Source organism: Pan paniscus, chromosome 3 (assembly GCF_029289425.2).
Source record: "Pan paniscus chromosome 3, NHGRI_mPanPan1-v2.0_pri, whole genome shotgun sequence".
Classification (NCBI taxonomy): Eukaryota; Metazoa; Chordata; class Mammalia; order Primates; family Hominidae; genus Pan; species Pan paniscus.
Window position 1 is genome coordinate 182,822,620 of NC_073252.2, and position 576,716 is coordinate 183,399,335.

General features: G+C 41.0%; 10 protein-coding genes and 3 long non-coding RNA genes across 71 annotated transcripts in view; 7 read left to right on the forward strand and 6 right to left on the reverse strand.

Annotated features, from left to right (window-relative positions):
- The first annotated feature begins 60,281 nt into the window (after nt 1-60,281).
- Nucleotides 60,282-64,333, forward strand: SLC25A4 (solute carrier family 25 member 4). The gene is made up of 4 exons (XM_034959500.3): nt 60,282-60,545; nt 61,823-62,309; nt 62,819-62,959; nt 63,876-64,333. The coding sequence occupies exons 1-4, from the start codon at nt 60,435-60,437 to the stop codon at nt 64,031-64,033; spliced, it is 897 nt and encodes a 298-aa protein (XP_034815391.1). The 5' UTR covers nt 60,282-60,434; the 3' UTR covers nt 64,034-64,333.
- Nucleotides 64,334-76,737: 12,404 nt separating this feature from the next.
- CFAP97 (cilia and flagella associated protein 97) lies at nt 76,738-122,827 on the reverse strand. 2 transcript variants are annotated; one of them, XM_034959499.3, is made up of 5 exons: nt 120,922-122,827; nt 107,189-108,246; nt 92,821-93,086; nt 81,114-81,264; nt 76,738-80,013 (listed from the first exon to the last, which is right to left on the reverse strand). In XM_034959499.3, exons 1-5 carry the CDS (start codon nt 121,236-121,238, stop codon nt 79,883-79,885), a joined length of 1,923 nt encoding a protein of 640 aa, XP_034815390.3. In that variant the 5' UTR covers nt 121,239-122,827; the 3' UTR covers nt 76,738-79,882. The 2 variants fall into 2 exon arrangements, with proteins under 2 accessions (XP_034815390.3, XP_008975377.3); XM_008977129.4 differs by having other exon boundaries at nt 120,809-121,069.
- SNX25 (sorting nexin 25) lies at nt 96,570-278,927 on the forward strand. Of its 6 annotated transcripts, XM_055112058.2 has the most exons (20): nt 96,574-96,700; nt 109,138-109,240; nt 162,220-162,304; nt 173,766-173,982; nt 179,332-179,504; nt 181,881-182,067; nt 202,620-202,690; nt 225,251-225,432; nt 234,917-235,048; nt 237,695-237,967; nt 246,749-246,913; nt 253,507-253,638; nt 256,118-256,258; nt 261,475-261,588; nt 266,373-266,537; nt 268,427-268,544; nt 272,619-272,685; nt 276,883-277,064; nt 277,572-277,672; nt 278,346-278,927. In XM_055112058.2, exons 1-20 carry the CDS (start codon nt 96,636-96,638, stop codon nt 278,424-278,426), a joined length of 2,754 nt encoding a protein of 917 aa, XP_054968033.2. In that variant the 5' UTR covers nt 96,574-96,635; the 3' UTR covers nt 278,427-278,927. The 6 variants fall into 6 exon arrangements, with proteins under 6 accessions (XP_054968034.2, XP_054968033.2, XP_054968035.2 ...); XM_055112059.2 differs by lacking the exon at nt 266,373-266,537 and having other exon boundaries at nt 96,570-96,700; XM_034959501.3 differs by lacking the exons at nt 96,574-96,700; nt 109,138-109,240 and adding an exon at nt 126,610-127,304.
- Nucleotides 278,629-305,239, reverse strand: LRP2BP (LRP2 binding protein). 5 transcript variants are annotated; one of them, XM_055112065.2, is made up of 9 exons: nt 303,588-305,239; nt 292,973-293,099; nt 291,804-291,913; nt 290,505-290,618; nt 289,249-289,391; nt 289,065-289,170; nt 287,786-288,009; nt 285,571-285,745; nt 278,629-282,197 (listed from the first exon to the last, which is right to left on the reverse strand). In XM_055112065.2, exons 2-9 carry the CDS (start codon nt 293,076-293,078, stop codon nt 282,132-282,134), a joined length of 1,044 nt encoding a protein of 347 aa, XP_054968040.1. In that variant the 5' UTR covers nt 293,079-293,099; nt 303,588-305,239; the 3' UTR covers nt 278,629-282,131. The 5 variants fall into 5 exon arrangements, with proteins under 5 accessions (XP_054968040.1, XP_008975380.1, XP_054968042.1 ...); XM_008977132.4 differs by lacking the exon at nt 303,588-305,239 and adding an exon at nt 293,536-294,888; XM_055112067.3 differs by having other exon boundaries at nt 279,078-282,197; nt 289,249-289,388.
- On the forward strand, nt 289,387-294,522 carry LOC112439551 (uncharacterized). The gene is made up of 2 exons (XR_003027808.4): nt 289,387-292,554; nt 292,731-294,522. It is a non-coding gene; the product is annotated as an uncharacterized LOC112439551 (long non-coding RNA).
- A 1,221-nt stretch (nt 305,240-306,460) lies between the features above and the next one.
- On the forward strand, nt 306,461-313,160 carry ANKRD37 (ankyrin repeat domain 37). 4 transcript variants are annotated; one of them, XM_055112069.2, is made up of 6 exons: nt 306,532-308,874; nt 309,280-309,398; nt 309,598-309,750; nt 311,380-311,471; nt 312,012-312,215; nt 312,457-313,160. In XM_055112069.2, coding segments are annotated over exons 2-6 (477 nt in total). In that variant the 5' UTR covers nt 306,532-308,874; nt 309,280-309,371; the 3' UTR covers nt 312,458-313,160. The 4 variants fall into 4 exon arrangements, with proteins under 4 accessions (XP_034815416.1, XP_063460103.1, XP_054968044.1 ...); XM_034959525.3 differs by lacking the exon at nt 312,457-313,160 and having other exon boundaries at nt 306,461-308,874; nt 312,012-312,219; XM_003823479.7 differs by having other exon boundaries at nt 306,532-309,398.
- On the reverse strand, nt 312,749-338,639 carry UFSP2 (UFM1 specific peptidase 2). Of its 3 annotated transcripts, none has more exons than XM_003823473.5 (12): nt 338,523-338,639; nt 335,139-335,217; nt 331,242-331,425; nt 331,096-331,162; nt 328,332-328,489; nt 327,777-327,969; nt 326,348-326,494; nt 320,723-320,887; nt 320,388-320,512; nt 318,216-318,292; nt 315,937-316,061; nt 312,749-312,915 (listed from the first exon to the last, which is right to left on the reverse strand). In XM_003823473.5, the coding sequence occupies exons 1-12, from the start codon at nt 338,523-338,525 to the stop codon at nt 312,829-312,831; spliced, it is 1,410 nt and encodes a 469-aa protein (XP_003823521.1). In that variant the 5' UTR covers nt 338,526-338,639; the 3' UTR covers nt 312,749-312,828. The 3 variants fall into 3 exon arrangements, with proteins under 3 accessions (XP_003823521.1, XP_034815413.2, XP_063460098.1); XM_034959522.3 differs by having other exon boundaries at nt 338,271-338,552; XM_063604028.1 differs by lacking the exons at nt 312,749-312,915; nt 315,937-316,061 and having other exon boundaries at nt 318,260-318,395; nt 338,271-338,546.
- Nucleotides 338,616-362,167, forward strand: CFAP96 (cilia and flagella associated protein 96). 6 transcript variants are annotated; one of them, XM_008977138.3, is made up of 9 exons: nt 338,635-338,737; nt 338,838-339,078; nt 341,964-342,151; nt 344,632-344,851; nt 348,720-348,857; nt 348,959-349,034; nt 353,193-353,372; nt 357,286-357,452; nt 361,928-362,167. In XM_008977138.3, exons 3-9 carry the CDS (start codon nt 342,052-342,054, stop codon nt 361,974-361,976), a joined length of 930 nt encoding a protein of 309 aa, XP_008975386.2. In that variant the 5' UTR covers nt 338,635-338,737; nt 338,838-339,078; nt 341,964-342,051; the 3' UTR covers nt 361,977-362,167. The 6 variants fall into 6 exon arrangements, with proteins under 6 accessions (XP_063460101.1, XP_008975386.2, XP_063460102.1 ...); XM_063604032.1 differs by lacking the exon at nt 338,635-338,737 and having other exon boundaries at nt 338,757-339,053; XM_008977141.5 differs by lacking the exon at nt 338,635-338,737 and having other exon boundaries at nt 338,759-339,897.
- On the reverse strand, nt 357,504-388,743 carry CCDC110 (coiled-coil domain containing 110). Of its 13 annotated transcripts, XM_034959512.3 has the most exons (8): nt 384,282-388,743; nt 383,290-383,394; nt 375,337-375,392; nt 374,986-375,051; nt 373,394-373,504; nt 370,471-372,583; nt 369,499-369,678; nt 357,504-357,871 (listed from the first exon to the last, which is right to left on the reverse strand). In XM_034959512.3, exons 1-7 carry the CDS (start codon nt 384,289-384,291, stop codon nt 369,533-369,535), a joined length of 2,607 nt encoding a protein of 868 aa, XP_034815403.2. In that variant the 5' UTR covers nt 384,292-388,743; the 3' UTR covers nt 357,504-357,871; nt 369,499-369,532. The 13 variants fall into 13 exon arrangements, with proteins under 13 accessions (XP_034815403.2, XP_003823522.3, XP_034815408.2 ...); XM_003823474.5 differs by lacking the exon at nt 369,499-369,678 and having other exon boundaries at nt 384,282-388,741; XM_008977137.5 differs by lacking the exon at nt 357,504-357,871 and having other exon boundaries at nt 364,033-370,164.
- LOC129397651 (uncharacterized) lies at nt 384,000-401,246 on the forward strand. Its single transcript, XR_008625279.2, has 3 exons — nt 384,000-384,371; nt 395,910-396,013; nt 397,438-401,246. It is a non-coding gene; the product is annotated as an uncharacterized LOC129397651 (long non-coding RNA).
- A 12,778-nt stretch (nt 401,247-414,024) lies between these two features.
- On the reverse strand, nt 414,025-447,980 carry PDLIM3 (PDZ and LIM domain 3). 2 transcript variants are annotated; one of them, XM_003823481.5, is made up of 8 exons: nt 447,781-447,980; nt 437,476-437,627; nt 435,812-435,896; nt 426,748-426,815; nt 420,770-421,033; nt 418,994-419,124; nt 416,973-417,084; nt 414,025-414,983 (listed from the first exon to the last, which is right to left on the reverse strand). In XM_003823481.5, exons 1-8 carry the CDS (start codon nt 447,871-447,873, stop codon nt 414,794-414,796), a joined length of 1,095 nt encoding a protein of 364 aa, XP_003823529.2. In that variant the 5' UTR covers nt 447,874-447,980; the 3' UTR covers nt 414,025-414,793. The 2 variants fall into 2 exon arrangements, with proteins under 2 accessions (XP_003823529.2, XP_003823528.2); XM_003823480.5 differs by lacking the exons at nt 420,770-421,033; nt 426,748-426,815 and adding an exon at nt 427,182-427,369.
- A 34,251-nt stretch (nt 447,981-482,231) lies between these two features.
- Nucleotides 482,232-548,143, forward strand: LOC103786948 (uncharacterized). 2 transcript variants are annotated; one of them, XR_004671304.3, is made up of 4 exons: nt 482,232-483,252; nt 496,554-496,620; nt 504,257-504,332; nt 547,723-548,143. It is a non-coding gene; the product is annotated as an uncharacterized LOC103786948 (long non-coding RNA). The 2 variants fall into 2 exon arrangements; XR_008625280.2 differs by lacking the exon at nt 547,723-548,143 and adding an exon at nt 516,547-516,678.
- Nucleotides 500,575-576,716, reverse strand: part of SORBS2 (sorbin and SH3 domain containing 2) — a 373,741-nt gene continuing 297,599 nt past the window's right edge. For 5 of the 25 annotated variants that reach the window (XM_055112071.2, XM_055112070.2, XM_055112073.2 and 2 more), the window contains 21 exons: nt 572,533-572,705; nt 567,769-567,835; nt 566,891-566,935; nt 564,571-564,760; nt 561,777-561,891; nt 554,014-554,172; nt 553,217-553,300; nt 550,501-550,557; nt 545,710-545,759; nt 541,988-542,175; nt 538,061-539,647; nt 535,208-535,296; nt 533,730-533,776; nt 530,189-530,303; nt 529,975-530,103; nt 526,930-527,130; nt 521,713-522,477; nt 515,041-515,148; nt 508,986-509,035; nt 504,782-504,888; nt 500,575-502,734 (listed from right to left, as the gene is read on the reverse strand). In XM_055112071.2, coding sequence (XP_054968046.2) covers nt 502,673-502,734; nt 504,782-504,888; nt 508,986-509,035; nt 515,041-515,148; nt 521,713-522,477; nt 526,930-527,130; nt 529,975-530,103; nt 530,189-530,303; nt 533,730-533,776; nt 535,208-535,296; nt 538,061-539,647; nt 541,988-542,175; nt 545,710-545,759; nt 550,501-550,557; nt 553,217-553,300; nt 554,014-554,172; nt 561,777-561,891; nt 564,571-564,760; nt 566,891-566,935; nt 567,769-567,835; nt 572,533-572,705 — 4,388 coding nt within the window. In that variant the 3' untranslated portion in view covers nt 500,575-502,672. Of the gene's footprint in view, nt 502,735-504,781; nt 504,889-508,985; nt 509,036-515,040; nt 515,149-521,712; nt 522,478-526,929; nt 527,131-529,974; nt 530,104-530,188; nt 530,304-533,729; nt 533,777-535,207; nt 535,297-538,060; nt 539,648-541,987; nt 542,176-545,709; nt 545,760-550,500; nt 550,558-553,216; nt 553,301-554,013; nt 554,173-561,776; nt 561,892-564,570; nt 564,761-566,890; nt 566,936-567,768; nt 567,836-571,723; nt 572,483-572,532; nt 572,706-576,716 lie in introns of those variants that run through there. The other 20 variants (XM_063604034.1, XM_034959511.3, XM_055112088.2 and 17 more) reach the window with 16 other exon arrangements.

Consider the following 576,716-nt stretch of genomic DNA (forward strand, 5'->3'; position numbering starts at 1 on the left):
TATGTGTTTTAGAAATAATATTATGTCTACTGATATAAATCCGGGTTTGTTTCATTGCATTTTAGCATTGGTTCTTCAACCAAATCCCTAAACAGAACCATCTATTTTCCTCAGAAATCTGTGTTTAATTGGATACTTAAATTATTTTAGTATGCAATTAAATCATGTGTAATATTCAAAAAGTATTTCAGGATGATATTCTTATCCTCTTTTTAAAAAGTACAATGTTTAGAGCTTGTTTTTAAAGACTTTAATTTCTTACATCGACATCTTTTCCAGTAGATTACTTTATCTTTAAAATACAGAGCAGGATATATAGTGCAGGAAAAACAGTATTTTTCTTCACTTCTGTTCTCGTTATTACTGTCAAAATCTTTAATACTATATTCCCTCAGGAAATATCTGGGTATTATTATAAAATAAGTTCTCAAGCTCTGGTAAAAATATCCTTAGCCTATACTTCAAAATGGAGAAATAATCCAGCCTTTAACTGATTTTCCAGGAATTTACTTTTCTAACATTAGACGTTAAAAGCACATTAAAAACAAACAAACAACAACAACAAAAACCTCTGATCAAACACAGGGTGATGATAAAAAACATTAATCCTGATCATAGATGCCAGATCTCTTGGTATATGACATACTCATTACCCATCCTGAGTAATACATCTTGTCTTTTCTCCATCTTGTACTCCAAAGTCAGATCCATGGGCTTGAAAGGCTCCAGAAGGGCCAGGTGGGGCTGGGCCTGAGATATGAGAATTGCTAGTGTGATCCTGGTATTATGAACCACAAGTGGCCCACCGTCATCCCAAATCCCCAGAGGACCTCCCAACTGAGAGGTCTCTCTTTTGAGCCATATCAGCTTGAGATCTCCCTTTCTCTTTTGCTCTCTTTCTCTTTCTTTCCCTACAACTGCCTTTCCTATATTGCACACTTATATTGTATCTCTCTCTTTCTCTCTCACTCTATATATAATATCTCTGTATCTACAGTATCTATCTCTCTATACATGGATGTGTTTTTTTTATCAGACTATCCTCAAAGAAAAGGATATTTGTCATCATAGAACAGTCATTTATTTATATTAACCAAAATAAACATAAGTGAAGGGCTTTGAATAATAATTTCAATGACTTTTTAAAAAAGAATTTCTTATCATGAGTAATAAAGTGAGAAGTCCTGGGTTTGAGTCCTTAGTTCTGCTACTTACTCGATGTGAGGCTTTAGAAAGTCTCGTAAGCTCTCACAGATTGTTTCTTCATTTTTAAAATGTGCAGGATAATCACAATTAGGTTACCAATCAACAAGATTATTTCTAGATTCAAGCTTGTTAATGAACACATAGACTACTCTATAAATTCTAAATTCTTAATGTCACACATTCATAGTATCAACAATACAATTGGGTAAAGTTTGCATTCACTTCGACGCTGCGACTGAAAAAGGTAAATGGTTCGTTTCCTCACACTCCCTTTGCATTCCTTGTTCCTCCAGACACAGTGAAACTCGGTTTCTGCAGAATTTGATTTCATTTGAGTTACTGGGGAACAAAGCAATTAGACAATGAATAATAGCTCAAGACAGGCTAAAGCTGAAGATTTCTGCAAAAGAATGAAGAGGAAACGTTTTGATCCTGAGCAGATGTTCTCCCTAGATTGCTTAACCTGAGGTTGATTGACTTTTGGAAACGAGATTTGTTCCCAGGTGGGTAAGCCTTGGGGCCATAGGTTTTTCAGGATTTTGAAGGTCACATGGAATGCGAGGGGGTTAGGGAAATTTCCCAAGCATTTATGGGACCTGGGGGAATCTCACGTTGAAGAAGGTGGTTACCACACGCAAGCAAGCCCTTTTCCTGATGCAGGCGGTGGACAGCTCCCGTCTGAGCCTGCAAGTCTGCAGGGAGCTGCAGATGGCGGAGGGGCGCCCCGAGGCCTCCGGGAGAGCAGCTTGGGGAGCGGCAGCAGGGCACGCCGGGAAAGGCGCGAGGCACTCTGGGAAGGCAACCTAGGAAGGGTGGGGCCCTGGGGCCTTTTGAGGAGCTAAGTGGCCAAGGAGAGGTGCGTTTAGTTATCTCAGAAGTCCGTTGCCCTCGTGGTGTCCATTCTGTAACTGTTCTCACAAGACAAGACAGCCTGAGTTGTTTACAGCCAGCAACTCTTCCTGTCTGAGAGCGGTGTGTCCCGTTGGGTTTCCCTAGTGCCTCACCCTGGTCCGGATGGCCGAAGGGGACCGTTTCCTGTGGCCTCTTCGCACTGTTCTAGGTGTTAACGATCCCCCCCGCCCCGCCCCTACTGACTTCCTCATCCTAGCCTTTTACTTCTTTTCTGCCTGGCCTCTGATTTTACAATATACTATGGGGAGAAATGTCTCTGAAGTTTTACTTCAGCCTGAAATGTATAAGACAAGCCCTCAAGAGTTTCCAAAATCATAAATACATGTAAGTTTCTCCATCTTAAGCAATTCATCTTACGGTTGCATTAATTTGGGACAGGGCCCCAGCTCTGTGTGAGTGGATTGTTGATGACATCCTAGTAAATAGAATTCTATCTGACCTGACTGACATATGCAAACAAACTGGAACATAGCTTCTATGTGATTTTGTACACAACAAAAGATTTACTTTTTTTTTTTTTTTTTTTTGAGATGGAGTTTCGCTCTTGTTATCCAGGCTGGAGTGCAATGGTGTGATCTCTGCTCAACGAAACCTCGGCCTCCCGGGTTCAAGCAATTCTCCTGCCTCAGCCTCCTGAGTAGCTGGGATTGCAGGCATGCACCACCACGGCCGGCTAATTTTGTATTTTTAGTAGAGACGGGGTTTCACCATGTTGGTCAGGCTGGTCTCGAACTCCCGACCTCAGGTGATCCGCCCGCCTCGGCCTCCCAAAGTTCTGGGATTACAGGCACGGGCCACCATGCTCGGCCTACACTTTTTTTCTTTTTGGTATGGCTGCGACTGAGATTTTACAATGCCCTGGATAGCTTATTGGTCTGATTTCATATAAGAGCTTTTCCTAAATGATAAGTGGAAGAATGTCCAAACTCCCAGGTGAAATTGTCATTACTGTATGTTTCACATGTAACCTAGTCTAGTTACTTCAAATGTTACAGCAGTTGGGCCCATCTATGCAGGTTGACTATTGCAGTCCAGTTAGACAGCTTCCAAATTCCGCTGTTTTCTAAAGACCTGATTTAAAATATGCTGTTCATGTATTTCAATACGTATTTGTAAAATTTTATTGCTCTCCCTTTCCTCTTAGTGCTTTGTGAGTCTCTTGTTGGAAGGACTGTCTTTAAATTAAAGCAATTAGAGTTACTTTAAAAGATTTACCCAAGTCAGGAGATCGAGACCATCCTGGCTAACATGGTGAAACCCCGTCTCTACTAAAAAATTAGCTGGGCGCGGTGGCGGGCGCCTGTAGTCCCAGCTACTCGGGAGGCTGAGGCAGGAGAAGGGTGTGAACCCGGGAGGCGGAGCTTGCAGTGAGCCGAGATCGCGCCACTGCACTCCAGCCCGGGCGACAGAGCGAGACTCCGTCTCAAAAAAAAAAAAAAAAAAAAAAAAAAAGATTTACCCAAATATAAGAGCTGAAGAGAATAACTCAAATTGATCAGAAGAAAATACTCAATTACTGACAAATGTCAATTACATCAATAGGTAAGTTATGGATTATATCTAATATTCAGTTTTAGAGCGAATAAAGTATAATACACTTCTGTAATTATCACCTTTTAAAAATTCACCACTCATGTCAATTTAAGACAAACATTCTTTAAATGAAATTAAAACTCTTACTTTGGGATCACCATTTCACAGATACAGACATCTGGGTATAGATTACTTCAATGTTAAGTTTTACTGCAAATTATAAAATTTTCTTTTTTTAACCTATGTATTATGTTTCTTCTTTGCAATATGATTTATTTCTATACTTATTATTGATTTCTTTCTAATACACAATGGAAACGATATAATTTTTATTTTTAAAAGTTTCAAATAGGCCAGGCGCAGTGGCTTACGCCTGTAATCCTAGCACTTTGAGAGGCCAAGGCAGGCAGATCATGAGGTCAGGAGCTCGAGACCAGCCTGGCCAACATAGTGAAACCCCGTCTCTACTAAAAATACAAAAATTAGCTGGGCATGGTGGCGTGTGCCTGTAGTCCCAGCTACTTGGGAGGCTGAGGCGGGAGAATCGCTTGAACCCAGGAGATGAAAGTTGCACTGAGCTGAGATCACACCACTGCACCCCAGCCTGGGCAACAGAGTGAGACTCCATCAAAAAAAAGAAAAAAAAAGTTTCAAATAACACAAAAATGTGTAATATAAAACATAATCACCTTCCACAATAATTTCTCCTCCTTCTCCCTTTCTCCCACCAGAAATAACTACCTTTGACTGCTTGATGCTTTGCCCTCCATATTCTTTTCTACACATATACTAACCTATATTATTATTTTTAGAATAAAATTATATCTTAAAAATTACTCTGCCATTTTTTTTTAGTAAATCATTCTTAGATATCTGTGCCAATATTTGTATACTTAAATCCTTTTAAAAGCCTACATGATATTCTATTGTATGGATGTACCATAATGTATTTGACCCACTCCCTACTAATGTATATATAGGTTGTGCCTACTCTTTCCTTACATGAGCTTCTTGAAGTGTGTGTGTGTGTGTGTGTGTGTGTGTTTCCTTTACATTGGACCTCCTACCCTCTGGCAAAAGAAAAAAAATTGGTGTTTTCTAGACCCAGGGCCACTTTCTTGCTTATTCTTTTTCATTTCGTCTGTTTTCTGTTTTCCAACTTCTAAGTCTTGTTCTTTCCTTCGGAATCTCCTCTTTTCATTCTCCTATTTTTTTCCCATTAAGCACAAAGGTCCCCTTCACACAATATCTCTGCCCTCTGGTACCAATATGCTCTCCCAATACTCTCCAACCCCAGCGGTGAAGAGAAAGAAGGACCGAGTATTCAGTTTTTGATAAGAAACAAGAGGCCACTGCTGGCAGGGAGCCTTGTCAAGATCTCCCTCATTCCGAGCACTCCATTCCCACGTGAACAACAATGAACGGAGATTTCACCCGCCCACCCCACATTGTTCAAGTTGTCCTTTGCCCTTTTCATCAAAACTTGGCACCCAGGAGACAGCAGAACATGTTCTGAATTCAACCCTGGGGAGCCACCAATCAATATCACTTGACTCTTCTTACCCATTAGTTGTTCTCTTTCTATGCCTGATGTCGAGTGATGCCTAAGCTATTCTTTGTCATGGCCCCTTCTTAGTTGGCCCAGCTAACCCCTATAGGGTGGGATGGCTATCTACATCCCCTAGGCAGAGCACCATGGACAGAGGAGAAAAGCGTGGACAAAGTACTCAGGTGTAGGCTCAAGGGATGTGGACAATTTAGCATATTTTACCTCTTTATGATCTCTTTATGCATTATCTCTTTATGATCTGAGTTGCCAAATACCAAGAATATTAACTACCTACTTAACTCACAAAATACTGTAAGAATATGGTAATTTGTAAAGCACTTTGAAAATAGGATTCCAAAGGAACAAAGTATATTATTTATATGTCTTTTCTCCCTTTCTAGTATACATATTTTATCTGACTTCCTTTTTTTATATTTACAACTCATTTGTGAAGCACAGACAATATATTCATAATTATTTCTAATGAGAAACTTTTTTCGGGGAGTTTTTTCAGGGAATATGTTCAGAGAGGAAGAAAGACATGGCTATTGTCATTTTTTTCACCCTAGTTTTTAAAAATATTGCTTAAATTTCTTTTATATCTGAAACATTTATTGGAATGTTTTTATGATTATTGAGGCCTTAATTATAAGCAGCAACAATCAAATAAGCATAAAAACTTTATAAGAAGTCTAAATTCCTGTCTGATAGTAAGAAAATTAGATACTTAGATATCAGTGTATTAAAGATTTGATGCTAAGTGCCAATTACCTTTAATAATCAAATAGTGGATTGTGGAAGGATCAGAGCAGATACGAACGTGACACAAACTTCTCAGGATAAAGGTGTTTTAATGTTTTTCAGGCTTAAAAATAAGAAACATTTTGGAAGCTTAAATGAGACAAAATTTCAGAAAACTGTGGATTTCACCTCCTGTTATAGTTTATGATAAAAGAAAAGGCTGCAAAATTCTCTTTTAACTGTCATTTCTTAAAAGACTTGAAAGTCTTTTAACTATCTTTTAAATATTATTTTGCAATTAAAAAAAAAGAGCATTGACCTTTGTATAAGGGTTCCTTTTTCCCTTGGTTGAAAACAGCCCATTTCTAAGCACATATAACTATCACTTTCTTTCTAATTTACTCCTTCCTTCCACAATGCAGTTGAATACCATATTAATGCATTCGAAAACTAAATTATTGTTTTGGTGCTTGATTTTTAAAGGAGGAGGAAAACACAGATTTGTCTTTTTATTAATAAGTGCATAACTTCTAACAGGTTATGCACAGTCTTTTAATTCATCTCAGTCTGACTAGTCAAGATCATCTGGATTTTCAAATGCAACAATTAACTGTAAAAAGGAAAATCCAAAGAGTCAGAATTCAGTGTAATTATACAATAGTGGACACTATATTGCTGATTAAAGCAGTTATAACTTAATGATCTCTGAGCATTTGATGTTTGCTGTGCAAGCGACATCCACTCAGGGCATCAAGTAGAAGGAAGGGCCTTAGTGGAATGCGTGACTACTGATGTGAGACTGCCGAAGTCCCAAACTTGCAGCTTCAGTAAACTAAAGGAACTTCACATCTGCCAAGTTGGAAAATAACAATGCATTAAAGGTTTCAAAAGAGAGTTGGCATTAATTGTGTTAATCACTAGGATAAGATTCCAAATAATTACATGACTTTAATGAGGAGATCTGACATAAGTGGTAGCAAGATAAGTATTGATTACATGTGAACTGTTAGATCAAGCCTTAGCATAAAGTTTCAGGAAGTCACTCTCCAATATTCTTTAACAAAAGAAGGATCCCGTGAAATTCCAGCAGAGCGTGTGATAAGCTGAATGTCCTGCTAACTGGTTGGATTATCTGAAGCAGTTCTGCTTCTGAATGTGTTTAAATTGGTTCAGTTTGGCTTGGCTACTCTGACCCTCATAAAGTTATCAAGCCTATCTAGGGGATGAGGAACTGGAGGCATGAACAGCCCCTGCCAAAATAAGTTCCAGACCTAATCTTTGTCCCCCATCCCCTCTCTTCAGCCCTCTACTCCCTCTACAACCTGCCAAAATCAACATTCGGTATATCTAAAATCAAATGTCTATGATTTGATTTGTACATGTCCTGAACAGATACAGAATATTAATGAAGAACACCAGCTTTGGAATTAGACCTAGCTTGGAATCACAGCTTAGCCACCTCTTTGTGTGATATTCATCGAGGTATTTAATTTCTCTGAACTCACTGTCCTTATCTGAGTATCTGAATACGAAGACAAAAATATCTGCTTCACACAGTTTCCATGAGGATTAATTATTTTAGCACAGTGCCTGAAATGTAGCAGCCAAAGCAATGTAGTAGCCAATATTGTACTATTTGGTTGCTTTAATGGTTTAAAAATTTTTTGTTAATTTTATTATTATTATTATTTTGAGACGGAGTCTCATTCTTGTCGCCCAGGCTGGAGTGCAATGGTGCAATCTTGGCTCACTGCAACCTTCGCCTCCCAGGCTCAAGCTGTTCTCCTACCTCAGCCTCCCGAGTAGCTGGGACTACAGGCATGCGCCACCATGCCCAGCTAACTTTTGTATTTTTAGTAGAGATAGGGTTTCACCATGTTGCCCAAGCTGGTCTTGAACTCCTGACCTCAGGTGATCCACCCACCTCAGCCTCTCAAAGTGCTGGGATTACATGCGTCAGCTACCACACCCAGCCAGCTTTAATGGTTTTTGTGTCTACTATGTAAAGAAAAAATAGAGTAGGAAGTAGAATTAATACCTATTTCTTGTAAAGCATCTGCCTTTCCCACCAAAGAAGGACTTGGTGGATGATCTGTGAGAAACTGTGTAATATTATTACTATTAACACCACTTAATTTTAGGAGAGAGACTTTGTAAGTGGGCACTCCTCTAAAATTCATCAGTTTCCTGTTGGGTAACGTTTGTAGAATTTTTGGATGGCAATGAAATAGCTATAAATGTATTCGCAGTTCACAGCACCATTTTAAAATGTAGTTTTCTTCAGTTTCATCAAAATTAAATCTGCTTTTCAAAAGATACCACTAAGAGATTAAAAAAAGCAAGCTACAAACATACATATCTGGAAAAGGATATATCCAAAAAATATAAAGAACTCCTACAAATCAATGAGAAGAGAGACAACCTAGTTGAAAATAGACAAAGAATCTCATCAGATTCACAAAAGAAGATGTATGGTTGCCAGTAAACTCATAAAAAGTCACCAGGGAATGCAAATTAAAACCACAATGAGTAATTACTCTATACACCCATGAAAATGGCTAAAGTTAGAAAGCCTGAGGTGCTAGAGAGGCTGTGAAGCAATTGGATTCTCATACTTTACTGGCAGGAACATAAAATGTTAGAACCATGATAGAAACAGTTTGGCAGTTTCTTATAAATTAAACACATGATTACCATCCAACCCAACAATTCCACTCCAAGCGAGTTACCCAAAATAAATGAAAACATGTCTACACAAACACATATATGGGAATGTTTATAGCAGTTTTGTCCAAAGTAGCCTAAAACTGTAAACAGCCCAAATGTTGAACAGATGAATATATAGACACATTGCAGCACATACATAGGAGATTAAATATTACCTAGCACTAACACACGGCTGGCACACTATGCATGAATCCCAAAAACATGCTGCCTGAAAGAAGCCAGACGGCAAATCATTCATATTGTATGATTCCATTTATACATGAAATTCTAAAAAGGGGAAATCTGCCAGGGGGCAGAGAGGAACTGAACACAAGGGAACAAGAGGGAACTTTCTGGGGTGCTGGAAATGTTCTTTTTCTTGATTGTGGTGGTGGTTACACAGATGTATACATTTTTTCAAAACTCATTAAACTGTACATTTTTTCTTTTCTTTTCTTTTCTTTTTTCTTTCTTTCTTTTTTCTTTTTTTTTTTTTTTTGAGATAGAATCTCACTCTGTTGCCCAGGCTGGAGTGCAGGGGAGCAATCTTGGCTCACTGCAACCTTCACCTCTGGGTTCAAGCGATTCTCCCACCTCAGCCTCCCAGGTAGATGGGACTACAGCCACATGCCACCATGCCCAGCTACTTTTTGTATTTTTAGTAGAGAAGTGGTTTCACCATGTTGGCCAGGCTGGTCTCAAACTCCTGATATCAGGTAATCTGCCCACCTCATCCTCCCAAAGTCTGGGATTACAGGCATGAGCGACGGCGCCCAGCCTGAACTGTAAACTTAAAATGGCTATATATAGATTGTATGTATATATGTGTAGTAAAGAATTTAAATTTACACCCAAAGAGGTCTGGCCTTTGCCCTCAGCTTCTGGGTGGTAACATCTAAGCCCTTGGATGTCATAGGAGATAGGAGCGTCTTTGTTTACCTGGGGGCCTTGGATTATGCTAGTAGTCTAACAATGTCATGTAAGGTGGGATCTAGCCATGCCAGATAGTATTTAGGGTGGGGCTGATCCCATCAGAAAGACCAACAATGGGATGTAGGGTAGGGGTTTGAGTCACACAGTATCAGCTTGCCAGAGTCGGAGATCAGCCACACAGGCCATCAATCACACCTGCATAATGGAGGCCCGTGAAAACATCCCTACTTGGCAATATTCCACGCATATTGTTACAGACACACACTGAGAAAATCATGTCTAAGACTCCATGGGGAGAGAACAACACAAGCTCTATGTTGGGTGTTTTTCTTGGATTCTGCTCTTTGTGCTTCTTCCCTTGGCTGATTTTAATCTGTAACCTTTCCCTGTAATAAACCATAACTGTGAGTATCACAGTTCTCAGTGAGCTCTGTGAGTCCCTGTAGTGAATAACTGAACTCAAGGGCAGTTTTGGGACCGATCCCCCAAACCTGCGATTAGTGTCAGGAGAGCAGTGGGTCTTATAGAGGGCTGGGTTCCCTCTAACTTTGCGGTTACCTAAACCCCCAAGGAGATGTTTCCAAACTTTAGCAGTATGATATCTCAATAAAGATTATTTTTAAAGTATGGTCATTTGTTTCTCATAGTACACAATAATATGTGTGTGCATGTGTGTGTGAGTATGCATATATACCCCCGATGGACCACTGTGCTTTTAATATTAGGAAAGAAAGAATCTCTCAAATAGGCAATTTTGAAGCCATCTTAATATTCTATACTCCAAAGTTTAAAGGTATAAATTGTTCTTTATAAACTTAGAAAAGCCTGGGCCCGGTGGCTCACACCTGTAATCCCAACACTTTGGGAGGCCAAGGCAGGTGGATCACTCCTGAGGTCAGGAGTTCGAGACCAGCCTGGTCAACATGGTAAAACCCTGTCTCTACTAAAAATAAAACAAAATTAGCTGGGCATGGTGGCAGGCACCTATAATCCCAGCTACCCAGGAGGCTGAGGCAGGAGAATCACTTGAATCTGGGAGGTGGAGGTTGCAGTGAGCCAAGATCGTGCCATTGCACTCCAGCCTGGGCAACAAGAGCGAAACTCCCATCAAAAGAAAAAAAAAAACTTTGAAAAAATTATGAAGGAATGGGCATCAACTAATTAGCAGATGTTATCTAGGCAAAGTGGGATGAGATAAGCAAAACAGGGGCTGCTATTTATCATTCTCTGTAGATATTTAAGTGGTACGATTAGGGGTCATTTTGGTCTTTTTTGTGTTTTTCAGGATTTCTCTAATTAATGAAAATATATACTGGAAAAATGTAGACGTTTTAAATTTTATTCCTCGAATTTCTCCTTTCGGATAAGAAAACTGTATAAACACAGAAGAGAAGGCAGTACTCTGAAGTTTTCAGCAAATTTAATTGCAAGAGTCCAGTCATCTTATTGTAGCTCCCTCTGCAGCCAATTGTGTGATTCCTTCCCTCCTTTTTGTTGTCTTTCCCTTTCTACAAACATCTATTGAGCACTTGCTAGGTTTCAGGCTCTCAGCTGTGTTGCTTTGGGAACAGAGTTGTTTAGCAGTAGCCCTGTTCTCTACCTAATAGATGCCGGCACCCTGCCCCCAGTGTGACAGCCAAAAATGTCTCCAAACATTGCCAAATGTGCCCTGTGGGCTAAATCTCCCCCAGGTGAGAACCACTGTTTTAAGAAAACAAATTTCTAGATCATCAGCTCATATACATATTCTTTCCTAAAATTAACCTGCGCCCATTATGTTAAAATTAACAAGATTTCATTAGGCTGGATCTCCTTTTCCTGTCTCTTCTTTCACAAGCAACCTTCTCCTACTTTACAAAAGGCCCCCCCTCTTCCCATCCAGAATCTTACTGCAGTGCACTGCCTGGGAGTGTAAGAATCCTGGGCCCCAAACAATGAAAACTTCTAACCCCCTAAGCTGACTCATTCAGGAATGCATTTCCAATTAATTTCACTTTTTGTTATAACTATTTATCAAAAGTAATACGTTTATGGTGTTGGATAACTGTATGTTAGTAAAATTTTGATGTTCAACACCTTTGGTCACGAGAAATAAAAAATAAAATATCTATATACATACTCTTGTTGCAGAGAAGTACAATAGGGTGATCACAGCTTTTTAATTATAAAATATTTTGTATTAGTATAAAATTCTGTAGAGGAGATAAAATGGAAAATGAGATTCAAGGAAAAAAGGAGTAATATAAAGCATCCAACTATGAAAGATGAGCTTGTTTCAGAATTTTTAAAAACAGACGATGGTGGTTATCGACCCCTATAATGTTTTGTATTCTATTAGATGTATGTAAAGATTGATATAACAATTTTATTTTAAAGTTTCTACAGTATGCCAAAAGTTACATCTCCTCGGTTATTTAAACTTTTGTTGAAATATATGTAAACTTAAAAGTTTGTGGGTGATGCACATGTCTTCAAAATGATTTTAGGGGTACATGAGCAAAAGGTTTAAAGGTTGCTCACAATAGCTGTAAACTATTAATTCATTTGGCAATCAGTGAAAAAAAAAAAAAAAAAAAGCAATGCTCAATCTAAACCAAGGACACTCTGCCACCTGGTGGCTTAGAGATTTTCATAGTCACCCAGCAGGAATCAAAAGCTCTCTTACTCCAACCATGTATGATAATGATAATGAACTGATTAATAATATGTAGAATCAGAGATTATTTGATGATAAGAGATATTCATACAGAGAAGGAAATAAAATGATGAATTTTTAATATTATAATTTCAAATTCAGGAAATTACCGTTGGTAGTTTTTTTACTGGCTGGGTTAATACCTAAAATCTCTCACCTAATTTCAGCCTAGGCTGCTCTTGAACTCCTGGGCTCAAACGACCCTCCCCTGTCGGCCTCCCAAAGTGCTGGTATTACAAGCATGAACCACCATGCCCAGCCTCAGAAATTTTTTAAATGACAGCTCATACAGTTTTCTTTTATAAAGATAAGTAAAACAAACAAAGAAAAATATTGATCATTTTGTTGTGAAGAGACAGAAAAAAATTTATTTCACTTAACGGCGCTGTAGAAAACTGAAATCACCAAAGATTCCATTATTTATACAGTACTTCACTGAAAAATAACATATATGTAAATTCTTATTACCTGCTTTCAAGAATTTACATGTATGTTATTTTTGAAATTCCTATTGACTAATGATGTGTTATTTTAATTTGTTAATCTTTCTGTCAAACATACACACACACACACACAAAAGAAAAGAAAAAGAAAAAGAAAAATGGAGCTTGTCATGGTATATCCAGGTGCTATAGTTCTAACTTCCTGAAAATTATTCAACAGTTCCCTCAAATTACACACAAAAAAATAGATTTTTAAATGGTCCGATTTCTAGCATAAGTGAGTCAACTTATATGAGAATTTTTCTGCTGTATTGTATAGACAAGTTGGCACAGGCAGAAGAAAAACATCTCCTCAAGATGCAGCTTCACAATCTTCAGTTATTGATAACATACAAACCGAACTACAGATGATTTCAGAACTCTCCATCACTTTAACAGAAGTGCCACCTAAAGTATATTTATATCATATCTCTATCAAAAATATTTCTAATTTAATAGACACTTAAATAATGATTGGTTTTGTAATTCCCTTGAGGAGGAAGTAACCAGTATAGAAACAAACAGAAAATAGAACATTCACCTTCATCAAACACCTACTGGAAAGTGGTCAAGAATTAGAGAAAATTGTAATGAAACAAATTTGCCAATTTGACTTCAATTGTGGTTAAGGTAGAGATGGGGCTGATTCTTCTTTCATTACAAAACCTATTTTAAAATGTAACATTAAATAATATTACTTAATGTCTCTGGGTGAAGACAGCATGTTATAAAGTCAGGAATCCAGCCTCAGCTTTTTCCTCTTTTTTAATTTAAAACTTCACATATTTAAATTCTTTGCTTTACCTTGATTAATTTTCCCATTGTTTGGACTTCTAAATGAAAACAAGAACTCTTCTAGAATTCGGAGGGTTTTTTGTTTATTTGCATTATGGGTGATACTTAAAAGAAAAAACTCAATATTTATTTAAATATCTTAATAAAGTGTGTGTGTGTGTGTGTGTGTGTGTGTGTGTGTGTGTGTGTGATAACTTTAGTCCAAAGCTGGGCTAATGTTGATATTAGCTGCTTTATGTTAATATCGGCATTAATGGCATTAAGAAAGTAAGTCCAACCAGGGAAGGTGTCATGTCTTTTTTTCTTTCTCCCTCCTTCTAAGTCCACTGCCATACTTTGAATTTAGTTGGTACTCAGTAAATAAATTAATTGAATAAAATGAATAAATAAGATTATGCCCAAACCAGCTGAGGAAATCATTAGATCTCAATTTGGTTCCCCTTGGTTAATATTAACATTATCCAACGTAACTTTACATACAGCTTCCTCTGAGTTGTTTTGGGTTTTTAGCTATTTTGATTAGTATTTGGTTTAGTCAGTTAAAAACGATAGTTTACAATTTAGCAAAAATAAAACTACTTTTTAGTGGTAGTAAAATATGGGTCCAATTGAGAGCTTACATGCTAGCAGCCTATGGATGGCACCTGGCCTGCGGATGTGTTGAATATTAGCATTTTAAATAAGGAAATTTCATATAAAATCTGTATTTTTAGCTCTCTGTGAAAATCAGCAGATATGTGAATATCTGTAATCCCCAATAGCAGCAATTGGTAGGGCTGATGCCATTACTCTCTTCAGAAGAGGCAGAGTTGCCACAATCCCCACTACTCTTTATTATTTCCCCATAATTAAGGCCAAATGTTGGATGCAACTTACTAGTCACTTGGTAGTTAAGAAATATTTCCTAGTTACTATGTTTTTATCAAAAGAGATTAAATGAGACACATGGTTCTAGAAAAATGGAGGAAAGACTGTTTCTTTCAGGAAGCTAAGAATATTGCTGTGTGTTTAATCTTTGAACTACAGCCTGCTTCAATCATTTACATTACTTGCCTGGCTCATGCAGAAATTTGAAGTTGTGACCCTCTGGGATAGCTAACAAGAGGAGCTTGGTCATTTAATAGCACATAATTCCAGTTAAGCATGAATATGTGTGTGTAAACATGAGTATAACCAGGCCTTTAAGGCATAGTTCAGCTCTAAATGGGGGCTAACATTACAAAAACATACTTGCAAAAATATTTAAGCAAATTTTGAAGAGTAGTAAAGATGCCTATCCCTGCCAGATTGTACAACACAAAGTGTCACACTGCACAGGACTAGACATTGCAGAAAGTCCAGAAATAGACTCTAGTATATATAGAATTTAGTATATGATTAAGTTAGCATAGTCAAATGAAAAAAGTAAAATACAAAAAAGTACATATCACCATGTATCCATAGCGCATGTTGCCATATAGAGGAGATAATATTTTAAAGTTATTAGTGGATTCTTCTATTTTCCTTTTCTGAGCACAAGCCTAGAGCACTTAAAGCATAGTCCTGCCCAGGGGAAAGAGCAGGGTCTGTTTCAGGCGGCAGATGCTGCTGTTTCTTACTCCACAGCCATCAACCTCCCACTTCCTCCAAGGCAGCAGATCCTGCTTCCCACAGCAGAGGCTGTGGAAACGCCTGGCACTCTCCTTCCCAGGGTTCCTTCCAACTCCAGGCATATGGCAAGGTTAGGGATGACATGAAATAGAGGAGTCTGCTGGGACAGCTTCTGGAAAGGTTTTCACTCTGATAAGAAGAGGAGAGACCTGAGGAGTTGTCTGTCCACCCCGAAGGCGCCCCTTTCCCCTGCCTGCTGAGGAGGCTGCCTGCTGAAGGGATGCCTGGAGCAGCTGCCGCTTCCCCCAGGCCTGGGGGCTGAGCCGCACCATGAGAAGCCGGCATGCTGAGGATGGTGGAGCACAGGGCAGCTGGAGGCTGGGTGCTTGGTGGCCTTTTGGAGTTGCCAAACCAACCCTGGAGCCTGGAGCCCCAGCACTGTTGTCATTTGAGATGATCAGTGTCTTCATTGTTTAAGACACTTTTAGTTGGATATTGTCACTTGCAGCCAAGAATCTTTAAACTTACACATTGTGGAAGGAATGCCTAAAGAAGGACTGAAGCAATTTTCAATCACCGATATCTGAAAATAGAGCTTTACTGAGAAAAAGGAAAAGATTCAGACTCCTTTATCTGCCCCTTGAGTGTACGAGCACCTAAGCCTCGGGACTCATACATGTTGGATTCTCTCACACAGTAAAGAAAATAACACTCTAGTCAGTGACAGGCCATGCTTTGTTTTGTTTTTAAATACGTGGCATCCAGGAGGGATGGTGAAGAAAGTAAATGCAAGCAACAGTAAGGGCAGAGAGAGAAGCTGCACCCTCCCAAAGCGCTCTGCCTGGGGCTCTGGGGAGGACCGCCTCGTGGGGCTCTGGGGAGGACTTCCTCCTGGGGCTCTGGGGAGGACTTCCTCCTGGGGCTCTGGGGAGGACCGCCTCCTGGGGCTCCGGGGAGGACCGCCTCCTGGGGCTCCGGGGAGGACCGCCTCGTGGGGCTCTGGGGAGGACCTCCTCCTGGGGCTCTGGGGAGGACTTCCTCCTGGGGCTCTGGGGAGGACTTCCTCCTGGGGCTCTGGGGAGGACCGCCTCCTGGGGCTCCGGGGAGGACCGCCTCCTGGGGCTCCGGGGAGGACCGCCTCGTGGGGCTCTGGGGAGGACCTCCTCCTGGGGCTCTGGGGAGGACTTCCTCCTGGGGCTCTGGGGAGGACTTCCTCCTGGGGCTCTGGGGAGGACCGCCTCCTGGGGCTCTGGGGAGGACTTCCTCCTGGGGCTCTGGGGAGGACTTCCTCCTGGGGCTCCGGGGAGGACCGCCTCCTGGGGCTCCGGGGAGGACCGCCTCGTGGGGCTCTGGGGAGGACCTCCTCCTGGGGCTCTGGGGAGGACTTCCTCCTGGGGCTCTGGGGAGGACTTCCTCCTGGGGCTCTGGGGAGGACCGCCTCGTGGGGCTCCGGGGAGGACCGCCTCCTGGGGCTCCGGGGAGGACCGCCTCGTGGGGCTCCGGGGAGGACCGCCTCCTGGGGCTCTGGGGAGGACCGTCTCGTGGGGCTCTGGGGAGGACTTCCTCCTGGGGCTCTGGGGAGGACTTCCTCCTGGGGCTCTGGGGAGGACTTCCTCCTGGGGCTCTGGGGAGGACCGCCTCGTGGGGCTCCGGGGAGGACCGCCTCCTGGGGCTCCGGGGAGGACCGCCTCGTGGGGCTCCGGGGAGGACCGCCTCCTGGGGCTCTGGGGAGGACCGTCTCGTGGGGCTCTGGGGAGGACCGCCTCGTGGGTGTCCCGTTCCAACCCAGCACAGCCACGGTGAGACACGCTTTAGTTGTGCATTGTGATGAAGAGGAAGAAGCACCCACGCCTAGCTTTCCTGAGCTGCTCTTGGGTCCCTGTGCTGACTGGCCCTGGCTGGGAAGCTGACCAGAGGCAGCTGCTGTGGCCAGGGCAAACTGGCTTTGTGGAGGGCTGCAGAAAGACCACCTGAGTAGGGTTGAATGAAGGCTTCCCCAGACCCAGAAGGGTGGCAGGGCTGTCAGGAGTCTGGCTGAGGTCAGGGCAGCCAGGAAGACCCACCAGGAGCATTGTCCCCACCCAAGACCCCGACCTCCACACTCAGCTTCAGCACCAGGGCTCTGCAGGGTGTCCTTGATGGCTAGAGAGCATTGCCCAGAGGCCGGGGGAGCCAGGGAATAGCAGACAGACACCCAGTAGATGCGAGAATGTTGGCTTCCAGGCCATACAGCTGCACCGCGTCCCTGCCTCTCCTCATTGAGAGGAGCAGGGTGAAGGACAAGCTCTCTGGGAGATTGACCCTTTCCTTCAAGACAGGCCGAACCCCCCCTCCCCACTAAAGCACAGCTGAAACTACCAGGCAGACTGAGATTTAACCAAGATCAGACACTGAGTTGTTATTATTATTTATTTATTTATTTATTTTTTTTTTGAGACGGAGTCTTGCTCTGTCTCCCAGGCTGGAGTGCAGTGGCTCGATCTCAGTTCACTGCAAGCTCCGACTCCCGGGTTCACGCCATTCTCCTGCCTCAGCCTCCTGAGTAGCTGGGACTGCAGGCGCCCGCCCCCGTGCCCGGCTAATTTTTTGTATTTTTATAGAGACGGGGTTTCACTGTGTTAGCCAGACCTCGTGATCCGCCCGCCTCGGCCTCCCAAAGTGCTGGGATTACAGGTGTGAGCCACGAGTTATTATTATTTTTTAATTTTTTGCCGCTAGTCTGTGGGTGGGGGTGGCAGAGAGGTAAGGTGAGGATGGAGTTAGAAACAAGGCTAGATTAGTCACAGACAGAAAAAGCATACATTTTATTACCACATTTAAGTTGTGAACAAAAGGTATACCTTTGTTCTACGTACTGTCCACTTTTTGCAATTGGCATAGCTTATCATGAGTGCATATTACTTTATCAATTAAAAAAAGCAGTAAAAGCATATGAAAGTAAATGTCACGAAAAGTACAAATAAATAGTGGGCAGATGACTAATAATTAAACTCTAAGAGAAATATTTTTAAAAATCCATGGGGGGCCAACCAAGAGATGTTGTAACTTGAAAACCACATCCAGCAGGTAAAATTAAATGAGGGGCAAAGAGAAGCACCATGATCCCATGCGGTCACTGAGGCGCAGGGAGGAACGCCTGGCTGCCAAGCAGTGCTCTGGACCATCGCCGTGGGTGACAGTGAACCTCCCTGTAACAGCTGGTTGAGGAGACAGGCAGTGGAGCCCCGTGGGCACACAGAAGGGCTCTGGCACCAGCCCGCTTTGGTTTGAATCTGCGCTGCCACTTACTAGCTCATGACTTTGTTAAGTTACTTAACCTTTCTTTCACTCAATTTCGTCATATGTCAATTGAGAATAATAAGGCTAATTCATTCGTCATAGGGTTACCATAAGGATTAAATGTAAAGCCCTCAAAATTGCTCTTGGCCCACAAGAAGAATTTGGCTAGTACTGTTACTTCTGGAATTGACTGAGAAAAGAAAAGATGCTGAGTTTCCCACCTTCTATGCTTACAGAACCGCCATCTCTTGTCTGGGGGCCAGCCATCTCCCCACAAAGGGGCCAGTCAGCAGAACGAGCATCAACACCTCCCCTCTCACCCAGTCTTATTGGGGTGGGGGTAGGGAGGGGCCAAGAAGATGGCATGGGAAGCTGTGGCAGTCCAGCAGCAGGGCATCCAGACATCCCATTTCCTGGCTCCGCGGCAGCCTGGCCATGAGGCTCACTCGCAAGAGTAGGGAGAGGTCGGGGGGCATGGTTAGGGGAAGGAGGTGGCACCTGCCACTCCCGGCTCTGAGCAGCAGATGGTCTTGCCTCCAGACCCCTCATCTGGGAGCTCTGGAAAGCAGAGAAAGCTGGGGGCGCATAATCACCTTGTGCTGTAACGCATATGCTACATTACCGGAAAACTCAAGTAAAATCTGCAAATGCGATATTAATACACCAGGCCGAACATACACTCGGTCTTTGAGAGTTTACAGTTTAGAAACAATTATAACAGGGCATGGAGTGGGTGCTGTGAGAGAGTCAGGGAGGAGAGGAGGCATCTAGGTCAGATGGAAGAATGCAAGAAGGCTCTCTGAGGAGGCGACACTTAAACTGAACTTAAAGGATGAGTGTGAGTGAATGAGAAAAAAGGGAGGAGCGTTTCAAGAACAGCACGTGAAGGGAACTGGAGGTAAGAAACAGCACAGTGCATCTTAGAGCTTGTATGTGGTTTGGAGAGGCTGAGATGGAAGGTGGATGTGCGGGGGTGAAGGGAGACGAGGCTGGAGAGGAAGGCCATACCCAGAGAACGCAAGACCTGGCATGCACGCCAAAGGGTTCTAATCAGATTTGCAGTTTCGAAGGGTCATACAGGCTGGGCACTGTGGCTCATGCCTGTAATCCCAGCACTTTGGGAGGCCGAGGCAGGTGGATCACCTGAGGTCAGGAGTTCAAGACCAGCCTGGCCAACATGGTGAAACCCCGTCTCTACTAAAAATACAAAAATATCCAGCCTGGGCAACAGAGCAAGACTCTGTCTCAAAAAAAAAAAATGCAAAAATAATTAGCTGGACCTGGTGGTGCACACCTGTAATCCCAGCTACTTGGGAGGCTGAGGCAGGAGAATCGCTTGAAGCCAGGAGATGGAGGATGCAGTGAGCCGAGATCACGCCACTGCACTCCAGCCTGGGTGACAGAGTGAGACTTTGTCTCAAAAAAATAAATAAATAGAAGGGTCTTACATCCAGCAGTATTTGGGGGTCCAGCAATATGTAGGGGTGGGCAGACTGGAGGCAGAAAGGGCAGCTAAGAAGCTACTGCTATAGTCCAGGCAAGACAAAACAGTGTCTGCTCAAGGTAGAAACAAGGGAGAAGACAGGAGAGATGATAAAGCAATAGATTCTATACTACTTGGTGGCTTGTTAAGTGTGAGTTGAGGGAGAATGGGAGTCTAGGTTACTTTGTTTTCTGATTTGTACAGACACTAAGATACAGAAGGTAGAGGAAGTGGCACAGGTTTTGAATGTGGTGAATTTGAGATGAAGTTTATAGTAGATATATGTGGCTGAAACTCAAAAGAAATGTCTGAGGCTGGGCATGGTGGCTCACATCTGTAAATCTAGTGCTTTGGGAGGCCCAGGTGGGAGAATTGCTGGAGGCCAGGAGTTGGAGACCAGCCTGGGAAACATAGGGAGATCTCAACTCTACAAAAAACAAAAACATAAAAAATTAGCCAGGCATGCTGTGTGCACCTGTAGTTCCAGCTACTTGGGAGGCTGAGGTGGGAGGATTGCGTGATCACAGGAGTTTGAGACTGCAGTGAGCTGTGTGATTGATTGTGCCACTGCACTGTAGCCTGGGTAACAGTGAGACCCTGTCTCAAAAAAAAAAAAAAAAAAAAAAGGTAGGGGCGGGGAGAGAGAGAGGGAGGTCTGAGCCAGATATGTGGGCATGAGAGTCATCCTCACAGAGGTGATGTTGGAGCCATGATGTGCCCAACAGCACGTCTAAGAACATATATATGAGAAGAGTAACTGGGCCATACAAGCATTTAAGATGTGAGAAACTAGACCCCATCAAGGAATCCGTGAAGGAGAAGCCAGAGAGAGAAGAAAACCAGGAGATTGTATCATAGAAGCCAAGAAGAAAAAAATGTGTGGTTTTAGGAAGGAGTGAGTGGACAGTAGAGTTTAATGTTGCAGAGAAGTCAAATAAACTAAGGACTGGAGGGTGGACATTATCACTGGACACCTTGGAGAGAGCAAGTTCAAGGGCAAAGAAGCCCAAGCCACTGGACTGAGCGGCAGTGAGAGAGTGGGAGGAGCAGCCTACTCTTCAGAAAGAGCTTGCTAGGGGCTGGTGTGGTGGTTCACGCCTGTAATCCCAGCACTTTGGGAGGCAGAGGCAGGTGGATCACTTGAGGTCAGGAGTTAGAGACCAGCCTGGCCAACATGGTCGAAACCCTGTCTCTACTAAAAATACAAAAATTAGCCAGGTGTGGTTGCGCACACTTGTAATATCAGCTACTAGGGAGGCTGAGGCAGGAGAATCATTTGAACCCACGAGACAGAGGTCTCAGCGAGGTGAGATCATGCCACTGCACTCCAGAAAAAGCTTGCCAGAAAGGTGGCATGTAGAAAGGAACCAGAAAAGGATGGACCCGTGAGGGTGAGCTGAGATGTAGAACTGAGAAAATGTTTATATGATGAAGTAAAAAGCCATGTTTGAGGAAAACAGATTTTAAGTGGAGAAGAGCAATGAACTGAGAATCAAGAAACTTGAGTTCTGGTCCAGGTTCTGCCAATAACTAACCATGAGATTTAGGAAAAAGTCACTTCGCCTCTCTGTGCCTCAGTTTCCTCCTCTGTCAAATGAGAGAGCTGACCTAGATCCAATTTTATTTAGCCAGAATGTTTTCTAATTCTGAGTCTCCTCAAAAGGAGGGAACTGAGTTATTTATTCTGAGAGGTAAAAGTATTAGCATTTTGTTGAAAACATCTTAAAGCTAAAAAGCTGTCACTTGAATTGGGCCATTCTTTTGCCTGCAGAACTCTGGCACATAAGTAAACACACATGATATAACTGCCAAAGTAAATTATATTGAAATAACTTATAGTCTAAAATTGACAGATTGAAAGTAAATAGTGGCAAAGTTTCCTTACTCCTTTGGGGGAGTCCATCAGAAATATTTGACAGTTAATTTGTCTCTGGGGAACACTTCTTAGCAGGCCCTCAGTCATTCACCTCTGCCCTCTTGCTCATCCACTGTCACTTGGCTGGTTGACTTTTCACTGAGTGTGCTTGAGCGGGTTTCCACTCTACATGTTGTGAGCAAGATTCATGTCAGCTTTTAGCTCTGGAAAGACAGCAGTTGAGAAAACAGGGACCTGCTGTAGTATGAAATCTACCTGGTGACCACCACACTGAGAAACATGGAACCTCTGACCATCTACGTTACCAAAAGTTATACACAGAAAATAATTTCTGCCCAATGGAGAAGAACATTTGGGTAATTTTGAAACTACAGCATCTGTTGAGGGATTGTGGAAAGCACTAGTCCTGTCTAACAGTGTCACTTTGCTTTGTATCCAATCAACAGCAATAGTTACAGGACAGTATTTAACAAATGTTACAATGTGCATTCCCTTAAACTAATTTACATAAATTAAACATACTCCTCATTTGTGTGGATATTCTGCAACAAATTGAGATGCTTTTATAAATTGAGATACTTTTTGTTTGTTTTTGAGATGAGGTCTCACTCTGTTACCCAGGCTGGAGTCCAGTGGTGTGATCGTGGCTCACTGCAGCTTTGAACACCTGACTTCAAGTGATCTTCCCGTCCTTTTTGTCCAAAGGATATTATTTCTTTTCTTGCAACCCTACAGAACAAAGTGTCGTAATGATGTGATAATTTTTGCCTACATTTCAAAGAATTGCAATTATTCGTTTGTACATATATTCACTGTTTCATATCAGTAACATAAGCTTATAAAGTCATACAGTAATATAAAATGTGAAGCAATCTATCATTTAATCAAAATTTCTAAAATTATTTTCACTGCATTTTAGAGTACTCTATGGGCAATGCACAATAAAACATTTGGGAGTCTATTCTCCTTCAAATCTTAACATACAAAATGTGTTTATGTTAGAAAAATTGCCAAAATGTGCTGCAACCTCACATTTAGATAGGAAAGGATTCCTATCTTCCAGTCATAAACAAAACCGAAAACATCAAGCAAAAGATCCTCCCCAAGCAGGTTTTAGCCATTATTTCACATAAACCAAGGTAAATACACTATATATCACGGGGCCTAGTCTCAGTTGAGGCTTGCAATTTCCTTTCCTCGTTCTATCTATTGGAAGAAAGAAAGATAATCCATCCATGTTGGACTATCCTGTCAAGCTAGCCTAAATCACTGCGGGCTGGAAATCTCCAGAGTTTTCTCCTCATGATTCAAAACCAGTACAGATACTAAGACAAGACTGAAAATCACGCTGACACGTAAATTAGAAAAGAAGAATAAAATTCTAAGAAAAGCAGCTGAGTGAGTTTTTGTCTCCCTTTTCACACTGAGCCTGCATACAATGAGGGGGCTGTCATATCCTACTTGACCACTTAGGGCACTGCCTGGAGCCCTGGCCTGGGAGTCAGAAGCAGGAATCTCAAGGTCTAGCGCATAACTGACTAGCCATTTGCCCCTGGGTCCCTCTCTGGACTTCGGTTTCTCATATGCAATAAAATGAAGGGGTTTTATTCCATAACTGCTATGACCCTTAGCTCTCAATGGCACTGATTATCTCATTTTCTTTTTCACCAACTCAAGAAATAAGTGTCTTAAATTTGTCTCTAAATGACAACAGGGCCAATGGTGGACTCGTAATCCATGTTTGTTGAGCTAACTAATTAGTTTGGGCCCTGAAAACAAGAGGGTCTTCTTTGGTAGCTATTTGACAAACTGTCACTTATGGGATCTTTCTCTTTCAGGAGGAGAAAATGTGTAATTGTAAACAGCTGAACTAAAATATCTCTGTGACATTTTGCTGGTGACTCCAGCCCTGTGAGATCTGAGTGGCTCAGGAATCAAATCCTCCCACAAACCTGAGGAAGCCTTTTATTCTTAATGCCAGCAGGATGCCCCATGCCCAGAATGTCAAATCTGAACACCGACGGAATGCATTTTATAAACAAATTGAAAAAGCACAATCTTTAACACAATTGTTGTTCTCTAGGCAGATTAGTTGTGCTTCAAATACAAAATGAAATATGAGAGAGCAAAATTATTTTTAAACAGCTAATACTGGTAGAAAATAAAAGGCTGAAAAGTGCTATAATGTGTGAAAGGATTAAAATTTACTTTTATTACTTATTTATATATGAGTTGGGCTCAATTTTACCATTCGTCAATCTTTATCCTTTGGCAAGTTTCTTTTCTGTCTCTGGGTTTCTCATCTAGTGTCAATGAAAAGAGTCACTCTGGGCCGGGCGCGGTGGCTCACGTCTGTAATCCCAGCACTTTGGGAGGACGAGGTGGGCGGATCACCTGAGGTCAGGAGTTCAAGACCTGCCTGACCAACGTGGTGAAACCCCGTCTCTACTAAAGATACAAAATTTAGCTGGGCATGGTGGCAGGTGCCTGTAATCCCAGCTACTCAGGAGGCTGAGGCAGGAGAATAGCTTGAACCTGGGAGGCAGAGGTTGCAGAGAGCAGAGATCGCGCCACTGCACTGCAGCCTGGGAGACAAGAGCGAGACTTTGGCTCAAAAAAAAAAAAAAAAAAGAGTCACTCTGTAAACTATTTAAAGAGGTTTATTCTGAGCGAAATATGAGTGACCAAGGCCCAGGTGGTTGATTGACAGCTGGATTTTATACATGTTAGTGGGACAGAAATTACAGGCAGACATCAATCAATACATGTAAGATGTACATTGGTTTAGTCCAAATAGACAGCACAGCTCGAAGCAGGAGCTTCCAGGTCATAGGTGGATTCAAAGATTTTCTGATTGGCAATTGGTTAAAAAAAGTTAAATTATGATCTGAAGACCTGGAATCAATAGGAAGGAAGGTCTGGGTTAAGATAAGCTGTTATGGAGACAAAAGTTCTTATGCAGATGAAGCCTTCAGGTGGCAGGCTTCAGAGAGAGTAGATGGTAAATGTTTCTCATCAGACTTAAAAAGGTGCCAGACTCAGTTCATCTCTCCTGGATCAGGAAAAGACCTGAAAAGGGATGGGGATTCTTTACAGAATGCAGATTTTCCCTGTAAGAGACAGCTTTGCAGGGCCATTTAAAAATATGCCAATGAAATATATTTCAGAGTTAAATACTTCAATGTGTTTGTGGGCTGCTATCTGTCCTGTGATGCTACACTAGAGTCAGGTTAGAATTTGGTATCTTTTTGCTACAGAGACTATTTTGTCAGTCTTAAGATCTCTGTTTTAATGTTAATGCTGTCAGTTGTGCCCGGAATTCCAAAAGGAGGAGGGAACAATAAGGCAAGCATATCTAACCCCCCTTCCCATCATGACCGGAACTAGTTTTTCAGGTTGACTTTGGAATGCCCTTGGCTGAGAAGGGGACCCATTTAGTCAGCTGGGGAGCTTAGAATTTTATTTTTGGTTTACATCATCTAGAAAAAGTAAAGTATGAAGTTGGGGAAATAGGTCAAAATAAGTTCTAGAGTCACTTTTAGCTCCTATGATTCTATTAAAACTTATTTTCTAGTTATAGAGGTAACAGTTCATATCATAAAAAAGTATTTTAAGATAGACGACTCTCAAAGACATTATGCGAAGAGAAATAAGCCAGTCATAAATACTGCATGATTCCTTTCCTCTGAAGTATCTAAAGTAGTCAAAATTATAGAAACAGAAAGTAGAAAGGAAGTTCCCAGGAAGGGGTGGGAGGAATTAGTGTTTAGTGGATGTAGAGTGTTGACAAAATACCAAACCCTGTAAAACATTTACAGAGGTTAATTCTGAGCCAGCACAAGTGGCCATGGCCCAGGGAACAGTTTCAAGAGGTTCTGAGAAGGCATGCCCAAGATGGTCAGATTACAGCTTAGTTTTATACATTTTAGGGTGACGGAAGTTACAGGCAAAGATACAAATTAATGCATGTAAGGTGTACATTGGTTCAACCTGGAAAGTCAGGACATTTCAAAGTGGAAGGTGGGGTGGGTGGAGGTGCTTACAGGTCATAGGCAGATTCCAAGATTTTCTGATTGGTAATTAGTTGAAAGAATTAAGCTTTGTCTAAAGACTTGAAGTCGTAGAAAGAAATGCTTGAGTTAAGATAAGGGGGATTGTAGAAGCCAAGGTTCTTATTACGTAGATGAAGCCTCCAGGTAGCAGCCTTCAGAGAGAATAGATGGCAAATGTGTCTTTTCAGACCTTAAAAGGTGTCAAGGCCAGGCCCCGTGGCTCATGCCTGTCATCCCAGCACCTGGTGAGGCTGAGGCAGGCAGATCACGTGAGGTCAGGAGTTCGAGACTAGCCTGGCCAACATGGTGAAACCCCATCCCTATTAAAAATGCAAACATTAGCTGGGTGTGGTGGCACATGCCTGTAGTGCCAGCTACTTGGGAGGCTGAGGCAGGAGAATTGCTTGAACTCAGGAGGTGGAGGTTGCAGTGAGCCAAGATCATGCCACTGCACTCCAGCCTGGGTGACAGGGCAAGACTTTGTCTCCAAAAAAAAACCACACACAAAAAAAACAGGTGTCAGACTCTTAGTTAATCTCTCCTAGATCCAGGAAAGGCCTGGCTACATTGACAGAAATCCTCTACAGATGCAAATTTCCCCCACAAAAGACTTTGCAGGACCATTTCAAAATATGTCAAAGAAATATATTTTGGGGTAAAATAATTTTATTTTCCTCAGGGTCTGCTGTCTGTCATATGATGCTATACCAGAGTCAGGTTGGAATTTTGTATCTTACTGCCACAAAGAGTCTGTTTTTCAGGCTTAACATGTCTATTGTAATGTTAATGCTGGTCAGTTGTGCCAAAACTCCAAAGGGAAGGTGTAGGTGTGTCCTACCTCCCTTCCCATGATGGCTGGGAATTCAGTTTTTCAGGTTTTTCTGGAGTCCCATTTGCTCAGAGAGGGTCCATTCAATCACTTGAGGAAACTTAGAATTTTATTTTTGTTTTACAAAAGTTTCAGTTTTTCCAGATGAAAAAGTTCTGCAGATCTGTTGCACAACAGTGTGAATGCACCTAACACTGCTGAGCTGTACACTTAAAAAATGGTTAAGTGGTAAAATTTATTTATTCTTTTATTTGTTTTTAGATGGAGTCTCGGGCTGGAGTGCAGTGGCACAGTCTCGGCTCACTGAAACCTCCGCCTCCCAGGTTCAAGCAATTCTCGTGTCTCAGCCTCCTGAGTAGCTGGGATCATAGGCACACACCACCATGCTAATTTTTTGTGTTTTTAGTAGAGACAGGTTTCTGCCATGTTGCCAGGATGGTCTTGAACTCCTGAGTTCAGGCAATCCGCCCACCTCGGCATCCCAAAGTGCTAGGATTACAGGTGTGAGTCACCGCGCACAGGAAGGTGGTAAAATTTAATGTCAGAATTTTTTTTACCACAATAAAAAAAAAACTTGTTTTAGTATGAGAATAAAGAAGAAATTTTAAACCACTCAAAAGTGAATACCTCAGAGAGAAAATTTCTATTAACCAATGGGAGCTTATCACTATTGATTTTTCAACAGTTAATGAGTGCCTACCCTGTGGCACTGTTTCCTGGCAGCAAATAATGAACATGACAGGCGTAGATCCAGCTTTCATTCGTAAGGAAATCAGCAGTTACTTTAAAAGGCAATAGGTTCGGCAGGTGCAGTGGCTCATGCCTGTAATCGCAGCACTTTGGGAGGCCAAGGTGAGTGGATCACAAGGTCAGGAGTTCGAGACCAGCCTGACCAACATGGTGAAACCCAGTCTCTACTAAAAATACAAAAATTAGCCAGGCATGGTGGCACGTGCCTGTAATCCCAGCTACTCAGGCGGCTGAGACAGGAGAATTGCTTGAACCCGGGAGGCGGAGGTTGCAGTGCGCTGAGATCATGCCACTGCACTCCAGCCTGGGTGACAGAACAAGACCCTGTCTCCCAAAAAAAAAAAAAAAAAAATAGGCAATAGGTTCTACTGTAAGGGGACATGCAGAGAGGAATAAAAGCATGGAGAAGGGGTGAGGAGATCCTGGTGGAGATGAGGAAAGCATTCCTGAGGAAATGAGGGCTAATCTGAGATTTGAAGGATGAGGAGAAGATGTCTTTTTTTTTTTTTTTTTAGGCTAGTCAAGTGAAGCAGTGGGCGTGGAGAAGGAACAAAGAAATCCATAACTGGTTGTGACTGCACTCGGACCACCTGAGAAGAAGATACGAAGACAAAAAGAAGGCACGGACTTTCTGTTCGGAACATGTGCAAAAGTCTAGGCAATATAAAGCACGCTGCTTAAGATGGGGGAATAGGACACCCACATACGCTGAGGCGGTGCCAGGTCCAGGATAGCAGAGGGCTCTGGAACCCATGTCAGTGAGCCTGAACATCTTCCTGAGGGTAGGCTCCTTGACATGGGTTCCAGAGCCCTCTGCTACCCTGGAACCCATGTCAATGAGTCTGAACATCAGTAGGAGAGTCACTGGAGAGCCTGAGTGTAGAGTGGACAAGGTTAGATTCGATTTAAGAAGACCTCTCTGGCTTCAGTGTGGAGGATGGATTGAAGGGGCTCACTGCTGGTTGAGGCTGTGACAGTGGGCTCGGTGAGACAAGCACGGGCATAGCCTGTTGTTAATAATGTTGTATTTATAGTTTTTGGCTTAAGACTTTTTACTTAATATTTCATATTTAGGGTTTTCCCATTTCATTAAAAATTCACTGTAATCATTTTTAATACCTGCTTGGCATTTCATTGTATGGATAATCCATGATTTATTTAACTACTCTTCTATTTTTAAAGGTTGTCTCTGTTTCTTAGTCTAGAATGAGTAGAATTAATATTTTGGTGCAAGGATTCTTGTCCACATTTTATAAATATTTTCATAAATATTAAGATTATACTAATCTCTTGCATCAGATGGCAGAAGAGGTGGCAGAAACGTTACCAAAGGAGTGTGTGTGTGTGTGTGTGTGTGTGTGTGTATAAGCAGTATTGCTTTGTCCTACCTAAATTGCAGATCTGCCAAAGAAGGCATAATCTAATATATTCATCCCCTATGTTGCATGGGGCAGGGAAGGCTGTGGGTTTGCACTACATAGCACATTGTTCTATCCAGGCAAAAGGTCAAGCGCTGTAGAAGGCCAAAGCTAAAAATACAGTGTGGCACTGGGGAAAATGAAGGAGCTGTCCAGGGGAAATGAGTCATACTGAATCAGTACCTCTCCTCCTATACACTGCAGTAACCTCCTCAGCTAGGGAAAGCAGACTGGTTCTTACATGAAAGTAATTTCAGGTCAGGCCTGGTGGCTCATGCCTGTAATCCCAGCACTTTGGGAGGCTAAGGTGGGCAGATCACCTGAGGCCAGGAGTTCGAGGCCAGCCTGGCCAGAATGGCAAAACCCCCATCTCTACTAAAAATATAAAAATTAGCCAGGTCTGGTGGCACACATCTGTAATCCTACCTACTCGGGAGGCTGAGGCAGGAGAATTGCTTGAATCTGGAAATTGGAGGTTTCAATGAGCCAACATTGCCACTGCACTGCAGCCTGAGTGACAAAGCCAGGCTGTCTCAAAATTTAAAAAAAAAAGGAATTTTAACAATAATACCAGTAATTTTGGTAACAACACGGAGTAATTTCATTCCTATAGCACTTTTGTTCCTAGAGGTCGACTTCTCATGGACCATCCGTGGACCAGGATACCCCTTGTCCGTTAGCATAGGGTCTCCGGGAAGACAGCACCACACACGGAAGGAATCGAAGGAGCTGAGCCTCCCTGAACGTTTCTCACTGGGTCTGGTAAGACTCAGTGGATTAGAAGAATGGCATTCCCAGTCTAGAGGGGCAGGCAGTAACCTGTGTGTGGGCATTGAGAGAATATGGTACATGATCCCTGTCATTGCTGTGACCCTGGAAGTTTCTCAGGAAATCCAAATAACTAATGCCAGTTGGACTGTTTATAAGGTTTCCTCTCTTCAGGAAATCATCAAAATATTCTTTCAGCTGCCAGGCCAACTTCTTCAGGACTGAAAGAAAATCTTTCTTTTCAACCACAGAGAGAGAGCAAACAGCCATTGCTAGTTGACAAAGTTTGGGGAGTGGGAGGTGGTTTTATTTTGTTTTTGTAAACAGGGTCTCCCTATGTCACCCACGCTCGTCTCAAACACCTGGGCATTTGTGAGAGACCTCCCTTCCATGGTCTTCCCCAGCCCTGTTTGTCAGGATTTTTAACACAAGTGACTCCAATTCTGAGTCTGTCAACTTTCACAGATAAAAATTATTAAGACTGATAAGCCCAAGTGTTGACAAGTGTGAGTGGGCTAAATTGTATTCCCTCAACATTCATATGTTGAAGTTCTAGCCCCCAGCACCTCAGAATGTAACTGTATTTGAACATAGAGTCTTTGAAGAGATAATTAAGGCCAGGCATGGTGACTCATGCCTGTAATCCCAGCACTTTGGGAGACTGACGTAGGAGGATTGCTTGAGGCCAGGAGGTCAAGACCAGCCTGGGCAACATAGTGAGACCTTGTCTCTATAAATAAATACATTTGGATAGAGTTAATTAATGTGAAATAAAATATGGTTATTAGGGAGGGGTTCTAATCTAATCTGACTCGTGTTTTTTAAGAAGAAGAAATTAAGACACAATGCACACAGAAGGAAGACCATGTAAAGACGCAAAAAGATGGACACCTGAAAGCCAAGGAGAGAGGCCGCAGAAGAAAACCAACTCCAGTGACACCTTGATCTTTGACTTGCAGCCTCCAGAATTGTAGCAAATACATTTCTGCTGTTTAAGCCACCCAGCTAGTGATACTTCGTTTTGACAGCCCTAGCAAACTAATATAGCTAGAGATTTTATTAGTCCATTCTCATACTGCTATAAAGAAATACCTGAGACTGGGTAATTGACAAAGAAAAGAGGTTTAATTGGCTCACAGTTCCACAGGATGTACAGGAAGCGTGGCAGCTTCTGCTCGGCTTCTGGGAAGGCCTCAGGAAACTTACAATCATGGCAGAAGGCAGAGAGGCAGCAAGAGCATCTTACATGGCCGGATCAGGAGGAAGAGCGAGAGGAGGAAGAGGCCACACACTTTTAAACAACCAAATCTCGTGAGAACTCACTATCGCGACAGCAGTTCCAAGGGGGATGGTGCTAAACTGCCCCCATGATCCGATCACCTCCCACCAGGTCCTACCTCCAACATTGGGGATTACAATTTGACATGAGGTTTGGGCAGGGACACAGATCCAAACCATGTCAGAGACATACAATACGGGAATTTTTACACATTGCTGGTAAATAAATGGGCACATTCATTTTGGAGAGACACAAGCCCCAGTAGCCAAAAAACCCATTGGAGTTATCTATTCTAGAGAAAGTCATGCAAATGTGCCCCAAAAGACATACGGAAAGCTGTTCAGTGTAGCATTTTATCTCACTGAGAAAAAAATGAAACTAACCTCCCCTCAGTGGAAAATGGCTAAACTGTGGTTCATTCACACAATGGAATTCCACAAGACAGTTGAAATGACTAAACGTACCTGCATCTATCAACACGGATAAATCTCAAAACCAACGCTCAGTGAAAAAAGAAAATTGCAAAAATATTTGTACAACGTGATATCGTTTATATGTAGTTTTAAAACACAATTGTCTATATTGTTTATGCACATATACATATGTGTAAAAGTACAAATACACACATGAGCATAAGACGCATGTAAGATAATGGTTAAGAGCACAGACTGTGGAGCTCCCTCACCAGTTATATAACATTTGATAACTTTAATCCCGTGCCTCAGTTTCCTCATGTGTAAAATGGTTTTGATAATGAAAGTGCCTACCTTATTGGATCATGGGGAAGATTACATTAGAAAATGCGTACAAAATGCTTAACTCAATACCTGGCTCATAGTAAATGTTCAATAAATATTATATTATACTATTGTTTAACAAACATCCGCTCCAAAACTCATGGTGAAATTTGTCATTGTGATGGTATTGAGAAATGGGAACTTTAAGAGGTAGTTAGGTTACTAAAGCTGTTATTGTGGGAATGGGTTCATTATCATGGGAATGGGTTTGCCTGCTCTTACAGTCTCTCTCTGTCTCTCTCTCTCTTTCTCTCACCCTTTCACCCTTCAGCCATGTTATGATGCTGCAAGAAGCCCATTGCCAGATGCTGGTGCCTTGACACTGGACTTCTCAGCCTCCAGAACTGTGAGCCAATAAATGTCTATTTGTTGTAAGAAATCTTACTAGATAAGGGCCGGGCGTGGTGGCTCACGCCTGTAATCCCAGCACTTTGGGAGGCCAAGGCGGGCGGATCACGAGGTCAGGAGATCGAGACCATCCTGGCTAACATGGTGAAACCTCATCTCTACTAAAAATACAAAAAAAATAGCCAGTCTTGGTGGCAGGCGCCTGTAGTCCCAGCTACTCGGGAGGCTGAGGCAGGAGAATGGGGTGAACCCAGGAGGCAGAGCTTGCAGTAAGCCGAGATCGCAACACTGCACTCCAGCCTGGGCAACAGAGCAAGACTCCATCTCAAAAAAAAAAACAAAAAACAAAACAAAACAAAAAACTTACTAGACAAATATTAGCTTATTAGTAAATAAATAATATGGTCAACTCTACAGGCAATCAAATATGAAAAAAGTAAAATAAAATTGAGTTACTACTTTTGGCAAAGCTTAATTTTGAAATAAGGATACTTTGATAGGCAATATACTATGATAGGCAGCTTCTAAACGGCTGCAGTGATCCCATCTCTTGGTATTCATGCCCTTCCTTGTGTAATCCCCTTCCCTGGAATATGGGCCGGACGTGGTAACTTGCTCTGACAAATAGAATATGACAAATTGATGGAATATTACTTCCAAAATGAGGTTCTAAAAAGACTGGTGCTTCCTCCTCGGGCACTCTCTCTCATTCTGTTAATCTGAGGGAAGCCAGCTGCTATGCTGTGAGCTGCGCCGTGGAGAGGCCCACATGGCGAAGACCTGATAACATCTGGATGATAGCCAGTGAGTGGGCTTGGAAGTAGATCCTCCCCCATGTGAACTGGGAGGTGACTGCAGCCCTGGCAAGCAGCTGAACTTGCAGTCTCATGAGAGCTCCGGGCCAGAGACTCCCAGCCCAAATTCCTGACCTCCAGAAACCATGAGAAAATAAACGTTTATTGTTTTAGGCTGGCAAACTTCTGGGTAATTTTTTACGCAGCAATAGATAACCAATACACCCAACGTAGGCCAGGGCAAAAGCTAATGCTGATGTGCATATATACTGTTAGTAATAAGGTAAATTGGTGTAAGTTTCTGGAGAGCAGTTTTAAAAATATTCCTAAAGATAGTCACAATTATGTTTTGCCTGAAGGAAATAAATGAATAAATATTTAAGTATATCCATTAAAGTCTTAAACATAGTAAATATATAGTGAATAACTGGTAATAATTTACCAGTTTGGGGGAATTGTTAAATTATAATATATCCATTTGATAAAATCTTAGGTGGATATTAAAATTCATGTCAAAACTCTAATTAATGATCTGTTGAAATGTTCATGACATAATAATAACATTAACAAAATAATAATAACTGAGGATGATCACAAATTTTGTTTTATTTATATTTAAAAATTTGTTAAACTAGATAGAGATATACCAACATAATAATAGTGTTGATCTGAATGATGACATTATTAGGTGATTTACATTTTCTTGATTATATTTTTCTATAGGTTCCAATTTGTCTATAATAAATACGTGTTTTTTTATCTGAAAAATCCTCAAATGTAAAACAATGAAATGTGGGCCAAGTATAATTCTTAAAATACATTTACTTTTTGCCTCTTTTTTCTGGATCATGTTTTTCAAGTTCTCTCAAATTCCTAAATTCTTCTCTGAACTTGTCTTTCAGTCACTTCTTTACATCAAGTAGCTCTTCTTGTTCCTCCGTTCTTGTTTTTTTTTTTTTTTTTTGACATGGTCTGTAGATATAACTGAAGAGGGAAAAGACCAAATATTTACTTACTTTAAAATTATATAAAATCTCAAAAAGGTAATTTTTTGGCAAGAAGTAGGTTTGACCCTTTGCATAAAGTATTATTTTACTTTGGGAAATAAAGATTTAAATCACTTTACATATAAATCTAAAATATACCTATGCATATCATATTTTTTTAACCTGAAGTCCATGAACATCTAGGGGTTCAGGTTCACTTAATTTGAGGTATCCTCAAATTATGGTCTAGCTTTTTATTTCTTCTTTGTAATCCATCAGCCTTTGGTAAGGTCTTTTTGAATCCTCAGCTTTGTCTCAGCTGTGCCTTGGAGTCTCCCAGGAGGGCCCTTAGGCCACAGCTGGGGAAGCCTCCCATGGTGGGTGTGGAGGTAGCCGCAAGGGTTGATGAGAAGCCAAAGCTGAAGTGACTCTCGGGGGAACAGAGGGAGAACTTCTCAGCCTGGCTTCTCTGCCTCACCTGGGAGATTCTCTTTTTAGCATTCACCTTGAAAATTCTGACTTTGTTTTATTAAGAAAGGTGATTTTTTAATGATGTACACATACTTTATGTCAAAGAATAAACATGTGTAGCTTGCCTCATCTGTTTAGTTTTTACCTGAAACCTCTGCATTTTTTGATGATTCATTGTGATCTTCTACTCCCAATTTTTGAAGAGTTGCATCTCTATTGAGAACACCTATTCCGTTCTCACCATACCATTAATGGAAATGATACATGTGGTTTCATATGTGTTTTATGACACTGACAAGTTCCTTGTCTAGCGATGGCAAATGTGAGCTATGTGGGCTGCCGATTTCTCCTCCTGGGTGCCTATCAGACAACACTATTCAACACAGCATTCTTCTTGTTGAGCCCAGATTCAGCCTCAGAAGTTTTCCCAAGTTCTACCAAACACTTGGCAATGGTATGCAGTATGAAATATATTTATTTATATATATGTATACAGATATATATACACACACATAATAGATTTGTCTGTTTTATTATGTTAAAAATGAACAATTCTTTAGAACTCCTTTGTCAGACCATGTGTCCTGAGTTTGGATTTGAAAACGTATTCTCATTGTATGCACACCACATATACTCCTGCATGCGTAATTATGGTGAAATACATCAACTGCTCATGCTTTGCTCGTAGTAGGAAATTACAGGGACAGGTCCTGGCCCTCTGGACTGTGTGATTTCACAGGCTGATTCTCTGAGTCAGGCCCAGACAGAATATGTTTGGGCCTGACTTTGTCACCCTTGTAATTTTTGTTTTTTTTTGTTTTTGTTTTGTTTTTTGAAATGGAGTCTCACTGTGTCACCAAGGCTGGAGTGCAGTGGCAGGATCTCAGCTCACTGCAACCTCCGCTTCCCGGGTTTAAGCAATTCTCATGCCTCAGCCTCCCGAGTAGCTGGAATTATAGACACGTGCCACCACGCCTGGCTAATTTTTGTATTTTTGGTAGAGACAGGGTTTCACCATGTTGACCGAGCTGGTCTCACACTCCTGGCCTCAGGTGACCTGCCTGCCTCAGCCTCCCAAAGTGCTGGGATTACAGGCGTGAGCCACCACGCCCGGCCTGTTATCCTTGTAATTAATAACTAATGTTCTTAGCTACTTTCCCCTTCCACTGAATCTCCCTCTTTCTTAATCAAGGCTTGGAGAGGTCTTTTTTAAAATTCTAGCCTCAATATCGTTCTTTCATCTACTGAGCTATTCCATGGTACGAGATCCAGGAACCTGTTTTCAATAAAAAGAACAATGGATTGGCTAAAATGTGAAATATGTTTCACTACAGATATATCTGTACTGTATACAGACTCCCATTGGCTTTTTCTTTTGCTGATAAAACATGTTCGTTTTGATTGTTAGAATTTTATTATTTATCAGTGTGAAGGCAGAGGGGAAATAACCAATAAGTCACGCCTATAGCCGTGTCTGAGATAAAAGCCGTCTGTGAAAGACATTTAGCCCTATGAGTTCCAACAGAAGCTGCTGGACATTCAGAATCAGCCTGCAATTCCTTTTTTTGAAAAAGACATGCAGTGATTTACTCGTTAGGTCAAAAGCAGAAAGGTGTCTCCCTTGTTTGGGCTTCTCCGTTGAGGTTTATATGGATCTGCGAGGCTGCCATCGGTGTCCCCGCCTTCTGTTAAAAGGGTCAAACCCAGCAAGAATTCCGAGGGAACGGGTTCCTGTCCCCAAACTGCTGCATAGAACTCTTCAAACTTTATTGTGCTCTTGGCTTGGAGTTTCAGCCTATAAGAAATTAAGAATATAGGGAAAAGGAAAAGGGATTTGCAAATAGAACAGATTTGCAAATAGAACAGAGTTGTATTCCAGGAAACACAGTAACCAGATCCCTTCCCAAAACGTTTACCCTTTTTAGCTCAGATATTAAGTTTGTTGTTGTTGTTGTTGTTGTTGTTTTGTTTTTGCTTTTTTTTTTGTTTGTTTTTTGAGACAGGGTCCCACTCTGTCACCCAGGCTGGAGTACAGTGGCATGATCTCGGCTCACTGCAACCTTCACCTCCTGGGTTCAAGTGATTCTCCTACTTCAGCCTCTGGAGTAGCTGGAACTACGGCCCGCACCAACACACCTGGCTAATTTTTGTATTTTTTTTGTTTGTTTGTTTTTTGTTGTTTTTTTTTGGTGGAGACAGGGTTTCACCATGTTGGCCAGGCTGGTCTCAAACTCCTGACCTCAAGTGATCCACCAGCCTCAGCCTCCGAAAGTGTTGGGATTATAGGCATGAGCCACTGCACCCAGCCAGATATTAAGTTTTAAAGTTTAAAAATGTGGTTTCGAATTTTACAGTTTTCTTCAAGTTGATGTGGAAGAAAATAAGGAATAAGTTAAAAAATAATAATGAAGACAGTGACTTTGAAACTAGGACTATCAGTCTAAAAGTAACTTCTTCATAAACATACTCTGTGTTGTGGAAATTGATCATACAAGCTGAGTCATTCTTATCCACCCAACCAAAATAGAGTGGAGGGCTGGGGGGAAAGAGCACTCAGGACATGTGACATTGCTCTTGAAATAAAATTCTCTGCAAGTCTAGTGGCTGAAACTGCCTATTGTAGCCTGAGACCAGTTTTATCTGTCGCCTCAGCAGCTACAACTCTAGGACTAATTTTGGCCACCACAGTCACCCACCAAATGGAGCTGGCCAGCCCCCAGAGCTTTGCTAAAACCAAAGAACTTTCTCCAGGACCACACAGAACATGCCCTTTTTTTTTTTTTTTCCATAAAATCCCCAACCTCCTTTACATTCTTTAGACATACCAAAAACCACTTAGTCTGCCTGTATGCCCTGAGTTGCAATTCTTTCTTCCCAAATAAAGCGTGAAATTTAGAGTTATCTCTAATTTTTTATTCTCACTTCCACAGTGTGTATGTGGGTGTATGTAGGGGTGGGGAAAAGGGAAAAAGGAAGGGAGAGAGAGAGACAGAAACAGATCATAATCTTGCTTGCCTGTATGGCAGGGCTGGATTTTGTGTTGTTTCATGGTAGAAATCAGATTGTAGCAATGAAAAGAAAGAATGACAGCAGGAAAGCGTTCCTAATTCCTCAGATACCTGTCCTGCCAGCTGAACCCTTCTTCAGAGACCTCCCAGCTTCACAGCCCTGACTCAGCGGGGCGTAAATGGCTTGTAGCAGCCACGGGGCCCCATGGAGATGATTGGCCTGAGCAGGAGTTGGGGATGCTGCTTGGGACTGATCTATCTTCTCAGGAATTTAGACAACACCGTGAAAAGCACATCTCTGCAAGAATTAAAGAGTCCGAAAATGAGATATGATGATTTAAAAAAAAAGGAAAGGCCAGCACTGTCCACTTTGATGTGATTGTGTGTTGTTTCCCTCATATAAACGATATTACCAGCCAGGTGCGGTGGCTCACACCGTAATGCCAGCACTTTGGGAGGCCGAGGCCAGTGGATCACCTGAGGTCAAGATTTCAAGACCAGCCTGACCAACATGGTGAAACTCCATCTCTACTAAAAATACAAAAAAAAAAAAAAAAAAAAAAAATTAGCCCGGTGTGGTGGTGCATACCTATAATCCCAGCTACTCGGGAGACCGAGACGGGAGAATCACTTGAACCCAGGAAGCGGAGGTTGCAGGGAGCCGAGATTGCGCCACTGTACTCCAGACTGGGCAACAGAGCAAGACTCTGTCTCAAAACAAAAATAAAAATAAAAAACACAATATTGCCTTCACCCCTTTTCCATCTTCCCTTCATCCTCTCCTCCTGCCTCCAGTTTAATTACTTGGTAAGTTTGCTAAACATTTATTGAGAACAGAACACTCCCCAAACACTGGGGATTCACAGTTGATTAAGATATGGTCTGTGTGAGCAAGGCGTTTGGCCTAGCTGGGACAGCTAAGTACAGGATGATCAGTGCTTTGACGCAGGGTGTTGATACAGTTTGAATATGGTCCCCTCCAAATCTCATGTTGAATTGTAATCCCCAGTGTTGGAGGTGGGGCCTGGTGGGAGATGATTGGGTCATGGGGGCGGATTTCTCTTGAATGGTTTAGCATCATCCCCTCGGTGCTGTGCTCGAGATGAGTGAGTTCTCATGAGATCTGGCCATTTAAAAGTGTGAGGCATCTCCCCGCACACTCGCTGTCTCTTGGTCTCGTTCTCACCATGTGATGCGCCTGCTCCCCCTTTGCCTTCTGCCATGATTGGAAGTTTCCTGAGGCCTCCCTGGAAGCCTATATATATAATCTATATGTATAATATAGATTATAGATGTATCATCATATCTGTCCTAATATCTTTCTATTCTCACTTAGCCTTTTTACAGTAACATTTTCTCATGTTATTACAAGCTTTTTTGGAAACAATATTTTCACTGGCTGTGTAATATTTGCTCATCTGAAAGTTTTACTTATTGTTTACTTAGCCACTGCCCTCATGTTGGCTATTAGGTTCTTTCCAATTTCTCTCAATGATGATCAACTCTCTCAGGAAGAATTTTACGCAATAAAATTTTCCCTGTATTTTGAACTATTTTCTCAAGATAACCTAGGCTGGGTGCAGTGGCTCACGCCTGTAATCCCAGAACTTTAGGAGGCCGAGGTGGGTGGATCATGAGGTCAAGTGGTTGAGACCGTCCTGGTCAACATGGTGAAACCCCATCTCTACTAAAAATACAAAACTTAGCCAGGTGTGACAGCGCGCGCCTGTAGTCCCAGCTACTCCAGAGGCTGAGGCAGGAGAATTGCTTGAACCCAGGAAATGGAGGCTGCAGTGAGCCGAGATCGTGCCACTGTACTCCAGCCTGGGCAACAGAGCAAGACTCCATCTCAAAACAAAACAAACAAACAAACAAAAAAACAATAACCTTACATTAGTGGAATAACTGGGACAAACAGAATGAATGAGGGTCTTGATAAAATTATCTTCCAAGTCGTCTGCAAATTGTTACTCTCTCCAAAAAAAATTGCATAAGAGTGCCAAGATATGAGTTTCTTATGGATGGAATGATTTGAGGCAAGTTACTTAACTTTCCTGAGCTTCAGCTTCCTCATCTGTAAAATGAAGATGCTGACCTCATCCAACTATGACCCTTTAAAGATGTAGCCTGTGGAATGTGGCACATGTTCTGGTAGACAGTCAGTGCTCAACCGAAATGTAAGTGTCCTTCTCCCCTTCCCTTTCCTTCATCCACTGTTAAGTAAAAATGAAGCTCTGTTCAGCTTCAGGTTTCCTAGTAGCCACTCATCTAGATAATGATCAAAACATCTTAACCACAAGGCGTCTCAAGTGGTTACTGTACAAATATAGACAGAATCTCTTCTCTATAATTGGTTTACAGAACCCTACTAGATACTGTGTAATTGCATTGAAAATACATGATTTGCTGCATTTGTTTACTGTGCTTCTGAACAGGGGTAATGTTTTATCTATTTTTTCCATTTTGTCCTTGTGCAAGTTATTTACCATCTCTGTTCTCAGTTTCCTCATGACAAAAATAAGGTTACTACCAGTCCTACCTTCTTTTTATAGCTGAACATGAAAGTACTTCACTAACTACTGAGGTTTTGCTCAGAGACTAAATACACGCACACTGAGCAGGTTATAGATATACCACTGGCCGCATGTCAGATACATATGAAAGAAAAAAGGAAAGACCGAATGAATCTTTACCCAGAGCCTGCATTTTACAGACATTAATTACACACAAGATCCTGAGAGGTACTTCATAGTTGCTCAGATTTTACATAGACTAGGAAACTGAAATTCAGCAAAGGGAAGTAGCTTCCTCAAGGTCTTAAGCGACTTAAGCTACCAAGCGGTAGAGGCATAATTGGCTAATGCTGAACAGTACCCTGAGGGACAGAAAGGATATTTATGTTTTATCCACTTCGTCATTAGTAACACCATTATGGGATGGAACAATGAAATAGAAAGGATATTTATGTTTTATCAACTTCGTCATTAGTAACACAAGTGTGGGACTGAACAATGAAATATTTTATGAACTTTCACTTTGCTGCTTAGAGAGAAAAATACAAGGTAAATGCGTCGGAGATGTACACTATTAGTTCCACTCGAAGGATCACTTGAAAGGACCCTGCGTTGATCAGCACCATATATCATCAGCAACTGGGGCAAACTATGATGCGTGTGTGGAGAGGGGATAGGGACAGTGGGAGAGATCTCATCATCCTAAAGCCTTATTTGGTTTCAGGTTACAAAATATATAAACAAATTCCATTGGGAAGATAGCTTCATCGCTACAGTAAGCATGAGGTGTCATCTCTGCAGGCAGTAGGTGCCTGTAACCTTGTGTAGCTGCCATGGGCCTCCTGCTAAGCGAGAGTCATGTCAGCTCTTGGGAAGGAGACACACAGAAGGAGAAGGCCTCTTATATCACCCGGGGTATTGCTCCTGTCACAAAAGGATTCTTAGGACCACAGTGATAGTCCACAAAGGTGCAGGCAAAAAAACTGGCTGAGACTGTAAACTCAAATAACTAATATTTCTATTATGTTTAACGAGATAAAAGTGTAGTTTTATAGGCCAAATTCAGTCAAGTATCATCATTTCCATATAGTTTAACATGTGTGTGTTTGTGTGTGTGTGTGTGTGTGTAATTAAGACATACATCCAAAAGTTGTTTCTGGGAACTGATTCCAAAAGTGAGGCTTGGCAGGCTTTGGGTAAGCTATCACCTCTAAATTATCTTCATCACTTTTAAAATGGAACTATGACATACTGTGATGTATATTTAAAACTGTGCAAAAGAAAAATAATTCCAACAGAATCTCCTGTCTTCCAAGTCCTGCAGTCCTTTAAATTCTGCACCTAAAAATATGCCATGTATAACATGTAGAATAGCATTTGTGTATATTTTGATGGCTAAATGGATAATCCTTTATAGGACTATCTATATTACCCCAGGTATGGGAGGGGACATTAAATAAGGGACCAGGAGCCCTGTGCCTACTAGCTGTATGACCTTCTCTGGACTTCAGTTCACATCTGTGTAAAACAAAGATAACTTGCCTCATGGAGTAACTTGTGAGTATGACATGACACGTAATAAAGTAAGTGAGAGACCCTTACAATTATAAAGTGTTAAAAATGTGGATTACCACATTTTAACAAAGGGCAAGACTGCAGTTCACTGAAGAATCATATCTGTGGTTTGAAAGGAGCTGAAATAGTTGGCTTCCACTTCCTGCAAGGGAAGGAGAGCCATCCACAGACAGGCTTCTGTGTGGTGACAACGCAACACAAAGGACAACATGCCCGTGTGTGAAATCGGTTAATGTGGTCAGTGCAGACAGACCCATCTCAGCACTGCGGCCCTGGAAGATTATTTCACGGGTTTAAATCATTCCAGTAGGCTTCATACAGGGATCAAATTGATTGGGTAATTATAAATGCCCATTTCATTATTCTGGTTGTGTAGAGAGATAATTTTGTTGTTATTGTTTTGGAGACAGGGTTTTGCTCTGTCGCCCAAGCTGGAGTGCCGTGGCATGAACACAGTTCATTGCAGTATCAAATTCCTGGCCTCCAGCAGTCCTCCCTCCTTGGCCTCCCAAAGGGCTGGAATTACAAGCGTCAGCCACTGCACCCAGCCTACAGAGGGAGTTTAAGCCCAGCTAGTTTGTATGGGTTTTGTCTCTTTGTATCTTCAGCACATTAAAGCAAAGTCACTTTGGTAAACAGCAAACACTCAGATGATCTGCTTGTGTACACTGCAGTGACTAAGATGTAGTTGCTGCCCTCCAAGGTCTAACACCTGGGTCTGAGTGGTGGTGTCCAAAAGACCATCAAGGTGGCTAAAGAGTAGAAAGGAGAGCTTTATTGGGATATCAGTTTGCAAAATGGGAAGAGATGGTCTCCAGCATGGGCAGAAGGCGCTCTCTCTTTGAAGAGGGAAAGGGCAGGCTGGGTTTTATGCCTTACAGGGTCTGTATCACACAATAGAATCAGAGATATTCAGCAAACTTGGGGTAAAAGCTATACATGTTTATAAGGGGTGCTGAGCACATACACAGTGCACATATGTTGGGAGCAGTCCCCCCAAAATCTGGCCATAAACTGGCCCCAAAACTGGCCATAAACAAAATCTCTGCAGCACTGTGGCATGTTCATGATGGCCGTAAAGCCCAGGCTGGAAGGTTGTGGGTTTAGGGGAATGAGGGCAAGGAACACCTGGCCCGCCCAGGGCAGAAAACCGCTTAAAGGCATTCTTAAGCCACAAACAATAGCATGAGTGATCTCTGCCTTAAGGACATGCTCCTGCTACAGTTAATTAGCCCAACCTATTCCTTTAATTCGGCCCATCCCTTCTTTTCCCATAAGGGATACTTTTAGTTAATTTAATATCTATAGAAACAATGCTAATGACTGGCTTGCTGTGAATAAATACGTGGGTAAATCTCTGTTCGGGGCTGTCAGCTCTGAAGGCTGTGAGACCCCTGATTTCCCACTTCACACCTCTATATTTCTGTGTGTGTGTCTTTAATTCCTCTAGCGCTGCTGGGTTAGGGTCTCCCCGAGCTGGTCTCGGCAACATACATACGTATAACATATGTCGCATGTTCACTTTGTGGTGGTGTTTTACCATTAAAATGAGGTGGGGCCAGGCACGGTGGCTCATGCCTGTAATCCCAACACTTTGCGAGGCCGAGGTGGGCAGATGACCTGAGGTCAGGAGTTCGAGACCAGCCTGACCACCATGGCGAAGCCTCGTCTCTACTAAAAATACAAAAATTAGCTGGGCGTGGTGGCGGGTCCCTGTAATCCCAGCTACTCTGGAGGCTAAGGCAAGAGAATCGCTTGAACTCTGGAGGCGGAGGTTGCAGTGAGCCGAGATCGTGCCGCTGCACTCCAGCCTGGGCGACAGAGAAAGACTCCCTCTCAAAAAAAAAATAAATAATAAAAAAATAAAAAGTAGAATGTGAGCAGAAGGACGGAGGAAATAGGACACATTCTGTAGAAAATAGGGAGACACCCTACAGGCCTTCAAGCAGGAAAGTAACACCTCAAAGGAATGCAGACCGAGATGAAGGTCTATTTCCTCCCACCAGCACTGGTGCCAAGTCCAATGCCTGATTTTTTTTTTTTTTTTTTTTTTTTTACAGAGTCTCACTCTGTCGCCCGGCTGGAGTGCAGGGGCACGATCTCGGCTCACTGCAACCTTTACCTCCAGGATTCAAGCTATTCTCCTGCCTCAGCCTCCCAAGTAGCTGGGTCTACAGGCCCCCGCCGCCACACCCGGCTAATTTTTTTTGTATTTTCAGTAGAGACAGGGTTTCACCATGTTGACCAGGCTGGTCTCGAACTCCTGACCTCGCAATTTGCAGTCTCCCAAAGTGCTGGAATTACAGGGGTGAACCACCGCGCCCAGCCGATTTTTTTTTTTCTAATTTTAGATTCCGGGATACATGTGCAGGTTTGTTACCTGGGTATATTGCATGATGCTGAGGTTTGGGCTTTTATTGAACCCATTAACCAAATAGTGAACATGGTACCCGATAGGTCGTTTTTCAGCTGTTGGCCCCCTCCCCCCGCTTGCCCCTTTTGGAGCCCTAGTGCTCATTGTTCCCATCTGTGTGTCCACAGGTTCCCAATCTTTAGCTCAGGCTTACAAGTGAGAACATGCAGGATCTGGTTTTCTGTTCCTGGTGCTAATTGGCTTAGGACATGGCCTCTAGCTGCATCCATGTTGCGGCTAAGGTCAAGATTTTGTTCCTTTTTATGGCTGAGTACCTGGTGATTTTTAAAAAGAAAAGTTTGCTGAACTGAACCAATTCACACTGAGGCCTGCACGGTGGGGCTTCTGGAAGCAGCACTCTTGCGGAGGCTGCGACCAGGACCCAGCTGGAGGCGCCTGGGTGTAGCGCCTAGGCAGGGAGAAGCCCCGGAGGACGAGGCCTCTGACCGGCCGCAGCACTCAGTTCCCGGCACCGCGGTGAGGACCGCGCCCGCGCCACGCGCGCCGAAAGGACTCCGCGAGCTCCTGCAGGTAACGGGCTCGGTGCAGTCCGGAGCCCAGACCAGGCAGTTGCTGAGTTATGTCCGGGCGAGATCGGTGTCCTTCAGGGTGGGAGGCTCAGAAACCCAGCGCGCGAGCCTCTGGGCAGTGGTAAGGGCGGGTTGGGAGTTGGGTTCGGCGAGTCCAAAGGAGGCTCCCGGGCTGCAGAGGCCCCGGCAGGCTGTCTCCGCCCCACGAGCCCCTTCTCCTGCGGTCTCCTGGACTGCGGCGACGAAGCGTCGGGGCTGGGGCTCCAGTCGCCTGGGGATGCGCTGCGCGCCCAGGGCGGCTTCGGGGCCCTGAGGCGGGACTGAGGGTGCGGGAGGGCGGAAGGGGGCGCGGACGCTCCGGAACTCACGGTCCAGGCTGACCCAGGGCTTGGAAGACCCTCGGGAAAGTACGGGCGTTCTGTGTCCGGCATGTGTGCTGCGGGTGGGACTGGGGGTTAGGTTGAGAAGGGGGCACTAAGATTTACTTTATTTTATTTTATTACTTATTTATTTATTGAGACAGAGTCTCTCTCTTGTCGCCCAGGCTGGAGTGCAGTGGCGTGATCTCCGCTCACTGCAAGCTCCGCCTCCCGGGTTCCCGCCATTCTCCTGCCTCAGCCTCCCGAGTAGCTGGGACTACAGGCGCCCGCCACCACGCCCGGCTAATTTTTTTGTATTTTTTGTAAAGATGGGGTCTCGCCATGCTGGCCAGGCTAGTCTCGAACTCCTGGGCTCAAGAGATCCTCCCGCCTCGGCCACCCAAAGTGCCAGGATTCCAGGCGTGAGCCCCGCGCCCTCCCCTTGCGGAGATTCGGCCTGGAAAGCTCCGCGGCTCTGGCCAGCGCCGGTTTCCTTCCCGCCTCCCCGCACTCCCACCCCCGCTCCTAGTTCAGAGCGCTGGTGGCGTTACCCACAGCCGCGGAATCCCCTTTACTGTTCCCGGAGGAGCTGCGAGGTGGAACTGGCCGCGCGGTGGGGGCTTTCCCCGGCCCCGGGACGAGCACTCAGCGTCCCCGCCCCGCGACGCTCCCTCGGAATCCCGGGGAAGAGCGCAGCAGAGGCGGGGAGGAGGCGCGAGCGGAGGGGACCGACTTCCACCGCACCTGGGTGTCGCCAGCCCCGCCTGGCCCTCGGCGCCGGGACCCCGACGCACCCCGCGCATAGCGACTGGTGGCCTGGTGGGGGACTGCGCCTGCGAGGCCTTCTTCGCGCAGAGATATCGGGGTTCTCTGAACCCCAGAAATGGGTCTGGCAGGGGAAGGAAGCTGCAAGAAAGGAGTTAATCTGCAGGATGCTCAATTCTTTCTATGACAAATCGCTTCACTCCCCGCTCGGCAGGTCAGCGCTAGGGGTGACCGAGTTACGCCGCGGGCGCTGCCTGAGCAACGCTTTCTACCGCGGTCCTAGTGTCTCCGCTCCCTGGAAACAAATACTGAGCGCTGACTGCATACCTCTTTATGCGGCTCGCGGAGAACAGTTAAACAGGTCCCTGCACGAGCCCGTTCTAGTTAGTATGTCCCTATGACGCCTTTGCCTGCTACTCAGGTCGAATGTCCCGTTTGTATCTTAGTGGACTTGGCGGATGGTAGGCGCATGTTTAGCCTTAGTGGGCACTACCAAATGGCTTTCCAAAGTACCATTTTATTTTTCTGCCAGCAATGTGGGAGAATTCCAGTTGTTCCGCGTTCTTACCAGCACTTGGCGTTCTGTCTCTTTTAATTTTAGCATTCTGGAGTGTGTAGTGGTATCTCACTGTTCTTGTTTAGGTTGATTCATGTGATATTGCTGTTAATGGGCCACTTTGGGGCTTATTGGCAATTCCTTCTCTCTCTCTCTCTCTCTTTCTCTCTTTTTTTCTTTCTTTCTTTCTTATTTATTTATTTATTTTTTTTGAGACGGTGTCTTGCTCTGTCGCCCAAGCTGGAGTGCAGCGGCGCGATCTCGGCTCACTGCAAGCTCCGCCTCCCCAGTTCACGCCATTCTCCTGCCTTAGCCTCCCGAGTAGCTGGGACTACAGGCGCCCACCACCACGCCCGGCTATTTTTTTTTTTTTTTTTTTTTGTATTTTTAGTAGAGACGGGGTTTCACCGTGTTAGCCAGGATGGTCTCGATCTCCCGACCTCGTGATCCACCCGCCTCGGCCTCCCAAAGTGCTGGGATTACAGGCGTGAGCCACCGCGCCCCACCCCTTTTCTTTCTTTTTTGACAGAGTCTCGCTGTGTCGCCGAGGATGGAGTGCAGTGGCGCGATCTCGGCTCACTGCAATCTCCGCCTCCTGGGTTCAAGTGATTCTCCTGCCTCCGCCTCCCGAGTAGCTGCGACTACAGGCGTCCACCACCACACCCAACTGATTTTTGTATTTTTAGTAGGAACAAGAGTTTCATCATGCTGGCCAGGTTGGTCGCGAACACCTGACCTCAGGTGATCCGCCTGCCTGGGCCTCCCAAAGTGCTGGGATTACAGGCGTGAGCCACTGCGCCTGTCCTTTGTTGGCTATTTATTTATTTCTTTTATTTATTTTTGAGATGCAGTTTCGCTCTTTTTGCCCAGGCTGGAGTGCAATGACTCGATCTTGGCTCACTGCAACCTCCACCTCCCGGGCTCAAGCCATTCTTCTGCCTCAGCCTCCCGAGTAGCTGAGACTACAGGCCCACGCCACCATGCCCAGCTAATTTTGTATTTGTATTTTTAGTAGAGATGGAGTTTCACCATGTTGGCCAGGCTGGTCTCAAACTCCTGTCCTCAGGTGATCCACCCACCTCGGCCTCCCAAGGTGCTGGGATTACAGGCATTAGCCACCGCGCCGGCCGGCAATTTCGTATGTTTCAACCTAATAATCTGCATTTGCCTGGTGAGTAATGATGGTGAACACCTTTCTAAATGCTTATTAACTATGGGTGTGATCTCTTTTGTGAAGCCTATGTTTCTGTTCAAGCCCGATCTATTTTTAGATTAGGTTACTTGTGTTTTTCTTTTCTGATCATCTGTAGTGTAAACCAAAGAGTATCTGAGACAAGTCTCAATTTAGAAAGTTTATTTTGTCATGGTTAAGGCCACACCCAAGACACAGCCACAGGAGGTCCTGGCGACATGTACAAAGGTAGTCGAGGTACAGCTCGCTTTTATACATTTTAGGGAGACATAATACATCAACCAATACGTGTAAGGTTTATATCAGTTCTATCTGGAAGAGCAGGACAACTGGAAGGAGAGCGGCTTCCAGGTCATAGGTAGATTTAAACATATTCTGATTGGTGACTGCTCATGGTGGCGGCTCATGCGTGTAATGCCAGCACATTGGGAGGCTGAGGCGGGTGGATCACTCGAGGCCAAGAGTGCCAGACCAGCCTAGCCAACATGGCGAAACCCTGCCTCTACTAAAAATACAAAAATTAGCTGGGTGTGGTGGCACACGCCTGTGGTCCCAGCTACTCGGGAGGCTGAAGCATGAGAATTGCTTAAACTGAGAGCCAGGGGCTGCAATGAGCAGAGATAGTGCCACTGCACTCCAGCCTGGGCTGCAGTGCAGCCCCTGTCTCAAATAATAATAACAATAAATAAATAAACCTATTTTGATTGGCAATTGGTTGAAAGAGTTATTATCTATAGAAAGGAATGGTTATGATAAGGGGTTGTGGAGACCTAGGTTTTATCATGCAGATAAAGCCTCCAGGTAGCAGGCTTTAGAGGAAACAGACTAAATGTTTCTTATCAGACTTTAGGTTGATGTTAATGGTGGAGGAGTCGAAGCCCCACTTCTTGTCATGGCCTGAACCACTCTTTCAGGTTAAAAGTGCCCTGGCCAAAGAGGAAGGCCCCCGAGGTTGGAGGAGGAGGGGTAGTTAAATTTTATTTTTGGTTTACAGTAGTTTGCCTTTTCACTCTGAATGGTATATTATGAACTGAATTGTGTCCCCCTAAAATCCATCTATTGAAGCCCAAATCCCCAGTATCTCAGAAAGTGACTATCTTTGGAGGCAATTAAGTTAAAATGGGTTGTTGGAGTGGGCCCTAATCCAATATGATTGGGGCCCTTATAAGAAGAGATTAGAACCCAGACACGCATGGAAGGCAGACCATGAAAATAGAGGGAAGGCAGCCATCTGCAAGTTAAGCAGAGAGGCCTCAGGGGAAACCAAATCTGCCAACATTTTGATCTTGGACTTCTAGCTTCCAGAACTGTGAGAAAATAAATATGGTGTTTAAGTCTCCCACTCTGTAGTATTCTGTTATAATGGTCCCAGCCAACTGATGCGGAGTGTACTTGATAAATAAAAATTCAATGAAGTCGAATTCATCAATTTTTTCATGGTTAATTTTATAATTGTTTAAAAAAATTGTGTAAAATCCATTCTCAATTTAAAAAAAGGTTAAGAAAAGAGAATAAAATCAATAGTTTTTAAAGGTATGGCCACACAAAGAAACAATGTATAGCTAAAAACTAATATCACATTTAATGAGGAAACATTAAAAATATTACAACTAAAGTGAGGACAAATACAGGCTATCAGTATCTCCACTACTATTTAAAATTATTCTGAGGATATTGGCTGATGCAATTACACAAAAGAAAAAACCAAGGAACACAAATTATAAAGAAGTAAAAATGGTCATTAATTACAGGTGATTTGATTTCTGAACTGGAAAACTCCAAGGAATCAATTGAAAAACTGTTGCAACAATAATGTCAGACTTCTTTAAGATGACTCAATTCAAGTATTAAAAAAAAAGTCTTTCTGTGTACAAACGACTCCTTTGGAGAAATAAATAGAAGAAGGTATACTATTTAAAATAGCACCATAAAAGAAAACATCTCTGAATAAAAGCAACAAGGATATCTGTTTTCTTTGGAAAGAAATATTGAATATTATAAAAATACAAATGCTCCTTAAATTAGTCTTGTAATTTAATGCAATCCCAATTAGAAATAATTTTTACATCAGACAAAGTAGTACTAATATAACCACCATTTGACACCCATTAGGATGGCTACTATCAAAAAATAGAAAATAACGGGTTGGTAAAGATGGGGAGAAATTGGAATCCTTATGTGCTGTTGGTGAATGTGTAATGGTACAGCCACTATGGAACACAGTATGGGGGTTTCTCCAAAATTGAACATAGAATTATGTGATCCAGTAATTCCACTTCTGGGTATATAACCAAAAGAATTGAAAGCAAGATCTCCGCCGGGCGCGGTGGCTCACGCCTGTAATCCCAGCACTTTGGGAGGCCGAGGCAGGCAGATCACAATATCAGGAGATCGAGACCATCCTGGCTAACACGGTGAAACCCCATCTCTACTAAAAATATTTTAAAAATTAGCCGGGAGTGGTGGCGGGCGCCTGTAGTTCCAGCTACTCGGGAGGCTGAGGCAGGAGAATGGCGTGAACCCGGGAGGCGGAGCTTGCAGTGAGCCGAGATCGCGCCACTGCACTCCAGCCTGGGCGACAGCGAGACTCCGTCTCCAAAAAAAAAAAAAAAGGAAAAGACAAGAAAGCAAGTAATCCCAGCACTTTGGGAGGCTGAGATGGGTGGATCACGAGGTCAGGAGATCGAGACCATCCTGGCTAACACGGTGAAACTCCGTCTCTACTGAAAATACAAAAAATTAGCTGGGCGTGGTGGCGGGCACCTGTAATCCCAGCTACTTGGGAGGCTGAGGCAGGAGAATGGGTGAACCCGGGAGGCGGAGCTTGCAGTGAGCAGAGATAGCGCCACTGCAGTCCGGCTTGGGCGAAAGAGCGAGACTCTGTCTCAAAAAAAAAAAAAAAAAAAAAAAAAAAAAAAAAATCTCAAAGAGATGTTTTTCACCCACGTGCATAGGCAGGATTATTCACAACAGCCAAAAGGTAGAAGCAACACTGTCCGTGGATGGATGTATGAATAAACAGAATGCGATACATACATATGATACTACATTCAACCTTAAAAGGGAAGGAAATTCCAACATATGCTGCAACATATAGAATGAACCTTAAGGACATTAGGCTAAGTGAAATATGCCAGGCCCCAAAATGACATACTGCATAATTCCTCTTATATGAGATACCTAGAGAAGTCAAATTCATGGAGACAGAAAATGGAATGGTGGTTGTCAGGGGTGGAGGGATAGGGGAATAAGGAATTATTTAATGGGTACAGAGTTTCAATTTTGCAAGATAAAAAGAGTTCTGAGGATTGTACAACAATCTGAATGTACTTAACACTGCTGTAATGTACACTTAAAAATTGTTAAAATGGGGCCAGGTGCGGTGGCTCATGCCTATAATCCCAGCACTTTGGAAGGCTGAGGTGGGCAGATCACTTGAGGTCAGGAATTCGACATCAGCCTGGCCAACATAGTAAAGCCCTGTCTCTACTGAAAATACAAAAATTAGACAGGCATGATGGCACACACCTACAATCCCAGCTACTTGGGAGGCTGAGGCTGGAGAATTGCTTGAACCTGGGAGGCGGAGGTTGCAGTGAGCCGAGATCATGCCACTGCACTCCAGCCTGGGCAACAGAGTGAGACTCCTTCTCAAAAAAAAAAAAGTTAAAATGGTCCATTTCAGCCAGACATGGTTGCTCATCCCTGTAATCCCAGCACTTTGAGAGGCCAAGGCGGGAAGATTGTTGAGCCCAAGATTCAAAACCAGTCTAGGCAACAGAGCAAGACCCCGTCTCTACAAAAAATATAAATAAATAAAAATTAGCCAGGTATAGTGGAGCATGCCTGTGGTCCCAGCTACCGGAGAGGCTGAGGTTGGAGTATTGCTTGAGCCCAGTAGGTTGAGGCTGCAGTGAGCTGTGATCACACCACTGTACTCCAGCCTGGGCAGGAGTACAACAGCAAGGCCCTGTCTCAAAAAAAATTGAAAAAAAAAAAAAAAAAAGGTCAGTTTAATATTATGTGTATTTTACCACAATTTTTAAAAGAAACACCCCCCTCCCCAAAAACAGTTCATTCCTTTTTTTGTGTGTGTGTAGAGACAGGGGGCCTCACTGTGTTGCCCAGGCTGCTCTCCAACCCCTGGCCCCAAGCAATCCTCCTGTCTTGGCCTCTTAAAGGGCTGGGATTACAGGCATGAGCCACCCCACCCGGCCTATCTTTTTACTTTTGACCTATGTGTGTCTTCATAGTTCAAGTGCCTTTCTTGCAGCAGCATATACTTGGGTCTTGCTTCATTTTCCCCATTTGAAAATCTCTGCTTTGACTTAATTATTTCCCCTATTGTTTTAAGACTGCACTGTATGTCTTCTTAAGAGTAGAAAGGGTTTGGGTTTTTTTCCCTTAATTTTGTGTACTATTGACAGATCTTTGATAAAAATTAGAAACTTAGAATACTATTCTGAGAATAGCTATGTGTGACCTCCCTCTAGTGGCCACATTGAATAATGTTATGAAATGCAAGCATTTCTTCCAGAGCTGAGCTTCTCCACGGCAAGCTATGCACATTGAACTATTAATTTGACTTCATTGTTGTCTGCAACTGTGTATAAACTGGTATCACAGTCCTGAGAGACACTCAGTGCCTAAATAAGCCAAGAGGGGGAAACTTGGCCTCCTTGGAACCTGGAAAAATAGTAGCCACCTAAAATAATTAATAACAATTACGGTGTCATTAGCCCTTTAACATGTAATTCAGAAACACGTGTAGTAGTTGGCATGTGATAGTTATGGTAAATAAGCAATGGAAACGATTAATTTCAAGGACATGTAGAAGGAGGACAAATAAAAAGTATAAAATAAAATGGCAGAAATAAAATTTTAAAATATGGGCAGTCATTCCTTTGCAACTTCTTTTGAATCTATAATTATTTCAAAATAAAAATTAAAGAATATCAGTGGTAATAATAAATGAAAAATGGATCCAAACTCTATAGTAAAATAATGAGAATTTTTCTGAGCACGTGACACATTCCTGTAATCCCAGCACTTTGAGAGGCTGAGGCGGGCAGATCACCTGAGGTCAGGGGTTCAAGACCAGCCTGGCCAACATGGTGAAACCCCGTCTCTACTAAAACTACAAAAATTAGCCAGGTGTGGTCGCGGGTGCCTGTAATGCCAGCTACTCAGGAGGCTGAGGCTGAGGCAGGAGAACTGCTTGAATCTAAGAGGCAGAGGTTGAAGTGAGCCGAGATCACAGCACTGTACTCCAGCCTGGGCGACAGAGCGAGACTCCGTCTAAAAAAAAGGAAAAAGAAAACGTAGAGGTTTACAGGGGATATACTTATACAGAATGGTTGAAAGTAAAGGGTTAGAAAAATATAAACTAGGCAAATACAAACCGAAGGAAAACAAATAGCTCTATTAATTTGTGTGGGGGGGGGAAGACTTTAAGGCAAAAGGTATTACTACAGATAAAGAGGGCCACAACTTAATGATAAAAAGTTAAATTCACCAAAAAGATATAACAATTCAAATATTGTATGCTTTTATTTTTAATTAATTAATTAATTAATTAATTTGAGATGGAATCTCACTCTGTAGCCCAGGTGGGAGTGCAGTGGCGCTATGTTGGCTCACTGCAACCTCCACCTCCCAGATGCAAGCAATTCTTCTGCCTCAGCCTCCCTGGTAGTTGGGACTACAGGCATGTACCACCACACCCAGCTGATTTTTGTATTTTTAGTAGAGACGAGGTTTTACCATGTTGGCCAGGCTGGTCTCGAACCCCTGACCTCAAGTGATCTGCCCGCCTTGGCCTCCCAAAGTGCTGGGATTACAGGAATGAGCCAATGTGCCTGGCCTATTTATTTATTTATTTTGAGACAGGGTCTCACTTTGTCACCCAGGCTGGAGTGCAGTGACGCGATCTTGGCTTACTGCAACCTCCGCCTCCTGGGTTCAAGCGATTCTCCTGCCTCTGCCTCCCGAGTAGCTGGGATTTAAAGGTGCCTGCCACCATGCCTGGCTAATTTTTGTATTTTTGGTAGAGATGGAGTTTCACCATGTTGGCCAGGCTGGTCTCAAACTGCTGACCTCAAGGGATCCACCTGCCTCGGCCTCCTAAAGTGCTGGGATTACAGGCTCACCGCGCCTGGCCCTTGTATGCCTTTAAAAACAAAAGGCTTGAAATATATAAAGGAAAATTCAACAGACCTCAAGGAAGAAATTGATAAATCCACCATTAAAATGACTATTGTTTTATATGGCAGGCAGACACATAACAGAAGATCACATTTCTGCTAGTATAACTGCTCTTCATTTATATGATGAAATTCCATATACCTACATTTCACAGTGCTGCACAAAAATGATGGCGGGTTCCAGGTGCTCCCTCATTGGAGAAATCGGAGAACCATTGACCTAGATATTAAAGTGCATTATTTTCCTATTCATTCCACAAGCGGTTACTGAAAGACTATTGTGTTGTGTTGAAGGCGTAAAGTTTACACATTAAAGGAGTCAGTTGCTGTACTTAGTTTAGCTATTTAATATAAATTCATAGTTCATAAGCTTTTTTTGTTGAGAGATGGGGTCTCCGTCTGTCACGCAGGAGTACAGTGGCCTGAACACGGCTCACGGCAGCCTCCATCTCCTGGGCTCAAGCGATTCTCCCGCCTCAGCCCCCACAAGTAGCCCAAGTAGCTGGGACTACAGGCGCACCACCATACCCGGATAATTTTTGTATTTTTGTTTTTAGAGATGGGGTTTTCCACGCTGCCCAAGCTGGTCTCCAACTACTGAGCTCAGGCAATCCGCCCCCCTCAGCCTTCCAAAGTGCTGAGATTACAGGTGTGAGCCACCGCGCCCGGCTTCATAAGCCAATTTCACAAAGATTTATAGAGAAAACCACCCTGAAGTGCACCCCCCAAATGCACGCGCGCGCGCGCGCACACACACAGTTAAATCTCAGTCTCTTTCTTAAAGAAATGTGCTTGCTAGAACAAGGAACAGTAACGAGTTTCCAAAATTCTGATGTCTTCAGTTATATTGTTTTTCAAAAATAAGAAAGAATACAGTAAGTACAAATACTGGTCCACAAACTCAGCTGGGCAAGGCAACTTAATTTCTATTCAGACTCCATTCTGTCAAGCGGTGGAAATAATCCGGGTCCCCGTTTCTCTCCACTGCTGTCCCATGGATGACTAAGAAGGCGAGGAGAGGGGCGCGTGGTCCGATCTTCATCTGGCCGTGCTGGCACCCGCGGCCTGGCCCGCATTCGCTTCCGGTCTTCAGTCTGTGCTCCATCAAGGGTGTTCTTTCAAGGTCACTCTTTCCTTTCTTCCAACCCTGAGGCTCTTCAGGCCTGGCTTGCTGTCAGCGGACTGTGGTGGCCTTGAAAAGGAAACGTTATTCTGCTGCTCCTGCGCCACATTGGAGACATTAAGAGCAGGAAAAGCTGAACGGGGCTCTCTAGGGACCTTCACTCCAGCAGGCTGCCTTCATTTTGTGGACTATGGACACAAGCAAATCCCTCAGGTACCAGGGATTTGTTCTCCGTCTCCCTCATTGCACTTGGATCAGCCCTGCAAGGCTGCCTCTGCCCTGTGTGGTGAAACACCGCCCGGCCGTTCCTTCCCCTGCATCTGTGCCTCCCTGGGCTGCGCAGAATACAGGCCCCTCCTTCCCAGGGATCCACACGAGCCTCACATTCTTTGCTTTCTCTCTAACTTTCTTCCTTTCTCTCCAGGTTTGGGAAAACTTCATATAATCTTTGGAAGAGTAGCTGAGCAGGAAGTTTTTTGTTTTTTGTTTTTATGGAGATGGAGTTTTGCTCTTGTTGCCCAGGCTGGAGTGCAGCGGCGTGATCTCCGCTCACCACAACCTCCGCCTCCCGGGTTCAAGTAATTCTCCTGCCTCAGCCTCCCGAGTAGCTGGGATTACAGGCATGCGCCACCACCCCCGGCTAATTTTGTATTTTTAGTAGAGACGGGGTTGCTCCATGTTGGTCAGGCTGGTCTCGAACTCCTGACCTCAGGTGATCCGCCCGCCTCGGCCTCCCAAAATGCTGGGATTACGGGCATGAGCCACCGTGCCCGGCTGTGTGCAGAAAGCTTTTTGTTTTCCCTCAAGTATTCTACGAAGTCCACTGGGCTTGAGTTTTTTCTCTTCCTTTGGAAATTCTAATGCCGAGAATAGACTCTTATTTCCTCTGCTTCCTGAACGTTTTCTTTTTCCTGTGGCAGTGACACAGAATGTCTAGCTGACTATGAGGAAAGGGTCATGAGGTAAAAGAACGCATATGGAAGAAAACCCTTATTCATTAAAATAGCAAAATATTGTTCTTCAGTAGTACAGATGATAAAAAATAGTCTCTGATAACATTTGTTGCCTACTGATTTTAATAATAGAAATAAAGCATGTTTTTAAAAATGATTGATAGGATATGTGAAACACAAAACACTAGTTCAAAATGTGTTTAGAAAATGGACCCAGTCAGCTCCAGGTGAGTAATGGTTCTATTCACAGAGGTTGCCTGTGGGCAAAACTGGAAGATGCCAGCCTGGAAGGTGTGTGGTTATGGTCGGAAGGCATTATTATACAAGCATAAACATTAGCTTCGTTGTGTTGTATGATACTCAATGTGCTTGTTGGACTCTTCAACAAAGTAAAGAGAGGTGCTAAGATTGGAAGTGGGAAAAGAAAGGTTCTGAATCTGTCTTTGGGAAGTGCACGGGGTCTGCCTGTGTTTATTAGGGGTGTGCTACAGGGGTCCCCCAGGCCTCCCTGCCTCCAGCAACCAAGAGGCCAACCTGAATCAGTTTCCCCTGGAAGCAGAGCGCCTTCTAGGAGAAGTCCCTCTGTCTTTTCTATGATTCAAGGGCTCCTCTGCCCCCTCAAATCACCTCCTTTAAATAATAAGGCGCCAAATCCTTCTAACAAAACTTTTTGTTTCACGAACATTCATAAAACGTAAAAAGTACAAGTTCTGGTGGAGGCAACACACTGAAAGTCACTCTGCTGGAAGTACAACCAGAACCCCCTCTTGGGTCCTTGTCCTTGCCAGGCTGCGTTGGAATTGCCTGTAGGCACCACAGCTATGTCTGTTCCTGGCATGTAAGCTTCTCCACATAGCCTGCGCAACATAGCAAAACCAGGAGACCACAGCAAAACCTGCAAATTAAAAAATATATGTATCCGGGCATGATGGTATGTGCCTGTAGCCTCAGCTACTCAGGAGGCTGAAGCAGGAGGATCCCTTGTGCCTAGGAGTGCATGGTTTCAGTGACCTGTGATTGTGCCACCGTGCTCCAGCCAGGGTGACAAAGCAAGATGCTGTCTCTAAAATAAATAAATAAATACATAAATAAATACATATATAAATATCTTGATCTTCTTTGCTTAATGCTGAAATTTACCATGTGAACAAATACTAGTAGTGTGTTCTAATTCCTAATACTTTAAATGTACACCTGCACTCCGGCATTATGTTATCACCACCGTTAGCACATCCTTTATTGTTTTTCTTTATTTCTTGTGACTCTTACTCTTTAGCAACTTCCATTCTCTATTCCCAGTTTGGTAAGAGACTAAGTCTATAAGAGCTTCCACTAAAATTCCAAAAGCCTAACTTTCAACCCTGCTCTCATTTCTACGTGGCCCTGTTCCCACCAGCATCTAAGATCCCATCCACGATTGAAAGCAGAGTTTCTTCTCATCTCCTAGATGCCTTGTCCATTCTCCTGCTGGAATAAAGCCACTAAGTACTGGGTTGCGCGGGTGGACACATGTTCTGCTGAGTGCCATTCTCTCCCCTGCCTGTGTAAGTGATACCAGGATCTTGTGACCACAGGCAGCTCATGCTCCCGAGGGCATGTAAGGCCTCTCTTTTCTGAGAAAGTCCATGGAAGCAGAGGACAGTGTATGAGTTTCCATGGAAAACCTCTTGTCAAGGATTCCAGCTATGACTCCTTCTATAGAACAGGATAACTGGAGAGCAGCCAAGGAGAAATATATCTCCCATTTAGAAAATATCAAAAACTCTGATTGGTAAAATTAAGTGTAACAAAGATGATAATACTTCCTGAATTCATATATTAATTAATATTTAATTTAAATGTCTATTTAAAATCTTCTGGTGATGTTTAAACAATTGAACAACTTGATAGTAAAAATAAATCCAGACATATAAGCAGATAAAACTTTATTTTTTAAGTGATTGTAGAATCATATATCAGCCTATTTTTTAAAAATGAAGATCAAATAAATATGTCATAGTGTGGATATTTCATAAATTAAAGCTATTATGAGAACTTAATATATGACAAACTAGACTTAGTAATATAAGACAAATAATGGAGAGAAGAAAATATCTACTTAAGAATTAGTATTGGGATACCCAAGCATGATATGGAGAAAAGTGAAATTAGACCCATACCTCCATACAATATAAAACGTAGTGTTAGACATTTTAAAAATAGCTACTCAAAGTAGAAGAAAAAAACTGATATATGTACTAGAGTAAATAAACTGCTATATCTATAAAAGAGGTACATTTACATCAGAACATGAAATAGATCATCATCATACCATAGATCTGTTCATAACACTAATAGAATGATATAATAAATACCAAAAGGAAAACAACAAAATGAAAAACATTCAACACATATTTATTGTCCCAAATATATAAAGAATTGTTGTTAATATAAATACTCTGCTTTCACTCCAGCAGTAGTCAAGGAAGATTAAAAGTTTATACAAAAGGGAAACCTTGTCAAACTGTCAAATTAAATTGAATCATATGGAATATATACAGCTTCATAGTAATTAAGTAAATACAAACTAAAACTCATAAATAACTCACAAATAACCAACTCTCTATTTTTTTAAAGCCAGTGTTGGAGGACAGTGTGAGAGAAAGCCCATCTATATAACTGGTGGGTTGGTATTTCTGAAGAGCAATTTGTCAATATCTAGCAAAAGCTATAAAACTTTAAAAATCTTAAATCTATCCATTCCATTTGGGAAATATATGAGAAGAAAAAACTTAGAGGAGAAAATGAAGTTTGTGTAAGTTTCAATATAGCAGTATTAGTTTTCTTTTCTTTCTTTCTTTTCTTTTCTTTTCTTTTTTTTTTTGAGTCAGAGTCTTTCTCTGTCGCCCAGGCTGAAGTGCAGTGGAGTGATCTCAGATCACCATGACCTCTGCCTCTTGGGGGTCTCGTGCCTCAGCCTCCTGAGCTGCTGGGATTCCAGGCACGAGCCATCACGCCAGGCTAATTTTTGTATTTTTAGTAGAGATGAGGTTTTGCCATGTTGGCCAGGCTGGTCTGGAACTCCTGACCTAGGTAATCTGCCAGCCTCAGCCTCCCAAAATGCTGGGATTACAGGTATGAGCCACCACACCCGGCCTATTTTTCATCATAAAAATAAGACACAATTCTAATGCACAACTAAAAGGAAAATGGAGGTATAAAAGCAAGTGCTCTATATTACAGGATGGGATACAGTACGCTATTATAATTAAAAAGGTTTACTGTGTGGATTATGCTGATCCATGGAAATCAGTAAGTGAAGTTTTGATAAAGTGGAGCAAGTGACGAATACTGAACTGTAAGGTCTTTGGAGATGGGCCATGTCTACTTATATTCAATCCACAGGGCTACACTTAGTTCTTGGTACACAGTACATGCTCAGCTCTGCAAGAGTCTGTTGAATGAACACATAAATGGTTTATCTGTTTGTCTCTTCCGAGTTCTTGACTTCTGTCTGCTCTGACCTCTGGCAACTTTCCACTAGTTTCTAGCTTTCATTCTGCTTACCTGGATTTCGGAACTCTAGCCTGCCCCACTCTTAGATAAACGCATGCCCTCTGTGGCCCTGGAACCTTAGTGACTTCTGCTATACCAAAGTCTCCAGGCCCAGGGTGACACGCAGCTGCAGCTCCATGAACCTCTAACATGATGTCAGCAAATATTAAAAAAAAAAAAGCTTATAAAAACAATGAATAAACTTTGTTAAAGGTACAAATGAAAATTAGCAAACATGGGAAGATAATTGAGTAAAGAGTTTGAAGTTAAAAACTAATTGCAGTCATTCTAGGGGAAGGAACAGTTGTATTTGAAAACCTGTATGGTTACATGAACTGCCTAAAAAACAAGCTAAGGAAAATTAAAGCTCAAATTTATATATTTTAAGAAATTAATTGCAATTAATTTCCTGGGATTAAATAGCATTTCCTCAACCCCAGCTGTCATTAAAAAGAGGCAAATACAGCCAAGGACTGGATCTTCTCTGGAAGGCTGACAGCACTGACCCTCAAGAAGGCACCGGCTGACAGAACATTCTGCCCTAATATATGCTGAAATTCCGCTGAGAGCAGAGTGGTACATTAAACCCTTTAGGGGCTTACAAAAGAAGTGTCCTATGTTTTAGAGTCACAGAGTTTTGCAAAAACAAGTATGAATTCACCTAGTGGTCCCCTGCACCAGGTCTTTCCTGTGGGCACTGAGTGCCAGACACATCAATATGTAATAGCAGAATGAATGAATGAACGAACGATTGAATGAAAAGAAATGAGAGGCAGCAGGTTGTCAGATTCTATGAGGCAATCACAGCATCAGGTGACCTTAGTATCTATTTGAGAGGACTGCCATTTATTCTCGGGAGCGCACGGCTCTAAAGAGGCCCATATCCAGGCAGTGAGCTCTGGTTGGGGGCGCCTTTAGATGCAAGCAGGAGGAAACAGCTCGAAATCCCTGGGCCTGAGCGCGGCCCGTGCAGGCCGGAGGGTCAAGAACTCTCCACCGGCGGCAGCGGCCGGGTGTCTGCCCCGGCTTCGCCCCGGCCTAAGGCTGCCTGTGCTATAAATACGCGGCCCACATGCCGCGGTGACACGGTGTTCCCTGGGCTCGGCGGGACAGATAACATGAATGTGCCCTTTAAACGTCCCAAGTTGCAGGGACAGCCCCCGGCCCAGCCTCGCTCCCGGAAGCGCCTTCGCCCCCGATGCCCTCTGCAGCTGGGAGGAGGGGGCGCCCCGCACCTGCCCAGCCAATGCGCGGCGCGAGCGCCGGCCGCGACCCGCCTCCTCTCGCGAGAGCCCGGCGGGGATATAAGGGGGAGCTGCGGGCCAGGCGGCGGCCCCTTAGCGTCGCGCGGGGTCGGGGACTGCGCGGCGGTGCCAGGCCGGGCGTGGGCGAGAGCACGAGAGGGCTGCCTGCGGGCTGAGAGCGTCGAGCTGTCACCATGGGTGATCACGCTTGGAGCTTCCTAAAGGACTTCCTGGCCGGGGGCGTCGCCGCTGCCGTCTCCAAGACCGCGGTCGCCCCCATCGAGAGGGTCAAACTGCTGCTGCAGGTGAGGACCGCGCGGTGCAAGAGGCGGGCGCGGGCGCGGGCGCGGCGGGCCGGGCGGGGCGCGCGATGCGGCGCGAGCTGCAGGGCGCGGGGCGCCAAGGAAAATCTGCGCCAGGCCACAGGCCCGGGCGCCCGCCCGCCCGCCTGCGGGGGAAGAAGGTGCCCTCTGCGTAGAGACAGGTCCAGCGTCAGTCGCAGATTCCTGGTGTCGGGTGGCGCCCGGCGTTCGGGTGTCTATATATGGAAACCCACCCGGAGCCGGTTTACGTGTGCCAGATCCTGCGCCCGTGACAGCACGGGCGTGCACTCAGGCCCGGAGGCACCTAGTGATTGCCAGTATTTTTGGCACCGTCTTATGCGCACGCACCTTTACAATAAAAACATCAAAATAATCATCACCCAAGAATTCCCTTATCGTATCTCATGCACAATGCTGTATGTAGGCTGACGCCTTCATCTTTATGTAACCTCTGTGAGACAGTTATTCTTCTCCATTTTACAGATGAAGCTGAGGTTTTGAAATATTAAGAAACAATTTTCGGAATAAACTTAGATCATCCTGTCTCCAAATCTTTTCCTCCCCTACCTGGTCGCTGTATGGTTTATCATCCTCTCGTGTTTTCCTCCACCTGCCCAAAAGGTCAGGGCCCCTCAATGAGGAAGAGCCCAATTTGGGAGTCAAAATTACTAACAACAAAACCCCCACAAATTGCTCACAACGGCAGCAAACCCTCAATAATTGATTACTTGGATTATCTGCTTGAAAACTTTGGAGGCCTAATGTTTAGTGGATTTATTCTCCTTCCTCTATTAGAGCATCTAGTAGAGATCCTCATCTCCAGGGTGATCAGATTGACACTGAGAAATTGTCATTTTTTGGCCATCATGTCTATTAAATCCAAAGCCCTTTGAAGCAGGGAGTGTTACTCATTTCTGTCCCCCAGTAAGCCCCTCATACAGTTCTCAAACCTAGGGAAAGTGAAATAAATAAATGGCTATAGCTTTATATAATTCAATCACCTTTTCAGTTTATTTGGGGCAACACCTTTTCCCTCAAATACCCTAATAATTGAAGCAACATTGGATTATTTTGGCTTGTTATCCAGTAACTAACATGGATAACAGTATCGATTTACACGTCCTCAGTATCCGTTTGATTTCCTCATCCTTTTTTTCTTCAAAAAAAAAAAATCTAGGAAGTGCAAACCTTTTTTCTCCTGTCCTCTTCCCTTCTCTCTGCCCTGCCTGTCCTCTGTCACCCACCCTCCCCTCCACCAGGTCCAGCATGCCAGCAAACAGATCAGTGCTGAGAAGCAGTACAAAGGGATCATTGATTGTGTGGTGAGAATCCCTAAGGAGCAGGGCTTCCTCTCCTTCTGGAGGGGTAACCTGGCCAACGTGATCCGTTACTTCCCCACCCAAGCTCTCAACTTCGCCTTCAAGGACAAGTACAAGCAGCTCTTCTTAGGGGGTGTGGATCGGCATAAGCAGTTCTGGCGCTACTTTGCTGGTAACCTGGCGTCCGGTGGGGCCGCTGGGGCCACCTCCCTTTGCTTTGTCTACCCGCTGGACTTTGCTAGGACCAGGTTGGCTGCTGACGTGGGCAAGGGCGCCGCCCAGCGTGAGTTCCATGGTCTGGGCGACTGTATCATCAAGATCTTCAAGTCTGATGGCCTGAGGGGGCTCTACCAGGGTTTCAACGTCTCTGTCCAAGGCATCATTATCTATAGAGCTGCCTACTTCGGAGTCTATGATACTGCCAAGGGTGAGAGAGGGGCATCAGGGGAGAAGGAGGGTGGTGTGGAAAGAGGATCCTATGGGATCTATAACTCACAAAGGACCTGATATATATTGATCTTGTTTTTTCTAGTCTCTGGGATAATTGAGGCTTCTGAATGAGGAGGTGGGGTGCATAAATTAATAGCTAAAGCATTCCTTGTGTCCTCTACTGAAATAAACTCTGGCCTTTAGTTATTCAGAGAGGAGGAGGGGGGAGCCTGTCTCCCTCTAGACACAGCCATAGCAGTTACTGAGTTTAACTTGAAGCCACTTCCAATGCCCTGCATACAAGCTGAGCACTGGCCGTCCGGGGTCCGGAGAGGGCAGCAGCCACCTTTGCTGTCTGCCTGGTCATATGTGAAGCACCTGCACAGGGGCAGGTTCCCCACAAGGTCAGAGCATGGAGCTGGAGGTGCAGTGGCCTCTCTCCCTCCACCTGCTTTCTGCTGAGAACAGTCACTTCATAGCCGTTCGGCTTCTGGGCTCTGTCCACAGGGATGCTGCCTGACCCCAAGAATGTGCACATTTTTGTGAGCTGGATGATTGCCCAGAGTGTGACGGCAGTCGCAGGGCTGGTGTCCTACCCCTTTGACACTGTTCGTCGTAGAATGATGATGCAGTCCGGCCGGAAGGGGGGTAAGCTTGTGCTCTACTCATCTAAACTTGTTTGTTTTTGCCCGAGGAGAACATTTGACAGGGCTCCTTTCAGTCTTCCTTACTGGAAATTAATTTTCAAAATTATTTGATAAGGACTTAGGGAAGAAAGATGGTATTAATTCCCCCTAACATTCTCAACTATCCTATTAGGGAAAAGTATTTTCCATTTTATTAGAGAGATGATAAGAACATGAATAGTAAGACATTTAGATGTGAATTTAACTAGGTATCCAGCATTACAGAGACCCTCGGCCCTCTTCCCTTAGAGCCTGGGTGCAAAAGCTAGGGAAAAGAAGTAGTTAGCTACTTCTTACAAAGAACTCTTGCTTCCCTCCTAGTTACAGGTGTTAGTGGGATGCCGTGTTTAGCTGGGTAGAGATGGCCTGAAGCAATCTGTTGTGCCAGAGAAAGTTTTGGCTTCTATAGGTTGAACCATATGAAATTGCCACTTTAAAAGTCAAAAACAGTCCAATGTTAGCAGTTTCGTATGTTTCAACGAATAGTTACAGCCTTTTATTTAGACTGCATAACCTCGTGCAGGATCATCTGAGGCTGGGCCTCAGTTCGGTCCACCATAAAAAAAGGTAACCGCGTAGCATAATACTCCTGCTCCACTGCGCCCTTCTTGTTTCGCAGTTGGGCAGTCCATGAATTACTTGGTTAATTGCCCCAGTTCTTCACTGACCTTGAACTAATGGAGTAGGAATGACAGGAGACCCAGCCTGCCAGTGAAGCAAGGAAGGAGATGTCCAGTGGGATGTTGCATGGAGCTGGGACTCCATGCCCAGATGACCCTGATTTTATAAAACTGGTGACAGTGTGTACAGATATGTTTCAGGGGAAAAGTCTCCTTCCTCCAGCGTTACGGAGCCCTCACCAGCATTTGTTTCCACAGCCGATATTATGTACACGGGGACAGTTGACTGCTGGAGGAAGATTGCAAAAGACGAAGGAGCCAAGGCCTTCTTCAAAGGTGCCTGGTCCAATGTGCTGAGAGGCATGGGCGGTGCTTTTGTATTGGTGTTGTATGATGAGATCAAAAAATATGTCTAATGTAATTAAAACACAAGTTCACAGATTTACAGTGAACTTGATCTACAGGTTCACAGATCCATTGTGTGGTTTAATAGACTATTCCTAGGGGAAGTAAAAAGATCTGGGATAAAACCAGACTGAAAGGAATACCTCAGAAGAGATGCTTCATTGAGTGTTCATTAAACCACACATGTATTTTGTATTTATTTTACATTTAAATTCCCACAGCAAATAGAAAATAATTTATCATACTTGTACAATTAACTGAAGAATTGATAATAACTGAATGTGAAACATCAATAAAGACCACTTAATGCACGCTTTCTATTTTATTGAACTCTTATTAACTGTAAAATGCATTTTTAAAAGATCAAAAATGCATATTTTCTAGCATGATTCATGTATCAGTCAGTGGCCAAGCTTCTAAATGCCAGATATTATATTGAGTATGTATTATATTAGAACGTACAATGCTTAAAGTTCCGGTTTTCAAACTTAGGCAGGTCATATTCTATCTTATCCAGTGTTACTGTAGGCTAGAAAGTGATAATGGCTTTCATAGTCCTGCCTTGTCTTAGGCACTTTCCTGCAGTCTTTAGAAATTCTAAGATTCTGCTAAAAGTTTTAAATCACAATCTGGAGAATTTTCCATGATTAGGAAGTGCTCTGTTTTCATCCCTTTAGATAACTGTGACACCTAGAATTTTATGATAAGTAGAGAGTATTCATTGAAAATCAAGGCCAGGTGCAGTGGCTCACACCTGTCACCCCAGCACTTTGGGAGGCAGAGGTGGGCGTATCACTTCAGGCCAGGAGTTTGAGACCAGCCTGGCCAACCGAGCGAAACCCCATCTCTAATAAAAATACAAAAAATTAGCTGGGTGTGGTGGCGCACACCTGTAATCCCAACTACTCAGGAGGCTGAGGCATCAGAATCACTTGAACCCGAGAGGCAGAGGTTGCAGTGAGCTGAGATGGCATGCCACCACATCCATCCTAAGCGACAGGGCAAGACCCTGTCTCAAAAAAAAAAAAAAAAAAAATAGAAAATCAGTTGTCTTAGTTGAAGCCACTATAACAAGGTACTGTAGACTGATGGCTTATAAGCAACAGAAACTTATTTCTCAGTTCTGTAGGCTGGAGGTCCAAGATCAAGGTGACCCTGTGGTCAGGTTCTGATGAGGACCCTCTTCTGGGTTGTAAACTACAGATTTCCTGTATCCTTACATGGCAGAAAGAGAGCGACAGAGCTCTCTGTAGTCCCTTTTATAAGCTCACTAATCCCATTCATGAGGGCCCTACCCTCATGACCCAGTTACCTCCCAAATGCCCCTCCTCCAAACACCACCACTTTGGGGGTTAGGATTTCAACAGATGAATTTTGAAGGGACACAAACACTCAGTCCATAGCATCACTTATCAAGCTAGTATTTAATACCTCTTAGGCCCCGTGGAAGGGAAAATAGATAGGAACCTGCCCTGAAAGATGCTTCAGTTGGGGAGAAAAGGTGAAATTCCATTGTTAGACAATTTAAGACAATATATCTTGCTTGAGAAGGAATAGAAGGGAAATGAAATGGGGGGAGGGAGTGGTAGGAGATGGAGACTTTGAAAGAAAATAACCAGATTTAGAAACATGGGTATAGAAAGCATCCTCCAGTACTTCTGTAACAATTTATCAAGACCTACAGGAAGTCAGTTTTGGATTTGCTCCTCTGAGATTTGTGAGCCAGAGGAAAATACTTAGAATATCAGGTTGGAAAGTTCACACTTTTGGACCGGGAAAAGACCAAGCAGTTGCTATAGTCTCCTGGACTGTGACTAATCTGGAGGAAGCAAGTCCCTGTATCCTTGGCAAAGCTTGAAAGGCAGGTAAATGTCTTCTCTGTGTTTTCTGACAGGTGGTTGGGTGGTGGGGGTTGGTCTCTGTACCTCCTGTTCTTTACCTTGCTTACCAAGCCCTTCCACCGACTCACTCCTGCCTCCCCAGCTAAAAATTGGCTGTGTTGCTTTTACCACAGTTACCAAGGTCTGAGTTTTATAAAATCCAGGATCCCATCTGACCTCACGTGGTAGATATCTAGGCCAATAAAGTCTAAAGGGCTAAAAAGAAGGTACCTCTCCATCCTGTCTCCTCGAGGCCAGGCAGCACATGTGCAGTTAAGAGGCCTCCTGGATCCATTGTCCTCCTGTTGCTTTTCGTTCTAAGTGATCCAAACTCTATTGCTGATAGGGACTAAAAGCAGGGCAGGCTAGTAGCAGGCAGGTGCTTTGATGGAGCGTATCTCAACGCAGGGCCCAAGTTTAGGAGGAGGAAGACCTGACACAATGAATGAACAGTGCATCCTCCCAACCCAACCAAGAAGTGTAATTGTGTTCCGTCTTTAACCCTGGCATGGAATGGGGACGGAAGAGGCAGGGACATTTATTACATAGTGCACATTATCTACATTCTGCATGTGACCCAGATGTCAGCCCTTCCGCTTCCTGCGAAGGTTACCTCTAATGCACGTTGCCCCAGGCCCTGCTGAGCTAGTTCCTCACCGCAGCTACTTAACTCACCATGAATTCCTAGAACGCTCAGCCTCTGACAGAGTGCTGGGATCTGGCGGGAGAACAGGCAGTACTTCCCTCACTAACCTACCCGCACGCCATACCATCATTGTGCAAAGCTGCCTCATGCTGGAAGGTCTGGTTTACGTAAAAGTGACAGCTTGGAATTGAGCGTCTGACTCTCCGGTACCTGCCCCAGGCATTTCTCATCAGCCCCATTTCCCACACAGCTGTCTCCTAGGCGCAGCCCTCCTTCACCACCTCCACCCCCACCCCAATCATCTTTAGGTATTTTCTCCCCTAAAGCCTCACCTGTTGGCATTTTACATCTTTTTAAGACCTTATTTTGTATTGTAAATGTATGAGAAAAATTATGGAGGATGATGCAAGATGAGTGAGTCCATAATGGTAATAATTGGACACTAAAAACAATGAAAACTTGTCTCAAGTATTTGTGTTGAAATCTCAATTAACTGGGCGACTGCTCCCGTTCCATTTTATTCTGTAAAATATGTGGCATCCTTTGTGTTGAGGCGGCATTTACTAAACACCAAGGTGCAAGGCTGCAAGAGAATCAAGCGCCGCAAGGAGAGCTTATCTTCCACACCTGGTACGGTGCCCAGGACAGAGAAGGTGTTTAGCAAGTTTCCGTTGAATATAAGAATGAGCGAGAAGGGAAAGTGCATCTAAAAAGCACAGGGAACCTACAAAATATTTGGGAAAGGGTTTCATCAGTACGGGTGAAATCTTGAACATGCAAAACACCGTGGGGGTGGCTGGACAGGCTTGTTGGAGTCGTATAATGCAATGAATAAAAACTTACGGCTGCCTTAAATGCAAATTTCAAGCCCTTAAATAAAATTTAACAAAGTCTACCGTGTCATAAATTCTTTGCTTTTCTGCTCCTCCTGAATATCAGAGATTTTATCAATCCACAATAAAGTACAGTTGATCTCATTCACAGATTACATATCTGTAAACGGGCTTCACTGCCAAACTTTATTTGTAACCACTTTAAGGTCCTTGGACACACAGAATGATGACAAACTCAAGTTGCCTGACACACATCCCTAGCTGCAGTGGAACAAGGTGACACTTACCCCGCCTTTTCATTTCGGCCTCATCCTGTAAACAAGCATCCTGTTCACATGTTTACTTTGTGCTACAGAAATTCTGCTGTTTAAAAAGGCCCCCAAGCTTTGTGCAGTGGCCAATGCAGTTTATCCAAGGCACAATCATTGCCAATTAACATGGCCCCCAAGCAGAGTGCCGTTCCTCAGCACAGGAGGGCTAAGACATGCCTTGTGGAAAATACATGTGTCAGATCAGCTGTCTTCAGGCCTGGGCCATGAGCTCAGTGTTAATGATCAGCAATATATATTAAATAAGGTGTCTTTAAGTATAAACACATAAAACAAGGTTATGTATGATTTTTGTGACCAGCGGCTCATGGGAACCTAACCTTGTATTTCCCCTTGGCAAAATGTTTCAGTGTTTGCCTCAACTTTGTAGTATATAACTTCTGTGAATAATGGGAATCAGCTGTCTTACCATTTTTGAAGTCATAAACATTATAAAAAGACCAGCCTGGGCAACATAAGGAGAGCTTGTCTCTACAAAAAATAAAAAATTAGGTGGGTGTGGTGATACACGCCTGTAGTCTTAGCTACTCAGGAGGCTGAGGAGGGAGGCTGCAGTGAGCTATGATCATACCACTGATTTCCAGCCTGGGTTACAGGGTGAGATCTATCCCTAAACAACAACAAAATACCTATAACGTGTCTCACATAAAACATCTTGTGTGTCATTTTTGTGTGTTCTACATAGTCATTTTAATTTTCATAGCCCTTTAAAGATTAGATGAGTTTAGTTTTGCCATTTTTGCAGTCACTGATGAATCACACATACTGAGTGACACCCATGTATGGCTTCCCGTCAGCCTGAATGCCATAACCAATGCAAAAGCTTCATATGGTCCTTGCTCTCAGGGGCTTTCTTTTATTAGGGAAGTAAAACAGACTAAAAATATGTGAGACGTGACTTAAGTAACAAACCACATAACATATAATCTTAAGTCAGTGTTTCATCAGCTTTTTCTAGCTAAAAGCTTATTTTAGTAATGCAAATGTGATGTGATGAAGGCATGGATTAGAATGATGGCAGTGAAAATAAGTAATGTGTTTTGAAGAACAGAGAGGACATGATACAGACATGGAAGAAAAATGTTAATCAGGCCGGGTGTGATGGCTCATACCTGTAATCCCAGCACTTTGGGAGGCCGAGGCGGGTGGATCACAAGGTCAGGAGGCCGGTGGATCACAAGGTCAGGAGATCGAGACCATCCTGGCCAACATGGTGAAACCCCGTCTCTGCTAAAAATACAAAAATTAGCTGGGCGTGGTGGCGGGCACCTGCAGTCCCAGCAACTCAGGAGGCTGAGGCAGGAGAATCGCTTGAACCTGGGAGGCGGAGGTTGCAGTGAGATGAGATCACACCACTGCACTCCAGCCTGGCGACACAGCAAGACTCCATCTAAAGCAAAAAAAAAGTGTTAATCAGTGAGAATGCCAAGGTTTTATGCCTTTGTGTTTGAGGGAAAAATAACAATATGTTCACTGCAACTGAAGTCAAGAGGCAGCACTTGGGAAAAACAATTTTCATTCTTGATCCCTAATCCAAAAATCTGAAAACCAAAATGGTCTAAAATCCAAAACTTTTTGAGCACTGACATAGTACCACAGGTAGAAAATTCCACACTTGACCTTGTGATGGGTCACAGTCAAAACTTTATTTCATGCACGCAATTATTAAAAATACTGTATTAATTACCTTCAGGCTATGTGTATACTGAGTATATGAAACATAAATTAATTCCATGTTTAGACTTGGGTCCCATCCCCAAGGCATCTCATTACGTATATGCACATATTCCAAAATCTGAAAATATCAAAAATCCAAAACACTTCTGTCTCAAAAAAAAAAAGAGGAAAGTTTATAGTGCTAAATGCCTTCATCGAGAAGTTAGATCTCAAACTAACAATCTAACTTTGCATCTAAAGGATCTAGAGGAAAAAAAAACAATCCCAAAGCTAGCAGAAGAAAATAATAACTAAAATTAGAGAAGCACTAAATAATAACTAAAATTAGAGAATGAAATTGAGACAAAAATCCATACAAAAGCCGGGTACAGTGGCTCCCACCTGTAATCCCAGCACTTTGGGAGGCCAACACTGGCAGATCACTTGAGGCCAGAAGTTTGAGACTAGCCTGGCCAACATGGCAAAAACCCATCTCTACTAAAATACAAAAACCATCCTGGCATGGTGGCGTGCACCTGTAGTCCCAGCTACTTGGGAGGCTGAGGAGGGAGGATTGCTTGAGCCTGGGAGGTAGAAGTTGCAGTGAGACGAGATCGCGCCATTGCACTCCAGCCTGGGGGACAGAGTGAGACCCTGTCTCAAAAAACAAAACCAAACCCATACAAAAGATCAGTGAAACCAAGAGTTCTTTGAAAAAAATAAACAAGATTAATAGACTGCTAGCTAGATTAACAAAGAAGAAAGATCCAAATAAGTATAATCAGAAATGACAAAGATGTTGTTACAACTCATCCCACGGAAATACAAAAGATCCTCAGAGAATACTATGAGTAACTATGCACACAAAATTTAAAATCTAGAGGAAATGGATAAATTCTTGGAAACACACAATCTCCCAAGATTGAATCAGGAAGAGGCTAAAACCTTGAATAGACCAATATCAAGCTCTGAAATAGAATCCGTTACCAAAAATAAAAATTCAAAAAAAGCCCTGCAAAAGATGGATTCACAGCCAAATTCTACCAGACATACAAAAAAGAACTAGTACTAATCCTGCTGAAACTATTCCAAAAAAAAAAATCAAGGAGGAAGGGATCCTCCCCAACTCATTCTATGAAGCCAGCATCAGCCTGATACCAAAATCTGGCAGAGATACAACCGAAAAAGGAATCTTCAGGCCAATATCACTGATAAGCACAGATGCAAACATTCTCAACAAAATACTAGCAAACTGAATCCAATAGCACATCAAAAAGTTAATTCACCAGGATCAAGCAGGCTTTATTCTTAGGATGCAAGGCTGGTTCAACATATGTAAATCAATAAATGTGATTTACCACATAAACAGAATTAAAAGGAAAAACCACATGATCATCTCAATAGACACAGGAGAAGTTTTTGGTAAAATCCAACATCCCTTCATGATTAAAAAACCCTCAATAGACTAGGCATGGAAGGAACATACATCAAAATAATAAGAGCCCTCAATGATGAACCCACAGCTGACATCATACTGAACAAGCAAAAGCTGGAAGCATTCCCCTTGAGAACTGAAAGAAGACAAGGATGCCTGCCCTCACCACTCCTATTCAACAGAATATTAGAAGTCCTGGCCAGAGCAATAAAAGGCATCCAACAGGAAAATCAAACTATCTCTCTCTCTCTATTTTATTTTTATTTTTATTTTTTAGACGTAGTCTTGCTCTGTTGCCCAGGCTGCTGGAGTGCAGTAGTGCTATCTTGGTTCACTGAAACCTCTGCCTCCCAGGTTCAACTGATTCTCCTGCCTCAGCCTCCCAAGTAGCTGGGACCACAGGCGCGTGCCACCATGCCCGGCTAATTTTTTGTATTTTTAGTAGAGACAGGGTTTCACTGTGTTAGCCAGGATGGTCTTGATCTCCTGAACTCGGGATCTGCCTGCCTCAGCCTCCCAAAGTGCTTGGATTACAGGCATGAGCCACCATGCCTGGCCAAACTATCTCTCTTTACTGACAATATGATTCTATACCTAGAAAACCCTAATGACTTTGCCAAAAGGCTACTAGAACTGATGAACAATTTTAATAAGATTTCAAGATACAAAATCAACGTACAAATATAAAAATCAGTAACATTTCTATACACCAGTAACATCCAGGCTGACAGGCAAATCAAGAACACAATCCCATTTATTATAGCCACAAAGAAAATGAAATACTTAGGAATACAGCTAACCAAAGAGGTGAAAGATCTCTAGAAGGAGAACTATGAAACACTGCTGAAGGAAATCAGACATGACAAAATTAAATGAAAAATGTTCCATGCTCATGGATTGAAAGATGTTAAAATGGCCATGCTGCCCAAAGGAACTTACAGACCCAACACTATTTCTATCAAACTACCAACATCATTCTTCATGGAATTAGAAAAGGAAACCATTCTAAAATTCATATGGAACCAAAAAAGAGCGAATATTAATAGCCAAAGCAATTCTAAGTAAAAAGAACAAAGCTGGAGGCATCACACTGGCTATAGTAGCCAAAATAGTATGGTACTGGTACAAAAACAGAGTAGAATAGAATGGAACAGAAGAGAAAACTCAGAAATAAAGCTTCACACCTACAACCATCTCATCTTCGACAAGGCCATCACCAACAAGCAGTGGGAAAAGGATTCCCTATTAAGTAAATGGTGCTGGGATGACCGGCTGGCCATATGCAGAAGATTGAAACCAGACCCATACCTTTCACCATGTACAAAAATTAACTCAAGATGGATTCGATATTTAAATGTATGACCTCAAACTATAAAAATCCCAGAAGAGGCCAGGCGCAGTGGCTCACACCTGTAATCCCAGCACTTTGGAAGGCTGACGTGGGTGGATCACTTGAGGTCAGGAATTCAAGACCAGCCTGGCCAACATGGAGAAACTCTACTGAAAATATAAAAATCAGCTGGGTGTGGTGGCTCCCTACTCAGGAGGCTGAGGCAGGAGAATCGCTTGAACCAGGGAGGCGGAGGTTGCAGTGAGCCACTGCACTCTAGCCTAGGTGACAGAGCCAGACCCTGTCTCAAGGGGGAAAAAAAAAAATCCTAGAGAAAAATCTAGCAAATACCCCTCTAAACATCGGCTTTGGCAATGAATTTTTGGCTAAGTCCTCAAAAGCAACCGCAACAAAACAAAAATTTACATGTGTGACCTTACTATACTAAAGAGCTTCTGCACAGCACAAGCAACTATCAACAGAGTAAACTTACAGAATGGGAGAAAATATTCACAAACTATGCTTCTGACAAAGGACTAATATCCAGAATCTATAAGGAGCTTAAATCAACAAGCAAAAAATAATCCCATTAAAAAATAGGCAAAATCAGCCGGGAGTGGTGGCTCAAGCCTGTAATACCGGCACTTTGGGAGGCCGAGGCGGGCAGATCACGAGGCCAGGAGATCGAGACCATCCTGGCCAACATGGTGAAACCCCACCTCTACTAAAAATATAAAAATTAGCTGGGAGTGGTGGCACACGCCTGTACTCCCAGCTACTCAGGAGGCTGAGGCAGGAGAATCGCTTGAACCCAGAAGCGGAGGCTGCAGTGAGCCGAGATCACACCATTGCACTCCAGACTGGGCAACAGAGCAAAACTCTGTCTCAAAAAAAAAAAAGGCAAAATGGTCAGACACAGTGGCTCATACCTGTAATCCCAGCACTTTGGGAGGCCAAGGCAGGCAGATCCACTTGAGGTCAGGAGTTTGAGACCAGCCTGGCCAACATGGTGAAACGCCATCTCTAATAAAAATACGAAAATTAGCTGGGCATGGTGGTGCAGACCTGTACTCCCAGCTACTTGGGAGGCTGAGGCAGGTGAATTGCTTGAACCCGAGAGGCGGAGCTTGCAGTGAGCCGAGATCGCACCACGGCACTCCAGTGCAGAGCACTGGGCCACAGAGCAACACTCCATCTTAAAAAAAAAAAATGGGCAAAGGAGATGAACAGACACTTCTCAAAAGACACATAAGTGGCCAAGAAACATGAAAAAATGTTCATTGTCACTATTAGAGAAATGCAAATCAAAACCACAATGAGATACTATCTCACAGCAGTCAGAATGGCTATTATAAAAAGTCAAGAAACAACAGATGCTGAAGAGGCTGTGGAGAAAAGGGAATGCTTATACCTGTTGACGGGAATGTAAATTAGTTCAGCCACTGCGGAAAGCAGTTTGGAGATTCCTCAAAAAACTTAAGACAGAGCTACCATTTGACCCAGCAATCCCATTACTGGGTATATACCCAACGGAAAATAGAGCCTTATTCCAAAAAGACACATGCAATTGTATGCTCATCTCCATGCTATTCACAATAGCAAAGACATGGAATCAACCTAGGTGCCCTTCAGTGGTGGACTGGATAAAGAAAATGTGGTACATGTGCACCAAGAAATATGACACAGCCATAAAAAGAATGAAATCATGTCCTTTGCAGCAACATGGATGGAGTTGGAGGCCATAATCCTAAGCAAATTAACACAGAGAAGGAAAATAAAATACTGCATATTCTCATTTATAAGTAGAAGCTGAACACTGAGCATGCATGGACACGAACATGGGAACAGACACTGTGGACTACCAGATAGGGAAGGGAAGGAATGGGACGTGGCTGAAAAGCTACCTGTTGGTACTATGCTCATTGCCTGGGTACAATATACCCATGTAACAAACCTGCATATGTACCCTCTATATCTAAAATAAAAGTTGAAAAATTTTTAAAAAGTGTTCTATCTAATTATTACTCAAAATAATAAAATTAAAATCACAATGAGATATATTAAATATCCACTTGAATAGTTAAAACTTTGAAAAAAATGACTGAAAGTCCAGTTGCAGTGGCTCACATATGGAATCCCTTTGGGATCCCAAGTACTTTGGGAGGCCTCGGCAGGAGGATTGGTTGAGCCCCGGCGTTCGAGACCAGCCTGGGCAACACGGTGAAACCCCATCTCTACAAAAAAATACAATAATTAGCTGGACATGGTGGTGCATGCCTGTTGTCCCAGCTACTTGGGAGGCTGACATGGGAGGATCGCTTGAGCCAGGGAGGTCAAGGCTGCAGTGAGCCATGATCGTGCCACTGCACTTCAGCCTGGGTGACAGAGCAAGACCCAGGCTCAAAAAAAAAAAAAAAAAGAAAAAGAAAAAAAGACTGACAATAATAAATATTAATGAGTCTCTAGAGCAACAGAAACTTACACACTTTCGTGGAAGAATGAGCTGTTACACTCACTGTGGACAACTCTGGCATTATCTGTTAAACACAAGCACACCTCTGAGCCAGCAACTCCACGCTAGGTGCATGCCCAGCTAAAAAGTACACACAGATCAACCAAGGCACATTTACAAAAATCCTCACATTAGCATTATTTGTAATAGTCAAAACCTGGAAACCACCCACAATATCCATCAACCACATAATAGATAAAATAAATCATGGTATAGTCAAGTACCAGAATACTACATAAAAATCAACACGAACCAATTCTAGCTACATGCAACAATATCAAAGAATCTCACAAACATAAAGATGTTGAGCTAAAAAGTCATACACGAGAACATACTCCCATTTACATGAAACTCAAAAACAGGCAAAACTACACTCAAGTGCTAAAAGAGAAGACCGTAGTTAATGGTAGAATTAGATTTTTCTAGTTTGTATAGGTAACTATGTGGGAAGCAGATATATTTGCTTAATGCTGCATATGTTCTTCATAAAACAGATTCTCAGAATCAAATCAAGAACAAAGCACCCTCCAAACTTTGGAGACTAGCTATAATTCCAAAATGTATGAAATAAATGTGATGTGTGGTTTTTTGGTGAAGACTCTCATTGTAATATATATCCTGTAAGAATTTAGCACCATAGTTTTTAATCATTTTTTGGTGACTCTTCAAATTCTTTTTTTTTGAGACGGAGTCTCGCTCTGTCACCCAAGCTGGAGTGCAGTGGTGTGATCTCAGCTCACTACAACCTCTGCCTCCTGGGTTCAAGCAATTCTGCTGCCTCAGCCTCCCAAGTAGCTGGGACTACAGGCACGCACCACCATGTGTGGCTAATTTCTATATTTTTAGTAGAGACAGGGTTTTACCATATTGGCCAGGCTGGTCTCGAACTGCTGACCTCGTGATCTGCCCGCCTCGGCCTCCCAAAGTGCTAGGATTACAGGAGTGAGCCACCGTCCCCGGCCTCAAATTCTTTTACTATCTTATAATTGTGGATTAGAGCCATGTGAAAAAACCCTGTCTCATTATAGTAAAATAATGATGTTACCTCCTAAGTTTTATTTTGTAAAACAGTTAAACCTCACAAATGTCATCTAGGGCAAATAGTGCAACTTACCTGGATTTACCAACTAAATTTTGAAATGGAAGCACAGAATCTTAAGAGTCTATTATGGTGGCTCCAGAGATATCTGTAAATGAATTAAAAATCCATCACCAGAACTGAAAAATCAAATAAAATTTTCTGCCATAACACAATCCTATTTGCTCTAGCATTCTTGCTCTTTGCTGTTGAGAGCTCAGATACGCTACTGCAGGGGTTACTCGGGAATTTATTCCAATGGCGCTAGTTTTAATAAACCCTCATAAAAAATTCCTAAACTGATGTTTTGCAGCAAGCTTTAGTGTGTTTATTATATAGAATACATATGAAATGTTGACGTACATTTCATGTACATCAATGTACATGACGTACATGACTCCTTTTAAAAAATATTTCCTGGCCGGGTGCGGTGGCTCACACCTGTAATCCCAACACTTTGGGAGGCTGAGGCGGGCGGATCACTTGAGGTCAGGAGTTCGAGACCAGCCTGGCCAACATGGCGAAACCCCATCACTACTAGAAATACAAAAAATTAGCCGGGCATGATGGCATGTGCCTGTAATCCCAGCTACTCAGGAGGCTGAGGCAGGAGAATCGCTTGAACCTGGGAAGTGTAGGTTGCAGTGAGCCAAGATCGTGCCACTGCACTCCAGCCTGGGTGACAGAGCCAGACTCCATCTCAAAAATACAAACAACAACAACAACAACAAAAAGCCCATTTCTTTAAGCTGTAAGAGTGTCCACTGTATTGTAGTACCATAACGATTTTACAGAAGCAATTAGATGATGTAGTTTAAAGAAATTCTGATTAAGAATATAATTTTAAGCAAACTCTTTTCCATGTAAATACTTTCAAAGACAGAAATAACTGACATCATCCTTCCAACTTTATTCCTACTAATTCTTGGTCTTGTAAGGCACGTAAAAATTATTCTAATTTTGAAAATTGGAACAAGACAGCCCATTTTAGAGATAAACATAAGATCAAAACTCAGTTATCTTTAATTCTTTTATTTCTTTCTTCATTATGCCAGGCTAGTTCTAAATGCCTAAAATACATTAAAATGGAACAGAAAATCTTAAAAGGATGTTAATTTTAAGTTTCTTACTAATCTTTCCTCATAGAAATAAAGAAGCCATAACTGTTAAGCACATTTTCTAAGATTGTATATAATCATTTATAGGTTAAGACTTTTTTGGCATTGAAGATAGTAAACTTTTTATGAATGTAATTATTACAGTATAATCAACTCACATCTTTGGGTTTATATTGGTCTTAACATGTTTCATAGTTTGCAGTATTTGAAGAATCTGAAGATGACAGGCACAGCCGTCACTTACCCATGACCGTCACCTTCCTAAAGCTGTCTCGATATCTACTGTGGACATTCGGGTTAGCGGGGAGAAAACAACTGCATTACACTACATTTTTAAGCAAACCAAAGAACTTTATTTGGAGTAATAGCTAAGAAAACAGCTTTTTATGGAAACTGAAAAAGAGAGTAGAGGAAGTATAAGAGCTACCCCTTAAGAAATAACTTTAATAGTTAAAAAACTTTCATAGAATCTTACTAAAAAGGAGGCAACATTAGTTTAAAAAATAACTGAACAAGAATCTGGCCTAATAACCAGACCTCGGATTAGCATACTTTCTAGTTATAGATGTAAATCTTCAAAGTACATATATTCAGTACAAGTCAAAAAAAAATAAAATAAAATAGTGCCAGACCATCCTTTACTTTTTCATGTCCTTGAAAACGAGAAGAGTAATATACTTAAGTAATTCCTTCTTAAGAATGTCCCTTAAACTATAACAACTTCATAGCATCTTGACTTAGAATATACCACATTTTCCAACTCCTACTTGTCTATTTATATTCATTATATATAAGTAACCATGACAACAGAATTGAAGTTCCGCTTAAAAGACTGTTGCCTTTTCCAACTTTTACTTTAAGTTGGATCCCTGTTATCAGTAATACTTAGATGAACCTCCCCTTTCAAAGTAGTAAAAACTAAAGCATTAAATTAGTACCTAAAATCAAAGTACAGTTGTTATTTATAAAACTATTGTGTTGTATCCTGACATGTGGCAACAAAGATAATATAAAATGTACTCAGAGACTAATGCCATTATGAACAGAAAAGACTACATATAAATATATAATCTTTATATATATATAAAAATCTTTTTTTAAAGATTTTTAAAATAAAATTTATAAAAAAGATTTTTTATATATATAAAAAGATTATATATATAAAACATATATATATATTTTTTCTGGAACAACTTAAAAATCAATTTTAAAAAAACTGATTAATTCACTATTGGACAGATGTTCAAATGCTAAATTTAAAATTCAGCATTATCTTCTCTCTCTTGAAATATAGGTTATATAAACAGTAAAAGTACAGTAAGTTAAAAAACAAAAGAAAATAAAGCCTTGGTTTAGTATAGCTCAAGCTTATAGACACAGCAGGTATAGTAACTTGTTCACCAGAACAAAGCATCGAATAACATTGAATGAAAATTATGGCCCCCAAAAGCAGAACCTCAAAGCCAGGTTGTGGCCACGTGAATTATTTAACCTCACTGCGCCCATGTTCACAGGCCTGATCCTTAACAAAATCTATGAATACAAACTAAATCCAAGACATGTTGAATTGATGTTTTGTAAAATGCAGTAACGCCTTACTGTTAAAGGTGCTAAGGAAAAAAGCATTCAGCATACATGCTACAGAGCCTGAGCACTGAAAAATGAAAATCTTATTGTGGCTACAGATCAAAAATTCATACTGAAAAAAGATATTTGTCATTTAACATGGAACCTTTCCAATACATTTTAAGGGCATACTGAAAAGGCTAGTAGTGAAAAACGGTGGTAACAATGAGATAACATACTTTGTTATATAAAAGCCTAAGTTTGATAGAAAAAAAATTCTAATTTGAAAAGTCAACAACATTAAACCCTATCTGCCATTACCAATTCCATCAAGATTACTAGGTCTTTAAATGTGGGACTGGTAAAAATAATACTTCCAGGGTTCAATCAAATAAATCAAAGTAAACCAAAACAAGAAAATTAGCTAATATTTAAAGCAGCAGCCTCAACAAATGTGTGATTTATTTCCCTTTTTGTTCAAATTTTAGTTTTTTCAGGCCTTATAAATACTTGCTGGAATTTCTAAAGCATTTCTTTCTTACGCTAAGTCTTCTCTAATAACATAATAAATACTGAATTACCTAAAACACTGTCCGACACACCGCAGGATCTGCTTCTCGGCTCTTCATGCTGATAGTGCCATTTTACTGATTCAACAAATACTTGGTTTGCAACTGATGTGGTCCTTAAACTATTCACGAGTTAGAAGACTAGCTCTAAAACCTACCTCATTTCTAAGAGTCATAAATAGGACTTTACCTGAATGCATGAAAACACAAAAGGGAAGCTTCTAAGTTGAACTTTCTCATATTCATATTTGAAATGGTTTGGAATGATTGATCAAACTTTTAAGATCTAACTCAGTGCACTTATACAATAACTAGATACCTCTGGTGAATTACAAGAATGGCTCCAATAGCAGCGTCTCTCGATCTGCTCATCAAATCTAGATCAGCTCTACCAGTGAAAACAAATTTCAAGATTTGTTTCATAATAAGTGTTAAATCTCATACAATCGAGCTATGTCATGCCACATAAGTTCTAAAGCAAATGAAAAACAAAGCCAGCCAAATTTAGGAGCTGAGCTCATGGTATAACACTTATAAAGAAATGAAAATAACACAAATTGAAAACTATATAGTGACCATCTTGGGTACGTCATGCAATGATACTATCACTACTATTTTGACAGCATGACAACTGAATCAATTTCTATAATTAGAAGATACACATGCATACCACTATTTCTCTATTAAGAACACATACATCTCATATAAATACATCCTCAGGAAACACTTTTTACATTAAATTGTTTTTTGACAATAATTTTGCACTGAATAACAATACATTACAACTCACTGTTGTACACCTTCAATTGCTAAAACGGTATTCTAGATGTTTACACAGAGAATTATAGGAATATGCACGAGCACTTCAAGAAAAGTTGTGTGAACAATGTTTAAAGTAAAAAAGCGTTTTATAACCAAGCTGTACGGACATTAGGGGGTTTAGGTCTTCTTCGAGGGTGGCCACTGGAGGGGTCAACCGCTGGTCGCTCACTCCTACAGCTGAGGCCACTCGTAGCACTGGAGGTCCTGGAAGCGCCTCCTGAAAACATACAAAGAAGAAATACCTGAGAAACTTCTCACTTGAAGTCCAGGCTGGTTTTCCTTCCACATTCTATGTGTGTCTAATAGTCTACTGCTATGATTCTTGACTAGGAATGCACTTCAGAATTCCCTGTGGAAGTTAAAAAATATAATAACAAACATATCCAGATGCCACACCAGGGGATTTTGATTCACTGGATTGGCGTGGAAAACAAACATTTTTAAAAGCTTCTCAAATAATTCATGTGAAAAAAATGACTTTGTATAACCATTTATATATCTAATCAACAAATAACTTACTACATTTAGGGACAATGCTAAGTATGAGTCACTAAAATAAGACCCTTTCTTAGTCACTATACCACGGAAGCGAGGTTTGGAGAAGGAATAAATGGAACTACTAGTCTTGAGAGTTGAAGACTCAAGAGGGCGGGCGCTGGGAAGTTGTGGCATCGGGCGGTTTGGTATTCCCTTCTATTTATTATATGGTTTAGAATGCATACATGAAGTACAGCAGAGACTTCTGTAAAGGACACTGGCCTTTCTAGATGTTGCACACTCCAGCACTAAATGGTCACTCCATTCCTGTACTCTCTGGGGCACACAGCTGGCTAGGTCTGTAACTGATCACACAACAAGCCTTACTGCTTACTGTAAAGCGGTAAGGCTTGTTGTGTGATCAGCTTGCTAATTTTTGTTTTAGTTATCCAGTAAGTAAGAAAAAGCACATATAAGGGCTGGAGGCTATTAGCAATGATTCTTAACTACCTAAGGAGAATGTTTTAGCAGCTTTTAAACAGCACACCTATGTACTTCTTCCTTCAATAAACTTTGAAATTAACAGTCCTTCCTCAATTACCTAAGAACCTACTGATATTTTTGATTGTTTTATCTCCTGGTTTCCTTCCTGTCATTATATGCTGTAAATGAACCTGAAATTAAGTGAACTAATACAAATAAAACAAAACATGACAGTGGGAAATAACAGAACGCATTCCAGAGTTGGCATTTAAAACTCTATCATAATAACATGTTATGTTTTTTTAAAAAAAGGATACAAGATACAAATAAGTATAAAATAATTTTGAAAATGCTTACTTAATGGGCTATATTGGCCAAGAGTGGATCTGGCCCGTCTTGACAATGGTGATGAGTTGAGATAGCCCATATTGCGATGATAGTCCATCAGTTGTTCTGAGCGTTTCATACCAACTGTTGGTTTCACGGCCTCAAGCCTTTTCAATAAAGCCTTCAATAAAGACAATTAATTTGAAAGGCAAGGTTAAACAGCAACCATTTTTAACAAGGCAATACTGAATGAGCCTGACATTCACTTTCTTTCTTTTTTTTTTTTAAGAGACAAGATCTTACTCTGTCACTCAGGCTGGCCTGGAACTCCTGGGCTTAAAGGATCCTCCCATCCCAGCCTCTCAAGTAGCTGGTATTACAGGTGAGACCCACCACATCCCGCCAAAAGATCTTAAATCATTTTCGACACACCATGTGAAAAACATTTCAAATAATATAATTTCATAAAAATCCAAGGGTTTTTGCCTATCCCACAGCTAACCAAACCACTGTGATATAACAATTCATCCAGAGGTGTCCAATGGAGAGAATACAGTCATGGGTTCTTAGTTTCTGTTTCTGGTTGGGCCAGTAAAGCCCCTTCCTCATCTCTCTTTTCTGCGTATCACTAGAGACAGAAACTAAAAACCATGGCTTCAGGCTGCTAAAAGCCTAAAACAGAACAACAACAACAAACAACAAAATAAGGTAGGTTAGACAAGCTTGCTAGAGGCCTAATTCTTTTGTGCCAGGTTAGTCTTAGGAAAGGTGCTGTAAGTTGAAATAAAATACATTAAACCTGATTTTCTCATAGACATGATGTAATGGGAGTTATAATGCTAAGAACCTAGTGTTAGACCCTAGGAATGAGCACACATATTGAAGCTACTATAGATTCTCCACATGTACATTGCAGAGAAGTGCCTTTCACCCTGTTTCCTTTGCAGTAGTGCCTCAAGGGCTTGTAGGCCACTGGGGAAGGCCAGCAGGGAGGGCCCTCGGGTCTTCCACTGCTGATTTCTACTAGCCCAACTATGCTTTCTGTATTGTCTGTTTTATATACTGAAGATTCTGCATAACATTTAATTTGGAGAAAAAAGCTTTTGCTGTTAAGAAGTCTGAAAACCAATTAGTACAGAATATAAAGTTTTTAAAAAGATATGTAGCCTGGGCACAGTGGCTCACACCTGTAGTCCCAGCACTCTGGGGAGGCCGGGGCGGGTGGACGACCTGCTTGAGTTCAGGAGTTCCAGACCAGCCTGGACAACATGGCGAAATGCTATCTCCATTTTAATAATATTTTAATAAATTTTAAAAAAGGATATATATACCAATTGGCCAAGGCAACACAGTATCCAATAACATGGTAATTTTTTTACAATTCAGTGACAGAGACTCATGTAGAATGTTCTAAATTTTGTTTATAATTATTTCTTAAAAGGTGAAAGAGTTTATCCTGTTGGCTTTTCGTAGGCATTGTTGAGAAAGAAATACCGAGGTAGACCAAACAGCTTGGGGAATTGATCCATGATTGTGTTTTATTCTTTTCTTTACTCATTCAAACTTTCTCTGAAGGAAGCTGATCTTATTTGCAAAGGGAGTACTGACCTGCACTAAGTTTCACACTAAAAAATCAGACTCATGAATTCAGTCATAGGACAAGTTTTCTCTGTACAATCTTTTCTTCTTTCTTCCTTTTACTGTGGTAAAATGAAACCACCTTTTAACCACTTCTAAGCATACAGTTCTGTGGCATTTTGTACACCCACACTGTTGTGAAACATCACCACCGACTCCCATAACTTTTCTTCCACTTGGTGTTTTATCAGTTTCACCCCCTGCCCTTCCATGCTGAGTTCCTGAGCAATTCCAAAGAAGGAACAGGTGGTGGAAGAATAAGCCAAGATATTCAGGGGAAGGGCCATTTAGAAAAGGGAGAGGAGGAGGTTGTTATAGAAACACAAGGAGGCTTGGAGGCAAACAGCAGAGGTGCAAAACACGTGAAGAACCGGACAGAACCACTGAGAACACCTTTACTGCCTCCCTGCATGCTATTCCTTCTGCGTGAAGTGCCCCTTCCTAGTTTTTAGCCTTCAAAAGCTAGAAAAGAGTCACCTACTCAAATTACCCAACTAGTATTAGTGGTTCCCTTTGCTGAGCTGAGCTTTTATTTCAACATGATTCCACCTGACTGTAAAGTCCACGGTCTTCCCATCATATCCTCTTTCTTGCATTGTGGACAGAGAAGCAGTGTGATGTAGGTGTCCAAACCTCCTGAAATCATATCTTCTCTACCTGCAGTTTGTAACTGTGCAGGAACTTCCTGGGGCCACATCTCCAGCATATTTTACCAGCAGAGTGCATTTGCTGTTTTGTCTGATTATCCTATTAACTACGCACTGAGCTGTGCAGGGTGGAAAGGACAAGACAGAAGACCTGGCATTTTCAGTTATCTTTCATTTTTGCTTTTTTGCTGGTAGAAGTCTCAATGTCTATTAAACTCCTAGTGTCCTAAGTTTATTTATTTGGTTGGATGAGTATTTTTCTTTTACAAATTTTAAGAAAATTACAATACTTATTCATCAGATATAAAACATACAGATGTGATCAAAATCAACAATAATGCAAAAAGTAAACCCATTCTGGAGTCTGATACATCAATTATCAAGTTTACATGCAGAAACTTAGGGAAATAAGAGAGAAATGATTCGGCTCATGTACCCAAATCACATGGAACACCACCATGTGTCCATCCGGGTGTTACATGAATATAACAAGCTAAACAAAAGCTAAAGGATTTGAGAAATAACTCTTGCCTATAGAAATAATATCAAAATACAAAGTGTTGATTACCCTAAATTTTAAGGTGTAAACCAACCTTGTCCAACCTGTGGCTTGCAGGCTGCACGCAGCTCAGGATGGCTTTGAATGCGGCCCAGCACAAATTCATTAACTTTCTTAAAACATTATGAGATTTTTTTTGGTGATTTCTTTTTTTAGTTCATCAGCTATGGTTAGCATATTTTATGTGCGGCCCCAGACAATTTTTTTCCTTCCAGTGTGGCTGAGGGAAGCCAAAAGAATGGACACCCCTGGTGTAAGCCCCAAAATCAAAAGTGTATGCATTTTAATTTAGTCATCAATTTAGAACTCTTATGCAAAACTTAAAAAACAACAGTTCAGGCTGGGTGCAGTGGCTCACATCTGTAGTCCCAGCACTTTGGGAGGCCAAGGCAGGAGGACTGTGTGAGCCCAGGAGTTCAAGACCACCCTAGGCAACATGGCGAGACCCCGTCTCTTACAAAAAATACAAAAATTAGCTGGGCGTGGTTGTGCGTGCCTGTGGTCCCAGCTACCCAAGAGGCAGAGGAGAATGGCTTGAGTCCAGGAGGTTGAGGCTGCAAGTGAGTCATGATCACACCACTAGACTCCAGCCTGGGTGACGGAGCAAGACCTTATCTCAAACAAACAAACAAACAAAAAATTTCAAAATGCTGTAACGACTGTAATACAGTGATAATAAATGTAAGCTATATGGTCAGAAAGATTTGGGCTTAACACTTGGCTCTGCCACTGATTGTGTCCTTGATCAAATTCCATGATAGGGATATTAATAACGAAATAACCTCAGAGTCAGTTTTTAGTAATTAAGTGATAGAATGTATCTAAAGTGCTTAAAATAGTGCCTAATATCTAGCAAGAACTTATTCAGGCTGGGTGTGGTGGCTCACCCCAGAATCCCAGCACTTCGCGAGGCTGAGGCAGGCAGGTTACTTGAGGTCAGGAGTTCGAGACCAGCCTGGCCAACATGGTGAAACCCCATCTCTACTAAAAATACAAAAAAAAATTAGCCCAGTGTGGTGGCAGGCGTCTGCAGTTCCAGCTACTCCGGAGGCTGAGGCATGAGAATCACTTGAACCTGGAAGGCGGAGGTTGCAGTGAGCCGAGACTGTGCCACTGCACTCTAGCCTGGGTGACAGAGTAAGACTCCTTCTCAAAAAAAAAAAAAAAAAAAGAACTTATTAAAATTAGTGGTATTGTTAATATTGCTGTATTTTCTAGTTGTTTGACATGCAACAGTATTATCTTCCCAGCTAAGTTTTAAAGTACATGACAGTTAAGGGAGCATTTCATATGTATTTTATATTCCTTTCTTACATTGCTCATAACAAATACTAAACAAATATTTAATGGATTAAAAAACAATAAGAATAGTAATGTACGGTTTACAAAAATCTTAGAACTGCCACTCAAATCAGATTCTAATAATGAATCCCAAAAGAGTTTGCCCACTTTTTTTTTTTTTTTCAGAAATTGCATTTTTTGGCTGGGCGCAGTGGCTCACACCTGCGATCCCAGCACTTCGGGAGGCTGAGGCAGGCAGATCACCTGAGGTCAGGAGTTCGAGACCAGCCTGGCCAACGTGGTAAAACTCCATCTCTACTAAAAATACAAAAATTAGCTAGGCATGGTGACACACACCAGTAATCCCAGCTACTTGGGAGGCTGAGGCAGGGGAATCACTTGAACCTGGGAGGCAGAGGCAGAGTGCTGCATCACTGCACTCCAGCCTGGGAGACAGCAAGACTCTGTCTCAAAAAATAACAATAAAAGACCAGGCACGGTGGCTCACGCCTGTAATCCCAGCACTTTGGGAGGCTTAGGCGGGCAGATCACGAGGTCAGGAGTTCGAGACCAGCCTGGCCAACATGGCGAAACCCCATCTCTATTAAAAATACAAAAATTAGCTGGGCATTGTACAAAAATACAAAAATTAGTGGGCAACTGTAATCCCAGCTACTTGGGAGGCTGAGGCAGGAGAGTTGCTTGAACCCAGGAGCTGGAGGTTGTTGGAGCAAGCTGAGATCGTGCCACTGCACTCCAGCCTGGGCAACAAGAGCAAGACTCCATTTCAAAAAAAAAAAAAAAAGTGCAATTTTGGGTAATTATGTATATTAATGTAAACAACTTGAAGTTTTGATATAGGTATACATGCTGAAATAACACTTGAGCTACTTACACATCCATCATCTCACAGAGTTACCATTTTTATTTATGTGTGTGGTGAGAACACCTAAGATCTAGTCTCTTAGCAAATGTCAAGCACCCAAGGTACAAAGTTCCAGTCATGCAAGATGAGTAAGTTCTGGAGATATAATGTACAGCATGTTGACTATAGTTAACAATACTGTGTTATATACCTATTGATACGGTCTGACTCTGTGTCCCCACCCAAATCTCATCTCGAATTGTAATCCCCACGTGTGGAGGGAGGGACCTGGTGGAAGGTGATTGGATCATGGGGGTGGTTTCCCCCATGCTGTTCTCGTGATAGTGAGGGAGTTCTCATGAGATCTGAGGCTTAAAAGTGGCAGTTTCCCCTGTGTTCTCTCTCTATCCTGCCACCATGTAAGACATGCCTTGCTTCTGCTTCGCCTTCCAGCATGATTCTAAGTTTCCAGAGGCTTCTCCAGCCTTGCAGAACTGTAAGTCAATTAAAACTCTTTTGTTTATAAATTACCCAGTCTCAGGTAGTATCTTTACAGCAGTATGAAAATGGACTAATACACTTGTCCAAACATTTATTTTATATCCAGGAATTATTCTCTTTGGAAAAAAAATTAACCTAGCCCATCTTTTGATGTTTAAACAAATGTAAACAAATAAATGTCTTAATGATTTCTGCAGCCGCTAGCAGAGGAGAGTTGCTTCAGTGTTTCTAGAGCGATGAAGCAAAGACCTTGTCAGGACACTAAAAAGTAACAACTGTCCCTCACACAGGCAGAATCAAGACGACTGCTCTCTACATTTCAACAGTGGGAGTCACACTGAGTTATCATTAGCTTGCTTTCTTCAATGGAAGGAGATAACAGACCTTAACCAGACAAGAAGGAAACCCAAATGAAGTAAAGTATACATTATTTCAAGATCTTAGAACAAAAGTACTGTTAATCAACAGATTAATATTCATAGTAGGTATGAGACTTGCTATAAATCATTTTTGTGACAATTTATCACAATCTCCCTTTAATTATTCTACATAAGAGTTCTGAAGTTACTCCTACAGGCCAGGCACAGTGGCTCACACCTGTAATCCTTGCTCTTTGGGAAGCTGAGGCAGATGGATCACTTGAGGTCAGGAGTTTGAGACCAGCCTGGCTAACATGGCAATACCATCTCCACTAAAAATACAAAAATTAGCTGGGTGTGGTGGTGTAAGCCTGTAGTTCCAGTTACTTGGGAGGCCGAGGCAGGAGAATCACTTGAACCCAGGAGATGGAGGCTGCAAGGAGCCAAGATCACGTCACTGCACTCCAGCCTGGGTGACAGAGCGAGATCGTCTAAATAAATAAATAAAATAAAGTTACTCCTGTATACTAGCAGACAAAGCACAGAAGAGGATAATTTTATTTTTTATTTATTTATTGAGACGGAGTTTTGCTCTTGTTGCCCAGGCGAGTATCTTGCCTCACTGCAACCTCTGCTTCCCGGGTTCAAGTGAGTCTCCTGCCTCAGCCTCCTGACTAGCTGGGATTACAGGAGCCCTGGGATTACAGGTGCCCACTACCACACCTGGCTAATTTTTTGTATTTTTAGTAGAGATGGGTTTCGCCATGTTAGCCAGGGTGGTCTCCAACTCCTGACCTCAGGTGATCCACCACGCCAGCCTATTTTTCATTGAATGTTTTTACGAACTGCCTTAGGCCAGGTGTGGTGGCTCTCGCCTGTAATCCTAGCACTTTGAGACACCGAGGCTGGTGGATCACCTGAGGTCAGGAGTTTGAGACCAGCCTGGCCAACATGGTGAAACCCTGTCTCTATTAAAAATACAAAAATTAGCCAGGTGTGGTGGCACAGGCCTGTGATCCCAGCTACTCAGGGGGCTGAGGCAGGAGAATAGCTTGAACTCAGGAGGCAGAGGTTGCAGTGAGCCAAGACTGAGCCACTTACTCCAGCCTGGGCGACAAAGCAAGACTTTGTCTCAAAAAAAAAAAAAAGAACTGCCTTAAGTTTCTAAATTCGTACATGCCTTTTATTTTTAAAATAAAATTCTAACACGAGAACTCCTAACTGGAAAAATTATGCTAACAGGTACAGAAATCATCATTACATTATTTATTTGCTCGTTTCAATTTTTCTACATGGAAAGATGGGCTAGACGATATTGTCTATTTATTTTCATTTCTCTGAATTTAAAATTTGCTAATGAGCTAGGCGGGGCGTCACACGCTTGTAGTCCCAGCTACTCGGGAGGCTGAGCTGGGAGGATCACTTCAGCCCAGGAGTTCAGCCTGGGTAACATAGCAAGACCTCATCTCCAAAAGCCAACAAAAAAATCCCCCCAGAACAAGAACAACGAAATAACTAAGGACTATTTTATTTACACACATAATCTTAGAAAGTAAAAAAAAGGAAATAAGTTAACTCCATTTAGTTAACTTTAGGCTCCAACCCTGATACCACATTCCTCTAGGAATCTTACTTCCTCCATAACTTTGCTTGAGTTACTTCTCTCCCCCAACATTCTTTCACACCTGAGGACACTGACACACATTTAAAAGAATGAAATAATCTCACTTCTTCTTAGAGGGTAAAGTGAAACCATCAACCAAGTATCTTTAACCACCTCTCCTTCTGCTAAGATTGTTCTGATGCTCGTTCGGAAAAAAGTTCAAGTGAAAAGAAAGAGATATGGTTTAACAAGAATATTTCTTTCTTTTTTTGAGATAGGGTCTTGCTCTGTCACCCAGGCTGAACTGATCACTTGAACCCAGGAGGCAGAGGTGGAGTGATCACGGCTCTCTGCAGCCTTGACCTCCCAGGCCCATGCAGTCCTCCTGCCTCAGCTTCCTGAGCAGCTGGGATTACAGCCATGCGTCACCACACCTGGCTAATTTTTTATTTTTTGTAGAGATGGAATCTCACCATGTTGCCCATGCTTGTCTTGAACTTCTGGGCTCAGGCAACCCTCCCGCCCCGGCCTCCCAAAATGCTGGGATTACACCTGGCTAAAAATAATATTTCAGAATTCATGAATTAAAAAATTACTCCCCTTTTTACAAGTAATAAAATTCTAATTTTATTTAAATTATAATGATAGTTGAGGCTGTCTACTGATAAAGTTCTCTACTGGATAAAAACACTCTATTGGATAAAATTTTCATTTCTCTGAATTTAAAACTTGCTAATAAGCTAGGCTGATACGCTAGAATCATTTTCATTCCCTTAATTTTTGTTTGGATGCAATGTTTAATGAGAGGAAGGATAATATCTACCTATTGAAACAAATAATGATCTTGAACCTCATCAGGACAGATGAACAGTAAGCTTTTAACTCTAGAGCACAGAAGTCAGTTTTATACAATCCTTGCCTTCCTTCTCTACCTTTTCTGCACAACACTACTTCTTTGTCTGGGATTATTTCCATCTAAATGGCCTCTGAATTGCTAACACACTGATGTAAGAGTTCTGGAACAGAAATGCTTTAGTTATCATGTCTGTTAGCCAGCTGAATTGTTCTCTGTCACTGGAGAGAGAGCAAATGAAAGGATATAAATCATCAAAAATATAAAGGAATGAATTCTGTTTTGCAGTATATCTGACACTGAAATAACTACAAAAATGTGTCTGTGTGTGCTGAACACATGCATGTGTACTTTGAGTATTAACAGTCTAGCAAACAGATTAAAAAGTCTATCAGCCTGGGTGCAGTGGCTCACACCTGTAATCCCAGCACTTTAGGAGGCTAAGGCAGAAGGATTGCCTGAGGTCAGGAGTCTGAGACCAGCCTGGGCAACAAAGTGAGATCCCATCTCTACAAAAAAAAAAAAAAAAGTATTGGCTCACACTCAAAGAGCGAATGTGGCTCTTTTTAAGGTTGAGTATGAGAAGGCTTGCAGTATGGTTAAGACCATACTTCTGGTCAGGAAGGTAGTATTTAAGATTGTCAAACAGGCTCCAATATAAATAATTATATTTATATTACAGGCATGAGTCACCAGGCCTGGACTAATAGGATTTTTTAAATAGAAAAATAATCAAAGTTAACGGGCGCAGTGGCTCACGCCTGTAATCCCAGCACTTTGGGAGGCAGAGGAGGGAGGATCATGTGGTCAGGAGATCGAGACCATCCTGGCTAACACGGTGAAACCCCGTCTCTACTAAAAATACAAAAAATTAGCCAGGCATGGTAGCAGGCGCCTGCAGTCCCAGCTACTCAGGAGGCTGAGGCAGGAGAATCGCTTGAACCTGGGAGGCAGAGGTTACAGTGAGCCGAGATCACATCACTGCACTCCAGCCTGGTGACGAGCCAGACTCCGTCTCTTAAAAAAAAAAAAAAAAAAGTAAACCCAGGTTCCTTAAAAAGCTAAACACAAAATTACCATATGACCCAGGAATTCTACTCTATGTGGCCCTAAGGAACTAAAAGCAGGGACATGAACAGATAGTTGCCAATATTCACTTCAGTATTATTCACTATAGCTTAGGTCTACACCTACAATGGAATAGTATTCAGCCATAAAAAGGAATTAGGTTCTGATACATGCTACAACATAGATGAAATGTGAAAACATTTTAAGTGAAATAAACCAGATACAAAAGGACAAATATTGTACGGTTCTACTCATATGAAATATTTAGAATAGCCGAATTCATAGAGACAGAAAGCAGACTAGATGCCCTTAGAGGATAAGGGGGTGGGGAAAGGAGAGTTGTTTAATAAGCACAGCATCTGTATGAAGTGATGAAAACGTTTTAGAAATAGATGGTAGTGACAGTTGTACAATACTGTGGATATGCTTAATGCCACTGAATTAGACACTTAAAAATTGTTAAAATGGCAAATTTTAAGTTATATATACATTACTACAACTTAATAATATACCAAAACCATTGAATGTGTACACGTTAAATGGGTAATGGTATGTGAATTATATCTCAATAAAGCTGGTTAAAAAAAAAGGTAACCCCAAAGCTAGGCAACCTGGATTTGCACCTGGGCTCTGACACCTGCTAGCTGTGTGACCCTGAGTAAGTCCCTGTGCCCCACTCAGTGTCTCTTTTACTCTTCTGTAACTACAATAACTATAAGATTGCTATCAGGACTTAATGCCTAACACTTGTAAAATAGTATGCACAATGTAATTTCTTATTAAATGAGATCGGCCCAGAGCCAGGTGTGAGAGTGAAAACAAAGGAAGTAATCCCAAACGTTTTTGACATACGGGAATTTCAAATTTCCACGAAACATGAACAAACCTTGAATACTGCGAAGGTGATGTGTGGAAAGCTATCACCTATCTCAGCTCCCACCCACCTCATTTCACCTAGCTTAGTTATCTGTTCCTTGCCACACGCAGGGGAATCCTCTTGAAGGATTCAAGACTACTATTTTTTATAAATAGTAATCCTAGCTTCCCAACTCTTGGGGTTAGTATGATAATAAAGAAATGTACAAAAGAGTTGTTACAAGTTTAGGTAAGTATATGGTTACACAGGAAAACACTGGTAATGACACATAAGGAGGGTTAATTTTGAAAATGGTCTTAATAATTTTAATAGCTTTCTAAATTATTTTAGCTCTGAGTTTACGTGTTCATTAAGGGTCTAATTCTAGTTTAAGAGACTACCCAGGTTTAAAATCTTGGCTCAGCAGCATACTCAGTAGCTCTGTGCTAAATATTTAACCTGTCTAACCCTCAGTTTTTTCATCGTGAGATGTGGATAAAAATAGTTATCTACTTCAGAGAATTGTTGTCAGGATTCAATAAGTTAATATTTGGAAGATACTCAGAACAATGCCTAGTGTTTAGTAAAAGCTCAGTAAATATCAATTATTATGAACTAAATCTTATGAAGAAAATATGCTATAACAGTTTTAAATGTGAAGATTTTCAACAGTTCCCATATTTATTTTCTTATAATATCAAACTATATGATTTGTAACAATCAATGTTTCATATATTTAAGTAGCAGATTAGCAATTTGGCCTATTTGAGATATACTGATCCTTTAAAATAAGTGATGTACAATTTATTTTAGCTTTCCAGGACACAATAAAGTAAAAGAGATTTCACTAGTGACTGAATACTTCACAGAAGAAACACTTGGATACCATTTCCTGTTCTACTGTAGTGACTTAACTGATCTAGGCAAATAAATAATGGAGCTTTCAGTATTTTCCTTTAATGGTCTCCTTCTCTCTCTCTGTGTCTTTTTTTTCTTTTCTTTTTTTGAGATGGAGTCTGGCTCTGTTGCCCAGGCTGGAGTCCAGTGGTAGAATCTCGGCTCCCTGTAACCTCCGCCTCCCGGGTTCAGATGCTCCTCCCACCTCAGCCTTCCAAGTATCTGGGACCACGGGTGTGTGCCACCATGCCCACCATGCCCAGTTAATTTCTGCATTTTTGGTAGAGCTGGGGTTTTGCCAGATTGTACAATCTGGTCTCAAACTCCTTGCCTCAAGTGATCTGCCCACCTCGGCCTCCCAGAGTGCTAGAATTATAGGCGTGACCCACTGCATCTGGCCAGTGGTCTCTTAATATATAGTTTCCTGGATAAAAATACATATTGTATCCTCCAGACTTACAGCACATCATATGTTTCATACCACACATACCGTACCTGCTTTTATGTAATGAAGTTTGAATATTTGGCTGTATTTAGGTTTCCTGTAAGCTGGACATACAAATCAGTGCAAACACATTTTCTTTGATGACTAATTATTTCAGTTACTTACCAAGTTTTCTCTCTCAATCCTTTGTTGTTCCTTCTGTCTGTTGAGAGCACTGTGATATAACTTTGGGGGATGATCAGCCGATCTAGGAATTGTACTTTTGCTTCCTGGCTTTTCCGCCTGTCTTGACAGTTCTTTCAAAAGCCTCTGATTTTCCCGATCGATCTGTCTCACCTCTTCTCTTGTGAAAGAGTAGTTTTTCCCGGGTGCTACTGAAGGCTGATCAAAGTGATGTTTTTGTGGTCCTTTTTTATCTAATTGCAGAAAAGCTACAGAAAAGAACAAAAAAAAAAGAGAAAATGGCCAAAGTAAGTATGTGGTACATGCTTTTGTTTTTTTTTTTTTCTCTTTTGAGACGGAGTTTCACTCTTGTTACCCAGACTGGAGTGCAACGGCACAATCTTAGCTCACTGCAACCTCCGCCTCCTGGGTTCAAGCGATTCTCCTGCCTCATCCTCCAGACTAGCTGGGATTACAGGCATCCACCACCATGCCTGGCTAATTTTTGTATTTTTAGTAGGGACAGGGTTTCACCATGTTGCCCAGGCTGGTCTCGAACTCCTGACCTCAGGTGATCCACCCACCTCAGCCTCCCAAAGTGCTGGGATTGCAGGTGTGAGCCACTGTGCCCGGCCCGGTGGTACATGCTTTAACCCTTAAAAATATGTATTAAATTCAAGAAAAAGTATGAATGAAATAATACTAATGACATCTAGATTACAACTTTGTAGAAAAAAATTGGACGTAGCTTAGTATTTTATGCTCACTGGGTTCCTTAGGCATAAAAGCTACACACGAAACAATGAAAGTATCTTTAAAAATGTATATAGTACTGGTTTTTAGGCAAGTATAATTTACAGACAATGCCTTTGTTATATCAATTTTATCCTTCCCGACTGCAGTTTAATAGCTGGGAAGGTTAGAAACCTCTGAGTTGAGGGCACTAATACAATACTTAATTTAGGTACAGCTTTTCTTAGTTGGAGGGCATACTTCAAAAAAAATGTCCTCAGCAATGACTGAGGGAAACAATGGCAAAAAGTAACTCCGAATATTCCAAAACTCTCAACTTAACCAGAAAATATGCTGGATTTATAAATCTTAATATTGCCATTAAAGCAAATACTTCTACTGTAAAAGTCAAACATTTTATTCCTGATTAAACAGAAAGGTGTTTTTAGCTAGCAACAATATTTTGCATACTATAATTTTTATCAACATGCTTATTTCTTAAATTTCCATATTATAATTATCAATAAGTGCAATTACTACTAAACATTTGTAGAAAACATCCAAAAGTATTAAACTTGCTGAATGTTTCAGGTTAAGTATATACTAAAAAGGGACACACTGAGGCCAGGCGCGGTGGCTCAGCCTGTAATCCCAGCACTTCGGGAGGCTGAGGCAGGTGGATTGCCTGAGGTCAGGAGTTCAAGATCAGCCTGGGCAACATGGTGAAACCCTATCCCTACTAAAATACAAAAAATTGGCCTGGCTTGGCGGTGTGCACCTGTAATCTCAGCTACTCAGGAGGCTGAGGCAGGAGAATTGCTTGAACCCAGGAGGCGGAGGTTGCAGTGAGCTGAGATTGTGCCATTGCACTCCAGCCTGAGCGACAGAGTGAGACTCTGTCTCCAAAAAAAAAAAAAAGGAATACACGATATCAGATTAAGTAACCATTATTTGTTTTTGTTTGACTATCCTTATGTTAATTTTTTAAACATGTTTAGCATTTTATGCTGGGACATTTTTAATCCCCTATTTAAAAATAAGCATGGGCCAAGCACGGTGGCTCACACCTGTAATCCCAGCACTCTGGAAGGCAGGGATGGGTGGATCACCTGAGGTCAGGAGTTCAAGACCAGCCTGGCCAACATGGCAAAACCCCGTCTCTACTAAAAATACAAAAATTAGCTGGGCCTGGTGGCACACACCTGTAATTCCAGCTACTCAGGAGGCTGAGGCAGGAGAATCACTTGAACCCAGCAGGCGGAGGTTGCAGTGAGCGGAGATCATGCCAGTGCGCTCCAGCCTGGGCGACAGAGCAAGACTCCCATCTCAAAAATAAAACAAAATAAATAAATAAAAAATAAATAAAATAAGTATGGTATAGAAAAGTTACATCACTTGGGCAAGGTCACAAAAATTGTAACTCTACTTCCCTACATTTAAACCAAAGACTATTAAAGGTTACAGAAAATTTTAAGAAACAATTAACAGTGGCTTCCTGGTAGGAAAATGAAGAAATTAATGATTGGTAATTTGCTGAAAAGTATGCCACATTAGTGACAAAACCTGAATGAGAACAAATTTAGAGAAACAGATTTACATGCATAAAACATGTGAAATTATCTTGCCTCCAAGAAATACGCATTTTGTACAATAAGGCTTCTAGATTATCTATAAGCCCTTTAAAATTCAATTCTAAAGGAAATTAATAGTAAGCTATTTTCCCCTAACGGTTTTTGTCTTTTTTTTTTTTTTTTTTTGAGACAGGGTCTTGCTCTGTCACCCAGACTGGAGGGCAGTGGCGTGATCTTGGTTCACTGCAACCTCTGCCTCCCAGGTTCAAGCGATTCTCCTGCCTCAGCCTCCTGAGTAGCTGGGATTACAGGCGCCCACTACCACGCCTGGCTAATTTTTGTATTTTTCGTCGAGATGTATTGTATTTTTCGGGCTTCATAATGTTGGCCAGGTCTTGAACCCCTGACCTCAGGTGATCCACCCGCCTCGGCCTCCCAAAGTGCTGGGATTACAGACATGAGCCACTGCACCAGGCTTAAGGGTGGGTTTTGATCATAGGGCAGCATGAAGCAAATTTTCTAGGATGATGGAAATGTTTTCTATTTTATATGAGTTACTACTGCTCTGCTAACACATCACCACAAGACTCAGTTGTGTGAAGCAGCAACCTGCAAAGACTCAAAGAGCAGGATCAAAGTGCCTAACCATGGCACAGGAAATGAGGTGCTCCTGGAACAGACTTCGCACAGGTGGGCCAGCTTTGGGACCTGGTGGCAGAGCTGCAAGGGCCTGGAGAAGGCTGTTGATGAAGTCTGAGGGGATGAAATGGCAAAATGTCCAGCGACCCTGTGCTTGTCGTGTTAAGGGAAATGGAGAAACTAACAACCGCACTGGTAGATCTGGCCCAGCAGACCCCCAAGCAGAACGCTCAGAGCACCAGTGGTTTATTTTACCCACAGTAAGAACGGACAAAGAGAGGGGCGCTAAAAAAATAATAAAAAGAACTGGCCAGTTTTCAAGCAAAATTTAGAAAGAATATAAAAGAGCCAAGACTTACGGGGTTTAAAAGTAAAACTGCTCCTCATCCCTAGTCTTTCCCAGGAGATTCTCAAAGTAGTCAAAGAGCCATGGCTGAGAAACCAACACCTGAGGAATCTCAGCTGCAGCTGGACCCGACTGACATCCTGGATCTCAAGTTAGGGGCATCTGTGGAAAGGGCGAATGCATTCTTGCATATGGGAAGAATGTTAATAAATCTGTGGCCGGAAGTTGGACTGAAGAGATTTTAAGAGATAAAATCTTTAAATTAAAGATTATTATAATTTACATAATATTTGTCACTCCTCCCATTAAGAAGTAGGGGTTTATGCCCTTTTGCATTAAATCTGGGAGGGTTTATGACCATTTCAACCAATAGAGCATGAAAGAAATGATGCTATGTGACTTTTGAGGCTAGGTCATAAAAGGCAATGAGGTTTCTGCCTTGTTTCCTGGAACACACGTGCTTAGAATCCTGAGCCACCATGTAAGAAGTCCAACTACCCTACGGCTGAGACGTGAGGAAGCCAGGCCACATGGAGAACCCCAAATGGGCCCTTGGGTTCTGGCCTGCAGGCTGTACCAAGCCCAGGCACCTGATGTGAGTACACAGCACTGGGTTGACTGTAGTCCCGGCCACTGAGTCACCTCCACCTTTGGGTCTCTCTATTCCCTAAGTGTTGGGGTAATCTGTCATGCAGTAGTAGCTGATTAGTTCATCACTTTTAAAAAATCATTGTGTAACAAAATACCTGTGGCCAAGAGCATCCCACAGGCAGATGCTAGTTTTTGTTGTTATTTGGTTTAAATTGATTATCAATGCTTCCATGGTGATGTGGCTTCCCAAATGTTATTTTCCAGTTCTATTTTGCCTTTATCATACATTTCAAATCAACGAATTTTATCTTTTTAGTGTATTTGACCCATTTACTAATGTGAAACGCCCTTCTCTATCTCTTTTAGTGATGTTCTCATCTTGAGTTCTATGTTGTATATTAACAGGATTGATAAGTTTTACTTTCTCCTTGTTAAAGGAGATATTGGCATATATTTTTCTAGCCCTTATTTTCATTCTTCCTATACTATTTTAAATATCTTTTTAAGCTGAATGTTGTTTACTTTTTTCCCAATTCTGTTGGCATATACTGAGCACTCATATTTAGCATAACAGAAACCCTATCAGACAGGGCTAGTGTTTTATTTTTTTATTGTGGCAAAATACATGGAACACAAAATTTACCATGTTAACCATCTTTAAGTATACAGTTCAGTGGTACTGAATACATTCATATTGTGTAACCATCACCACCACCCGTTTCCAAAACTCCTTCCATTGTGTAAAACAAATTCTGTATCCCTTAAACTCTGACTCCCCATTGCTCCCTTCCCTTCGCCTCTGGAAGCTTTGTCTCTATAATTTCGACCACTCCAAGCATCTCATATAATCATACAGCACTTATTTGTCTTTTTGAGACTGCCTTATTTCACTTAGCATAATGTCCTCAAGGTTCACCCATGTAGCATTATGTCAGAATTTCCTTCATTTTTAAGGCTAAGTAATACTTCTGTTTTTTTTTTTAATGTGCTCTGATAGTATCTTCTGATAAGTTAAAACTACCCAACCACCCACTTGCATTCTTTGTACTTATTTTCTGTAATCTTTAACTGAAGTTTTGTTACTGTTTTTTCTCATTCTTTTCTATTTTGGGAGATTGACTAAGTTTAAAATTTTTTTCTCTAAGATTTTCTCCAAAAGTTTGTAGCATTATGAATAGTCTAATCACCTATTCTAGTTCCATTCTCCTAAACCTCAGGACCCCTTAACACCCACCCTAAAGACTGAGGACCCCAAAGAATGTGTATGTGGGTTACATCTACCAATAGTTACCATGCTAGAAATTAAGTGTTTTAAAGATATTAATTCCTCTAAAAATAATAAACCAATTATATGTGAACATAACATTTTTATTTTAAAAAGTCAGCGAGTGGCAGAGTTTGTTTTGCAAGTCGTTTAATGCCTGGCTTAAAACCTTGTCTCTGCAGACTTTTGTCTGCAGACAAAATACTCTAAAAATGCAAAAATTAGCCAGGCATGGTGGCACACACCTGTAATCCCAGCTACTGGGGAGGCTGAGGCACGAGAATCGCTTGAACCAGGGAGGCGGAGGTTGCACTACTGCACTCCAGCATGGGCAACAGAGCGAGACTCCGTCTCAAAAAAATAAAAATAAAAATAAATAAATTAATTAAATAAAAAGCAAATCAAGGCATAATCACACTTTTTTTTTTTTTTTTTTTTTGAGACGGAGTTTGGCTCTTGTTGCCCAGGCTGGAATGCAATGGCGCGATCTTGGCTCACTGCAACCTCCGCTTCCCAGGTTCAAGCCATTCTCCTGCCTCAGCCTCCAGAGTAGCTGGGATTACAGGCATGTGCCACCACGCCCGGCTAATTTTGTATTTTTAGTAGAGACGGGGTTTCTCCATGTTGGTCAGGCTGGTCTCGAACTCCCGACCTCAGATGATCCGCCCGCCTCGGCCTCCCAAAGTGCTGGGATTATAGGCATGAGCCACCACACCCAGCTGGCATAGTCTTAGTGAAAACAGTTTTGTCCTCAAAGATCCTAAAATCATCAAGCTTGCTCTTTTAAGAGTTTGAAGTATTACATTCTTCAGCTATGAGTCTAGTGCCTCTCTGTTGGTTTTTGCTTTTCTTAAATGTTTGGCAATACTTGGTAGTGTGTTGAGGGTATTGAGTTTTCCTGCAGTTTGCCAGGAAGAAAGGATAAAATGTGCTGCCAGGCAGGACATGCTGGTAGCTAATCTCAGTATGGGCATCTCCTTTCTTATGGAGCATAACAGGGTCTGTATCTTCCCTTGAACAAGGCACTTCACTTCAATCCCTCACACGTTGGTATCATTTCAGCAAAAAATTTAACCAGTTTCTTTGCTCATCAATTCTTCTTCAATCCCATTTCTTATATTTATTTTTCTTCTCAAAATACATCCTGTAGTGATTATTTCATAGTTTATATAGTAGATTTTGAGGCCATGTATTTCTAAAATGTTTTAAATTTTTGCTGTTTCAGATTCTTTTTAAAGTGACCTAATTTTACCTATACAAAATATGAAACATACCTTTAAATCTAGTGTGGTCAACGTCTTCAATGCTCTCCAAATCGGTGAGATTCATACCATAACTTGATGTCTAAACTTCTGTTTACTACTCCATTTTTTTAATGCCCTCTCTGCCTATTCAGGGATTTACAGCTTAAGATGAAGGATCTAATTCCAACCATTTTTTGACATTTACATAGCAAAGGCAGTTTTGCATGGAGGTGGAAAATTCCCCAAGTCAGCCACCCTTGAGCTAAAAGAGGTCGAATATTCAGAAATTCGACTAATCTTTCAAGATCCACTTCAAAGTCCTGTATCTAATACTGCCACTATGCAATGGTCTTCCCTTCTTCCACTATTTCTCACAGAACCCGAAGAACTCTGAAGTTAGAATGGACCCTAGCAACCTATATCAACAATCTCCTCCTACAAATAGAGTGCCTGAAGCTCAGAACAGTTGCTGTCTTGTTTGTGATCATGTCGGTAACACCCAGAAGCCTAAGTTTTATTCCACTTTCAAAACTGTCTTTACCTTGGTTCAACACTGTCTCGTCATTCCATGCCCTATACTGGTAGATTCAATTTTACATTCTTTTATCAATCTTGTTTCATAGGCTTAACATTTTATAGTTCAAATTTCTATTTCATAAACAACAAACAGGCTGGGCGTGGTGGCTCATGCCTGTAATCCCAGCACTTTGGGAGGCTGACACGGGTGGATCACCTGAGGTCAGGAGTTCACGACCAGCCTGGCCAACACGGTGAAACCCCGTCTCTACTAAAAGTACAAAAATTAGCTGGGCGTGGTGGTGCCCGCCTATAATCCCAGCTACTCGGGAGGCTGAGGCAGGAGAGTCACTTGAACCCGGGAGGTGGAGGCTGCAGTAAGCCGAGATTGCACCACTGCATTCTAGCCTGGGTGACAGAGCAAGACTCCGTCTCAAAAAAAAAAAAAAAAAAAAAAAAAGGTTCTTTTAAACCAATAAAATGTTGATGTGGTTGGCTATACAGGTATCCCTCATTATCTGAACTCTCACCTAATATGGCTGTTAACTTGCAAAATTTTTTACTTAGTATTTACTACCTTAAGCAGTAAACTGGTTTACCGAACCTCTGTACTGAAGTCCGTGAAAATGTTTAAACTGAAAGGATGCAGAGAGTATGCTGCATTCCTGCCTCAGCCGTGCTCTGATGGGCTCATGTGTTGTCTTCACCATCATCCTCCCCATACTAAGTGGATGTATGTTCCAGGAAGTAGAAAAGGCAGTGAAGAAATTAGGTAAGCCAAAGCAGCCTAGAAAAGCTTATTTAGTGTAAGTTAGAAGTGATAAAGTGTATTGAGAGATGAATGCAGAAAAGGCACAAGCCTGGCTCTGCATTCATATCCACCTACCATGACTACAGTTGCAGTTATATGGTGGAAAATAAAGAAAACATAGGAAAATAATTTTGGATCTGAAATGCTTCACTGTGTAAATCGAGCATGAATGATAATTTTGAAAAATGATTGCAATACCTTATATAATAGACTGACAGTCATAATTAGTGTTTAAAATGCTTTATTATTATGAAGAATCCTTGGTGGATTGTTATATTATGGACTCCAATAAGATGTACCAACTGGCAAAATGCCATGTTTGTTCCTGCGCCTTAAAAAGCCCTGAGCGCCACCTACTGGCAAATCTCTTCTATCAGGGGTTCCTTACTATGCAGTACTATGAATAAAGCTTCCCTTCTACATTTTAGCTCAGCATCTGTGTTAAATGCTTTTTAACAGTATTTCAATTTGATTATAATTGGGGAACTGTTCAGGAGTTTGGGGTAGGATTATTTTTCTTATTTAAAAGTTAAAAATATTTAGGTTCTCTATATCCAATTAAGTTTCAGAAATGGGTTAGATAGGAAGAGTGAAGAATGCTTTATTTTCAATGGAACCAAATAGTTTACTCAGTGTCTTGATATTCAGACCATGGTCCCTAGATCTGCAGCATGGGTATCACCAGTAGGGGCTGATTAGAAATGCCGATTTCGCTCTTACCTTAGTTTTACTGAACCCAAATCTGCATTTTAACAGTATCCCTGGGTTAACCATATGCATACTGAAGTTTGAGAAGCTCTCTTGGACAAAGTTGGCTGCCCAATTACTGTACATCTATTTTCCTCCTACTTCACAGATCCCTGACTTCCAGGGTGAGCCTGCTTGGCCCAGGATAATCCCATTTCCCCTACCAACGACTAGTTCGGGAATGGGAGCGTAACCAGTTCTGGGCAAGGAGACCTATGTGGAAGTTGACTGGGCCAAATTTCTTTAAGAAGTTTCCTCCATTCCAAGAGTCAGAGAAGAGACACTGTCTCTTCCTCTGGACACTGTTGTGTCTGAAGGTGAACACTGAAAACGGCTGCAGACATCTCCTAGCAGCCTAAGAATGAAGCCAACACCAGGGCTGGAGGAACACAGTGCTAGAAAGTAGGTCCCTGATGATGTTTTGAGCCACTCAATCAACCCTGAAGTCTATCGTGTCTTTGGGTGACCTGTTACATGAGAAACATTGTTTCATTCGGAATTCCCTTCTTGTATTCAAAATCCTGGATAATCATTGACGACTCTGAACAAAAAGCCCAGAAATCAGACTATTTTCAATTAGATGGTTTTTAAAAACTTGACAATTCTAAGAGTTGAGTGTTTTCTTCCTGTAAGAAGCTTTTTATTGGCTGAAACAATACCTTCCTTTTGTATGCTCGTTTTTTAACCCTCTTTCCTAGGATACAGTGGGGTTTATAATTTGTGGGAACAAATAGTACTTACAAAATTTTAAAAAACGGAAGTGTCCCCTTAAAAATAAAAATTATGATTTAGTCAAACAAGCCCATATTTAAAAAATAAAGCCCACTAGACATATTGAACATTTTAATTTATCTTCTAGAACATTTCTCTTTTCAACCCATTTTTAACCTAATTTTATAAGAACAATACTTTTTAATGCCAAACAACAGGCTGCAACTTTTTAACACGTTTCCCATTTGCCCCAAGAAATGAGTGCTGGCAGTGAGCTGTACTTTTTTTTTTCTGAACAGGAAATGGGTTCAACACATACAAATCACAGTAAGAATTATGAACGAAGAGCAATGCAGCAATAGAAATTTGATGCACAAGAAAAAAGGCAAATATATCAAGATATATGTTATTACACAATATTAGTGAGCAATCTGCATTATCTCATGATATTTTATGATTTAATTTCAACCAACATCCAATTTTTGCATTACAAATATAATTTTAAAGAACAATTCTGTCACTTCAAGGAAAACAGTTGACAGTATTTATTACCAATAATAAAATTTGAGCTTTTTAGCAAAAAATAGTATTTTAGGTAAACTTGTATCTGCCACCATGAGTTTGACAGCTTCTCAAGAGCTTTCTGATGAGGCTGGTAGTGATATTAACAACTATGATTTCTATATAATGTATTCTGAAATTTGCCAACCTTTTTTTTTTTTTTTTTTTTGAGACAGGGTCTTACTCTGTCTCCTAGGTTGGAATGGAGTGGCGTGATCTCAGTTCACTGCAACCTCCAACTCCCTGGCTCAAGAGATCCTCCTATCTCAACCTCCCCCCGCAGCTAGGACTACAGTAGCACACACCACCATGCCTAGCTAATTTTTGTATTTTTTGTAGAGACAGGGTTTCACCATGTTGCCCAGGCTGGTCTGAAACTCCTGGGCTCAAGTGATCTGCCTACGTTTGCCTCCCAAAGTGCTGGGATGACAGGCGTAGCCACTGTACCTGGCCTGCCAACATTTGTAAGCTCAGTGAAACAATATTTTCCAAATACCCAATATGTCACATTCCAAAACCAGGCATAGGTAAAATATACATTAAAAATCAATTAAGAAAGATCAATATGTTTTAACATAACAGACTTTGAAATTCACGATTAAAAGTTAACTGAGATTAATTTCAGATTTCACATTGCAACTAACATCTAAGAAACTATTACATGTGGGCCAGGCGAGGTGGTACACACCTGTAATCCCAGCAATTTGAGAGGCCCAGGCAGGTGGATCACCTGAGGTCAGGAGTTCCAGACCAGCCTGACCAACATGGTGAAACCTCGTCTCTACTAAAAATACAAAAATTAGCCAGGCATGGTGGAGGGTGCCTGTAATCCCAGCTACTCAGGAGGCTGAGGTGGGAGAATTGCTTGAACCCGGGAGGCAGAGGTTGTAGTGAGCCAAGCTCGTGCCACTGCACTGCAGCCTGGGCGACAGAGTGAGACTCTGTCTCAAAAAACAATAACAACAAAAAAGAAAATACAACTTGTGGTATAAAAAAATCCACAAGTAACTGAAAAGGTTATTAAAATACGCCTTCATTTTTGAACATTTTGCATATGCCATATTTTCTATACATCCTTTACCCAATGATTATAATAGATTATAAGCAGAAGCTGATTTGAGAATCCAGCTACACTCTATTAAACCAGATGCTAGTGATTAGCAAAAATCACTAATTTTTTTGGATATACACCTTTTTCATGACATACATTACTTACATTATATGGCAACTATATAATGAGTTTATTACTACTATTAAATCAATATTTTAAAAATGTGTAACTTCTAATATGGTAAATATTTACAGATATAAGCTATAACCTATATAAACAAAAGCTCTTCAGAATCCTCAATAACTTTTATGAATGTAAAAGTGTCCTAAGACCAAAATGTTTAAAAATCGTTGTGTTAGAGCACTTGAGGTTGGTGCTGGAAATCCAGAAGAGCAGGAGAGAGCTGCAGCCTGCTGTCTGTCAACCCAATAAATCATCCACCTAGCGAATCGTATCCTCTAGCTTAACTAATGAACACACAGACTGGAAAGTGGCCGTAAGAATTATAAGAAAAAAGAATTACAAGAAAATTGCTACCCCAGATGGCTTGATTAAAAATTGGAGATTTTACCCAGGGGAGAATATTAATCAAATGTCTTAAAGATTATAATGCAGAAGGATGCACAGACTTATTCTATGTATTTCAGATGGCAAGTTTAACAGGAATGGGCAACTGTTATAAAATGAAATTTCCATGAAACATATGAAATACGTTTCCTAACCAGCACAGCTGTGCAACAGAAGCAGCTTCCTGACAGTCCCTTCAGTCTACAAATACTGTCTATTATGTGCCTGTATTTGGGAATTCCAACAAGAAATAAGATCCTGCCTTCATTCACTGCAATGGGACACACAAGCAAACTAACTAATTTCAGAGTCTAGTAAGTATCCCGATGGAGAGAAACAGGCTTTTGCGACACAGAGAGGCATGGGGAGTGTAAAGCTCCCAAAGATAGATGTCTAGAAAAAGGCTCTCCCTGGCAGAGACTTGAGAAACAGGTAGAAGCAAGCCCTCTGCAAAGAAAAAGGGCCACGGCAATGCAAGTGCCTCACCAACGGGAAAAAACCCGGAGTGTCCTTACTACAGGAGCGGCAACAACAACAAAGTGTGACTGGAACTCAGTAATTCAACATCAGGTTGAAAAGGCCAGCAATATCCATACAACGTACAGCAATGGTTCTCATCAATCTCAACAGCATACTAGACCAACTGCATCAGAATCCCTGTGGGCAGAGCCTAGGCATCAGTATTTGTTTTAAGAGTTCTCTAGGTGATATTAATGCACTGCCTGGGATGAGAATTACTGATCTGGAGTCTGTTAGGCAATAACAAGGAATTCAGATATTATTACTATTATCATTTTTTTGAGACGGAGTCTTGCTCTGTCGCCAGGCTGGAGTGCAGTGGCGCGATTTCGGCTAACTGCAACCTCCACCTCCTGGGTTCAAGCAATTCTCCTGCCTCAGCCTCCTGAGTAGCTGGGACTATAGGCGCCTGCCACCACGCCCAGCTAATTTTTGTATTTTTAGTAGAGATGGGGTTTCACCACATTGGACAGGATGGTTTTGATCTCTTGAGCTCATGATCCGCCTGCCTCAGCCTCCCAAAGTGCTGGGACTACAGGCGTGAGCACCGTGCTCGGCCGCTATTATTATTATTTTAATAATAACATCCAGGGTTTCACTATGTTGCCTAGGTGGGACTCAAGGGACCCTCTAGCCTCAGCCTTCAAAGTAGCTGGGATTATAGGTATCTGCCACCACACCTGGCTTCATATATATATATACACATATATACATTTTTTTTTTTGAGATGGGAGTCTCGCTCTGTCATCCAGGCTGGAGTGCAGTGGCACAATCTCAGCTCACTGCAAACTCCGCCTCCCAGGCTCAAGCAATTATCATGCCTCAGCCTCCCGAGTACCTGAGAATACAGGCGTGTGCCACCACGCTCGGCTAATTTTTTGTATTGTTTGCGGAGACGGGGTTTTGCCATGTTGGCCAGGCTGCTCTCAAACTCCTGACCTCAAGCGATCTGCCCACCTTGGCCTCCAAAGGTGCTAGGATTACAGGTGTGAGCCACTGCTCCTGGCCAGGTATTATTTTAATATAAGAGTAAGTCACTGAAGAGTGGAAACTAATAGGATTGATTTACTTTTTTTTTACTTTGTAAAAGATCACTTTAGTTCTTATGGGAGGAATTGAGGGCATGAATAGAAAACTCTTTAATGCTGAAAGTTCTGAGAGTCTGAATGAGCATTTATTAGGAAAGATGTATGGGGTGAAGACTTAGCCAATAAGAGTGTGATTTTTCAGAGACTCTAAACAATCAATAGGTACAATCAGAGAAAGGGAGAAAAATCAATAGGTACAATCAGAGAAAGGGGGAAAAAATACCTACAAAAGGGCCAGATGCAGTGGTGTGCACCCATAATCCCAGCCCTTTGGGACGCTGAGGTAGGAGGTTTGCTTGAGGCCAGGAGTTCGACGCAGCCCGCGCAGCATAGTGAAACCTCATCTCTACAAAAATAAAAAACATTAGCCAGGTGTGGTGCGGCATGACTGTGGTCCTACGTACTCAGGAGGCTGAGGCAGGAGGATTACTTAAGCCCAGGAGGTCAAGGCTGCAGGGAGCTGTGGTCACGCCACTTCACTCCAGCCTGGATGACAGAGAAAGACCTTATCTCAAAAACAAAAAACAAAACCTACAAAAGTGGCAACATCAAGTGTGAACTGCTCCTAAATACACTGTCAATTTGACCATTTTCTACTAACAAGGTGTTTATGCCCTTACATTGCTACCATATGCAATTTATCTATTTAAAGACTAACATTTCAAACAAAGGAAGACAGAGAATTCTATTTACAATTTAAAAACTTTATCATCAACTGACCTAAAACCCACCCAGTATTATTAGTTCTATTAACTAATCAAAAGATAAACTTTGAAGTTGCTTTTATTTGAACTGGAAAATTGTTACTTTCAAACTAAATATAAATAATAATAAATTGATAAGAAACAAAGCAAAAAGACTACTCTAATTCAAAAATACCTTATATCTTAAAGCAACTTAATGTTTTTCATCAATTTGGTAATTATTTTTAAGTAATGCTCTTTAGCCTTTAACTTAAAAGTCTGAAGAGTCCTCTTTAGTTTACTCTGAGTTCTCTCATTTGCCAGCATTCTTGCCACTGTCCCTGATATGAGGACGCCACATCAGGTGTTAACCTGAGCGCTGCTGCCTTTCTTAAAGAAGAAAGTGAAATATGTCCGTGTCTCTATCAAAAGCGGAAAAACATCTGGCTATCCTTCTCTCATTTATCTTATCCATCTGTTTCCTCTAGACATTCTGAGTTTTTAAGGCACTAAAATAAAATTTGTATTATACAAACACAAATTACTATACAAAATAATACAAATGATATTCTATTTTTATGGTAAAATAGAGTATTTGGTAAAGTTACTAATAATATCATTCCCAACAATAAAAAATATCTACTAGATCAATGCAAATTCATAGCATTTAATATTTATGCTCAATATATAATATTTAAACACACATATTTTAAGAAGAAAAGAAAATTACCTTTCAAGAGATGATTCAGATCCATTGTGTCATGTAAGACTTTCTGTTTATGTCTGTGGTCTAAACTGGAGTCTGACACTGAAGACAACTTTGAGGAGACATCAGGCTCATATTTTTCTTTCCCTTTTTTGGCTGCTTTCAAATATTTTGAATTATTCTTCAAATCCTCAACATCTTCATATATTTCTTGGCTCACATTTTCTTGCTTTTTAATTTTCACTTTTTGATCATTTGCTATGCCCAGTTCAAAAGACTGAAGAGGGCTAATGTCTGGAGTTGATAAGGGACTTACGTCGGTCACAGTATCTTCAGACTCCTCAGGGTAGTGGCCACATTTTGGTGTAGTACTTGAAGGCTGTGTTTCTGTCGATTTTATTCCTGATTGATACTTCTGTTTTGGTGACAGGAGGGTTATACCAGACGCATGTTTCTTGGATGACGGAGACGAATCAGATAGATGGCTATCAGACCCTGCATCTAAACCATCTGTACCTGAACCTGAAGATGAGGAAGATAAAGAGGAGGAGGAGGAGCTAACTTTGCGATACTTTTTCCTCGTGCTTTTTTTAACGTTAGTAGACGGTTTAGTGGACTTGGACTGCACATGGTATTTCTTCCCATCATCACTGCTTTCCTCTCCATCTGTGTAGTAATCATCTTCACCTTCTTCTACAATTTTGGGAATTCTATTTGGAATGGATACGTGTATTTTAAGTCCTGTTGTAACATCACACAATTTTTTTGATCTTGAAGAGGCTGGCAATGAGAAAGAACTTACAGTTTGTGTAACATCATTCTCTACAGGGTGTTCCGGGGGAAATTTCACGTTTCTTTCATTTCCCTTCTCAGTAAGATAATTTTCTGCTGTTTGCATTCCAGTGTTCGAATTTACATTTTTTGTATCTTTATCTATTCTTTCCTTTGGGTCATCATTTTGCTTGTCAAAAACTGAGTGAGTTTCACATTTCTTTCCTTCTTCAAAGTCACTGTCAAAGAAAGAATGGTCCACTTCACCTTCTAATATATCTCCAAACTGATCCATGATGGCAAAAATATATCTGAAAAAAAAAGTAAACATCAGACTAAAGAGTGATTTCCAAATACTTTCCATTTGTATACAATAATTAAATAATTTTCCCAAACTGACAAGTGTGTTTAATATATAAAAAGAAACATTATAAAAACAACAACAAAAAAAGTAACTCAGTGAAGTGATGATGGGGTTCTATGACTAACAAGTTCTACCAATTATCTGAAAAATAAAAAAGTCCCATAGTTAAGTTCACAAGAAAATAACAGATCATCAAGGTAGGGATGTCACAAACATGGATACCTAAGTGAACCTTAAGGATAATCTGCCTTCTATAAATTAAGTACAACAAAACAAAGAAAAAGGCCGGGCGCGGTGGCTCATGCCTGTAATCCCAGCACTTTGGGAGGCTGAGGCGGGTGGACCACGAGGTCAAGAGATCGAGACCATCCTGGCCAACATGGTGAAACCCCGTCTCTACTAAAAATACAAAAATTAGCTGGGCGTGATGGCATGTGCCTGTAGTCCCAGCTACTTGGGAAGCTGAAGCAGGAGAATTGCTTGAACCCAGGAGGTGGAGGTTGCAGTGAGCCGAGATCACACCACTGCACTCCAGCCTGGCGACAGAGCAAGACTCCATCTCAACAACAACAAACAAAAACAAAAACAAAAACCCCAAAGATATACAAATTAAGTACAATTAGAGTTTAGAATAAGAAAGGATAGAGTTAAAAAAAAACTCATAGTCACTTCCCTTGAGAATAAAAGTCAAAAAATAAAAGAAAGGAAAACAAGAAACATCTCATAGGACCAGCTAAACCATCCAAACACACGATTCTAGTGGAAGTCGTGCAGTGAGGATTGACTGACATATTTCAGGACTTGCTGTCTTTGTCCCCTTTCTGCCCCTTTACTGCAGTTACGAAGGAAGAAGCAGAGACAAGGAGATGATTCCTGTTAAGGTTCCCCATCCCTTCTTGAAAAGGAACAAAACTTCTAAGTCACACATACAGGCTGCACAGGTATGTCGAACTTCTGAATATGTAATCACAAACTGTGCCAAAACCACATATAGAAAATGAAAGGGGAAGAGTATATATGTCTCACTGTGTTAAAGGGGGTCTGATATACGAGAAATTCACAGCATACAGCCAATGGCTGTCTAAAATGGAAAAACCAAGGTATATTATTCAGACACATGGAGTTAAGTATTACAAAAAATGGATTAAAATGTTCAAAGTAGTTGCCTTTATCAGGGGGCAGGGGCCACTGATTTTTGTGTTTTTTTTTCCCTAGAGACCACTGTTTTTGTTATAGACCTTAAATTACCAGTTGACCTGTAAATTTATGTATTACTATGATAAAAAATTGATTTAAAATATTTTAACACTCCATACAGTTGAATTAGAAACATCACTATAAAGTCATAGTCTTTAAAAAATGTTTATCTGTTTATTACAGTGGTCAAAGCAGCTGTGTCACATTATCTATTACTGATAAGCTTAAGATCAGAATTGACCTTTTTTTTTTTTTTTTTTTTTGAGACGGAGTCTCGCTCTGTTGCCCAGGCTGGAGTGCAGTGGTGCAATCTCGGCTCACTGTAAGCTCCGCCTCCCGGGTTCCCGCCATTCTCCTGCCTCAGCCTTCCGAGTAGCTGGGACTACAGGCGCCCACCACCATGCTCAGCTAATTTTTTGTATTTTTAGTAGAGACGGGGTTTCACCGTGTTATCCAGGATGGTCTCGATCTCCTGACCTTGTGATCCGCCCACCTCGGCCTCCCAAAGTGCTCAAATTACAGGCGTGAGCCACCGCGTCCCACCCAGAATTGACCTTCTAATACTATTCTCCACTAAAAAACCCCAGGACTCCTTGGCAGGCAGGGGACTGCATTTCTGGAGGCAAAGAGCCTGGATCAGCTTATTGTTGCCAGAAAGTACAATATTCACAAATATGCCTGGGGTGGCGGGAATGAAACAGAGGATCAGTTTAAAGGGGCTTCCACTGTCCAAGTTGGACAATTCAGCACTGAAAAAGAAAAAAGACAAATATATATAAAAATGAAAAAATAATTTCTATGAGAAGCCATGAGTACACGCTGATAGTCAAAAGTGACGATAAAATAATTTCCAACAATAAAACAGCAAAAGGCCAGGCACGGTGGCTCATGCTGTAATCCCAGCACTTCGGGAGGCGAAGGCGGGTGGATCACAAGGTCAGGAGTTCGAGACTACTCTGGCCAATATAGTGAAACCCCATCTCTACTAGAAATACAAAAAATTAGCCAGGTGTGGTAGTGGGCGCCTGTAATCCCAGCTACTCAGGAGGCTGAGGCAGGAGAATGGCGTGAACCCAGGAGGTGGAGGTTGCAGTGCGCCGCGATCACGCCATTGTACCACTCCAGCCCAGGCGACAATGTGAGACTCTGTCTTAAAAACAAAACAAAAATAGCAAAAAATGCAATTATGTGCTCACTATATTCATATTATAATTAATTCTATTTTACATCAAATCAGGGAGTAAAAGATTATGTAATCTGTATCCTAAACCAGCCACAACACTCTGCAGCCTTTAGGCAGGAGAACTGCTGAAACCCAGGAGACAGAGGCTGCAGTGAGCTGAGATCGCACCACTGCACTCCAGCCTGGGCGACAGAGAGAGACTCCATCTCATAAATAAATAAATAAATAAATAAGGGAATTCTAACATTACTTGTAACATGGAAAAGCTTCTATAGATAAATATTACGATTCTGTTAACATCATCACTTAGATCACGAGTCAGCAAACTACCTGTCCATAAGCCAAATATTGTCTGCCATCTGTTTTTGTAAATAAAGTTTTATTGGAACACAGCCCCACTGATGGGTATATGTATTGTCTCCCCCAGCTTTCACACTACGACTGCAGAGCTAAGTAGTTGTGATTGAGACCCTATGGCCCACAGAGACTAAAATACTTAGCATCTGATCCCTTACTGAAAAGTTTGTAGGCCGGGCGCAGTGGCTCACGCCTGTAATCCCAACACTTTGGGAAGCCAAGGCGGGTGGATCACCTGAGGTCAGGAGTTTGAAACCAGCCCGGCCCACATGGCGAAACTCCTTCTCTACTAAAAATACAAAAATTAGCCGGGTGTGGCAGTGCGTGCCTGTAATTCCAGCCACTAGGGAGGCTGAGGCAGGAGGATCACTTGAATGCAGGAGGCAGAAGTTGCAGTGAGCTGAGATCGCACCATTGCGCTCCAGCCTGGGCGACAAGAGCGAGACTCCATCTCAAAAAAAAGAAAAGTTTGTAGATCCTTGGTTGATAGATTTATTTAAATTTTTTAAAGAAACAGGTCCTCACTCCATCGCCCAGGCTGGAAGTACAGTGACAGGATTCTAGCTCACTGCAGCCTCCAACTCCTGGGCTCAAGTGATCCTCCCACCTCAGCCTCCAGAGCAGCTGGGACTACAGGCGCACACCACTGTGCCCAGCTTGTAGACCCTTGATTTAGATGATGTATGAACATGAAAAATACAGAATACAAAACTTTTCTATACTGAATTAATAATATAATTTACAGTTAAAGCAAAACTAGGGGAGAGGAGGCCATAAGAATTGACCTTTAAAAGAAAAATGACATACAACCCCATTATAGTTCCATTACTGTTACCATAATAGTGTTTGTGTAATAAATTAGGCACGTAAGTGATGAGTGGGAGTCTGCTCAGCGCTTGAAATGAATCAATGGAGTCAGACACACCCAGACTCAAAATATGATTCTGCTACTTCCCAGTTGTGTGATCCGGGGCATGTACACAGGATGTTCACGACAGCATAGCATCTACTACTGTTTGCAGTAGCAATGCATGAGAAACAACTTCACTGTCTATTAAAAGGAAAATGAATAAATAAAATGTTGTGTAAGCACATATCTGCCAAAAAGGATACACTGAGATCTACAAAAATAACACTGAATAAAAAAGCAGAATTTAAAAAGCAACGAGGCTGGCAACATGGCTCATGACTGTAATCTCAGCAGTTAGGGAGGCCAAGGTGGGAAGATTGCTTGAGCCCAGAAGTTCCAGACCACATAATGAGACCCCGTTGCTACAAAAAATTAAAAAATAAAAATTAGCTGGGCATAGTGGTGTGCCTGGAGCTCCAGCTACTGAGGAGGCTGAGGTAGAAGGATCACTTGTGCCCAGGAGGTTGATAACGCAATGAGTCATCATCACACCACTGCACTCCAGCCTGGGCTACAGGGCAAGACCTTGTCTCAAAATAAATAAATAAATAAATAAGCAAGCAATGATACAATTACATAAAACTTAAAACATATACAAAGCAATGTTATATTCTTCATGAGCACAAACATACAAGCCGAGTTATAGAACATGGATTGGAAGGATATACATTAAACATGAGTATAACCCATGAGGGGAGGGGAGAGGAGTAGTGTGCTCAGGGGAAGGAGAAATATAAAAACTCAGATAGAGGCCTGTGATCACGAGTCATCACAAACGTAAAGACTATGGCTGATCATAATCTAATTGTGCCCACTTGAATGTAAAAGGAAAAACAAACTAAAATAGCCACTGAATGGTGACTAGGTCTTATAACACTGTCATTAAACTCCCAAAAATGTCACCTTTTTTTGTAAGATAATTCACCTTTGAAAACAAAATGTCAAGGAGTGGAATAAAAAGAACTGTGGATACCCACAGTGTAATGGTGAGCACTGTGGACTCTAAAAAGAACCGTGGTTATTGTTTTTTCCTTTCTTACTTTGTTGTGTGGTTAAGAATACCTTTGCAATTAAAATTTTTAAATTGTTTCTTCAAATTTCAAAAGTAAACGGTTTAATAGCATAGCCCAGAGCAATATTTTATAAACTACAGGTCACAATCCAGTTTAAAATCAATTCAGTAGCTTATGTCAATCATTAAACTGACAAAGAAGTAGAACACAGTGTAATAATCAACAGTGCATTATAGGCCAGGTGCAGTGGCTCATGCCTGTAATCCCAGCACTTTGGGAGGCCGAGGTGGGCAGATCACTTGAGGTAGGAGTTCAAGACCAGCCTGGCCAACATGATGAAACCCTGTCTCTACCAAAAATATAAAAAATTAGCTGGGTGTGGTGGCACGTGCCTATAATCCCAGCTACTCGGGAGGCTGAGGCAGGAGAATCACTTGAACCTGGCAGGCGGAGGTTGCAGTGAGCTGAGATCATGCTTCCAGCCTGGGGGACAGAAGGATAGTCCGTCTCAAAAAAAAAAAAAAAAAAAGAGTGCATTACATATTATAAGAGTAAGTTTCATGAAACCATCATTTCTATTACTTAAATGCACTGAGTGTACTAGGCCTTGATGTAAAACCAGCTTCACATTCCTGAGAGTCTCAGGCAAGGGTTGGAAATGCCACTGATCTATGGAGATAAAAAGCTTTCATCAAAAGGTAATGTACTATGATACATAAAGATGGAATGAAAGTTTAAACTTTGGGTGGTATTAGACAGTGTCAAGTGTCATAGGTAATATGACAGTGTCTAGGAAAACTCTGCTAATAGACTAAGGCCTCACTAGAATAAATCAGGAACCAGAGTTGAAGAAATGTAGTTTAAGGCCAAGCGCAGCGGGTTGCGCCTGTAATCCCAGCATTTTGGGAAGCTGAGGGGAATGGATTATTTGAGGTCAGGAGTTCAAAACCAGCCTGGCCAACGTGGTGAAACCTTATCTCTACAAAAATACAAAGATTAGCCGGGTGTGGTGGCAGGCGCCTGTAATCCCAGCTACTCAAGAAGCTGAGGCAGGAGAATCGCTTGAATCCAGGAGGCAGAGGTTGCAGTGAGCTGATATTTTGCCACTGCACTCCATCCTGGGCAATAGAGCGAGACTCCCTCTTAATTAAAAAAAAAAAAAAAAGACATGTAGCTTAAATTACAAATATAAAAAATAAACATTTTCTTGAAATTTGAAGAAACTGAAATCAGAAAATTATTTAGCTATAAGAGATGGATGATTACACTGTCTGAAGAAATGAAGAGATCTTAAACATAACAAAAGAGCAATTTTACTAACTCACAATCAAGTAATAAGTTTCTATTAATTCTTGGCCCAGAATTAATATTACACATATTTATATAAACTTATTAACAGCCATGTGACTATTACACTGAATGTCTCTGCTGGATTTTACTGGCAAATACATTAAAAGAAAAGTTGTTTTTGAATTTTTTTTTTTTTTTTGAGACAGAGTCTCTCTGAGTCTCCCAGGCTGGAACACAGTGGCGCGTGATCTCGGCTTACCGCAACCTCAGACTCCCTGCTTCAAGGGATTCTCCTGCCTCAGCCTCCCGAGTAGCTGGAATTACAGGCACGTGCCACCACACCCGGCTAATTTTTGTATTTTTAGTAGAGACGGGGTTTCACCATATTAGCCAGGATGGTCTTGATCTCCTGACCTCGGGATCCGCCCGCCTTGGCCTCCCAAAGTGCTGGGATTACAGGTGTGAGCCACCGCGAAAAGTTTAAATTTTCCTAGTCCACTTAACATCCAAATTATTCCAACTCCCATCCCTTAGAAAATTTTAAATCAAAAGCTAGAAATGATTAAGCTTAGTGAGGAAGGTATGCTGAAAGTCTAGGAGACAGGCCAAAAGCTAGGCCTCTTGCACCAGTTAGTCAAGTTGTGAAAGCAAAGGAAAAATTCTTGAAGGAAATTAAGACTGCTACTCCAGCAAACATGGGAATAAGAAAGCAAAAGAGCCTTACTGCTGATATGGAGAAAGTCTGAATGGTCTGGATACACCAAGCCAGCCACCACATTCCCCTAAGCCAAAGCCTAGTCCAAAGCAAGGCCCTCACTCGCTTTCAATTCTATGAAGGCCGAGAGAGGTAAAGACGATGTAGAAATCTCAAGCTACCAGAGGCTGTCTCATAAGGTTTAAGAAAAGAAGCCTGCTCAGCCGGGTGTGGTGGCTCACGCCTATAATCCCAGCACTTCCGGAGGCTGAAGTGGGCAGATCACTTGAAGTCAGGAATTCAAGACCAGCCTGGCCAACATGGTGAAACCCTATCTCCACTAAAAATACAAAAACCAGCCAGGCGTGGTGGCAGGAGCCTGAAGTCCCAGCTACTTGGGAGGCTGAGGCACAAGAATCCTTTGAACTGGGAAGGCAGAAGCTGCAGTGAGCCAAGATTGCATCACTACACTCCAGCCTGGGTGACAGAGTGAGACTCTGTCTTAAAAAAAAAAAAAAGAAGGAAAGAAAGAAAGGAAGGAAAAGAAGCCTACTCTATAACATAAAAGTACAAGGTAAGCCAGGCATGGTGGCTCACGCCTGTAATCCCAGAACTTTGGGAGGCCGAGATGGGCAGATCACCTCAGGTCAGGAGTTCAAAAACGGCCTGACCAAAATGGTGAAACCCCATCTCTACTAAAAATACAAAATTAGTCGGGTGTGGTGGTGCATGCCTGTAATCCCAGCTACTTGGGAGGCTGAGGCAGGAGAATCGCTTGAAGCCAGGAGGTGGAGGTTGCAGTAAGCCGAGATCGCGTCATTGCACTCCAGCCTGGGCAACAAGAGCGAAACTCCGTCTCAAAAAAAAAAAAAAAAAAGACAAAACAGTCCAAGGTAAAGCAGCAAGTGCTGATGGAGAAGCTGCAGAAGATCTAGCTAAGAGAATTGCTGAATGTGACTACAATAAACATCAGATTTCCAGTGCAGACGAAACAGCCTTCCATTGGAAAAGGATGCTAACCATCTAGGATTTTCATAGCTAGAGGGAGAAGTCAATACCTGGTCTCAACACTTCAAAGAACAGGCTGACTCTTATTAAGGGCTAATGGAGCTGGTGACTTTAAAATGAAGCCCGTGCTCATTTACCATTTCAAAAATATTAGGGCCCTTAGGCTGGGTACAGTGGCTCCCACCTGTAATTCCAGCACTTTGGGAGGCTGAGACGGGCGGATCACTTGAGGCCAGGAGATGGAGACCAGCCTGAGCAACAGGGCGAAACCCCGTCTCTACAAAAAATAGAAAAATTAGCCAGGAGTAGTGGCATGTACCTGTTAATTCCAGCTACTGGGGAAGCTGAGGCTGGAGAATAGGTTGAACCCAGGAAGCAGGTTGCAGTGAGCCGCGATCCGGCCACTGCACTACAGCCTGGGTGACAGAGCAAGACTCCGTCTCAAAAAAGAAAAGAAAAATCTGGGTACGGTGCCTCACACCTATAATCCAAGCACTTTTGGAGGCCAAGGCAGGCGGATCACCTGAGGTCAGGAGTTCCAGACCAGCCTGGCCAACATGGTGAAACCCTGTCTCCACTAAAAATAACAAAAATTAGCCAGGGGCTAATTTTTATATTAATAGTCTCAGCTACTCGGGAGGCTGAGGCATGAGAATCACTTGAACCCAGGAGGTGGAGGCTGCAGTGAGCCAAGATTGTGCCAGTGCATTTCAGCCTGGGCGAGGCAGCAAGACTCTGTCCAAAAAGAAAAAAAAAAAGAAAAAATCTTAAGGGCCTTAAGAATTATGCTAAATCTACTCTGCCTGTGGTCTATATATAAAACAAAAAGCCCAAATGACAGCACGCCTATTTACAGCCATAATTCACTGAATGTTTTAAGCCCATTATTGAGATCGACTGCTCAGACAAAAAAATTCAAAATATTACTGCTCATTGACAATGTACCTGGTCACCCAATAGCTCTAATGAAGATGTGCAAGATTAATGTTGTTTTCACGCCTGCTAACAACATCCATTCTGCAGCCCATGGTTCAAGGAGTAAGTCAAATTTCAAGTCTTACTTTTCAAGAAATACATTTTGTAAGGCCATATTTGTCACAGATAATAATTCCTCTGACGGATCTGAGCAAAATAAATTGAAAACCTTCCCCATTAAGAACACTTATGATTCATAGGAGGAGGTCAAAATATCAACATCAACAGGAGTTTGGAAGAAGCTGATTCTAACCCTTATGGATAACTTTAAGGGATTTAAGACTTAACTGGGGAAGGAACTGCAGCTGTGGTAGAAATGGCAAGGGAACTAGAATTAGAAGTGGAGCCTGGTATTTTAGAAGGCCAAGGCAGGAGGACCAGTTGAGCCCAGAAGTTTTAGACCAGCCTGGACAACACAGTGAGATCCTGTCTCTTAAAAGAAAAAACTAAACTACAAAATTAGCTGGGCATGGTGGCTCACGCCTATAATCCCAGCACTTTGGGAGGCTGTGGCAGGCAAATGACTTGAGGACAGTAGTTCGAGACCAGCCTGGCCAACAGGGTGAATCTCCGTCTCTACTAAAAATACAAAAATTAGCTAGGTGTGGTAGCACATGTCTGTAATCCCAGCTACTCGGGAGGCTGAGGCAGGAGAATCGCTTGAACCTGGGAGGTCGAGGTTGCAGCAGTGAACCGAGCTCGCGTCACGGCACTCCAGCGGGTGACAGAGTGAGATTCTGTCTCAAAAAAAAAAAGCTGGGTTGCGGTGGCACGTGCCTGTAGAGGCTGTGAGGCAGGAGGATCACTTGGGCTGGGGAGGTTGAGGCTGCAATGACCTGGGATCATGCCAAAGCACTGCAGCCTGGGTGACAGAACAAGACCCTGTCAAAAAAAAGAAAAAATAAGTGGTGCCTCAAGATGTAACTGAATTGCTGCAATCTCACAATAAAAGTTGAACAGATGAGGACTTGCTTCTTATGGATGAGCAAAGAAAGTAGTTTCTTGAGATGGAATTTACTCCTGGCGAAGAAGCTGTAAATGTAGTTGAAATGACAACAAATGATTTAGAATACTCTGTATACTTAGCTAATAAAGCAGCGGCAGGGTTTGAGAAGACTGACTTCGTTTTAAAGAAGTTCTACTGTGAGGCTGGGTGCGGTGGCTCACGCCTGTAATCCCAACACTTTGGGAGGCCGAGGTGGGTGGATCACTTCAGGTCAGGAGTTCAAGACCAGTCTGACCAACATGGTGAAACCTCATCTCTACTACAAATACAAAAAAATTAGCCGGGCGTGGTGGCCCATGTCTGTAATCCCAGCTACTTGGGAGGCTGAGGCAGGAGAATCTCTTGAACCCGGGAAGCGGAGGTTGCAGTGAGCCCAGATCACACCACTGCACTCCAGCCCAGGCGACAGAGCAAGACTCTGTCTCAAAAAAAAAAAAAAAAAAAAGTTCTACTGTGGATAAAATGCTGTCAAGCAGCATCACAAGCTACAGAAATCTTTTGTGAAAAGAAGTCAATCAATGAAGCAAAGTTAATCATTGTCTTATTTTAAGAAATTGCCACAGCCATCCCAACCTTCAGCACTCAGCACCCTGATCAGTCAGCCGCCATCAACAGTGAGGCAAGACCCTCCACCAGCAAAAAAAATTACAACTCCCTGAAGGCTCAGATGATTGACAGCATTTTTTAGCCATAAATTATTTTTTAGATAACGTATGTACATTTCTTAAGCATTAATACCATTGTACCCTTAACAGACCACGGTATAGTGTAAACATAACTTTTATATGCACTGGGAAACCAAAAAATTCATGTGACATGCTTTATTGCAAGATTTAATTTATTGTGGTGGTCTGCAACAAACCAAAATATCTCCAAGGTATGCCTGTATTTACCGTCCCATAGTTTAAATCCCTAGAGATCTAACCCTCCACCTGGTTTTATGATCTCTTCATGTCGTATCTCCACAGTTTATCATCTTTTAAACACCGTATAGAAACTTTCTGGCCTATCCACTTCTTTTCTAGGAAAGCCCTGTGTCATTGTAAAAATTAACATAAAATACGTATGCCTTTTCTCCTGTTAATCTGTCTTACAGCCCTAGCTGCAGACCCAGCTAAAGGAAAAAGGTTTTTTGTTTTTCCCCCCATCCCCTACACTTGTCTCCTTGCCAGACAGGGAGCTCCTCGTCACTTCCTCATCTTTATAACCCCAGTACCCAAAGGAGAACCTGATGAATTTAGTCAAAGAATGTTTATCCCAGAAAGGAGTTTGGAGTTAGGAGATTTAAGATTGAGCCATGCTCTTTGCTACCCACGAGGGTAGAAAAATCGCCTTGTATGTGTGTGGCTGGGCATGGTGGCTCATGTTACAGGCTCATGCCTGTAACTTTGGGAGGCCCAGGCAGGCAGACCACTTGAGCCCAGGAGCTTGAGACCAGCCTGGCCAACATGGCCAAACCCCACCTCTACAAAAAATACAAAAATTAGCCGGGCGTTGTAGCTCTCGCCTGTAATCCCAGCTACTCCGGAGGCTGAGGTGGGAGAATCGCTGGAACCTGGGAGCTGAGGCTGCAGTGAGCTGAGATCAGGCCACTGCACTCCAGCCTAGGCAACAGAGTGAGATCCTATCTCAAAAAAAAAAAAAAAAAAAAAAAAAAATCACCGTGTTTCAACCTAGTTTCCTTGATAGTTTCCTGCCGTCTTCCCCCACCCCTCCGGAAGCACACACCAGAACTATGCCTTTATCTGCATTTCCATGATAAGGTCATGCAGTCCCGAAGAGCTGGAAGCCAGCTGCCTCCCTAAGTGGTCACAGTTCATGGGCCCTGGTGCATAGTCCGGTGCCTGTGAGACTTTTCAGGTTTAAATTTTAGTTAATAATATCCAACAGAGTTACTGTAAAGATTTCAACACTCATGTGACTTAATTTACAGGAAAATTTACCCAACAATCCCATCCACTGAGCAATTCTTTTGATAACATTTACTACGAGGTAAGTGATTCAATTTACCAGAGAATAAATAAGAAAAATGACTTAATAAAGTAGTTAAGATTCTCTTTACAACAGACTAGCAAAGGATAAAATTAAAGGATAGTTCATCAGACCATAACAACCCTTTGGTGCTCAATCAAGACAGAGTTTTGCCAGGAGGGGCATGGCTCACGCCTGTAATCCCCGGACTTTGGGAGGCCAAGACAGGAGGATCGCTTGAGCCCAGGAGCTGGGAGGCTGCAGTGAGACATGATCGTGCCACTGCACTCCACCCTGGGCCACAGAGCGAGACCCTGTCTCAAAAAATAAAAATAAAAAAAAGAGACAGGTAAGTTTTTATCAAAGCTGCCTGAGAGTCACTGGGCCCGCCCCACTTGCCAGGTCCTACAGACAAGCAATAACAAGACTAATGCTTTCACCAAACATCAGGAAAATACACAGAAAAGCACCGAGCACTTTTTAAACTGTCATCTTGTTACTGTGACAATACATTTCTGTAGTTAAACAGCACAGTAGGCCTCCAACAAGATGCCCAATTGGGTACATGAAAATCCCGGCCCAAATTAAACACCTGTTTCCAGGAACGCTAGGCTCTTGTCTACATCCCCTACCGTCCCCGGAAGGCAGATAACCCCTCGGGCCTCGTGGGTTAGGTTCGAGTCCCTAGAGGTAGGAAGAAGTCGTCAAGGCCCGGCATGTGGTCGCGGCCCAATCTCAATTTAGGGCTGATCCTGACCCTCAAAGCCACCCGGAACGCCTGAGAGGGCGGGACCCGCCATTCTCACAGGGGACCGGGGTGGGGCGGCGCCGCGACCCGCCGCCGCGGGCGCCCCTGTCGTGGGGGCGCGGTCTCCCACCGTCCGCGCAGGCTTCGTTAAACCCACCCCGAGTACTCGCCGCCGCCTGGGCTCCGGAGCGGGGAGACGGATGCGAACGGAAAGGAGCGTGGCGGGCGCCCCGCGAGCAGGGAGCCAGGAGCCGCTCGCGCGCCCCTCACCTGAGAGCCGCGGCCACCACAGCCCCACGCACGGCGCTGGCGCACTCCCGCGGCCCTGAACGGGCTCCCGGCGCCGCGCGCCCGCGCTTCCGGAGGCGGAGAGAGCGGAAAGGGAAAGGAGGGGCGGCGTGGGGCCCGGCGCTTCGGGAGAGGCGGGGGTGCACGCCGGGCCTCGTGCGGCCCTCGCGGCGGGCGTCACAGAGCGCGGCGGGCAGGCGGGCAGGCGGCCAGGCCGGGGCTCCACGCGGGCGGAGTGGAGGCCGGGCCAGGGACGCGCACACTAGAAGAGCCGCGGAAGAAGGCGGTCCAGCCCGCATGGTTGCCAGGGCGCCCTAGAGGCGTTACTGCTGCTCCCGGCTGCCTAGGGCGGCGCGGGTAGGCCCCGTTGTTATCGTGCGTTAATAGGGAAAGCTGCCTTGATTATGTTGTAATTCTCTACCAAAACAAGAATAAAAAAGGACGGCGGCTGTGTGTTTGTGATATTTTCTATCAGCAAATTTCAGTTCATACCACTAGTTAGTTCTGTGGACCAGAGGCTGGTATCAGAATGGAAAGACCTTTGCCGAGTGGTAAACGAGGTGGGTAGTTAAAACAATCTAAGGTAAAAATGATCTCTGCAGAATATATTGAATACAGTAACTTCTCGTTGAACTCTCAGGTATGGTAGGATGATGGCACCCCAAAAATGTGCACCTCCTAGTCCCCACAACACGTGAATATGTCACCTTATGTGGCAGACAGGATTTAGCTGATGTGATTAAGGATCAAAATGGGAAGATTAACCAGGATTATCCAGTGGACCCCATGGAATCACAAAGGTCCTTATAAGATGGAGACAAGAAGTTCAAAGTCAGTAGTGGGAGCTGTGAGCACAGAAGCTAGAGGTTGGAGTGATGTCAGAAAGAGGCAATGAGCCAAGGAGTGCAGGTAGAAGCTGCAAAAGGAGGAAACGGATTCTCTCCTGAAACCTCCGGAAGGAACTAGAGCCTGCAAATTTTGATTTTAGACTTAATACCTTAAGCACTGTAAGACAATACACCTGTGTTGTTTTAACTACTAAATTTGTAGTAATTTGTTATAGCAGCAATGGTATACAATCCAGTAGTTAATAAATATTGTTCACATCTAAGTGCAAAGAAGGGTAGGAAATATGGGTCTTACCCTGCCTGTCCCGGGGAGTTCCAGTAAGGATTGTCTATTTTCGTCCTTCACAATGCATTTTGTACTTGTTGGTCTTAATTACCAAAAGTATAATCAATTCTCTTTTTGTTGCCTAAAAGACAGCATTGGCTGGGCGCAGTGGCTCACCCCTGTAATCCCAGCACTTCGGGAGGCCGAGGCAGGTGGGGCCACCTGAGAGGAGTTCAAGACCAGCCTGACTAATATGGTGAAACACTGTCTCTACTAAAAATACAAAAATTAGCTGGGCGTGGTGACGTGAGCCTGTAGTCCCAGCTACTCGGAAGGCTGAGACAGGAGAATCGCTTGAACTCGGGAGGTGGAGGTTGCAGCGAGCCGAGATCGTGCCACTGCACTCCAACCTAGGCAACAGAGTAAGACTGTGTCTCAAAAAAAAAAAAAAAAGCAAGAATTTCACTTTCTTTTAAAGTGCTTAATAAAACTGTGTTGGCACCACTTTCCAGGGATAGTTGTTAAACTGTGGTTGGCCCGGCGCGGTGGCTCACGTTTGTAATTCCGCACTTTGAGAGGCTGAGGTGGGCGGATCACCTGAGGTCAGGAGTTCCAGACCAGCCTGGCCAACATGGTGAAACTCCGTCTCTACTAAAAATACAAAAATTAGCCAGGTGTGGTGGTGCACATCTGTAATCCCAGCTACTCGAGAGGCTGACGCATAAGAATCGCTTGAACCCGGGAGGGAGATGTTGCAGTAAGCTGAGATCACGCCATTGTACTCCAGCCTGGGCGACAGAGCAAGCCCCTGTCTCTAAATAAATAAATAAACTGTGGTCAAAAGTTTATCTTACAAAGGACTTGAGTAGATATTTCTCCAAAGAAAATATACCAATGGCCAATAAACACATGAAAAGATACTCAACACCACTAATTAGGGAAATGCAAGTCAAAAACACAATGAGATACCGATGGCTTTAGTCAAAAAAATAGAAAATAAGGATTGGCAAGAATGTGGAAAGATCGAAACCCTGATGCATTGCTTGTGACAATGTAGCATACTCAGCCACTGTGGAAAATAGTATGGCATGTTCTGAAAAACTTGAACATAGAATTATATGACCCAGCAATTTCCCTTCTGGACATACACTAAAAGGAAGTGAAAGCAGGGTCTCAAACAGATACTTATGCACCCATGTTCATAGCAGAATAGCCAAAAGGCGGAAAAAACTCAAGTGTTTGTTTATCAACAGACAGATGAAGCAGAATGTAGTAAATACATAAAATGGAATATTATTCAGCCCATGACCTGTGCGCCTCTGGTCCACATAACAAACAACATTAAGATGGTCTGTAGGACAGACAGAATGGAAGATGTATGCCGGGCATGGTGGCTCACTCCTGTAATCCCAGCACTTTGGGAGGCCAAGGTGGACAGATCCTGAGGTCGGGGGGTTGAGACCAGCCTGACGAACCCCATCTCTACTAAAAATACAAACAATTAGCCAGGCATGCTGATGCATGCCTGTAATCCCAGCTACTCAGGAGGCTGAGGTAGGAGAATCTCTTGAACCGGGGAGGTGGAGGTTGCGGTGAGCCGAGATTGCGCCATTGCACTCCAGCCTGGGTAACAAGAGTGAAACTCTTGTCTCAAAAAAAAAAAAAAAAAAAGAATGGAAGATGTATTAATCTTGGTTCAGAAAGACAGAACCAAAAGGATATAGATAGATATATGAGCAGGAATTTATTAGAGGAATTGGCTTACATGATTATGGAGGCTGAGAACTCTGATGATACACCCTTCGCCGGCTGGAGAGCCTGGAAAGCTGGTGGTGTGGCTCAGTCCAACTCTGAAGGCCTCAGAACCAGGGAATAGGATGGCATAACTCTGAGGCAGTAGGCCTGAGAACCCAGGAGGCTGCTAGTGTAACCTGGAGTCTCAACGCCAGAGCCTGGAGTTCTGATGTCCAAGGATGGGAGAAGAGTGTATCCCAGCTTCAGGGCACAGAGGAAACCACCTTTTTGTTCTTTCTGGGCCACAGCTGATTGGACGGTTGCCCACATCAAGGGTGGATCTTCCCTACTCAATCCACTGACCCAGGGGCAATCTTCTTGGGAAACACCCAGAAATAATCCTTTGTCAGTTTTCCAGGTAATCCCAATCCAGTCAAATTGACACCTAAATTTAACCAGTCACACTTTTTTTTTTTTTTTTTTTTTTTGAGACAGAGTCTCGCTGTCGCCCAGGCTGGAGTGCAGTGGTGCGATCTCAGCTCACTGTAAGCTCTGCCTCCCAGGTTCACACCGTTCTCCTGCCTCAGCCTCCCGAGTAGCTGGGACTACAGGCGCACACCACCACACCCGGTTAATTTTTTGTATTTTTAGTAGAGACGGGGTTTTGCCATGTTGACCAGGCTGGTCTCAAACTCCTGAGCTCAGGTAATCCAGCCACCTCGGCTTCCCAAAGTGCTGGGATTACAAGCTTGAGCCACCACGCCTGGCCAACTATCCACTTTTAAGCATAGAATGCAGATCAGGATCAAGAATTTAACCTTTTTTTTTCTCTTCTGTAATATGAGATGAGTAAATCACAGAATTCTTAGGAAGCATCATGGCATAGCGATTCAGTGCACAAGCTCTGAAGCTGGACCACATGGAGTAACAACTAAATCCTAGTTCTGTTATTGATTAGCTTTGCAATGTTGAGCATGTCATCTTACCTCCTGTGCTTCAGCTCCCCACTGTGTAGATGGAGATAATGGTATCCATCGGGGTTGCTGGGAAGATTAAATGAAGTATGTTTGGTCCTTAGAATAGTATCTGGCACACAGTAAGTGCTGTTAGTTCCTATTATGGTGAGCTAGGGCTAAAATTGAAAAATTAATTTAAATTTATCATAAAGAATTCAGAATACAGTCCTCGGCACGTAAATGATCAAAAAACATAGATTTGGTTGTTGGTGATAACAAGCCACTGTGCTTTATTTGAATAATTTGGGTTGGTAGGGTACACTTTGAGGGGCTCCAACTGGGTGAAAATTAACAACTATTTTAGAGGCAAAAGGGCTTCTTCAAAATTAATTACACTGCTTTATTTATTTTATTTTATTTTTGAGACGAAGTCTCACTCTGTTGCCCAAGCTGGAGTGCAATGGCGCGATGTCGGCTCACTGCGACCTCCACCTCCGGGGTTCAAGTTTCACTATGTTGGCCAGGCTAGTCTTGAACTCCTAACTTCATGATCTGCCCGCCTCAGCCTCCGAAAGTGTAGGGATTACAGGCGTGAGCCACCGTGCCCGCCCCTATTTTCTTAAAAAAGGAGGAGAAAGGAAACTGGTAACTTATTTTGATCATCCCCTTGGCATGGCAAAGTCACATCTAGCATGAGGCACTCTTCATTTCTGACTTAGAAGGTTTAAGAAAGAATGAAATGAGGCCGGGCGCGGTGGCTTACGCCTATAATCCCAGCACTTTGGGAGGCTGAGGCAGGCGGATCACGAGGTCAGGAGATTGAGACCATCCTGGCCAATATGGTGAAACCCCGTCTCTACTAAAAATACAAAAATTTGCTAGGTGTGGTGGTGCATGCCTGTAATCCCAGCTACTCGGGAGGCTGAGCCAGGAGAATGGCTTGAACCCGGGAAGCAGAGACTGCAGTGAGCCGAGATCGCCCCACTGCACTCCAGCCTGGGCAACAGAGACTCCGTCTCAAAAAAAAAAAAAAAAAAAAAAAAAAAAAAAAAAAGAAAGAAAGAATGAAATGCCCATGAATACCAATTGATACTAAAAGCAAAAGCTACATCTGCTTCTTTATTAGTCTTAGCAGTAATTGCCAGTGTTTAAGTAGCATATTGGCATCTACTTAGCAAGCGTTATCTGTATATTACTGGCTGGGACTATGACAGAAGAAAAGGCAAATATATACTCTAAAAATTATTTGGACCACGTTCCTTTGCGTGGCTGATAGCATTTGAACTGAATAGTTGGCAAAAAACAAAAAACAAAACAAAACAAAACAAAAACCAGAAGTGGAGCCAAAGTGATTATGGGCAGCTGCGTGCACCCTGTTGCACCAGGCCGACTTCTTTGGACCTTTCCATAGCTAGGAATTGCAGGCTTCACTTACTCCACCGCACGTGTCTGATTCCTTCCCTAAGGCGGCAGGGTGGGAAAGGGAAGGTCGTTAGAAACTGTGACAGGGAGTCTCGGGAACGGTTGCCTATTTAAATAGCGAGTGAAAACCAGGCAGAAATGTTTGCCGTCTGTAAGCAAAGCGAAGAGGTTACTCGTCAGTGATGAGCGGAGAGGGAGAATTACGGGATCACCTGAGCTCGGGAATTACCAGCGCCGCTGACACCTGCAGCAAAATTTTCCATGAACAGACGGCATCCTGTAGAGGAGGAGGGGAGCGTGGGAAAGAGAGGTGTGCGCCGCGCTGGGTCGCGCCCTCTCCCCGTGGGGCCCCGGCCCGGACCCCGCCCCCGCGCTGTGGGTGGGCGCCTCCCGGCTGTCACTCAGCGGCCGCGGTGGCTCCGGGCCCCGCCCGACACGCACTTCAGGGCGGTCCCGCCCCGCCCGCGTCAGGCTGGCCAGGCTTCAGTCACAACACGGTGGGGCTCCCTGGCTGCGCCCGGCCCGGCAGCTACGGGCCCAGCGCCTGGTGGCGGCGCTGAGGGGTCGCCAAGAGGGGCCCGGCGACGTCTGCGGGGGCCGCTCCCTCGGTGGGCCGCGGGCGAGGCATGAGCGCGGGCTCCCCCTGCCTCCGGAGCGCCGGCGGGGGACCGCGGGGCAGGAGATGTGCCTGTCCTTAGCGGCCCAGGAAGCAGCATGCACCCCGATGCGACCGACAGTGGCGGCGCCGGCCTCAGCCCCGCGCGGGCCGCAGGCGCCGGCGGCCGTCCTGTCTCGGGCTTCAGGGGCGAGCGGCGGCCGGAGTCCCCGGGGGACGCGGAGGCAGCAGCGGCGGCGCCGGGGGCCCCGGGCGGCCGGAGCTGGTGGAAGCCCGTGGCGGTGGCCGCACTCGCCGCCGTGGCCCTCTCCTTCCTGGGGCCCGGCAGCGGGGAGGCGGCGGGGGCCGCGGGGCTGAGCTCCGTCCTGTTCAGGCTCAGCCTGTACCTGAGCTGCGCCGCGGCCGCCTTCCTGCTGGGGACCCTGTTTGCCCTCGTCTGCCGGAGCCCGCGCGCCCAGCCGCCCGACTTCGCCGCCGCCTGGAGCCGGCTGGCCGCGACCTCAGCCGCCCGCCGCCCGCCGGGGGTAAGTACCCGACTCCTGGCCGCCTAGCTCCGCCGGCCCTCCCCGCTTCCGGTGCCAGCTCCCGCGCCCCGAGCCCCGGGGGGCCGCGGCATGCCCTTGTCGAAGCGGGAAGCCGGGAGCCACGGGGCTAGGCTGCGGGCCCGGCCGTGGACGCGAGCGTTCCCCGGCGCCCGAGCGCGGCGGGCTCCGGGCTCCGCGCTCCGCGGTGCTGGAGGAGATGCGCGTTATTTATTGGGCTCTGTAGTCACTCGACAACCATTCTCAGTCACAACCCTAAGGGTCTCCCCAGACCTTCGGTGTCGCTTGCCGTGGGAGGGGAAGAAGGGAATCACAGCGTTCGCTACGTGCAGGCTCTGCGCACGGTCCTGGCGATCCGCTTGGTTCTTCTGGCCGTTCTCGGTGGGAGGCAACTTTATGACCGTTTGCCGATGAGGAAACTTGCTTCGGTCCCTGGCCCAGCACCTCACCCCCAAGCCCGCGTACCCTTCCCACCACCCTATCCTGCCTTCCACCATGCTGATAAGTATTATAGTTGTGCAGTCCCCGCTGGCTTCTGTGATTTGGAAGGGGGATGCCAGAAATCACTGGTTTGCAACAAAAGGAAAGCCATCCTCAGCGCGCTGTGGGACACTAGGGCTGGGGTTAGGGAATGTAGGAAAGAACAGTGTTTTAAATGAGCGCTTCTCTTCTTCAGTGCCAAACCCACCGCCCCATCTTTCTTCCACATTCCTTCTCATAATCCTTTAAAGGGAACTTTATTCTATCCCAGCTTAACACTCACTGCTTGACTGAGTGATACCATCATTCTAATGAAATTGCCCAAGCGCTTTGGGGTAAGATAAATGGCAGTGGCTCAACTTCATAAGAATATTTGTTAATGATCATTTGTCCCCAGGGTTTGTATTTGCTTATCGCATGACCTGCTCACTCCTTTATTTTAAAAGAAAGCACCACACTTCACCAAACTACTCTGAATGTGTTAGTTCAGAAGGCAGCGCTGAGATAATGGCGGAAGGCATTAGTAGGTAACAGACATTTCGCTCAGTAGGCTGATAAACAAGGCAGTATGTTAAGGAGCAGGCAACTCCTGTTTTTAGAAGTGGTCTCAAAAATTAGTAAAGTTGGTTTCTCTTACAAAATCTCCACTTAGCCATCCGTTTTTCATATCTCATTTAGCAGGAGTTGCGGAGCAGATATGTCTCTCCTCTTTTTTTCTACCATGGCAAGTAAGGACCCTGAGATTAGTAGTTTGTTTGTTGATCAATAAAATATGTCTTAGTTCTTGAGTACTGTAAGATGTTATAATTCATTCGGTAAATATTTATTGAGCATCTTGTGTGAGCCAGGTACTGTTTTGGAAGCTGAGTTTGAATCAACAGGACACATAAATATCCTGCTCTCTGGAGATCTTATGGGGGAGCAGGCAATAAATAAATACTGTGGGATAGTGATAAATGCTTCTGAAACAGTGATTAAGAGGTAAGAGATGAAGAGGGACTAGTAGGTGAGGGAAGGAAGTTTAGAGGGTTAGGTCAAGATCAAAGTCCTGGTGTTGCAGACCATCTCCCAGGGCATTGAAAGCCTCCTGTTGTGGGTTAGCACTCTGTTTCCTGGAAAATGCATTCCCGCAAATCTCCCAGCTCACTGGCACCTCTGCGTAGGTAAAACGTGGATTATCATCGAGAAAGATTGTTTAGTAGAGGAGTTGGAGAAAATAGTATTTTAAAGGTGACAGAGAAAATGAAGCAGCATGTATAAATCTCCCATGAATACTACCCAAAGATTTCAGGTAATAGAAGAGGGGAAGTATAATCTAAGGAAAATGAATATTGGTAATTATTTTTGTCCTTGAATTCCTAAAATAGCCTTAAATAAGAAATTAAGTGCATTAGGGGCTGGGCACAGGTTTCACCATGTTGCCTAGGCTGGTCTTGAACTCCTGAGCTCAAATGATCCGCCCTCCTCAGCCTCGGAAAGTGTTAGGATTACAGGCGTGAGCCACTGTGCCTGGCCTAACCCTGCCTCTTAAAAAAAAAAAAAAAATTTTTTTTAAATTTTTTAAGTGCATTAGGAAATTACATTCTAAGTTATATATTGCTTAGAACTGAAATACATGTCATTCACATAAAATTCTATTTTCTTTGTAGTACTGGCTACTGTAGTACTGGCTACTGTAGTACTGGCTTGTTTACTCAAGCCTCTAGTACTGTATTTCCAATGATTTGTGTGTGTGTGTATGTGTGTGTGTGCTTTTGTTTTTTTTGTTGTTTTTTTTTTTTTGCTTTGAGACAGGGTCTGCTCTGTCATGCAAGCCACCACGCCTGGCTAAGTTTTTGTAGAGACAGGGTCCTCAAGTGATCCTCCTGCCTCAGCCTCCCAAAGGGCTAGAATTATCGGTGTGAGCCACCGTGCCTGGCTGTGTGTGCTTTTTAAATGTTCTCTTCTTTATGAATGGAAGAGTGGGAAGCAGAAGCATGTGGTGTAGTATAAAATATCTACAGTCAGTGCTGTGGGAGCTGGACCACACAGGTCAGCTAACATATGTGGAGGGGGAGGCTGTTTAGCAATGAACCAAATGGAGCTCCTTAGAATAACAGTGACTACTACACAAATTTGGATTCAGCGTGAAGAAGAGAATCCTCATTTATCCTTATATATTTTGAGTTCTCCTAGTGTGAGCTAGACATGTCAGACACTGGGATCAGTCCTTCTAGCTATATATCCTTCCTTCCCTTGTTTTTTCTTCTTGACTTCTTTTGGTAGAGGAAAAAAATGCATACACTGTTAAACATAGGCAACTAGAGAAACCTCACTGAAAAGGGAAAGGGTGTTTTTATGTCTAGAGGTTTTCAAATGCTTCTGAATACTTCATAGTGTAATAGTTATCAAGTGTAAACTGCCTGTGGTTAGGACGTATAATTGACACCTTTTGTTATCACTTACACCTAGCAGGAGCTCAAGAAGTGTTCGCTGATGATGGTGAAGAAAGTTATGTCCATTTATGGTCACTAACTTAGTGCTTTTCCCTTCCAGTTGAGCTTGTACCTGTTGAGCATCTCCTATGTACATGGATTTTGATTTACTTGGATGAGAATCACTGTTGATTAAAGTTGTAAAAATAATTTTCATCTCAGATAGAAACTTCATCGCAGACTTCCGTGGTATCTTCAGATAGCACAGAAGCTTTTGTGAAGGTCAGGAAGGTTGTTGCTGAAGTCTTGACAGATGATATCTGGACCCCAGTTTAGAAAAACTTGGACTCTTGTCACAGGTGAGCAGAGCGGAACTGTGATGCTCTAGGGCCAGCCTGCTGTTGGTGTTGACAGTTGTGAGTCCAGCTTTGTTGTGTGGGTTGTCAGAGTGTGGTGTCCCGTGTCCAAGGTTGTCTTTCGATCTTCTGCCAGGCCAGTTAACTCACCTGGGTCTGAGCCTCAGATTTACTAGCCACAGTTACTTGACCCCAGCACTTGATCCAATCGAAACAACAGCAAGAGAAATAGGGCAAGAATGAATCCATAGTTTAGAAAAACTTATTATCATCATAAGATCAGCAATTCAAAGTACGTCTTCTCACAGTGGAAAAGAGGACACCATTTCTTACGTTTTGATGGTAAGAAGGTAAAAGAGAATAACTTTGTCAGTTTTTCTGTTGTGTAGTCTAATACAGATTTTTCTCTTTTCTTTTACCCTGTGGTTTACTAGATCCTTTTTTTTTTTTTAGACAAGGTCTCGCTCTGTTGCTTAGACTGCAGTGCAGTGGCCTGACCGTGATGTAACCGAGGACCCCTACTTTCCTAAGAGATGGTTTAATTATTTCTCTCTCTCTTCTTTTTCCCCCAGTTCCCCACTTCCCCTTTAGAAATGCAAATATAGCCTGTTACCTCCCCTTTAGCAGACTCTCCCTGTAGGGCAAGTTCATCTACCCGCTAACATGCCCAGCCCTTAGAGACTTCTTATTTATGTCTCCTAACTTCAAAAATAAATAGGCAGTTGCTAATGAGGATTGGAGGGCTGATACAAGAAGTCCACAGAAGTTGGGTGTCCTGGGCATGGTGACATACACCTTTAATCCCAGTGCCTGGGGAGACCAAAATGGGAGGATTATTTGAGGCCAGGAGTTGGAGATCAGCCTGGTCAACATAGAGAAACTCCATCTCTACCAAAAAAAAAAAAGAAAAAAAGAAAAAAAAAATTAGCTGGGAGTGGTGGTGCACATCTGCAGTCCCAGCTACTTGGGAGGCTGAGGCAGGAGGATCGCTTGAGCCCAGGAGTCTGAGGCTGCAGTGAGCCATGATCACACCGCCATATTCCAGCCTGGGTTATAGAGTGAGACCCTGTACCTTAAAAAAATCAAAATAAAAAGTTGGGTGCTTAGTAGAATATCGGAAACTAAAGGCCACTGCCATGTGAAGAAAGCATTAGTGAAAGACTTCAAAGTTTAGCCGGAAAGTAGTTTAACAAGTTCATCAAATCGGATTAATAAGCATTTACTGAATGTCTGCTACCTACCTCATATTTCTGACCTTGTGAGATAATTTTGTTGTCTAGTTAGTTGCTGAGTGCTAGTGTCAGACACAAAGTATGTGCTCAACAGATGGATTTTTATAAGAACAATTTTAAGTATCCAACTGACATTTTTAGGTCTGAAATTTCAAGCACGGTTTCCTAGAGAAGGGTCAGAGCTTTGCAATAGGTGGCATTAAGAACTAGAATAATGGGCCTGGCGTGGTGTCTCATGCCTGTAATCCCAGCACTTTGGGAGGCTGAGGCGGGTGGATCACGAGGTCAGGAGATCGAGACCATCCTGGCTAACACGGTGAAACCCCGTCTCTACTGAAAATACAAAAAATTAGCCGGGCGTGGTGGCGGGCGCCTGTAGTCCCAGCTACTCGGGAGGCTGAGGCAGGAGAATGGCCTGAACCCGGGAGGCGGAGCTTGCAGTGAGCAGAGATCGTGCCACTGCACTCCAGCCTGGGCGACAGAGCGAGACTCCATCTCAAAAAAAAAAAAATCTGGAATAATGCTTTCTGTAAGCACATGGCACCGTTGTGGGTGTTGGGTAGGATTCCAAGATGCACAAGAGTACTCCCTTCCCTGCCCTCTCCGGCCCAGTAGATTAGACCCACAGGGAGGACTGGATGGCAGAGATGTTTTTAGAGACAGACAGTAAACACATTCACACAGCAGTCTACTGCTCCAGTTCGCTTGGATCAGACGGCTAGGATTCCTAAATGAGTTCTTTTACTAATACAAATGTTCTTTGAGTAAAACAAACTCATTTAGTTACTCAAGGGGAAAAGGAAAAGAAACAGGAATTAGGGAGACTATATACAGCCTCTCTGTGGCTTTTTCCTTTATTATGCTAATGTGATAAACTAATCCTCAGTCATTTGATAATGGATAATGGCATATAATATATTTACTGTCTTTAGAATATTCTTTTGCATTTTAACTGGGGAATTTAAGTCATGGTGGCCACTGAGAAAAATACTTTTGAGGAAGGTGGCATTTTGAAAACCTTAAATCCTATCTGTGGTATAAGCGTCGTTTTACTTTAAATTCTTTTTTTTTTTTTTTTTGATACAGGAGCTGGCTCTTTCGCCCAGATTGGAGGGCAGTGGTGCCATCTTGGCTCACTGCAACCTTCTCCTCCTGGGCTCAAGCCATCCTCCCACCTCCCACCTCACCCTCCCGAGTAGCTGGGACTACAGGGGTGCACCACTACACCCAGCTAATTTTTGTATTTTTGGTAGAGACGGGGTTTTGCTATGTTGCCCAGGCTGGTCTCAGATTTCTGAGCTCAAGTGATCCACCCATCTTGGCCTCCCAAAGTGCTGGGATTACAGGTGTGAGTCACCTTGCCTGACTTAAATTCATTATTTTTTAATTTAGTTTTTTCCATAGGTTGCACAATCATATGATTTTTTAAAAAGCGTACAGAAAGGTATACAGTGAAAAAACATCTTCCCTCTAGGCAGCCACTATTAATAGTTTCTGTTTATTCCAGATATATCTGACATACATATAGGCACATACACACATGTATTCAAAAGGAGAAGTTCTTGATACATATAATATTGGTATATGAACAGTGATTACACATAAAGGAAAATTATTCTCTGTATCATCTGTCATGATGGAACTATTAAGATCAGTCAGCATAAGATGAAGTTGTATATGAATAGTGATAACTTCAAAGTGTGAAGGTACAATGCATGATTAAACCTGGGACAGAAAACAGCGCTAATCAACTATACCCAGGAAATGACAAAAGTGTGTATTTGTTTTTGTTTTTTTTTTTTTTTTTTTTTTTTTGTTTTTGAGATGGAGTGTCGCTCTTGTTGCCCAGGCTGGAGTGCAGTGGCACAATCTCAGCTCACTGTAACTTCGGCCTCCTGGGTTCAAGCGATTCTCCTGCCTCAGCCTCCCGAGTCACTGGGATTATAGGCGCCTGCCACCACGCCCGGCTAATTTTTGTAATTTTTAGTAGAGATGGGGTTTTGCCATGTTAGCCAGGCTGATCTTGAACTCCTGACCTCAGGTGATCCACCCGCCTTGGCCTCCCAAAGTGCTGGGATTACAGGCGTGAGCCACCTTGCCCGGCCGACAAAAGTGTATATTTGAATTTAGCAAAATCATCTAAAGGAAGCAATATGTGTTCTTCTAAGTTTTAAAAACCAACAAAATGGGTCCAGAGTACATGTACCCTTTGAGATTTGACTTACCAGTGAGTATATGAGATGACTCATAGGAGCTAGGATTGGAAAGGTAGTGTTGGCCAGGTTGTGGAAATGCCGCGGAGTAGAACCGAATTTTAGTCTTCAGGCGTGGTCACTCTTGGCGTTTTCTGAGCCCAGGAGTGATAGCATCAGAGCTGGGCTTTGAAATGTTGAATGGATATGTGATTGGGATGGACTTAAAAGGAGAAATACTGGCGGAGTGCAGTGGCTCATGCCTGCAATCCCAGCACTTTGGGAGGCCGAGCCAAGATCGCACCACTGCACTCCAGCCTGGGTGATAGAGTGAGACTGTGTCTCGGGGGGAAAAAAAAAGAGAAATACTGTGTAGCTGCAATGATAAAAAGTGAGAGTTAATGAAGCTGTGTGAATGGAGACAACAGGCAGTACATTCAAAAGTGAGTGAGACTTTTCTTTGATACAATTCTGATTAGTTACCATTACAATAGGTTTAAGAATATTCTCAGGAGGGTCCTAACATTCCTTTTAAACAATAAATTCAACCCCAAACCAAAGGATCCCACAATATATAGCAGCAGATGTATCCTAGGAAAGTCTTCCAAGTTGAATGTTCTACTTGGCGCCTTCTTAATTCTGGTCATTCCCAGGGGATTTATTTCTCACTCTTGAATCTTCAGCTGCTTTTGTTTTTGAAGCATACGATGTCACATTGGTAATGGTAATTGACTGTTGCCTTCCTAAAAATATCTTAGGCTTCGTTTCCCAACCATGTCATTTTGGGGATAGGAAGTGCCCTAGATTCCTTAAAATGTAGGATTCTTTATAGTCAGAATGGTACACGTGGTTGTGCTAAAAAGGTGACACAGCAAGTTTGGTGCCGAGCGTTCAGGACACAGAAAATGCACAGTGTCTGTGGAAGGCTGTTAGGACTGAAATAATTGCATACCACCTTGCCAGCATTTTTAACATTGCAGCTGTACTTTTGAAGGAAAAAGATTGCAAACTCAGAACCTGTATTTTTATCCTTCACTGCTGTAGGTCACCTATGCCACCTAGGTTGCTTGGTTGAATGGGGATGACAGGTAGGTAGGCAGCCCTTTGCAGGGGCACTCCTGGATACCCTGAGGGCAGGGATTTAGGTCTAAGTCACACCGTGCTTTAGTCTAGGAGTGTGTGCTTCTATAGTTTTTTGAGGCGGAGTCTGGCTCTGTCACCCAGGCTGGAGTGCAGTGGCGCAATCCTGGCTCACTGCAACCTCTGCCTCCTGGGTTCAAGTGATTCTCCTGCCTCAGCCTCCCAAGTAGCTGGGACTACAGGCGCCCGCCATCAAGCCTGGCTAATTTTTGTATTTTTAGTAGAGACAGGGTTGCGCCATGTTGGCCAGGCTGGTCTCGAACTCCTGACCTCAAGCGATCCGTGCCCCTTGGCCCCAGAAGGTGCTGGGATTACAGGCATGAGCCACCACTCCCGGCCTGCTTCTGTAGTTTTTGTAAGTATGGTGGAGCTTTCCAGAAATCCCAGCAGGTTTGCATGTATGTTGGTGGGCCTCTCAGCCCAGGTGCTGCTTTGGGAGAAGGCAGCTAGGTGTGTGAGGTATGCCTGCTTTGCCCCTGCAGCTAGCCAGCACTCAGCAGCCACTCTAGGCATTTGCCAGTCCTGGTATGTTTGTCAGCCCAGGGTTTCTAGGTATGAGTAGCCACAAGCTGGATGTAAAGAAAAATGAATATGGTAACTCCAAGTAAAATGCTTCTGAAGCAAAGAGGGGAGCAAGGAATTGTGCATCCTTAGGATAAGACACATAACTTGTTTATTAGGCTACTGGGATCTATTCAATAGACTTTCTATTTTAGTGTAGAATATATCTCTTGGAAAATTAGATAAATATTTTACGAATACTCATTGCTAAAGTAACCTGAATTTCTGTAGTTCTCACCCACCTGTATATATGGGTGAGTTTACATAAATTAAACTAATTTTAAAGTTTTTTTTAATGAGGTTCTGATCTCATACAGAACCTCATCCTCTTGCAGTACTCCTACCTTCTTGCTCTACCACCCCATCAGCATTTCTGGGAGCCCACAGACAGTGTCCCTTGTATTTGGGGATAATCTCAACTTACATTCTTCCATTCCTGGTGCTTGCAAAGCACTGGAGAGAGGTCCCTGTGCTATGCCGCCACTGCCAGTCTGTGAGAAAGACGTTCCCTGTTGGGGTACTCCTGTCTCAGTCCTCCAGAGCTGAATGTCTGGAGGGCCTTGGTCCGTCTTTCGGGGTTTATCTAAGCCAAGGCCACATGTATGCTTTATAGAAGCTGGGAGGCTAGCCCTGTTTCTCTCACTTAGGCATGTTTTTAAAAAATGTTTTTGGGCTGGGTGCAGTGGCTCACACCTGTAATCTCAGCACTTTGGGAGGCCGAGGCAGGCGGATCACAAGGTCAGGAGATCAAGACCATCCTGACTAACATGGTGAAACCCTGTCTCTACTAACAATACAAAAAATTAGCCGGGTGTGGTGGTGGGCGCCTGTAGTCCCAGCTACTCAGGAGGCTGAGGCAGGAGAATCGCTTGAACCCTGGAGGCGGAGGTGGCAGTGAGCCAAGATTGTGCCACTGCACTCCAGGCTGGGATGACAGAGCAAGACTCCATCTCAAAAAAACAAAAAAAAAAAAAAAAAGAAAAAATGTTTTCTTCTTATGGAAGCTAAGGAACTTATGCCCCTCCTTGCATCTCCTGTGAAGGCAGCATCTTCTTTTTTCTTGTGGCTTCTCTCCATCTGGCTCAGACTGGCTGCTGGGATCAAGCCAGGACTTTCTCTAGTCCCCAACCTTGAGCCGCTACACATAAGCCACCTCCCACAAGGCCTCTTCCTCTTATGTAAATCAACTCATAAAAATATATACCCGAGGGCTGCTTGCAGGCTGCCAATTTGTTATACATGAAATTAACATCTTAACTGTTCCAGATATTTCCATATGTTTTTCCTGAAGCAGAGTTGTTAATCTTTTTTTTTTTTTTTCTGATTTTTTTCCATTTCACTGAACCTTTCTTTTTTTCTGAAACTGCAACCGCTAGATAGCTCAGAAAGTTGGATGTTTCCCAGATTTGCATTTGGGTCATTCTTGAGGTCTCATTCTTCATTCTGTTACTTTAGGGCAGTCTCAACTTTGGCCTCCTACAATAATCATCCCTGTCTATATTGAGGACTTAAGAGATTTATTCCTGAGGTTCGGATCTAGTTTTGGGCCTCAGACTTATTTATTCAACTGCTTAACTTGACATTTCCACCTGGCAGTCCCAGTGGTACCCGAAGCTTGAGTCCGTGACATCTTATGACCAGTGTCTGTCTCTGTTCCTCTTGTTTCTTTTTTTTTCTTTAAATTTTATTAGTATTATACGTTAAGTTTTAGGGTACTTGTGCACAATGTGCAGGTTTGTTACATATGTATACATGTGCCATGTTGGTGTGCTGCACCCATTAACTCGTCATTTAGCATTAGGTATATCTCCTAATGCTTGTTCCTCTTGTTTCTGTGTCAGTGAATAGCACCTCTGAAAGTCAGGTCCCACAACCGAGTCCCTTTTTTTTTTTTTTTTTTGAGATGGAGTCTCGCTCTGTCACCCAGGCTGGAGTGCAGTGTGCGATCGCGGCCTACTACAACCTCTGCCTGCCAGGTTCAAGCAATTCTCCTGCCTCAGCCTCCCAAGCAGCTGGGATAAGGGTGCCCACCACCAAGCCCGGCTGAATTTTTGTATTTTTAGTAGAGACGGGGTTTCACCATGTTAGCCAGGATGGTCTCGATCTCCTGACCTTGTGATCTGCCCGCCTCGGCCTCCCAAAGTGCTGGGATTACAGGTGTGAGCCACTGCGCCCGGCCTAACTGAGTCCTTCTTGACATCTTCTCCTCATACCCCATAGGCACTCCATCAAGTCCTGTCCTTTTACCTCTTTTGTTAATTTTATTTATTTATTTATTTTTGAGACAGGGTGTCACTCTGTTGCCCAGGCTGAAGTGCAGTGGCACAATCATGGCTCACCGCAGCATCAGCCTCCTGGGCTCTTGTGATCCTCCATGCCTCACTCCCCCGCCAATGGCTGGGATTACAGGTGGGTGCCACCACACCCAGCTAATTTTTTTTTTTTTTCTGAGACAGGATCTGGCTCTGTTGCCCGGGCTGGAGTGCAGTGGCATGATCTTGGCTCACCGCAACCTCCACCTCCTGGGCTCAAGCCTTCCTCCCACTTCAGCCTCCCAAGTAGCTGGGTCTAAGGATGCATGCCACCACACTCAACTAATTTTTGTATTTTTTGTAGAGACAGGGTTTCACCATGTTGCCCAGGCTGGTCTTGAACTCCTGAGCTCAAGCCATTAATCTGCTTTGGCCTCCCAAAGTGCTGGAATTACAGGTGTGAGCCACTGTGCCTGACCCGGGCTAATTAAAAAAGTTTTTTCTAGAGACGGGATCTCTCTATGTTGCCCACGCAAGTCTCAAACTCCTGGACTCAAGCCATCCTCCCACCATGGCCTCCCAGAATGTTGGATTACAGGGGTGCCTGCCCTTATTTCTTGAGTATCTTGCGTTCATCTACTTCTTTCAGTCTTTCCTGCTTGGTCTCAGCTACCGTCATGTCCCACCTAGATGACTGTAACAACCTTTCAATTGGTCTCTGCCTCCATGTTGGCTCCCCCTTCCATTGATTCTTTTAAGAATGCAAGCCTAATCAAATTCCTCTTTAGCAGCATGTTTGTTTAAAATCTTTCAGTAACTTCCTGCTCTTCCTAGCTCTCTAGCCTAATCTCCAGTCATAATTACCCTCACTCCTCATGTTCCACCCTCAGTCCTCATAGTGCCGGGCTTTTTCTGTCTGTAGGGACTTTATATATTGTTTCTCCTGCCTTGAGCACGCTGCTGCCCCCTTTACCTAGTTAACTTCTCTTCCTTTAGACCGCAGTCATCAGTTTTGCAGGGAAGCTTTTCCTATCTTTCAACTTACATATTCTTGTAGCGCCATATACTTCTCCTTCACTGTAGATATATAGCACCATATACCCCTCCTTCACGGTAGGTATATAGCGCCATATACCCCTCCTTCATGGTAGATACATAGCACCATATATCCCTCCTTCACGGTAGATGTATAGCACCATATACCCCTCGTTCACTGTAGGTATACAGCACCATATACCCCTCCTTCATGGTAGGTATATAGCGCCATATACCCCTCCTTCATGGTAGATACATAGCACCATATATCCCTCCTTCACGGTAGATGTATAGCACCATATATCCCTCGTTCACTGTAGGTATACAGCACCATATACCCCTTCTTCACGGTAGGTATATAGCGCCATATACCCCCCTTCATGGTAGATATATAGTACCATATACCCCTCCTTCACGGTAGATGTATAGCACCATATACCCCTTGTTCACTGTAGGTATACAGCACCATATACTCCTCGTTCACTGTAGGTATACAGCACCGCATAACCCTCCTTCATGGCAGGTATTCAGTGCCATATACCCCTCCCTCGCGGTAGGTATACAGCGCCCTATACCCCTCCCTCGCGGTAGGTATTCAGCGCCCTATACCCCTCCCTCACAGTAGGTATTCAGCGCCCTATACCCCTCCCTCGCGGTAGGTATTCAGCGCCGTATACCCCTCCCTCGTGGTAGGTATACAGCGCCATATACCGCTCCTTCACTGTAGTTGTCACAGTTGTAATTTTATATTCATTTGGATGGCTCCTGGTGTTTCCTTTTCATTAGTTATTGAACTCCATATGAAGGCAGAAACTTCCCTCTGTGTCTTTAAGGCCTAGTTGGATGATTTAGTAGGTAAGAAGTACATATTTAAAAGAATGAATAACTGGGAATGAGTAAAGCATAGGCATGAAGAGAATGGATTTGGAGTTAGTCATTGGTCTGAATGTGAATCTTGGCTCTCCCCTAATAATTGTGACAGTGGGCAGCTTGCTTAAGGGAGAAGTCTCTTCATCTGAAAAAAGGATATAGTAAATACTTTCAAAGGTTCTTTGGAACAATGTGATAGCATATGTAAAATAAATAATATAATGCTTTGGATATGGAGGATGTTAAGTGGTAGCTTTTACACTTACTTTTTACAAACCTTTTTATTATACAATAAAGAATGCAGATTCAGAAAATCCAACCAAATAGATGTATCGATGGATGAATGATTATGGAGAGAAAACCCTGTAACTTCCAGAAACCCCATACACCCCTTTGTATCTCCACCCCAATGTCAGCACCTTCTCTCCCACCTTAGCAACCTCATCTTGACTTTATAGGAATCACTTCCTTGCATGTCATTATAGTTTTATCGCTCAAATGTGCATTAGTGAACATAATAGTTTAGTCTTGTCTCTTTAAAAAAAAAAGTTTCCCTTCTATCCTTTTATTTTCTTTAGCTTATCTACTGAAAAACTTAGAGGATTTGTCCTGTAGAGTGTCCTGTAGTCTGGATTTTGCTGATTGCACATCAGTGGTGCAGTTCAACATGCTCCTCTGTGTGCTCTGTGTCCTGCAAATTGACAGTGGGTCCAGAGGCCTGCTCAAACTCCTGTTTGATTCCTTTGGCCACACTTTGGCTAGTGGTGTGCTCTTAGAAGTCACGGTGGCCGGGTGCGGCGGCTCACGCCTGTAATCCCAGCACTTTGGGAGGCCGAGAAGGGTAGGACCATCCTGCCTAACACGGTGAAACCCCGTCTCTACTAAAAAATACAAAAAATTAGCCACGCGTGGTGGCGGGCACCTGTAGTCCCAGGTACTCAGGAGGCTGAGGCAGGAGAATGGCATGAACCTGGGAGGCAGAGCTTGCAGTGAGCCGAGATCGTGCCAGAAAAAAAAAAAAAAAAGTCATGTTGTACCTGGTTCTCTTTCCTTTTGTGATATTAGTAGCTGTTGACAATACCTAGATCCATTAATTTATTAGGAGTGACAAGATGGAGATATTTTGTCATTTTTCAGTTATTGACTTAAATACTTTTAGGAGAGTATTGTCTCTTGTCCCTCGTGTACTCTTCGGTTACATAAAGGTACAGTTCAGTAGAAAAGCTGGATGAAACCTTGAATCTTCACTTTACCAGTTTCCACAATGAGTTGGTTCCTTATCCTCTGAAGGTGACCAATTCCCCCACTGTGTGTTTTTAAAAAATATTATTATCAATTCTGGGCACAGTGGCTCACGCCTGTAATCCCAGCACTTTGGGAGGCTAGGCAGGTGGGTCACCTGAGGTTAGGAGTTCAAGACCGGCCTGGACAACATGGTGAAACCTGTCTCTACTAGAAATACAAAAAATTAGCTGGGCATGGTGGCGTATGCCTGTAATCCCAGCTACTCGGGAGGCGAGGCAGGAGAATTGCTTGAACCCGGGAGGCAGAGGTTGTAGTGAGCCGAGATTGCGCCATTGCACTCCAGCCTGGGCAACAAGAGCAAAACTCCATCTCAAAATATATATATATAAAAAAAGTATATATAAAAATATATAAATATATAAAAAATATAAAAATATATATAAATATATAGATATATAAATATATATAAATATATAGATATATAAAATATATAGATATATAGATATATAAATATATAGATATATAAATATATATAGATATCTAGATATATAAATATATATAGATATATAAATGTATATACGTATATATACTTATATAAATATATAAATATGTAAATATATAGATATATAAATTTATATAAGTATATATAGATATAAAAATATATATAAGTATATATAAAATATAAATATATATAAATAATTATGAATTCATGGGTTTGAACATATTTGATGGGTTTCAATAAGTTGTGATTAATATTTTTTTTGAAGCCTGTGTTATCCCATCTTTGGCCAGTGGGAGCCCTTTTTAGTTGACTCTTGCATCCTTTGGACATAACCCTTGTGGTCTTTGAGTGTTTTCTTGCTATGTGGTATAACAAAATGTTTCAGGTTCATTTTGAATGTCTTCTGCTTATATCTGGAATTAACCATTTCTCCAAGAGGAGCCCTGTTTGTTTTTTTAAAGTGGGAAATGGCATTTCAAGAAGTCATTCAGAGTGTCAGGGAGGCTTGTTGCTATTGGACTGGTCATTGTTTCTTGACTTCCTCTATGGAAGGATCTGAAAAAAATACATATGAGATCTATGTATTGCAGAACACAATCACCCAGTAGTTAGATTTGTATATTCTATGTCTTCTTTTTTTTTTTTTTTTTGAGACGGAGTCTCGCTTTGTTGCCCAGGCTGGAGTGCAGTGGTGCCATCTCGGCTCACTGCAAGCTCCACCTCCCAGGCTCACACCATTCTCCTGCCTTAGCCTTCCGAGTAGCTGGAACTATAGGCGCCCACTCCTCGGGCTGATGCCCGGCTAATTTTTGTATTTTTAGTAGAGATGGGGTTTCACCGTGTTAGCCAGTATGGTCTCGATCTCCTGACCTCGTGATCCGCCCGCCTCGGCCTCCCAAAGTGCTGGGATTACAGGCGTGAGACACCGCACCCGGCCAGTATATTCTATCTCTTCTTAAAGGCCAGTGACACTTCCTTTGAACACTGCTTTGTAATCCTCTATGTCATTTGCTTAGCATGGCATATGTTGGCATTGTTAATGGGTTCAGGGAAATCATTCCTGTGGCCCCAGTTTGATTGATTTCACTGTAATCTATGGCTATGAATACAGTGGACAAATACGTGTATTACAGGAGTTATGTAATGTGAACGTCGTGAAGTGAATCCCTTAGTAATTGGTAGAGCTAAACTTAACATTTCTTGCACCTGCTGTTTGCAGGTGTATTAACTGCATTACGTTACCCAGTTTAATTCTTACATCAATCATGGGAGGTAGGGACTGTTGTTCTCATGTTGTGGATGGGAAAACTGAGGTTTAGTGAGGTTAAACCATGTGCCCAGGCTATAAAATCAGTGAAAGAACTAAGAATTAAACCCATGTCTCTCTTAATTAACTCTGGAGTCTACACACTTAAACACTTTATTACCCTTTTAATTATTAAAAATTAGTCTGGCCTGATTCAGATTTAAAACAACTTGGGAAGCTTTGGGATGATTCTAGGATCTGCTTAGGACTTAATGTCACTTCAGAGGTCTCAGAATGAACTTGAATGATGTCACAGCTGTCCCTTCTGTGCTCACGAGGATCTTTACTAATCAAGTAAGGCACCTGGTTGTGACTGCAGAATCTCTCTCAGTACAGCATTCCAGGCAGCCGCTGAAAATTCACCGAGTTGGCACATAGCGTGAAACCCATCAGGCATTTTGAGTGAGAACCTAGTAGAATGGCGGTGGTGCCTTTTGGATTCTGCGATCACTTTTTCTGCGGCTGTATTACTCTGTCATCACTGCATTATAACAGCCAGGCATATACTTTTTTAGTCTCTTCTGGTAAAAATCAGTGTTTCCCAAACTGTGATTCATTAACACTTAGTTCTGGGAGATGCTTTTAGGTACACTGCAAAAACAAAGAAGAGGAAGCATGGGAGGCTAGTTTGGTGGTCACATAAGTCTGAAAAAACTCAATTTTTTGTTGTTGTTTGTTTGGAACAGTGTCTCACTGTGTTGCCCAGGCTGGGGTGCAGTGGCACAATTATAGCTCACTGTAGCCTTGACCTCCTGGACTAAAGCAGTCCTCCCACCTCAGCCTCCTGAGTAGCTAGGATTACAGGCATGTGCCACCACGCCCTGCTAATTTTTAAATTTTTTGTAGAGACAAGGTCTCACTATGTTGCCCGGGCTGGTCTTGAACTCCTGGGCTCAAGTGATCCTCCTACCTTGGCCTCCCAAAGTGCTGGGATTACAGGCATGAGCCACCACACTGCGCCTTGGAAAAACTAATTCTTAAAGCCTTACAACATGTGTTATTAAATTAACATTTTAAGAAATCCTACTGTAAAGAAATCTGCTTAGCTTTTTAATCCAATGTTTTCTAAACATGACTGATCCCTGTATCCCCTTCCTTTTATTTTTAAACAATAAGGAGATGTATTCTCTTAAGAAAGAATACACAGTCCAGAGAGAGGACAAGCTCAGGGCTAGGGCAGGCTCCATGTGGAGACCATTGAGCCTCCAGGACCATTTCTCTGTGTTTTTTAGCCCCGTGAGTCGGAAGAGCTTGCGGGCTGTTGGCCAGGTGACTGTATCAGTTTTAGGTACCACAGCCACGCAGGATGATACCCAGAAGAAGAAAGTCCCTTTTTGGAGCAAGGAAAATGTGCTCAGAAATGCTCCTGGCAGTGTTCCCCTCACATCTTACTGGCCAGGTTTGGGCAGGTGCCCGTTTGTTACCCGTTGTTGGCATGGGGGACAGGATTTCTGTCATTGGCCTAGGCCAGTCATTTATCTTTCTTCTTTTGTTTCCCTTACCTCATTGTGTAGAGAACTAGGCCAGTCACTTAGAGAGGAGGGAGGTTGTGGGTTCACAACACTTGGCCTGTGTCAAGGTCTTCATGACAGGGCTGCCCTACCTTTTTAGCCTTCACTTGTATTCCTCTTCTTCAAGCTGAACTACTTGCTGTTCCCGAGTTTACCATTGGGTGGGTGTGCATACACCCGGGAAGGACTTTGCCTGCATTTTTGTATGTTCAGCTCTACTTGTTGTTAAAGGTCCAGCTCAATTGCCCTTCCATCCAGGCAGCTTCATTATGCTCTTCGTTTCTGCTCAGTAAGCATGCATTTATTGTGGGCAGGGGAGGGAGAGATCTAGGTAATTCCAGGTTTCTGGCTTGGGGGTTGAATGTGTACAGGTGCCCTTTGTGCAGGTTTGGGACGGTGGGATTTAAGGATGTGGTACATGTTGGCCATGTAGATTTTGAGATGCCTGTGGATCTGTCCAGCTGGCGGCTAGGTCTGCAGGTGTACAGTTTGCAGGAGAGATCAGGGTTAAGCAGGTCAATTTGTTGGTGGTCAGTGTACACGTGACAGTTAAGGCTACAGGGGAATGAGACTGCCGAGAGCAGTAGGATGGCTGAGAAGCAGTGAGTCCAAGTGCAGGCAAGGGAGGAGCAGCCCACCAAGGAGAGACAGAGCATTTAGAGGCCGTGAGATGGAGAGAGAAGCTCAGAGAGTAAGAGGGAGCAGATGGCCAACAGTATCCAGTGGGGCAGAGAGGTGCAGAGGGAGGACTGAGGGTGTGCCCCGGACTTGGCAACTGGGAGGCCTTTGGAGGTCCATGCCAGTGTGGTTTGGGGGTGGGAGTGGAGAGGTTTACAGTGTGTGGACTGTGCTCTGTAGAAGCCTGGCTGAGAAGGCCAGAAGAGAAAGTGGTACCTAGAGGGGAGTGTGTGTTATGGGATTTTTGTTGTTGTCAGGGAGAGATATTTAAGCACATTTTTAGGTTAAGGGAAAGATGGAAAAGTAGAGAGGAAGGGCCTGAACGTCTCAGAGATAGATTGTAATTGATGGAGCCATGCCCGGGGGGCAGGATCAGAGCATAGGTGGGGGCATTCGACTTTAGTAGGAGATAAAAATGGGGGCACATGGAGAGAACTTCGTGGAGGTTGGCAGAGAATTAAGGTATTTCAAGCTGGATAGTCTCAAATATTTTGGTAAGCGGGAGACAAAATTACTGATAGTGAGAACTATGATACGTGTAGAGGATAATTTTTTTATTTTTATTTTTATTTTTAGACAACATCTTGCTCTGTAGCCCAGGCTAGAGTGCAGAGGAGGATTGTGGCTCATTGCAGCCTTTACCTCTTGACCTCAAGCAGTCCTCCTGCCTCAGCCTCCCAGAGTGCCAGGATTACAGGTGTGAGCCCCTGTGCTGCGCCCGTACAGGGTGATTTTAAGAGAGGCGATGAAAGGTTTGGAAAAAACATCATTGGAGAGAATAAGAGCAGAACCATTTATGGGGCCCTTATTGTGTACCAAGCATTTCACTAGGCACTTTACATTCTCATTGAACCTTCACAGTTATCCTATGAGAAAGTTACTGTTATCCCCATTGTATGGATCAGGAAGCAGGTTTAGAGAGATGGGGTGACTAGCTAAAGGTGACAGAGCTAGCTGGGATGGTGCCAGGCTTTCTTTGACAGGAGAGCCAGCCCTCTTGATCTCTGTGCTCTGCTGTCTCATAAGGGAGAAGCAGCACTGCAAAGGTACGTGGGCTGAGTGCTGAGGAGTTAAGGGCCAAGATGTGAAGTTGGAGGCCATGAAAGACTAGCAACGCCCGCGGTGTGGTTGTGGAATTTTTGTAGGTGGAACACTAACACTCCTGGAGTGAAGCAGTGGAGATCTCATCTGTGGGTGTGGTACGACAGAGGGCCAGGGCACAAGAATGTTTAATGAGAGCTGCCCACACCTCATCAAGCCAAGGGAGGAGCCGAGGCCAGGAGGAAGCTGAGAGCTTGGAGAGAAGGGAAGGGTCAGAGGCCCGCGAGGCCTCCTATCTGCTGGCATGCAAAAGCCTTCCATGTGGCCGTGAGAATGGGCGAGCGCCGTGGAGTGGAGATGAGGATTGCTGGAGGTGAGGAGGTCCAGTTGCCGCGTGGGTGGAATCTGCCCCGTGTTCTATGTCTGTTGTCTTTTTTCTCATTGACTGAAGGAATTGCCCCCAGAAGTTCTCTGGTAAAATGTTAAAGGAAGATTGCATTATCCATTATTAAATCGGAGGGAGCTGAGGAGGCTGAGGGTGGGTAGAATGGGTGTTGCCATCTGTTGATTTGCCCACGGCTGTCTCTGGGTGTGCCAGCGTCATTCAGGCCATTCTCTTGTGGCTGTGCTCAGGCACAATTTTACTGACTAAATGCTACAGAAGTCAGGTATTGGGAAGGAGAATTGTTTCTTCTTTAGAGCAGTATGTTTTAACCATGTTAAATTTCCAAGAATGGGTTTATTTATCGCCTCTACATAGTGTAGACCATTCCAGGAAAATAAATGATTTTTGATTCAAGTACTATATTTATTTATTTATATTTATTTATTTATTTAGAGACAGGGTCTCACTCCTGTCACCCAGGCTGGAGTGCAGTGATGCAATCATGGCTCGCTGCAGCCTCGACTACCTGGGCTCAGGTGATCCTCCCACCTCAGCCTCCTGAGTAGCTGGGGCTACAGGGACGTGCCACCATGCCTGGCCAATTTTTAAAATTTTTAGTAGAGATGAGGTTTCGCCATGTTGCCCAGGCTGGGCTTTGAATTCCTGGCTCAAGTCAAGGGCCCACCTTAGCCTCCCAAAATGCTGGGATTATTGGCATGAGCCACTGTGCCTGGCCTAAGCACTGTATTTAAAACTACCTCTCATACATTTAACTGATTTTCCTTGCCTTTTAAAGTGATTAATGGCTTGTTAATACCATTGTGGAATAAAATTCTGTAGAGAAAGAGTTCATACTGCCTCTTGTCTTTATGAACATACAAATGAAATATTATAATTATCATTTTAGTTAATCTAAAGTCCAAGAATGACTCTACATTAAAACAAACCTTTCTGATTTTCCTAATAATAACACACTTCTGTTTTTTTCAGGAATCATAATTTTTTTTTTTTTCCTCAACAGAGTTTTGCTCTTGTTGCCCAGGCTGGAGTGCAATGGCACAATCTCAGCTCACGCAATCTCCGCCTCCCAGGTTCAAGCAATTCTCCTGCCTCAGCCTCCCGAGTAGCTGGGATTACAGGCATGCGCCAACACGCCTGGCTAATTTTGTATTTTTTTTTTTTTAGTAGAGACGGGGTTTCTCCATGTTGGTCAGGCTGGTCCCGAACTCCTGACCTCAGGTGATCCACCTGCCTCGGCCTCCCAAAGTGCTGGGATTACAGGCGTGAGCCACTGCGCCTGGCCCAGGGATCATAATCTTTATCATCAGGACCAGTTTGCAGTGTTTCCTAAAGTGTAGTGTGAGGGTTCACAGAAATAATTTAGGAAATGTTGTTAAAAATACAATACTTACTCTAAAGACATATCCTAAATTTTGTGAATTAAGAATATAAGGGAATAGTGTCTAAAAATCTGCATTTGAACAAATTCCCCAAGTGATTCTTGAAGAAAACTGATTTAGAATGTTTTCAAGTTACAGATAGGGGCTTCCTGATGTCAACAAGGCCCAAGGAAACTAAGTCATGTCTAATATTAACATGGTTATATATCCACGTGCACCAGGCTGCATTGCTCAGTCCTCTCTACTTAGTGGAATGGCTGTCGCACAAAGGCCTGTCTTAATAACATGTTTCTTTTTTCCTTTTTTTTTGTTTTTTTTTTGAGACAGAGTTTCGCTCTGTCGCCCAGGCTGGAGTGCAGTGGCATGATCTTGGCTCACTGCAAGCTCTGCTTCCTGGGTTCACGCCATTCTCCTGCCTCAGCCTCCCGAGTAGCTGGGACTACAGGCTCCCGCCACCACGCCCAGCTAATTTTTTTGTATTTTTAGTAGAGACAGGGTTTCACCGTGTTAGCCAGGATGGTCTTGATCTCCTGACATCGTGATCCATCCGCTTCGGCCTCCCAAAGTGCTGGGATTACAGGCATGAGCCACCATGCCTGGCCAATAACTTGTTTCTTTTAAGAGCAGAATTGGCCGGAGGCGGTGGCTCACACCTGTAATCCCAGCACTTTGGGAGGGCGAAGCAGGCAGATCACTTGAAGTCAGGAGTTCAAGACCAGCCTGGCCAACACTGCGAAACCCCGTCTCTACTAAAAATACAAAAAATTGCTGGGCTTGATGGCAGGCGCATGTAATCCTAGCTACTCGGGAGGCTGAGGCAGGAGAATGGCGTGAACCCAGGAGGTGGAGGTTGCAGTGAGCTAAGATGGCGCCACTGCACTCCAGCCTGGATGACAGAGTGGGACTCCATCTTCAAAAAAAAAAAAAAAAAAAAAGCAGGATTTATTCTTTGAATGTCAACACATTTATTTTAGAATTTAGATAGAAACAGAAGAAGCAATTTGTATGATCTAGATCTGGGCTGGAGTAAATAACTTTTACTCATCAATTAAAAGGGATATAAAAGTCTGTCTCTTTGAGTAGATTTAATTGCATTGTATTTTTGGCTTTATGCAGCTAGTCTTTTATGGCAGTAATTCATTCCATATCTTAATATGACACATTTATGCTATCTGGGCTGCTAGGTGTGGGGCCCAGCTTTTCACTTCAAAGGAATTATGGAAGTCGAGGTCCCAGTGAATCAAATTACCAATGTAATATTTTTTCTAAGTATTTTATCACCAGTTTTTATTTAAAAGCTAGTTAATGTGAAAAACACACTCACCCGTCTAAACCCAAAGAATGGACTCAGAGACATGAAGAACAGCAGAAGAGAGACTTTTAATGGTGGTCTTGCAAGATGGGGTGTCTGGTAGGCAGGCACACCTGGGACAGTTACAGCAGGTAATTTATCTCCTAGCACACAAGTCCCTTGCCCAGTTCCTCATTGGTCTAGTACTACGGGGTTACAATCTTCCCGGACGTCGCCTAAGTTTTATTATCCCCCTTATAAGGTTATACTCCATCCATCCCCTTCCCCGCTTAAGTTTCAATTTCCCAATAATGCAATTTTCTTCCCTTTTATGGGCTGACCCCTCCTCTACATCCTGTTTGCTTATCATGACTTTCTAGGTGCATGAGCCGTGCAGTTTGTCATGTCCACAGGCCGGATACCAGTACTTAGATTTATCATGCTTCAAAAATGGACCATTTAAAATGTTTCCTCACAATTAACAAATTAACTAAGATAATGGCATTATGGTATTCCAGGACAGTAATGGAGTACAAAACAGTGATTGATTTCATGACTAAAGATCTCTGTGAAAAAAGCAATTCAACGTGACTCATCCAGTTGTTGAGTTACAGGACAGCTTTAAAGCAGGGGCAGCTCTTCTGGTTCCTTCAGCATTTATGTTCAGTGCTATCAGCGAGAACTATTATGACATGAGAATTCTTTTTCCAATATACTTCAATATGTATGAACTTCAAAATTCTCTTGGATTGGTTGTATACTTGAGTAATTTATCTTCTGTGACCTGGGCTAGAAAGTGAAATGTAGAGAGCATGCCAGAATAGGAAGAATATTAGAATTCCTAAGCCCAGCCTTCCATGGTGGTATGGCTCATTAGCTACCCGATTATGAGTTTCCATCAAAAATAAATGAAGCCAAGGCTGGGTGTGGTGGCTCACACCTGTTATGCTAGCACTTTGGGAGGCTGAGGTGGGTGGATCACCTGAGGTCAGGAGTTCGAGACCTGCCTGGCCAACATGGTGAAACCCCGTCTCTACTAAAAATACAAAAATTAGCTGGGCATGGTAGCACATGCCTGTAGTCCCAGCTATTTGGGAGGCTGAGGCAGGAGAATCACTTGAAACCTGGAAGGCAGAGGTTGCAGTGAGCCAAGATGGCGCCACTGCACTCCAGCCTGGGTGACAGAGTGAGACTTAGTCTAAAAAAAAAAAAAAAGAATAAATGAAGCCCTGTGAGTACAGAGAACATAGTTTATTTACCGTTCCCTCTCCAGTACCCAGCTAAGTGCCAGGCACACAGAGTGAGTCCTCAGTAAATGTTAGATGATTGAATAAATTGATGGAAACATGATTCATATCATAGAAACCTATGATTTCCCTTATGAACTCAAAATTACAATAGAAGCCAGTGATAAAATAGTTACAGAATTTTTTTATCATATAAACTTTTTTAGAAATGCAAAAATTATTGTCAGGGTTTTCAGTTACCTTTTTCTAAGCCAGTTTGCTTTTCTTCATTCTTTTTTTCTAGCCTCTATTCGTTCTCTACTTGCCAATTTAGTCAAACCGCTATCTGCCTGTGTATTTTCAAGTACATGTTCTGATTTCAATTTTCAAGTGTTTGTCTGATTTGAAATATACTTAAATTTCTCTTGTAATCAAATGGAGTGTGTTTTGTAAAGATCTTCAGATTTGAATCTTAGAAATTAGAGATAAAGCTCTTTTTTCTCCCCATGAATCTAATTCTTCCAATTGAATGGAAAAACAGCTTAAGTGTTATTATTATTATTTTTAGATGGAGTGTGGCTCTGTCGCCCAGGCTGGAGTGCAGTGGCGCAATCTTGGCTCACTGTAAGCTCTGCCTCCCGGGTTCACACCATTCTCCTGCCTCAGCCCCCCGAGTAGCTGGGACTACAGGCACCTGCCACCATGCTCTGCTGATTTGTTTGTATTTTTAGTAGAGACGGGGTTTCACCATGTTAGCCAGGATGGTCTCGATCTCCTGACCTCGTGATCTGCCCGCCTCAGCTTCCCAAGGTGCTGGGATTACAGGCGTGAGCCACAGCGCCCAAAAACAACCTAAGTATTATTAACCGACCTCAAAGTCTACTTCTATTGATCACTTAATAAAGATTTTGCCTTTGTGTTAATACTTATTTTTCTTTTAGAAAGCAGGTGAATCACCAGGAAACATTACAAAAGGAATCTGCTATGAAAGTAAAATATGACGCCATGAGAGGTCATAACATCAATCCCATGTAATATAACTATAATCATTTTTCGGAAAGGAAATTAACATTGTTAAAAAGTTTAGGCTGTGACTTTTGGAACCATAATAGTAACCTGTATCTCTGAACTGGTTTATAATTGTTAAAGCACTTTTATGTGCATATTATCCTTCTTCAAATGCATAATAATTCATTAATTTAAATAGTGCAGACATTATTATTTTACATTGACGTGACTCTCAGAGAGGTGGACATGTTCATTATAGCCCAGCAAGTTAATGGGGAATAATCAACTGCAGCTTCATTTATTCTGGGTTTTAACTGAGTGCTTTTGCCACTCTAATGTGATGTAATATGCTTTTGTCATAGTAATAATAAGGGGATTATGCCCCAGCATGAAGCACATTTTAATTTCGTATTTGTTCAGAGAAAAGATCTAATGGTTTCATATCCCTTCATAGGATGCAGTCTCTCGGTCTATCTTAATAGAGAATTGTCTTTCATTATGGAAGTAGCAACAGAACCGGAATCATACATTTGATGCATGTAGGCATGGTTGGCCTTTGGCCTGGACACAAAACATACTTTGATACATGGTGTAATAAGCTACAGAAGCTTCTGGTCTAATCTGCCATTCATCTTTCTCTATGTTCATGTGAGGTAAAATCAGGATACAGATGTAGGCTTTTGGAAGCTGTGTTGGTCTTACTAAGTACCCCTTGGGAATAGAAGGCCCTGACCTGTGCCTTCACACGGCCTCTCTCATTCATTACTCAGTTCTCCTTCTGGAGGTGCCCTGCTCAGAGGACCTGGGCTTTCAAGGGACATGGTTTAGGGTTGGCCAAAGAGGCTGAAAAGGGATTTTTCCAGTTCGCCTATGCATAATTCGTGCTTCAAGGCCAGAAAAGCTCAGAGTACCTCACCTCCCACCCCATTCTCTCCTTTGTTCCTTCAGTTTCTTCTCAGCTACTCCCCTTTTGGCCGGTTGCAGTGGCTCACAACTATAATCCCAACATTTTGTGAAACCAAGGTGGGAGGATTGCTTGAGGACATGAGTTCAAGACCAGCCTGGGCAACATAGTGAGACCCCTGTGTCTATAAAAAAAATAAAAATAAAAAATTAGCTGGGGTTGGTGTACACACCTGTAGTCACAGCTGTTTGGGAGGTTGAGGTGGGAGGATTGCTTGAGCCCTGCTGAGTCTGTCCTGCAGACCCTGGCTGAGCAAGGGATGAAAGGAATATGCAGATGCAGGTATTTTGCATGAGTGTGGCTAGGGTACTGCTGGCACTAGGGGCCGAAGAGAGAGTGCAGTCCTGATAAACCAGAGCCGCTTGTATATGTTCAGTACAGATTTACTGACAAAGGCCTGGAGTCAACACAATCTATGGGTAATTAACATTGTTGTCCCCCCTTGCAGGGAGCAGTCTGGTGTGCGGATGATCTAAGGTCAGTTTCTGGGCAACATAAGTAAATAAACTTATCTAGATAAACTCCTCTACATTCCCTTGCACCTACTTCTCACCCTCTGCCTCAGGGTAAGAGAATTAGCTGCCTTCAGCTTTATTCTCTCCCGAAGTTTTGCAAAACCTCCTGGCCTTCCAAGAAGGTTTGCATCTTTCCCTATAACTTTTTATAACTTTTCTCACCACCCTGACCAATCTCCTATAGTACCCAGGAGTTTGAGGCTGTAGTGAGCCATGACTGTGCCACTGCACTCCATCCAGCCTGGGCAACAGAGTGAGACCCTGACTGAAGAGAAAAAAGACTCCCCTGTGAAGCAAAAGAAAATTCTTGAGGCATTTAATCTTTTGAATCAAGTCAGAGTCCAAATCCACCTATATATTTTATAGACGCTTTTAGTATGTTTTAGAACATTTTTGGTGGTACCAGTAGCATAACAGTGGCAACATTTTTTTATTTAAATAGAAAAAAAAGATGGAGACAAACTAAATATGGAAAAAGAGAATAAATTATGATATAAGCTATTCAAAACATTGTCTGAGTCTTTTATTATTATAAAAGATATTCATGATAAAATACTGAGTGTAAACAGCCAGATGCAAAGTTGTATGTATACCATGATACCAATTTCTTTTAAAAAGTATACAGATGAAAAAGTTACCAATCATTTATTGTTGTCAGACATTGTTACAGTACTTGGTGTGTGTTAATTAATGCTCATATCAATTTTGTGAGGTAGGTACTATTGTTATCTCTATTTTACGTATGAGGAAAGTGAGGTATGGAAAAGTAACTTGCCCAAGGTTACATAGTAAGTGTTGGAATCACTGACAAGAAGGAAATGTACCAAAATGTTATTAGTGATCATCTGGATCATCATTATGAGTCAGTTTAATTCCTTACATCTATAATAGAGAATGTATTTCTGCTGTTTATGTGATTGGAAATAACAGTTTAAAAAGAAATTATAGCACTTTTGAAATTTAGAAAAACAGTAATATGAGAAAACTTGTAGGTTGAATTTTAAAGAATAGCTGCTCCTTCCTGTATCTAAAGTAGAAATTGTGCTTGACTAAGAGGGAAAAAAAAGACACAAATCCACTATTTTCTATTAATACACTGTCCCTAAATGATAACCTCTCAGTATCATGTTAACAATTTTCTGTTTTTTTTGATAAGGAAAGTAAGATATTCTTTAGTTCATGGTTCAGCACAATAAAAGCACAACTCAGGAAACAAACTCCAGGTTTTGTTTGGATACTTAAATGCTTTACGTCACAGCAAAACATCTCCAGGGAATGTGCACTTTCCTCTCAGTAAAGCACATCCTCAAAGGCAAAAATACTTCAAGAATTATGTGCTCTGTTATGCTGTGTCTTACTGGTTGCTTAACTTTTCAACCCCTCCGTGCTTTTATTTCTGCCCTTCCTGTGCCTTTAGAAAACCCCTCAATCAACCCACTTTGGATTTGTTGGAAGTTGGTAAACATTTTGAGTTGTATTTGTGGTACTATCTGGTGGGCGCTCTAAGAGCTTTGTGAGAGCAGCCATTACAGACTAGACGCCCACGGCTTGAACATGGCTCAAAGTTTAGCCCAAACAGTGGCAGCCTGCAGAGTTTGTAATAACGTTGAATTAGTTGGAGATATCATCCAAAATTCATGACTTCTTTTTTTGTTGTTGTTGTTGGAAAAAAAAAAAATCAGGCCGAGTATGGTTGGTTGCTCGTGCCTGTAATCCCAGCACTTTGGGAGGCCGAGGTGGGCGGATCACCTGAGGTCAGGAGTTCGAGACCAGCCTGGCCAACATGGAGAAACCCCGTCTCTACTATAAATACAAAAATTAGCCGGGCGTGGTGGCACGTACCTGTAGTCCCAGCTACCCAGGAGGCTGAGGCAGGAGAATCACTTGAACTCAGGAGGCGGAGGTTGCAGTGAGCCGAGATCACACCACTGCACTCCAGTCTGGGCTACAGAGCGAGACTCCATCTCAAAAAAAAAAAAATTAGAGCACCTAGCAGCACAGTAGTTGCAATCCCCTTCACACATTTAGAGTCCTTGTCAGGCCCCTATCATCTTTTTTTAGATCTCTGATATTATTTATTTGATCCTCCTGAGGCATATTAGCCCACATAAAAAGCAAGCTAGAGAGGGGAGTGGCTGGGTCAAGGACCTACCTACCATTAGTAAATGGCAGAGTGGAGCCCGCCTGCCGTGGGAGCCTGTGTTCTTTCTCTTAACACGGCTGCTTGGCTTCCAGGTGGGGAGTGACACTGTTGCTCATGTCATGATCTTTTGTCAGAATCTTAATCATATTAGGTGTAGGTGGCCTTTCAAGTTTCTTAGTCCCTTCTCATCCATCTGAGGAGGGATATGCATATTTTCTTCATTTCTTTGGTTTTAAATAAATTAGTCTTTGAGGCTGAGGCAGAATATCGTTGTTTCGAAAGAGGTCCTGGTTTTGAGACTATCATAGTTTAAGAATGAGAGTGTTAGTCATGAGATCCCAGTAGATTGTCAGATGCTGCGTATACTTGGAGAGACTCAGCCATGGGACGGCTCCATGTGGTTAATGATGATTTTTGGGGAGTTTGTGTTTGCTTTTGTAAGATGAACCATTTCAGTAGCTTTATAGGATATTACACCCATCACCCCTTGAACTCTGTACAACTGTTTTCCTTTTCAAAATAGCACCAAAAATACATCAAACTTTTAAATGTATGTAACGGAGGTGAGAGACACTTGTTTATTTGAGAAGACCAGGTAATAGGCATGAAGAAAATTGCAAGTTACAGGTTGGCTGCCCTGGCTCCCAGTGAGCAGTGTCCTACTTAAAAACAGTGGACAATGAGGTGTGTATGTTGGCTGGATTCCAGGGAGTTCCTGGTTGTTCAGTTGCTTCTGGTGTCTGAGTACTCAGGTTTCTCTGCCTGGCTTCTCTCTAGATGTTGTTTCCTCATAAGAGGGTCTGTAGTAGCCTTGACACAAAGACAGTTTGAGCGCATTACGGCTGGTACTCTGGAGTAAACAGAAAGCTGATATATATTCAGAAAAGGGTTTATTGATAAAACGTATGCGCTTTTTCATGCGAGGATCTGTCACATATATTAGAGAAAAGTTTTCTGCCAGGTGCGGTGGCTCACACCTGTAATCCCAGCACTTTGGGAGGCCGAGGCGGGCAGATCACAAAGTCAGGAGATCGAGACCATCCTGGCCAACATGGTGAAGCTCCGTCTCTACTAAAAATACAAAAAATTAGCCGAGCGTGGTGGTGGGCACCTGTAGTCCCAGCTACTCGGGAGGCTGAGGCAGGAGAATTGCTTGAACCCAGGACGCGGAGCTTGCAGTGAGCCGAGATCGCACCGCTGCACTCCAGCCTGGCGACAGAGTGAGACTCCATCTCAAAAAGAAAAAAAATAAAAGCTTTCAAGTTTTGCTCTGTCTTTAGAAAAATACTCTGAAAATGTTCTTAAAATTTTCTCTCTCTGCAGAAAAACTCACTGGGTGATTAAAAATGATCTTGATACGTTGTTTTCAAATAGGTTTAAATCTTAAAATGAAGACAAAACTTTATTTTATTTTTGTTGTTGTTTTTTAAATCTTTTTTATTCTTTGCTTTCTTTTTTTTTGTTATTTCGGGGTTTTTTGTGTGTGTTTTTCACTTATTTTATTTAAATAGAAAATAAGATGTATTTTTTTTACAGGACAGCGGTCTGGTTCACCAAGAGCTTTTATGAGTTAATATTGTGATACGGATACTGAAAACTTAAACAAGAGTAGAGTACCCTGTCCTCGTTTCTGGACCAGGATACTGAAGATTATCAGTTATCCTTTGTGACAGTGGGCAAAGTACACGTATTTTTCTTTCATCTTTCCTAAAACAGGCATTTTAGGAAGGTGATTGTCAGGAAGAGGTTGTCTTTACCTGAAGCCTATGCTAGCATAATAGAGTAAGTCTTTGGGGAAATCTGCCTTGTGAAGTTTCTTTTTTTCAAACCTATAAATAGGAGAATGAAGACAATTATTGTTTGGTTATCCTCAGAGCCACAGGAATTTATTCATGTTTTAAATTTGTTGAATTTTCATTAGCTTCTTTCTCTTTTTTTCTGAAATTTCATCTTGGGGAAAATGATTAGTGGATTCTACCCTTTTGACCTGGAAGAAATAGAGTATGTAGTGGCTGCTCATTCAGACATGAGGAGATTCTGGCTTCAGAAATATTAAATCCGTAAAAAGGAATTTCCATGCAGAATGTGTACAGAAAACTTTTTCCTCTGCTTTCATACCACAACAAACATAAACATAGAAGATTTTCGTGACCAAACGTGTGGGGTTTTTTTCCCCACACTCCAAGCAGCGGACACCAGCTGGGTGTCCTCTAATTGTTCCAGCATCGTCTACCTGGAGACAGTGTCAGAGCCCATAGATTAAGTGAAGCTCAGTCCCCAAGAGCCCTCAACCCCCCACCCCCAACGTCAGTCTGTAAGTCTGGGCTGCCGGAATTTCTTACCAACTAGCTTCAATTTGAGGTGCCCATGAGCCCCCTTTGGGTTCAGTTAATTTGCTGGAGCAGCTCACAGAACTCAGGGAAATGCTTACTTACATTTACTGGTTTATTGTAGAAGATATTGCAAAAGATGCAGATGAAGAAATGCTATGGTGAGGTATGGGGGAGGGGTGCGGAGCTTTCATGCCCTCCCTGGGCACCACCCTCCAGGAACCTCACATGTTCAGCTGTCCCGAAGCTCACTGAGCCCTGTCCTCTGGAGCTTTCCTTCCTCTAGAGTATAGGGTGGGATCTCTGATGGGAGGGTCCTAAGACCCACAGTCAGAGAGGCAGGGGCCCCTGAGAGTAGAAGGAGGGCAGAAAAAGGTCAGAGACTTGCCCCCGAGGCCCGACACACCCAACATTATAACAAAAGACTGTAACAAGGGCTGTGGGAGTTAGGAGCCAGGAACCCTGGATGAAAACCAATATATATCATAACACTGCACATAGTAACCCAGTTATTTTTGGCCCACGAGGTGTTTTTTTCTCTCTCCTGTTCTCCTGGCTTACAGATTCTCCATCAGGCTATGGGGATGGGATAGGAACAAAGAACTGTTTTCTTTCTAGTAAGGGCCAGTGATTCCCAGCGGGTGGGGTGTGGGAACTTCAGAACCAGATTGGAAAATCAGATTGAAAGAATAATAGGTAGGGGTTTTGCTTAAATAGAGCTAAAATAGAAAACATTATTCTCATAAACCCATCTCCCCTGCAATTTGATTTTTATTATGGTAAAATACTTATAAAATTTGCTATCTGAACCATTTTTGAGTATACAGTTCGGTGATACTAAATGCATTTATAATGTTGTGCAACCATTGCCACCATCTATCTCCATAACTCTTTTCATCTTGTAAAGCTGAAACTCCGCTAGGCACGGTGACTCATGCTTGTAATCCCAGCACTTTGGGAGGCCTAGGTGGGAGGATCGCTTGAGGCCAGGAGTTCAAGACCAACCTGGGCAACATGGGGAAACTCCCATCTTTACAAAAAACTTAAAACATAGCAGGACACACACTTGTAGTTCTAGCTACTCAGGAGGCTGAGGGGGAAGGATTGCTTGAGCCAGGAGATTGAGGCTACAGTGAGCCAAGAGTGCACCACTGTACTCCAGCCTGGGTGGCACAGTGAGACCCTATCAAAAAACAAACAAAAAACCCCCCAAACTGAAACTCTATACCCATTAAACATTAACTCACCATTCTCGCCTTCCCCTAGCTCTTAGAGAAACCACCATTTTATCATTAAATAAACGAAAGGCCTTATTCAGATGTAGTCAGTAGTGACAAACATATGTTTGCATGTTACATGTAAGTATGAAGTAGCGAGATAAAAGAAATATACAGACACAGGGCAAGAGGTTGTAGATCCGTAACTAGGAAGATAAAAAATAAAAATAAAAAATTAAAAGTTTTGAAGGAAGTTATAAAGATAGACACATATCCAAAGAATATGCTTCAGATATGCATGTACTGTCAGTCATATTCATACCCAGCCCTTACAGGCAGTTTCCAGTTTAAGAACTCAAATTCAGGAACAACTCCTTTCTTTCTTTTTTTTGAGACAGTGTCTTGCTATGTTGCCCAGGCTGGAGTGCAGTGGTACAGTCCTGGGTCACCGCAGCCTGCATCTCCTGGGCTCAGTCAGACCTCCTTCCTCACCCTCCTGAGTAGCTGGGACTACAGGTGCCTGCCACCAAGCCCAGCTAATTTTTTAAATTTTAGATGGGGTTTCACCATGTTAGCCAGGCTGGCCTCAAACTCCTGACCCCAAGTGATCCACCCGCCTCTGCCTCCCGAAGTGCTGGGATTATAGGCGTGAGCCACTGCACCCGGCCAGGAACTTCTTCAATAAGTTTTTTGGCTTTGGTTTTATCATTTGATCAGTAGTGTTCATTTAACTATTTGCCAAAGCATTGAGAAGTTGTGATTAAAATTATTTAGCAGTGTAGACCTCTGAAAGCATTTAACTCCATTAAATATTACCCCCAAAATTCGTAAGTTGTTTAAATATCTGCCTGATGTTTTAAAAGCAGTAGAATTTGAGAATTCCTCATTTCCTCAATTTTTTTTCTGTGAACTAAATGAAAAATGTTAAATTTCAATAAAATCTAGACCATTTATTTAATTTCATAGAGAGCGATCCAGAAACTAGAAAATAGTTTTAAAAGGTCACATGATTTTCTTTTATGCATTAAATGTCTTTGTCTATATATGATTATGATTAAGATTTTTAAAAAACTCCTTTGGAAAATGTTGAATGCTATATATTAATTTGAGCATAAAGGAATGTCTTTTCTTTCTTGGGTGCAACATGTACATCTTAAGGTTTTAAAAAAAAATTCCACTAAGAAATCTTGAATCTATGGCTTTTTTCCTTTTTTTTTTTATAAGGTCACCAGGAGACTTTTGTTTGTTTTTAATAACAGTAAGCACGAACAGGGATGACATCCTTGGCACTTGATCGTAGATACCATGAGACTAATCAAGGACTGGAAATTCTCCACTCCCAGTTGGGTGGCCTGGGGCTGTGGGATTGATTGCATCTGTGCTGGTCTGGCCTCTGCTTGAGAACGAAGTGGTTCTCCACACTTGTTTGTAGGATGAGGGCGACAGTAACATTAGCCTTTTAGCTCTCCAAGTCATGTGGCAGTGCTGGTCAAGAACTTGTAATATTTCTCACGTGAAAAAAAAAATGTTCTGCAATTTTTTTTGTTTCTTTTTTTCCTTCCAAACCAGTAAGTACACCCCAATTACATTGTATATGCTTTTGATTACGGTGATATGTGATCAAGTAAAAAAAATCCTCTTTTTAATGTAGTCTCACTAGCAAGATAGTGGGGTTTTCATTCTATAGTCTCTCCTTTAAGAAAAAAAATGCCAAGCAGTATCTTTTTTTTTTTTTCTCCCAGACAGAGTCTTGCTCTCTCAGGCTGGAGTGCAGTGGTGAGATCTCAACTCACTGCAACCTACATCTCCTGGGTTCAAGCTATTCTCATGCCTCAGCCTGCCAAGTAGCTGGGATTACAGGTGCCCGCCACCACGCCCAGCTAATTTTTGTATTTTTAGTAGAGACGGGGGTCTCACTGTGTTGGCCAGGCTGGACTCAAACTCCTGACCTCAAGTGATCCACCAGCCTCGGTCTCCCAAAGTGCTGGGATTATAAGCGTAAGCCACTGCACCCAGCCCAAAGCAGTATCTTTATACAGTTATTTTTAACATCACTTGCTGTTATACAGACACACATAGACTTAAAATTCTATACCTCCGCCTAGAGGAAACCACTTTTAAAAGTGTCTATGCTTGCAAACATTTTCCCATCATAGAAAACTTTCCATGAAGGTATATATGTATTCCTAAAGCATTCTTTTCAATGGTATACCAATAATTTATTTAACTCTTTGACTATTGACGTATATATATAAAAACTTGCGTTACTTCCAATTTTTTTTGCCCCTATAATTAATATAGCAGTAAAATTCCTTATACATGTACTTTTTTGGATTTCCATTGGGCAGAGTCCTAGGAGTGGCATTGCAGAATAAAAAGTCCTTTAGGCCGGGTGCGGTGGCTCACGCCTGTAATCCCAGCACTTTGGGAGGCCGAGGCAGGTGATCACATGAGGTCAGGAGTTCGAGACCAGCCTGGCCAACATGGCAAAAACCCATCTCTACTAGAAATAAAAAATTAGCTGCGGAGGTTGCAGTGAGCTGAGTGGTTGCAGTGAGCACCACAGCACTCCAGCCTGGGCAACATGTGAGACTCAAAAAGTCCTTTAAAGTTTTGATATATGTGGCTCAGCTGCTTTCTTAAAAGCTTGTAGAAATAGATATTTCCCCCAACAATATATGAAAACAACCATTTCCCTGTGTCCTTGTGAACATTAGATAGGTGAGTCCTTTCCGCTGCTTTGGCAGTCTGATGGTATCTCATTGCTCTAATTTGCATTCCTCTGGTAAAAAAAGGGGATTGCATTTTTTTGTCATACATTTATTGGTCATTTGTTTATCTTTTATGATTTCCCTTTCAACTTCTTTGGTTTTCTTTTGAGTTATTTTCTTATTTTTGGAGTCTCTGTATATTTAATGATAGTTCTTTGTTACATTGTTACAGATACTGTCTCCTAGTCTATCATTTATATTTCGTTTGCATCATCTTTTGTGAAACAAGAATTTTGCATTTTAGGTAGTCAGATTTGTCATTTTTTTCCCCTTCATACCATTTGGATTTTGTGTTTTATTTTAGAGAAGCCTTTTCCATTCCAAGATTATAAAAAGCTGCTCCCTTATTTCCTCTTAATTCTTTTTTAGCTTAAAACATGTTTAGCTGTTTAATCTTTTTGGAGTTATTTATATACAAAATGGAAGACCGTAACCTTTTATTCCCATGTGAATATCAAATTATTCCAACATCATTTGCTGAGTAGTGTGTGGTTTTTATCATTAATTTCAAATTCTTCTTAAGAAAATTATGTTCTTAATTTGCACATATATAGCTACATTGGTTTGTTTACTCCCTACCATTGTGTTGATTTATTTATTCCTATACAGTCATTATACTGTTTTGATATCTGGTAGGGAAAATCCTTCCTTAATTTTTTTTCCAAAAAATTTTAACCTTAAGCATTTATTTACTTTTGTGGAAAAACTTCTGTTATTCGTTAAGCCTTATCTTAATGCTTGTTTAGATGGCATTTCATACCTTTGATTTTGTTTTTTTATGTGATTTATTCATTCAGTAATCTGCTTTGTATTTTTTTTCCTTTCATTTCAGAGTCCTGTGTATGGAAACTCACATGAGTCAGCTCAGTCTAGAAGAGTAGTAATTTCTCATAATATGGATAAAGCTCTGAAAGAAGGTAAGGATTAAATGAGATTATATAATTACCATGTAAAGCAATTCATTATATTCTAAGAGGAAAATAATAATCTCCAGCAAATTTATTCTTCTTGTCTGCGTGTAGTGTTAGGAATTTTTTCTTCATGAGTTTGTATTTGATGACTAAATACATCCATGTTTTGTTTGCATGTAAGGGATTTACACGTTTGTTGAGTAGGAATTTCCAGATCATGTGAAACTAGCCAGCCATGTAGAGCTAGTTCCATCATATGAAGCACAGATCTGTTCTCTCTTTTCTAAAATGGGTTTTAGAAATTTTTTTTTTTCTTCTAACTATAACCTAGAGAAGCTATGTTGGGATAAATAGACTCAGGCTCACTCATAGATAAACCAGTTAAACCCAACTAAGTGATAGTAGTCTTTCAGAGGAGTGAGTTTACAATGAAGCTTGTCTTGAAGAAGGCAGAAGCAGGGTGGTGGAAGGTAAAATATGGCTATGTCTGGAAGTGGGAATAAATAAGTGTACTTTTAAATATTAAAATTTTAAAAAATATATTTTGAACATCAAATTAAGGTTTAAGAAAGATTTTAAATATCAAATTTCTAAAAACATTGACAGTTTCAGTTAATTTTCAGAAAACAAGTCATGAGTTTATCAGGTGAATATATGATGTTAGATGTGAAGTTAAGAGAGCCGAATAAGTGATATGTACATATATGTGTTTTACTCATCATAGTTCACAAAAATCACCATATCAAAATCTGAAAATGAGAGTACTGTTTCAGTACAGAAACAGTTTGAAATCGTGTGGATTCACAGAATTTTAGACCTTTGGGGACATAATTAAATTTTAAAAAATACTTCTATTAGTAGTTAAAGTACAACTTATAAAACTTACTGGATTTAAAATTTGGCAATTATTCATAATCTTTAAAGTATGACTTATAAAACTTACTGGATTTAAAATTTGGCAATTATTCGTAATCTCATAATCATGATTTTTAGAGTACAGGATTGGCTGGGTGTGGTGGCTCATGCCTGTAATCCTAGCATTTTGGGAGACCGAGGTGGGTGAATTGCTTGAGCCCAGGAGTCCAGCCTGGGCAACATGGTGAAACTCTGTCTCTGCAAAAAATACAAAAATTAACTGGGAGTGGTGGCACATGCCTGTAGTCCTAGCTCCTTGGGAGGCTGAAGTGGGAGGATTGCTTGAGCCCGAGAGGCAGAGATTTGCAGTGAGCCTAGATTGCACCACCGCACTCCAGCCTGGGCAACACAATGAGACTCTGTCTCAAAAAAAATGTACAGGATTTATTCTTAATTGCTTTTATTGAGGTAAAATTTACATACTTTGAAATGTACAAATCTTAATTATACAATTCAGTAATTTTCATAAATGTGCATAACTGTATAACCACCTCATTCAAAATAGAGAACATTTCCATCATTCTAGAAAATCTGCCTCATGCTCCCCTTTGATCAACACCCACCCTTCATGGTATCACTTCATTTTGTCTCTTCTAAAACTTTATGGAAATGGAACCATACAGTGTGTATTCTTTTATGCCTGGCCTCTTTCACTCAGCATAATGTTTTTAGATTCATCCATATTGTGTATATCAGTTTATTCTTTGTTACTTTTGGGTGGGTGGTATTCCATTACAGTGATACAGCTATGACAATATGTTTACCCTTTCTCCTGTGGGACATCTGGGTTATTTCTAAGTTTTGGAAAGTTAGTCAATACAGTTGCTATCAACAGATATTTCAGTGGACATATGTTTTTCTCTTGGATAAATAGGAGTAGAATTGCTGAGCCATAGGACAGTTGTATTTTTAACTTTATAATAAATTACCAAACGGTATTCCAAAATGATTGTCTCTTTTTAGACTCTCACCAGCAGTTTATGAGAGTTCCGGTTGTCTCATATTACCACCAACATTTGCTGTTGTTTTGTTCCTCTTTTAGCCATTCTGATGGGTGTATCTTACTGTGGCCTTAAATTGCATACCCCTACTGACTATGATATTAAACACCTTTTCATGTGTTATTGACAATTTTCAGATTTTTATTTGTGATGTGTCTATGCAAGTCTTTTTTAAACTTATAATTTATTTATAGTTTTTAAAATATCTGGATTCATGTCTTTTGTTAGATGTAGATACAGAAGATTTTTCTCCTAGTTTGTGAGTTGCCTTTTGTTTTCTTAATGCTATCTTTGAGTGGATGTTTTCAAGTTTGATAAAGTCCAATTTACCAATCTTTTTTTCCTCTCTGTTCTTTAGATAGATAGGATGATGATGATTTTTTTCAAGTTCACCAATTTTTTTTTCTGTCTCATCTCCATTCTGTAGTTAAGTGCATCCAGTGAAATTTTTATTGCACACTTTGTGCTTTTCATGTGTAGAATTTCCATTTGGTTCTTTTTACTTGTTGTTTCTGCAATGTTTGCTTTTCTGCTGAGATTCTCTCGTCTGTCAATTATTATGACATTTTTATTTTTAATTTCTTGAACATATTTTGTAGTAGCTGCTTTAAAGTTCTTTTATGCTAATTCCAACATCCGGGCTATCTTGATATTGGTTTCTGTTAATGGCTTTTTCTCTTGACTCGATGTCACTTTTTGGGGGTTTCTTCTGATGTCCAGTTGTTTTTGATTGTATACTGGACAATGTGGATGCTGCTTTTTAGACGTTCTGGATTCTGTTATCTTCCTCTGAAGAGGTTTTTAGTATGCAGTTTAATTAATGGCTGATCACCTTGAAGATACTTGGTTTTATACATTTTCTGAGGATGGATGTGTTTGGATTTTGTCCTTCGTCTAAAGTGAGTCCCTCAGTCTGAGGACATAGACTTAACTCTGGTTCATGGCCTTTCCACAATTGCAATGGAAAGCCCAACACAGTTAGTGAAATTCTAGCTCCAAACTCTGTCTCCCTGGTGGACAGTAGTTGGAGTATCTGCTCAGCTCTTTGAGTCTTCCAGCTGTTGCTTTCCACTGGTCTCCTGTAGTCTTACCCCTATACGTGTGTAGTTCACAGTTGGCAATGAATTTGAGAATCTGTACCCAGATTTCATGGTGTTTATTTCTTGCCTTTATTTTCAGCAGTCCTGGCAACTCTTAAATCTGTTTCCTGATATATTAAAAAAAAAAACACAAAAGACATTCTCTTCCAGTTTACTGCCTGTACCTCTAAGACTGCAGTTGCCTTTAGGGAAAAGCTGTGTGTAAACATGGATCTTACCTAGTGCCATTCCTTTCTTTCAATAATAGAGTCCCTTCTAATTGCTAAGTTTGGTTGCTCTCAGTGCTTTTCAATACAGATGGTTCCTGATTTATGATAGTTCAGTTTATGGTTTTTTTTTTTACTTTTGTGGGGTGGGATGGGGGTGTTATTAGGATGCAGCTCCATCATAAGCTGAGGAACATCTGTAATTTTTAATTTTTTTTTCCAGATTTCCAAATTATTTTCTATAGGAAGGTTAGTCTGATATAAGCTATTCTACCACCCCTGGAATTAGAACTCTGTCCTTAATATTAAAAAAATTTTAATTGTGTTAAAATAGACATAACATAAAATTTATCATTATAACCATTTTAAGTATATAGTTCAATAATGTTTTGTTGTGTGTGTGTGTGTGTGTGTGTGTGTGTGTGAGACACGGAGTCTTGCTCTGTCACCCAGGCTGGAGTGCAGTGGCATGATCTTGGCTCACTGCAACCTCCGCCTCCTGGGTTCAAGCAGTTCTTGTGCCTCAGCCTCCCAAGTAGCTGAGATTACAGGCACACACCACCATGCCCAGCTAATTTTTGTATTTTTAGTAGAGACAGTGTTTCACCATGTTGGTCAGGCTGGTCTCTAACTCCTGACCTCAAGTGATCCGCTTGCCTCGGCCTCCCAAAGTGCTGGGATTATAGGCATGAGCCCCCGCACCCGGCCTTAGTTCAGTAATGTCAAGTACATCCACATTATCATGCAACCAATCTCTAGAACTGTTTTCATCTTGCAAAACTGAAACTCTTTACTTATTAAGTGACAACCCCTTTCTCTTCCTCCAGCCCCTGGTAACCACTGTTCTACTTTTTGTCCCTATGAATTTGACTACTCTAAGTATCTTACCTAAGTGGAATCATATAGTATTTGTCTTTTTGTGTTTGGCTTATTTTACTTAATGTCCTCAGGTTTCATCCATATTGTAGCATGTGACAGGATTTCCTTCCGTTTTCAGGCTGAATGATATTCCATTGCGTGTGTGTGTGTGTGTGTGTGTGTGTGTGTGTGCCACATTTTGTTTATCCATTCACTCATCAGTGGACACTTGCGTTGCTTTCCACCTTTTGGCTATTGTAATTGATGCTGCTATGAACATGAGTGTCTCTTTAATTTTTGAAGACTTAGAAATTTCTCTGTACTTAGACGTGACCTTTATTTTAGACCAGTTTGTTTCAGAAGTACTTGTGGGGAAAAAAAAAGACAGGATAAGGGTTGAGGCTTACTTGGCAAAAACATTATCCTGAAGCTAATTTCTATTCAGTGATTTCTTCTGAAAGGAAAATGTTTTCCAAAGCCTTTGGGTAAGCGTTTCAGTTTATTATACTTTGCTTTTTTTTTTTCTTTTTTTTAACCACATTCTTAATGTTCACAATTTTTTTTTTACCTGTCCTTTGCTTTAAAGTGGTTTTCAGGGAAAAGCTGCTGAAGTTCAGCATTATATAAACAAAAGGAGAGCTAGTAGCTGCTAGAAAGTTAGTTATTGGGAGTAAAATTCATGCATTTGGCAGTAGTTCTTCAACAGCAACAACAACAACAAACAAAACTAGAATCACCTTCCAAGAAAAATTTGACCAGTTAATTTTATGGAGAATTAGAATCTAGAAATGTATATTGAGAAGACTAAGAGGTTTCATCAGCATGTAGAAAATCTTTAGTGGTTATAATTTGCATCTCTGGAGTGGTTTGATTTACATTTCTAAACCCGGCACCAATATATTTAATTGGAATTCAGAATGTTATTAACTAGCTATAATAGATTTAATATTAATCAAATTGAGGGTCTCTGTACATTTGCAAAACATTAAACAATATACTTGTTAAGGCTGTAGTAATTTGAGTTCAGTTATACTAAATGCTTATGAAATACTTACCTAAAAATCTCCTCCTTGGAAGCTAATTTAAACTAGAGAACATTATGGTACCATTTTATCTTTATATATCTATTTTATTGCTTTTAGAGTATGTAATTTAAAAACATTTAAAGAGTTAAGTACCACATAAGGCATGTGTGTGTGTCTGCATGTATACATGTTCTACATGTTTGTGTGTAGATATTTTTGTCACTAAATTTGTGCTTGTGTTGTAGCTCAGTATAAGTTAGGATTTAAGTCTTTACAGATTGAATTACAAAGAAGAAAGAAGTAATAGTCAAAAATGCAGAGCAAAATAATATACTCCAGCTTTCTGTGGAACAATATGAAATACTAAAGCTACAAATGCTGGAAGTTAAATGGCACACTTGAGGAAAGTGATCAAAGCATATGACTGCTCTGTTTTGTTAGCCAGTTTAAAATGTAAAACTATATTTTAGGGGTTCAGATCTAATATGAATGAACTCTTCTTTTTGAGAAGGCAGAGCAGTCACCCTTCTGTACCAGATAGCTTCAGAAGTTTCTCCAAAAGCTACATTTACCAGAAGACTGACAGAAGATAGGAAAAAGAAGACTTCTAAAAATCTTTTTGACTTACTATTAAATCTCAGTAGATCTATTGCCTAATTTTCACTAGCCTGCCCTAAACCATCTCTAATGTGGACCAGATAATTTAATTGTATAATTATTGAGTACATGCTATTTGTTCAGTGGTGTGTTCAATGTTAAATTGAAAGTTCTTGAATTGAAAATATAATTCTTTTTCAAGACCTTGGAGATGCTGACCTCAGACTGTCTTATAAAAGACCCTGTCTGCCACACAGAAAACTCCGAAAAACAACAAAACCCCAGACGCTGCACACAAAAAAACCCACTGTCTGAATATCTTAGAATTAAATACCATTACCCTCATTTTTTGCAATTAATGTTACATGTACATTTCAGACTTTTTTTTTCTTTTCTTTTCTTTTTTTTTTTTTTTTTTTTTTGAGACCAAGTCTTACTCTGTTGCCGAGGCTGGAGTGCAGTGGCGTGATCTCAGCTCACTGTAACCTCCGCCTCCTGGGTTCAAGTGATTCTCGTGCCTCAGCCTCCCGAGTTGCTTGGGACTACAGGCATGAGCTACCACGCCCGGCTAATTTTTGTATTTTTAGTAGAGATGGGGTTTCACCATGTTGGCCAGGCTTTTCTTGAATTCCTGAGCTCAGGTGATCCACCGGCCTTGGCCTCCCAAAGTGCTGGGATTACAGGCGTGAGCCACCATGCCCAGCCTACGTATACATTTCAAAGTGAGCACATTTCAGCTAGTTTTAATTGGCTCTTAATGCTTTTCTGAATTTCAGTGGTAAATATGCCTATAAGTAATTGTTATACACAGGGTCATAACTTGAAAACAATCGTGACAGCGGAAGATACTGCAAGGTCATTGTCAAAGTATAACAGAAATTTTATGGAGAACAGAACTTTTATATAGAACTTTTAACAGCTTTGGAACAGGTCCTAGATAAGGCAAACTTTATGTGGTAGTCTTTTTTCCAAGGCCCGCCGTATGGCTGTTCCAGATGTCTGGCTGCCTGGGAATTAGATGGTGGCACAGAGGAAGCAAGGCTCGCATGACTTTTCCCACCCTTTAGAAAGCTCAACTCATCGAGTTCTAGTTCATGCTTTTCTCCCAGTGACATGCAATATGTATACTTTTTTTTTGTTGGATAAATAAATAGCTCTATCAATCCATAAACTAATAACCCCAAATCTTTCCAGAAGATAACTTTGCATTGCATTTTAAAACTTTACAAACCATAGAAGACCATCTAAATGAACAATAGAATTGTTGCTGTTGTTTATCATTGTCATTAGACAAGTTTCTGGTTGAATGAGGACTGTCTCTTTGTTCTAAGAGACCCAGGCGTGGACTTTCATGATCATGGGGCTCTACCTCATGGGCAGGACATGTATCTCTGAATTGCATTTCTAAATTGCTCAGGGGAAAAGGCAAGGGTGGAAAAAATGGCCCTCTTGAAGCTCTCTTTCTTATACTGTTTACTTAGCTCATTCCTTGTTCTGAAAATTTGTGGGTAGCGATTACCTAACATCCTGTTGTCTAGACTAACGCGGGAGCCTTTTAACTTGTGTCCTCATCTATAGTTTTTCTCTACTTTGTTACCCTAAATCCTGTTTTCAGGTTAACCTAACTAAAACTAAAGTTCCAATCATGTTACTTCATTCTCTCATCTCCAGTGGCCTCCTTTTTACCTACTCATTTCTTTGAGAGCAGTTCTAAAACTAGATATACTTGAATGATAATAGCACCTGAATTTGTGGTGGTTGTTATCATGCCTTTAGAAGAAAGATTTTTTTGCCTGGTAGTGAGGATAAGTGTTCTTTCATTTCTCATTGTGATTAATTGTATTGTTTCTGTATATTTCTTTTTTTTTCTTTAGTTGGCGTCTTGATCTTGAATGTTTATTTCTTAATAAAAGCCATGAAATAATTTTATGGTTACGAATTTCTCTGTCTCCTTAAGTTGACCCGTAGGGTATGTTTTAAAGTATTTTGTTGATATGTGTACTTGTGTAAATTAGTTTATATGGTTATATAATGTATATTTAGAATCATGGCTTTGTTTTCTTGTTTTTTTTTTTTGAGACAGAGCCTCGCTCTGTTGCCCAGGCTGGAGTGCAGTGGCACAATCTCGGCTCACTGCAACCTACGCCTCCTGGGTTCAAGTGATTCTCCTGTCTCAGCCTCTGGAGTACCTGGGATTACAGGCGCCTGCCACCACGCACGGCTAATTTTTGTATTTTTAGTAAAGACAGGGTTTCACCACGTTGGCCAGGCTGGTCTGGAACTCCTGACCTCAGGTGATCTGCCTGCCTCAGCCTCCCAAAGTGCTGGGATTACAGATGTAAGCCACCACACCCAGCCCGTACTTTTTATATTTAAGTTATGTATAGTTTTTTGATACTTAGCTTGAAGAGAGGTGTCGTTGCTGGGATTACAAGTGTGAGCCACCGCACCTGGCCTCACTTGTTGGTTCTGTTTGTGTCTTGTACAGCAGTTTTACAAAGTACAGCCTTTTACATATATTTTTTCATGTAAATGTGTTTTAAACAAACTGGATATCTAGTGGACGAGGATGCTATTTTAGGTTTTGCCTATCTTTTACTCATGCAGTTTATCTTGTTCACCTATGTGCAGGACTACAGTGTGCTGAGTAGAAAGAGTGATTGGCAGGTAGGAGTCTTGACTTTGCTACCTCTTTGAGCAAGTTACTTCACTTCTTTGAGCCTCAATTTCCTGAAGGGACGAAACTCACTTACTATGTAGGAACTGTGGTCTATTTGTTTGTTGCCAATAAATGAGATTATAGGATCAACCGATTCCTGTTTTTGCAGTTTCATCTGGGTCAGAAACCATTTCCGCTGTTTTTCCTTAATGGAATAGTACCATTAGGGATGAGATGTAGCTACTTTTTGCAAAATCTAGAAAACATAACAACCATAGGTTCAAATTAATATCTGAAAATGAGCAGAACATGACTGAGAGTTTCATATGCCTTGTTTTCTGGTTTTGCTTTTGTTTTACCTTCCTTTTTGTGTCCAGTGCTTAGTGATACGGATATTGATTCCACCTTACATACTAGAAGCCCTCTATAAATTTTATTTGCTGAGTAGTAAAAGATTGAGATAGATCTTTTTTCTGTCTTTGGCAATTAATTGTTCTCAGCTGGAAGGCACAGTTATCTTATCCCTACAACTGAGGCTGCTGGAATCACTCTGAAAATTTATCTAAACCTTTGTGTCATTGTTTGTGAACAAAAATCTTAATGCTGTTGCATGTTTTTGAGTTATGAAATTTAAAATGCTGTTTTATAAATTGCTATAAAGCTGAATTGCAAAAATACTGGAAATGTGAAAAAACATTGAATATACTTCCATGGTTGATATTTCAACCATGAAAAAAGCCATCATAGAATATTAATACCAAAATTGTGCTTCCTTTGACCTGTGGGCACTTGCAAATATGTGATTCCATTGCCATTCAGTTTTCTAAGAAAAATGACTCTCCCTCTCCCCACCCTCCAATCCCTCCCCCCAGAGAGCTCACCTAAATTTCTTTTTTTTTTTTTTTTTTTTGAGTCAGGGTTTTGCTTGCTCACCCAGGCTGGAATGCAGTGGCGCTGTCTTGACTCACTGCAACCTCCACCTCCCAGGCTCAAATGATCCTCCCGCCTCAGCCCCAAGTAGCTGGGAATATAGGCGTCCACCACCACACCCGGCTAATTTTTATATTTTTTGTAGAGATGGGGTTTTGCCATGCTGCCCAGGCTGGTCTGAAGCTCCTGGGCTCAAGTGTTCCTCCCACCTCGGCCTCCCAAAGTTCTGGGATTACAGGAATGAGCCACTGTGCCCAGCCAATTTATTATTCTGAAGCTTCTAATTTGGTGTGTAGTGGCCAAGATGTATAAAATGAACCCCAAATTCTAGGCTAAAAAATTATTTGACACGTATAGGTTAGTTGTTCGTAGGGAATTGTGAAGTAGATCTGGTTCACGTAGGATTCCCAGGGATAAAGTAGTGTGCAGACAAGCAAAGAAAAGCAGGAGGATAAATTATTTATCTGAAATGACATCTGCAATTAAGCCAAATCAAACAGTGTTTGAAAAGTGAAAAAAAAAAAAACCTCTGAGAAACAAGAAGTGATAAAAAAATAACCTTGGTACCCTCGAGTTGGAGCAGGATTGTGTAGCTAAATGTTTTTCTCCCTTGGGGCCCTGTGGGGAGTCACCACCAAGCCCACTAATATTTTATTTTTCAAAAGACCTAGCTTCTTGCAAACATCACACTGGCTTCACCTTCTTTCTAAATAGGCTTTAGAAACTGTGCTGTCCAACACGGTAACCACTAGACAGTGGCTATAGAGCACCCCAAATGTGGCTAGTCCAAATTGAGATTACTGAAAGAATAAAATATAAACCAGATTACAGAGCTTAGTACGAAAAAAAGCAAAGTATTTTATTTCAAAAATGTGAGTTTTAAATATTGATTACATTTTGAAATAATATTTTATATATATTTTGTTAAATGGATATATTATTAAAGTGAATTTTACCTGTTTTTACTTTTTTATTTTTATTGTTTATCTTATTTTTTATGAGCTTTTTGTTGTGGTGTCTTTTTACTTTTTTAATGTGTCTTCTAGAAAACTTAAAACTTACATATGTGGCTCTCATATTCAAATTAGATAGCACTGATCTATGGCTAGGCTTTCCTAATTCCAAGGTGCAGAATTAAGAACATAGGCACTAGAAATCTTCCAAAGAAGGCGACTGGCCACAGGGGCTGAGCCTAGTGTGATATCTAAGACTGATTTATGGGATTCTTCCTAGATTAGTTGAGGTCTTGTTAGGAGACAGAAACCACACTGTAATTGAACAGAGAAAGTTAAATATAAATAATTATTAATGTACAATATGGGATTAAGTACTAAGGAGTAAAGAGAACACTAAAGAATAAGGAAGGGCAGATATAGGGAGCAGCCATTCCCGCTAGGACTGAGGCAGAGAACCTTAGGACAGAAAAAATTTGGCAGAAGTTTCCTTCTTTACCCTTGGGTTGAGATCCAGGCCTTGGAGAAGGCACAACCTTGGCCCAGTTGATGGTGAAGAAGCTTGAGCAGATACCACCGGTGAGGGAGAGCCACCCATAGGATGCCAGCAGAATTCTGTGGGAAGCTGCCCTGTGGATGGCATTGGAACTTGCTGTTGGGGTGAACACCATCGGGTGCCATGCCTGCTGCTAAATGTGGCAGGAACAGTCAGAGAAGAACACACGGGAACTGGGGAGAGCAGCCCCTTCCTCCTCCAGTTGCCCTCCAGCATGTGCTACTGACAGACTTAACGTCATGCCAGCGGGCAAAGAAACTGATGGTGTTTGCAGGGCCCAGCTCCAGTATCATAAAGCAGGGCAAAAAAGCTGAACTCGGAGCAAAGAGGCAATAGATTGATATCAGGTACACTTCATAAGTGTATTGCCACTACATAAGATGCTCTGATTTTTTAATAAATTTAGGTAGTTTGGCACCAAGATAGAATATTTTAAAATAGGGCTCTGTAGGGAAATTTAGGACATGGTCACCATACCTAAACGTTCTAGTTAGATGAGAATCTTTCGTTTTAAAAGACTTAGGAATTCTCATGAGTTCTGTTTTCTCCTCTCTTTAATTTTAAACAGTGAATATTAAATAGTAGGTGGCCAGTTTCCAGTAGAAATGCAGTCTTGGTGTTTGCTTCTTTCATTTGTTTTACTCATTGCTTTGTTTATTCCTGGTAGTGTTCGACTACAGTTATAGAGATTACATTCTGTCCTGGTATGGAAACCTCAGCAGAGATGAGGGACAACTTTACCATCTGCTCTTGGAAGACTTTTGGGAAATTGCCAGACAGCTGCACCACAGACTGAGTCACGTGGATGTGGTTAAAGTTGTCTGCAATGATGTTGTGAGGACTTTACTCACTCATTTCTGTGACCTGAAAGCTGCCAATGCCAGGTAACTGTTATAAGCAACTTACCCCCTTTTTTGCATTAATTTTTTTTAATTGAGTAAAAGGTCAAAGTCAAGATAAAACTCTAGAATATTCTGCCTATTGCTGACACTTGCTTGAAAATGTAGATTTATTAAGGGGGAATAATTATGTTCTGGTAGAGTATTTTTTTTTTTTTTACTTTATGCTGGAAAACCACTTTATAAATACAATTAATTCTATAAATAAACAGTAAAATGAATTTTACTGAGCCAGCACTGTGATGATCTTATAGTATTATGAGTACTAGAAATAAAAAATTTAAATGTAGTGTTTTCTAATATGAACAGTGTGAATGAGTTTACAGTATTTAGACACGTTTAAATATGGTTCATGTTTCTTTTTGTGAGTCCTATGTTGAGCTCTGTTGTATCACAATATCCTGAAAACTGATTTTCAAAGGTACTCAATATTGGAGCTTCTGGGCTTTAACTAGAGAAATTTCATTATGAAAGTAGCTAGTATTTAGGCTTGTTAGGCCTTTGTATTGTTACATACGTGACAGTTGTACATATTGGAGCTTGTGGGCTTTGACTAGAGAAATTTCGTTATGAAAGTAGCTAATATTTAGGCTTGTTAGCCCTTCGTATTGTTATGTACATAACAATTTACATAAAAAGCTGTCTAAGTGAAATGAGTAGCCTTCTGCCTGTGTGGATATGGACACGGTTGGAACAGGAATGGGAACAGTTAATGTGGCCTGTTCTCACTTTCAGGGAAGAGATAAAGTATTTAGATGATGTCCCCCTTCTGCCCTGTGATGCTGTTCGTGTAGGGGACCTTGCTGCTGAATGCGGCTGTGCAGCAGGTCTCCATTCCCAGCTGTATTGCCCCTTCCTGTGACTCTTCTTCCCTCCCTCAGGTTTACGAGCCCAAAATCCACAGAGCCGTGACATGCCCACGGTTTTCCAGCTTGCTGCCCCAGTATTTTGCGAACTTTTTAAAAAACTATGACCCGCTGTGAGAAATTCACTTGATATTATGACCCAGTTTCATAAAACAGTACTTTTGTTACCTCTGATAACTTTGACACTTTTTTAATGTTTTTTTTTTAAAAATAATGTTTAAGACCAACTCAATTTTATTTTCTTACTTAAAAGTCACAAACCATGGTTTGAAAACATTACGGTAAAGCAGTGGTTCTCCGACTTTTTGTTCTCAGGATTTCTCTACATTCTTAAAAGTTTCTGAGAATTTCAAAGAGCTCATTTCTATGGGTTCTATCTAGTGGCGAGCTGGAGCTGGCTTGTACTGGCATGCAGGAGTGAACTGTGCACAGGTCTTCCCAACCATTAGTTCAGTTATACCAGATTGGAGCTTGAAATGGGCCATGGTGAGAGTGTTTACACCATGGAATGGGCAAATGATCGAAATCGGAGCTTTTTTTTCCTCAGGAGAGCCAACATTTGCCAGTTCACTACTCATCGTATCTATTGGTATTTACCATATTTGATATTTAAAAACTAAGAATTTTTAAAAGTGCAAGAGTACACAGGACACTTTTCCTTAGCCACGGGAGTGATGATGCCATTTCACATCATGTAGCTTGAGGAAACTACTATGCTTGGAAGAATGAGACAAATGACCTTTTATTTTACTATAGTTTTAACATCCCAGATGCCCTACAAGGATCTTGGGGACACCCAGGAGTCTCTGGACCACCCTTTGAAAACTGCTGCCTACAGAGAAAGTAACTTCCAGTAAGCAGGGAGGGGTGTGAATTAATAAGGAAAACGAGAGAAATAGGGCTCCTGAGTTACCTCCTAGAATCTCAAAAACTTCAGCCTCTCCTTTCGAAGTGTTCACCAACCTCTGCAAGCACCTGCTAATTTGCTGTGCTATCCGTTATTTCAAGTGTTCCATAGTTCCACCTGACAAATACTGTGAAAGACTTGTTTGAATTCAGGGAAAGCTCATTTGAAAGTATTTAAATGATGGTCCAGTAAGAGGACAGTATTCTGTCTGTCTGTCTGTCTCTTTCTCTGTCTGTGTGTGTGTGTGTGTGTGTGTGTGTGTGTGTGTGTGTATGTGTGTATATATATGTATGTATATATAATTTTTTATTTTTATTTTTATTTTTTCAGACAGCCTCACTCTTTACCCAGGCTGGAGTGCAGTGGTGCGATCTTGGCTCACTGCAACCTCCACTTCTCTGGTTCAAGAATTCTTATGCCTTAGCCCCCTGAGTAGCTGGGATTATAGGCATGTGCCACCACACCCAGCTACATTTTGTATTTTTAGTAGAGATGGGGTTTCACCATGTTGGCCAGGCTGGTCTCGAACTCCTGACCTCAAGTGATCCACCTGCCTCAGCCTGCCAAGGTGCTGGGATTACAGTGAGCCACTGTGCCCGGCTCGAGGACAGTATTTTAAATCAATGTTTATTCCAGTTAGAAAACTGATGGGTTTAGATTTGGGAGAAGAGCAAGTGGTTAGAAAAATTCAGTGGTTTTATGATTATCTAATTTCAACATAAGAATATATTTTTCATCCAGACATTTACTAGCTTTTGAAATTACTGCTTTTGTGGATAATATAAAGATATGGATAAAGCATCAGAATAATAGAAACAGAAAGTGATTTAATATTAGAAGCTCCTTCTCTTTGGGCTTCTAATTTTCTTATGCCAAGGGTAGATTTATTTTACTGGCATCTGGGCTATGCCTAGAAGCTGTAGTTGATGATAAAAAATAAAGAACAAAATAAAGAAAAAAAATTCTGCCACATTTCTCCTGGATTATGGATATTCGAAAAAGTACCAGTAGGTCACTGGCATTTTTCATATAGATGATTGTGTCCTGGAGAACTAATATTGTCTAATATTGTCTGTGTAGCATCTTATACAAACCATACAATGAGACCAGCAGACAGTGAGTCGAGGTTTAATGGCAAATATCTGTATCTGCCTGCCCCAGGTAAACAGTGCTTTGTCCTGGAAATCTCCAGTAGTGTGCAGATCTCTAGTGGCTGCAGAATGACTTTGGTAGCCTGGGTAGCACCCAATTGAACTGGCCACTATCAGACAAAGAATAATAAATTGCCTTAATAAAACAACACGTCCTTTAGTTGACTGTTGGGCAATTGTTTGTGGAGGCAGCTTTCCGGTCAGCCTGTGTTTATTTCTAGGCCATCATTCTATTGCTGCTTTAAGCCAATCCAGATCACATTTAATTCTTGCCTCTGCTTCCTCTTCCTTTGTCCCATCTGTCTCGCTCCAGCATGTTTTGGGAAAATCTAAAAATGATTGCTTTTATACTATTATTTCAATAGCATCTTTAATTTCATAGTTTTCTTTGCTGGTCGAGTACTGGCATACAGTTTGAGGGAAAAAAAGAATGTTTTTATTCGTGTGTTTTCCTTCTTTGTCTCTGAAATGTTCTTTTTCATCTTTGTAATTTCTGATTGTGGTGTAATTTAAAGAGTTGGGACTTGAGATTGAAACAGAACAGGACTTGAGAGAGTTACTTCTACCTTTTATTACCTCTGTGACTTTGACAGTTCACATAATCATTCAGATCTTAATTTTCTCATCTATAGAATACACGTGATGATGTCTACTTTTTGGTGTAGGTGGGAGGATTAAGTCATTGTACATTTGAAACTTTTTAAATAAAAGATTAATGTCCTTTTGCTCACTCAAGGAATGAGAACCCAGAGGTAAGTAGTAGGAATTACAGCAAACAAATGATTGATCCACACGGAACACAGTAAGGATGCTGCAAAGACTGATGCTACAACCCACCAGAAGGCTAGTAGATGTCTCCTGCCACAGAAGCAGCCCCACCCCTCGTGATGCTTTCTTGGCTTTAAAGCAATACTTGATGTCCACTTTCTAGAGGACATCATAGGAATATCCTGCTTGGAGTTAGTGGAAGGATTCCAGGGAGAGATCTGCCATTCCTTCTTCCATAGATCAAGCTTCTTTGGCCAGCCCTCTGGCCTTTGGCTCAGTCAGAAGTATTTTCCCTAACTTAGCTGTAGGAGGGAGAGGAACTTGTGGCAGTCTGAGTACCAGGCTCCTTTATTATCTGCCTTCCACTGTTAACGGAGAAGGGACTGTGTACCGTTTGAGAGAGATTTTGATATTGTTTAAATAAGCTTCTCTTGTAAAAGTGGTTTTTTTTCCAACTTCCTCCAGTGCTTATTAGCTAAATATATATTTAAAAAAAGAATTACCTTTAAAAGTGCTTGACATGATAAAGGAGTAGCATCTTAATCTTACTATATTGAAATATCAACCTAGCTGGCAGCAAAGCTAGAGTTTAAAATAATTGAAGATGCCATTTTTAAAAAGTCAGCGTATCAGTATATGCATAAAGGCTTATTCTAAAAATTTCTTTTCATGTTGCTGGCTTTACACATTAGGATAGAATTCCTTCAGGTTGTACAAGACAGAGGAAACCTTTCTTTTCTAGCGTTATACACTCTAGAAACTAGTCTTCAGTCTCCAGTGCAAAATAAATTTCAGTTAACACCTGAGAGGCATGGGTCATAAAGGTACTAATATGCACTAGTTTCATTTCCTGTGCAGTACCTAGTATGTTTCTCTCCCTCTGTTTCATGTTTTTTCTCAGTGTTAGCTACTAGTTACTGTAAAAATCTCTTATACTTTGCCTCCTCATCTAGAATATATTAGAAAACGCAGCATCCCAGGCTTTCTTGAATCACTATCAAGATACTATGGGAAGGGAAGTATAGAAAGTTCTGTTTTCCAGTCCTCTTCACTCAGATCCTCCAAATTAATGTTCCTGGGATGGAGTCAGTACAGGGAAGTGCACAACCAAGGTTGTCAAGACTGGTTGAAAAATACTTTGGAGCCTCACAGAAGGCAATTTGCCATCAAATTAGATAACGTCGAGTTTATAGACCCTCTAGCTCACTAGAAATACCTGTAGACTTTTTATCCTATTATCTCCCAGTCAGAAAGCAGGCTGGCACCCCTTGTTTATGCTTTGTTAGGTTTTTTTGAAAAATGAAGCTGCAGGTCATATTTAAGAAAACATCTAGAAGACTTAAAAATTACTAAATAAATACTCGTACCTTTTTAGATTGTTGCTGTGATTTTGGAGTTATATAGACCCTTTGATGCTACTGAAGTTCGTTGTTATGATTTCATTTGAAATCCAAAAAAGGCCATGCATTTGCATTTATTTTAGCAAAAGTTTTCCAGATGAGTTGATGGTTGAGGAAATTTGATTATTTAGGAGATGGCAGTTACTATAACCAATGTGTTTCTCATTTGAAATATTTTTTACCTAATAGTACATAATTGAATTGTTTCTAGAAACTTCTTCTTTTTCACTCTCTTTATTTAGACATGAAGAACAGCCAAGACCTTTTGTGTTGCACGCATGCTTGAGGAACTCAGATGATGAAGTAAGATTTCTACAAACGTGTTCTCGGGTTCTGGTGTTTTGTCTCCTCCCCTCAAAGGATGTGCAGTCTCTCAGCTTACGTATAATGCTTGCAGAAATTCTCACAACAAAAGGTAGACTTATACAGTTGATTTCACTAATTCAATAAGTGTGCAAACTAATGTGCTACATGCAGACCTTGTTTACTGTTGAACATACGGGATTTGAAGTATTTTCAAAATCTTGTTTATATGTCTCTAAAACTATTTGGCCATTCAGGATAAACTTAAATTTTTAATATGACATATCGCCAAATGCACAGTCCATTAAGTTGCATGTTTTGACATAGAAAACAAGTTTTTATGCTCTTCACAGGGAAGCATTCATTTGGGATAGCTTTTGAGTTATCTAGGCCAATAATATATACATTAATGAAAGTATGTGTATGTGTGTATAATATCTATATAATATCCATAGTATGTATGTTTATATATTACGTGTGTGTGTGTGGTGTGTGTGTGTGTGTTCAAATTCTTTTTTTTTTTTTTTTAAATAGAGATGGGGGTCTTACTATGTTGCCCAGGCAAGTCTTGAACTCCTGGGTTCAAGTGATCCTCCCACTTAGGCCTCCCAAAGTGCTGAGATTACAGGTGTGAGCAACCATGGCTGACCACAGTCAAATTCTGATTAGCATATTTACTTAAAATATATTTGCTATATGATTTATTGATAATGCGTATACAGTAATGCATTGCTTAACAACAGGGATGTGTCCGAAGAAATGTGTCATTAGACAATGTCATTGTGCAAATATCATAGAGTGTACTTACACACCTACATGGGATAGCCCACTACACATGTAGGCAATATGGTGTAGCCTATTGCTCCTAGACTATAAACCTTATACCATATTACTGTACTAAATACTGTAGGCAATAGTAACACAATGATATTTGTGTATCTAAGTATAGAAAAGGTACAGTAAAAATATGGTATAAAAGATAAACAACAGTACACCTATATAGGACACTTACCATGAATGGAGCTTGCAGGACTGGATGTTGCTCTGAGTGAGTGGGGAGTGACTGTGAAGGCCTAGGACATGACTGTGCACCACTGCAGACTTCATAAACAGTGTACGCTTAGGCTACACTACATTTATTTAAAATTTTATTTTCTTCAATAAATTAACCTTAGCTTACTATAACTTTTTTTACTTTATGAACTTTTAATTTTTTTAAACTTTTTGACTCTTTTGTAATAACATTTATCATCATTATCAAGTATTATGCACTGTACATAATTGTGTGTGCTGTATTTTTATACTATTGGCAGTGCAATAGGTTTCTTTACACTAGCTTGACCTCATTAAATGGTAGAAAATTTTCAGCTTCATTATAATCTTATGGGGGCCACTGTCATATAGTCAGTCTGTTGTTGACCAAAATGTCATTATGTGGCGCATGACTGTACATAATTTTGTGAACTTGGAATACGTAAAAAGGAACTGTACCACAATATAATGTGATTACTAGAAAAAAGTTAACTATATCCAGGGAAATGCTTAGTCAGGATAAGAGAAACTTTCCCTATCTCAGTCTCAGACAAATAGCATTGCATTTGAGATGCAGTGATTATCTCATTTACTATCTCAAGATAAGCCAGCTGTGCCCATCAGCTATTATAACCAACCACAGAGAAGAGGAAGTTTCTAATCTCAAGTTACAAGGATGGCTTTGTAATAGTGTCATTGACTTTTTAACTTCCTCTCTGAGGTCTGTTTTAACCAGTTGGGGAGAATGTTGACTTTCATCCTTTGGCAGACTAAGCTTGTCAAAACGTATTGAGCCTTATAAAATAAATAAAAGAAAAAAATCAGTGTTTTTTTGGTTGTTGTAATTTTGTGGTTTTTTGTTTTTTGAGATGGAGTCTCACTCTGTCGCCAAGGCTGGAGTGCAGTGGCGAGATCTCGGCTCACTGCAACCTCTGCCTCCCGGGTTCAAGCAATTCTCCTGCCTCAGTCTCCCGAGTAGCTAGGATTACAGACACGTGCCACCATGCATGGCTAATTTTTGTGTTTTTGGTAGAGATTGGGGTTTCACCATGTTAGCCAGGCTGGTCTCAAACTCCTGACCTCAAGTGATCCATCTGTCTCAGCCTCCCAAAGTGCTGGGATTACAGGTGTGAGCCACCACGCCCGGCCTTAATTTTGATAGTTTTGTTAGCACCTTAAGTTCCAAATGACTTCCCTTCATGATTCTTTTACATTTCACTTATTTATTAAAATGACAACTTGATTATAGCCATAGATGATAACATATTTGGAGGGATAGGCAGCTGTATGTGTGCGTGTGTGTACATTTTTGAATTGTTTATTGTATTGTATAGATATTCCCCTGTTTGGCTACTTGAAAAATGTTTTCCAAATGTAGTCTCAATTATGTGATATATGAACAGTTCCCTTAAAGAAGAATACCTTTCTCAGTGGCGATTTCTTCTTCTTCCTGTAGTCTTGAAGCCGGTAGTGGAGTTACTGAGTAATCCAGATTACATTAACCAAATGCTGCTTGCCCAGCTGGCGTACAGAGAGCAAATGAATGAGCATCACAAGAGAGCCTACACCTATGCCCCCTCTTACGAGGACTTCATCAAGCTCATTAACAGCAACTCTGATGTGGAGTTCTTGAAGCAACTAAGGTATTTGGTCTTCAATTATAGCACAGCAACAGCTACTGATTATCATCCCCTGCCTAGTTAGGTTAAAAAAAAAAAAAAAAGTAGTTGTCAGGGAAGCAGAAATAAAACAAGTCTATAAATCTTACTATTTAGTGACAGCTAAATTTATCCAGCGTCTCCTTAGCAGTGTAATTAGAATGAATTTTTTTAAAGTATTAGGTTTTTCAAATACAGTTGACTCGAACAATTTGGGGCACCCACGCTCCCCACCGCCCCCACCCCCAGTCAAAAATCACATATAACATTTGACTTGGGCCAAGCACAGTGGCTCAAAAGTGCTGTAATCCCAGCACTTTGGGAGGCTGAGGTGGGCGGATCACTTGAGGTCAGGAGTTCAAGACCAGCGTGGCCAACATGGAAAATACAAAAATCAGCTGGGTGTGGTGGCACATGCCTGTAGTCCCAGCTACTCAGGAGGCTGAGGTATGAGAATCACTTGAACCTGGGAGGTGGAGGTTGCAGTGAGCTGAGATCACACCACTGCACTCCAGCCTGGGTGACAGAGTGAGACTCCATCTAAAAAAAAAAAAAAATTGACTCTCCAAATACTTAACTACTAAATACCTTACTGTTGACCAAAGCCTTACTAATAACATAAACAGTTGATTAGCACATATCTTGTGTGTTATATGTATTATATACTGTATTCTTACAATAAAGTAAGCTGGAGAAAAGAAAATATTACGAAAACCAGAAAGAGAAAATATATTTACTATGCAGTAAGTGGAAGTAGATCATCATAAAGGTCTTCATCCTCATCTCTTCACATGGAAGTATGCTGAGGAGGAAGACAATGAGGAGGGGTGTGTCTTACTGTCTCAGGTGGCAGAGGCAGAACAAAATCCTGTGTAAGTGGACTCATGCAGTTCAAACCTATGTTTTTCAAGAGTCAGCTGTAATGAGGCTATAATAGACTGAAAGCTCTTCAGATGTCGGGAGTACCTGCTTAGCTGCTCAGATGACTACCTTAGAAAAGCACTGGAAGGACATCAGAAGGAGAAGATGTGTTTCAAATTACAGAGTAGAACATTGTGTTGGTTTTTGTTTGTCTTGGACAGTACAGAGGCTTGGGTTTGGGAATAAGAGGTTCTAGATTAATTATTTTGAGAAAACACATTTGAAAATACTATAGGAGTATCTTTTATAGGGGAGCACAGTGTCCCTTGTTATACCTGAGATATTTTAGGGGGTGTGTATTTTTGTGTATTTTTAATAGTATATACACATTTAGTATGATTATATAGTATTATCTAGTTTGTAAATTTTCTAGGCTTCTGTTTCTCTACCCTTCTTTTTAATGTTCCCAAATGATAATACAGGGGAAAGAAAGAAAACTCTTATATGTTCATTTTGCTTTTCATTAATAATTTTGGTAAATCCCTGATGGAAAAGTAAAATATTGGTTGAAATTGGGTGTTTGAATTAGTTGAGGTTTTTAAACTTGTGACATTTGCTTTTGAACTAGGGTTAACATTAAGATGACTCATGCTGTTTAATTTTCTGATTTGAATAAAGCACCATCTAAGGAGGCATAGACGTAGATGGCACTGTGTTCTTATACATGGTGTCATGTGTTAATCTAGGTGTCACAAATACATAATGACAGCTTCAATTTACAAATACATACCTCAAATACATAATGACGGGTTCAATTTACAAATATATACTCAAATATATAATGATGAGTTCAATGTAAATGGATTTGTTTACAAGGAATTTAATTTTGGGTATAATATATATCTGATATAATATCTGGAGATTTAATGTTTCTCTTGCCATGCATAATTTTGAATAGACTACATGATATTCTTTATAGATTTGTTTTTATTTCTGTCTGAGTCTAGACATTTCTTTTTCGTAAGTGTGATGCTTGAGCTAGAACCCAAGAGCCAGTATTCCAGGTTTGTTATGTGAGGCTCACAGGTTACATCCACTCAAGTCATCCTTATCATAGTGTCCTTCGATTCCTTTTAAAGCATCATTCTATAAAAGTGAAAGAGCTCAGTGGTAGAACACCCTTGTTGCCTCTCCTCTCCCTAAAACTGTACATACACACACACAGACACACACACACCCCAAACTCTAGTTGTAGGGATGCTATTCAGACCTATACTCGAATACTCATCTACCTGGTGTTTTCGTGCCTGCTGTTCCTGGATTTGCTGTGCATGGTGTGACAAGGTGACATGATGACTATGCCCCACAACATTATAAATTCTTCCTAAGACATTGTTTATGAACAGATAACTCATGTTGATAATTTGTGGCTTCATTGAATTCCTGAGCATTTTTCTTTGACCAAATAGTCGTTCCACAGTAAAGGCAGGTGTGGACTATTTGGTAGCCCCAAGTGAGTTTAAGATAACAATCTAGAGTCAATAGTGGCAGATTAAGAGAATCAGTATTCCTTGTCTTACAGACTTGTGGATGAGTGTTCTATTTTGTGTGCCAAATTGAAGATTCCAGCACTGCACATAGGGATGTATTTAATAGTTAATGGAGGAAACAGAAAGGCATCAGAGTTTTTTGTTGTTGTTGTTGTTGTTGTTGTTGTTGTTTTTTAAGAGACAAGGTCCTGCGGTGTTGCCCACACTGGAAACAAACTCTTAGGCTCAAACAGTCCTCTCCCTCAGCCTTCCAAGTAGCTGGGACTACAGGCGAGCTCCTGATTTTTTAAGAATAAGAACTAGTTATTTTGAATGATCTACCACTGGTTCTTAGCACCATCTGTTATTTTGTATCTTAACACAGTTCCTGTATTGTAAGATGAATGAATCTTGATAAGAATTAATGGTTTATCTTCTTCAAAATGTACCAGCCAAAGATTCAGAACTATTTAAATACTATATACAGTTCATCATCTGGTAGATAAAGAAGTAGCTCAAAAAAAAAAAAAAAATCCCAGCACTTTTGGAGGCTGAGGAGGGCAGATTGCTTGAGCCTGGCAGTTCAAGACCAGCCCGGGGAACTGGCGAAACCCCGTCTCTACAATAAAAAACAATAAAACTATGGTGTACACTGCCCCAGGATGATTGAACAGCTTACTTTTATTGCAGTAGGCACATCATGGATTGCCTTAACTTGATTGACCAAAGATTACACTGAAGTTCTGATTTTATGTTTTTCCTTTCCCTTCTACTATGTGATGAAACAAAAATAGTGTGAGCCCTTAATCTTTCTCAAAGATCACTTCCTCTTGACGTCATAAATAGGGCAAGATTAAAGGGATAGCACCTGGGTGCCCTGGGAAGCAGGCCCTTTGGTCTTGAGCACTGAGGGACTTAAGAGGCAGTAGAAGTGCTAAACTGAAGAATACCTTTTGAAAATGAGATATAATTCACGTACCATAGAATTCAGCACCTTTAAGTGTACAATTCCGTGGTTTTGGTGTATTCAGAGACTCTGACTGTCACTACTGTGTAATTTCAGAATATTTTCATCACCCTAAAAAGAAACCCTGTGCCCACTAGCAGTCACTCCCCATTCCTTCCCTCCCTCCAGCCCTTGGCAACCACCAGTCTGCTTTCTGTCTCTATGGATTTGCCTAGTCTGGACATTTCATATAAATGGAATCATGTAGTATGTGGCCTTTTGTGTCTGGTTGCTTTCACTCATTATGTTTCCAAGGTTCATTTGCATTGTATAATGTATCAGTGCCCCATTCCTTTTTTTGGCTGAATAATATTCCATGGTATGAATATAGCACATTTTATCCTTTCACCAGTCCATGGGCAAGTTGGATTGTCTGCCATTTAAAGGATGCCTTTTGAGTGACCGTTGAGCATCTTCAGTGACGTTGTCAGTGACTGTTTACAAGTGAGAGTAAAATAAAATGTTGCAGTTCCTAACCTCTTCCTAGTATGGCCTCCTGCCACAGCGTACCCACCGCTGCCAAGGAGTGATGGGACACAGGCACCAGGAAGGTGCATTCCTTTTGTGCACTATTCCTGTTCTGTATGTTGTATATTCCTCTGTCTTCCTTCTTACTGCTAGGCTTTGTGTTTCCAGCAGAGTTTGCAGAGTCAGTGGGAAGGGCACTTGGAGGTATTTGGATTAGATAATCGAGCTTGACAGGTGACTAGTCTATTAGAGGCAAAAGGGATACATTCTCAGATTTAATTAGGTTGCATCCTTTTATAAGCGATCTCAGCTCACTGCAACCTCTGCCTCAGGGTTTAGGCGATCCTCCCACCTCAGTCTCCCAAGTAGCTGGGACTACAGGCACACGCCAGCACGCCTAATTTTTGCCATGTTGGCCAGGCTGGTCTTGAACTCCTGGCCTCAAGTGATCCACTCGCCTCGGTCTCCCAAAGTGCTGGAATTACAGGTGTGAGCCACCGTGCCCGGCCTGGAACTGTTTTCTTAATTCATAGACTGAGCTATTCTGTTGTTTTTCTGGTACAATTATAGTACTCTGCTATCTGACTTTATTGGTGTTTTACGTTACTATCTTCAAATTGCTCTCAATACAATTTTGGGATAGTCTGCCTAAGGCAGGTAATGTGTTTTATTTAGACTAAGCAGTTGATGTACCTATCCACTTTTATTTTTTACATATTTGAGAGATGCGTATTTTCTAAAGGAAATAAAGTCATTCAACTCTGTTAGGGCAGAATGCGCTAAAAACAAACACAAAAAACCTTGAAGGTGATATTTGTAGTTCTGGAATAGTTTGGTTATTTTCTGAATCAGCATGAAGTGCTTTCACAGTAGAACTAGAAATGCATCCTTCAAATACACTAAATTAGTGGTTTTAACCTAGGCTGTATGTCAGAACCACTGAGACCTTTTAAAAAAGTAAGTTGTATATTCCACTAGCTTTTGTAGCTTTTCCTTTGTCTTCTTTTCTGGATGCAGGATGTTGAAGTGAAGATGTGGTGGCTATACTGGTGTGATATTTTGAATTTTCCATGGTTTTCTGGTAGGAGCAGTGACTGACTCTGCTAATAGCACAAGAGCCAAAAATGTGAATGCCACCTTGGTTCCGGATATTAAAGGGCACCTGGATGGGTTTCCCACAGTTGGTGTAGGTGGTGAGGGATGCCACAATCAAGGAAGGCAAACCAGAGCTCAGAATGAAGGTGCATCCGTTAGTGAAACTCACAATTGCCATTAAACTAGAGAATAGACTGAGTGTTCCCTTGTTTTCAAGATAAAGTGGGGTCAAAGCAAACATTACAGTAGAAATGAAAGGTTTGCCCTTTCAGAACCTCTTATAAATGTGCGGACGGCTTGTGGCCCAGGAAAACATCCATTGCTGCCTGCATTGTGTAATCCTGCAGTGCATTCGTAAACTGTGTGCTAATGAAAATGGTTTGCTCTTCCACAAATAGGTGCCTCGGCTTCACCCCTAGGAATTTTTATGTAATTGGTCTGGAGGGGAATCCGGACATCAGGATTTTTAAAAAGCTCCCCTGGTGATCGTAACGTGCAACTAATATTGAGATTCTCTTGTAAATGGAGTATTCTTCCACCTGCTTCCCATCTGAAGTCTTGACTAGACATCCTGTTGTATAATTCATTGCACCCTAATTATTTGAAAACTGGTTGTACTATTTGAGATATATGGAAACTCTGTTGAGGAGAATATTGACTGATCGGGATACCTCATTCTTTTACCACGTTTATTGCAATGAACAAAGGGTGTTTTCTCACTGACCTTCCTGAGAGACATTTTTAACCTAAGGTTTCTCAACCTTGGTAAAATTGACACTTGGGGCTAGATAATTCTTTATTGTGGGAGGTTGTTCTGTTTACTGTAGCATTTTTAGCAGTATGCCTTGCCCCTCCCCACTGAATGCCAGTGGTATTCTGCTGTACCCCTACAGTTGCGACAAACAAAATGCTTCCGGACATTGCCAAGTGTCTTAGGGGGAAAAGCTGCACCTGGTTGAGAGCCACAGGCTTAAACCCATGAATAGATTGGAGGTACTTAAATTAGTTAGGATCCAGTTCAGCTGAAGGTTACCAAAAACCTCCCAAATAATGATAGCATCCAAAGTATAGCAGTTTTTTCCCCAGATTGATTGAGATACACGTGACCAATAAAAATTCTGTATATTTAAGGTGTACAGTGTCATTTATTTATTTAGAGACAGGGTCTCACTCTGTCACCCAGGCTGGAGCGCAGTGGTGCAATCACAGCTCACTGCAGCCTTGACCTTCTGGGCTCAAGGGTTCCTCCCTCCTGCCTCAGCCTCCCAAAGTGCTGGGATTCCAGGGGTCAGCCACCATGCCTGGCTGATATTTGATGTATGTACACATTGTGGAGTGATTACCACAAGCAAGTTAATTAACATGTCAATTACCTCACATAGTTACCATTTTTTGTGTGTAGTGAGAACACCTAGGATCAACTCTTAGCAAATTTCGAGTGTATCATACCCAGTATTACCAGCTATAGTCACCATGCTGTGTGTTAGCTCTCCAGAAGTTACTCACCTTTGTACGCTTTAACCAGCATCTTCCAATCTCCCTCCCACCTTCAGCCCCTGGTAACCACCATTCTACTCTCTGCTTTTAGGAGTTGGGCTGTTTTAGATTCCACATGTACGTGAGATGATGCAGTGTTTGGCTTATTTTATATAGCACAGTGTCCTCCAGGTTCATCCACATTGTTGCCAATGGCAGGATTTCCTTCTTTGTTAAGGCTGAATAGTAAAGCAGGCAGTCCAGGACTTGTGGTGTGGGGGCTCCATCCTTCTCAAGGACCCAGACTCCTTCCAGCTCACCGCTCTGCCATCCTGAGAGTATAGTCCAGAGTCTTCATGGTCCAGGGTGGATTCTAGAATTTCACCCATCATATCCTAATTCCAGCAAGCAGGTTGAAGGCAAGGAAAAAAGATGACAAAGGTTATACACGGGCTTTTTTTTTTTTTTTTTTGAGATGGAGTCTCGCTCTGTCACCCAGGCTGGGATGCAGTGGCACAATCTCAGCTCACTGCAACCTCCACCTCCCGGGTTCAAACGATTCTTCTGCCTCAGCCTCCTGAGTAGCTGGGACTACAGGTGCGCCCCACCACGCCTGGCTAATTTTTGTATCTTTAGTAGAGACAGGATTTCACCATATTGGCCAGGCTGGTTTCGAACTCCTGACCTCATGATCCACCTGCTTCTGCCTCCCAAAGTGCTGGGATTACAGGCGTGAGCCACCATGCCCAGCCAACACTGGCTGTCTTTTAAGGACCTTTCTGGAAACTACTGCATGGTATTTCTGCTTTTATTTTATTGGTCAGAACATTTGAGATATAATGGGTAATTTTATTCTGGGCAGCCTTAGACCCAGTTAAAAAATAGAGGATTCTATTACTTAGAAAGCAGGAAGAATGGATATGGGATATGCAAGCAGCCATTTTTGCTGCCATAGCACATGGATAGTTTAGTGAGGCAGAATAGTTCTACTTCCCACACAAGCATGAGAAACATGCAGCTTTCCTGGATTCGAACTCTTTGCCAACGTTAAAGAGATGCCAAGCAAATGCTCAAGAGGAGAAAACTTTGTTTTTTAAGCTACCATGTGTTGAATATCTATTATGTATTAAGCACAGTGTTGGATTCTTAATAATTATCATCTTTCTTGATCATTATAACAAGCATATGAATTAGGTAGTATTTTTTTCCTTCTTAGGGTTGTAGAAAGTAAACTGACTTGCCCAGGATCCCATAGATAATAAACAACAGAGCTGGGATTTGAACTGAGGTCGGCCTGACTTCAAATCCCATATTTAAGGCTGGGTGACTTGCTAGCCAGGCGGGCAGAAAACAGCAGTGACACAGGGCTCTAACTTTTGGGGGTTTTCTTCAAGTGTGGAGATAACCCTTTACTGTTTGTGAGTCTCGGCTGGCACTAAACCTTTGCACAGAGGACAAATAATACCATCAGAAGTGTTGACAGCTATTATTAGGACAGTGATAGACTGCCAGAGAGGCAGGTAGTGATAAAGAAAATCAGAGCAGCCTATTACTGCCATAATTTTATTTACCACCAATCTAGTCTTTATTCGATGTTTCAGTTCTGGATTTGTTTATTTCTGACCCCTCATTTGAAGATCAACATGGAGAATCTGAAAATAGTAGAGAGGGAATTTTAGTAATGGCTGAAAGGCTTAAAATTCAAACGATTAAGGATTATTTAGCTTGGAGAAGAAAAGAAGACTTTTTATCTAATACATAGATAATACATGAGATTAAGGTGGTGGTTTCTGTTTTACTAGGATAAAGCAAGAGGAAAGGGGCATAATTAGTTAATTAATGTAAAAGATTGCAATTAACAATAAAGTGGGTTACTGATGGAGCTTTCTATTTTGCTTATTTTCTCTTTAGCTATTAAAGGAATGGATTTTTTTCTTTGAATTAGTTCAGGTCTGCTTGCACATGAAGATAATGTATTAAAACATGAAAATTCTTAAAATAGCATGCTTCTTTGAAGAACTTAAATTATTTGAATGTTCAGTGTTTTGAACAGTGATTCTGAAAATACATTGTGACTCATGAGCAGTAAAATAGGATTATGTTGTAAAGGAACATGAAATAAGAAATCAAGTGTACCTCCATACAAACTAATACATCATGTCAGCAATCAGTGAGCACATATAAACTGCCAAGGAAAAGGTTAGTTGTGGGTGGACAAGGAGATGAAAAATCATAATATATAAAACAAAAAGAATCCTGGCAGATTTTTATGAAAAGAATGAATGAATATAAATTTAGTTCCAAAAAAATTCAAAATGTGAGGCTGTTTATGAAAAATACTCTAAAAGATCTTTCAGTTTTATGAGAAAAGTTCATTGACTTCAGAATATACCTCCTTCAGTTGGTGTCTGAGAAATAGCAGAGGGCACATATCAGAGAACACACGTTATTTTCATTTAGCAAGAAGGATAATTATGTATTGGCAGCAGTATAAAATTTGATGTAAGAAGGGGAAATGTTGGTATAAAGAAGTTTATGATCTCTGAATTTATTATGTTCTTGTAGTTGGAGCAACACTGCACTGAGGTGTGCATATCTGCTTTATGAATGAGTAAGGGTGAGTCAGTTTATATAAAGTACTTAACTCAAGATATGGCACAGTTCCCTCTATTAGCCACCACTGTAGTTGTTGTTATGATCATTAGACCAAGGATAGCAAATAGATTTAATCTTACTGTGAACAGTGATCAATTTCTAGTGATCAACTGGAGTGCAATATTATTTTTGGGGTTTGAGAAGCTCCAATAAATAACAACACTCTTCCTCCCATCCCGAGGTCGGAACCGTTTTAAAGCCAAAGAATAAAACAAACAAGACCAAAATGTCACTTATATTACTAATAGATAATGGAGAACGTGGCCTATATGTGCAAGCAAGCAGCATGCTTTCTAAAACAACCTCAGAGCCAGGTGTCATGGCACACTTGGGAGGCTGGGGCGGGAGGATGGCTTGAGCCCAGGAGTTTGAGCAACAGCCTGGGCAACATAGTGAGACCTTGTCTCTTAAAAAAACTTAAAGGTAAAATAAATAGTCTCAGGATTAAACCATCTTTCCCATCTAGCAATGCTGGACCAGAATAAGCCTCCTTGACCATGCTTTCCCCGCCGCCCTGTCTCCCTGGCAGGTCCAGGATCCACCTGCTGGCTGCCCTTGGAGGCAGAGAACACACACCCTTAAGAGGAAGGAAAAAAGAAAGGCTGTGCTTCTCCACATGCTCATTTGTCTTTCTGTGATCAGATAAAAAGCCTCCTCTTGCCCTAAGGAGGAGTAGGCTAAGGGTTGAGAAGGGCCAGAGATGAGGCTTCTTATGTATGGAATGAAGCATCAAGAGTTGGGGGTGGGTAATGCTCTTCCCCTTTTTTATTTTTATTTTTCAAGAAGGAGTCTCGCTCTGTCACCCAGGCTGGAGTGCAGTGGCACAATCTCAGCTCAGTGCAACCTCCGCCTCTCGGGTTCAAGTGATTCTTGTGCCTAAGCCTCCTGAGTAGCTGGGATTACAGGCGTGTGCTACCACACCTAGCTAATTTTTATATTTTCAGTAGAAACTGGGTTTCACCATGTTGGCCAGGCTGGTCTGGAAGTCCTGACCTTGTAACCCACCCACCTTGGTCTCCCAAAGTGCTGGGATTACAGATATGAACCACTGAACCTGGGCCATCTTCTCCTTTAAAAAAGAAAAAAAGTGGTGCTAAGTCCCTACTCAAAAGAATTTTGTGACTCCCAAGGTCTGTTGAAGGAACGGTGGAGAAGAGTGGTAGAAGATGTGTGCTGGTCGTTTTCAACAACTGGCTTTTGGGCAAGGTGAGAAACCCTGACTGTGGCATTTGCTGATCTCTGTGGTGTTAATACTCCCGCCATGGCCGATTTAAAGCCACCAGCATGACGTCACTGAATGTGGACTTGGGGAGAGATTTGCAATAGCACACCATTACAGTTTATAGAGTATTTCCAAAATACTGACATAAAAGATGTAAATAACCTCACAAGCATATGTAATAATGAAACTAATGAATAAAGTTATTAGGAAATGAGTTTTGAGTACTTATTACCTTTTAAAAAATAAAATTTATTTAATTGTAAGTTTGTATAATTTAATTTTTAGTAATGATGTGTTTAATTTCTAAATATTTAGCAGCCAGGTCTCATGAGGTGGCACAAGCCTCAGGGCTGGCTCCTGCACATCACTAAGTGGTAGCCACATGTTCTGTCTTTCAATGACCCTGTACTGTAGAGAAATGCAGTTCTTCCAAAGGTGGAGGACGGTTAACAACGCAAGTCAACCTATGGCAATCAGTCAAGCACCTCAGGTAGACCCTGGCCAAGAGCTTGGGCTCAAGAGTCAGACAGACCTGGACTTAACAGACCTGGTTTGCATTTTTGCTTTGCTTTTTGAAGCTGCATGACCTTGGGAAAGTCATTTAAACTTCGAGCCTCAGTTTTAACTGTGAAATGGAGAAAATACTTCCTACTTCCTAGGATTGTTGTGATAATTAAATGAAATGATGCATGGAATGAATGAATGAATGAATGTAGTTCTCGGATCATAGTAGTCTTTCAGTGAGAGCTAAAAAATAGCAGTTGCCGGGAGAAGGTAAATACACTTGCAGATCCTGACTTGAATAGGATTAATGGATGAGATGAAGCTACAAGATAATGTCTTATTTCAGAAAAAGTTCACTCAAGATGTAGGAGAAAGCCATTAGGACATTTTCAATATAGAACATAAAACTAGGCAACTAAAGGTGATATTCAGTAAACATTCTGAATAAAAATGCTTAATGTAAGAATTGAGAATGAAACATATATGAATGGTGCTATACGTATGAGTATAAATAAACATTATAGTCATACTAACAGCTGACATAAAACTATGAGGAACAGTAGTAGAAAATAGATATGGATAGCACAGCAAAAATGTTTGGCATTTTTGAGGTTATCTAAAAGGCACCAGCTAGCCAGTAGTGACATAGATTTGATTGTTTCTGTAACATGTAATTTCTGTAGGCTCTGGGAACTAGGAAATGAATATATGGTAACATTTTTGTTTATTTTAGGAAGATAAAAATATAGATAAGATTAAGAAAAGTATAAATACAATTTATACTTAATATATTTCCAAATTATATATATATATTTATAATTATATACATATTATATATGTCTATTTTTATAACTTTATATAGGGGAGAGGGAGACAGGTGTGCATGTGTATTTCCTAAGTTCAGGACACCTCACCCTGGGCTGCTCCGGTCCAGAACCTCCTACCTGATGTGACTCAAATAGTGTTGTAGGTACATGGAGATGGTTTCCTCAACCCTTGGGGTGGCCTTGTGATGGCTGGTTACCTCAGTGTTCTGTTCAAATATAATTTTCTACATGTGCTATGAATAGAAAAAGACTGGGAAGCATGCCTTAGTCTTTCTGTGGAATTAACTGCCTTCGGCAACACTAAAAAGATGGGAAAACAGTTTTAAAAGCCCTTTAGTGGAAAGAGCCTTTCATAACTCTAAGTCCTAACTTAAAATACTTCCCCTATTTTACTCCTGACACTCCCTGCTTAATGCCATTGGACATACCTCATGAAAATATAGCGCAAAACCTTGTACTTATCCTCAGTAGTACTCAGAGACATAAACACTAAAATGAGATATTTTTTCTTTGCTCATAATATTGGTGAAGATTAAAAATTTGTTAACTAGCATTGGCAAGGGTGTAGGAAAATAGAACCTTGTGTTCTATTGGGAGGAGTATAAATTATTACCTTTTTGTGACACAATTTTGTAGTGTGGAAATGGGCATTCTTTTTGATGTACTTATGACTCATAATAATTTATTTTTAAGGAAATAATCATGTATGGACAGATTTCTCCAAGAATGTTGCTTGTAGTTTTTTTTGTTGTTGTTGTTGTTTTGTTGTTTTTTTTTTTGTTTGCTTGTTTCTCTGCTTTGTTTTGTGTTTTTAAGACAGGGTCTCGCTCTGTCACCCAGGCTGGAGTGCAGTGGCGCGATCACAGCTCACTGCAACCTTGACCTCCCATGCTCCGTCAATCCTCCCACCTCAGCCTCAGCCCAGTCCCAAGTAGCTGGGACTACAGGAGCATGCCACCACGCCAGGATAATTTTTGTATTTTCTGTAGAGACGAGGTCTCATTATGTTGCCCAGGCTGGTCTCAAACTATCCACCAACCTTGGCCTCCCAAAGTATTGGAATTACAGACGTGAGCCACCACACCATGCTGCAGTTTTATTTAAGTAGAGAAAAGCTTGTAATAACCAAAATGCCTAACAAAAAGGGTTTGGTTAAAAAGATTTTTGGTGTATCTATACAATGGAATACCATATATTGGTAATGGTGTAGCATTAGCATATTTAATTGTGCTGGAAAATATTAATTATAAATTAATAAAAATGCTCTAAGGCAATATATATAGCATAAACCCAGTTTTATAAAACAAAAAAATTATGTTTGCATAGAAAAAGGTTATAAAGATAGTCCAAATGTTAATAGTGGTTAACTTTGAATGTTGTGCTTTGTATATTTTCTCATTTTCTTCAATGAACATATGCTACTTTAGAGAAAGTTAAAACTGGTGCAGACTGAGAAAGTAAAATCTGCCCAGCCATTTATCAGGCTGGTATAACAGACACTAAAGCCACCTACAAAGTAAACAGGAAACAATATTTCTCCTAAGTACCTGCCATGGCAGTAAAATGTCATAATGATACCCTTCTTTGTGCTTTCGTGTTCACTGAGAAACTTTGTTTTCAAAAATCTTCAACTGCCAGTTCCTGTTTGGAATTATGTCAGCAAGAATGACAGATTCTACTTTTGCCTGGGTGATCTAAGTCAGCTTGACACAAAGAAGCAGCTTTGATTTACGACCCAGATGCAGAGCCACAGTTATGGGGTTTCTGGACTCAGTATATCTATCTTGCAGCTTTCGGGAAACGAGACCCTGGATCCACCCAACATTGACCCCTTTACACAGCCCTGCCTTGGGCCTATCAAAATGCTGCTTCATTTAAATTTCACCTTCACTCCACTGTTCCCTAGAATCCCATAGTAATGTTACCTTTTCCCTCGTTTGGAGAGACGCCCCACAGCTTCCACTGCTACACTGTCTCTTGCTCTTTATGTGGGTCAGTTGACCTGATTTTGTTGGACTAGAGTGATCCTGGCGGTCTCAGGTTGATTGGGCTAAAATGCTCTGTAATCAGGAAAAAATAAGGCTGCTTCAAATTTATACATATTTAACAAACGTAAATACATACCATTTCCCTAGATAGTACATATCTAAAGACTCAGTAACTGTGTTAAAGGAAGAATAATGATGAACATTTATTGAACTCTCACTGCGGGGCAAACTGTGTTTTAAGATTTTTAAGGGTATTATCTAATTTAATGTGTATAACAACCCTATAAAGAAAAATTACTGTTATTACTCTTTTCTATAAATGACGATGCTTTAGTTTTAGAAAGCTTAAATCATTTTCCCAGGATGACATACATAGTGTGTGTTAGAAACAGGATTTGAACACAGGCCATCCACTGTGAGAGCTCACATTCTTTACTACTCTGATACACTTTCTCATTTATCCAGCAGTCCCTTTTAGTAGTGCCATGGATGGGAAAAAACTTCAGCTTAGCTGGCTAAAAGCATCATGGCTTTATTTCTTCACAAATTCTATAACTGAAGTCCCTCTAACAAAAACATTCCTAGCCTGTGGCAACTCTGAAAACATTCTTATAAAATTCTTTAAGCTGGGTGCGGTGGTTCATGCCTGAAATCCCAGCACTTTGGGAGGCTGAGGCGGGCAGATCACTTGAGGTCAGGAGTTCAAGACCAGCCTGGACAACATGGTGAAACGCCATCTCTACGAAAAATACAAAAATTAGCCGGGTATGGTCGTGCGCACCTGTAATCCCAGCTATTCCAGAGGCTGAGACATGAGAATCGCTTGAACCTGGGAGGTGGAAGTTGCAGTGAGTCGAGATTGCACCATTGCACTCCAGTCTGGGCAACAGAGCGAGACTCCATCTCAAAATAAATAAATAAAAATAAAAATTCTTTGGTTTTTCATAAGCACTCGTAATGTGTATGGTATTCTCCATAATCTTGCTAATTTTTATAAAACATTGTTTTAAACCATTTATCACATCGCATACCTGAGACTAAGGTTTGGCCAGCCTTTGACTCTGCCATGAAATTACAGCACGTGCATGTCCGGACAGGCTGGAGTGCAACGGCGGAATCTCAGCTCACTGCAACCTCCACCTCCCGGGTTCAAGCGATTCCCCTGCCTCAGCCTCCTGAGTAGCTGGGATTGCAGGCGCCTGCCACCATGCCCGGCTTATTTATTTATTTATTTATTTAGTATTTTTAGTAAAGACAGAGTTTCACCATGTTGGCCAGGCTGGTCTTGAACTCCTGACCTCAAGTGATCTACCCACCTCAGCCTCCCAAAGTGCTGGGATTACAGGCATGAGCCACCCTGCCTGGCCTCAAATCTGTAACTATCTAAGGTGATGACTTTGAAGTGCTGCGTAGCATTTCAGTGAGTTTGAGATTGTTGGGACGTGTTCAGAAACACAAACTTGCTCTTTTTATTTAGTCACTTGTAAAATACCAAAGAGAGATGAGGTGGCCACTCTGAGGAGCAGATGGCAGTTATCTTTGTGTGGCTTTTCCTTGCCACTGGGACAAAGGATGCTGTAGGTAGGATCTTGCCAGAGTTGGAAAGCAGCTGAATTCTTGTTATGCCCCTCCTCCCTAATACTTGACTTTACATTATCATTTTGCAAAACATATACCAACAATCTGTGCACTTTTGATCAAGGGAAAGCATACAAACATCAGCCCTCCTGATTCTTGAACCGAACTCAGCACTTGCAAAGTCGTATCCTCCTCTGGAGAAAGAAAACCGAGTGAGTGCCAGGTAACTCTGGAAGCCCGTGTCCCCGTGTCCTCACGGATAGCCAGCATTTGGATGTGTTTGGATGTATATATTGTATAGTTTTGTTGAGAAAAAAACAAGAATGAAAAAGTCAATCATTTCCTCTTGGTATCCAGTAACAGTGAATTAAACAAATTCAGTAATCATCTTCAGATGCCCACTATGTGCAAAGTGCTGTGTGCAGAAGGTCTGGTGAGTACTAAGATGAACTGGTTACACTCCTTGGATTCCACCCCCTGCTGTCAAGTGTTTGCAGTCCCGCACAGGAGACCCATGTGACTATAAGTAGCTAAGTAGGAAGCAAGATCCTAAGGCTGGAAGTGGAGTGTAAAGCACCAAGGAAGTGGGTAGGAGCAACTATTTTATTCTATAGCAGAGAACTCTTAAGAAAGCTTCAGAGAGGAATGGCCATGCATGGAGTGTTTAATAAGAGTTAACAGGATTTCAGCAGATAAGGGGAAGTGATGGTGTGCAGGAAGAAACAGGAGTACTGTTAAGGAGAAGGAGAAATATTATTGAGAAGGGAGTCAGGAAAGACCTGGAGTGTGTTCATGGTATCACGTATGGTCTGGTTTGGCAGAAACAGTATGCAGGAGGGATATGGAAGGCAGTAAAGCTGGAAAGATGATCTGGCATTGGCCATACTTAACGTACTTAGAAAAACCCTAGAGAAGATAAGTATTAACCTATATTGTATTTTAGAGTAGCAGGAAAATGGTTAGAGCATGAGCTTTAGAAGACAGGCAGCCCTAGATTGTCATTCTGTCTCTAGGACTTAAAAGCAATGAGACCTTGTATAGATCTCATAATCATCTGAATTCTAATTTCCTTCTCTGTAATGTGGACATAATTCTGGCACTTTATTGTGAGGATTAAGTGAGATAATGTAAATTAAAATATCTAAACAGGTACCCAGTACAATCTATGAATGTTTTCTGGTATTACATTATAATTTTATGGTTTCATTAAAAAAATCTTTAACTCTTTAGTCAGATGGTGTGTATTTTCTTTGGTACCCTTGATGACTCATTTGTTCCAAAGCATGAATCACAAAGAATATCAAAAGAATAAATTGTTCAGAATATTATTTTTACCTGTTAAGTGTTAGAAATGTTGACTCTTGTTAATTTAGCTCATTAATATCTATTGAGTGCCTACCATATGTTTAGTGCCAAGCTAGGTACTATAGGAGAATATAAGACAGAACTCCTGTGTTTAAGAGACTCTTGATCTAGTTGGGGTGAAAAAACTAGCATATCTTTATTATACACAAAACTATGGTTTTGTAGTTTTCAGTCTACATGCTTAGGCTCGAAAATGTGTCAACATTCTTTGAAGGTGTATTAGGCCTTGAAATGACTGGGCACGCCATTTTCTTTGTTCACAGCATTCTTTGTGGAAGTGTGACCCTTTAAAACAGCAATATGAAAGAGTAAATAGATACTATTATAGAGCAGAAGTCATTCAGGATTTCAGAGAAGACAGATATTGGTGTGCATTATAGGGATGGGGAAGACTTGAGGGAAGAAGTAATATATGTAAGATCTGGGTAGGTGGACAAGTAGGAAGACTGCCTTCCAGCAGGAAACAAAGCATGAGACTGTAGTTTTGAGAGGGCAATATAGAAACCAGCCTGGCTTAATTAGGTTCACATTCATAGGGAGAAAAAAAACGAAGTTGTTGGATAATAGAGCCAGTGCCAAGTTGTGAAGGGAATGCAGGCCGGAATGTGGGGTTATTCATTTGGGGAGGTGCAGGAGGTGAACAAGGGAGAGATGAGGTGAGTGTTCCCATAGGAGGGTGTGTTGACAGGTGCTTAGGATGGTTTGGATGGGAGAGAGGATTGAAGTCAGGGAGACAGGCCATTTAGCCATTGCAGTGACCCACTCAGGAAAGAAGGCAGCCTGAAACAGTGGTAGCTGAAGGTAGTGTAAGCAAGAAGCTTATTTAGAGGCATTCAAAGGACCATCCGTGGGGCTTTGAAACTGATGTTTATTAGTAGTATATATACCTAAGATGATTTTGAGAAGGATGATGGTACTAGTAGAGAAACGGAAAAGTAAGGAAACCTTACTATGGAAGAAAGAAGGTTAGTTTAGCTTGAATAGGCTTAGATACATAGGTACATAGATAAAACAGCTTAGAAAAAGTTAAAAATGACTCATAAGTCTACCATTTTAACACAACTGCCATTCATTTCATCTCTATTTTGCCTTGTAGCCCTGGCTCATATATACACATAGATACATATCTGCAATCATAAATGTATGTGCCATTTTTCATTTTAAAAATTAGTCTGTCATAAACATCTATTTTCATGTAATCTTTATTATTATAAATATTACTGGCTGGATGCTTTCTGTTTAATCTGATATGTCCTGAAAGCAAGGACCATATTGGTGGTGTTCATTTCTGTGTGTCTGGAACGTAAGAAAAGATTAAGAAATGTTTGTTTAATGAAAGCATCATTGGCCATACTCATTATTGACCATGAGTATTTTCGTGCGTTTCTTTGTAGAACTTGCTACAACAAACATGTATGTGATAGTTTGGGCTTTGGGTTTTCATTTTGATTTTTTTCTTTTGTTAAACTGTTACCTTATGATAAATACTTGAGATTGGAATTGCTGTGTGGAAGCATGTCAAGTCTTCCTCAGAAAGCTCTCTATCAGTTGGAGTGGCATTTGGCCACAAGACAGCTTGACATACAGCAACTTAAATGAGGCAGGTGTTTATTTTCCCCATGTCACCACATGTCCTGAGATTGGTAGTTAGGGGCTGTTTTGATGGTTCATGATGTAATTGGAACCCTGAACTCCTCCCGTCTTCTTACTGCATCATCCTTAGCTTGTAGTTTTGTTTTTGTGTTTTTGAGACGGGGTCTTGCTCTGTTGCCCAGGCTGGAGTGCGGTAACATGATCATAGCTCACTGCAACCTCAACCACCCAGGCTCAAGTGATCCTCCTGCCTCAGGCCCCCAAGTAGCTGGTACTACAGGTGTGCGCCACCATGCCCAGCTAATTTTTTTTTTTTTTTTTAGTAGAGACAGGGTCTCCCTTTGTTTCCCAGGCTGGTCTCAAACTCCTGGGCTCAAGCAATCCTCCCACCTCAGCCTCCCTAAGTATTGGGATTATAGGCATGAGCCACCACACCTGGCCTTTTTCTGTTTTGGGGTTTGTTTTGTTTTGTTTTGTTATGTGTTTTTTAAAGAAACAGGGTCTTGCTCTGTCATCCAGGCTGGAGGGCAGTGGCGCAATCATAGCTCACTGAGACTTTGAACTCCTGGGTTCAATTGATCCTTCTGCCTCAGCCTCCAGAGTAGCTAGGACTACCGGCATGCATCACCACTCCCAGCCAACTTTTTAATTTTTTGTAGAGATGAGATCTCACTATACTGCCTAGTCTCTTGAACTCCTGGCCTCAAAGCAATCCTCCCTCGGCTTCCTAAAATGTTGGGATTACAAGTGTGAGCCACTGTGCCTGGCCTGGCCTGTGGCTTTTACCCTCATGATTGTAAGGTACTGTTGTGCCTTTATCCAATTGCATCCTTGTTTTACACAGAAAAATGAGGGAAGGGTGAGGACTAAAGTTGGAAAGGGCTTTTCTGCGGAGGCTGCTTTTAGCCTGCTTTCCTGGAATCCCTACCCGGTGACTCCTGCCTGTCTCCAAGGCTAGAATGGTATCACCTGGCCATCTCTGACTGCTGGGAAGAAAGCTAGTCTTTTTAGCTGGGTATGTCACTTTCCCTGATAAAACTGTAGGTCACTTAACAAGGAAGGAAGGGAGACTGGACGTTGGGCAGGCAGCCGGCAGTGTCTGCCACCATCTCTGACTGGCATGCCAACACTGCTCCTGACAGCCTGCTCTGAGGTCCTGAGAGTCAGCCACTGATGTTTATATTATCCAAATGAAAAAATAAGGTGCAAATTTGTGAGGAGTCCACGAGTAGCTATGACTAAGATAAATTTGTCTCTCCTCTGGGTTTTAGTTGAAAAGCAAAAGAATGTATGTAATTGTGTGCTCTAAAAGCCAGCAGATGTAACATTAAATCTTAGAACACTGCACGGTTTTTGTTCAAAGTAAGAATTAATGTTAAAGAACTTTATTACCAGCAGATGAAATTAATTAATTCATATAATTAAGGGCTAAGAAACACTCAGGATAAACCACTTTGATTAGGGCAATACTTAGTAACCATTAAAGGACTCTTAAGAATTTGGATTTGTAAAGCCCAATTGAATTTATGCTCAAAGTAGCTACAACTCCAGGGTTGTACTCAGCACTTAAAATGTAGAATTATGTTTATTTTTCCTGACTTGGAGGTCTTCTCAGGCACACATATATATAGCTGGTGCTCTAATCTCATGCTTCTCAGCTCTCCGTGTGCCTTAGAATTGCCAGGAGAGCTTTAAAAATACTGATGCGAGTCCTGGTGCAGATATTTTGATTCTGTTGGGTTGGGACCGTCTTGTAAATGAGAAGCAATGAGGCGCTGCACTCAGGCAGGGCAGTGGGGCTGCAGGGGAGAGGACAGTTCTGAGAACTATTTAAGACGGCACCATCCAGTAGAACTTTCTACAGTGAAGAAAATGTTCTACTTGGCACCGCCCGGTGTGGTCCACAAGCCACAGGTACTGTGGAGCATTTGAAATGTGGCTAGTGTGATTGAGGAACTAAACATTTATTAATTTAATTGGGTAGCCACATGTAGCTCGTGATCACCTTATTAGACAGTGCCAATGTAAGAAGTAGAATCAGCTAGCTCTGCTCACCTAGGATTGTGGAGGAGAGGGAGGCCGAGCATAACCTCAGAGTTTCTACAGGTAGTTATGCTTCTGGTATAGGGAACAGAGTGGAAGTGAGGAGGCTCCTGATGTTTACATGAGGGCCTCGGAAGTGACTAGCACGTGGCATGGGGCCCGGCCTATTGTAGATGCTCGGTCCATGTCGGATTATTTTATTGAGCCTTGGGCAGGATTCACAGCTCCTGTGTTACATTTGTTTAGTATAAATACAGTCTAAAGTTATTTCTGAAAATAGTATTTTCTTCCTCTTAAATCTTTTTCTTTTCTCTTTTTAAAAATCAGGTATCAGATTGTAGTGGAAATAATCCAGGCGACTACAATTAGCAGCTTTCCCCAGCTGAAGAGGCACAAAGGTAAGAGCCAGTTTGTTTTCTTCAGTTCCACATCTGAAAGGTCAGCTTGATCCCCGGCCTTCTCCCACCTGTCAGATCTTTGGCAAATAGGAGCTTTTCTGGCTTACATTTAAATATTTCAATTTATTAAAAACAATACTATTACAGTATTAGAGAAGTAAATATAATTTCATCCTAACAACAACCTTTGTCTGTATTTCTGTATTCCCGTATAAACTTTATTCAGCTGCAGTCATAATTTTTAGAAGGCTAAAATCATTCAGTATATGTTTCTGTTCTGTTTTTAAACTAAACATGATTACATACTTTTTTTCACGTATTGAAATTTAATATTTCTATCTTGAAACATAATCTTGATGGTCATTTAAATGACTCCAATAAGTCGAGGTTTCATAATTTACTTAACCTTTTCCTTATTTTCCTTTTTTAAGCTTTTTTTTAAGGAATTATAAAATCTTTTTCTTTTATTTAAGCATTGGATTGCTAATAGCTTTTTCTCTCTTTTCACTCTTGTGTTGTAGGTTTTGTTGGGGGGTTGGGGGGGTGGTATATATATATATATATATATATTGCTCTATCTTTTTCTTCCTGTTTGTTTCTCTTCCAGTGAAGTAAGATTCTTTCCCAGGCATGATACCAAAGAATAATTAAGGTGTGAGGATGGCTCTCAACTCCCATGTAGTTTGCCTGATGCTAGAATATTCCCCTTTGCATGTACAAAGGTAGAGAATGTGTTAAAATCTAGAGTGCAGAGCAGGTCTTGCTTTGCAGCTCAGAGGCAGCAAACACTGCTTTCACTTTGGAGAACAGACATTCCACAAAAACCTCCAGGCCTGCTCAAGTCTCCGCCAAGGAGAAGGGAGTAGAGTGCTAAAAGAACAGGGAAGAGTTGGGCCAAAGACATTAAAGCATGCTTTCAGGTTTCTCAGCACACAGAGGCAAAGGAAGCTTGGGCTGGGGACTTGGACCTGGACTTGCCTACCTGAGCCTGACAGAAGGTAGGAGCAAGTACAAAGCAAATCTAGGTATAGATTATGAAGAGGCACTGATTCCTCAGCTCAGCCTGTAAGGAAGCCTGTGCAAATATGTCCATTCAGCAGTGTTTACTGAGCACCTACTGAGTGATAATGATACAGTAGTAAACAAAACCTCTGCATTCCGATTCCCTAAACTAGGCTGGGAGGCAGTCAGACAATCAACAAAAAAAATGTGTTATTTCAGGTGGTCACATGTTCCTTGGAGAAAAACAAAGTTGTGATGCGGGGAGCCCTGGTAGGGAGTGCTGGTTCTGCTGCAGGGGAGGCTAATTCTGCATTCAGTTAGTTGGGGAAGACCTCACTCAGATGGTGGGCTTTGAGCAGTCATCTGGAAGCCTGGGGGTACCTGGAGAAGGGCAGGTGCCAAATCCTGATGCAGAAACTTGATGGGGCTGAAGAAAGGGAGAGAAGCCAAACACGAGCTCAGAGAGGCGGCAGGGAACCCAGTCACAAAGGCCCGACTGGTACTGCAAGGACTTGGGATTTTACTCTGAATGAGTACGTCTTTAAATGGGCTTTTGAGCTAAGGAGACTTGATCTGATGAATTCCTGCAAGAGTGTGGACTCTGTTCCTCTCCTTTTTATCAGTGTTCTTGCAGAGAAGATGCTTCACTTCCAGACAGATGGATAATTGTTTGAAAGAGAACACTGGAGAGGTGTGCCGCCTTGCCACTGTCATCTTTTTTAGTGCCCCTCTTTGAGTTCAGTCAGCAAAATACCTTTCTTATTTTGTTATTCCATTAGTTTGCTAGGGCTACCATTAAAAAGTGCACGCTGGGTGGTTTAAACAACCGGAATTAATTTTCTCACGGTTCTGGAGGCTGGAAACCCAAGAGCAAGGTGTCAGCAAGGTAGTTCCTTCTGAGAGCGGTGAGGAAGGACCTGCCTCAGGCCTCTCCCTGTCTGCAGATGGCCATCTTCTCCATGTGTCTTCACATTGTCCTTCTTTTGTACCTGTCTTTCCTTCATGTCTGTGTTTTCTATTCTTACAAGGATGCCAGTCATACTGCACTGGGGCCCACCTAATGACTTCATTTTAACTTGATTGACTCTGCAAAGGCCCTGTCTCCAAATAAGGCCACATCCTAAGGTACTTGGCGTTAGGACTTCAGCATCTGAATTTGTTTTGGGAGTGCGGGAAGGACACGATTCAGCCCATAACAGTTACGTTACAGACATTCTCAATGACCCTTGATTCTTGAGTGTCTGTGTTTTCTGTCTAAGCTGTCCTTGCAACTCTTTTGGGTATCCTGGCTTCCTTCTGTTGTTTAAGCACTGAGGAAAAGACAAACAAACTAAGCACTCTTGGGGCCTTGGAGCCGTTTTGCCTGGGACAGGAAACACTGGAGACTGGTCTCATTGCTTCTCTGAGGTTACTGGTTAGCAGTGATTGTCACCTCCAGCCTCTATGTCTGCATAGTATAATGCTCCAGTGGATTTTAATCTTCCTGCTTTTTGCAAAGTTAAACTGCTTAGATAAACTCTTACATGCTTTGTGCTTAATACGAAATTTTAGCATGAGAATGTGTGTACATGTTTATATATAAGGACAAAGTAACTGTCAAGAATTTACTCTTAATACGGTGTATTCTGGTTGAATTTTAATTATAACTGAAGTGTTTGGTTTATTTTAAATATTAGTTTCTCTCTGCCTAAAATGATCAAAAAGGTCAGAATCTAGTTTAAAGAGAATTTATTCAAGTGCAGAAGTTGAGGACTACAGCCAGGGACACACTGCCAGGTTGCCTTGAGTGCTGCAGAGAACAAAAAGAGAGGCTCAAGTTTTTAAAGAAAAAAAGACAAATCAGGAAAGGGGGCAGTTACAAACGTGGTCAGGAATTCTCATGGGTTTACAGAAAGAACAATGGTTAGTGCTTGGCTGTACACAGTTAAACTGTGATGTGGATGATATTTTATGGCTACCTGGCGTCAGTCTAGAGCCTGAATAGAAGTGGCTTCAAGAAGTAATTATTTAGCTCATGGGGAAGTGTGACATGACCTCTGTTACGTTCTAAATGCCTTTCTGGCCCTGATCATTTAAAGGAGCTCACATTCCTTAGAAAAAAGATTTTTCTTCTGGGGAGAAGAGGGTTAATTGTGGTGAAATATACGTAACAGAATTTACCATTTTTAAGTGTACAGTTCGGTGGCATTAATTATATTCATACTGTTCTGTAGCCATCATTACCACCCATCTCCAGAACTTTTCATCTTCCCAAACTGAAACTTCGTATCCGTTAAACAATAGCTCCACTTTCCCCACTCCCCTCAGCCTGTGGCAACCACCATTCTACTTTCTGTCTCTCTGAGTTTGACAAGTCTATGTACCTCATATAAGTAGAATCATACAATATTTAAAAGGTTCTGTCTCAATTCCTAGAGCTGCCATAGCAAAGTACCACAAACTGTCTGGCACAAACAACAAAAATGTATTTTCTCACAGTTTTGGAGGCAATAAGTCTAAAATCAAGGCTTTGGCAGGGCCACGCTGCTTCTGAATGCGCTGGGGGAGCCTCTTCCATGTCTGTGCCTTAGCTTTCCATGTTGCTGGCAATCCTTGGTGTTCCCTGGCCTGGAGATATGTCACTCCAATCCCTGCCTTAGTTGTCATGTGATATTCTTCTCTGGTTTTGCGTCTCTGTTTTCTCAACAGGGGCACTAGTCATATTGGATTGGGGCCCACCCTGATTAAGCATGACTTTATCTTAACTTGATCACGTCGGCAAAGACCCCATTTCCGAATAAGATCGCTTTAGTAGGTATGGGGGGCAGATTAGGACTTCAACATATCTTTTTGGGAACACAATTCAACCCACTGCATTATAACTGGTAAGTTCAAGTATAGCATTTAGTTCCCTTTTTTGTGTGTGTGAAAATGCTAGAAATATCTCTTTTCAGCAAGCTTTCTGACCACATTAAGATTTTCTGCCTTTTCTCCTTTTGGGTTAATTCTGGTATCACTATTTAGCTTTTTCTACATTAGTCTCTTTTAAGACTATAATAGGGTTCAAAGTTAGAAAAAAACACTTTGGCAAAAAGTAGACTAGCTGGAACTGTATAGGTAGTTCCAGCCAGCACATGCCTTCATGTCCAGAAAAAGACAGGTTCCATGGGATCAGTGCTCTGGCAAACGCTGCGGGTCTAGTAAGAATGAAGGGAAGCAGTGACGAGGGAAAAAAGTAAATTGGACTTCATTAAAAATGAAAAGCTTGGCTGAGTGTAGTGACTCTTCCTATAATCCCAGCACTTTGCGGGGACCGAGGAGGGAGGATTACTTGAGGACAGGAGTTTGTTTGTTGTTTGTTTGTTTGTTTCAGACAGAGTTTCGCTCTTGTCACCCGGGCTGGAGGGCAATGACACAATCTCGGCTCACTGCAACTTCCGCCTCCCAGATTCAAGCGATTCTCCTGCCTCAGCCTCCCAAGTAGCTTGGATTACAGGCACCCACCACCATACCCAGCTAATTTTTTTTTTGTATTTTTAGTAGAGGTTGGGTTTCACCATGTTGGCCAGGCTGGTCTTGAACTCCTGACCTCAGGTGATCTGCCTGCCTCAGCCTCCCAAAGTGCTGGGATTACAGGCATGAGCCACCGCACCCGGCCATGGACAGGAGTTTTGAGGCCAGCCTGGGCAACATGGCAAGACCTTGTCTCCACAAAAAAATTTTTAAAAATTATCCTGGGAGGCTGAGCTGGGAGGATTGCTTGAGCCCAGGAGGTCAAGGCTGCAATGAGCTGTGATGATACCACTGTACTCCAGCCTGGGTGACACAGCCAGACCCCATCTCAAAAATAAGAAATAAATGAAACTTATGTTTGTCAAGGGACATTATCAAGAAAATGAAAAGACAACTCACAGAGTGGAGGAAAAATACTTGCAAATCATGTATCTGATAAAAAGGTTGTATCCATAACATATAAAGAACTCTTATAACTCAATAATCAAAAGAGCAATAACCCAGTTGAAACTAACACAAGACATCACTTCATGCCTTCTAGGGTGGCTAAAATGAAAGAGATAAGAACTGTTGGTGAGGATATGGAGAAATTGGAAACCTTATACATTGCTGTTGGAAATGGAAAATAGAAGACAATTTGGCAGTTCCTCGAAATTTTAAACATAGAATTACCATGTGACCTAGCATTTCTACTCCTAGGTGTATACCCAAGGGAAATGAATTTGTATCTCCACAAAAAACTTGAATGTTTTATAATAGCATAATTTATAACAGGCAAAAATTGGAAACAACCAAATCACCATCAACAATGGGTAAACAAAATGTGGTATATCCAGACAATGGAGTATTATTCAACAATAAAAAGGAATAAACCTTGAAAACCATATGCTAAGTGAAAGAAGCCAGATGCAATAGGGCACATATTGCATGATTTCATTTATATGAAATGTCCAGAATAGGCAAACCTATAGACAGAAAGCAGGTCACTTTCCAGTGTATGTTGCTAAGATGTTTTGATGTAGTATTTACATTATATTTTTTATTGAATAATTCTAAAAAGGTATTCAGTATTTTTATGTCATTTATTAGATGATGTTTAAAATTTTACAGAAAATTTTTGACAAAAGAGGTGATTTTTAAATAATTTTTTCTGTTTTTATTTACATTATGGTTATGGTCTGGTTATGATTCAGGCATATTCATATTCATAATTTTGTAGTAATGAAAACATTTCAAAATAGTACCATGAGGGATTGCAGCACTAACAGAGTTAGAGAAACAATGTAAAACACGATCGTTTATAAACAGAAAATGAAAAAATAGATAAATGATGAAAACTTTAAAAAATATCTTTGGAGTATTCCAACTAGGAGGCCGATGCACCAAGTAGGAATAAGGTATTGCAATCTAGGACCTGGATAATGCTAGTGAAAAGGAAGGGATTGATAAGGAAGATCGTGAAGGACAACAGCCTGCTTAGCGACTCGCGGAAGATGGGAACAAAGGATCCAAGAGAATGATAGTGCTGGTGCGATCCGCTGACTTTACAGAGGAGGGAACAGCTGTCAGTTAGTGTAAATCACCTTGATCAAAAGGAGTAAGTATCAAGCACGCATAAATGCAGCTCAAAACACTTTGCTCAGCGAGGTCATCCCTTCCAGTCTACTGTTGTGTCCCATTGCTGCAGGTTGGTGAGATCAAGTTTAGGGTGTAAAAGAAAAAGCCCTAGCACAGGGACTTGGGGGCCTTGGTTCAAGTTCTCTTGTGCTGCTAGCTTCCTGATGGAATCTGCACAAGTCATTTTATTTCTCTAGGACTCAGTTGTTTTCATCTTTAGATTGAGTGCTCTAGATAATCATAAAGGGTTCTCAATGAAGATACTGAAGGAGTCGGGGGTTATGTAGGAGTTTGGTCTTGGACATCCTGGATTTGGGGCAAGAGGGGCATAGGAAACTCCTTGTTTGGCATTTCTAAGCTGGGGTTCATGTTGTGGAGAGAGAATAACCTGAAGAGAAATATTTGGAAGTTACCATTATAGAGACAGTAGTTAATAGTCTTCTGTTTCTGCTATTTCCAAGTCAAATATCAGTAAAGCTGATGCTGCCGCATTATTAGAGCAGAACAATGTATTAACAATCTGAAGTGACTTCCGCTAACTCATTATACCCTCTGCTGTCTCCCCATTAAAGTTCATATGTAGGTGCTTTCAATTTTAAATAATTAAGTTATAATTTAAGTGCGGATACTTTTTTTTTTTTTTAAGAAAAAATAAGAACAAATTTAGCATTCCTCGTTGTCCTTACTTTTTCTTTTAACTCAGTATGTAGTAACTTATTGGATGTTACAGGAAGTCGTTCTTGTATTTCTGTGGTCTTTGGAGTTTTGATGTATGGCTGGCAAATAAAAGGCTAATTTATAGAATGGTTCTAGATAGCTGCATTAAAAATACCTATGTCATTGTTTCTCAGATTGACCTTCCCTTTAATTTATTTCAATAAGAATGTGTTTCCCCCTCCCATAAAAGTCATTAAAGAAAGCCAAATTTTTAGCATTAAAAAATCTCCCCAAAATATAATTGTTGAGTTGTTTTTGGAGATCTTTGCATTTTGGAGGTAGTGTGATCTAGTGAAAATCAGACAAAGAACCAGAGAAAAGTAAGTTGTAAGTAATTTTGTTTCCAATGTTCTTTCTCCTTATTGCTGCATTCTTTTTTATAAGTGGGAAACTGAAGAAGTTTAAAAGAAGAATGAACAGATGGACGATCCTAGGAACGTTTAGTATTCAACCTAGAGATGGGAACTGTATTTGTGAATGTAGTATATATGAATACACACAATATAAATATAGTTTTGTTCCATATAAAGATGTTTCTGGTGAGTCTTTTTTTTTTTTTTTTTGAGACAGGGTCTGGCTTTGTCACCCACACTGAAGTGCAGTGGTGCACTCATGGCTCACTGCAGTCTTGACCTCCCGGGTTCAAGTGATCCTCCCACCTCACCTTCCCGAGTAGCTGGGATGACAGGTGCACACCACTGCATCCAGCTAGTTTTTCTATTTTTTGTAGAGATGGGGTTTCACCACGTTGCTCAGGCTGGTCTCAAACTCCTGGGCTCAATCGATCCGCCCTCCTCGGCCTCTCAAAGTGCTGTGATTAATCTGAGCCACCACACCTGGCCTGGCAAGTGTTTTTGAATCATAATTGATGTTGTGATGCAAGAGATGATATGCAATTGTGAAAATACTTTGAGGGTTTAAAGAAAAAATGCCATGTAGCAGATTGGGAGAAATTACCTGATTGTTTACCCTCTGAAACCTTAAGGGGTTAACCGCTGTCTCGCTCCATTCCTGCTGCTATGACAAAATACCACAAACTGGGTATTTACTATAAAGAAGAGAAATTTATTTCTTACTTATCTGGAGTTTGGGAATCCAGGATCAAGCCTGCGGCATTCAGTGGCTGGTGAGGGCTGCTCTCCGCTTCCAGAATGGCACCTTCTTATTACATCTCCTGGAGGGGACAAATGCTTGCTGTGTCTTGCATGATAGAAGGACATAAGGGCCTAGCTAGTTCTCTCCAGCCTTTCTATAAGGCACCAATTTCATTTCATCCTGGCCTTGTTGTCTCCTACAGGCCCCACTTGATAATACTATAGGGAGTAAGTTTCAACATGAATTTTGGAGGGGACACAAACATTCAAACCACAGCAGTAGCTAACCGTATTGCCTTTGTTCAGGATGACATAAGACAACCCGTAGAGCTCTTTACTTTGTATATTTAGGACAGTTCAAAATAAGGCTTTTGAGGCTTCAACACACTCCAGAAAATCCACCCAAAACTGCACGTTTTAGGTTCACAGTAGATTAGTTTGTCTTAGAGAGAGAAACATTACTCTCCTTAACAAGGTGGAAATTTTTATTTGATTTTTTTCTTGACGGCCTTTTTCTTTTGGAATTTTGGTCTTTTAAAGAAATTAAGTATGATTTTAAAAATCTTTGGTGCCTCAGCTAGTTTAATTTTAATACAATTAATTCTGGGGAAAATAAATGAAATCATAGAACTAAAAAAAAATTTTTTTTTGAGACCAGCTAAGTCAGGTCTTTGTCCTATGGGCAACAGAATTACATTAGGTATAATTAGAGGGAGAGCTTTTTACAGAAAACTTAACAAGTACGAAACAGTTTGAAACAATTAGTCTCTGAAGTTTTAGTTTGCTCGCAAAATTTTCTTTTTCCTGCCTCTATTTTATCATTCAAACCTGGCCACATGTTTTGACTGAGGCCTAAAATTTACCCACTGATTACATCAGCTGCCTGTTGGTCATAGAATTTGGGGAGCTTAGTGAGTCTAACTGGCTAATTTCAATGAGCTTTTTTCAGTGTTCGTCTTCTTTGACCTTTCTGCAGCCTTTGATATTGTTGACTGCTCAGTCTTCTTGAAATTCCAGTTGCCTGGGCTAACGCTCCCTGTCTTATTCTAGTTCTTTGTTGGTTTTTCTGCTTATTTTCTTTACTCTATTCAGCTTTTAAATGTTGGAGTTCTTCAGGGTTTGTTCCTAACTCTTTTATACCTATTTTGTATCTGTGCTGCCTAATATAATTGCCGTTGGCTGCATGTTACTATTTAAATTTAAATGAATTAAAAGTAAGTACAAATTCAGTTCCCCAGTTACATCAGCCACATTTCAAGTACTCAGTAACCACACGTGGGTACCATATTGGATAGTGCATTATGAATATTTCCATCATTACAGAGGTTATGTTGGGTAGCACTGCCCTACTCTAATCCTTTCCCTTATCTGTATGCTGAAGACTCCAAATTTCTGTCTGCAGAGATCCTGTACCTTTCTAATCTCTGCCATCTCAACAGTTTTGTTTGGATATCTCAAAAGTGGCTCCAAATGAAAATGTCCACATAAAGTCTCACATAGCTGGGCATCTTCTGCAATTTCTTGCCTCAGTGAATGACATCATCATCTGTCTCAGTCAATTCAGGCTGCTGTCACAAAATGCCACAGACTGGGTGGCTTAAACAACGTTTATTTCTCACAGTCTAGAGGCTGGGAGGTCCAAGATCAAGGTACTGGCAGATTTGGTGTCTGATGAGGGCCCTTTTGCTGGTTTGCAGATGGCGTCCTTGCTATATCCTCACGTGGTAGGGTGGAGTGGGGAGAAGGAGAATTCTAGTCTTTCTCTTTGAATAAGGGCTCTAATTCCATCATGGGGCTTCTACCTTCATCATCTCATCTAAATGTTTCAAAGTGCACCTCCTAATACTGTCTTATTGGAAGTTAACATTTCAGCAGATGAATTTTAGAGGGACACATTCAGTCCGTAACACCATCTGTTCATACAAGTCACAAACCTGAGTCAACCTTGTTGATTCCTTCTCCCTTGTATACTTTATCCAGTCCATTATTATGCAGATAGACCACCTACATGTAGCTTAACTCTGTTCCCTGTCTGTACACCACTATCCTTTACCACCAGTCGCCCTCTTAACTATTACAGTAACTTTTTTTTTTTTTTTTTTGAGATGGAGTCTCACTCTGTCACCCAGACTGCAGTGCAATGGCACAATCTTGGCTCACTGCAACCTCTGCCTCCCGGGTTCAAGCAATTCTCCTGCCTCAGCCTCCTGACTGGCTGGGATTACAGGCATGCACCACCACACTGGGCTAATTTTTGTATTTTTAGTAGAGACGAGGTTTTGCCATGTTGGCCAGGCTGGTCTCGAACTCCTAACCTCAGGTGACTCACCCGCCTCGGCCTCCCAAAGTGTTCGGATTACAGGCATGAGCCACCACACCTGACCTATAGTAACTTCTTAATTGGCCTCCTAGCATACATTTCTTTCTGTCTATGAAAAAATAATATATTTTTCATACTGAAGTCATAGTGATTTTTTAAAAAAAAATACATAGCTTATGCCACCTTTGTATTTAAAACTCATCATTGTCTTCCCATTTTTCTTATACTGAAGACTCTTGACATGATCTACAAGGTCTTGCTTCCTCTGGTCACTGGCTGTATTTTCAGCTTCATCTCTTGCCCTTCCACCCTGTCTCTCTGCATTCCAGCCACATTAACTTTTCTGTTTCCTGAACTCACCCTGATTCCTTGTGCCTTGTATTCTTTGCACATTCTGTTTCTTCTTCTTGAAGTGCTACCCTACTCTCGATATCACTCTGTCTAGATAACTCCTCCTTATTCATTGTAGTTTATATCTACTGTCTCTTTCTTCATTGTTCACAGCCCTCCCTCCCTGGATCCTGGATAAACAAGAGCTCTTGAGTTCTGTTAGATCCCTCATGGCAGTAGAGAATGTACTCTGGAGGATATCTTATCCACCAGAAGTGGGTTTTCAGTTACTCAACCTTTTTTGAGTGCCATTGTGTATTAGGTACAGCAGTGCCCTAAGATCATGGTCAACACACATACAAAATGACAATGCAACTTGATAAATGCAATGAGAATTGTGTGTTCAGGATTTAGCAGTGGCACAGATGTGTGGAGTGTTCAGGATTTAGCAGTGGCACAGATGTGTGGAGTGGTCAACCCTACCTGGAGCAGAGGTCAAGAAAGGCTTCTTTTTCAGAGTAATGCTGAGTTGAGTCATAAAGGCGAGAGGCTCTCATTCATTCCCTCTGGGCTTCTCAGGGGATGTGGGTGGATGGTGGCACATGTGCATAGAAAAAGAGAGTCGTGAAGCAGCCTTGTGCACGTAGGTAGGTCAGATGAGATCATGTGCTCGTGCGTGGTATGCAGTGGAGAGATGAGATTAATAGACAAGGCCTAAAGGGCCTGAGTTATCCTAGAAAGCCTGGACGTGATGCTGTAGAGCAGTGGTTCTCAAGCTATGGTGCACGTCAGCCTCACTGGAGAGCTTGTTAAAACGCACATTGCTCACCCCCAACCCCTACCAAAAGCTTCTGATTCTGTAGATCTCCAGTGCGCCCCAGAGTTTGCATTACCGACTGGTTCCCTGATGATGCTTGTGCTGCCTGTCTGGGAATCACACTGAGAACCCCTGCTGCAGATGATACAGAGCCACTGATATATTCATATTTGCCTTTTAGTACCCAACTACCTAGCTTTTTATTTAGAACTAGACAGAACAGCTAGAGTAGTTGAGAAATGGTCTATTAAAATAAGCTGGCCAAGTGTAGGAATTCTAGTAGTTATGGGACATAAACCAGGTTTCCCCTGCAGTTTGATGTGAATGAGCCCAGCATATCTCCCTTTAAAGCTTTCTTCTCTGCTGTTCTGAATCCTGACATGTTATCAAGCATATTTAAGGTGATTCAAGAGTCATGTTCATTCAGCTTACTACAGCAAAGAACATGAGGTTGATTTGAGTACATTGGAAACTGCTGTGCATAAATAGTACACACTTGGGAGTGATACACTCAGGGTACAGATGAGGAGTTTCCGCCTTTTTATTCATTTTTAAAAATTGTATATCTTACCCAAGTGTAATTAGAGTTTTTAAAGTGTTGTAACTAAGTAGTTTTAGAATTTGTCAATTAGAACTGTAGAATATGTTGAATATGTATGTGTACATACACAAACACATAGACACTGTTACTTGCTGATAAGAATCATAACAATGTCCATTAGGAATTTTTTTTTTTTTTTTTTTGAGGTGGAGCCTCGCTCTGTCGCCCAGGCCGGAGTGCAATGGCGCGATCTCAGCTCACTGGACCTCTGCCTCCAGGGTTCCAGTGATTCTCCTGCCTCATTCTTCCAAGTAGCTGGGATTACAGGCGCCTGCCACCACACCCAGCTATTTTTTTTTTTTTTTTGTATTTTTAGTAGAGATGGGGTTTCACCATGCTGGCCAAACTGGTCTTGAATTCCTGTCCTCAAGTGATCCACCCGCCTCAGCCTCCCAAATGCTGGGATTACAGGTGTGAGCCACCGTGCCTGGCCACGAATTATCTTTTTAATGATGTTATGTAGCTTCTTTGTCCATTCTAGAATTTAAAGGTGTCCCCGCCTGAAAAAAGAGAGCTAGCTAATCTATGGACTCTTGTGGACTTCTCCAGGTCTTTTCTAAAGTTTTGATGTGATCTGATTTTCTAACATTGCAGTGAAGTGATACAAACAATTCCACATTTATGAATGACCTAAACTCATAGAATGTCCTGCTATGGTTTGAATATTTATGTCCCCCCAAATTCATATGTTGAAACCTAATCACCAAGGTGATGGTATTACAAAGTGGAACCTTTGGGAGGTGATTAGGTCATGAGGGTTTCACCTTCATGCACAGGGATTAATGCCTGTGGTATTATGATTATTATGACACACACACACACACACACACACACACACACAGGTTTTCTTCCATGGTTCCTGGCTCGTAACTCACATAGCCCTTGTTACAGTGTTTTATTATACTGTTGGGGCACTTTAGGCCTCAGAAGCAGACCTCAGGAAACAGAATCTCTCTCTCTGACCTTTTCCTACCCTCCTTTCACCTGCCCAAGGCAGGACTGTCATCTGACTATCGGTCATAAGACCCTCGTTCCAAAGAGGGTCCTGCCCCATACCCCAAAAGAAGAAATGCTACACAGAAGAGGCCAAGAAGAATCTAAACAGGTGGGCCTTGCTGGGTGTCCCCCTCAGTCTCTTAGTATTAGATCACACCCCTTTTGTCCAATCACATTTCAACACAGTTGTCTTCGGTCATGCCTATCCATCGAAGCCTCCATAAAAGGCCTAATGACAGTATTCAAGGAGGTTCCTGGAGGGTGACACACCGAGGGAGGGCATGGAAGCTCCACACCCCTTCCCCCGTACCTTGCCTTGTGCATCTCTTCATCTGTATCCTTAGTCAGATGTTTTTTTTATTACCTTTGTTTTGTTTTGGAGACGGAGTCTCGCTCTGTCACCCAGGCTGGAGTGCAGTGGTGCAATCTTGACTGACTGCAACCTCTGCCTCCCGGGTTCCAGTGATTCTCCTGCCCCATTCTTCTGAGTAGCTGGGATTACAGGCGCCTGCACTGTGCCTCTCTTCATCTGTATCTTAGTCAGACTTTTTTATTACTTTTTATTTTCTTTTTTGAGACAGAGTCTCACTCTGTTGCCCAGGCTGGAGTGCAGTGGCACAATCTAGGCTCACTGCAACCTCTGCCTCCCGGGTTCAAGCGATTCTTGTGCCTCAGACTCCTGAGTAGCTGGGACCACAGGCATGCACCAGCACGCTCGGCTAATTTTTGTATTTTTCGTAGAGACAGGGTTTCACCATGTTGCCCAGACTGGTCTCGAACTCCTGACCTCAAGTGATTGGCCCGCCTCGGCCTTCCAAAGTGCTGGGATTACAGGCGTGACCCACCATGCCTGGCCCTTAGTCACACCTTTTTTCTTCTTTTTTTTGAGATGGAGTCTTGCTCTGTCACCCAGGCTGGAGTGCAATGGTGTGATCTCAGCTCACTGCAACCTCTGCCTCCTGGGTTCCAGTGATTCTCCTGCCTCAGCCTCCTGAGTAGCTGGGATTACAGGTGCCCGTCACCACATGCAGCTAATTTTTGTATATTGTGTGTGTGTGTGTGTTTTTAGTAGAGACAGGGTTTCACCATGTTGGTTAGGCTGGTCTTGAACTCCGGACCTCAAGTGATCCACCCGCCTTGGCCTCCCAAAGTGCTGGGATTACATCATCAGACTTTTTATAATAAACTGGTAAATGCAAGTAAGAGTTTCCCTGAGTTCTGTGAGCTGTGGTAGTGAATTAATCAAACTCAAAGAGGGGGCTGTGGGAAACCTGACTTGAAGCTGGTTGGTCAGAAGTTCTGGAGGCCTAGACTTGCAACTAGTGTCTTGCAGGGGGGCAGTCTTGGGGACTGAACCCTCCCCCTGTGGGATCTGGCACTATCTTTAAGCACAGAGCACCAGGATTGAATTAGAGGACAACCAGCACTAGCTTGGTGTTTGGGGAAAAAATCTCCACACATTTGGTCACAGAAGTGTTTGGTATTGATTGTTGTGGTGTGAGAGCAAAGGAAAAATGCAGTTGGAGTTGGGTTTTCCTTGCAGTGCCCTTATAAAAGAGGCCTCAGAGACTGCCTTGCACCTTCTGCCGTGTGAGGATGTGGTGCGGAGACGCCGACTCTGCCAGCACCTTGCTTGTGGACTTCCAGCCTCCAGAGCTGTGCAGAGTAAATGTCTGTTGTTCGTAAGCCACACAGTCTGTGGTGTTCTGTTAGAGCCGACCACCTCTCAGGCTGTTTCCCTGCCATTGCCCCAAGGGCTCTTGAGAGGGTTCTTCCCTGCCCAGTCCTTGAACCTCCAGCACTACCTCCAGTGCCTGCTGTCCCTTCCCCACTGTCACCACCTGGCCCCCACTCATTCCCTGCCTGAAGGTCTGTGAGCTTGGGCACTTCCATTGCACTCACTATAGTCTCATGAGTTTATAACCAACTCTACTCACCCTGTCTCCCCAAGAAGAACTTTAGTCCTCGTAGACTCTAACACCTGCATTTTATAACAAATAAAGCTCATGTCCAGGGATGTTGAACAACTGACCTGGTTTGAATAGAACTAGTTAGTCACACACAAATCCGAAACTTGAGCCCAAGTCTCCTGAGTTTCGTCCTGGGCTCCTGCTCACAACAAGCATTGCATGGGTCGGATCTGAGTTCTGGGTGTATATCTCAAATCTGCTCAGCTCACAGTGCCGATTTGGGAACAGGGTTCTGCTTGTAATTTTATATGTGGATTTAATTGCTATATTATTCCTTTAAAAACATATTGCAAGCCTGTTGGAGGGCCTTAAACCAAGGGGAGTGCTAGGAGTTCCAGCACCGAGACATTAAACGAAGGTGCCGGGCGTGATGGCTCACGCCTGTAATCCCAGCACTTTGGGAGGCCGAGGTGGGTGGATCATGAGGTCAGGAGATCGAGACCATCCTGGCTTACGCGGTGAAACCCCGTCTCTACTAAAAATACAAAAAATTAGCCGGGCGTGGTGGTGGGCACCTGTAGTCCCAGCTACTTGGGAGGCTGAGGCAGGAGAATGGCATGAACCTGGGAGGCGGAGCTTGCAGTGAGCTGAGATCGCACCACTGCACTCCAGCCTGGGCGACAGAGCGAAACTCTGTCTCAAAAAAAAAAAAAAAAGAAAGCAAGGCAGGGCACACAGTGGGCACACCCTAGCCGGGCTGCACAAAGTCCATGTGTCTCTGTACTCTTCTCCATCATAAAGTGAGTGATTCCGCCATCAACTCCTGTACGATTTCTGCTATTCCTCAAATATACTCTCCACTGAAGTGGAGTGACACGTTAGACTATGAAATCTCAGGTGTTTAGAGTGGTAAGAGAAGCCCATTTGTTCTTTTCAAAAAAGGACATACTAGTCTCAGGTTGAAAAGTAAGGCAAATATTTTTTTGAGTTCCTTAGCAACTGTTGAGGTGATTTCTAGATAATTTTGAAGAAGTCTGTGATGATTGGTAACTACTGAGAATTGCTGCCAGCTTTGTGTTAAGAGGTCAAGTACCATTTCTCACTTTGAATCTTGACTAGTCCCTAAGTAAATATATACCTGTTTCTTGAACCCTTCCGTCAAGAGGATTTAGTAAAACTTCTGTTTACTTATTTATATTTTAGAGACATGGTCTCACTCTGTCGCCCAGGCTGGAACATAGAGACGTAATCATAGCTCACTGTAACCTCAGACTCCTGGCTTTAGTGATCATGGCTCACTGCAGCCTCAACCTGCTGGGCTCAAGTGATCCTTCTGCCTCAGCCTCCTGAGTAGCTAGGACTACAGGTGCATGCCACCACGCCTGGCTAATTTTTAAACTTATTTTTTTTTTTTGAGATGGAGTTTTGCTCTTGTCGCCCAGACTGGAGTGAAATGGCGCATCTCGGCTCACCTCAACCTCCACCTCCCGGGTTCAAGCAATTCCCCTGGCTCAGCCTCTCGAGTAGCTGGGATTACAGGCATGCGCCACCACGCCCGGCTAATTTTGTGTTTTTAGTAGGAAGGGGTTTCTCCATGTTGATCAGACTGGTCTCCAACTCCCAGCCTCACGTGATCTGCCTGCCTTAGCCTCCCAAAGTGCTGGGATTACAGGCGTGAGCCACCACACTGGGCCTAAATTTTTTTTTATAGAGACAAGAGTCTTGCTGTGTTGCCCAGGCTGGTTTTAAACTCCTGGCCTCAAGCCATCCTCCCACTTCAGCCCTGCACAGTGCTGGTATTACAGGCATGAGCCACCACATCCAGCCTAAAACTTTTATTTGAATATACAAGAAAGATTCAAAAGCTGGTTAGTCTGTCAGTGCACATACAGTTGATTGGAGAACCAGCATTTTCTAGGGAGGAAGTCTCTATTCCATATGTCGATTGCCTGCATTTCACGAGAAGACCTGAGCATCCTGGGCAGGGGAGAGAAGAGAGCCCATGTTGAGGAGTGAGGGAAGGGGAAGGAGGGTGCGGCCTTGTCCTCTGTTTGCTGTAACCTCCTTGTTAGAGCAGCAGGTTGTACTTTTATATCAGCACTACTAAGTTGGGCCAGGTGGAGGGTAGGAGGTGGCAATTTTGTTCCCCAGGGGACATGTGGCAATAGTCTGGAGACATTTTTGGTTGTCATCTTTGGGGGAAGGGATGCTACTGGCATCTAGTGGTAGAGGCTAGGGATGCTGCTGAACATCCTGCAGTACACAGGACAGCTCCCCACAGCTAAGAACTATCCTGTCCAAAATGTCAGCAGTGCTGAGGTTGAGAAACCCTGCCCTGTGTTATCCATTAAATCCCTCAGTGAGTCTGCTGAGGATGCTGCCATTATGATATGCCCTGGAACATGATAGCATGTTATGAGGGAAGGAAAATCTTCTACTGTTGGTGTTTTTCTTTTTTTATACCTGAAAACCACAGTGGTGCCATTTTAATCCAGTTGTACTATTTCTGGAGTCATGAGTTTGCACTTTAAGTTACTTTGCTCTCTGCTGCCTCATTAGAAATAGCATCTAACAGTGTCGTTAGATGTTGCTGTTTTTGTTTTACTGCAAGCCACTTCACTTGCTTAAGGGAGAATTATATCATGGGCAGGGGATTTATAGCGAAAAGCATTTCTGTGATGTTATTCGTAAGTCTGTTGTAATGTCTTTGTAGCCAAAAGGGTTTACCTAATGTCTAATATAAATGTCTTTTTCACCAAATGAACCCAAATTCACCCATTTCCTTTTGCTCTGATCTCAGTAGAACCTAGACTATCTAGACGGAAAAACAGTAAATATTTGAACTAATTGCTTTGGAATATTATAGGTTAGTGCAAAAGTAATCACTTTTTTTGCCATTAAAAGTAATGGCGAAACCCGTGATTACTTTTGCACTAACCTAACATCATGTGTGTGTTCATCTTGGCACCAGTTTAAAGACACACTGCCATCCGGTGTTTCACTGGCCACTTCTTTTTAAAGCTAGATTAAATGTTGTGTGATTAACCCAGTTTCTAACAATGCACAGTGTTACTACTTAACACTCTATAGAGAAACAGCCACATAACTCTGGCATGAGCTGGGTCACGGGGTGTTGTCACACACCCGCTCGCCTATACTTTTCTTGATGTGAATATTTCTTGGATGAATGGGTTTTAAGGCCACAAAGAAGTGTATTCATCTGCGTCACTGGATTTACAAGGATTTTTGCATGCCAGCAGCATGGGATGCATGAGCTCCACGTTAGTCATTTAGCTCTGAATGTGGCATTCGCTTTCTGAGGCAAAAATAAACAGAACCATCTAAGCAACAAGCTCTGTTGCATTTGTTAGCAACAAGCTTTGTGATCAGACAATGGCATTGTATGGCCCATTAGCAAACAGAACGCATTCACGTGAGCAAGCCACATTTAAGCAGAGCACCAAAACATTCTTCCCAGCCTTGCAGCTGGGTTTTAGGGAAGGGTTATTCTCATTCTTACTTCTCTTTGGAATTTTCTTCTAGGTTTTGTCCTTTTAGAAAGGCGTTTTAAGCTCTCTTTGGGTAAAAAGAATGTAATGGTTGGTAAATGGGTGTCACTTTCCTCCTGTATCTCTGTCTATTAACATGTTTTAACCCCAAATTAAAATTGAGGTCTAGGTTTGTTTTATAAATAAGAGGCAACTTTAGTCCCAGAATTTTTAGATTAACTTAAACATTATACACAAACTATGAAGTTTAAGGATATATATTTAAAAAGTAAAAGTTTTCTTGAAAACTTAGGTCTTCCAAGCTCGCATTTCCTTAGCTACACCCACAAAACATCTTAGTTTGCAATAGACTACTTTTGGGGCAAACTACATTTACCTTCATCCTCCCACAAAGGAGTCTCTGAAATACTATTTTTTTCCTGTTGAGATAAATGCTAAATTAGTGAGTTCTTTAGGCAGGTCCTGTCTGTTGGCCAAGTATAACACAAGTTCAGAAACCATTATTGAAGTAAATGAAAATGGGATGAAAAGATGTCTGATAATACCTGACAGATCATCTTGAACAAGTCCATGTATTGACCTGAGGCCTGCCTGTGGCCCTTTGTGTTAAGTACCGGAAAAGCTGCTTCTGATAAAAACGTATTATGGTGCTGTGTCTAAGTTTTTTCAGCTAATTTTGCAGCCTCCCTGAGTGCTATGTTATACATTTGACTAAGTGGGACCTGAGATGGGTAATGACCATCCTAGGGAACCGGATGGAGGTCTCCAGCTGGGAGGATGTACAAACCATTACTTAGACTGCACTCATGGGAACAAAGAGACAAAACACAAATGCTCTTTTATCATTGGTAGTTTCAAATCTGAGCGAGGTATGTGCTGACTCACCTCCAGAGAGTATGCTCTCACCTGCCCAGATATGTAGTTCCCATGCCTAGGGAGGAGCATTCTGTTTCTCTAGCGGTCCTCTGGGCCCTGAGCATTCCTGGCAGTCCTGCTGAGCTCTCTTTGCATGAGAGATTCCACACTTGCCCCTTTACCTCAGGCCTCTGATCACTCAGTCTTTTACCCCCTCACTCCACACAGACGACTTTGCTGTCTACTTGGACAAAACTGAATCCATATGAAGGGAACTACTCTGGCATCCAGCCATGTCTGCAAACTTCCTCATATCCAATGTCCACCTGCTCTGCCTTCCATGTTACTACAGTGGAGGAGGTAGCCTTTCTCCAAAGCTGATCTCTGATCTCTTCACCTGTCTTCTGGATTCCATTCCTTGTCTGTCACCTTTCTCAACTTTTATTTATTTATTTATTTTGCTCTGCTGCTCAAGCTGGAGTACAGGATCATCACTCACTGCAACCTCAAATTCCTGGACTCAAGTGAACCTCCCTCCTCAGCCTCCTGAGTATCTGGAACTATAGGCGTGCACTGCCACACCTAGCTAAGTTTTTTAAAAACTTTTTGTAGAGATGGGGTTTAGTTATATTGCCCAGGCTGGTCTCAAGCACCTGCCTTCAAGTGACCCTGCTGCCTCAGCCTCCCAAAGTGCTGGCATTACAGGTGGGGGCCACCACGCCGGACCCACACCTCTCTTTACTTTTAACTGATTTCTTCTCCTCAGCATTAAAACCAGTTCAATTCTCTCTCACTTAAAACAAAAACATGCCTTCCCTCACCCCAACCCTTGCCTTCAGGTATATATACACAGCCAGCCCATTCTCCACAAGCTGTAATACTCAGTGTTTAGTCATTTTTAAAAATTAATTTTTATGAGTTTTTTGCTTTTGCTTTAAATGATATGTCAACTTAAGAAAACATTGTTACTGGTTTTAAATTTTAAAAAATATTTGCTTGACGTGGCATAACTTGTAAGTAACAGAGCCGGGATTCTAACCTAACTCTGATTGCAGACTCTTCTGAAAACTCTCCACTGGATTTGACCTGGGGGTCCCTAGTGATCTTGGCAACAGCAGATTTGGTGGAGGGAGGGTTAGAAGCCAGATGGGAGTCCTTGAAGAGTAGGAGTTGAGGATGCTCACCCTCTTTCTTTCTTCCTCAGCCCCAAATTCTAGAAAGAACACAATACCTGATACATATTAGCAAAATGTAGCATTTGAGAGTTCATTGATCCATTCAACTCCTGTTTAATGAGCGTCTCCTTTGCTGCCAGGCAGGTGCTGGGGATATAGCAGTGTATACATAGATAAACACCTACTTTTATGAGGATATATTTACGATCTCCCTTGTCAGCTTCTCTTCCCCCTTACTCTTAAGAGTAAGGTTTATCTCAGTTGTGTCTAGGATTATTTGTTTCCTTCTGGGTTGTCTCACACACTCCCATGATGTCATTTACTATCCCAGAGCTGAATGTTTCCGAACTCTAGACCTTCTCTCTCTACCTAGGTAGCTCAGAAGCCCGCAGACTCATTTTGCCTGTTTGGTTGTCTTTTACTGTGTAACAAACTACCCTAAAACATAGTGTCTTTAACAACAGCCATTTATTTTGCTCATGAAGCTGCAATCTGGTCAGGGTTTGGAAGTAAGGACTCTTCTCTGTGTCACGTGACGTCAGTGGAGTGGCTTGACTGGGGTGGGACAGTTTACTTTCAGGATGGTGTACTCACACGGTGCCTCACTGGTGCTGAATATGAGCTTGAGATCTCAGCCAGAGCTGTGGTTCGGGGAGCCTCGGTTCCTCTCCATATAGATCTCTCCAAGGACTGATGGTTTAGGCTTCCTCAAAGCATGGAAGCCTCGGTGCAGGTGAGCCACTTACATAGTGACCCAGAGCTCCAAGCCCTTGGTCTTTATGATCTAGCCTTGGAAGTCATAGCATCACTTCCGTCATAATCATAACCCCAACCAGATTCAAGAAAAGGAAACATATTCTACTTTGCAGAGGCAGATTGTCAGAGGGACATTGTAAAAAGAGCATGTGAGATGGAAGACATTGCAGCCGTTTTTGGAAAATATCACCTGCCATATTGTCCAGAGTTGAGTTAGCATCTTCCACAAACCTGCTTTTTCTCCAGTGTTTCTAGCTTAGTAATTGGCCCCACCATCCCTCTGGCTTCTCATGTTGGAAACCTAGGAGCCATATTTGATACCTTTTAATTCCTCAGCAACCTACCCTCTACCCTGCCCAGCCAGTCACTGGGTCCGGACATCCTCTTGTCCTCTCTACTGGCCTGCCATAACCCTGGTGTAGGCCATCGTTATCTCCCTCCTCAGTTGTACTGCAATGGTCTTATAGCTGGTCCTCCTCCTAGCAGCCTTCCTCCTTCCAACCTATCTTTTATCCTGCTTCCTATGTAATCATGAAAGATACAAATACATTTATGGCACACTCCTGCTTTAAATCCATTAAAGCTTCTCAGTACTTTTGGGCTAGAGATCAAAGTCCTTTCTCTGGCCTGAAAGGCTGTGCACCTCATGGCTTCTGCCAGCATCAGAGTTATTTTGGATCTTCTGGCTCCTTTTGCACCTGCTCTAACGGCCTTCTTTCAGTTCCTCGAAAGCTCTGTTCTCTTTCCTGCCTGTTTCTCACTTTGACACTCGCTATTCTTTCTGTCTGCCATACTCTACTCATTATTCATGTTTGTTTAAAATAATTTCCTCAAAGAAGCCTGAGTTAGAATCTTCTGTTAAACAGTTCAGTTGTATCTGCATGTTTTCTTTATAGCCTGTGTTATAGGTGCTTGGATTCCTCTCTTTGGATTTCTTACTTGCTAGACTCTTAGAAGTCCATGAGGGCCAACAATTGGTCTTCAATCTCAAAAGCCTAGCTGGTGTCTTGACACATAACTAGCACCCAGTACATGCTTATGAATGAGTATTTGTACGTACACATTCATATAAAGATGTTAAAGAATACACACACAGATTTGTGAGTGCATTTGTACAGAGGTTTTTTTAAAAAAATGTTTTACCTTTGGGTAAGATTTGTCAGTGGTATATTTAGAAATTATATTTAGAAATGATTGGCATTTTTATTTGGGAGTATGTATATGTATTTATCATGGATTCTGTTCTGTTATTTTGTTTAGTATCCACTTGGTTCAGAATGCCCACAGCAGACACTGATCTGGTTCTGAATTGCTGTGTCCTTTCATGCCTTGTCCTCTGACCAGGTACTGTTCCTCACTCCTATTCAAGGTAAAGAAACTGCGGCAATGAAAGCTGATCTCCTGAGGGCCAGGAACATGAAGAGGTACATCAACCAACTGACTGTGGCAAAGAAGCAGTGTGAGAAGAGAATCCGAATCCTGGGAGGCCCTGCCTATGACCAGCAAGAGGATGGGGCCCTGGATGAGGGGGAAGGGCCTCAAAGCCAGAAGGTAGAACTTTATAGTTTCTTGTTTTGACCCTACCAAGTTTATTATAAATGCTGATAGAACTACATATAAAGACTTTCAACTTTTTAGTATTGAACTTAGACATGTGTGCCATAACTACACACTCACATTTGCTTTACGAGTCAAGGAGCTATATTCCTTGGTGTCCTTGACTTGTATGGGTGGTAATAGGTATAGATAGGCCTTGGGTGTGTGCATGTGTGTGTGCGTGTGTGGATATTTTTCCATCTTCCCTTTGTCCTCCCCAGAGGACCCAGAAGAGCATGTTGATATTTACAAGACTCCAATCAAGTTTCCTTTATCAATTGAATAGAAATAACCACCTATGAAGTAGGAGGCATCTTCTAAATTATTTTTACTTAACTCTTGCCACAATATTATGAAATTTCTACTTGATATCTTCATTTTTCAGGTGATGAAATGGTGGGTTTAAGTATCTTGCCTAATACCACATAGATAGGAAAAGCTAGAACAAGATAAAAACCCAGATCTGACTGGTTTGCAAATCTGAGTGCTTTCTCACTGAACCATAACATCTCTCTGACTGTTTTTGTACTGTAAAACTTCAGACTGTCTGTCAATACCAACCAAATCACGGAGCTTAGGAAAGTGTTTTAGCCCTACCTCAGTACCTGTCCTAACTCTGAAGGACCAAACTTGTCTTCCAAGACCTGGAGCATACTAAGATAGAAGGAAGCAGCCACGTGACCCACTCAGGAGCTTAGCTGTGCCATGGAAGGAACAGGACCTCAAAGCAGATGCCAGACTCCTCTCTGTAATGTGTCCTTTAGCTACAAAGAGGCCAACATTGGTATAATGTAACTCAAGCTACAGCCTCTAACCTCACTTGTTCTGATTTTCAGTCTCTTGATTCTTTCCTGTTTAGCTCTCGGTTCTACTTCAGCTACTCATCTGTGATGTTCCCCTGCCTCCCTATTCCAGTGATCAGCCTTGACTTTCTTAGTTTCTGGCTAGTCTCTGTTAGAGCCTCCGCAGGAAGGGCCAGCCCCAGCATACGCCAGGGTTCTGCAGCATCTTACACAAGTGGTGCAAATGCAGCTCCAAGGAACTCTTGTTTTTATAATCCTCTAACCACAGGAAGTCTGTTGATGTTGCTATTAGCAAAATAAAATAAAATAAAATTTTTGAGATACTGGCATTGTGTTCCAGATGGAAATGTAGCATTTTGGTGAATCAGAGAGATGGTAGATTTGACAGGTTGAATATTGCCCCCTTCCTCCTCCTCATTAGCTTTTTGTTTTTGGCCTCTTAGATTAATTTCTAGCCACATTTATCGTAGATGAGGTCTTTGTCTTATGTTCCATTCATTCATTCATTCATTCAACAGACATTTATTGAGGGCCCACAACATCTCAGTTACAGTGCTAGGTACTAGGATTAAAAATAAATAAGATAGAATCCCTGCTCTCAAAGAGTCCCATATAATTATAAAATAAAAAGGTAAGTGATCCAGTAGAGATATGAGATAAATACCTAGGAGAAATATATAATGGCTTGCTACCTAGTCAAAAGATGATATGCTTTTAGATGTTGTGGTACAGGAAGATCTCAAGAAAGATAATGGAAACTCATTTTGGGAGAATTAAATGTGATTTCAGTACAGGTTGTCTATCTGGCAGTGTCTACTAGAAGTAGACTTAACCCAGAGTGCCAGATCATTTTTGATTTGTTCTTTTTTTTTTTTTGAGATGGAGTCTCACTCTGTCGCCCAGGCTGGCATGCATTGGCGCGATATCGGCTCACTGCAACCTCCACCTCCCGGGTTCAGGCCATTCTCCTGCCTCAGCCTCCCAAGCAGCTGGGACTACAGGCGCCCGCCACCACGCCCAGCTAATTTTTTTTTGTATCTTTAGTAGAGACGCGGTTTCACTGTGTTAGGCAGGATGGTCTCGATCTCCTGACCTCATGATCTGCCCACCTCAGCATTCCAGTGTGTTGGGATTACAGGCGTGAGCCACTGCGCCTGGCCTTGATTTGTTCTTTTCAGACATTCAGGAAAAGAGAAACTCATTTCTGTTGCAATAATTCATCCTCAGAGTAAAACCATTTCCTCTAATCTTCAGGATGGAAGGCTAAGATAAGACAGAATTCCAATAGTTATGGTCATTTGCTATTTGAAAGGTAAGACTTTGGTTAGTTTGGGGCCATTCTGATGTCTTCATGAGTGGGAAGAAAACTTTTGCTATGACCTAATCATATGTGATCCAGAAGAATTACCATTAACTTTATTTCAGAATTTAGACTTCCAAATCCGGTTAATCCTCCAGTTAAAAGAAAGATTCAGAGTGAATTTTTTAAAAGGCAAGGCAGTTATATGTTGCTTACAAGAAACTAAACATAAAGGCACAGATAAGTTGGAAGTAAGAGGGAAAAAGACATGCGAATACTAAGTATAAGAGATCTAGAGCAGCTACTGTGAATGTCAGACAAAATAGACTTCGGAACAGGAAGTAGAACCAGAGATGAAGAACCTTTCATTACGATAAAGGAGTCAGTTCGTCAGGAAGATAGAATAATCAAATGTTCTCAATCAATGAAGAGACCTTTAGAGTGTACATGAAGCAAAACCTGACAGAAATGAGAAAAAATGTCACAAGTAGAGTTGGAAATGTTAACACTCCCCCTCAGTAATATCAGTAATAGGAAAATCTGGAAAATTCCCAAATATTTGGTAGCATATCTAAATAAGGCTTCCATCAAAGAAGAAATTATAAGGAAAATTAGGAACTATTTTCAATGGAGTGAATATGCAATATATCCCACAATTATTTGTGGGATATATTATGATATATATATTGTGGGATATATTGTGCAGTTAAAGCAGCACTTACAGGAATTATGTACAGTTGGCCCTTGAACAATGTAGGGGTTAGGAGTGCTGACCCTCCCCTGAGCAAAAATTCACATATAACTATGGAGTCTCCAAAAGCTTAACTGCCCATATCCTACTATTAACTGGAAGCCTTACCAATAATAGTCAGTTAACACAGATCTTGTATGTTATGTGTATTATATACTGTACTGTTAGAATAAAGTGGGCTATAAAGACAAATGAAAATGTTACTAAGAAAATCATAAGGAAGAGAAAATATTTTTACTACTCACTAAGTGGAAGTGGATCATCGCAAGGGTTTTCATCCGCATCATCTTCCTGTTGTCTAGGCAGAGCAGGAGGAAGAGGGCTCAGTCTTGCTGTGTCAGGGGCGGCAGATGTGGAAGAAAACCCTGTACGAGTGGGCCTGTGCAGCTCAAACTCATGTTGCTCAAGGGTCAACTGTACTTTTTAATGCTTATAGCAGAAGCGAAGAAAGGTATGAAATCAGTGATCTAATCTTTTAAGAAGCTATAAATTGGCCCAGTGAGGGGGCTTATGCTGGTAATCCCAGCACTTTGGCGGGCGAAGACAGGAGGATCGCTTGAGGCCAGGACTTAGAGACCAGCCTGGGAACATAACAAGACTCCCCTCTCTACAAAAAAAAAAAAAAAAAAAAAAAAAAAATTAAAAGAAGCTGTAAATAAAAACTAAAATAACTAGAAGGAAGGAAAGAGAAAAGATACAAATTGCCAATATTAGGAATGAAATAGGACATCACTAACAGATGCTACATACATTCAAAGGAGGCTAAGGGAATAATGTGGACAACTTCAAGCCAATAAATTTGACAATTTAAATGGAATAGACAAATTCCCTGGAAGACACAAATTACCAAAACTGATTCAAAAAGAAATGGAGGCTGGGCGCAGTGGCTCACGCCTGTAACCCAACACTTTAGGAGGCTGAGGCAGGCGGATCACGAGGTCAAGAGATCGAGACCATCCTGGCCAACTTGGTGACACCCCATCTCTACTAAAAATACAAAAATTAGCTGGGAGTGGTGGTGGGCACCTATAATCCCAGGTACTCGGGAGGCTGCGGCAGAAGAATCACTTGAACCCGGGAGGCGGAAGTTGCAGTGAGCCGAGATCACGCCACTGCACTCAAGCCTGGCGACAAAGTGAGACTCTGTCTCAAAAAAAAAAAAAAAAAAAAAAGACAAAAAGAAATAGAAACTCTGAATAACCCACAATTTATTGAAGAATATAATAATAATCTAAAACCTTCCCGGCTGGGCGCGGTGGCTCACGCCTGTAGTCCCAGCACTTTGGGAGGCCGAGGCGGGCCGATCACGAGGTCAGGAGATCGAGACCATCCTGGCTAATACAGTGAAACCCTGTCTCTACTAAAAATACAAAAAATTAGCTGGGCGCGGTGGCGGGCGCCTGTAGTCCCAGCTACAAAGGAGGCTGAGGCAGGAGAAGGGCGTGAACCCGGGAGGCGGAGCTTGCAGTGAGCCGAGATCGCGCCACTGCACTCCAGCCTCGGAGACAGAGCAAGACTCCATCTCAAAAAAAAAAAAAAGAAAAGAAAACCTTCCCACAGAACTCCAGACTCAGATCATTTCACTGGTGATTTTTTTTTTTTTTTTTTTTTTTTTTGAGGTGAAGTCTTCCTCTGTTGTTCAGGCTGGAGTGCAGTGGTGCCATCTCAGCTCACTGCACCCTCCGCCTCCCAGATTCAAGCAATTCTCCTCCCTCAGCCTCCCGAGTACCTGGAATTACAGGCGTGCACCACCACGCCCAGCTAATGTTTGTATTTTTAGTAGAGACAGGGCTTCACCATGTTGGCCAGGCTGGTCTCAACCTGCTAAGTTCAGGTGATCCGCCTGCCTCGGTCTCCCAAAGTGCTGGGATTACAGGCATGAGCCACTGTGTCTGGCCTCACTGGTAAATTCTATAAAACATGTAAGGAAGAGATAATACCAATCTTAACCATACTCTTTCAAAAAACGGAGAAGGGAACACTTCAACTCATCCTAGGAGGAGACTAGCATAATTCTAATACCAAACCAGAGGAAAAAAAACTTCAAAATGGTGTCCCTCATGACCCTGGACAGAAAAGTCCTTAACAAAAATACTGGTAAATCAGATTCAACAATCTGTAATTCACAAAGATAACATCAGTATATGTTCTCCTGACAGTGGGTCCTTAGTATAATCATTGTCTACTTCATTTCTTTGCAATGCTATTATTAAGGCTTGATGGAATATTTATTTTTTAAACAGCTTAATTAAGGTATAATGACATGCAATATACTGCTCATATTTAAAGTGTACAATATGATAAGTTTTGACATACGCATATATTCAGTGAAACCATTGCCACAATCAAGATAATAAACAGATCCATCACCCACAAAAGTTTTTTATGTCCTTTGTAATTTCTCTTTGGAGCCCAGTTGAGAATCACTGCTAATCCTTTTATCCATATTTATGTAACTAGAAAGTGACTTCTTAACTATTCTGATTTTTGGCACTTATCAGTGCCTTCTCTTTCTCCTGGTTCAGGCTCTTCCTGATTAGTTTTTGTTGTTGTCTTTCGTGATTCAGAACAGTTATTATTAACAAGTCTCCGAACAACCTGGAAAGTAGATGGTATTATTCACATTTTATGGGTGAAAAAACTGAGGCGCAGAGAGATAGAGTAACATAGAGCTCACAGAACTGGAAAGTCGCAGAGTCAGGATTGAAACCTACATGTATCTACCTCCAAAGCCTGAGCAACTCTAACTGCACAGTGTTGCCTTCCTATCTTGCTTTGTTTTGAAAACAAAAAGTCTGTGTTGCCTTATCTTTTTGCAAGGTAGCAGCCCCCACACCAGTGGCCCCAAAATGGAAAGATGGAAGGAAGAATTAAAATAAGGGTTGAAGAGGAAATGGAAATAGGAGTACATGGAGTTTGGAAATCAGTGGCAATAAATGGCAGATCTTTTCTTTAAGGCCAATTTACATATCAGTTTACTTATTTCACCCAGGGTCAATCCAAAATGAACACTGCCAAATGCAGCCAGGACTCGACTTGAGTGTGAAAGGGTTTCCTGGCTCTTTCTGTTGATACTGGAGTTGTTGGCCCATCTTCCCTAGCCAAATTGATATGGGTTCCTTTAAACCTCTTTGGAGCATGTACAGTTAGGATTTTGTGCTTCAAAATGCTTCACTGGTAGAGTTTACATAAAGTCAAATGTTATAGTGTTCCACAGCTAGTAAACTAACTAAATATTATTGGTCTGAAATATTTATAGAAACGAATTATTAATGGTCTGTAGCAAGGGATATCCAAGTCCTTAGTTACTAGGAGCTGATAGAAAATGCCTTCCCTGGCAGCCTATAGAATGGGAGAAAGTTTTTGCAATCTACACATCTGACAAAGGTCTAATATCCAGAATCTACAAGGAACTTAAACAAATTTACAAGAAAAAAACAACCCCATCAAAAAGTGGGCAAAGGATATCAACAGACATTTCTCAAAAGAAGACATTTATGTGGCCAACAAACATATGAAAAAAAAAGCTCATCATCACTGGTCATTAGAGAAATGCAAATCAAAACCACAATGAGCTACCATCTCACACCAGTTAGAATGGCGATTATTAAAAAGTCGGGAAACAACAGATGCTGACGAGGCTGTGGAGAAATAGTAATGCTTTTACACTGTTGGTGGGAGTGTCAATTAGTTCAACTGTTGTGGAAGACAGTGTGGTGATTCCTCAAGGATCTAGAACCAGAAATACCCTGTGACCCAGCAATACTGTTACTGGGTTTATACCCAAAGGATTATAAATCATTCTGCTGTAAAGACACATGCACTTGTATGTTTATTACAGCACTATTTACAATAGCAAAGTCATGGAACCAACCCAAATGCCCATCAATGATAGACTGGAAGAAGAAAATGTGGCACATATACACCATGGAGTACTATGCAGCCATAAAAAAGAATGAGTTCATGTCCTTGCAGGGACATGGATGAAGCTAGAAAAACGAAACACCACATGTTTTCACTCATAAGTGGTAGTAGAACAATGAGAACACATGGACACAGGGAGGGGAACATCACACACTGGGGCCTGTCGGGGGTGAGGGTTAAGGGGAGGGAGAACATTAGAACAAATACCTAATGCATGTGGGGCTTAAAACCTAGATGACGGGTAGATAAGTGCAGCAAACCACCATGGCACATGTATACCAGAAACTTCACATTCTGTTCATGTATCCCAGAATTTAAAGTAAAATTTAAAAAAAGAAACGTACTGGAAAATCTGAATAGACCGTCTGCTGGAAACATTATGAAAAGTAAATAAATGGATATACTGCATCATCCTCAGAAAAAATAAAAAAGAAAGAAAATGCCTGCCCCCTTCTGCCCACAAAACAGATTAAGCAGGGGCTCATTGTTGGTGTCAGAAGAGTTGAGTGTAATACACTGATGGTATGCACTTGATTTTAGAAATATCTTACTGGTGACATTTCTGAAAATTTGCCAACTCATAATTTTAAGAATTTCAAAATGTAAGTTTTTATTTAATTGCATTTGAATTCTACTAATTGCACGTAATTTTTTATTACTAATTCAGAACTAAGAATATAGGCCTTAAATTCCTCCTAAATTAATTTGAGGCATTTTTCCTAATTCATTGTCATGAATTATTATGAAGGTCATCTGCTTTATTACAGCAGTCCATACTCGATTGTTCCTTCTGTGTCTTCAGATAGGTTCTTTTTTCTTTTCCTGTGAGTATGCAAAATAGCAAACAAGTAGATAGGCTTATTTTGGTACATCCATACAGAGGAATTTTATGGGCTTATTAAAAGGATGCTTACAGGAGATTTTTTAATGAATATGGTTGATACTATAAACAAAAAGGCAGGGTATAACATTATTTGTAGATTCCTCCACTAGATAAAAATAAGATGGAAAACAAAAACGTGAAACTATTAGATCCCAGTGTCCTTGTGTTTATACATTTCTCTTCAATTTTTCCATTATTGGCACTTACTATTTTTAGCATAGAATGTGCATCCCATAGGGTAGGGATTTTTATCTGTTTCATTCCTAGAACTGTACCTGATACCAAGTAAATGCTGTGAAAGGAAGATAAAAACTTAACACCCTAATTCACGATGCCAAATGAAAAAAATTAAGCTGAAAGCTGAGTCATGCAGGAAGCTGTCTTTCCTTTTGTTCCTAAGCAGAAGCTACAGATAGAAGGTTCAGTATCTCCACAGGTAGCTACTCTGTGTTTGCCTTGTCTTATGTAAAGTGCTGATTTACTGAGCGTCAGAGGATTACATAATTGACTGTTGCCCTGCCTGCTCCTTTTTGTTTGGAACATGTGGATTACCATACTCTCCTCCTTTCCCCTCCAGCCCACTTTTCCCCTTTAAATATTGAAGCACTCAAAGTCATCTTTGGAGAAAGGCACAGACCACAGACTGTTTCTGTGACTCCTTGTTTATTTCTTCCAGGCATGTCCTTAATCTTGGCAAAATAAACTTCTAAACTGATTGAGACCTGTCTCAGATACTTTCTGGTTTACAATGCCAAATAAATCTTTGTCCAGTGAGTGAATGGTTAATAGGAAATTGGTATTTTTTCAGTATGTGCATTTTAAATATTCAGTAAGCTTTATTCTATTTAAAATGTAGTAAGAGGTATTTCAGTTTACCAGGAGTACTATATTACATCAACTCTGACCTTAAAAAATGCATGTTTTCAGCTCAGCATCACTGATCATTAGAGAAATGTAAATCAAGACCACGATGAGATACCATCTTATGCCAGTCAGAATGGCAATTATTAAAAAGTCAAGAAACAATAGATGCTGGCAAGGCTGTGGAGAAATAGGAACGCTTTTACACTGTTGGTGAGAATGTAAATTACTTTAACCATTGTGGAAGACAGTATGACGATTCCTTGAGGATCTAAAATCAGAAATACCATTTGACTCAGCAATCCCATTACTGCATCTATACCCAAGGGAATATAAATCACTCTGCTATACAGACACTTGCACGTGTATGTTTATTGCAGCACTATTTACAATAGCAAAGTCATGGAAACAGCCCAAATGCCCATCAGTGATACACTAAAGAAAACGTGGTACATATACATCATGGAATACTATGCAGCCACAAAAAGGAATGAGATCATGTCCTTTGCAGAGACATGGATGAAGCTAGAGGCCATCATCCTCAGCAAACTAACACAGGAACAGAAAACCAAACACCACATGTTCTCACTCATAAGTGGGAGCTGAACAATGAGAACACATGGACACACGGAGGGGAACAACACACACCAGGGCCTATTGGGGGTGGGGGCAAGGGGAGAGAACTTAGAGGACTGGTCAATAGGTACAGCAAACCACCACAGCACACATATACCTATGTAACAAACCTGTACATTTACTCAAATAAATAAATAGTAAATTACTACAATAAAATTTTACTTTATTCCTTTAAAAAATGCATTTTTACCCTAAATGTAGAAATCAGTCCATTGGAAGTTAAAGCAAACTGACATTTAAAATTCGATTTTAAAAAAAGTTTTCTTAAATTCTCTTAATAGATTCTTCAGTTTGAAGATATCTTGGCCAATACGTTCTACCGAGAGCACTTTGGAATGTACATGGGAAGGATGGACAAGAGAGCTCTGATTAGTTTTTGGGAATCTGTGGAACATTTAAAGAATGCTAACAAGGTAGTATATGTAGGCTGGAAGGAATATTAATCGCTAGCTGATGTCAACTTGGCATGTGAGGCAGCATGTCTGTTTTTCTCAAGATAAGTATACATTAAAAGAATATTTTAAACCAAATATAATACTGACATTATGTTCTAGCCCATAATGGCAAATAAAATTACATTATATTTTTACAGAAGATTCTTTTGAATGTGTAGTCAAGGGAAAAAAGGTTTTATAAATGTACCAAGAGATTGAATTTAGTTTTGGGTATTTTTTTTTACACATTGTAAAAAGACATATACATATCCACATTACTATTATAATGAATTTGGCCCCCTCACCTACACTTCAGTCTCATAATTTTGCCATTTATAATATCATAATGTGCATGTTTTATACTTTGCCTTTTATTTCAATTTTTTTTTTTTTTTTTTTTTGAGACGGAGCCTTACTCTTTTACCCAGGCTGGAGTGCAGTGGGGCGATCTCGGCTCACTGCAACCTCAGCCTCCCGGGTTCAAGCCGTTCTCCTCCCTCACACTCCCGAGTAGCTGGGATTACAGGCGTGTGCTACCACACCCAGCTAATTTTTGTATTTTTAGTAGAGATGGGGTTTTACTGTGTTGGCCAGACTGGTTGCGAACTCCTGACCTCAGGTGATCTGTCCACGTGGGCCTCCCAAAGTACTGGGATTACAGTCATGAGCCACTGCAGCCAGCTTTTATTTCAATTTAAATATGAATAAAGGAAAATAAAATTATTTTTGGGTACACATACATCTTAGAGTGAAGATCCCAATAATCAGCATCATGCTTTGCATTTGGCAATAAATATTTAAGAATTATGCGTACACAGTCTTTATGTATACAGTCAGCCTTCCTTATCTGTGGGTTCTATATCTGTAGATTCAACCAACCATGGACTGAAAATATTTGGGGGGAAAAAACTGCATCTGTACTGAACATGTACAGACCTTTTTCCTTGTCATTATTTCCTAAAAATACAAAATCAGCCATTTACGGAGCATTTACATTGTGTTAGGTATAAGTAATCTAGAGAGGATTTAAAATATATGAGAGAATGTACATAGTTACACGCAAAAACGCTGCACCATTTTATATCAGGGACTTGAATGTCCTTGGATTTTGGTATCTTCAGGAGATCTTAGAACCAATCTTCCATAGATCCCGAGGGGCAACTGTATATGTATGTATATGTCTGTAAACATACACAATAATATCTATAACGTGACATATGTGATCAGTATATACTATTGTAAGAGGTTTATTAAAATAAGTACCAAGAGGCTGGATGCGGTGGCTCATGCCTGTAATCCAGCACTTTGGGAGGCCAAGGTGGACAGATCACAAGGTCAGGAGTTCAAGACCAGCCTGGCCAACATGCTGAAACCCTGTCTCTACTAAAAATACAAAAATTAGCCAGGCATGGTGGTGTGGGCCTGTAATCCCAGCTACATGGGAGGCTGAGGCAAGAGAATTGCTTGAACCTGGGAAGGTGGAGGTTGCAGTGAGCCAAGATCACGCCACTACACTCCAGCCTGGGCGACAGCAAGATTTGGTCTTGGGGAAGGTTGCGGGGAAGCACCAAGAGCATTTTGTACATTGAATTACTCATTTGCATATGAATGTTGCCAGAATAGACTGCCAAATATATTGTAAGTCACAAACTATATTTGTTAAGGAACTAAATCCAGTCCTATAGTGTCTTTAAATCTTTTATTGTTAATTTACAAGCCCCAAATTACCTAATTTTATCCAATATTGTATTTGCTAACTCTATTTCTCATTTTATTCACCAGTTTTGACTCCACATAATTTCTGGTTGTTCTCAAAGGAATATTGTAAAGAGCAATCTAAAAAGGTTTTCCTAAACTATGGAAGAGAATTTGAAAAATTTCAATGAAATAAGAGCATCTGGCTTCCTCGAAATAGCCTTATTTTGATCTAGCAACATTCTGGGATGTATGTTAAATTAGTTATGTTCATTAAGTTGTATGCCTTTGCTCTTTACTATTGTTGAAAACTGCATAACATTTCTAGAGTTAATGCAATGCTTCTAGAGGAACTGTAAAGATTATGTTAATCTAAAGAGATGTTTTGCATTTCTGAAGTAGGCTGGTGATGACACAGGCTCATTGCTGAAGACAAAGCTGTCTAATATAAGCTTGACTAGGACATAATCATTCTGAAGTAGTCATTCTGAAGAGTGTTTTTCTCGTTTTTCTGAGTTACACAATTATTATATTGACTTCTTTCTGGGATGAGAAATGGCACTTCTAGTTACTTATATTAGGTAAAAAGTTAAATTGACATTAACTAATACATTTTCTTCTTGTGGAATTGAGATTTATGAAAAGGAATCTATTGCAGGAAGAGAACTGTTTTTATTCTGTTTTTGCCCCCTCCAGTGTTTAAAAGAAATTGCAGGTGTTAACTGTTCAACACGTTCATTTAAAGAATTAGTTTTTTTTTTTTAGGATCTGACGTTTGCTCCTTGACCCTGAATATGGACACAAAATTCTGCATACCAGGGTGCATCTTAAATGTCTTTCTTCTGACTTTCAAATGCAAATAATTCAGAGAAAAATAATTTCTCTCAGAGATGATATGTCTTACTTTTCCTTATCTTCCTGTCTTTTCAGAATGAAATTCCACAATTAGTTGGTGAAATTTATCAGAATTTCTTTGTGGAGAGCAAAGAAATATCTGTGGAAAAATCACTTTACAAAGAAATTCAGCAGTGTCTTGTAGGAAATAAAGGTATTGAAGTATTCTACAAAATCCAGGGAGATGTTTATGAGACCCTAAAGGATAGGTATTACCCTTCATTTATTGTCAGTGACCTGTATGAGAAATTGTTGATAAAAGAGGAAGAAAAACATGCCTCACAGATGATTTCCAACAAGGATGAGATGGTGAGTCACATTTAACTTTCTGCTCCTTTTTATTGGATAAGCTTTTAAATATGTTTAGGTGGGTGCATATTGTGTGAGCCAAATTTGATGCACATCTTCATCTTTTAATATACAGGACCTTAAATAGAATAAAAGTAGCATCGTTTAATATACAAGACCTTAAATAGAATAAAAAGTAAGCATCAATAACCTTGTCTCTGGTTGTATGTATTTCTTTCTTCCCCTTTTATCCTCTGACGTACATCTTCCCTCATGCTGGCATTGAGTCAGAGACCTCCTGCCCTCTGTCTGTTTTAGATACACCTCTGGTCTGACTCCTGAAAAGTGAAGGCAGAAAGTCTGTAGGGTGGGACATTTATGGGTTGGACCAGCTAAGAAAATCAGTAGAACTATATAGCCCTGGAAGAGAGAAGGGATGGGGGAAAAATGAGGAGAGGTAAGGAATGTGGGAGAAGTTAAAGGAAGTATTTTGGAGTTTAAAGAAGGCAGAAGAAATTAAAATGCTCCAAAAGAAAATTTCCTAATGTAAGAGTTAAATAAAGAGGAAAGAAACACGAAAGACAGGTTTATTTTGGAGAATAAACCTGAGAGGGGCTTCTGGCCGATTTCAGTCAGGAGCACTCTCTCTTACAGACTAAAGAGTATTTATTGGTTTTAGGGTGAGAGAGCTTATCACAGGCTTGGAATGTTTCTGTGTGGAGGAGAAGTTTATTGCAAGGTTGGAATGTCTCCGATCAGAGGGGAGGTTATCTTGGGGCTCACATCTCTCTGGCTGTAGGGGAGGTTATCTCGGGGCTGGCATGTCTCTGGTCAGGGAGGGATTTATCTTAGGGTTGGAATGTTTCTAGTTGGAGATGTCATTTTTGGTTTATGATCTTGCTGACCTTAGCTATTAGGCTGATGCCCTTTGGATTTAGGTGGTTTTTGATCAAGGGCATCTTTAGAATGGCGGTGCTTGTCCAAGATGGCGATGCTCCTGCTCTGTCAATCCAGACCCTATAGTTATAAAAAGGACAACGGGCAGTGTGTTCTTTCTGGCTACTTCCTACTGATGAGGGGACGGAGAGTTTTCTGGTCTTGGATTGACTGTAAGAGTAATGCCGTCTGTAGATGTTTTTGGGTAGTTGCTGTGAATAGCCGTAATCCTGTCATTTAAAAATTTTTGAAAAAGGTTAATTAGTCAGGGTAAGAACATTAGTCCTAGGCATATTATTAGGAGAGGGCCCAGGAATGGGATCACCAATGCTATGATTTTGTTTCCAAACCAAGAATCTGTTTGGTTATTTTGGTATTCCCTTAGCTTTTTAGCCCTTTCTTTAAGTTTTTCAGCAGTGTCTCTTACTAGGCCCAATTGATTGAGATAGAAACAACATTCCTCACCCAATGAGAGGCAGAGGCGCATGTTTGGAAAGGTCCATATGTAATTTTCTGTAAGTAACCATTATTAAAAGACAAATCGCCAGGTGCAGTGGCTCACGCCTGTAATCCCAGCACTTTAGGAGGCTGAGGCGGGTGGATCATGAGGTCAGGAGTTTGAGACCAGCCTGGCCAACACAGTGAAATCCCGTCTCTACTAAAAATACAAAAAATTAGCTGAGTGTGATAGCACGCGCCTGTAGTCCCAGCTACTTGGGAGGCTGAGGCAGGAGAATCGCTTGAACCCAGGAGGCAGAGGTTGCAGTGAGCCAAGATCACGCCACTGCACTCCAGCCTGGGTGACAATGTGAGACTCCGTCTCAAAAAAAAAAAAAAGACAAATCATGGTAGGACTGATTTGCTGTATTATATTGGTTTAATTATTTGCATACAGCGCAGTAAGAATTATTTATTAAATAGACCTTTTAAATTGGCTTTGATGAAACTTTGTTCCGCAGAAGGAATCTGAGATAAGACCTTTTTAAAGCCAAGCCCAGCCATGAATTTGTACTGTCAGATAACTATGAGTTGGGTGATTTTTCTCCTCTTGAGATTCCAAGATAACTTGGGGTTCCTGGCCTGTCAGAAAGTGACATTCTTTACTCATCGCAGATCAGAAACCCTGTACAGGGACTGTGTACACAAAATATGGGGCCAGTTTTCCAAGGGCTTTATTGGCTTCATAAGTCAAGTTTGATTCCTTAAAGGAAGGCACACCATTCCAGTTGAAGCATGGGTAAAAATAACCAGTTTTTCCAGTTGTGTCCTGTTACAAAAGAAAACAGATTCTTATTGCACTTATGCAAATAACTATATTGCCATAACTTAAGAATACTCAGAGATAGTTTCCAAATTCTGGAGAAAGTCAGGTAGAGAGAAACAAGTATGCTCCAAATTTTGTTCATGGGAGTATACTAAATTGTTAAAAGCTGTCAGTAGCCCAAAAGAAAAGTTACTTTGACTTTGAAAAGCAAAACAAAGGATTAGCTATATTTTAAGCAAAACGTCAGAAAGGTCACTCCAGCCTCCTGTTAGTTCAGTTCGTGCAGTTAATTCCTGTCCTGCTTGACATTCATGAACATTTTAGCTATTCAAGAGTCCTGAACATGTTTCTTCTATTCTGATGTCACAATCTCCAAAGTTATCAGAAACCTGCATTTGAGAGCACCTGTTAGAGCTTTATAGCTGATTATAAAACCACCTTCTAAAGAGGACCAAAACAAGACAACAATTGTTTATGGATGACCAAAAGTTTTAGGGTAGCCATAGTTAAAGACACAATTGACAAGGAAATCTGTTACCTGTGTGGCACAAAATAATTTTAACGTAACAATTATAATTACTACTGATAACATACATTAAGATATATCAGAATTATAGGTGTCTCCCATAACATTGGAACACATACCAATAACTTATTTATACAAACATAGCCCAAAGAGAGCCGAACACCATTTTATATTTGACAATTCTTCCTATATGATTTTATACCAAATAAGCCAAATTTTACTTTTATATTAGTGTGCTATTAATGTTAAACTCAATTTTTAATAAACCTGTAGACACATTTACCCTATTTTAATGTTTGACCACAAGTTAAGATTTTTATAGACCCTTTTTAACCCTTTATAATTTTTGTTAAAGAGCAGGTTAGTGCTGTAAGAAAAACCTGTTGTGCTTTTATTTTAATGCTCAATTTACAGAAAAACTGGATGATACCCCTTCAACTTTAGCCAATATGTTTACACATGGAATTTCCTTTACAACTAACCTTCCAAAACTTGCTTAAACCTTCATTTTTATTTTATTCAACTTAAAACAATTCTTTAACCTTTTAATCTAGGTAAAAATCCACATTCTTATGCCTCCTTATAATATTTTTACCAAAAGTATATGTAAAATGTTTTTCAGTAGTCTTAAATACATGTTACACTGTTAACTTTTAGCAACCTTTACTTTTGTTGGTAAGTTTGGGATTTTAAGTATGTACTAGGTGGAGAGCCTAGGACCTAGACAGAAATGCAGATAAGGTCTGACTTACTCCAGCATTTAACTCCATGTGTCCTGGGCCTTTCCTAGCTGCGAAGCAGGCAGGTTGTACAGCTAAGAGTTATAGTAGCATTTTATAAAGCATTCAGGAGGCTTAATCACTTTTAAATTGTACAACATTTGTTGTATGAATTCCCTTTTATAAAATTTTTCACGACTTACACAGACAATCTCTGACATGCCTCAACTTTCTGATTTGTTGTAAACATCCCTCTCTTTAAACAACCAGTTAATTTCCTTTGGACAAGAATTTACCATATAAGATAATTTTTTATATAAATTATCTTTTCTTTAATATCTTTTGCATAGCTGGGGGTATGGCTAATTTCACATGTCCCCAGGCCTTATCTATTTTTGTTTATTAACTTGGTTTACAGTTTAGCTTTGAAACAAAGATGGTAACAGTCCTTTCACAAAACAAACTTCCTTCATGTCTGTGGACTAGACTGCCTAAGGCCACCAGATTAGAAGTTAGGGTATTTCATTAAATAGTTCAAGATGTAGTTAACTTTATTAAACCAGTATTAATGTTTCATTTATTAAAAAATTACACAAGCAAAGATTATTCTGTCTGGGCTGAGTTATAATTTTGTAGCCTCTATGCCAAATTTTGACACTTTATAGTATTCGGCAGAGATAAGTATGAAATTGCTTGATCGATAAATGCAAACAAAAATGTATGCTGGCAGTTCTTAAGACATTTCTGATCTTACTGTACCAGTAAGTTTTAGTCTCGTGAACTGAAAGATCCCATAGCTTTTACTTTTCCCTTAAAAATATTTGATTTAAGCACTTATTTTTCTTAGGCCAATTAATTAGAGTTCTTTTAATAGACATTGCACACAACACATATATAGCCACACAGGCAACCAGAAGAAGATCCAGTAGTTATAAGATTTTTTTTTTCTAATTTCCCAATTGGATTATTGGCCTTTGGGTGAGGCCCTTTAAGAACAGGGCTAGGAAAACAATTTCCAGGGCCTAATAAACAAGTATAGCTGGAAGACAAAGACAGATTTTGAGAGGTACTTATTCACCTCTAATTCCAGGGTTTCCATAAGGAAAACAGATTTTTTCCCAAAACGGGATTTGTGGCACTTATTTCTGTTTTCCCAAGGAGCCCCAGGCCACCAGATGTCATTTTAGGGTCTTTCATACATGCACCAAGAGTGGCAAGACAGAGTGGAAAAAGTAATTCAGTTGACTAGGAAAAAACCTTTTCCAGGAAAACAAGATTTATGAAGAGGAAAACATAAAGGCCTTTTGAATATACTCGTAGCTTGGATATCCATTTTAATTAAGCTGAGCGCTTTCTTATCAGGGGTGAGGGTGGAGGTTAGAATTATATAAATGTCATGCCAAGTTAAATTAAAGGATTGGGTTATGTGTAGGAATTCCCTGTGATAATGAGAGGGATTTTCAGAAAAAGATCCCAGATGCTATTCGATCTGCGACAAATCAAACATGGAGAAAGGGACATGAACGCGAGCAGTGCCTTTAGCCCCAGGCGCTTCCTGGAGAGGGAGAATGGCGGATTGACTGGTTGGAGTAGTTTTTGAACAGGTAATAGGTGAAGAAGGAGGAGGAGCAGGATTTGGGACTGAAGGCTTGGGGGCAGGAGGGGCCACCGGGTTGGAGGTTTGAACAGGCGAGGAGCAGATGCAGGGAAATGAGAATACGGAGGGGGTTCATCTGCAGGCTCAAAAGGGGTTTCCAAGGAAGGGGTTTCAAAGGAAGGAGTTTCAGAGGAAGGAGAGACCTGGGGAGGGTTTTCATTAAGAAGAAGGATTTCATGAGCGGTGCAAGCTTGACATAGGGAGGGTTGGGATCTAAGGTAGAAAAGAATATAGACAACTTCTTGCCATTTGCTATTCGTGGTTATAAAGTTGTCAAGGTCCCTGAGAATTTGAAAGTCAAAGGTGCCGTTTTCAGGCCATCGGTTGTCATTATCTAATTTATATTGGGGCCAGGCTGTGTTGCAATGAAAAACCAAACGCTTTGGCTTTATGCTTCTTATAAGCCAAATTTGGTGAGGTTGTGAAGGAGACAGCTCAGTGGAGAGGATGTGGGAATGTGGGATTGTTTGGCATCCATGTGGACTGGTGAGAAGAGGCCGAGGGTGTCTGTTTTTGTTCCAGGCATCCCCAGACAAAAGACAGAGACCCAGCGTCCTCTTTCCTAAAGAGGACGGTTAAGCTAAGAAGAAACTGGGCATCCCCAAGATTTCTTCTTGCTTAGTCCTACTGGTCCTCTGAGGATCAGGACAGCAGACCTGACTTTCGTGGGTACCGCTTGAAAGCCTGGGGAAGGCAGATTTTACCAATCGGCTGGATTAGTGTCCGATGTTGGATGTTCCAGTTGGAATCAGCAAAGGGCCTCTTGGATTGGAGCCGCATGAGGAAGACAGACAGAGAGAGAGAGAGAAGGGAGGATGAGGGAGGAGGAGGGGACAAAGGTTAGAGAGCTAAATACCCATTGTGGGCGGTCAGAGGTGGATTCCTGAGACCTGAGGGTTTTAAGAACCCACCTGTGAGTAGCCCCAGCCTGAGCCTCACAGTCCCCTTCAGGTTAGTTGTCTTCCTCACGCAAATCACTCGAAAAGTGAAGTGAGAGACAAGACTGGGTGGGTGGCCAGAGACTCTCAGGATCCAGCGGGATGGGCTGCTGCTGCCCACTGCTTCCTGGGTTGTGAGAGAGCCTCTATCCCCAAACCCATCCTGGGTGTCAGCATCAAATGTAAGAGTTAACGAAAGGAAAGAAGCACAAAAAGTGGCTCAATAGTCAAAACCAGGTTTATTTTGGAGAATAAACCTGAGAGGGGCTTCTGGCTGATTTCAGTCAGGAAAACTCTCTCTCTTGCAGACTAAGAGTATTGGTTTTAGGGTGAGAGAGCTTATCACAGGCTTGGAATGTTTCTGTGTGGAGGAGAAGTTTATTGCAGGGTTGGAATGTCTCTGGTCAGAGGGGAGGTTATCTTGGGGCTGACATCTCCCTGGCTGGAGGGGAGGTTGTCTTGGGACTGGCATGTCTCTGGTCAGGGAGGGATTTATCTTAGGGTTGGAATGTTTCTGGTTGGAGATGGCATTTGTGGTTTATGATCTTGCTGACCATAGCCATTAGGCTGATGCCCTTTGGATTTAGGCAGTTTTTGGTCAAGGGAAACTTTAAAATGGCAGTGCTTATCCAAGACGGCGATGCTCCTGCTCTGTTAGCTAAGCCACACGTTAAGTCTAGTTTTCTTATAGCATATGCAATCATTTTGGATAGCTCCAGTTGCCACTTCTTATTTACTGTTAGTGACCCCTATGAGTTTTAAGGTTTGTACAAAGAGAAACAAATTGTTTTATAGTCATCTTACATAGAAAGATTATGATTTATCGTGGATTTTTTCTTTCTGCCCTGTTCACTATCTCCAGCCCTGAGGACTCAAGTGCTTGCTCTTGATGGTATTAGAAGTCATCTAATTGAGGTCTCTGAACTGTTGGTTGTCTGAACTTCAAATACATTCTTTTTTTTTAAGTTTTGTTACTTGGTTCTTTACATATAAAATCACTGAACTGAATAGTCCAAAACTATTTATTGCATTTTATTTTTGATAGGTCACAGTTTGTTGTATCTATGTTATCTCTCTACTTCAGAAATTAAGATAGTTAATTTTACAGCAAATGCCGTAAAAGAGGTTATTCAAATTAATTAAAACATCTATACTCAGCAGATAAATTGAATAAGGATATGAACTGACATTTGATGTGAGGTAACAGTAAACAAATAGGAAGAAATGTCTACTTTCACCTCGGATTCAAAGAGGGCTGATACATAACTGACCTTTCCAGAGCTCCTAGTCTTTGTTCCAATAATCTCTAGAAGTGGGAACTTTTGGAAATTTATCCTAGGAAAATAATTAAAATGTAGAAAAAAGTTTATGCATGATAATATTTGTTTTTGTACATATGGGATAGCAATGAAGCAGAATCAACCTATTACAGGAACATCATTAGGAATGCGCCTCATAAATTCTCAATGCCATTGTTATTCTAATTATTCTCATACAATGCTGACGTAAAAATGATAATTTTGAAGATGATAATACCCTCAATACCCAGCATTGTACGTTATATGAAGAAGGCAGAATACCCATTCAAATGAATACAAAGTATGAAATTATATATCATTTTATATATCTATTTATAGACAACCAGTTAAAAGAACATATGGGCCAGGCACAGTGGCTCACATCTGTAATTCCAGCACTTTGGGAGGACGAGGCAGGTGGATCACTTGAGGTCAGGAGTTCGAGACCAGCCTGGCCAACATGGTGAAACCCTGTCTCTACTAAAAATACAAAAATTAGCTGGACGTAGTGGTGGGCTCCTGTAGTACCAGCTACTCGGGACGCTGAGGCAGGAGAATGGCTTTGACCCGGGAGGCAGAGGTTGCAGTGAGCTGAGATCACACCACTGCACTCCAGCCTGAGCAACAGAGTAAGACTCTGTCTCAAAAAAACAAACAAACAAAAAAAACCCATGACAACAGCCTATTTTTCTATGACCATTGGTACTTTATTTTTCCTTGAAAAAATTTTAATTTACTGTTTGTTACAATTACGAAAAGCTGGAACAAGAAAACCTGGAAGAAAGTTAAGGATAAACCAGAAGCTAGATCTGAGCAATTCTCTGCCAGTGCCCTGCATTGCTGTTGCTGCTCTTGAATCTAATTCATGTGCTGTTGGGTAATCTAGCAAGACTTTTCCAAGTTACAGAGTTCTTATGAATATTAAGTCACTTTCAAATGCTATTTTACTTGTAAAATAATATACCTATTGATTTGTAGAATATATCAGGAGAAGGACTGAACAAAGTATATACTGAAAATACTTTCACTCATGGGAATATGGTAATTTTCTTTTAGAGGAACTCGCATGAGTTTTTAATAATAGGAGACTGGAAAGAACCCAAATGTCAGTCTTGGTTGAACATTAGGTACAGAATATTCAGGTTGAGTTGGGAAGATAACTGAGTTGCCGTCCCTTGTTCTATGCAGATTTCCTTAGAGGTACCACTTGGGAAATAATGGCATGGGATTTCCCCTCCTTTCTTTAAGCTATAAAATGTTTCCTTTTTGCAATTCTGAACACCATTTACTTTGGTTCCAAAGACTTTGATTTTTCTCTTTGCTGAGAAAAAGCAGTCTAAATTTTCTACTTTAGTATTCTTTCCTTACTGGAATGTAGTATTTTGCAACAGGGTATCGTGACCGATAATAATTACTGAATTTTCTATCATTATAAGATATGGTGGTATGTGACTCTCCCCCTAGGGCCCAAAAGATGAGGCTGGTGAGGAAGCCGTGGATGATGGTACCAATCGGATCAATGAACAAGCCAGTTTTGCTGTAAACAAACTGCGAGAACTAAATGAGAAACTTGAATATAAAAGGCAAGCTCTAAATTCTATTCAAAATGCACCAAAACCTGACAAGAAGGTAACTCTTTGCTTTCAAGGTTGTCTTTGAAAGTTAACATTTGTCTAATTTGGTAGTTTTCAGTTGAGGTTGAGAAGCATCAGTTTCTTTTAAAATAATTTTAACCGTGAACAAGTTCCATTGTTTTTTTTTTTGCTTCTAGGATAGAATTAGAAAAGCATTTGTTTTTAATCTCTTATGGTTTGGAGTTCTTTCTCAGTTTCAACTGTGAGCAACTCTGTTCTTTGCATCTGCTTTGCCTACAGGGCCTTTGGGGAAGGGGCAAAGCTTTCTCTTGTGCCAGGGTCATTTCTGGAAGTTAATTAAATACTCAAGGACAATCTTTTGAATAAAAAAAGATGTTTTCTTTCAACTGCTGCAGGTGCAATTTAGGGAACCTTACAGTATTGTTCAGGAAATACATTGTTTTGCTAGAAAGCAGCAATTTGAAAGTTTAAAAATGTAAACAGCATTTCACTAATTGGCCTTTCTCAAACCCAAGCTGTGGTGTGGCTTTTTGCTTTGTGTTTTGCTCTTTAGAATTCAACAAGGAGGTTTCTCTCATATAGATATGGCTGATGCTCTTTGATCTGCCAGATTGGTCTCTGGCACTTTCTGAATGTGTGTTTGAGGATTTCAAGCGGTCAACATGAAAGCAACTTAGAATAAAGCAATTTCAGTGACTCACATTGGGTTTTCTGTGAGCAGGTGCCCAATCCTATTGAGTCTTCTTTAGTACTCTTTTTGTGGACATTCAAATGCTTTTATAGTAGGAGAATATTCCTGAAACAAGATGTAAGAAAAACTGGTATCATGAGCCTATCAGCAATTTACAATTAAAATATCTATTCATCTATAATCCAGTTACTGTCTAGTTAAACAGTGAGTTTTCTTTAACAAAGAAAAAGCAAAAAAGAAGAAGGAAGAAAGTCCTGCAAAGGTGTGTCGTCTTGGTTAGTAGTAATATTTTTACAAAATTATGTAGGAAGAAGTTTAATGTGAGCATCACTTTAATAATTGTTAGTGATGGGCTGGCTGCACAATGGCTCATGCCTGTAATCTTTGGGAAGCCAAGACGGGTGGATCGCTTGAGCCCAGGTGTTTTGAGACCAGCCTGGGCAACATAGGGAGACCCCATTTCTAGTAAAAATTAAAAAAAAAATTAGCCCATCATGGTAGTGGATGCTGGTAGTCCCCAGCTACTAGGTAGGCTGAGAAACGAAGATCTCTTGAGTCTGGAAAGTCAAGGCTGCAGTGAGCCGTGATCATGTTACTGCACTCCAGACTGGGCAATAGTCTCAAAAAAAAAAAAAAAAAAAAGTGGCTAGGCGCGGTGGCTCACACCTGTAATCCCAGCACTTTAGGAGGCCGAGGCGGGTGGATCACTTGAGGTCAGGAGCTCGAGGCCAGCCTGGCCAACATGATGAAACCCTGTGTCTACTAAAAATACAAAAATTAGCCAGGCATGGTGGCATGCATGGTAATCCCAGCTACTCAGGAGGGTGAGGCAGGAGAATCTCTTGAACCCGGGAGGCAGAAGTTGCGTGAGCCAAGATCATGCCACTGCACTCCAGCCTGGGTGACACAGCAAGACTCCATCGATCAATCAATCAATAAAAAATAAGAGAGCGTTAATGGTATTCTGAAAAGGAAACAAATGGCCAGGTTTCCTGGATTGTCATCAGAAATAGTTCATTCTCCCCCTTACATGGAGTCACTCCCATTTACTACATACAGAACTCGAAAGCCTGATAGTCTTCCCAGTGACAAGAACATGTCTGAGATGATAAACAGAATTCGCTGGCATGGCAGATAATCAGTATCTGCAATATGGCATGTTCTTTAAGAACAGTTGTCTTATTTATTCTGGATTCATCTAATTATAAATTAAAATGCATCTGTGGGTAACAGTATGAAAGATGAGTTAGAGAATATTCATTGAATTATTTTCTGCTTGGTTTGTTTGAAAGACATTATTCAGCCTTTCTTAAAATAACTTCTGATAACCATGGAATAAACATTCTTAGCTACAATTATATGAAAGAATTCTCAAGAAACTTGGAGCAATTCACTGGTACTGTGGCTTAACTTGAACTCTACTCTCTGATCTACATTTGCTGTGTAATCAGATTGTCCACAGGCTGCTCACGGAGCACTCTACTTCTGGCAGTTGTGCACAGGGCTGAAAGGGCTCTAAGGATGGAAGGCAGCTGATCCTTCTCTCCAGAAGAAGACATAGTCCTCCTTTTGTCTTTTACTTATGTTGGTAAAGAATTAATAATTTTTTAAAAAACTTAAGATTGGCCAGGGTGGTGGCTTATGCCTGTAATCCCAGCACTTTGGGAGGCCAAGGCAGGCAGATGACCTGAGGTCAGAAGTTTGAGACCAGCCTGGCCAATGTGGTAAAACCCCACCTCTACTAAAAATACAACAATTAGCCTGTCGTGGTGGCAGGTGCCTATAATCCCAGCTACTCGGGAGGCTGAGACACGAGAATCACTTGAACCCGTGAAGTGGAGGTTGCAGTCAGCCGAGATCACACCATTGCACTCCAGCCTGGGCAATAGAGTGAAAAAGTCTCACACACACACATACACACAACAAAAACAAAAAACCTTAAGATTGATGTTGAAAAAGGTTTTGACAATCTAGCAATTAACATATCCCACCCCCAAATCTTGTAATAGTAAGACTTTTCTGGATTAAATATCTAATTATTAATCAGATCATTTTCCTGTGAGACATAGTGGTGCAGACTTCTCCTCAATACAGAATGCCAGTGGTTTGCTTAACCCTCTTTCTCTCACAGATCTCTGTACCAGCAGTGTAATTAGCTACTGGATGGTAAAATTAGCCTTTTAGTTTGATTCCTGAAATTTACTGCCTAGGTTTGTTTGTTTTTTGTTTTTTGCCTCCACAGAGATTTTGTGAGTCCGGAGAAAACTGTCCAATTCTAGGGTAATATTGGGAGTAAACCATTAACCACGAAGAATCTAAGTAACACAAGTGATGAGTAAATGCATGGTGCTGTGCGAGTCACTGTGAAGATTCAGTGTAACATAGAGTGACACCTGCCCTCAAGGAGCAAATATGCTGGTTATGGAATTAAAACAGACATGAAAATAAAATGATCACAGTACTTATTGATGTTAAAATGCAGGACAATGGCATAGGCAAGGAGTGCTTCCTGTAGGCTTTCTGAGGAAGGAAAGAGCCCTTGTACACTGCATATTCAGGAGAGTTTTGGAGCAAAGCTGCTGTCCTCAAACTACAGAGTTACATAACCCTATAGGCTTTCTCATAAAAGAGATCTGAAGAGATGGCGAGCATAGCATTTAAAAGATATTATTTATTTTTGTAAATTCTGGTAAAGTATATATAACAACATTTACCATTTTAGCTACTTTTAAAAATTTATTTTTTATTTCAATACTTTTTAGGGAGCAGGTGGTGTTTGGTTACATCAATAAATTTTTTAGTGGTGCTTTCTGAGATTTTGGTATACCTATCACCCAAGCAGTGTACATTGTGCCCAGTGTGTAGTCTTTTATCCCTCATCCCCCGCCAACCCTTTCCCAAGTCCCCAAAGTCCAGTGTATCATTCTCATGCCTTTGTGTCCTCATAGCTTAGCTCCCACTTATGAGTGAGAACATACGATGTTTGGTTTTCCATTCCTGAGTTACTCCACTTAGAATAATAGTCTCAAATTCCATCCAGGTTGCTGTGAAGGCCATTATTTCATTCCTTTTTATGGCTGAGTAGTATTCTGTGCTGTATACAGACCACATTTTCCACTTGTTGATTAATGGGCATTTGGGCTGGTTCCATATTTTTGCAATTGCAAATTGTGATGCTATAAACATGGCTGTGCAAGTATCTTTTTTGTATAATGACTTCTTTTCCTCTGAGTAGATCCCTAGTAGTGGGATTGCTGGATCAAACAGTAGATCTACTTTTAGTTCTTTAAGGAATCTCCATACCGTTTTCCATAGTGGTTGTACTAGTTTATGTTCCCACCAACGGTGTAAAAATGTTCCCTTTTTACCACATCTACTCCGACATCTACTATCTTTTTATTTTTTTATCATGGCCATTCTTGCAGGAGTAAGGTGGTATCGCATTGTGGTTTTGATTTGCATTTCCCTGATAATTAGTGATGTTGAGCATTTTTTCATATGCTTGTTGGCCATTTGTGTATCTTCTTTTCAGAATTGTCTATTCGTGTCCTTAGCCCACTTTTTGATGGGATTGTTTATTTTTTTCTTGCTAATTTGTTTGAGTTTTCTGTAGATTCTGAATATTAGTCCTTTGTTGGATGTATAGATCATGAAGATTTTTTTTACCACTCTGTGGGTTGTCTGTTATTTCTGCTGATTATTTCTTTTGCTGTGCAGTAGCATTTTAGTGTTTTGCAACCGTCACCACCATCCATCACCAGAACTTTTCTCATCATGAAAAACTGAAACTATTAAACAATACCTCCCCATTTTCCCCTCCCTCATGCTCTGGAAAAACCATCATTCTATTTTTTATCTCTATGAATTTAACTACTCCAAGTACCTGATGTTAGTGGAATCACACAACATTTGTCCTTCTGTGACTGGCTTTTTTCACTTAGAATAATGTCTTCAGGGTTCATCCATGTGGTAGCGTGTGTTAGAATTTCATTGCTTTTTAAGGCTGAATCATATTTCATTGCATGTTTATACCACATTTTGTTTTGCTAACTATTTATCCAGCAATAGACACTTGATTTACTTCCACTTCTTGGCTATTGTTAGTAATGTTACAATGAATGTGGGTATGCAAATACCTCTTCAAAAGATCTTGCTTCCAATTCTTTTTGATATATACCTAGTAGTAGAATTGCTGGGTTCTATGCTAATTCTGTTTTTAATTTTTTGAGGAATCATTAAACTCTCTACCACAACATCTATACCATTTTACATTCCAACTAGCAGTGCACAAGAGTTCCAATCTCTCCATGTCTCCCTGCCAACACTCGTTATTTTCTTATTTCATAACCATTAGGATATTTCTCATTTCATAACCAATTCATCTTATATTTCTTATTTCATAACCATTAGGATAGTAGTCATCCTACTACTATCTTATTAAGGTGGTATCTTATTTTGGTTCTGATTTGCATTTCTCTAATGATTAGTGATGTTGAGCATCCTTTCATGTCCTTGTTGGCCATTTGTGTATCCTCTTTGGAGAAATGTCTATTCAAATCCTTTGTGCATTTTTAAATTGGGTTGTTTATGGTTTTGTTGAGTTTTAGGAGTTTTCTATAATCTGGAGATGAAACCTCTGTCAGAGAGGTGATTTGCAGATTTTTTAAATATTTTGTGGTTTGCATTTTTACTATATCAATAGTGTTCTTTGATGCACAGAGTTTTTAATTTTGATGAATTCCAGTTTATTTCTTCTTTTGTTGCCTGTGCTTTTTGTGTCATAACCAAGAAATCATAGCCAAATCCAATGTGATGAAACTTTCCCTCTATATTCTGTTTTTTTTTTTTTTTTGAGACGGAGTCTCACTCTGTTGCCCAGGCTGGAGTGAAGTGGCACGATCTCGGCTCCCTGCAACCTCCAACCCCCAAGTTCAAGCGATTCTCCTGCCTTAGCCTCCTGAGTAACTGGGATTATAGGCGCCGCCCCTCACCCCCTCCACCACACCTGGCTAATTTTTATATTTTTAGTAGTGACAGGGTTTTGCCATGTTGGCCAGGTTGGTCTCCAACTCCTGACCTCAGGTGATCCACCTGCCTCAGCCTCCCAAAGTGCTAGGATTACAGTTGTGAGCCACCATGCATGGCACCCTATATTCTGTGAGTTTTATAATTTTTAGCTATTTTGTTTAGATCTTTAATCTACTTTAATTGTTATATATAGGGTTAGGTGGCAAGGATCCAGCTTCATTCTTCTGCCTGTGAATGTCCAATTTTCCCAGCATGATTTGTTGAAAACACTGTTCTTTCCCCATTGAATGGTCTCGACACCCTTGCTGAAAATCACTTTACCATATATTATTTCTGGGCTATATTCCCTTGTTCTATATGTCTGTCTTTAAGCCAGTACCACACTGTTTTGATTATTGTAGCTTTGTAGTAAGTTTAGAAGTCAAGAAGTCTGAGTCCTCCAACTTTGTTCTCTTCAAAATTGTTTTGGCCATTCAGGATCTCTCGAGATTCTATATGGATTTTAGAATGAATTTTTTTTTATTTCTGCAAAAAAATGTTATTGAAATTTTGTTGGGGATTGCATTGAACCTGTAGATTGCTTTCGGTAGTACTGACAGCAATATTAATTCTTCCAATCCATGAATATGGGATGTCTTTCCAGATATTTGTCTTCTTTAGTCTCTTTCATCAGTGTTTTGTAGTTTTCATTGTAGAATTATTTCACTTCCTTGTTTACATTAATCCCTAAGAATTTTTTTAATGCTATTGTAAGTGGAATTTTTTTCTTAATTTTGTTTTTGGATTATTCACTGTTAGTATATCGAAACACAGCTGATTATTGTGTGTTGACTTTGAATCCTGCTACTTTGCTGAATTGCATAGTTTTAAGTGTTTTCATAACTCCCAGGATATTTTCCCTGTGGCAGATTGTTTCCAAGTTGAAGGATGAAATAATCCTAATAGAGAAAGAACGCACAGACCTTCAGCTGCACGTGGCAAGAACGGATTGGTGGTGTGAAAACCTTGGCATGTGGAAAGCCTCCATCACCAGTGGAGAGGTAGGTTTGACTGCTTTTCCTCTTAATTTATTTTAAAAGTTTGACTTCATTAAAAAAGATTTTATCCTGAAGAATGGAGATTGAGGGTAGAAAACTTACGCTCATTCTTTTAGACCATATTTTTCCTACCTTCCTTCCCCCATAATTTTCACTCCGGTTCACTCATGACTGGGAACTATACAAGGCTGCTTGGTATAGATCTGATCTCACTCCACTTCAAACAGCAAGTTCTTCCTGTTCACTGGAATTGAAAGCAGCTTTAATGTCCTTCAATTACCAATTTATTTTTCCATTAAGAGTTGAAATGAAAGCACTTTTTGAATCTTGGAGATGAAAAACTAAAAATGTAAGTGCATCTGATAGTTTCATCCTGCCGACTTCAATTGCTTAAATTTCAGTATCTCTAAAATCTTCAATGAATATATTTTTTGAATTATTTTGCTGTTTTTTTGAGGGATATGAGATAAGAGTTTGTAGAATATACTGTATCCCTTATCATTTGTCTATAAAAATAATTTCATTTAGGAGGAAAGACGCTTATAGGTGTTTATGTCATTACTGTTGACAACTTCCTTCTCCCCTGCCCTACTGTCTGTCAAGTGGAAACCTGGAGATGAAAGTCATATAATGTCATTTGCATAACCACATTATAAGCACATATCAAGGTCCTGAGCAAGAGAGTGTTTTTTTTGTCCTCATTGGTATTTAATATGGCTTATCTTTGTTCTTCCCTGCCTTTCCCTCAAGCCAGTGGCTTGACACTCTTACAGGGGTTGGGAGAGGGTCAAAATTCACAACCTTAAATTTATCTCTAGGTTGGATAGCAAAACAAAGCATGTTCTCCAAGACCTACCCTGAAAGGACACACATTACATGAGGGCCTAACCAGGTGCCTTCTGTGTGTCTTTGGCACTTGCTGGTGCTCCCATTAAGCTAAGCTGCTGAACAATACACATTTCTCCATGGAAGGTAGAGAGCAGTGGATCAGGGAAGGTCATGCCCAACCTCAGACTCCCACATAGAAACCCTCAGTAACTGCAGATAGTTACTGTTTGGGTGGAACTGTAGGAAGGTAATGGACTCAGGGGAATGTAATGGCAAAAGCTGCTACAAGAGGCTGCTGGAGGACAGAATACAAATTCTGTTACCTCCTCAGTTTTGCTTAGAGCTGGCCCTGACACTTCACAGTGTATTAAAATCATCTTCCAAAGGCACATATTAGGGGGAGCAGAAAGGGAAGGAAGGAGTGGAAACCATCACAAGGGTCTGTGCCCTGGCAGTCAGTTGCTGCTTGCTGAAGTACTCTGGCCGGTGAAAAGATAGTGGAAATGGGAAAGGGGCACCTGACATCTAGAGCTCACGAAGCAGTCCCAGAAAGGTGCGGAGGATGCATTTTCATCAAGCTGGACGTGCCTGTATTCTGTGCTAGCTGACTCATCAGAGGTGTGGTCCTAGGAAAGTCAGGGACCCTGTCTGTGCCTCTACTTCCCTATCCTTACAGTGGAGTGATAATCCTGCCTCACAGAGTGGGTGCTCAGTAAACCTCTCATCTCTTTCCCTGGCCTTTCTTATTGACTCTTTCTCTCTAATTCAATTTATGATGCTAATTCAAGCTCAAATTCAATGTATTTTCTATTGTTTTCTCTTAGCTTCTTATGTTAAGTATAGTAGTGGCCTGTTCTGGATTAGTGTGTGTGTGTGTGCACGTGTGCATGCACGCACACATGCATGCACACATACAATATCTCAGTTGGGAGGTAAAGGAAATTATATCTCCCAATGTAAAATTTACTGAGAATAGAAATCAGGGCTTGTTGGATCCTGAAATTAAACTGGAGGTGCCCCCATCCTTCTCTGAGAGAGTTTCTGATGTATTTGATGGCTGTTTGCTTGCTGTTAATTTCTTTAAATTTCTGTAACACAGGATGAGCCTGCTGTATAGTTTTCTTTTGCTGTGTAACACATTTCATGCTTAAAGCAATACCCATTTATTGGTCACACCTCTGTAGGTCTGGAGTCCAGCACAGGATGCATTGGCTCCCTGCTGATTGTATCACAGGCCGAAGTCAGTATGTTTCCCAGACTAAAGTCTTGTCTGAAGACTCAGTAAAACCCACTTCCAAGCTTATTCAGATTGTTGGCAGAATTCAGTTCCTTTGGTCATAGAACTGAGATATCTGTTTTCTTGCTGGTTTCCTTCTTGGGATTTGAATCTTTCTGACTTCCTTTCGTATCACTGGCTAGCAAAAACTCTTTGCTTTTACGTTAGGCCCACCCAGGAAATCCCCCTATTTTAGTCTACTATGCCATATAATGTATCTTAGTTACTAGAATAAAATCTATAATATTCACAGTTCCAGGGATCCTGCAAGGTACATCACGGGGAGGGAAATCTCCTTAGGGGGACACTTACAGATCTTCCTTCTGCATCCATTCACCATGCTTTTTGTAAGTATCGATTTTGATGTTTTCCCCCAAGGTTACAGAAGAGAATGGTGAGCAATTGCCATGTTACTTTGTCATGGTAAGCCTACAAGAAGTTGGAGGAGTTGAAACTAAGAACTGGACGGTCCCCAGAAGGCTCAGCGAGTTTCAGAATTTACACCGGAAACTCAGTGAGGTATGAATACTCATGAACGCAGTATTCTAGAATTACTGCACAAGAGCTCGTTTCAATTTTACACATAGGAAAGCTGATTAATCTTCTTCCTTTGCTGTTGATACTGGCACAGTGGCATTTTCATCCTGACATTTGGAAATTTACTCATAGATCAAACCATCTAGTCTAGCCTAAGTCCATCAGGACCGATAATGGTCTGATTTTCATTGTAAATTGCCAGAGAACCCTAGAGCTGGAAGAGACCTAAGGATCACCTAGGTATCTCACAACTGGCAGCTGCCGATTGTGATATCTTGATGGTAGTGAAATCAGTTGTGAGTTGCAGCAGTAGAAAGAATGAGCTGCATTGGATTCTATCACATACACAAGGGAGACAGTAAGGTGCGGTGCTTGGAGGATTCTATCACAGACACAAGAGAGGCAGTAAGGTGCGGTGCTTGGAGGATTCTATCACATATACAAGGGAGGCAGTAAGGTGCGGTGCTTGGAGATTCTATCACATATACAAGGGAGGCAGTAAGGTGCGGTGCTTGGAGATTCTATCACATATACAAGGGAGGCAGTAAGGTGCGGTGCTTGGAGGATTCTATCACATACAGAAGGGAGGCAGTAAGGTGCGGTGCTTGGAGGATTCTATCACATATACAAGAGAGGCAGTAAGGTGCGGTGCTTGGAGGATTCTATCACATATACACAAGGGAGGCAGTAAGGCGCGGTGCTTGGAGGATTCTATCACATATACAAGAGAGGCAGTAAGGTGCGGTGCTTGGAGGATTCTATCACATACACAAGGGAGGCAGTAAGGTGCGGTGCTTGGAGGATTCTGTCACATACACCAGGGAGGCAGTAAGGTGCGGTGCTTGGAGGATTCTGTCACATACACCAGGGAGGCAGTAAGGCGCGGTGCTTGGAGGATTCTATCACATATACAAGGGAGGCAGTAAGGCGCGGTGCTTGGAGGATTCTATCACATATACAAGGGAGGCAGTAAGGTGCGGTGCTTGGAGGATTCTGTCACATACACAAGGGATGCAGTAAGGCGCGGTGCTTGGAGGATTCTGTCACATACACAAGGGAGGCAGTAAGGTGCGGTGCTTGGAGGATTCTGTCACATACACAAGGGAGGCAGTAAGGCGCGGTGCTTGGAGGATTCTATCACATACACAAGGGAGGCAGTAAGGTGCGGTGCTTGGAGGATTCTGTCACATACACAAGGGAGGCAGTAAGGTGCGGTGCTTGCAGGATTCTATCACATATACAAGGGAGGCAGTAAGGTGCGGTGCTTGGAGGATTCTATCACATACACAAGGGAGGCAGTAAGGCGCGGTGCTTGGAGGATTCTGTCACATACACAAGGGAGGCAGTAAGGTGCGGTGCTTGCAGGATTCTATCACATATACAAGGGAGGCAGTAAGGCGCGGTGCTTAGAGGATTCTATCACATACACCAGGGAGGCAGTAAGGTGTGGTGCTTGGAGCCTCTAGAACCAGACTGCTCAGCTCTGACTCTCAGCTCTACTCTTCATGGCTGTGTGACCTGGAATTTATTTATTTATCTATTTATTTATATATATATATTTTTTGAGACGGAGTCCTGCTCTGTCGCCCAGTCTGGAGTCCAGTGACGTGATGTCAGCTCACTGCAACCTCCGCCTCCCAGGTTCAAGCGATTCTCCTGCCTCAGCCTCCCGAGTAGCTAGGATTACAGGCATTTGACACCACGCCCGGCTAATTTTTGTATTTTTAGTAGAGACAGGGTTTCACCATGTTGGCCAGGCTGGTCTCGAACTCCTGACCTCAGGTGATCCACCCACCTCGGCCTTACAAAGAGCTAGGATTATAGATGTGAGCCACCGCGCCCGGCTGACCTGGGATTTATAACTCACTTGCTTTTTGTCTCTTTTTCATCAGTGAAAACGAATACTAATAGTGCCTACCTTATGGGGTTGATATGAGAATTAAGGGAATATATGTATATAAAGCATTTATAAGGATGTGTGGCACATAGTAAACATCATTGTGTTTTTTGGTAGTAGCAGTAGTAATGAGCATTGTTTCATAGACGTTTGGTTTCAGTTTTATTTATGTATATGCATATATGTATGTGCATTATGGATTGCAATGTAGCATGCATTTCCTACTGTGAGTTTCAGTTAAAATGTTTGAAAGCCACTAATCTAGGTTAATTCTTTTATTTGAGAGAGGAGGGAAACCGATCCCAGAGCTTAACTGACTTGTCATAGGACATGTACATAGTGGCTAAATCAAGATTATTAATGGAATCTTACTTTTAGATTCTTCTTCCTACTTTTCCTCAGGAATTGCCATCTTCTCTAATTCTCCTTCTACTATGGGTCATTGCCTTTTTTCCCCAGCAGTGAACAGTTCTTCAATTATTTCTACTTGAATTCAGGTCCATTTTTCTCTTGCTTAGCGTGAACTGATACTGGTGAAACTATAACTGTCAAAGGGTCCAGCTGCTTGCTGCTTGCTGCTTGTAGAAAGAAGCCATCATAATAATAACAAGAGTGAGGCGTGACAAAAAGAGAGTGAGATTTTACTATCCATGCTAGCAAGGGGAGGAGTGGGCAAAATTCTTTCTAAAACTTTCCACCCTCAGCCAGGCATGTTGGCTCACGCCTGTAATCCCAGCACTTTGGAAGGCCGAAGTGGGCGGATCCCTTGAGGTCAGGAGTTCGAGACCAGCCAGGCCAACATGGTGAAACCCCCATCTCTACTAAAAATACAAAAAATTAGTTGGGTGTGGTGGTGCACGCTTGTAGTCTCAGTTTCTCAAGAGGCTGAGGCAAAAGAATCACTTGAACCTGGGAGGCGGAGGTTGCAGTGAGTCAGGATCATATCACTCCACTCCAGCCTTGGCAACAGAGCAGGATTCCATCTCAAAAAATAAAAATAAAAATTTCCAGCCTTCAACTGTGGAGGGAACCCAGGGGATTTTAAAGAGAGGGTTTGGAATGCAGAAGAGGCAGCGGGTCTAGGGGGTGTCAGGTGGCGTGACCTGCCCTGATGGCTCGTCTTGAATTATTGTTCCATCTGGTGAAGCATCCGGCGCCACTGTGGCCAGAGGTGTCTGGTCCGTATCAGGATCTGGCCCTTGAAGCTTCTAAGGAAATAGATGACCAGATAAGCAGCGTGGTGTGCGCTTAACAAGCATGTGGGTAAATCAGTGTGCATAAAGCATGGGAGCACGGGATGGGGAAAGAAAGGGAGTGGAGGTTCACAGCAGATGCCCAGGCTGTATTTCAGAATGAAAGGAAACACATACGCAGCCTGTCTCAAAGTTACATCTTGAGATTAAGGAGGAAGGAGGAAGGAAAACAAAGTTTGAAAACACGGTTTGAAGCCACGCTGCTCCTTTACAAAACCTCATGGGCACCTCTGAGACTCCTCTTCTATGAATGAAATGTGTCTCTTTTCTTTAACCTTGTCTCCAGAGTGATTTTTTAACCTGTTTTCATCACTACATACTATAATTTCTTCAACTGCTTTTTAAGGATAGTGACCCAAAGTGAATGTCATGCATGCTACATTTCTCAGATGGCCTTTGGTCACCTTAGCACTGTGGAAAGCAAAAATTTGTCTCAGTATAACAATGAATTTTCCCCAGAGTTGTTGAGTAAAATTGATACTACAGAAAAATGTGTTGTTTTCTCTGTGGAAAAACTATTGTGAAACCAAAGTTTGTATCAAAACAGGAGGAAAAAGAGTTGAGGGAAAATTTTGAAATGAAATGTCTTTGGAAGGTAGAATTTACTTAGACAATCAAAACAATTAGATGGAAGCATTAAAAGAAACTAACATGAAAGTCCATGCCCGTCCTCTTTGTCATCTTTCCTCGTCTGTGGACCGATGGCTGGGCTATTCTCTTACCCCTGCCCTTTCCTACGGTGTGAGTTTTCCTGTTGTGAGAACCCTTCCTGTCGACAGCTGTGACAGGAAGTACCTTTTTGGGTACTTAGTGATTTTAGTCTTCCCTTCCAACTCTCACTGCCTGTTTCATTTCTCTAAAATTTCACAGAGCTGTTGTAAGCATGAAATAACACATGCTATGCTTCTAGCACAGTGTCTGGTAGAAGGGAGGACTTAATCCACCAAGGGTGCGCTCTTCGTACTATGAATATATTTTGTTAATATACTTACAATCTACAGTTTGCCACTGAGAGGCAGTAATAAGGCCGGGAGTGGTGACTCATGCCTGTAATTCCAGCACTTTGGGAGGCTGAGGCAGGAGGATTGCTTGTATCCAGGAGTTTGAGACTGGCCTGGACAACATAGACTACGCCTCTACAAAAAATTTAAAAATTAGCCAGGCATGGTGGTGCGTGCCTGTAGTCCCAGCTACTTGGGAGGCTGAAGTGGGAGAATCACTTGAGCCTGGGAGATCAAGGCTGCCATGAGCCATGATCACGCCACTGCACTCAGCCTGGGTGACAGACTGAGACCCTGTTTCAAAAAAAAAAAGGAAAGAAATGCAGTAATAGAGCTACAACCCAAGTTTTCTTTGTTCCCATTGTTTTCTTTTCTTTTTATTTTTTTTTGACTGGGTCTTGCTCTGTCTCCCAGGCCCAAGTGCAGTGGTGCAGTATCAGCTCACTGCAGCCTCCACCTCCTGGGTTCAAACGATTCTCCTGCCTCAGCCTCCCCAGTAGCTGGGATTACAAGCATGTGCCACCACGCCAGGCTGATTTTTTGTATTTTTAGTAGAGACAGGGTTTCACCATGTTGATCAGGCTGGCCTTGAACTCCTGACCTCATGTGATCCAGCTTCCTTGGCCTCCCAAAGTGTTGGGATTACAGGCGTGAGCCACCACGCCTGGCCATTTTCTTTTGTTAACTTTAGCTTTTTACAGAGATGTTAAAAACACAACACCTTCTAGTTGAAAAACTTTCTGTGAGCCAGGTTTCCATTTGTCACATCATGTGCCACCCTGCGTGGTGTGCAGATCCCTCATACCAGCCTGGCTTTGTGACTTCCCAGCTCCCAGGGATCTGTAGGTTTGGGGATGTGCTTTAGTTTTTTCCATCAAAGTTTCCGTTCCTCCCGATTCTTCGAGCCTGATTAAAATGGGTAGGTTTTCACCTCAGAGGAACAAGTACAGGAGGAGGAGATTTGTTTTGTTCTAATTGTTATTCTAAATCTTTTTTAAGATTAAAATGTAATTTCAAAATACTAACATTTCACTTTTCGCCCCACAGTGCGTCCCTTCTTTAAAAAAAGTCCAGTTGCCTTCTCTTAGCAAGCTGCCTTTCAAATCTATAGATCAAAAGTTTATGGAAAAGTCGAAGAGTCAATTAAATAAGTTTTTACAGGTAAGCAAGTGAAAAATGTGGGATATGAGAGAAAAAATTAGTTATTTACGGTTAAACTGTCATCATTCTACGAGCTTGGTAGTTTGCTTTTTGTTCTCACAAGCCATGCTAGATGCTAAAAAAATATCTTGGGTGTTTTTTTTTAATTAAAGGAAAATACACATATAAAAATACACGTAAGTGTATAACTGTCTCCGTTTCACAAACTGAACACACCCATGTAACCAGCACCCAGTCCAATGCACTGGTTATCACCAGCAGCCCCCAGCTTCCTCCCATCGCTGCAGCCCCTCTAAAGGTAACTGCTGTCCCGACTTCCAGCACCATAAATCAGTTACAGTTGTCTTTGAACTTTATATAAATGGAACCGTATAGTGTGAATTCCTTCGTTTCTGACTTCTTTCACTCATTATGTTCATAGGACTCATCCATCCTGTCATCTTAGTTGTAGATGATTCATTTTCGTTGCTGTGAGAGGTTTTCATTGTGTGAATACACTGCATTCCAAATTCATTCCGTTGTTGATGAGCCTTTGGCTCCTTTCCACTCTGAGGCTTTTACAAAGGGTGCTTATATAAACGTCTAGTACTTGTCTTTTGGCAAATATCTGTCGGCTGATGCCCAGGGATTAGGATTTCTCCATTTTTCTTCATGGTCACAGCAGTTTTATACACTCCCCAGCAGTGTGTAAGGGTTCTGATTGCTCCACATCCTCACCAACACTTATCTTTTGCGTTTTTATTCTTAGCCATTTTGGGTGTAGTAGTATCTCATTGTGTTTGGGGGGTTTGGTGGTTTGTTTTGTTTTGTTTTGTTTTGAGACGGAGTTTCGCTCTTGTTGCCCAGGCTGGAGTGCAGTGGCGCGATCTTGGCTCACCGTAACCTCTGCCTCCCGGGTTCAAGTGATTCTCCTGCCTCAGCCTCCCGAGTAGCTGGGATTACAGGCGCCTGCCACCACGCCTGGCTAATTTTTGTATTTTTAGTAGAGACAGGGTTTCTCCATGTTGGTCAGGTTGGTCTCAAACTCCCAACCTCAGATGATCTGCCCACTCGACCTCCCAAAGTGCTGGGACTACAGGCGTGAGCCACTGCGCCCGGCCATTTGTTGTGTCTCCTTTTCTATTGTGCTGCTGCTCATCCTTTCCATAATGTTTTATGGGTTTGTCCATGTTCTGGATCTGAGTTCCTTGTGAGATCTTACGTGCTACAAATATTGTCCCCCTTTCTATGGATTGCCTTTTGCTTAATGATTGCTTTTAATGAACAGATGTTCTCAATTTTAATTTAACCCACTTTATCATTTTTTTTATTTTATGGTTAATGCCTTTTGCACCTATTAAGAAATCTTGGCCTACTCCAAGGCCCTGAAGATATTTTCTTAATTTCCTTTAAACACTTTATTATTTTCTATCAGTCTGTTTTTAAATAATAAGGCCAAAGGTGTGCTGTCCTCAATAACAACCACTCTTTTTTCCTTTGCTGCACCATCTATATTCAGAGTATAATTGTTAATCACACTTTGGATCTTAAAGCCCTGAAGTTCTCAGAGGCATGGAACTTTGCCTCATAAAACATGTTTTGCCTCTGCAGTAGAAGCTAGACATTCTGAGACTGAAAAAAAATGTTCTGAATATTTGTATCCTTTAAAGAATTCTTTAAATTGACATTGCACTTGTACATATTTATAAGGTACAGTTTGGCATTTTGATACATGCATATCATTTCTTTATTTTTTTTTTGAGACAGACTCTTGCTGTCTTGTCCAGGCTGGAGTGCAGTGGTGCAATCTCAGCTCACTGCAACCTCCGCCACCTGGGTTCAAGCAGTTCTCCTGCCTCAGCCCCCCAAGTAGCTGGGATTACAGACAGGCTCATGCCACCACATTTGGTTAATTTTTGTATCTTTAGTGGAGACGGGGTTTCATCATGTTGGACAGGCAGGTCTCGAACTCCTGACCTCAGGTGACCAATCTGCCTCGGCCTCCCAGAGTGCTGGGATTACAGGTGTGCGCCACTGTGCCCAGCCACATTTATCATTTCTTCGTGGTAAGAACATTAAAAAACCTTTCTTCTAGCTCCTTTTTGATATATAATACTTTACTGTTAGCCATAGTCACCCTACTGAGCAACAGAACACCAGAACTTTTTCCTCCTGTTAAATTGTAACTTTCTAGCCACTGACCAATCTCTCCCATCCTTTCCTCCCCAGTCTCTGGTAAATACCTCTCTCTACCTCTAATATATCAGTTTTTCTTCAGATTATACAGATGAGTGGGATCATGCAGTATTTGTCTTTCTGTACCTAGTCTGTTTCACTCAACTTATGTCCTCCAGGTTCATTCATGTTGTTGCAATTGACAGGATTTCATTCTTCTTTATGGCTGAATAATATTCCATCATGTATATCGGGGGGTTCAATCTTTTGGCTTCCCTGGGCCACAATGGAAGAAGAAGGATTGTCTTGGGCCACACATAAAATACACTAACCCTAACGACAGCTGATGAGCTTAAAAAAAATCACAAAAAATTCTCATAATGTTTTAAGAAAGTTCACAAATTTGCATTGGGCTGCGTGTAGCCCGCGGGCTGTGGGTTGGACAAGCTTGATGTATGTATACCACGTTTTCTCTATCCAGTCGTCTGTTGGACGCCTAAGTTGATGCCATGTCTTGCCTCTTTATTATGAATAGTGCTGCTTTAAAATGGGAATGCAGATATATCTTTGACATACTGATTTTATTTCCTTTGGATGTATATCCAGTAGTGACATTGCTGGATCTTATGGTAGCTCTATTTTTAATTTTTTGAGGAGCCTCCGTACCATTTTTCATAATGACTGTACTAATTTACAAACCCACCAACAGCGTACAAGGGTTCCCTTTTCTTTCATATCCTTGCCAACACTTCTTTTCTTTTGTCTGGTGTGAGATGGTATCTCCTGGCCTTGGCTTATATTTCCCTATTCATGATGTTGATCATTTTTTCATATACCTGTTTTCCATTTTTATGTTTTCATTTGTGTCTATTCAAGTCCTTTGCCCACTTTTTAATGGGATTATTGTGTGTGTGTGTGTGTGTGTGTTTTGCTGTTGAATTGTTTGAGTTGTTTTCCTTCATTTGAATATAATTTAAGGCCAAAGATTTACATCTGTAATGATTTCCCTATTAATATGCTGATTGTATTAAGTTTGGGACTTAACCATTAGTATATCCTGCTATTTTGTAAAATGTTAGAGAGTAGATGAGTGAAGGACATCAAGATGGGGGAGAACATCTCACTACTCCTGATCCATGCTCACATACAGGTTGAACTGACCATTTAATTCTGAAAAATGAATAAAGACTGTCTGCAGGATTCAGGGACAGGGAGGGCAGTAGGGGCACTGCCCATGCCCCTTAATCTCCTTCTCAATGGCCATGGCAGGGCCTGCTCACCTCCAGGCCAGTCTCTCCTGCAGGGTACGTGAATGCTGATGGTGCTCCGTGGACCCCTTGTCCCCAGCGGGCAGTATTGGGCCCTCTCAGAGGTGATTTTTCTAGGGAGGGTCATAGCGTTCATCAGGTCATTTGCCATCTAAACAAATAGGATGTTGCCATCATGGACCAACCCCTCTGGAACTAGACCTGAACCTCCACCTCCCCCCACACTCTGTCATCAGAGGCATAGCTGGCTCCTGAGTGTTCCATCTCCCTATGTGGCTGACAGTTCTTATAGCTTTACATATTCCTAAGCCCAATGTCTTATAATACTAGATGTGTAAATATTCTGTGGTCACATTGTTAATTCTGCCGTCTTACCATAGCACTTGTACATAGACAAGCTCCATTTATGTTCTTCTTTACTCTCTCCTAAGGCCAGGTAAGTACATACAGAACTTTGGGAACTTTCCAGTTTGAGGGCTGGTAGAAACTGTTATATATGGCCAGGCGCGGTGGCTCACGCCTGTAATCCCAGCACTTTGGGAGGCTGAGGCAGGCAGATCACGAGGTCAGGAGCTCGAGATCAGCCTGGCCAATATGGTGAAACCCCATCTCTACCAAAAAATGCGAAAATTAGCCAGTCATGATGGCGTGCACCTGTAGTCCCAGCTACTTGGGAGGCTGAGGCAGGAGAATTGCTGGAACCTGGGAGGCGGAAGTTGCGGTGAGCCGAGATGGCGCCACTGCACGACATCCTGGATGACCGAGTGAGACTCCGTCTCAAAAAGAAAGAAAACAAAAGAAATTGTTACATAATTATGTAACTGCGCACTGCCTGGAAAGTGGCAGCACTGGGAAATGAAACTATTGCCTGGCAGGTCGTGCCACCATGTGAAAACTCAAAGTTCTTTTTTTCAGCTGATGTACAAAGTCTGAATATAACCATAAAAGGGCAATTTAGAGGTATCCATGTGTAATTTGCAAAAATTTAAGTTGGTCAAACACAGATGACTGAAAGTTGTATTTCAAAAGTGGTAGCGCCTGGGATCTGTGAGCTGTAAAGTAAGAATTTTCTGTTGCACCAAGCAGTGCAAAGCAGAGTGAGTTCTGCCTTCTGCATAGTTATCTCCCATGAGCAGAGTGATTTGGGCACTACTAGTTAACCTGGAGGGGATTGTTTGCCATTAAGATCATTAAGAATTGATCTTACATAGTTTGTTTCAGGGGGAAAGGGAAGTGGTTTTCGGTTCAGAAGTCTGATGAAAGTAAATTCGTGACAGCTCCGCCTCGCTTGCCTTTACTTGTAGCTCCCAGCCACACAGATAGTTTCCCACACTGGAGCAGTTAATCCTCTTTCTTCCACAGAATCTGCTTTCAGATGAAAGACTGTGTCAGAGTGAAGCACTTTATGCCTTCTTGAGCCCTTCTCCTGACTACCTCAAGGTTATTGACGTGCAGGGGAAAAAAAATTCTTTTTCATTATCCTCATTTTTGGAAAGATTTCCTCGCGACTTCTTCTCCCACCAGGAGGTGAGCCGTCGAAAGAGTGAACCACTTTTGTAGTGTATTTCAGCAGATACTAAGCTCATGCTCCTCATGGGGGGAAGCAAATCCCTCTCTTTTCAGTCATTAGCACTGTCACATTTTGAGGCACCTGCTTGTATTTCTGTATCTTAATTCTTCCAAGTGACTTGCAGGGGAGGACAGAGTGGTTTTACCACTTCAGAGTTGGTAAGTGAAATGCAAGTAGGAAGTTCTGCAGGAGCCCCGCTACACACGGGGCGCCAGTCCCCAGGTCGGGGGAGGCCAAGTGCGGGCCGTCATTGTGGGGTGGGGGGGTGGGGGGGTTCATGCTGAAGGTTCACAGTAGAGGAGGTTGTGTTGATGGAACAGGCCAGAGGTCGTTGGCCTGGACTGGAGGGTTTGGTGCTGTGCTCTAATGGAAGATTAGGTACAGCATAGAAGTGGGGAGGGGCGAGGTTCACGCCAGGCTGAGAGTTTAGGCTGTATTCTCAGGCATGAAGAAGCATGGGATATTCTGAAGCAGGATGATCTGGCAATGGTATGTGGATAAGGGAAAGTATAGAGCCTGCAGAGCTTTCGATCTCATCTTCTGAACCCCAGACTTCTCCCCAGAGTAGGCTGTGCGCTCCTGTGCACGCCACGGAGGCGCCTTGCCTGGCCCTCTAGCAAATTGCACAGGACCACCTCTGAAATGTGGCTTCCCCTCAGTCCATTGCCAAATGCTGCTGCCTCTTCACCGGAGGTGGCTTCGAGTTTGGACAGAGGAACTGATGGTGAAAAGCAGCATGCTGTTCTTCTGCATTCTCAGCTGGGGTGGAAGTCAGCACGTCCCACAGAGCACACCCACACCTGCTCCAGTCCACACATCTACCCACGCCCCACTGCAAGCATCTCCCATCTCTTTCCTTCATGTGTCCGTCTGTACTTGGCTGCTTACCTGTCTCACCTCCCTTTTATTCCTGAACCCCTGGAGTTGATATATGACTCAGTCACTCTATGAAGTGACTCTGAAGCTGCCAGTGGCTTCCTCTCAGTCTTTACCTTTCTCAGCCTCTTTGAGGCGTTTGCTGTTGCTGGACTTCTGTGTTGCTGTTTTTAGAGAACTCCTCCAGCCTCTATGACTTCCCTGTCCCTTCCTCTGCTCGCCTGATGTAAGTAAGTATCTCCCAAAGACCTGCCTGGGCTCGCACTTCAGCTCCTACCTCTACACAGACATTGCAGTGCCCATCCTCAGCTGCCCTCCAGCACCTAATGTTTGCAGCTCTGGGACAGCACTTTCTCCTGCCCTATCATAACACCTGCCTGTGTGTCTGTCAGTCTCCCCAGAAGGCAGTGGGCCACAGAAGTCTAGATCTCCCTCACACTCATTTGCATTAGCCTGGTGCCTGGTATGTCATGAGTTTTTAACTGAAACCTGCTGATGCGCAGATCAAGAAATGGGACTAGCTGAAGGACAGAATAAAAGCTTAAGTCACAGCTTTAAAAATAACTAAATTACTTGAAAATGCATGTTTGAAAAAAAGCAGTGAATTTAAAATTATTTACTTCCTGCTGTTTTAAGGGAGTGAAGACTAAAAAATAAATAAGTTAAAAGCCTTAGTTTTGAAATTCAAAATGGTTAGAAAACTATTTTATCGTCTATTAATTCACTGATTATAATACAGCGACAGATTTTTTTTTTAAATTAGCTTATTTTAAGCCTTGAATAAGGCTCGAGAATCAAGCTTTTCTGAATCTGTCCTCTGTGTTGGAAATGGTAGTTTCTGCATGAAAACTAAAGAATTAAGGCTAAAATACGAGCAGATAGTTTGGAATTTACACTTGAAGAGGGAGAACAACTCTACCAATTTTCTTGGATAAGTTATCTGCTTCCTATGACTTTGCTGTATTCCCAGGAGGAGACAGAGGAGGACAGTGACCTGTCAGATTATGGTGATGATGTGGATGGGAGGAAAGACGCCTTGGCTGAACCATGTTTCATGTTGATTGGGGAGATTTTTGAACTTCGAGGAAGTAAGCTTCTTTGTTATTATTTAGTGGTATTTGCTAGTTAAGTGGTATATATAATCGTACATGCACATGCGTTTAATATACCTTTATTGCTGAAATGCATCAGACATGTATTTATATTCATGCATCCATTCATTCAACATAGCCTTTTAAGAGCCAACCCAGGCCGGGCACGGTGGCTCACGCCTGTAATCCCAGCACTTTGGGAGGCCAAGGCGGGTGGATCATGAAGTCAAGAGATCAAGACCATCCTGACCAACATGGTGAAACCCTGTTTCTACTAAAAATACAAAAATTAGCCGGGCATGGTGGCGCATGCCTGTAATCCCAGCTACTCGGGAAGCTGAGGTGGGAGAATTGCTTGAACCCAGGAGGTGGAGGTTGCAGTGAGCCAAGATCGCACCACTGCACTCCAGCCTGGGTAACAGCGAGACTCCGTCTCAAAAAAAAAAAAAAAGAGCCAAGCAGATACTATGCTACATATACAACCCCAAGACAGGTATCATCTCTGTCCTAACGTAGCATAGCGTCCTGATTTACTCTTCCCCATGTTCCTCTGACTACAGAAGGTTAGAATCCTTCACGTTGCTTTTTATGTGACTTGGCGTAGCTTCCATTGCCTTATCACTGAAAGTTATACAGAAAACGGTTTTGCTTAGCACAGAAGAATCCTGTTGTTAAAGGTGAGTGTTGGTGTTAGGATAATTCCATGGCCAAGGACCTGGGAATGCCTCCACCCTATTTTTCAGCTGCCTTTTTTCCTCTTGAGCAGTAGTTCTTCATGGAGGGAAGGAGGGACATATGGTGATGTCTGAAAATGTTTTTGATTGTCTTAACTTGGAGTGAGGGGTGCTACTGGCATCTAGCGGGTAGAGTCTGGGATACTGCTAAACATTGTACTGTGCTCAGGACAGCCCCGCGGCAGTTATCCTGCCCCCAATGACAGTAATGCTGGAGTTGAGAAATCCTACCCTAGTGAATCCTCAAGGAGAGATGTACGTAGAAGAAACCATTGTAAAATGGGGATCAAAGTTCCATTTCCTTAAGAGCTATACAAGTGCCTCTCCCCGAAAGCATCACCTTGGTGAAAGGTAAACTGGACTCCATGGCTTAGTGTTGAGCATTGAATAGGACTTAATGCTACTCTCCGTCCACACGTTCACAGCTCCCAACACTCTAAATCTTGACACCAGTAGACTTTGTCATACCTAGAGCCTCAGTACCAGCTAGGGATATGGCAGGTGCCCTCGGGCACACCTGACCACCTCGAAGAGGAAGCAAATGAGAAGAGCAAGGGTTAGTAAGACTCAGTAGTGGCACCAGCCAGCCAAATAGTGCAGCGTCCATGTCCTGGGCTCTGTCCATTCACATCAGCACCTTTTCCCTTGAGGCAAAGGAGTAGGCTACCAGTTGGTCTTACATAGGAAATGGGGCTGTGGATCCCTTCTCATTTATAAATCCCTTAACATGTCACTTAAAGAATTACTAACAGATGAAAAAATTTCAAGTGCAACTTGAATTTGTCTTCTGTGTCTTAATCCTCAGTATCTACTACAATGCCTGATCCATGGTAGGGGATCAATAAAATGCCCGGATGGATGCACTGATGAGTGAATAGGCAAGAAAAATGTTAAGTGCCAGAATGAATTACCTTTGCTCATTGACCTTTTTCTCCTTCTGAGCCAAAGCTAAGAGAATATATAATGTCAATCATCAAAGACTTTGAGAGCTTCTGAGCCAAAGCTAAGAGAATATATAATGTCAGTCATCAAACACTTTGAGAGCATATGTTTTAGATACAGATCTGTAGGGAAACAAAACCATATCAGATAACAGATTCTGCCATCAGTGAATTTACAGATTAAGGGTCCAAAAATGTAACTCACATTAAGCAATAGACAAAGTTAAATTCTAAAGTGCAGGCAGAGATTTACACATAAGGATATTTTAGCATAATTACAATAATGAAAAGTTGGAACTAAGATACATTTTAGAAATGGAAGATAACTTATTTAAGAAATATCTATATGATGGAATATCATCCACATATGAAAAATCCTTTCAGATAAAAAACCTAATAGCCTTTTAATATTTGAGACACTTTAAGACATATATAGTGATGTTTAACTTGATTCAATATAGACAAATAGTAATCCACCCAAAGTCTGACTCTTGTTTGGTGAAATGTGGCCCATTAAATCATGAGTCTCCCCGGTTTCCTATAGAGTTGATAAGAATGAGGACACTGTCCTAGCCTTCATCATTGTTTTTGTCTTTGCTATTGGTACAGAGCTTAAGAGACACAGTAGGCATGTCAGAGCCAGTATCAGCTGGAGCAGGGCTCCTCACCATGCCTGCAGCATGCACTTCCTCCATCTCTGCCTGCTCGGAACATATTCGGTTTTGCTAGTGGCATTTCAGAGAGAATAAATAGAACCTCATATATAATGAGATGTGATCTATTCGTCGTCAGCAGAATCCTAGTGCTGCTGCAGCTGCCTCTGTGACTTTGAGCAAACAAGCCTTTGGAGTAATGGGGCTCGTGTGTGTGTGTGTCTGTGTGTGTGTATCGGGGGGTTACTGGGGACTAGGGAAGGTGAGGGAAAAGTAATAGAGTAAGGGGCTATCAGTGATAGAAAATTTGTAGCAAAATGAGTTTTGGTTTCTGCTCTAGTTTACAAAAAGGGACCAGTAATACCCCTGCCCCCTTTTTAAAAATAACCCCTTGGTCATCAGGCACTCTTCCTAGAGTTGCACTTGTCCTCAGACCCTCTAGGTATGAGCCACCTCTTTCCTGCCCTAGAAAGACAAAGCGAAGTTATCATCACTGATAGACATGCTCATCCCAGCCTCAATGCCAACCTAAAATGAACATGCTTGGCAGCATTCCAGCAAATTCCATCAAAAAGTTTAAGACATTTTTGAGGTTTGGTTCCGACTCCAAGACTTGACTTTACATGAAGAATTCATACTACTTTAACTGGATATTTTGATCCATTAAAAAAATTAGAAATGGCTTTAGAGTATATTAATGTCTAGTGCCAAGTCTGTGTTTTCTATGATTTTTCTATTTGTGTGGTTGCCCTTGTACAGAGACTTCTGTGAATTTGCCATTGTTAGCTTTTCTTAGTGGGTACAAGAGCCCTGAACTCTTGGCTCCATTATGACCGAGTCTGAATTTCTTATCTCCTCGTATGTCAGTAGCCAAACACTTCAATAGATGGAGGTGAATATAGAAAGGAAAATTTCGGTTTAGGTTCCAATTTGTGGACCTAAAATATCCTCATAGCATTTCTTTGCCTTCTATTGGTTTATGTTCAGTTTCTATACCTATAAAAATGTGTCTCTATGTTAACAATAAAAGTTTAGATCTGTAGAACCCTTCACAGTCTTTCTCACACACGGGGAAAGACCTTCAGAGCAAAGAAAGGCACATGTTAATACCATCCTTTCCAGATGAGGAAATTGGGGCTCAGAGAAGGTGACTTGTGCCCTGCTGCTATGGGGGTGGCACTGGAGACGGCCAAATTCATTTCTCATTCAGGGTCCTGCCTCTTCACCATTCACTTATCCTCTCCCAAATGCGTAGTATATATAAAGTACACAGTGATCTGCAAACCGCTTCAGACAGGAACAGTTAGACCTATCCGTTCATTAATATTTCAAAATATTTGACTACAGATGTTTCTCATTCAGCAGTGTGTTCAAAAAGTGGGTTCAGCAAGCCAGACAGAAATCTAAAATAGGAATTACACTGTGTGGTGGTGGAAAACAGACACGTTGTCAATAGCCCAGGGACAGATGAAGCTCTCTTTCCGCTTGCGAGCTCAGCTGTTGGGAGGCATCGAAACACTGTAAAAACTCTGGCTTCATCTCATCAGTTGCTTAGTAGAAAATGAAAGCCTAGTCAGAAGAGTTTTCCTGACCTAAACCCAAATTCTGCAGATGTCATAGCCATGACTTGATGGCAGGACTGAAATCATCTTAAATGGTAAGATTTATGCTTTGTACAGCTATGAAAATGTCCCAAATTGTGATACCCTGTGATAAAAAGTTTTCCTCTGGTTTCTGTTTTAGTGTTTAAATGGGTGAGAAGAACATTAATTGCCCTCGTTCAGGTCACTTTCGGAAGAACCATCAACAAGTGAGTTGTATGAAATTAATATTTGGATCCGTGCCCTACTCTTTTGCCTTGACAGTCAAATTACCTTATGATCTAGCAGCCAGTCATTTAACTGAAAGTCTTTAATTTTCTCTCACTTTTCGTTTCTGATATGATTCTAAGATTGGATAGGAGAGTCGATTTCTAAAAGAATTTCTCCCACAGAACGCATGTGGCAAGTTAGATAAGAAAAGCTTGAGCTACTTCCACACTCTGACTGGCGAGGGTCAGGAGGTTGTGCTCTGTAGAGCTCCCCTTTAATCATGACGACGAGTTTGAGTATCTTGGGTAGAATGTTTTTATGTCAAATAATGAGAATCAGTTTAAGGTTCAGACTCTAAGCCAGAAGGAAAGTAGGATGAGCATCACATGGCAGGCGTTTACTTAGAGGAAAATACAGACCATGTATTAAGGTTTTTACAGTTGTGTAGCACTGAAGTGCTAACTCTTCTTGTTAGTTAATATCTGCGTGTCCACTGGGGCGTGTGTGTGGCCCTGTCATCTAGCACTGTTAAAAGCCATATGTCTATTCTAAACTATATTATATTATCCATATACATAAAGGCATTATATATGTATCCCAGTCTTTCACTGAGTGTTCTAATGTTGCTCATAAAAAGTGATCCATATTTTGATCATTCATTTATGAAAGCCCTGGGTTTGTTACTCAGAACTCAATTAATATAGTCAATTATTATTAGTTTCTAAGAAATTATTGGAATTTTTCATAACTGCAAAGTCATGTAGCCAATAGAAGTTGAATAGATTTAGATCGGTTTAGGCCTGAAAGGGTGTCTTAGCGATTCGCCTCACTTCTCATTTTGTTGGTGAAGAAGTGGAACCAAAGAGATCAACTGCTTGTCTGAAGTCACCAGACCCATTAGCTGACCTAACCTGGCCCTCTGGTCTGGTGCCTGCTTCATCTCTGTGCCTGGAATTTGGAAATACTGTTATCAAGATCTTTTATATGGTAACTCTATACCCAGAATTCTTCACAAGATAAACATTATGATTTCCTGCAGAATAGGAATATGAGTCAACGTCTAGAAATTTTTTTAAAAATCACTTTTTTATATAACACAATAAGTTTTAAGATGAAATTATCAGATTTTCCCAAGTGAAAGATTTAGTGGTCAGACATTTGTACAAGATTAGTATAATAGTTTTACCATATAAAGCTTATAAATTTTAATAGGAAACACTGTAAAGAACATTTGCTATTTTTTTATTGATTTGCCAATGAATATATTTTCCTTGTGGTCAGAAACAAGTTTACTTCTACTTAAGATTTTTAAAAAAGAGTTTTAGTTGGCTGGGCACAGTGGCTCATGCCTATAATCCCAGCATTTTGGAAGGCTGAGACGGGCATATTGCTTCAGCCCAGAAGTTCACGATCAGCCTGGGCAACATGATGAGACCCTGTCTCTACAGAAAATAAAAAAATTAGGTGTGGTAGTACACACATGCCTGTGATTCCAACTCCTTAGGAGGCTCAGGCGGGAGGACTGCTTGAGTCCAGGAGGTCAAGGCTGCCGTGAGCCACTGCATTCCAGCCTGGATGAAACAGCAAGACCCTTTCTCAAAAAAAAAAAGTTTTAGTTGCCCATCAGAGGCTTGTTTAGTTGACCTAAGTATCATAGGCTTTTGTTTAACTCAGAAAAAATGGCCTGTTTAATTTTTTGTTTTAGTCTAAGGCAAACAAATCTCTTTTGTATTGACAAGCCTTAGATAAAGAAATTCCGAAAAAAAGGCCAGGCGCGGTGGCTCACGTCTGTAATCCCAGCACTTTGGGAGGCTGGAGCAGGTGGATCACTTGATGTCAGGAGTTCGAGATCAGCCTGGCCAACATGACAAAACCCCATCTCTACTAAAAATACAAAAATTAGCCAGGCATGGTGGGTGCATGCACCTGTAATTAAAAGAAATTCCCAAAATGGCCTTCTTTTTCTCAGGACTCAGGACCTGCTAATCTATTTTCCTTTTCAGTTTCAGCAAATCATGCATACTTTCCTTGCTCCTATTTATGATATTGGCTGTTAATTATAAAATGAGCGGCTGCAGGTTTTGAGTGGTGCATACATCGGGCAGTAATTTTCACAGGGATGGAGAAGAGGCACATGTAGAGGATTTCCAGGCTGTCCATTTCAGTGGGCTTTTTATCAAGTAGCGATCATGGCGCACATGGTTCTTTGCTATTTTTGCCTTCATCAGAGGATGACTCATCACAGAATTCAGCAGCAGCACAGTGCGTGTCTCTTGCCTTGTAGTAGCTACAATTTCACATGCTAGAATTGCTTCAAAAGCATCGGACAGGTTTCAGCTGATAGAAAGTCAGATCTAAATCGGTAGAAAATAACTTAGATGATGACCTTTATTAAGAGTCGCTTCCTAATCTCAAGTTGTAAACTGAAATTTTAGGAAGCTAGGCAGGCAGGTCAGCAGATTCTCTCTTAAACCACAAGTTCTGTTAAATCAATAAACTTATTTTATATGGTCTAGATTTGAATTGCACAGTTCCAAGAAAGAGAAGAGTCTAGGAGATATGCAGTTATAGATGGACATAACAGTGTAGTTTGACTCATAGCAGGGTTTACATGTACATTCAACAGTGACCGACTACTATGTGCAAAGTACTGGACTTGAAACATCTACTGCAGATGTTATTTCTGAAACCTTATGTTGTCCATTTAAAATTCTGGTTGGAAGTCAGATTCTTAAAAGGCTTTTTAATATATTATTATTCATGAATTGAATTTGAAATTTGAGGTCTTTCTGGCACAAATAGTCTAAGATGATTCTTTTCCCCTTTTCAATGGAGAGGCTTTTCTCCTCCCAACCTCACAGCTACTCTTGGGCTCTTCGAACTGTGTGTAGCAGTCTCTTGACAGCAGAGGACCTGTAACTGGTTAGAATGTGACCAATGACTGGCCGGGTGCGGTGGCTCACGCCTGTAATCCCAGCACTTTGGGAGGCAGAGGTGGGCCGATCCTGACACAGTGAAACCCCAGCTCTACTAAAAATACAAAAAATTAGCTGGGCATGGTGGCACATGCCTGTAGTCCCAGCTACTCGGGAGGCTGAGGCAGGAGAATCGCTTGAACCCAGGAGGCAGAGGTTGCAGTGAGCCGAGATTGTGCCACTGCACTCCAGCCTGGGCAACAGAGCGAGACTCCATCTCAAAAAAAAATAATTATATATATATATATATAGAATCTGTCTAATGACTAACGAAATGGGGTTGTGTAGAAGACCTGGGTAACCAAATAAAATGCGTAACTGTGCAAGTCAAATGGCTGCCACCCAGTCTTCATTCTTGGGGAATTTTGAAATTGGCCACATAGCAGTGTATCTTTGAAAGGGACTATCTTTTTCCTTGCCTCATGGGCATATGAAGTGCTTTATCTGGATCCGAGTATCCTGCCCAGCATTCTCTGCCATAGCAACACTAAAAGACAGCTATGGAAAGCCTGCTCCTCCTGCGGGACTTCAGGACCTCAGGGAGGTTTTCCAGACCACTTCCAACAGTCTTTAAATGGATTTATGTTTTCACCTTATACCACTTCATGGAAATGCTGCAGTCTGCAGACAGATCATTCTCTCAGTTCTTGTCTTTATAGATTGAACACAGCCAACATTTGGAGAAGTTAGTGCCAATGACAAAATTATCTCCAGGAATAACTGCTCATGCAGTATTACCAAAATAAAAAAATAGGCCAGGCACGGTAGCTCACGCCTCTAATCCCAGCACCTCGGGAGGCTGAGGCGGGTGGATCACCTGAGTTCAGGAGTTCGAGACCAGCCTGGCCAACATGGCGAAACCCCGTCTCTACTAAAAATACAAAAATCAGCCTGGCATGGTGGCGCGTGCCTGTAGTCCCAGCTGCTCGGGAAGCTGAGGCAGGAGAATCACTTGAACCTGGGAGGCAGAGGTTCCAGTGAGCTGAGATCACACCACTGCACTCCAGCCTGTGTGACAAAGCAAGACTCCATCTCAAAAAATAATAATAATTAAAAATATATATAACTTTCAGAGCCAGAGTTTAAAAAATCCAATTCCTAGTTTATTCATCAAACACTTAGATCAGGCTGTATCTTAACCTTCGTATTGATAAGTGCCTTTTGAGAATAGAGTACACAATTTTTAAAAACCTCATCCAAGAAATCTTTTTCTCTTAAAAGACAAATCCGGGACACAGTCAGCTGGATTTTCAGTGAGCAAATGTTGGTTTACTACATCAATATTTTCCGGGATGCTTTTTGGCCAAATGGGAAGTTGGCGCCACCGACCACAATCAGAAGCAAAGAGCAAAGTCAGGAAACAAAACAGAGAGCACAGCAAAAGCTGCTTGAAAACATTCCAGGTGAGGCCTGGGCTATGAGCCTGAAAAGCATAGAGATCTGAGGGAATGTGAGCCCCACTGAGGTGATTTTCATTTATGTCTTGCAGGAAACATTCCTTACAATGAAAAAAAAAAAAGGATCATACTCTTTTAAGCCATTTTTTGTCACTTGCTAAGAAGTTACACTGAGAAAGTTAAGAACTTGAAAAATGCTTTAGAACAGATAATAAACTTTGTGTTTTGGAAATCCTGCTAAAGTATCATGTTTTGAGAGCTTAATTTTTAGCAAAATATTAACATTTTAATTATTAAAATTAGTAGTTGAAAAATATTAAAATTGTAATTTGTATAAGTGCCTTATGTTGAAACATTCTTTCCTGAAGCATTTGAGAGAACTGACCATTCATGTTTCTCATGCCTCCATGTGTTTATTGACTGAAGGTGTATAATGTTATATTCCTTTCACTGCAAAGCTATGCGTTGAGCACTTTATCAATAGCAGCATAGAATCTACACTTAATTTTTCAGATATGCTTCAGAGCCTTGTTGGACAGCAAAATGCCCGCCATGGTATAATAAAAATATTCAATGCACTGCAAGAAACAAGAGCCAACAAGCATCTGTTATATGTGAGTAAATTAAAGCCCAGGGGGTTTTCTGCTTTATTTTTGTCTGTTTCTTCATTTGGTTAGAAAAAACATGTACCCCAGTGGCTGCAGCCTCTCATTCTCACATACTAGTCATCTCCCTTGACATTTTTTTTTTTTTTTTTTTTTTGAGACAGAGTTTCGCTCTTGTCCCCCAGGCTGGAGTGCAATGGCACGATCTTGGCTCACTGCAACCTCTGCCTCCTGGGTTCAAGTGATTCTCCTGCCTCAGCCTCCCGAGTAGCTGGGATTACAGGCATGCACTACCATGCCCGGCTAATTTTTGTATTTTTAGTAGAGACGGGGTTTCGCCATGTTGGCTGGGATGGTCTCTAACTCCTGACCTCAGGTGATCTGTCTGCCTCAGCCTCCCAAAGTGTTGGGATTACAGGCGGGAGCCACCTCGCCCATCCTCCCTTGACTTTTGATATCACATTGCCGCATAACTGGTTGGTTTTCTTATTTCAGCAAAGCCAACTGTTTCCCAGTCATCTCTGATTATAGTTACCAATATTAAATACTGTTTGAGAGTTACTTGTTTACTGAGATAATTTCAGACCTAAAATTAGACTTTTCTCTTAGATGCAGATATTTATTTTGAATAAACCCTTGGAGAAAAACATTTTTCCACTTTTTTCCTTCTTTGTTGGTTCAGGCGCTGATGGAACTGCTGCTAATTGAACTGTGTCCTGAGCTGAGAGTTCATTTAGATCAACTTAAAGCTGGCCAAGTTTGAGACTACACAAATAAACCACCAGAAAAATGTCTGTGTAATAATAGACATGAAACATTTTCCTCTTTTCCACAGAGGGCTTAACTGAGAACCGTATTGATTTTTATTTTAGTTACCTCCCTCTAGTTTTATGTGAAATTAGTAGAATCAGGGAGGACGGGACTTATGCTGTGGTAGGCAACAGAAAAAAACTTCTATTGATTTTAATTTAATATGAATACTTTAAAGATCAATATACCGATTGAAATACAAATGTTAATATTTGAGAACCTAGGAAGTATTTTAAATATTTATGAAAATATTTTGTTTTAAAATGAACTATGAATATTGTACAGTTAATTTCCTCACTGAGGACTGTGAACATTCTTATATTATTTCATGTATATTGAAGAACATTGTTATGCAATGCTTTGTGTAAAGTTATTGTGAAGATTTTATTGTCTTTATTTTTACCAAAGATTTCCCATAGTTTGAGCATTCGAAGCAATAAAATATAAAAATGAATCACAGCGCTCTATGATATTTAAGATACTTATATCTCAAAGAGGTTGAAACTCTACAGGCAGTTCAAATATTTATCAAATGCCTTTTAAGAGAAAACATTATGCACTTAACTACTTCTGCAGGGAAGTAAAAGTTTGCTGCCTTCTCCAGAAACAAAATAAATCTGTAAAATATATGATTTTTAGTGAGCAGAAAGAGCCAAATTAGTGCTTGAAGTGAGGCGTTAGGGAGGAGAGATGGGAGCTGACCCTTGGAGTATGGGCAGGGCCGAGATGGGGGAGCGGAAAGAGGAGGGCAGCTACTTCAGGGGCTCGGTTGTATTATCAAGCCGTTTAGACCACAGGGACATTAGGGGAGATCCAGAGTACAGACTTTGTGTTATTGATAGTGGGGCCATGCACAAGTACTTAATTTTCCTGGGTTTCACCATCTATTATGCAGTAATAAAATACCTTCCCCTGTCTAATCCCCAAGAATATTGAAAACAAAACAATTAAACAAGTAACAGGTAAAAATTCCATTTGAATCCCTGAAAGATACTCCCCTCATGCCCCAGGATGTAACCTATGCCAGTTTATATACGTATGATATACATATCATACCTGCCAACTTCTTGATAAGAAACAAGTTCTGAAAGATAAATGATTAAAAATTAGTAAACCAAATGTTATCCTTAAGATTTTTTTAGTTATAGCTTTTTTATCCTTTTTTCAAACCATGATGATATTTGACACTTAAAAAAATACCCAAAGTTGGCTATTGATAAAAATTATCCTTCAAAAGACTATATAGAAAAGACTAGCTAAAATACATTCAAGGAAGAGAGGCAATGTGAAGTTGTCAAGCCTGAAGAACTTACCACAATACAATTATGGGAAATGTCTATTTTAGGTGTAATTCTATGCTGTCATTTAAACTGTAGCTGTTAAGTTTACATTGCGAATGAGAAAGATCACTATTATTTTGTCTCTATATTTATTTATGATAAAATGTCATTTTTCCATGAGATATCAGCTACAAGGAATCTTAGAGAAGGAGTGTGTGTGTGTGTGTGTGTGTGTGTGTGTGTGTGTGTGTGTGTAAGAGTAATGATCTGGAAGTCTCAATGCACTCGAGTTACAGACTCACCGCAGTCTCAGGTCAAGGGGTTTACTACTGTCCTCAGCAGTGGTAGTTTGCAGGGACTCGCTTGTGCCAGAGCATCAGCTTTATGGTAACTACAGTAAACTGAAATTTTAAATTCTGCATTGGATTTATGGAAGACATATAAGCATAGCATGTTACCATGTATGGCACACGTCAAAGTTTATGATTTCTGAAACCCATCTTTTAATGGCAGTTTAAAAAGTGCTCTTTACTTAGGGCCGATCTTTTATTATGTTCCTATTTTAAGATTCTTTTTATTTTTTTTTGAGACGGAGTCTCGCTCTTGTCACCGAGGCTGGAGTGCAATTTGCGCGATCTCAGCTCACTGCAACCTCTGCCTCCTGGTTTCAAGCAGTTCTTCTGTCTCAGCCTCCCGAGTAGCTGGGACTACAGGCGTCCGCCATCACACCCAGCTAATTTTTGTATTTTTAGTAGAGACGGGGTTTCACCACGTTGGCCAGCCTGGTCTCAAACTCCTGACCTCATGATCCGCCCGCCTCAGCCTCCCAAAGTGCTGGGATTACAGACGTGAGTCACTGCGCCCGGCTAAGATTAGGTCAGGAGACTCCGTCTCAAAAAAAAAAAAAAAAAAAAAAAAAAGAATCTTTAGGAACTGGATTAAGTGTGGAGAAGAGAATACTAGTTGGGAATTTGGATCTTCAAGTGGTTGAAGGAATGTTACATGGGTGGTATTAAGAGATTTGAGACAGAAATACATGACCATTTGAGGATATCTCAAACCCGAGTCTGTTGAAATTTCTTCCCTTACACAAAGACAAAATGAAGTTCAGGCAATACAGACAAGCCAGAACATAAAACGAGAGCAAATACTTTTCTGCCATTCAACAGTTCTTAGTGACTATCACCTCCATATTAATTGCATTTTCCCATTACTAAAAAGAAATCTTGTTTAAATCCACTGTCGGGATGGTTGTGATTTATAAAATAAAGCCACATCCTTTAATATGTTTATAAAAAAAGGAATAGTTAAGGTATCTCTGGGACCTGTCTTTGATATGTATATTTGTTTCACAAATGAATAGCCTTGTACAGTCTTATGCATATGGATCTTACTGTTTTTACTGTCACCTTTTGCCTTCATAGATGTCATCTATATAAGGAAAGCCTTTTGCTAATTTTAACAATATTTAATTGTAGTTCTTGTAAATGATTTCATTGAGGTTTTTACCACAGGGTTTTAAAAATATGGAAAATGAGCTGAAGCACAAAGAAACAATTTGCTTTACTTTTCTTATGAATATTTTCATATAGCAATTGCTTGTTGTTTTATTACACATTCTGCATATGTATGTAGCAGTTGTTTTACTCATTAAGATCTTTGAGGGAAGATTTGGAGGGGCAAGATTCTAAAGCAATGTCTTATAACCCACTTTTTTGAAGTTTATATGTAATAAGCCAATTATTTATGAGCTTTTTAAGAATAAAGGATGTCTCAAAAGGCTTAGTGCAGTTTTAGCTTTAATAATTTCAGAAGTAGAAATGCTACACACACTTATTTAAGTTTAATTCTTTAAATGTCTTTTACCCTTAGTTTTGTGAAATTTTAAATTTTTAAAATTTTAAATGAAAATTTAAATTTTAAATGACTGAAAATTTAAACATTATTATTCAAAATTCACAAAACTAAGAGACAAATTTAAAGAATTAAACTTTCAAATGATGGTTTTAAATAAGTTTGTTTCTACTTCTGAACTTACTAAACTAAAGCTAAACTAAGTATTTTTGGAGACTCGGTGTTTAAGAAAGGATAAACGATACTTGCTGTATAGAATGGTTTTGATACTTGATATGGTCTCGGCCAGGCTGTAGGGTAAGAGGTGGACCTCTGAGGACTCTTCCAGCAATTTGACCTTGTGTCTAGGTTTCAAGTTGCAAAACTTAACAGCGTACGAATTCAAGAACGAAGTAACATGTCACCTGTAAAATACCCAGGATAGTGTAATTTGTGATGTGCAAAATAACCAAACATAGCTACTGTAAAAATACACACATTGTGAGGTGTTAGCATTGATGATCTTTGTTGAAATACATTGTGGTCTAAATTCTTTGACGAATAAGTAAGGAGTGAAGTTCATCTGCCAATGCGGGATTCAGACGACAAGCCTTAAAATCAGAAAGAGTCAGATATTTAGATACATTCTAATTGTTTGGGTCTTTCTTCTTTTTTTTTTTCTTTTTTGATTCGTTTTTAAGAATAGTAAAGTACAGTGAATTTCAAGAAAATTTGTTAAGATACTTTCTATTCTGATGTCCTACTTTAACCTATGCAGAATAGATCAATACTCAAAATAACCATGTTATTCTCATTTGAAAGAGATATTTTATCAATGCCAAGAATAAAGGGAACTTAAGCACCAATGATAGCATTGTATGTTATGAATTATTAAAATAAGTAAAATGGAAAGCATTAACATTTGGCCTCAAAGTTGTTATGATCTCATTATGTGAATAACAGCATCTGTAATAATTTTATTTTAAAATATATAGCTAAAATAATTTTATTATGTCTAAATAGTGACAAGGTGCATAATTTCTAGAATGTCAACAATTTGGGATAGAGAGCTCTCATCCAAACCCCATTCTATGCAGTAATTGTCCCTTCAGTACCCACGACAGTTGGTCACTAGGTATTTGCTTGGTTGCTTCCAGTAGCAGGAAGTTACACATTCTACATATGTAGTTTTCACCTTCAGAGAAAACTTGTGTTTTTCTTTGTTTCCTGAACTGTTGTGTTAGAAAACTCTCCCTTACGGCCGGGCGCGGTAGCTCACACCTGTAATCCCAGCACTTTGGGAGGCCGAGGTGGACGGATCACGAGGTCAGGAGATCGAGACCTTCCTGGCTAACACAGTGAAACCCCGTCTCTACTAAAAATACAAAAATTAGCCAGGCGTGGTGGTGGGCGCCTGTAGTGCCAGCTACTTGGGAGGCTGAGGCAGGAGAATGGCGTGAACCCGGGAGGCGGAGCTTGCAGAGAGCCGAGATTGCGCCACTGCACTCCAGCCTGGGCAACAGAGCCAGACTCCGTCTCAAAAAAAAGAAAACTTTCCCTTATTTTAGGCTGGTGTTTCTCTCCATGTACTCCAGAATCCTTGAAGGGTCCTAACAGAATACATAATGCTGGTTTCACAGAAACCTAACACTCTAGGAAGTGGGAGTCACCCTGCCTGACGGTGGCAGAGCCGAGAGCAGGCCTGGGTCTGTCGCCTCCAGGTCCCAGTTACCATCTTACTGCCTCACCTTCTGCCATAACACACTGCCTGCCATGGGCACTGATTCCGCTCCCTCCCAACCCGTTCCCTTCCTGCGGGACACTGTCGGTCCCTCCCAACCCGTTCCCTTCCTGCGGGACACTGCCGGTCCAAGTGAACACCACTGTCGGGACACCTCGTGTCCTTTTGCTCTGAGGGAGACCGTTTCTGTTCCTCATATCATGCGTCATATGATATCATTCCAGACCCTTCACTGGTTTACTGCCTCTAAATGATCTCCATTTTATCAGTATCCCCATATTGTACAATGGCCTAAACTGAGTACAGTATTCTAGATGTGTATCCTAGAGTCCTAGAGTACAGTATCCTAGTTGCAGAGTAATGGAGCTATTTTCTCCCATCGTATGGAAAATCATTCTCAGATTGGAATCTGTTTTGCTTTTTTTTTTTTTTGAGATGGAGTCTCGCTGTGTTGCCCAGGCTGGAGTGCAGGAGCACAGCGTCGGCTCACTGCAGCCTCCTCCTTGCAGGTTCAAGCGATTCTCATGCCTCAGCCTCCCGAGTAGCTGGGACTACGGACATGCGTTACCATGATGGGCTAATTTTTGTATTTCTAGTAGAGATGGGATTTTGCCATATTGGACAGGTTGGTCTCAAACTCTTGGCCTCAGGTAATCCTCCCACCTCGGCCTCCCAAAGTGCTGGGATTACAGGCATGAGCCACGGTACCTGGCCTTTTTTTGTTGTTCTAGTCAGGATGACTATATAGTATATTTCAAAATATATTTGACTAGAGTTTTCTAAGGATATTAAGGATAAGATAGAACCTGAAATCGGCTTGGTTTGGAAGTTGGTGTAATACAGAGAGCTTTTTTTTTTTTTTTTTTTGACATGGAGTCCCAGGCTGGAGTGCAGTGGTGTGATCTCAGCTCACTGCAACCTCTGCTCCCAGGTTCAAGCAATTCTCCTGCCTCAGCCTCACGAGTAGCTGGGATTACAGGCACACATTGCCATGCCTGGCTAATTTTATTTTTCAGTAGAGACAGGATTATTTAGTACTTTTAGTAGAGACCCAGTTTCACCATGTTGGCCAGGCTGGTCTCGAACTCCTGACCTCAAGTGATCTGCCTGCCTCAGCCTCCCGAAGTGCTGGGATTACAGGCATGAACCACTGTGCCTGGCCAGTACAGAGAGCATTTAAATGAAAAAAGTTAGACAACTGTTACTTATGCTAAGAATGGTGTAGAGGTAAATATCTTAAAGATCAGTTGCATTTGGCTGTGTGCTATGTGTCTATGTTTATGTATTAATATGGCTTTGATGCTCTGGAAGTTTTAATTTTAAAGTAATTTAGGGTTCCCAAACTTACCTGACATTGGAATCCCACAGGGAACTTCAACAAATATGCTTCTGTCTCCTAGAGACCATGATTGAAATTTTCTGAAATAAGGCCTGAACTTTGGAATTTGTAACAGATCCTCGGGTGATTTTAACATGCAGAGAAGCTTGGGAACCACTGCTGTAATATCAGAGTCAGCCAAGGGACTCAGAAGACTCCCCTACTCAGGCTGAACAATCTATGTTCCACAAACACTGCTCTACCAAGTCTGCTATGATGTAATTCTGACTCATGGATGTGATGGACCTAAGATGTGCACAGCTTTTTGGTTTTTCTTTTTTTTAAAAAAATCTAGACTTAAGAGTTAGTATTCATAATGATCTCCCTTACACCCCCTCCACTACCACACCCCTTGCTTTTTAGTATTTACTTTGAGATGTGAAACGCATTTGAGATCTAAATAAATTGATCACATGGATTAAAATATGAAAGACTTATTTTAACTGACTACCTCAAACTCAAGAATATCCCGCCTAAGTGGGGTAGATGTCACGCTCAAAAAAACTTTAAATTCTCTTTCATTACTTTACTAGAATGAACATATACGTTCACATTTGTTCTAGATGAAAGAAAAACTGTTCAGCTTTAAGGTCTTGGTGCTGGGCCTTAGGCTGCAGATAGTAGCAGAATGAAAGAGTAATTTGCATCAAAATAGGACTTTTAATCATTGGAGCTAAATTATGCTAATAAGATTCTGACAGAATTGTCTGCAAACAATCTGCATGTCTGACAGCTTCTCTGTAGACAGAGGTTATCTGCACAGTAATTGAGCAGAAAAAACACTAATCCGTAAAACTATTCAAGTTGCAGCTAAAAGCCTGGCAGTTTCTCTTTGGGTGAATTTATATTTTGTTCTAAAGCTTACTTTAGAATAATAGTGTTTAGCGGTTGTTTCATCCCTGGTGATGCCCAAGCCAAGCTGAAGACACCTTGCGTGGTAGAAGGATGCCATTGCCATGCCTCTGCCGATGAACTCCGGGAGACAGTCTGTGACCTGGGCGATCATGGGGATGTCGTGAACCTCATCATAGTCAGCGATCCTGAGAGGATGTAGAGTTGTGAAATGGAAAAGACATCAGTTATGGTAAGTGTTTGTAAAACGATGCGCCTAGAGACTGTCCTTGTGCCTGAAGTGATTTCTCTCTACTGCTTTGAGAACTAAGTTGTTTGCTGTGTGGGGAAGGGTCCATGTAGGCACCTCATACCAGGAGAAGATGAGCTTCCCAGAGTGGTGACTTCACATGTCTCTGTAATTATGCTCAGCAGGCTCAATAACCACTAGAAAACAAAGGTATGTTTCTTTTTTCTTCTAATATTACTACTGGAAGTTTAATGTCACTTTGTGGATTTAAACTGAATGGAGAAGAAAGCATTTTCTATTTCTTTGGATCACGTGTGGAAACATCAACCTTCAGTTTGGACGTTAGCCACATAGGACCAGAAAACCCTTTCACTAGCACATCTTCTTTAAAAATAGACAATTGGCTGGGCGCGGTGGCTCACGCCTGTAATCCCAGCACTTTGGGAGGCCGAGGCGGGCGGATCACGAGGTTAGGAGATTGAGACCATCCTGGCTAACATGGTGAAACCCCGTCTCTACTAAAAAAGATACAAAAAATTAGCTGGGCATGGTGGCGGGCGCCTGTAGTCCCAGCTACTCGGGAGGCTGAGGCAGGAGAATGGCGTGAACCCGGAAGGCAGAGCTTGCAGTGAGCCAAGATCGCACCACTGCACTCCAGCCTGGGCAACAGAGCGAGACTCCGTCTAAAAAAAAAAAAAAAAAAAAAAAGATAATGGAAAGAAGTCATCCTTTATACCCAGACACAAATATGTACAATTGTGTGAGAATGCGATCCAGTCAACTCCATGTTAACCTCAATGTCACAGGGAGTAGGGATGTGGAAAATAAGGGCAAGCGCCGAAGATTTTAAAGAATGATTTAAAGTCTTAGTTCTAACTAAGATGGGCACTTGCTTTGAGACACTGGCAATCACTCCTGTAAGTGGTCTGCTACCTGGAGCCCGAGACGCTGGGGAAGCGGGGTAGAAGCAGCCCCTCCTTCCCTTCATCCTCTCTTGTAGATCACTGCCCTGCGCTAGGGCTCGGAGACGGGGGAGACCTGGCACTGTGGGAAGGGTGTGACTGGGAAACACCAGCACACGCAGAGTCTGATGGCCACTCTAGAGTACACCCAGGTCTGTCTCCCCGACCCACTGCTTTTATACACTGTGGGTAAGTACGTGTAGGAAAGTACATGGAGCCTTACGGACTCCGAGAAAAGACGTTTTTTATATTTTATTAGATATAGTGTCAGTCTTTTAACCATATTCTCATGTTACAGTTGTTATGAAGCTGTATTTCAGTGGTGCAGTTATAGAACTGCATGACCGAGGAGTGCAGGAAGAAATGAAGATGTAATAAACGTGTGATATGCCAAGCTGTGTTAAGTACATGATTATAATCCTGCTATAAAGGTATTCTCTTCTTACAGATAAGGCATTTGCTGCTTAAGAAACTTGCTTCAGCTAGTAGCACTGAAATCCTGAAGGCTAATGGCATAGAATTGTGCTATCCAGTATGGTAACCACCAGCCATATGAATATTTACATTAAGTAAAATTTAAAAGTTTAGTGTTAAGTTGCATTAGACACATTTCAAGTGCTCAATAGCTATCATTTCTAATATTGCAGAAAGCTCTGTGAAGGATTTGGCATAGAACATGTAGTAGGCATTCTTATCAATACTTTCATCCAGTTTATTCAAACATTACTGCTATGGTTTGACTAGTAAGTTCCCTTGGAAATCCCAGTGTTGCTAGTGTGATCGTATCAAGAGGTGGGGCCCTTAAGAGGCGATGAGGCCATGAGAGCGCCTCCCTCATGAATAGGACTAAAGCCCTTTTTATAAAAGAGGTTTCCTGTAGCTTTCTGCTGTCACGTGAGGACATGATGGTCCTCCCCTCTGGAGGTTGCAGCCCTCTCCTGGCCTCTGGAACTGTGAGAAATAAATTTCTGTTTCTCATAAATTACCTAGTGTGTGATATTCTGTTACAGCAGCACAGAACAGACAAAGACATTCACCTTTTGGAAAATGCTACACACTTTGTAAAAAATTTCATCTTATAGTAATACTCCACGAGATTCCCTTGAGCATAGACGTTTCCGCGTTCTGCTGCTTCTCTTAAGCACTGCAGGGCAGCTTCCGTATCCTGCCGGATGCCTTGTCCATACAAGTACATGAGCCCAAGTGCACCCTGGGACTCCAGATTCCCATTGCCACATGCTTCGGAATGCCAGTAAAATGCCTAAGAAAAGCACAGTTTCATCATTGTATTTGTGATCCGCTAGATGAAATTATAAGGGAATACTAGACAGAAAAGAACTCTGTGTTTCCTAGATAGCACTATTAATCATCTCTAGGAAAGAGCGGTAGGCCTTTGGACGCATTTCACACTGGCACACATGCCTAACACAGTGTGGAGGCGAGTTCCTCCGCTGTCTGTCCACAGTGCAGGTGAGATCACAGTCCAGGCAGCTTATGGCAGAGGAAGACCAGCTGTCCTAGGTTTCAGGATTTGGGGATCTTCAGAGTAAGGAGCAGGAAGATGCCAAATAGGAACTCAGTGTCTGAAAGGCATGAGGCACAGCAGCGGAGGCGAGACCGCTGATGCTAAGGGAGAGTTCGAGCTCCCGATGGGTTCTAGAGATGGCAGCTGCTGCGATCAAAGACAACCCAGGATAAACGCTGTATGTAGGCTCAAGCACATTTGCCTCATACTCCGCTACAGTGAATTTGAATTCATTTAAAAAATTCCAGATGGCTGCTTATCTATCCAAAGATGGCCTTAGTTGTTATGTGTCTCTTGCAAATTTGCCATTAACTCCTCTCTCACAAGTAGGACTCAGCCCCCATTTCCTTCTCCTTATAGGATTTTTTGGAAACTGTTTCAACCATTGATGAAAGAGATTATATTTCTGTGAAAATCTTAGATGGATTTTATTTGTAACTAATTCTTGGTATATTTTACTTATTAGTATCAATTTCTCAAGTCAACGGTAATATTCATCTATTCATGCTTAGAAGGATTTTGGCTGTAATTTCAGGACTGTTTCTCTTCTTTTAGCTTTGATACTATAGTATACAAAATACTCTCACATTCATGGTTTCCTTCGGTAGAGGTAGGGAAAGGGACATTTATAAATAAAAGGGCTTTGAGATCCTAAAATGTATGCTTTCTTTACATTTAAAGGAACTATAAGAGATATTTAAAACGACATTCCCCACCATTTTCTCAAAAAAAGCAGTGAAACAAATATTAATCTAAATATAACACTAGCATTAAAAAAGAGGGAACGTTACCTTTTCTAACTCCTTGGGCTCCTTGGTTGAGTAATACAGCCCGAGCATACTTTGAGCCTTCACACTAGCTTTGGGATTTCCATTGTCTGCTGCGATAAGCCACAGTCTACAAGAGAAAGTGAGGCATGTTATTCTCGGTTTCAGCATTTCCTTCAAACCTAATCTCGTTCTCAGGTAGGATTACCTTTCAGCTTCCTCATTTGATCGTTTAACACCTTTTCCTTCATAATAAGCTCTTCCGAGGTTGTAAGCAGCTGCAAATTTTAAGTGTCTTGCTTTGGGACATGGAGAATCAAGAATTTTCTTCATATAGTCCACCCCTTTCTCCTTCGACAAAAGAAAGAACAAAAAAACCCTAGTTTTTAGTTTTACCCAAACTGAATTTCTTTCTCCCAATAAGGCTGTGAAGTGTCCGCCCTCTGACACAATGTATAATACTATGAAACTGTGCCCAAGGGGTACAATTGTCCTGGATTCTGCAGGGCAAGCGATAAGGAGGAAAAGAATCTCTAAAAGTACATCTCCTATTCAGGCACTCCCAGGAGCTCTGGAATATAAGAAATTCCTTTCCTTTTACAGCTGCCTGAGTTGATTTAAGTCTCGATATGGGCTTCCTTTTTTCTCTCCTCCCTCCCATCTAATAACCCTTATCCTGAATCAGCACAGTTCTTAGAACTGACTAAAGTGGAAGAATGGCCAGGAACAGCTTTCACATTTATAATTCTTACGATACACTTGTGAGCCCCTAACAAACACCGTCTTCCATTCAAGCATACTTTTACTGTGTGCTCATAGTTTGTATCTAATATACAAATCTTATGCACTAATACGACATCTGCTACGTGGTCACAAGGAAAGCATAGAAGATATTCTAACCACTAGCAAGAACAGATCTGTACCCTCCACCCCCAAATCCATCAGACACAAACCTTCAAACATCACCCAAAAGAAGAAAATAATATTGGACAATCAAATATATTTTGGTTTTTGTTTGTTTGAGACAGAGTCTTGCTCTGTCACCCAGGCTGGAGTGCAGTGGCATGATCTTGGCTCACTGCAGCCTCCCAGGTAGCTGGGAATACAAGCATGCACCACCATGCCGGGCTAATTTTTGTATTTTTAGTAGAGCCTGGCCAACATGGTGAAATCCTGTCTCTACTAAAAATACATAAATTAGCCAGGCTTGGTGGCAGTGCCTGTAATCCCAGCTACTCTGAAGGCTGAGGCAGAAGAATCACTCGAACCCGGGAAGCGGAGGTTGCAGTGAGCCGAGGTCGCACCATTGCACTCCAGCCTGGGCGACAGAGCGAGACTCCGTCTCAAAAAAAAAAAAAAAAAAAAAAATATATATATATGTATTAAAATATAAATAATTTTAATTGTGTCCAATAATCCACTGACAATGAAATCTTAACCACTGTGACCAAGACATTAACTTACAGCGTCTAGAGTGGTCCCCAGCCCATCATAGTACATCACTCCTAGCTGGTAAGTTGCTTGATGGTCTTTCTCCTTGATTTCTTCAAACTGTTCTAATGCTTCTTCATACCATCCCTAGAGGCACCCAGAAGATATTTAATTATTTTTATTATGATCTTAAAGTAATCCCAAAGGCACCAAGTGGTCAAGTGTTTGTGCCCAAGTTAAACACACAGTTAACAAGCAATGCAGCCATATCTGAACCCATGCCCCACGCTGAGGAAGCATGCTCTCAGCCATGGTGCTCTGCCATCCTCCGAGTGACAGGCGCACGATGAGCCCTCAGCAAACATTTGTTGCCAGGATAGACGAAGGTGCCATCGAAAAGTGAGAGAGTAAGTGGGATATAGGTGAACAGCTGCCCAAATAGTCAACAAATGGTGAAAGACAATCGGTCCCTTTTCAAGTCTTCCCGGGGAAGTCAATGAAAAACCGAAACTACATTACTGAAGTTGAGGGGACAGCTGGCATAGCCATTCCTCAGTCTACTTCCCAGGCCACCCCAACAAGATGTGGAGAAAGAGGGCGATTTCCTCCTATGCTATCCAGGAACAACTAAAGCTGCCCCTAAGTACTAGATAAAAATCAAGGCTTCAATTATTATTAATATGAAGATACCTGATAATACAAACATACTTTTTTTTGAGAGGGAGTCTCGCTCTGTGGCCCAGGCTGGAGTGCAGTGGCACGATCTCAGCTCACTGCGACCTCTGCCTCCTGGGTTCAAGCGGTTCTCTGCCTCAGCCTCCCAAGTAGCTGGGATTACAGATGTGTGCCACCATGCCCGGCTACTTTTTTTTTTTTTTTTTTTTTTTTTGTATTTTTAGTACAGATGGGGTGTAGCCATGTTGGCCAGGCTGGTCTACAACTCCTGACCTCAGGTGATCCACCTGCCTCGGCCTCCCGAAGTGCTGGGATTACAGGCGTGAGCCACTGCGCCCGGCCTGATAATATAATTTGTATTATTAAATATTTTGAGCAAAAATATAAAAATTTGATTTTTAATCTATAGTGTGAAATGGATTTTATACTAAAACGACTCCCATAAATGGCTTTCATGACATGGATTTTATGAAGAAAAGTCAGGTAGCTCCTCAAGCTGGCAGCACTGTATCCTACTGTTAAAGCCACAGCCATAGTCTATGTAATTGGACAGAATTTCCCTAGTATAACACAGTAAGAAACTCTACATGAAATTTTTGTCTGAGGATCTAACAATAGAATTACAGGAAATGAAAACAAATAAACAAAAAATGATACCTCTTCAAAATATAGTTGACCTCGTAGGAAATATGCCAGAGTGTCTCCTTTCAGTATTCTTTCCTTCAAGAGCTGCAATGCCTTATCCACCAAATTAGCATGGGTGTAATCTGATTTTAAAAAGGTAAGGAATGCCATCAACCACACAATATGAATTTTCTCTCTTGAAGTAATGAATCATATAAAATCCATCTAACACTGTTGACATTCTTGCTTTCTAGTGCTCATTCCTACAACTGGCCTCCTTAGCTCAAGGAAGAAATATTACCTGAAAAAACGGCATGGTCACAGGCCCTAACACTGTGCCTTGTGTAATAAAGCAATACTGGCCAGGCGCGGTGGCTCACGCCTGTAAATCTCAGCACTCTGGGAGGCCGAGGCGGGTGGATCACCTGAGTTTGGGAGTTCAAGACTAGCCTGACCGACATGGAGAAACCCCGTCTCTACTAAAAATGCAAAATTAGCAGGGCGTGGTGGTGCCTGCCTGTAATCCCAGCTACTCGGGAGACTCAGACAGGAGAATAGCTTGAACCCAGGAGGCGGAGGCTGCGGTGAGCCAAGATCGCATCATTGCACTCAAGCCTGGGCAACAAGAGCGAAACTCCATCTCAAAACAACAACAACAACAAACAATACTTGTTGATTGGTTTCACACTAACCCTGCTCGTGGCCAAGTAGAGCCCTAACAGTGCAGGGCTGGGTATAAGTCTATGCATTGGTTTGTCTTCAATGGGCAAAGCTGTCTGAAGAGGTGAGTTAAATTCTTAATTTGAGCCTTAATGAGAGTTCCTCTAACCAAATGAGCAACCCATCCCTAATATAACATTTTTAAGACTTTAGGGAAAATAAGGTATTTAAATAATAATTGCAAGTCAAGCCTGGCATTGTTCTCTTTAACAAACGTGACATCTGGTTTCTGTTTTCTAGAAGCATGTCCTTAAGTCCTGAGAGTAAAATCAAGACCTAACTACCTGTGAGACCTCACTGACGATTTGCTACCAGATAAATGAGCAATTTCACAGATTCTTGCGGGAAAACTCAAAAGGACTAATGATTAACCACTTCCTTGAAATCAATAAAACACATTATTTCTTGTCTCATTTGCTCTAGCATACAAAATGAACTGTTAAAGTGTTTTCCAAGGGAAGCTTAAATATCAGGATTCGTACCAGTCTTTTCCTTTTTCCACTGGAAGAATTTTTGGTTTTTAGCAGCATACTGAGATATAGAGGCATAAAAGGGGTTCTTGGGCAACTTTTCACTGGTCAACTTCATCCTTTTTCCGCAATGTGTATTCTGTAAGCAAGAATAAAAAATAAGTGGTAGAAATTTCTTCCTCCAGCAAAGTGCAAAGAGAGACTCTATTCCCACCAGGTGCTCATTAGGAACAGCATCCTTCTCTCATTGCCTAGATAGAACACCAACCACCAACTCTAGGACGTGAACATTCTTTCCTAGGACACCAAGACCCTCCTCCCTAGCTGAGAGACAGCCATTCTCCATGTCATTTTCCACAGCATGGCATTCACCATGAGACCTGTTTGCACGTCCTGTCTGGCTATGGGTTTATACATCAAGATGGGTCAAGTCGCCCAGCACAAGTGTTGCCACTTAGTGGGACCTGGTGACACTGCCCACAGACAGAGCTCTTCTGCACCGGTACCTTCTGTGCCCTTGTAACTGACACTCATCGGACGAATCCATTTCAAATTAAAGCACTTGTCTATTTTACCTGGGAATACACTTTATTTTAGCTGTGGTGTTCAGTTTTATCTTCCTGTCTGTATTGGATTGCCATGTTATAAGATGGATCACAGTTGAATGGTAAATCAGTGTCTTCATATAAAATGTAGAGGTCACCTCATTTGGGGTGAAGGAGTCCAGGTTGGCCTAGGCTGAGGGTAGTGAGACAGCAAACTCAGTTGTTGCTACGCTTTTGTGTTTACTCCTTGGCATTCCACTGTTAGGGCTTACTTTCACCAATCAGAAACAAGCTTCCAGCAAAGGTTCCTGATTGGTGGTCAAGAGAAGAAATAGAGAGACCCTTAGTGTGATTGGAAAGCTGCATTTTTATATCATTCCATGATGCTATTTTAGACAATAAATTGCTTAAGTGAGAATGAAATGCAGAAAAAAGGAACATTTAGTAGGGGAAAAAAATCACTGAATTATCTTTGTGGTTTTGGAAGAGTCATTTAATCTTTTTAAGAGTCAATTTCCTCATCTTTAAGTTGGACTACAAGTGGTCTGAATTAAAGGATTTTATAATGTTCCTTTTTAGATATATACAATTCTTGATTATATGATTCCCCAAATCTTATGGTTGCCTTTAGTGAATATGAAATTTCCCAATGAGCTTTACTTAGGGTGAAGCAATATTAGGTAAGGTATTAAGAAGAAAAACAATCCCTATCGGATGGTGCAGATAGCACTCATTTATGACTGAAAGATTGGATGTGGAAGTTTTATTTTCACTGAAAACATTAACTCAATATGCTACTTATCCAAAAAGGCTAAGAAAAAACTGGCATATTCAGGAAGGGCATCAGAAATGAAACAAATCAGAAAACAATACCTTACTTTGTTTAAACTCATGTTGCCTTTTGTGGTTAGAAGACTGCACATGGTTTTTGCTGCTGTAGCTTAAAAGAAGTTTTGGAGATGTTTGGAAAACTAAATCAAAGATTTACTGAGCTCTTATTAAATGCCAAGTATTGACCTTTGTTGTAAGGCTTTCTAGGCAGCGCCGACAAAACTTTATGAAATAAGGTTCATTATGAGGCTCGTTTAATGTATGGGGAAACCAAGGGACAGTGGGGAAGTTAAGTAACTTGCCCAAGACCACAGGGCTAGTTAAGGACAGGTAAGCAGAACAGCTGGCATGTCCCAGCACCTGCACACTTCTCTCTCTCTCTCTCTGAGACAGCGTCTCACTCTGTCATCCAGGCTAGAGTGCATTGGTACAATCATAGCTCTCAACTGCAGCCTCAACCTCTTGGGCTCAGGTGATCCACCCACCTCAGCCTCCCAAGTACTTGGGACTACAGGCATGTGCCATCACATCCAGCTAATTCCTTATAATTTTTGTAGAGATGGGGTCTCCATGTTATGCAGGCTGGTCTCAAGTTCCTGGGCTCCAGCAGTCCTCCTGTCTCAGCTTCCCAGTGTGCTGCGGTTACCGCAGTGAGTCACCGTGTCCAGGCAATACAATAAATATTGCCTTTTTGATGGATTTACTGGGTATTTATTGGATTGATTAGATAGTTATTATGTTTTGGGAATTTTGAGCTTCCTATCTTGGATTGGCGTCTTTTATTAGCTCCCAAACATTCTCAGGGATAATTTATTTGTGTTTGTTAGTTTCCTGGGGCCGCTAAAACAAAATATCAAAAACTTTGTGGCTTAAAAGAACAGAAATTTCCTCTCTCACAGTTCCGGAGCCTAGAAGTCCAAAATCAAGGTGTTGGCAGGGCCATGCTTCCTCTGGCCCTAGGGAAAAATCATCCTAAGCATTCCCCACCAGCTTCTGGTGGTTTCTGCTGATGTCTGGTGTTCCTAGGCTTGTAGTTGCACAACTCAACCTCTGCCTCTGTGTTTACATGGCCTTCCCTTCATGTCTCCTCTATCTCTGTGTGTCCTCTCCTCCCTCTTATGAGGACACCAGTCATTGGAGTTGGCACCCACCCTAATCCAACATGACTTCCTCTTAACTTGATTGCATGTAAAATATCCTATTTCCAAAGAGGTTCACATTCACAGGTTTCAGGAGTTAGCACTCAGACATATCTTTGGTTGGAAACACAAGTCAACCCACCATGCTCTTCAGAGGCCCCAATCTATTTCATTTTTCTCTCCAGCATTTTGATAAGACCTTCTCCTCATGTCTCTTAAATTTGCCTTTCAGATTTTCCATCATTTTTTTTCTCTCTGACACACTCTGGGTAATCTCTTCAGTAATCTCTCCCTTTTTATTAATTCTCTCTTTAGCCACATCTAGTCTGCCATTAAAGCAATCCATTTAAAAACTGTTTACTGAAGTAAATGAAAGATACAGAAATGTATATGTAAGTTTACAGCTTGATAGATTTTCACAAGCCAAACACATCCATGTAACTAGCTCTCAGATCAAGAAAGAAATCCTTACCAGCACTTTGGAAGTCCTGTTGTATTCCCTTCTAGTCACTACATGAACTCAAGTGTAAATCCTATATGCACCTGTAATGGCACAAGTTACTTTTTCTTGTTTTTTACACTGTATAAATGGAATCCTACAGTGGGTAATATTTTGTGTCTGGCTTCTTTCCCTTGACATTAATTCATCCATTTTGTTGTGTTAGTTGTAATTTTTTTCCTTCATATTGTTGTATTACATTGTGTGAATATATCACAATTTATCTTTTCTACTTGATGGACTTTGGGTAGCTTCTGCTTTGGACGATTAGGAACATTCTTGTGCCTGCTTTTTCCTGAAAATTTATACATCTTTTTGTTGGGGATAAACATAGTAGTCGTAGTTACTGGGTCAATGACTATGCATAGTCAGCTTTTGTAGATACTGCCAAATAGTTTCCAAGTGATTGGGCACAAAATCCCTTTTAAAATTAATTGCTGGTTTAGATTTCTCGTAGTTTGAGTAATTTATGGGAAGACTGCTTGGTTCATTTGAGTTCTGAATATAAATCACCCATTCAATTAGGCTGACTTATCAGGAGTCCTAGTAAAAGGTTTTTAGTTGTCCTGACCATGACAAGTATGAGACAGCCTCTAATTCAGGCTGAAGAGTCCTGGCTATTTCCAAAGAGGGACAGGAAACTACAGCTGTTTTGGGGGGCTTCAGTCTGTTCCTCAGAAGAATGTGAGGAAATTATTGTATGGCTCATCCTGCATCTTTATACTTCTGATTTCCTGAATTAACATTTATGTTAATCCATTTGTTACCCTTTTTACAAATTGATATATAATTCACATACCATAAAATTCACCTTTTTAAAGTGTACAATTCAGAGGTTTTTAATATAATTACAAAGTTGTGCAATAATTACCGCTATGGAATTCCAAAACCTTTTCATCATCCAGAAGAAACACTGTAGCATCGGCAGCCACTCCCCATTCTCCTCCCTTCAGTTCCTGGCAAACACTAATCTACTTTCTGTCTCTATGGATTTGCCTATTTTGGATATTCTATATAAATGGAATCATAGAATACGTGGCCTTTTATGTCTGGCTTCTTTCACTTAGCATAATGTTTACAACATTCATGTACTTTGTTGCATGTATCAATATTTCATTCCTTTTTATGGATGATTAACATTTCATTATATGGATTTTTAAAAAATCTGTTCATCAGTTGATAAGCACTTGGATTGTTTCCAGCTTTGGCCTATTATGAATAATGCTGCAACAAACATCTGCGTACTAGTTTTTGTGAGGATACATGTTTTCAATTCTCTTGGGTATGTACCTAGGAGTGGAATTGCTGGGTCATATGGTAATTCTATGTTTGACATTTTGGGAAATTGCCAATCTGTATTTCAAAGTGGTTGTACCATTTCACATCCCTACCAATAGTGTATAAGGTTCTACATCCTCACCAACACCTGCTGTTGCCTATCTTTATTATCGCCATCCTAGTGGATGTGAAGCGCTATCTCATTGTTGTTTTGATTTGCATTTCTCTAATGAAAAATCATGTTGAGCATCTTTTCCTGTGCTTCTTACCCATTTTGCATTTGTATTTGTAAATGTCTATTCAAAGCCTTTGCCCACTTTCCAGTTGGGTTATAATAGTTCTTTATATATCCTACATACTAGTCTCATACCAGTGTATAATTTGCAATTTTTTCCCAATGTGTGGATGTTTTTCTTTAATAGCTTCTTTTGATCCCAAAACCTTTTTATTTTTAATGAAGTCCAGTTTTTCTATTTTTTCTTTTCTTGCCTGTGCTTTAGGTGTCACATCTAAAAGAAACCATTGCCTAATCCAAGGTCACAAAATTTACCCCTGTGCCTTCTTCTAAGAGTTTTATATTTACTCTTACATTTAGGTCTTTGATCCATTGAGTTCATTCTGTATATGAGGGAAAGGTCCAAATCAGTTCTTTTGCATGTGGATATCCATTTGCCCAGTACCTGTTTGTTGAAAAGATCATTCTTCCCTCATCATTTGTTATACTTTCACCTCAGTAGCTGTGTTTTGAAGTATGTATATTAAATCTTTTATAGGCAACCTTGCATTTAAACTTTGTGCTCTGAACCATCTAACTGTAGTCAGGCTGGGTGTGGTGGTTCATTCCTGTAATCCCAGAACTTTGGGAGATCAAGGTGGGAGGATCACTTGAGGCCACAAGTTCAAGACCAGACAGGGCAACATAGTGAGGCCCTGTCCTTCCAAAAAAATTAAAAATAAAAAAATTAGCCAGGTGTGGTGGTGCACACCTATAGTCCTAGCTACTCAGGAGGCTGAGGGGGGAAGATCCCTTGAGCCCTGGAGTTCGAGGCTGCAATGAGCTATGACTGTGCCATTGCACTCCAACCTGGGTGACAGAGTGAGACCCCATCTCCAAAAACACACTGCTGCTGCAAAATGTGTCTTAAGTATGTTAGTGTTGTTTGTGGGTTGTGTGCCTATGCAGAAAACAGTTACCATGGCAGGCCCGAGGCTGCCATCTTTACAAGGGCATGCTGGCAAGGCTGGCATTTGGCTGACATCAGGAACTTGGCACTTCCATCCCCTAACTGGTAAGACTGGTTTTGCTGTGTTTAAACTGTTGCATAAACAATGTGATTTGTGGTGACTATCTGCTTTCCTTGTGGAATTCTGTCATTTTGGTCGCTGCTAGGCAGAGGATGCCTACATGACTTGCCCCCAACAAAAACATCCCTCCGGGCTTCCTTTGGGACAAACACTGTGCCCATGTCCCTGCATTCTTCACTACTGGAGACAGGCATATGCGCCGTGTGTTTCCTCATGGAAGGGAGAGAACATAAGCCTGGGCGTGGGTTTCTTCAGATTCCACCTGTGCCTTTGTTGTTGTTGCTAATCTTGTTGTGTATTCCTTTGCTGTAATAACTGTTGCCCATGAGTACAACTATATGCTGAGTCCTAGTCCTGACACAGTACCTGCTATGCTTAGAGTGTGTGTCCCTCCAAAGTTCACATGTTGAAGCTTAACCCCCTAAGGTGATGGTATTAAGAGGTGGAGCCCTGGGGAGTGACGGGAGGGTTCTGCTCTTAAGGATGGGATTTGTGCCCTTAGGAAAGGGTTAGATGGAGAGAGCTCACTCTTTTGCCATTCTGCCTTCTGCCATGTGAGGACACAACAAGGCACTGTCCTGAAAGCAGACAGTGAGCTCTCACCAGACACTGAATCTGCCAGTGCCTTGATTTTGGACTTCCCAACCTCCAGAACTATGAGAAATCAATTTCGATTGTTTATAAATTACCCAACTAAGGAATTTTGTTATAGAAGGAGGAACAGACTAAAACACCACCCTAGACTATGTCATATAAATAGGAGCCTAGACATTCCATTTAACTTTCAATGGGCCAAGTGTTTAAAGTTTCTGGGTTTTTAAAATTAATTACATTTGCTGATGCTTCTGACTGGCTCTTTTGACACTTAATAGTTGGCCTAATCCAATGTTGAAATGAAATAATGAATAGCTGTATTTAAAGTTCTTTTAAAATTGAGGTTCAACACTGAAGTTCCTTTCATACTAGATAATGTTCCTAGTGCCCAAGAAAACAGAGATAAATAAGCCTCCCCGGCAAACCCTCAAACCCGTGTTTATTGTTATTTTTCCTTTCATTACTATTGCCTAATAGCAGTTTTTTAAAAACCCCATAGTGTTCATATAGTAATTGGAAACACCATCTACACATATACGATGAAAAATTAGAAGAGAATAACTTACTGAGATCTCAAAAGACAACACTGATTCAGGCAGTAGCTTTCTGCTCTTCCCACTCCGCCCTGCATCCCCCTCCCCGCCCCCCGTCCCCCGCCGCCCCTTCCAGCTAGGTCCATTTGTGTGTTTAAAACAAAAGTGCTTTTTTCCCACCCCCTTCCTTTTGGGTGTGGCAGATTTACACCATCAGGCCCTGAAGAGAGGAAAAGTGCGGGGAAAGACAGGATGTGTTTTATGACCAGATAAGCGTGGCAAGCACGGGATGAGAGTCCAGTAGCTTTTGATTTTATTTTTCTCTGATTTACCATGTATTCTGTGATCAAATAAAACAGGCTAAGAAACACTGATACGTTCAAAATCTTCCCGCCGTTTGTGTGGGCCCACACGTCTATTTGTTCTGTTCCCAATGGGGAAACCTTGTTGGCAGTTCCAGCTGCTGGGTCCTCTCTGGAGCCGATACTGTTACAGTTATAAATACACTCCCGGAGGTCAGCTAGTAAAATACATGAGTAGAATTCCTTAAAGTATGTGATCATTGCTCATCACTATCCAAGTGTGACATAAATCATAAAAAGAATTGACAAAATCAGGGTCGCAAAGAGAATTGAAAAAAATCTGTCACAACCAAAATTTAAATCGACCTCTGTCCTAGAGTATGAGAGCCACACTGAACAGAAAAACCAGATAAATCTTTTATAAAATATTCACTTGCAGCCCCATTAACGTTGCTTGTCGCCCCACCTCCCCATGTCCTTGGACAAACTGAATGTATAGTAACATCATCCCAGGCCAGGCGCGGTGGCTCATGCCTGTAATCCCAGCACTTTGTGAGGCTAAGGCAGGCAGATCAGGAGGTCAGGAGTTCAGGACCAGCCTGGCCAACAAGGTGAAACTCCGTCTCTACTAACAATACAAAAATTAGCTGGGCGCGGTAGTAGGCGCCTGTAATCCCAGCTACTCGGGAGGCTGAGGCAGGAGAATTGCTCAAACCCGGGAGGTGGAGGTTGCAGTGAGCTGAGATCGTGCCACTGCACTCCAGCCTGGGTGACAGAGCAAGACTCTGTCTCGGTGGGGGGGGGTGCGGGGAAATAAAGAAATAACATCATCATACTGTCAAGCTCAAGGTGTCTGCAGCCTTATCTTCAGGGGAAGTTGTGTCTTTCTCAGGGAAGATACAGATTTCAATTTAGAGCAAGACAGAGAGAAGTTATATTCAGAGAGGAAAATGCAGTAGTCTAACTGAAATGAAAAACAAAACAAAGAGTCGTGGTATCACCATTATTATGCAGTCACATTTGAGAAGTTCTGGACAAAAAATAAAACACAAAACAAGCAAGATATATTTTAAAAAGAAGCATAATTATCTTTCTTGTACATGATGATTGGATCTCTGGGAATCCAAAGGGATCAACTTAAAGGCTGCCTGATATGATTAGCTTAGGAGAGTGGCAGGGTATGAAATAAATGAACAAAAATGAAAAGCATATCTTTCATAGCCAGTGAGAAAGTACACTGGGCAAGGAATGCTCATTCGTAATAACACAAAAATATAAACTATGTGGGAATAACCTCAGATAAGTGTCTATGACCTATATGCAAAAAACTATTAACATTTTAAATACTAATTTTAAAAATCCAGGCATCAGTCAGAGGCCCAGAAAGTGGTGGGCAGAGAGGACAAGAGAAAAGGCTGGGCTCCAGCCTACCTCAGTGCTCTTGAGGGCACGGGGCAGGTGGATTCCAGCCATTTCTGTGCTTTGGAAAAGCTGCCTGATGGTGTTTTAGTCTTTGCACGAGCTGCATCCTCACCAGTCCTGGCCCCAACTTTTGGCTATAGGAGACAGGTACACCCCAACGTGACCCCTGGACCTTAGAGACTACACCCTCCAGCAGTGCCTGGGACTCTTGTAAACGGAGGGGTCAGTAGAAACGTAGTTGCTTTGGACTTACTGAAAGGACTAGCTAGTGGTGACAAGCTGAGGCACCAGCACTACGAAGGCCACTGAGCTGAGGATAGAGTCAAGTGGATGCCGTGGAGACATGTATGTACATGATGTTTACTATTATATAAAAGTAAAGAAGCAAGGGGAGAAAAGACCCTATGTGTAAACACATCAAAACCATTGTGTTGGCAGGGTGCAGTGGCTCATGCCTGTAATCCCAGCACTTTGGGAGGCCAAGGTGGGCGGATCACCTGAGGTTAGGAGTTCGAGACCAGCCTGGCCAACATGGTGAAACCCCATGTCTACTAAAAATACAAAAATTAGCTGGGCTAGTGGTGGGTGCCTGTCACCCCAGCTACTCGGGAGCCTGAGGCATGAGACGAGGGGCAGAGACTGCAGTGAGCCGAGATTGCGCCCCCGCACTGCAGCCTGGGTGACAGAGCGAGACTCAGTCTCAAACCAACAAAAAACCACCGTGTGAACTGTGGATTATGTGCAGGTATATAAGGCCGTATCCGAAACCTTGGGAACAGAAATGTTTTAGAATTAAGACGTGTTTGGATTTTGGAAATGCCACACAATGTACAAATAACATATAACACATGTACACCCTACTGCAGAACCGCCTGGGCATGGTCTAGAATTGCACCCTTTCGCCATAGTGGTATTTCTGCAGTGAAACGTAACACTGTTCACACAAAATGGAATAAACACTAAATACAGTCTCAGGCGTGTGCAGCTAAGATGATCTTGCTGCCTTAGGAATTATAAACATACTGTGTTTCAGACACTCATGTCTTTTTGAATTGCAAGTAAGAGACTGTGGGCCTGCATGTTTCTCTTATTTCTCAAATTTTCTGTAATAATATTGTGGCGAGGTTACAAACGTACTGCCATTGGCCACAGATGGACAGCCATAAGGCCATCTGTCCTTGCCTACAGCAGCTCCATATTCCCCACAAGGTCCCCACCCCGCTGGATAACGGGTTCTTGCAGAGGTGGGCAGCGTCTTCACACCAGAGCTAGAGAAGCCAGCCCCCAGCCCCGGGCCTTCTCCCACGTCTCCATGCCTTGAAAGCTCTCTCCCAACTTGGGTTCTGAGGCAGGGGTGGAATGAAGGCCTCTGGATATGATTCCTCCCTCTCTAACTCCTTTTCCCCACTGTCCCGTGGAAGTGGAAATGCTGTGTGACGGGCCCTCGACAGGAAAAGCGACGCAGTAGGCCGAGGACAGGCCGGCCCTAGGGGATGCCCCTGTGGTGTGTAGACTGCCCCTTAAGTTCACTGAATTTAAACCTAAGCTAATATTTTCAGGCCTGTGGCACAGCTAGAAACCCAGATGATGGAGGAGTTCCATGGTGTGTAAGGCAGAGATTCGGACTCAGAAATTAGGGAGGTAGCTTCTCACATCCCACATGGTAGGAGATGAAGTCCGAGGTGAGAGCAGCGCAGTGGTCTTCTGATCTGATGAGAACGTGTTAGGCTGGTTTCCTGAGGGACAAGGCCATCAAGTCTGCTGTACAAGCAACATCTCATCCTTATTCCCAATATTAATTAAACCTTTGATATAGCCATGTCCGGGGGTCTTATTTCTGCCTACCTACTAACTCAAGATCTTGGGCTCCCAGATTTCCTTTTCCTTTTACTATCTATCTACCTATCTGCCTACCTACCTATCAATCATCTACCTACCTACCTACCTACCTACCTACCTAACCTGCCTAACCTACCTAGCCTGCCTACCTATCAGGCCTACCTAGGCTATCTACCTACCTACCTATCTATCTATCTAGGACTTCTAGTAAACACAGGTTCGGTAAGAATAAACCTTAAGCTTTTTCTTCTTCTACCTGATAGTGTTCTCACAGCAGTTGAAAGAAAATGTTTCAAATGATAAATTATACAGAAAAATAATATTTCAATTATATACGTACATGCTGTTTCTGAAGGTATGCTGTGTATTCATCTTCTGTCTCTACATTGTTTAACTGAAGAAAATAGGTCGCACAACAAACATTTCCTTACAGTAACTCAAATTTCTCAAAATGTGTTAACATCCTACTCAAATTAATCTTTGTTCCTAAGAGAAGAAAAAGTATAAAATGCTAATCTTACTAATAAAATAATAATAATTATTATTTTTTTTTGAGACAGAGTCTTGCTCTGTCGCCAGGCTGGAGTGCAGTGGTGCGATCTCGGCTCACTGCAACCTCCGCCTCCTGGATTCAAGCAATTCTCCTGCCTCAGCCTCCCAAGTAGCTGGGATTACAAGTGCCAGCCACCACGCCCAGCTAATTTTTGTATTTTTAGTAGAGACGGGGTTTCACCATGTTGGCCAGGATGGTCTCGATCTCCTGACCTTGTGATCCGCCCCACCTTGGCCTCCCAAAGTGCTGGGATTACAGACGTGAGCCACTGCGCCTGGCCTTTTTTATTTATTTATTTTTATTTTATTTTATTTTATTTTATTTTATTTATTTATTTATTTTGAGACAGAGTCTCACACTGTTGCCCAGGCTGGAGTGCAATGGCGCAATCTTGGTTCACTGCAACCTCCACCTCCCAGGTTCACGTGATTCTCCCACCTCAGCCTCCCAAGTAGCTGGGATTGCAGGCACACACCACCACACCCGGCTAATTTTTTTGTATTTTTTAATAGAGACGGGGTTTCACTATGTTGGCCAGACTGGTCTTGAACTCCTGACCTCGTGATCCGCCCACCTCAGCCTCCCAAAGTGCTGGGATTACAGGCGTGAGCCACCGTGCCCAGCCTAAAATAATAATTAAAACAAGTGAATAACAATGTAATATATGATGCTAAGTTCTATTCAGAGTATATATCTAGTATTCTACATTTTCCAGGCACTTTAAATGACCTTCATTAAAAAAAAAACAACTGAGTTTCAAACTTTTGAGTGTCTCAAATCATCCAGTAAATCATTTTTAGTTATCCAATTTTATGCAGGTGCAGTTGGTAATACAAATGTCTGACAACCTTCGTATCTGTTCATCTGCAGTCCTTATCTTCTTTAAGTGAAAGGAACACTGCACAGTGAACACATTTGGAGCCCTCTGACCTGGCATTCTTGGGAGTGGCAGGTGGTCAAACAAGAGTGACAGGGGAGATTAATAGAAGAGTGTTCAAAAATACCATGTGCACTTTATACCCAAAACGTGTAAAAAAAAGTTATTTCCCAATCTTCTCATTTAGGGCCAGAAGTGATTTAACTAGTGTTCAACCGTGAGAATTTAGAGTTTTCTTGCATAAACTATGGCCATAAGAATTCCAGATTAGGTTTCTTTAAAATGGAGTTTAAATTTTAAAATGCCCATAAACAATCCAAGCACAGAATTCTTTCCCCCATATTTTACAGTTGACTTAATATTCTCATCTACTTCAAAACAAGTTTTCGTAGTGACTTGATTTTGAAAGCATTCATTTTCTTAAAAACAAGCTCTCATGTCTCACTCATATCTCATGACTCACTCATATCTCATCAGTTACATAATATTTAATTGAGGCCAGGCAGGGTGGCTCACGCCACCCAGTACTTTGAGAGGCCGAGGCGGGTGGATCATTTGAGGTCAGGAGTTCAAGACCAGCCTGACCAACATGGTGAAATATTCAGAAATGCTTGATGCGTTTGACTTCAATGCTTTGGCGTTATGATATTCTCAAGGGATTTAAAAAATACATGTGAAACCAGGCCAGCTACTGGGATTTTTAGTTTTCAGTATTTTTGGAGATGAGGCCTCACTCTGTCACCCAGGCTGGAGTGCAGTGGCACGATCTCGGCTCAATGCAACCTCTGCTTCCTGGGTTCAAGTGATTCTCCCACCTCAGCCTCTCAAGTAGCTGGCATCACAGGCACGCACCACACACCTGGCTAATTTTTGTATTTTTAGTAGAGACGGTTCCGCCATGTTGGCCAGGCTGATCTCGAACTCCTGGCCACAAGTGATCTGCCTGCCTCAGCCTCCCAAAGTGTTGGGATTACAGGCGTGAGCCACTGCATCTGGTGAGATTTTTAGTTTTGCATTATTTCACTTGCTTTAGAGCTGAAGTTTTCTATGGCATTACTAAACGTATACAATCCAATTAATGTTTTAAAGTAGGAATGAGTAGGTATTCTCAATTACTCCTCCTTTCAATACTGTGCCTTTTGGTAATGCTTTCCAGTGTTTTCTTGGTCAATAAGAAACAGGAAAACCACAGCAAGCAGGAAATAGATAAAATTAGCTTATCGGTTCCACCAACTACTTTTAATAATTTTCACCTGGCACAATTCACTGATGCAAGAGTAATTACTTTTTCTTTTCTTTTCTTTTTTATTTTTTGAGACGGAGTCTTGCTCTTGTCACCCAGGCTGGAGTGCAGTGGCGCGATCTCGGCTCACTGCAACCTCCGCCTCTCAGGTTCAGGCGATTCTCCTGCCTCAGCCTCCGGAGTAGCTGGGACTACAGGCACACGCCACCACGCCCGGCCAATTTTTCTATTTTTAGTAGAGACGGGGTTTCACCATGTTGGCCATGCTGGTCTCAAACTGCTGACCTCAGGCGATCGGCCTGCCTCAGCCTCCCAAAGTGCTGGGATTACAGACGTGAGCCACCACCGCGCCTGGCCCTCAAGAGTAATTACTTGAATAAGAAGTACTAGGTTTAGTATTGCGGGAGATTCAATTCCAGGAACAAGGCTACACTGACAGTCATTATTAAATAAAACAGTTGTTTTTTCTATGGATTACAATAATTTTCTCTGAAGACTCTTTTGCGGCCAGGCATGGTGGCTCATGCCTGTAATCCCAACATTTTGGAAGGCCAAGGCAGGTGGATCACTGGAGGTCAGGCGTTTGAGACCGCCTGGGCAACACGGTGAAACCCCATCTCTACTGAAAATACAAAAATTAGCTGGGTGTGGTGGCGTATAGCTGTAAGCCCAGCTACTTGGGTGGCTGACGCACGAGAATCACTTGAACCCGGGAAGACGGAGGTTGCAGTGAGCTGAGATCACGCCACTGCATTCCAATCTGGGCAAGACAGCGAGATTGTGTTTCAGAGTTAAAAAAAAAAAAAAAAAAAAAAAAAAAGGCCTTTGGTTTGCATTAAAGAAACCAATCTTAGTAGCCTGAATTGACCAGAGGTGACCAAAATTATTTAAAACACATAGGTATAAGAATGTGGGCTCTGGAGTCAAACTGACTTCAAATTGCTGATTTACCTCCTAATAATTACATGACAAGTTAATGGACCTCCCTAAGCCTCAATTTCCTCTTCTGTAAAATGCAGATAATACCTATGAGCGTTAGTCTTGAGGCACAAGTGCTCAATTAATGTCAATTTGTAATTTAATAAACTGGAATAGACGTTAGTGGTTAATACTTTCTCATTTGTCGGCCTTTCTCTATTTCACATCACAGCTGCATGTGTATCACACACTGCCCCCAGACTGAACTACATATAGTGCTCTCAATACTGGAAGATATTTTACACTTCTTAGAAATACTCTTCCCTTCCTGGACTCCTTAGCAAACTCTTACCACTCAAGATTCAGCCCACACATCTCTCATCTATTCGCTCACTTACTCATCATCCAACGTTTTTTTTAACACTCGCTGTAAATGGCATCCGCGTTCTGGAAACACATCTACCAGCAATTAAAACATGTAGAATTAGCACTGCTTAGGAGAACGCCTATAAAATATGCATCTTAGATCATCTTCCGTTTTAGAAAATTGATCCCACCTGCTACACGCCTGGTGAAACACCAGTTACTTGCCAGTAAGATATTGTCCCCCAAATGTACTTATCCTGTTTTTGTGCATTATAAGCTTTGTTCAGTTTATAGTTTCTAGGCCCATTACTAAAGATAAGTCAGATATCCAGCTGAGATACAACTTTTTTTTCTGAAAACAATGTGAGCAATGGACAGGTACGCTGTGATTAAAGGGAGAAAAGCTGTAACGACTCCCCAAATTTCCTTTCCTTATGAAATTTACGTATGTAACAGGAAGTTAAAAAATAACTACCACTTAATGCATACTGAACAGAATCTTGTTTCAAAGAAAAGATATGAAATATGGAGGCACTTTCACCACACAAATATCCCACTACATATGCTAACTGCAGTATTTATGTTCAAAACTCTAAGAACGTGTCTGATACCCTTTATTAGTTAGGAATTCCTGAAAATGAACTTCTGTGCAAACCTGAAGCTTCAACACATGTGTTTTAAAAAGCAGTGCTTATTGAATTGATAAACAAAAGCAAAATTGGCAATATCAACGTGTGCTCACCTCACAAATCTGACAACAGTATCTCTACACTGCCGTTCTTTAAACATCATTAAAAAATATTGTGAATAGTTTATTAAAAATGTGGAATATAAGAACGATTCTATATATTTGAACACACATTTATGTTCAAATATTCATATGAATAAAAATGCTTAAAACTACCCCTTGGGTAACTAACAACATAAACTTGCGATTGCAAATTTTATGGCTTTTACTACAAAACAAAAAGTAGAATGAAAAGACCACTTATCTTTAGAGGACAAGCATGAGCTTGTCTTCTAACAGCACAACAATAAACGTATTTATTTCTCCGAGCTTTCAAAGGCATCAACAGAAAAGAATCACTAAAAATGTAGGGGAAAAGAAACACTCGGCTGGAGCTTTGGTTTCTAAGCAGATCCTTCTGGAAAGACGCTTAGGGAGAGTCTAGGGAGCAGCTCTGACGTCAGTAGCTGCCATCGGAAGTCAGGTCATGTTCTACAAAAAGCAGTGACGCAGGCCCGACAGCACCCGCGGGGCCGGACAGCGGCTTCACCAGCCCCGCGGGTCCGAATCGCACGCGGCCGGCTCCGCTCTCCCGGGAGGAGAGCCCGGCGTGGACCAGCGTGACGACCCCAGCGTGCTGCGGCCTCTCCCCGAGGGCCCCTCCACAAGGGTCCCTGCGCGGGCCGGGCTCGGCCGTTGCCACTCGGGACAGCCATCCCCTCGAGTTCGCGCTCGCCGTCCCTGCCTTCACCTCCCGGCTTGGGAGGCGGGCGACTGCGCGCGAGGTAAAGGAACTTGCGTTCCCCGGCGCCGAGGCGGCAGCAGCGCAGTGCACAGCGGCTTCTGAAGGCGGCGTCGACGGGGAGCTGCGTGTGGCTCCCGGTTTCCTGGTTACGTGCGCGCCGGCAGAGCCAAAACCTGCAGCCGAAACTCCCGCTTCTCCGTAAGGATTAAAGGGCGGGCGCACTACCGGGAGACGTGTCAAACTCAGCGCGCCTCATGGCGGCCACGGAGCCCCACCCGCTTCTCCAGTCCTCTCACGCCCACTGACTTACCCTGCGCACGCGCGCTGAGGCTCCGTGGGGCCGCCGTGGGCCCCGCCCCGAGGTGGGAGGGCCTGACGCATCCACAGCTGGCCAATCGGCGGATGGCCTCGCGCGCCCGCCCCCTCCTCCTGCCCCCGGCGCCGGGCTCCACGTGCCAGTGTTTGTGTACGTGCGGCCGTGGCGGGGGCTGGACAGGGTCCAGGTCGTTGAGGATTAGGCTGCTCGGGCGTAACCGGAGCTGGGGCGCGGCTGCCAAGGGCCGGCCCGGAAGTCCCAGCGGTCTTTAAATTCTCCCGTGCTAGGGCCGGCCTGCGCATTCTTACCTGTCGGGGTGCGGCGAGTGTCTCACCGCTCTGCACTTCCAAGGACTCTTGTCATCTGCCTTAGGCGGGAAATGCTGTTGCTGGATTGCAACCCCGAGGTGAGATTCGGGCTCACAGAGCCCGAGCTTTTGTCCTGCAGGCTCAAGCTTCTAGATTCGTCTTCTCGTTAATGCGGGGACGGACCACTGGGCGCTGCCTGGTCAGAGCTGGTTGTGAAGGGCGGGGAGGTTTCCAGCCCGGAGGGGCGCGGGACTGGACAAAGGTGGGAAGGGTGCTGGATCTGTTCTCTTCCTGCAGGTGGATGGTCTGAAGCATTTGCTGGAGACAGGGGCCTCGGTCAACGCACCCCCGGATCCCTGCAAGCAGTCACCTGCCCACTTAGCCGCAGGAAGCGGCCTTGCTTGCTTTCTTCTCTGGCAGCTGCAAACGGGCGCTGACCTCAACCAGCAGGTAACTAGGTAACTGTTGCTGTGTACAGCCGTCCCCTCCAACCCAGACACATTTCTCAGACGCCAAGAGTTGTTTCAGCTGTTAAAAACATGTCTATAGCAGCGATGTCCAACAGAAATATAATGCAAGACACAGATGTAATTTAAGAGTTTTTTTCCAGTCTTGATGTGAGGACATGAGAAATTTCAAGTTTTTAAGTAGCCACATTAATAAACGAAACATGAAATTTTAGTATTTGACCCAATTTGTCCAAAATGTTATCAGTTCAATATGTAATCAAAGCAATTGCTGATTATTTTAGATTTTCTTTTATTCTGTGTCTTCACAATCTGGTGTGACAGCGTATCTCAAATCAGACTAGCCACATTTAAAATACTCTAGCCTTAAGTGGCTGTTGACTATCATATTGAACAGCACAGATCTAGTTTATTTCAAAAGAAGTAATTGCTACATTACCAAAAGTCTCCCTGCAGCAATTGAAATACTTAGGAGCTATGTCCACAAGCATTCTAATTTCCTAAAGAATTTTCTTACTGTAGTTTGCATCTTCCACTGAATATTAAAGCATGGTGAATTTTAAATTGTAAACTTTTCTGGAAGAACTCTTTTTATTTGCTTACATTTTAATGTATGTGCATATGGCTACACGTTTTTATTTATTTGAGACGGAGTTTTGCTTTTGTCGCCCAGACTGGAGTGCAATGGCGCGATCTCGGCTCACTGCAACCTCTGCTTCTTGGGTTCAAGAGATTCTCCTGCCTCAGCCTCCCTAGTAGGTGGGATTACAGGCACGCGCCACCGTGCCCGACTAATTTGTGTATTTTTAGTAGAGACAGGGTTTCACCATGTTGGCCAGGCTGGTCTCGAACTCCTGACCTTAGGTGATCCGCCTGCCTCGGCCTTCCAAAGTGGTGGGATTACAGGTGTGAGCCACCGCGCCCAGCCACACGTTTTTATTAATGAAAACGGTATGAAAAAGCAAACTAAAAGAACTAATCAAAAATAAAAAGCTTTTGCAGCTTACCGAGGAAAAAAACAAAAATAAAAAGCTTGAATTTAAAAATTAAGTCCAAAGGAGATTTTTAGAAGGTTCCATACTGAAATGAATATGCAAGCATAGTACATTTCTATGTTTCAAATTAGCCCATGGAGTTGGCTATCCCTAATGTAATCACTAAAAGTATCTAGAAGATCTAAATAAAGGAATGATCATTTCAGAGCATATGCTAGAATGCTTAAGTTATAATAATAGTCCACTAGTTACTTAATTATGCATTCCTGAAATGTTGCACTTGCAAACGATTATCAGTAGTGTTTTTAATTAGAATAGATGTTGATGCAGGTTTATATGTATCAAAAACACATGACTTCTTAGTCTTAAAAGTGACTAAGACTTCTTATTTCTGAAAACAAACCCAAAACCGGAACTGAGAATGAATATTAACAAAATAAACCCACGAAAAGTTTGTGTTCTCTGCCAAAAAAAAAAAAAAAAAAAAAAAAAAAATTCCCTGTCCAGTACAATGCAGTTCTAACTAGCTTCCTTAAATAGCTAATATTAAATGTCACTCATCAACTTCCACAAAAAGTGTTTTTGGGAGACTCTAAAATGCACTGTCTTACCTTAAGGATGTTTTAGGAGAAGCTCCACTACACAAGGCAGCAAAAGTTGGAAGCCTGGAGTGCCTAAGCCTGCTTGTAGCCAGTGATGCCCAAATTGAGTGAGTATGAAAACAGTGGCTTCACATTTTATGTTTTCTTGGATTAAACTAATCAGACTCCTGAAGCTTAGTTACATGTGCTTTTAAAAATAATGCTTGCCTAATTGATAATTTAGTGTTAATCATTTAAATGTTAACTTAGGTTGTTGGTGCTATCGAATAATACTCAGTTCCAGTAAGTAAAAAGTCAGATCCTGAGCAATCAGAGGTGCAATTTTGTTCATTATGACTGTATCCTACTTCAGTTTCGGTTCAGGAAAACCCATTCTATAGTTCCCATTGACTACCTTTGGGTACTCATACACTGTATTAAACATCAGATAATTCTAACATTCATTCAGAACTGGAATGCCCGCTCTATGCTGGATTCTGTTAGTTGCTGAGGATACAATAGTGACCAAACATGCAATTTCCTTATGCATCCTTTACCTCTTCTGTTCTGCAACCAACATTTGTATGAGCCCAAAATTCCCTTGTAAGATATAAAAAAAAGACTTAAGTTCAATGTTTCATTTCACTCCGTTTTTATCCTGTTTTCAGTTTATGTAATAAGAACGGGCAAACAGCTGAAGATCTCGCTTGGTCATGTGGATTTCCAGACTGTGCCAAGTTTCTTACAACAATTAAATGTATGCAGACAATAAAAGCAAGTGAACACCCTGACAGGAATGATTGTGTTGCTGTGCTCAGACAGAAACGGAGTCTTGGAAGTGTAGAAAATACCAGTGGGAAAAAGAAGTGCTGGTAAGTAACTCAGAGCTGCTGCTTTTTTCCTCCCGCAGTGATCTCGTTTGCATAGCATTTATTATTCCATTTAATACTGACACTCGTATTTCTAGTAGTATTGTTTCATTCTCATTAACATTTTAATACTGGTTATACTTACCAGAGTCTAGAGACCAAAAATGGGACTGCATGGTGGAAGTTTGGGGATAAAACTCTTTTTAAAAAAAAGTTTTTAATGTTAACGTTTTTTTAAAAACAGATGTCACGTGGGTTATGAAGAAGTCTGAAGAACGCCTTCATTTCATGCAGATCTATAAGCTCCTGCTTTTGGCTTTACCATATGTTGTGTCTAAACTCCTGAGAAGGAGGAAAAACTTTCTTCCAAGTGAAGATCCATTTAAGAACACATGTATTTACATGCCTATAATATGCTGGTTGTGTATGCTTTGTCTTTTAAGTTATTAAAGGAATGTCTAAAAAATACATTCTCCGTGCAGTATTTACAACCTTTGAAAAAGGTCATAATTTAAATCGTCAAACTAGAACCAGGATTTAATGTGAAAACTTAAACTGATTCTTTATTCACAAATTTATAATACCACTCTACTGCAGTCTTTGACTCCAAGATATTTTAAATCATATTTGGTCGCTGAGGAAGACATAAGTTATAGTATGCATCCTTGTTCCAAAAATCTGGGCCCTTCCATCCGCACCAGCCCTGGATAGAGAAGACGGGAAAGGAAAGCCTTTTACAAAGTTACAAGATTATGTCATGGAAATCGTGACATCAGGCTCTGTCAGCAGGACCTTGGAATAAGACTCTAAATGGCTTTATCATTCAAGGATTTGAATTCCTACTAGCATAGAAAAGTAACGTATCTTACCCTTTAAGGTAGGTTTTTGAACTTTTAATTCTATGTATGTAATTCATCATAAAAATCATTAAAAAAAATTTACTTGTAACTGTTATTCCAGATACCACAGTTTACTGATTCTGAGATGTATAGTTTTACCACTTGCAACTGATAGCATGTGACAATTGAACTAGCAGTCTGTTTTTCTTAATAGTCCATAAAGGACTGTAAGAGACCATTCAGTGGCATCTTAGGATTGAAGTACTGTAGTGAGAAACCTCAGCTTGCCCCCTGCCTGGCACTCTGTGCCCTTTCATTTTCAAATTCCAGGTGTTACTCAATTCTACTTCCCATGTTTCATGTCAGTATTAATCCTTTTTGCCAGCAGAGAAAATTACTTTCAAGCAAAATCTCATTTAGAGTATGAAAATTTCTCAGATTTCTCCTAGGGCCACTGAGTTATTTTATTAAAGAAGAAAACTTGAAGGAAAAGCCAATAACTGGTCTGTATTATATGATTCTTAAATGCTTTGAGAAATCCTTGCAAGGAGGCTGAGACTCTGAAAATACCATGAAGTGAGTGACAACCAGCGGTCTGACTCCCTCCTAATAAGATACACATTGTCAAAAAACAAGATAAAAGTAAAAAATCCTCTACCAGTCCTAGGTAATCCCCCACTCTCCCTAGGTAACCAGGATTCTATTAATCATCTCATTTTTTCAGCAAAACTTTCTCTATTAATTTAATGTCCTAAAATCTGTTCTCTTAACAGACAGAGAAAAAAGGCTCATTCTGTTTTCACCTTTTTTTGATCCTTTTACACATGAAGGCCTTGTCCAGGTAACCAGATCCAGATTTTTTAAAGGAGAAATGGGTAGAGAGGGTGTCAGAATGGGATTGCATAGGGACATAGTGCATAGGACATGCTTCTTTCCTGTGAGATGACCAGCATGGGAACTTCAAACAGGAAAGCACCACAAGAAGGCAAAGAGGTCAGGCAGAGATGGAACTCTCCTCTGGCCTCCTGGGTTCCTGGAGTCAAGTGAATCGATAGTTTTAATGGCAGGACCTTGGCTGCACAGTTTCTTGTGTATACAAATAGAGCAAGGAGGTTGCTGCTGTTGAAAAGTTCTATAGAAATAGAACTAGCAAAGATGGAGATTGCAATTCTCAGAGAAAGAAATCAGGGACAATCCCTTACTCTAATTGTTCAGAAACCTTATCTAGATAATGCCATGTAGTGCAGAGCCCCTTGAGTCAACCAGAAAAGAGAAATTTGATGATGAAAATAATTAAGGCTTCTCCCTGCCTTTAAGAAAAAATCTAAATGCCTGGTTCACAAAGACCACCCTTTCTGACTCAGCTTGGTGTGTCCTTCCAGCCTCACCTCTTCGCCTGGCTCTGGACGCACTGATCTACCTGCAGTGCGGCTTTCACTGTTTCTACAGGGCAGGGGCCGCCACAGCACCAGCCTCGTAGAAGCACCTGAGATACCATTTTTTTTTTCTCGAGAGTCCTTTTTGCACTCTCCTTCTCTGTCCTACCCTAAAGGTTTTAGCTCCCGAAAAACCTCGTGTAATACTAGTGCTTAGGACAGTGCCTGGCACTTGTTAGGTACTTTAATAAATACTGAACGGAATGAACACCTTGCTACAGAACAAGAATATTGCTACTATATTCAGTAAGATACATGCACCAGTCAAAAAACCTTTTATAGACTTCAAATTCCAAATGCTGTGAAAGAGAAAAGGAAAAAAAAAACACTTAAAACTGTAACAACACATTTCTAGCCTATTAGTGTTTATACCCTTATCATAAACAAAAGACTTGAGTAAACTGAGGATATAACAGAGTTGGACTACACACATTAAAAACTTTTTTTTGAGCTGGAATTTCACTGCTGTTGCCCAGGCTGGGGTGCAATGGTGCCATCTCAGCTCACTGCAACCTCTGCCTCCCGGGTTCAAGTGATTCCCCTGCCTCAGCCTCCCATATAGCCAAGATTATAGGCGCCCACCACCACACCTGGCTAATTTTTGCATTTTTAGTAGAGATGGGGTTTCACCATGTTGGCCAGGCTGGTCTCGAATTCCTGATCTCAGGTGATCCGCCCACCTCAGCCTCCCAAAGTGCTGGGATTACAGGTGTGAGCCACCACGCCTGGCTTAAAACTCTTTAACATATTACAACATTTTATCTTTAGTTTATAGTTTAAAAGGTTGTTATGTATTCTCTGCAATTTCAATGTATTTGGCAGCGAATATAAATGCTACTTAAAATTCAGGTTAATTATGTTTTACAATAATTTCTCCTAAAGACTTGGTACTGAGTTTTCATATGTGAGAATTAGTTGCCTATGAATTAACAAACTTTTACCTCCTTTATCTGCTATTGTAAGTAAGAATACTCTTAAATATGTATCAACTTCAAACCCTTTATAGAATGAGATTAGGTTATATGTAAATGAATTAAAATTAGTCAAGCCTCCATAATGTCTAGCACACTGCTTAGCTATCTTTTGGTTAATTCTAAAATTTTAAAAGTTTATATATTCTGCTCATCTATTTTAAGACATTGATAAACTTTGATATATTTGTTTATGAAAGCTCTAAAATCTCCAAAGGAATATATTTATGAGTGTGTGTCCTATTATTAATTTTAATAGCTGAGAAAGTTTCTATAAACCTAAATTTTGTCTTTTGCAATGTGCTTTGTTCTTGCACATTCCCTATACGGAGACGGCTACTTACAACAGCCTCAGAAGGCCTCCACACAGGGAGATCTCTGCCCTCAGCTTATTGTCTTTCTGTTACCAGCCAGTTTGTGATCCTTCATTTCTAGCTTCTTTGCCTTTTGTCTCAATTTGTGTTAAATGGATACTTACCTTTTCCAAAATAACTTGCAGGTCTTCAGCACCGGTATAATGTGGATCTAGAATCAGAAACTTTATCTGCCCTGTAATCTCATTCCATGCAACTCCTAGTATTGTGTGGGCCAAAACTCCTCCCCCTATAGAAGAAAAAACAGGAAATAAGAATGAAGGCATAAACAAATGTCAAATGCCTATTCAATTTAAAAAGACAGATGTGGTGGCTCACACCTGGAATCCCAGCACTTTGGGAGGTGGGTGGATCCACGAGGTCAGGAGATGGAGACCATCCTGGCTAATGCAGTGAAACCCTGTCTCTACTAAAAAAATACAAAAAAAATAGCTGGGCTTGGTGGCAGGCGCCTGTAGTCCCAGCTCCTGCTGAGGCAGGAGAATGGCATGAACCTGGGAGACGGAGCTTGCACTGAGCCGAGATCATGCCACCGCACTCCAGCCTGGGCAACACAGCAAGACCCTCAAAAAAAAAAAAAAAAAAAAACATTACTTTGCTTATTAACTGATCTAAAATAGCATTAAAATGGACTACCCTACACTATAAAAGACACAATGTCAGATATACTCTGAAAGGATAAAATTACATCTTTAACACAAAAGATACAATCATATCTATAATCACATACAATTTATATTCTACATTCACATCCATATAATTACCTAAAATGGATTTAGAAAGGGCCATAAACTCCTCCCAACAGAGTAACAATCTGCTGTAGTGCCTCTCTCAGCAGATGGTCCTGCTGCCTCTGAGTACCTCCAGTGATATAGGACTCCACTCATTAAGTTTTTTGTTGTTTTTTTTTTTTGAGCTAGAGTCTCATGTCACCCAGGCTGGAGTGCGATAGCGTGACCTCGGCTCACTGCAACCTCTGCCTTCCAGGTTCAAGCAATTCTCCTGCCTCAGCCTCCTGAGTAGCTGAGACTACAGGCGCACACCAGCACACCCAGCGAATTTTTTGTATTTTTTTTTAGTAGAGACGGGGTTTCACTGTTAGCCAGGATGGTCTCGATCTCCTGACCTCGTGATCGACCCACCTTGGCCTCCCAAAGTGCTGGGATTACAGGCGTGAGCCACTGCGCCCAGTCTTTTTTTTTTTTGAGACAGATCTTGCTCTGCTACCCAGGCTGGAGTACAGTGGGCAATCCCGGCTCACTGCAACCTCCACCTCCCAGCTCAAGCGATTCTCCTGTTTCAGCATCCCAAGTAGTTGGGATTACAGGTGTGTGCCACCACACCCAGCTAAATTTTGTATTTTTAGTAGAGACAGTGTTTTGCCATGTTGGCCAGGCTGGTCTCGAACTCTTGGCCTCAAGTGATCCGCCCGCCTCAGCCTCCCAAAGTGCTGGATTACAGGCATGAGCCACTGTGCCTGGCTAGAAAATGTATTTTAAAACATAAGCTCATACAATCAGGAGTCAGGCGTGAGCTACTGGGCCCGGCCTACTCATTAAGTTCTTTCTGATATTTTGCTGACATCAGCCTACCTCCATTTCTCTTTTTTTTTTTTTTTTTTCTTTTGAGACAGTGTCTCACTTTTGTAACCCAGGCTGGAGAGCAGTGGATCTCTTGGCTCACTGCAGCCTCCTGGGCTCAAGCAATCCTCCCACCTCAGTCTCCTGAATAGCTGGCACTACAGGCTCACATTACCATGCCAGCTAATTTGTGTATTTTTTTTTTTTTTGGTAGAGATGCGGTCTGGCCCATGCTGGTCTTGAATTCCTGGATGCAAGCTATCCTCCTGCCTCGGCCTCCCGAAGTGCTAGGATTACAGGTGTGAGCCACTACGCCCAGCTTCCACCTCCATTTCTTACACACTAGTCTCAGCTTGCCTTCTGTCATCACAGAACAGGTCTTGTTCTTCAAAGAATTAAGCATCTTTAGATCAGCTAATCCAATCTTCTTATTTTACAAATAAAATCCACAGAGGTAAGTAATTGCAAAATCTCACAAAGCCAGCCCAGTTATGACAGAGTCATGACTTACGAAGCTCAGCTGAGTGACCGTTTCCTCTTTTTAATACTGTTCTCAGCTCTTTAAATGTTTGAACATAGCTACCATTTCTCAGCCTTTACTTCTTCTGGTTATTATAATCTTTTTTGTAACCTTTAAGCCACCTTAGAAATTTTTTTCAATATCCAGAGATCCATACATATGGTGTAAAAGTTAATTTCAAAATTTTTTAAATGACTGATTTTATGCAACATTAAATATTTATATCAATGATAAGTTTTACATACTACTCACTCTACCAAAAACAATGTCTGAAACAGCTTACCGATCATAACTGGAGTTCCTTCACTTTGGAAATGATTAGCCAGTTCCCGTCCTTGAGAGGCAATTTCTGAACCTTGGCTAGAAAGAAACCATTTTCTATCAGATGAACTACTTCCAACACTACGGTCAAATAATGAGCTAGGAGACAATGTTTCCTACTTTCTTGTTTTTTCGGGTGTTACTGAAAAAATATATAAATGTAAAAAAATTAAGTGTTAGGGAACTGAGAGCAATTAAACTGTGCAATTTAAAGCAACATAAACTCAAAATACTTAAGGCCACCAAGTGTGCTAGATAAGAGGCTAAAAGACCTTGATTTTCTGCTTCTTGAACTGTATAAAGGAGGCCTGGGTTTTTAACATGAAGTTAAAACATCACCTTGGTGCTCAGGGAGTTCTTATGGATGGATTAATCAGAAGAATGAGTGTTAAGTCCTGGGTTCTTGCCTTCTTGCTGGTAGACTTCTTAGTCTGTATTTCCTCATCTTTAAATTGGGACCCAAAACACTGACCTGTCTACATAACAGAGGAGAGTCTAGGCCTAAAATACATGTCTGTGAAATCAATGTGAAAACTGCAAAATGTTTTCAAGTGCAACATACTATTTTTAGGGAATCTCAGAATTTTTACTTTTGAAAAGAGAAAGATAGATGGGATAATGAAGGGAGGTATTTTTTGGGGGAAGGTGCCCGGTGGTGCTAAACCTTAGCTCTTGCTTAATGAGGAACGTATGTTTTAATGTACCAAAACTATAACTTTTAAAAAAAGTTCTTCACTACTTAAGTCTGTCATTGTTTTTTATTATTATTATTTTTTGAGATGGAGGCTCGCTCTGTTGCTCAGGCTGGAGTGGAGTGGCGCGATCTCAGCTCACTGCAACCTCCGCCTCTCAGGTTCAAGCGATTCTCCTTCCTCAGCCTCCTGAGTAGCTAGGATTACAGACGTGCGCCACCATGCCCGGCTCATTTTTGTATTTTTAGTAGAGACAGGGTTTCACCATGTTGGCCAGGCTGGTGTCAAACTGCCAACCTCAGGTGATCCACCCACCTTGGCCTCCCAAAGTGCTGGGATTACAGGCATGAGCCACTGTGCCCAGCCAGTCTGTCATTTTTTTACCACTGATTTCCATAACCACTGGGGAAAGGATAAAATTACATCTTTAACACATAAAAGATAGAATTATACAATGAGGACAATGTTACTGTAATTAACAATAGAAAATGTATTTTATTTGTTTTTTGGCTTTTTTTTTTTTCTTTTTTAGAAAATGTATTTTTCTGTTTTTTTTTTTTTTTTTTTTTTTTTTGAAAGGGAGTCTCGCTTTGTTGCCTGTGCTGGAGTGCAGTGGCATGATCTTGGCTCACTGCAACCTCCGCCTCCTGGGTTCAAACGATTCTCCTGCCTCAGCCTCCCAAGTAGCTGGGATTACAGGCATGCGCCACCATACCCAGCTAATTTTTTTTGTATTTTTAGTAGAGACAGGGTTTTGCTCTGCTGGCCAGGCTGGTCTCAAACTCCTGACCTCAGGGGATCCACCCACCTCGGCCTCCCAAAGTGCTACGATTACAGGCGTGAGCCACTGCGCCTGGCTAGAAAATGTATTTTAAAACATAAGCTCATACAATCAGGAGTCAGCTAGTTATGGTCATAGAAAATAATTAATTTATATTTTCTCATTTTAATATTAGAATTATGGTTAAGATCATTGGAAAAGACAAAATGAATACATTATTTGAACACATTACTAGATTATTAACATTTTAGGAAGAAAAAGAGCAGGAGGTAAACAAAAAGGTCAGTCATAGTTCAACATTTGAGTTTTGCCTTTTAAGACTTTTTAAAAGATTGGAGCATAAAGAAACTGCTAATATAATTTTTATGACTTTACTCAACGTTAATATATTTTTAAGTTTTCCTCTTGTAGGCTAAAATTAGGCCTAAATAATACAAGTATACATTACATCACAAAGTTTATTCATAAAATCAGAGCCTTCCAAAAAAAAAATGAAAAAAAATTAAGATTAAAAAATGAGATTTATAAAGCAATGTGTAATAAGGAAGAAGGAAAAGGAGTAAAAAGAAATAAGGGAAGATACCATTTTTTCTATTATTTTAATTAAAATGACAGACTGTCACTTTGAAATGATTTATCTAATTTCTTAAAGTGTGCTTACCTGACAAACAGGATTTTTGACGTTATACCGATCAATTGGTTTAGTACCAGCTGCACCTCAATAGATCCAATCCATTGCCGCGATCCAACAAATGTTGCTGGTTTGTCCCCGGCATCGACTAGAGCCTTGATGTATTTAAAAATATAAAACATCCATACACAAGACAGCTATTAAAAACGATGTTTAGGGCATTTTCCCTGATTACCAGTACAAGAATATTTTTTTCTTCAAAACAGAAATAAGTCTGCACCATGAGGTAACAAAAATTATCAATGGTATATTAAGGGCTAATGAAACATACAGTTGATTATAAATTAAAACGGTATGTTCTGTACCTGCTGAATTTCTCTGTGTGTTGGAATGGACCTCTCTGTGTATCCCTGATGTTTGAACCAAGAGCAGATAGTCTGCAGAGATCGATAAGCACAGCCCCAGCCATTGTCATCTATGCGATCCTGCATATAATGATGATAGCCATATATGCCCTGGACCACATAAATCTATATACAGAGAAGAAACACAGTAAAATATTAACTTAGGATAGAAGTACATATTCTATATATACTCCCGAATTATGTTTAATGTTCTTAGAGTTAGACTGTTACTTTAGTTCCTTATAAAAATGCCTTCACAGATCTATGGTTTAACATTATACCTTCTTGGCTTTTTATTTGAGGTTCAAAGTCCTTACCACAGGGCCCAGCAGGACCTACCTTCTGGCCTCCTCTCCAATTTCATCTCCTAAACTTTTCCCTATTGCTCCCTCTACTTTCGGTTCCCATATACCAGGGGCAGTATGACCTTGGAGCCTCATGGTTCTCTTGGCCTGGAACTCTCTTTTCCCAAATTAATTGTACAGCTTGCACTCTTACTTCACTCAGGTTTCCATTTAGATGTCAAAGGTCTTCCTTGACCATCCAGTCTACAAACGGCCCACTCATTCTCTCACTACCCCACCCCCTGCCTCACCTGTCATCTCTGTCCTCTTTATGTTTTTATTTTTCAAAGTATATCACGACTTGATATACTTTAAATGATACATTACTTATCATTTAAAAAATATCTGCCTACTTACACTAATATGTGAGCTCAGTGAGTACATACACTGTGTCTTATCCATTTTTGGGCCCAAGCTTCTACAACACGCCTGGCACACGGTTAATATAAATGCTGCTGAATAAATGCTGAATGAATGAAGGAAGGAATAAAGGAATGAACAAACAAATGAAGGGTCCATATCATGGGACACAGGAAGAATGTGTCTAAATTTATAAACCTGCTATGATTACAGCCCAAGTATGTTATTTGATGACTCTAAGTTAAGGGTCAAAAAATAAAGATAAATAAATTACTAATATCATATAAATTCTTACTTATAGTGCTAAGAATGTATATGTCTTTTTTTATTAAAGAACTGGGTTTTTGTTTTTATTTTTTTGAGATTGGGTCACACTATGTTGCTCAGGTTGGTCTTGAACTTCTAGGCTCAAGTGATCCTCCTGCCTCAGCCTCCTGGCTGAGGATTACAGTTACACACCACCATGCCTGGCTCCAAACTGATGATATTTTTAAAAAATTAAGTGAGAGGAGATAGGGGCAAGATAGAACCAACCCTCACCCAACAATTAGAGAATATATATTCTGCCCAAGCACAGATAGAAAAATTTATAACTTGACCATTGTGACAGGCTGAAAAGTGGCTCCCAAAAGGTATATATGTCCTAATCCCTGGAACTTGTGAATGCACCCTCTGTGCCAAAAAGTAAAAGAAAAAAGGAAAGCAAAGGTATTAATAGACGTGATTAAGGATCTTAAGATGGGGAGGTTATCCTGGATCCTAGTGTGCCCTAAATGCAATCACATATATTCTTAAAAGAGAGGGGCATAGGAGGAGAAGGTAATGTGACTGAGGAGGCAGAGATCGGAATGATGGGGCCACAAACCAAAGGATGCTGGCAGCCATCAGATTAAGGAATGGATTCTCCCCAAGAGCCTATGGAGGGAAGGTGGCCCTGCTGACACTGTGATGTCAGCCCAGTGATACTACTTTCAGAACTCCAGAACTGAGACAATACAGTTTTGTAGTTTTAAGCCATCAAATATGTTATTATTTTTTAGGGAACAAATACAAGTTTCAATAAATTTCAGAGTTAGTTTCACTTAGAATTCTTTCTGACCAGGAGGCAAGAGTCAGAAACCAGTTAAAACAAGAAGAAAAAAAAACAAAAAAGAAAAATAAATTCTGACATATTTGGACATTAACAAACACTTCTAAATAATACATGGACAAAAGAAAAACCATAATAGAAAAATATAAAAATACTTAGAAGTGAACAAAACTAAAATCCTTCAAATTAAACCTATAAGATACACTAAAAGCAGTGCTTTGCTTGAAATTTAAAAGCTTACATTAGAAAATAAGAAAGCTGTCCAGGCACGGTGGCTCATGCCTGTAATCCCAGCACTTTGGGAGGCCGAGTGGGTAGATCACCTAAAGTCAGGAGTTCGAGACCAGCCTGGCCAGCATGATGAAACCCCGTCTCTACTAAAAATACAAAAATTAGCCAGGCGTATGGCCATTGCCAGTAATCCTAGCTACTGGGGAGGCTGAGGCAGGAGAATTGCCTGACAGGGAGGCAGAGGTTGCAGTGAGCTGAGATCATGCCACTGCACTCTAGCCTGGGCAACCGAGCAAGACTCCATCTCAAAAAAAAGAAAGATTAGGCCGGGCGCGGTGGCTCACACCTGTAATCCCAGCACTTTGGGAGGCTGAGGCAGGCAGATCACGAGGTCAGGAGTTTGAGACCAGCCTGGCCAATACGGTGAAACCCCATCTCTACTAAAAAATACAAAAATGAGCTAGGCGTGGTAGCACGCTCCTGCAATCCCAGCTACTTGGGAGGCTGAGGGAGGATAATCGCTGGAACCCAGGAGGCGGAGGTTGCAGTGAGCCAAGACTGTGCCACTGCACTCCAGCCTGGGCAACAGAGCAAGACTCCATCTCAAAAAAAAAGAAAGAAAGAAAGAAAGAAATATTAGCAATAAGCTAATATGTCCAACTTAAGAAGTTAGAAGAAAGACAATAAATCAAAGAAAGCAAAGAGCAAAAAAAAAAGAAAGTAAAGAGCAAAAATTAATAAAATCAAATACAGAAGTTATAATAGAGGGGGCCAACAAAGCCAAAAGTTTTTTTTTTAAAAAGACACAAGGCATAAAAATGATATGAAGAATGAAAAAGAAAATATTATTACTACAAGATATATTAAAACCTAGGTAAATAACTTATAAAAATCAAAAAGTCCTAAAGCTGTTACCAAAACTAAATTGGTTACTAAAAATCTTCTCACAAAGAAAATGCTACGCCAAAATTGTTTTACAGGCAAGTTTTACCAAATGACCAAGGAAAGATCATACCACTCTTATATAAACTTCTCTAAAAAACTAAAAAAGGAACATTAACCTAACTAATTTAGTAAACCAGTATATCACTAATAAAAAAACAAAATAAGAACAGTATGAGAGAAGAAAATTATAAGCCAGTATCATTCACGAACATAGATGCAAAAATCGTAAAATATTAGCAAATGGAATCCAGAGGGGAATAAAAAATAATGAGTCATAACCAAACCGAGTTTATTTCATGAATGCACATCTATATTGTTGAGAGATTTGTGCCAAAGTATTTAAGGGTAAATAATATATCTATAATTTTCCTTGAAATGGTTCAGAGGGGAAAAAAAGAGGGAGAAATGAAGCAGATATAGCAAAATGTTAACAACTGTTGCACATATGTATCGAGAGGTACAGGAATGTTCATTGTCTAAACAGCAAAAAAACTTGGAAAAAATCATAAAGATAACTAACTATGGTTAGACAAAATACCAGAGATGTTTGATATGTAATATTGAGTGAAAAAGCAAGCTGCAGAGACTACGTACAGAATGATACCGTATTTATAAAAGTCAGAACTATGCAATACTAAGAGCGACATTGCTGAGACTGATATGTAACATATACGCTGAAACTACTTTTTAAAAAGGAAGGAAATGATGAACACAAAACCCATAACAGTTCCTCCTGGAACTGTGTCGAGGAGGCAGAGGAGTGGGTAGGGAAAGAGCACAGACTGGTAAAGTTTTGCTTCTTAAATCAGGGAGGAGCTCCCTGGTATTCACTTCCCCACTGTACTTTACAATTTGCGTATGTTATATGTACATATCAAATATTACATGATAAATGTGTAAAGTATATATTTTTCTTACGACCTTGTAATACAGATATAATGAACCTATTTTATTGTCAAAAAGCAATCAGTACTCATTCAATACCTTGTGTGTGTCCAGGTTCTTCTAAGGAACTGTTCTTTTTGTGAGGAACTTTCTATGGAAGCTGGCTGGCCCACACCTTTGCAGGTGATCTGCTGCCCTGAGTACACTCTAGTGACCAAGACCACAAGTGGGCCCCTAACTCATCTAGGGTACGTACTGTATCATATATGCATTTTTTTAATTCTTAAGATTTCCTCAAAAGTCCTGGACACTCAGAAGGTATTAATAAATGCCACCATACGATAGCCAAGTTTTCTTTCTCTTGGGAATCTGAACTGAGAGGTGCAGAGTTAGCCAGGCAGCCAGGAGCAGGCAATGCAGTTGGAATGAGGCATACACTGGGCAGCTGAGGAAGAACAGGAAAAAGTGACACGCAAGCTGAAAGAGTGAGGATACAGAGGGTATGAGGCGGAGCAGACAGAGTAAAAGTTAAGAACAGGCCAGTTAGGATCACAAGCATACACAGAAAGCAATAGCAATGCCACCAAGGTATCCACGGAGTCCTTGAGAGAGACTGAAGACACCTGCTAGTCACAGGGCTGCTGTTTCTAAGAGGCCCAGCTCTACTGGTATTCCTAATCTTGGATGCCTTATAAGGTCCTTTCTCACTGGCCTCCATGTATCCTTAAAGTAACCCTTCCACCACCCTCCGCCAATTCACTCTTATTTGAGCTACCTTTAGGGAGGATCTATCCCTGGCAACCGGGTATATGTTACATAGAAAATAAGTCTAGTTCCTCATTAGACTTATCCTACAGTGGCTGGGCATGGTGAATCATGCCTGTAATCCCAGCACTTTGGGAGGCCTACATGGTGGATCACTTGAGGTCAGGAGTTCACGACCAGCCTGGCCAACATGGTGAAACCCTGTCTCTACTAAAAGTACAAAAATTAGCCAGGTGTGTTGGCAGGTGCCTGTAACCCTAGCTACTGGCCAACATGGTGAAACTGTGTCTCTACTAAAAGTACAAAAATTAGCCAGGTGTGGTGGCAGATGCCTGTAACCCTAGCTACTGGCCAACATGGTGAAACCCTGTCTCTACTAAAAATACAAAAATTAGCCAGGTGTGGTGGCAGATGCCTGTAACCCTAGCTACTGGCCAACATGGTGAAACCCTGTCTCTACTAAAAATACAAAAATTAGCCAGGTGTGGTGGCAGATGCCTGTAACCCCAGCTGCTCAGGAGACTGAGGCAGGAGAATTGCTTGAACCTGGGAGGCGGAGGCTGCAGTGAGCTGAGATCACACCATTGCACTACAGCCTGAGTGACAGAGCGAGACTCTGTCTCAAAAAAAAAAAAAAAAAAAAGATTTATCCTACAGTGTGGTTTGGGTAGACTATGCCCTTAATTAGCATGATTTCTCAGGTTCAGAATGAAAAAAAATGGGACAAGCCTTTAAAGAAATAAGAGAATTTTAGTAAGATAAATGTGGTATGTCTACCTATTACTAACTTTTCTAGACCATTTTTAATTACTGCTATCTTAAGCAATGTCTGTTAACAGAGATGGGTGATAAATCATGTTTTAGGAATGAATACATAATGAATCAAGTCTCCTACTGGGTACCAACAAAAAACAACTAATAACATTACTGATCAGGCGACTCCCATAAATAATTAGTTAAACTCACCATACCAGTCTCCATGTTAGGTGGATTAAGGTAAGTATGTGGATTTCTAATGTAACCATCTTTGTATGGCTCATCTGGAAAGTGATAAGCATTAGACCTTTTGAAATAGGGTCTGTCGTGAGGCAGATTGAAGAGATCATGTAACTCCTAAAATAAATCAGAATCAACAGAAAAAGAAAAAATGTTGGTGATTTAGATTCCTAGTCAATAAATAAAGATGTTATTAAACATGGAAAATTATATATAGGTTATAAAAGTTTCCAAACACTTATGGTTTAATTCACTAACATCAAAGATGGTGAAAACTGAACTAAAACCAAGTAAGATTTATTTTCGTTTACGTCTGTATCTGGGTAGAAACTGGAAGGGAACAGAGAAAAATGAATATAAATTGTTAGAGTAAGAGAACTAATTTTAAAATAATTATTTATTATAACACAGTCTGTTAAAATACATCCAGGCTAAAGACTGGTTTTGAAATAGCCTTGTAAATGAGTAAATTATAATTAACAATAATTATATCAAAGTATTTTGCAAAATTGTGTCGAGTGCCTTACAAATATTTTATATTGTAAGTGGTAGTGATTAAACTACAGAGTAGAAGTTAGTGGTCTAAAGCCAACCAATATGGCAGGAAAACAAATACACATATATGTTTAAAATGTGTTATTTTCCCAACTATATAAAAACATGTAATAGGTACTTTAAAAAGTTTGACATGTTCTTTACCATATCTTGTACTCCAGTGGTTTGAAAAGATCAGCTCCTGTAGCTATTGCTTCTACAAACCAAGTCACCTCCACATACAGAGGGTCAGGGTATTCTCTCTCTCCCTAAGGACAGAAATTAGGAAGATGCTCCACGGTCTAATTTGATAGGTTCTAAGCGAGTCCACATATCAAAAAGATGCACTCCAAAACCAGTCATGAGTAAATCTCATTACTTTGAATGCTGGTCATGTTTTCTCCAAAATTCCTCTAATAAAGCCCAAATAACCTTACTTGTGGAGTATTACCATAAATCCTATTCAGAATTAGCATAAGTTATCATTTTCCTTCCCTAACTGTAATCTTGTCTCTTTCACAAATCGGGAAGTTACAGAAATCTGTTAATACCGGCAACTTTAGGCATGTAAGCACCATTTCTATATTTCATTATGGAAAAATATTAAAATTTCACAGAATATATGAACCACACCGAGCATTTAAAATTAAAATGTTACATATAGGTTCAACATAACATTTTGTCATTAATACTACTTAAAGTTTCATGAGAACAGAAATTAAATAATGTGTAAAATGAATAGTCTAAATTCCACACTTTTAAGTTAAATCACAAAATACCTTCCATTTAGTGGAAATATATAATTAAATACAAAATGAATGACAGTCATTATTGTTTTTTCTAAGAATAGATGAACTGGTTTTACCTTCCTATAGGCCTGCAGTTGGCCATCTGGTATTCCTGAAGGATATGAAATTGTTACAAGATTTTTTTTCCCTGGTAATAAAAAGTGCAGTGGTTCAGGGACCACAATAGATGTTCCTTTCATATATTTCAAAATACATTTTTCCATGTCAGTTAGTTGATTATGAATTGCATCAACCAGGAGTTTACGAACTCTGTGGAAGGAAATATATAAGTGTATTAACAAAAGTTATAGTGACTACAATAAAGAAAAGTACAGAGCTAATATATCCTTAATATAGTAAAAAACTTGATTGGACCAGGTTTGCTAAAGGAAGTCTGAATTATACATTATAAAAGAAACTGTGTATTTGCTCTTTGTGGATAAAGGGGAATCCTCCAGGTTTTAGCATGCTACCCTACTTCCTCCAAATAACCATTTAATTAATAGATGGCTCTTAGGTTAATAATAAACAAGGAGAAAATCACACCTTAGGTATACCTACAGGATATACAAACATGGGTTTGGGGAAGGGCCCTCATTCAAATGTGGCAGTGGTACTATAAAAATACTTACTTTCCCCATGTTTCTTCTGGAGCCACAGATATAACTGCATCGACAGGTAAAGTCATATTAACATAATGGTGTCCTCCACTTTCCCTTTCAATGATGGGCGTTACAGCTGCCAGGGAGGTTGACATTTCCAGCATAAGATCTATATTTACTATTTGATGCTATATAGATAAACAGTAATAGTCAACTTGTAGGACATTAAACACTAAATATAAAAAGTAAAAAGACTTTTCAAAAGTGTATTTTTTATTAAGAAAAAAATTTAAGACTAGCCAAGTACAGTAGTGAAAAGGGGGAAAGAGTAGAGAACAAGGAGTTCAATCTGTAACTGGCTGTGAATGATCAACTGAGATAACTCACTACCCTCAGACCAGCCAGTAGAAGGACTTTTAAAGGACAGAATATAAAGCTGTACTACAGTAAAAAGATTAAAAGCACAAATATTATTTTAAAAAGAAATTATTTTCTGCTTCAAAATAACATGGGGAGAGGGATTAAGAAGTAAAGATGAAATCAGACTGGCCACGAATAAACGTTAAAGCCACGCATAGGTTCACTGGGGTTCGTTACATGATTCTCTCCACTTTTGTACTGATTTAAAATGTTTAGAAAATCAAATTAACATAAAATGACCACACACCAAAGGAACTTTTAAACATATAACTATATACCCCTGGTCTAATACATAAATAACTATAATCAAATACTGAACTCTACTTTGTAGGTTTGATTTTTACAGGGGTATGAACAATTGTGAAATTTACACTAAACTTATTTCGCAAAATACTGAGGATCCTGGGAGTCAGACTTCTCACTGGGAAAAGGTCAAGCACTCTAGGGTTGAAGTGGAACTGGAGGTATCAATGTGATTTACACAGATAAAAATGAACGTGTTATATGTGTGTGTGTGTGGATAGTATAAAAGTATAAAAGTGTGCGCCCATGGAAAAATGACTGATTCTCCAGCTAGAACAGAGAAAGCGCATGTTGCACCTGGTACATCTGATGGAAAAAAGTAGGAAGTGCCCAAAATTACAATGTTAGAAAGGCGCTGGGGCCAGCTTGAAGAAACTTCCATTGGCCAAATCTTGGAAAATGTGAGCATCAAAATAACTAATGATAGTACCAGATTATAAACCACTGCATAAAATAAGCATCTATGGCAGATAATACAAAAGGAAATGACAGATTTACAAAAATCACCACTTTGTAATCACCAGATTAATATTGGATTCTGGCAGAAATTATCAACGGATGCTAAAAGTGGTGGGTCAAAATCTGACGAGGACTAAAGTAAGATACATATGTAGTTTCTTCCCACAAGATACTAATTATAAGGGAAAAAATAGTACCTTTACCATGGAGAAAACTGGTGGATACCATCTTAAGTAAGTGAAGTTAACCTCACCAATAATAGGAACAGACTGATAACTGTCTCTTTCATACCATGTGCTGAGGACACAACATCACTTCTGTGGTATTCCTGCCAATAGTGCATGACCTAACTCTAATAACAAGCAAGCATAAAACAAATCCAAAAGGAGGGACAGTCTTAAAAAGAACTCACCTGTACCCCTCAAAATGTCAAGCTCCAATTACTGGTAATTTTCAAATCATTGTATCCAGCCCACAATTATTTTATGCATTCTACATCTGTAAATCTAACAGCTCATCTGTACATCTTACTGAGGTCTTAAACATGGCCCAAACCAACGTCATGTCCTCCTCACCTTCCATCTTTACCCACACAAGAAACTGATCTTGCCAGTTAGTTTCCAAGCAGAATCCATTGTATCCCTAAATATCTCTTGTATCCAATCCCTCTTCTCTATTTCCATAGCTAGTGGTTTAGTTAGGCCTCTTCCAAAGAGGCCCATGCCCACCTCTCCAGCCTTATGTCCACCCATTCTTCCTCTACCAGCCTGGAAACACTGTCGTCACATTAACTTCGTACAACTTCGTGCCTTGAAGAAGCATCTCCATTTTCTATCTTCAATATCTGTTAAAGTTTGTGGCACATGGCAGGTACTCAGTAATATCAGTTCAAAAATCAACAGAACCCAGCCGGGCGCGGTGGCTCACACCTGTAATCCCAGCACTTTGGGAGCCTGAGGCAGGTGGATCGCCTGAGGTCAGGAGTTTGAGACCAGCGTGGCCAACCTGGTAAAATCCCGTCTCTACTAAAAATACAAAAATTAGCTGGGCATGGTGGCAGGCGCCTGTAATCCCAGCTACTCAGGAGGCTGAGGCAGGAGAATCACTTGAACCCGGGAGGCGGAAGTTGCAGTGAGCCGAGATCGTGCCACTGCACTCCAGCCTGGGCGAAAAGAGTGAAACTCCATTTCAAAAAAAAAAAAAACCACACAGAGACACACACACGCACACACACAAACAACAGAACCAAGAGTAGTGTGAAGAAAAATAAATCATTTACTATTTGTCTTATGTGGCACAATGTGTCACTTTGTCATGATTCAGAATGCGATTTAATTTAAGTAATTTATAAATGTATTTAGGCTGTTTTATTTTTGTGGGAGCAAAGAAAGCATTATAAAAAAACCCTTTTGAGATTATGTATTATAATGAGACAAAAACTTAGATAAGTAAGACAAACATATAACTTTTGGCAAGTCATTTAATCTTTTTGGACATCAATATTCTGACCTATGATAATAGGGTTAGATTAAATTATTTCTAAGATTGCACTCAGTTCCAAATCCAAAGATTTAACATTTTTATCAGTACAGAAGACAGATGGTTTGCTTACCATGTCTGATAACTTTTTGTCCTTCTTTCTCATGAATTTTCGTTTTATATCTTCTTCTGGCTCAAATCTAAATTTTTAACACACAGACATTTATAATATGAAATGATGTTTTGAAAACATTTCTAGAAATCTTCAAACATACTCACTGAATAAAGCGCAGTATGTTCTTACAAGCAGAAGCATCAGTCAGTTCTCCAGGAATGGTGTTTATGTCACTGCTAGGCCATATATACACTGAACTGTGGCAAATTCTGAACACAAGGGCGTTTGAAGACAGCTTAGTTGACAGGTCACTCAACACATGTTTCAGTGCCTTCTTGAGAAAAATTTCTAAATTAAAAGAATATAAATAGAAGTTAAGAAAAACAAATTTTTCAACATGAATGGTTCCAAACATACACAAAAGTAGAGCATAGTAAAACTCTCAATACCTATTCCCCATATTCAATAATAATTTCAAATTTTTTTGCCTGTCTTTTTAAAAAAGTCTGTGAGACAAAATTCACAGACCATCAAATTCATTCTTTTAAAGCAAACAATTTAGGGCTTTTAGTATATTCATAAGGTTTCATAATGATCACTAATTCTAGAACATTTTCATCACTCCAAAAAGAAACCCTGTACCTACCAGCAGTCGTTTCTCATTCCCCCTACTTTTCTCTAACTGAAAATTTTCTGATTTACCTCCTACATCTTTTCTTTTTTTTTTGAGATGGAGTCTCGCTCTGTCGCCCAGGCTGGAGTGCAGTGGCGCGATCTGGGCTCACTGCAAGCTCCGCCTCCCGGGTTCACGCCATTCTCCTGCCTCAGCCTCCCGAGTAGCTGGGACTACAGGTGCCCACCACCACACCTGGCTAATTTTTGTATTTTTAGTAGAGATGGGGTTTCACCACGTTAGCCAGGATGGTCTCGATCTCCTGACCTCGTGATCCACCCACCTCGGCCTCCCAAAGTGCTGGGATTACAGGCCTGAGCCACCGCGCCTGGCCCTCCTACATCTTTTCTAATTTGCACATGGTACCCCATGGCCTGGTGGGTGTGCTGGAACACAATATCCAAGTTTAAATCCCATTCAATCCACTTACTAACTATATGATCTCACAGTTTTTATCTCTCATCCAGCTTCCTTTGCAAAATGAAAAGAATTTCAGCATACTACCCATGGCAATTATTAACCTACTTTTTTCTTTATGGATTTGCCTGCTGTGGACATTTCACGTAAGTGGAATCACACATTACGTGGCTTTTTGTGTCTGGCTTCTTTCACTCAGCTTAATGTTTCATCTGTATTGTAGCATGAATCAGTACTTCATTCCTTTTTATGGCAGGATAATATTCCATTGTGTGGATACACCAATTTTGTTATTCATTCATAAATTGATGCACATTTGTTTCCACTTTTTGGCTATCATGTATATGCTGCCATGAACATCTGTGCGTAAGTTCAGTTTCTGTGTGGATGTGTTTTCAATTCTCTTGGGTGATCACCTAGAACAGAATTTCTGAATCACATGGCAACTCTCTATTTCACACTTTCAGGAACTGCCAAGCTGTTTTCAGCAGCCACACCATTTTATATTCCCATCAGTAATCTATAAGGATTCCAATTACTATTAAAACAATGTATTACTTATAGCAATAAAACTATTGAGTGAAATTTAAACTTCTTAGTTCTTTTTCTCTTTGGACTATATCCCACTAGGCCTATATAATCAAAGCTCTGTGTTCTAAAGTCACGGTTGGTTTTTTTCCTCTGTATGGTTATGTCACCAACATATTTGCTTTAGTTTGTTTTTGTTTTCAAGGATTTCCTTTTAATAGACTTTTTAAAAAATATGTTTGAATATTCAAAAAATTAGAGTATTTTAATATTTTTGAATATTCGACACATTCAATTTGGAAACATTTTTACGTTTCCAAAGTCAAAACAATATAAGAAGATATAGTCAAAGGAGACAATCTTTAAATACTCATCTTAGCCTTACATTCCTAAATCCTAAGCCTATTTAACCTCGTAAATATTTATTCAATGACCCGATTCTGCTGAAAGAGTATTTAAAAAATAAATAAATAAACAATGACCATACTGGTGTCTTGATAAATAAATACTTTGGAGCCATTGTAGAGATTACTCATAACAAATCAGATATTAAAATATTTTGATATGTTTCAGAAAGCAGAATTTAAAGATTTTCAGTTGCACTACAAAAGACAAACATAATTCTTAAATTAGCTTCTGTTTATCCCTAAAGGACTATTTGGTAAAGTTACCTAAAAAAAACTGTGAAGCCTTTAAAGTTAAGCATGTCCATTCTCTATATTTTCTGATTAACGAGAAGCCCTTTGTTGAGTGTTGACAGAGTTTGATAAAGGAGAAGGAATACAATCAAGTCAGAAGACAAGTTCAAATATATTAATTACTAGGTAAAAAGTATCTGTAGTCCTTGTTTACATTTGATTATTGGATTATCTGCCGATTAATGGATTAATTCTACTTTGGAATAAGATTATAGTAAAGTATGTTTTCAGTTTATATCAAGTTGTGAAACGTAAGGTTTTATCCATAAAGTAACATTTTAGGAACAGCTACACTCTACTAATAACATAGGCCTGAAAATGAGTGATGTTAGTCCTTGTAAAATGGTTCTCATCTTAATGGCACATTAGAATTACCTAGAAAGCTTACTGATGCCTGGGTCTCTGTCCCAGAAATGTAGTTTAATGTAGTCTGGTGGCAGGGATTCAAATGTGGACCAAAACTGAGAACAATTTATTAGTTGAAGGGATGGGTGGAAAAGAATATTTTGCACCCTCTCCCTCCCTTCCACGGGGCTAGTAAAAGATGGCCAGCTGCAATCTCCTTCAAGGAATGCTGGTATCTGATATAGTTTAGATGTCTGTCCCCTCCAAATTTCATGTTGAAATGTGATCCCCAATGTTTGAAGTGGGGCCTGGTGGGAGGTGTTTGAATCATGATCCCTCATGAATGGCTTGGTGCCATCCTCACAGTAATAAGAGTGAGTTCTCACTCCTATCAGTTCACAAAAGAGCTGATTCTTTAAAAGAGCCTGGCACCTCCTCACCTCTCTTTTGCTCCTTCTTTTGCCATGTGATACACTGCCCCTCCTTTGCCTTCCACCACGATTGAAAGTTTCCTGAGCCTCACCAGCAGCAGATGCTGGCACCATGCTTTTTGTACAGTCTGCAGAACTGTGAGCCAAATCAACCTCTTCTTTATAAATGGCCCAGTCTCAGGTATTCCTTTAGAAAGATGCAAAATAGACTAATACAGTACTTTTAATTCCTGATCTTTCTGAACGGCTCTGTGGCTTCTGGCACCACTACTCGTACTTTTCATGAGTGATTTCATTTATAATGAGGGTGTTAACTATCACCCTTCAGAGACATTACATTCTCTAGCTCCAACTCTGACCACACTCTTCTAAATTTCTGACTCAGCCAAATGCCTGTTGGGAATGTGTACTTGACCTTCCACTGGCATCAAATGAAACAAATCTCAAACACAGCTCATCCCATTCCTCCTCTGATGTTCTTTATCTCAGTTTGTGGCTGTAGTTCAAGTCAGCAACAGGAAGACATCCTAGAATCTGCTTCATATAAACCCTGTTGATTTTTCTTCCATAGAGTTCTTGTACTCATCCCCGTATAATGTAGTATTTAAGAGAGTAGGTTCTGGAGACTCAGGACTATACATACAATTGCAAGTCTGTCATGTACAATTCTCGACGCACATTTACAACGTGCTCATTGTGGATATCTACATTTATTGTGACAATTAATGAAGAGGGGAGTAAAGTTTCTTAAGAAAGGGAACATCTTTTTCTAATTTGCACAGAGGTGCGCCATGGGCTGGTGGGTGTGCTGGAACACAGTGTCTAAGTGTAAGTCCCATTTAATGTACTACTAACAATATAATCTTAGTTCATCCTCTCTCTCTCTCAGTTTCATCTGCAAAGTGGAAATAATCTCAGTATATTTCACTATCAATTTTCTAATAAAAAAGAATTTTTCAGAAGACCTACCATTAGGAGTAGCTAGCTGAAAAGCCAAATCAAGGCCTCCTCTTATTCTGAAGAGTATATCCATACTTTCTGAAATCACCTAGAACAAATAAAGATAAAGACAAACTCCCTTGTAAAACAAAACAAACTCATTTTCATATAAATTAGAATCTAAGTTTAGTGTTAAGACATTAATTAACCTTGATTCTTCAAATTATTTCATGAGTTAATTCCTTGTTTTATGGAAAAAACAAAAACAAAAGCAACCCCAAAATTTTAAATCAGGGGTTCTCAACCTTTGTTCTATACTGAAATCACCTGGGGAGATTGAAATACTGATTCCTGGGCTGTACCCCCAGAGATTCTGATTAACTGGTCTAAGGCCTAGGCACAGGGATTTTGGTTTTTTTTTTGGAGACAGGGTCTCACTCTGTCACCCAGGCTGGAGTGCAGTGGCACAATCTCAGCTCACTGCAACCTCCGCTTCCTGGGTGTAAGAGATTCTCCTGCCTCAGCCTCCCGTGTAGCTGAGATTACAGGCATACACCACCACGCCTGGCTAATTTTTGTATTTTTAGTAAAGATGGGATCTCAGAATATTGACCAGGCTGGTCTTGAACTCCTGGCCTCAAGTGATCTGCCCGTCTCGGCCTCCCAAAGTGCTGGGATTGCAGGCGTGAGCCACCACACCCAGCTGGCACAGGGATATTTAAAAGTATCCTATGCCCCCATGCCAGTGATTCTAATGTGAACGGTTGAGAACTACTGCTTTAAGACAATCTTTCCAAATTAGAATCTTGACAGGTTTAACAATGACAATAAAACATCAACAGTAAAGAACTAGTTTAAGAATGTGACAAGGCACTGAACCTAATACCAGGGAGTCAAGACAATGAGAGGAAACTCATACTGAGGGTGGGATATCAACTGGTGGAATCCTTCAGAGAATATGGCAGTAAGAATCGAAGGTTTACATTCATAGGCTTGATCTAGTGATATGCATTTAGAATTTTAGATTTAGTCTAAGAAAAATCTGAAAAACACACAAAGATTCGGGTACATGGATATTAACCTAACTGCCAACAACAGATTGGTTAAAAAAAATAGGAATATCATATAGCCATAAAAAAATCATGTTTTTGCTGAAAATTAAAAGGCACAGGACAATGCTTACAACTTATAAAGGGAAAAGAGCACTTGCAAAATGGAACTAATCAGTTCTTAACTTGGATCCATATACTGTTTCAGGTAGTTGATGATATATCACAAATGATATGTATCATTGTGTGTGTACACATATATACACACAGATACACATATTCATACATATATACATACATATACATATATACACACACACACACATGAGAGAAAGAGACAGGAAGGGAGAAAGAGAGCGGGAGATTTATTTTGGGAAGAGGTTTCAAAAATTTCATCAGATTCTCAAAACATATCTCTCAAACAGGCTGAAGAACCATAGTACACACTAAGACCCCTATTTTGAAATAAATGAATAAGTACTAACATTTACTGAGCTCTTCAAACGTAAAAGACAGGCAGGGTGCAGTGGCTCACGCCTGTAATCCCAACACTTTGGGAGGCAGAGGCAGGAGGATCACTTTGAGCCCAGGAGTTAGAGACCAGACTGGGCAACATAGGAAGACCCCCATCTCTACCAAAAAAAAAAAAAAATTAGCTAAGTGTGGTGGCCTGCACCTGTAGTCCAGCTACTCGGGAGGTTAAGGTGGGAGGAGTGCTTGGGCCGGGGAGGTCAATGCTACAGTGAGCCATGATCACACCACTGCACTCCAGCCTAAGCAACAGAGCAAGATCTTGTCTCCAAAAAACAAAATAAAATAAAACAAAAACATGTAAAAGGCACTATGCTAAACATACATACTTACTCCAATCCTCAGAACAGTATTAAATAGGTACCAATACAGTTTTTCTCATTTTACAAATCCTTTGTCACATTTCTATAAGGGTCACTGTTTTTATTTATTCTAAAATTGTAATCTTTTGAAAGATCATATACCCTTTGTCCCAATTCTACTTCTAGGAATTTATTCTAAGGAAACAATCAAGAAAGTTCAGGACAAATTTAGCTTCATGTTGTCCATTTATTCTACTGTTGTTCATCATAGAAAAATAAATGGAAACCACTTAAATAGCTATTAATAAGAAGTCAGTTAAATAAAGAATACTACCAAACAAACTAGTACGTACCCATTTAAATAAAAAATATTTAAAGATACTGAAGATAAAAGTTAGACAGGAAAGAACAAATTTTAACTCTGCTACTTACTGTATAATTTTACACAATTTAACTAATCACTTAAGTCTGTTTCTCTTCTGTAAAACTGGAAAAATACACAACTTCCCAGGGTTGTTATGAAGATTCCACAAGACATCATTCATAAAAGCACTAGTCTTCCTAGACTTCCGAATTAGCTGAGATACTCTCTGAAGAAATAATACTGAAGCTGAGATCTGAAGGGTGAGTGAAGGTGCAAACAAACAGCCCATTCCAGGCAGGGGCATCGATGAGTGAAGATCTGCTTAAAAGACCACTTAGGTGACTATCCCAGATGGATAGATCTCAAGGCCAAGGATGGTAAGAGTGGAGACAGTGACAACAGACAGACATTTAGAAGTAGCATCTATAGGACTTGATTATTGACTGCATGTCGGGGAGTTGAGAAGAGGGAGATGTCAAGGATGATTTCCAGGTTTTGGGCAGGCACAACAGGATGTATGGTGGTGCCATCTACAGAGTTGGGGGTTCCTGGAGGAAGAGCAGGTGTGGGGTGTGGGGAAGTGGAAATGCTCAGTTTGGAACTTGCTGAGCTTGAAATACATATGAGCTATCCAAGTGGAGGCACGGTTAGCAGATTTGTGGGTCTGGAGCTCAGAAGAAAGGTCTAACTTAGAGATAAAATTTTAGGAGAACGCATAGGGTGTAAAGCGTCCCTGAAGAGCACCACCATTTAGGATAGGGATTGGAGAACCCTGCTGAGCAATGAGACAGGAGAGAAACCAGGGGAGGGAAACACCACGGGAACTAGGGGAATATAATATCCGAAGAAAGTTGCGCCTGTCCCAGGTTAAGCCCTTCTTGCAAGGCTTCAAAAACGCCGAAGTCTCTCAAAATACCTTCACACAGAGGAGTAGCAGGGGGTGCGTGTCCAAGGTGGCCGAGGCGGGGTGCACACTTGTATAGGGCACTTTCCCCCCGGCCCAGCGCGGAGACAGGCGAACTGGAGAGCCGCCCAGCCCACGCAGCTCGCAGCTGCCATCTTGGACCCCGGCAGGACCAGCTCCTTTCAGGCGCTGTGAAGCCCGCTCGTGGCGGCTGCCAAAGTCCGGGGAAAAACACAGGGGTCGGTGACGAGCAGAGATACTCACCATGTCCGCGACGTGGCGGTGACACGGGCGCTGACGCCTGCCCAAAAGTTCCGGGGGCCGGCCCTGAAGTGGCGTCACCGCACGGCCCAGGGGCGGGGCCCGGGCGGACCAACTACAACTCCCGACATGCTCGGCGGCATGACGTCACGGAGCGTACCACACCACAGTCCCTCGCGGACGGCGAGGCGGGGCGGGTAGCCGAAGACTTACGTTTGGTAAATTCTATTAGTTAAGTCTTTTCTGTCCTACAGAAGCTCACACATCCTTCTGTGTGTTCTTCGATGCGAATTCGAATCTCCTCGTATCCTCCCACAGCGTGCTTGGAATGGATTCTCCCGTACCCGGGGCAACACATCACACAATAAACGCCAGCTGTGGTGGAACGTGCAGAGGCGCTTCGCAGCCCAGGCGTGTCGCGCGCTTGGGAACCCTCGCCGCTCCCGCAGCGCAGTTAACGTGGACAAGCTGGGGCAACCTGGACGAGCTGGGGCAACCTGATCTCGGCTGTCGGAGTGGGTGTCCTCAGGAGAGGTGACTTGGTCCTCGCGGACGCCAGGTGTTGCCCCTTAGATACCTGCCACCTCCCAGCCTCCGTTTCCTTCTTGGGAAACAGACTCCTCATCACCTCCTCCAGTTTTCTGCCCCTTCTTCACCTCTCCTGACGCTCCATCCGTACCTTTTGCAAGGGAACGTGCCATAATTCGGCTATGCTCTATTTTCTTGTCTAATAGATTGTAAGCTCCTTGCGGGCAGCATCTATGCCTTCTTAAATCTGTTTCTAGTTTCTACCAGCAAGCTTGACCCGAAGGGGTTTGCAGAATATCTGTTAAATAAGTGAATGAATAATTTTGTAAATGTTGCTCAAGAAGAGTTAAGTAGTGGCGGGGCCGGGCGCGGTGGCTCACGCCTGTAATCCCAGCACTTTGGGAGGCCAAGGCAGGCGCATCACCTGCGCTCACGAGTTCGAGACCAGCCTGGGCAAAATGGTGAAACCCCTGTCTCTACTAAAAATACCAAACAAACAAACAAAAAAATAGCCGGCCGTGGTGGCGGGTGCTTGTAGTCCCAGCTACTCGGGAGGCTGAGACAGGAGAATCGCTTGAACCCGGGAGGCGGAGGCTGCGGAGAGCCAAGACAGCTCCACTGCACTCCTAGCCTGGGCAACAGAGAGAGAGACTCCGTCTCAAAAAAAAAAAAAAAAAAAAAAATCAATAAGAAAAAAGTTAAGTAGTGGGAAAGTTCTAGGCAAGAATTTCTTCCCTCCCTCCTCCCTGGCTCGCTTGTGTGCCGGGAGCTGCGCAGATGCGGGGATACCGTGAGAGGGAGGAACCTATCTCAGCTCCTGCCCTTGTGCCGTGGAGCTTTGAAATATAAGGTAAATGAAAGTACTAAATCTTGACTGAAGTTTGGTTTTAAAGCAACCCTGATTAATGGAAGAGGTAGGATGTGGGGAAGGGCGTTGTATTTCGTTATGTTTCAGTTTAAAATGAATCTTCATTTGCCCCTTTGGTGTTACATATTAGCAATGATTCATGCTCAGGTGAGCCAGTTTCAGGCAGGCTTGCAGAGAGGCACTCAAACAGCTTGCTTTAAATTTAAGGTAAAAGGCCGGGCGCGGTGGCTCACGCCTGAAATCCCAGCACTTTAGGAGGCCGAGGCAGGTGAATCACTTGAGGTCAGGAGTTTGAGACCAGCCTGACCAACATGGTGAAACCCCGTTTCTACTAAAAATACAAAAATCAGCCGGGCGTGGTGGCAGGTGCCCGTAGTCCCAGCTACTTGGGAGGCTGCGGCAGGAGAATTGCTTGAACCCAGGAGGCGGAGGTTGCAGTGAGCTGAGATAGCGCCTCTGCACTCCAGCCTGGGCGACAGAGCGAGACTCCATCTTAATAAGCAAATAAATAAATAAGGTAAAAGGTTCTTACCAGCCGGGCGCGGTGGCCCACTCCTGTAATCCCAGCACTTTGGGAAGCCGAGGCAGGTGGATCACCTGAGGTCAGGAGTTCAAGACCAGCCTGGCCAACATGGTGAAACCCCGTCTCTACTAAAAAAATACGAAGTTAGCTGGGCGTGGTGGCGGACGCCTGTAATCCCAGCTACTTGGGAGGCTGAGGCAGAAGAATCGCTTGAACCTGGGAAGCGGAGGTTGCAGTGAGCCGAGATCGCGCTATTGCACTCCATCCTGGGCTACAAGAGCGAAACTCTGTCTCAAAAAAAAAAAAAAAAAAAATGGTTCTTACTTTGGATTACAAACTGTGACTAACCCAATGTTTGTTGTCTTCACTTGTGTATGCCCAGTGCTTAGCTCATAGTTGGTGCTTTAAAAACTTTAGGATGGGATAGAGGTAAGTATTCTTAGCTCCTTGGGCCTCTTCCTTTTTAAAATAACATGTCTACTATTAGAAATTAATTTCTGGCCGGGCGCGGTGGCTCATGCCTGTAATCCCAGCGCTTTGGGAGGCCGAGGTGGGTGGATCACTTGAGGCCAGGAGTTCGAGACCAGCCTGGCCAACATAGTAAAACCCTGTCTCTACTAAAAATACAAAAACAGCTGGGCATGGTGGCGCGTGTCTGTAATCCAGCTACTCAGGTGGCTGAGGCAGGAGAATCGCTTGAACCTGGGAGGCGGAGGTTATAGTGAGTCAAGAACATGCCACTGCACTCCAGCCTGGGACTGTCTAAAAAAAAAAAAACAACAACAACAAAAAAAAGAGACTCTGTCTTAAAAAAATTAATTTCTAAATAAAGAGTTGCATGTTTAATATTTCACCTTTGTTTGAAGTGGTCATTTCCAAAGAAAGCTCAGAGTTGAAGTATACCTGTTAACAAATACTCAGAATTCATTGTAGAATTTTTGTTTTTGTTTTCGTTTTTATCTTGCCTAAATAATTGTTCTCTTCCCCATTCCCTTTATAATTTTGCCAGTGACACACTTATTATGTTTATTTAAACTTGAAAAAAACCTCAAGAGTGGTAGGGTAATACCTCGATGTGTTGTACATCCTGAAAAGCTGTTATATTTTCAACATAAGGGACAATGCAGGATGCTGAAATCATTGTATTTAAACTGTAAAAATGTCTGCCTTATATAATTATGATTTTAAAATCTACCCTGAACTTCTCAAAAGAAGGATTTGTTTATAATATACCATACAGTAATAATTTTATCATTTCCAACAGATAAATGGCAGTGTAATCGATGAGATCCCGTACATTCCTTTGTAATTTGTGAGCACTTCATACGGAGAGTCAAGGGGGAGGGCTCATCTGGAGAATTTTGAATCCCAGTATTCTCCCCCACCCCGCAGAGGAGGTTCTTTCCCCATGGAGTATGAGGCTATTGTTTTGTAGTAAACCTTAAACTCTCAGACTGAAAGTAATTAGAACTGGAAATTAGTAACCACTTTTTTCTAAACTTTTCCCCTTTATTTTTATTTTCAGTGTAAAGTAGGACTTTGCTATAAAACACGTGACCCTAGGGAAACTTTTGAAGTTAGCGGTATAGACAGTACCACCACCGGACGCCACCATGCCTGCGGAAGGAGGAAAAACGGACATGGAAAGGATTGGCCTCTTTAGTGAGATGGAATATATTACTGTGGGTGATAAATATGTGTCACAATTTAATCGTAAGTATATTTGCTTTTCCCTATGGACGAATAGTGGGTATTTTCTATATAAAATTTAGAATTTAATATTTAAGTCAAATGATTTTTTAATGGTTTGTATTTTAAAGCATTTAGTTCTAAAGTTTGTTAACGTGTAAAATTTCAATGAAGTTAAGCGATATCATTTATTTATTTATTTATTTATTTATTTAGAAACAGGATCTTTGTTACCCAGGCTGGAGTGCCAGTGACCTGATTATAGCTCACTGCAGTCTCAAACTCCTGGGCTCAAGGGTTCCTCCCATCTTCAGCCTCCTGAGTCCCTGGGACTACAGGCACACACTACCATGCCCAGCTAATTTTTAAATACTTTGTGGAGTAGGGGGGGGCTCTCACTATGTTGCCCAGGCTGGTCTTGAACTCTTGACCTCAAGAGACCCTCCCCCCTCAGCGTGCCGTAGTGCTGGGGTTAAGAGGCATGAGCCACAGCACCCAGCAAGAAGTTGATTTTGTGAGAATAGGAATCTCGTTTTATTAGGGTATTCTATCCTAATTTATTGTCCTCATAGGTAATTTGATTTCTTTTCAAAGGTGCCTGGCAGTTTTCTCCCAGAATATTTTGGTTAGATGGGACACTCCCCTATGCAAACAGCATTTACATTTGTGTCCAAGAAGGCCATCCATTGTTACCTTCCTGAGAAATGAAATGCTAAGTGAATGGCTGAGGGATTTTTACAAAAGTCATAAATAATAAAAAGAGCTAATATACATAAATATTTAAATGTCTCAGTTCAATTTTTGGGTATCCAATTACTTTTATATAATAATACAAAATAAAACACTGATTTGGAGATATCTCCAAGATACATTGTTAAATAAAAAAAGCAAGGTGCAGAATAGTCTATATAGTGTGCTAAGCATGAACAATGTGATTCTTCTGAGACAGCATTTAAAAAAATGAAAAAGGATATCTATGAAAACATCCACTTGAACATACCTGAACATTCTTTGGGAAACAAAATGATTATCTCTTTGCCTGTGGAAGAATTGGGTGGCCAAGTATAGGAGAAAGACTTCTTGTGAAAATGTTTATACTTTTGAATTTGGAACTATTTGAATGTACTACCTTTTCAAAAATTTAAGTTGGCCAGGTGTGGTGGCTCACAGCTGTAATCCCAGCACTTTGGGAGGTGGTGGCAGGAGGATTGCTTGATGCCAGGAGTTCAAGACAAGCCTGGACAACATAGTGAGACCCTGTCTCTACAAAAAGTACAAAAATTAGCTGGGCATGGTGTCCTGCCCATATAGTCTCAGCTACTTGGGAGGCTGCGGCAGGAAGTTAAGCCCAGGAGGTTGAGGCTGCATGAGCCATGGTCTCACCACTGCATTCCGGTCTAGGTGCCAGAAGGAGACCTTGTCAAAAAAAAATTGTTTTTAAAAACTCAGTGATACAGGCCAGGCGTGGTGGCTCTCGCCTGTAATCCCAGCACTTTGGGAGGCCGAGGTGGGTGGATCACAAGGTCAGGAGTTCAAGACCAGCCTGAGAAATATGGTGAAACCCCGTCTCTACTAAAAATACAAAAATTAACCAGCCATGGTGGTGCACACCTGTAGTCCCAGCTACTTGGGAGGCTGAGGCAGGAGAATCGCTTGAACCTGGGAGGTGGAGGTTGCAGTGAGCTGAGATCGTGCCACTGCACTCCAGCCTGGGCAACAGAGTGAGACTCCGTCTCAAAAAAAACAAAAAAAAGTCAGTGATACAGATTCACATTTAGTAGCCAGTTGAATTAAGGATTGTGTGCACTTCAGAAACTTCTCCATGTTTCCAAAGCTCTCCTCAGATAGAGCTCTCCTAGATCTAAATTATGAAAGAAGTTCTAAATACTTATTAAAACAGCCTTTAAAAAATTACTGGGCTACTAGTATTTCACTGTATAAATTCCACAGCTTAAAAATCTGTTCTCCTGTTGATGGACATTTGGGCTATTTTATGTTTTTGATTATTATGAATAAAACTGCTATGAACAGTCTTGTTAATGTCTTTTAGTGGCCATAGACACTCATGCATCTTGAGTATATGCCCCAGAGAGGAATTGCTTCAACTTGAGTATGAAACACCCTTCTCTTCGACCTACGCACACACCCTCACTGACATCTCACACACGACCTACGCGCACATGCTTACTGACATCTCACACAGTGCTTTCTAGTCTGTAGTTGGAGAAACATTGAATTAGATCATTTTAAGGTCTCTACCAGCTCTAAAACTCAGAGTGTATAAGCAAGACCTTACATATTCACATGTTTTGATGAAAACCACTGAGGTCTTATTGTCAAGATAGCCATTCACACAGAGCTTTCAGGGAATGTTTTGAAACAGTGCTTTAGAGCTCAAAATTCATAATTGGCCCAAATCATATTTGGAAATTGTTATCTTATTTTTCATGTCCTTTAATTGCTAGTCAGCTCAAAATTATAATATGCCTAATTTATCTTTAAAGGACCCTTTAATGAGGCTGCAAGCAAAAATAAACAGATGCTACCTGGAGGGTCCAAAGAAATGTCAGATCTTCAGGCAGGTTATTTTGATCCCCATTTTGTAAGGATTTTTGAAGGTGAAGGCTACATAAATCTGAACCAAGTGAGGAGACGGGATATGATGGAAGCAGCCAAAAAAAATCTAGGCAAAGCCTTCCTCCCTAGTAGTGGAGAGAAAAAGCCGTAAGTGTTTTTTGGGAAAAGTCTTAAATATATCTCCTGCACCTTTATCCCTAACTAAATTAAATATTTGTTTTTCTGTAGGACTGACTTATGTAAGATGAATTTTTAAGTATTATTCTTAGTTTGTCTTAGGTGGAGATACTTGTATTGGATGATTTAGATTGACAAGTAATCTTGATTAAATATATTCTCATCATATTAAATTTTGGATTATCTATATCACTGTGCTCTATTTGTTGATATAATAAAAACAACCTAAATAATAAAATTTGTTCAAAAACCTTGCAAAGTCAGTTTGGGGGAAAAATTGCCTTTAATTATCATGTCTATGCCCCTGACTGTTTTTTCTGCTGTTAAAGAAGTATAAATAAAAATATGAGGCTGGGTGCAGTGGCTCATGCCTATAATCCCAGCACTTTTGGAGGCCGAGCTCGGAGGAATGCTTGAGGCCAGGAGTTTGAGACCAGCCTGGGCAATATAGAGAGACCCCATCTCTACAAAAGTTAAAAAATTAGCTAGGTGTGGTAGCAATGTGCCTGTAGTCCCAGCTACTCAGGAGGCTGAGGTGAGAGGATCCCTTGAGCCCAGGAGTTTGAGGTTACAGTGAGCTATGATTGAGCCACTGCACTCCAGCCTGGATGTCAGAGCAAGATCTTATCTAAAAAAAAAAAAAATGTGGAATTAGGATAAATTTTTTTTGTTGTTTTTTGAGACAGAGTCTTGCTCTGTTGCCCAGGCTGGAGTGCAGTGGCATGATCTCAGCTCAGTGCAACCTCTGCCTCCTGGGTTCAAGTGGAGGAGGGTTCTGGGCCACGCCTGGCCAGAAATTCTTTTTTGATGAAGAAAATAATTGATCAAAAATTCATTATTTTTAAATTATTATGAAGATATACTCATGAGGTTTAACAGTATCTTAGTTGTGACAACTGTCAATGTTCCCTTTAAATTAGTTTAACATTAGACCATGAAGTCAATGTAATGTTATATAACTGAGACTTAAAACGTAATGTTCAGTGAAACCCCATCCCTACTGAAAATACAAAAAATTAGCCAGGCATGGTGGCACGCACCTGTAGTCCCAGCTACTCAGGAGGCTGAGGCAGGAGAATCTCGCTTTAAGTCCGGAGCCTGAGGTTGCAGTGAGCCGAAATCACACCACTGCACTCCAGCCTGGGTGACAGAGTGAGACTCCATCTCAAAAAAAAAAAAAAAAAAAAAAAAGTAATGTTCATTCACACTCAAAGCTTTGAGTCTCTCAATTTGTTAATTTGATAGATGATAACCAAAGTCTAATTTTGTGCTTATTTACTGTGTTTTTTGAGACTACTAAAACTACTTTGTATAACTTATACTTCCTTCTAATTCTAGTAGGCAATGTCAGCCAAAATTATTGTCTCTATTAAGAGTGAGGATTTTTGGCCGGGCACGGTGGCTCACACCTGTAATCCCAGCACTTTGGGAGGCTGAGGCGGGCGGATCACCTGAGGTCAGGAGTTTGAGACCAGCCTGGCCAACATGGCGAAACCCCGTCTCTACTAAAAATATAAAAATTAGCCGGGCGTGGTGGTGGGCGCCTGTAATCCCAGCTACTCGGGAGGCTGAGGCAGGAGAATCACTTGAACCCAGGAGGTGGAGGCTGCAGTGAGCCAAGATTGTGCCACTGCACTCCAGCCTGGGCGACAGAGACTCTGTCTCAAAAACAAAACAACAAAACAAAAAAAGACTGAGGATTTTCGGTGGGTGCAGTGGCTCATGCCTGTGATCCCAGCACCTTGGGAGGCTGAGGTGGATGGATTGCTTGAGTCTAGGAGTTTGAGACCAGTCTGGGCAACATGACAAAAACCCATCTCTACAAAATATACAAAAATTAAGCCAGCGTGGTGATGCATGCCTTTAGTCCCAGCTACTCGGGAGGCTGAGGTTGCGGGGAACACTTGAGCCGGGAGTTTGAGGCTGCAGTGGGCTGAGACTGCACCACTGCACTGCACTGCAGCCTGGGCAACAGAGTGAGACCCTGTCTGAAAAAAAACAAAAAAATAAAAAAGAGTGAGGGTTTTCTTCTTTAATTTCATCTTTTTCTACCTTTTGACACTTTGGATAGATTTGAATTATTTATTCTTATTATTACTACTGTTTCTTGAAATCTTTCATTTTCTTGGATATAAATTTAAAAATGTGATTTTTTCCTTATGTCACTACTTTCTTTCTTTTTCATGTAATATGTGAAATAACTTTTTCCTAGTTTTCAGTCTTTTCTCCTGCCTGTGATAAACTTTGACTCATGTGGTAATAATTGGAAATTGCTACCTTGATACATTAGTTTATAATAGGCTTATATTCATCTGTCAGCCAAGAAATAATAAGTTTTATAATTAGACTAGCTTTCCTTTTTTAAAATAATTCATAGACATGTAAAAACATCTATAATTTAGTGGATACAGAAAGTGTTTCCAAACAGAGAGACTAGTGTTTTAAATAAGAAACCCTTATACAGGCACTTATTGAACACCAAATTATGGAACCGTAGGCATTTATTATATATTTATTTATTTATTTTTGTGAGATGGAGTCTGGCTCTGTCATCCAAGCTGGAGTGCAGTGGCGTGATCTCAGCTCACTGCAATCTCTGCCTCCCAGGTTCAAGTGAGATTTTCCTGCCTCAGCCTCCCAAGTAGCTGGGATGACAGGCACAGGCCACCACGCCCGGCTAGTTTTTTGTATTTTTAGTAGAGATGGGTTTCGCCATGTTGGCCAGGCTGGTCTCAAACTCCTGACCTCAGGTGATCTGCCCACCTCAGCCTCCCAAAGTGCTGGGATTACATACGTGAGCCACCACACCCACCCCCGGAACTGTAGGCATTTAATAAATTCTAAATAGAATGACTTTTAATGCTTGCGTTAAATCACATTTTGGGTAAATTATGCCTGTCTGTGAATAGTTCTCCTTTATCTGCATTATCCCTGCTCTATTTCCTTGTTGTATTTTAGAATTTCATGATATAGGTTCATAAAGAGGGATTAATTAAAATATGCTTTCCTACCATTTGTAGACTGAAGATATTGGCAATAAGCAATCAGTGTTGATGTCTTTCTAGTTTTTGAAATTTTTAACTCAGATGTATGAACAGTGTCAAGTTTTGATAGTAATAAGGTTTCATTTGTCTTGTAGACCTTTTTCTGATTATTAAAATTTGTTTACTTCAATGGTAACTTAAGAATTAGAGACTATGACTGTTGTTAACAATAGTTACCCTTATTGTGGAAGTTTTAAGAAAAATTTGTTAAAGTGCTGGATAGTAAATACTTTGATGATTTTACATAGATACTGTGTGCCCAGAAAATTTAACATTAAAATGGAAGAAAAGAAAATATTTGGTTAATTTTTTCTACAGTAAAGTTATGAGATATAAACCAAACAGAAGAAAATTAGCACCCAAATTCCATGAGTCACTTTCTATCAGTAGTGGAAACAGCAGTCTTAAATATTTGTTTTGAAAGTGTAGTTTCTTGTGGGTGGATAGTCAGAAGTAATTAGCCATTTATTAGCTAACTTGCCATAAAGCATCCATAAATTAATCTAAAAACACAAAAGACTCTGTTTATTGTTACAGTTAACTGAATTAATGAGAATGATTCTAACTTCCTAAGGATTATGCAGTTCTATTTTTGGTAGAATGTTTATAATAATAAAAATATTAAAAACATATCTCATTTCAAAATCTGTGACTGAAGAATGAGGAAAATGAAATTAGATTAAAACTAGCATTTTTTCTCTTTTTTTCAATCTGTTTAAAAATTATGATAAAATAGACTTAAACTTTGCCATTTTAACCTCCTTCTTTTAAAACATCAAAAAACTGTATTTAAGATGTGGCTTAGGAAGCTACTATGGAACAATAGGTGGTCCAGTCCCATTTTTCAGCGCACAGTCGAAACCTCGAGAAAAATATAAGGCACCTGGAAAGAATTTATACACAAACCCGGGAAAGAAAGGAACTGGATATGGGTAAGATATTTTTAATACTTTGTCATATCGTTTGTTTTGAAATTTAAAAAAAATTAAATTTCTGAATTCTGAAGTCACCATTACTTACTTTGCTTTCTTAGCTATGCAAATATTACCATAGGTAAACAGTTTTCACACTCTGCCGACTTCTATGATGCAGCAAAACTAAACTATAAGGTAAAAAATCTGTTTTGAATGTTTCAAGCTTTCTTTTATTTAGTTAACTCGATATTAATAATTCACTTGAGGCCGGGCACGGTGGCTCACATCTGTAATCCCAGCACTTTGGGTGGCCGAGATGGGCAGATCACGAGGTCAGGAGTTCGAGATCAGCCTGACCAACATGGTGAAACCCCGTCTCTACTAATCTTACAAAAATTAGCCGGGTGTGGTGGCGGGCACCTGTAATCCCAGCTACTCAGGAGGCTGAGGCAGGAGAACCGCTTGAACCCAGGATACGGAGGTTGCAGTGAGCCAAGGTCGCGCCACTGCACTCCAGCCTCGGTGACAGAACGAGACTCCGTCTCAAAAATAATAATAATAATAATAATAATAATAATAATAATTCACTTGAGATCTAATTTTGTTTTGTTCTATCTATTTGTATCACTGGGGCAGTGGCAAACTCATGTTTATGAATTGTGATAATTTTACCCTTTTATTAGATTTTCATGTCTTGCTGTATATCCTCTCAGCTCCTTCCAGGATGAATTTTATCTCTTGCTATGGTTTACCACGTCTATTTTACATCTCTGTAAACTAGCTGTGAAACTTCTATTAGCCTGGCCTGATCAACTATGTTCTATTTTAAATAAAGAGTCATATCCTGACCCTTAGCCATATTCCCACCACACCCTACTATCTGTGCCTGCAAAAGTAATTGTAATACTTCAGGGCTGATCAAGAAGCCATTATGATGAGCAGATGGGATGGAGGAGTGGAGGCGTGATGGGAAAAGGTGGAGCTTAGAGAATGGATGAATCCTATGAGTAGACAGAGTGAAAGGACAGGAGAAAACTGCTCACTTTATTAAATGGCAGAGATAAAAACTAACATGTGCTAGCGTATGCCTCTTACACTCACTGCGTACCATATTTGACTTGTAATGAGACCTGTTCACTTATATGCGGAATGTCTATTTGTAAATAAATAAAGGAACCCTTATAAATCTTAGAACCATATGAACATAATTTCACAATATCAGCATAACATAAAGAAAGCAGGTAGTAATGAAAAGTCAACTTAATTTGGACATTAAGCATTAAATGGCAATCACTTTTTAGTTTTTTGTTTTTGTTATTAGAGGCACGCAGGCTTTAGCAGTTTTGCTATGGTAAAAAATTTTAAATACCAGTGGAATGTGAGAGAATAAGGACCATTTTGCTGATGGGCATGTCCCAACTCAGGAACAGTTTTCTATTAAATTGGGCAGAAACCTTGGTTCTTATAAAATTGTATATAAGCTAGTTTTCATCTGTAGGGATAATATTGCATACATACTACATAACTACATACAGTGGAGTTTTATAGTGGCTCAGTAATTAATCTTTTACCCTATACTTATTGGGTATAACATACTTTTCTCTCTTAACAGAAAAAGCTCTTTTATCCTCATTTTTAGAACTTATACATAAGTCAGAAATTTTATGTTCCTAGATTTCCTAATATTCTAAAAGTAATTTTGAAAAATTTATCTCGCTTTTTCTTTTAGTATTTAAAAAAGGTTACTCCACTGTCTTCCTGCTTGACTTGTCTCTGATGAGAAACCTGTTGTCATGCTCATTTTTGTTCTTCTGTATGCACTATGTCCTTTCCTCTGGCCACTTTTTTTTTCTTTTTATGACTCATTTAAGCAGTTTGATTATGATGTGACTTTGTGTTGTTTTCTTTCATCCTTCTTGTGCTTGAGGTTTATTGAGCTTCTTGGATCTATGGGTTTATAGTTTTTCAAAGCAAATTTGGAATATTTCCAGTTATTTCTTCAGATATTTTTATCTGTCTTTCTCTTCCCCTTCAGAAATTCCAGTTACATGTGCATTAGGTCTCTTGAAATTGTCCCACAATTTACCAACACCCTATTAACTTAAAAAAAAAGTCCTTTTTTCCTTCTATGTATTTCATTTTGGTTAGTTTTTATTGCTGCGTCTTCAAACTCACCAATCTATTTTTCTGTAATGTCCAATCTGCTGTTAATGTCAACCAGTATATTTTTAATCTCATACATTGTGGTTTTGCTTTCTAGAAGTTTGAGTATTTTTAATATCCTACCTGTCTCTACTTAATTTTTTGAGCATTCAGGATATAGTTACTGTCTTAATGCCCTTTTCTGTTAATGCTAACATCTATATTAGTTCTTGGTTGATTTTAAATAATTGATTTTTCTTCTCAGTATGGGGGTCATATTTTGCTACTTTGAGTTACTGGCAATTTTTTATTGGATGTCAAATACTGGGAATTTTACTTCGTTGAGTGCTGTATATTTTTGTATTCTTATAAATATTCTCGGGCTTTTTCTGGAATGCTGTCACATTACTTAGAAATGGTTTTTATCTTTTCAGGTCTTGCATTTAAGATTTGTTAGGTGTGATAGGAGCTATGCTCAATCTAGGGCTGTTTATTCCCCACTACTGGGGCAAGACCTGTCTAGGTACTCGGTCCGATGCCCTGTGAATTAGGACATTTTCTTGCACAGCTGATGGCAACCACCACAATTCCCAGCTCTGTGTGAGAGCCAGACACTGTTACCTCACATTCTTTCAGGTGGTTCTTTTCTTGGCTTTGAATAATTTTCTCATACGTCTGCTGACCAGTACTCAACTGAACATTCTAGGGCAGGGGTTGGTAAGACAAATAGAGTATTCTTCTGGTAAAAGGTGACCATGCTCTAGCAAAAAGTGATCCTAAAACATTACATTATAATCACATGCATGAGAATCACTGTTAAAACTGAAGATTAATAGGCCATACAGCAGACCAATGCAATCAGAAATCTTTGAGGGAAGGGCTTGGTGATTTGTAATTTAAATAAATTATCAAGTGATTCCCATGACAACTAAATTTTGTGGGAACACTGTCCAAAAAGATCAATAGAATAAATTTTCAGTACCATTGTTGTGATATGGAAGGGTGGAGAGCAGATCACCAAGAATGAATGAATGTCCTACAAGTTGGAGAAAAGGAAGAAGACAAGCAAGGGCAAGAGAAAAATCCCGAAAGAAGAAAGGATTCTGAAAGTGCTACAGCAGGTTCCTAGTAGCGAAAGTTAGTCTTCTCTCAAGTAACTATTTTAGATTTCATTTATCAAGTGTTTTCAGTTCAGTTTGTTGAATGATGAAATATCAGATTTTATATTTGCAAAAGTGAAAAAAGTATCAATGTTCACTGTATAGTTTTTTGAATCTATATTTCATAATTTGATTTTTTGCTACTTTATTAATAGCCAGTGATTTTTATACTTAATATTGTCTAATAGAAAAGATTACAACATAAGAGGAAAACATGACTGCTGCTTTGCTTTGAATACTAGATAGCAAAAAAATTATAGACATGTAATATATAATATATACATATCTCATATATACATATATGTATCTATATCTCATATATATGTATATGTAAGATATATACATATACTCTCATATACATACATACATAATCTCATATATACATATAAAATATTTTTTAAATTATAAAAATGTTATATATACATATCTCACATATACACATATATATCTCATATATATGATATGTATACATATATGTATATGTGTATATGTGAGATATATACACATATGAGATATAGATACATAATCTCATATATACATATAATTTTTTAAATTATAAAAATGTTATATATGTATCTCATATATACATATAAAATCATATATATACATAATCTCATGTAATCTTTACAACAGCATTAAGTGGGGAATAATAATGTCCTCATTTACAGTTGAAGAAGATGTGACACTGAAATGTAACTTTCCCAGAGTCTCTGAGAAATGCTAAAAGCAGGAAGGGCTTGAACTAGCGACAAGTCTTGTTATACTGCATCATACTGCACAGATAGTTAACATAGATTCGTTCAGGTGATAAGGTCTCAGTATCGCAAATAAATTTGTATCCAAAATGAATAAGCATAGTTCTGTTTGTCTGTAAGTAGGCATATCTTTTGTATCATAAAAATAGAACATAGCAAATTAATGTTTTACAAAAGTACACCCAGCAGGATGGATTTAAGAATCATGTTTATATTAAAATGTAAAAGATTTAACTCTGGGTTATTTTCAATTTGTGAAATTTGTGCTGTGTAATTTCAAACTCTTTAATTCACAGAAAGCGAATGAAGAGCACCATCGTTTACTTAAAGGAGCACCGTTTAAGTTAAATCTTCACCCGAGGGACTATTTTGACGCGAATCCTTATTTTTCTGAGGAATCTTTACCACCAATTATAAAAGGAAAGAAGAAAAAATCAATTTCAAACACTTTTAAACCGTCTTCTCCTGGTAAAAAGGTAAGTTTACAATTTTAGGATGAAAAAATTAAGTATTATAAAGAAATACTGTCTCTTGCTATCAAATGATTTTTTTTCCCATGTAAATAATAAACTTTTGTTCGTATGGATACCAAGAATCATTGGACCTGTTTTTCCAAAATTACATGAAATCACCAAGTATGAATAGTGTAGGGGATAATGAAGCCCTTGTCATGAAGTAATTATTAGTCTCTTCAAATGTATTTGAATTTATAATTTTTTTTTTTTTTGAGATGGAGTCTCACTCTGTTGCCCGGGCTGGCAGTGCAGTGGCATGATCTAGGCTCACTGCAAGCTCCGCCTCTTGAGTTCAAGCAATACTCCTGCATCAGCCTCCAGAGTAGCTGAGATTACAGGCATGTGCTACCACAGCTGGTGAATTCATAATGAATTTTTGAAGTGCTTCTCTAGACCCTAGGTCTAGTTTTTCTTAAAACCATAAAAAGCCAAACCATCTTTTAGTTTTTGAAATGGTAATTAAAATTAACTATCTTCCTACTGCAGAAGTTAACAAGTGAGAATAAAAATTAAAATGCTCCAGCAGTTTATAAACCTTAGTCAATACTTTTTTTTTTCTGTAAATTGGCTCTTCATTTTTCTTGCAGACTTTGTATTTCAAAGTTTATGTTTTTAATATTGTAAGATATCTTATAAGATCTCTTCATATATTAAGGGTACTAGTCTTGGTTTGTTATTTGTGTTGAAAATAATTTTTTTAATCTGTTGGATCTTTGGTTATGATGTTTTGTGCTGTTCAGGAATTTAATGATTTGATGTAGTCAGATTTATCAGTCCATTGCTGGTAAGGTTTATGTCATTTTCGGAGTGGCTCTCTTTACCACCAATATTAGAATAATGTGGCTTCTTAATTTCTTCTATTAAAAGAAATTAAATTAAAATTTCTACTAAAAATTTAATTTCTTTTAATTAATTTTTAATGAAAAGAAATTAATAATTTTAATATTAAAAATATCCTTTTGCATTTAAGTATTTATCTAAAACACATTTTGATGTAAAGAGTGAGGTAAGAATCCAGCTTTTATTTAGTTTGGGGGCATGAGAACACTTTGGGCAGGGGGTGAAATGTTCTGTATCTTAATTGTGGTAGTCATTTCAAGGGTGTAGACATCTGTCAAAACTCATAGCATTGTACACTTTAAATGGGTATAGTTTATTGTAGGTGAATTACACTTTAATAAAACTGATTTTTTAAAAATCAAACTGTTCCCAATATGACTGATGGAATAATTCATTTTTAACACCATTACTTTGAAATGCCATGTTTATCAAACCAAAATTCTTATTTTTGAAGTTATGTTTCTGAGTTTTCATTCCATTTGACTCATCTATTTGTTTATTTCTGCCCAAAAAACCCTTTTAAGTTCTATTATATTTAATAGTAAGTGGTCTAGTCTCTTCTTACTCTTTAAAAAAGTTATGCTGGTTATTCTGTCATATTCTCCAGAACTTCAGAATTATTTTCTAAAGTTCCAAAAAGGGAAAGAACTTTGATATTTTGTTATAAAATTTACTCTTTTTTTGGATATATTAACATATTTATAATTTGAATCTTCAGATCTAGGAATAAGCTCCTTGACCTTCTATCTCCGTTGTAGAGTTTTGTATTTTATATTGCATAGGTTATATTATATCTTATATTTATTCCTAGTTATTTTAAGGTTCTGGTCAATAAGTATTTTTCCCCATCATATTTTCCTTCATATTATTTGTCATTATAAAAACATTTGATTTTTACAAAATAACTGGCTACTTCATTAAACTTTGTGTTCTAATGGTTATTTTCTTGATTTTCTTTTGCTTTGCAGCTCTATATTATCTGCAAATAATTTTGCTCCCCCCGCTTCTCATATATATGTATTTTTTTTGTCATGCTCATGCCCAATTCCTTAAGCCAGCAGTAGTGGCCATCCTTGCTTTAATCTTGACTTTAATAGGATACCTTTAGTTTTTCATTTTTATAGATGCCAAAAATAGGAATAAATCAGGAACGTATGCTGAATTTTATTGAATATACGCTGAATTTTATCAAATGGTGTAATCTATTTAGACTATCCCTTCACTCCCCACTTTTTACTTGTCATAAGCTGAATAACAATATTTCCTGAAATGAATCTCACTTGGCTGTGTTGTATTAATCTTAAAATATAATACTGTGTTTTATTTGCTAATATTTTATTAAGTATTTTTGCAGGAATAATTTGAAGTGTGATTGGTCTGTATTTTTAAGACTATGTATATGCCTTGTTCTATTTTGGTACAAGTGGATGCAGGCATCTTAAAGCAATGGGGGTAATTTCTTTGTGTTTCTATGTTCTATAGCAGTTTAATAGCATTAGAAATATCAGCTTTTTGAAGACTTGAAAGAATTCACAGTGAAGCGTTCTGAGCTTAGCCGTATTACAGGGTGGCTCTGCTAATTTTCTCAATTCTTACATTTCTTTCTCCATCTGTTTTGTGTAGGTTTTCTATCTCTTTTTGGTCAATGTAGATTATTTATATTTTCTTAGAAAATCAGTCATTTCATTCAGGTTTTTGGGGTTTACAGAAATATTATTTTTTATGTGTGTATATATATATATATATATATATATATTTTTTTTTTTTTTTTTTTTGAGATGGAGTCTTGCTCTGTTGCCCAGGCTGGAGTGCAGTGGCACGATCTTGGCTCACTGCAACCTCTGCCTCCCAGGTTCAATTCAAGCGATTCCTTTGCCTCAGCCTCCCTAAGAGCTGGGATTACAGGAGTGTGCCACCACGCCCGGCTAATTTTTGTATTTTTAGTAGAGACAGGGTTTCACCATGTTGCCCAGGCTGGTCTTGAACTCCTGACCTCAGGTGACCCATCTGCCTCAGCCTCCCAAAGTGCTGGGATTACAGGCATGAGCCACAGTGCCTGGCCTATTTTATATTTTTGATATTAAATATAGGTATAGACTTTCCTCACTTCTTTTTCATTCTTAATTCTATTACAGATTTAGCTATGAACTTACTTTTTAAAGCATCACTTGGGTTTATTTAACTTATGTATTTCTATTTTTAATTCATTCATTTTGCTTTTATACTTGTAAATTAATTTATTTAAACTTTCTTAAGTTTTCTTGTTATTGTAAGCTTTAAAATAATCCATGTGTCTTCAATCTGGAAAACCTGAAAACTTATAACTGTATCTTTCAAATGAATTAAATCTTCATGTATATTTGGCATAGATACTACAAGAAAAGGTGCCTAATTAAATGGGTTATTATGATTCTATAGAATTTTCCTGTGATTATATAGAATATAAAGCTTAAAATTCTGTCAAATCAGTTTAAGAAGTCAAAGCAAATATTTCTGTCTTGTGTACAGGTTGAAAAATATTTTGATTGACTTCTCTTGATAGACTACAAGAAAAGTAAAGTAGATCGCATTTTCCTCTCAACTTTCTATTTCTTTGTGCTATTGCTTATTACTTTTTTTAAAGTATCTTCTCCATCATTGACTGGCATTTAGTAAACTCATGTTGTGCCATACTCCTCGTTCCCCATTCTCTATCAAAATACATCTGACCTAGGATTTCCCTTACTAATAGACTCACTTTCTAACTAAGTGATAGCCTGGTCTGATAAACTCTAAAATATTAATGCTTGGCAATAGTTTAGACTGTTACCTTACTATAAACATTGTCATTTTTATAGACAGCTTTTGGATTATGGTGTTTTGACCCTATAAAGTTGGTGGTAGGGAGACCTTTTGGTGGTATTTGAATTAAACAGTATCATTTTCTTTAAAACCAACTCCACAGACTACAAAAATATGTATGAACTTCTTCACAAGCTAATTTTGTAGAGGCATTTTACAAAATCACATTAAGTTATCTCGTTTTTCTTCGCAGCCTGGTGGAATGAAGGCAGGAACATTTGATCCTTACCCATCACATTCTGCTGACCCTTATGTGGCTAAATTGGCAAATATTTCTGGCAAAGACGATAAGATTTTCCACCCACCAAGTGGACCAAAAAGCAGACCAGTTGAAAGTATAATGACTTTGAATGTCAGAAGGTGGGAATATCTTACACTTAGCTTACAAACCAAGAAAAAATTGTTTCCAACTTTTATACTTCTTCAAAATAGTATCTTTTATTTATGTATACTTTTTAAAATGACAAATGTGGGTGACTTTAGACATCTCAGCTCCTTCCATGTACAGGTACCAGGTACCTGCCCTCCCTTCTAGAAGTTCTCCCCCATCTTCTGAAATTCCCAGCTGAAAAAGCTTAAGTTATCTGCACCAAACCATTCTGTGCATAAGTTTTAAAACAAATCTATAGTGCCTCATTATGAGTCATTTGAGACGAGTTAGATATGCATAGTTCAGTTAGCAGTACAATTAACATTGGCTATTTCTTGAAGGGAGTTTCTTAGCAATCGTGAGGAATCCTAATGATGCTTGAGAGTTCTGTCTTTAACTTTGAAATAACCTATGAAAATAGAAAATATTCTGGTTAATTAAATGCCAACATAACTATAATGCTTTAAGAAAAAGTATTATTATCAAGGCATCTTAAAACTTCAATTTTATCCAGGTTTTGTATACTCTCAAAACTGAAAAAGTTCTTTGGAGTAAAAACAATCAGTTATTCTGTGTCTAAAGGACACTAAATTTATATTCTTTTATAAAAACAGTAGTACATCTTTATCACTTGGGGACAGCAATTATAATACTAACATTAGTATTATTTCACAAAAATAAAACTGCCCTTTATTACAAAGGTGTATTTCTTTTTTTTTTTGAGACGGAGTTTCGCTCTTATTGCCCAGGCTGGGGTACAATGGCGTGATCTCGGCCCACCATAACCTCCACCTCCCAGGTTCAAGCGATTCTCCTGCCTCAGCCTCCCAAGTAGCTGGGATTACAGGCATGCAACACCACACCCGGCTAATTTTGTATTTTTAGTAGAGACGGGGTTTCTCCATGTTGGTAAGGCTGGTCTCAAACTCCCGACCTCAGGTGATCCGCCCACCTCAGCCTCCCAAAGTGCTGGGATTACAGGCGTGAGCCACTGCGCCCAGCACAAAGGTGTATTTCTGATTGACTACTTGTTAAGTTCTTTAGAACAATGTATTTATCAGCAGAACTAATCAGCTAAAGACAAATTACTTAACATTTTTATAAATTAAAAATACCAGTGCTATGTGTTAACTTTTACCTAATCAAAATATGATTTTGAATACATGAATTCTTTTGGGAAAGAAGACTTCATAGTAAGTTGATACTGTCTTAAAACTTTGATAATTTGGGGTGCTCTAACTTAGATGATGTTCATACTTGTACTACTCTTCTTGCTCATGAGACTACTGAGAAGATTCTGTGGTCCCTGGATACCTAACAATGGCCTTTTTTCACTTTATTCTCTCACTCAACATCCAGTTAGAGCTTCAATATGTATCCAATTTTCTGACTGAATTATTTTAATCTAGTCAGTTGCTTAAGTTGAAAAAAAATTTCTGGGCATCTTAAGCTTTATATCATTCAGGGACTACCTAGTACTAAATTTTATGTTGAGAGTTTGCAAGATTAGCAAAAAATGATTTTACATAAGGAAAATTTTAAATGTTATATAGTTTGTTACTTCAGACATAGTATCTACAGCCCACAACATTTTTTGTGATGTACATGATTTTACTGTATTTTATGTACTTTAAGATGTGTTTTCTATAAAAAAAATTGAAGTTATCTTCTGGTTTCATGGGGACTAATTTCCTTGAGATGCCATCTAGTTTCAAACATTTGCTTAAAAACCTGAAGTTCCTTTGTAAGGTGGCTATAACCTGCTTTCCTGTTGTCTTTCTTGTTATTTTCATGCATCTTTTTTTTGAGCCTCATGAAATACATGTACTTTCTTTTAACCTACTCTACTACATTGCTGGTAAGGTTGTTCATTCTGCCTTCTATCTTCTATCATCTCTTCTCTAAAGTCTGCTAATATCCTCACATGCAGCTTCTACTGAACTTCTATCTCAAACCTGTCTTTTATGTGTTATAGTCATTCCATATATGTTATACCTTGTATGATAGTTATTTTGTTACATATAGCTATGTTTGATTTTATATTTTTTCTTTTTTTTTTTTTTGAGACGGAGTCTCGCTCTGTCCCCCAGGCTGGAGTGCAGTGGCGCGATCTCGGCTCACTGCAAGCTCCGCCTCCCGGGTTCACCCATTCTCCTGCCTCAGCCTCCCGAGTAGCTGGGATTACAGGTGCCCGCCACCGCGCCCGGCTAATTTTTGTATTTTTAGTAGAGACGGGGTTTCACCGTGTTAGCCAGGATGGCCTTGATCTCCTGACCTCGTGATCCGCCCACCTTGGCCTCCCAAAGTGCTGGGATTACAGGCTTGATCCACCACGCCCGGCCGATTTTATATTTTTTCAAAACATTTATCTCAATATGTCCCAAATGGCAAGTGCATAAAGCGTTTGTCAAGTGAAGTTTTTTCTTGAGCACTTGTATGTGTCACTAGCATTAACTACAGAATGCTGTGTGTATTTCAGTGGCCTCCAATACTATGACATCTGTATTAAGCCATGTATGCATCTCATTAGGAGTATTAGAACCAGTGTCTTTCCTATGAATTCAATTTCAGTAATATAGTATCACTGCAATTAACTGGAAGCATAGTACATTCACATTTTATGTAAAATAAAATAACCACCCCCCCAACTCCAATACTACTTTGACAGAAGCTCTAAATTGCTATGATACCATCGAATAGAAGTTAAACTATGCAATTAATACAAAATCACTAATGTATGAGATGCTATTATAAGTGAGGTAATGTAGGTGAAATGAATAGTCCTTCTTAGCTGCAATAATTAGCCAATTTAAGTTTTCCAAGCCTACTATGTCTTGCTGATACTATATATAGGTTTGAAAGAACAGGTTTTGGAAATACGTTTTGTCTTTTTTTCCTTTTTTGAGATGGAGTTTCACTCTTGTCACCCAGGCTGGAGTGCAAAGGTGTGATCTCGGCTCACTGCAACCTCTGCCTCCCAGATTCAAGCAACTCTCCTGTCTCAGCCTCCCAAGTAGCTGGTATTACAGGCGCCTACCACCACGCCCAGCTAATTTTGGTGTTTTTAGTAGAGATGGGGTTTTGCCATGTTGGTCAGGCTGGTCTCGAACTCCTGACCTCAGGTGATCCGCCTGCCTCAGCCTCGCAAAGTGCTGGGATTAAGTGCTGGGATTACAGGCATGAGCCACTGCACCCGGCCAGAAATACATTTTGAATGGTAGCTTAACTCATATGGGTTTTATTATAATAAGCTAATATAGATGACGATGGTGACCGTTTTTTGCATATTTTATCTACTCTTTGTAGCACTTTGGTGACAATTTTGTGGAATAAGTAAGGAAAATTGATTCTGACCTAGCAAAATTCACATTTTCTGAATTAACAAAAACTGATCTATGTCACTGAACCACGATTCCCCTAGATATTAGGGTAAATGTATGTAATTTAAACTTGTCTACAGGAATACTATTCTCTGTGGGCTAGTTGGTAAAGTTGGTAAAGATATGGAGCTTTTTTCTATCCTTTTAACCTTTAACCTCTGGCAAGCCACCTATCACTACTCTGCCCAACTTCATCTGATAAACAGACGGTAAAATTAGAATTTTCCTCACCACACCCACCCTCTGATAGATGGAACTTTGTGTGTGGGAAGGGGGCAGTATTTCAGGTTTTCTGTGTGTCCTCTTCTATCCAGAGAATAAACCTGAGAAAGTTCTGTGATGCTGTTAGCATATATGTTTGGAACAGGGAGAAAGAGAAGGATAAGTGATTGTTCTTTTGAAAAATCTGAATTTTATCTTCCATTTAGTAATTTTGAATTTCTTGAAATCTCTTTCTTTTTATAATACATTATCAAAACATTATCCTGAATCAAGTTCTAGCTTCTTTTACCCTAATTTTAAAACCAGTAAACCTTTGGACACCAGAATTTAAAATTGATTCTGTAATTGTTTTCCTTCTTAAATTGTATCTTCTAAGTATATATGGCTTTAATAAAATGAAGTGTTTTAAGTTGATGAGAAAATTTTGATTTTGGATTGTTAATATGTTACAAAGTATATTTGTTTTAAATTTTTTAATGAAAAAAGTTTTTATAAGAACGTACAGGTAGGCTGGGCGTGTTGGCTCGTGTGTAATCTCAGCACTTTGGAAAGCCAAGGTAGGCAGATCGCTTGAGCCCAGGATTTTAAGACCATCCTGGGCAACATGACAAAACTCTGTCTCTACAAAAAATATAAAAATTAGCCAGGCATGATGGCACATGCCTGTAGTTTCAGCTACTTGGGCGGCTGAGGCAGGAGGATTGCTTAAAAGCCCAGGAGGTTGAGGTTGCAGTGAACTGTGATTGCACCACTGCACTCCAGCCTGGGCAACAGAGCGAGACCCGGTCTTAAAAAAAAAAAAGAATGTACAGGTATTTGACTTGCACCTGTAAAATTAATGTGTGTTTATTTTCCAATTTTAGGGCACTAAATTCAAAGAACTACAAGACTTCTTCAGTACCATCCTATTAGCAACTGGAAGACAAGTAGCTTTCTAGATCTTAACTATGAGTAATTCATTATCAAGAGCTAATTATTTGAAAAAATATAAGATGTTATGGAGCAGATAGCTCAAGCAGTTAAAAGAAATTTAAGCCTGCAACTCTAATTCTCTTCCTTATTTTAATACTACTACTTAATTAATAAATAGTATTTGCTAATAACACGTGGTTGTTAATTTATGTTTTTAGATCTATGCTTCTGAGCAGAATATGTTTACACATTTTATAAAATCCCGGAGTGCAATCTGTCATTTGCTTTTACTGCTAATGTTAAAAAATTGCAGCATTGGAGGGGAGGAGTGCAAGAGACTGCTGGAAGGGTAGAAAGTATACAATAAATTCTTGCTGTTTCTTCTCAGAAGTATTGAAAATTGGATTGATAGCTATCCAAGTGTCATAGCCTACTAAAGCATTAACATCAAAGATAAATGTTAGGTCCATTTATATTATTACATAGATACAATATATATGCATGATATAGTGAGGCAAATGCTTCAGCTTATATGATAACATGCCCTGTATTTGTGACTTATGTAAAGCATCAGGTTATTTAGCCAATGGCAGCCCCAAGATGAGTTGAGGGGTTGAGGGGAATGTACTTGTTAGTTGAGTATCTTATAAAAATTCTGAAGTTGGAAGATGGATGAAGTCAGTCTTTCGTGTCCTCCCATGTTCCTCTCTAGCTGTCAAGCTGCCTCTCCTGGGGCATCCCACCTAGGCCTTACCCGCTAGTCCCCAAGTTATCTCTTCTCCTTCACCTGCCCTATCTCTTTTAAAAATATCTGCTCTAAGCCAGGCACGGTGGCTCACGCCTGAAATCCCAGCACTTTGGGAGGCTGAGTCGGGTGGATCACAAGGTCAGGAGTTCGAGACCAGCCTGCCCAACATAGTGAAACCCTGTCTCTACTAACAATACAAAAATTATCTGGGCATGGTGGCGTGTGCCTGTCATCCCAGCTCGGGAGGCTGAGGAAAGAGAATCGCTTGAACCTGGAAGGCAGAGGTTGCAGTGAGCTGAGATCATGCCACTGCACTCCAGCCTGTGCGACAGAGTGAGACTCTGTCTCAAAAAAAAAAAAAAAAAAAAATCTGCTCTTAAAAGACATGATTTAAATATCTTACTGTAATTCATAGTGAGGTATTGATAGCCCTCATTCACCAGGGGCAGGGGCTGGTGGGGTTTGTATTTCAAAAGGGAAATGTAAAATATCTAAATATCAAATAATACATTGGAAGTTATTTTTGATAATGGTGTGATATGGTTTTGCTGTGTCCCCACCCAAATCTCATCTTGAGTTGTAGCTCCCATAATTCCCACATATTGTGGGAGGGACCTGGTGGGAGTTAATTCAATCATGGAGGCAGCTTCCCCCATACTGTTCTCGTGGTAGTGAATAAGTCTCCCGAGATCTGATGATTTTATAAGGGGTTTCCCTCTCGCTTGATTCTGATTCTCTCTTTTCTGCCACCATGCAAGATGTGCCTTTCACCTTCCACCATGATTGTGCGGCCTCTGCAGCCACGTGGAACTGTGAGTCCATTCAACCTCTTTTTCTTTATAAATTACCCAGTCTCGGGTATGTCTTTATCAGCAGTGTGAAAATGGACAAATACGTGGTGCTTTGTTAGAACTTGTCCTTCTGCCGGTCCAGGCTGCCTAGAGCTGGAAATGAGTTTGTAGAAGGCTACAAGACTCTTCTTTTGGGCCTCCCCACTTTTTTTAAGTGGAGGGAACTATGTCAAGCCAGACATATAGCTGGCTTTTGAAGGAGGAGTGCAGATGGTACAGATAATTTTTACAATTAAGGTTTTAAAGGAATTTTTCATGCCTGCCTCATAACTAACTCTGTGCAATTAATATCGTAAACACATTACCAAGGGTATAATGTGAATCAAAGAGTAATATTGAATACATTTGTCTTCAGAATAGGAATGGCCTTACCAAGTACACATAGGTGAATAAAATCTATGGTTATATATCAATAATGTTACCAAAAAAGCCTTATAAATATATTTATTCTTAGGCTGGGCGCGGTGGCTCATGCCTGTAATCCCAATTCTTTTGAGATAAGAGTTTTATATTTTCAGATTTTATCAAAATTTATTTTAGATTTCAAAATCATAATTGTTCATTTTAATCTGTCTTTATAGTTAATTTTTATTAATGTGCCTTTTTAAGACAACACACTTCATATCATATTCATAGATGGGAACACTAACCTAATGCCTTCCTGAAGGGTTTAAGCAGTAGTGTGACAATTGACAGACCTTATCTGGATTTTATATAAATGTATTGTGTCAGTTTACAGAAAACCAAATATGGAAACCAGTAATGGGAATAGTGAAATATGTAAAACAATTAAGATTTTTCTAAGTGTCAGTAGAGGAAATCATACATACACACACATTCGATCTGACAGGTGCAAACTAGTTATGATGCCCATGGATTGTTTTCTTACAATTGTTGTCTCTTCTTTTAACTTTGAAAATGTAACAGTATGAAACAGTTTTATTCCTCAGACTCAGCCATGGCACTGGCATCCTCTATTGACAACTTACACATCTAGTCATCTGCTCTCCCATTATGATGCCTGTATGACTTGGGTAGTTTTCTGCATCCATCGTCAATGAGTAATGGAAGAAATAAGCTTGCTCAGCCAGACATCAGTCTCTGCTACAAACTGTCTACTTACATCTGTTCAAGGCTCAAATCTGAAACAATGATTGTGGATGTTGACATAACATGGAAGAAAGGCTTAACTTTAAGGGAAACTTAGATCAATAAGAAGCTCTAATACGAACTGGAGAGAAAGTTAAGCAGTAGCACCTCAAGAAAGTTAAGCAGTAGTACAATCATAGTTTTTGAAATCTTATCCTGCTTCTTCAGAGACTGCCTGCTCCTTTTGTATATAAATGTGGAACATGCATTAAGAATAATAAGCCAAGTTCAAGGCCGGGCTCGGTGGCTCACGCCTGTAATCCCAACACTTTGGGAGGCCAAGGTGGGTGAATTACTTGAGGTCAGGAGTTCGAGACCAGCTTGATCAACATGGTGAAATACTGTCTCTACCAAAAATACAAAAATTAACCAGGCATGGTGGTGGGCAACTGTAATTGCAGCTACTGGGGAAGCTGAGGCAGGAGAATTGCTTGAGCCTGGGAGGCGGAGGTTGCAGTGAGCCAAGACTGCACCACTGCACTCCAGCCTGGACGGCAGAGTGAGACTCAAAAAAAAAAAAAAAGCCAGGTTCAACCTATTACTATTATAGCTGTCTATACTAGAGCAAAATTAATTTAAGACTCTTTCATTATCTGTCATTTGTATTATCTACCTGGAAGAATTATTATGAACACCAAATTTAAAATATTTTATAAGCTGTAAAATAAATAAAAAATATATATCGGTCTATTAAGGCTGGGTACAGTGGCCCATGCCTGTAGTCCCAGCATTTTGGGAAGCCAAGGCAGGAGGATCACCAGGACCCAGGAGTTTGAGGCCAGACTGGGCCACATGGTGAGACCCTGTCTCTTAAAACAAACTAAAACAAAACAAAACAAAAACAACCACTAGATCATTATCCATCAAATAATTTGTTGTAAATAAGTTGTAAGGTAATTTGTTAATTTGAATTTTCGTCAGTTATAACTTAATTTTCCAAAAGTGAGTGAGTAGCATTATAGTAGCATTACATAACACTTATATAATGCGATGTGCCAGATACCATTCCATGTGCATTCCATATTAATATGTTTTCAATTATGAATCACTTAATCTACATCTAACAATGAAATGGAGTTAGAGAAAGATTAACTAATTTGTCCAAGTTAGCACAACTACCAGTGGCAAAGCCACACAGTCTTGCTTTTTTTTTTTTTCCCCGAGACAGGGTGTTGCTCTGTCGCCCAGGCTGGAGTGCAGTGGTGCGATCATGGCTCACTGCAGCCTCAACCTCCCAGGCTCAAGCAATCCTGCCACAGCCACAGCCTCCTAAGTAGCTGGGACCAGAGGCATATGCCACCACACCTGGCTAATTTTTCAAATTTTCTGTGGAGACAAGGTCTCCCTATGCTGCCCACACTCATCTCCAACCCCTAGGCTCAAATGATCCTCCCACCTCAGCCTTCTCATTGCTATTTTGTTTTTTTTTTGAGACGGAGTTTTGCTCTTGTTGCACAGGCTGGAGTGCAATGATGTGATCTCGGCTCACTGCAACCTCTGCCTCCTGGGTTCACGCGATTATCCTGCCTCAGTCTCCTGAGTAGCTGGGATTACAGGCACCTGCCAACCAAGCCCAGCTAATTAATTTTGTATTTTTAGTAGAGATGGGGTTTCACCATGTTGGTCAGGCTGGTCTTGAACTCCTGACATCAGGTAATCCACCCGCCTCGGCCTCCCAAAGTGCTGGGATTACAGGCATGAGCCACCACGGCCAGCCTCTGGCTGCGTTTAACAGTTACATTAGTCACTCTACAGCCTTTACCAAAATTAGAGAGCAGGGTAAGGTGGAGGTTAGTTACTTGTAGGAAATCAACTGTAGAACGCATGTTACTTTACAAGAAAAAAGACTTGAGAAGACCTGTTTCCAGTTTATTCCTCCTCACACCTTATCAAGGGGGCAGGCTATAAGCCTATGGGAGATAGCTAGAAAAACATATATTATCCTCCCTCCCCCAATATTATATATATTTCCAAAAATCTTCATAAAGCAATTTGAAATCATTACACTACTGTTAGAAAGTGACCTAAAATGGTTGGGCGCAGTGGCTCACGCCTGTAATCCCAGCACTTTGGGAGGCTGAGGCGGGAGGATCACTTAAGGTCAGGAGTTCAAGATCAGCCTGGCCAACATAGTGAAACCTCATCTCTACTAAAAATACAGAAATAAGCTGGGCATGGTGGCACATGCCTGTAGTCCCAGCTACTCAGGAGGCTGAAGCAGGAGAATCACTTGAACCTGGGAGGCGGAGGTTGCAGTGAGCTGAGATCAGGCCACTGCACTCCAGCCTGGGCCACAGAGCAAGACTCCATCTCAAAAAAATAAAAAAGAAGGAAAGTGACCTAAAACGTCATCTTGTCTAAGCTTTGCTGTTGTTGTTAACAGATGGGGTCTCATTCTGTCACCCAGGCTGGAGTGCAGTGGCACAATTATAGCTCACTGCAGCCTCAAACTCCTGGGGTCAAGCGATCCTCCTACCTCAGCCTCCCGAGTAGCTGGGACTACAGGTATGTACCACCCCACCCAGCTAATTTTGTCTAAACTTCTTGATACTTAAAACTCTTTATAATGTTCGTACAAGGTGAATGCCCAGCCTCTGCCTAATATTCTAGTGTAATGGCAGCCTGTTCATTCATCATTCACTTAACAGATGTTGAGTGTCTGCTATATTCCAGGCATGGTTCTGGACACTGGGATTCAGCAGTAAACAAAATAGACAAAGGTAGGTTAAAAGTAAAAGGATGCGCCTAACTTTTTAGTTATATTGTTTGTTTTATATTGTCAATGTTTTTTTAACACTAACACTCTATTTTGTAACCATAATTCAAACAGTTCTTTAATCTTAATTTTGTATTTAAATGGATATAGTGCTCACCATTAGTTATTTTCTTAATACTTTAGTTCTTTGATTTATATTTGATTTTCAGGATTTAGTAATCCATTTTCATGGTATATATTTATTATTTAACTATTCAGAGTTTCTCCTACTGATTCATCATTACAAAATAAATATAAAAGGATGCAAAAAGATATACTATGCAAATACCAATCTAAAGACAACTAGAGGGGCTATATCAGTATCAGAGACTTTAGAACAAGGAATACCCCTAGGGATAATGAGGGTTATTTCATAATAATAAAGGTATCAGTTTACCAACTGGACATAATAGTGCTAAATGTGTATGCATACATCAAAGAGCTTTGGCCAGGCGCGGTGGCTTATGCCTGTAATCCCAGCACTTTGGGAGGCCGAGGCAGGTGGATCACCTGAGGTCAGGAGTTTGACACGAGTCTGGCCAACATGGTGAAACCCCGTCTTTACTAAAAATACAAAAATTAGCCAGGCATGGTGGTGGGCACCTGTAATCTCAGCTACTCGGGAGGCTGAGGCAGGAGAATTGCTGGAACCCAGGAGGTGGAGGTTGCAGTGAGCTGAGATTGTTCCATTGCACTCCAGCCCGGGCTGACAACAGTGAGACTCCATCTCAAAAAAAATAATAATAATAATAAAAATTAAAATAAAAGAGCTTTAAAACACACTAAACAAATTTATAGAATGAACAAATCAACTTCTCTGTTCCTCTATCAGTAACTGTTAGAACAAGCAGACACAAGATCAGTACAGATATAGATTTGCTCAAACCTGTCAACCACGTTTACTCAGTTGACATTTACAGAACACTCCAGTTCACCTGAAACATCAACCAAGACAGACCATATTCTGGGCAATAAAACAAGTCTCCATAAATTAAAAAAGATTATAGAGTATGTTCTCTGATCAAAACAGAATTAAATTAGAAATCAATAAAAGAAAGATAACTGAAAATCTCCAAACATTTAGAAATCAAGCAACTCACTTCCAATCCATTGGGTCAAAGAATAAATCACAAGTGAAAAAGAAAGTATTTTGAACTGAATGAAAATGAAAACATACCAGACTCTGTGATGCAATTAATGCAGGTATGAAACTAGTGAAGGAGCAAAGTAGCCCCAGATGACCCAAAGGAATGAAATTACTAAATAGGAACAGAAATCAATGGAGTAAAAAACAAAGCAGCAAGAAAAATCAATGAAATAATAAGCTGATTTTTTGAAAAGAAAAATAAAATTGGTAAAACTCTAGCAAGAATAATAAAGAAAAAAGAACTCCCAAATTACCAATGTCAGAAATTAAAGAGGGGACATCGCTACAAGTCCTTTGAACGTGAAAATGCTAATAAGGAATATTATGAACAACTTTGTGACAATACATTTGAGAACTTACATGAAATGTACAAATTCCTCAGAACATACAAAATTATCAACTCTAACTCAAGAAATAGAAAATCTGAGTAGTTCTATATTAATAGAAATCATTTAGCAATGTAAAACCTTCCCATTTAGAAAAATCCAGGCCCTCTGGTGAATATTTACATATTATATATTTTACAAATATGTATGAGTATTACATATTTAAATATTTAAGGAAGGAATAATATTAATAATACCAATCCTACACAAATTCAGAAAATAGAGGAGGGGAAACACTTCCCAACAGGATTTTCCTGATGCCAAAGCCAGACAAAGACATTACAAGAAAATAATACAGACCAACATCCTTCTGAATACAGAAGCAGAAATCCTTAACAAAATATTACCAAATTGAATCCAGGAATGTATATTAAAAGAATAATACAACATCACCTAGTGGAGTTTATCCCAGGAATTCAAGGTTAGTGTTTCAAAATTAACATAATTTACCATATTAACAGATTAAAGGAGAAAAACCAGGATCACCTCCAATAAATGTAGAAAAAGCTTTGGACAGAATTCAACAAGGAATATTTGAATAGCAGTCTTGGAAGACAGAGTGTCTCTGGAGCACAGAACAGGTGTGCTTGCAACCTTGGAAGCTAGAGATTGTGTTTCCTCTGGAGCCAGGGCAGGCATGTGTATTGTCCAGTGTAGTGTTTCCACCTACAGGAAAGGGCAGGCATCTTACTATCCATTATAATACTCGGGTTTCTAAGCTCACTCTCTCCTGTAATGCAACCCACTGTGTGATCCTCTTTACGCTGCCTGTAGAAACTGGGGCTTGGACAACCAATGCAAACATGCTGATTCCCTGGCTCCTGCTATTGTAACAAACTCTCCTTAATCTCTCGCTCAGGAGTCTTGTGCCTTCCACTAGAACCCACAAAACTGTGGCAGGCTAAAATATGAGCTTACTAGTTGGGTAAAATCTCAGATTCACCACCGTTCTTGACAGTATAAAATATATACCTAATTCCAATTTCTAATTTCAAAAACTAGTCTAATCAATTACCAGGTTAATGTAATCACATAATTTAAAATTATTTTGTAGGGGGAAAAAGTACTTGGACAAAGGTTTTGAAACATTGATTTTAGAAGTTTATTTATATGTCTCGGATGGAAGCAAATGATACCGTTTACTTGGAATTCCTAGGAAAAAAAAAAGAATTCTTTTAAGGTGGGAGTGCTACTTATACTTTAAAATAATAATTAACTCCCTCTTGCTCACTGCCAAAGTTGGTTTGTACACATACAATGCACATAATATAAACAAAATAAATTTTATCTAGAAAAATTTCCTAAATAATTTCACTGTATAATAAATTGGATACAAATTTTACAGAACAAAATTGTATTCATTTTAAAGTTTCCTCCTTATTTCTGTACTCTGTAGTGCCCAATAGGCTAAAAGAATCTTAAACACATCTCTACTAATCTACCAGGACTTGCGTGTACCTTTCAAATCCGAAGCCAAAGGCCTACTCCGAGGACTAGAATTATCTTCGTGAGTATAGTTGTCAAAATGGAATTTCTCTCTTCTTGAAATATAAGTTGTTTTTGAAGGGTCATTATGCTGATTACAAATTTTATCACTTAAACTTAAATATTCTCGTTGAAGATTCCGCATCTCAAATTCCAAGGTATCCCTTTCATTTTCTACGCTTCTTACGTAATTTTCTAAAAGTATTTTGTCTTCAGTAAGTCTACTGATGCTGTTTTCAAATTTTATATTTTCTTGACTATGTTTCTTTAGTTCTTCTTTTAGAATCTGGTTATCTGTTTTGGTTTCCATTACCATTTTTGATAACATTTCACATTCCTTGCCAATTTCTGACAAGCTATTCTTATAAATACTTGCTTCTGATTTTGCATTTTTTATTTCTTGCAGAAAATTCTCTTCGGCAGTAGATTGGTAGGTTTGAATATTCTCAATTTCTCTTTCCATAATTTGCCTGGCAGCAGTAGATTCTTGTAATGTTGTTTCAAGGTTGAGTTTTTCATCTTTAACTGTTTCTATTATTTGAAGAAGTGTCTCTTGTTCCGTTTTTGCCAATCTTTCTTTCTCTTTTAGCTGCATTATCTCTAGCTGGCTTTCTTTTAGTTCATTTCCAAGTGAGCTTTTTTCTTTTAGAAGCTGGTGTGTTTTTTTCTCTAACATTTCTTTTTCATCTTGTATCAACAGAATATTGGTTTTCATTGCTTCCATTTCTATACTCATTCGATTATTTTCATTATTGACAATGGCCATATCACTTTGAGTTTTGTGTTCCTTACTTTTTAGTTGATCTAATGCTTCCATCATTTGTTGCTTCTCTAAAGAAAGTTGTATATTTTTTTCCTCTAGAGTTTTATTTTGGCCTTGCAGAACATTATATTTACTAATTATTTTTTTAAATTCTTTAAGACACTCTTTGCTGTCTTCTTCTGTTTTACTTAACTTAGACTGAATAGTACTCTTTTCTTCAACCAGATTCTTAAGTTGCTTTTCATATGTTTCAACTTTCTGTATGAGAGATTGTGTGGTAAAGATAAGAGGTTTCATTTTGGACTTAAGGTTTAGATTTTCACTCTCCAGTTCCGTTACCTTTTTCTGTATCTGCACAGATTCTTTTAGGTAATTCTGTAAGTACTGAATTTTTGCAACACACTGCTCAGTAACGGAATTAACTTTGGAAGTTTTCTCATTTTCAAATATTATTGATCCTTGTTTTACTAGAAATTGTTGTCTTTCTTTGTCTTTCATTTCATGTTTTGTTTGGTCGAGGAAGGACAGTGTGTATCTTGGAACTCTGGAATGGAATTTTAAATCTGTAATATTTTTGCCAGTGATGGGAATTTCTTTATTGTTTTTCTCATTTTTCTTTCCCCTGTGCATTTCACTCTTAGATAACTTTTTACATTTTCTACAGAAATGCACATGGAATTTTGACACTGTTTCCCTGAAGGGGAGTAATTTCTTCACTAATGCCTCTAATTCTGAAATTCTCTTTGATTTTATATCTTCATTTAAGTTACCGTCCATGTTTTCTTCCTTAATAAAGTTCATTTTATCCTGGTGAATAGGGGACATGTCATATTTACCATTCCTGTGAACATTTGGATCAGTTTGTAAAGTCTGAAGTTCATTTGTAAGTGCCACTTCCCCATCATGTGACTTTTGAAGCTCTTCTTTCATTTGTTTGATAGAATGGCAAATGTCATCTAAATTTTCACAAAATCCATGCTTGAGAAAAGGCACAGTAATTTTGGATTTATCCTGAATTACTGTATCAGCTTGAGACATCACATTTTGAGGTGCAGTAGGTAGAAAACGATAAAAGTTATTATAATTCTTCAAGATGTCAGAATTTTCTGAAGGGTGTATAATTATGTTTGAAGATAAATTGTCTGTTGAAGTTCTCAGAGTTAATGTGTCCTCGGAATGTATCTGGGATGGAACATTTACACTTTGAGGGAGACTGTTCACACTATCACCACTTAATTTTTCTTCCACTGAATGAAGTGTCTTGGAATCCTCAAAATGATGACTTTTCTCCATAGAAAGGTTTTCTTCTTGATTCTCTGTAGGCTGTAACAATAAGAAGTACACTATAAATGTATGGTCATTTGCCACATGATAAAGCAGTACAGATAATATTTTGTGGAGGGTTTATTTATGTACCCTAAACAAGCATTTTATCCATTTCTACAGCAAAGGAGCATAACAAGTATGATTTATTTTCTCCAACAGTTATTTTGAGATCTGTAACTCTGGTCTTCACAATTTGCTTAGAACTTGCTCTTATTTCCTTTGGGGTGAGATACATGGGCCAACCCCTCAATTTCAGAAATATAGAAATGTAGCGTCCTTCAAGAGGCTGTCATAGGTAGGTGGGAAGAATGGAACCGATAGGTCAAATGGGAGTTTCAGGCAAATGAATGTTTCCAATTCTGGGCTATTTGTTAACCTTAGCTTGCACTCATTTCAGATGATTTTAGGACTGTGACTATCCTGGAAGTGTGAATTTGAGTCAGTGTGGACACAGTGATGGTAACTTTGGTTTGGAGCTTTTCTAGGGAATTTACCCCAGACCTAGGTCAATCCTAAGTGAATAGATTGGCTATAAAAACTGCCTTGCATTTGAATTTACTCGGGAATCTTTCACGATCTGGACTAAGTCAAATGTCCCTCACAGACTCTTAAGAGAAATGGGAAAACTGCAAAAGTACAGAGGTAAATACACATCTTTTAAGGTTTTCAGGACTGGGGTTTCCTTATTTTCATCTCTGATGGTCCATTTTTCCTGTAACAAAGAGGATCATGTAAAGTGAAATGAACTGATGGTAGTCACGTTTTGAAGTACCTACATATAGAAATGATTTCTGTAGAATAACATACCAAATCCTTTTCAATGCGCGTGCCAAACACCAGATTTTTTTCTGAGCTAAATTGTGGGTTTTCTACTTCAATAATACTTTTGTTCAATATTTCACTGATTTCCGACTGTACCTTTAAAAGATAAATTGAGAAAAATTTGATTTCAGATTTGTAAACTTATGAATGTACAGGAATAATAGACATTATAATTAAAAGGTGTGTTTAAATTTCCTGCCCATAAACAGTCTTTCCCATCTTATAGAATATAAATGAAAGCTACTTAATTTATTGTAATCTCTATCGTTAATCTTTAAGAAAATTATGCCTTGTTATAATCAGAAGCAATTTAGTAAAACAAAGTTTTATGAACTATATTCAAATGATTTTAGGTGTCTGATTTTTACATTGTTGAATAAGAGACCTTTGGAATCTATTCTGTCCCCCTTAGGAGGAGTTATCTTCCCTTCCTATTTCCCTGCAGGTGCTTTTAGTATAAGAATATTGGGATGAAGTTTACATTGGGTCTTTAGTGAATATGTGTGTGTTACATACCCCCAATATCTATACTCTAGCCTTCTGTTTATACTTCTTCTTATTTCTTCTGGATGAAGCGTGGTTATGGTAGTATTGATTCTGCCTCTAACTCCCAGGGGCACCTGACTGAGTGCTCACTAGTCAGGGAACAGTGGCCACCTGACAGTGATTGGTTGAAGCATTGCATGTGACCCAGTCGGGATCCATCTGAATCAGGCCAAGAACCTCAGTCTAAACCATTATGAGCAAAGTGTAGCCGGGTGCGGTGGCTCACGCCTGTAATCCCAGCATTTTGGGAGACTGAGGTGGGCAGATCACCTAAGGTCGGGAGTTCAAGACCAGCCTGGCTAATGTGGTGAAACCTGGTCTCTACTAAAAATACAAAAATTAACCAGGCATGGTGGTGGGCACCTGTAATCCCAGCTACTCAGGAGGCTGAGGCAGGAGAATTGCTTGAACCCAGGAGGCAGAGGTCGCAGGGAGCCAAGATCATGCCACTACACTCCAGCCTGGGTGACAAAAATGAAACTCCTTCTCAAAGCAAAGTGTACTCTCTTCTTTGACTTGAATTTGGAAGGAGAAAGAACTGGACCTTCTAGCAGATCTTCTACCACCACAGGGAGTCTGAGAATCCCCTACTGTGGAAAGCAGAATCAGGATACAGAGTGAGACCTATTTTGACGACACAAGACCTGATCATGTGGACTCAGCCATCCTGAAGTGAGCTCTCTCCAGGACTTTCATTTACTTGAGCTATTAAAGTGTATTTTTTCCCTAAGCCAGTTTGAAGTAGATTTCATGTCACCTATAATGAGGGTCCCTATTTGTAGTCTACATATAGACTTTAAACGTGTATTTAAAAAATCAGCGAGTGCTATCTCTTTTGGCTTGTTTCCAAATAGAAGTATAACAGAGAAGAATGTAGTTTCTTTAAAATAAATTTTGAGCCTAGAATATGCTGTGGCCTCTATTATATTAAATTCTGTGTCAACTAATCCATTGGCTAGTGACCATCAGCTTAGAAGATGGGATGATACTTCAAGGTGAGATATTTCATATATAGATCAAAAGAAACATACCATGCTGACATTCTGCAAAGTCTGCATTCGCAAAGCCTGAAATGATTCCAACTGCTGCTGAAGGACCTATGACAAAAGTAAAGTATGAAATTGAGTATTTTTAGGTAGGTAAATGTATTCTTGAATTGTTATGATTTTATGTCTCCCAAAGTTGCCTATTACTTGAAAAGATCCCATGAGGGTCAGGTGGTTCACATTCTTAGGCATTTTGCTAACTCCCCAATGTGCTTTCATGGAGATCCTTGTGAGGATAAAGTGAGAGAACCTGTTTGCATTTAGGAAGTATTTATTCTGAAAAAGATCAGCCTTTACCCAGAATTTTGGAGATAATAAAATGGAATATAGACTCACTTTCAATGCTGATTGTGGTTGGATTTGATTTTCTGATTCTGCTATGCAGCCATATTCTAAGAAGCAAAATTGAAAAACCATGTGACTTAATTCTTAAATTTTATTTTTTAAAACCTGTAATAGAAAGCAGTCTCCTAACTTTCTTGGATACTGAGGCAGAGATAATGAGAACTTCTGATATTCACACTATGCTAGTCACATAAGCTTAAGTGGTAATTCTCGCTTGACTTAATATATCTACTTGAGGTTGTAATAAGTGTCTTCACTTTTAGAGTACACCGTTAATTTGCAACACCACACTTAGAACTCTCAAAAACTCAAATATCAAATATCTTTGTTTCTGGGATATAAACTGCATTCAAAAAAAACCTAATAATGCTCATATTATGGGAGACCCTTGGCAAAGTAGTATACAGGCCTCAATTTCTGTGAAATTTCCCTGTGACATTTTTCCCCTTATGGAAACCAAGTTGGATCAACAGCATAATTTTTGTCCTGGCTTAAGCACAGTACGCACTTGTGGCTTCCCTTGGGAAGGGCAGTTTCACATTCACAGTCTTTAGATCCCCTCTTGGCCATGTATGAATGGGCCTGGGCCTGGAACACTTCTTTACCAAGGGGACTCTTGCTAAAGTCCTCGTTCACAGCCTGTGCTGGACTTGCTACCATGTGTGGGGATAGCACTCCCAGCTTCAGACTCAGTGTGTACTCCTTTGTTCTGCTTAAGTGTGTGTGTCATATGATACCTGGCCAACCCTGCTACTCTAACTGTCCCCTGCTAGATTATAGATGGGCCAGAAGGGGCCCTCTGGCCATGGGGAACCAACACCCACTACTGAGGCTGATCTTGCTCCGTCTCTTCAGTCTGTGAGTAAAGGGTTGTTCCATCCGGTGCTTGACTGTTGTGTTTTGCTTGGCGACTCTGATACTAAGATACAGTAGACAGAAGTACTCCAGCTTCTTTTGATAATAGGCAGAATGTCACTTGCTTGATACCGTCCTGGATAGATTATAGATCTGCAACAGGGGGAGACTCTATCATGTTTGCAAATGCCCTTATATCCCTCTTTGTCTGCATGTTAGGCTGCTTGCTTTGTAAACTTTTTATTAAAGAGTGTATTCATAAAAGCTTTCAGTGTCCTAAGTAAAATGAGAGCTATGATGGAACATTCCCCTAGGCTGATAATTTCTGCCCTAAGTTTTAAAAGAGGTCAGCGAATCTCCTTTGGATTGGCAGACTGTCAGATGTTAGAGAAGCCGCTTGCAAAGTAGAGGCACCCCTTCTGCTCTCTGACCCTCACCACCAAAGGGCAACGCTGGTTTGGAGCCTGGAGCTGCCTGGCTATTGAAGAATCCCACCTTCAGTCAGAGGGTGGGGAGGGAGAGCGAGTCTGTCTGGATCTTGCTTAGCTTTGCCTCCACCTTCAGTCAGAGGGTGGATCTTGCTGTCTGGATCTTGCTTAGCTTTGCCTCTTCTTGGGAATAAAATGGCAGCTAAACTCCTGGTATCCTGAACTGTTCATCTAAAAAATAAGGAACTGAAGGAAGGCCCAGACCAGCATAGGAAGGAAACACAACGTTTTTCAGACTCTAAAGTAACCTCTTCTAATGAACTTAACTAGACCAAAGTGCAAATCGGGAAGAATATACCACCTAGAATCCTGCCACCCACAATGAACTGTTGTTAATTCTAGGTGCCATCTTTCGGTCAGCTCTCTATGCACATATGTGGACGAAGTGGAATCATTTTATACATAAATGGTATTTTACATAAATAGTGCCTATATTTACTTGAATTTAAGAGAATTTTTAAAACTGCAAGTAGTGGAAATTATTTCTAGTATTTAGATTTTTTTTACTACATGAGAGATATTATTTCCTAAGAGATCCCTGTAAACTAATGAAAATTAACATGAAAAGAATTAAGAGATTGAAACCTTTATTGTTTCAATAACATACAGTTCTATTGTATTCATTGTTGACTTACTCCCTGCCAAGAGAGATGAGAAAATTAGCGTTCTATTTCCTTCCATGCCTACTTCCCTCTTTTCATGGTATTTGCTAGTTATGTGATTTATACACTGTGAAGGTTTATGTTTACATTCTGTTCTGTAACTGTAATTTCCACACAGCTCTTTATTTAAACACGAAGATAGGATATCATTCTCGTAAATGTATTCAGCCTTCAACTCTATTCTGAGTGATGTAACTGTTCAAAATTCTATCTCCTTCCTATACCTACAGGAATAGCTTCCTTTTTCTGTACAGATTTCCTTTCATTAGGAGGATTTGCAAGTTCAAAGCTAAATATAAGATTCCTTTAGCTAAAACCAAATAAGAAATATGAGACCAAAAGAAATGTACAGACTTAATAAAGGGATACAGTAAATCAAAGATTTCAAAGAAAGCAATGGGATTTATACATGTTGTCGACATATATTTTTCATCTTCCATCTCTTCTTCCTTTCTTGGCCTCAGCGTGATTGCACTGGTACTAAGCAGCTTACTGGACCCACGGGAGCAGAAGATGAGGACACGTCGGAGCAGGAGACCGGGGCTAGGTTATGCAGAGCCGCCAGGCCAAGCTGAGCGGATTGGCTTTTCCTGCAAGTGAAACGGGGAACTTTGGAAGGTTTCCATCATGAGAATGATTTGATCTGACTGAAAAGTTTACAGGTCACTCTGCTACATGATAATAGAGTATGGGGTGGGGGTGAGAAGGCAATTGCAGGGCTACCGCAATAATCCAAGTGGAGATGAAGATATCTTGGACTAGAATGGTGGTGGGGGAGGTGGGGAAAGCAGGCAGATTCAGAATATACTTTGGAGATGGAGCCAGCAGCATTGCTGGAGGATTCGTTGGGGCCAGGAGAGACGAATGAAGGATGGCTCCTTGTTTTCTGGTGAGAGCAGATGGATGAGGGATGATGTCATTTACTGGGGGAAAACAGTAGAGTAGGAACATACTTTAGGAGAAAAACATTTTTAGATATGTTAAGGCTAGGTTGTCTGTTAAACATCAAAGAAGAGATATCCAATAGTCAGGTGGGTCTACCAGTGTATGATTCATGGGAGCAGCAATGAATACATCATTCAACATGGATGGGCCTGGCGCGGTGGCTCGCACCTGTAATCCCAGCACTTTGGGAGGCCTAGGCGGGCAGATCACGAGGTCAGGAGATCGAGACCATCCTGGCTAACATGGTGAAACCCTGTCTCTACTAAAAATACAAAAAATTTGCTGGGTGTGGTGGCGGGGCCTGTAATCCCAGCTACTCGGGAGGCTGAGGCAGGAGAATCATTTGAACGTGGGAGGTGGAGGTTGCAGTGAGCCGAGATTGTGCCACTGCACTCCAGCCTGGGAGACAAGAGCGAAACTCCATCTAAAATAAATAAATAAACAAACAAACATAGATGTCACTGCTGGCCATGCAGAAGGACATGTATAGAAGCCCGAACGAAGTGCTTGAGGAGAGAATGGAATGTGGAGATTGGTGGGCATGGAGGATAGGTCACTGTTTCTAGTTTCACTGTGGAAGGGAAGACAGTGCATCCTGGAAGAGATGTGAAGGTCAAGAGGGATTTTTTTTCTTTTTTTGAGATGGAGTCTCACTCTGTTGCCCAGGCTGGAGTGCAGTGAAGTGATCTTGACTCACTGCAGCCTCCACCTCCAAGGCTCAAGTGATCCTCCCATGTCAGCCTCCGGAGTAGCTGGGACCACAGGTGTGTGCCACCACATCTGGCTAAGAGAAGGAATTTTTTTTTTTTTTAAACCACAGGACATTCTAACATGCTTGTTTGCTGCTGGAATCACATAGTAGAAAGGGAGAAAAGCAATAATTCCGGACAACGAGGGAGGCTAATTGCAGAAGCTGGGACTTGAGAATTCCACAGGAGATGAGATCCAGAGGAAATCACTTTTGATTGATCAAGGACAATTCTTCCGTTGAAATGGGAGAAGACCTAGAATATGGGTTTCACAAATGTGAAGGGTGAGAATGAAGGAGTTTGGGTCTGAGTGCTTCTACTTTTTTCATATAGAGTGGGACCATGTTATGAGTGGAGCGGCCAGGGAGAAACGTGTTCGAGATTTAAGAACAGGAGGACTGAAATAGCTTTTTTGCAGAGGATTTGAAGAAGAATTTTCTGTGGAAATAAAGTAAGTTTTCCCAATAGCATTGAGAGTGCATTTTAGATTCATGGTATGACTCAAAAGTGAGTGTTTTTCTCCAGCAAAGTTCAGATGATTCTGCACAGGCCGAGAGTAGGCAGGGAGTCGGATTCATCTATTTTTAAAAGCTATTAACATAACTTTCTGTTTTTCTTATGAGTTTCAGAGACATCGGCTGCTACTTATTCCCAAAGGAAAGGTAATTTAAAAACTAGGCAATACTTAGTCACACAGAATTACGTGATTCTAGAATTGGAAGGGAAATTATCAAAGAACCCAGGAGATAAAACACAATCACACTTCACCATTTACCAAGTCCCTGCTAAACATACAATACCGGGAGGCACATAAAGCGGAAGGCATGGTCCCACCCACCAAGATGAGAGTTTATTGGGAATGTGAGAATATTACTCATCTCATATTCAACTTAAATTTTCCAGCTGCTTCATATTTCTGTCAAAAGTGAAAAACAAGGTAGTTATCAATGGGATGACTTTTGAGGTAATTTTTATTCTGAGCCTGCAAAAAATATTGTATTCAATGTATACAAAAAGTACCAACTGCATACCTGTAGCAAACAGACCAAGAGGAACAAATACATTCTGAAAATGCAACAGGGTAACGATTCTATATAAGATGTCAGGCTCTCTGCAAGCTTTGTAATTCTTAGGTTCTTCTCATTGCAACCTCTGCCTCCCGGGTTCAAGTGATTCTCCTGCCTCGGCTTCCTGAGTAGCTGGGACTACAGGCATGTGCCAGCACACCCGGCTAATTTTTGTATTTTTAGTAGAGACGGGGTTTCACCATGTTGGCCAGGCTGGTCTCAAACTCCTGACCTCAGGTGATCCTCCTGCCTCGGTCTCCCAAAATGCTGGGATTACAGGCGTGAGCCACCATGCCTGGCCGCAGGTTCTAATACTGAGTTCTGCTGTGACAATTCAAGTTCATTCCTAGATGTCCCTGTCTTACAAAGCTTTGTGAGGTGTGGCACCCTCTGCATGAGGCTTTGTCACAGTCATTATGCAAGGAGCTATGCAGCAGGTCGCCTGCTGCCCAGATTTGAATTCTAGCTTTGCCACACACTCGCAGTGAGGGGATAACTCTAGGCGAGTGTCCAGTTTGTAGATAAAGCCCTTACTGAGGTGTACGAGGTGTACGGCACATAGTGAATGCTCAAGAGACACTAACTCATTACTGCAGAGGCAATATGATGATAATTTGGTAAATTCAAAATTTCTAGTCAAGACGGAGGGGAGAGAAGCCTTCTCAAAACTCTCCAGTGCTTCTCAATTTTCTCAGAATAAATCCCAAATTCATCCATGGAACTACAAAGCCCTGTCCTGGTTCCTCCCGCCTACCCTTCCCTACTTGTTCTGCTCCATTTACAAGAGCAACCGTTCCTCAATCACACCAGCCACGCTCCCACCACAGGGTCTTTGCAGTTGCCATTCTCTCTGCCTGCGGTGCTCTTTCCCTAGAAATCTGCACAGATTGCTTCTTTACTTCCTTCTGGTCTTGGCTCAGACGTGACCTGCTGAGTGAGCCCTTCTCCTACCACCCTGTTTAAAATGACACACTTCCCACCCACCTCTGCCACTCCAAATATTTCTCCACCCCTTCTCAGCCTTATTTTCTCCATAGAATTTATTCCCCCCTTACAAACAATAGCCTTTGTCTGTCTGTTCCCTCACTAGAAGGTAAGCTCCATGTGGGCAGGGAATCTTGCAAGTCTTGTTCACTGTTGGATCCCCAGCACCTAGAACAGCACTTGAAACTTAGCAGGTGCTCAAAAGAATATGCTCCACAAACGAATGAATGAATGAAGGCTCGGGTACAACAGGGTGCTGGGAACAACACCCTGGGCACCCTCAAATTCAAAAGTCTCTCACAAACCCATTCCAATAAGGGTTAATTAGGTTAACCACTAGTTCTGAAATCAGAGACACCTTGGGAACATTCTATAACTCTTTGTAACCTGGCAGTAGTTATGCAAATCAGGTCATTATTTTCTCAGTACACGGGGAATGGATCACTTGGTGACAATGAAAGCATCAGTAGGAGAGTAGAGAGAAGGGTGCCAGCCATACCTCCTAGTTTTGCCTGTAGTTGCAGGCAGGAAATTCCTGGGTGGCCCCTGACTCAAGATAACTGGTGTTTATTAAGAACCTGTCCTGTGTCAACCCCAGACCTGTAAACACTGTGTTCTGGCAAGAAAGACTGTAACTCTTAAACATGTACATGTGCTGTTTTGCATGTAACTATTTTCTATAAATGTTGGCATCTTTCTCCAGAACCCTAAGCCTCATTCATGTTAGAAAACATGTGATCTTGCCAAATTAAGGTACTTCTATTTCTTCTGACCTTACATGCTCTCTTTGAGGTAAATACGGAGCTACCTCAATGTCTTAACTCTCTGTGAGGACTTTTTCTCCTTCGTTCAGGGGGCCCCTTTGCCCCTCCTGGTTGCCCAGGGAAACCTGCATATCTCAAGGGTAGAGGTAGGAGGGCGGAGAGGGGACTGGCCCGTGCCTGTCCTGCTGGCCTCCACTGGGGTGTTGCTCATCCTGGTAGTGCCTGGGCAGCCGGGTGTCTTCTGTCTACTGAGGTGTGGCTGCTCTAGTCTCTTCTTTCCGGGCCCTGACAAGGCTTTTTGTGAAGATCTTGCATGGTGGAGGTGCAGAAATCCTGTCCCAACCTCAGTCCTCTTGTGGTTCAGCACTTTGGCATCAGGATTGCCCATATCCTACAGAGGGGCAACTGGGGGTCCGGGCATGGCACATCAGTCTAGACCCTTCTCCTGCCCCGTGCTCTGCTCCTTCCCCGGCATGTCCCCTCACAGCAGGCTCCTCTGAGAGGCATGTAGTCAGTCGCCTGGGACTCCACCTTCAATGTCCTCAGATTCCCCTAGCTGGGTACCCCCATCTTATTCATAATTTATGCGGCGCTTGAAAGCTTTAGCTATGTGGCTATTTCAAACATCCTCCCCATATAATATCCTGTAGTCCATAAATATTTACTGTAAAAAGTAGTTTTCTTTAGAAAAGGTATACACTCCTCCCTGGATATCCACAGGGGATTGGTTCCAGAGCCTCTGCGGATAGCAAAATCTGCAGATGCCCAAGTCCCTAATACAAAATGGGGTAGTATTTGCATAGCTTCTATGTGTATCCTGCTGTATACTTTAAATCATCTCTCGATTACTTGTAATACCTTATACAATGTAAATGCTATGTAAATGGATGTTATACTGTTCAAAATTTGCATTTAAAAATTGTGGTACTGTTATTTTAAAATTTTTTTTCCCCCTGAATATTTTCCATCTGTGGTTGGTTGAATCCAAGGATGCGGAACTCCCAGATACCGAGGGCTGACCGCATATCGTTTTAGTGTGTGTCCAAAAAACGCAACAATTCTTACTTAGCATTCAGAGAAGCAACGGAGCATAGCGTGGTGGTGAAGACAGGCAGTCCGGAGCCGCCCTGCTGAATGCCCGCTCCATTCCTCGCTGCCTGTGTGACCTTAGGGAGTTAACCTCTCTGTGCCCGTTTCCTCATCTGCAAAATGGGGATCGTGATAGCACCTACCTCGTAAAAGTGTTGTGAGAATTAAACAGTTGATCCATTACGTGCTTAGAACAGCACTGGCACAAAGCGCGAGTGCCGTGGTGGCTGCTGTCCGTGTCATCACGGCCGTGGGAAGCACGCCAGGTGAGCAGGTGGCACAGGCCAGATGCTGCCGCCTGTGTACAGTTAAAGGAGCCTTTGACGGTCTGGCGATTTTACCTGTGTCGCTGCAGCCACTTTCCTTCACCCCCTCCGAAGAATTTAGGATCTTGGACGCTGAAAGGAGAACGGAGTCAACTTCATCCTCTTCCTGGTGCTGCTTTTCTGTAACAGAACCGTCCGGGGCTGTTCTGTCGCGGGTCGTGGCGTGGCGGGGCTGGCGGCGGAGCGGGGTGGAGGGATGGGGCGGGGCAGGGCTGAAGGTGGGAGCGGGGTGGAGGGAATGGGGCTGGGAGGGGGCTGAAGGCGGGAGCGGGGTGGAGGGAATGGGGCTGGGAGGGGGCTGAGGGCTGGGATGCGGCGGAGAGATTGGGCGAGGCTAGGGCCAGAGGAATGGGGCGGGATCAGGGTTGAAGGTTGGGGCGGGGCGGAGGGCTGGGATGGGGCGGAGAGATTGGGCGGGGCTGGGGAGGGCAGAGGAATGGGGCGGGCTAACGGCAGGGGCGAGGCGGAGGGAATTAGGAGGGGGCGGGGCTGAAGGCTGGGGCGGGGAGGGCGGGGAGGGCGGGGAGGGCGGGGAGGGCGGGGCGGAGGGAATTAGGAGGGGGCGGGGCTGAAGGCTGGGGCGGGGCGCAGGGATGGGATGGGCGGAGAGACTGGGCGGGACCTGTCGGGGCAGAGGAATGGGGCGGGGTCACGGCTGAAGGCTGGGGCGGGGCGGAGGGATGGGGCGGAGGGACGGCGGGATGGGGCGGAGGGACGGCATCAGGCCGGGCCTGGGGCGGGGCGCGGCGCTTTCCGCAAGCGGCCACCCGAGGGCGCGCTGGGCGGGCGGCGGCGGCAGACCACGCAGGCAGCCTGTAAGCCACAGCGGACGCAGGGGGCCGCAGCGGGTGCTCAGCCCTAGGGCCGAGCGGGAGATGTGCGGCGAGTGCGGAAGGGCGGACCCGGGATGTCCCGGGTTTTCGAGCGGGCAGCCGCCTGCTGAATGCCCTTCTGCTGCCCTCCGTTCCCGCGGCTCCCCTAGGAGCCCAGCCCCGCCCAACTCTTACCCGGGCTCATCGCCGCGGCTCATCTCTCTCGCAACCGCCGCCGCCGCACGCACCCGCTCCGCCGCCCCGCGCAGGGCATCCTGTCGCCAGGTAACCGGATGGCCGGGGCGCCGGCCCCACCCCCACCCTCGGCGGCGCGCGCTCGGCTGGGGTCCCTGGTGGGGTCCCGGTGGGTCCCTCGTCACTCCGGACGCTTCCCCGAGAGCTTCCCTGGAAACCTGGCCTGGGACAGCCCACCTGGGCGCCTCCCCGCACACGCGCGGCTGTCCGGGACGGGCTTGCTCACACTCGGACTCGCGGCAGTACCCGCCGGACCAAAGCGGTGCGGAGAAAGGGACCGCCCGGGGACGGACACACACCTGAGAGCTTTCCCTTTGCCTTTCCACATCTCCACTTCATCGCTGTTTTTTTTTTTTAAATTCTTAGTCCTCTCGTTTCAGCGCATCCCTCAGAGGAGTTTCAGCATTTGGGGATTTGAACGGCCCATGACCAATATTGTGAAAGGACTTTTGTTTGCTGCAATGAAAAGAAGACTCCTATTTTCCAATAATGAATTAACCTAAACATGTATTAAAATATGCTCATGAAAGCTGTGGGAAGCGACGGTGGGCTTCCTTTGTCTAAGCATGTTAATTTTTACGCACCTAGTGTATCACGTGCAGGATTGATGTTGCGTTCACGGGAAACCCGATCTCCTTTAACCAAGGACTGGGTGCGTGCCCCCAGCTAATCCTCCTGCCCATCAGAAAATGGTGCTCTTTAAAGTTTTAAACGAGTATATATTATTTATTTTGTAGTAAACCATCACACATAGACAATTAAAATTCAAAATCACAATCACCAGGATATCATAATTTGCTATATAATAACATATAATAGATAATAAGTAATACATGATGGCTTGCTTTCATTGAAATGAAACTTCTTATGATAGTTTTAGTGCTTACTTCCTCTAATTTGTTTCTTATAGAAATGGGCTCTAGTGCGTGCGCCTGTAATCTCAGCTACTCAGGAGGCTGAGGCAGGAGAATCGCTTGAACCCAGGACGCGGAGGTTGCAGTGAGCCGAGATGGCGCCACTGTGCTCCAGCCTGGGCAACAGAGCCAGACTCCGTCTCAAAAAAACAAAAAAAACCAAACAAACCAAAAAAAAAAAAAAAAGAAAAAAAATGGGCTCTAGGTCCGGCATGATGGCTCACACCTGTAATCCCAGCACTTTGGGAGGCCAAGGTGGGCGGATCACCTGAGGTCAGGAGTCCGAGACCAGCCTGACCAACATGGTGAAACCTTGTCTCTACTAAAAATACCAAAATTAGCCAGGTATGGTGGAGTACATCCGTAATCCCAGCTACTTGGGAGGCTGAGGCAGGAGAATCACTTGAACCCAGGAGGCAGAGGCTGCAGTGAGTCGACATAGTGCAACCGCACTCCGGCCTGGGCCACAGAGCGACACTCTGTCTAAAAAAAAAAAAAAAAGAAAAAAAAAAAAGGGCTCTAGAAGATTTGACTTTCTTGTGGCATTGTAGACAATTTTAATAAATTATAATTTTGAGAATTTATGGTCTGCATTGCTGATTGATATTGATGATTCAGGAGATAGAAATTATTTAGGCTGATAGGGCAAAAGAGTCTTCAGCAGAACTTCTAACAAAAAACAGCTCAAGAAATCATTTTTTTTTCTAACAAAGAGCATCCTGAAAGCCTGCAAACCTTGCAAAGATAGATCAGGAAGCTGGAAGCGTGCACACCAGGGCGCAGGGGGTTGGGGGGCAGCGTGCGGGTGGATGCCAGCAGCTGCGCCGATAGAAAAGGGCTATCTGGGGGCCAGGCATGTCCACCATGGAAGCTCCATCTCCCCTTTTTTGTTAGCACGTGTACAGTAAGAAAGAGATGGGCAATATGGAAAAGCTCAGTCAGAGAACCCACCTGCGTAATAAAAGATTGGGGTGGGGGCTGCCAGAGATTCATGCCCTATGCAGATGGCACACCTGGTCCTAACTGGTTTTTCACACCCTGTGTAGATCAGACTGCCTCCCCATTAGCTCATCTATAAAATTCTATAAAAAATATTTCACAGCGAATTGGCAACCCGGGGACCCCTTTCTGTAGCGGAGAGCTTATTCTCTTTCTTGTCGCCTATTACATTTCGACTCTTAACCTCACTCTTTGTGTGTCTGCATCCTTGATCTCCCTGTGAGACAGCAAACCTTGGTGTCAGCCCAGACAATGAGGCTGCTTCATTGATAAAGTTAATTTTTTTCCTGAGAGCTACACAAGTTTTCAGCAATATGTTTGTGAAATTACTACTGTAAATAAATTGCATTCCTTCAAAGGGTGAATGACAAAAAGCCACTACATTTTAGCAAGTCTGTTTTTATACTACTGAAGTTTCCACAATTAATTACTATATTTTATGTAATGCTAATTATTAATATCTAATCATTTGATTATGTAATAATGTGTAATAACTCTAATTTGTCTATGTAATATTTGTGGACTATGATGACAAATTAATATTGGTTATTACATAGAAATTACTTGCGGATTTTTGTGGGAGCACTCAGTCACACCATTTAGTATAGAATGTAAAAAGCAGGTCATACATGCTGCAACATCAAACTCAAATTTAGCCAGTGCACTAATCTCAATAGAGAGTTACTTCAATTTTAAGCTACTTCCTAATCCATTCATCAGTCAGAAAAGCAGCTCTTTAGTTAGAAGGACACTTTATTTTAGATGTCCTATAAGGCCTTTTGATTATCACACTCATTTCTCTTTTGTAAAGCACATCATATATATATTCTCAGTTAAAACAAAAATTTTGTCAGAAAATTATTGTAATTAATATGTAAAAAGGCTGTCTTTGGAGCCAACAGTTATAATATTTTAAAAACTGTTTTCAATAATAAAGATGCCTAGGATTTGAATATCACCCTCTCAGATGAACCCCCTCGTGAAGGGCCTCACATGAACATTGCGTGCGCCAACCCTGGTATTCGAGGTGGGAGAATCTGGAAGCGGTAATTAGAGCATTGACATGTCTCTAAAAAAATGGGGGTGGGAGGTGGTCACAGCCCTTTAGGGACATTCACTGCAGTGTGAAATGTATGTTGAGGGAGAAGTCTTATTTGATCACCCATGGCCACTTAAAACCATTTTCACCTGCGCTTGAAACTCCCTGCATTTTGAACTCCGTGGCTGACCGAATGATGGGCCTCTCTGAACAGGAGTTTCCTTATCTGTACAACAGTGAGCCAGTAGTGAGGATGAGTGAAATCCCAGGGGAAGGGTCTACTCCAGGAGAAAGCAGAGTAGTCACATACGGGGCTGACAGTGAATGGCAGGTCTAGAGCCCCGTCTAGGGTGGGGTTCCATAAACACTTGTGAAATTTTTTTTCCTGTGGTTCTTCTTTGAAAAAACTTGACACTTCAGTGGAAAAAGATTCAATTATTGTAGCTCAAATATTAGAAAAAATGTATATTTTAAAGAGAGAGTAGAATGTGTTGTCTAGTTTATATTGTGTGTGAACTTTGATGAACTTGCCAAGCTTCTAAAAATAAAAAACTTGTTTGGGCATCTCAGTGAGTGCGTGTTTAGATGGCCTATAAAATGAAAATTTCTCGGCCGGGCACGGTGGCTCACGCCTGTGATCCCAGCACTTTGGGAGGCTGAGGCAGGTGGATCACCTGAGGTGCGGAGTTTGAGACCAGCCTGTCCAACATGGAGAAACCCCATCTCTACTAAAAATACAAAAAATTAGCTGGGCATGCTGGTGGGTGCCTCTAATCCCAGCTACTCACTCGGGAGGCTGAGGCAGGAGAATTGCTTGAACCCGGGAGGTGGAGGTTGCTGTGAGCCAAGATCGTGCCACTGCACTTGAGCCTGGGCGACAGAGCGAAACTCCATCTCAAAAAAAAAAAAAAAAAAAAAAGGCCGGGCGCAGTGGCTCACACCTATAATTCCAGCACTTTGGGAGGCCGAGGCAGGCGGATCAAGAGGTCAGGGGATCAAGACCATCCTGGCTGGCTAACATGGTGAAACCCCATCTCTACTAAAAATACAAAAAATGAGCCGGGCGTGGTGGTGGGCGCCTGTAGTCCCAGCTACTTGGGCTTGGGAGGCTGAGGCAGGAGAATGGCGTGAACCCGGGAGGCGGAGCTTGCAGTGAGCCGAAATCGCGCCACTGCACTCCAGCCTGGGTGACAGAGTGAGACTCCATCTCAAAAAAAAAAAAAAAAGTAAAGTTCTCACTGTGTGTTACTTATTAAATTACTTTTTTTGAGTAATTTAAAAATAATGAAAAGTACAGAGTGATGTAACTAACCCCCTGCTTCAATCTTCCAGAATTAACAATGACATCTGTTGGCATATTTGATTTTTAATTATTATTTTTTTAAAATTACGTAGAGTTGAACTCCCCAGCATTTCTTATCCTGCTCCTCCTTCCTCACGTCCTTCCCTCAAGAAACCATTATTATGAATTTAGGGTGCAACCTTCCAGTCTATTCTTATATTTTTATGGTTATTATGTATATTTGTGAATAATATATAATAGTTGTTCTTGTCTAAAACATTTTCATAAATAATATAATTTATGTTTTATTCTACAGCTTGCTCTTTTTTCTCAACTTTTTTTTTAGGTCTATCTGTATTTTTAAAAATAGATCTTTAATTCAATTGTAAAAATGGGCTTGATCAATCTTTCTGTTCTTCCAGTGTATTTGTCTTTTTGGCCTCCATTTTTCTTTTTTTTTTAGAGATGGAGTCTCACTCTGTTGCCCAGGCTGCAGTGCAGTGGTGCGATCTCGGCTCACTGCAACATCCACCTACCGGGTTCAAGTGATTCTCCTGCCTCAGCCTCCCGAGTGGCTGGGATTACAGGCACCTGCCACCACGCCCAGCTAATTTTTGCATTTTTAGTAGAGATGGGTTTCACCATGTTGGCCAGGCTGGTCTTGAACTCCTGACCTCAGGTGATCCACCTGCCTTGGCCTCCCAAAGTGCTGGGATTACAGGGTGAGCCACCATGCTGGGCTCCTGCTCTCCATTATTTTTAAACGTTGACATGCTCACCAAGTTGTAGTAAAATCAGGAGCACAGTATGACACACATTTATTTTTCTCCTGAAACATTAAGAGTGAGTTGCTGACATGACATTCCATCACTGTTGAATACTTTGGTGTGCATCTTACGAGAAATCGCTCCAGCTCTCCAACAGGAGAACAATACAGCCATCAAAATCTAGAAATTAACACTGAGACATTACTACCATCTAATCTTCAGGCCCCATTCATGTTTCACCAATTCTTCCACTAATGTCCTTCGTGGCAAAAGGATCTAGTTGAAGATCTTGCCTTGCATTTCATTATCATGACATGTCTCTTTATTTTCATCTGAACAGTGCCTCAGTCTCTTTGACTTCCAAGACTTTGACACTTTTGAAGATTCTAGGCCAGTTATTTTGTAGACTATTCCTTCTTGCGGCTTTTTCTGATGTTTTCTGGGGATTAGATTCAGATCCTGCATGTTTGTCAGGACTATCAGAGGTGACGCTGGTTCCTTGTCATTGCATCCCATCAGGTGGCACGTGATTTAGATTTGTCCCATCAGAGATGATGTTCATTTGATGACTTGGCTAAGGTGATGTCTCCCAGGCTTCTCTATGGTGAAGTTATTTTTTTTGCCTCATATGTAATAAGTATTTTGTGGAGAGGTACTTTGTAAATATTCCATTCCTCATCAAACTTTCAGTTTGTTCATTTATTTATAATTATCTGGGTGGACACAGAGTTTCTTGTACTTGATGGGTTACAATGGGTTTTCTGCCGCTAACAATATTGATATCATTGCTCAGTTTCCCAATTTTGTCAGTGGCCTTTTCTGTAGCTGGCTTCGGCATACTTTGACTCATCCCCCCTTCATTACTGGAGCACTTTGTTTTCTTGACACAAGCAGATATTCCTGGCTCATCTTATATTTTCCCTGCCCTGGCTCTGAAATCAGCCATTTCTCCAAGGAGGCTTAGTTTTCTTTTAACGGTATTTCACATTCATTTATGAGGGGGCCAAGTGTACACGTTGCTATAGGAGTGTAACTGTTCCCAGGCCATCTTGGTGGATAGAGCTAGGGAATGTCTGAATGCGTATGCATGTGTATATGTGTGTATGTATGTGTATGTATTATGTATATGTACATACATGCATATACAAACATATGTACACAAACACATGCACAATTACATCCTTATTTATTTCTATATCTATCTACATATATTGAGAACTATACATTCGTGATACCTCCAATTCCAGTTCAATATCATAGCACTCTTTCTAATTTTCTTACTTTTCATATTTATAATTTCCTTTACCAAAAAATGAGAAAGGTGGCTCCCATATCCTTTATAGATTTACGTATTTGGGCAAACCTCTTGCAGGCATCCACTCTCTCAGTGCCAGGCTTGCATCCCAGTCCGCATTTGGTACCCTTGTCATCCCACTTAGGTTCCAGTGCCCTGCACTGTCCCTCCTTCCTATCCTACTAGCACCCTGAGCCTTATATTGGGCCTGTCGTCTGTACAGACCCTGTTCTCACCTGGCCTGGGCTCTGTCGCCCTGGGCTGAGCCTCCTCCATGTGTGGAGCACCTCTTCCCACTCCTCGGGCTCTGGCACTGTGCACCAGCCAGTCCCAGGCTCTGGCCAATGATACCGGTGCTCCCTCATGCGTGGATGGTCTCCTTTTCCTCCTGGGGATTAGACACGCAAAGTGTGCTTTTTGCAAGCTCATGAAATGATCCTTCCATATTTTTTTTCTAAAAGCTTTATCTTTCATATGTATATCTGCTATTCATCTGGAATTGATTTTTATACAGAGTGTGAGGTAGGGGCCAACATCCATTAAAAAATAAGGCTATCCAATCGATGTACCATTTACTGTAAATAATATAATTTCTTACACCAGCTGTATTTTAAAATATATTTTTAAAATACGTTTTTCCTATGTGTGCTCTCAATCTACCATGTTGACCCTAAAGTTTCTTATTGCAAAGTTGCTGAAGTCAAGTAAAGTGATTATTTGCTTATCTAGAACACAAATTAGAATTAACTGAAGTCAAAGGGAGTAGTACAATGAAATTTCCTTTCGACTTCCAAAGTGGAGAAAACATCATTCTCCCCAGTGAGGCTGGAAGGATCCGGTCCTCTGAGCTTCTCCCAGCCTCTTTGGCTGCTGCTGAGGACTCAGTATCTTCTACAGCATGCACATTTTCAATATGTAGGAAATAAAGGGTCAGTGATATCCACACAAACCTGGCAAAAGTATGCAGAGTCCCCTTGCCCAGGCCCTCCTGACACTGTTCCTTCTCCTGCGACAGTGATGTATGTTCGTTACCCTGTTTGAAATAGGGAAACAAAGTCTAGAACCTTAATACTCTGGAAGATGCTAAATCTCCTCCTTCCTTAATGTAATTATTACCCCAATAATTAAGTTGTGGGTGATATATTCTTGCTTATGTGTCATTTTATTGAGAGTTGCAGAATTTTAGGAAAATGTTGTTTCCAGATTTATGTGGGAATATGAAAACATGAGAAGGTTAGGGAACTTTAAAAAACTCTTTGTAATTGGTCAGTACCAGACTTCCTAATTCCGAAACTTTGGTTCTGCCCCAACCCATAACACATTACAATTCTAGGGGTTAGCTCAGTGTTTAATCTAAATTTTACAAGAGTATAGAGACCATATAAACATCTTCAGAGCTGAAAGTTCACAATACCTGATGAGGCATCCCACTCCACCTGCAAAACCTCCTTCTTGTGGTGAGACTTTCTATTTTACTCGGCCCCATGTCAGATAGAGGGTAGAGCATATTCTGTAGGGGGTTGGGTATGGTTTCCCCGGCCACATATGTCAGTCAGTCCACCAAATGCCCTGAAAAAAACTGTGACTTTTTTTGATTGTGAAGATCATTTGCTGAAGGATGGAATTAAAATCTGAAGTACCAATTTAAACAAAAGCTGTGAGTCACAGTATTTCAAAAATCTTCAAACGGTAGCTCCTCCTAGGGAATCCTCTTCACCTGTTGACTAACAGCTGCAGATTTAACAATCTGGAGTAAAGTCAAGAGCATTGCACAAAAACAAGCTAGGGAACCTATTCTTAGCAACTTATTACCAGACTAAAATACTTCTGGGCTTTTCAGTTTCATGAGACCTTTTTTTAAACCTGATATCGCAAGGCTATTATTAATCATAGATGAAATCTATAGTAGCATGAAAAAATGACCAGATTGCCCTTAGGGTACAAGAAATTTGGGGTCGGGCGTGGTGGCTCGCGCCTGTAACCCCAGCACTTTGGGATGCCGAGGTGGGCGGATCACTGGGTCAGGAGATCAAGACCATCCTGGCTAACACGGTGAAACCCCGTGTCTACTAAAAATACAGAGAATTAGCCAGGCGTGATGGTGGGCACCTGTAGTCCCAGCTACTTGGGAGGCTGAGACAGGAGAATCGCTTGAACCCAGGAGGTGGAGCTTGCAGTGAGCCGAGATCGCACCACTGCATTCCAGCCTGGGTGACAGACTCTGTCTCAAAAAAGAAAAAAAAAAAAAAGAAAGAAAGGAAAAAAAGAAATTTGGGCAATTGTGTTTTGATCACAGAGAGGACCCATGTGCTAGGTACTTAGGATGTCTTGGATGGGTAGTGGCCCTTCCTTCCGCAACTCAAAGGCTTTATCCAAATACAAACACCTCTCCCCCCAGCCTTCTTTAAGTTGCCTTTAGTGTTAGTGTTAACACCTGATTTCACCTATATGAGAATGAGCTCCATAAGCCAACAAGGTAAACTCCAGCTGTGGCTCTTAGGAAGTTAATTGCTGCTTTACGAGGGTTTATTTAATGCTATGGTGGGTTACTGAGAGAGTGATGTTGGTTTAACTCTAACAAGTTTGGTATGCTAAAGGGTCAGACATAGAGAAATATCAAAGTAGCTCGAGAAGGAGCAGGTGTTAGGGAAAGGGATATTTTTAGGATGGGTTGGAGTACTTGAGCATGTTGTAGGCTGGGAATAAGAATCAATGGCAAAGACAGGCTGGGTGCAAAAAAATAAGTTGGAAAGAGAACTTGAAGAATAGAGTAATAGAATAGGAATTGAGTGATAGACATGACTTGGACCAAGAGGAGGACAGAGGACTAACAGTCTCTTTGAATGTGTGAAGCTCTGGCCATTTTGTAGAGATGACAGAGACAGAAGCAATGGGGAACACACTTTCTCTGTAACAAGGTCCTTAGGTCCGATGAGTGCTGTCTGTGAAGTTTACTACGGGTGAGTAGGTGTCATTACTTTGAGTCTGTCAAAGGCAGTAGTCTCTGTAGCCTCTTCCAGACTGAGGAGTCTTTAATTCAACTTGTAGTACATGAGCCCCTTTTTTTCTTTTTCATTTTTTATCTGACTTTAAAAGTTAGGAGAGCCCCTTTCTTTTTGATGCCAAACTGCCTTCTAGTTTTTAGACACTTAAAGAGCAGCACTGCCTCAGGCCACTTGTTTTACATTAATAATAATAGCATGTTTCCCCTTGCTATATAAAGTTACCATTAATGTGTACTTTCAATGGAGCTAATTAATTTGCAATGATAAATGCATGCTCCTTGCTTGATTTCTGTTGTGAGCCACGCATGAGTTAGAGGTGGCATTTATGACCATGGAACAGAAAGAAACTTCTAAATTGTACCAAGAACCTGGCCACATTGACAGCGTGCCCTCACTAAATGGAATGGCCAGCCTAGTTGACACAGGTGAAGACAATGTCAAAAACAGATCATTGAGTATTTGAGTATTAGAGGTCTCAGAGATCATCCTGTCCTCCCTCCTCATTCTGCAGATGGCCGAGCTGTGCCTGCATTCCAAGTCCTTATCCAGAGCTCTCTCCATGACAACCTTCTTAGTGACAGTATTACTTAATATTTTTATTATTCCACACTGCTTTTGCTAGCACTCATGGAAGAAATGATTTTTATTCTAAAGAGAACAAACATGGACTATAACTTATCAGTGATAAAAAATAAAACCATACAATAGAGAGGAGGAATTTTAATAATGTTTAAATTTCATAGGTGTAAAGATTTCCAAACCATATTACTTATTACTAGTGAATATTGGTGAGTTTACATGCTTTTTTCCTTCTACCTGTTTGGCCCTGTACAAAAATCCAACTCTCTGAAACTTTCCCTCATCTGTAAAATATTTATTTGGCAAAGTTGTTATAAGGATTAGAAATAATGTGTCAGTAGCTGGAAATCTTACTCAGAATCGACTTTAATTCTGTTAGTCTTCTAAATCCTTAAAGAATTAAGAATTGCCTTGAAATTACCATTGGATATAACAGAGTATTGTCAGTGAGTCTTTGGTGGAGTTGGGTTTCATGTGAGATCAGGCTTTTAAAACTGCCCTCCTCAGATGAAGAAAAGGTCCAGTGAGCTCCATGAACCTGATCAGTTTCAGTGTGAAATATCAGCTCTCTTGGGATCCGTAGGAATAGGAATCCAGTTCTGTGAACGTTGCAGCTTGATATAGTTGTGCTCATTTAATTGACCCTTGATTTTGGTACCAAAGAATAATTGGAAGAAAGAGGAACGTCATTTTGGATCTGGGATTGAATAGCGAAAATTATATATAATAATAGTTTCTTAAGGGATTATTTACACTTTACTTAATAGGTGATGTGTTTGATATTTTTGGATGAATTATCTTCTTACAACAACCCTGTAAAGTAGGATTATCCTAATCTTATGGGTTGATGAAACTGAGATCTGGAGAGATTTCGTGATTTCCCTGTTTCTTAAGCTGACAGGTAGAGAGCTGGGATTCATGTCACCTCTGCCTGAGTCCAAAGATCATTTTCGTAACCATTAGGCTCTAATACCTGAAGTAAGTTATATTGAAACGGAATCCAGGAGATGATTTTGACAAAGCTTACTGAGAGCTTTGTGATTCCATGAAAACTTTATGATTATCCTAAGTGAAAAGCAAAGAGCCTGGATTCTAAAACCAGACTACCTGGATTCAAATTCTGCCTCCATTTACTACAGGAGAAAAGGAATAACCTCTGTGTCTCAGTTTCCTCATCTGTAAAATAGGAAGACAAAGAGTGGCTACCTCACAGGGCTGCTGTGAAGAGTGAATGAGTTCATGCATGTAAAGCATTTAGAACAGTGCTTCGTACATAGTAAGAGCTGTGTGTTTGCTATTGATATTATATCAGCAATGATCACGCATTTCCAGAAAAGGGATTTATAAAACATCTAAATAAGGAAGAATATTTCTAACCATGTTGTTTCATTTGACCCTAAACATTTCTGTTCTTAGGAATGTATATACTTAACAGATTAGTGACACATACATATTTATATTAGTGTTCTTTTTAAAAATAGGAGCTTTAATGAGATATACTTCACCCATTTAAAGTGTAATTCAATGGTTCATAGTATATTCACAGATTTTGGAACAATCTTACAACAAAACAACTTGAGAATGTTTTCGTCACCCCAAAAAAAGCCCTGCACCCATTACTTACCATTCCCCATTTCACCACAACCCCCCAGCTCTAGGCAATCATTAATTTATTTTCTGTCCCTGCAGATTTGCCTATTCTGGATGTTTCTTGTTAATGGAACCATAAAATACGTGGACCGGCTGATTTTATTGAGATATGATTTGCATACCATAAAATTCATCTTTTAATGGTATGTAATGTAGTGGTTTTTAGTATGTTCATAATGTTGTACGAGCATCACAACTGTCTAATTCCAGAATGTTTTCATCACTACCCCCCAAAACCCGTACCCTTTAGCAGCCACTCCCCACTCTACCTTCCCCCCCAGCCCCGGGCAACCACTAAGCTAGTTTCAGTGTCTATGGATTTGCCTATTCTAGACGTTTCCTATGAATGAAGCTATACAACATATGGCCTTTGTGTCTGGATTCTTTAATTTAACATATTATTTTCAAGGTTCATCCATATGGTAGCATCTATCAGTACTTCATTCCTTTTTATGGCTGAATCATATTCCACTGTATGGATCGGCCACATTTTGTTTATCCATTCATCAGTTAGTGGACCTTGATGTTATTTCCACTGTTTGGATATTATGAATCGTGCTGTTGTGAACATTTGTGTGCAAGTGTGGACATATGTGTTCATTTTTCTTTATTATATACTAGACATGAAAAATTGGATCATATAAGTGATTCCATGTTTAACATTTTAAGGAACTGCAAAACTATTTTCCAAAGCAGGTATACCGTTTTACATTTCTACCAGTAATATGTGAGGGTTCCTTGTTCTCTACGTTCTTGAAAACTTTTGTTATTATCTTTTTAACTATAGCCATCCTAACGAGTGAGAAGTGGTATCTCATTGTGATTTTGATTTATATTTTCCTAATCACTAATAGTGTTGAGCATCTTTTCATATGGTTATTGGCCAATTGTATATCTTCTTTGGACAAATGTATTTTCAAATCTTTGCCTGTTTTTAAATTGGGTTACTTATTTTTGAAAATTCTGGATACCAGACCCTTATCAGATATAGGATTGCAATATTTTCTCCCATGCTGTGGGTTATTTTTTTACTTTCTTGATAGTGTTCATTGAAGCACATTTAAGTTTTACATTTTCATGAAGTCAGATTTATCTATTTTTTTCTTTGCTTGTGCTTTTAGTTTCATATCTAAGAAACCATCGCCTAATCTAAGGAAATGAAGATTTACGTCTGTATCTTCTAGGAATTTTATTGTTTTAGCTCTTGTATTTAGGTCTCTAATCCCTTCTGGGTCAATTTTTGTTTATTGTATGAGATAGGAGTAAATTTATTCCTTTGTATATGGATATTCAGTTGTCACATAATCATTTGTTGGAAAGACTATTCTTTCCCACATTGGATTGTCTTGGCATCCTTGCGTAAAACAAACTGACCATTGATATATGGGTTTATTCTGAGTGTATTCTATTCCATTGATTTATATGTTTATCCTTATGCCAATTCCAGGTGGTCTTGATTACCATAGTAAGTTTTAAAATATAGAAGTATGAATCCCCAATTTTGTTCTTCTCTTTCCAGATTCTTGTGGCTCTTACTAGATCCCTTGCATTTCCATATGAATTTTAGGGTCATCTTGTCAATTTCTGCAAAAATGGCGCCGGAATTTTGAGAGAGACTACATTGAATCTGTGCCTCAAATTAGGAGTACGGCCACCCTAACAATAGTAAGTCTTGTAATACATGAATACAGTGTGTCTTTTCATTTATTTAAGTCTTCATTAATTTCTTTCAATGATGATTTGTAGTTTTAGTGTACAAGTATTGCATTTCTTTTTTAAATTCAGTCCTAAGTATTTTATTCTTGTTACTTTGTACATAAAGCCAATTTCTTAATTTCAATATCAGATTATTAATTATGAAGTGTTGACTTTTTGTATGTTGATAGTGTATTCTACAGCCTTGTTGAATTCATTTATTAGCTCTAATAAGTTGTGTGTGTGTGTGTTTTGTTTTGTTTTTTTTAAGATGGAGTTTCGCTCTGGTTGCCCAGGCTGTAGTACAGTGGCGCAATATTGGCTCACTGCAACCTCCACCTCCTGGGTTCAAGTGATTCTCCTGCCTCAGCCTCCTAAGTAGCTGGGATTACAGGCGTGTGCCACCACACCCAGCTAATTTTCTATTTTTAGTAGAGACAGGGTTTCACCATGTTGGTCAGGCTGGTCTCAAACTCCTGACCTCAAGTGATCCACCTGCCTCAGCCTCCCAAAGTGCTGTGATTACAGGCATGAGCTACTGCGCCTGGCCAGTTGTGTTCGTTTAATATGAATTCTTCAGGATATTCTATATACACGATTCTGTCATTTGTAAGTAGAGATCTTTTTACTTTCTCCATTCCCATATGGATGCTTTTTATTTATTTATTTATTTTTTTATTGAGATGGAGTTTCACTCTTATCACCCAGGCTGGAGTGCAATAGCACAATCTTGGCTCACTGCAAACTTCACCTCCCGCATTCAAGCGATTCTCCTGCCTCAGTCTCGCTAGTAGCTGGGATTACAGGCGTGCACCACCATGCCTGGCTAATTTTTGTATTTTTAGTAGAGACAGGGTTTCACCATGTTGGCCTGGCTGGTCTCGAACTCCTGACCTAGTGTGATTCGCCCACCTCAGCCTCCCAAAGTGCTGGGATTACAGGTGTGAGCTACTGCGTCCGGACTTATTTCTTTTTTACCTAATTGCCCCGGGTAGAACTTCAAGTACAATTTTGAATAGGATTGGTGAGAGCAGATATCTCTGCCTTGTTCCTGATCTTAGAGGAAAAGCATTCAGTCTTTCATCATTAAGTTTTATGTTAGTTGTGGGATTTTCGTAGATGCCTTTCATCAGCTTGAGGAAGTACACTGGTATTCCTATTTTGTTGAGTGTTTTTTTTTTTTTTTTTGGTTTTAATAGGAGAGTGGTGGATTTTATCAAATTCTCTGTGTCTACTGAGATGTTATGTGGTTTTTGTATTTCATTCTATTAATATGATGTATTACATTGATTAATTCTCATGTATTGAAACAACCTTGTAACCCTGGGATAAACTCCACTTGGTTATCATGTATAATCCATAATATATATTGCTGGATTTGGTAGTTTTCATGTGATACTCTTGTCTTGATTTTAGTATCAGGGTTATACTGTTCTTGTAGAATGAGTGAGGAAGTGATCCTTCTTACATTGTACAGAAAAGTTTATGAAGCTCTTTGTTATTCCTTAAACAATTGGTAGAAATAATCAGTCTTGGGCTTTTCTTCGAGGGAAATTTTTGATTACTACTTCAATCTGCTTACTTATAGGTCTATTCAGATTTTGTATTGCCTTTTGAGTCAGCTTTGGTAGTTCGTGTTTTTCTGGTTATTTGTCCAACTTAGTTAGCTAATTTTTTGATGTACACACATTTTGTTTCGTAAGTTTTTCCTTACATTTTTTTTTCTATTTCTATAAGATTGGTAACAATGTCCCCTGTTTCATATTTGATTTTGGAAATTTGAGTTTTCTTTTTATCGTCTTCATTAGTCTAGCTAAAGGTTTACCTATTTTATTGATTTTTTAAATTATTTTCATTAATTAATTAATTTTCTGAGACAAAGTCTTGCTCTGTTGCCCAGGCTGGAGTGCAGTGGCATGACATCGGCTCACTGCAACCTTCCTCACCCGGGTTCAAGTGATTCTCCTAACTCAGCCTCCCAAGTAGTTAGGATTGCAGGCATGCGCCACCAAGCTTGGCTATTTTTTTGTATTTTTAGTAGAGACAGGGTTTCACCATGTTGCCCCGACTGGTTTCAAATTCCTGACCTCAAGTGATCCGCCCGCATCGGGCTCCCAAAGTGCTGGGATGACTTTGAGCCACCGCTCACACCTGTAATGGCCTGAATTTTTTTTTTTTTTTTTTTTGAGACGGAGTCTCGCTCTGTCGCCCAGGCTGGAGTGCAGTGGCGCGATCTCGGCTCACTGCAAGCTCCGCCTCCCGGGTTCACGCCATTCTCCTGCCTCAGCCTCCCGAGTAGCTGGGACTACAGGCGCCCGCTACCACGCCCGGCTAATTTTTTATATTTTTAGTAGAGACGGGGTTTCACCGTGTTAGCCAGGATGGTCTTGATCTCCTGACCTTGTGATCCGCCTGCATCGGCCTCCCAAAGTGCTGGGATTACAGGCGTGAACCACTGCGCCCGGCCCCTGGCCTGATCTTTTAAAAGAACCAGCTTTTTTTTTTTTTCCCCACAGTTTTTCTATTATCTATTTTTATTTATTTTCTCTCTTATCTTTATTATTTCCCTCCACCTGCTTGTTTGGGTTTAGTTTGCTCTTCTTTTACTAGTTTCTTAAGACAGAAAATTAGGCTATTGACTTGAGATCTTTCTTCATTTTAATGTAGGCGTTTATAGCTAAAAGTTATTTTTCTAAACTTTGCTTTTGCTGCATCCCTTAAGTTTCAGGACGTTGTGTTTTATTTTCATTCACCTTAAAGAATTTTCTATTTTCCCTTGTGATTTCTTCTTTGACCTGCGGATAACCATTTTAGAAGAGTGTTGCTTGATTTCCACATATTTGTGACTTTCCCATATTTCCTTTGGTTCTTATAATTTTATTCCATTGCGGTTGGTTGTAGAACATACCTCATATGATGTCAATTTTTTAAAAAAGTATTGATATTGTTTTATGGTTTAATATGTGGTCTATTCTGAAGAATGTTCCATATGCCCTTGAGAAGAATGTGTTTTCTGTCATTGTTGGGTGGTATTTTCTTTTTCTGTGTGTTTTTTTGATGTGGAGTCTTGCTCTGTTGCCAGGCTGGAGTGCAGTGGCCCGGTCTTGGCTCACTGCAACCTCCAGCTCCTGGTTCAAGCAATTCTCCTGCCTCAGCCTCCCAGGTAGCTGGGACTACAGGCGCATGCCACCATGCCTAGCTAATTTTTTGTGTGTATTTTTAGTAGAGATGGGGTTTCACTGTGTTGGCCAGGATGGTCTCGATCTCTTGACCTTGTGATCTGCCCACCTTGGCCTCCCAAAGTGCTGGGATTACAGACATGAGCCACCATGCCTGGCCTGTTGGGTGATATTTTCTATAGTTGTCTTTTGGGTCTAGCTGATATGTAGAGTAGGTCAAGTTCTCTATTTCCACGTTGATCTCTTTAGTTGTTCACTGCATTATTGAAAGTGGAGTACTGAAGTCTTAAAGCATAATCTTTGAATTGTCTTCCTTCAAGTCTGTCAGTTTTTGCTTCACTTATTTTGGGGCTCTGTTGTTAGGTGCAATATGTTTATAATTGTTATATCTTTTTGATGTATTTACTCTTTTATCATTAAAATGTCTTTTTTTTGTGTTTAGTAACTTTCTTTTTTCTAAACACTTGTTTTGTCTGGTATTATTATAACCCTCCAGCTCTCTTTTGGTTACCATTGCATGGTATATCTTTTTCTTTCAATTTATTAGTGTCTTTAAATCTAAAATGTGTCTCCTACAGGCAGCAAATAGCTGAATCATGTTATATAAATCCATTGTGCTAATCTCTGCCTTTTAATTGAAATGTTTAAAACATTTACATTTAATATAATATTTGATAACATAGGATTTAGTTCTGTCATTTGCTGTTTTTCTATATCTTATGCCTTTTTAATTTTTTGTTCCTTTTATTACTGCCTTATTTTGTGTTAAATAGTGTTGTTTATACGTATGTTCTGGTGTACCATTTTAATTCCCTTGAGTGATACATTTGGGAAATTTGGGGAAGTCATGTACGTATGTATGTATGTATGTATCTATCTATCTATCTTTTCCCTTAGTAGTTGCCCTGAGGATTATAATTAACATCTTAATTTATAATAATGTAGTTCATATTAATAACAAGTTAATTTCAATAATCTACAAAATTTTGCTTCAATATAGTTTTGTTCTCTTCAACCTCCTTTATGCTATTATTATTATACAAATTACATCTATTTGTTATTGTTATATAAATTGCTTCTATGTAATTGTATCTACATCTATGTTTGTGTGACCATCAATGTAGATTTATTTTATATATAGTAGGTTTATTTCATCTACAATGTAGATTATTTTATATATAATAATATATATTTTATTTTTTATTTTTAAAATTTAATTTAATTATTATTTTTTTTTGAGACAGAGTCTTGCTCTGTCACCCAGGCTGGAGTGTAGTGGCACAATCTTGGCTCACTGCAACCTCTGCCTCCTGGGCTCAAGTGATGCTTGTGCCTCAGCCTTTTGAGTAGCTGGAATTACAGGCATGCACCACCACACCCAGATCATTTTTTGTATTTTTAGTAGAAACAGGGTTTCACCATTTTACCTAGGCTGGTCTCGAACTCCTGAGCTCAGCTTATCTGCCCACTTTGGCCTCCCAAAGTGCTAGAATTACAGATGTAAGCCGCCACACCTGGCCTTAAATATGTATAATATAAATCTACATTTATATATATATATATGTGTGTGCATATATATGTAATAAATTTACATTTATATATGTGTGTGTATATATACACACACATATATACACACACACATATATATATACACACACATATAAATGTAGATTTATTTTATTTATACTATATATATGTTATATGTATTTTTTTTCTTTTTTTAAGAGGACAAATTAAGAGGACAAGGGCTTGTTCTGTTGCCCAGGCTGGAGTGCAGTGGCACAATCATAGCTCACTGCAACCTTGAACTCCTGAGCTCAAGCAATACTCCCACCTCAGCCTCCCAAGTAGCTGGGACTACAAGAAGATGCCATCATGTCTGGCTAATTAATTTTTTTTTTTTTTTTTTTTTTGTGGACAGGGGTCTCACTATGTCATCAAGTCTGGTTGCAAACTCCTGGCATCAAGTGATCCTCCTACCTCAGCCTCCCAAAATGCTGGGACTACAAGCTTGAGCCACCACACCCAGTGTATAAATATCTATTTATGTGGTTGTCTTTTAAGTCACAGAGGAGAAGAAAGGGGTTACTATATATATATGTATATATGTGTATATATATGTGTTTATATAGATGTATATTTACACTCTTTTTTATATTTATTTATGTGTACCTTTACCAGTGCTGTTTTATTTAATAATGTGGATTTGAGTCCCTGTCCAGTGTCTTTTTATTTCAACTGGATACACACTGTTTAGTGTTTCTTGCAAGACAGATCTATTAGCAACAAATTCTCTTGGTTTTTGTTTATCTGGGAAGGTTTTAATTTCACTTTCATTTCTAAAGGATAGCTTTGTTGGTTATAGACTCCTGAGTTGGCAATCCTTTTCTTTCAGCATTTTGAATACATCATCCCACTTCCTCTGCCGCTATAGTTTTTGATGGGAAATCAGCTCTTACTCTCATTGAGGATCCTTTGTACATTATGACTTGCTTCTCTCTTGGTCTTTCAAGATTCTCTCTTTTGTCTTTGGCTTTTAACAGTTTGATGATGATGGGTCTAAGTGTGGATCTCTTTGAGTTTATCTCTTGTGGAGTTTGTCAAAGTAGGCTGCTGGTTTTAATAATGAACGAGGGCTTTTGGTTTTCAAAGCTGTCATGGAGCTGGGGCTCAGGAAATAGGACTGGGGAAGTTAATAGATTGGTGCAAAAGTAATCACGGTTTTGGACTGTGAATTTTAAGTCATTATAACTAGGTTCGAAATGTCTTTATTAATCAAAATAGGAACCATTACAATCAATACATTTTTGAACCACCACTGCACTGCTCCTGGCCAAATGCATTGTTGATGTTGTGAGTTGTCTCTGCTCCTTTATGACCCATTTTGAACTTGAATTTAAAAAATTGCTTGAATTTGCTTTTTGTCTAACATCATTTCCATAGTCTAAAATAAATAGCAAGTAATGTCATTAGCAAAAAAGCATAACGTGAGAAATGCCCATTAAAATGATGTATCACATAACCACATTTATTTAAGAATGTATTCCAACATCAAATGGCAAATTCCAACGAGAAAACTGCAATTACATTTGCGCCAACCTAACAAAACACCCAGAGCTCACTGTTCTTACCAAGATTCTGCCATCTTTATTAAATGAATGCTGCCTGGATTATTGCAAGACTTGGGTTAATTTCCAGATGTGTGAAAAAATTGCTTCTGACAATTGTGCTGTTGTTCTAGTCACTTTTACGGAGAAGAGAATTTTTAGAGGTCCTTACTCTGCCATTTGTGTTGATGTCACCTAATAATGTTAACTTCTGGACCCAAATAATTCACCCATCCACAAATGCATTTTCCACCTAAAATGATTAGAAGTTCTGCTAAATCTGTTGTCCAGCTTTCCAGCCTGCCTGTCTGTTTTCTGTTCCTTGTAAAGGAATACAAGACTAGGAATTCTCAAAATAACACTTTTGAGACAGACCACCATGCTTTATCAAACACAGTGACATGCTGTAGTTTTAGGCTTTTCTTCACTTTTCTTAGCTTAGCAAGAGATCCATACTCAGTTCCCAATCTAGGTGCAAAATGACAAGTAAGGGGAAACTTTTAGGTTCATGTCTAAACAAAACTCAGGCTTACACAATCCAGGTGACTGGGTAAAGGGCTCTGTGCTGATCTTCAGGCATTGTATCTGCTGCTTTCAGTGTTTCTTGCCCAGGATCAAGGACAATTTAAAGTCAAGTGGTTCCACAATTAATATTTTTAGTTGTTTCCAGGAATTCCATTTCCAAGTTTGGCTCACTCACTCTATGGCAAACCTGGAAATGGAATTCTTAAATAACTACAAAGACATCCTTATTCTGGGTCTTGCCATCTTTGGGTTTCAGGTATATGGTAGGCCTAGGTCCCTACCACTTGTGGAAGCATACAAATTACATTTTCATACATGTGTGCCCTGGTCTTCTTCCCTTAACCCCTTACTATTGCCCTGAGGAGCCATCGTCAGATCACTTCCTTATCTAGAACAATTCCATCTAATCACCTTCAAGGACAAGCAGTTCTCAGTGATGGTGATACACTTCAGAGGATTATCTGCCTCTATGTTATGGCTGTCACAGGGGTGGGAAGTCTATTGGGATTTAGTGCAATTGGACCAGGGATGTGAAATGATCTGTAATGTGCCAAACAGTCCTACATATTGAGGAATTCTCCTGTATTGACCGGATGCGGTGGCTCATGACTGTAATCCTAGCACTTTGGAAGGCTGAAGTGGGAGGACTGCTTGGGACCAGCCCTGGCAACATAGCAAGGCTTTATCTCTATAACAAAATAAAAACATTAGCCAGGCATGGTGGCACATGCCTGTAGTCCCAGCTACACAGGAGGCTGAGGTGAGAGGATCAGTTGAGCCTATGAGGTTGAGGCTGCACAGTGAGCTGTGATTGTACCCCTGCACTCCAGCCTGAGTGACAGAGTGAGACCCTGTCTCAAAAAAAAAAAAAAAAAAAAAAGAATTCTTCTGCATTGCTTGCACATTCAATGGTCTTGCCGGATATTCATGTAGGTGAAAAACCTGTTTATAATTACATGATTATAAAAACTAGTCTATTTTGCTTGCAAAATGCAAAATGATTTTGTAATGTTTAATATAAATAGAAGGTGTTATGACTTTAACTGCCATGAAAATTAATAGATTGTTTGAACAAACTTTGTTTGTTCACAACTTTTCTAAATGTAATCAAGTCACCAAAAGCAGCACTTCTTAGGTGTCTGAGGGGCCAATATAATGCACTCACATTAGTCTGCATTTATAGCTACTGCATTAACAATGATTAATTCCTATTATCTTCTATTATAGCTATGCCGACATATATAAATATTAAAATATACATTATTTTATAATAAATTCATTTCTTTTTATTTCTCCAATTATTTTGTTTACATTATATTGATAAAAAATAAGTAACCCACTGTGGCAGTTATGGAGTGTAATTCCTGATTTTTCAGTTTTCTTTGCCTGACAAACACTAATTCATTTTAGTTTTAGTAGTTAATAAGCATAAATGTAGACCCCAAGGCGTTTTTTCTTGCTCTTCTAGTAGACTGAAATAATTACACTTGTCTTTCTACCCTGCCCTTGATCTGTTGGCTAACTAGGGGTCTCAAGTGGAGACACGGTCGCATTTTCTGTTTTATCCAGAGATCTGTAATTGGCAACCCACATTCCACCAAGTGTTCTTTCCTCATTGAGCACCTCTCGTTGATCTCGACACATTGGCGTGAACACATTCTCTCCCTCACAGAAAACTTAGGAATTGGGGAAATGTGACATCGGAGATCATCTACTTGTCTGGTTCTTCTTTGGAAAAGTAATTTTCCATACGTGGTGATTCATAGGTAGATCTTTGGCTGTAGAACTCCTCTCCCAACAACGGGTTTCCTTAAAACTAAGTTCAGTTGGTGCAATTTTTGTCCTTATATTCCCCAAACAGCAGCTCCATAGATTGTGAAGCTGAAATTGTGACGTGTGTGCAAAATGCAAAGGATCATTATATTTGCATTTTTTTTACAATCTTTGGTGACAATTTAGTCATCATCAGTATTATAATCTTTGAAAGTGAAGACGCTAAAATAACTAGTGTGCACATCAGTGTTCAAAATGGTTAGAACGTGGGAAAAAAGCTAAAATTCCATCAATAAACGAATGTATTAAAACGTATGGCATATATATATATGAAATGAAATACTATTCCACCTTAAAAAGGAGTGAAATTCCGACACATGCTGTAACATAGATAAAACTTGAAAACACTCTGCTAAGTGAACGAAAGCAGACACAAAAGGACAAATACTGTTCGATTCCACTTATATGAGGTACTCAAGTAGGCATAGTCACAGTCATAGAACATAATAGAGGTTACCAGGGACTGAAAGTAGAGGGGACTGGGGAGTTATTGTTTAATGGGCACAGAGTTTCTGTTTGGGGATGATGAAAAAGTTCTGGAAATGGATATTGATGATGGTTGCACAACATCATGAATATCATTAATGCCATTGAATCATATACTTAAAAATGGTAAATTTCATGTTATGTATATTTTAGCACAATAAGAGAACACAAAGAAAAATAAATTGTAAACCTAGTATGTTTTCCTGATTTAAATATTCTTCACAAATGAAACTGAAATGAACATTTTTCAGAAATAGAATAGAGAAAATCTGTGGCCTGCAGGTCTGCACTAAAGAACAACTAAAGTCACCGGGCGCGGTGGCTCACGCCTGTCATCCCAGCACTTTGGGAGGCCGAGGCGGGAGGATCACGAGGTCAGGAGTTGGAGACCATCCTGGCTAACACGGTGAAACCCTGTCTCTACTAAAAATATAAAAATTAGCCGGGCGTGGTGGTGGGCACCTGCAGTCCCAGCTACTCGGGAGGCTGAGGCAGGAGAATGGCGTGAACCCGGGAGGCAGAGCTTGCAGTGAGCCGAGATCGCGCCACTGCACTCCAGCCTGGGGGTCCGTCTCAAAGAAAAACAAAACAAAAAAAAAGAACTACTAGAGGTTTAAAGCAGGACGGAAATGTAGACATGCAGAAGGGAATGAAGAGCAATGGAAAGCGTAAGTGTGTGTGTAAGGAACTGTCACAGAATAAATATAAATATTTGAATATAAAAATACAAAAAAAATTTATAAAAATATAAATATTTATTAAAAATATAAAGTTCAAAACCGGGCAATACTAGTTTATGGTGTTAGAAGTTAGGATAGTGGAAAACTTTGGAGATGATGGGATGTTAATAAGAGGGAGAGGAAGGAAGGGGGTTAGAGAGCTAGCTGTCTTCTATTTCTTCAACACTTGGCAGTTACAGGGGTTTATTCACTTCGTGAGTAAATTCGCTGTGCTGCAAGCATACTCCGTGTGTGTGCGCTTTTCTGCATGTATGTCATGTTTTAATAAAAAGTTTTAAAAAATGGAATTGAATTGTTATTTGATCAGATAACTCTCAAAACCTGTCCTAACTACATCATAATGGATGAGCCAGCTTGAATCTTCAGGTGTGATCCACAGCAATTGACTGTTGTTAACCAGAGTGAGGTGCCAATTGCTGCGATGAGTTCCAAAACTGCGCTTCTTGATAGCTGTGAACATCATGAGTATACACTGGAGTGCACATACTATAACATGCTATTGTTACCAAGCCATCATGAGGACGTACATTTGGAATGTTTCTACCTGGGATGACACATTTATACACATCTATTACCACATGCTTTCTAGTCTTCCATGTGTTGAAATAACTTGCATTATTCAGAAAAGGATATCAATTTCTGGTGTCATCTGGAAGGTTAAACAGAGTAAAGTCAAAGAGCTGAGTTGCGTATTGAACCTGTGATTAATTTTGTTCCTGTTCATAATAATGAGGTCATCTGAGAGCCACCTAATGGCCTGCCACCGCCCAACTAATTATCTAGAATTCCTACCATTGAAGACATTCTTCTCCATGAAAGGACTGTCTCTGGAATAAAATACAAATATCTGACATAAATGAGAGCAACAGGAAATTATTAGGCCGGGTGCGATGGTTCACGCCTGTAACCACAACACTTTGAGAGGCTGAGGCAGGTGGATCAGCTGAGGTCAGGAGTTCGAGACCAGTCTGACCAACATGGTGAAACCCCGTCTCTACTAAAAATACAAAAATTAGCCGGGCGTAGTGGTGCACCCCTGCAATCCCAGGTACTCAGGAGGCTGAGGCAGGAGAATCACTTGAACCAGGGAGGCAGATATTGCGGTGAGCAGAGATCGAGCCACTGCACTCCAGCCTGGGCGACAGAGCGAGACTCCATCTCAAAAAAAAAAAAAAAAGAAAAGAAAAGAAAATTATTAGTACTTATTAGCATGCTTTAGTCTATTGGATTAGCTGGCAGAGCAAGCATTAATCGGAGGAATTGCCATCAGGATCAAGTATATTCATGAAGGGAATAAAAGGTCTGCAGGATGAAGCAGTGCTCTAGAAGGGTGATGGCTGGGAGCTTTGGGAACTCAGAGAGCAGTCACTGGGGCCATAGATGTAAGAAGAGGTGGGCTGAGCAACATGGAACGAAGTGGTGCCTGGGGCATAATTGCACACAGCGCAGCCTCCTGCATGTGACACTGTTGCATATCCTCAGTGCTTGAATGGACCACAGATATGTGCCCACCTTGCTGTCTGTACCCACTGGTCACACACACACTTGTGCTTTTCAACTCATATACCTTAGAAAATGAGGTGGAATAGGAATTTGGCTTCCTGAGAAGTAGTTCTCGAACTTACAACATAATTTTGCTCTTGGTGCAGAAATGGATAACCTGTATATACTATTTCACTATTTCACAAGATGAATAATCAAAGAAATACATGAATGAAGTAATTTTCATCCTAAAGTAAACATTTGGTATTTAATATAATCTTAATTTAAAATCTATTTATGCAATTGCGATACTTAACGATGTCGTAGCAACCAGATTTTTGATATTGTATTATTTTTTGAATAATTTGGATAAGGGAATTGTGCTTTGGGTTTTCATAAATTATGACATGGTGACATTTCTTGGACATTCTCTGCATACTTAGACAAAGTTTTCAGGGATTTAAAAAGCTAACGTTAATATCTAATTTTATGGTTTCTTTTATTTTTTATTTTTTGAGACAGAGTCTTGCTCTGTCGCCCAGGCTGGAGTGCAGTGGCGCGATCTCGGCTCACTGCAAGATCCGCCTCCCGGGTTCATGCCATTCTCCTGCCTCAGCCTCCCGAGTAGTTGGGACTACAGGCGCCCGCCACCATGCCCGGCTCATTTTTTGTATTTTTAGTAGAGACGGGGTTTCACCGTGTTAGCCAGGATGGTCTCGATCTCCTGACCTCGTGATCTGCCCGCCTCGGCCTCCCAAAGTGCTGGGATTACAGGCATAAGCCACCGTGCCTGGCCTAATTTTATGTTTTCTTTTTTGTTTGTTTGTTTGTTTGTTTTTTAATGAATGAATGATTGATAATATTACTAAGAAATCTGAAAGAAAGTAATTTCAATGAGATAACCACTTATAGGTACTTTGTTTTCAAATCAATCACACATAACATTGGAATTAGCTTTAAAAGGTCAATTTGTAGGCCAGGTGCGGTGGCTCACGCCTGTAATCCCAGCACTTTGGAAGGCTGAAGGAGGTGGATCACCTGAGGTCAGGGGTTTGAGACCAGCCTGGCCAGCATGGTGAAACGACCATCTCTGCTAAAAATACAAAAATTAGCCAGGCGTGGTGGCACACGCCTGTAGTCCCAGCTGCTCGGGAGGCTGAGACAGGAGAATTGCTTGAGCCCAACAGGCAGAGGTTGCAGGGAGCTGAGATGTCACCAAGAGGCAGAGTTTGCAGTGAGATGAGATCATACCACTGCACTCCAGCCTGGATGACAGAGTGAGACTGTCATCCAGTCTCACTGGATGTGCCGGGTGTGGTGGTTCATGCCTGTAATCCCAGCACTTTGGGAGGCCGAGGCGGGAGGATCACCTGAGGTCAGGAGTTCGAAACCAGGCTGGCCAACATGGTGAAACCCCGTCTCTACTAAAAATACAAAAATTAGCCAGGTGTGGTGGCACATGCTTATAATCCCAGCTACTCAGGAGGCTGACGCAGGAGAATGGCTTGAGCCCGGGAGGCTGAGGTTGCAGTGAGGTGAGATCATACCATTGCACTCCAGCCAGGGCAACAAGAACGAAACCCCATCTCAAAAAAAAAAAAAAAAAAAAAGTCAATTTGTGAATATAGATAAAATAAATATTTAAAAATCTATTTTGTGTGTAGCCTTCAACATCTTTTACTTCATAGGTGCTCAATAAATATTTATTGAGTGCTCTCCAGAATGAATAGACACCTGAGAGAATTATCTTGAAATAATCATATAGATCAGGCAAATGGTTTATTTACTTGAATTATCTGAATGCCTTCATTCTTTCTTCAGTTTTCTTTTTTTATGCTTAAGATACAACTGGAACAGCATAAATTTTAAAAAGAACATTAGGTCACCACGACACGATAATAGAGAGTAATGGTTACAAGTAGCAGTTTTTCTTAGGACTGAAATCAAATCTGTTGAAAGGACAACTTGGCAGACTTTTGCAACTAAAGATGTTGGTAGAAGAAACGTAAAGCTCCATTCTACTTAGCTTGGAGTGTTCCCATGCTGGGCAATTGGCAAGCTTTATCATCTGTAGAGATTGGTAAACTGTGGCTCACATTAACTGTTAAGCTTCACTGTATGCTGCTTACACAGGTGCAAAAATATGTGATAACTAGAATTGTTTTCATTCAATCAGTCTCCCCATTGGCAGATAGTGGAGTAGCTCTATATTATGTTTACTCTGAAAAATATAGCAATTTAGTTAATAATGAATCCAAAGTTCATAGGCACCCAATTCTTAATCATAGATCATTTCATTGATCATTCTTAGCTTTCATAAGCTTATAAATGTAAACACCGTGGCTAGTCTGTTTTCTAGGAAAATGTTTTTCTGTGAGCTAAATCAAAACTGGTTGGCATTATTTTTCATGGCATGAATTTCTATATGGGATTCCTGGTGTGAATTCATTATTGAGAAACAAAATGCTAGCAGAGGGGGAAATATTGCTTCTGCATTTGTTTGCATTTTTAGTTTTTTTTCCATTTTGACATCACTGTTTTCATTATGGACCTTATATATTAAAAAACAATTTTCACTTAGTATTCATTTCTGTTTAATTCTGTATGTAATTCCTCTACATGTTTAAATTTTGAGATTTAATTGTCAAAAGAATAACTTTTCTTCAAAGTAATGAGCATGCAATTTTAGGACCTGCCTTAGTTACACAGTCTAAATTATCAAATTTAAGCCATATCTCTCCCAAATTTCAGATTAGAACATACTACATTTTGTTACTATAAAAAGCTTCTTATTAAACATCTGAACTTAAGCAGTTTATTATGTACTCTACAACATAAAATATATAAAATATAAATTTAAGGAAAAACATAAGCAGTTTATTATGTACTCTACAACATAAAATATATACAATATAAATTTAAGGAATATTTGTTAGATATTAATGTCTAATATCTAACAATGTAGATGCATGTACAATATAATGTCTAATGTACACTTTTCTCATGTATCTTTCATTCTTTTTTTTGAGACGGATTCTCCCTCTGTCGCCCAGGCTAGAGAGCAGTGGCATGCTCTCGGCTCACTGCAACCTCCACCTCCCGGGTTCAAGAAATTCTCTGCATCAGCCTCCCGAGTAGCTGGGATTACAGGCGCCTGCCACCAGGACTGGCTAATGTTTTTGTATTTTTAGTAGAGATGGGGCCTCACCATCTTGGCCAGGCTGGTCTTGAACTCCTGACCTCGTGATCCACCCACCTTGGCCTCCCAAAGTGCTGGGATTACAGGCATGAACCACTGTGCCCGGCCGAATCTTTCATTGTTAATTTACCCTCTTTGCAGTACAGTACACGTACCATCAACTGTGCTTCCGTCTTCCAATTGGGAGATGCTCTGTTTTACCTTTTCCAGATAGTACCTAGCAGGGGGAGCCTGTTGGGCAGAGGTCCCCAACCTTTTTTGTACCAGGGACCAGTGTCGTGGAAGAGAATTTTCCACAGATGGGGGCAGTGGGGGATGGTTAGGGGATGATTCAAGTGCATTACGTTATTGTGCATTTTATTTCTATTATGATTACATTGTAATATATAATGAAATTATAAGTCACCATAATGTAGAGTCAGCAGGAGCCTTGTGCTTGTTTTCCTGCAACTAGATGGTCCCATCTAGGGGTGATGGAGACAGTGACAGATCATCAGGCATTCGATTCTCATAAGGAGCACACAGTTTAGATCCCTCGCATGTGCAGCTCATCATAGGGTTCATGCTCCTCTGAGAATCTATTGCTGCCTCTGATCCAACAGGAGGTGGAGCTCAGGTGGTAATGCGAGCAATGGGGAGCTGCTGTAAATACAGATGAAGCTTTGCTCGCCAGCCCGCCACTCACCTCCTGCTGTGTGGCCTGGTTGCTGAAAGGCCACAGACCTGTATCAGGCCACAGTGGGGGCTGGGGACTCCTGCTCTAGGGATTAAGTGCTTCTGAAACAGCTTCTACTCAGCTTTCCTTATGGTAGTCGCACCTTTATCCTGGGGTCCAGAAATGCCAGGTACTGCCCATTGCCATGCCTTTTTAATATTCTAGAGAGTAAATTGGGTTGATTTATGGTTTTCTCCATTGCTACTTTGAGTTTTAACTTTCTCAGGTTTTCAAAGTCAGTTACCATTCATTTGCTTTCTAAACTTTGTTTATATCCTTCCCAGAACAAAATGTTTGACAATGACTGTTGAACAAACATGTATTTTGGATACATTCATTTCTTTGATCTCAAAAGTCTGTTTTATTTTTTTAATAGCTTTGTTAGTGAATGCATGTGTTGGCACAGTAGTTGCAATGTCAAATGCCTACAGGGTCCAGGCACGTGTTTTGGCTCCTCTCAAAATCTTGAACAGGTCAGGGTTAGAGTCAGTTAAGTTTGGGAGAATCCCAGAGCAATAAAACTTGTGTCCCATTTGGGACCTTATGGGAGGAGAACACTTGTTCCAGGCCAGAAGTTAGCAGCTGTGGGGGTGGGGGGTGGTAGAGATGACCATGTGACACAAGGTGGTGAGACAGAGGGTCTGAGGGTCCCCACCCTGCTGGTTCCCCATGGTTTGAACCTGAGGGGACAGTTTCAGAAGTTCCTGTATGTCCCCAGTGGGGGACATGGAAAGTAGGTGAGAGATGCAAGTCAGGAGCATTGCCATGGGCACCCTGGGTGAGAGGCAAGGTAACGCCGTGCAGAGCCTGCAAGGTAGGCTGCCTGCGCCAGGGCCAGGCAGAGTGCATGTCTCAGACAGAGGATCCATGACTCCAGGAAAGCTGAGCTGAGAGTTTTGGAGGTGGTAGTGGAGGTGTTATTATTGCCTGGCCTCAACTATGTCAAGAAAACAGACCACAGATCACAAGTGAAACCAAGGATTTCAACAGTGGATACAAGCAGGACCCCAGGAGACCAGCACCCCCTGCCTTCCTTAGGAAGTCGTCTAAATTGTTTCTTCCTGGACATGCCATCTTGGGAAGAGGAGGAGGTAGTGAACCATTGAGCCTAAGAAACAGCAGTGATGGACTTTGAACCTTCAATTTGACTGAATATTGATCTGAAAGAGATATTTAAATTGAAAGAGACTCTGTTGAAGCAAGTGAAACTTTTAATTTGAAAGAGACTGAACTACCTTTAACTAGCAAATTTCAACGCTTCTCCTATCATCAGAAATTTTGTGCTCATAAGAAAGAGTAATGAGTTATAAAACCTGAAGAAGCCACATTTATCTTAAAATATTTGTTAGTGTACATGTTAAAATATGATTGGGTTCTCTCATTGAAATGTTGATTTTATTTGAATTCAATGAATGCCACTTCACTAGGTATTTTTTAAATCTTTTATGTATTTATTATGTTTGTTGCATCCAGTGGCATAATTGTTTGAATACAAAACTAAAGAAATTCAGGGAATTTCTCCCTAACATGCACTGTAATAGTTAAAACACGTACAGACAACTGCAGATTATGTTAGAATACAAGATTGTTATTTGGTATTTACCACAATTGCAAAATCAACTTGTCAAGGAAAGACAATTAGACTCCAAATATCTTGATGTTTGTGTGTTTGATGGCTGTAATATACATGTAAATTGTGGAGTATGACATACAAAAAATTATTGCTTTAAATATCATTATTGCTAGCCCCAAAAAGAGTTGCAAAACATAGCTAAGTGTATGTTTTTTTCACATAGCAGGCAATTTGCCTCCCATTCCTTTTCCTCAATAAACAATAGGATAAAGGTCTAAAGCCTTTAGATTTGGAGTTGACAATCTGCACAATCCTTCTGCCCAAAGCCATGAATGTCTTCTCGTGTAAGTGCGCATGGGTGCGTGCGTGCGTGCCGCGCCTGCAGAGACTTAAGCTTTGGGATACAGAGTGACCGTGTCATAGCCCTCTGGGGGCTTTGTGCGGGCTCTTGCGTGGGTTTCGCAGTACAGCTCCCCTTCTATGAAGAAGTAGCCCTTTTGCTTGAGGTTGAGGTTGCAGTCGGCACACACGAAGCACTCAGGGTGCCGGTACTTATCCCGCGCCTTCACCACAGCACCGCTGTTGGGGAAGAAAACCAGCTCAAGTTAAAAAACCACAGAGCAAAAATATGAGACAAAGGAGAGAACCCAACAGAGAAGGCAGGTGTTCTCTATTTCACAGTCAGGAAACAATGGCCTCCAGCTGTGAAAGCAGGCACAGCCGTGAAACTGTACGTAATTGTCATGGAGATCTAGGATATCCACAATAAACCATCCCATGTTTCTCTCTGATGTTGACGTGTGACTGTTTTTCAGATTTTCAAACAAGTACTTTATAGAAAATTTGTAGGATCCTACTTCATGATCTTTCCCCATCGTTTCTTTGAAGAGGGAGACATGATGGAGACAAGACCAACCCCTCTGCAAAAGATTCTGCTTTTGACGGGGGTAGTTGTCTACCCAATGAAGAGTCTCTCTGACTGCTTTCCCTCTGGGTGGTCCAGCCTCTATTCAATGGAGCAAGAGAAAACAGATCAAAGACGACCGGGCGTGGTGGCTCACGCCTGAAATCCCAGCACTTTGAGAGGCCAAGGCGGGCAGATCACAAGGTCAGGAGATCGAGACCATCCTGGCTAACACGGTGAAACCCCATCTCTACTAAAAAAATACAAAAAAATTAGCCGGGCGTGGTGGCAGGCACCTGTAGTCCCAGCTACTCGGGAGGCTGAGGCAGGAGAATGGTGTGAACTCGGGAGTGAGCCGAGATCGCGCCACTGCACTCCAGCCTGGGTGACAGAGCGAGACTGTCTCAAAAACAACAACAACAATAACAACAAAAACAAAACAAAACCAAAAACCAGATCAAACAGCAGAGATGGAATTCCTTTGGGGTGGGTGGATTGGCTTCTACTGTGAACAGTTTATTCCAACTTAGGCACGATGATTGCTTCTGGTAACGTCAGGCACTGTTGTATTTTACCGAGGGCCTCTCTGCTCCGAGCTCCCTGCCCTGCTTTGACCTTTTGGTCTCACATTCCTCCTTTTGCCCTAACCAGGCTTATCCCCCACTGCCTTCTTGGGATGTATCCTGGCTAACCGGACAGAGGACACATCAGTGTGTGAGTTCATGGCAGGGGAATGGAATAAGGGGATGGGGACGTGGCCACATGGCACGAATGCCGTGGAGATGTTAGAATTATCTTGGTTGACTTGATCCTGAACTAGCAAGTGTGGCTATTTAAACATAAGGTCCCTGCCGGGCACGGTGGCTCACACTTGTAATGCCAGCACTTTGGGAGGCCGAGGCGGGTGGATCACCTGAGGTCAGGAGTTTGAGACCAGCCTGGCCAACATGGTAAAACCCCCTCTCTACCAAAAATACAAAAATTAGCCAGGTGTGGTGGTGGGTCCCTGTAATCCCAGCTACTGGGGAGGCTGAGGCAGGAGAATCGCTTGAACCTGGGAGGTGGAGCTTGCAGTGAGCCAAGATTGCACCACTGCACTCCAGTCTGGGTGACAGAGCAAGGCTCTGTCTCTGAATAAATAAAAGTTCCCTTGTAATGGAAGCTGACAGTTTTTCAATATTTTGTTTCAACATTTGTGTAACTTACACTGGGTAAGGATAACGTATTTTAAGTAACATCCTCATGTTGCCTGTATTTGTTTCCCTGTGTTTATACAGAGGAGGATACTATGTATTCTAAATGTATACACAGTTCATGTATGCATTTACTACACACTATACATTAACAGGGGTGGGGGAGTTTAAAGTGAAGTCATGATTCTTAGACGTGACTTTTCAACATACATTTGGGCATCTTTTTTTTTTCATGAGAATCCATCTGAAATTATAAGTCAAAATTGCTGATTCATATGATGTGACAATTTGGAGGTATATCTAAGGAGTGACAGTCACAATGTGCTAAATGTTGGGGACCTTTCAACATTTCAAGTTGATGAATAGAAATTTGGTTTTCATAGTTGCCTTTAGTCTATAAAGTCTTAAAGGAGAAGAAATGAACTGTCGCCAAGCTATATCATAAATTCCAGGGTTAAAAATGAAACTTACACTATGCCACTCCCACATTTGTCACAGAGTGGCATCCTCTGTGCCCCGCCTGAACCGCCATGGACTTTCGTCACCGGAGCTCTCACACTCCGCGTTCCAGCCGGACGGTCATCTGAAAAACAAAGCGTTTCCATTTATGGCTAGGGAACAGCTGGCCGCAGCCTGTGCTTGGCTTCTATTTTAAAGTGTGCACTTTAACCTGAAGTTGCATCTGCACCGTCATTCCGAGAGGAGCAGGACTGATGCAATCATAAGGGACGCTGTTCTGAAATAGGGCATTACAGAATGGAATTAGTGAAAACATTTATTTTGTTGTTGTGGTTGGAGGAAACTGTTACAAAAACGCTCAAAGGAGCAGAGGGCATTATTATTTTGTATTGTAGCAAAATATGCATAAAATTTACCATTTTCACCATGGTTAGGGGTGCAATTCAATGACATTAGGTACATCCAAAATGTTGTGCAAGCACTGTCAATATCCACCTCCAGAACTATTTCTTCACCTCACAGAACCTCTGTACCCATGAAACAGTAACTCCCCATGCTCCTGCTCATAGCCCCTGGTAACTTCTATTCTACTTTCTGTCTCTTGGATTTGCCTATTCTGGATCTCTCAAATAAATGGAATCATACAATATTTGCCTCTTTGTGTCTGGCTTCTTTCACTTCACATAATGTTTGCAAAGTTCATTCATGGTGTGTCGTGTGTCAGAATTTAATTTCTTTGAAGACTGAATACTATTTCATTGTATGTGTATACTACATTTTGCTTATCCATTCATCAGTCAATGGACATTGGATGTTTTCCCTCTTTGGGCTATTGTGAATAAGATAAATGCTGGCATACAGGCTGGGCGTGGTGGCTCACGCCTGTAATCCCAGCACTCTGGTAGGCCGAGGCAGGTGGACCACAAGGTCAGAAGTTCGAGACCAGCCTGGCCAAGAGGTAAAACCCCGTCTCTACCAAAATACAAAAATTAGCCGGGCGCGGTGGTGGGTGCCTGTAATCCCAGCTACTTGGGAGGCTGAGGCAGGAGAAATCACTTGAACCCGGGAGGCAGAGGTTGCAGTGAGCCAAGATTGTGCCACTCACTCTAGCCTGGGCAACAGAGCAAGACTCCATCTCAAAAAAAAAAAAAAAAGATCTGTTTGAGTCCCTGCTTTCAAGTGTTTTGGGGTATATTCCTAGGAGTGGAGTTGCTGGATCACATGGTAATTCTGTGTTTAACTTTTCCAGGAGCTGCCATCCTCTCCCAGGGTTGCTCTATGTTACCTTCCCATCAGTAATGCACAGGGTTCCCATTTCTCCATATCCTCACCAATACTTGTTATTCTCCATGTTTGCCACAATAGCCATCCTAATGGGACATTTTGCATTTTTGTGTGGCTTTTAAAGGACAGTCTATATCTTTTGGGCATGGAGAAGCCTAGGTCAGGGCAGGAGCCCTGAAGATGATGGGAGTGGGCTGGGGACCCACGTCTGTGGCTCACTGGCTGTGTGGCCTTTCACAAGGCCACCCGCCCATCTCTCAGCATCTCATTTGCTAAGTAGGGCAAATAATAGGCTCACCTCCCCAAGTTCCTGTGAGGATTACATGATACTGTATGCAAAATACTTTGCACAGAACATGGAACACAGTAAGGGTTTTTAGAGCGTTGTTTAGTTTTTGATGATGGTGATACTCCAGAGTGTGGGGGGGGGAGGTTGAGAAGTTTGACAACATTCATTTAAAATGATATCTCATGATTTGTAAGCTGAGCTAGCCCTTGACTACCATTAATGCAATTTGTCTTTGGTGTCCTTTTGTGACTTCACTTGGTGGCTACTTGGACATGTCCTGGAATCTCCTTTTTTGAACGAGGCACCGTCCATATCCCATCCTTCTGAGCAAAAATTCATTTGGCTCCCAATGAAAACCAAGTTTTAGACTTTCATTCCCAGTATGTTTGCTGTCGTTCCCGTCCCACCCCCTGCAGTGGCCTCTATCAATACGTTTCAGCAGGTGTCAGCAGCTGCTCACCAGAGCCATCGTCCACCATTCCCTGGAGCACTCTGAAGGAGCCCGACTGGCGAGGCTGTGTGGGCTCATTCCGATTGTCGTGGAGCATCCGGTACACGTCCGACTCGGGGGGCACCGAGGCTGTGGGCTCGCTGAAACACAGGCACGGCGGGAAGCATCGTCAGGCGCTGGGAGGCACCAGACGTGCAAGAGGCCACAGACATCAATACTCAGCCATTACTCTATGCACAGCCACTCCTGAACAGAGGTCTAGTATTTTCAAGTGAATCTCTAGTATAGTTAAAAGCATAATGTGAATTCAAATGGCTGCCTTGGAAATGTCATTGAACAACAAATCGGGGAGTCGCACCCACACTCCTCCACTTGGCAAAATACTTTGGAAGGAAACTAAAAGATAATTGTCAGGAAATAGTAATTAAGAAGAACAAGACTTGAGTCTGATGGATACATAATGATAGATGTGAACAAAATTAACTTTTCCCAGAGAAAAGGCAATATACACATGACAGAAAGTGCAGCAGTGAGCACTCAGATTATTCTCAGTCATCAAATTGTCGGTAAAATTCACATTCACTTTTGATATTAAACAAAAAGTATATGGTTTAATATGTTTTTAGTTTTAAGGCTAATTTGTTAACCCCTGGAAATAACAAGGGTATCATTTTACTTGTAAATTCTAGAAATTTAACCTCTCAGGGTTTGAAAGCCTGTAATGTAGAAACTTACATTTTTATATCTGCTATAACTGACTGCACTGTCTTTTAAAAATAGCCACATTAAAATTCATTTACAATAATGACAGCAGCTTTAACATGCTTTCTACAAATATATTCATAATAGACAATAAAGAATTTCATAATACTATATGTTAAGCACTACTTTATTATTTTATATCATTTTATTGCATTATCTAGAAAACATACTATCTGTAATATTTTTATTCCCTATATCATATTTGCAAATGGCTTTGAGATATCTTACACTACTATTAGTTCAATGTGTTCATCCCAAGGGATAGCTTTGGGATATCACTATTTAACACTCTGAAGCATTATAATAATTTAATTTATAAATAGTGATTCTGTAATAGTGAAAGAAGCAATAAGATTTTATCCTATAATAAATCTTTTTAATCAAAATCTTATGGCAAAAGTACTGTGAACAAATAGTTATAACAAAGAAAAAATTAGTCAAAAAGAGACCAGCAAAAATTAAATAGCTACATTAACAGCCTGAGGGTATTCACCTAAAAACCTTTATGCACAATAAACATTGTAAATGGGTAAATAATGACCTCTCCACAAGCTGCTATCAGAAGAGAGAAGAATCATCTCATAAAATTCCTCTAAACCTCCCACCTCCTTCCTAATTTTTGATCCCCAAAGGACAGACATAGGGTATACTAGATTATAAATAACTTTGAGAAGTATTACACCAGACATTTGTAAAGTACATTGTAGCTTTCGAGAGACATATACATTTGGTCCTTACCTGATTTCATTTTATTGCTATCTGACACATAAAGCTCTACAGATAATTCCTCAAATCACCTTTATCATCAAGCCTAGATATTTGCAATAAATCCTTAGTATTTTAAAAAAGCTTTTCACGTAGCTTTCTTTCCAAGCCTAGATATTTGCAGTAAATCCTTAGTATTTTAAAAAAGCTTTTCACATAGCTTTCTTTCCATTAAGACAATGTTAAAAGACACCTGTAAAGCTGACATTGCCCACGTGTTTAGTTAATATGCCCATGGTTCAAAGAGACTCATATTACCTCATCAAAGGTGTTTCCCCTAGGGCTGTTGAAACCTGACCCTGGAGTGTTTCCATAATATTGTCATCTGAGTACAATTGCATAGGTGTATTAAACTGAGCATGTACAATCTTCACACCAGGAAGTTCCATTTCCAAAGGAATGTTAGGGGCCAGCTTAGCCGCAACTTTCAAGTCACCTGGGCAAATGGTACTAACAGTACTGACAGAAGAAGGGGTGCTGCGTCCACTGCCACAGTCAATCCCGGAGGGAGTGCTGCATCCACTGTGTTAATGGATACACGTTACACAGAGATGGCACCGGGAGCCAGACAGTCCAGACAGAAGAACACAGAGAACACGTACAGAGAGGTTAAAAGGAATTGAAGACAAAAGTGAGAGGTGAATTACATCAAAATAAAACCAAATCTTGATTTGTCACTAGAATTTATTTATAAAGGGAAGATGGTGAAAAATTCATGATTGAAAAAAGTTTAATAAAATTAAAAGGTACAGGTGATACTGCATTTTTTGGCTCTGTTTTACTAGGCAATGTGTAAGTTGAGGGTTACATGTAGAAAAGTTGTATATGAAGTAGAAAAGATGCAGCTATCCTCACTTTTTAAAAATAGGCCAAAGACTTTAAAACTGGTCAATATCACAAGTGATGAAGGAAAATTACATTGGCTGGACATCCTTTTACATTTCTGAAGTGCAACATTTAAAATTAAAGTTTTAGTGAACACTGAATATGCAGCATGAAGATGCAATCACATATTTCGGCTCAACATTTCAAAATCAGAAGTATATTTCAGTAATAAAGTTGAACTTTAATTGAATAGTAATTGGTAACTTGTAGGTTTTATGGTACAGATTATGTTTTAAGGCTATCTTGTAAATATTTTGTTACTATTTTAACATTTTCTATTTTTACTCTTTAATTCTGTGAGGAGTATACTTTAAGACAATTGTTCAGTGGTTTAATACAAGCCCTAGAAAAAACCAATAAATGCTTATCACCTTGAAATTAATGATTAGAGGAGAAATAAGGCGGTGTTTCACTCTTTCGATGCTTATATTTCTTACATAGCTATTTTATGCACAATTTCAGAAGCACGCATCTATTCCCAGGCATATTTCCCTTTTCCTTTTAAAGATACATTTCAGGGACTTATTAAAACATCAAAGGCCAGTCATGCACATCGAAGAACTAGGGAGATTGCACATTCTATTTGGAAACTGGATAGGGGTCAGTTAACAACTGACATGCTAGTGACTAAAAAGTCCATTTTTCCACATGCATGAGAGATACCAAGAGATTTTTGTAAAAAAAGCATAGTCATTTAAGACAAAGCAAAAAGAAATATTAGTATTAATGTAAACATTTATCATACTTTCCAGTTAGTGTTGCCGTAAGCTCAAGACAGAGAATGGATATATATGGTGTGTTTACCGCTAAGTAAAGATTGTCTCTGGTCTCAAGTATGGCCCCATATCTGCATTTACTCTCTAGAGGTATTAATGCTAACTTCAGCCCATATAAAGATAAGAAACCAAAAGGTATTGAGCAGTAACTTTTTCTACTCCAGCAATGTTGCAGCCTGATTAGTCTGGAGAACTCATGTCACTAAATGGGTTTAAATTTTTTTTTTTTTTTCTCTTGTGCTATCCAGTTTAACTACCTACATAACCTAAACCAGACAGGTGAATACCAGCTTGCTCCTTCACTTCCTGCCTTTTGAGAACCTATTGAAAACCCAATCTGTACATTGTTTAGATCACATACCAAAATGTCAAGTGGCCTATTCACCATTTTTGTACGATCTATAGTGACTCTTGAAATGGACTTCAGCTGGTAAAATATGAGTACATTTTCAGTTGTAGTGCAGTTCAGTCAGGATCATGTGGATTTAACCTGAGTGTAATGAAGCTTATGAAATCAGTTTAGGGATTTGAAACACAGAGTTAAATCCTGGGAGACTTCGGCGTCCCAGTAATGAACCTACTCAACAAGCATTTATAACTACTCTCACCCTACTGTGTGCCAGACATAGTGCCCGTACTGGGTAGATAAACAATGATCAATTTAGAACTTTTACTTATGCCATCTTTTATAGCGGTTATTAGTAATATTTTTCTGCTATAAAAGCCATGTATAACTTTTGACTCCTCCAAAACTTAACTACCAATAGCCTACTGTTGAACCGAAGTTTTACAGATAAACAGTCTATTAGCACACAAATAGACTACTACCTATGTGTATTGTATACATTCATGGCAAATCTTTTTCTTAATTTTTTTGATATTTCAAGGCTACCATTAGTGACTTTTTTCAAATTGTCGCAAATCTCCAAAAATTTTTCCAACATATTTATTGGAAAAAAAATCCACATATAAGTGAACTTGCACAGTTCAAACCCATGTTCTCAGGGTCAACAGTATATGCATATTTGTGTACTATGTAATTTTAGTTAAACATGCATTCCCAGTTCCTTTATCAATCAGGCCCATGTCTATTAAATACATGAGAAATGAACCCTAAGCAAACAAGAATGAACTTTTATAAATTTCTGGGCCAATTTAAAAAGATCTTTTAAACTGATCCTTTAAGTAAACGACTTTTCATGGATTCCAGTCACTGTGGATATCACTGGGGATAGCATCGTGGGTCACCACGACCTGTTCCTGATGACCGGGAAAGGCAGGTGCTAATGAGATTTTCTGGGGTTGACTTAGTGACTTGGCAAGGCCACTTGTAAGGTTGATAACACACTCAATTACTTCATGCCCAGATACGTCATTTGACAGATTGCTAATTTCTCTGGGGTGTGTACAGACATTTTGGGGCATACTTCCGGAAGCAACTTGTCCAAAAACCACTCATAGGATTGTATTTTATCATTTGGATCTAAAATACCTTACATATGTATTTAATTGTAGCTTTACCCTTAAAAATTTTACATATTTGCATATGAAAACACCAGTCTTTTAAAAGGCTTCAGTTATGATGAAATAATCAAAAGAACTATAGCTAATGGTAAAACCCCAGGGAAATTGAGCTGTTAACAATTTAGCATGTCCAACTTACTACTTTTTTTTTTTTTTTTTTTTTGAGACAGTCTCACTCTGTTACTCATCTGGAGTGCAGTGGCGCAATCTTGGCTCACCGCAACCTCTGCCTCCAGCTTCAAGTGATTCTCATGCCTCAGCCTCCTGAATAGCTGCAATTACAGGCGTGTGCCACCATGCCCAGCTAATTTTTCTATTTTTAGTAGAGATGGGGTTTCATCACATTGGCCAGGCTGGTCTCAAACTCCTGACCTCAGGTGATCTGCTCACCTGGGCCTCCCAAAGTTCTGGGACTACAAGTGTGAGCCGCCATGTCCAGTACTAGCATGTCCAACTTACTTTTGATTAAAGAAGTTCATTAACAGTGTAGTTACAGGGTGACTATAGTTAACAACAATTATTTGTATATTTCAAAATAACTAGAGGAGTGGATGTGGAATGTTCCAAAGCACAAAGAAAGTTACTGCTCGAGGTGATGGATACCCCCAATTACCCTGATTTGATCATTACGTATTGTATGCATGTATCAAAACAGCACACGTACCCCATAAACATGTACAAGTAGAATGCACCCGAAAAAAACTACATTTGTTTTAAAAGTTAAAAACAAATATAGTTGTGGGCTGGTATGCAGCCACTCACAATTCCACCTTGATGAAGAATAGTTTGGTGGGAACAAAAAATTCAGAAGTTACAGCAAATAGTGAGGAGGGACAGGAAGAGAAGGAGGATGTTGGGGGAACTCTTATAATTCTTTTTTTTTTTTTTTTTTTTTGAGATGGAGTCTCACGTTTGTTGCAGTGGCATGATCTCAGCTCACTACAACCTCCGCCTCCCAGGCTCAGGAGATTCTCCTGCCTCAGCCTCCCCAGTAGCTGGGATTACAGGTGCCTGCCACCATGCCCAGCTAACTTTTTGTATTTTTGGTAGACATGGGGTTACACCATGTTGGCCAGGATGGTCTCGAACTCCTGACCTTGTGATTCGCCCACCTCTGTCTCCCAAAGTGCTGGGATTACAGGTGTGAGCCATCGCACCAGGCCTTATAATTCTTTAAGATTTGTGCACTGGCATCTGTTTTTTAAGCAAAACTTCTCATTTCTGTTTCTCTCCTTCTCTCTTCCAAATTCAGCTATATTAAAAGGTGTTACCTTCAAATGACAACATTATGAGTGGCTTGCCATTATCCCTATGTTTAAGTTAAAATGAAAATTTTTTTTAAAAGGTGATTATATACCTAGGATTCTCTGACTTTCCTGACTTTTTATAAAATTAAATGTTATAGGTTTTTAGTAAAGGCAGGATATGTGTTACTCTAACGTATCACTTTATTCAAGCCTTCTGAAGCCCCAGAGCTTGTGTGGGTGGACTCAGTCACACTAACCTGAAAAGAATGCAAGTGATTAATTTTACTATGCTTCTTTGGGAAGTTGTATATATTCAACAGTAAAATATCATATCCTTTTAACTTTAAATCCAGTGTTTTGTTATTGGGGTTGGGTTGGAGTGGGGAAGCTGTTGAAAGTGGAGAAACGGAAAAGATGCAGATGAGAACAGAGTAAGAACAAGGGAACACATAGAGAGAAGCAGGAGAGGACACAGAGCTGCCAGCATCGGGAGCGAGACGGCTCTGGACTCTTCTTGCCACTCGCTCAGGAAATGTTGTGCACCCTCAGGATTTGATTCCTTTATCCAGTGAGCATTTATTGGGCGTTTATTTTGTCTGTCTGTAGATGGTTGCTTATTGAGCATTTATTCTGTCTCATTTCTAGGTGCTGGGGGTATAATGTTGAGCCAGTCAGACCAGGCCCCTGCAGACACTGAGCTCACGTTCTGGGGGGGAAGATGTGTTTGCTCATGGTTGCCTTCTTAACGCCTTTCTCCTGCTCCTCTGGTCCAGGGCTCCTTTCTGGATCTGATATCACAAGAATTGTCTGGCATATTTTGAGACAATCACCTGGCTCTGCCTGTAGCTTCCTGAAAGGTCTGGACATGGCAATCATACATAAGGGATGACCTGCTATCCGATGCAGCTTATGACAGGAGTCATAAGCTCGGGTGTCTAGAGGGGCCAGGAGGTCACACATGTATGAAAATGGGCCGCGTCTCACACACTTAAGAGTGATGTGCATTTTGACAAGATGGTGAGTTTAAATGTTCTGTCTAAAGGCACTTAAATTCTTTTTTTTAAAAAACAAAAGAATTAAATAAAACATGCCTGTGAAATAAATCCACCTATGGGCCATCAGTTTGCAACAGCTGCGGTAAATCATATTCAATGTTCCTGTCGGAATCAATCCGGTCTAACCACCAGCTTCCTTCCTGTGGGCTGACTGGCTTAGCTGAGGTCAGAAGGATGGAACAGAGGTTTCCTGAAGTCACTGTTTCCTGATTTGGCAATACAGGGCATTATTTTCTTTCCCCTTAGGTTGGAGTTCAATTTCTAGAGAAGATATTTGAAAAGGATGATCTGAAGATGATCAGTTTCTCTACTGAGAGACGAGAAGGAAGAGCTTGCTCCTTATCATTCTGGCTTGTTCACCTGATTCCTTGCTCCTAATCGGGGCTGGTTTCCATGCTCGCTCCTGCTGGCAGGGCTTTCCTGACCTGGGATAGACATACTGACTGCCCGACTCAAAGGTCACAGTGTTCTGGATGGGATCCCCAGAGCCTCAGGGGTGTTCGCTATAAATACACGTGGTGATCGCATACAATTTCACAGCTCTGTCATCTTGTCAATATTTACCCTTGGAAATGCAAGTTATTTGGCTTCTGTTCTCTGCCAAGTGAGTTTGTTTCTTTTTGCTTTTGAAATAAGCTTCGCAATGAGAAAAGCCACTCCAAACATCTACCAGTTACTTTTCTTGATGATTAGTAAGAACTGATTTAAGAAGCATGCACTGCAAACTCCACAGTCTCAGCGCGTATGACCTGCTTCGGCCCGGGATCACGAAGGGTTTGGGCCGAATGTTGTGCTTGTGTTCAAAGTAGTTCCCGTCCTGCGAAAAGAAAGCGTTAAAAAGGCCCTCAGTGGAAGGCGGACACTGTTGCAGATGAGATTAAACGGACGATAGTTGTACAGGGAGGATCATTTACCACCAACTACTGTCATGACTAAGAAAGGCGATGACGGGACCAGGACGATGTCTTCTTTCCAACCATCTGTCCGCGAAACGGTCAGGCACTGGCGGATTGGACCCCACAACAATGAGAAACATGTTTTAGACGCTTGTCTTTAAAAGAGACATCTGATAGTGCCTTCAGGAAAGTGAAAATAAAACAGCAAGAGCTGGACTTTTGAAAAGAAAAGAAACCATGCTATCACTGTTAGGTACACTGCGGCCAGAACAGAGTCGGATACTTACTTTTGAGGCGAGCTAGGAATGAGACCCCGCAGCTGTCCGTGAAGCGCATCTTGTATATTGCTAGTTGAATAGAGCCCGATTGGCGAGTTATAGGAAGCGCTCACTACCTGTCTTTTGTCATCAATGTTTGCAGCTGCAACAAAAGGCTGGGCCCTTCTGTTGTGCGCGGTACCAATGGGTTTGAATTCCTGTACAATGGCAGACAAAATACACAGCCACACAGCGCACAAGAAAGCCATTAGTGAGCGAAACCAACAGCATCACTACTGTTAATAAAGGCATCTTTACCCACGACGAGATGGACGGAAAGATTAGAGGAGGAGTTAGCCATAAACTTTTCCATGGTTTTCTCTGAGCTTTACATGTGCTATATTCACCGATCAAATGTTAAGGTGAAAAGGAACTGACCTTATTTAACATATTATAAAATAATTTAAACATTGCACCTCTTATGTGCCCCTGACTTCTTCATCTATAGCTTTAAGAAATTCTAATGACGCAGTTGAATACAGACATTTTGTGTCAGAAATGGGATTTTTGGCTTGAAAAATATACTTAACATTTTCTCAAGTAGAATTTACATATGGTTTCTCTTCTATGGATACATTGATAAACTTTCCCCCATTTCGAGACATGAGGGAACAAAACAAGGAGAATGAGCATTTATGAATAATTAGCTACACTGAATCATTTAAACTAAGCCAGGTAAACTCGTTTTTAAAAACACCTTTTAAAAAAAAGTTCTTAACTTGGATTAAGCTATAATCTTAATTTTAGAAAACACAAGTGAAAGACTCTTTTTATGAAAGCGGGAATAACATATACAACCCCTCCCTTTATTGTAATGATTTCGTGTTGTGTGTTTGAAGACCTCTTCATGTTTACTCTAGTCCCCAAAAGATTAAAGTCAGTAATTCAGAGAGAGAAAATGTGTATGATTCACAGGAGGATTTTCACTTTATTCCTTGGGAAAACGACCAAACAGCAGAGTCCTCAACCCTGAGTTTGAAACATGTCTGAATGATCTAAAATCCTATAATTTTTTTTTAACGTGGGAATCATGTTTTCCAGTTTTTGTACACATTTATAATTTTGTAAAGCCTTTAAAACTTTTTTCTTCTAAGCAACAGAAGAAAACCAAAAGGGAATGCTCAATTACAGGTCAGCTGATTCTCTTTCCAAATCTTTTTTTTAAATATTTATTTATTTAGGAGACAGAGTTTCACTCTTGTTGCCCAGGCTAGAATGCAATGGCGCAATCTCGGCTCACTCAAACCTCCGCCTCCCCGGTTCAGGTGATTCTCCTGCCTCAGTCTCCCAAGTAGCTGGGATTACAGGCGTGCGCCACCACACCCAGATAATTTTTGTATTTTTAGTAGAGACAGGGTTTCACCACATTGGCCAGGCTGGTCTCGAACTCCTGACCTCAGGTGATCCACTTGCCTCGGCCTCCCAGAGTGCTGGGATTATAGGCATGAGCCACCGCGCCCAGCCCCAAATCTTTCTATTTGGCAGAATTAGTAAGATAAATCTTTCTAACAGTATTTTCCCTTACACATTCACATCAACTTCATTTACTTTCGTGAATGTGGCACCAGTGTTCCAGATTTGAAATCGTACAAACATATATAATTATTTGAAATAATACTGGAAAGAGATTATCGTCTTTAAAACATTAAAAGATCCTGTAATATTTAGTTTTCTCCTTTTCATTTCAGATAAGTTGTGGGTTATGCTTGTCTGTTGGAAAACAGACTGTCAAAAACAAAAAGAAGAAAGAGGAGGAGGAAAGAAAAGAGAGTGTCTCTCTTCCCTAGGTGTAAGACCAGAGTTTTCCATAGAAGATTCTTGTGCCTGAGAATATGAACAACTTCCCGTAGGGACCCCAGCTACAAAACGCTTTCTTTCAGTTCTTCTGAGTATACTCCTTCTTCTACTATCTAGGCCTATTGGCAAAGCTCACTTAACAAAACAAAAGTTATGCCAGGGCAATGGGGTGCAGCTTCAAATCCTAGCCTAGGAGCCTTTGACTCCACCCGCCCCAAATCTCAGGGGACCTGAGAATCTGTGATGGGGTAAAGAACAGCTTTTCTCTCACCAACCTTGGACAGCATATGTTAACAGCCTCCTGAACCCAAAAAGAAGGTCTGAGTTGAATTCCATTTAGTCTATGATTTTGTAGTGTGATTGAGTTGGCTGATATCTTGTTCACTTAACTTTTTTCCTTCATAATAATGGCTCACAGCCAAGGAGTTGATTAACATTATTGTAGCTGCTCTGAGGTAGAATGACCCAAACCATCAAATGTAGCTTTAGAAAAATGCCTAATCCTAGAGCCTGTGAAAATGTGTGTAGCTAAACATTTATAAATGGTGCAATCTAATTGTTTTAGCTGATTTATTAGTGAATTTGGATTGGCTGAGTTTTGTGATTAACCAGTATAATTAGCCATTATTATGGCATGAAAAACTAGAAATAATTGTAAGTAATGACAATGGCCATGATTCAAGCCTTTTTGATATGAGAGAAGACAGCACACTAATTGCCTAACTGCCTAGTTAAGTTTTGGTGGATTACAAGTCTCTCAGGCTAATTAAAGAATCAGGCAGTACTGAATCACTTAAGTTTTGTGGAGCTTAGTTTTTTTTTTTTTTTTTAAAGAAAGTAAGTCCTGCCTTAAAGTCTTGGTAAATAGAATTGAATTAATAAAAACTAACATAATATAATGGCTTTACGGAAAATACCTCTGCCCTTATTTCTTCTTAGCCTTAAGATGATAATTAAATATAGGTAGTGTTGTCCTGTAAATAAGGCAACTTCTCTGAAAATATTTGTGCATTAATAATCTCTAGTAGAATTTCTAAATAGCAGCATGTAAGTTAATCAGCTCCAAGCAATTTCTTTGCAATTTTCGGTTTTGGTTACACATATATTGCAAAGATCACAAATGTGTAATTTGTTAAAAAAAAAAAACCAACAACCTCTATTTTACATTCAGATCATAAAAGGAAGTGTTTCTAATACAGGCTGCAAACATTTTTATTTAGGCTTTGCAAAGCATTAGTTTATGGGCTTTTAGAGTCATTCCAAAAAGCACAATGAAGTGTATACACCAAAGGTTACCAAGAAATTTAAGTGGGGCACTGAGGGGCAACATTCTATCCAAGGCTTACATCATCGTTGATGGTCAAATGTAATCAAAAGACAAAACCAATTAGAAGTCCGCTGTTCCACTTTAATTCATTTTTATTTTTCCTGGAAAAATCACAAGTAACTGAAAATGCCAGTTAAAAAAGTGTATACAACAGTTAATATAGTCCAGCTCTTGTGTTTATTCTATCTAGAAAAAACCACCCAAATAATTCTTATTTCTTAGGAATTCAATATGTAATTATTCCCTTAATGGATACATTTAAAATTTTTATTTTAAATGTTAGAGGCTTATATTAAGGAACAACATTTTGAATTAATGGAATGCTAGAGCTGCCCCAGTGAAAGCTAAGTAACTTGACAGAACTCTGCTGATGTTAAGATCCAACCATGGACAGCAGTCTCCCATGTCCTTGGAATGACCTCAGACATGACAGCAGTCAAAGGCTTCACCTTTCAACTTCTTACTTGGAGACTGCTCACAGATAAAGATTCAGATAATCTTTATAATTCCGAACCATCTCCAACAGAAACAGTATGTTTGATTCATAGATATACACACATATATGTATACACATATATATTTATATATAATATGTATACATATGTATATATAAAATCAAATCATATATATATGAAAAAATGGTGGGCATATAAGAGAAACAAACTGTATGAAGTGATCTTATATTTGATCAAGGCATGATGAAGAAATTATATTTCATCATGTTTGAAATTTAGAATCACTCCCTCCTCATACTCACCCCTCAAATGAACAGTAAAGTCACCCTCATCATCATTTTTTCTCCAGTGAGCAGTTTCAAGTGTTCCCCATCTCTCACTGGGAAGAGCTTGAGGAAATGGTGACTATGAAAGCCTGTCTTATATGGGCTGCCTTCCAGTTACCAAAACACTTTTTATTTGTGAAAATAAAAATGACTTTATCCCACACTCTTCTTGACTGTGTATGTAAACTCTATTATCTTCTCTGGCAAGGATGCAATCCTTTTTATGGAAATGGAGACAGCTTTCTTCTTATTTAGATAAGAACCATTTTTGTTTCTGAAAGCATCTTTCTTGTATTGTGACAGGCACAGTATACCTTTGAGTTGTTCCACTAACATTAAGCAAATATGAGGGTTATGGTTTGAGAATGTAAGCTTTGAAAAAGGACAAAGAGCTTCATTAACATACTCTTAGTCAAGAGCAACACTTCGTACTAAAAAATGGACCATTTTGTCTATTTTTGTACAGAAAAATAGATTGTGTTCAGGATTGCATGGAAGGCATTTATTCAGGTACTGGGAGTTGATCTAAACAACAACTAACGTGCCCTTTAAGCCTAAGATTCAAGTCTAAACTCACAGAAACAAAATTTAGCTATTTGATGATAGCATGGAAAAATTATTATTATTATTATTTTTGAGACGGAGTCTTACTCTGTTGCCCAGGCTGGAGTGCAGTGATGCGATCTTGGCTCACTGCAACCTCCACCTCTTGGGTTCAAGTGATTCTCCTGCCTCAGCCTCCCCAGTAGCTGGGACCACAGGTGTGTGCCACCACATCTGGCTAATTTTTTGTAATTCTAGTAGAGACAGGGTTTCACCATGTTGGCCAGACTGGTCTCAAACTCCTGACCTCAGGTGATCCACCTGCCTCGGCCTCCCAAAGTGCTGGGACTACAGGCGTGAGCCACCATGCCCGGCCACATTTTTTAAATCTAGATATTAAAATTTTATATCAACTATTCCTATAACCATATAAGAAAATGTCTCCTTAGCTTAAACCTATTCACAGGGAAAAAAAACACCCCAGAAATAAACATACTAATATTTAATATCTGTGGCTGGGCTTGGATGGTATAGTTTTTTCCCCAACAAATAAGTGAGAAAGTGTATTTTATTCCAATGTCAAAGGTCACATAACTTACAATAAATGTTTGACTTGGGTTGAGAAACAAAAACTCAAATTTCATATTGTTCCATGGCCTTTTGCTATTCATCTGCAATGACATCTTGAAGCATGATAATATTAATGGCATTTGTTTCTCTAACTGACACGTATTTGCTGTCCAGAAGATTGCTGTATTTGCAGACTTGTCATTTTGATAAAAAAGAAAAAGACATCTTTTTTGCACAGCTTTGTATTACTTAGAAAAACAAAAAACCCTATAACCATAGCTTAGCTTTTCTCTAGTCTCAGTCCACAAGTGAAACTCACTGTTCGACTTTTATCAGCACATTTTGTTCTGGTTACACTAAAGGATTTTTGGATAGCAGGAGATACACTGCAATTTAGTTATTTTTGTGTAGGGAATGTCTGTCCTGAAGTACCAAGTTACATAAACTGGCCGTGCAGAAATCTGGCCTAAGAGTCTCATAAGGAGTAGAAATCCTTTGGTTCATTAGTAGAACTGAATTGTTCTTATCTTGGAGCATTTCAAACACCGGCCTCTTGGAGAGGATGTCAGTAAGAATTAGTCATGACGCAAAGTCATGGAATGTTTCAAGGCTCCATCTGACTGGCTGCTATAGCCCTTAACCTAATCTCAACCTTTAAAAAAAAAAAACAATTTAATCTCCTTTTTCTCATTTGTAGTATTGTAAATATTCATATTTTCTAACCCCCAAATGTAGGACACAAGGGCTAATACATGCTTGACAAGAGGTCAGAGTATTTAAAATTAGGATTATGCCTTAAAATCCCATCCTTAGAATAACCATAGTCATAAATTAATACTCATAGACTTGCAATAGAAGCCTATGCTAGAGCTACAACTTGGAAAATTACCCTTAAACTCCAATTCTGGAGAGATGTTAGCAAAACGCGGGCTCCCATCCTGGTCTAAACTCACTTTGTGCTTAGTAAATACTTGCTGAATTACTTACATGCTGGGGTGAGGGATGCAACCATGATGAAGGATCACTGGGGATTTGGTACTTCGGTCAGATCTATCTAGTTGGCCTCATTTCTTGCATCTCATATTAACGAAATTGGGTTTAAAAATTAGGAGAAATTCTTGCATGGAAAAATAATTTGCAAAGGATGCAGTGCAATATTGGATGTGTGCTGTGTAGGGAAAAGGAAATGCAGAGTCCCATCTGGTTGGTCCAGGTAATGATAAGAGGCTGAGTGGTCAATAAGTGCATGTCTATTGACTTTAATTCTTAAAAGCACCATATAGTCTCTTTTTCTCATGTGTCACCTCCAGGTGATAAATTGATGATGGTGGGAGGAAGCAGGTCAGCCTGGGCATCTCTGCAAAAGGCTAGATACAAGTGAGAACTCTACCTTAAGAACTTTCCTTTTTTCTTCCACTATTTTCTTCTAGCAAAGAAAATGTTGACTAGAGGTGTCATTATTCACCAGCCCACCTAGTATGTCAGGGGGAGTCGCCATCAGCATTCAGATCCCTTCTCATTATATTTATTATCTGTGCCATCCATTTTCTTTTGCTCACTTACCCCAAAGAGCAAAAGTCTTACCTAGCCTAAGTATCCCACTCAACTTTTTCTTTTTTTTTTTTTTTTTTTTTTTTTTGAGACAGGGTCTTGCTCTGTCACCCAAGCTGGAGTGCAGTGGTGCCATCACAGCTCACTGCAGCCTCGACATCCTGGGCTCAAGCACTCCTCCCACCTCAGCCTTCCATGTAGCTGGGACTTACAGGTGTGTACCACCATGCCCTGGTTAATTTTTAAAATTTATAGAAATGGGGTCTCACCATGTTGCCCAGGCTGGCCTCAAACTCCAGGGCTCAAGCAATCTTTTTGCCTCTGCCTCCCAAAGGATTATAGGTGTGAGTCAATGCGCCTGGCCCCACTCAACTTTCAAGATTACTTTCCATGCAACAGCTGAGAGTGATGGCAGAACACCATTTTGAGAACTGGCTCCCAGGACAGGTCCTGGCAATGTTAGAAAATGCACAGCTCATTTTTAGGCCCTCCAGTTCCTTTCATCCATTTGTCAGCTATTTATTGAGCTGTGGGCTATTTATTGAGCTGGAGGGACTCAGAGGGAAGACAACAGCCTCAAGCTTCCTGCCTTCGTGAATATATTCTCTGTCCTGCTCACTCCTTTTGGGGCTTATTTTCTCCTACTTTTGCTTTTAGTGGATTTTAGATTCAGACTCTACCTTCCCTTTACTCAAAACTCTAGGACAACAATCTAATAAACTCACTTCCTCTAAAGATTACATTACTCAGGATCCTTCTTCTCCTGGAGAGATTATATTTTAACTGAAAATAAAGCTTTGATCCATTTGTCATGACCCTCGTAATTGCAACGAAGAAGGCATTCCTAGCCTCTAGGATGTCCTATCACGTAGGCAGCTAACTATCTTACCAGCAAGAAACGCCAGGAGACTTTCGGATCCCAGCCTGGGGTGGGGGTGACGTACTGATAATAAGGACAGCTACCACTTGAGTATTTCTATGAATAACTCAATGTGCCAACTTCTTTGCTTGTATTATTTTATTCTAATTTTTGAGAAGCCCTAGGAGATACATGTACTGATGTTATTCAACATCTTTTCACAAAAGAAATCAGAGGCTTACGGAGACAAGTGGAAAACTTGAAGGACAAATTCAGGAGTTGCTTTTCTTGAAAGGGGAAACACTGCTAAACATAAATTACAAATACGTTTTCAGTTCCCTTTCATCAGTTATATAGAACAACTACATGCTGGGAATATCTAATCAGTTTAGCAGGAACATGTGTTTCAAAAGGGATGGTAAATTCATGTATCTGTATCTCTAAACCTTTAGAGCTTCTATGTAGGGGTCACAAAATGCTTTTCTTAATTAGATTTCTGAGTACATCACAATCAAGATTTGATTTAATTTCAGGTTTTTTGGACCTTTTGAAAGTAGACATAGATAAGCATCAGATGATTAGTTTAGTTTATTACAGTTGCCTCCAGAGAAAACCCTTTGTCTTTTATAATTCAGCTGTAACGGCAGAATATCACCATCATCACACTAGGCAACACTCTTTTCTTAGAGGAAATTTAATTATAGAATCCCAGAAATGAGAATTAAAGAAGAATGCAGAATGAGATCTGGGTGAACACCTCGAAGGATTGAAATTCACAGTAACAGTAGATTGGAGACACCTGTTTCAAATGGCAGACCTTATTTTTGCTTTGCTTTGTTTTAACAACTTAAACTCCTTAGATTACCTCACGGTCATTTCACAGAAGTCCATCATAAGAAATGAAAAAATAATAAGTGGACTCTGTAGATTTAGCCAAATTCTTTCTGATGGGAGCATATTTTGTCTTTCAACAAGATGTTCACATAGGAACACTTCTTTTTCTTGATGTAAGAAAACACGGATCATATAAATTAATCTCGGAGAGGAATGACAGACAACAGCTTCATAGGTGGCTTGTTCCAATTTTTCTATTTGTCTCTTCCTCCCCTTGGAAGGCATCCCCATGATTTAAAAGGAAATACAGTGTGTATCATTTGCTCTAAAACGCATACCTGTGGTTCTGATTCTAAGTTGATTTTGAAAGGATGGGCTTTCCCATCTTCAGATACTTGTGGAGACCATAAGTGAGTTTCTCCCCTGGAAATAAAATAAAATTTGTAAACTTCAAATTCTAATGGTACTTTCAGTTTTAGCATACTTTAATTTCCCCTTATGTTCTTATGTTTGTGAAAATACTAGCAACCCTCACTAACTTATGCAAAACAAATTTTTTTTTTTTTTTTTTTGCTGATTATTCTGTATTTTCCCACATAATTAGTCTTCCCCCCCGTTTTTTTTTCTTTTGATGTTGTCTCCCTCTGTCAAGCAGGCTGGAGTGCAGTGGTGAAATCTTGACTCACTGCAACCTCCTCCTCCTGGGTCCAAGCGATTCTCCTCCCTCAGCTTCCCAATAGCTGGGATTACAGGTGCCCACCACCACGCCTGGCTAATTTTTGTATTTTTAGTAGAGCCGGGGTTTCACCAGTTGGCCAGGCTGGTCATGAACTCTGGACCTCAAGTGATCCGCCCAGTTCGGCCTCCCAAAGTGCTAGGATTACAGGCGGGAGCCACCACACCCGGCCGAAGTCGTACATTTTTAATGTCCTTTTGGGTACGGCAGACTAGATAAAACTTGCCTGGAGTACACTGCGCAGTTTCTGGAGGAAGGAGGCCTGCAAGGCATGTGGGAAACAGGAGAGGGAGACTCTGCAGGCACACTCTGCAGATGACCACCAGGCAAGCTCCCTAGACCTCCCTACTTCCCTCCAGTCCTACTGAGGCCACTGCAGAAGACAGTGAGTGATCTGCCAGGTGGATTTGTTACTGGCATCAAGGAAATGTGCTTTGTCCAACCCTTCTCATGCACCTGCCTGGGACCTAGCGGCTCCTAAGGGACTGTGTGCTCGGCATGAACACAGGTTATGCATAGAGAGTGAAAGAATCTATTTCACCCCAAGGAAACAGCAGATTGGTGGATTGATTGATCCTTCTGTACCACAGCAGGGAAAACTGTGAGTACAATCATAACAGGATAAACACACACTAACAACCACTATAACAAATTATTATTATCATGGTTCAGTTTTGGATCAGGGATCTGATGGCAAGAGATCAGGCTCAATTTCTTAGTGTTTTTGGGGGGTAGGGTCAGAAACGTCTCAGTATTTCACATGCCCACGTGCATATGCACTCTCACACCTGTTAACATTCTTCTGGGCTGAATTCTGTACAAAACAGCCAATGGCAGACAGGATATTAGCAACCAGTTTTTAATATAATTACAGTCGGGCAAGTCAAGAGATTATTTCAGGGGAATCTCTCCATTCCATTCCATTCTCTACCACACTGAGAACAGTGATATAACTAGTTGTGTTGTTCAGTGTTTATGTGGCTAATAGTTCTATTTTCATAGTTAATTAACTGGGTTATTACTGGAACAAATTCTTTTAGCCTCTTTTATTATTCTAACATTCCAGAGAATCCTTTCTAGAAATGATTTGTCAACAACTGCTAGATTGACTGACTTTAGTAAAGAATTAAGTAGCTGATATATAAAAAGTCAGCCAAAATACTAGGTCTGTGGCACTCCTTGCTGGGAGGATGAAGTTATTTATAGTTCTGGTTCAGGTTCTCCGGCAAAACAGATCAGATTTAAGCACCATTAGTTAAGAAGCACCTGTCAATTTTGAGACACAGCTGGTGAGCTGCTGCTTTAATCCTGTCCTGCGCATCAGCATGAGTCATGGACTCTGTCCCAAAGCCGTCAATAGCCAGGATGACATCTCCAGGACACAGGTTGGCAGCTGCCGCCTTGCTTCCTGGTGTAATCTGGAAGAAATCATGGCACTATTTAAAAACCAACATCCCGCAGTATCTTGAGTTTTGTGCCTGACATTTGTATTTCAGCCTGGTAACACTTTAAATGTTTAATTGGGCAGAAAGACTGTAAATCTAACTAAAGATAACTCTTAGTTGGTCAGTTGAGTTAGGTCTATTTTCTCATCCTGTTGAATGATTTTGTTTCTTACTAACCACATTTCATATCCTTGTATCTGTTACTCTCTTTTAAAACATCTTACATAATTCCCAGTGTGAATCATACATTTTTTTGTTTTAAAAAATTATTTTTTATTTTTCATCACCCAGAAGTCTCTATTTGGGAATAGAGTTTTACTATATTTAGGCATCTTTTATATTCAGGTTGAAACTGCTTTCAATCCAAATATAGCAATCCTTACTATTTATCATCTTTAAAATTCACGTAAGAGGCATGCAATGGACTGTTTATCTCCCCCCAAAACTCAAATGTTGAAATCCTAACCACAATGTGATGGTATTTGGAGGAGGGACTTTTGGGGGGTAATTAGGTCAGAAGTGAGGAGCCCTCATGAATGGGATTAGTGCCCTTATGAAAAAGGCCTCAGAGAGAGCGCTCAGCTCTCTTGCCTCCAATAAGGAGGAAACAATAACAAGTGAGGTGTCTGCAACCCAGAAGAGTTTCCTCACCAGAACCCAACCATGCTGGTATCCTAACCTTGGATTTCCGGTCTCCAGAACAGTGAGAAATAAATTTACGTTATTTATAAGCCACCCAGTCTATTGCACTTTGTTTAGAAATCTGTAGAGACTAACAAGAAGAGGCCAGATAATACACAAAATTATAACTTCTCTTGAACCCTTCAGAGAGCTGAAGTCACAGGGCAATAAACTTGAAATCTAAGGAAAGACAGGCGCCTTCAAGCAAAGGCAAGACATGAGCACAGGCTCACCTGCATGGAGCAGGGCATGGAGGAAAATGGGGCTCCCATACTAGCTGTTATGAAGAATTCAGCTAAAATTATTAACAAATTGCTAAAGATCCAGTGTGAGTTAACATGAGCGTACAGAACTCCCGGAAACCACAGACACAAAGGAAGTTTGTATTCACTCATGGTCTCTTCTCCACGAATGAAGGACAGATGAAACAAAACTAGCAAGACAGTAGATTTTGATTAAACCATAGCAGCAATTACATTAAATGTAAATCATCTAAACACATCACTTAAAAAACAGAGACTATCAAACTAGGTGAAGAAGTGAGATCCAATTTTATGCTGTCCACATGTTTTTCAGGGGCAGGAATAAAAGAAATACTTAAGAACACAGAATATGGGGAAAATATGGTTTCCCATACTTAAAAATATTTAAAAATAGGAAGTTTGTAATTATTACTGTTGAATATTCAGTTAAAGTCAATGATTCTTTTGATCAGTATACCTACTCCCAATTTTTCTGGGTAAATCCCAACTATACACCTCTGTCTAGACCTCACATGGGTCTTACCTTGCCTACTTCTCTCATATCATCTTACATTATTCCTGCTCTCCCTCATCCATGGTGCTGTGGCCATTCTGATTTCCTTTTAGTTCCTCATGTAGGCCAAGCTTGTGCCCTTTCTGGGGGTTTTCATGCACTCTTATTTCTGCCTGAAATGCTTCCCTTACTCTTCACCCCTTCTCGACCTTTAGGTCTAGGTTCAAATGCTGCATTCTCAGAAAGACTTCACCAAACATCTGAAGTAGCTTCTCTAGTCCTTCCCTCATCATTTTTCACCATTACATCCTATTTCCTTAATGAAAATTATTTGTACTTTTATGTTCGTTTATTTACTCGTGTATTGTCTGTCTTCCCAACTAGACTGGATGCTCTTGAGGATATGTACAATATGATGTATATTTTTAATACTTCACAGTGTATACCCCAGTATTTAGAATAATTGAAGAATCAATTAAAAAGCATTTGTCAGAGCTTATATAAAAAACAACTAGTCCCTATATACCCAAAGATTATAGCTTTTAATGTCAACTTGTCATTGCTATGTTTGCGAGTTTCTACTAGAGCAGAACAATACATACTACTATCAAATCTCAAACTGCTCCAGGAAGAAACTAGATTATTTCTAATGCTTTATTTAGGGATCAGTAATTCATTTGCTTTTTCTTTATTTGCTTATTCTAGCTATCTAATTGTGGTTCTAAGGAAGATACAAGTTCATCTGAATAAATAAAATTGCTAAAATAATAAGTTGTCTTGTGTCCTGGATCTTCTGTCTCATTACTAAAATGTTTATTGTACTCACTTTATTTCTATGATCACCTCACTGTAGCTATCACAATGATTTCCCAGTAGGAACAGTTAATAGAAGCTGGGTGAAGACAACTGGGGATTATTATATCTTAGCCTTTGGGAGGCATTTCATAGCCGTTTTCCATTTAGAAACATTCTCAGACCCAGAACTGTTAGTAGAACAAAAGTTTCCATCCCCAAAGTGACTTGTAAGGATAAAAATAATCTTAAACTTTTACTTTTCTCTAATTTTTCAAAATCAGTATTTTCTATTTTTAAATGTCTAAGACTAGAATAATTTTCTTTGAGTTAAAACACAGGGCCAGGCATGATGCCTCATGCCTGTAATCCCAGTGCTTTGGGAGGCTGAGGTGGAAGGATTGCTTGAGGCTAGGAGTTTGAGACCAGCCTGGGCAAAATAGCAGGACCCTGTCTCTACAAAAAAATATATTTTTAAAAAGCTAGGCATAGTGGTGCACACCTGTAGTCCCAGCTGCTCAGGAGGCCGAGGGAGGAGGACTGCTTGAGCCCAGGAGTTTGAGGCCACAGAGAGCTATGATTGCATCACTGCACGCCAGCCTGGGCAACAGAGGTTAGACCTCCTACCCTCACCAAAAACAAAACAAACAAACAAACAAACAAAACACACAAGCAGGTGTATCTCAACATATTTGCTTTTAGAGCCTAACTTAGCTTTTCTAATATACCTCAATAGAGTTAAGTTATGTAACACTCAATTCTGATTTGGAAAAGTGTAACTTTTCTTTTAGCTCTGGTTAGGATGAGTGTAAGGTGGGATGAGTGGAGGTTTGTTTCTGCATGTGTCCACACTAATTTTAAACACACATCTGAACAATAGCTTTTCATTATCTAAGTCCAATATCTATTGATATCTAGAGCCATACCACTGATATTGGACTTAGATAATGAATAACTATTGGATATCTAAGTTGAATATCTTAGATACTGAATATTACTAAAATTTACTAACAATATTAATACTAAATAATACCATCTTATACTTATGCAAAATGTTACATTTGCAAAGCTCCTTCTCACACCTTTGACCATTACAACTCTCTAAGACAGGCTGGACAAGGAAAACTGGCTCTGGCTTTCAGAGGAGAAGAGGTGTCTAAGTAACCTGTGGCTTTGCTGCTGAGCAGCTGTACAGCTATGTCACCAGCTCCTTCAGAAGTCAGCTAGGACAGGTGGTTGATAGTGATGGCCAGATCCCACTTCTCATTTTGTATTCAACCTGGTTATTGCTGTCCTGAGACCTCTAAGGAGAGAGTTGATAAGAAAAAGGAAATAGAGAGAGGAATGAGAGAGAAGGAGAAAACATGATGCCTTTACTTTTTCCTCGTTTTCAAGTTCAGCGAGCCCAGTGATCAGAAAATGACTGCGAAATTGGCCTGATTTTACTAAGTTAAACGATCTGTTTTCCCTGCATTACTTTATATTATTACTTTATTGCATTATTATATTCTTTCCTTATTATATTACTTTGTATTAGCATGCACAGTTTATTACTGTTTTCCCAAATTAGGAGAAGAGAGAGCCGAAATGAGGCATAGTGTTTGTCAGCGGATTATTTTTTATTTAGGTTCATTAGCGTCTCAAATGTCAAAAGTACCAGAGAGATCATTGAACAGGGTACTGCAGTGAATCACTTAGCACCATGTTTTCAAACTTGTGTGATTATAAGAATCACCTGGGGCCCTTGCTGAACATTAAAGGCTCCAGTCCTATTCCAGATGCTCGGAATCAGGAACAGAATCTCTAGGAGAGGAGCCAGGGAATTTATGCTTTTAACAAGCGCCTCAGATGATTTCTGTTATTCACATCAACTTATATTACTTGGATCTGTTGGGGAAAAAAAAGCTAACTGAAAACACAGATAAAGCATCTATAATGTCCTATTTATGTGGAGACGTAAGGCAAGCCCGAGACATGGTCCTGAGATGATGTTTCTGTTAATAAAAACGACTGAAATAGTTACGGAGCAAGACAAGCACACACTGAAGCACTGCACGGCAGGCACGGACCGAAATCATGAGAAACCCCATTGTTCATTCTCCATCCCTGGCAAATAGACTCCGCGTGCCTCCTTGGCATCCACAGCCCTGCAGCACCTGCCTGCCAAAGACATTTCTAGAGCCACACCCCACACTGGTTATATTAGAATCTCTGCATGCACCTGGGCATGGGCGTGTTCAGAAGTCATATGGGCGGCTTTAACATGCTGCCAGGGCTGAGAACCATCACTGTATTACTATTGAGAACTATTATCTCACGTAATTCTTGAGACAATCTTACAACATAGTTATCTCTTTTTAAAAATGAGAAAATGGATGCTTGGAAAGTATAAGAAGCTTGGTTAGGGTCCCACATCCTGAGAAAACCTGAAATTCCCATCTGGGTCCGCCTCGCTCTATAGCTCAGAATCTTCTATCATCTCACATTGCCTCTCCTGCAGGTAATCTTTCCTTCAACACCTCCTAGCTCTTTGACCATACTTTTCTTGCGGAATTCTGGATAGGTTGTATGATGGCAGTTCATATACATGTTCCTTTTTTTCTGCTGATATATTATCTTCTCAGGGGTTAGAAGCCCATCTAAGCCACAATTATATGCCCACAGTGTCTTTCACATACAAGACATTCTGCACACAGTAGATACTTGTGGGATGTATGAGTTACACACAAACCAGTACTTCCACGTAGACACGGTCTGTGTTAGAACAAAATTGAATAGGTTTTTATTTACATCAACCTTTCCACTACATTTGTGTTTTACCCTGGAAAAGAACTGCATTCCATTGCAAACAGTCCTTTCTAAAAGTTTAAACTTCAAAGGTAGTTTATATTACATGAAATTTCAAAAGTAGTTTATGTTAAAGTCATACACTTTTCTATCTTAAAGCCTGCACAAATTAGGAACACACTAACTTTTTCTATATTGGTACTCAAGCTCATATAGCATTCTCAGTTATAATAATCTTGATCTTGGATGTGCTCTGCTTAGGAAGGAGGGAGGAGTGAAGAGGGGGAAGAAATTTTAGTGAGAAAAGACACACTGGCATCAGATATAGACAATCATTTTATATCATGTACACAAAAGAAGCTTGCCCTGTACACTAGCCTCCCCTTATTCACGGTTTTATTTTCTGCAGTTTCAGTTATCCGAGACCAACTGCAGCCTACAAATAGTAATTGGAATATTTGAGAAGTAAACAACTCATAAGTGTTAAATTGCAGCTGTGCTGAGTAGCGCGATGAAGTCTTACTCTGTCCCACCTGGGTCGTGGATCATCCCTCTGTCCAGCGTATCCACATTGTCTATGCTACACTCTTCACCTGTAAATCACTTCGAAGTCTTAGTTATCAGATCGGCTGTCACAGTATTGCAGTGCTTGGGTTCAAGCTACCCTTATTTCACTTAATAATGGCCCCAAAGTGCAAGAGCGCTGTGCCCAAGTTATAAATTAAACTTTATCATAGGTATGCATGCATAGGAAAAAACACACACACATATATATATAGGGTTTGTACTAATGTAGGTTTCAGGCAACCACTGGGGGTCTTGGAATGTGTCCCCTGTGGATGAGAGGGGATTACTATATTCCATATTGAAATCTTGTCAAAGCAAACGATTTGCAACTTGTCTGTGAGAGTAGATCCAGCTTCTGGATGGTCCAAAAACTTAGACTCTTTAGAAGCTTCTTGTAAAAAGAAAACATGCTCACTTAAAGAAGTGAACCTTCAAATTCTTCTGTGAAATGCTTAGACCAGTTATACACGGTGTTTGAAATAACAACTCCCTCCCCTAAACTGAACATCCCAAACTGAAATTTTATATTGCACAAGGTCTATCACACTTATTGCCTAGAAACTGCTTTCCTAAAAATTGTGTTTATCACAACCAGTTGCTAAAAATTTGCTTTGAGAATGTCTGGTGTTTGATTTACCTTACTTTTGATCTTTTTATAATACAAAGATTCATCTGGCTATTTGGATTGTAAACAATTACGGGCATGAGGGCCCTGTGTCCTAATTTTGTGAACTGTAATTTCAATTGATGGAGGCAGTTATATTTGTCACTCTCCTACACACTCTGGTTGGAGCCCCATTGTCTAGCAGTATTGCTGTCGTCTGTATTTGTATAGTGTGAGGCGGGGAGTGAAGGGTATAGCTTGTAGGAGGACAAAAGCTGATTTAATGAGGACTCGATTAAACACATCTCGTTTATGGGACTTTTTGTGGCTTTAAGTGTAGATATTGGTATTTCAATTCTTTGTATATTAAGAACTTATTTAAAACTGACAAATCAGCCAGGCGTGGTGGTTCACGCCTGTAATCACTTTGGGAAGCTGAGGTGGGCGGATCGCCTGAGGTCAGGAGTTTGAGAGTAGCCTGGCCAATATGGTGAAACCCTATCTCTACTAAAAAAAAAAAAATATATATATATATATTAGCTGGGTATGGTGGCGGGTGCTTGTAGTCCCAGCTACTTGGAAGGCTGAGGCAGGAGAATCGCTTGAACCCGGGAGGCGGAGGTTGCAGTGAGGCGAGATCGCTCCACTGCACTCCAGCCTGGGAGACAGAGCGAGACTCTGTCTCAACAAAACAAAACAAAAACATGACAAATCAACTCACAATAGAACAATTCTCACTTATCTTTTTGTGAAATATTTTTGAGAACACATTCTATACCTATTTATAATAAAGTCATGTAAAAAGGGAACAATCTAGTCAATCATTCATACTGTGTCTATATTTATTCTACAACACATATGATCTACTAGGCACTGTGCTAGGCCCTGAATGGCCCCCAAATTAGAAGGTTTCTGCCTTCGGGGAATGTGCAATCTGGTGGGATACAGATGCAGTGGAACATCTGGTACAGGCATGACATAAGGAGGGGTTATACAGGCCGAAAGCTACAGTAATCAACCGGATGAGATGGTTGTTACTGAAAGAAGGCTTGGGGAGAGGCATTTGAGTGGTTTCCACAGGCATAGAGGACAGTGGTGTGGTGTGGGGAAAAGAAATCTGGGGAAAAATGGTATCAGGAGCAAAGACATGTCAGGGAAATCGTAAGTAGTCCAGAGGGCGGTACCACTGCCTACGTGTGGAACAAGGGGAAGAAAGGGAGAGACAAAGAAGGGAGAGGAAAGAAATGAAGTTAGCAACTCAAATTGGGATAGCAGATGGTGAAAAGTCATGAATGTTGTGCTAAGACATGCATTTCACTCTCTACAAACCAGTGATGCCGCTGAAGGATTTTTAAGAATGAGAAAGGAGCAATTTGGCATTTTCCAGAGATGGTAAGAATATGCTGTGTGAATTGGACCGGGGAGCCTAATATCTAGGCATGGAGCTAGGAAATCTTGAAGAGGGACAGTAGTAGAAAAAATGGAAAGCGGCAGATGTTGAAGACAGAATCAATAAGGCCAGTGATGAATAGGATGGCACAAAACAACTCTTTAGAAATATTGGAACAAGTGTCCATTTTCACATGTGGCCTTCAGAATGCAGGCTTTGGAGGCAGGCAGACCTAGCGTCAGAGCCGGTCCCACTGCTTGTGATCATCGGCGGGTTAATAAATCTTTTGAAGCCTCATTCTCCTCATTTGCAAAAGGGGTTGTCACTACTGCTACTCTCCTAAAGATTATTGTGAGATTTCAGTGAGTTCGTGCATATAAAAGGTTCCCATCAATGCCTGGCAAGCAAGAGAGTACAATAACACACTTACAACCTCACACACTGCCTTTCAAAATGGTGTTAAAATGTTAAAAGCAGTACAACAATTCACCATTTAACAATACTGATAGTTATTTTTCTGTAATACTTTTCTGTAATACTTTTTATTCTTTTCCTTAACAAATTTCAATATTCTTATCATTTCAGTGAAAATATTCTGAATTAGGTGTTCACTAAAGCATAAAAGTTCTTATTGAATAAATAAATGTTCTTATTTATTCAATAAGAATCTACTATATACCTGGCTTTGGGGACACTTGGGATACAAAAATAATTTGGTTTTACCTGCTGTCCTAGAATTAATTAAAGAGAAAAGCCATAATCAAATGAAATAATATTTGGTCATAAACTGTTATTGAACCAAATGTCAAAAATGAGTGATACAAATTAGTTATGAGTTAGAAATTCCAGATAGAATGGGTTTCCCTAATAATAACTGCCATTATATCAAATATATTTACCAATAGCTATTGTAGTCCAACTCTGGAATGTAAGTACTGCTTTAAAATAAACATTTATAATGTCAACAACTCAAAATTTCAAGCATATGATTAATTATATTGACATACGATTATACTATAATAGCAAAATATTTCTTTTATAAATACCTTAAAAGTTTTCGTGACAAAATTATTTTGGTTAGAATTTAATATAAATATGATTTATCCTGTGTTAGGATTCAAAAGCTTATTCAATTTAAATAAAAACTATACTCCAGAAACTAAAATATTTCTTAGTAGATATAACGGAAACTGTTTTTGTTGGTAAATCTATAATAGGAATTGCTTGGCCCAGGTCACTGAAGCATTTTCTCCTTAACTTACTTAGGAACGTTTTTGGGGGTATGTTGAACAGTTTTCATGTTTCATATAAAAACACATGTCAGATGTGTTTATATGTTTTTGAAAAATGTAAAACAAGGCTTGAAACGTTCCATTGTATGCGTCTGTAGGATACACATTTTGACATATTTTTAAAAGGATGTTGGTTCCCAAATCTCATAGGCATATATAAATAAAAAAGAATTTAAAAGGTATTACCTTGTTCAAAATCTGTATGAGCAGATCAATCAGATTATAACACATACAATTATAAAATATGGCATGAGAAGAATACAAGAAAATAAAGTATAATACTCTGCAACTAAAAGTATAATATTCTGGAAGTTTACGCCTTTAGGTATTAAATGTTTTATATGTGATAACTGAAATAATATATTAATTTTCTATGAAGAAAAACATTGTGTTAGAAAAAAACCAGCTAGACCAAATAATGCTTTAGAATTAATTCTACAAATTTACTGACAGGAGAGAAACCCTGAGGTTTTATTTTTACCTTGTTTTCTCATTAGACAGTAGAGAACACTAAGTAAAGCTTGACTTTGACATTAAAGCATTATTTTCCGTTTTAGGCTGAGTGGTTTACTTTGCATCAGGTAAACTAAACTGTCTGCCACGTTTTCTTTGTAGCTAGAGTTAGAAGTTGGTAATTCCTAAGCCAAGTTCTCAGCTTTGGAAAACGTGCTCAAAATGCCTGGAAACTGAGGAGTAAGCATTAGGAATATTTCCCCTGTCTGGGCTGATAGGAGCGGCTCCAGTTTGGCCAACGCAGGCCGTGCCCCGCGAACAGCGCGCTGCTGAACTTTTCATCCGGACGAGAAAAACGCTCAGATGCGCGCCAGCTCCAGGGAATGCCGGGGGGTGCCAGTCCCTCGTCTCTGCCACCCGGGACTCATCATTTGTTACGGAAGGGCGATGGGGTGTGTTTTATTTCTGTTATCACATATAAAACATTTAATACCTAAAGGGGAGGAGGCACTCGAGCCCGGCAGCCTCGCCTTCCCTGAGCCCAGTGGCTCTCCTCGGAAAGTCGCTGGGGACCCAGAGGATGGGACACCTTTAGAGCGGACTTTGTCAAATCTCTGAGCCGCTCCGCAGCCACTTGACGGAGTTGCCGCCGCCCCCGGAGCTGGGCGCCGAAGCCCGGGAGCCAGCAGCGCCCCGTCCGCCCGCCCTCGCCTGGCCGCCCTCGGCCCCGGGGCATCCACTGCGTCCCCCCGGACGCCGCCGGAGTCCCCACCTCGCAGCAAAAGCAAGAATGCCGACACCTACCCTGGTGATGACCAAAGGCTGGTTGAAGTCTATGCCCCCTGAGAGCCTGAAGCCCCAGGGCGCAGGGCCCGGGAGGATCACCGTCTGGGGCATGCCGCCTTCCTCCTGCCCACCGGGCTCTGAGTGTCCCCGCGCAGGGCAGCCACTCCGCGCCGGGCAGCGTCCTGGCCCCGACCCGGGCGGGGGCGCTTTATCCCCGCTGGGGGTGACGTCACCGCCCCGCCGTCCTCCCCGCCCCCTCCCACCCCGGAGAGCTCCAACTTTGGAAGCGAGAGCCGCGCCAGCCCCGCGGGAGTGCGCAGCCCGGCTGGCTGGGGCAGCCTCCCGGGCCGCGGCGGGCGCGGGGGCTTCGGGTTACAGCGTCCGTCGCTCTCTTGAAGTCACACCTGTCTCCCTGTTTATCTTCTGCTTGGAGCGCAGCAGTGCACTTTGTTGGAAGCGAAAGCAACCAGACCACAGCCTCCATGCGTTCAATTAAAACGAGCATCATCAATACAATAAGTTATTTAGCAATTTCGAGTGCATTAATATTTACTTACGACCTCTGCGGCTTTGGCCAAATTACTTAATGTCCTTTTAAATTTTTATTTTATTTATTTATTTTTCTTAGAGACCGGGTCTCCACTTTGTTGCCCAGGCTAGTCTTGAACTCCTGGGCTCAAACAATCTTCCCACCTCGGCCTCCCAAAGTGCAGGAGAGTCTGGCCGGGGTCCTGTGGTAGTCTCAGTGTGGACTCAAGTATTTCTGGTGTTACGCGTTGGGATGTTGTGATTCCCAAAGGGAGAGGGAAGAATGAGGGAAGAGAAATAAGAAATGCTTTAAAAACTCAAGAATAAGGGTCTTGGACTTAATGCCCCATATGATAGGGTCGTATTGGTCCAGGAGGACAGAGCTGCAGCAGACTTTTAAGAGGGCAGTCTGTTTGGAAGCAGTTTTAAGACTGATGGAGAAAAGAGAAAGGAGATGCAGAAAGCAGTAAGCAGTAAGCAAAGCGAACCAGCCTGGGCAAATGTAAATCACAAAGGTAGGATGGGCATTACTTTGTCCGCTGTGGTGGATTACATAGAAGTCCCAGGGGATAAGCATTTTCTAGCTCCAGACATTTCCCAGTGCCCCATCTATGCTGGACCATCGAGGAGCTGAACATTGTGTGTCCTGCTGACTGCCTGTTTGGGCTGTGGCTGTATCACTGCAGAGCACATTTCTTCTGTCAGCTGCTGGCTCTGTCTGCGTGGTGCAGACATACACATGCACACACACAGAGGTCCATTCAGAAAAAAATATCAGACAAGTCATTTGGTGTTGTGTAATTATAGTAATTGTTTTTACCTTACTTCACGAGCTGGCTTATGTAAACAGCTCATTTTTTCTTTGCCTTTTTGCTGGTCATTTTGGCATCATTTAGATGTAGCCAATATCTATACAGTATCCACATAATATCTGATGAGTTCTTTTTTTTTTTTTTTTTTTTTTTGGAGACAGAGTCTTAATCTGTCACCCGGGCTTGATGAGTTCCTAAGGCTTTGCAGAGAGCGTGGAAAGCAGGGACATGAGATGGGCAGTTTTCCTACATCCTACTCTTCACCGAGACCAGCAGGAAAGTGCTCAGAAGTGACTGTTAAGGTAGAGGTGAGACTAGCTGGGAGGGAGAATTCTAAGGAAGAAGCACCGGCCGCATCCTAAATGGTCCTAGAAAATCCTGCTTTGGGTTTGGGTACTGTTCTAAGAAGAGGTTCTTTTTGCATGACTTTGATTTTTTTTTAAGTTTATTTATTTATTTATTGAGACGGAGTCTCACTCTGTCGCCCAGGCTGGAGTGCAGTGGCACAATCTCGGCTCACTGCAAGCTCCGCCTCCCGGGTTCAGGCCATTCTCCTGCCTCAGCCTCCAGAGTAGCTGGGACTACAGGTGCCCGCCACCACGCCTGGCTAATTTTTTGTATTTTTAGTAGGGACAGGGTTTCGCCGTGTTAGCCAGGATGGTCTCGATCTCCTGACCTCGTGATCCGCCCGCCTCGGCCTCCCAAAGTGCTGGGATTACAGGCGTGAGCCACCGCGCCCAGCCTCATTTGTTTTTTTCTTTGGAAACGGGGACAGTGTTAATAAGAATGAAGTAATCAACTCTCCTTGGGGTGTGTGTCAAGGTTCCAGAGGAAGGGATGTCAGAGTTGGACCTTGAAGGGTAAGAGAATTTTGCAAGTGGCTGGAATTGGGAGGGGCACAGGAGGGAGGACATTCAAGGCAGAAGAACTGTATAGGATGTGCCATCACAGGGAGGGAAGAAACTGATGACCCATTAGGAAATAGCAAGTAATGTGGTATGGATAGAGCCTAGCCCATTGGGTAGAGACAGGAGACAAGGATCACAGTAGTCAGTGGCCATATTAGTAGAGAGGATTTCATACGTTATAATAAGGTTTTGACTATTGAGAGCCTTTGAAGAATTGTAAGCAACATGAATAATAATCAAATTTGCATTTACAAGCATCATTCTGGGAGGTGGGAGGCTGAAGCACAATTGAAGGAGATAACCCAGGGCGTCCCATGAACAATTACTGCAACAATCCAGTGGAGGATATCGATTGGGGCAATGAGGATGGAGCAGAGTGGGCAGATATGGGAATCACATAGGGGTTAATTGGCACAATCTGGGGACAAATTTCACATGGGGGATTAGGGAGTGGTTAGGAGATTTGGATGGCTCCCAGACTTCCCCGTTGGGTTTTACATGAATGGTGGAATTATGAACAAGGAGAAAATGTGTAAGAAATACAACAAGCTATTTTTGTTTTAATTAGGGAATGGTGGGTTAGAGCACCATTTTGGCCGTGCTGATTTTGACACCTGTAGAATATCTGTGCCATATAGTGTACTGGTTAAAAGACTAAAAGATTTGGAGCCAGACTGCCAGTCTGGATATTCTAGATCCATTGTATTTGCTGTGTGATCTTAAGGCAAGTTATTTACCATCTTTGTTAAAATGGTGATAATGATAGTATTTGCCTCCTAGAGTTACTGTGCAGTTTACCTGAGTTAATAACAAAATACCTGAAGTGTGCTTGGCACACACTTTATACATGTAATCATTGGCTATTATTATTATAAGCAATTGGAGATATAAATCTAGAGATCTGGGCTTGAGATGAAGATTTTGGAATTATAGTAGAATCTATGGCTGTAAGTTAGACATTTTTTAAAAAGTGGTTGCAAATCCTTTGACACTCTTCAAGAAATGGAGGCTGTGTCTTCTCTCCTTGAACTTGCATAGAGGTGTGACTCTTACATTACTAATGAAATGAGGTGAGACTTCTGAGGCTAGGTCAGGAAAAGCAATGCAGCTGCTGCCTTGCTGATTGTAACACTTGTGTCTGATGCCTGGTTGCTGTGTAAGAGCTCCGAGGTGCCATGCTGTGGGGAAGCCCAGGCTGCATGAGGAGGTCACATATTGGTACTATTATTGGTAACCCCAGACTAGGCACCAGACCTGTGAGAAAAGATTCTTCTTTCCAGTGTGTCTTAGCCAGTTCAGGCTGCTATGGCAAAATACCATAGATTGGATGGCTTAAACAAAAAGCTTTCATTTCTCACAGTTCTGGAGCCTTAGAGGTCCAAGATCAAGGTGCAGGTAGATTGAGCAACTGGTGAGGCCCCTCTCCCTCATTTGCAGACGGCTGCCTTCTTGCTGTGTCCTTGAGAGAAAGCTCTATTTAATCCCTTCTTCTTCTTAAAAGGACACAGATCTCATCTTGGGGGTTTCACCTTCATGACCTTATCTAAACCTAATTACATCCCAAAGGCCCCACTGCCTAATACCATCACACTGCGGATTAGGGTTTCAGCATACGAATTTTTTGGGGGGACACAAACATTCAGTTCATGACACAGTCTCCATCCAGCCCTTACATCCCTCTCAGCCTCTGAGTCCTCTCAGCTCAGGCTGCAGACATTGTGGGGCAGAGAGGAGTCACCCTCACTGTGCTCTTTCTGATTTGCTGACCCATAGCATCTGTGAGCATAATAAAATGGTTGTTTTCAGCTTCTAAATTTGAGGATCGTTTGTTACACGGTAATAGTAATAGATACCAGATGAAATCACCCAAGGAGATTAGCTATGCAAGGGGAGAAGACAGACATTGAATGATTGAACCTTGAGGAACAGCAGCATTTAAGGGGCAGGAAAATAAGGGGACCAGAGAAGATGATTTTTCTCTTACAAAACATTTAAAGAAAACCATGAAAGTGACAGCGTGGAAGACAGGTAAGGAGAAAAATTCAAAGAGTGAAGGCAAATATCACAGAGAGGTGCAGGTAAAGTTTTAATGATAGGTGCTTGTTAGATTTGCTCATTCTCGAGTTACTGGAGTCTTAGGGCAGAGTCAACAGAATGATGAGGACAGAGGCAGCCTGCTGTGGTCTGAAGATAATGGGTGGAGACAAGAATACAGAAAATCTTTCCAAAGAATTTGTTTATAAAAGGGAAGGAGAGACCCAGGACGGTCAGCTGAGGCAGTGCACATCAAGAGAAATGACTTTTAAAAAATTAGGATGCAAGGGTTTGCTGAAGTCAGAGAAGATGCTGAGAAACAGAGAGGGGATAGGGATGGAGCAAGGGCCGGGCATTGATGAGCGGTGGAAATGCAGGTCTCCAGGATGACACACCCCTTTTCTTCTGAGAATGGTTGGAGTTCTGTAAATTGAGGTGTGTTAGCTGTACAATAACAGATGATCTAGTCCTGTAGTTAGTTCATTGAAAACCTCCCTGCCTGCTTTAGGCCTTCGGGGACTTCACCTCTTGTTGGCGGCAAGTGTTCTGAGATTGCTTCCCTGCCAACAATCTTTCCTGTGCTTTCTACCTCGCAGACTTATGCCAGATGGAGACGCTGTCACTCTTCGGGTCGGGGACCTATGCTAGCACTTCACTGCCCTGGGATAGAGCAAAAATCTGCTAATGAAGGGCTTGGAGGGCCTTTCATCATCTGTAAACACGTGCCGTGGACGCTCTTCAGGTTTGTCTCTACGTCACACAACAGTCATTGCAAAGGCCGGCCGGGGGTTCTGGCTCCTCTTCCCAGGTTTTTTATACTTTAACGTTTTAAAACTTTCTTTTTCTTTCTTCCTTCCTTCCTTGTTTTCCTTCCCTACCTCCTTTTCTTTCTTCCTGTCTTCCTGTCTGTTTATATCTTGGGTTCCCTTAGCTGGCTAAATTTTTTTGTGCATTAAAAGAGCATTGGTGGTTATTAGAAATGCAAATTCTTGGGCTCCACGCTCAGGAGATTTGAATTCAGTTGCCGAGGCCAAAATCCACTGTGGGTGGTCTGTGGACCACACATTAAGAAACAGTAATTCCAGTCAACACATAGGATTAGACTTTCTTATACTGTATCTTTTAATGTGCTGCTCCTCCTTTCTGGAATGTTCTCTTTTGTCTATCACATCTCACCCTCTTTCCCCATATCCTGGGAAGATTGACCATCTGTAGCTCTATCAGACTTTCTCCTTGCTTAGTTCTTCCATCTAGGCAACAGAACACGAAAGTCTGAACTTGGCCATCCTCCAGTTTAGCCAGTCACTTAGCAATGCGAGGTGCTGGGCTAACAAAGGAACGAGGCATGGATGTGGGTTTGGGAGGTGCACACTCTTACAACATGCCTTTTCCATAAGGGCTATTTTCCTGTATTCCCAACCAGACAGTAGGCTCCTCCAGGGCAGGGGCTGCCTTTCTTTGGAATCAACCACAACTGCCACCCCAGTGCTGGGCGCTGAAGAGGTGGTCAGTGATTCCTGATAGGGAGAAACAGGTTTGGTCCTGAGATTTATTGGATGAGGGAAGCTGACTCTTCCTTCTATATTTTCCTTCAAGAATAGTCCTACCAAGAAGCACCTTCTGGCCAATTGCCATTATGTGCAGTGTTTACAGTTTCATCTCCCTCAGCTTCACCTTGCTATTGGTGTATTTGCATATACTTGCCGGTCTGGCTGTGCAGATCAACTTTTCCCAGGGCCAGGCAGCCAGCCAGCCAGCGCTCCCAAACCTTCCACGCATTGTGTATGACTTCCTTTTTGGGAAGAGCCCATGTGATTTTCATGTTTTGGAGGACCTGGCCCTTGTGAAATCTCTTATGGGGAATTAGCCACACTGAATTCCATGCTTTGTGTCTGCCCTCGGTGCTGGCAGGAGCCTATATTGTTTCATTCCCACGTCGTCACACTCCTTGGGCTGATGTGATGGTTCAGCTCGAGTTCATTTGGTATTCCCCTCTGAAATGTCACTGAGTTTTCCCACTGTTTGTTCTGAATGAACTAATAACAATTGAGGGAATCATTAGTATGCTGGGAACACGAACTGAGACATTGTGGGTGAGCAGCAAATTGGGGCCTCCTTTGGGCATCAGCTCCTGTTGCTGTGTGGCTGCCATTTCAGTACTAGTGCTTTTGCTGGGTTGTGAAGAAAGAGGGTGTGCATGAGTGTGCATGAGTGTGTGTGTGAGAGAGAGAGAGACAGAGAGAGTCAGGGTGGGGGAATTACTAGTGTTTTGCTGGGTTGTGAAGAAAGAGGGTGTGCATGAGTGTGTGTGTGTGTGAGAGAGAGAGACAGAGAGAGAGAGTCAGGGTGGGGGAATTACTAGTGCTTTTGCTGGGTTGTGAAGAAAGAGGGTGTGCATGAGGGTGTGTGTGTGTCTGTGTGTGAGAGAGAGAGAGAGAGAGACAGAGAGTGAGACTCAGGGTGGGGGAATTTTCACGTCTTCCCATCTAAGCAGCTTGTCTCTGCCATTTCCATCCTTACTGGATTGCCTTCCAGTTGGATTTCAAGCTGAATGAGGGCGTGTTGCTTCTTGCCACGTCTTCCCTTGTGGACGCATGATCTGGTTCTGGTTCTGTGAAAGTGATTTTGATGAGAAGAGCTGCTGTGAAGTGTCAGGCATTGTGCTAGGCATTTGAGATGTTAGTTACTTCTCATTCTTCAGACAATCTTGCAAAAGCACGTATGATCATCCCAGGATGGAGAGAGGGAGAAGATAAAGGGTTCCTGGAGAGTGGTAGAGCAGGACTCAAACCTGACTCTGCATCTTTTCGCTGCTTCACAATTCTTTTACTGCTTCACGTTGCCTCTTAAGAAGGCACATTTGCTAAGGTTTGCTGACCCTAGAGCCTCTCTCACAACCTCTATTCAATATTTGTGCAATGGTTTAAGCTCCTGAAAAGCCAGCAGCTCTATTCAGACTGGTTTCATTCTCCCTGGGGACTAAGGTGAAGTCACAAAATGCTGTGGAAGACAGCTGAAATTTGGAGTCCATTTCCCTCATTGCAGCCTGATAATGTTGTTGTCTGGATCCTAGAAATCCCGGCCTAGATGTGCATCAGGAGACTGGAAAGACTTGGTCTTCGGTCAATGGTATTTTGCTTGCTAGGGTTAGCTGGCCTCAGATTCTCTCTGGATGCACCTGCACATGTTTTTCATGGCACCGGAGAGCAATCTGAAGAGCCAGGATGCATATTTGTAATAGAAACACATCTGAACCCATTCGTCAGTAACAGAGCCCATGCATTTCAGGGCTTTTTTAAAATTTGGAGTCAGTTTATCATCGCTATAAAAACATTTCAAAGGAGAATGGAGTGCACAGAGACCCTGGGGAGCAGTACAGGGAGTTCTTGGTTTGGACGGCTGAATGGTTTGGACGGCTGACTGCCTGGCCTCGATTGAGTCACTCCCAAGGTCTGGAGTGGAGCACTAATGCTAGTGTTTAATCTGTCACAGACGCCTTGGCCTTCTCCGTGAGCTTTCCCACCTGTTCCGCCGCTGGGACCCGTGGCTGTCTCCTAACAAATAAAATGTGTGTGTTCTGTACTAGACATGTCAGTTAAGTCAAGAGAGGACTGGGTTCCATATATAGTCATGTTTGTGGTGTTGAGTTTCTTTTTTAAAAAGTCCTTTAACTAGAGATGAAAAATTAGGATAATAACTAATGATTAACTACTTTATAGGGTCCATATTTAAATGATATGGAAAATATTGTTCATATTCTAGGATAATAGGCTCAGACTTCTCTTCAAGAAGAGACAGAGACACATTTTAGAGTGGAGGAAAATTAGGACTTCTGCCCTGTTTCTTTCCAGTTTTCTGATGACATTAGGAGGAAATGAACATTTTAGGTTTTAAGTCCTGGCCAGCTGGTTGTGGTTAAAGGGAAGGTTAGGCTGGGCGTGGTGGCTCACGCCTGTAATCCCAGCACTTTGGGAGGCCAAGGCAGGTGGGTCATGAGGTCAGGAGTTCTAGACCAGCTTGGCCAACATGGTGAAACCCCATCTCTACTAAAAAAAAAAAAAATGCAAAAATTAGCTGGGTGTGGTGGCAGGCACCTGTAATCCCAACTACTTGGGAGGTTGAGGCAGAAGAATCACTTGAACCCAGGAGGCAGAGGTTGCAGTGAGCCAAGATCACGCCACTGCACTCCATCCTGGGCGACAGCAATACTCCATCTCAAAAAATAAGAATAAATAAATAAATAAAGGGAACGTCTCTCTACAGGAAAGCCATCTGCAAGGAAAACACACTTGCTGAAACTTTCCTGGAATAGAGAAATCACTAAATTTTAGATATAAATTGGATGTTCATGATCCAAATTAAAACCAAACTCAGTGAAGGCCTTGGGCCTAGCTATGGCATTAAGATTGTTCATCCCTTGGATCCTGTCTTACCAGAATCTTCTGGATTTTCTCTGACATGCATCACTGGTGCTCCTTATAGTTCCTTGAAAAGGTCCCCCTTCTCATTGCTCTAACATGGCAGTGAGTCCCAGATTAATCTCATTTTTGGAATATCACTGGGTGGTCTCATTAAAACCCATGCCCTTTTCTACTTAAAAATGAAAGCCGGCCCCTCCCAATTAAATCTATAGCTCCTTTTTTACTGTTTGCTGGACCTGAGAGTCATCTTGAAGTGTCTATTCAACTTTTTCTCTCAGAGGAACTCAAACTCAACTTGTCCAAAATTCAAATCTTTTGCTTCTTTCCCTTCCTCTCCCCTCTGTTTTGGTGAAGAGCATCCCCACAATCGTCCCTCAGGGCTCAAACCTGAGTGTCACCTTCCACGCCTCCCCTCAACCACCGCAAGTACATATCAGGTCAGCAAGTCTCTTGGATCACATCCTCCTTACTAGCCTCACATCCAAGTCCTGTGGACCACACTGGTATGCTACTCTCTCCTGTTTCTTCCTGCATTATCACATGGCAGAAGGAGAGAAGGTAGAAGCAAGCACATGAGACAGAGAGAAAAAGAAGTCCAAACGCCCAAGATAACTAACCCACTCTCACAACAGTGGCATTAATCCATTCATGAGGATAGATCCCTCGTGGGTACGTGACCAGCTCTTGCATCGAAACCCTTGTCTCAATGCCGACTCTTTTAGTTGCTCTCACAGACTCTTCGTGGGGTGACCAGAAGCTTCTTCTCACCTCTTTCCTTGCCTTGGGCTTTACCCCTTCCCGTCCACCCTGCATGCTGCTGCCACTGTGATCTGAAGGATAAGTATCACGGAGTACCTTCCCTGTTTAAAGTTCCTTGGGGGCTCCCCAGAAGCATTCAGGATAAATATCAGATGCCTTGACTTAGTCCATAGTCCCTGAAGCTCTGCCTCAGATTGGGTCTGTAGCTTCAACTTCCACTACTCCCTGGACAGATGCCCTTTCTCTAGCCATCTAAAGCTCTTGTCCACAGAACTCCCCAAATGGCCTAGTGTTTTAAGTCCTTGACCATGATTCCTCTTTGGCTTGGATTCATTCATTCAGTCAGTCAGTCAGTCATTTATTCAACAATTGTTTGTGGAGATTGTACTCTGTACCAGACACCCTTCCATTGATTCCTGCTTTCACGAAACTCACATTCTAGTAGACGAATACAGTAAACAAGCACACAGTGAATCTCAGATAGTTCTGTAAGTTATGAAGGCAATGCGCCAGGGTCATGAGATCGCCAGTACTAAGAGGTATATGTGATGAAATTACGTGGGATGTGCGTGTGCTCATGCAGAAAAGCAACTAAGACCTCCTGAGCTCAAGAGAGCTGCCCAAAGTTGGGGGGCACCAAGTGGCAGAGACAGTGGGTAAACATGGCAGTGTGGGTCCAGCGTCCACATGCACGGCTCTTGATGAGCACTTTATCCTGGGATGCAGCTGAATACTTGGCACATAGCAGCCAAGTACATGGAAGGAGGGGAAGATAACATTTCCACATGTGTCCAGGACCATTTAAAGCTATTTCCCACACTTTTAATTCACTCGTTTGGAATAATGTGTGTTACAAATTCACGCTACACGATCTATGGCGTTCATCATCAGGAAAGAAGGGTCTACTCCCAAAGGCAGGCTATTGAGTTCAAATGCACCAGCGGATCCAATTTCTTCTTGTGAAAATACAGGTGGAGTAGATGAATATTTTAAAAAATAAACATGAACCAATCTGTTAAAAAAAATGGTGTATGTGAATCTGCAGGGGCTGTGTTAGACAGCGTTCTGTGGGAAGGTCCTCCTGAGAAGGGCTGTTTTTCCAGAGATCTCAGCTGGGAGGGAAGAGCCAGGAGCTGTGAGGAACAGCGGTGTAAAGGCCCTGAGTTGAGAATACCCTGAGTGTTTCAGGGCTGTTTTAGAAGGCCAGTGTGGTTGCAGTTTAGAGATTGAGGGAGAGTGTGGTAGAAGATGAAGAGGAAGAGACCGAATCATGTTGGACCACGAAGGCCATGACCAAGAGTCTAATTTTTTATTTAAACGGGGGAGTGATGCTATCAGATTTATATTTCAAAAAGATTGTTCTAAAATAACAAGTGTTGGCAGAATGTGGAGAAATTGAGGGACTCATATATTACTGGTGGGGATGTAAAATGGCACAGCCACTACGGAAAACGGTTTGGCAGCTCCTTAGTAAGTTACCTCACAGACTCACCATAAGATCCAGCAATTCACTCCTAGGAATATAACCAAAGTAATCAAAAACCGGTGTTCAAACAAAAATGCATACATGAACGTTCATAGCAGCACTATTCACAATAGCCAAAAGGTGGAAGCAGCATAAAAGTCCATCAGTTAATGAATGAGTAAACAAAATGTAGTGTATCCAAACATTGGGATGTCACTCCGCCATAGAGGAGAATGAAACATTTATACATGCCACGGCATGCATGAGCCTTGAAAACATTATACTAAGTGAGAAAAGACAGACATGAAAGGCCACATATTGTATGATTCCACTTATATGAGTATCCAGAATAGGCAAGTCCATAGAAATAGGAAACAGATTAGTAGTTTCCAGGGGCTGGAAGGTGTGGGGAACGGGGAGTGACTATTTAATGGGTACAGGTGTCCTTTTGGGGTGATAAAAAGGTTCTGGAACTAGGTGTTGGGGGTGGTTGTAGAAATTGTAAGTTTACTTAATGCCAGGAATTGTATTCTTTAAAATGGTTCAAAAGGTCAATTTTATGTTATGTGTATTAGTCAGCTTGGGCTACCATAACAAAATCTGGCAAACTGAAAGGTTTAAATAACAGCAATTTGTTTTCTCATGGTTCTGGAGACCGAGGAGTCGAAAGTCAAGGTGCCAGCAGGGTTGATGGCCGGAGGGGCCTCTCCCCTTGGGTGGCAGATGGCTGCCTTCTCGCTGAGAGCTCATGTGGCTGTGGTCTAAGGATGTAAAATGGGTTCAGCCAGCCTGCTAATATGCTAGTTCAGTCCTTTGCTTTGCATTTTAAAAATTTCCATTCTCCAGCTAGCAAACTGACTTGCCACAGATTACAAATTTCCTGAAAATTAAACCATAAAGGGATTTAAAATCTATTTTAAGGTGTGTCAAACATCTTGAAAAAAGTTAATGAACTATGTATTTTTTAAGATAGTGTGCTGCCTAAAAAGATAAGCCAAATACTTTGAACGTTATGCTAGTCAGCAGGTGAAATACAAAAATGAATTGCACATTTTCTCGAAAGCATGATTTTTAAAAGAAAAAAAAAGAAGTGAAGTGAAGATTAAAAAGAGAAATTTGCATCTGTGGGTGTCCTAGAGAAGCAACTGTAATGACTGCCTGCCATTCATGTGCCACGGGGTAATCTATTCAGAGGAGGTGTGCTCTTTATTCTGGGGTAATGCTGTATGGTTTCTCTCTCATAGGTTAAATTTAGCCCTCTAACTTATAATGTACTTACTTATACAGGGCTTCATTGGCATCAAGATGTCTTTTAGCTAAATATTTTTTGAAGGTATAATAGATGAGATAGTGATTGACTTGAGAGATTGGTGGGAGGCTTCACAGGCATTACTAGAATTGCAGACAGTTTCATTTTAAAAAGCAGTTTAAAACAGAAGACACAGAATTCATCTGTCCAGGAGCTTTTAGTATTGCCTGGTTGTGGTGAAGAGGCCAAGCAGTGGCAACCAGGATAGAGTCCTTAGTATAATGTTTTTTTACTGGTCTTTTACTGGGGCCCTCAAATTAGAAAAGATATCTCTACTGAAAAATTCTCTACGAGAGTCCTAAGATCCTTACATTGTTATACCCAGTTTTGAAATTAAAATTTAATTGATTATTGCAGTTTTAAATGAATTGTCAGGAACTTGGGATTTCTTTTATTGATATCATTTTGTGTCTTCACCATCTTCTATTAAGATTTTGATGGGTTATCTCAAGATTAGCACCCAGATTTTAATTTATTTAAAGAAAATTGTGATGTCACTTCTGGGGACACAGACAAACAAAACAAAGGAAAATAAAATAACCAGGTAAGTCAACATAGATTGCTCATACATACTGCAACTCAAGTTTTGAGTTTCTAAGTTTCTCCACCATTTGGCATGAATAAAGATAAGGCCATTTCTCATTGTCTTCTGTATGAGGTCCCTCTTTGAAGCAAATACTCTCAATGAAAGAAAATACATATTTGCAACACCCTGGAATTCAAGATTGTCTGGGCATATGTGAAGTACTTGTGAATCCACTGGGTACTAAATTGGTATTTAAATAAAGAGGATTTACATGAGTAACCCCTTCTGAAGAAACTGATCCTAAAGGAAGATACAATAAGAAGTTGGATAAATACTCAAAACTGGTGCAAGTCCATGGACTGGTTTAAGAGGGAAAGGGTTATTCTAGGTGTAGCTGGTAGTTATCATTTCAGATAAGCCATGTCAAAGCATTTCTGAGTCCCAAAAAAGAAGTTACAATAAAATAATGAGAAAGAGTGATGTTATAAAAATATCTATGGGATTTGAGCACACATGCTGCCAGAAAACTGGTAGTTTCGGAGGGTACATTTCTTAGTGAGCACACTCTCAACATGCCATGAATAGTTGTTGGGCATTGGTGGCCTTGGAACAGAAGTAGGTAGTAGACATTAGCAGCTGTATCACTGCCTCTGGGAGTGAGCACAGCATGGACTTGGCTTAGGCTTGTTGCCTGCTCTCCTGGGAACTGTTATCAGGATCAGTGACTTTAGTGGGTAGTATGGTTTGAATGTCCCCACCAAAACTGACATTTAATTGCCATTGTGACAGTGTTAGGAAGTGGAGCCTTTGGGAGCTGATTAGGCCATGAGGGATCTACCCTCATGAATGGATTAATGCCACTGTTGTGAGAGTGGGTTAGTTATCTTGGGCGTTTGGACTTCTTTTTCTCTCTGTCTCATGTGCTTGCTTCTATCTTCTCTCCTTCGCCATGTGATAATGCAGGAAGAAGGCCCTCACCAGGCGCCAGTGCCATGCTCTTGGACTTCCCATTCTCCAGACTGTGAGCCAATAAACTTCTACTTTTTACAAATTACCCAGTCTGTGTTATTTTGTATAGCAGCAGGAAATGAACTAAGACATAGGCATAAGCAAGAGTGATGACAGCTTCTCTAAGCAATGGTGGTTTTGACTTTATGATGTTTAATTTTATGTGTTAACTTCTCTGAGCCATTGGATGCCTAGATAGCTGGTTAAACATTACCTCTGGGTGTGTCTGAGAATGTTTTCAGATGGGATTAGCGTTTGAATTGATGGGCTGAGTAAAGCAGATGGCCCTCCCCACTGTGGGTTGTCATCATCCATGGAGGGCATGAATGGAGGAAGATTGAATGAACTTTGCATGACTGAGCTGGAACATTAATTTTCTCCTGCCCTTGCACTTGTATTCTCAGGCCTTCAGACCTGGCCCGGAATCTATGTCTTTGGCTGTCCAGCTCTAAGGCCTTAACTATATCACTGGCTTTCCTGAGTCTCCAGCTTGCAGATGTAGATCATGAGACTTCTCAGCCTTCATAATTACATCAGCCAATATCTTATGATAAGTCTATCTATCTATCTATCTATCTATCTATCTATCTACCTATCATCTATCTGTATCAACCCATTCTTGCATTGCTGTAAAGAAATACCTGAGACTGTGTAATTTACAAAGAAAAGAGGTTTAACTGACTCCTGGTTCCACAGGCTGTATGGGAAGCTTGGTGGCATCTGCTCAGCTTCTAGGGAGGCCTCAGGAAATTTACAATCATGGCAGAAGGTGAAGGGGGAGCCAGTACTTCACATGACTGGAAGCAGGAGGAGGAGTGTGGGGGAGGTGCCACACACTTTTAAACAATGAGATCTTGTGAGAACTCACTCACTATCACAACAACAGCACCAAAGGGAAAAATCCATCCCCATGTTCCAATCATAGCCCACCAGGTCCCACCTCCAACATTGGGGATTACAACTGGACATGAGATTTGGGTAGGGACACAGATCCAAACTTTTATCTATCTATCTATCTATCTATCTATCTATCTATCTATCTATCTATCTATCTATCTATCTTCTATCATTTATCAACAGTAGATATATTCACAGATATATACTTGTGGATTGGCTTTGGAGCCACCCTGAGTAACCCTGAGTAATACAGATTTCATCTAGATTCATTGGTATAAGCTGGCACTGTTGGTGTAAACAGTTGTAGGCACTGGCCCATGAAAGGCGGCCATTGTGGAACACATGTGAGATACTCCTGGGGAGATAAAGGAAAATTGGGGAGGAATTCAAGGAGAGTTGGAGTTCCTATAGAATTATGGGGGCAGAGGCAGTGTTTTAGTTTTCTATCTTTAATTGCGACCCTCTTTTTATCCCAGGTTGGAGCAACCAGAGAATAATATTTGGTTAGTTTGGACCAGTTCTCAGCTTAAATTTTTGATGTTTGGAGGTTTTAGGTGCTTGGAGGGAATCGACGAATAACTGAGAAAGACTTGCAAAGCATTCTTTTCCTTTCTGTTCTTTCAGTCTTTCTTCTGTTCACCTAAAAAATGTCAAAAATTCCTTAATTCCAAGATTTTCAATGTAATTTTGTATTAAAAGAGCCTCTTATAAGAGTAAATGTTTCATTGATATTTTTTTCTACAAATGTGAAAAGAACATAAGTGAGGATGAGTTTTATTGAGCCCTACAGGCCAAAGCCAACTAGATAGATCCCTTAAGAAAAGTTCATGGTTGTTACTTTGGAAGTTGGGCATCATTACTTTCCATCCTGTCATCTGCTCCTCAGTGGCTCAGCTCTATGTTGATCATTAGACTCAAACATCACCTTGGAGTCTGGCAAACAGCTGCTGCCCAATTTGGTTTAAGGCTAGAGTCTTTTCTGGCAAAGAAGATGGATCTGCTCTTTCCAGAAGAGTTGGTTTGAATTTAAACAATGTGCATGTCTGCCAGGTCTGCAGAGAACAGAATGAAAGCCAGCAGGATACCTAGCCTGTGAGCTGGCCCGGAGGGTACAGGCAAGGCCTGTAAACTCAAGAGCCTGGATGCTAAAGGATTAAATATTGAGCTCTCAAGCCAGCAAAACCCAGTCATGGAACAATTGCATAGTCTTGGATCTTGGTATACCGCATTGTATCTCCTGAAAATACTTACATACTGCAAAGGTTAGGTATAGCCTGGTCCTAAAACCCCCTGGCCATATATCATACTTAATGAAAATGGTAATAGTAATAGTAATTTATTATTACTACTAGAAATATTTTGAATAATATTGTATTAAACTAGCTATGATGGTTAATATTGTCAACTTGATTGGATTTAAGAATGCCTAGAGAGCTGGTAAAGTATTATTTCTGGGTGTGTCTGTGAGGGTGTTGCCAGAGGAGTTGGACATTGGAGTCAGTGGACTGGGAGAGGAAGACCCACCCTCGATGTTGAGCTCTCAAGGCTTTTGGACGTGGACTGATGGAGGCATTACTGGCTTCCTTCCTCCTCAGCTTACAGACGAGCTATGGTGGGACTTTACCTTGTGATTATGTGAGTCAATTCTCCTTAATAAACTCCTTTTCATGTATACATAGATCCTACTAGTTTGTCCCTCTGGAGAACCCTGCTATATACTAGCCATTACATAGCCATTGTGAATCTACCATCTTCTCACTTATTTGATTGTCTCATAAACTCCCACGTGTCTAGCATTGTGGAATGGCACAGAAAAATGAAAGAAGAAATGACATTTTCTGACTTTGAGAAGACAAGATATGCTTTATAAAGTAACTGGAGTGTAATACAAGGGTAAACTGACTGTTAGAGGTTCCAAAAGTTAAAGACAACTCTGACGAAAAAAAATTGTATGGGTGGGAAATAGTCAGTGAGGCAAAGGTCCCTGAATGCTTTGCACATCATGAGGAAAGGGTTTTTTTTTTTTTTTTTGCATAGTTTATGAACTTTAATTAAACACAATGTTTATTCAATTTTCTTTTTTTTTATTATACTTTAAGTTTTAGGGTACATGTGCACATTGTGCAGGTTAGTTACATATGTATACATGTGCTATGCTGGTGCGCTGCACCCACTAACTCGTCATCTAGCATTAGGTATATCTCCCAGTGCTATCCCCCCCCACTCCCCCCTCCCCACCACAGTCCCCAGAGTGTGATATTCCCCTTCCTATGTCCATGTGATCTCATTGTTCAATTCCCACCTATGAGTGAGAATATGTGGTGTTTGGTTTTTTGTTCTTACGATAGTTTACTGAGAATGATGGTTTCCAATTTCATCCATGTCCCTACAAAGGACGTGAACTCATCATTTTTTATGGCTGCATAGTATTCCATGGTGTATATGTGCCACATTTTCTTAATCCAGTCTATCATTGTTGGACATTTGGGTTGTTTCCAAGTCTTTGCTATTGTGAATAATGCCGCAATAAACATACGTGTGCATGTGTCTTTATAGCAGCATGATTTATAGTCATTTGGGTATATACCCAGTAATGGGATGGCTGGGTCAAATGGTATTTCTAGTTCTAGATCCCTGAGGAATCGCCACACTGACTTCCACAATGGTTGAACTAGTTTACAGTCCCACCAACAGTGTAAAAGTGTTCCTATTTCTCCACATCCTCTCCAGCACCTGTTGTTTCCTGACTTTTTAATGATTGCCATTCTAACTGGTGTGAGATGATATCTCATAGTGGTTTTGATTTGCATTTCTCTGATGGCCAGTGATGGTGAGCATTTTTTCATGTGTTTTTTGGCTGCATAAATGTCTTCTTTTGAGAAGTGTCTGTTCATGTCCTTCACCCACTTTTTGATGGGGTTGTTTGTTTTTTTCTTGTAAATTTGTTTGAGTTCATTGTAGATTCTGGATATTAGCCCTTTGTCAGATGAGTAGGTTGCGAAAATTTTCTCCCATGTTGTAGGTTGCCTGTTCACTCTGATGGTAGTTTCTTTTGCTGTGCAGAAGCTCTTTAGTTTAATTAGATCCCATTTGTCAATTTTGGCTTTTGTTGCCATTGCTTTTGGTGTTTTGGACATGAAGTCCTTGCCCACGCCTATGTCCTGAATGGTAATGCCTAGGTTTTCTTCTAGGGTTTTTATGGTTTTAGGTCTAACGTTTAAATCTTTAATCCATCTTGAATTGATTTTTGTATAAGGTGTAAGGAAGGGATCCAGTTGCAGCTTTCTCCATATGGCTAGCCAGTTTTCCCAGCACCATTTATTAAATAGGGAATCCTTTCCCCATTGCTTGTTTTTCTCAGGTTTGTCAAAGATCAGATAGTTGTAGGTAAGTGGCGTTATTTCTGAGGGCTCTGTTCTGTTCCATTGATCTATATCTCTGTTTTGGTACCAGTACCATGCTGTTTTGGTTACTGTAGCCTTGTAGTATAGTTTGAAGTCAGGTAGTGTGATGCCTCCAGCTTTGTTCTTTGCCCTCTCTCACCACTCCTATTCAACATAGTGTTGGAAGTTCTGGCCAGGGCAATCAGGCAGGAGAAGGAAATAAAGGGTATTCAATTAGGAAAAGAGGAAGTCAAATTGTCCCTGTTTGCAGATGACATGATTGTTTATCTAGAAAACCCCATCGTCTCAGCCCAAAATCTCCTTAAGCTGATAAGCAACTTCAGCAAAGTCTCAGGATACAAAATCAATGTACAAAAATCACAAGCATTCCTATACACCAACAACAGACAAACAGAGAGCCAAATCGTGAGTGAACTCCCATTCACAATTGCTTCAAAGAGAATAAAATACCTAGGAATCCAACTTACAAGGGATGTGAAGGACCTCTTCAAGGAGAACTACAAACCACTGCTCAAGGAAATAAAAGAGGATACAAACAAATGGAAGAACATTCCATGCTCATGGGTAGGAAGAATCAATATCGTGAAAACGGCCATACTGCCCAAGGTAATTTACAGATTCAATGCCATCCCCATCAAGCTACCAATGACTTTCTTCACAGAATTGGAAAAAACTACTTTAAAGTTCATATGGAACCAAAAAAGAGCCCGCATCGCCAAGGCAATCCTAAGCCAAATGAGGAAAGGGTTTAATCTTAGCTGGCAGAGAAGAGAGGATTTAGCTTTGTAGGCTGGTAGCAAAGATTAATTAATTTAAGCAGAAGAATTCGTTGCCTGGAATGGAGGCAGGGCTGAAAAATCTTGGAGAAAATATATGTTCTTAATCAGATGGAACTGATGACACAGGCTCATAGAAGCGATTGTGGAACAATCCAGACACGGAGAAAGAGTAAATGCTGGCACATCAACTGCAGTGGTGCCGATGAACACGAGGACAGCAGAAATACCTTTAAGATGCAGCAAAGCTTATGTGTGCAGGGGACCTAGCTTTGATCTTCTGGACAAAAGCAGTGACCACAGAATAGCTTGGCACATACAATTAGAAACTGCTGATGTTATCAGTAGAGATGAGTCCCTGGCATCATTGCAAGTAGCAACATGCTCAGTGGGAAAGGACTGTTGGAATCTCAGCCACATTCCCATTCTCAGAGACAATATTCTTGGTCATTTTCTTTTTCAGTCCTCATTACCTCCAGAACTTTTTGTGCCTCTGAATCTGTGTGTTTACTCTACTTCCCCTCCATCCCTTTAGGGCCCTTGTTCTCCTGGAGTAATCTTCCTCATCCTTCAAAAATCACTTCTCTAACACCCCAAAGAAGCTCTCACTCTTCTAGGTTAGTATTTCTACTTTGTAAATAGCTCCACTTTAGCACTTATATTTGATTATATTTAGTCATTTAAATGTGGATCTTTCACCCCAGATTGTTCATTCTTCAAGGACAAGGGGCTATGTCTTATTTATAGTAAATGCAGGGACTGGGCTTAGTCTTGGCTTTGAATCCCTGCTTTACTACTAACTTGTTCTCTGGCTTTTAGAAACATGATTAATTTATCTTTACTGCATGACCTTCATTTATAAAATATGGCAAATAGTATCCACTTAATAAGGTTAATAAAAACTAATCAAGATAATGTATGTAAAACACCTGTCATAGTGACTGGTTCATAGAAACTCAACATTAATTTTTTTCTTCCTTTCTCGCTTTTGATATAGCAAGGCTCAGCACAGTGCCTTATGTATAGCAGAAACTCAATAAACTTCGGTGGAACTTACAAATGTTAAAGTTTACTGAGTGCTTACCACATTCCAGGCACTGTTCAAAGCTCTATAGATGTATAGTAACTCATTTAATACTGTGCCTAACAGCATGGAGAAAGCACTATTAATATGCCCATTTTATTTATGAGGAAACCAAGCCATAAAAAAGCTAAATACTTCCTCAGGGAACACCCAGAAAATAAATGGCAGAGGCAAGATTTGAATCTAGGTAGATAGGACTCTGAAGTCCATGATTCTATAGGTTGATTCTACGTAGTTACATAGGATGTTGAATCCTCTGAAAATTTCCTGTTGGTGAAGACCTAGCCCATTCAGAGAGTACCAAGAGCAGGGTTGGCAAATGGCTTGAGCAAATCCATTCCTAGTATACTACTCCAAGGAATTCTGAATTGCACTTAAATTTTTTATGAGAAATTATTTCCTGTGAAAGAAGAGATCCAGTTCTGTCATGGCACTCCTTCACTAGGGTGAGCATCCCTTCAAATTAGCTGATGAGTTGACTAAGGAGCATACTCATTGGAGTCCTATCCAGAATTTGCTTCATTCTTGTCATGTAGTGGAGGGTGGCCCTTGAAGCATAACCACCACCACCACCACCACCACTGCTGCCACCAAACACCACTGGTGGTTTTTTCCCCCTCCAGGGGATGCTTCTATTGGCAATGCTGTGGAGTGAGTCCTGCTGGAGCTCCACTTTGCAGCTGAGAAAATTGGAGCTCATGGAGGTACCTAATGTGCACAAGGTCACACAGCCAGCGAACACTTCTACCCAGAGCTATCTGACTCAGGGCCTTCTCGGGGACCCAAGAGCAATGAATTAGAGAAGCTGATAAGGGTTCCAGAGTGGCTAGTCGTTGGCTCGCCTCAAGAGGAGAGATGAGAAGATATGCCATCAGTACTCTTAGGGCAGAGCTTTCACAAGCTATCTTGGAGAAGAAACAGAAGAAAAATGTTCCCCTGATCTGAGGAATGAGCATTTCTAGTGAAAAAAGAAAAAGTGCACTACAGAAATGTTCTTTTAATTATTCCTGATTTAGATTAGGACTGAATTTTGGTTTGAGCAAAAAAATGATTTAATGACCTAAAATTGTAGTTACTCTAAAGTCAGATTTGTTTTCTTTAAGAAAAGTTAGGGAGAGCTTCCAAATCACTTCATCTTCTATTTAAAGGGGAAAATATTTTTCTATAATAAATTTCACTTTAAAATTAAGCAATGGGACTACAATACTTTCCTGTTTCCCTAACTCACTATGTAATTTTTCCATTTGCAGGGAAGCCAGAAGATGAATTTCTTTGTAGGAAGTGGAACGTTGTATAAATATTTTCTAAGAACGGGCATGCACAGACAATATTAATTAAAAGTGATGAAATAGTATAACCTTATGACATCTAATTGTGGTTGTGTGTTAGTGTGTTGATTGATGGAATCCAATTTCCTTTTTACTTCATTTGAGCCCATCTTATGGTTCCTCAGCAAAAAGCTTGGAACTGAGCAGGCATGATAAGTAAGACTAATGTGCACAGAGCACACATTCCTTCCAAGCTGGAAAGGACATGCACCCCTTCCTTCCCCCTACTTGGCCAGCTAAGTACACACTGTACTTGAGAATAAGTCAAGAATAAAATCACAAACTTTGAATATGCAATGTTGAAAAATAATTGGTATATTTGAATTTTCCCTTAGAAAAGATTGCATGAGGACTCGGTATTGATGCTCAGCACGGAAATGACTGTCTCTCTTCCCCAGTGAAGCTCTCCTTGCTGCCCTCCCTTTCCTATGGGCATTACTGTGCTGCTGGGTTCAGCTGGATGGAGACCCCTTCAGGGCCATGTAATTGGGAGATAGGAGGCAGGACATGCTCCAAGCTTTCTAATGTCATTGTTTTCACAAACTGTCTGGGTCTTTGTTCCATGGGCACTAATTCTCAATACAATAAGACTGACCTGTCCAATTTTCTGTTTCTGTGTCTGTTTCCTTCAATTTGCAGGTAGCCAGGACACAAGTGCTTCTGTTTGACTCCCGGTTATGCTGATTGATATAGTTTGGATATTTGTACCTATACAAATCTCATGTTGAAATGTAATCCCTATGTTGGAGGTGGGTCCTGGTGGGAGGTGTTTTTCCCCCCCAGGGGATCATTCGTTTCATACAGACTTTATTTTTATTTTTATTTTTCCACAAGTGATTGAGATACAGGTGGTATTTGGTTACATGAGTAAGTTCTTTAGCGGTGATTTGTGAGATTTTGGTGCACCCATCCCCCGAGCAATATACACTGCACCCTATTTGTAGTTTTTTTATCCCTTGTCCCCTTCCCACTCTTCCCCCCAGGTCCCTAAAGTCCATTGCATCATTCTTATGCCTTTGGGTCCTTATAGCTTAGCTCCCACGTATCAGCGAGAACCATACGATGGTTTGGTTTTCCATTCCTGAGTTACTTCACTTAGAATAATAGTCTCCAGTCTCATCCAGGTCACTGCAAATGCTGTTAATTCATTCCTTTTTATGACTAAGTAGTATTTCATCATATATATATATATATATATATATATATATATATATATACACCACAGTTTCTTTATTCAGTCATTGACATTGATTGATGGGCATTTTGGTTGGTTCCATGATTTTGCAATTGTGAATTGTGCTGCTATAAACATGCATGTGCAAGTATCTTTTGCATATAATGACTTCTTTTTGTTTGGGTAGTAATCCCACTACCCAGTAGTGGGATTGCTGGATCAAATGGTAGTTCTACTTTTAGTTCTTTAAGGAATCTCCACACTGTTTTCCATAGTGGTTGTACTAGATTACATTCCCACCAGCAGTGTAGAAGTGTTCCCTGTTCACTGCATCCACGCCAACATCAACTATTTTTTGATTATGGCCATTCTTGCATGAGGAAGGTGGTATCGCATTGTGGTTTTGATTTGTATTTCCCTTATCATTAGTAATGTTGAGCATTTTTTCATATGTTTGTTGGTCATTTGTATATCTTCTTTTGAGAATTGTCCATTCATGTCCTTAGCCCATTTTTTGATGGGATTTTTTTTTTTCTTGCTGATTTGTTTGAGGTCATTGTAGATTCTGAATATTAGTCCTTTGTCAGATGTATAGACTGTGAAGATTTTCTTCCACTCTGTGGATTGTCTGTTTACTCTGCTGACTGTTCTTTTTGCCATGCAAAAACTCTTTAGTTTAATTAGGTCTCCGCTATTTATCTTTGTTTTTATTGCACTTGCTTTTGGGTTCTTGGTCATGAAATCATTGCCTAAGTCAACATCTAGAAGGGGTTTTCCAATGTTATCTTATAGAATTTTTATAGTTTCAGGTCTTAGGTTTAAGTTCTTAATCCATCTTTAGTTGATTTTTGTACAAGGTGAGTGATGAGGATCCAGTTTCATTCTCCTACATGTGGCTAGCTAATTATTCCAGCACCATTTGTTGAAAAGGGTGTCCTTTCCCCACTTTATATGTTTTTGTTTTCTTTGTCAAAGATTGGTTGGCTGTAAGTATTTGGGTTTATTTCTGGGTTCTCTATTCTGTTCCATTGGTCTATGTGCCTGTTTTTATACTAGTACCATGCTATTTTGGTGACTATGGCTTTATAGTATAGTTTGAAATCAGGTAGTGTGATGCCTCCAGATTTGTTCTTTTTGCTTAGTCTTGCTTTGGAAATGTGGGCTCTTTTTTGGTTCCATATAAATTTTAGGATTATTTTTTCTAATTCTGTGAAGAATGATGGTGATATTTTGATGGGGATTGCGTTGAATTTGTAGATTGCTTTTGGCAGTATGGTCATTTTCATAATATTAATTACATCCATCCATTAGCACGGGATGTGTTTCCATTTGTTTGTGTCATCTATGTTTCTTTCAGCAGCGTTTGGTAGTTTTCCTTGTAGAGGTCTTTTGACTCCTTGGTTAGGTATATTCCTAAGAGGTTTTGATAGGTTGTGTCATTATTGTCGTTCAGTTTTTTTTTTTTTTGGAAAAGGAGTCTCACTCTGTTGCCCAGGTTGGAGTCAGTGGCACGATCTCAGCTCACTGCATTCTCTGCCTCCCAGGTTCAAGTGATTCTTCTGCTTCAGTCTCCCAAGTAGCTGGGACTACAGGCATGCACCACCACGCCTGGCTAATTTTTGTGTGTGTGTTTTTTTTTCAGTAGAGATGGAGTTTCACCATATTGGCCAGGCTGGTCTTGAACTCCTGACCTTGTGATCTGCCCACCTTGGCCTCCCAAAGTGCTGGGGATTACAGGCATGAGCCACTGTGCCTGGCCTGAATAATTTTTTAATTTTTATCTTGATTTTGTTTTTTGACCCAGTGCTCATTCGGGAGCAGGTTATTTAATTTCCATGTATTTGCATGGTTTTGAGTTGATTTTGAGTTAAATAACCTGCTCATTCGGGAGCAGGTTATTTAATTTCCATGTGTTTGCATGCTTTTGGAGTTGATTTCCAGTTTTATTCCACTGTGGTCTGAGAGAGTGCTTGATATAATTTCAATTTTCTTAAATGTATTGAGGCTCATTTTATGGCCTACCATATGGTCTATCTTGGTCTATTCTGTGCGCTGTTGAATAGAATGTGTATTCTGTAGTTGTTGGATGAAATGTTCTGTATTTATCTGTTAAGTCCATTTGTTCCAAGGTGTAGTTTAAATCCATTGTTTCTTTGTTGACTTTCTGTCTTGATGACCTGTCTAGTGCTATCAGTGGAGTATTGAAGTTCCTCACTATTATTGTGTTGCTGTCTATCTCATTTCTTAGGTCTATTCATAATTGTTTTATAAATTGGGGAGCTCCAGTGTTAGGTGCATATATGTTTAGGATTGTGATATTTTTCTGTTGGATAAGGCCTTTTACCATTATATAATGTCCCTCTTTGTCTCTTTTAACTGCTGTTGCTTTAAAGTTTGTTTTGTCTGGTATAAGAATAGCTACTCCTACTTGCTTTTGATGTCCATTTGCATGAAATGCCTTTTTCTACCCCTTTATTTTATGTGAGTCCTTATGTGTTAGGTGAATCTTCTGAAGGCAGCAGATAGTTGATTGGTGAGTTCTTATGTATTCTGCAGTTCTGTATCCTTTAAGTGGAACATTTAGGCCATTTACATTCAATGTTAGTATTGAAATGTGAGGTACCATTGCATTCATCATGCTATTTGCTGCCTGTGTACTTTTGGTTTTTTGTTTTTTTGCTTTTTAACTTTTATTTTTGTTTTATAGGTCCTGTGTGATGTATGCTTTAAAGAGGTTCTGCTTTGATGTGTTTCCAGGATTTGTTTCAAGATTTAGAGCTCCTTCTAGCAGTTCTTGTAGTGGTGGCTTGGTAGTGGCGAAATCTCTCAACATTTGTTTGTCTGAGAAAGACTGTATCTTTACTTCATATATGATGCTTAGTTTCGCTGGATACAAAATTCTTGGCTGATAATTGTCTTGTTTGAGGAGGCTGAAGATAGGGCCCCAATCCTGTCTAGCTTGTGGGTTTCTGCTGAGAAATCTGCTGTTAATCTGATAGGTTTTCCTTTAGAGGTTACCTGGTGCTTCTGTCTCACAGCTCTTAAGATTCTTTCCTTCATCTTAACTTTGGATAACCTGATGACAATGTGCCTAGGCAAAGATCTTTTTGTGATGAATTTCCCAGGTGTTCTTTGTGCTTCTTGTATTTGGATGTCTAGGTCTCTAGCAAGGCTAGGGAAGTTTTCTTCGATTATTCCCCCCAATATGTTTTCCAAGGTTTTAGATTTCTCTTCTTCCTCAGGAACACCAATTATTCTTAGGTTTCGTCGTTTAACATAATTCCAGACTCCTAGGAGGCTTTGTTCACATTTTCTTATTCTTTTCCTTTGTCTTTGTTGGATTGGGTTAATTTGAAGACCTTGTCTTCGAGCTCTGAATTTCTTCTACTGGTTCAATTTATGGCTGAGACTTTCCAGAACATTTTGCATTTCTATAAGTGTGTCCAGTGTTTCCTGAATTTTTGATTGTTTTTTTCTTTAAGATATCTATTTCCTCGAATATTTCTCCCTTCACTTCTTGTATTGTTTTTTGGACTTCCTTGCACTGGGTTTTACTTTTCTCTGGTTCCTCCTTGATTAGCTTAATAACTAACCTCCTGAATCCTTTTTCAGATAATTCAAGGATTTCTTCTTGGTTTGGATCCATTGCTGGTGAACGAATGTGATTTTTGGGAGGTGTTGAAGGACCTTGTTTTATCATATTACTAGGGTTGGTTTTCTGATTCCTTCTCATTTGGGTAGGCTCTGTCACAGGAAGGTCTAGGGCTGAAGGCTGTCCAGATTCTTTTGTCCCACGGAGTGTTCCCCTGATGCAATACTCTCCCCCTTTTCCTATGGATGTGGCTTCCTGTGAGCCAAACTGCAGTGATTGTTGTCTCTCTTCTGGGTCTAGCCACCCAGCGAGTCTACCCGGCTCCTGGCTGGTACTGGGTGTTGTCTGCACAGAGTCCTGTGATGTGAACCGTCTATGGGTCTCTCAGCCATGGGGAAAGAAGAATAGGCCAGCCCCTATTCTGGTGGAGGTGGCGATGGGGGCTGGGGGGAGGGTGCAATGGACTCCGTGAGGGTTCTTAGCTTTGGTGGTTTAGTGCTTTATTTTTGTGCTGTTTGTCCTCCTGCTGAGAGGTGGCGCTTTCCAGAAAGCATCAGCTGTGGTAGTGTGGAGAGGAACTGGCAGTGGGCGGGGCCCTAGAACTCCCAAGATTATATGCCCTTTGTCTTCTGCTACCAGGGTGGGTAGGGAAGGACCCTCAGGTGAGGGCAGGGCTAGGCATGTCTGAGCTCAGGCTCTCCTTGGGCGGTCCTTGCTGTGGCTGCTGTGGGGGATGGGGGTGAGATTCCCAGGTCGCTGGAGTTGTGTACCTAGGAGGATTATGTCTGCCGCTGCTGAGTCATGCAGGCTGTCAGGGAAGTGGGGGAAAGCTGGCAGTCACAGGCCTCACCCAGCTCTGGTGGGAGGTGTTTGGATCATGGGGGTGGGTACTCATGAATGGCTTGGGCTGTCCCTTTGGTGATGAGTGAGCTCACACTCTGAGTTTACATGAGATCTGGTCATTTAAAAGTGTGCAGCACTTCCTCCTGCCCAGCTCTCTTTCTCGCTTCTACTTGCACCGTGTGAAATGCCTGCTCCTGCTTTGCCTTCTGCCGTGAGTAAAAGCTTCCGGAGGCCTCCCCAGAAGCCAAGTGATGTCAGCACCATGCTTGTACAGCTTGCGGAACAATGAGCCAATTAAACCTCTTTTCTTTATAAATTACCCAGTGTCAGTTATTTCTTTATAGCAATGCAAGAACAGCCTAACACACTGGTACTCAGGTGATGGCTTTTATGTCACAGTTAGGCCCTCAGAGTTCTCTCGGAAGATGGAGACTGTGAGCCCACGGCAGTACTTCTCGTCCTGAGGCTGGGCCCTGCACCTTCAGGTCTCCCAGTGACCAGCCTCTCTGCCTCCCTGGGGTGGCCAAGGGGACTGAATGGACTCCGTACTCCTGATGCTCCCTCATGCTCATGTTCAGCCAAGAACATCCCATAATAAAACTCCCTGAGGCCCAAGCCTTAGTGACACAGCTCTAGGTGTCACAGCTCTTGGTGTCACAGCTCTTGGTGACACAGCTCTTGGTGACACAGCTCTAGGTATCACAGCTCTTGGTGTCACAGCTCTTGGTGACACAGCTCTAGGTATCACAGCTCTTGGTGTCACAGCTCTTGGTGTCACAGCTCTTGGTGACACAGCTCTAGGTATCACAGCTCTTGGTGTCACAGCTCTTGGTGACACAGCTCTTGGTGTCACAGCTCTAGGTGTCACATCTCTTGGTGTCACAGCTCTAGGTATCACAGCTCTTGGTGTCACAGCTCTTGGTGACACAGCTCTAGGTATCACAGCTCTTGGTGACACAGTTCTTGGTGTCACAGCTCTTGGTGACACAGCTCTTGGTGACATAGTTCTAGGTATCACAGCTCTAGGTGTCACATCTCTTGGTGTCACAGCTCTTGGTGTCACAGCTCTTGGTGACTCAGCTCTAGGTGTCACAGCTCTTGGTGACACAGCTGTTGGTGTCACAGCTCTTGGTGTCACAGCTCTTGGTGACACAGCTCTAGGTATCACAGCTCTTGGTGTCACAGCTCTTGGTGTCACAGCTCTTGGTGACACAGCTCTAGGTATCACAGCTCTTGGTGTCACAGCTCTTGGTGACACAGCTCTTGGTGTCACAGCTCTAGGTGTCACATCTCTTGGTGTCACAGCTCTAGGTATCACAGCTCTTGGTGTCACAGCTCTTGGTGACACAGCTCTAGGTATCACAGCTCTTGGTATCACAGATCTTGGTGACACAGTTCTCGGTGTCACAGATCTTGGTGACACAGCTCTAGGTATCACAGCTCTTGGTGACACAGCTCTAGGTATCATAGCTCTAGGTATCACAGATCTTGGTGACACAGTTCTTGGTGTCACAGATCTTGGTGACACAGCTCTAGGTATCACAGCTCTTGGTGACACAGTTCTTGGTGTCACAGCTCTTGGTGACACAGCTCTTGGTGACATAGTTCTAGGTATCACAGCTCTAGGTGTCACATCTCTTGGTGTCACAGCTCTTGGTGTCACAGCTCTTGGTGACTCAGCTCTAGGTGTCACAGCTCTTGGTGACACAGCTGTTGGTGTCACAGCTCTTGGTGTCACAGCTCTTGGTGACACAGCTCTAGGTATCACAGCTCTAGGTATCACAGCTCTTGGTGACACAGCTCTAAGTATCACAGCTCTTGGTGACACAGCTGTTGGTGTCACAGCTCTTGGTGACACAGCTCTAGGTATCACAGCTCTAGGTGTCACAGCTCTTGGTGTCACAGCTCTTGGTGACACAGCTCTGGGTGTCACAGCTCTTGGTGACACAGCTCTTGGTGTCACGGCTCTTGGTGACACAGCTCTTGGTGTCACGGCTCTTGGTGACACAGCTCTTGGTGTCACGGATCTAGGTATCACAGCTCTTGGTGACACATCCCGTCCACTCCTATGTGTAGTAGCCATTTTCCTTTTAGCACATACACTGTGACAGGGGTTGGGGCAATGAGGTGTCAGTGTCACCTGCACCCTGCCCCAGGACTGGCAATTCCTTCACTGCCAAGGCCCTGCTGCTGTGTCCAAATCCATCCTTCAGACCTCTCTGCCCCATCATTGTGATGAGTGTCCCTATTGTCCTTTTCCATCCTTGGGTCTCACATAGGGTTATGCTAGTTCATGAGTCATATTTTGATATCTTCGGCCTTTCAACAGAAATGGTAAGGTGCTTAGTCTTTCTTCTAGGTCTTCTGCCTCTTTGTAAATTCATGGTTGCAAAATGATGCCTGGAGTCAGGGCAACACCCAGTAGCCTCCGTGGCTGGAAGGCAGACAGACAGGCTGATGGAAGGGAACATCTATCTCCTCCACCAGTGGTGTCCAGGGCTCAGACTCTTGCCTTACTCTCCATTATGAGAGGATAATGAAGGGAATGACTGAATGCCATATATAGTACCCCTTACTTGAAGGTCTCTGTGTCTGCCCTCAAGAATCCTCTCTGACTAGATTCCATGTATTTCTCTTTATGCGTGGGAAACTTCTGCAATTGCCATGAGGATTTGTGTATCGATGACCGTGATTCTAGAGGGATTCGCTCCAAAGCACCACCTCTAGAGTGGGTTCTGTCTCTCTCCTGACCCCAGGGTGATGCCTTCATGATGAAGTGACAATTCTTCCTGGAACATTCACTCATTGTCTCCTTACTCATGAACCTGCTGCTCTGAGGGTAAAATTTTGGTTCTCAGTTCTTGAAAGCATTTTCTTCAATGTTTCTGTCCTGTGCTTTTGAGCAGAACCACCTCTGGTTCTGAGCCTTCATAGGGAGTGCCCCCTGCATATGGAGGGAGTGTTTGTCAGTGCCTGCTCCTCAGGATCGGAGGTGAGCTGCTGGAAAAATGACATCATTCCAGAGCCAGAGAGAAGTTTACTCAGAACGTTGCCAAACAGCTTTGGAAAAAAAAATAGGCCAGGTATGGTGGCTCACACCTGTAATTCCAACACTCTGGGAGGCCAAGGTGGGAGGATCACTTAAGTCCAGGAGTTTGAGACCAGCCTAGGCAACGTAGTGAAATCCTGTCTCTACAAGAAATAGAAAAAAATTAGCTGGGTGTGGTGGTGCATGCTTATAGTCTCAGCTACTCTGGAGGCTGAGGTGGGAGGATTGCCTGGGCTCAGGAGGTCAAGGCTGCAGTGAGCTGAATTGCACTCTAGCCTGGGCAACAGAGTGAGACCCCGTATCAAAAAAAAAATGAAGAAAAATATTTGGCAAGGATAAAATACTATTAGCTCATTGGCACCAGTGATAGTGAAACATGTTTATGAAAAAAACAAACTCTGTACAACATGTGAAGAGGTTTATTCTGAGCCAGTATGAGTGACCAGAAATTATGGGCAAAGACATAAATTCATACATGGAAGGTGCACATTTGTTCAGCCTAAAGAGGCAGGATATCTTGAAGAGGCGGAGAATTATAGGTCATAGGTGGATTCAATGATTTGGCAATTGGCAATTGATTGAGTTGGCAATTGGTTGAATTAAACTTTGTCTAAAGGTTCGAAGACAGCAGAAAGAAATGCTTAGTTATGATAAGGAGGTTGTGGAAGCCAAGGTTCTTGTCAGTTAGATGAAACCTCCAAGCAGCAGCCTTCAGAGAGAATAGATGGCAAATGTCCCTTTTAGGGCCTTAACGTTTCAGACTCTTAGTTAATCTCTTCTAGATCTGGGAACGGCCTGGCTGCATAAATGGAGATTCTTTCCAGATGCAAATTTCCCCCATGAAAGATGGCTTTGCAGGACCATTTCAAGATGTGTCAAATAAATACATGTTGGGAGAAAATATTTTTATTTTCTTCAGAGCCTGTCTACTATGTGGTGCTATACCAGAGTCAGGTTGGAATTTGGCATCTTAATGCCACAAAGAGTCTTCTTTCAGTCTTCTTTAAGTCTTATGATCTGTATTTTAATGTTAATGCTGGTCAGTTTTCCCTAAACTCCAAAAGGCCGGGGAGCGGGTGAGACGGAGTATGCCGGATGAAGTACGCCTAGCCTTCTTTCCTATTGTGGCCAGGAAATCAGTTTTTCAGGTTCCTCCAGAGTTCTCTTGGCCCTGGAGGGGTCTGTTCAGTCTGTTGAGGAGTTAGGATTTTATTTTTGGTTTATAAACATAAGCTTTCTAAAGATTCGGGTGCTCCTTGGTGTGTTTTGTGTTAGCTGCTTAAAGAAGAGCATGTGAGTCCAGAATGGAGCCTAGTTAGTGATGGATACAGAAACCAGGGGCATTGGTGATAGAAATATGTCACCCAGTGCCGTGCGGCATCACTGAACACTGACCTCGGCCTCCTGTGATGAGCAAGGAATGGCTGCATGAAAGGCGCTGAAATCCTTTCCTTTGCTTTTGCTAATAAAAATCATATTTAAAGTGTCCTAGATATGTAAAAAGATTCTATGGGGAATTGTTTCATAATAAAAAGAATGGTGATCACATGCAAACATTCCTAATTTATTAACTACGATTTTATAATCAACATTATTGAGGTATAATTTACATACAGTAAAAGGCATCCATTTACATTGCACCATTCGATTTATTTAAAGTGTTCAATTAGCTGAGTTTTGTACACACCCATGAAGTCACTGCCAAAATTTAAGAAACACAATATTTCCATTTACCCTTGAAAGTTTCCTTCTGAAGTTTTTCTCTTTCTGTCCCTGGCCTCATGCAACCACTGATCTGACTGATCTGCTTTTTGTCACTGTGGACTTAGTTGCATTTTCTAGACTTTTACAAGTAGTATCATGCAGTATAGACTCTTTGAGTCTGGCTTTTAAAATCTATCATAATGACTTTAAGAGTCACCCGTGCGGTTGCATGTATCAGCTGTCCACACCCCCGACTCTTTCACCATGCTTTTTTCTTTGGTTGACTACTATTCTTTCATATGACTATATCACAGTTTGTTTATCCATACCTATTGATGAGCATCTGGATTGTTTTAGTTTTTAGTTATTTTGAGTAATGCTGCTGTGAACATTCATTTACAAGTCTCTGTGTAGACTTACATTTTCATTTATTTGGGGTAAATACCTAGGAGTAGACTGACTGGATCCTATGGAAGGTATATGTTTGCCTTTTTTTCTTTTTGAGACAGTCTTACTGTTGTCCAGGCTGGAGTGCAATGGTGTGATTTCTGCTCACTGCAACCTCCCCCTCCTGGTTCAAGCGATTCTCCTGCATCAGCCTCCCAAGTCGTTGGGACTACAGGCACATGCCACCATGCCCAGCTAATTTTTGTATCTTTAGTAGAGATGGGGTTTCACCATGTTGGCCAGGCTGGTCTTGAACTCCTGACCTCAAGTGATCCAACCTCCTCAGCCTCACAAAGTGTTGATATTACAGGTGTGAGCCACTGCACCCAGCCGTATGTTTTCCTTTTTAAGAGACTTCCATAGAGTTTTTCTAAATGGTTGCACCATTTTGCATCCTCACTGGCAGTGTATGAGAGTTCTAGTTGCTCCACATCCTTGCCAACATTTTGCATTGTCGATTTTAAGAAAAGTGTAAATTCATGCAAATTGATGGTTCAAATGTATATAATTATGTATATTACAAATAATACTGGAGAATTTTTGTTTTTTAGTGACAAGAAGTTTTTGAATTTCCCCTTCCTTTTCTTTTCTTGTGTTATGTTAAATCGAACACTTAGGAAAGTAAATTTGAATTCTTAAAGTCATAAGGACCTTTTAACCTATTATAGCTGTGGTTAACAAAATACACCACTTTTAGTATCCTGGCAGGGAAAACTTTATTTCTTAAATATCTAAATTACAACTAGAGAGAAAAAAGAAAAGGAAAAAAAATGATTAAAAGTTGTATAGAGGAGGCGGCTTAGGTTGGAATGCGGTAATTTCCACCATAGTCCTAATTATGTATGATTGTGTTGCTGCTCTCAAACCATAGCACTGCTTATAGGTTTCACAGGCTGGCACCAAGTTGAGCCACACCACTCTTGCTAACCTCTATGATGCTTTCTCCAATTTTTCATTCTCCACTGTTACTTACTCTGGGCATTTTAAGAGAGGCTTCTAGAAGACTGAGGGTCCTGAGAAGTTGGCAGTGGCTGTGACCAATTCTCCAGCTTGCCTGGAGGCCTCGTTGTTGCCTATGACTGCCTGTCCTGTGAAGTTATCAGCAAACAAAGCAGCTGGCATGGGGTGCAGGGGGAAGGCCTGGGGGAGAAGGAAGGCAAGGTTGGGGTGGTCACTGAAGCACCATGGCTCTAGCAAGGACACGGGGAAGTTTGGAGTTCAGCTCCAGCTGGACTTTAAGAATGTATGGGGCTCCATTGTAAGGTGAATGAATGTGAAGAGTGCAGAGAGAAGGAGATGCAAGGAAGAGAGTGAGAAAAAAAAAGGAGGAAAAACTTTATGACCAAAGAAAAGAGTTTTTTTCTAATACGAAAATGATATACAGCAGTTTCCTTTTCTTTTTTTTTTGGTTTTAAGGAGCGAAAATTTATTAGGCAAGAAAGAAGGAAGAAAGGAAGAAGAAAACGGCTCCTTCATACAGAGACAGAGGGAGGGGGGGATTTGAACAGAGAAAACCCCCAGTTTCCCCTTTTTGTAGTAAGAATAAAACACATTCACTGATAACCTCTGCATACTACTGCAATCGCATTTTTGGAGGTGGAGTCCCAGCACCGTCGGAATGATCCGTGGCATCTGGATGTGTCAGCCCGTCAGTGCGTCCTCACCTAAAGCACAGCATGTGTGGGGTGACAACTGTGTGAAGGGGAGAGTGAGCCCCGGGGTTAGACCAGGAGCCTGCCTCTGAGGCTTCCTGACCTCGACTTCCCTGGGCCTGTTTCCTTATCTGTCATGCTGCGGTGATAACGCCCTCATCACAGGGCTTCTGTGAAGATCAGAATGAGACAATGCGAGAGTCTTTTTGTTCATAACACATATTTTCACATTTGTCAGTTTGTTCATGAGAGTTCGGTTCTGAACAATGTCTCTTTATCATCTATCTTCAAGAGCGTAGTGGGAATACAGGATTAGAAAAAAAATTTTGTTTTGGGTATCTTTTCCTTCTGTTGTTTTGACTATCAGCAGCCCTGATACTTGTAGACAGGCAGTGCTTGAAGGAGAAAGATCTTGGCTCACAAAAGTTTAATCCTTTCCGTTTAATGACTGTAGCTTAGCATATTTTAGTTATCGAGATTTTGGATTTCATACTATCTGGCCTCACAGAATTGCACCAAACCTGTCCTGACCCCTGATACTCTCCACAATTTTTTTGCCAGTAAACCCTGTAATGAGTTTTGTTACCAGGATGCCTGATGTTTCCATGCCTACGAGTCCTGTTTTCCAAACTGGCTGTTCTCAGGCTGGCAAGAGTGAGCTGATTTCACTCCAGAAACATTTTAAACTTCCTGAAAGATTAAGTGGCTATGAGCACTCCCACAGGGCCTCTGCAGTGTTCTTTGTTAGGGTCAAGGTTCGTGCTTTCTTTACCAGTTTGATGATTTTTCTGTAATTCTCTATCTGAGAGGTGATGTCTATGTGAAGGTATTCTGTAGCTGCCAATCTAAAGGCCCATTTTCCTACTGTCTCTCCTTCCTTCTAACGCTTCGATCTCCAGACACTTTGTCAGTGATTCTGGCTTCCAGAACGCCTACCTGTTCTAGGGGAACATGTAATCTGTGAACAGCCTTGGACAAGCTTCCCATGGCGTTTGACACTCAAGGCTAAAAATAGCAAGATGAGGCCTGAAGCATTCTCCAAGGAAATGAAATCGAATCACGTAACTGGATTATTCTTGGTTATCTTGCAGATATCCGCGTGACCAGACGTCTACAAATGGTGGTGAGATCATTTCTCGTCGCCTCTTAATCTGTTGGCAGCTGACTTCTGAAAACGTCTTCAGAGTTTTTTCTTTTTTCCCCAAACCAAGGGCAGCCAGCAATTTTGAAACTTTGCATATTGGATTGTCATTGTGACTTCCACAAGTAATTTTGCAAAGTTCATTTTTCTTTCTTTCCTCATTTCAGGCTTTCTTTTTTTTGGAGGGGGTGGGGGTGGTTTTACTTTTTCACAGTGGTTGCTAAGAAAGAATCTTCTGTTTATAGGCTCCTAACAAATAGTGACAGCTGAAAGACAAATATGGTGCTGTGTTTGCAGGACGATGGAAGGGGGCCAGCAACCCGCAGCCTCCAGGCACACACACTCACAAGGAGGCCTTTGAGAGTGCTGCCTGGCATTGTGCGTCCACAGATTGCTTGAAATCATTAAAAAAGGCGTTTGCCTCATACTTTCAATGACAACTTATTTCCAGAGGTCCACCAGCATTGTACAAATCGATAGGATTGTCAAGTTTTTTGTTTTTTGTTTTTGGATCTCAAAGCTTTTGCTTAACAGGGGCCGAAACACAGAAAGATTTGAATCTACTTTCACAACAGCATTCTTTGACCTTTGGGTCAGACGCTGGAGTGTCCTAAACCAAGAAGCCAGGGGTAGGTTCATTCGTGTTCACCTTTCTTTGTTTGGGAGAATTTCCTCCATTCTAGTGTGGTCCTAAAGCAGGATGGTGGCGAATGGGCTGCAGTTTAGAAAAACATTATGCAAAGAAAAGAGAAAGTGATTGTGTCTTTCTATCTAAGGCCAGCATATAAATGGGTATTTGGGTTCTTCGTTTCATAGTTTCGGTCTGAAGGAAATGGTTACCTGGGGTAACACAGAAGACCCTGGAATTATAACTACTGAAAAGGAGGCCTAGTGGAGGTGGGCTGAGCATGTCACCCTCGGCCCAGGATCACAACCCAAGGTCAGAACAGCAGTGGGTGATGCCGTGCTGATGACGAGGATGACACACAGACAGCCCAGTGGGCTCCAGGCACTCTTATAAGCACCCTTTATGCACATATCAGTACTCAACACAGCACCGGCGGGTAGGCATTGCTACGAATCCGATTTACAAGGAAACGGATGGCAGAAATACCTTGTCCAAAATACACTGTACATGGCAAAGCTGTGGTTTGAATCCAGGCCGTTTGGGTCAGACCTGGTGCTTAAAGCTCAGCACTACGCTTCCTGTCTTGGGATCCCAGTGCTTCTCAAAGCCTGAGATTTTGTTCTCTATTTCTTTCTTTTTCTTTTTTTTTTTGTTGAGATGGAGTCTGGCTCTTTCACCCGAGCTTGAGTACAGTGGTGCGGTCTCGGCTCACTGCAACCTCCGCCTCCCAGGTTCAAGCAATTCTCCGGCCTCAGCCTCCCAAGTAGCTGGGATTACAGGCATGCATCACCACACCCGGCTAATTTTTGTATTTTTAGTAGAGATAGGATTTTGCCATGTTGGCCAGTCTCATCTTGAACTCCTGACTTCAGGTGATCCACTTGCCTTGGCCTCCCCGAAGTGCTAGGATTACAGTCATGAGCCATTGGGCCTGGCCTTGTTCTCTGTTTATCATCAGCACCTCTACTTCTGGGGAGACTGCCTGAAAAGGGTTTTTCACTAACTTAGTAGGAGAGAATGCCTTTCCTGCCTCTTCTTTTCTCCTAACCCTTCTCTGAAAAATGTCTTTGTGTGTAGAATCCCGGAATGACTGGAGGAAACACATGGAACTTTGATGTGAAAAGGACATTAAAAGATTTAGTGTCAATTTTTTCAACACAACACACAGCACAAAATCTGAACTTCCCAATTCATTGTCACCATTCTGAATTTTCTTTTTCATCCCAGAAGTGTTGGATTGGTCATTTGGTTTGGGTTCTATGTCAGAAACCATTTGCAGACAAATGGCAAGGCAGGGCTCAGACAGTCCTCAGAGGGGACATTTGTGAGATTTTGATTCTGCTGGAAAGCTGAGATATGCATTTGTCTGTAGGAAACTGATGAAGCAGGGTTGTCATTGCCTTCAAAATGAAATTCATACATGGGCTTGGCCGGGCTCCTCCTTTCCTTCTTATACTCCAACAGGTGATTTTGCAAATGTGACTCTGTCTGTAATTCCTTCCTGCTCTTCTTCCCCTAGAAAATTCTAGTATAAATTTTCTCTTTTCCCAACTCAGAGATACTTTATATTCTCATTCAAAAACGAACTGGAAGAGTAAAATACTAGGAAAAACATAAAAGTTCCTACAAACAAGAGACTACCCTGCACTGTTTGAGGCTGAGTGGAGATGTACTGTTCATCTTATACTCACCTCTGTCATATGATTATTTTATAAAATGCACATGGTGTTACTTTAAAATAGAAATCTAGTTAATTAGAACACAACTTCAACTAATTTTAATATTTATTGAGCATAACATGTACATGGCAAGGATCTGAGGGTGGCCTTGGGAAGCCCCCACCTGGGCAGTGGGGGAGAGGTGGGATTGATAACGTAGGAGAGATGAGATGCATGCAGGGGCTGGAATAGAAGCCAACAAATGCTCCGTGTAGCAGCAAGATGATCTTCTTACCAGAGCACAGAGGAAGCAGTAGGAGGAAGCGGTGGACACATTGGCGAAGAGTTCAATATTTCAGCTGAATTTTGAAGGATTCATTCACTTCTATGCTGGTGGCCATGACAGGTGCAGAGCATACGGTGGGGGAAAAAGGCCCAGGCCCACCCCCAGAGCAGACACAGAGCTGCTGAGGGGACCATGAGCTGGCTGAGGCCTGAGCTGGCAAGAGGAGACTGCCGTGGGCAGTGATCTTTATGGCTAGAGGCACAGTTGAGCTCGGGTGTTGGCAGCAGGAGGAGCTGTCGTTCGCCAAGAGTCCAGTCGAGACCAGTCGTCCTTGAGGGGCACTGACCCAGAGACCGGGGTCGTCGGGCCACACCCTGCAGGGGCCAGCATAGAAGGCAGCCCACACTCCCACCACTGCCAGGAGGACTCCGCGGGTTTCCTCTATCCCCAGACCATCTTGGGAAGGAAGAAGGGAGGGGAGAAATCGCCTGCTGGCGAGTGTACTTGGAGCTTGATGAGTGTTTACCAAAATTAAATTGTCTTAAACTGGAAAAATCTGAGATAATATTGATCACTGAATTTGAGGGAAAGTAAAATTTTACTGCCACCATGCAGCAGGGAGTTCACAGGGACAATTGAGTGGGTTACATAGTGTATGATTCTATCTGTATGAAATATCTAAAGCAGGCAAATCCGCAGAGACAGAAAGTTGATTAGTGGTTGCCAGGGGATGGGTGAAGGAGGAGGGGAGTAACTGCTAATGGGTACAGGGCTTTTTTTTTTGTGATAAAAATGTTTTAGAATTAGATAATGGTGATGGCTGCACAACTTTGCAAATATACTAAAAACCACTCAGTTGTACACGTCATAGGGCTGTGGCCTGTGAATTATATCTCAGTTAAAAAACGCAAAAAGATAGATTGGTTAAACAAAATAAGGAAGCTACCATTTTTTTTCACACATTTGAGTAGCAGTATGAGTAAAGTCTCATACTGCTAGCTGATAATCATTAATCATTAATGATAATCATTAATAAAACATTGATTTTCCAACTATCTGAATCTGATACCATGTTGGGTAATAGCTATTTCTAACTTCATTTCTACTAAAATAATAAACTTCAGACAGAACTCAACTGGTAATCAGAATTCAACTCGACTAGCACTGGAAGCAAAAAAGTACTTAGACAACTATGGAAATACAAAGCCATGCACAAAGTGTACGAACCCAACGTGAGACGACACACGTCAATCAGGTGCTTTCAGTGAAGTCAGTACTTTGCCTTTTTATTTCTTTCATGCTTTGAAGATAAGAAATGAAAAACTATATTTTGTAACTCAGAGTGCTTGTTACAAACACACACATCGTACTTCTTACTGCCATTAAAGTTTGTACTCAGTACAAATTTTTGAATTTTGAAAATTTTCTTTCTTTCCTTTCAGGTCTATTAATATTGTTATAACAGTAAACTTGTAAGTGGAAAATATATTACTGTTATTCTGTTTTAAGAGCAAGACTAAATGCGAGCCATTTCTTTTACTGTTTCTATCATTCCTGCAGTTGGCCTGGCTGGAAGCCTTGTAGTCACCACCGACTCTACCACTTCCTTCAATCCGTAAAGCCAACCAGTGGCCAAGTCTTGCTTATTTTATTTTTGTAACGTCTGTCACGTGTATTCCCGCTCCTGCTGCCCTGATCTGGTCGATCACTTCCGCCCACCGGGACTAGGATCACCGCTGGCTCTCGGCTTCCATCTTGCTCCTCTGAAATCCCCCAGAATCACCTTCCGAAAGCTTCCTGGTGCCCAGGTCACCTCCCGCATGCTCTCCCACTGCATTTCACTCGACTAAACCACTGTTTCCTTCTGTACCAAAGTTTATTTTCTTTACAGAGCTATGTCATTTCCCACATTTCTTTCTTTTCATAACTCTATCTTGTTTTTGTCAACTAGAGAGTTTACGATTTTAAAATCCTTTTTAGAAGAATCACCCTTTTTTTGAAGCTTCTTGAACATTTACTGTTCATTTTCCCTGTAGAGCGGGTTATCTCTGTTAGCCGCCTGAAATCTTTTCCGGAACAAGATGGCATTTGGTGTCTTGATTATTGATCTTGGTGTCGTGTAAGTTTCATGCCCAGTGCAGGAAGCTGGGGTGCATCAGAACTGCTGCTCTCTGAAGCAACTTGAGTACTTAGAGAAATGTCATATATTACAAATAAAAATCAGGCATTTTAATTCTTATCTCTATATTTTTTTTCTATATTTTGCACTGGTTTCTTTTAATTCTCTTCTTTGTTTCAGTATCCTCCAAGTCTTCGTTCAAAGCCTTCTCCCTTTCCTGATGTCTCTCTGTTTTAATTAGGTATATATTTAGGCTGCCTCTTTTTCTTAAGTAATTTTATAATGAAGACAAGCTCTTAAGATAATTTTATTTTGCTTTTTTTTTTTTTTTTTTTTAGAGACAGTGTCTTGCTCTGTCGTTCAGGCTGGAGGACAGTGGTGTAATCATAGCTCGCTGTAACCTCAACTCCTGGGCTCAAGCACCTCAGCCTCCTGTCAGCTGGGACTACAGACACGTGCCACCTGCCTAATTTTTTATTTTTATTTTTTTGTAGGAGATGGGGCCTCGACATGTTGCCCAGACTGGTCTCGAACTCCTAGGCTCAAAGGATCCTACTGCCTCTGCCTCCCAAAGACGTGGGATTACAGGCATGAGCCACCCGCCTCTTTATTTTGCTTTTATGAGTCAAAAACATTTGTCTCTTCTCCCTTAGCATTCATCTAAGTATATATTTTATAGGAGAAAGGCCAAGGGGAAGATCAGGGTGATGTTCAATATTAATATACTGTGCTTCAGAAAAGGAATGACATAAGCTATTGTCCTGAGAAATAATCTCTAGAACCCTCTATCAAATTAATCACTGAGCATAAGGGGCTCTATTCAGAGATGTGTTTTTATAAAGCCAAGGAGACCCTGCATACCTGGCTGGAGAGGGAGGAAGGGATTGAGGACAGAGTGGAAGTAAGGAAAGGCCTGGCCAGCTTCTTGTCCTGGGGATGGCAGGAAGATGGAAAAGGAGAGGAAGGGCACACAGTAAGTTTCCCTTTGACTTCCTGTCTGGAGGCTGTGCTTCAAGGTGAGTTACTCCAAGAGCAGTCTGCACTTCAGGCACATCACAGCGAGCTGGGCAGCCGGGGTGGTCAGGCAGAAAGAGGGCTCTGGGGCTCAGCATTCCGGGGTGCTCTAGACCTTTACAGGATAGGGATGCAGCGTTGAGAAGCCAAGGATCCACAGCGTGCACAGAGTGGTGAGGGGAGCTGACCGCACAGCAGAGCCTGGATGCAAGGCTGGGCCAGAGGCTGGAGGAAGGGCATGGCAGATATTCCAGAGTCTGTAGCCTGCGGGAGCTGACTGGCTGAGTCAGCAGGAAGTGATAATCCTGCCCAGACCCAAAGAGATCAGATTACCAGTGACACCAGCCTCAGGTTTCAGCTTTGAAGGCCAGGAAACACCCAGGGAACAGGGACACAGCCCTGGAGACCAGAAGAGGTAGAGGACGTCATGCCCAACAGCCCAGGTTTTCCCACCACCATAAGATGTTAACTGCTCCCACTCACCGGGGAACTATCTTGGGAAGGAAGCGGAGGAGGGGAGACTATTCGGAGAGACCAAGCATTTTTATCCTGATGAGTGATTTTTTCCTAATAGACTGCTGCCATCTTTGGAACGGATTGCACTAAAAAGGATTAGACATTTGGTTAATTTTATCTCTCTCTATAAATTTCAGTTATATATAATATATATACACACCTATGCTATATATTTATATTTATCATATATAGAAGAAATTGCATACTTTAGACTGATATGTGTGTAAATTATTTAACTTCACTACAAGATTTTTGTTATATTAAAAGAAATACATCTTAGTTGTAAAATGTTTGAAAAATAAAAGTATCCATAAATCACTGAAGATATGACCATAGTCAACATTTTTGTGAATAATTTTTACATCTTATTCCGGTGTATATGGATTTATTAAGTAGAACCTTAAGAAATTTCTGAGATTGTACTGTTTCTGACTTATAAAATTAGAGATTTCATAGAGTCAACCTAATACATCTGGTCTAGGGGCACACACACATACACACATGTACACATACATGTACATCTATGTTCTAGGTGCATATGTATAGCTGTAAAAATAGATATTCTTCCCTTCAAAAATGAGATTATACTGTTTTATAACTTTTTTTTAAAATTTAGCAATGTGTTGTGAACATCTTTATACATCATTAAATATTTTTCCAGGAGGCCCTTTTTAAGTGATTACATGGTATTTCACAGCAAAAAGTGCCACAATGCGTTTATTAGATAAATATATCTAAATACCTATTGTTAGATATTTAGATTTCTAATAATTATTTGATGTCATGAATAACATGGTAATACATAAACTTACAGCTAAATATTTGAACACATTGAGAATTTTTTTTAGAATAAATATATAGAAATGACATTGCTAGAACAATGGATACAGAGTATTTTGAAGTTTTTTTTTAACTTTTATTTTCGGTTAATGGGTACATGTTCAGGTTTGTTATATAGGTAAACTGAGTGTCTTGGGGGTTTGGTGTACAGATTATTTTGTCACACAGGTGATAAGCATACACCGTAGGTAGTTTCTTGTATTTTAAAGTTGATTTATCAATTTACATTCTCTTAACACTATACTGAGACGAATCTTCAATTGGCTGCCAACTTGCTAGGTGAAAAACTGTAACTGATTTTACTTTTGGTTCCTGGGATTGAATAATTATTCCTGTACTTAATAGTTCTATGTTTTCGTTTTCTTTATCTTTATCTTTGTCTTTTTTTTTTTTTTTAATGATCTCTTCATGGCGTTTGTTTTGTACTGAGCTCCATATTGAACCTGCCTATATGTGCTGAGCTCCATATTGAACCTGCCTATATGGGAAGCTGAGCTCACAGTCTGGCCCCTCATCACGATCTCTCAGGCAGATTTCTAGCCTCAAAACCTTCTGTTTCTTTGAAATCCATATTCAATTTGTCATTCAGTCTGCTGCTATTTTTACTGAACTATTATTTCATGGACAGTTGAGAAATGGAAAGATCTTGATGATTAGTTGATTTTCTTCATTTCACCAACAAGGATATTGACGTCGGGCCATGCTAGTAACTTTCTCAGGGTCACGGGTCATATGAGGGTCTAGTGCTGGAATCTGGGCTCCTGGTCTGGTTGTGTATCCGTCACCTCTCGTCCTGGGAGGGTTCCTCAGGCCTGGTCTCTGTCAGGGAGCCATCCAAATAAATGCTGGCTGGTCGTGCTTTACCCAAGTTTTCTGCTCTGTTGCTTTTCTATTTCTGGCTTCTGTGTGTGATTTTTTTTTTTTTTTTTTTAGATGGAGTCTTGCTCTTTCGCCAGGCTGGAGTGCAGTGGCACCATCTGGGCTCACTGCAACCTCCGACTCGCTGGTTCAAGTAATTTTCCTGCCTCAGCTTCCCAAGTAGCTGGGATTACAAGCAGGTGCCACCATGCCCAGCTAATTTTTGTATTTTTAGTGGAGATGGGGTTTCATCATGTTGGCCAGGATGGTCTTGATCTCCTGACCTCGTGATCTGCCCGCCTTGGCCTCCCAAAGTGCTGGGATTACAGGCGTGAGCCACCGCGCCCGGCCCTAACTGTGTTTTTATGTCACTTCCTTCTTAAAAACTGATGAGCTTACTTCCTTCTTAAAAACTGATGAACGATTCTAGTATTTGTTTTATATAATATCTGCTTTAGAAATCTCTCATTGATTTTAAACATATTTATAAATGCCACATTCTGACTGTCTTCATCAAACATCTAGCTGAGAAAACTCGGCAATGCAGCCAAGAGGACCTAACACAGGTATTCACATGCTTGGTGCCAGTGAGGATCAGCTTAAAGGGGACTTCCGAAGGCCAAAAGGCCAGGGAACTAGCCTTTTAGAGCCAACCACATGCTGGACTGTTGGTATATTTTATCTTATTTACTCCTCAGATAAATATTATGTGATATTCTTTTATTACATCGTTTCACAAGCTGACCAAAGTCACGAGTACAGGCCTACTTCCTTAGGAACCTAACTGAGTCTGAGTTTGGAAAATACGCTTTTCATACCATTTACAGGAGCCGCGTTGGCAAAGCAAGGCATTCACTCTCTGATCCTTTTTCTTTTTGTAAACTCTGACTGCCAGAACAATCTTCAAATAACATGTCATTATCAGCAGCCAAAAAGGAAGCTTGGACCCTTTTGAATTTGAAGTTTGCACAGCAGTCCTTGTTATTGCTTTCCATCTTTTCTCACTGGGAAAAAATGGCTCCCGAAATAAGAATGTTCTTCGTGACCCCATTTAGAAAATTGGTCATCTCGTCTGTGCATCACCAGTGTCGAGAACTGTGCTGTGGTTTTTAATACAGCTGTCTAGCAATTTATCTTTGATAGTGAAGGAAATACCATGGCCATTAATCCATGAACAGATGTCTGCTAAGCTTTTTGTCATATCATCTGACAGCTGACCAAAGCCATAAGTGTGTGTGTGGAAGGATGTCGGGTGGGTGGGAGGCCTGGGCAGCACTCAGCTCTCAGAGTTCATAAACATTTTGAGATTTCTCCATTAGCAGGGAGAAGGAGACAAAGAGTGAGGGAGAGAGAGGGAAAAAAATATTTTAGAGACCTCATTATAAATACTTGGAACAAATAATATCAGTGTTTTTCCTAGGGAACAGGCCAAAGATAGACTTACTAGTTTTAACTCATTTCTGTCTGCCAGCCACCAAATTTCTTTGCTGAAGGGTTAGGGTGGAAAATGCCGGTAATTCTAAGGGGAAGCCTGTGCTATCAGCAACTCTGACAAGCTAACAACTGGTTAGTTTGTATAGGAGCAGCCTCTGAGGGGGACATTCTTATTGAAAAAGTGAGCAAGTCTCATGCTCCCGGTCTGGTCTATGGTACCTATCAGGTTCAGAATATCTTGATGCTTGTGTGTGACTTCTTTTGTTTTAAATGAAACACACTGTATTAAGATAGAGTCACCAAGATGAGCCCAGAGGAATTATCAAAGTCATATCTTGCCGTGTCAACAGCTTTGTGTCCCAGCCCCCAGAGGGCTTTAGTTGAGATGTTGGTGGCATTCAGTCAGGAATTGTCAAGTCTGAGCGCTTTGAATGCCAAGCTTGGGCGGAATTTTGATCTTGATATCCTGTTCCTTGTATCAAAGCTCTTCTGTTAAGAAAAAAAGTGGCCCTGGTTCAAATATGGGCTAATGTCACTGAGGAGGGGCAGAAAAAAGTGTTACTGGTTGGCATTGCATTATAGACCTAATAAGATTAATATTTATAATCCGACAATCTAATTTTCAGACCCATTTCACTTGGTTTGATTAAAGAATTGTCAGGGAATCATTAGAAAACGTATACCAGTTCCTTGTATTTTGTCCAAGGAGACTTTTCTGGGATGAGTATTATCTATAAATTCTTGTGCTTATATTTCATCATGGCCTTAACTATACTTGCACTCTGGTGAAGAACACTGATATCTCATAATTATCTAATTAATAACTTCTGATATTCTTAACATTTTTTTCTTTTTAAAGACAGGATCTTACTACGTTGCTCAGGCTGGTCTCAAACTCATCAGTCCAAGAGATCCTTCTACCTCAGCCTTTGGAGTAGCTGGGACTGCAGGCACCACCACCACACTTGGCTTCATTTTCCTTTAACATTTTAACATACAACATATCTGAGTATTTACTTACTGAGTGGCAAACACTGTTGACTGAATGTTTCAATGTCTCCTCTGTCCCTTGTGGAAGGAAAACTCGCAGGCTGCTGACAGTTCCTTTGAAGCCTCAGTGTGCATTTGAGATGGTTTCTTAAAGCCAATGATTGAGAACGTATGATGAAACAAGGTAGATCAAATAGTCTGGTCTTATGGAACCAGGAGCCAGCTAGAGAGCTCGAGAGAGTCTGATTGCCTGAGGCATCCTCTGAGAGCTCTAGATATCCATTTCTTGTTTCTTTTTTGCTTCCTCAGCTCACTTTCCAAGTTGTGCAATTATAACTTGGAAACGTGCTGTGCCTTTTATTGAGGGTGTTGCCCCCATGGAAGCAGCCTGTGCAAGGCTATGGACCAAGTATTTGTGTCCCCTCCAATTCATTTGTTAAATCCTGGTCCCCACAGTGCTGCTATTGGGATGTGGGGTCTTTGGGAGGTGATTGTGTTATGAGAGCAAGGCCCTCATGAATGGGGTTAGTGCCCTTATGAAAGAGGTTCCAGAGAGTTCCCTTCTCTTTCTACCATGTGAGAACACAGAAAAAGAAGGCTCTTTTCTTTCTATTCTTTTTTTAAATTATTTTTTATTTTATGAGACAGGGTCTTGCTCAGCGTCACCTGGGCTGGAGTGCAGTGGCATGATCATAGCTCACTGCACCCTAGACCTCCTGGGCTCAAGCAATTCTCCTGCCTCAGGCTCCTGAGTAGCTGGGAATACAGGTATGTGTCATTATGCCTGGCTGATTTTTTTTTTATTTTTATTTTTTAGTGGAGACGGTCTCACTGTTTTGCCTAGGCTGCTTTTGAACTCCTGAGCTCAAGTGATCCTCCTGCCTTGGCCTCCCAAAGTGCTTGGATTACAGATGTGAGCTACCACACGCAGCCAAGAAGAAGGCTTTCTCTGAGGAAGTGGGTTCTCACCAGGCATCAAATCTGCTCGTGCCTTGATCTTGGACTTCACAGCCTCCAGAATTGTGAGAGATAAATGTCTGCTGTTTATAAGCCACCTGCAGACATGAGAGGCAGTAGGGAAAGTTAAGATCAGAGTTAGGGATTCCTCACCTTGTAGAGGGCCATTGCTATCCCTCTGACTCAGATAGAGCTTCTGTGGCAGGGTAGATTAATGGTAGATTCCTAGTCTATCCAAGTGTGTGCATAATGAACAATGAGTGAAAAGAGATTGCTAAATATTTACGCCCTGGGAACATATAATTTTTTCCTGCATTACTGAATATACCACTGACTGTTTTGGCTAGGGTGCTCTCTGTGTGTCTGTGTGTGTGTAGGGAAGGGGTGTCTTTGTGAAGCTATAAGCTGAACTACTCAACAGTTATCACCTATTATATCTTGTTTTTATGCAAATCCCAAATTGAGGATGGAGCTGGGGGAAGGGGGCATTTCAGTTGTCACCCTCTGGAACAAGATAGATCCTCTGCATTGCTCATCCACTAGAAACCAGGGAGCAGAGAAGTGGGTGGAAGCGAGTGTCCCTGAGAGAAGGCCTGTACTAGTCTGTGTGGGCTGCCATAACCAGGTACCAGAGACTGGGGGGCTCAAACGATGGACATTTATTTTCTTCCTGTTCTGGAGGCTAGGAATTGGAGTTCAAGGTATCGCAGGGTTGGTGTATGGGAAGCCTCTCTCCTTAGGTATAGATGGCTGCTTTCTTGTGTCTTCACATGGTTCCCTCTGTACACTTCTGTGTCCTAATCACTTCTTCTTCTTCTTCTTTTTTTTTTTTTTTTTGAGACGGAGTCTTGCTCTGTCGCCCAGGCTGGAGTGCAGTGGCACAATCTTGGTTCATTGCAAGCTCCATCTCCTGGGTTCAAGAGATTCCCCTGCCTCAGCCTCCTGAATAGCTAGGACTACAGGCACCCGCCACCACGCCCAGCTAATTTTTGTATTTTTAGTAGAGACGGGGTTTCACCGCCTTAGCCGGGATGGTCTTGATCTCCTGACCTAGTGATCTGCCCGCCTCGGCCTCCCAAAGTGCTGGAATTACAGGCATGAGCCACTGCGCCTGGCCCAATCACTTCTTTTTATAAGGATTCCAGTTATATTAGATTAGAGCCCACTCAGATGACCTCATTTTACCTTAATTACCTCTTTAAATGCCCTATTCCAAATACATTCTGAGGTTCTGGGGTTTAGAACTCAATGTATGAACTTAAGGGGATGGGGACACAATTCAGCCCCTAACAAGGACTGACCCCTGGTTTTGTGTTTAAACACATGGTTACTATTAGTATGGACTAGAGATGAGAATACGCCCATCTTTTCTTCACTGGGGACATGGGCATCACTCACATTGCAGACGGTGTGGGTGATTAGAGGGCACAATGGGATTCCCCGAGCAAAGCCTGATGGTGCAGCCTCACTGAGGCTCCCACTCTGCGCCCAGGCTGGCCTCGCCATCGGTGCCCTGCAGTCTGCGTGCCTTCTGGAAAGCAAAGGAATCTTTCTACCCTACCCACGTGGCCTGCGACAGCTCACTAATAACTGAGCTTGCTTTGCTTCACACACCTGGCTTTTGCTGATGACATCATCGCCTCTGAGATCATCCGGGAGGGAATGGCCTCCCTGCTCTGGGCTGATCTGAGCCTCAGTAGAGATGTTTTTACAATGACTGCTTTGCCCAGAGACATTCTACAGAGATCCTTGTTTATCTCTAGGCACTCGTCTACCTTGTGCTTCAGTCCACCTCAGGGATTGTTTGACTCCTTCCTAGGTGCATTCCGGCTTTATCTCCAGAGTTTGGGAGGAGAAACTGCCTTCTACAAAGGGCCTAGATCTGACAGTCATAGGGCAGAAGATGAGACCATTAGGACTGTGACTCTCAGCCTTTTAATTCCGGATTAAAAAAAAATCCTTTACAATGATTTACAAGATGATTCTCCTAAGTAGTATGAGTTACCCTAGGGCAGGGCTTCTGACCTCAACACTATAGGCAATTTGGGCTGGATAATTCTTAGTTGTGAGGGCTGGCCTGTGTATTGTGGGTCCAGCAGTGTCTCTGGTCTCTATGCACTAGATACCAGTAGCACCCCTGAGAAGTGCTTGTATATTGCCAAATGTCCCCTGGAGGAGTGACAAAGTCACCCACAGGGAAGAAGCCCTGCGCTAGTACATTATAAAAATATGTTCAATCTAACTTTTTTGAACTATATCTAATTTCAAAGTAAATGATCTGTTCCATCAATTTTGATTCAAAAAATTGAAACAAACCTCCAGGATGGTTTGGATGTTACATCCAACTGCAATCCACACATTCATTTCTCGGTTTAATCTCTCTCTTTCTTTAGCCATCCCTTCACTGTACAGGTGCTTTTAAAACCTGTGATGGCCTATAGTAGGAAGATTATAAGTATTATTTTCTTTTCTCTCTTCATTTCGCCTTTCCTTCCTCTACCAATTCCTCAGATTACAATAGATTTTCTAACCTGGTGGTAATTTTGTAATTCTTGCTTTGAGGTTTTGAGTTCATTGTATTTTCATGAATCCTGAGGACTGACTTAGACTTTTTCTCCTTTTTTTTATAGGCCTCGCTAATGTCAAATTGACTTGAAAACATGATTTATTCACTTTATTTCAGAGTCCTGCTCAAAGGTAAGTGCAGATTATAAAACAGTATGTTCAGGCCAGGCGCAGTGGCTCATGCCTGCAATCCCAGCACTTTGGGAGGCCAAGGCGGGTGGATCACCTGACGTCAGGAGTTCAAGAGCAGCCTGGCCAACATGGAGAAACCCTGTCTCTACTAACAATGCAGAAATTAGCTGGGCGCAGTGGCTTTTACCTGTAATCCCAGCTACTTGGGAGGCTGAGGCAGGAGAATCGCTTGAGCCTTGGAGTCGGAGGTTGCAGTGGGCCGAAATCGCACCCCTGCACTCCAGCCTGGGTGACAGAGAGACTCTGCAAAAAAAAAAAAAACAACCCAGTATGTTCAGTGTGATCCCATTTTTACCTACACTGCCCACTGCCCCCAACAAATCCACATGTGTAGAGAAACACTCAGGAGAATATGTTCCACACTCGAATCCATACCCTACATGGAACTGTTAGTGAACCTGTTTCTTCTTTTTGTTCCTTTATAGCTTTTTAATTTTTCCTACAATAAGCATCTATTGCTTGTGGAATTGAAAAAGAAAAAAAATGCTTGAAAAAATTATTCTCAAGCTCCCTGTGAAATCAGTGCAAGATTCAGCACGTACCCCCTGGTGTTGTTAATGGTAACAAGAGTTGTATTGGAAATGGCACTTATTTTTGGAAGACACAGGGACAACTGAGTCACCCATAGTATTTTAGGGGAATGAATGAAACAAGAAACCCCAAATGAACAGGTGAAGATTTACTAGGCAGATTTCTGTCTTGTACTGAACGTTTTTTGGGTCAAGATTATATGCATGTGCATGAGCTCAGATGGAGCTGTCCTGACCTGCGGAGGGGCCGAATTTAGCAGTGAGCTCAGGCTCAGGTCACTTAGAGTCATCCAGCAGAAAATGGCTGGTGTATCTTGGGGCTTTGTATGCTCAAGAGCTGTCCGGCAAGCACACAGCATTCCTAGAGCACGCTGGGCTCGCCTGTCTCCCATTGATTCAACTCACAGACAGGCTTGTGCTCAGTCAAAACATGTCAGTCATTGAAAGTATATTCTCACTGGTTAGTGTCCTTTTAGAAACCAAACTCAGCTTTCTTCAGGGAAACAATTTGTGCTGATGGGTACACCTCTTTCTCTTCATCCTGCGCACAGTAAGATGCTGCTATGAGGGGGTGTCTGTTCGTGTCAGCCCTGCTTGTGAGAATGGTGGAGAGGGAAGGAGGTGGATGGGTGCAGCTGCTCAACCCTGAGTGCACAGCTTCATCCACAATGTGTTTAGCACCAAGCTTACATGGTTTAGAAGAAAGATGACAGGCTTGGGAGATAGACGCGTGAGATTCTCAATCCGATTTCAATCAAGTATTATGTATAATACCTTACATGTCTGGATAAGTTATCTAACTTCCCAGAGCCTCAGCTCCCTCATCTCTAAAATGGGCACAAAGCAGACTTCCTGTTAGATTTCTTGTGAGCATAAAGATAAGGAACCCATGTGAGGAACAGCCTGGTGTACAGCAGGTGTTCGCTATTTCTTTCCCTTGGGTCAGTTTCCAGTTTCCAGGTGTGTTGCTAACAATCGGCACAGGCAAGCGTTCGCAAACGTTTCCTCTAAAGAAACAGAGAGTAAATGCTCTAGGTTTTGTGAGCTAGGAGGCAAAATTAAGGATATTATGTACGTTCTTTCTTACATAATAAAGAGAAAACACATTTCCACCAATTGTTACTGATTTAGGAATATAATAATACAAATAGAGCACAATTTTTTTTCTAACATAGATCTACTAATGAAAAGAAAAGAACCCTTTTCTGGGGAGATAGCGTTTTACTTAACTGAGGTTCAAAGTTAGAGTTCCCTCTTATCAAGGGGATTGCCAGTGTTCATCTGTACAAACCATTCTTAATTTGCAAGCCATGCAGGAGCAGGCCGTGAGCTGAATTTTGTCCACAGGCCACAGTTTGGAAATCTCTGCTATGGACTGCTTATTAATAGCACCAATCTCTGCTTGTATTCTAACTGTAATCATTAATGGTGAGTAAATAATCTGAAATCGTAAGTGATGAATGAACCGTTAGAGAGCTGCTATCTGCAGAGGGGGATGAAATAATTAATTAAATAAACAGGCACTAGAAGCTGACAGGATACTTAGTCTTATTTGATCAAGTAATTGTGTGTGGTTTTTTTTTTTTTTTTTTTTTGAGACAGGGTCTCTCTCTGTTGCCCAGGCTGGAGTGCAATGACGTGATCTCAGCTCACTGCAACCTCTGCTTCCTGGGTTCAAGTGATTCTCCTGCCTCGGCCTCCTGAGTATCTGGCATTACAGGCGTGTGCCACCATGCCCAGCTAATTTTCGTATTTTTAGTAGAGACCGGGTTTCACCATATTAGTTAGGCTGGCCTCGAACTCCCCACCTCAGGTGATCTTCCCGCCTCGGCCTCCCAAAGTGCTGGGATTACAGGCATAAGCCACTGCACCCGGCCGTGATCAGATAATTCTTTAAATAATACCTTTCTTTGTGGCTAAAATCTGGAAAACAGCAGGAAGAAATGATCAGGCCACACAAACCAACCACCTACTATGAGAGATCAGGCAGTGGATGATTGTGAAAAGTTACTCAAATAGGTGATTTCTGCATCGAATCAAGTAAGAAAAGGACTTGCTTGTCTTTAGTGATGATGCAGCTAAAGGAGGGATGAAGATCTGGCATGTCAGTATCAGAGGGTCCCTTCCTTCCGCCCTTCCACCCACCTGGATGGACAGGTCAGATGGATCTAGTTATATGAAGATCTGGCATGTCAGTATCAGAGGGTCCCTTCCTTCCGCCCTTCCACCCACCTGGATGGACAGGTCAGATGGATCTAGTTATATGAAGATCTGGCATGTCAGTATCAGAGGGTCCCTTCCTTCCGCCCTTCCAGCCACCTGGATGGACAGGTCAGATGGATGTAGTTATATGAAGATCTGGCATGTCAGTATCAGAGGGTCCCTTCCTTCCGCCCTTCCAGCCACCTGGATGGACAGGTCAGATGGATCTAGTTATATGAAGATCTGGCATGTAAGTATCAGAGGGTCCCTTCCTTCCGCCCTTCCACCCACCTGGATGGACAGGTCAGATGGATCTAGTTATATGAAGATCTGGCATGTAAGTATCAGAGGGTCCCTTCCTTCCGCCCTTCCACCCACCTGGATGGACAGGTCAGATGGATCTAGTTATATGACCCTTACACACTCAGATGAAAACAAGACCAAAAGACTATTATGGGGTATATTCTTCACCCAAAGGGATTACATTTTAGCAGAATGCTAATATAGAGTGGGAATTATCCTATGGCACAGAAGGCACCAGAGTGGGTGTTAAGGGGAAGCAACGCAACAAGACATCTTTGATAACCGAGTTGGCAAGAGAGGAATGTCCATATTTCTGAATATTTAAGAGATAGATATCGAAAAGGGTCAAAACACATAGAGTAAGAAGGGACTAAGGTATATGAGAAAAGATCCAAGCAGGCAAGCTGGCTCTTTCCCATTTGTGTGGCAGAAAGCGGGGACCCCACCACCACCCATCATTTGAAATTCACTGAAAGCCTGTGGACATTTGCAGAAGCTGCCGAGTCAATGGTGCTGAAGCTGCTTAGGGCAAAGATTTTAACATTTAAGAGTGTTGAACTGGGAAAGTGCTTACAACTCCTTGTAACTAACCCCTCCTTGGAAAACTAGCTGTTTTGAGGCAGAAATATTTTACAATGTATTGTTTTAACTGAAGGGCAATTTTTAGCCAAAGAACGTGTAGCAAATGAGCTTTGGTGGTGGGTTTAAAAATATTTCTTCTCTGAGCTGATGCTGACACAGCTTTTCTCCATTTTTGTGTTAACAGAACACACAACAAAATGCATTTTCTCTTAGTTTAACAAGTTGGAATAAAATACACAATTTTTATAAAGATAAATGTCAAGAAGAAAAACTGAAGTATACTTCCAAGCAAAATTTATTAGATGTCTATTCAAGAAAAACACAATGACCTTTGCTTGTAAGAATTCAAAGTCAATTACCTGGAAGCCAGGTATGAAGAGTTTTTTCTTTTAAAATCAGATACAGAGAGTAGAAACAGTAATTTTTCTTAAATATGACAGGCAACAGATATTGAAGTCTTTTCTCATAAATGGCATCAAAGAGAATTATTCATTTATCAGCAAAGCTGCATGCAGTTGACTTAATTTCAAACCTGAAGCCTTTAAAATATGAAGCTGGTTATGAACTTGACAGAAATCAAGGTAGGCTACTCAACGATGTTTCTTTACTTTCTTCCTAATGAAATTCCCTTGTCATCAGTCAGTAGATATGTACATTTCATTTGGCTTCTACGATCTTTTAACTTCATAGATTTTTGCATAAATGCTATCTGACAGAATCACACTATCTAGGGGTGCTTGTGATCTGTGAGATAAGGAGAGGCTAGTCTGCTGAAAGTGTTGTCGCAGGATAAAGACCAAATTAGGAAACGCCCCTGTTTTCTCAACAACTAAATAGTCTGTACAAAAAAAGAGCAAACATATGTACAAAATTCTAGAGGCTACGTACATTGTGAAAAGATCAATCACTGTCCACGAAAGAGATGCCATAAAAAGTTTTATCTATAAGGTGCTCAAGATCCAAAGATGAACAGTTCTTATGCAAAGTCATAAGAAATACAAAGCTAGTTTTCGGAGCAGGTGTAATTCAGGCACTGTGAACTATATTAAACCTTCCAGGTCCCAATATCATTTTTTAAATTTCTGCTTCAGGGCAGAAAATAAAACCTGAATGATTTAACATTGCTTCTAAAAAGTGCCTAATTTATTCCTAGGAAATATTTTACACACACCAGGAAAATCAGGCTCAACATATTCCTGTCCTCAAATGTAGCCAGGATTCTGAGTTCCGTAGAAGAAAAATAATTATTATAGTAAAAATAATTGTATTAATCATAATCCTTGCTAAAACCAACTTTAATACTTGTGATGCTTCTGTACTCTATTTCTATAAAATAATGTGTGAGATTCTATTACATTTCCATAAAATGTACAACATATCATATGGATTATATGTTCTCATACAATCTCAAATGTGTATGTGTACACACAGTGAAATCTTACCTACTAGTATTGCTTACAGATACTTTCAGGTGTCTGTTAGAATAATTCTTTGCACCTCTCACTAACACTGCTTTTACTTACATTTTTTCAGATAAATAAAACACTAAGAGCTCATTGTTCATGATGCTGATCATTACATTTTAATATAAAATAGCGATGCAACTTTACAACACAATAGTTTTCCCCTGTAGCCTAGCTCAGCCTCTTGTATTGTCATGATTATTACCAAAGGCTCTTATTTACTTACTGTTTGCACTTCTAAAAAATGCAAACAAATTGCAGAAAAAGACTCCTATTTGAAAACTCACATTCAATCAGCAAAATCACACTCATCCAAATTAACTCGCCTCCTCTTGCTTTAAAGGTTGTAATCACTGTGCATATTACAACATGTATGTGCAGGCAAACAATAGCTAAAGTACAGTTACGGTTGTCATATTGTGTAAACCAAGACACTAGGCAAACTTGTGAAAAGAATATACACTGCCAAGCGAAGAATATGAAAACGCAAACCACAGCATTCCCCAATAAACAATTTTCTGGTCGTCTTGGGGGAGAACATCGCCTGGGGGGAGATGTTGAAATGGAGCCACGAGGCTGGACAGCCTCCTGGAGACACTTTTTTTTTTTGCCTCAAATATTTGACCATTTTAAAATATCATGATTTTTCTTTCTGATCCCACATTTTGACGTGTCAAAGCTTAGAGCAGGAAGTAGGAATCCACACTTTCACGGAGGGGGGCCAGCCTGCCATGTCGTCCCCAGGCTCACAGCAGCGGCGGCTACTCTGCTGGTGGTTTGGTGGCAGGTGGAGATGGTGACGGCGCATTGGAAACCGTAAGGCGTGACAACGGGAGGCCCGCGGGGTGTTTCAGGCGCGTTGACGCAGGTGCATGGCTGGCAGGCGGCCTCTGCAGAAGGAGGGAGCGCAATTCACAGCCTCTTGACGTAGTTTCCGGGGAAAGTACCAAAGAATTTGGTTCTTCTTGAGGTCCCTGAAAATAGAAGCGCGTCATGAAAGGGGGGTGACAACGATATCAGTTCATACACGTGGGCTTGAATGCTTCCCATTTACAAGGCCTCGGAAGACAGCAAGCCCCGGGGGCTTTGGAAAAGAAGGCAGGCAACTCACATGAAGCCCATAGGCAGACAACATAAGCAGTGTTAGCTGGTTGCCTGACGCTCTCACTGCCCCTCCGGCATAAATGCTGCGCTGCCATCGCGGCAGGCTAAACAGAAATGCTGAGCCTCCCAAGCTAAAGGGAAAGTCAGCCCTGCTGAGGAGGGGGGCGGAGGAGCTCAGTCACTGAGGCTGCCACACCAGAGTCGGGGGTGAGGGATCAAGGCGAGGCTGACAGGTGACAGGGTGAGTGGAAAATCCTAAGAGCAAATCTTCTCAGGGACCAGCAACCCGCGCAACACAGGTGCGACATGAAGACATCATCTGCGGCAGGCTGTCGCCATTCAGTTTTATCATCTTATAGAAGATCATGGTCAGTGCCACATCATTTATTTAAAAACAGCACTGCCAGAGTCCTTCATCAAGTATACAATTTTTCAACAATTTACAAATCATTAATGAAAAAAAGGATTAAGCACTATTTGTGTGTGGGAGTTCTATCAGTGGCATGATTTTTAACATGGTGTGTGTTTAACCACACGCACAAATGGCTATCATCATTATGTTCGCCTCTGGTTTCAAATAATGTAGTTCCTTGGACACTTCTTGTAAAAGTTGGTGCACTAAATTGCTAAATTCTTCTTTAGGCAGCGCAGATGGACTGGATAAGGGTCTCTAAAGCTTCATCTCTCTCCTATATCCTGGCACTTGCTGCCTTGGTTTGTTGGCTGTTTTTCTTTTTCCTTGGCTAGGCAAGCCATTTTACGTTTCTCCTTCCTCCTCCTCCTCCTCCTCCCTCCTCCTCCTCCCTCCTCCTCCCTCCTCCTCCTCCTCCTCCTCCTCCTCCTCCTCCTTCTCCTCCTCCTCCTTGTTTTTGAGGTGGAGTTTCGCTCTTGTCGCCCAGGCTGGAGTGCAGTGGCATGATCTCGGCTCACTGCAACCTCTGCCTCTTGGGTTCAAGCAATTCTCCTGCCTTAGCCTCCTGAGTGGCTGGGATTACAGGCACCTGCCACCAAGCCCAACTGATTTTTGTATTTTTGGTAGATACAGGGTTTCACCATGTTGACCAGGCTGGCCTCGAACTCCTGGCCTCAGGTAATCCACCCACCTCGGCCTCCTAAAGTGCTAGAATTACAGGCATGAGCCACCGCACCCGGCCTTTTTTTCTTCTTTTAATGGAAATAAAATCAGAGGCTTGTGGCTGCACCAGGGCCTCAATTCTTTCATGATTTTGCCACCGATGGATGTCTAGAGTGAGCCCTCCTCTCCTCTCACCTTTCCTCTCTTCCATTCTCTGCCCCGCCGCCTGTGTTTCCTTTTCGCCTCTTTCTGTGGCCCAGTGTAAAATACTTTTGTCTACAAATGTTTTCTCAGAAGACCTCTCGTCTTTTTTTTAGGATGGTAAAAATGAAGTTGCCTTTTAAGTGGGAAGAATGGAACGTCTCTCCGCTTCCACCACAAACTAAAGTTAAGGTGAGTCACTGAATGTTCCGGCATCTACGTCAGACCTAGGAAACGGGAGAGCTGTTCACTTAATCTCACTCCCTCTGAAATTAGGTTCTCACTGTGGACAACTAACATTTTCCACAGCACAGAGCATTGATATTTCTCTTCTGGGGACCATTTGTTGTTGTTGTTCTTAGATCTCAATCTTTCCTGGTTTCTGCTATTTAAAGAAATTGTCTTCTCTCAGTTGAGTTGGAAATAAAGCTCGCAGAAAATCACACATAGCTGAAGCAGTGAATACTAAACTATATTAAAAATGCAATAGCCTTGGGATTACATTGTGCATATGAATGTCTGAAAGATCAAAGGCATTACGAATTCAAAGGAAGCTCAGCCATCACAGCAAACCACGGGAGTGAGCAAACTAAAGCAAATTACAAAATAGCCGAAGGTGCCTGAAGAAGAAGCGCACATACCCACAAACCAGCCGTCATCACACTTTTCCATGACATCAATGACATCACTTTCTCTGAGCTCCAGCTCATCTTCATTCCTGGGAGTATAGTTATACAGAGCCTGAAACCTTAAACAGGACAAGGGAATGTGTTTAAAAACATCTTGACACCTTCATGAAATATAGAAGATACAACAACATTCATTCTTCCTTTAACATTCCTATTCTTAACGACATTCTGTTGGGTGGTACAAGCCTGGTAAGCATGTAAATAGCATTCTATTGGATGGTACAAGCCTGGTAAGCAGGTAAATAGCAATATGTAGATCTTCACAGGCATTAGAACACTCTAACAACATTTTGAAACTCACGAGGAATATCCATGAAAATTGTAACATTCATAAATTGGATTAAAATATGTCAACATATATAAGTCAGACCCGCATTTCACTTGTCCAGCCATCTAATGTCTATCATTTAGACATTAAATAATAGTACAAAATATAAAATAGGTGATATTTGTATTATTTAACTGTTTAAAAACAAGAAGGAATCACAATTTTAGCTAGCCATAATCAGAAGCAAATAATGGGGGCTTGAGAATTGAATTTTCAAAGGTTCTAAATGGAGATAGACAAAATGTGTCAGACATGCCTTTTTAATCACTCTATGTGAATTACTATACAAAGGAAAATTATTTTTTTTACTAAGAGGAATTCTTTAGATCAGTTTAATGTTACAGTTTGGATCAGTGTTTTCTGAGGATGTAGAATTGGAAAATTTGATGTAATTAGCCTATGAAGTTGAGTAGATGTATTCTATGTGCAGTTATTACTGATTCCATTTCAAGCAGACTATGGACATAAGTCTCTTTTTAAAATGAGTCCCAGAAAAATAATTGTATTTGATTTGAAAACTCTCTCTTGAAATAATTTTATATAAAAAATAATTATTGATGGAATGCTACCACTTTCCTTTCCCGGCCTGAATTCTTTGACAGCATATACTGTGGTGGAAATTGATCAATAATGAATTCAGGCACTGAATTTGTGGTAAGAAAACACCATACATTATAATAAATAGTAACATGGGCTGGTGTTTTTGGAAAATGAAGGCAGAAATTACGGTAGCTGAGAAGGTCAAGAAGAATTTGATAGGCAGTTAACATGAAAACTTCTTCATAATAGTACTAAAATATTACCAGTACTGTGAGGGGGTTTTTAACAATTGGGAATTTGTTTCTGCTGCTTTCTGTAACAGTCATGTCATTCTGCTAATGTGAGAAAATAATTACCACATTCTAGGGTATTTTAGATTTTTTCATGCCAACTTAAAAAAGTTGATCATCTTGACTACTGCTCCGGAACAAGAATGATTTATTTTTAATTACTTTATGAGTCAGAAAATAATATTTTGGTAGAACAAAACTATTCTATCATTTAAACTCAAATCTTGTGTCATTAATAAGCAACAATGACCTACTGGCTTCCCCCCGTTCATCCAGCATTTGGACTGGGGGAGCTGGATAGAGTTGGCTTCAGAGAATGCCTAACACCATCCCCTAGAAAATATTGTTTTCCCTGGCCTGGCACCAAAGCCTGAAATTTCAACATTAGAGGCTTATTCCCCTGTTAAAACTTCAGTAGACCTTCCAGTAGACCTTATAGCCACTTATATTCTTTTGAGTATGGGCTTCTGAGGCCTTTTCTTGAGAGAGGGGTTTGTGATTATGGGGAAGGGCAGAGAAAGGCAGCTAGCATCCCAGAGTAGTGGCCAAAAAGACAGGCAGGTGTGGAATACACAAACGTCACCTGATTTGGATGTTTGCATGTGGCCAGCTTTGCTAGGGGTAGTCCATTTATTTTGTTGCTTGTGTAAAGAATTTGATTTGGAGGCTGTTCAGGTGAAGGGGTGGTATCTTTTTTGTATCTGTGGGGAAAGTTCACGGTCCCTTTTCCAATTTCACATTTGAGAGAGATGGTGGTTCCTGGGTGCTGTTTTGATGGATACACACGGCATTTCTCACTTTGGGAAAACTGGTTCTTTTATTGAGCTTCTCAGGCTTGAACCCTGCCCAGGCTCATCTCCACCCACTCATGGAGACCGGTTACCTAAGGCTGCAAACCTCAGCTGCTGGAAAGAATCTCAAGGTCTCAGAGCTAACGCAACAAAATTGGCACAGACTCCTGCTTCATTTTTGTCTGATGAAAGCCAGCATGTTTGTCCCAATTTATTTACCATTCTGGTTTAATTAGACCACAGAAACAAAAACAAAACAAAAGAAAACCCACGGAGTTTTATGGAAACGTAAACACACCTTCAGGAAATCCTCCTGCCTCTCCTGGCTTTCAAAGTCAGGGTTGCACAATGGGAAATGAAGACAAATCCAATGTTAAAAAATGCGGTTCTGAAGGATGTGTTGGTGAGGTGAGGGATGGTGGTGGGGTAAGGATGCCTCAAAAGGAAAGGTGTCTTTCAAACAGGAAATGCTGAGCCAGACTGGAAGCCCTCTCGATAACTTGCAACTTTTTCTAGAACATATTTCACTAAAACTCTGAATTGTAGTGACATAACATTATGTTCCTACTTTGGCTCAAAACTTATTTTTAAATGAAAGCAACTAAGCAACACCCTAAAATCCCACTAATTCAGGCTATAATCAAATATAAATTTAATAAACAATGTTTTCTAATATACAAATCAGGACTTTGAAAATGTAACATATCTTTCATTCATAAACACTTTGAAAGCTGTTTAATATAACATGTTGGTAATGCAATAAACCTAAACAGCCCTGGAATTTATTTTTTATCATGTGATCTTATCATCGTTTGGGTAAATAAGAGAACAAACAAAAGCTTTAGAATGACAAGTCGTATTTAGTGTTTTCCAGTTAAGCGATCTTTTTGTTTGTTTGTTTGAGACAGGGTCTTGCTCTGTTGCCCAGGCTGGAGTGCAGGGCCATTGTCATGGCTTATTGTAGCCTTGATCTCTCTGGCCCAAGTGATCTTCCCACCTCAGCCTACTGAGCAGCTGGGACTACAGGCGCATGCCATCGCGCCTAATTTTTTATTTTTATTTTTGTAGAGATGGTGTTTTGCTGTGTTGTCCAGGCTGGTCTTGAACTCCTGGGCTTTGGCCTTCCAAAGTGCTGGGATTACAGGCATAGTGACTGCACCTAACCTTCAGTGAGATTTCAAATGATTATCACTGCTAACCTGTTCTTTCCAAAATACAGACTTTCCCGCAACAAGAACACCTTTCTGGCTGTACTCTGTGAGAGCCAGTCTCATCCGGAGCTGCTTTTTGCTAAGTTTCAGGTCTGTGAGGAGCAAGGAAGGACTTGATGGTGATAAAGGCACCAGGTCACATGCCAGGACCTGCCGCAAGGAGGAGGCTATTGTTAGCCTGTTCTGCTCCAGGTGAGCAGAGTGTGGGCAGTGGGTCAGGATCCCCAGTGTGTGCTCAGATATGGGGGACAAGGGGTTAGGTCCATGAATAAGCCTTCCCAGGGGTCTCACTCTCGACTCACAGTGTGGGCAGAGGCCAACAGGAAGCTGATAACTCCTGAACGTCTCTCAGGGACAAAACGGGCCCAAAAAAGAAACACACAGAGAGAATCTTCAAGACAACATGTGACACCTTCAGGCTGATTTAACTCATGTATCAGAAAGCAGAAGGAATTTGAAAGGAAAGTTTGAAAAGGCATTTTCCTGGTGCTGTGGAAGTAATCGCATGTAACTGAATAACAGTGAGTGTTTTAATACTGCCCTTTTCAAATGACCCTTCTAAGCATGTAACTTTGGAATGATGGAATGATCACTTTAGGTCTTTTTTACACTGAGGTCCACTTTTACCATCTCCCAGTGGGTGTAAAAGTAAGGTTAGAACATGTTCTATATGTCTTTGAAGCTCACAGTTACTCGTTACACAGCCAGCAGAGCAGAGAGGGAGACAGTTATCCATCTTAGGAATCACTGAAGCATTGGGAAGTTTTCCTAGTGTGTCAATTAAAATCTTCTCAGAGAACTATGGGTTCTTTTAAAAATTAGTTTCTGGTCACTGTCATAAAAGATGGAGAGACTATTACAATTTCTCGTAATTTAGAAGGCCTCATGTTAGTTTGATCTTTCACGTGCAAAGCCATACAGCTTACATTTTGGTACAGTTGTCCATTTTGTGGGTCAAGGTTAGTCTCAAATTTAGAAGATAAGAAGAATACTTACGGTTCCCCCCCACCTTGAATATTTTCATGAGTAAACACAGGACGCTGTGGCTGAAATGAAATGATTTTCAATGTAATCAATGTTTAAACTGGTACTAATTAAAAGATAATTTGGATAATGGCATGGTACTTTTCTTGACATTTAATATTTCCTGTTGTAAAAAACCAAGAGGAGGAAAAAAACCAAATAAAAGCTTTCTGCAGGATTAATAATTAAAATATTTAAAGGGAACTTCAAATTAAAGCAAAATAAGCAAGGTCAAATATTTTGAACATGTCTACAATCTAGTCTGCTCAAGCTTTAAGGAAAAGTCAGGGTTTGGTCCCATTGATTTTTCAAAGGCCAGGAATAAGGCAAGAACATAGACGGCAAACCACTAGAATAGGAAATATAGACACCTTCATACAACCTTATTCTCCAGCGTTTTCTCAAACAAGCAGAAAATAAACCACATTTAGTTTAACAGCAAAGTATCCACACTCATTCTTTCAATCTTTCCTTCACAGACAACATTTTCACATACAGCACAGAGGAAAATATCAATAGGCAGACATCCCATGCTACATTTGAATTAACATTTTCTGTTCTCAATGTGGAGAGAAAACATGCATTTTTAAAAAGAGAAAACAGAACTTTGGAATGCAACGAACAATATCCGGGTAACATGTAACATTTTACCTTAGAAGAGAAACATTGGTAGAAATTTCCAGTGCACTGAACTCTCAAAAGAGTTTCTTTTCTTTTTAAACTAAGCATCAAGACCAGTATCTGTAATAGATACTTATAATATTGGAAATGACAAGCCTTAGCATCCCATATACCCACATTAATATTTTCAGTGAATGAAAGTTAACATGTTTGTTGAATATATAAACTCAGTGTAATTTATATTGACTACCTAAACTTTACCTTTTAGGGGAGAAATGCAAACAAATCATTCATAATACATTTCAAAAGCATTTGCTTCTAAATGATAGCTACAGGGTAAAATCAGAATTTGCATGGCAATTGTATAAGTGACTGATGACTACTGAAATAGCTATTAGATCCATGTCCTTAGACTTTGGGACCAGTTCTTAGATTTCCATAGTTATGAGTGGATTACTGATAGGCTGAAATCTCTTCCTGCCAATTGTCCATAGAAACCCCACTGATCCAAGCTTGGATGGATAATTCTGAGGTTCCTTTCAGTCTATGAGTCAATGATTCACCCACTTCCTAAATTCTTTATCCACCCCCTTTCTATCCTACTTGTCTATCTAGCATAAGACTAGGTACTCACAGTACTAAAACTGTAAGCTCTGACTCGGTTAACTGGAAACCTTTATTAACAGTGTTCTTAGAAATTTCACTCAACAGTCTGTGGATAGAATATTTAAAACTAGAGTGCGTAAGAATTACTGCACACAATTATGACTTAAGAGTGAAATAGTTTACTCCTGTAAATCAATATGACTACTAATGATGTATCTATTATTAAAATTGGAAGATATTTATATTTTAAGAAAAATTATGACTAACCAGTTTTCCAACCATCTTAAAGGTCATTTAATTCAAGATATTATTAAATCAATTTAAATATATAAGATGGTAATTGTAAGTCATTGATAAGCCTGTATCATAGTACCTATTTCAAGTTCTCTTCCAGTCCAATAAAACTTTATATATGTATAAAACTTTCATGCAGAAGTAAGATTTGTATACATCAATTGCCATTAATATTATTTTGTAATAACTTTCCAGTCTTTTTTTCTCAGTCTTCTTTCTTATTTCAAATGTCTGCAGAATAATGTTCTCCCACGTGTGTCTACATATCATAGTTTTCTTAACCATTCCTCTCTTTTTTTTTAGTTTTGAAGTTAGAATTGGTCTAGTCTTTTTTTTTTTTGCTATCATAAATAGCAATGCTATACACATTTTTTATGCAAAGAGCTATTTTCTTCTTTTGAACCATTCTTTAGAATATATTCCCAGGAGTAAAACTTCTGGCCAAAGAGTATGCATTAAAGCCATATGATTTTGAGAATGTACATGTTAGTCACTGAAAAATACTGTACTCAAAAGTAACTTGAAAATGTCTAATATGCCAGACTGCATATCATATACCAAGATAGCTACTACTCTTTCCCCCAAACAATCGTAGCACCATTTGCAGTGCATAATAAAGTTATGAATAAGAAAATATTATTTATTCTTGTCTTAAGAGAAAATGTTGTGTAAAATATATTTCATTATGCTCTAAAATTGGCATCCCTGTTTTCACACATTTAAACCATTTTAATATTTTAAAATTGAGTAAAAGTTTCAACTTCTACATCATGGCATCCAATGCTTTGTAAAACTGGTTAGTTTCATTTCATTGCTCTTTTGTTAAAATGTGAATACCACTTTAAAAATCAAATTGTTCATTAATATAAAACAATCAACTTTTAAAGTCCGTATATCCCTTTTTAGTTATCATCATTATAATTCTACTAGTTTAATTCCTTTAACTCAACCCACCTCATCAATCATTTAACTGAACTGTCCCATTGACCATTATGAAAATTTGGTGATTGCTGCAAACCTGCAGCTTCCTGGATCCCACGTCCATGGCTGGAGAACGTATGTTCCTGTGTGGGGCAGCCAGCACCGTCCTTGCTTTTTTTTTTTTTTTTTTTTTTTTTGAGATGGAGTCTCACTCTGCCACCAGGCTAGAGGTCAGTGGTGTGATCTTGGCTCACTGCAACCTCTGCCTCCCGGGTTCAAGCGATTCTCCTGCCTCAGCCTCCCGAGTAGCTGGGACTACAGGCACGCACCACCGTGCCCAGCTAATTTTTGTATTTTTAGTAGAGACAGGGTTTCACCATGTTAGCCAGGATGGTCTCGATCTCCTGACCTTGTGATCTGCCCGCCTTGGCCTCCTAAAGTGCTGGGATTACAGGCGTGAGTCACTGCTCCCGGCCCCCGTCCTTGCTTTTACCTGTTTCCCAATTTCTCTTTTCCCTTCCTTCATATCTTTCAAACCCTGCCCCTCTTTTTACACACAAATCATCAGTTTTCTATACTGTTCACATCCTGAGGCCAGAATCAATCAAGACTTTTCGTAGCAGAGAAGTTGTGTGTGTCTTATAATGGCGAGTTTTAGAACTTTTCAAAGCTTACCTTTAACAAGAATCACCTCCATGTTAATGTGGATAACTAGGAGACAGTTTTGAGGAAAGCTGACTAATTACAGTACTTGAAGTAGTTTATTTTAAAGGCATTTGACTAGTAGGGAATGAGTAGCAAGAACAGTTATCTAAGACGGCTCATCTGCGTCTTTCTGTTTTGGGCGTTAAGCACCATATAACCTTGGGGATGCCTCAGCTTCCCTATCTCTGAAATCAATGAGTTGGACAAGATGAGGGTTAATCGGGTCCCCTCAGGGATTCCATGAAGGATACACATTTCCACAGATGTATTTCCTCTGCTGTGTAAAGGTGTCCATCATCAGCTTTACACAGAGAGCTGGGACGCTGACATTGATTGGTTAATTCTCATGTGTCTCGGTCACGTAAAAAAAATAATGGTTACAATTCAACTCCATTTTGCAGATAGTAAACCAAAACCCAAAGATACTGGATAATTTCTTAATGTGACAAATAGGTAAAAAACAAACAGAAAAAGAAACAAAATGGTAATTTCGATGTGCACGCTATTGCATGGAAGATTACTATGATGGACTACTTGGCCTACCTTGGCTAAAATCAGCATCTTAATTTTGACGCTGAGGTAGGTGCAAATGTCCTATAAGGTTATGTAAATAGATTATCTGGGGAGACTGTCTTTCGCCCTTTGCCCTTGGTGATGTAACTCAAATGGCAAGTCGCTTAAGCAAAGATTTGTAATGCAGCTGCACTCTGTCGTCACCTAGTGGTGAGCAATGGCAGCAACAAGCTGAGAGTTGTTTCTGCTTTATCTGCCCCTTTTTATCCAAGTTCCCAAGGCTGGATTAATTTTAAAAGCCTGTTTTAAAGGCCACAGAGTGATGTGGAATAGACAGTCATCTGTTTTCCTAACCACGTTCTTCCCTTCCCACGTTTTAAATTTTTGAGAAAGAATCCCTTGTAAGCCACCAGCATTTTTGGTCCGTGTCCATTTCTATTTTGACTATCTGTGCAGGCATTTCCATTTCTCCTAACTTCTTAGCAGTTTTAAGATAAATATAGAACAATATACACTGTGACATTCAGAGAGGCTTACACGAGCTGAACCTAGAAAGATGGCTTTCAACTGACACATTACAATCACTGTGCTGGGCATTTTGAACAAGAATTATATTATGCTTATATTTCCTTGATGAATCTTAAGAGTAGAACAAGAGAAAAATCCAATGAAGCATGCTGCAGTTTTCATAGTATCCTAAATATGTATTTTTTTCTGTAGCCCTGACTATGTAAGCTTTTTTCTGTAGCTATTTTTTAATGTTGTCAAAAACGGATACAAAAGAGACAAGTTTTAAACACATGCTAATTTCCAAAGCCAGAACCAATCACAAGTTGCTGTTCATAAGGAAGCTGGTTTGAAACATCATGGAGTCTGTAACATCAGTAAAATATATACTTTCCGATCTTAGTCAGCTACAGTCTGTTGAAAAGCCGTCTAATTTATCAAAGCTTCTGCAGTTATCTCTGGAGGATTAGCTATATTTAGTATCAAATAATTCTTAAATAAGGATTGACTGTTACTTTAAACACTAATGCAAAAAAACTCTGAAAGCAATATAAGCAGTGCTAAAGTGTTTTTATCATTTTTTTCATAAAATATTAGTTGTCATATTTGCCCACCAGAATTTGACGAAATTCTCCTAATAACACCACGTTTATGTTTCTAGAGGCTTATTTTTCCTTCTTAAATTATGAAGGTAAAACACAACTTTGCATAAATCTAAAAAATAGAATATTTATGGCTCACACAAACACACGCGTAATCTGACATACAAATACATAATGTAAAAATCAGGCAAAAAATAAAAAAAAAACCTTAAGGGGAACCAAAGCATACCATCTCGTGGACCCACAGGAGGGTTATAGACGGGTCCTCTTCACTGCAAAAGCAGCTTATTTTTTGCTTTGGCTCCGGAAGGCCATTCGGGGGAGTCTAAGAGTCTCTACAAATTGGCATTTTTGTCTCTATGGCAACACAAAACTGCCTCAGCAACAAAATGAGGTCTTCCTATGCAATGCAAAAAGCACAAAGTGGCATGAATGCAGAATAATATCTACTTTTCTTTAGAAATAAAAAATGAAGACTTCTTTGAAATCAAGCCCTTGAGAACTTCTTGAAATGCAGAAGCACGGCTATGCGATAGACCAGTTAAGGTTGAATCAGGGTCCATTAAAACAGAAACGAGGAACGGAATCCTGACTTATGTCCAGAGGAAAATTTCCAAACTCCTTGGCTGCATTCCTTAGAATTGATAGTAAGTACCATTTAGAGTCCATGTATTTTAAAGTACTGTAGATATTATAGAACGAAGTAGCTAAGGGAAAGTAATTTGACCTTTAAGTTCAATCAGAGCTGGCAAGAAATAGGAAGTGGATAGAATCCAGACAGCAGTATGGGGACAAAAGGCAGACTGAGAGGATGTAGTGCACATCACCAGAGAAACAGAAGATGTTAGACAAGAATTATGGATTTAAAAAAAATCCAAATTGAATGACACAGAAGCAAACATGACCGGAAGTGTGTGAGTTCAGCACTGTAGATGCTTGGCAACAGTTTTTTCTTTGCAGGAGAAACGGTGACTAGAAAGCAGTGATTTAGTGTAGAACCATGAGACAGATGTAGACCACAAAACACACGACACTCTTATTTGTAGAGTAGAGAATCTGACCATGTCTTTGTGGAGTTTGGAAACCTCACACACACCTAAAAGGGAAGCACATCACCAGGTGGTCACTTCATCTCCAGGGTGTCTCCAGCCTTACTTTAAGGCCAGTTCACAGCAAAGACAACGAAGGAAGAGCCAGCCCTGGGGGCAGGGGGAGGTGGCCAGGATGTCTGCCACAAAGTGGGGGCATGCTGACCCTACCCTGTGGGAACTGCTGAGCCCTCTGACAGGCGAGCCGCAGAATCTCCTAGACATCACTGGGCTACGAGGAGGCTTACCCAGGACACACATCTCGCTTTTTAGGTCAGCCTGGAAAATGTACAAGAAGTTAGTTAGCTCTCATCTTCATCACACAGACTTCAGGAGGAGCTTTCCTGGCTGGCTTTTTCCATGCACACACAGCATGCCAAACTCCTGCACAACAGCAGGGCAGGGAGGGTCCACAGCTTCTCCAGCTGCTTATACAGTTTCCACACCACAGGCACCAGCTGCCATCTTAACATGGCACCCACAGGCACAGCAGAAAAAGGTTCACAGAGGAAAGCTGGCATAGGGAAGAGGCCAAGAACATATAAGAAATGTTATGTCTTTTTTTATTTTTTATTTTTTTGAGACGGAGTCTGGCTCTGTCGCCCAGGCTGGAGTGCAATGGCACAGTCTCGGCTCACTGCAACCTTCATCTCCCGGGTTCAAGCGATTCTCTTGTCTCAGCCTCCAGAGTAGCTGGGATCACAGGCACCCGCCACCACGCCCAGCTAATTTTTGTATTTTTAGTAGAGACAGGATTTCACCATGTTGGTCAGGCTGGTCTTGAACTCCTGACCTCAAGTGATCTGCCTGCCTCGGGCTCCCAAAGTGCTGGGATTACAGGTGTCAGCCACTGCGCCCAGCCAAGAAATGTTATGTCTTTCATAGAATGCTTAGCAATTGGGTTCAAGATGCTCTCAAACCTGCCCTGCTTTTTCATCTTATTGAAGGGATGCAAGGTGAGATAGAGGAGAATTTGGCTTAATGCCTGTCAAATTTCATGGACTGTATCAGACATTTGTTGGAGGCAAAATTTTCTAACAAACACATAAGAAGAAAATAAGGCCTTTTTGGGGGGAAACATGGTGAAATTTGATGAACTACTGAAGTGCCAACCTGCGGGCTGGACTGTTTTGGTGGTTTTTTTTTATTTTTATTTTTTTTATTTTCAGAGTAAGATCTTTCATATGACAGTGAGTAAGCTGACCTTCTTTTGTGTAGGTTTTATTTTCCTTCCAATAGCGGACAGGATCTGGCAGTGTACTGCCTGGTATTTGATCTGGCTTAAGAGAACTTCAGGAGGAATAAAACACGCTTAAATAAAAGCATGTGGTTTTCTCAACTCTCATTTAGAAAAGTTTTCCTAATTCTCAGTAATGATTGACCTCAAATCCCCAGCCTCTCGGGATGAAATGTGTTTGGCACCATTGCTTAAGTGTCATGGCAGACGATGCTTGATGCTCTCCACATCCATTCTCTTCTTGGTCCTCAGTAATGGGACCAGGCTGTTGGGTAGGCACATGGCCATTCTGGATAAAGACCACATTTCCTGACTTGTAGCTGGATGTACTCATGTCATAAGCTGAGACCGGGGGGATATATGCAATTCTGGGACATGGCCTTCAAGGGAGAAGGTGTAATCTCCCATCTTTTCTCCTTCCTGCTGGTTCGTGTGAGAAGGGAACTACTCGAGCTGCCACCTGGGACCCATAGCGGAAGCTTCTCTCTGAGGATGGCGATGAGCCAACATCAGATGGAAACTCCTGGGTTCTCTGATGACTGCAGAGCCACCATACCAGTCCCGGACACCCTTCATTTATGTGTAAGAGCAATATATTTCTACGTTGTTTAAGCTATAATTATTTTGAGTTTTCTGGGACTGTGCTTATCCCAGTCTTGACTAATACAGGGGTTCAATGCATATCAGAGCTCTTAGAGAAAAAAAAAACCCCATTTAGCTCTTAGAATGATGTGGATAATAACAGCTGGAAAAAGCATGTGAACATATTAGGAAAAATCAGGGCCTGATTTCATGTTGAAAACTGTGCACCAAGGATCCCCTTCTAATGGGACTGCTTTAGGGTGACGAGACTTCCTGGTGGGACCACAACCACTGAGTTACTTGGAAGAAACCTAAAAAAGAGCCTCTCACTCTCCTCACAGAGCTTCCGCTGCAACTTGAGACCACATGCGGCAAGTCTCTTGCAAAATAGTCTCTCGAATGGAAATGGAGGCTCAGCTTATAGAGGAGCTGAGATTTATACTATTTTTTTTGAGATGGAGTCTCGCTCTGTTGCCAGGCTGGAGTGCAGTGGCACGGTCTCGGCTCACTGCAACCTCTGCCTCCCGGGTTCAAGCAATTCTCTGCCTCAGCCTTCCGAGTAGCTGGGATTACAGGCACCTGTCACCACGTCCGGCTAATTTTTGTATTTTTAGTAGAGACGGGGTTTCACCATCTTGGCCAGGCTGGTCTTGAACTCCTGACCTTGTGATCCGCCCACCTTGGCCTCTCAAAGTGCTGGGATTACAGGCATGAGCCACCGTGCCCAGCCAATTTATACTATTTTTTGTTATGAAAAAATCATTATTTTAAAAGCAGATGCTCAAAAGACTGGGGGAAATATTGGATTCAGATTTATACATTAAACATAATTTATGTATCTTTCAGTCATCTGTAATCTATAAAGTGGTAGGAACTTTTACGTTTATGGAAGATTTTGGATTGCATTTACTTTTATGGAGATTTTCATTGTCTTAGAAAACACTTTAAAGAATGAAATTGCACTGACAACATGAGTTAACTAAACAATGGTTGATAGGGGTTGATAAAAATGTTATTACAATGATTTCATGCGTGCTATACTATGTCATTAAAACATTACTAAGAGTTTATTTTCTCTTTGCTTTCAGTGCTGGGTTATTTCTTTTCTTTACAATGAGCATCAGCATTCTTGAAATGGAAGAAATAAAAAGGCTTCGGACTCAGATTGGCACAGTTTGTAACTGGGTCAGATGCAGAATTAAACTATAATGGCCTAAAATTACGAGTTGATTCAATTTGTACTTAAATTTACAAGCACAAATAACTTCAGTGAATATATTCTTTCAATGACTACGAAATAGATTTATAAGGTTTAGAAAAACTCAGTGGGAGATTCAAAAATCGAGATTTCCTCCTAAATAGGAGATAAAACAGAGAAAATCACTTTGATTTGCTGGAGTTAGTCAGAAGTATCTCATGTGGTCATTAAAATATTCTTTTAAAACATAGTTATTGTGAATACCTCCATTCTCTCATGTCATTCTGCAAACAACTGAAACTTAAAGAATATACGAGAAGAATTTTGTTCTTGCAGAAGAGTAAACCTTTTTAAATCCTGGCTTTGTCCTGATGCTACGATGGTGCGTCCTCCGTCTTTCCAAATTAGAGAACTCAGATTCTAAGGCTAGTTTCCCTCTTATTGACTAAGCTTAAAAACTGAAGAACAAGTTAAAAAAAAAAGACAAGAAATAAATACCTTGGCCTTAAAAATAAAACCACAGACAGAAGAGAAAAAAAGAGAAATTCTTAGCCTCAGTCATCATATAAAGTGGCATTATTTAAAACATTTCCGAATTATTTTCTGCCAGCTAAGAAAAAAAACCTCAAAGAGCAAAAGCAATTAAAGTGTTTCATTTTTTACAAAGTTCCTTTCACGCCTAACAGGAGCACATAGATAGACTATGTCAGCGAATGGGTTTGGTGATAGTGGTTTTGAGATTGTATAAATGGCACTTCCTAATACAGAACCTTAGCTGTATTAGAGCCCTAAATTTTTACTTATGTGCAGAGGCTCTCATTTCACATTCAAAAGACTGAATGTGAGGGTGAGCTATTATGTGAAGTCTGTCACCTTTTTTCCAAAGGAATATGTTTTAGGATCATTCTGAACATAGAAGGAAAACATTTCAGTGATGGACTAATTTCATGCTGTGGTTGTCATTAAATCTCTTTCCAAGGCCAGTCATTAATTTTGTTAAAATAATTTTTTAAAAATAGTATCTTTAGGTTAAATACCAGCGGAACTGTCAGCCTGCAAGTCTCAGAGATGGATGCTTTGTGAAGTGCTACAAAAGGATGATCCTTCCCACATCCTCATGAATTTACGTCACTTTTGTGGAAGAACAAGGCTCAAGACAGTCAATGCCAAAGATCATCCTGTCTCCAGGCTCTGCTGAACCTGCCGATCGGTGGGAAATGACGGGAGACAATGAGTCCACTGAGAGGTGATGGAGAATGGCAGGCACTGAGCTAAGATACCTTAAATGTGATGCTTCTCATGCTGACGGCCAACTGAAAACAATCTCATCATTACTTCTTATTATGATATACATTTTAATTTGTTTTTCTCCTCAATCTGGGTATAGCTGCTATGCAAATATGTCTTTTAAATGTTTGGATAGAGGCCACGCCCATGATGTTAAAAGTTAGCAATCAGTATTTATGTAACTTCGTAGGTCTTGTGAGAGGGCGCAAATCTGAATGCATACATCTTACTAATTAAGCTCATTGAAGACATGCAATAAACCACACTCAAGATGCAGTTACCTTTAATTTTGGTGGATTGATCTCCTGTTGATAAGAATATTTAGGGAGGAGAGGAGTTGAGCAGGGCTGAGAAAGTGTAGAGTCCAGGTCAGAAACAGAGGCGAAGAGAGAATGAAATGGAGGGGAGGAAAGCAGGTGGCTGGGAAAGGGTGTGGTTGCTTGCTCTCCCGAAGAAAATGACGGCGGCTTAAATATCCAGGAAAGACGAGAGGTGATTATGCTTGTCTCAGGATGAGGTTACATGCTCTTTACAGAATATCCTCTCAACTTCCAACATTTTAAACTTACTAATAACCTTGGGAAGTTATATTTATGACAAATTTTTTGCTTTGAAACCACTAACTTCCTCTTTTGAATTTGATTCAAAATCCCCAATGGTATGATCAGTTTAATTTTTCGGATGGGGGTGGCTGGAGATAGGAACACCTATATTCTATCATTTTATCATATATTTATATGATGGCTCCTTCTAAACGTGAAGGAAAAAAGTATTTAAAACCATGCAATGACTGTAACTTGCGTGTAAAGTAGGTTGCCAACTATAGTCAGCATGTCACAAAGCTGGGGAAGCTGTGGCCCCGCGTGCAGGGTGTGAGCTGGTGCTGGGATGAGCCGGCCTAGGGTACTGTCTGCAACAAAGAGCACGGCCTGTCAGCAAAGCCACGCATCTAATCACACCTTCAGATTGATTGAATTGAAAGGAACATTAGTTACTGAAATAATTGATGTAGAGACACGTTTGGCTCATTGCAATGAATTATCTATCTGTTATTAAATAAGGTGTTTGTTTTACACAAATGCAGGCATGGCCAGGTTATTTTGAAATACAGGAACTATGAAAGAATTTGACTTGGATAGTAGCATAATATGAACCATCCTTTCTGTTATTTCATAATTTCTATAATTGCCAGTAATTATACTTGCTTCTTAATTCACAGGGTACATTTGTGGGATCAAGTTTCTTTTTATTTTTGAAATGGAGTTTTGCTCTTTTTGCCCAGAACGGAGTGCAATGGCACAATTTCAGTTCACTGCAACCTCCGCCTCCCGGTTTGAAGCAGTTCTCCTGCCTCAGCCTCCCGAGTAGCTGGGATTACAGGCACCCAACACCATGCCTGACTAATTTTTGTATTTTTAGTGGAGATGGGGTTTTACCATGTTGGACAGGTTGGTTTCGAACTCCTGACCTCAGATGATTCACCAGCCTTGGGCTCCCAAAGTGCTGGATTACAGGCGTAAGCCACCGCGGCTGGCCTTAAGTTTCTCTTTTTTTTTTGAGATGGAGTCTCGCTCTGTCACCCAGGCTGGAGTGCACTCGCACGATCTCAGCTCATTACAACCTCCTCCTCCCGGGTTCAAGTGATTCTCCTGCCTCAGCCTACTGAGTAGCTGGGATTGTAGGCACCCACCACCACGCCTGGCTAGTTTTTGTATTTTTGGTAGTGACGGGGTTTCACCATATTGGCCAGGCTGATCTCAAACTCCTGACCTCAGGTGATCTGCCTGCCTCGGCCTCTGGAAGTGCTGGCGTTGCAGGCTCATTTTTTGTTTTAAGAGAGAGGTTTGCAAGCTAAAGTTTCTGGATATTTTCTGCCTTTGTTGATTAAAACCACTGTTCAAGATTCTTCATAACATGAAGATACAATACCCAGTTCTTAAGTAGTCAATGTGAAGTCAACACGAAGAGAATGACCTCTTTAGAAAATCGAAAGGGGACAGAAGTGCTGTTTTTCTTTTCTGTTGTCTTTGTTTATTATTAGCATTATTATTTTTGCAAAGTGCCGTTATGTCAAAGGTATGGTGTACAGTTTCTCATCCTGGAATAGGACAAATTTCTGGGCATCAATTTCCTCTTCTCTAAAGTGGGGATGATAATATCACACACCTCACTGGGTTTTGACGATTAAAGATGTAGAGTTTTTAGAATAGTGTCTGATACTCAGTAAGAGCTCCACTATTAGCTATCATTATTAATATTGGTAGATTACAAAGACTATATCAATTACAAAGACTTTTAAAATATAAGTTTATGGTCCTGAAGAAAAATGGGATAATGGAATTATATCACATATTTACATCATTTAATTAAATATGGTGTGTTTTCATACACCCACTCCACCCCCATCTTATATAGTATTTGTGTTTTTTGTTTAAAAAAACCTGTTAGTCAAAATAGGTATTTATTAATATGATTAACTGTAATAGCTAATCATAGTAAGGCCGGTTAGTTCTTCCATAATCAGACAAAATTAAAATACCTCATTACTGGGTTTTGCTGCATTGCTGTCCTCCTTGGGGGTCCTAGGATCTGTGGGGGTGGCTATGGGGTGTTTTAGGCAGTTGGGTTTCTCCTCCTCCTCCTCCTCTTCAATGTGCAGGTGTGGGGTGCCCTCTGACCCATCGTGGCCACACCACCAGGCGTCTCCTTCCTGAGGGTCTGGCGGCCCTCTCTGGATGCCTGACACAATCCCCTCATAGATGCCCTCATCTTCCTCTCCAATGACCGGAAGGGGTACAGGCAAGGAACCCACGCTGGTGCACGCAGAGGCCACAAAATTATCCCCTAGGACTTCTGGTGCCTTCTTAGGGTCTGAGAAGCCCCTTCTCATTTTTCTCAACTCTGCAAAGTTGCTTTGAGTTGTCGTTCTGGGATCCTGAAGAGGCTCTGCATGGTAAGGCTGGGCTGCAGCCGAGGCCACACCCGCGTGAGTGGAAGGTGATTCGGCAGGTGCAGTCGCTGGGGACAATGGGAGGAGGACAGCAGGTTCCTCCTTAATTTCCAGGATGGTGTCCTCTAGGATGGTTGGTTTGGCTTGGTCAGCGGACAAGGTTAAAGCACCAAGCTTCTCCAATTCACCCAAGGAGTCGTCCAGGAAAGGAGGTGGTGTTGGGGCCAAAGGGTTTGCTGGTAGACATGAGGCTGTCAGGGACAACCAGCTCTGGCCAGTTCCCCGGAGAGCTCCTTTATCTGAGCCAGGTGAGACTTTGTGGGTGGGAGGAGGGGCTGGTTCACTGGAAGCCAACTTGGAAATGAGCACGGATTATGAAGTTAAGAAAAAATAAACTAAGAAAATAATAATAATGCATCAAAACATAGCGATGGAGAAATGCAGAAAAGATGCGGTGGTGAATATGAAAATAATTTTATGTTTAACATAGATTTGAAGACATTTAGAAGATATCTAGATTTGAAGGTATTTTGCTGAAATTTAAATACATAAAATCATTTATGTTAATTAGAAAAGTTACTTCACAAATGAAACTGTACTAGTTTTGGAAGGGGTCTTAAATGTCAAACAAGATAAAGATGATATAGAGATTACCAGGACAGTAAAACCTTGAGAGATTTATTTTTATTTATTTTTAATTTTTAAAAAAATTTTTTTGAGACAGAGTCTCGCTGTGGCACCCAGGCTGGAGTGCAGTGGCGTGATCTCGGCTCACTGCAACCTCTGCCTCCCAGGTTCAAACGATTTTCCTGCTTCATCCTCCCGAGTAGCTGGGACTACAGGCGCATGTCACCAGTACAGCTAATTTTTATATTTTTAGTTGAGATGGGTTTCACCATGTTGGCCAGGCTGGTCTTGAACTCCTGACCTCGTGACCCACCCACCTCAGCCTCCCAAAGTGCTGGGGTTACAGGTGTGAGCCACCGCGCCTGGCCCTTAAGAGATTTAATGCTTACTTACTTTAAACTATGTTGAAAAGATATTACAGGTTTCCAGATACTGACTTAGTAGAGTATAAACGACTCCAGAGAAATGTTAATGTAGAATGAAAACCAATAGTGAAGTCATTTTATTTCCTGAATGTGTGTAGTGTTCTCTTGTCCTGCAGGATAGCCCAATCTTTTAAACGCTGACAATTTTCTCACTTATGTTTGCAAGGTGATTACAACATATGAATAAAGTATTTTAGATCATTATATGTTAACAAATTTCTAAGTGAATAAGTTCTGAAAACTATGTCTCAAAGACAGGAACCCATGATCAGAATGAAGCTGAGCTTACATAATTATGGCTTCAAAGTTTTAAAAAATCCAAAGTAAATATTTACATAGAAAGCTCACTTGATGCTAATGGGAGGGAGAACTTCTGCCTCAGCTCCCGTTCTCTTTCAAAGCTTGACATTTATGTAAATCAGAGGAGGTATGAGTTATGAAGCTTAATCTTCTGAAGTAAAAATATACTTCTACATACGTAGTATTACTGATGTATTTTGGATATAGTAAATGAAACAATACATTTGAAATTGTATGCAAAGGTATTACAAGTAGTTGTGATAAATATATACACCCCATATGTACCCATAAAAATTAGAAATTAAAAAATGTAGTTCCAGAAGTGCCACTTACTAACATTGGAATACATTTATCTACCCTTGCTGGACTAGAGAAAATGCTACCTGCTATGTGCATAAAAGCCTTGAGAAGGGACCTTTCACTTTAGGTCTCTCCAGGTAGATGTCTTTGATTTGGAAAGAAAAAAATCTCCAAAAAGATTCTGGAGATACACTTTCCAGCTGATTGTTTAGGATAACACTTTACACAGGGAAGCAGCCCTCTTGCTCCTGGGGCCTTAGTGTGTGTGAGTGGGTGATGCATTTCCTACTTAACTTTTGACTCCTGTGTCCTATAGTAGGAGTGGGGTATTAATTAAATTTATTTAGCTTTTTTTTTTTAAAGTCATCTTATCATGGGATGACATAAATATCACAAAACTCATGTGAGCATCTTAATACAGGATTCAGGACCTGGGCTGCTTAGCTGCTGACACACAGTGAGACTGCACGTGTGGTTTGCGCCTAGGTAGACAGCCACTCCTGTTAAGTCCTGTAGATGCTGAGTTTTCAATGAGATATAAACCACTCAAGTCTCATTCAACAGTCTACAGAAGTTCCCTTACTAGGTAGAGTTCTAGTTTATACCCCTTGTTACATAACACAGAAGTTTTCAGTAGTTAGATTTGGAAAGTCTGTGAAATATATAATAATTTCAGACCATCAGGTTTCCACTTTCACCTTCTGTTATGCCAGGAATATTATGTAGATGAGAAAGAAAGATCTTGAATTCCCTTGTCATTACTGCCACCATCACCACTGCTATCTGATGCTGCGACTACGCTGTGCCGTCACCACCACAGTCACTGAAATACATGTCAGCAGGTTAAACTGCTTAGTTTTACGATGGACTTGCTTATACCGAAAGCCAAATGAAGCATCCTGGTATAACTATATCACAAACCTATACCTATAATACAAAACCCATACAATTATTTTGTTTTCCAAAAGCATCAGAATTGGATTCTAATGCACTAAAAGCAGAAATATCAGAAATAAAATCAACTTACATTTTAGTCTCCCCTAAGACAAAGACAGTATGTCAAGAAATGTGATTTAAATGTGTCACCAGAGTGATTCATAAATTATTAATGAGTTCTCTGTTTGTAAATATCAGTTAGAAAATAGGTTCTGTAGCGTTTAGTATATTTTGGATGTCATCATTTAGAAATACATTATGTTTATCTTTCTAAAAATGGTTGTCACTACTGGGAAGTTTTCTTCATTAAGCCTGTGACATCACAGCATGGATTACCAGTTGGGATAAAACCATTAAGTATTTCTTTCTAATTATGGACATAAGCTTCTCAACATATTTTTTCCCCAGCAGTGAGCAATAAAAAACTGGTTATTAGTGAAATTTGTACATGCCTCTGTTTAAAATCTGGTATTACTTTAAAAACTTGAAAATATATTCAATTACAGTTAAATTGTATTCACATCAAAGATGAAAACATTGGGATCAAAATATTATATTGCCATTGTTAATTAGGACATATGGAAGAATTTGTTAGATGTTTAATGAGCTTTTGTACATACATGCTTTTCTTCCTTACAACATTTTATTTGAAGGTACAGTTGCTTTGAAATTTCTGTGATAGTTCTTTAAAGATGACTGAATGGTGGATAAGACAAATATATGCATGAAGATTCTTATCTTTTCTCTTTATCAATAGAAAATACTGAAGGAAGGATGCTGATCTGTAAATGCTAAGCTCTGGTAATGAAGTAAATATACTTAAGAAGATTCTGGAAAACTCTATAATCAAGCAAACAAAATTGGATAGTACCAAACTGTTCCATATATTATCCATGAATACAGGGTTGAGGGTAATTATTTGCAACTGAAACTCAGTCTTCAAAGAGGATCACAATAAATAAAATGCCAAGACTCCAGCCTTCTAAAAAAAAATGCCTCTCTTAAGATGGCAGATTCTTAGATCATTTCCTCATATAAAATCCTTCTCAGGCTCATTTTCAAGAAGTAGTTTAGGTCACTGGGATGCTACCTTGAAATAGTTCTTTCATCGGAACATGAAGTGACTTCACACTTTAGTAACATCTGATATGTTGATTTTATTTTACCAGCTCTAGATGGTTTAGCTTTTCATGTCCTAGCCTTGATCTCAATTAAAATAATTAATAAATTAGGCAACTTAATACATTTTTTGAATGTTGGGAAGTACTTAAAACATTTTGGAAGTAATTGGCAATTTAAAGTTTTATTCCTAGAAGTTAATGAGAAAAAAGATCCTTACATGCCATTCATAAAAAGAATATAATTCAGCAGAAAAATAAGAAAAAATTTCACATTGTGAGTACAGACAGTCAAATAGCCTTTTTACATTCACCAATTAAGGAAGCAAAGCCTCTTTTAAATTACGTATTGAGAAAGATAATCATCTTTAGCCCGCTCAGGTGAAACAGTAGAACTGGCATATAACTGTCCTAAAACTGATAAAACAAACTTGAGGACTTACAATAACCTACAACATTTTCATTTAAACTAATAAACATCTTGACTTATAGACTCTAGTTAAAAATTTTTGCTCTAGCTCATTTTCCATATAAAAAACTTGTATAGATTTGTCAACCTAATAACCCGGTGTTCTCGTGATATACTATTTTGAGATATACATAGTATTTTGTGTTGTGTATATTTATATTTCAAATTATAAATCACAATTGTATATACATGTATGAATATATGATTATATTTATTTATATATAAAGATTATATTATATACATAAAATTTACATATATAAAAATGAAGCTTTAGGAAAAAATTATTTCAGAAAACATTTATGTACACAGGAGTACAGATATATATCATACGAGACTTCATGATACTCTCGTTTTCTCTTTCTCTTTCGATATTTTAACTTGAAAATGAAATGAGCAAAATTAATCATTAAATCTTTATGCCAGCACCTATTTGAGAAACATTGACTTATATTTACTGATGTGGCACTGACTTATATTTACTGATGTGGCACTCACACATGTAGAAACATAATATGTAAATCTCTTTCTCTGCAATAGATATGATATTCTAATCTAATATCCTAAAATCACACACCGATTATCTTACTTGGAGCTTCCAATATTACATTAACATGATAGAGTATGTTCTTACCTTATTTGAGCTCAAGCTGTGAATCCTATCACTAGAATAGCTGTGGGGTATTGGAGGGTCAGGGTAGTCCTCAGCACCTTTTGTGTTCTTCTTGACGACCTCCACATAGGAAACAGGGAAGATGCCTTGTCTGTTGGTTCCTGGGATTTTACCTTCATACCAGTTTTGATCAACTCTTTTAAGAAGAATAACTCGATCTCCCTGTTATGAATATGAGAAAAATGCATTAGAAACAGAGATAGAATAACATGAAAATATAATTGTCAATGTTTTCTATGAAAAAATAGGTTTCCATTTGGGCAGGTTTTATACCTTCAGTTTTTGTTTAATCAGGGGAGGGCAAGTAAGGTACTAGTGCTTACTAGAAAAATACACATGATCAACATATATGTAATTGAATTGTCCATTCAGGCCATTAGAATCTTCCCTAAGGATGCCTGGTTAATGTGAATGGGTTTATACTTGTTTATGCTGTTATTGTGTGAAATTATTTGTCTAAGTTATTTCAAAAAGCAGAATAGTGTAAAAGGTAATGTCTCAATGACAACAGGATTATTTTATCTCTGGCAGGTTCAGTGCATTGGCCTTCTGTAGGAAGAGCTTCAGAAAGTGCACCACAGCTTGCTGTGAGGGTCTGTCTGAAATGGGTTACAGAAAACACCTCTAGAAGGGAGAACATCGAATGGTACACCGTTTTCTTTTTTTATTTCTATTATTATTTTTTTTTTTTTTGAGAGGGAATCTCACTCTGTCACCCGGGCTGGAGTGCAGTGGTGTGATCATGGCTCACTGCAACCCCCACCTCCTGGGTTTAAGAATTCTCTTGCCTCAGCCTACCGAGTAGCTGGGATTACAGGCGCCCGCCACCATGCCCGGCTAATTTTTTGTATTTTAGCAGAGATTGGGGTTTCACCATGTTGGTCAGGCTGATCTCCAACTCCTGACCTCAAGTGATCTGACCGCCTCGGCCTCCCAAAGTGCTGGGATTGCAGGCATGGGCCACTGTGCCCGGCCCATTTTCTTCTTTAATCTACATGCGCTAAGTAGTGACAGAGTGAACTAAAGGGTTGGGGGAAAGACAGCGCCCTAGAATATCAATAGCTGTGACAAGACTGGCATTCCCCTGGTCTTCACCCTGACAATGGAAACCCAGCATCCATCTGAGTAGTTGGTGACCATTCCATACTTGTCATTAAAGATTTGAATAGAACCCTTGGCTTTCACAATAATAGAACTTTCTAGAATCACTTCCACCTGCCATGACCGAGCCAGTGCTGCAGAACTCAGTTTAAACTTTAACTCAAAACTACACGTAGCCTAGAAGTAGGCAGGCAAGTTGATGCTACCGGGCAAAAACTGCAGCTGCATTCAGCAGGTGATACAGAAGCTCGGGCAGCAGCACCTGATGGTGTGATGGAGCTGAAACAGTCATTAATCTCAGCCCAACAGGGCACCCTTCTTCAGGTGCTACCCAAGAAGAACTTCGACCTTGAGTAGCACTTGAAAGTTCTCTTTGTGTTGAAACGCTGGATGGTTGATTTTGTGTGCTTCACCACCGCTGAGCAGAACATACTCAAGAAAAGTCAGTCTCAGGCTGGATGCAGTCGCTCACGCCTGTAATCCCAGCACTTTGGGAGGACAAGGCGGGTGGATCATGAGGTCAGGAGTTCGAGACCAGCCTGGCCAACATAGTGAAACCCCATCTCTACTAAAAATACAAAAATTAGCCAGGTGTGGTGGCGGGCACCTGTAGTCCCAGCTAATTGGGAGGCTGAGGTGGGAGAATCGCTTGGATCTGGGAGGTGGAGGTTGCAGTGAGCTGAGAGCACACATCGCACTCCAGCCTGGGTGACAGAGTGACACTCCATCTCAAAAAAAAAAAAAAAAAGTCAGTCTCCCCAAATCTGAAAATTGCACCGATTTTCTAGTATACCAAGAACAGGTAGTTGCTAGGCTGTTGTGTGAGCTGTAAGAGGCATTGGTGAAGCCTTTCTGTAGAACATGGAACAGGAGACAGAGTTCATGTAATGCTCTGTGGTTCTCATGCTGGGTGGGGCAGCCCAGAGGGTAGGAAAGAAGGAATCGGCTGATGATGCAGAATTAAGACTGATGGGAGAGAATGAGACAAGGTTCTGCCAGGACCAGAACAAACCAGGACTGTGGTATTGCTCTTCATCGCACCTGGCTAAGGATTTCACTAGTAGGTGTGGGCGGTCCTAGAGCCACTCTAAATATCACTATCTCGTCTGTGTTGTGTGCAGAGGCAGTTACCTCAAACAAATATATGTCATGTTTAGAAAGCAATAAGAATAATTCATTTATCATTCTCAATTATGTAAACTAGCAGGTTAAAAGAGGTTTTTGTTTGTTTGTGTTTTTTTGTTGTTGTTTTTTTTTTGAGATGGAATCTCGCTCACCTGCCTTGGCCTCCCAAAGTGCGGGGACTACAGGCGTGAGCCACCATGCCCGGCCTCGAGGCTTTTGATATTATTAAGAAGAGATACTAGGATTGGATGGGCTGCTAGAGAAATTTGGGTCAATTATGAGGCCCAAAGAAGGATGATCCAGGGAAGAGCACTGCAGAGATGGCTCTTAAAGTGGCTCCCCCAAAAGGAAGGATCTTCTTCACCTAGGACCGTTCCTAGATTCCAAGATAGAGGAAGATAAGCATTGGAATATCTTGTTTTTAAAAGACTGAAAAATAAGGCAGCAAAACAACATATTTTGAAGTGTATCGAACTGCTTTTTCCTTTTGGGCTCCCGAATGTGTAAGTCCTTGATTTTCAGCCCCATGCCCGGCTTCCCAGACTAAGCCACAGAGGGAGAAGCCTGGTATCCCACGGGAACTCCTCTAAAAGGACACAGGGACCAGCAGGGAACCGTGACTCTGGGCTGCCTTAAGGAGTCCTTTGTAGAAAATAGGGTAAACATAAAAATATCTAAAGAAAAAGATAACCTGTTTTAGTTTTGAAAAGATACAGCCTTTTCAAACCCACTGAAAAACAAACAAACAAAAACAAACAAACAAAAAACCAGCTGGGCTACCTTTCTCAGTGACAGCTCCACATTTGTGTCTGCGTTGAAGTTGTATTTGGCTATAGCTTCTCCGATTTCTCCGGGCTGGGCTGGCGGAGGTGGTCTTGCAGGCTGTGCTTTCTCAGGAGGCGTGAGTTTCTATGAAGGAAATAGTCATTTATTCTCAAATCTGCGGTGACCTTTGAAACCACCGCCATCCAAGAGAGAAAGGGAGAGGACCTACCTCTACGTATGAGATCGGGAAGATGCCCACTCTCCCGTGGTGTTCTCCCTCATACCAATTTTGATCAATTTTCCTGAGGATGTACACAGTATCTCCTTTCTTAAATGACAACTCCCTGGAAGAGACACGTTGACATGGTCTTTTTGTGATGTACAGCAATAATTCTCAAGATCAACACCCTCGCTAGATCTGCATTTGTTTGGCAAATATACTTACAATATTAAAAAATCCAATTGATATTGAGTCCGATTAGATAAGAATGATCCTTGCAAATTCTTAGAATGCACTTAAAACATTATAACTTTAGAAATGATTTCAAACAGAGTAAGTATAAACATTCCATTGGATATAAATCACAGACAGATTAATAAGAAGTTTAAAGGAGGGGACAGACTCTTGCTACTTTATCATTAGTTCAGAGAAGAGGCATTTTGAAGCTTGGAAAAATGATGGAATAGTTCTGCACTGATTTTTTTTTTTTTTTTTGTCCTGAAGCTAGTTGGCTAGTTAGTTACTAGCCCCCCAGCCCCTTTTGATGTACTGAAGCTTACATGAAGGAAAACAAATATCATGTAGCCTCAGAATAGAAGTGCCAACACCAGAACAAATTTTATTTGTGGATCTTTGAAGTTGGTTGACAGGTATTTTAATAGAATATCTTGATAAGGAATTTATTTTGTGTAACAGAAAAGATCTTACACTTTTAATTTTCAGTGGGGCATGAAGAATGTGTTTTAAGTGCAAAGACATATGCCAATGCTTGCCTTTCTATCTTTTATTTACAAAAAATAAAAATATTTTTAAGACACTATATTTTTCAATTTTGGCTGTTTCTAAGAAAATTGTAGGTATATTTGATTTGGGTATTTATAATTTTAAGTTATAATGACATTATGCATTTTGAATAATTCACACCTAAACTTATCACCTTCACTACATCAATTTTTCCTGGCTTAATCACCCAGGTGATTAGGTTGGTTCATTATTTTGCCTCCGCAATTATTCTTGGATGGAGGGCGATTAATTTGTATCTTCTCCCAAGAGCCTCATTTTGCAATACATCTGCCCTCCCACTCTGGAATCTTCTGCATTGTTTTGTTCAGAATTTTCATTTTTTAATCTTTTTAAAAAAAATTTTGGTTCAGAATTTTCAGTTGGATCATTTATTAGTATAGGCCGTTTGATGGAGAGAGATTTATACCTGATGGAGAACACTTCTCATTGATTAAAAGAATTAATCGAAAAAATGGTGGTATATTAAAAGAATGATCACACATTTAGAAGTGCTAAAATCTTCACAATTGAAAATGTGTTAAATTTTCAGTAACCCTAAAAACAAAGAAGATTCATGGAGCTTTACATTCAAATACAGTGCTTCCTTCTTTTGTGCAAATGCCTAATGTAAAAAACAGAAAACAAAGCAAAGCAAGATATTTAATGTTCAAAACACAACAGTTTTATTTGTATTAGGTATGTTTTGTTTCTGGAAATGAGACTAGCTTTTTAAAATATAATATGAACATATGAATCAGAGGCAACCAATTTTTCAAAGCTATGAAAAAGACTCTTTTGTATTTGTACGGGTTGCGTTTAAAATTTTGAAGTCCTTAAGACACAGGAAAGTCTTACTCTTAAGTTTTCAAAACTGTGTCCCTCTCATCTCAGACCTAGAATTTTAAAGTCCCATTTGCTTTTTTCCCCTCACTTTTATTTTTATTTATTTTTGAGATGGAGTCTTGCTCTGTCACCCAGGCTGGAGTGCAGTGGTGTGATCTCGGCTCACTGCAAACTTCACCTCCCAGGTTCAAGTGATTCTCCCACCTCAGCCTCCTGAGTAGCTGGGATTACAGGCACCCACCACCACCCCTGGCTAATTTTTGTATTTTCAGTAGAGACGGGGTTTCACCATGTTGGCCAGGCTGGTCTCGAACTTCTGACCTCAAGTGATCCGTCTGCCTTGGCCTCCCAAAGTGCTGGGATTACAGGCGTGAGCCACCGTGCCCAGCTGCTTTTTAAAATTAAGACTTCTCAGAAGACCTTGTGAGCCTTGGGTGGACACCCTTCCTACTTCACATCCCCTGCCATTCCTCAGGGTTTTATATATTTAAGAAAGCTATGGATTGATTTTTTACAAAGAAGAAATGAAACGTGTGCTCTGTAACATTATTTTATAAAACTGATATGCATTGTACAAATTGTCACACCATATCCACAGAACAGTAGTTAGGACCGGAGTGCAGTAGAAACAAAGCATCTTATTTCTCTAATTTGAAAAAAAAGATGTAAGCTTTTCTTCAGGCCAGATTTAAGCCATGTTCAACATCTTAATTTCTAAATAGGATTTTTCTTATCTAGTTCATTTCCTATCTCAGCAGCATTACCAAATTCTGAGTGATTTATTTTTATATGTCTTCTGCCAGAGACAGTTTCTAGAGCTATTAACTCACATTATATGCATTTTTATGAGTAAATTATTTTGGTTATTATATATATATATTCAGTGTAAACAACATATAATAATTTAATGACAATTTACAATGAATTCAATATCTGTCTTGAATTCTACTGGAGACCAAAGTTGCTTAAAGGTCTGTGCACATAGGCCACAAAAAATCTGGGCAACTCCCTCTTATATAAGTCTGCTTATGTGCTTCCGCAACCACATGCCTATCTGCTGAGCAAAGAATAAAGGCAAAAGAAATATTGCAATTCAGGACAGTGAAAACACTGACACCAAAAGACCAAAGGAGAAAACTTTGCTCAGAATCTCTGAGCTTTGCAGGCTGAGGATGGAGACTTCAATACAGGAATCTTTGTACTAAGTTCTAGTCATCAACCCCAGAAACTATGCTTGGAATATTTGGATAAATAAATGTTATCAAATTCCCCCAGCTAGTGTTAATTACTCCCCAATACTTTATTTATTTACTTATTCATTCTTTTTTTTGAGACAGGGTCCTGCTCTGTTGCCCAGGCTAGAGTGCAGTGGCGCAACCTCAGCTTACGGCAGCGTCTACCTCCCAGTGAAGCAATCCTTTTGCCTCAGCCTCCTGAGTAGCTGGGACTATACAGGTGTATGCCCCCATGCCTAGCTAATTTTTATATTTTTTTGTAGAGACATGGTTTTGCCATGTTGCCCAGGCTGGTTTTGAACTCCTGGGCTCAAGCCATCTGCCTGCCTTGGCCTCCCAAAGTGCTGGGATTACAGGCATGAGCCACTGTGCCTGGCCCCCAATACTTCATTAATTCATTATTGACACAAAAATTCTAAAAACAAATATTCCTAAATTCTTTTTGTTTTTCCTATCCTTTAGAATTCATTGTGTTCTACCTAACATGTTTAATGTAATTTAAAACTCAGTAATTCTCAACTAAACTTAAAATAAAAGGTAATTCTGAAGGAACCATTTAATTAGAGTAGATTGCTGCATTGGGAATTAGACCTCATTTGTAACACATCCTACTGCAATGCTTATCTCTTAAAGCATTACTAACATTTAAAACCACCTTAAATCATATGATGAATATTTATCTTACTTACTTAGATGTCTGAGCCTTAAAATCATAAACAGCTTTTGCAGGCAATTTCTGAAAAGGAAGATAAACAATTAGCACTAATTTAAAATTTGAATTTTCTACAAGAAAGTAGTTTAATGTGCCTTAAAGAAAAAGGAAACCTCAGGGAATCATCAAACATATGTAATGTCAATCCTGTAAGCAATTTATAAATAAGTCCATTCATTCTTCATTTAGATATTTAAGCTATAATAGGAATATAATAGAAGGCTTATTCACCATCATATTTAATCTTAGGAACTAAGGTAGATTAATGTTATAATGAGAGAATAAAATGCCGGCAGAGGTTTGCATCCTAGGCATCATTTTGGCTGTTACAAAGGCTTTTCCTAGGATAAATGTGGAGGGTCAACGGCTCTATGTTCTATGGAGATTGACACAGCTCCCTCTGAATCATAATAAAAGGACCAGATGTCATAAAAGAAGTAATCATTCCCTTCATTAGACACTTATTAACATATTAGCAAAAAATATTAGCTCAATTATCACTGGGAGGCTGGTTAGTGGGCAAAAGTATAGGTGTGATCATCTTGCATTCCCTAGAGGGCTCAGGAATCCTTCAACACTCTGTCCACCAGCCACTCGTCTTTTAGTTGTGATGTGATGTGACACGTGCCCATCCTCAAACTCTGGGGGCCACAGATCTCCCTGAGGTACCCTGTACCCTATAGCTAGCTAGGCCAGCTCTTCCTTCCCCACCAACCAACAATCCCTTCACTCCATTCTTTTTCCCCATGACTCTGGTGAACTTTAGGAATCCTGGACCATTTCTAACTTCTTTGGGGATCCCACAGGCTCTGGACTACATCAGATGCCTATAAGATCCTCTGGAGCGGCTGCCAGTCCAAGTCCAGCTTTTAGTTTCCATCCAGCCCTCATGGCTCCAAGGCAGTTTGAGCAAGAACTCTAGCCCCAGCTCAGGGCCCTGGACAGAGTTCAGTTGGTGGGTGGTTCCCAGGGGCAGTATCCTGAGAACTGGGCTGGTTAAAAGCTCTTTTTAGGGATCCTCTCCAATAAAAGGAAGCCAGCAAAAATGATTTCTGTAGGCTCTGTATTGATTTACAACACAGTTGACATCAGGCTTTCTCCTAGACCAGCGGGCCAAGAAATTGTAGAGGAAACCTATTGCCTCCACGAGGTGCCCTAACTCAGGACACTTTTAGGTCATAATGGTTAAGTTCATGGGCATCAGGTCAAGACTCGGAGAGGCCTCATGGCCAAAACTGGGCCACCACTAGGGAAGACCCACAGCTAGGGTCAGGGTGTGGACTGCTTCTAGGGTCAGAGTTGCTATGCTCGGGCCCCAGGGAAAATTGTTTCTAGTTTCTCAGTATTTTCACATTTCCTGTCCGAGTTCGTTACTGGTTTGGGATAATTTTTGGCTGGTAAGTGCTGTATCAAGTGTGTTGCTGTAAAAGACTCCAATGCTATTAAATTAACTACCTCTTTTTCTGGAGTTCCTCTTCTTTCCCTTGGTGCACTTCTCCCCATGTCAGTCAAAGTGGATGAGTAACTTCTAGGGGACTCACGGTCTATTGGAAAGAACAGGGCCAGTCATGGTGAGTATCCACTTAATTACAAGCCAACTTGTTCCGCCATTTTCCCTGGTGGCCACTATTTTTTTCCCCAAATTTGGAGAGACATCGTTATCGAACACATGGGCATAAAACTCATAGGTCATTATAAAGTTGTGAAATAAGACACAAAACAAGAGCATTTCAAAAGGAAAAATATCTGAGGTTGCAGAATTATTATAATTGTCTATATAAATATGATTACTACATTGCTGATTAATTATATTGCCACACCCAGTAAGACAATTTATAGTTAGAGGGATTTTTCATATAAAGTTTTTCCAAAGCTTTCTGTTTCTATGCCTTTGCTTCTTATTTATAATTACTATTATAAGATTTATAGAGGATGGAGAATTTGAAAATAGCAACAATTTGTAGAAAAAGAAACATTTTGTGGAGTAATTTAAGACTGTAGTAATGAAAAAGAAAGAGATAAAACCAAAGAAAGTATGAGGATGACAGGAGGGTGGTGATGAACATTCTCCTTCTGCCTTACTCTCCCCTCTTCACTCTTCCTCTGTTTTTAAATACTTATTGAATCTTAAGATGCCATACTGTTTATCTACGACCTTCCTTTGTGCCCAGATGATAAACACCTTATCAGAAAGCAAAGAAACAAAGAGATATTGTTTCTTCTTACTCCAAGCAAAAAAGGGATAAACAGAAAGCATCATGTCAGTTGCCAAATTGCTTATGAAATATTGAATTATTTTTGTTCATCTTAAAGCAAAGCATAAATAATCACATTACAAAATTTTGATTGCATGTAGTTCTTAATAGTATCTTATACCGTTTGCACTTACGTGACTTACATATGGAGATGTAACTAGACATTAAAAGTATTCCAGTAGTCTATGTTATAGAATTTTATCAGTACCACTGGGTCAGTATTTGTCAATTCTTTCTTTTATCCCTTAAATAAATCTAGTTATCCAGACTAACAAGAAGCATTAAAAATAAAATTTATTTTATCCATCTATGAAAGAATTTAAAGTGCTGATTCATAATAAGAAAACATTGTTTTAGGATTTTGACTACTTTGATGATGTAAATTCTAAGTTAATATACTTTTATGATCATAGGGCCTCCTAATGATCATAAATTTTAAATTACTTTTTCTAACCCATGGAATATAAGCTATTTTTCACTTGGGTGAAACACAATTGGAAAGTAAATATTTTACTAAAAAACAAAATACTTTTAAATGCATTTCAAAGCCCTTTCAAGTTACGTTTCAAAAATGTACTCCTATCTGCACATAAAATTGAGAGATGGTTATATTAGGATATTAAAAACCTGGAGAAGGTAGCTAATTTGTTAAAAAATTGGATTCTGACACATTTCAATTAGTGAAAATTTTCAATTGTAGAAATTGATTTTTTAAATTCTAATTTATTATTTTGAAGCATGTTGCTTCAGTCTAAGGGTAGGCAAAGATAAACGTAAGTGTATAGTATAGCAAAAGTGAAAGCAAACATAAAGACTAAATAGATTTGTGCAAGTTAATTAACAATCGAGCCATATTTGACACTAGTATGAACTGTGAATTATGTCTTTTTTTGTCTGAGATTATATTTTATACTATAAATTCTGAATTATTAGGGGTTTGAATCCCTTTTCTGTTATCTACTCTCTGTGTGACCTTGGACAAATTTCCTTTCCTCTCTGGGCCCAACTTCCAAAATTGAAAATGGCTTTTGAAATAACACCCATTTCATAGGCCTATGCCAGTTTTATTAGATAACGTATGTAAAGCACTCTGTAGTGTCTGGTGCATAGAAGTTTCTCTGTTGACCAACTTTCAGCCCGGAATGTTCATTCCAGCCTCTTAAAATTTACGTAGTGAACAGATGCGCTGTAAGAATTAATGAAAATAATTGGTCACAAATATTAAAACACCCTGGGCTGTAAGTTATATAAATCTCAAAAATAGTCCTCTGCCTTTCAATTGCTATTTATTCTTGTGTTGCCACTTCAAAGTTATCTATGAAAATAGAGTTTAGAGTCACTGTTAGCCTGAATAGTGTAATTCAAATTTCAATACAGGACTGTTTTAGCAGAAAGAGAAAGTGAATGAATTAAGTAATGGAAAAGAGAAAATGAATACACTAAATGGTGGAAATGGGACTTTTATATATACAGCTTAAAGATACATTCACAAAAATTTTATCACCATTGTGTCCTTGAAATGGAGAAAGCTATTAAACAAACCCTAATTTCTTCGTGTCCATCAATTACTAATCACACATTTCAGTTTTGCTTCTTGAATGTTTTGATATAGTATCTTCTATATAGAATGTGAGCAAATTATTTATTAACTGAATGAATGTAAAGTTTTAAAGTTAATATAAACATTTTTAAAAGGCTATTTGTGGAACTATAGGTTTTGATTCATGTCACAACGTAATTTATTGTCTCAATGTGAGTAACGGTTGTTTCAACCCTAATGCTGAGCTACAAAATGGCCTTCCCTCTCGTTTTTGAAAGAGTAAATTTTTGTGAATTGATGATCACTTTAAGCCACACATCAAGTCCAAATATCGCATGGGCAAATGAGAAATATTCAGTAAGACATATTTGCACAACAAGTTTTTGCTTCACAACACATAACGACGCCAAATGGTCTCCCAGCTCGGGAGTGATGAGATGTTGGAATGGAAAATGAAAGAGCTGGAGGGTGGGTCTCTGAACCACAAGGAAAAAGAAAGAAAAGCTCATCCACCTTGGAGCGCACCGCCACGGTCTTGGTGGTGGTAGCTGTTGCTGGCTGTGTCCCCGTCTTGGAAGGAGGCACTGTGGGGCATTCTCCCGCAGTCATCCTGGTAGGGTGGACAGTGAATAGCACCATCTTGAGACAGTGGGTGGAGAGGCTGGTGCAGGGGGCTCCTCCTCAGCGCTCTCAGGGATGAGTTCCTGTCGGGAACATCTGGCAGCAGCTCACTGATGAGGCGGTGCAAGATGCTGTTGTCCGGCAAGCTCCCCCTTTTCTTTTCAGCTTTAATTTGGTCACAAATGTCTTTAAGGGCAGAGTCCAGAGCCTCAAACACAGATGCTTTACATTTTGCCTTTTCAGTCTGTTTCTTAGGAGCTGAATTTTTTTTCCTCCGGAAAGGCACAGGACTGACTAGAAAAGCAAGTTTAGAAAGGCCAGGGTCCATTTCTTGCCTTCTGGGCTCCTCGGTGTTTTCGTGTCTGGCTCTTTCGTGTTTTAACATTGTGGTAAATCGAGTGTAGGAGGCCGGGCACCTGCCTTTGCAGGAGCTGATGAGGTGGCGGTGGTGGTGGTGGTGGTGGTGATGGTGGTGGTGGTGGTGGCTGGATCCGTAAAAGCTTTCGGAGGATGTGAAGGAAAAGTGATCAAAGTCACTTTCACTGCAGAAGGATGACCCCTCTAGGTGAATGTAGTCACTGTGGTCAGACACAACCCCGTCCTGGTCGCTGTCGGAAAACTCCACGTGTGCTCGGGGCTGCTCATCGCTGGTGACTTCAATGTGAATGGGCACCAGGGCGTTGGACTGGCAGCCTCGCTGGCCCTGAGCGGGGCGTCCACTCTGATTTTCCTCCTCCAGCAAATACTCAATGGAAAACCGCCTCTTGGGACATAGGCCATTTTGCGGTGGTTCTAGGGTTACGGGCGATAGCATGTCGTCCCCTAAATTTGGCATGGATTTGGACTTCTGGATCAGCTTTTCGAACTCGGAAATGCGTGTGGGCACCATGTCCCGGGGCACCTCCTCCGTGGAGGACTGGCTCCAGGCGTGCAGCAGGCCCTGGTGCTGCTGCTCGCTCTCGTACTGCAGAATCCTGGACTTCACGGAGCAGATCACCTCGGAGTTCATCAGGTCCTTGCGGTTGATGCGGTGCATTTTCTTGTACATCTTCAGGAACCCCGGGGCGTTGCGGGCTGACCGGTGTCTGGTCCTCGATCTGCCATTACTGCGAACCTCCTGGGTATAGGGGGACCCCCACGCCATGGGGCAGCTCTCCTTGGAGTCCTCTTCACATAACAGGGAGCCCATGCTTTCCGACTTGATTTTCGGGTCCGGGAAGCTATCGCAGTCATCGTTTAGGAGATCGTCACAGCTCCGGGATTTGATTTTGGGAGAGACGGTTTCTTCCGTGCTGCTCCAGATTTCTGCGTTTTGCCGGGCCATTTGCCAGCCGTTCTTGAAACTAATGGCTCTTGGTGAGTCCCGAGGGACATCCAAGTGCTGTCTGTAAGTGCTACAGTAATCTAACTCACTGGAGGGGTTGCCGTTGAGCCCTGAGTAACTGCAAAGGGATGGACATATTTTGCTATCATCCCCACCTTTTAATCCAGAGCAGCGTGGTAGAAGAGAGACATTTGGAGAAGTTAAAAGGTTCACAAAGAGAGGAGAGCATGTCAGTAAGCATCAGACAGCACAGCAAGGAGAAAGCAGTTAGTGTGTTTTAATCTAGATGCCGACTGTTCACACATGGAGCTTCAACTCTAGAGACGAAGGTCTAATTCTAAAGCGAGCTAATACTTTTTCAGTGAATGTAGCTTTGCAGAGAGAGTTGACAAAACTATGTATAAGAAGTAACTGATGTCAGCAAATACACCTACTTCTACTGCATAATTCATACACCTTTCTGACAATATTGTTTGCCAAAACACAATAGTGCTGCTTCAGCTGATAGCATGATCTGGTAGTAAAGGTTTAACAATTAGTGTCAAAAGTGTTATACCCTTACTCAATTTAATAGGGCCGGAATTTGAGCCTCATTTGATTCGTAATGATGCATAGGTAAAGAAGGGTTTATACATTTACATCGAATTAATACTCTCATGACTATATCAAATAATTTTTTGTGGGTTTTAGATTTTAAAAGCTATAAGGCAAAGTATTCTCCAAAATTGCAAAATCAAAATGCTGTGAACTATTGCTGCTAACATTTTTCTAGAAAAAAATAGCTAAAGCTCTTTAAACAAACTAATTTACCTCTTCAATTGCTCTACCTTTAACCTCTTATTAGGTACATAATTCTCGTAGGAAAACTGAATATAATGCAAAACTTTCATCAGAGGTGCATATATCATGCTTTTTTTCTCAGAAGAGTTCTTTGAAAAATCATTTGCAATTTGATAATAGAGATCTACACTTGGCCTCAATTTTGAATAGCTATGGAAATGTTCTTTTGCTTTGCTGAGTCAACTAATAAATGGAGAGCCAAATTATATCTAACAGGACATTTTCTTCCTAGAAATAAAATCTAATGGAGGAAAATATCTCTATTCAATACTTATACCTTACAATGTTCTCTAAATTCTTTAAAAGTAGATAAGCACATTAGGTAGATCTGCACTGTCTGGGAAAGGAAGTTGATTTAACATTCCCTGTGATAAAACAAATATCTACATTTATCAGAACCCTTTTAACTTTTGGCTAGTATCCAAGAATAATAGGTCAATGGCATTTCATGACCTACTTGTTACCTTAAGATATTCATTTGAATAAGTGAGTTGAATCTGATAAGGCATCTCTGCTCCTCAGAGGAAAGATGTGATGGATGGGGCTCACATGCCCTGAACCATCAGCTGATATCACAGCTTTACAAGGCCTTAAAAGGGCTAGGCATCCACCTACTCAGAGTCCAATCATCACGACCAGAATACCTTTTGCACACAAATCAGCTACCACTTTTAACTACCATGTGGCAATGGTTTTAGTGACTATAGTTGATAGGTGTAGCTGAATCGGTCTGGTTTTATAGAAACTTACATTAGAGCTCAATTTCTTTACACATTTCAAAATCTCTTTCTCTTCTCTTTCAATCCCAAGATATTAGAGGAGATTGTGGGGTCCCACATTTGGTAGAGCCCTAGCTCCCTGTAGGGGCTGGTTCAATCCTCACTCTCCATCTCAGAAATATTCGTGTCCTCAAGGAATACCAGTAAATGGTCTTCCAGAAACCAGAAGGAGTGACTTACTCCTTTCAACAGTGAGCTCCCTACACTTGCAGAGAGGAGATGGGCCATCCAGAAAAAAAGGCTTGGTGATTCCTCAGTGATGTAATTATGGTTTGGGACCAATTAGTCCTGACTGTGAACTGCTGTGAACTGACCACTATGTTACATTGCAGGAGGTGTATGCTCCACTGTTCATGTGAAGGTGGCCCAAAATATACAGCAAATGGCTAAAGAAATTAATAGGTCGGATTTTTTTAAAATCTAGAATTGAATAATTTTTTAAAACCCTCCAAACCAATGTATATTTTAGGCAACAATTTGCTCTGTTGCTGCTTGTGATTTCTATCCTATAAATTTGACTGATTTGTTAGTTGTAGAAACATTAGAAAATTTTCACTATATGTCAATGTTTACAAAATACATCTTTTAGTAGCCTGATGATACATTATTTGATACTTTGAATTTGTTTAGAAAGGGATCTATTTGGGGGAAAAAAGCATTAGCAGATGCTAGTCAGAGTTCTTTAAGCAACCTAAGTGGCTCGCCGGCTTGAGTCAGTCTGGGTGGGAAGAAAGCTATTGTTCTAAAACTATATTTTATTCCAGACACTGTAGGTGGGAGCTGGCACATGCCACTATCACTGGGCCAGCTTTCACACAGTGCTCTAGGCTAAAACGTAAACTAGTAAATTGTTGTGTTTTCATTTACTATGCTCACCTTTTGCTCTTGATGGGGAAGAAGGAGAAGAGCTAGTGAAAGACTTTGTAAGAGAGGTGCTTGATCCTGGGAGGTCCACTCGGCCTGGGCTAGTCCTGCTCGAACTTTGATCTCCCAAGCCCCGTGGTGGACCCACTGCAGGCTCGCTCTTCCTCCGCTTCCTGAAGTCACTGGCCATGCTTGCAGAACTGAAAGAAGGAATCAGATCTGTTTGATTGGCACTGGAGGAGGTTCGGGTGTGCACCAGAAAACCCGGTGGAACGTGCTAGTGACAATGGCGTAACTCCTAAACCTCTATCCCCAAAACTGCATTGCTAGGAACTCATCCCTTGATGTTCAACATGATTTCTCTAGAAAGATCTTTTAAAAAATGAATAGACCTTATTATTTATTTTGAGATGGCTTCTGGCTCTGTCACCCAGGCTGGAAGCGCAGTGGTGCAATCACAGCTCACTGCAGCCCCAAACTCCTGGGCTCAAGGGAGACTCCCGCCTCAACCTCCTGAGTAGCTGGGACCACAGGTGGGTGCCACCTCACCTGGCTAATTTTTAAAAATTTCTTATTTATGTAGAGACAGAGTCTCACTATGTTGCCCAGGCTGGTCTCAAACCCCTGAGCTCAAGTAATCCTCAAGCCTCAGTCTCCTGAAGTGTTGGGATTACAGGCGTGAACCACTGTGCCCGGCCAACTAAATTTTTTTAGGGCAGTTTTAGGCTTACAGAAATAATGACTGGAAAGTGTAGAGAGTTTCCTTATAGTCCCTTTCCTCTTGCACCGTTTCCCTTATCATTTACTTATTCTTTTGGTGGGTACATTGTCACAATTGATGAATCTATCCTGATGCATCGTCACCCCAAGTCCATAGTTTACATTTGAGTTCATGTTTTGTCTTAAACATTTTATGGGTTTTGAGAAATGTATAATGATGTGTGTCCATCCTTAATGTGTCAATCATATAAAATAGTTTTCCCGCCATAAAAAGCTTCTGTCCTCCAGCTTTTCATCCCTCCCTTCCTCCCGCTCATCCTGGCACCCATTGATCTTTCCACGGCCTCCACAGTTTTGCCTTTTCACCATGCCCAGTTGATATCATGCAGAATGTGGCCTCTCAGGTTGGCTTCCTGCACTCGGTGATACACTTTTAAGGCTCCTCCATGTGTTTTTTGTCACTTGATAGCTCATTTCTTTGTATTGCTGAGTCACATTCTATTACATGGATGCGCCACAGTTTATGTATCCATTCACCTGTTGAAGGATATCTTGGTTGCTTCCAACTTCTAGCAATTATAAATAATGCTCCTAAGAAAACCACCTGCTGGTTTTTGTGTGAACCTAAGTTTTTAAACATCTTTGAACGTCAAAATTCTCCTATAGTGTAATATGTTGATTGAGAATTCAGTGCTATAATTTGTATCTTGTATCTTTTCTCTATAAAGCGGAGTTCTAACAACATGAATATATCCAGAGGGGCATACCAAATACAGGAAATAACTGAAAAAAAAAAAAAAAAAAAGACATCAAGAGAGGAAAATCTCTCTCACCTCAAGGGTTGCCTGCAGCTTGTCCTATCATCTCTATCATCTTAGCTTTAGAAGATGTTATATTGGAATTCCAACATTTTTTATTTAAATAATGAATGAAGGCTGAGTATGATGGCTCACGTCTGTAATCAAGTACTTTGGGAGGCCAAGGCTGGAGGATGGCTCAAGGTCAGGAGTTTGAGACCAGCCTGGACAACCTAGTGAGACCCTGTCTCTACAGAAAATAAAAAAGTTAGCCAGTTGTGCCATGTGCCTGTAGTCCCAGCTATTCAGGAGGCTGAGGTGGGAGGATAGCTTGAGCCCAGGAGTTTGAGGCTGCAGTGAGCCATGATTGCACCGCTGCACTCCAGCTTGGGCAACAGAGCAAGACCCTGTCTCATCAGTCAGTCAATCAATCAGTACCAGTAATCTGGTCAGCAAATTAACTATTAAAGATTCCTTCCCCTCAGTTGCATAAAATACTGTCAATAGTCTAGAACAGCAGGGAGTTTCTGTCATGGTTTTGAGTTTGAGTACAGTATCATTTAAGACAAATGTTAATGAATGAAGCCACACATGGCACAGCACACTTGTGCATGAAATCACTGGATTCTTAGACAAGACTTGTGTAGACAACAGTGATAATAGCAACAGCGGCAACCCCAGCTCCTATGGAGCCCAGCAGAATGCTATGTGCTTTCTTTATGTTTTTGTCTTATTTAGCCCACACAGCAAACCGATGAGGTATATGCTGTTATCTCAGCTTTACAAATGGTAAAGCGAATACATGTGTCTGGGATGTACGGAAGCAAGCGGAGAGGCAGACCTCAGAACTGGTTTGTCCTCTTCTGAAGAGGATGCATCTCCTAGACCTGTTTTTGCTGGGACTGTCCTGTCATGTGAGGGTCTGTGTGTCTTTACGGCAATCTGTAGATTAGATTAAAACTCCAAAATTCAAATATTTTAGGTGCATAGATAGAGGCACAAGATAAAAAGGAGGGGTTCCAGAGTTCCTTTCTCAGGGATTTTATTGCAGTTGGATGGCACTCAGAAACCCAATTTATGATTGACCCAATTCACAAAGAAATCCACATAGAAGGGTAAATTAATGCTACTACATAAATATTTGTTATTGATGTTACAATATGGCTGGGAGTTTGTATTATTCAATATTACTATTGAACTATGTCTGAACATGTCTGAATTTTGTGATTTGTTTTTTTTTTTTTTTTTTAGACTGAGTATTGCTGTGTTGCCAGGCTGGAGTGCAGTGGTGCAATCTCGACTCACTGCAACCTCCACCCTCCCAGGCTCAAGCGATTCTTCTGCCTCAGCCTCCTGAATAGCTGTGACTAGAGGGGCATGCCACCATGTCTAGCTAATTTTTGTAGTTTTAGTAGTGATGGGGTTTCACCACGTTGGCCAGGATGGTCTCAATCTCTTGACCTCATGATCTGCCCCCCTCGGCCTCCCAGCTGCTGGGATTACAGGCGTGAGCCACCGTGACTGGCCATGAATTTTGTAATATTTTTTAAAAAGTGTGATATTTAAAGCTAACAGAACTTACTTCAGGCCAACTCTGAGGGAAGTTAGGCCTAGTGGGTGACAAGCTATCTTGCCTCAATTTCTTTTTTTTCTCTCTCCTTGCCAACTGTGTAAACTTGGTAAGTTACTAAGCCTAGGTGTCACTTTCCTCAGAGATAAAGTGGGGACAATAGTATTTAACCATAGTGTTGTCTTAGGATTGAATATGTTTTGTACTTATGCCTCATTTATTGGTAGTATTAATAAAAGCATTTCTGATTTGTGTGGTCAGAGTATGATTAACAAATATGTGTATAACACTTTTTAATCTATAATTTTTTTCAAATATATTATTATAAGGGCCATTTAACAACATTGAAAATTAGTTACTTATAATTCCCATCTAAAGAAAAGAAAACTGGGTATAGGGGAGTAAGGGAAGAGAAGGATTTCTCAGTCTGTGAAGGAATTTATAATTAGTTCACTAATTTTTTAGAAATTCTTGAAATGATCATATAAAATGATGCTGAAACAAAATAAAACAACTTCATGAGGCATGGTACTTCAAATAAAAATGAGTGATATATGATACTCATTACTACTTCACTGAATAATTTTATTGTTGAAAAAGAAACCACTGGTATAGAATATTCTGCTACAACATAATAAGATTCTTACCTCATGGGTCTTTCCAGGCTTCTATCTATAGAGGACTGATACAAGGAGGCCTGTTAAGATAGGATAATAGCGCCATGAAAAATTTTACCGTGGCAAAATTTTGTTCACTTGTCAACATTAAATTAGGTATCCTAAAAAGAATGTTATAAAAATTGAGGTTGAAAGTACCATTCATTATGACTACAAAAATGTCTTCCCAAAGAGAGATCATGCGACCTGATTTCTACTTGGGACCTATCTGCTTTCCCTTCTGATATAATGCATTGCAGTTCTCTGTGTAGCTCAAATTATCCACAACCCAAGCATTGCATGGGGGGAAATTAATAATATTTTCTCAGGGACACTGAAATAAGAGCTAAAGTTATCCTACAACCTGAACTGCAGAATCTTACCTGTTGACTGTAAATAGAAATTTCCTACAGAAAGGAATGGTTTGATGTTTTAAAAAATTTGTAGTCATCATTCAATCCTTATGAAACACCACATTTTAAAGTTTTTGTTATTGTTGTTACCAAGTATTGTCTTCAGAATGTAACACATAAGCAGAACTTAAGACACCATTCATCTGTCAACATAGAGATGACGTTTAAATAAAACCCACAGAGTTTGACTTGAAGAAACTAAAGTACCTGGTACTTCAATCAGGTAAATAGTTATACTTTTACAATTAGGTGAGTTCAGGGTTAGTTTAAAATAAATGAGCTAATGAAGCAAAATATAACTTTTTTAAAGTGCACTTTTAAATTTTTCCTTCATTCTGAATAATACACTGAAATAGATAGTAAGCAAAAATGATAATATGAATTTTTTATTTTCCATGGCATCTGCTGGGATAATTGCTAAAATATCTAAAAGGCAAGAGAGGACACTGAGCTATCCAGTGTTTGAGGTGACACTGTGGTATGATGTCCAGAAAGCACAGGGAGATGGCTGGGTGCAGTGGCTCATGCCTGTAATCCCAGCACTTTGGGAGGCCAACGTGGGTGGATCACCTGTGGTCAGGAGTTCAAGATCAGCCTGACCAACGTGGTGAAACCCAAAATGAGCCAGGCATGGTGACACATTCCTGTTATCCTAGCTACGTAGGAGGCTGAGGCAGAAGAATTGCTTGAATCTGGGAGGCAGAGGTTGCAGCGAGTCGAGATGGCGCCACTGCACTCCAGCCTGGGCAATGAGAGTGAAACCCCGTCTCAAAAAAACAAAAGCAAAAAACAACAAAACAAAACGAAAACCAAAACCAAAACCAAACAAAACAGAAGTATAAAGAAAGTATAGGGAGATGTATACCAAGTATAGATAGTTTTGCCTTTGGTCATATTTGATGATCAATTCATCACAGATAAAGTTTGGTTTGATGAAGAACTGGAATTCTAGTTTAAAAACATTTGTCTGTATGAAAGCTTAAAAATGTCAGCCAGAAAGGCAAGGTTTGACAAATGTTGTCTTAAGTTGCTATCATCTCGAAACATTTTATCAGAGTATTAAACATCTACTTAGTGGAAATCAAATCTCACTTTACAAACTATTTCTATAACTCAGTTTTCTATTAATTGGTAAATTAGCACCAATTAATCAATTAAAACAATACAATTTTGCAATTCTGTATGTATATCAGTCTTACAAGGTCCCTTTTGCATAACTTATGCTTCTATTAACTAATATTTTAATTTAATTCTATCTTACTAAATGAAAATGGAATCTTGTCTAGAAACAAAGGCATCTCTGCATGAGAATATTCCCATCCTCCTTTTAGACAGAAAAAGTGGATTCTAATATTTTTAGTTCCTAGAAAATATTTAGATTTCTAGGTTCTCAACAAATATAAAATCAGGAGAAAAGTTTGGTTTGCTAGTCTGATATGTGTACATGGTTATTTTAATTTGCTGAGCTCTGAATCAGACACTGGGAAGGTAGAAAAATAGATACTAAATATGAAAGAAAGCAAACAAGTAAAAAAAATAAAATCAGATCGTTATATTACAATTAAGAAATATTAATTCTACTCGTTTGCAGAAGAGCGACACTGAAGAGCCTGAGAGCATCGGCGTCTGTGCAGATCACAGCTTTCGTGGGACACCCTCACACACAGCTGATCACCAAAAAGTGTGAAGTTCACAACACTCTTAGAACAACCCTACAGTGATCAGAAAATTTGAATTGTCAACTTATAATGAGCCTAAACAATATTGTAATGTGAAATAAAACATAGTGTAACAACTGATCGTGTTTTAGGGTTAGGCTAAGAAACTACTATTTCTACTTGTACTGGTTTCTACATTCAAAATAAACTAAAACCAGTTTTGCGGTTTCGTGTACACTCAGAGAAAGTTCAGTATTAAATTGTAAGATAAGAGTAAAAAATCTAGATTGATGACTGAGAGAAAAACTTGTACAATAATTGTAAGAAGGGTACTCATCCCAAAATGAAAATTATCTCCAGAAAAGAGGTTACAAATTTTACCAGTTATGATCTACTATTTACATATTACCATTATTTTAACACACTTAGAAGGTCAATTTAGTGAAGTACAGATACTGAATCACTCTTTCTGTTAAGTAGCTATGAGATTAAATTTTGCTTAAATATCCATAACTGCTCTTCATTAATGCCAGTTTTCCAGTTATGGATTAAAATCTATGTTATTCATGGTATATACCAGGCAGTTGATAAATGGCAGCTAAGGTAATGTCTAATCAATTACATTTGTTTTTACCAGAAATGTTTAATAACAAAAGGTTATTAAAGACAAAATCCAGAACCTTAAGAGAATATATTTTCTTACATTCTGAAAAACTATAATGTGAAATTAATAACATAGTTAACATATGCTATTAGAATCATACAGCACCCCCTCTGAATCCCAGAGATAACTGGCAAATAGATCAACTACTGGCAAAGTGCTTTTATGTGTTTTGTTTTTTTTGCCACTACCATCACATAATAGAATGCATAGAATTAAGTTTCTACTATTTTTATGCCCAAGAATTATTGTGTAATATTAATTAACAGAACTCTTTTCACAGGAATTCAATAGTTAACAAGAAATAATATTAAGTAAGTAATTTGTTTTTAAAAGATTTATCCTCTAAATATATATCTTGGAAGTGCTGAAAAGCATGATATAAAGGAAATAGCACAGAAATGAAGGTTAAGAGAGATATATTTTTTTTCTGCCACTATCTTACCATGTGATTTTGGACTTATTTCTTAAAATTATTGCACTCTACTTTTTTTTTAACTGAAAAATGAGTGAGGTGGACATGATGCACTCTAAATTCCATTTCAGTTATCTATGAACCAACTACCTTAAAAACACCCTAGAAATATCTGAGAAAAATATCTGACCACATTGAATTTCAAAATAAATTCTTGGGTTGTTCATATGTTGAAATAAGACTCTTTCTGCAGATATTAAGGTAACATAACATACAGAATATAACCCCTTGTTTTATTTGATTTTCTTCAGATTACATGCCTGCCTGCCTGGCTATAAAATGTAAGCCTTTAGAAATAACTGAATTCAATAACCCAAAATGTTCCTGATTACTCTATTTTACCTTTTATTTAATATATAAATATTTTGATCACTTCTCAGATTTAACACACACTCTGATGTTTACCACAGGGTAAATAATTTGAAATTGCAAGTTGAGACGCTAGAAATTTGCATATTTCCTTGAGACTCTATACCTGCAATTCCAGTGGTCACCACTATGTGTCAGTAGTACCTCCTACAACACAACGGTTCTACTGGTTGTGTTTCCCAGTTGCACATATTTAAGACTTTTAATGAAAATAAGATATTTATTGTGTTATAGTATTCACTTAAGACCACAGAGCAACTACAGTGCAAAAAACAGTTTATTTACTTTGTTCCCATGCTAGTTGCTTCTAAGAGTTCCTTGCAAGGAGGCTTTTATATAGCTGATGGCTAGCAAAACAGTGCCATTTCTGCTTGTGTCTTCTAATGAGTCATTTATCCACTTTCTAAAGTAATTTTCTGCTTTTCTTTGCAGAGAGCAGGGTAACAAGCTTTTGACTCTGAATCATTTCTGCCTGTATCATTCTCTCTTTCAAATAAAACTCTGATTCAAATAAAAATATACGTTGGCTGCCGTAAATTTTTCACCTAGTTGATTATTATAGGCTCTTAAGTAGAGATTGCAAATGCATTTCATTTTATATGCCAATGATAATTTGTTATAGTGGCTGCCTGGATTACAGTGTTGAAAAGGAGTAGTCATGTCTGTCATGGGTATGAAACTGGGAAGTTGTGATACACAATTTCCAGGTATTTGCCAGCCCTATTCTTGACTGATAATACAATCCGTAAGTTGTATTTAGGAAAATGAAAGAATAAAAATAAATTTTAGGAATATATGGGACATAGGCATCTGATTATCCACACTCCAAGCATTATAATAGAATGGTTCTAAGAAGCCTTCTAGTAGTATTTTACTCTGTCTCATAAAAAGAGGTGGTTAATATATGCACTAAGACTAATACTTTTGATTTTTAATTTTCACACTGCTGAATACCAGAACTACATAGAATAGTATAACTAGCAGTTGTGGTTGGAATGATTCTTCACCCAGAGTCCAGAGATAGCCAACAACTCTGGCATAATTAATGTCCAGGCAATGATACTGGATGCAACATAATGATGCAAAGATAGATTTTTTTCAAAAATAGCTTAGACATTACAGAGAATTGTAAAACACAGATGTGCAGAATCACAGTCACAGCCTCTAAGGGAGATATCTGAAAAAGAGAGAATAACGTATTTTTACCTCATTGAAAACACCAGAAGAATGATCTTGAACATAGTCCAGAGGCTTTTTAGGAGGCTGGGTGTAGACGCACCACAGAAGCAGAAGTGTAGGGATGGAATGGAGGAGAGTCAATGGCAGCAAGGAATGAACATGTGGAAAAGGTGACAACAGTTAGAAATTGAGTGTTGACAGCACCAGCTACACAAACAGAATGACATGAATGGAGCAAAATGGGGGCAGCTTGGAGGAAGTGTGCAACGTCTGCAAATATTCTCAAGCACTGGGAAAATTCGCTAGTGTTCAATTAGTATATTTATAAATTCATTTTGTCAAATTTCATTAGCACTCCTAGTCTCTGGCCACAGAGGAATGCAAGGTAAATTAAAGAAACATTAAAGGAGCAAGTGGATAGCATGCTGGTGAGTTTCCATGTGTGGCTGAAAATGATTATGGAAAATGCTGATAACTTAGGCTCAGTACAGAATAGTCCCTATAAGCTTTCTTTTTGAATTTTTTTATTTCATTTTTTTTTTTTTGAGACAGGGTTTCACTCTGTCACCCAGGCTGGAGTGTAGTGGCACCGTCTCAGCTCACTGCAATCTCTGCCACCAGGGTTCAAGTGATTCTCCCACCTCAGCCCCCTGAGTAGCTGGGATTACAGGCGTATGCCACCATGCCCAGCTAATTTTTGTATTTTTAGTAGAGAAGGGGTTTCACCATGTTGGCCAGGCTGAACTCCTGACCTCAAGTGTTCCGTCTGCCTCAGCCTCCCAAAGTGCTGGGATTACAGGTGTGAGTCACCACGCCTGGCCGTCCCTATAAACTTTCTAACCAACAGCAACAATACATATAAAATAAAGCTAGAGAATGTTTTTCCTTGAAATAAAATACATTTACATTCACACTAAGATACAAATGAGAAAAAATGAGAGAAAACATTCTTCCTATGAGATAATAAACCTAAGAAAAATTCTTTGGTTTATATCCATTTACAGTCACTTTTGATTCAGTTCAATAAGCTACCTTGAGTCTAACCAAGTCTCCTTTGCAGTTTAATGGACAAAAGAGACTACCATCACCAATCAGTAAACCATATATGGTCCATATGCAAGTATATAAATCAGCATATGGTATAGAAATGGTTATATCCTGATTTCTAAAAAAACTATCAGTGTAATTGGTATGTTATTTAAGAGTCTAAAACGCATAAAAACGTGTGTAACTGACACACATCAAATGCACTGCTGTTGGTGGATACAGTTCCTAATCAGGGAAGTTGTTAACTGAACCTCAAGTTGACTATTTTTTTTTTTTTTTTGAGATGGAGTCTCACTCTGTCGCCCAGGCTGGAGTGCAGTGGCGCGATCTCAGCTCACTGCAATCTCCGCCTCCCAGGTTCAAGCGATTCTCCTGCCTCGGTCTCCCAAGTAGCTGGGACTACAGGCACCCGCCACCATGCCCAACTAATGTTTGTATTTTTAGCAGAGACGGGGTTTCACCATGTTGGCCAGAATGGTCTCGATCTGTTGATTTCGTGATCCGCCTGCCTCGGCCTCCCAAAGTGCTGGGATTACAGGCGTGAGCCACCGCGCCCGGCCTCAAGTTGACTCTTTATCCCAAACAGGCTAAGCAATAAGGCCCAACCTCGGGGCTTCCTCTGGCGGGAGTCTGGGGATTAGAGAAGTTGTGATGGCTTTCACTAGCAAGTCTGGAAATTAAGATCCACAGGACTTCCTGATTTTTTTCTTTCCTTATATCCCTAATGGTAAACTAGGTACAGTCATGTGTTGCATAATGACGTTTCCGTCAACGATGCACCTGTATATGATGGTGGTCCTATGGGATTATAAGATTGCATTTTTACCATACCTTTTCTATGTTTAGATATGTTTGGGTACACAAATACCTACCATTGCATTACAGTTGCCTACAGTATGGAGTGCAGGAACCTGCTGTACGGGTTTGTAGCCCAGGAGCAGCGGGCCATAGCACACAGCCTAGGCGTGTAGCAGGCTCTAGCATCTGGGTTTGTGTAAGTACTCTGCGATGTTTGCACAATGGCAAGTCCACCTGATGACACATTTCTCAGAACCCGTCCACATCCTTAAGCAACACGTGACTGTATTTTATAGTGGGATTACTCTGGCAGTATATTATAGTGAGAACTGCCCAGAGATTTTCATTTTTCTTTAACAGGCTCTGGGTTTAACTTCTTACTCTGCCATTTACTATTTTGTGCACATTACTTAACCCCTCCAGTCCCCATTTTCTTCTTCTTGGCGGGACATCACGAGGCCTCGAGGAGATAATGAAGACAGAAGCCCGCACTCTCCAGGTGCCTGATGTTTGCTCAGCAAACAGGACTCAATGTCAAGGTGCTCTTCTGCTTGAACTAGACCAAATAGACTGTAAACAAATACAAATCTTCTATACAGCTGTAATAATTGTCCGAATATTCCATCACAGAAACTACCTCAACATTTTGAACTTGTAATGAATTAGATATAAAGAAATCTTAATGAATGACCTACAAACCACATAGGAAATGTCTGAGCACATTTGAGCATTTGGTACAGAAATGAACCTGGACTACGCTGTACCAAGTTTGTGTATACATTATACATTCATTCGGCCTTTGTTCTCTGAATGACACCCACGTCTCCTGATAATTGTATTTTAGAAATCAAACAGCATACTCCTAGTTTTCTTATATTAATAGTCTAGCCTCACTTACCGGGCGTCCAAACTCCAGTTCTGAAAAGAATTTATACCAGGGCTCATTTTCTAAATCTATGTCATCTGGATTTATGCGATCAGTCTAGAGCAGATGTGAAGGAAAAGGGAAGGAAAAGGCACACTGAGCAAAGTGAGGGAAACGCTGTGTGGCATGAAAAACTCACGCGCGCATTGACACGCAAACATGCATCAACTCTCACCCCACGAACCTCAGCAGGAGAGAACGGAGGAAGTAAAGTAAAACGAGTAACATGAGGATGTGAAGGCGAGCTCCATGGCAGGGGGTCCCTAGCTGTTTCCTGCGTCCATCGTTTCTGATTGGCATAAGTTGTGGGCAACTCTTGCTTGAGTTGATCCACTTACGCTTGAGGCATGAACTATGGACCACTCTCTGCGGCAGCGAGACTGGGTCTGGCTGGCACGCCTGATGTTTGGAATAGGCTCAACCCAGTCACCAAGTAGCTCTTCTGGGCGAGTCACTTCATCGTCCCTGCCCTCATTGGTGGCTAGCAGCCCCAGCATGGGAGCCCGCAGTCTGCAGACAATTCACTCGGGTGCAGGCAGGTGGTAAGCCTGGGATGGGGAAGGGTGCGGGAGGGGTGGGAAGACAGGCGAGCTGGGGGAGGGGGACAGGGCATTGGGGGGCTCTCAGGGGCCTGTGGATGAGAAGATTCTGGGGCCTGGGTGGGTGCGAGCGGGACCCGGGGGAGTGGGAGTCGCCAGGCTCTGAGCAAGCAAGGGCTGCACCTGCACCTCTGCCGGGCATGAAGAAAGGTAAGGAAGGAAGGAGCTCACCCGGGTGGGAGACAGAGCCGGGGCGCGCGAGCTTGGTGTGGGGGCGCCACTCCGGGGCGGAGGGGAGGGGCTACCAGTGACTTCTCCGAGTCGGGAGCTAGAAAGAGGCTTCCGGCCAGGTTCCCTTGGAACAGGTGTCGGAGTTGTTGGGAGAGGGGGCTGCAAGAAAGAGGGGTGCAGAAACTGGTTCATTAGATGGAGGCTCTGGGCGGAACCGCGAGGACACCCTGGCAGCGCGGGAGGGGAGAGGACTCCGGACAGCGAAGTGTCCCTGGGGACCCAGAGGCCTCGGGAGCGATCCGGGCCGCTGCGAAGCCCTGACCCCCAGGGGTGGATCCCCAGGATTCACCTCCCGGCTGCCTGCTCTGAGCTGAGAAGGGGATCTGGTTTTCACAATACCGTGGATGGCGGGGAAGGGGAGGGAGCCTGGGGTAAAATCCCATCTTGGTTTCCTTGATGTTCTAATTTAGAGAAAAAGCCAGTTTTATAATTGACCTGCTTCCCTGCAGAGCTTTCTGAATGTTGTTTTTAAGATGAAAAAACTAGCAGTGTTAATATAAACAGTTAGAGAAAATACATACAATTATTCTAGTAATAGAAAACAGATGTTGAGTGTTTACCTTACCCAGCAGTGTCCTTAATATTTTCAAATAATACATGGCTGACTAGATTGATTTAGGCTGCTGATTTTATAGTAAATCTAAGAGCTTAAAGTACTATACACAGGTTATTACTTCTTTGATAATTACTATATGACACTAATTAAGTGTGGTACAATTGAAGAGTACAGTATCTTAAGGTCAGAAAAAAAATTCTAAGAAAAATTATATGGTTCCCTAAAAGCCATTCACTCTGGCTAGGAGAGGAGCTGTGACTCCCAAGACATATTCTAGGAGGACTATTAAGTGCTCACTGCTTCAGAACAATTCAATATCATTTGCTTACAATTCTTAAAGAAACTCAGGGACTTAGATTGAATAGCGACATCTTGGTTGTGAAAAAAATGCTATGTAACCTTCGCAGTGCTGGGAGCTTGAAATGTTCCATACTCCAACAAAAGCCATGATTTTGACATTGTTCTACTGTTTTATTGACTCGTTGCATTTACAAGTTTTGCTAACGATACACAGTCTACACTTAATAATAAATTATACTCACAGTGTTTTTAGTGATGCGACTTTGTTTCAATATTTTATAATAAAAGATTATAATAGTAATTACAGACAATGATAGAAAAGTTTGAGGCATCGTGACAAAATAGTGCAAAAGCCTAAGTTATCCAAAAGATGTAGTGATCATAATTATAAAGACTGTGTAGTGTCCCTGGGAAATGCTCACAATGAGATACCAAGCAGTCAAAACGGAATCTAACCACGCACCTGTACAGTAGTTACAATGGTATTACAAAGCTTGTCTCTGCATGAACACAGTAAAGAAGTCACACATACACAAACGACTACAATGGTGTTCTGGTATTGCGACTGTTTGTTTTTTCTTTCTTTTAAATATTATTTTGCTTTATTGTCATAATGTTATTTTTGTAATAAATAAATTCAGAGAGAACATCCTATTAGACATAGGAAAATGCCTAGAAATCTTGAGATATTTTTCCTTCTTTATGCCAGTATTATATTTGGTTTACACCTCAGAAGTAATAGTGAAATTGGTAGAGACAAAATATTCTAGTAACCAATTTGCTATTTTCTGTCGAATTTAAAAATTTAATTCAATTTATATTTGATTCAATAGTTGCAATAGTATTAATTGAGATTTTAATGTCAATAAAATACTATTTTTCTCCAATTATTATTTAGATCATTATAGATGCATAATTATTCGTGAAATGGCTTTGCTGGAGCTGGTTTTTAGGGTAACTGACAGGAGAGAGAATTTCCAGTAATTTCTCTTCTGTTTAGAGAGACATACTATTTCTTCTACAGGAAAACTAACCTCTGACTCTTTTAAACTTCATAGTTTCTAATGTTACACACTGAATGATATCATTAATTATTATAACTTCTGTTTTCAAGAATAGTATTTTGTTTTGCTAAGGGGAGATAGAAACTTCTCTTAGAGGAAATGAATCTGTTTAAGAAACATTATGAACAGCAGAGGGCAGCCAACTTACTAAATGAATAAGACTTGTTAGCTATGTAGCTTCACTTTGACTCCCACATTAAGAAAATATGTAACAAATGGATATACCAAGTCCTGATTTATAGTAATGCATCTCTATGATAGAATATGGAAAAGGAAGCAGAATATCTACCATCTTGCATCATACCTTAGAATGGCAGTTTTCCATGAATTATGCTTTTGTTTATTTAAATAGTCAATTTATAGTTACAATGGGCAACTATCTAGAATGCGTGCCAATAGAAATTAGCAGAGAAAACACCCAAAACAATGATAGCTGGTAATTATCGATAACTTTGGAATGCAATGAAAGGCACATGTTTGAGCAGAGTTGTGTTAAAGGAAGTGTTAGTGGCAGAACTAGAATTTTCTCTTTGCTGCGGTTGCCGTATTGAATCTTTTAAGTCATGCAATAATTAAATGTCCTATGGTGACCTGGAGGCACTGCTAAGGAACACAGAAGCCTCGCAACAGTCAGTGACACACATACAGATGGTCAGTCAACAGAGGGATATGCACACAAATCACTAATCTCAGTAATTTAACACTTTCCATGTGGAACATGGACATTCCTTTGAGTACAGCACTAATATTAACACTCAGAAACTCATTTAGGAAGTATGATTACGGTTTATTCTAATTGCTCATAAAAGGCAAAAGAGCAAAGATACTGATATGCATCTTTCTAACCTTGGTGTGATTTTTTTGTTGTTGTTTCTTTTCATTAAAAAAAAAAAAACCCACCAGCAAACCTCCGTTTAAAACTAACTTTGTGTCATCAGTGCAAGAGGATGTGTTCAAGAAAAGCTACAACTATAAATCACAAGTGATCCTTACTTAAAAGCTACCAAGGGTGAACAACTTTAAAAATTTTAGTGTTTTCTATAATTTAAAAGCATTTAGTTGCTTTTGTGGTTATCGAGATTCCACTAAGTATTCTCAGTGAGGCATGTGCTTTCTATACGTTGTTCTAAACAAAAAGAAGTGCCAGGGCTATTTTGTTTTTCAAATTATGCTCATTCCATTTTAAGTTTTAATGACATTGACTACCGTGTTTTATATTTATTGTGGTTTCACAATAAATGCTATATACATTATTAGTTGGGATAATTCTTAATGGTCATCAGATGAAACTCCTTAAATTTTTATAGTTAAGTATTGACTGACAATCTTTATTGATAAAGAAGCTTAAGTTCATTAAGGGTTTAAATTGCATTTCAACTCTGCACAGTGTTTTCAATGACTATTTTCTTCTGCTTTTATCATTATGTTCAAGTTTAGTTATTGTAGGTTAGGGTAACATTTTCATATTTTTTTTTTTACTTTATCAAGCATACAGAGGTCCTAAACAAATGCTTTATTAAATTTTTTTTTTAAATTTAACATTACTCACCTACAAACATATCCAATGCAATGGGATGTAAAGGTTTTAGTAATATAATCCCAGCAGAGTTTTTATGATTGTCTCATGGAAAAATTAAATTGTGGAAATACGGTTCTGATTTGTGGTTCGAATCAGTTCAAGGCAAATTCCTGGTGACTGCTAAGTACTTTTCCAGATCAAACATTAGGCCCAATTAATTAACATTTCTAAATTTACAGTCACATGAGTATTTATGAGCTTCAAAAAAGTGCGCTCACTTTTACTTTCCCTGTTAAAGAACATAAACGCATATGCCACTGATTCCTAAGGAAGATCTCTTTGCCAGGGTCTTGGGGAGATTTTTGTTCAAACAGTACTACCTCCCTGCCTCCTCTGTATCCCAGGGAATCATGGAATTATGAGTCACTACTAATAGCAGTGTGTCAAACCCCTCCAAGAATGTTTTGAGACCCACTGGGCCTTTTGCACTAGAAATATATAGGCTTCATGGATAAACAACAGAACAAGGATTCAGTCCCTCACCAACTTTTTCCACTGACTGCAAGGGTGAAACCTGTGTTCCTTCATTCACTTAGAAATTCCACGAATGCATATTCACTGAACACCTGCTACAGGCCAGGCATTGTGCCAGGTGTTGGGATACAACTGGTGGACCAGTCACAGCCCTTGCCTTCAAGAAGCTCAAGATCTCATGAGGAACACAGTGTGCCATAGGCACACAGTAGGGAGAGCCTCCAACCTAATGCAGAGGAGTCAGGCACATTCCCTGGGGGACGTGGGACTGTGCTGGGACCTGGAGGATGGGATGGAATTCTCCATGTGAAGGAAGAGGTGGTGGGGAGAGCTTTTCCTGGTGGGGAGGTGCAGCCTTTACAGAGGCCCAGCAAGGAGGGAATTGAAAGTTCTGTGCAGCTGGAACCTAGCGAGGCAGGGAGGGTGGGAGGAGAGATGAGGCTGGAGAGGTCAGCTGGAGCCCAATCACAGGTCTTCTATAAATTATGCTCAGGGTTTCAGATTTTGCTCGAAGGACAGTGAAGAGCCAGAGAAAATTTTGAGCTGGAGGTTTTATAAAGATTTTCTAAAGATTGCCTTCGCTGTGGTGTGGAGACTAGACTGGAGAGGTAGGGAAATGAATCAGGTGGCTGTCACTGTAGTCCAGGCACGGACAATTGTGGGCCAGAAGAGAGGAGCGGCAGTGGCACTTCTCCTGGCAGGCGACACTGAGTCCACTGCAGGAGAGGGGAAAACCCAAGATGACCCTTTGGAAAAGTGGGCAGATGGAGAGGCCACGTAGAGATTCAAAAGAGCAACACAGAATTGCCCAGGTGTTGTGTATATTTTTCAAAAATTGAAAATGAAAAGAGCAAAGGAATGTTTCCAAGCCATCTTGGAGTCAAAAGACATGAGAATGCATGAATAAGACCTTGATACCCCTCAGCACTGGCCATCGCTGCGACGCCACTCTCATTCAGCATGCCTGCTCTTCAACCTCTAGCCTGTATTTTCAACACATCAGAATCTTATGTAAACTATATCAGTACGCGGCCAGTCTCTACATCACCACGGCCCACTTGGCTCTTTTTGTTTTCTAATTTATAGAGGCAATTGAAACGAAGTCAGGACTAATTTTTTTAAAAAGATGATGAGCTGGCCCTACACTGGAAAGGCTGCCCAACATGTCCTATATGGCCAGCTCAAACCATTCTGCTTAAGGCTGGTCCTCTCCAAAATTGTTTAGGAAGGTTAACATTTTTGGTTCTTTCTATTTCTCCATAAGATAGCCATTCTCATTTCCTTCCAAGTTTCTAAGTTCCTTCTACTTATCTTCTCCTGTGGCTGCAGAGACCTAGCCACACTCGAATCTCTGTCACACTCATGGCTCCAGAGTTTCCTGTCTTACAACCAGTCACATCTACTGGTCCTGTGTGGTAACTACTTAGGGCCTAAGTTTCTGATAAAGTAAATCAAGTATACTTTATTATAAATTAGCCAATAAATAAATTAATTTATACTGCAAAATCATCAAATAAGTGAATCAAGTAACTACTACTTCAATGTGTTTCCTGCTCAGCCACACCTGGAGTGGCTGTACAGCAGCGACCAAGTGCACCAGGCATGAGTATGCCTCGGCTCAACTCCTAGTTCTGGCTCCCACCATGTGTCCCTGGGGCAAGGCGAGCTAATGTGTGTTTCAGTCTCTTCATCTGTAACATGGAAATGCCATGTGTCTGCTTAATAGGGCTGTTGGAAACTTTACATGAGATAAGGCATAAATTACTAATTACAGAGCCTGGCATACAGTGAGTGCTCAGTAAAGATTTACAATGATTGCTATTGCTATTATTATTGCTATTGTAAAACGAGGAGTCTTTAAAGTCTTTTTTAACCCAAAGACAAGAGTAATGTGAGAATTTCAATCACAATGATAGGGTCAATGTATAAACCCTAAAGGGAGCAAAGGGAGGGTTTTTTAGGTGTGCGTCTGTTTTAACCATATAAGAGGCTGTTTACTTTGCACAAACTCAGATCTAGTCTTGCATAGATATTAAATGATGGACTTGAAGTTCCTCAAGGTAGAGAGTGTGTCCTGTTCCCCGCTGTGCACCTCACGTAAAGCCTGGCATGTAGCTGGTGCTCAGTCAGTTTTACTGAATGACTAAATAATAGAAACATTGTGGTGGGAGAGCGTCTAAAACCAATCCTGTTTCCTGACACCACGGCTACCAAAGCATTCCAATACCATTACCATGTTCGTTATCCTAAGAGTCTCATAAATTACTAGAAAGATCATTAAAATTTTGTTATTTAATTTAAATCTGAGATGTATTATTTCACTGTTTTCAATTTTCTGCAATGATGACATTGTGTTTCACTCAATTGTCATTCTGGAAATTTCAGAGTAGCATGATACTCAATCATAGAAACTAGTAAATGGGTTACAAGTTTGCAATGGTGCCTGCAAATCAGTGATTTTTTTTTCCTTTCAGTTTTTCTTTTGTAGTCCTGTTACTCTAAAAGATATGAGTTATTTAAAGAAAGGGGAAGAAGGCTTAGACAAATATCATGTATGAATTATCTGATGATAAGGTTTTGAACATGCCTCTCCAGAACACAACCACAAACACAGGGTTTCAAAGACTCAATCAAGGACACTCATGTTGGGTGTGGCAAGGCTAGAGTTTCCAATTAAACCACAGGGCTGGCCTTGGATTATATATGAGTGTGATTTCTTGGAGACTCTTGAAGGAGCTCCACAAAGAAAACTCTCTTTTTCCTGTTCACTGACACCTAAAATTCTTTTAAAGCAAAAATGAGAGTAAATTGCAATTGATTGCAAATGTTTTCCTAGAAGTAGGTTTGGAAGGAGATGCAGAGGAACTGTGGAGTTTCAAAGAAAATCCTGAGGGCACTGATTTCTGAGGGGAAGCAAAGGACATGCAAGGGAGTATTGGGGAATCAAAACCAAAGAAGGCCAAGGGAAGACCTATGTGTGAACCTGCGCTTCGAGGAGGCAAGTGGTTCTTCTTAAGTGTATAGATATTTTTGTTTGCATATAATTAAATAATTGGAAAAAATCCTGCAAAGTGAAATATAATCTTGATCCATTAGAATGACAATCAATCAGGAAGCTTGAGGCTTGGTAACCTGAGGAGGGATTTAATAAGAAGCAATTAAAACAACTTGTTATGAAAAGGGCATTTGGAAAATTCTCCCTTCATCCAAAGAAATATTAAAAAGCCAATATGGAAAACAAGGGATAGAACTGCCTGGGTCCATGTATATTGGGGAGATTAATTAATGATTTTTCTCATTAGCAAGCTATGATAGCAATTAAGTATTGCATTTATGAACTTTTTTAAAAGTTAAACTCTGATTAATGATTAGGCACAGTTATAGTTACATGCAAATGAATCTTGCATATAAATATATATATGTGTGTGTGTATACACATGTGTATATATGTGTATGTATATACACCTGCATGTGTGTGTGTGTATATATATATAAATACACACACACACACACACACACATACACTTGTATTTGGTCAGTAAAGACAATATATTAGAACATGTATCTTTCAATTCTGAGATGAGATGTACAAATCATGATACAAAATAAACATGATTTCTAAGTGATTACCTTTGTGACAAAAATTGCTAATGGGTCTGAAATTCAGGTTTATTGGGGAGCCCTGGGAGCCCAGCGAGCTGGCATATTCTGTTTAATGACAAGTGCTTACTGGTCTTTCATGCTGAAGAATTGATGACTTGCCAGGTTCATATTCAAAAATACTCCTTGGCTCAGACCGAAATTTTCTTGTGTCCACTTTTCTGTCTGGAGGATCCCAGTCATGCCTAGAAATAAACAACAAATCACACATTAAAATAATCCTTTTTGCTTAAAGCAATTGTGTAAAACCAGTTATCTGTTTTCAACATTACTTTTAGCATAGTTTTAAAAAAATCTCTCAGGATAAAAAGTTAACCTGCGAAAAATGCCACATTCCCCCGCCACTGGCTCCAAAAGTCACATGAGGGGTTTGTAGACGCGCAGAGAGTGAGTCCCTGGGTTCCTAATGGCAGCTGTGTATGTTTGTGCTTAAAATAGGTGGCAGTATGCTCTGCTGAACTATGAGCATTTAACCCATCACTTTGTGACCTTTGTGATCCTTGATCCAAAGTGACAAGGAGTAATGCACACACCATGTTTGATCTTATTTCTTGAAGTGGGATCATCGCTTGGGAAGAGTACAGAAGTGTCATGTGGGTTGGCGTGCACCAGAGCAGGCAGTGTGGAACAGGAGGTTGTCTTTTGGTGTGAGCCTTGAAAAACCAGAGTCAAACATCTCACTCATGGGAACCAGCACTTTTCCCCCAAGGAATATCTTCCAAGAGGCTGTCAGAAGACTTACAAAGGAAAGCTTCAAAAAAGTGTTTCACAAAATTAAGCTTTTCTAGGCTGCTGAGCTAAAGAAGAAGGCTTCTTTTTTTTTTTTTTTTTCGAGACAGAGTCTTCCTCTGTTGCCCAGGCTGGAGTGCAGTGGTGTGATCATAGCTCGCTGCCATCTCACTCAAACTCCTGGGCTCAAGCCATCCTCTCTCCTCAGCCTCCCAGGGGCCATGATTTTTAGGAGGAAGGATTTTCTGACTGTAGATGGGGGTAATTCTGCTTCCATGGAATGGAATGAAATTCTTGCTCCATGGCCCGTTGGAAATAGAAACACTCTAAGAGACAGAATTAGGGGCAAGCCCTAGCTTTCTACTAAATTCATGAGTGATATGGAGCAAGACCCCTTAAACTTTCTCAGTCTTCATTTTTTTCCATTTGTGTAAAACACAGACAGCAGTAATGTGTTGTTCTTCCTTGCAGAGGAGTTTTGAGCATTACATGAGATAATACATATGAAAGCCATATGGAATTTTTTAGGAGGTTATCATATGTTTTAATGAGATATTTAATTTTAACAAAACATATCAGATGGGTAATACCTTTAAATCAAAACGTTAATTTTGGTTATTTTTTGATGACAAAGATAACAATTTGTGTCTAGAAAACTGTTTCTCAATTTTAAGGCCTCACATAATCATCCTGAGGAGATTGGTATTAAAATGAGACCCCTTTCACACACGATGTGTGTGTTTTGGTGGGATGCTGTGCCCTATATGATCATCAATTACTCTATTATAAAATTTTTATTTGTTTTTTTTTTAGTGAAGATGGGATTTCGCCATGTTGGCCAGGCCAGTCTCGAACCTCTGGCCTCAGGCAATCCACACACCATGGCTTCCCAAAATGCTGGGACTGGCTGGGTGCAGTGACTCATGCCTGTAATCCTAGCACTTTGGGAAGCCAAGGTAGGTGGATCACGAGGTCAGGAGTTAAGACCATCCTGGCCAAGGTGGTGAAACACCATACAAAAATTAGCCGGGCGTGGTGGCTGGTGCCTGTAATCCCAGCTACTTGGTAATTGCTTGAACCCGGGAGTCGGAGGTTGCAGTGAGACAAGATCACACCATTGCACTCCAGCCTGGGTAACAGAGTGAGACTCCATTTAAAAAAAAAAAAAAAGTGCTGGGACTACAGGCATGAGCCACCACGCCTGGCCTGATCATCAATTACTCTTAATGGTACAACAGGGTGTTGAATACAATTTTTCTGGAATGGGTATGATAACACTTAACCAGTATTAATAAGAAATAATTGTTATATTCTTATTTATTAATTGCTAGGATAGCATAGGCCTTGGGTTTAATCAGAGCTGAGCTTGGACCCTGGCTTGGACATAACGAGCTGCATGAGCTGAGTAAGTTCCTACCATTTTCTAAACTGCAGTTTCTTCCTCTTTAAAATAGAAAGTATCTCACTGGGTTGTTCTCGGAATCAAATGATATGACACAGAAAAAGCACTTAGCCTAGTGCTTGGCTTGTAATGAGCGCTCAATGAAGGTTACCTATAAGTAGAAGTATTAGTCATAATCCCAGTAAAAATAACACAATAAAAAAGTGTTTATAAATTTTTATTTTCATGCAGATAGTTTGTATAAAAATATTTCAGTGGAGAAAGGAAAACTCGTATTAGCTTGAAAAACTGGTAGAAACAAGTCACAGACACTTATTAACTAATGCCTCATTATGATTTTTGAATAACTTTCCTTGCTTTCAAAAATGTCTCTTATTAATAGACCTGGGGAAACAGAAAATGAACTGCATAGCCTGTAGCCTGGTACACCAAAGGAAGTACATGTCCATTATTTCTATTTACTTGTCTCTTATATGTATGTATTGATCAAAAAGCAGAAAATGTGTCCATATTACTTCAAGTCTAATTTAGGGCACTCCAGTATCATGAAACAAGACAGGGAAAACATTTGCTACAATCTCAGCAGAGGAGGTCAATATGGTATATGTATAGACTAGCAAGATTATACATCCGCTCTCTCTGTGACAGGTGCACTGATTCTTCTACTGAATGCCATGCAGCCTTATTTTTATCCTAAGCGAAATACAGGCCACCCTGGGGGGAAATGCCTTACTTTTCTGTTGAAGACCGATCTCTTGGTCGAAGCGGCGGGACTGGAGGTGGAACATGTGGGGGAGGCACTGGGGAGGACACATCCTTAAAGGCATTGGGGCTGTTGTCAGAGTGGCTTTTGGAAAGAGGTCTGTAGGTTTGGGTCTTTGCAGCAGGGTGTGACTGAGCACTGTAGGGTGGGTTGTACAGACCTATCATGACAAAAAACAAAAGCAGACAAAAAACAGAAGCAAATAACCTCTTAAAAATGAATTAAATTATTTGTCCCCCTCAAAATAGCCAATGATTGCATAGAAATTATTATCAATAAGCATATTCATAATGCATACATTAGAAGGTAGTTTCCTATTAATTTATTAATATTAATGTACTAATTTCCATTAATTTATTAATTACAAATTTATTCTGTACCTAAGCCCTGATTACAGTAAATCTTTGTCAATTATTTCAGAACTAGTAATAATTCAGACTGGTACTAGGAATAAACTTATAAGCACTCAGCAAATTTTCTCTTCAATTGTATACACTAAGAAAATAGTTCAGTTTTCAGAGCAAGATTAAAAACGGAACTGTTTCCAAATATCTTCTAATACTTTAAAAACCCTGATTTACATATGAAAATTGACATGCTAATTGTAGTCAAACAAAATATTGCACACAGTTGTGTTTATAAAGTGCTGTGCAAGGTACAAGGAAACATGAGTCCTCAATATGCTTAGAGTGCACCTGGGATAATCAGACACAAATAGAATTATGATGGAAAATAATTGGTAAAAGATAATAAAGACCAAATGAAGAAAACACATAGTAAGAATTAAAGGATGTTAGTAGGTGGTAGATTGCTCAGAGAAGGTATTATGGAACCCACGAGTCCAGAGTCAGCCCTGAATGAGTTTCAGTGAGCAGGGCAAGAGGGGAGCAGGGATGGTATAGAAAAAAAGGCAGAAAAGTGCAAGGTGTGAAGCCATGGCTTGCACGGTTAGTAGAGAGCAAAGAGACTAGCTGCAGTTGACTCGTCCACTGATCAAATGATCAGCTTGTAGGGCTGTACAAAGTAATATGTCACTGCTGTTCCATTCACTAATCACTAATGTGACACAAACCTCAATATTAAAACAGTTATAAAAATTCTAAATTTTCCTGCACCCAATCATTGGAGCTAATTCTATTTGTACCCGTTCGCTTCTCCTGAAAGTCCATGCACATTTCCACAGCAAATGAAAAGAGACAACATCTACACTTACAGTTTTGCTTGGATTCAACAGTTGGACTTCAACTTTTGAGCTAAATAAAGGAGGTGAGTTTGGTGGGCGTGGGAGCAGGGATGAAATTAAGGGAAACATCTTTGTGGGCCTCAAGCTATCAGTGGGGCGAGCCAAGACTTAAACCCAGAGGGCTTGCTGAGTTTGTTCTACTGATTTTCCCTCTATCAATTTGTCTTTGGAGATAGGAGCACAATCCCAAATAGTTAAAGGGCTTGAATGTGGTCTCCAGGGGTGCAGAACAGGAGGATCATGCGACCCCAGGCTGCCCAGAGGACCCCAAGTGAGGTTGCAGCTGCTGAAGGGGAGGGGAGCAGTGCCAGCCTCCGAGCCTGGTCTAAAGAAAGAAGAAAAAAAATAGTTGTGCACCTGTCCTGAGCCTGTGACTGGGCAGGGAGAGGAGCCCTGGGCAGAATCCTGAGGCAACACTCAGGAGAAAGTGATGAAGGGAAAAACATGTGTCAGGGGTCCCTCCTTCCAGCCTGCAGACCCCTGCACGAGATACCAAGGCTCGCCAATCCAAGTGGCAGTGCCTGGAACTGAAGCCATTCTATTGTGACCACTGGCAATTCTGAGTCAGAAAAGTGGCCCCGCCAAGGGGGATTTTTAAACTCTTTCAATGAATGGTTGCATTTTGGAGCAAAAGGCAGGGACAAGGTCACAGAATACTTTGTTTGACTTGTTTTTGGTGAAGTGTATCTGAAAGATCTTACACAATTGTAATCATTCTCTCTGCTGATAAAAGATCTTTATCTTATTTTGTACCCTGGGTTACAGTGTGTCCTTTCAGCCTATCCTTCACACTTTGGTTAAACATTCCTGAAGCTGAGAATAAACCAATAGTGGGAATGAATGAGATAAACCAGTATTAGTTCTCATTTCCATGAGAAAAGTCAATCCTTTTGTTACGCATGCTCTGAGAAAAGAAAAGAAATCCTCCTCCTAATATATGAACTGAAAACACGTGCTCAAACAGAAGGGGAAAAAAGGTGACCGTGTCGTTCTTCCAAACATTGCTGAGCATAAAATAGTCATTGCGAGCAAGGAAACCCATCCTACCTGCATTGTATATATAAGGAGTATTATACATGTCTGTGTCATCATCTAGAAAATGAAACATAAATATTATGGTAATATAGATTGTCACCAAAGGACAACGAGACAGCAGAACTTCAGACAAACAACAGAAATTTGTTAGAAAAGCAATGTATTTTTCCTAGTTCATAATGCCATTTTCTTTCTTTCTTTCTTTTTTTTTAAGAGACAGGGTTTTACCCTGTCATCCATTCTGGAGTGCAGTGGTGATCATTGCTTACTGCAGTCTCCAAACCTCCAACCCCTGGGCTCAAATCATTCTCCCACATTAGCCTTCTGAGTAGCTGGGATTACAGGTGTGTGCCACCACAGGCCTCTGCAAACTGCCCTTTTTTGTCTGTAACATATTTGTCTTGCTGCCCTCTTCATAGCATGCAAAGTCAGGCCCTTGTCCTCGCTTCCCCAGAACCCTCTCTGCTCTGGATCGCAAATTTCCTTTACTAAGTGCTTTAGTGGTCTCCTGTCTACAGAGCAGGCTCAGGCAGACCCGCGCAGGCTCACTCTCCTGATGAGAGCAGACAGGGGTGGACAGAGGAACAATGTGTTTTTCACCCAGGCAACACACCAATTTAGACTGTGGACAGGGGAGGATGGAGGGCTGAGGCCAGAGTGCCTGGTTGTCCTCCATGGGGAGGCTTCTTGGCAGCTCAGGTGGGAGGCAGAGGCACAGGGATCTGTCACCGGAGGGGTGACAGAAGGAGAACAGGAGACATGCTGAAAACAAAGGGGACACGGAGTTTGCTGGGGTCTTGACATTGTGTGTGAATCAAACCGATGCAAAAGACGAATGTACTCCCTTCAACCCACAAGGACCTCATCAGAAAGCAGAGCAGCAGACATACCCGGCTTGTGCACCATGTGAATTTGCTTAAACATCGTCTTGTACCAGTCCTTGGGCCGGTCGACTGTCTGTAATGAAGAGAGCATCCAGTGGTTACAAACTGGCTTCCAATCAACATCGCTTCTCAGTGTTTTCATTTCTCTATTTTATGTTCTTAATAACAGAGTCCCATTCTGTGATAAAATGTTCTGACTCTTTGCTATGGCTTCATGACAATTTCAGCAATTTACTTAGTTATGTGTGCAGTTTGTAAACATATGGCCTTGTGTTTGAATTTAGGCTGAGTTGGAACATTAGATGCTATGGTTTTATTTTTTCAAGTTATAGCTGTACCCAGCACTAGAGAGTTGATATTTGCACAAATATATAAAGTTCACTTAATGTAAGTTATTGTTGTACTAATTTGTTTAACTCCTTTTGGTAGATAATGATCATTATCCTTAGATGCTTTTTATTGAATGTTCTGTAAGACAGTGTTTTCAGAATTAACTGGGGAATATTTTTGACTCAAATTGTATTCTGATCAGCGTGGCTCTAGAGAAATAAATTTGCTATTTACTAGTCTAAGCTACTAAAATACTGAATGTAGTAGGCATCCCAGAGTCCTACAGAAAATTTAAGAATGTAGATATTGCTTCAAAAATGCTAATATGATAACAGAGTGTATACAACATTTGCTCGGCTAAAATTGTAGGTTCCTTGAGAGTAGAAGTCCTTACGGATCCAGGCGTCGGACATGAGGGGAGCAGTAGGCTGTAGTGGAAAGATGAAATTAATGTAGAGTCTTGAACTAAGATTCAAATCTTGGTTCCTTAAATTGCTGCTTAATACACCCTAGCAATACGAATTTGGGCAAGTCATGTCACCTTCTTGAGCCTCAGTTTTCTCCTCTCTAAAATGACATAATTATATCTAAGTCATAGGATTGTTATGGAAATCGAATGAGACAATGTATACACAAGACCTAGAACAATGACTAGAATATAATAACTACTCAATAAATAATAACACTAGGGAACTGCAAATATTTGTAGAATGAAATAATGAATGAACGTAGCCTATTGGATAGAGCTCTGCCTTTCTGGATACCTGTAAAAGTAGACACATGCTTTTATAATCATACTCACAGATTTTGCTTGGCAAGATCTTACCCCAACTCTCTGAGAGCTACCTGGGCAACAGGCTTGATGATTCTGCTTATAGTAACTAAACACACCAGACGTTCCAAGACAGATCTCGATTTAAAAACTTCTGTTAGGACTGATACAAAAGCATTCTTATACTTAATAGACTGAGCTTTGGGTTAGATTTTATTGCCTGATCTTTTTTTCCCCCAGAAATGTGGTCACTGCATTTTTCATCTGGACATTCAGGGTTTTGTGCTATATCTAAATTTATTTTGACCTCTGAGAATATATTATTCTGAAAAATCACCCCGAATACAGGTTAACATGAAGGGCCACTTGACTTCGTTGTGAGTCAGCTCTTCATTCTCGACTCTTTCTCCATGGAAGAGTTGAGGTTATTGATCGAATATTCAGTCAAAGGATGGGACATGGTGGAAGGGATTGCAGTGGTGAAGCAAGGGTCTATTATTTGCTGGTTCAAAGTTGCTAAACATGTATCTTTCAAGAAAGTTTATTTTTATAAAGGACTGATTTCTCTTTCATTAAACCTCATTTCTTTTACTGTACTAAAGCAACAGAAAATACAACATAATGTTGTGCAAAAATGTTTTCCTGGACGTGCTGATGGCAACAAGGAAGGCTACTAAGTAAGTCCTATCACTGTATATGGCAATACATGTTGACAGACAGGTTTTTTTTTCTTCACTTGCTGGAGGGCCTATATCAGGTAGGATCTCACAGTGATGCCATCTGCTAGCTTTATATGGTGAGCACAAAGATGCCAGAAAATGCCCTGCTGGCAAAGGGAAATATGAAGCTGGAAAAATAAAATACTAAAACTCTATGTCCCTTTCTAAAAGAAGTACTCTAAGCATTTAAAGTTCCTTTTGTAAATGCCATCATGGAGATCGCTATGCCTAAGGCTGAGAAAAAGAAAATAGTCTACTCAAATTTCAGGAAGTTTACTTTTGTATGTAAAATCATTTTGCATGAAAAATAGCTACTAGCAATTCACTATGCCGTTTTTTCTACAACCTTGACTAAATAGACCTGAATTTTTACATTCCTACAGTTTTCAAAACATCAGAACTCTACACTGATTTAACACGCAGAGATTTCAAAAAAGAAAAAAAAGGACATATTTTCTACATAGCAGTATACAGTGACTCTGCTCTATTTTTTTCTCCTTTTCAGTTTTGAAAATACTCAAACAAGTGTTATATTGGAAGTAGAAGAAAAGAATCTTGTATTTCACTTAACTAGCTGGTCTTAATGACACAATCTCATGGGAGCTGAGCCCTGGCGATTTTTGTTGTTTTGAAGAACAGCACTGAAAGGTTCACATAGATGTCCCAGGTCACATGAGAGAGGGCAATCTGGAGAGCTGATTCCCTGCATTAAAATAGCTCAAAAGTACTGTTTGTTGACTCTTGGCTTTCTAGAGTTTCTGGATGACTTTACAAAATTCTGTTTCCTCGGCATAGGCTAAAACGATACTGCAGCATGGTACATTGTGACAGTACCGCCTTTGGCAAATACACTGAATCTGATCATCATTACTTTCTACACACGAGAAAGAAAAACAACCTTGGAGAGTCTTGGCCTGCTGTGGCTCAGAGACAGCCTGACTTGACATTTATAACCACAGCTATACATGGGGATGTACTCTGGAGGGCTGTGTATAGTCAGTGTAAGAGGAGAGTCCTCATAGACCTGGACCTTCTTTGTCAAGTTTTAAAGGTCCAAGTAAGACAACAATTGTGCATAAAAATTACAGTTCCTTATAAGGAACTTCTGCATTGGTTATATTATGTTTTCTATTTTATAGAAGGGAAACTGGCATTAAATGTTTAGCGTGTTTGCTTATGCATACCCAAACGTGCTTTTGATTTGGCAGTTGATAAACATTTTAAAAATTTTAAGATGATTTAATTTTCATCAACCATCTCTAGCATCTCAGTTTTTCCTTTTGAAACTAACCAGGCAAAGTCTGGTTAGTTAAGGAAATTATGTCTTATAAAGGATGAAAACATGGACCAGGCTTGCATGTCCATTATATATCATTTATTGACCTAAAAACATACTCAGATATCTTTGATAAAATCCTCTCAGACAGAATCTATAACTACATAGAATCAGGGCTTTCTTAATTTTGTCTATACTATGCCTCAAGTGCCAGTTACACAAAACCAATGACACCATTTCTGTCTGACTGTCTATCCCTATATAATTAGAAGAAAGTTTCAAATTTAACCATTTTGAGTCAGAAATCTTAGAAGGGAAATGAACAAGAAAACTTCATCACCAGAAACATGTAATCATCATAAAATGAAGAATATTGGTCATAATCCCTGAACTTTTCTTTGGCACATAAATATGGCAATCGTCAGTTTCAAGACAGATTGTTAGAATGTCATATCACATTCAACATTTCCTCAATCTAAAGAGTCTAAAACCCCAGTAACTGCTGTACAGATTTACTTTTTGGCTTCCAATTGTAATATAGATGCTGAGAATAATCCATTTTAAACTCTTCTGTCTGTATATAAAACACATAATCCCCATATAAGAATGTAAAGTCAAGGAGAGAAGAAAATCCCCACACTTTATCGTTAGTTCTTTTTGACTGTTTCCAATCTTACCGCGGCTTTTTTTTTTTTTTTTTTTTTTCCTGCTCTCTTTCCCATTCTTTGCCTCTATCCCTTATTGTCGTGGCTGCCCAGGTCTGCATTCCAGGGGAGCAGCTCTTGGCCACACCCCAGCTTTACATGGGTCTTGCTGCAAAGCATATGCAGCTGCGGTCCCTCCCCGCATGGCCCCCAGCTTCACCTGTAAAGGTGTTGTTGCTTTCATCCTGTCCCCGGCTTCCTTCTCCCGGCTGGCACAAGCCTTCTCTTCCAGTGGACTTGGTCAGCCAGCTGCTGCCTGCCCAGGCTCTCAGAAGCTGCCTCTGCTACTGCTGCGTTTTGCCGGAAGGGGCTGCCCACATACACTGAGCAATGCTTTGGCAGAGTTTTAAAACTTAAAAAAAAATCCAAACACTTTCACTTATCATCCCAGGAGAGCTCTCAGCAGGCACGGCTGAAGAGGGACATTAAAATGTGTATTTTTCTTCAGACAGCTTTTCCTTTCCATGACATTAACTCTCTTCACTCCAATCATCTCACCTCCCAACTCCCAAATCACAGCTTCCAATCTCCCGGTGTTAACACACATCTATTTCAAAAAACGAACACATCACTGCTTTATTTGCAATGCGTGTGGGAATTCAATGCAGCCAAAGAATTTCCATTGTCTTGTTCCTTCTCTTTTCTCTCTATTGCCCTAAGCCTCCTTGGTAAAAGGTAAAAGAAAAACAAACAAACAAACAAACTAAACCACACAACATAGTTTTACCATTTAACAAAATCGCAACGTTCATGATGTTTCATTCAAATGGAAAAACAGATTGTGTAATTCTCTCCCATCAACAGCTTTCTTTCTCTGCCACACACAGCATAACATTCATGAGAACTCGGATGGCATGGAGGGCAATCCTCCTTATATAAGACCCTAGGAATGCACAAAGCCGTGGACAATCCGTCCTTTGTGGAGTCTGTGCACAGCCCCAGACAGACGCACACGCTGGCATTTCCTACCGTTCTAATTGCTGTGGGGATTCCGGATTCATCCACGGGCCCGATCCCTGGGTAATGCGGGGCTTTGATGACTGTCACTCTCTTCTCTTCCTCTGAGGATCGGTACAGGGGGATAGAGCTGCTGCTGGTGCCATCCAGAGACTGCGCATGCTGGGGATATGTGTCTGTGGAATCTGCACAGAAAATTTGGTAACATGGAATGTATTCGTTGCACAGGGAATCATAAATTCATGTGTCTTGTTGTATATTTATGCCAACTGTAACACAGAGACCATATTGCCATCACTGTCCCTTTTAACTCACTTACTTTCCATCTGAGCTGGTGGAGACTGTGTAGGTGTGCGGGGAACAGACCTATACCAACAAGGGTCTCACCGTTTTATGAAGAAGGCTGAGGGAAGAATGGCATTTGTTAAATGACTGTGTGGAGGCCTCTGAGTTAGGAAGTGCTCTAAATGCATTATCTCTTCTTATCCTTCCAGTAATCTTTGAGGGAGGGCAGGATGGGGGAGCAAGAACCAGTTTTATAGATAAGGGGCAGGAGCTGAGACAAGTTCAGTAATTTCCCTCAGGTCATCATTTACATCAATATTATTCTTGTGATACTGCTACTACTATTATTTATAAGTTTTGAAATGTATTTCCAGACAAAGACATGACTGTTGAGTCAGTAACAGTGATTTCATAAAAATGAAGCAAAACCAAAAATCACTTAAAAAAATCTTCACATCCAAGCCTTTGGACATGAAAGCTTCTGAATAAATAAATGCTGTAAAATTATTAGTACGATTTCCTATGTGCATTTTTACCTTAAAATATCAAAAACTATGACTTTTTACTCTTTGATGACAAAAACTGCCCTAAGGATATAATGTAGATGAGGCTTATCAAGTTCTTCATGTTTTTTAGTAACTTCTAGAATACTTTCAGAAGCAACAGAGTACAGACATGCAGTATATATTCCATTTACTCCTAGTATACAGGAATTTTAAAAAATCATCATTATTACCATTCCTCTGGTATGATTAATAATATGCCTTTCTATTTTTCTGCAATTAATTTGAAAATGTTGGTGACAAAGAATGACACTTTGTATATACTCTTTATGTCATGGTTTGTCAGGACTGCCACTCAGAAAGTCCTTTAAGGTGGAAATGAAAAAAATTCTCATGTTTCAGGGTGGGACTCATTGATATCATTATGTGTATATGATATATATCATGTATAAATGTATTTTTCATGAAAAATTTGTATAAAATAAGTAAGCTTTTTTTTTTGAGATGGAGTCTCACTCTGTCGCCCAGCTGGAGTGCAGTGGTGTGGTCTCAACCTCAGCCTCCTGGGTTCAAGTGATTCTCCTGCCTCAGCCTCCAGAGTAGCTGGGACTGCAGGTGCGTGACACCATGCCTGGGTAATTTTTTGTATTTTTAGTAGAGACGGGGTTTCACCATGTTAGCTAGGATGGTCTTGATCTCCTGACCTCATGATCCGCCCGCCTTGGCCTCCCAAAGTGCTAGGATTACAGGCGTGAGCCACCGTGGCCGGCCATAAGTAAGCTTTTAAGAAATTTTAACTCATCAATATAAGGGTAATTAAAATTCAGATCTCTCTGAGGTAAAATCCATTGTAACATTTGTAACTGCTATTACTATGATTATGACTATTTTCAATTTAGTTTGCATCAGAAAGTCATTTTTAATACATTTTTTGATGAAGAATGGATAAGGCTAGTTATAAAACTGCTTTATGTGCAGTTTATGTGCTGGATGGTGACATAAAATGTCCTTGAATAAACGAACAGCATCATAGCCTTTCAACACCGAATCAGTGCTGGGGAAGGAGGTGTGCTGGCTGCTGTCAAAGAAGACATGGTGGTTGAAGTCCCGGGTTGTAGTTTCTTTCCCCCTGCTACTGGCCCCTTGAATGTGAAAATAACATTCAAGCTAGTCCTTATTTTTATTTCTTTATTTTTTTTGAGATGGAGTCTTGCTCAGTCACCCAGGCTGGAGTGCAGGGGCGCGATCTCGGCTCACTGCAAGCTCCGCCTCCTGGGTTCACGCCATTCTCCTGCCTCAGCCTCCCGAGTAGCTGGGACTACAGGCGCCCGCCACCACGCCCGGCTAATTTTTTTTTTGTATTTTTAGTAGAGACGGGGTTTCACCATGTTGGCCAGACTGGCCTCGATCTCCTGACCTTGTGATCCACCCACCTCAGCCTCCCAAAGTGCTGGGATTACAGGCGTGAGCCACCGCGCCCGGCTAAGCTAGTCCTTATTAAGACATGGTGAGATATTTGACACTAATTGACTTTCTATTTAATTCCAAAAAGGACTTGAGTGGGCCTCCATGATACTAGTATTTTTTTTTTTTTTTAATTATACTTTAAGTTTTAGGGTACATGTGCACATTGTGCAGGTTAGTTACATATGTATACATGTGCCATGCTGAATGCTAGATGACGAGATACTAGTATTTTTATTAGCGACAAATGTTTTTTGAACACCAGCATGTGCAGAGTCCTACTCTAAGCAAGGAGAATCAACTCTGCCTTCACATCTGATCCGTTACATTCTATGAACCCATACCTTATGCAATATAAGTGAACCCTTTATTATGCTCATATATGGTCCACTAGCTGTCATCTTAGCAATCTTTTGTCTTAAACTAAATGTAAAATTCATCTAGGGTAAGGTAGATGTACATATTCCTCCGAAACTTTATCACAGCACTGGCCAGCTGGAATTTGTTCAGTGTTTACATTGGGAATTTCTTCCCATGCAGAATATTTTATATGTAAAATCTACTTATCAATATATTCTAAAATCAAAGCCTATCTACATTCAAGTATTTATATTTTTTTTTGTTGGGTGGGGATAGGGATAAAACTGCATTCACTAAGACAGGCAATGAGACAGAGTCAGGCTTTGTTAATAATTATTTGGGAAAAAGCTGTGGCTAGAATAATTTGTCGAGTTTTACTTTATATGTGTGTAAATGCATAGTTCCATTTTAAACAATCTAGATATAAGGGACTTCCATTATAACACCACACTATGGGCTGATTGTTAAAGGGCAAAATTTCGGCATAAGCCAGTTGTACTTTCTTAACTCTAAAAGGACATCATTGTAGGATTCACAGATGATCCTCAGGCATAGCATCAGCGAAGGCACAGATATATTTAGACTTTAATAAGTCCCACGGCTACCTTTAAAGTTTTATAGTTATAGAGCTTTGGTCGACCTCAGAAGCTGAGTTCCACCATGCACATGCTGGATGGTGACATAAAACATCCCTGAATAAACGAACAGCATCATAGCCTCTCAATACTGAATCAGTGCTGGGGAAGGAGGCATTGTCTGTGTCAAAGAAGACACGGTGGTTCAAGTCCCGGGTTTTAGTTTCTTTCCCCCTGTTGCTGGCCCCTGTGGCCAGAGGACCGGGCCTCTCCTTTTCTGGGAGGTGCAGGATATTGCCGCTGTCCTGAGAATTCCCCTCTGCTCCCTGCTGTCCTAGAAGCTTCCTAGTGAGTCGACATCATGGAAACTTGTTCAGCCTGAATTCCTATGATAGTTCAATTTCGTATTTTTTTTGATATTTTAGGTTTTTAAGTTACATTTTTACAAACTAAGAAATATTTATGGGCTGGGCACAGTGGCTCATGCCTGTAATCCCAGCACTTTGGGAGGTCGAGGCAGGTGGATCACCTGAGGTCAGGAGTTCGAGACCAACCTGGCCAACATGGTGAAACCCCCTGTCTGTACTAAAAATACAAAATTAGCTGGGTGTGGTGGCGGGCACCTGTAATCCCAGCTACTCAGGAGGCTGAGGCAGGAGCATCACTTGAACCCAGGAGGCAGAGGTTGCAGTGAGCCGAGATCGCCCCATTGCACTCCAGCCTGGGCGACAGAGTGAGACTCCATCTCGAAAAAAAAAAAAAAGTATTTATCACATTATTTTCTGAACTACCCGAATATACTTGACCATGTAAGAGCATTTCTATCACTGTACAGCAAAGCTTCTTTCGCAGGAGGCCACAAAAAGTCCATGAGCCCCAGGAAATTATCTGCTTACAATTTTTTATGAACGTCCGTATGTCCATTTGTTTTCTGGAGGAGAGCTCTATCTTTCACCGAATTCCTAGTCCTCAGAGGGTTGAGAACGATTGCTCTATACAATGACAGAAC

Coding starts and splice junctions, on each gene's coding strand:
- UFSP2 (XM_034959522.3), bottom strand. CDS start 338,525: ATGGTGAGTATCTCTGCTCGTCACCGACCCCTGTGTTTTTCCCCGGAC. Junction 328,490..331,095: donor ACAAAAAGTTATCAGACATG/GTAAGCAAACCA, acceptor TTATCTATATAG/CATCAAATAGTAAATATAGA. Junction 312,916..315,936: donor TGCAAGTTATTTTGGAAAAG/GTAAGTATCCAT, acceptor TTCTCTATCCAG/GGCTGGTGCGGATGGAAGGG.
- CFAP96 (XM_063604031.1), top strand. CDS start 342,052: ATGCCTGCGGAAGGAGGAAAAACGGACATGGAAAGGATTGGCCTCTTT. Junction 349,035..353,192: donor CAGCAAAACTAAACTATAAG/GTAAAAAATCTG, acceptor TTTAATTCACAG/AAAGCGAATGAAGAGCACCA. Junction 353,373..357,285: donor CGTCTTCTCCTGGTAAAAAG/GTAAGTTTACAA, acceptor TTTTCTTCGCAG/CCTGGTGGAATGAAGGCAGG.
- LRP2BP (XM_055112065.2), bottom strand. CDS start 293,078: ATGAAGTTGACCAGTGAAAAGTTGCCCAAGAACCCCTTTTATGCCTCT. Junction 289,171..289,248: donor TCAAATGAGGAAGCTGAAAG/GTAATCCTACCT, acceptor TTTCTCTTGTAG/ACTGTGGCTTATCGCAGCAG. Junction 285,746..287,785: donor TGTGTAGCATTTTCCAAAAG/GTGAATGTCTTT, acceptor ACATCCTCTCAG/GATCGCTGACTATGATGAGG.
- CCDC110 (XM_034959512.3), bottom strand. Junction 375,393..383,289: donor AAGTGGCTGCAGCGACACAG/GTAAAATCGCCA, acceptor TTTGCTTCTTAG/AATATGGCTGCATAGCAGAA. Junction 372,584..373,393: donor CGCGCATTGAAAAGGATTTG/GTATGTTATTCT, acceptor TTATTGTTACAG/CCTACAGAGAATCAAGAAGA.
- PDLIM3 (XM_003823481.5), bottom strand. CDS start 447,873: ATGCCCCAGACGGTGATCCTCCCGGGCCCTGCGCCCTGGGGCTTCAGG. Junction 426,816..435,811: donor ACTTAGAATCAGAACCACAG/GTATGCGTTTTA, acceptor TTCTTTTCGCAG/GACGGGAACTACTTTGAACA. Junction 414,984..416,972: donor AAATGTGGGAGTGGCATAGT/GTAAGTTTCATT, acceptor CTTCCCCAACAG/CGGTGCTGTGGTGAAGGCGC.
- SLC25A4 (XM_034959500.3), top strand. CDS start 60,435: ATGGGTGATCACGCTTGGAGCTTCCTAAAGGACTTCCTGGCCGGGGGC. Junction 62,310..62,818: donor AGTCTATGATACTGCCAAGG/GTGAGAGAGGGG, acceptor CTCTGTCCACAG/GGATGCTGCCTGACCCCAAG. Junction 62,960..63,875: donor GCAGTCCGGCCGGAAGGGGG/GTAAGCTTGTGC, acceptor TTGTTTCCACAG/CCGATATTATGTACACGGGG.
- ANKRD37 (XM_034959525.3), top strand. CDS start 309,372: ATGCTGTTGCTGGATTGCAACCCCGAG. Junction 309,399..309,597: donor TGCTGGATTGCAACCCCGAG/GTGAGATTCGGG, acceptor CTCTTCCTGCAG/GTGGATGGTCTGAAGCATTT. Junction 309,751..311,379: donor GCGCTGACCTCAACCAGCAG/GTAACTAGGTAA, acceptor TCTTACCTTAAG/GATGTTTTAGGAGAAGCTCC.
- CFAP97 (XM_034959499.3), bottom strand. CDS start 121,238: ATGCGGGCTGGACCGCCTTCTTCCGCGGCTCTTCTAGTGTGCGCGTCC. Junction 108,247..120,921: donor GTGGTGGCCGCGGCTCTCAG/GTGAGGGGCGCG, acceptor TTTTTTTTTCAG/ATATATTTTTGCCATCATGG. Junction 81,265..92,820: donor GGATTGAGAGAGAAAACTTG/GTAAGTAACTGA, acceptor TCTTTATTGAAG/GCTTTATTGAAAAGGCTTGA.
- SNX25 (XM_034959501.3), top strand. CDS start 126,879: ATGCACCCCGATGCGACCGACAGTGGCGGCGCCGGCCTCAGCCCCGCG. Junction 253,639..256,117: donor CCTCCATCACCAGTGGAGAG/GTAGGTTTGACT, acceptor TTTTCCCCCAAG/GTTACAGAAGAGAATGGTGA. Junction 266,538..268,426: donor ACTTCTTCTCCCACCAGGAG/GTGAGCCGTCGA, acceptor CTGTATTCCCAG/GAGGAGACAGAGGAGGACAG.